Source organism: Giraffa tippelskirchi, chromosome 13 (assembly GCF_054371585.1).
Source record: "Giraffa tippelskirchi isolate mGirTip1 chromosome 13, T2T-mGirTip1v1.2.pri, whole genome shotgun sequence".
NCBI lineage: Eukaryota > Metazoa > Chordata > Mammalia > Artiodactyla > Giraffidae > Giraffa > Giraffa tippelskirchi.
Window position 1 is genome coordinate 65,206,298 of NC_137287.1, and position 576,716 is coordinate 65,783,013.

General features: G+C 38.8%; 1 protein-coding gene, 1 long non-coding RNA gene, 2 other non-coding genes and 1 pseudogene across 7 annotated transcripts; 2 read left to right on the forward strand and 3 right to left on the reverse strand.

Moving 5' to 3' along the window:
* The first annotated feature begins 441 nt into the window (after positions 1-441).
* Positions 442-414,780, forward strand: PLXDC2 (plexin domain containing 2). 3 transcript variants are annotated; one of them, XM_081558807.1, is made up of 15 exons: positions 442-1,028; positions 1,364-2,141; positions 174,657-174,868; positions 217,917-218,063; positions 237,099-237,168; positions 291,978-292,100; positions 297,598-297,716; positions 307,887-307,986; positions 317,998-318,093; positions 318,296-318,377; positions 358,869-358,935; positions 364,750-364,900; positions 366,333-366,371; positions 384,191-384,351; positions 414,265-414,780. In XM_081558807.1, the coding sequence occupies exons 2-15, from the start codon at positions 2,030-2,032 to the stop codon at positions 414,379-414,381; spliced, it is 1,596 nt and encodes a 531-aa protein (XP_081414933.1). In that variant the 5' UTR covers positions 442-1,028; positions 1,364-2,029; the 3' UTR covers positions 414,382-414,780. The 3 variants fall into 3 exon arrangements, with proteins under 3 accessions (XP_081414933.1, XP_081414934.1, XP_081414935.1); XM_081558808.1 differs by having other exon boundaries at positions 358,869-358,929; XM_081558809.1 differs by lacking the exons at positions 442-1,028; positions 217,917-218,063 and having other exon boundaries at positions 1,367-2,141; positions 358,869-358,929.
* LOC145532864 (uncharacterized) lies at positions 85,588-92,046 on the forward strand. The gene is made up of 2 exons (XR_014073672.1): positions 85,588-86,422; positions 90,321-92,046. It is a non-coding gene; the product is annotated as an uncharacterized LOC145532864 (long non-coding RNA).
* Positions 274,718-274,789, reverse strand: TRNAR-GCG (transfer RNA arginine (anticodon GCG)). The gene has a single exon. It is a non-coding gene; the product is annotated as a tRNA-Arg (tRNA).
* A 54,153-nt stretch (positions 414,781-468,933) lies between the features above and the next one.
* TRNAG-CCC (transfer RNA glycine (anticodon CCC)) lies at positions 468,934-469,006 on the reverse strand. Its single transcript has one exon. It is a non-coding gene; the product is annotated as a tRNA-Gly (tRNA).
* Positions 469,007-524,143: 55,137 nt separating this feature from the next.
* LOC145530954 (ATP-dependent chromatin remodeler CHD3 pseudogene) lies at positions 524,144-535,671 on the reverse strand (annotated as a pseudogene). Its single transcript, XR_014072109.1, has 2 exons — positions 535,626-535,671; positions 524,144-524,898 (listed from the first exon to the last, which is right to left on the reverse strand). The product of XR_014072109.1 is annotated as an ATP-dependent chromatin remodeler CHD3 pseudogene (transcript).
* Between the last annotated feature and the right edge of the window lie 41,045 nt (positions 535,672-576,716).

A 576,716-nucleotide genomic window follows, 5' to 3' on the forward strand; every position in this document is an offset into this window, starting at 1 on the left:
TGATTTCGGACACCGTCTCTCCTCTTCCCTCTCTTCTCTTTAAGAAGCATAAAGTCATGTACTTCGTGCTAGGCACTGTTCTCAACTCTTTAATTATTCCGTATTAACGCATTTAATCCAACCTTATAAGAGTATAACTACCATTATCCCCATTTGACGGATGGGGAACTGAGACACTAAGAAAAACAAAGCCATTCAGCTAATCAGTAGGGGAAGTGTAATCCTAACCCAATCTGGTTCCAGAATTTTAACCAATGTGCTACTTCCCTTTCTTTCTTTGTAAATCTTTACCCCCATTAAAATAAGTTTAACTATTCAAAACAAGATGTAAACTACTGAGAGGGCTGGAAAGGGTTAACGCTGAAGCACTTCCGCAAGCTGAAAAAACAAAAACAAACGAGCCTGCGAAAGCCAGTTAAAGCCCCCGTAGGAAATTCTGTGGGCCTCCAGTTTCTTTAAACTCTCGCTTTCGCTCCTGCTGACACTTTTTAACAAAGCTGCCGCGGCGGATCGGAGCCGCCGCGCGCTCCCTTCTACCCCCGGCCCCGCGGGTCTGGGGTCCGATAGGGCTTCGCCGGGTCAGTAACCGAATTGGCTTAGGTTTGCTTTCTCCGCACCCCCAACCTCTGCCGCACACGCCCTCCAGGGAATGGCGAGCTGTAATTAACCCCTTAGCGCCCAGGAAGACCCCGTCGGCGGCGAGTGGCCGGCGGGTCGGCTGCTGGGCCGCAGAAGCCCCGCAGACGGGCGCGAGGGCCGCCCAGGGCCAGGTGGGTGCGGGCGCTGCTGGCCCGCCGCCGGTGGGGGCGAGCAGAGCGCGGGGATGGCGCCCGAGAGGCGCCGAGATGCCGTCCGGCACTCCCCTCCTCGTTCGCCTTTCTCGCCTCCTCTCCCGGAGCTCCTGGCCGCCGACCTGCCGGGGGCACGCCGGGCTGGAGTTGCCCTCTCACTCCCCCTTGTTTCCTCCCCGGGTTTAATCTCTCGGCGACTCCTCGGCCAGCCCCGAGGAAAGTGCAGCCATTGGACAGGTCGGTGCTAGCTGCCGGTTTCTGGGAGGAAGGTGGGAGACGCCGGGAGGAGCGAGGGGGAGGGAAGGGGGAGGCGGGAGGAGGGTGCAGCGGCGGATCTGGCAAATTGCGAGCTGCCTTCCCTCCCCAAAGTGTGGAGCAGGAGCGCGGGGGAGCGCGGCGGCGGCGGCGGCGCCTCCTCCGCCACCAAACTCCGGGGCTCGGGGCCACCTCCTCCTTCGCCAGGAGGAACCCTCTCCCAATAGGTTTCAGCCTGACTTTTTCCTCCCCGTTTCTTTCTTCTCCCGTCCCCCCGCCCCCTTTTCCCAATACATTTTTCTGCCTTCGGACCTCAGACTGCTGCAGCCTGAGCCTTCCCAAGGCTCAGTTCTTAGGGGCTTCTCATCCCTCCGGCTGCGGGCGAGGACGCGCGCCCTGCGTCGGGCGAAGAAAAGAAGAAAAACTTGTCGGAGGGCTTTCGCCAGCCCGCTGTTAACCCCCTTCCCGCAAACCCAAGCCTCCTTAGGGGGGCCATCCCAAGACTGGGGAAAGTTCCTTCCGAGCCGACAGCCCTCTTGGATTTGGAGGAGGCACCCGCGCAGGCTGTGGAATTAGATCTGTTTTGAACCCAGTGGAGCGCATCGCTGGGGCTCGGAAGTCACCGTCTGCGGGCACCGGGGTGGTGCTGCCTGTGCGGAACGAAGAGTTTGCCAGACCCAGCTGCAAGTGGCCTCTCGTCTCCGCAGTTGTTGTTTTGTGTCTGGGGTGAGGACTGCGAGTGTTGTGGCAAGTTGTGAAGGCAGACCTGGAAGTCCGGAGAGGACTGCGCTCCACTCGCACTCCCTTCTTCCTCGTCCCGGCTCCTGGGTGTGCAATCCCAGAGAAATTTACAAAGGCCTCTGCGTCCCTCCGAGACCGGTCCGCAGCATTCAGCCCCGTTGTCCCCATTCCCAGCGGGAGCCCCGGAGCAGCACAGGTCGCCGGGGAAGGACTGGCGGGGCGGGGGAGGTCGCGGCGGCGGCATGGCGAGGTTCCGGAGGGCCGACCTGGCAGCTGCAGGAGTTGTGTTACTTTGCCACTTTTTAATGGACCGGCTTCAGTTCGCTGAAGGGAAGCCTGGAAATCAAGTCAATGGTAAGATGCACTTTTCGCTTGTTGCTTTCCTGCCCAGTCGAAGACCTCTTTGGTACCCAGTTCTCCACCCACCCCCACCCCATCTATCTGCCCTTGGCAAAGTTATTGCAATTGCGTTTCAAGTAAACTTGGGCTTCTCAGGTGAGCAGAAGGTTGGCTGGATGAGTTGGGTGGTAGGGACTGAGGGTTTTCTTAAGGATTTACCACTTGCTTCACCTGAGCGGTAAGTAGGGGATGGTACCGTCTTCCCCCGAGGCGTCCTGAGAGGGCTCGGGTGTTAGAGCAAACCTTCCCGCGGATACCTCCCCAGGAGCTGGCATCCTAGTCTGCGTCCTCGCGGGCTCCTCCTCCTTCCCTCCTCCTTGCCTCCTGCCGAGATAAACTAAGGGGGTGCATTGTGGCGGATGTGGTGGCAGCCGGGGATTGCAGCGCTCCCCTCTGCTGGAGAAAATTCCCTGTGGCCGCACCTTCCTCCCGCAGGCGGTCCCCACCTCTGCTCGCTCTTGCTGTCTGGGGCTGAGCCAGCGCTGGAAGTGGGGCGGGGTGGGTGCGGCGGGACACCAGGGAGGGGAGGAGGTGGCGGAGGTGGGGTGGACGCACCTCTGGAGACCAACCACCCGCCCCATTGTCCTCCGTCGGCCGGCTTCGCGGACAGGCCTGAACGTGCAGGGTTCCTGCGAGTGGCCTGGCACTGCCCCCGCGCGGAGCCCGGGAGCCCCGCACAGCCCAGAGGCGGCGCCCCCTGCTCGGGCGGCTGCGCCAGCCAGGTGCGCGTCCAGCCCAGGACCGCGCCCCCGGGGTCGAGCGCTGAGCTGGCTATGCAGCCCTGGGCCGGGGGCCCGCCGGCTTCTCCCGGCCAGGTTCTGCGGAGCGAAAGGTCCAGCTGCCTTCCGGTACCCTGTCCACCGTGAACCGAGTATCTGCTCCTCATTTCGCTCCCCCCCCCCCGAAGAAATGCATAGACTTTGAAAGGAGGTGAATGAGGAAAAAAAAACACTTGAAGAGAAATAAACGCTAGCTGTTTAGGATAATCAAGATTTTGTTTTGTTGTTTTAATTCCGAGGAGGGGAGATAATAAGTGATGCCTTGGAAAGTATTCTGGCGTCCACAAATGTCAAACTTGCAAGTCGCGGAGGGAAGGCTAGAGAGAGCACCTGGGGATTCCAGGTGAGGTGAATCTAGAAGGAAGTCCTTAAATGAAATTTTACCTACCTGAGACAGCCCAAAACACTGTGTCTGCTCCTGGTGAAAATTCTTAGAGAAAACAGATTTTGACTGTGCTCCAGTTTATCGTCAGAGGGGTGTGTGTTGGGGATGAGAGTGGGCAACAAGATACCACTTTTAAAGCTGTGACTAAAACGCAAATTTCCAGGATGTCGGTTGTTCTGCATAGAAGGACATAGGTTGTTCTTGACAAGGTGTTATTTATATCAATACATCATACCTTCTGTTTATTTCTCTGATACATTTCATTGGTAAAAAAAATAGTAAAACTTTTACTCGTCTGGGAAGCAGCACATTTATTTTAAAAAGGGCAACAGTAATTTTCATGGGCATATTCATGAAATAAATAAATGCTTAAAGAAAGCAATTTATTATATCCCAAAGGAGATTAGAGAAGTGTGTGTGCCAGAATGCATCCTACGTTGTTTATTTGAAAACTTCTTTGGCACTGAAAGTAAATAATGCATTTACAGTAAAAAAAATAAAAAATAAAAGGTGAGCAAACGTTTATTTTTTCCTGAACCTTTTTCATTAATAATATGTTACTAAGGAAAGAATAATATATATATGTAAGTTTACTAAGTTCTCAAATTGAGGGTAAAATCCACTCCACTCTAAAATTGGTCATATAATTAAAAGCTTTTGCTTTGGGGATTATAAAATACATATATTGCTCAACATAAATCTGCAGGAGTTTTAAACCAATATTTCTGATGGAAAACTACTCTAGAAGCCCATATATTTATAGGCTTGAGTAAAAAGGAATAGTTTAAATTTCTTGGCAGTTTTTTAAAAGATATACTACAAACTGAAGTAACTTCTTCCCCAGATATCCATCTCCATTACTTTCATGAAATCATCTTGGAATTAAATAGTTAGCATACTGTAAAATATAAAGTATAGCAATGAAATGGCAGGAAAAAAATATAGTTTCCTTTGTAAAATAGATTAGCTAAAAGTTCAAAACACAAAATTTTTAAAAAGTCCAACAGTCTTGGAATTGGGCATGTAGCAATCAGAATTTTTATTACAGACATTTTGACAGGGGGGAGAAACCTGATTTCATAACAGGAACCTTTTTATTATGCATTAATTTAGAAATGCTGCAGTTGCCTTTGTTGCCACCAGAGGGCAAAGAAACTGCTAATTTCCTTCCCATTCTTTCCCAAACCTTGGATTAATGAGCCTCAATATTTTGTTTTTCCTATGTGTAGTATTTGTTGATATTGCAACTTGATATTTAAAAATGGATGGCGACTTAATGAGAGTTTATTTTAGTTCCTATTTTCATTGAAATTGAATATTCATTTAGCACTTATATAGTACTTCCTATATGTAGACTTATACTTTGAATACATTCTTGTGGTGTAATAAGCAGTAGAAAACCCCAAATGCTCTTTTCTTCATCACTTTTGGCAATTATTACCACATTATTGTGGAATTCACGAGAATATATTTGAAAAAATTTCTTATGATTAAAAGTTCACTATTGTATAGTGAACTTTTTTAAAGATTGAATGTGTTGTATTGATACTTCTATCTGAAAAGTATTTGCTCATACTAAATAGTACGCCTCAACCAATATTTATAGAAAAATAAGCATAGAATAATGTTAAATTTTATAAGTCTCAAATCATTTCCTTATTATTATACATTCATCTTTATATCCTGAACTGATTGTAAAAGTTTAGTAACAATGTCAAAGGAGATAGATGCATTAATCTTAAAGAATTAAAAAGTTTAAATCAGGAAAAAGAGTCTAAAAATATGTAGTTGTATTTTGGCCTCATTCTTGCTCTTAAATGTGATTTAATGCAACAAATAAATTCATTTCCACTATAGAGAGAGCAATGATAATTTAGGGCCCCAAGGAATTTTCACTTTTTAAACTTTCTAATATTGTTGTAGAGACAAGTAGTTTATTTTTAGCAGACCATTTACATTTAGTTGTTTCTCTAGTTGGATGTTTTCCTATTATTTTCTGCTTTCATTGGAGTTAAAAAACTTAGTTTGAAATACTACTAATTTATGGAGTTTGCTATGAGAGTATTTCTGTTGAGATGTACTGTCTGTCACTATATATAGACATATCTGGAGCAAAAGATTATGACAGAGGGTTAATTCAAGTGAATATTCTCTATAAAATGGGCATGTGTCAGATTATTAGAAAATTAAACATTTTTTTTATCAGTGACTCCGGGTTGCATATAAAACATTTTTAATATATGGAATGTAAGAGTCTTTTTTCTTTAGAGGATAGATAGAAGTTGAAGCCTGAGGCTGGGTAAGTTTGGAATGAGACATAACTAATCTAGAATATTCAGTTCAGAAGTAAGGTTTGAAATTCATGGATGTTTGCAGAGAGATTCAGAATCATTACAGTTAGGACCACTTATGCATTTCTTAAGTATGATCTTTAGAAAGAGGTTCTTATCAAGGAGAATGTGCTTGAGTAAAACTTAGGAGTGGAAAATACTAACTAGTTCACTCCCCACAGATTTCTTGTCTGCAAGAATCAGATACTTTCATGCAGAGATGTAGATACTGTGGATTCTTTTCAATAGTTTTGGTCTCATTTTTTGCTTCCTAAAATGTATCTTCCCTTGTAGAAACAGTATGTTCATAGAGATGAATGAATTGATCAACCATGATTATGAGATTTAAAGTCTTAAGAGAGTTTCCCACTACATGAATCACAGCTTCTGAATGAAGCCAGTACAGAGGAAAACAGAGCCACATGATGGAGAAACTTGAGTCCTGTTGACAATGTTTGTGCCCCTGGATGCAACCATGCCTGAAGCTAGTATATCCCCTGGACTTTTCAGTTATATGAACCAATAAGTACCTTTCTTTGCTTAAAAAACAAAAAACAGGCTCTTCAGCATAGCCATTACCAGTAAAATGGAAATGAATATAAATAGGCCCCAGAGAACAATAGTTTAAAATGAGAGAAGAGGATCCAAAGGTCTGTCGTAATGGCCTTAAACCTTCTGTTAATAGAACTTTCAAAAAGTTCATCACACTATTCTGCTGCACTTCTGAGTTCTGACTATATTTTCTCTCATGTACTTAATCTAATACCTTAAAGTACAGTGTGTACTCATAGTGTGTTGTATATATATATATATCTGTACGTATATATGTGTGTGTATACATAATATGTGTATATAGTGGTGGTGCTCTATTTTCAGTGGAGATGAACACTATTAAATAAGTTTAGTTCTTTTTGAAATTACTTTTGAACTGAATTGTGCTTAGGACTCATTCCATTAACCTACACTGAAGGTGGCTTTAAAAATAGTCTCCTAAAACTCATTATTGGCTTTCCCAAGTGGTGGAGTGGTGAAGAACCCACCTGCCAATGAAAGAGACATAGGAGATGCAGGTTCAATCCCTGGGTGAGGAAGATCACCTGGAGTAGGAAATGGCAGCTCACTCCAGTATTCTTGCCTGGAAAATTCCATGGACAGAGGAGCTTGGCAGGCTACAGTCCATGGAGTCACAAAGAGTCAGACGCAACTAAGCACAAAACTTGTTATAGTAGCTGTTATTGGGGAAGGTGGTTGGGGGTGTGGTGCAATGCTTTGCATGGTATTTGTTCCTCAAGTAAGAGAGAGAGGGAGGGAGGGAGGGAAGGAAAGATATTGTGTCTTAATAATGATATAGTTCTTATGAACTGGTTTGTTTGTATCTTTTGGACATTATGAATAGTGACCAGACACATTACTTTAAAAAAAATGAGGTTTTTTGAAATCTCAGAGCACAATTTGTAGCCCAAGTCCAACAAGTATATGGACCTTCTGGTGTGCATTTTTTGTACTGGTTTACCTAGGTCTTCATCTTGTCTTTCCCGATTTTCATTTAGCTGTGTCCAGCTTTCCTCGCTTCAAATCTTGTATTAGTTTTAGAGAGAGGAAATAAGTAAATAATAAGCAATCACCCTAATACATAAGGTTGTATATTACAAAGTTGCTTGTCTGCTTTCTTTTAATCTAATTTCAGTCCTTTGCCTTTATTCTGAGCATGTATTTCACAAAGCTTTGATTATCTCTTTCCAGTATCCCACTCTGAGAAATCTTTCTTCTTCCCTGAGGTTCACGCAGGAGGTCTTCCTCACTATCCCCCAGACTATGATTCTGTTCAACTGAGGAAGTTGCTGCAGAATGACAGACTAAGTACTGTAGTGATGCTTTTTCTAGGACAGTTTTTCCCACTCTTTATTGTGTCATGTATTGCCTGGCCAAAAGAATACAAAATATTCTATATTGTAGTGTAACCAGACTTTGAACTCATTGCCTGTTTTTTCTTTGTTTCTATTTTGCCCTCTTTAGTTAGAAAGGTGATAAGATATGGATTGATGGCACAGATTTGGGTATTTAAATAGAATTAGAGGTCTTGTTGGGAGCCTGTTTGCAATTAGGATAGCCTGTTAAGGATTGTAGATCTGAACACAGGGTCAGAAGCTGTGTGACCTTCCTTGAAACACAGACTTGTAATCCCTTCCTCCAGAGGCCATCCAAACACATCTGAGCACTAGTAACTCGCCTTTCCCCTCCAAATTAAAATCAGCTGTCCTCCCTGCTTCAGGCATTACAGTAGACAGTGGTCTGTGATTTTGTCAAGAGAGGGTCAAGAAGGCAGGGATGCAAAATGACTTCCATTTTACTTGTCTGGAATCTTATGACTTAGTTCCTCTCTTTCCCCTACCTATTATTTTTCACTCATTAATTGGAAATTTTCCCTCAAATACGTATTGTTCAAGGTCTGATCCTCTAGGTAAGGTGCTTAGCTGACTGTCGCTGTAGGACTACAGAGAGCCTGATGAGAATTTGCCCTGTAGATAAACTGCATAAGAATCAGAATGTTTAAAAGTCAAGTTTGTACATACTCCTTGGAGTGTTCAGTGATATGAGAAGTCTACATAAAGCCAATAAATTCTCTCTAAGCTTGCTGCTTGGGAAGTACACCCTGGTTTATTTAGATCAGGCTAATGTGTTCTTTGGTCCAGTTGGAATATGGAACATTCAATATGCAGTGATGATTTTTAGGTAGTAGTAATATCCTTCTGTGTTTATATGTATCTGTTTGTAGCAGTAGCTCCCAACTTTTTCTCTCTGAAATCATAATTTGGATATCCTATTAAATATTTATTTCCCTAAACCCTGAAAGGGAAGTAAGCTAGGTGGAATTTATTATTTTACAATGTGAAATTCATAAATAATAATGATGTTCAAGATGTAAAGTAGTCCTGTAGGGGCATTTAAGGTACAGCTCTTTCTGAGTCTGTGTACATATAGTACATATGTATTTGCATAATTCTCTCCAAGATACAGCTTAGGCAGCAGCTACCACTGACCCAATGAACCTGATTATTCAGTTGGTATATTTTTGTTTGTTTGGTTAAAAGAGCCTATTGACCTTACTGCAGATGTAGCAGTATCTGACTTCTTTTGCTTGCACCCTCCCCTTTTCCATCTGTTGTCCATTTCCTTCAATACATTCAAAAGGGTCTATGAAGAAATTATATCAATGTAATCTACATTGCAAAATAGTCCTGAAAAAGTGTATAGGAAGTAATTTTCGCTATACTAACTCATATTTTCAATGCTTATGGGTTCCTGATATTTAAAGGAATCCTGTCCTGAAATTTTGATTAAAAAAAAAAAACAATTATTTTGTTAGACCATAGTTTTATGTTTAAAATTAGCTATAGGGCACTAATATGCATACTTCTTTCAAATATTATATCATCTGATGTTAGCTGTCTTATTTATTTACTTTAATTGACATATGATTGATTGATATTAGCTAGTTTAATTGTGACTTTTTAGTATTTATATATTTCCTGGGACTGTACACCTATAATTACTTTTTCCTTTTAAGGGTAAGGGTAACTGTAAGGGTAACTTAGATCTTTTAGTAGACAGTCAACTTGTTTTTAATTTTATATCACTAATTTCTAATTTACATATTTCAAATCTATTTTCATTTCAATTGTTTACCATTTTCTTTATTCCGAGAAACAAGAATTGAACTAAAAGGCATATTGCTATGTATTTGCATCTTAGGTTCTTGTTTGTTTGCAGTAGGAATAGAGTCATTGAGTTATTGTCATGCAACAAAAGTTTAAAGAATATTTTTAACACCTATTTGAAAACTCTGGATGCTCTATAAAAGTAAAGTTGACTTGTAAGGTTAAAAAAAAAAAGCCATTTTACATTTTAGTTTGCAAATGTTCTTGCTACATTATAAAGATATTGCTCAATGTCTTATTTTCATATGTTGCTATAACATCATAGGGTATTGTATATCTTGCATAGTATGTATTTTTACCTGTTTTGATTTATAATTTGAATTTAAAAATTTTTTTTAGTTTTCTAAATGCTTATTTGTTTTATTCAGCTTAAATGGGTTTTATGAAAGCTTTATATTAATGTGAAATATATGTAATAATATTTCCTGTATCAAAACACTGTAGTGACATTTGTAAATATGGCAAGAATTGTAAAATTTTTATATGTTATGAAACAATTTTGATTGAGGCTGAATTTTGTACATATGTATCACATGTAATTGTGTTGGTTCTAACTTTCCCAGTTGATTTATCCCCCAACCGATTTATATAGTCTTCCAGTTATTTTTCTATAAAGGGTGTATCCAATCTTCCATCAACAAAAAATCAGTACTTTTCTTAAAATGGAACAGTGACATGGTATATTTTATTTCAGTTTTATTGAGATGCAATTAATATATAACACAGTGTAGGTTTAAGGTGCATGTTCGTGCTGAGTCATGTCCGACTCCGTGCGACTCCATGGACTCTTGCCCACCAGGCTCCTCTCTCTATGGGATTTCCCAGGCATGAATACCAGAGTAAAATGCCATTTCCTTCTCCAGCGGATCTTCCTGACCCAGGGATAGAACCCAGGTTTAAGGTAGACAGCAAATGATTTGATGTCCATACCTCGTGAAATGATTACCACAGTAAGTTGAATGAACATCCATCATCTCATATAGATACAAAATAAAAGACAAAGAAAAAAATTTTTTGTCTTGTGATGAGAATTCAAGATTTACTCTCAAGAGCTTTCATATATAATGTATAGTAATGTTAACCCATAGCTTTCACTAGACAGACCTTTTTTGGCAAAGTAATGGCTCTGCTTTTTAATATGCTATCTAGGTAGGTCATAACTTTCCTTCCAAGGAGCAAGCGTCTTTTAATTTCATGGCTGCAATCACCATCTGCAGTGATTTTGGAGCCCCCCAAAATAAAGTCAGCCACTGTTTCTACTGTTTCCCCATCTATTTGCCATGAAGTGATGGGACCGGATGCAGTGATCTTAGTTTTCTGAATGTTGAGCTTTAAGCCAACTTTTTCACTCTCCTCTTTCACTTTCATCAAGAGGCTCTTTAGTTCCTCTTCACTTTCTGCCATACAGGTGGTATCATCTGCATATCTGAGGTTACTGATATTTCTCCCAGCAATCTTGATTCCAGCTTGTGCTTCATCCAGCCCAGCATTTCTCATGATGTACTCTCCATATAAGTTAAATAAGCAGGGTGACAATATACAGCCTTGATGTAATCCTTTCCTGATTTGGAACCAGTCTGTTGTTTCATATCCAGTTCCAACTGTTGCTTCCTGACCTGCATACAGATTTCTCAATCGGCAGGTCAGGTGGTCTGGTATTCCCATCTCTTTCAGAATTTTCCACAGTTTATTGTGATCCACACAGTCAAAGACTTTGGCATAGTCATTGACTGCTTTCCCCAAACTGTACATTTCATCCCTGTGACTCATTTTATTAACTGCAAGTTTGTACCTCTTAATTTCCCTGGCCTGTCAGTGCTATTTTGAACACTGGTACCATGTATAGCCTTGCATACATCTCTTCATGTTCATATGTAGGACTTCTATTTAGAGGTAGAATTCATGGGTTATTGGGGTTGTGAATGTTCTACCATAAAAGGTAAAACCTGGGACAAACCCTGATAGACCTTCCAAAGGTCTGTTCCAAAATTAATGCTTCAAAGATAAAGGTGCGTGGTACCCTGATGATTATCCCTGTGTAGATACCACAGTCTAAATTACTTTAGCTTGTAACAAGTCCTTGTTTGGTGGGACAAAGCTGTCCTCCTTGTTCTTGATCTTCAGGAGCATCTTTGCTATCCTAAAGGCTTTTTGGACTTCCCAGGTGGCTTAGTGGTAAAAAATCCACCTGCCAGGAGACACGGGTTCAATCCCTGTATCAGGAAGATCCCCTGGAGAAGGAAATGTCAACCCATTCCAGTATTCTTGCCTGGGAAAGCCCACGAACAGAGGAGCCTGGCGGGCTATAGTCTATGGGGTTGCAAAGAGTCAGACACAACTTAGGAACTAAACAACAACAAAGGAAGGCTCTTTGCTTTTCATACCTATTTTAGAATAAACTTTCAGGTTTCTTTAAAAACTCTATTGAACTTTGATGGCAATCACTTTATATCTCAGGGTCATTTGGTAAAGATTTCAATTTCAAAACAACTTGGAAATGATGCAGTTTATTTTCTACAACAGCTAAATGCCACAACAAGTACCACTGTGCTTCACAACAAATTGTTAATAGTGGCTAATTGGCAAGTGACCTTTTTTAGTTGAAACAATGTCCTTAGACTGAATGTTAGTGCTGTTCTCCTGATCACATAGTGATACTAACCATACATCTAATTGTTTCTTGGGAAATAGCAGGGGGAAACCATATATTGATTAAAATGAACAATTCAACTAAAGAAAAGAATGTTAATTCCTAACTTCTTAGGAACTACCACAAATGAGAGATGGGTGCCAGGCAAATAATACATAGAAATGACATTTTTACAGTGTCATTTTAGTAACCTATGTCTTGATCCAAGCAAGACTTTAAATTTGCTGCTTTAATGCACTGGTCATAGCAAACACCCTCGTCCAACAACACAAGAGAAGACTCTACACATGGACATCACCAGATGGTCAACACTGAAATCAGATTGATTATATTCTTTACAGCCAAAGATGGAGAAGCTCTATACAGTAAGCAAAAACAAGACCGGGAGCTGACTGTGGATCAGATCATGAACTCCTTATTGCCAAATTCAGACTGAAATTGAAGAAAGTGGAGAAAACCACTAGACCATTCAGTTATGAACTCAATCAAATCCCCTATGATTATACAGTGAAAGTGACAAATAGATTTAAAGGACTAGATCTGATAGACAGAATAGCTGATGAACTATGGATGGAGGTTGGTGACATTGTACAGGAGACAGGAATCAAGACCATCCCCAAGAAAAAGAAATGCAAAAAAGCAAAATGGCTGTCTGAGGAGGCCTTACAAATAGCTGTGAAAAGACGGGAAGCGAAAAGCAAAGAAGAAAAGGAAAGATATACCCATTTGAATGCAGAGTTCCAAAGAATAGCAAGGAGAGATAAGAAAGCCTTCCTCAGTGATCAATGCAAAGAAATAGAGGAAAACAATAGAATGGGAAAGACTAGAGATATTTTCAAGCAAATTAGAGATACCAAGGAAACAATTCATGCAAAGATGGGCTCAATAAAGGACAGAAATGGTAGGGACCTAACAGAAGAAGAAGATATTAAGAAGAGGTGGCAAGAATACACAGAAGAACTGTACAAAAAAGTTCTTCATGACCCAGACAATCATGAGGGTGTGATCACTCACCTAGAGCCAGACATCCTGGAATGTGAAGTCAAGTGGGCCTTAGGAAGCATCACTATGAACAAAGCTAGTGGAGGTGATGGAATTCCAGTTGAGCTATTTCAAATCTTGAAAGATGATGCTGTGAAAGTGCTGCACTCAATGTGCCAGCAAATATAGAAAACTCAGCAGTGGCCACAAGACTGGAAAAGGTCAGTTTTCATTCCAATCCCAAAGAAAGGCAATGCCAAAGAATGCTCAAGCTACTGCACAATTGCACTCATCTCACACGCTAGTAAAATAATGCTTAAAATTCTCCAAGCCAGGCTTCAGCAACACGTGAACCGTGAACTTCCATATGTTCAAGCTGGTTTTAGAAAAGGCAGAGGAACCAGAGATCAAATTGCCAACATCCGAAGGATCATCAAAAAAGCAAGAGCATACCAGAAAAACATCTATTTCTGCTTTATTGACTATGCCAAAGCCTTTGACTGTGTGGATCACAATAAACTGTGGAAAATCCTGAAAGAGATGGGAATACCAGACCACCTGACCTGCCGATTGAGAAACGTGTATTCAGGTCAGGAAGCAACAGTTAGAACTGGACATGGAACAACAGACTGGTTCCAAATAAGAAAAGGAGTACATCAAGGCTGTATATTGTCACCCTGCTTATTTAACTTATATGCAGAGTACATCATGAGAAACGCTGGGCTGGATGAAGCCCAAACTGGAATCAAGACTGCCGGAAGAGATATCAATAACCTCAGATATGCAGATGACACCAACTTTATGGCAGAAAGTGAAGAGGAACTAAATAGTCTCTTGATGAAAGTGAAAGTGGAGTGTGAAAAAGTTGTCTTAAAGCTCAACATTCAGAAAACTAAAATCATGGCATCTGGTCCCAACACTTCATGGAATATAGATGGGGAAACAGTAGAAACAGTGGCTGACTTTATTTTTCTGGGCTCAAAAATCACTGCAGATGGTGACTGCAGCCATGAAATTAAAAGACGCTTACTCCTTGGAAGGAAAGTTACGACCTACCTCAATAGCATATTAAAAAGCAGAGACATTACTTTGCCAACAAAGGTCCGTCTAGTCAAGGCTATGGTTTTTCCAGTGGTTATGTATGGATGTGAGAGTTGGACTATAAAAAAGCTGAGCACCGAAGAATTGATGCTTTTGAACTGTGGTGTTGGAGAAGACTCTTGAGAGTCCCTTGGACTGCAAAGAGATCCAAGCAGTCCATCCTAAAGGAGATCAGTCCTGGGTGTTCATCGGAAGGACTGATGTTGAAGCTGAAACTCCAGTACTTTGGCCATCTGATGCGAAGAGTTGACTCATTGGAAAAGAATCTGATTCTGGGAAAGATTGAGGGCGGGAGGAAAAGGGGACGACAGAGGATGAGATGGCTGGATGGCATCATCGACTCAATGGACATGGGTTTGGGTGAACTCAGGGAGTTGGTGATGGACAGGGAGGCCTGGTGTGCTGCAGTTCATGGGGTTGTAAAGAGTCGGACATGACTGAGCGACTGAACTGAACTGACCTGAAGCATCAGTTCTGATGAGAATGGTAAAGTCCTCTAGATCTAGCATTCTCCTTAATGTTTGCTCTTTAATTAATATCAACTCCATGGCAGATGTACATTGAAAGAGGGTACACTTTATAAATTGCTTCCATTTAAAGATAGTAAATTTATGATTTTATTTAGACTGTAGGACAATAAATTAAACGTTTATAAGTTGCTTAATTTGAAAATCCTAATTGCACCTCCTTCTCAGCCCAGTTTATGTCTGGCCATTGCTCTGAACCCTGCCTGCTGATCTGTATAGTTTTTAATAGGGAGGAAATGGACAAGCTGGGCAGGCTGTTTTATTTCTTTGTTATTTAGTCTTCATTATCTTTTTAACATCTGTTGTTCATTTCAGATATTTTTAAAAACAAGCATGATTCAACATCATTTGCGGATGATAGTCTCATTGTCTACACATTGCAAAACAGCTTTACACAGGAAGCCAGATTTGTGCAATCTTAGTTTTGGTCAAGCTGTTTTTAGAAGTGCAGTTCGTAAAATCCGTGCAACCAATTAGACACTGATTTTTTACCAAGGAAGCACTAATGTTTGACTTGAGACTGCCTTTCCATATCCCCAGTTCCCTTACCCTAGCTCTGGCAGGCACCATCCTTTCTAGCCTTGTTCATTTCAGTAGTGTCCCGCTTTCCCTGCAACATCATCCTGCTGGAATCCTTTCTTCATTCCACAGCTGGAAAGATCTTTCTGAAATGCGAATCTGTGTCACCCTTCTGCTGAAAATGCCTTCCTGTCTTCCTCAGGCTCTCACCCCAGAGGTCAGAGGCCTTGATTACCGATCCTGGGTTACTTCTCCAGGTCAGGTTCATCACTTCCTTCCTCCTGCTCTCCCAGGTTTCCCACACTTTCTTTCCCCACGAGGCTGCATGTGGCATTCCCTTTCCTTCAAGCACCCTTTCTTTCTCTTCCTGTCTATTTGTCTTTCAGGTCCCAGCTTCATCTTGATTCTCAGCATCATTGACTCATTCCTCAGTGTTTCTCTGCCAGCTCCAAGACTGAGATGAGTCCCTCAGCAAAGTGTATTCCACACACCCTCATGGTGTCGCTTCTCATCAGTGGTGTAACAGGCCGTGCCTGCACTTGACTGTGAGCTGCCCACGGTGAGAGGCTGTCTGTGACTGATCACCACTGCCTCACCAGCTCCAACTACAGGAAGCCCCATTGACCCCTCCCATTTGTAGAATGGAGGGGTCTTGTTAGTGTTCTGCTTTGTATGATAGTACCATTAATGGGTGCTTAGTCGCTCAGTCGTGTCCAACTCTTTGCAACCCCATGGACCACAGCCTGCCAGGCTCCTGGGTCCATGGGATTCTCCAGGCAAGAATACGGGAGTGGGTTGCCATGCCCTCCTCCAGGGGATCTTCCAAACCCAGGGATTGAACTCAGGTCTCCCATGTTGCAGGAAGATTCTTTACTGTCTGAGCCAATTCATTTGTTTAGATTTATCACTCAGACAAAGGGTTTTTTTTTTTGGCTTATTTCTACATATTTCTTTGGGCAGAATTTCTCACTCATAATTTCTTTCACATGACACCTCAGATTTAAATACCCATGATTACAATCTGTAGACAAACCAGAGATTGACATCAGAGTAAAGGAATTTGTCATATATGTTTGTGAAGAACTGAGAATTCATTCACAAATGATGGTTTAAGAACGATCAAGTCACTCAGTAAGCTAAGAAGAACAGAGAAAAGGATACTTTTATGATTTATAATCCAACAATTTGAATTGTCTGGTAAAATGTTAAAATTGATTCATTTGTTTCTCTTGAGAGAAGGTCATGGTTAAAAAGCATAGATGGGTAAACAGTGAATGAAATAGAAATTAGAGATTGAACCATGAAATCTGCATGAAGAGCTTTCCAGATATTTCAAAGCTAAAGATACAAATTGGGAAATGTGCTCTAAGATGATATACTTACAAGAGTTCCAGATACAAATCATTGGGCAACTTATTAGACATTTTTTCAACAAGATCCTAAAAGATTTCTTAATGCTTCATACATCTTAGCTTTTGCTAGGCCATCAATCTATACCCAGAATGTGAGTTACCTCACTGATTGCGGTTAAGTCTTTCCAAGGTCTTCAGTGTGATTCACTTGCTGAAGTTTTGGTCAGCATCCTTCATGTATTTAACAACTTGTATTTGTTATTCTACAGGCACATTTTTTTTCATCATATCTTTCTATTTATTGCTTTTCTAGAAACATCCTCCAAAGTCCTTCCAATATGTCACACTAATTTTATGGAGTGAACATCTTCTATGTTTCTCTTACCCCTTCTTCTGGTAACAGTACCTTCTCATTATTTGGGGATGTTCAGCCTTTTGGAAACAGCATATCACCACCCTTTAGAAAGGTCATCTTGCTGACTCTGTGTTGTTCACTTGCGTCTTTTGTCATAATGTTGTGCTTCCCCAGGTAGTTCAGCATATGACTGGAAGGTGGATACTCATAATAGCCTTTCATCTTGGACTTCAGGCCTATTAGTCCTTGCCTAAATGTTACATGCACATTCTGGAAGAGAGAGTCTTTTTATAAAAGTTATTCTGGGGGTTGCTGCATTGGGTAGATACACATCTAAAGCTACCTATAGACAGATTTCCTGATGGGCTTCCTTGGTGGCTCAGATGGTAAAGAATCCACCTGCAATGCAGGAGATAAGGGTTTGATGGCTAGGTCAGGAAGATCCTCTGGAGAAGGGAATGGCAACCCACTCCAGTATTCTTGTCTAGAGAATTTCATGGACAGAGGAGACTGGTGGGCTACGGCAAAGAGTTGGACACGACTGATCCCTCTGACCTTTAGACTTCCTGATGCCATAAGTCAGGAAATTTCAGTTTTTCCTTGAGATGTATTGCTTGCCTCTGAGTCTTAATAAATACATCAAAGTTTTCAGTTATATTGTTGTTTGAGTAATTACTTGATTGAGGACTGTTTCTCCCACTAGACTGTAAACTCTATGAGAGTAAGAACCACATTTGTTTTCTATTTTTTGTTTTTGTTTTTTAGCACGTTTCATAGTGTTTGGAATATAGAAAGTACTCGATAAATATTTGTTAAATGGAAGTTTTGAATAAATTCATTTGGGAAGTATTCTCTCAGTGACTGGTAAAATACTTCAGTGCTCAGATATCAGGTGAGATTTATCAGATGAGTCTGAAATTGCAACTGCAATAGATTTTTCCCTGTTGGTTTTCTTAAGTAATTCTTTGTCCCTTTCTCATTCTACAAATTAAATTCTCTGGCCTGAGTCTTATTTTTCTAATCTTTCTTCACATTTAATTTGGTGTTTTCCTTTTACTTTCCCTGCAGTTTCTATTATTTTATTTTTCTTATGGGTCTAGATGTACATTCCAGGCAGTAGAAAGAAGAAGATCTTAACTCTTCAGTGGATGATACATCATAGCTTTTCTTAGGCCATTAATCTGTACCCAGGATTAAGAGGCAAACAAACATCAAGCAGAAAATAGTTGATCCGTAGCCAGTGCTTATTCATTTTATTTGCTTAATTCTTTTTTATTGGGATTTTCCAGACCATTAAAAAATCTAAAAAGAAAACAAAAATAGTAAGATTACATGCTAACATAGCACCCGACACATAGTAACTTCTCAATTTAAACTTGATTGACTTATGTATTAAATAAAGACCCATGAAAGTCTGTTTCACTTCTAATTTTAAAATGCATTGACTCATTCCTCTATCTATTCACTCATTCAATAAGTAATCAATTTTTTTTAAAAAAAGAAATGGAGGAATAAATCAATGCCTTTTTAAAAAGTGAAATAGGCTCTTGTAGGTTAATTGGAAACCTAGCTGTTCTATCTCACATACGTAAGTAACTTATATGTAAGTTGAGATCTGCCATATGCTACACATTTACATGTGATGAGTGCTTAAAATATATGACATTTTCATGGTATGACTGAAATCCACTTAAAAGTTCTGTTCACCCAGTTTTCATATATTAGTTCAACTGTTCCTCCAATGGGATAATTTTAGTTGTAAGATGTGTTTGCTCAATCAATTTAATTTCATATTTTTATTGTCTTGGATAAATAAAAACTAGTTTCTATTCTGAAGGAATGTGACCCATAGGGAAACACAAGCACACACATAGCGTGAATCTCATAGAAGAACCATGTCCAGGGTTTGGCAGGGGTGGGGTTAGGAGAAGGCCTTTTGGGAAGACAGCATTTGATTGCCATATGGTTGTTAAAGGAAGCTTCTGATGCCAGACAGCCTTGGCTCACGATTTACCAGTTGAGTGACCAAGAGCAAAAATGTTAACTCCTGGAGCCTCCATTTCTTCATCTGTAATGTGGGAACAAAATGACTTATCTTCACTGAACATTTCTGTTCTCTGCAGGTTTGGCGAGGTTGCCATAGAAATATTAATATAAGGAAATGTGGAAGCAGTAAGTGAAGGAAAAAACTAAACGAGGGAAAAAGTAGGGCAGAACCAGAGAAGGTGTTCTCTACAGAATGGTGAGCCAACTGAAAAGCCTTTCAGTAATAATTTAAGATATTAACTACTGTGATATCCATATTTCAGACTGTCTGAGATTAAACCATCATCTTTGGGATAGTAATAATCACAGGCAGTGGCACTGTTGAAGGTGTAGGAAGAATTAAGGCCAGTGAGTGCTTTTGATGGCCACGTGAGCATCAAATGGCATGCAGAGGCCCCACCAACAGGCTCTGACTTGCATGACAAGGTCCCAGAATCAAAGCACCTCTCATTTTCAGAATCCTCGCCCTCACTCAGCTATAGCCTAGGGCAAGCTTTGGATTTGAAGAACATTATTCCAATAAAACATACATTAGAAGAACACTCAAATAATTTATTTTTAACAGACTCATGTTGTGTAAAATGAGATGAAGCTCCCAGAAACAGTTTTCTTTTTTTGGCCTGCGCTGAGGACACGAAATAAAATTCTGCTGCGTCATCTACTTTGAAGGAAGAAAAGAATTCATTGACCTTATTATTAGTAACATACTTGCTTCTGGGGTAAATAAACTGCCATATAAGATTACACAACTCCCTTGGGTGATCGGATAACTTTGTTGGATTTTATTGTGATGTTCTGTGTATAAAGAGATCCAAAATGCTACGTGTGTCTTAGTGAATTTATCAGAAAAGGTAAGCAGTATATGTGTAAGAGCCTGACAGCTATCCTGAGATTTCATCAGTGAATGGAAGATGAAAAATGTCAAAATAGGAAATGAATAAAAAACCTTTAAACATCCAGAGTTCCCTGAGCAGTTCCTATTTAGCATTTTTCTGCAGAACTACAGAAGGCCTTCGGTGTTTTAGTTAGACCAGCCCTACGTACATGGGCGGAAGAGGTCCAGCTCTTGAGGTGAACACATTCATGGTGCTATTTGAGAGCCATGGAAAAACTCCTTCCAACTTCTGTCACCTACACTACTGTGTCTGTGGCTGCTAACTTTAGAGAGTGGTGTTTTGGGTTGAGGTAATATGTTGTGGAAAATGTCAGTATTAAAAGGAGAAGCAATGGCCATCCACGGCCTTTCTGTTTGAAACCTTGCAAAACAGGTGTGGTAAAGAGATAGCATCCAGGTTCAGACAGACTGGGCAGGCAGGCCACTGGTTAGATCAAAACAGGAAGAAGTCACTTAGAGCGTGTGTGGGCATATGCATGCCGATGTGAAGTTTGTGTGTGCGTGTGTGTGTGAAGGTGTATGGAACAGGAATGCCAGAGTTAGGGGGCTGATAGAGAATTGCTACAGAGAGCTGCGTGGGTTTGGAGCACCAAACCCATATACGATGTCTCCGTGTGTGGCACTGTAGGGTGTAGTGCCTAGGGTCCCATTTTAATATATGACTACTATTACATTGTTTGCTCATATAATCAAAAGTAAATACAACTTCTCAACATATTGAAATTATCCAATTGGATTAGCCTATTAACTGGAAGAAATTGGCTTAATTATATGATGATCAGTAGGAACAGGAATTGTTCCATCCCTCTCAGGTAGCCACATAAATGTCTTACATTGTCAATTACATTGAAATTAATAGGCCATTAAGTTGGTGTTGATGAAGTTTATTTCTCAGAATTATTTATTCATTCAACAAACATTTGTTAGCTGTGGTCTAGGTGCCAAGTATTGTAAAAAGAGAAAAAATATAGTCCCTGCCAGGTAGAGGTTACAGGGCAGTATTAAAAATAGGAAGGTAAAGAGATAATTCTAAGAAAATGGGTGAGAGGAAGACAGGGGACCTCATGATTTTCTGATCATGCACTGTGGATTAAAAAAAAAGGACCACAGGATTTAGGTTAAAGGGTCAAGGGAGACTTCCATGAGGAGTTATTTCAGTCTTGCTTTGAAGCAAGAGTAAGATTTAGGAATGTGGAGAAGATGGAAATATGTTCCCAACAAAGAGAATAGCCTGGAGGCAGGAAACAGCAGGCTTTTTGGCAACTGCCATTACCTGTGGGGAGAGACAGTTGAAAGACCAAGAAAGGTCTCCTCTGTCATTGAAGGGTGTTGAATTCTTGCCTGCAGGTGACAGCTGGCCACTGACAGATTTTTGTCAGCTGAGCGATAAACTTGGATGGGCCTCTCAGAAAGGTAGTATTGGTATGGAAGGGACACACCTGGAGACAGACCAGATTTAGAAACGATTGGATTAATAAGGATGAAAGCTGACGAAGACTTCCAATAACAGGGTAAAGTCTAAGCCAGTTCCCAGATTCTCCAGGTGCTTTAGGGAAGGGACAGATGAGTTCAGCTTTAGACATGTGGAGTATTGAGATGGTTAAAGGACATTCCTGGGGAGATAGATGCCAACTCTACCAGGTGGTGGTCTTGGATGAGATTGAGATGTTGAATCATTAACATATAAGTGATAGTGAAAACCAGCGAAAGAAGCATGAAGAGACGGAGAAGAGCAGAGGGTCAAGGTCAGAGTCCTAGAGAAGTTGTTTGGGAAGGATGTATAGAGGAGGGTGCTCAGGAGGGAGAATGAGGAGGAATTAACCTGAAGAGGGAGGCCAAATCTGTCTGAGGAAAAGCAGGTCATTAGAACTGGCAAGGAGGGGCATCTGGGAATTCAGTTAGAATTTAGCTTGGGTGGATGAATGAGAGCCCACTTTTGCCAGATTTCATAAGCGATGAAAATAAGAGAAGTTAGTGATCTGGATGAAACTACAATCTTTAGAGAAAATAAAAGTATGTCTGGGAAAGAACTGAAGGACAAGAAGTACTTACTATCAAGAGAGGGTTTTGCCAGGATGGGAAATTTGAACCTGCTTACGGGGCTTACTAGGTGACTCAGTGGTAAAGAATCTGCCTGCCAAGGCAGGAGACGCAGGATGTGTGGGTTTGATCCCTAGGTCGAGAAGCTCCCCTAGAAGAGGAAATGACAACCCACTCTAGTATTCTTGCTTGGAAAATCCCATGGACAGAGGAGCCTGGTGGACGACAGCCCATGTGGTCACAAAGAGTTGGACACCACTGAATACACACACACACATACACATAGGTATGGGGAAGCAGCCAGTAGATAGCTGGGCAGATTGAGAATATAAATATAATAAACTATATATAAATATAATGTTCTATAAATATTATAAACTATGTTGTCTCTGGAAGAATGTTCATAGCTCTCCCAAAATGCAGCTTGACTCATGGAATCCTTTATTATGTTACATGTAAGAAAATTGCTGGGACATCTAATAAAAATTTAATTAAGGCTGGATAATATCACATTTGTGTAACCTGAAGTCATCAAATCCATGAAACCTTAGAAATAAAGTTTGTTGGAAAGAGAATTTCACCTTAAGAAGTAGCAACAAGAAAAACAAATGTTTCATTTATTTTATCAATTTAGCCTGGGCTGCAAAATGTTTGTAACATGATAAAGTACATTAGAGAAAAGGGCATTTAAAATATAACTTGTTTAGTTTTCGTGCATTTTTTTTAAGCCAGCATCACACCCTGAAGGAAATGGGAGTAATGACTTCATTGTTCTTTTATCAATAGGGACCAGGAATTAAAATAATAAACTATGAAAAGGGAGTTGTTTTTCCTGCTGTAGCTTGTTTTTATGGCTGTTTATGGATGAATATTTATGGTGATTAAAATAGTGCCCAGCACATAGTACGTACTAAGAAATAATTGTGAACTATGAGTTTTCTAACCTTTATTTGTATATAAGCAATCAAGGAAATAAGACCAAAATACTTTCTTATAAAAACTTTGATTCTCTCTCCTAGGAAACAGTAAACTCTTACAAAAGAGGTATTTATTTTCTTCCAATATTGCCTTCAAGGTGAGTTGGAGTTTTATCAACAGTTGTTTTATAAAATTGTTAGAAAACTTTAAAAGGACTGATTGTTATCATCTGTAACATGCTACCCAGCCAAGACATTCCTGACCAGCTTGAAGTTAAGAAAAAAATAATCAGCCTTAATTAAAGGCTGATTAAAAACAGGAACACAAGTTAACAGCAATAAAACCCTCTTAGCTATAGATTGCATGCTTAGTCACTCAGTCGTGTCCCACTCTTTGTGACCCCATGGACTGTAGCCCACCAGGCTCCTCTGTCCATGGGATTTCCCAGGCAAGAGTACTGGAGTGGGTTGTCATTTCCTCCCTCTTCCCAACCCAGGGATGGAACTCGCATCTCCTGCTTGGCAGGTGAATTCTTTACCACTGCACTACCTGGGAAAGATTGTAAATTTGTTTCTCTTTGTAATTGGAACATTGCTCCATGCCTTCAGAAGGAGAGAGAGAGTGTGTGTGTGGTGTGTGTTTGGGGTTTGGAGTGGGGTTGGGGGAGGGGGTAGGGAAGTGATGAGTGAGGAAGAAAGTAAAAGATGAAAAATGACATGGCCTTCGGTTGGATTCTGATAATCTAATGGTATTTGTGGATATATACATAAAGTTACTTAGTTTGTGCTTTCTTAAATTATATCTATCCTATTTTAACTTTGAAATGCATTGCAATGACCAAAATGATAAGATGCAGAATTACTTAAATTTTTGTTTCCTAAGACATGCAGAAATGCTAATGTGATTATAAATATGCATCTATCCACAGTGATCCTTCAGCTTGTAACTGAACTTGTTAGGTCATTTATCATTGTCTATGTTAGTGGCTTTGTCATATGCTTTCCTGTAAATCAAAAACACAGGCCTCTCCTTTTAATTTTTTGTGTTTTTTACATTTCTTGTTCACTTAATCTGACAATATATTAGTGAGAGATAACTAGCATAAAACCATTTAGTTTTTATAGCACTTGTATTTGAAGAAAAAATAGTTATAATTCAGTGAATTTATGCCACTTTTTCTTAGTAAAACTTCTGGGCTCTAAATATGCACTAGATGCATATTTAGAATAGATGATGTAACGCTTTGTTAATGTATAAAATAATGAAAACACAAATTTTTCATATTTTACATATTTTTGTTAACTTTGTAGTGTTTTCTAACATGTAATAATAAATACAGCATTGGAAAATTGTAATCAAGTTTATTTAGCCTTTTCCTTCTCCAGGGGATCTTCCCAACCCAGGGATCGAACCCAAGTCTCCTGCATTGCAGGCGGATTCTTTACCAACTGAGCTATCAGGGAAGCCCTAGTAATAAATAGAGCATTGGAAATTTGTAATCAAGTATAGTTAAGTCCCAATAAAAAAGAAATTGGCTTGTTAGACTCCTTAACCTAATGAAGGTCTTGAAACAATTCTGAGACATGTAAGTTCAGATGCCTTAAGTCAATTACTTAATCCTATAGAGCAAAGACTGAAATATTAGAATGATAAAGCAACTCAACTCATAGCTTCCATCTTCTCACATTCCCTTGCCTTTTTTTTCTGAGTTCCTGCTTGTATTGGGTACACCTGTTAATCTGCTGATCGGTTTTACATTTCACAGTTCACTTGCTCCCTTTGTAAATCTTGTCTCTCCGACAACTGCTCTCTATCTTGCAAGGAGGGACATGGGCATTGAGTTCCATCAATCCTTGTGAACTGATTTACTTTTAACCCTGGAGGTTAAGGCACTGTATGTTCTTCCCTTTTCAACAATAGCACTTTGAGGGGAAAGAGTACGCTGCAGAGCTGACTATTGGTTAGCCTGCTGCCAGTTCCTTCTCCGGTCCTGCCTGTGGGCACTCCCATAGTGGGCAGACCGGTCTCCTCTACCACGTGCTGGTCTCGGTCACAAGAGGAAGCCACAAGGGGTGCCGATTGGTAGTCAAGACAAGGGAGTTAGTTCTTGATTTGAACTCAGTCCCACTAGTCTTTCATAAAGGATCTTCTCACTTATATGGCATCATAAAATTATTGACAATAAATTACTTTGAGAGGAGAGAGAGAGCTATCCTATTCTCATAACTATACTATATCTCATATATATTTAATATCTATGATCAAAGAGAATTTGGTGAGAAGCACATATAATTTCATTTTTATTTTGGTGAAGCATTGAGCTTTACTGATTAGATATATACCATCCATGTCATTGCTATTATCAAAGAACAGATTATGACAGGGAAATAGATGTCAGAAAGCAATTACACTAATAACAACATGATTACTGCCACCAATTTAATTCTAGAAACCTGCCTGGAATCCTTATGAAGCAAATAATTTTCCTCAGCTGTATAGAGTAGGCACTGATCTCTTTCCCTCTCTTCTCACAATTTCAAAGAAAACATACATTAAAACGTTTTTGATTCAATGTACCAAATAACAGCATCAGCTATCCAACCCTTCTGTAAAATATCAGATCTTTTTCAAAGTAATTTAATTATTTTTCCAAAGCATACTTTCACAGATGGAGGGTTTTGTTTGTTTGTTTTAAAAAATTTGTTTGCATTTATTTAAGCATCACAATTTGAATTGTGTGCATTAATAGAATATATCATGATCATTCTTTATTTTCCAGGTTACATAAGTTTCTACCTTGTTTCTCAGTGTTCTCTTTTTGTCTTTATTTTTTCACCTTGACTCACCAAATTACAGTGTTTTAATCTTTTGTACTTTTTCTTCTTCCAAGTTATAAAAGCAATCTCTATTATAGATATTTTAGAAAATACAAATCAGTACACAGAGGAAAAATCTTGCCCATCACTCAATGGTCCAAAATGACCAATATTAGAATTTGATGTGTTTTTTTCTTTTTAAAAAAAATCCTTATGTATCTATCATCTTTATTCCATCTATTCTGGCTCTAGTGCGGTACAGTGCTCAGTCACACCTGATTCTTTATGACCCCATAAACTGTAGCTCTCCAGGCCCCTCCGTCTATGGGATTCTCCAGGCAAGGATACTGGAGTGGGTTGACATTCCATTCTCTAGGGGATCTTCCGGGCCCAGAGGTGGAACCAGGATCGAATCCAAGTCTCTTGTGTCTCCTGTATTGGCAGGCGGATTCTTTACCCCTAGCACCTGGAAAGCTCCATTCTGGTTCCACCACTTACTAACCTTAGACTCAGACAGGGGTCTGTGCCTTATGTTTCTCATTTATAAAATGGGAACAATTACAAACCCCTACCTCATAGGGTGACTCTGAGGATTAAATAAATTACTTCATGTAAAGTGATTAGCAGAGGGCCTGACACGTAGTATATGCTCAGCAAATGCTGGTGATTTGTATTCCTCATTTCTTATTTATATCTTATTTGCCTGTCCTGTTATAGTAGTGTATACATTATAAAAGAGAAACAAAACAGAAATTAAAAGGAACAAGACACCCCAACGGATGGTCTGCCATGCCCCCCACATTGGAGACCACTTGGCATAGGACATTGGACATTTGCAGGAAAGATAAATGATAATATTTATCAATATCTTCAGATGACTATCTTCAGATGACCATATTTACTTTGAAATTTCAGATTTGGGATAGAATTCCAAAGTCATTTTGAAAGCTTGGTACTCTCTAACAGTAATTTATGTATTCTTACAGAAAGGAGATGTGACTTAAGGGCATCTTATGATGCTTTAGTGTGAAGCCTCTAAAATAACCATAGGCCTATAGTAGCAGGTTTACATGCTGGGATTATTTTTCAAAGTTCAGCTAAATTTACCCATATCCCACCCCTCCTCCATCAAAATAGTTTCCTGACAATTACAGCCCCCAACAGCCTTATTCTCTCAATTTCTCTTCTGTTCTACCTACTTGAACTTGACCATTTAGCTGCTTTATTTTTCCACCTGTGTATGTCATGACATAATGAACATGTGTTCCCAAATAATGTGCTTTTGTTGTTGTTTAGTTGCTAAGTCGTGTTTGACTCTCTGCACCTCTGCAGACTTGTAGCCCGCCAGGTTCCTCCGTCCATGCAATTTCCCAGGCAAGAGTACTGGAGGATGTTTGCCATTTTCTTCTCCAGGGGATCTTTCCAACCCAGGGGTCAAACCAGTGTCTCCTTCATTGGCCAGTGTATTCTTTACCACTGAGCCACGAGGGAAGCCCTCAAGTAATGTACATGTTGGCTTCAATTCAAATGGGCTGAAATCTAGACCTTAGAGATGACCTGATTGGTAATTATTCAATACTTTATTCTCATAAGAGATATCAATAACCTCAGATATGCAGATGACACCACCCTTATGGCAGAAAGTAAAGAAGAACTAAAGAGCCTCTTGATGAAGGTGAAAGTGGAGAGTGAAAAAGTTGGCTTAAAGCTCAACATTCAGAAAACTAAGATCATGGCATCTGGTCCCATCACTTCATGGGAAATAGATGGGGAAACAGTGGAGACAGTGTCAGACTTTATTTTTTTAGGCTCCAGAATCACTGCTGATGGTGATTGCAGCCATGAAATTAAAAGATGCTTACTCCTTGGAAGGAAGGTTATGGCCAACCTAGATGGCATATTTAAAAGCAGAGACATTACTTGCCAACAAAAGTCCGTCTAGTCAAGGCTATGGTTTTTCCAGTGGTCATGTATGGATGTGAGAGTTGGACGGTGAAGAAAGCTGAGCACCGAAGAATTGATGCTTTTGAACTGTGGTGTTGGAGAAGACTCTTGAGAGTCCCTTGGACTGCAAGGAGATCCAATCAATCCATCCTAAAAGAGATCAATCCTGGGTGTTCATTGGAAGGTCTGATGTTGAAGCTGAAACTCCAATACTTTGGCCGCCTCATGCGAAGGGTTGACTCATTGGAAAAGACCCTAATGCTGGGTAGGATTGGGGGCGGGAGGAGAAGGGGACAACAGAGGATGAGATGGTTGGATGGCATCACCGACTCGATGAACATGGGTTTGGGTAGACTCCGGGAGTTGATGATGGACAGAGAGGCCTGGCGTGCTGCAATTCATGGGGTCGCAAAGAGTCGGACACGACTGAGCAACTGAACTGAACTGAACTTATTCTCATGTTCTATATTTGAAAAATTTCTTGTGAATTTTAAAGAATCAACTACTGCTATGTCCAGAATGTCTTCATAGGAACATGGGTACTGCTGAGGACTTCTTATTAAGATATTCTCTAGGAGAGAATGGTATGTTAGAAAACAAAGAATTGGGAAACAAGGGTGGGGAAAAAGTGAGTAAAGAACAAATAATCCAGGAAGATGCTTTTATCTACATAGAGGACAGAGGTCTCAACATCAGTTGCCTGAGTTTCTCCCTTCTAGGGTGTTTTACATGATTGTGAAGAGCAAAAGCACAGTTTGTTTAGAAATAAATCTGATACTTAGTTGTGAAACAGGATTAACATCTAGCTTATCTGGTAAATTTATTCTTGAACCAAAGTTTTCTAGCCATGTGAATAGAGACTTCCAGTCAAAATTGCTAACAGAATTGCTAACATCTTGCCTTAGAAGATGAGGGAGAAAAGGGGAATTATTTTCATGGGTGCTATTGAAGGCTATGCACAACTAGCTTTGACTCACTCAGTCAAATGACTAGCTATTAACTACCAACACTCACAGACAGAGGAGGATCTTCCTTCCCAAAGGTTATAGAAATGTGGGATTTCCTCTCCTGTTTTAAGGTCACATACAAGGTCATTTATTATCTCCAAAATTCAAAGTTCTGGATATTGAAACTACAAACATAAGCCCAGATGTGTTTTCTTTCAATATTTTCAGAATCTAACTGTGTCAGGAAATGCCTCGCTTTGATTTATCCTGGTTATTCATCTCTTACATCTGATGGGAGCTTACTGGGACATACTTGCAAGTTCTCGCTTAGCAAGACCACTGGTCCTGGACATGCTTCTCTTTGGTGAGCCTTCCACTCTTCACATGGGGCCAAGTCACTTCACTCCTCTGTTTTCCACGTCCTCTGAGAAGGCCCTCGTGCCAGTTCTGGATCTCTCACCAGATGTACCATAACAGAAGGCTCTCACAGGTGCCCGATAGATTGTAATAAATGTGTAGGATTTATTTTTTGCTACACCTTTGGAGAGGCCATTATGGTGACTTCTTGTCAGATGAAATGTTAAGCCAAGCTGTGTAGAATTGGAGCAATTTATTGTCAGCAGGCAGTGAAGTGTGATGTTAAACCCTTGCCAAGAGGAGAACAGGTGTTTGCTGGAACCTGTGGGAACTCTCCTTCTGCTTGTCAATCATAGAGCCAAGCCCTGCAGTAAACAGTTCTCCTCAGTAAGTAACACCAGGTCGATAGTTACCAAACCAATAGGGCTCCATCTCCGAAGGCCATTTATTTAATTCTTTTATGTCAGTTCTCTTATTTCCATAATGTTCTGACTACACCAAAATTTTACTAAGCTGCACTAGATTTTATGAGTCAGACCTCTCACTTCTTGCTAGGTACCTCCAGCGTAGCCATGGCAACCACCCTAACGAGTAAATATAAACTTGGTGCTTGTGCCAAAGGTGAGTAATTTGGATCTGGTAGTAGCAGGAAAGCTATTTTTAGGGGAGGAGGGGGAGAAAATGAAAGGAAAAAAAGCATTAATTATCTTTCTTCTTTATTTTCTTGTGACTCAGTATTTTTGCCTTAGAAGACAAGAGTGGAAGGGGGAAATGGCAGCTTTGTGAAGTGTTTGAATCCAGATCCAGGGCAAAAAAATAAGTCTTACTGCATCAGCTTCTCCTTGAGCCTTTTAGCTTTTGAAAAACAGTGTTAGTGATATGAAACACTCTAATCATCTTTTCTTCATATACAATAGCTCTCTTTATAGGAATAAACCTTACTGGGAACAGTTTTTGTCCACAAAAACATAATTGAGGTTTTTGGTTGTGTTCATAATAAGCCCTGAATGGCAGGATTCCTTCATCTCCCAAAATATTTTCAGAGAGGGGTTTCCCTGGTGGCTCAGCAGTAAAGAATCTGCCTCGCAATGCAAGAGACATGGGTTCGATCCCTGGGCCGGGAAGATCCCCAGGAGAAGGAAATGGCAACCCGCTCCAGTATTCCTTCTCTTTTCTTTTTAAAATTTATTTATTTTTAATTAAAGGTTAGTTGATGCACAATATTGTGTTGGTTTCTGCCATACATCAACATGGAAGAGCCATAGGTATAGCTATGTCCTCTCCCTCTTGAACCTCCCTCCCACCTCCTACCCCATCCCACCCCTCTTGGTTGTTACAGAGTCCCCATTTGAGTTCCCTGAGTCATACAGTACATTCCCACTGGCTGTCTCTTTTGTATATGGTAGTGTATATATTTCCATGCTACTCTCTTCCTTCGTCCCACCTTCTCCTTCCCCACTCTAGTATTCTTGCCAGGAAAATCTCATGGACATAGAGGAGCATACTGAGCTACAGTCCATGGAGTCACAAAAGAGTCGGACACAACTTAGTGACTAAGCAACAACAAAAATCAGTTAGTCTTCAGGGAAACAATGTCAAGACACACAATGTGGGAAAAAGGGAAGAAGAGAGAAGTCTCTGAGGCAACATTCTTAGGCACATCACTGACTTGGTATCCAGTGGTCATTTGAAAAGTGTGACAAGTACTCCCACAAAAAGAATTTATGGATCATTTTGTTCCATTCTACAGTCCTTGGGATCACAAAGAGTCAGACACAACTGAGCAACTAACACTACTTGTTCCATTCTAGTTCAAGTCCTTACTGAAAATAATAAGATGTTTTGCAGCTTTTTGCACCAAATATTTGAATGTTCTTTTGGGGCCCAGGTAGAGTTCCTGCTCAGTTGCTTCAGTCATGTCTGACTCTTGGTGATCCCATGTACTATAGCCCACCAGGTTACTTTGTCCATGGGATTCTCCAGGCAAGAATATTGGAGTGGGTTGCCATGCCCTTCTCCAGGGGATCTTCCCCACACATGGACCGAACCCAGGTCTCCTGTGTCTTCTGTATCACAGGCGGATTCTTTACCTCTGAGCCACCAGGGAAGCCCAGGTAGAGTTCAGGTTATTTCAAATAGCAGATTTTCATACATGGCAAAAAGAATATTCTGAGTAACCACTATAAATAAACGGAGCACACATCCCAGAGATTCAGAAGTACCACTTTGGTCTTTGTGCAGACCTATAGAACACATGGGAGAATCACAGAGACAAGTGGTTTTCTCAGGTGAAAAATGCCTGCCTGGTGTACATGTCTTAACTCAGTGATTCCCAACGTGAGGAGCATAGCATCACCTGAGAACTTACTAGAAGTGTGGAGTCTCAGTTTTTCCCCACCCTAGGGCTATTGGATTGGAAACTTGAGTGGACACCAGCGAGCTGTGACTTAACAAGCCCTCCAGGCAATTCTGATAGACACTCAAGTTTGAGAATCACCGCCTAAACTTTTCTTTCCTTTAGGAAACTCCCCTCTCATTTCCTGAGTTCTGAACTTAATTTATTTCAGTCCAACAGCATCCCAGGTGGCTCAGTGATAAACAACTCACCTCCAGTGCAGGAGATGAGGGTTCAATCCCTGAGTTGGAAAGATCCCTTGGAGAAGGAAATGACAACCCACTCCAATATTCTTGCCTGGGAAATCCCATGGACAGAGGAGTCTGGCGGGCTACAGTCCATGGGGTTGCAAAGAGTCAGACATGACTTAACGACTAAACAACAACAAGTCTAACTATAGCTAACATTCAGTTCCGTCAGTTCAGTCGCTCAGTGGTGTCCGACTCTGTGACCCCATGAACCGCAGCACGCCAGGCCTCCCTGTCCATCACCAGTGCCCTGAGTCCACCCAAACCCATGTCCATCGAGTCGGTGATGCCATCCAGCCATCTCATCCTCTGTCGTCCCCCTCTCCTCCTGCCCCCAATCCTTCCCAGCATCAGGGAATTTGATGAGTCAACTCTTCGCATGAGGTGGCCAAAGTATTGGAGTTTCAGCTTCAACATCAGTCCTTCCAATGAACACCCAGGACTGATCTCCTTTAGGATGGACTGGTTGGATCTCCTTGCAGTCCAAGGGACTCTCAAGAGTCTTCTCCAACACCACAGTTCAAAAGCATCAATTCTTTGGCACTCAGCTTTCTTTATAGTCCAACTCTCACATCCATACGTGACCACTGGAAAAACCATAGCCTTGATTACACGGACCTTTGTTGGCAAAGTAATGTCTCAGCTAACATTCACTGTGCTCTAAATTGTATTATAGTGTGTGCCAAGTACTTTACATGTATTAGCCTGTTCTCAGAACTACCCTATAACAGAAAGTCTATAATTAGCTTCATTTTAATGATGAAGTAATGGATGCTTATGGAGAGAAATTTTCCCAAGGTTACACAATTAGTGAGCAGCAGACTGGGATCCAGACTGTTTCAAAATTAAATCTGTGCACCTAACCAACAGAACTATATCTCTGATATATTTATCAAATGCAAAGTCATTGAACGCTTGGGTTAGAATAAAATTGTCGCAGACCCAGTGGGATCCCATTTTATGTGGGAAATTGATCTGTCTTCGCTTACTTCCTCTGTGTGTACTGACTCACCTAGAAAATATTGCTTTCCTTCTTCCTTAATCCAGTTCTGTGGCTGCTGTTAAAATCAGTCTCAAGACGCACCTAACTCCTGGAAGCTTTCTCAGATTTTCTGTGTGGAATGGATCATTTCTGTAGGCATTTGCTGTCAATTTTTGTTGTCTTCTGTTCCTGCAGGTTGGTGGGTTTGCACTATTTGCATGCCTCCTACATCAAATCCCTCAAGTGAATTGCAAATTCTTCCAAGATAGGAACTACATCTTTTATAAGTGACTTCTCTCAGTTTCCCAGCAGGGTTCTATACCTGATAGGCTTCCAGCTAGGCTTGTTGTCTAACAAGAATGTTTATAAACTCTCTTCCTAGTCCTTAAATACTGTTTTAGGTTGGGTTAAGGAGGAGCTCACCTGAAACACCTCTGTGAAATAGCAAAAATGAATTAGAAGTGCTTAGTCAAAGTACCGAAACTAGAGATAACTGTTGTTTTTTAATTTGAATTTCCAAACACCTTTAATGCAGATTAAGATGAATTTCAAATGTTTCCATGAAGTACCCACTAGGATTGCATAGTCCTTCCTCTCCCTGTTGCACCCACGGGCTGTTCTTTTTGGCTGCACCTGAATTTATTGAAATGATTCTGTTTGCCTCAAAGGGCTTTGAAGGGAAGAAGAGGATGGCAGATTTTTTAATGAACTCACTCTCCATCCCATGAAACAAAGCTTTCAGAAAAGACTGTTTCACTTTGTTGTTTTAGTCTTAAGTAATGGGACAAAAGTTTTGAACTCTAAGTGGTAATTAAGATTGTTATCATATGAAGAAGGAATTCCTACTAATGCCTTTTTGAAATCTCATCACATATACTTATGCAGATTTTAATTCCTTTATGATCCTTAGAAGTCCATGCATTTTTATTTAAATATAGTGATTTGTGGAATTTATAAGTTTTTCAATGCATATACACACATGTATAATATTTTAAGTGAAAAATAGTCTTATTGCAATAGAAACACGTTTATTGTAGATAAAGGGAATAAACAAATACAAATACAATAAAATAGTTCAAATGCATTTTTCTTTCCCATGCGATAGACTTACTGATATAAATTAGCATACATGTATATAAACAAATACTCTCATACACACACGCACACACACATAGAGTCATAAATGTTTTTAATAAAAACCTAATTCTGTAACGGTGGCTCAGTGGTAAAGAACCCACCCACCTGCCAATGCAGGAAACGTTAGACATGTGGGTTTGATCCCTGGGTTGGGAAGATCCCTTGGAGGAGGGCATGGCAACCCACACCAGTATTCTTACCTGGGAAATTCTATGGACAGAGGAGCCTGTCGGGCTATAGTCCACAGGGTTGCAAAGAGTTGGACATAACTTAGCAGCTAAACAGCAACAATTCTGCAAAATGAAGTCTGATATAATGTTACATATTATATGTGTTATCCTTTCCCAGTGTGTGGGATAGATTATTCTGACATTCAAGAAGTCTGAAGTGAAATAAGCACCTAAGAGTAGGAGACAGTACACAAGAAAATAGTTTTCCAGATTTCTGTGAGGGCTGCTTTGCCTGGATAATGGGCAGTGTCTTTGGGAGTATTAAACATAGTTCTCCAAGTTACTTGTACTTTCTCCCTAAATTATGTTAGAGTAATCTGATAGACCTCAAGTAGTATATCAATAATTGACGTCCCACTTCAGCAAGTTTCATTAATTTTGAGCACAGAGGAGGATTATGCTTAGTGCTAACCTCACTGAGGAGGTTAGTGCTAACGTCACAAAGCATGGACAATAACTGCTTTCCTTGTCAATTTTCTTGCTCTGGGTAGTTGAATAAGAAATACCGTTTATCTTACCTAGAGGAAAACTGCACCTGCCTGGGTGACAGATTTCCTCAGACACACACATGCTCTTTGAATAAGGGGAAAAAAATTGAATATGTATTTTCCCCCACAGTAATTTGGAGTATGTAAGGCTAATTTTTCCTTTAGTAAAAGTCTCCCTACTTAAAAATTTTCAGTGAGAAGTCAGCTGAGTTGTTTATAGATGCTGTGTCCTAAAACTTTTGAACCTCTTCTCTTTTATGGGGTATTATAATTAAACGGCAAAGTAGAAAGCAAATTTGCTTAAAAGATTAATATCTCATGGATGTTTAATCATGAAAGACCTGTCTAATCAGTTCCTACAAGACCACTACTTACCCACTCCATCCTGAGAGATTCTAAAGCAAATAATCTGCATTTGAATTACTATCTGTTAAATTCTTTATCAGGGCACCAAAATATGCATTTAAAAATATTCTATATACCACAGTTTAGGAAAGACATGAATTTTAATGAATTTTTGAGTAACTGACCAGAAAGCAAATTGTGTCTTACTCAGTATTTTTGACTGAATGGCAAACCTAGACCCTAGAGCTAAATGACAAGTGAATTCTGCTTGAAGTTCAAGTGCTTTGCTGTTGGATCTGGAGGAGGGGCATCTTGTTCTGAGATAGCCAACCCTCTTGTTTAGTTGCTTAGTCGTGTTTGACTCTTTCAGGATCCCATGGATCCCATAGCCCTCCAGGCTCCTCTATCCATTGAAGACTCCAGGCAGGAATACTGGAGCAGGTTGCCTTCAATTTGGTTTAACAAACATTTGATTAGTGCTTGCAGTATATGAAGCATTCAGGTATGTGACCCTAGAAGAGTCAAAGAATAATAAGACCTATTTCTTGTTTTTGCAAGTTTTCAAAAATAAAGTATTTCACAATAAACAAAGATAGAGACATAAACAAAATATTTTATGACACTGATAATTGTTATATGTAATGGTCTTTTATAGTGCTGTGTTTGGGGACATCAGTGGAGAACTATTATCCTTGCCAGGGATGGTCATGCTCCAAACAAAGGACTGATTTTCTCTTACTCCCTTGTCATCATCCATTAAGAATCATATAACATCACAGCCTAGGGCCTCTCCCATAATTAAAGCTCAACAGAGAGTTGCTTAGCTGACCTGAATCAAAGTATTTCTACTTGGAATTTTTAGGATGTTTTTAAGGAGCATCAGGCTCACTTGAGAGATTTTTAGAAATCTGAAATCTCCCCAGGCCTACTAAAACAGAATCTACTTTGGAAAAAGATTCTCATGTGGTTCTTTCATGCATTAAACTTTAAGAAGATCTAGTCTAGAGCCAGTGAAAAATAGGATAAATCATTGAAAAGTAAGAAATAAAAATGGATTTTAGAGACAAAAGTTTTTCAGCTATGGTAATGTTGTTACATTTTATAATTCATCTAAAAGTCTATGGAATTATAATATGGAAATGAAGGAGAATCCAGACCTCGAAACACATATTAAGTAAAATGGACACTACTTGTACCCGCCAGATAATGAAAACCTGCGTTTTTATGAGTGTTTTTTATTTTGTTTAGACCACAGATTAGTATGTATCAAAAGGCCCTTCTAAGGTGAGTGAATTACCATGAGTCAATTATTAAGCAAAAGAGTCTGGATTACTAAGAATATTTTTTGATCTCCTCATATTGTTGTGATAGTTTCTAACTCAATCGTAGTCTTGGGCTGGCACAATAAAGCAAACAATGTAATCATCACCAGGCTGAGAGTGAAAAGACTTTTCTATTAATTTTATAGATATGAACTAATCATAGTAATTTGAGTCTTGGACTCCATTCAAAAAAGCCATTTATTTGACTACTCTGTGATGTGTGTGTGTTTTCAAGTGTTCCATAAAGGCAACAGACACAGGAAAGTCAGAAAATAAGAGCTCCATTTTAAAGTCTAAAAGATTGGACAAGGTGTTCAATGCAGAGTCCTTTGTTATCTGAACCCCAAGAACTTTTGAGAAGTGGACATTGTGTAATTAGATTTTACTACTTTGCTGTAACAATTTTATCTTCTTCTTCTGTTTCTGTTCCTCTCCCTTTCCCCTTTTTCTTTTTAGTTTCTTAGTGTGGGGTGTGTAGAATACTGAGCTTGAGAAGTGTTTTGTTACTGCTTTTTTTGAAGGATGTGCAATCCCTAGAAAGCCAGAGTGGGATGAAGGAAAGTGAGAAATGAAAGCAGACAGGCCAATAAACAGTGTTGCTGAAGTGGCCACAATTTCACAAGAAAACATAGCTGGATGCTTAGACCCACAAGTTGTGCCTGAGCATTGTCTGAAACTATAACATCTTGGAACAGATTTTTGCCTGGATCAGTTTGTTTCCTGGATTCTCTCATCTTTTGTTTCTCTTTGATCAAAACTCACTCTAAGGAGCTTTGACTCCTCTGTACTTCGCCCCCTCCCAGAAGCACCTGCAGGATCAGACATCTCCTTGGGTGTTTTGTTATTACAATAGATAGATTGTAATGGAACTAAAATGCAAACTCTGTAAGGGCAGGGATCTTGGTTTTATTCACAAATGTATCCAATAAGCTTTAAATTGTGCCTAGTTCATATAGTAGATGTTTGGTTTTTTAAAATTTATTTTTTAATTGGAGGAAAATTGCTTTACAATGTTGTGTTGGTTTCTGCCGTACAACAGTGCAAATCAGTCATAATTATGCATATATCCCCTCCCTCTCGACCTCCCTTCCCTCCCTCTTCTCACCCCTCTAGGTCACCACAGTGTCAGGCTGGGCTCGCTGTATTATATAGCTGGGGAGGATGTGGAGAAAAGGGAACCCTCTTGCACTGTTGGTGGGAATGTAAATTGATATAGCCTCTAGGACGAACAGTATGGAGATTCCTTAAAAAACTAGGAATAAAACTACCATATGACCCAGCAATCTCACTACTGCCCAAATGCCCTGTAAATATTTGTTGAGTATACTTTTTCATCTGTAGTAGTAGAAATGACATTTCTGACAGCAATATACAAGTGCACACATAATTAAAGCTCAAATACCATTTTATGTTTTTGGTCTGAGGTAACTGATATAACAGACTCATCAGGCCAGTGAAACGTCTGATGTCATTTCAAATTATTATCAGCTATTGGCCTTTGAAGTTCTTGAAAAGAATATTCTTTACTAAGTCTCGTTAGATATTTATATTTATGGAATCAAACGGACCCAAATCTGAGTCCTTATTCTGCCTCATACAACTTTAAGAAATTTTCTTGAACTTTTTAGGTCATAGTTTCTTCTTTTATAAAACCCACAGTATTAAATGAGTTAATTGAATGGTTTTGGTTTAGTGCCTATAATAAACCAAGTGCTCAAAAATGTCACTTCTCACAGCAAAGGAAACTACAAATAAGGTGAAAAGACAGCCCTTAGAGTGGGAGAAAATAATAGCAAAGGAAAAAATGGACAAAGAATTAACTTCCAAGATATATAAGCAGCTCATACAACTCAATACCAGAGAAACAAACAACCCAATGAAAAAGTGGAGAAAAGACCTAAACAGACATTTCTCCAAAGAAGACATACAGATGGCTAACAAACACATGGAAAGATGCTCAACATTGCTCATTATTAGAGAAATGCAAGTCAAAACTACAGTGAGATACCACCTCACACCAGTCAGAATAGCGATCATCAAAAAGCCTACAAACAATAAATGCTAGAGAGGGTGTGAAGAAAAGGGAACCCTCTTGCATTGCTGGTGGGAATGTAAATTGATACAGCCACTGTGAAAGATGGTATGGAGATTCCTTAAAAAACTAGGGATAAAACCACCATATGACCCAGCAATTTCACTACTAGGCATATACCCTGAGGAAACCAAAATTGAAAAAGACCTAGAACCCCGATATTCATTGCAGCACTATTTACAATAGCTAGAACATGGAAGCAACCTAGATGTCCATCAACAGATGAATGGATAAAGAAGCCATGGTACATACGTATACAATGGACTATTACTCAGTCATAAAAAGGAACACATTTGAGTCAGTTCTAATGAGGTGGACAAACCTAGAGCCTAGAGCCTATTATACAGAGTGAAGTAAGTCAGAAAAAGAAATATAAATATTGTATACTAATGCATATATATGGTATCTAGAAAGATAGTACTGATGAATTTATTTTCAGGGCAGCAATGGAGAAACAGACGTAGAAAACAGACTTATGGACATGGAGGGGGGTGGAGGGAGAGGGTGAGATGTATGGAAAGAGTAACATGGAAACTTACAATTCCATATGTAAAATAGATAGCCAATGGGAGTTTGCTCTGTGACTCAGGGAACTCAAACAGTGGCTCTATAACAATCTAAAATGGTGGGATGGGGAGGGAGATAGAAGGGAGGTTTGGAAGGCAGGGGACATGGATGTACCTATGACTGATTCTCGTCGATGTTTGACAGAAAACAACAAAATTGTGTAAAGGAATTAGCCTTCAGTTAAAACATAAATAAATTTTAAAAAATCAATTAAAAAATGTCACTCAGTATCGCATGCTATTTAAAAATTGGACATATCAGATTTTATTATTTGAAGGTATTTTGTCAAGTTACTATGTTTGCTCCTAGTAGCACAGTCTTTTTCGTGAACTGTGTATTTCTCACAAGTGTTACACATCATTTAGTGATTTTTTTTCTTTGGCAGAAATGTCTTTTTTTATCACACTTTTAACCAGAATCTTACTTTGGGGTCTTTAGACTTTAGCATGAGAAAATTATAGTAAAAATAAAATCATTTTTATTAAGCCCTAAGTCGCTTCAGTCGTGTCCGACTCTGTGCGACCCCATAGACGGCAGCCCACCAGGCTCCCCCGTCGCTGGGATTCTCCAGGCAAGAACACTGGAGTGGGTTGCCATTTCCTTCTCCAATGCAATTTTTATTAAAGACGCCCAGTAATTGAAACTTTACACACATATCCATTCATACCATGTGTCAGTATATCCTCGAAGTAAAATCAGGTTTGACAAACATCATTGTCTGCTAGCTTGATGATCTGTGATGAACTTGGAAGCAGAGTTGAGCACTGAAAACTTTGTGCTGAGCATCCACGTGACATTCAAGAACCGCTGGTCAATCACTGGGAGCTCAGGGAGGACTAGGTCTTTGTGCGATGTTAGTACCCATCCATTTCTTACATCCTTGTCTGCTCGGGCCCTGACAACTCTGCTCTGGCATTTCACCCTTTTTGTCTGCTTTCCCCCACAGTTCATGATTCCAGGCATACATGAAAAAGGGAAATGAAAACAGCATGTATGGAAATTCTGACAGTTGTGAAAATTTTTGATTTTCCCTTACTTCTTCTTTCATTATTATTCTTAAAGACATGTAATTGCCTTCTTCAATATATATACTTCACCGCAGTGATGAAGATAAAAAAATAATTGCTGAATCATTTCCTCGTTGAAAATCAATCAGGAAAAATAGACATGTACAAAATAACTAGGACTATGCAAATTGGATTTCTACTGTGGCTAACATTTTTTAAAACATCCATACATTAGGGCACTCATTTTACATGGATCATTTCATTAGACTGTCACTACTAACTATATATTACTTAATTTGCATTAAGAGAAATAAAGAATTCACGTATTAAGTTACTTGCCCAAAGTCCTACAGCTAGCAAGTTACAGAGCTGGCAGACCTTTACCAGAATAGGGAGTCACTTATTTGTTATTTCAGTTTTCAGAGTGTAATTAAAATCATACAGTTCTTATATTTCAGTGTCAGGAGAAAGCAAAAATTAGATAGAACTAAATCTGTCTCTCTTAACTTTAGAATCATAACTACCCAGTTTTTTAAAGCCTGTATTAATATTACAAGTACAGCCTGCACACAGTCGATTTAAGGGGTCAGATAATTCACGCTCCTAATTAGAACTTAAGATAGGAATTAATCACTCATTTTGTGTCCTTTTTTTCCTTTTGGCTAAGAATTATTCACTTAAATATTCTTCTCAACACTTCTGGAAGATATCTGGAAATAGAATAGAGGGGCAGTTCTCATTTCCTTCAGTGTTTATTAGGGAATAATGATCTCTAGTGGCAATTGTTAGAAGGTTCTTTTTCTAATTTGGAAAGTTTATGTCTGTGGTTCAAGACATATTGTATCATAATTCAGGCTTCACATAGGAAAATGACAAAGACATCAGAGATGTTGTACTTTAGATATATGCCTCTTCTTCATTCCTTTCAAGGGCTGGGCAAGCTTAAGTTCTAAAGAAGTATGTAGGCCAAACAATAGCCACAGGAATAGATGTGCAAAAGTAGTATTTACTCAGTTTGAATCAATGAACCCTTGGCCAGTGGGTCATTATTAGAGCATTTTAATTTGCCTATGTTTTCCCCCAGAATTTGGATATTTTCAATAAATTTGTTGGGGAGATGTCAGCTGTTGAAGGGCATTTCCTCATTGGACTTGCTTGTTTTTTGACTTGCTTAAACATGGCCTTGAAATTATAAACTATTACCACTCCTTCTTCTGGTTTGCCTTTATTCCTATTGCTTTGGGAGCAACACGCAGACACTCGGGCAACCAGCCAGCTGGCTTCTTGGAGGAATCAATGCCGAAGTGGAGAAACATGAGAGACAGGAATAACAAGTACAGTTTTGAGCTGATTTCTGAGGGCAAATTTTCAGGCAGAAAACTCCCTAGAGTTGGCTTTGGTTCCCAGAGTTATCTTCCTTTGTCACTCACTCCTCCTGTGGTGCATTATCTGCCAGCAACCTGTGCCAGGCAGTTCATTTCTATCTCCCACTGGACTGTATGGCTCCTGAGGGTGGACTGTTTACTTCCTTTTTTTTTGGTTGTGTGGCATGTGGAATCTTAATTCAGCCACCAGGGATTGAACCTATGCTCCTGGACCACCAGGGAAGTCCCCCTTTTTCAGAGAGAAATCCACAGCACTTGATGCAGTAAGTATCAAGCACAAAACAGAGTCTCAATAAACACTTGTTGAATAAGTAAAAGAGTGATTTCTCAAAGCCAGTCTCATTTTAATTTTAGGACTGCAGATATATTCCATCAAATCAGTCATTCATTTGAATTAGCAACCCTGGCCTTGTAAAAAGTATAAATATTTTTGATAAGATAAGGAGCTCTCAGGTTAATGGGAATGACATTTAGGTGTCCCTTTTCTCAACATGTAGTTGGAATTAGCTTCACTGAAGAAGAGAAAGTTGCTCAGTCGTGTCTGACTCTTTGTGACCCCATGGACTGTAACCTGCCAGGCTCCTCTGTCCTTGGAATTCTCCAGCCAAGAATACTGGAGTGGGTAGCCATTTTCTTCTTCAAGGGATCTTCCCAACCCAGGAATCAAACCCAGGTCTCCTGCATTGCAGGGAGATTCTTTTTTTTTTTTTTGCAGGGAGATTCTTTACCATCTGAGCCACCAGGTGAATTTAAATCGAGGGTGGGGGAGAGTTTGGAAATAAGGAAAGTGAGTAGATTGGGGGATGGAGAAGACTTCGGGTTGAAGAGTGGTCCACTGGGGGAGGAGAGACCAACAGGCATTGTCATGGCGATAGAAGCCACTAGAAAGGAAGGGAGGTGGGTAAATTAGAAGTCTGAAGATGCAGGAGAAATGGCAAGGGTACCCAGGAGTTAGCGTAAAACGCCTCAAATCTTTCCCTTCCTTTCCTTGCTAAATGTTTTCCTGTTCCCAAGGCTTATATTTCAGGCCATATCATTAGTATTGCATTTCAGACTTTTATATTGCATTGTATTACATTATATAGAATAGTATTATATTATGGGTGAAGTAAGTTGTAGTGAGTTGACCCAGGGGCCTATCACCATTCACTGAAGTCTTTCCATGGGGAAAATGCAGAGGATAACATTTTAGAATTTTGAGAAATCTTAGAACTCTTCCAACTCAGTGGGTTTTTAACTTAGCTTCAGAAATCTCTTTTTAAAAAGGAAAATCTTACTTTGCCTTGCAAGGTGTGACACAGATGCAAATTGGGGTGGTCCCCCTACCTATTCAGCCCTTCTTCCCCTTCTCCCTGCCCCCCGACCCCCGGGTGGTCTGGCCTCCGTGAAGAGGTCTGGCTCTGCAGTGTAGCTTGCAGTCAGTGATCTAAACACTTACACTTGTTTACTGGTGAAAGAAATCCAGTGACATTTAGAAACTTGGCAAAACGAGTCAAGAGCAGGCTGAGTCTGGTCGCCAGTGCCGTGTGCCTGCCCCGCCACCAAAATTCCCTGGCAGGAAGAGCATCTGGCACAATGTCTAACACACAGTGTCTGATGCAGAACTGACACTTCATAAATAATAGAGGTGGTTCAAGGAGTGAAAAAAGTGAATGAATGAGCTCTGAACACAAGATTAAATGGGTATCCAAGTATGCAGTGTCCCGGCTCCTTTTGAAAAATGCTTGAGAGTTGTCTATGCTGCTGCTGCTGCTAAGTCGCTTCAGTCGTGTCCGACTCTGTGCGACCCCATAGACGGCAGCCCACCAGGTTCCACTGTCCCTGGGATTCTCCAGGCAAGAACACTGGAGTGGGTTGCCATTTCCTTCTCCAGTGCAGGAAAGGGAAAAGTGAAAGTGAAGTCGCTCAGTCGTGTCCGACTCTGAGCGACCCCGTGGACTGCAGCCTACCAGGCTCTTCCATCCATGGGATTTTCCAGGCAAGAGTATTGGAGTGGGGTGCCATAGAGGTGTCTATACTTGGGGGAAAAATGCCAACATAGAACTGATCAAAAGTGATGCTTCGTTGTTTTCAATGTTGACATCATTCTCGCTAGTCAGGCTTGCTCTTTCCATTGTGAGAAACCCTCTTTGCATGAAGGCAGGGAGCATGGGTGTTTTGTTCACCATCAATACATACTAGGCCCAGTGCCTAACAGTGTGCGGGACAAACTAGATGCTCAATACATATTTGTCAAATACACAGTTTACTGGATCCCTCCATCTACATGATTTAACTGGGTAATGAATGTGCTCCAAACTACACCCATTTCCTTCAGTGTTTCTGGTATTGGATCATTATGTACACACTCTTCATTGCCGGAATATATCTGAGAGTCAGTTTTATCTAATCTCCTTTGCTTCCCTTCTGTGACCACACAATTGTCAAAGTTTGATTATTTTACCATCTCAGTATTTCTTAAATTTCTTCAATTCTTTCTGGCTCCTAAGTTATCCCCTGAAGTGTGGTACCTTCGTGTTTCTTTCCTGGGCCACTTTTTTTTGGAGTCGCCGCTTGAGGCAAAAGCAGAAGGGGATGGCAGAGGATGAGATGGTTAGATAGCATCACCGACTCAGGGAACATGAATTTAAGCAAACTCCGGGAGCTAGTGGAGGACAGAGGAGGCTGGCAGGCTACAGTCCATGGTTGCAAAGAGTTGGACACGACTTAGTAACCGAACAACAACAACAACTTAGCACCTCAGCTTCTTTGGGTCACTGTCTTCTTGCTTCTTCCTCTTCTTGCCTGATTGGTCTTTTCAAAAGTGAAGAAATCTCACTTTGTCACCTCCTGGCTTAAAATGTTAATGTCTCCCTAGTCTCTATGAGATTGTCTGAACCCTTTAATTAGCACAGCATTCAAGTAACCTTTTTACCCTCCTTTCAGGCCACTCTATTCTCAGCTTCCCCTAAACTACTGGCAGCTGCTTAAAGGCACTATCTTCTCTCATATGCATTCCCTGTTCATCTAGTCTCTGGTGCCCTTCTGCCCCTCTTTTTAGCTTTGCAATTTCTTACTCATCTTTGAAGCCACAGTTCAAATGTCCAATTTTTGACCTTTCCTACAGTTCTCTTGACCTCCAGCTCCACCTCAGTTAGAGTTGCAGCACATCTTTTATAACTCTTCTGAATTCTAAGATAATTGGCTTCCCACTAGTGTCTCCATTGGACTACGCACTTGATGGCAGAGAGGCTTCCTTACTTACCTGGAAGCTACATCAAGAGTCTGGTCTTTCAGACAGAGAAGGTTTTATTTGTGGATTACTCATATGGATTAGTAAATGGTGTTAATTTAAAACTCCTAGGGAAATGCTAGAGTCTTAAACTCTAAATAGAGGAGATTCAGAAATTCCTTGACTTACAGTGGGGTTATTCCCCCTCAAACCCATTAAAGCTGAAAATATCATTAAGTAGAAAGCGCATTTAATGCACCTAACATCATAGCTTAGCCTAACCTACCTTAAATGTGCTCGGAACACTTACATTAGCCCACAATTGGCACAGTCATTTAAAACGAACCCTATTTTATAATAAAGTGTTGAATATGTTATGTAATTTATTGAATGCTATACTGAAAGTGAAAAACAGAATTGTTGTTTAAATCCAAAATGGTTGTAAGTGTATTAGTTGTCCACCCTTCTGACCACGTGACTGGGAGTTGCAGCTCATGACCTCTGCCCAGCAGAATGAGAGAGTACCATGCAGTATGTCACCAGCCAAGGAAAAGATCAAAATTCAAAATTAGAACATTTTATACTGAATGCATATTGTTTTTGCACAATCATAAAGTCAAAAAATCGTAAGTTGAAGTCTTATTAGTTGGGGACTATCAGTATATTATATGATGATATTTAAAGATACTCATGTCTAGGGATTTCCCTGGTGGTCCAGTGATTATGTTCCAAACATGTATTTCTTTGTAGAACTTATAGTGGCATGATATTAATAATTACTATAATAATTAATGCATAGCATAGTCTGACTTAAGGAAATTTAAACAAAAGTGTTATAATCCAACTAGTTTTGATTAAATAGCTTTAATTATTTGTCTTCTCTGCTAAGCTTGGGATACTCTTTCGCCTAGTACTTACATGGTATTTATCTAATATTTAAAAATAGTAATTATATATGTAAACAGAGTGTGCATAAATAGATTGGATTTAGATATCTATATATAATTATACAACATAGTAATAAATAGTATTTATATAGTGTCCAACTCATATGTAGTACTTTTGTGTAAAATACAAGATTATGTAAGTAACCCCACTCAGTCCAGAAGCAAAGATTTTATGCAGCCTGTATTAGTTAAGTCATGGTATTTATTAAATGTTTACTGTTTTCCAGTCAATAGAAATTCAGTAGTTAACTAAAGAGCTGCAGTAAAGATGGAAATAGAATCATGGCAAGAGGGAACAAAGAGAGTTCTTTTCTCTTTGTGTCTTCTTCAAGCTTACCAATTTGAATCGGCTCATTAGTCGTGAATGAGAAAGTTTACTTGCTTTATGTTTTGGTATTAAAGGCATTTTATAATACCTACGCTACACAACACCTATCCTACAGCAACTCATTTTTCTTTTCTTTTTAACACTGAACTTTCCAATCAGGGAAAATAGAAGCAAATGGTGTTAGATCTATTTACACCCTGCCAAGAGTTAGCCAAGCTTCTTAGACTTATTGTAGGTTTGCATCCGCTTTCTTTTAATTGCCATTAGTCCCTGGGGCCTAATCTCCTATTCCTTCAGAATCTAGAAGTGAGAGATGGAAGCTGTCTGGCGCCCCAACTCTATTTAAATCTGCTTTGAGGAATAGCAGAAGTAGGCTGGGAAGAACTTCCTATAACCTGCTGGAGTGGTTCCTGTTCTGCATGAACCCTTTTCTAGTTTTCTTTTTAAGAAATGTAAACAAAGCTAACACATGAGAACCTCTTTTTCCCCCAGTTGTGTTTTTAGAGGCCAAGAGAAGGTGGTTTTGATCTTTAAGATCTAAAAGTGATCCCACCTCTCTCATATTTGAGTCTTCATAGTGTATTTCAATTTTTAACAGCATGTGAGATGGCTAAGGATGTGAATGTTGTGCTATGATGTTTTGGGTTCCTTTTCCCCTGCGGTTTTGTTTAGATGAATCTTGGACCTCGGATAGATGTTCTTGCAGAAGTTGTGTCGACAAAGATAGCTGTGCAGATCCCAGTTCAGAACAATATTTTAGTTTTGGGAATTGTTCTGAAACAGCTGCCAGATGACATTACATTATAGAAGCGTTTGCAGGGCTGATACACTGCATGTAGGATTTTACATTTACCACTTATGAACTGATAGCTGGGCTGCTTAGAAATTATATTTAATATAATTGTTGTGAGGAACAGCGTATTGGGCAGGACTTCCTAGGATACAGATGAGCATCGCTGCCCTACCCAAACAGCCTAGGTTTGTTCTGCAGTAATTCCTTACTTGTATGCTGTTTTGTACAGGTAACTCCAAGAATGGAATTATTGTCTTCATGTTTCTCTTCAAAGAATGAATGAGTTAGTGATTCAGTACCTGAAGGGAACAAAAACTATTAATATATCCCTTGGTTGAATTCAGTATCATTTTTTACTTGTTGTAATGTCTCTTTGCAAAGGATTGCTATTTCAGTGCTTTTAAGAAACCAGAGTTCAAGGGTTTCTGTAGGTTTTATATTAAAAACAAATAAACATTTTTTATTGGTTTGAGATAATTGGCCATATATTAGCTAAGAGAGAAAGCAAAAACTGTTTTTTGTTTGTTTGTTTGTTTTAATGGAAGTTATAAACCAAACATACTTTTCAAAATGTTATTTAAATACCAGAGGAAAAGAATATTGGTTCTGCTAGAAATGTGATTTAAATATGGTAATTCATGAAAATATGTGTTGGGGCTCTGACCAATTCACGCTAATTATTCACACACAAAGAACACAGTATTTTCTTAAGAGAGGGACCAAGCGAATGAATTGAAGCAAAATGCCACTTGTGATAAAACTGGGAAGATTTTTTAATTTGAATATGAGAAAGTATACTTTTCTGCTGACTAATCACATTATGTTTTAGGCTAAAAATAGGCACCTAACACACCATTTTAGGTAAAATCTGAAAGTAGCACTTGTAAAACCTTTTTAGTATCCTGATTTTGATTGGATTTTGTCTACTGATTTAAATGTATTTCCTTTAAAAGCATTTGAAGAAAATATCCCCACATATATTTTAGTTGGTATCATTTGCTGTAAAGTTTTATTATTTATGGATATTTTATACATTTGATTGGATATATTTTTAATTTTATAATAATGATAAATTTTGTCATATGACTTTATGTTTAACATCCTCTTGACTAGTAACGTGGCTGTGCTCAGAATTAGATTTCCTCACATGCTTTGCCTTATAGCTTAACAGGAAATTATATTACAACTAGATTTGGTAGCGTTTTCCTCAAAAGTCAGTTGTAATTTTGCTTTAACATTCTTATATGTGCCAAATGCCATTTTTTTTCTTAAGCTTCGTATTGTTCCTAAAACTAAAGTATAAATGATTTGAAAGTTAAAAAATAAAATAAAGAAGGGCATTAAAATAATGTGCCTTTTTGCTAATTCTGAAGATTATCGTGAAAGTGCTGATGAGATGTTGATGTTTAAGAAAAGGGGAAGAATGGACATTGGATGAGAATTAACTAATCAAATTATACTTGCAATGAGTATTCACTGACAGTCATTATATGCATTGTGCTAGACAATGAAGATGCAGTGATGCATAGGGTACAAATCCTTCAAAGAGAGTGTAGCAAAATAGATTGGATAAATATGTAAATATATTCTCAGGAGAGTAGGAAAAGAACTCAGGAAGGAATTCACATTGGGCTTTAGTCACATATGAGAGACATCTCAGTTCAGTTGCTCAGTTGTGTCCGACTCTTTGCAACCCTATGGACTGCAGCACACCAGGCTTCCCTGTCCATCACCAACTCCCGGAGCTTGCTCAAACTCATGTTCATCGAGTTTGTGATGCCATCCAACCATCTTATTCTCTCCTCCTGCAGGAGGAGAAGGGGATGAGTGATATCTAGTGTAGATTTAAACAGTGAGTCAAGAGGGACTTCCTGGAAGAGGTGACAACAACCTGAGTTCATAAGGGTAAGTGAGAGTTGGGGAAGCTTGGACAAGAGGTTTTCCTGGCAGTGGAGGTCAGTTTAATCAATGTCCTAATCAATGCCCTGTGGAGACAGAGAAGATGATGCTTGGGAAAAAGATCACAGTTCAATGTGGCTGGAGGAGACTGTAGAAGAGGGAGCAGAGATAAGACTCATTTCTCAAAAAAAAAAAAAAAAAAAAAGACTCATTTCTCTTTAGGTGTTTTACCAGCAAAGGAGTAGTTTTTAGATCGTCTCTCAATGTTGTAGTCCACATAGATGCAATGTCAATTAAAAAAAAATGGGGAGGGAAGTAGATCTAGTTATAGAGGGCCATGGTTCCTCTGAAGGTTGGAACAGCTCTGGAACCTTCAGGGGCACTTTATCTGTGGTCAAAGTTAAATCTGCACAATGGAAAGATTCCCCTTCTGGATACTCTGTGCCATAGCGAACTTGTCTAGTGTGTGCTCAGTTGCTAAGTCATGTCTGATTCTTTGCAGTGCCATAGACTGTAACTCTCCAGGCTCCTCGGTCTATGGGATTTCCCAGGCAAGAATACCAGAGTGGGTTGCCATATCCCTCTCCACAAGATCTTCCCCACCCGTGGATCGAACCCACATCTTCTTCGTCTCCTGCACTGGCAGGTGGATATGAATCCTGGGAAGCCCAGCTTGTCTACCTTCTGGGTTAAATTCTTTTGCTTTTTTTCTGTGAATAAGAATTAAGAAGGCTGGTGGAAAAACTTGGCACTTTTTTTATTCTTATGAAATGTATTTTCCCAGAGAATTGAGCTGTGCTTCACTTTGCAAATTTAGAAAAAAGCTTTTATATGCTCTGAAGGTCCTGCCTTCTCATTACTAGAATGAATCAATCAAAAGATACCCTGTTTGGCTTTGCCTTTTTAAGGCTTTCTTATCATTATCATTTACTTCACTGCTTCCCCACATTTTATCATTCCAAAATACAATAGAGAGAGGAAAAAAAACACTCTAAAATACCTCCAAGTTCCTGAATATTCCCATGCATGGAAGTTCTAGTTGAAGATTTTTTTACTTTCTGTTTCAGCCTTGGTCATCTCAGGAAACTGTATACAGAACTGTTTTTTTTTTTTTTCTTTTTTTAATGGACCATTTAGAAAGAACAAACTCCTGTGACAGTAATAAGACTAAGGCAGGTTTTCACAATTGTTTAACACATCTTTTTAAGCCATCTCTAGGAAATGCACAGCTTTAACTTCCAGCTGTGGACACAGGATGAACACTACACGTGGATGCCCTTACACCCTCCTCCCTCCGTTTCCTGGCAGACATACAGATTCTGTTACTGCCCCACTGGCTATTGTTATTTCAGCCATACCAAAAATGTTTGCACTCTCCTGTCAGCTCCAGGAGTCACACCTTCATCATTGTTTATACTTTATTGCCACTGAAAAAAAGGATTATTGGAATGGACTTACGGTAAAAATCATGTTGCTGAGCTTTGTAGTTTTCTTGGCTCTTAAGTGATTAACACAAGAGGAAATGAGGTGAAATTTCCTGGATAAACTGAGTAGAAAGATAATCATATGCAGTCTCTTGTTTTAGTATTCTGAAATGTGAGAATAACAACCGGGGTGGAGGTAATTCCATTGAAGAAAATCCAGTGAAGAAGAATATACTTAGTGTCCATAAATCTATCTTTGAAAATCCAAAAGGAGTGACCCTGTGAAATTTGATTGCTGTCAATATTCATAAACAGAATTCTCATGAAATCTATAAACATAAATATTAAAAACTAATATAAGATCTCAGCTAGGTTTAAACTTATTATCTGTAAGTGTGCTGCATTTAGAAATTAAAGCTGTTATTTAGAGTGTTAGAATCCGTTCAAGTATAATTGATGTTTTTATGTACAGATTAGCTTCCCTGGTGCCTCAGCAGTAAAAGAATTTAACAAGTGGTGCTGGGATAACTGGTCAACCACTTGTAAAAGAATGAAACTAGAACACTTTCTAACACCATAACACCATACACAAAAATAAACTCAAAATGGATTAAAGATCTAAACGTAAGACCAGAAACCATAAAACTCCTAGAGGAAAGCATAGGCAAAACACTCTCTGAGATAAATCACAGCAGGATCCTCCATGACCCACCTCCCAGAGTAATGGAAATAAAAGCGAAAATAAACAAATGGGACCTAATGAAACTTAAAAGCTTTTGCACAACGAAGGAAACTATAAGAAAAGTGAAAAGACAGCCTTCAGAATGGGAGAAAATAATAGCAAACAAAGCAACTAACATAATTTTCTCAAAAATATACAAGCAGCTCCTGCAGTTCAATTCCAGAAAAATAAACGACCAATCAAAAAATGCGCCAAAGAACTAAACAGACATTTCTCCAAAGAAGACATACAGATGGCTAACAAACACATGAAAGGATGCTCAACATCACTCACTATCAGAAAAATGCAAATCAAAACCACAATGAGGTTGGTCCATCTCACCTGGTCAGAATGGCTGCTATCAAAAAGTCTACAAACAATAAATGCTGGAGAGTGTGTGGAGAAAGGGGAACTCTCTTACACTGTTGGTGGGAATGCAAACTAGTACAGCCACTATGGAGAACAGTGTGGAGATTTCTTAAAAAACAGGAAATAGAATGCCATATGACCCTGCAGATGGTGATTGCAGCCATGAAATTAAAAGACACTTACTCCTTGGAAGGAAAGTTATGACCAACCTAGATAGCATATTAAAAAGCAGAGACATTACTTGCCAACAAAGGTCCGTCTGGTCAAGGCTATGGTTTTTCCAGTAGTCATGTATGGATGTGAGAGTTGGACTGTGAAGAAAGCTGAGCACCGAAGAATTGATGCTTTTGAACTGTGGTGTTGGAGAAGACTCTTGAGAGTCCCTTGGACTGCAAGGAGATCCAACCAGTCCATCCTAAAGGAGATCAGTCCTGGGTGTTCATTGGAAGGACTGATGTTGAAGCTGAAACTCCAATACTTTGGCCACCTCATGCGAAGAGTTGACTCATTGGAAAAGACCCTGATGCTGGGTAGGATTGGGGGCAGGAGGAGAAGGGGACGACAGAGGATGAGATGGCTGGATGGCATCACTGACTCGATGGACATGAGTTTGAATAAACTCCAGGAGTTGGTGATGGACAGGGAGGCCTGGCGTGCTGCGATTCATGGGGTCGCAAAGAGTCAGACACGACTGAGTGACTGGACTGAACTGAACTGATGACCTGGCAGTCCCACTGCTGGGGAGACACACCAAAGAAACCAGAATTGAAAGAGACACGTGTACCCCAATGTTCATCACAGCAGTGTTTACAATAGCCAGGACATAGAAGCAACCTAGATGTCCATTGACAGATGAATGGATAAGAAAGCTGTGGTACATATACACAATGGAATATTACTCAGCCATTAAAAAGAATGCATTTGAATCAGTTCTAATGAGGTGGATGAAACTGGAGGCTATTATATAGAGTGAAGTAAGTCAGAAAGAAAAACACCAATACAGTATACTAATGCATATATATGGAATTTAGAAAGATGGTAACAATGACCCTATATGCAAGACAGCAAAAGACACACAGATGTATAGAACAGTCTTTTGGACTCTGTGGGAGAAGGTGAGGGTGGGATGATTTGAGAGAACAGCATTGAAACATGTATATTATCATATGTGAAACAGATCGCCAGTCCAGTTTCGACGCGTGAGACAGGGTGCTCAGGGCTGGTGCACTGGGATGACCCTGAGGGATGGGCTGGGGAGGGATGTGGGAGGGGGGTTCAGGATGGGGAACACATGTACACCCATGGCTGATTCATGTCAATGTATGGCAAAAACCACTGCAATATTGTAAAGTAATTAGCTTCCAATTAAAAAAAAAAAAAAGAATCCACCTGCTAATGCAGGAGACATAGTTTCGATCCCTGGGTCAGGAAGATTCCTCTGGAGAAGTAAATGGCAGCCCACTACAGTATTCTTGCCTGGGAAAGCCCATAGACAGAGGAGACTGGCAGGCTTCACTCCACGGAGTCACAAAGAGTCAGACAGGAGTTAGAGACTAAATAACAAAGACACAGATTAGAAAATCTTATTCAGGTTGTCTTCAAGTGCATACAAATAAAGGAGATGCATGGTAGTGAAGATTTCCTCACAAGTTTTCCAAACTATTGACACACTCTTAAAAATAAAAACCAGTGTTGTACTTTGAGGATAAATGAAAACCAGTGTACAACACTGGCTATACAGGATCTGAATTCAATGCCGTCTATTTTCTGACTATAAAGTGAAAGTCGCTCAGTTGTGTCTGACTCTTTGCGACCCCATGGGCCATACAGTCCATGGAATTTTCCAGGCCAGAATACTGGAGTGGGTAGCCTTTCCCTTCTCCAGGGGATCTTCCCAAACCAGGGATTGAACCCGGGTCTCCAGCGTTGCAGGTGGATTCTTTACCAGCTGAGCCACAAAAATTTGCTTAAAAAGTAAGCTCAAAGCTACACTATAAAAAAGATATATGCAACCATAATTGTTTTATTTTTATTTAGTTAAATAATTGCCCAAATAACAGAAAAAAAAAATCTGTTGATTTTTGAAAAATCATCCCTTTTGCTTACTGAATCACCTTTGTAATCCTAAAAATAATTTTTGTAGTGTTTTTATCCACCCACTTTTTCTTTTTTAACCTTCACACTATACTTCAAATATTATTTCAGTGCTTAGTGATTGTATAGGAACCACCAGGATGAAACATATTTATGACTAATTCAAAAGTTTTAATGAGAAACTGAAAATCTTACATTAAAACATGAAAGATATTTTTGTTTCTTCCGATTTTTCTTTTTCTGTCACCACCTGATTATATCCTTTGGTGATTTTTAATTATATAAATATTAGCACCTTCTAGCTTATCCTATAGATTATTACAAATAGATTAGAATAAATCCATACAGGTGTTTTGAGTCAGAGAACTTCAGGCCTAAGATTTTGCTATGCCCCTTTCTACTCTTAGTAATTATGAAAAAGATAATTTAATTTCTCTAAACTTTCTTTTTCTAAACATTCTTCTTATTTGTATAAAATAGTAATTATTATATCACAGAATTCTTGAGAGGATTAAATGAGAGTAAACAATATAGTTATTGCTATGTTACTTTTTAATGTTTAATATTAAGTTGAAATGTGTAATTATATTTTATTACCTTTCTTATAGAGTAGTATTTGATTGTGTTTATAATGTTTAATTTTTACTTTACTTAGCATAATAGCAACACATTATATTTCTGAACATCCTGATTATGCTAGAAACATGTCTGTGTTGTTGTGAAGAAAACACATGAAAATATATTTTAAAATTCACAGTGGAGGAATATGCAGAAAGGCAGTGGTCATCAAAACATTTAATAACCCGTAGTGAATATGCCATTGGGTGTCGTTTTATAAAAGCACTCCTAGTAGTTTGGAGCATCTCTTGAAACATTGAGAGATCAAAGGTAAATGAAATGCACATGATTTTAAAGTAAAGGTGATTTCTGGTGAGACCTTACCACCAGAGGAATGCTGAAAGAAAAGCCAGGAGGCTCGTTAAGACAGAGGTAGGACTACTTAACAAGTTTTTGCAAAAATGTGGGCAATAAAACAATTTTGGGGGGGTCTTATTCCAAATGCCAATTATAAAATTATTTAAATTAATGAGATGCTATGGAATATGAGCACAATTAAGAAATGACAGGAAGGAGAAGAAATGCACTTCCTAAGGAAAAGGTTGAAACTACTAGGGCTTTTCAGTAAATTGAAAGTGGAAAATGTGATCTCTGTTATTTATCTCTAAATATGGCTAGTGGTAAAGAACCTGCCTGCCAATGCAGGAGCCAAACGAGACATGGGTTTGATCCCTGGGTAGAAAAGATCCCCTGGAGGAGGGCATGACAACCCACTGAAGCCTGGAGAATTTCTTGGACAGAGGAGGCTGGCGGGCTACAGCCTCAGTTCAGTCGCTCAGTCGTGTCTGACTCTTTGCGACCCCATGAATTGCAGCACGCCAGGCCTCCCTGTCCATCACTAACTCCCGGAGTTTACCCAAACTCATGTCTATTGAGTCAGTGATGCCATCCAGCCATCTCATCCTCTGTCGTCCCCTTCTCCTCCAGCCCCCAATCCTTCCCAGCATCAGGGTCTTTTCCAATGAGTCAACTCTTCGCATGAGGTGGCCAAAGTATTGGAGTTTCAGCTTCAACATCAGTCCTTCCAATGAACACCCAGGACTGATCTCCTTTAGGATGGACTGGTTGGATCTCCTTGCAGTCCAAGGGACTCTCAAGAGTCTTCTCCAACACCACAGTTCAAAAGCATCAATTCTTCGGTGCTCAGCTTTCTTCACCGTCCAACTCTCACATCCATACATGACTACTGGAAAAACCATAGCCTTGACTAGACGGACCTTTGTTGGCAAAGTAATGTCTCTGCTTTTTAATATGCTATCTAGGTTGGTCATAATTTTCCTTCCAAGGAGTAAGCGTCTTTTAATTTCATGACTGCAATCACCATCTGCAGTGATTTTGGAGCCCCAAAAAGTAAAGTCTGACACTGTTTCCACTGTTTCCCCATCTATTTCCCATGAAGTGATGGGACCAGATGCCATGATCTTAGTTTTCTGAATGTTGAGCTTTAAGCCAAGTTTTTCACTCTCCTCTTTCACTTTTATCAAGAGGCTTTTTAGTTCCTCTTCACTTTCTGCCATAAGGGTGGTGTCATCTGCATATCTGAGGTTATTGATATTTCTCCTGGCAATCTTGATTCCAGCTTGTGCTTCCTCCAGCCCAGCGTTTCTCATGATGTACTCTGCATATAAGTTAAATAAGCAGGGTGACAATATACAGCCTTGATGTACTCCTTTTCCTATTTGGAACCAGTCTGTTGTTCCATGTCCAGTTCTAACTGTTGCTTCCTGACCTGCATACAGGTTTCTCAAGAGGCAGGTCAGATGGTCTGGTATTCTCATCTGTTTCAGGATTTTCCACAGTTTTTTGTGATCTGCACAGTCAAAGGCTTCGGCATAGTCAATAAAGCAGAAATAGATGTTTTTCTGGAACTCTCTTGGTTTTTTGATGATACATCAGATGTTGGCAATTTGATCTCCTACAGGGTCACAAAGAGCTGGATAGGATAGAAGCGACTTAGCAAGCACACATAGTTGAAGGTGATAAATTTACTGAAGTTTTGTATGTAAAATGCTTAGGTCATTTCCTGGTGTGAATGAGTACTCAGTGAAGATGAGCAATGTTACTGCTACTCCTACTCCTATGTAAGCTTCTACTTCTGTTATTACTGTGATGTTTGATTGCTACAGTGGTGTGGTGTTAGGCTCAGATAAGGAGGGAAAGTGTGTCTCATTTTATTGACTGCTTGCTGTGTACTAGATTATGCATTAAATGCTTTTTATGCATTATCTCATGTAACATACACAGCAATCCTGTGAGGTCAGGTCCATCATTGTCTCCTTTGTATATAGACAGAACAAACTGAGACTTAGTCTGAATTGCCCAAGATGAGAGCTAGGATTTGAACCCAGGTAGACTGGCTATTAACCACCACTGGGATCTGAGTTCATGCTTTCTCGTAGTGAGGGATTTCAAATGAGAGAGACAGCAGGTCTGTTTTATTCACTCCTAAATCGACAGGGCTTAGATGCCTGCCTGGTACATGTTAAGCATAATAAATATTAATTAATAAATAAAAAATTAATAGCTATTTGTTGAAGGAGTGAAAAGTACATTTTCAGGGATAATTAGGCTGAAATGCTCATTTGGAATAACGGGTGAGTTATTTTTCTTTAGAAGGGATTGGTGATTTTCTGGAGAAAATCAGGAATTTCAGAGACCATTAGCCATAGAAGAGTCCTGAAAGTGAAGGACGGCATCTGTGAAGGCAACTGACATGAAGTAGAGGAAAAAAATCACAGGCTATGGCCAAGGCAAATTCACCCTTGTGGTGAAGTTCAATCCTATAATGCTGAGTTCCCAGATGTCAAGAAAATACTGAGATTAGGTTTGGGGGGATCACAAAATATCACTAACTGGACAGTGGTGACAGCCCTGTTAGAGAGTGCAATAGGCCAGAGGAACATTGAGACCTGGCAGGAATGCAAATCAGGACAGGGAATGAGTCTGTGGCTTCTTGAAGAGAACCAGCCCAGCAGAGATGGTGTCCATCTTTAGTTCTTTTATCCTAAGAACACCCTGTACTTATTTCTGTGTTTTTGTAGTTTTGCCCTTAAATGCCTAGTAAAATTCTCTGAAAAATTTCGACACTGGCTTAGCTCAACTCAGTAGAGAAGTCCCAGCCACACCTAGACAAATGTGGTTTGGAGCCTTGGAATGTTCCAGAGGGAGAGGGCGGCAGCTGTTGAGTTGGGCAACAGGGTGGAGTAAGGGGCTGCAGGGCGGAGAGTTAGGATCAAGGTGGGGGTAGTTGAGGTTGGATAAATGTCCATGACCTCCCTCCAGGGTGTTCTCCAGCCACGAGGCTCTGTGGTCACGGGACATAGATTTTTCTCTGGGCTAAGTCAACCCAAATGTAGAGAACTGCATTTTGTTGCACCCTGAGAAATGCTTTTAAAGTTTCTCTGGATCTGCTTGAAGGTCACCAGGATGCGAGGAGGAGTCTGGGACTGTTTTGTTAACTCCCCCTTTCCACTTGTCTGATCTTTATGCTGATTCAAATGATTGCACAAACTCCTCACAGAACATTTTGGCTGTTTACACAAAGAATTGTTTTGACAGAAAACCTCCTAATACTGCAAGAGGGTCTTTGCTGGTTCAAAACAAGGGTGTTCATGCAGTGTTTTTATCACGTGTGCCAAAGTGCACCGCAGTTCAGGGCTGATGCTTGCCCTCGGAGTTCCCAGAGTTCTTTGCTGCAGAGATTAGGATGGGGGAGGGGGTGCCCAGAGGAGTGTCGGGAACAGTACAGCTTTGCTGTGTGGAAAGTTGCCAGGTCTATGCTTATTGTATTACACACCTGGCAGAGCTGTATGCTTGTTTGTTTTCTCTTCTGGGGAAGATCTGTGTAAAACTTAGAGGTAATATGGATCTAACATGGCTTTCTACTAGTGGAGAATCACTCTTTAATCCAGTGTTTTTCAATACTTACAGTGATTCTGGAATTGATCCAAAAAGTTTGTTTAAAAAAAAACATAATATAAACAATGTATAAAATTTGTTCTTTCATTAAACATTACTTCTTTGATATTACAGAGATCTGTTTCCACTGCAGAATGGGATTAGGTGGGTGTGGGGGCGCCATGTGATATTTTGTACTGCCTTAAATGATCTGGAGTCAGAAAAGTGTGAGAGTCAATCCTTGGAACAAATTTGCAGTTCTTCTGAGGATATATGATAAAAGATCTGTGAGAGTTGTTTGTTTTTTAATCATGGAACCAGGTATCCATATTCTTCAAATTTCACAACTACCTGTGGGTAGCCAAGGAAAAACAGGTGGTAGAACATGTAACTACAGCTTTTCTTACTGAAGATAAACTTACCCCAATAAATAGCTGGTTTGCACAGTTAAACACACTTATGATTGCAAGTGTCTATCTTTGCTTATGGCAGCCAGTGAAATCAGTGAAAAGAATGTTCTTACAAATGGGTCTGAAGAATGAGTGGCATTTTCTGGGACGGTTGCTGGAATAACTGCAATATAAATAAAGATTTTCTCTAACGTGTGTATGTGTGTGTATGCATGTGCGTGAGTGTGTGGGCACACAAGCTAATTGCTGTTCCATTTCTTCCAGAATGCTCAGCTAAATACATATGGGATTTAGAGTTCTTTGTTGTGAATTTGTGTCTTATAGTAGATATGGAAATACAAGTTAATGTAATTAGTTCAACTTTTTTAACAGCAAAACTTCTGTTTCCTTGAACTGTAAGATTTCCTTCAAAATAAAATTCGAGTTCATCTGAGAATCACAGATTTTATAATCTCTTTCTCATTCAGTCATATAAAATATGGGGCATTTTAATTGAGAGCAAACCTCAGCATGTTGATTTTCTTGGTATAGGCACAAGCACTCAATGCAGATTATCTCCTGAAATTGTTGGTAACCATTTGCCTTTTTACCACAACAAAAGAATCTTAGCATTTGTTTGGACCTGTTTGTTCCAATGTACTCCACAAAGTTAGATGGTAATCAGTGGTCGGGATTATGAGTCCAATATCTGGTCCATAATTGATCCTTCCCCATTTCTTATTTTCAAGTCTTATTTGCACTATGGTTCTGGGAGAGTTCAAAAGGAACCAGAAGGGGGGGAAAACAGGTTATGTGGGAGGGATTTAGGATTACAGAGGAAGAGATTTTTTCCTTTTGTGGTAAAATGAGTTTTGCTAACTTCAGAGGATTATTTTGAAACCAATAAGAAAAACTTGTGTATCAAGATTGGAAAATCTTTCTAGAAACTAGATTATATTCTCCTGCTTGACTGTGGTGAAATGTATACAAAACTGTAACGTCTGGTTTCTCAACCAACATTGTGCTGTTGGTCTAGTTTCCTCATAATAGGAAGAGATTTTTAAAAACAATTCTTCAAAAGGAAACAAAACATCAGTGAATGTGAATAGTTGTGACGGGATCACTCCTGAGTGTGTCTAGTTATAGCAACCACAATATATCAGGGTTTTTTTTTTTCATTTAATTTCACAGTTTCTCAGGTTCCTGATTATGACATTATCTCTTGGCACATAGAAGCATTTCTGCTTCTTAACAACTATTCACTGTTGTCAGGTTAAATATTATCTTTTGGCTAGGTTACAGTTGTGAAAGTTGGATTTTTCATCAGTGATATTACATTTCAGATTCTTAAGAAATCTCATACAAAACATATTTCATCTTTTGTTAATTAAATTAACATTAGCTATAGGTTGCCTAATTGATGTTTTCTAACAGATGATTTAATTTATAATGCAAATTCAGTCAGGGATGTGCAAATGACCACAAAAGTTCTCTACAGAGAACTATATAAAAGTTCTTTATATCCCACTGAATACAAAAAGATTGAATTCTGTGGAGAGAAAATGAGAATAGCAATATTCTGATTAAAACTCTTTAATTTTTAGATGACTGAAATATGGCAGGGGGCTTTCCTGGTGGCTCAGACGGTAAACAATATGTCTGCATTGTGGGAGACCAGGGTTCGATCCCGGGGTCGTGAAGATCCCCCGGAGAAAGAAATGGCAACCCATTCCAGTATTCTTGCCTGGAGAATTCCACAGACAGAGGAGCCTGGCGAACTATAGTCCGTGGGGTCGCAAAGAGTCGAACACAACTGAGTGACTGACACACAAACACAAAATAAGGCAGAGAGAGAGAGATTAAATGATTTTTCCAATCCATGCAGATAAGTAGCATCAGAACTGGGACTACATCAAGCTTTCCTGGATTATCATTATTTCTATTACATTGTATTCAAATGTATCCCTCTAGCTTGCTCTTTGCCCACAAAATTCATTCTCTGTTTCTTCCAGGGTAATATAGTGTTTAGTTGGGCACATGGCTGCCTAGAGAGCAATGATTTTTTTTCTCACCTACCTATGCATCCAGATGTGACCAAGTGACTAGGTTTTTGCCAATCATAGAAATGATGTTTGCAGTGCCTGCAGCATTGCTTAGAAATACTGCTTCCCCTCCAAGGGGGTTAGAATGGAGGGCTGATAACCCAGCTTCAACGAGGAATTCAAGGACAATGCCATAGCAAAGAATAAAGTCGAAGGGAGCTGGGTCGCTAGATAACTTCATGGAGCAAAACCATTCACTCCCCCTTAATTTCTGTCTCCCTCTATTATAGTGGTTAAAATACAGTCTATAAAGCATTGATATGTTTTCCTTTCTCTTCCTTGGTCTTCAGCAGGGATTGACGTCAGTGGAAGAGTATGTGCTATTTAACTTAACGCCAACAAGTACCTTGGGATGGGAGGAGCTTAAAGCAGCCTCGAGTAACATTGCTGTAGTAGATATTACCTGAATCGACTTTGCTTTTTGGGGAGGCTGCTACTGCTAAGTCGCTTCAGTCGTGTCCGACTCGGTGCGACCCCATAGAAGGCAGCCCACCAGGCTCCGCCGTCCCTGGGATTCTCCAGGCAAGAATACTGGAGTGGGTTGCCATTTCCTTCTCCAGTGCATGAAAGTGAAAAGTGAAAGTGAAGTCGCTCAGTCATGTCCGATTCTTAGCGACCCCATGGACTGTAGCCTACCAGGCTCCTCCATCCATGGGATTTTCCAGGCAAGAGTACTGGAGTGGGGTGCCATTGCCTTCTCCGTTTTTGGGAGGATGCACTGGAGAATATGGGTATGGATAAGCGAAGATACCTAGAATGGGGTTGAGCAAGAAAGAATTTGGCAAAGGAATAAAAATGTCAGAATTGCCACTTAGTAAATTAGAAATTTTGTATTTCCTACAAAATATCGACTATAAGATATGTTTAAATAAAAATACTTGGAAAATATCACATGAGCATCACTTATACTTTTCATCAGACTTAACATTTTATTATTCATGGTCTTATATAAAAACTGAACACTGGAATTATATTATTTTCCCACTTTAAAAATGTTTATGAATTTTGATTTACATCTTAAAGAATTTTTTAAAATACACACTTAGAATGTTATCTTTATAAATGCTCTTTCCCACTTCTTAGATTTTTTTTAAAATGTATATAATTTTTGAAAAGGGAATAAACATTTAAAAAATTTTGCAAGTTGCACACTGCATAAATAAATGCCGGGTTGAGTCAAGTTTAAGTAGAATAATTTTGGGGGGAATGATGGAATTTCCAAAGAAAAATCTTTGGATAACTATAGTGCTCAATTCTAGGCAAACACCTATAATATGTAACATGCTCATTGGCATTTGGATACTTGAATCCATCAATGAGCTAGCCTGACACCCAATAGTTAATTGAAGCTAAAGTGGTTGAAAGTCTTTCTGATTTATTAATCTCACTGCATAGTTTTCACAGCTCAATTTGTTTTCATTGCTCAAGCAAATTTTTTTGAGTTTTTTTTTTTTCTGCTAATATTTTTCAGTTTCAAATCACTCTGTCCTCTTTGACATATTAGCAAGAACTATCAAATGAACTCTGGCTTTTTCTGGGTGTCATGCTATTTTGAAATAGCTCTCAATAGGTATTTTAATTTTCTCTCAGAATTGTCGGCAAACTTTAGTCACAGCATGGGGAAACTAGAACATAAGGATTCTCTCCAACGTATGTAGAGAACGTTTCTTTTGTATCATATTGTCTTCTAAACTTCCTTAGTTTTTATTGATGCCACTGTCTTTGATATACTGACCAGTCTTTAGGCAGGCGAGAATTCTACCACTGAACCACCCATGCACCCTGACCAGTCTTTAAAGTCAGCAAGCTATTCTTATCTCTGCCAATAGTATCAGCCAGGGAATCATTGCAGATCTGGGGATCCAAATTTCTTAGGGACCTGTAAAGAAAAATACTTCATTTAGAGGAATAAAGCAATACAAGGACAACTAATTAGAACTCTGAGAATTGCAACTTTGCAGAACACCATTAAGAAGAAAATGGAAAGTATAGGCTTGATTACACTACAAATTTTTAGGCTCTCATTAGCATTGATGACCTATAAAATATTGTACGGGTAGCATACTACTTGGCTTATAAAATACATTCAGCTGAGGTTTGCTGTTTAAAATGCAAGTTCTTATTTATCTAGAACATTTAGATGCCATGTTTTATGAATTCAGGCAGTTCATGAGTTTTGTATCTCTATGTATGAATATATATATATCAAATTATTCTATTATTAAATTTGAAATGCCCATTATAGACTAGGACACTTTACCAGGTGCTTATATTTTAACAAATATAAATGTTTAGTGATTTATGTACAAATCCTGTTTGTGTATAACTTTCTTGAAAATTTTCTTTTTCCATTCAGCTATTTTAGTATTGCATGGGGTAAGTCTATGGGCTTCCCTGGTAGTTCAGGCAGTAAAGAACCCGCCTGCAGTGTGGGAGACCCTGGTTCAATTCCTGGGTCAGGAAGATCCTCTGGAGAAAGGATAGGTTACCCACTCCAGTATTCTTGCGCTTTCCTGGTGGCTCAGTCAGTAAAGAATCTGCCTGCAATGTGGGAGACCTGGGTTCGATCCCTGGGTTGGGAAGATCCCCTGGAGGAGGGCATGGCAACCCATTCCAGTATTCTTGCCTAGAGAAACCCCATGGACAGAGGAGCCTGGCAGGCTATAGTCCATGGGGTGGCAAAGAGTTGGACACAACTGAGCAAATAAGTCCATTAGGTCCTGAAAAAACTGTGGCTGCAATGAAAGTGGTTTTGATACCATGTTATTTATAAGCACCAAATGACACTCACTCAATTATGAGTAAACTTGGTCTTTTGCCTTAAAGAGAATATAACCAAATTGTGCATTTATTGAATTAATTATGCCTTTCTACCTTCCAAAAGATATTTAGGGCAGAGCAGTCAGACTGATCTGTGGATGCAGGTGAGGGAGAAGAAGAAGGACAGAACAAATAGAACTGGACACAGAGTAAGTGAGCAAACAGTTTAGATGCTGAAGTGTACTCTAGAAATTCAGAGACTGAAGCCAGCATATCTTGTCGAAGAAATTACAGCATCTGCATGGTTGAGTTGCCAAGTGAAGGATCACCCTGGAAGGATATCTGTCACCCAGACGGAGATGGCACATGGAACCAGTAAAAGTGTAAAAAAGGAGGGGGAGTACTAATGCTGTTAAGTGCAGTAAGCAGGCAGTGCCTATTTTGTGGGAAGGGAGAGCATTATCAGAGGTATAGTTCTGGGAAATCATAAGGCATATTTGACAAATAAGAAAAAGTTCAGAATTGTGGACTATCATGTAGATGTAGGGGTAAAATGAGGGACTCAGGGGATGAGCCACTCCATGACCATACTGTAGAAGGCCTTGCATTTCCAGCTGAGGAGGTTATACTTACTTCAGTAGGAAGTTGAGAACCCACTGAACACATCATATTGCAAACATGCTGTGAAAGTGTGTTTAGAAGGATTAATTTAGCTGTGTTCTCTAAGATGGGTTTAACTATGAAGGAAGTGATAGTGGGACACCAGTTTGGAACCTTCTGTGGGTAATAGAGGTGACATGTAGACAATGCAAGACTGTGGCTGACCTACTTGTGATTTTCATTGGGGTGGTAAGTTGATTTAGGAAATCTGACCATAATGAATGTTTAGAAACCCTTGACGTAGGAAATTTTTCCTTTCCTTCAGTTGTGCAGTTGAAAAATAAAAATCTTCCTATGGGGGGTTTTGAAACAAATTCTTAATTGGTATGACTCATGTGACATTATTCTGGAATAGTAGAAGCATTTGGGTTTCCCAGTGGCTCAGACGGTAGAGACTCCGCCTGCAATGTAGGAGACCCAAGTTCATTCCCTGGGTTGGAAAAATCCCCTGGAGAGGAGAATGGCAACCCACTCCAGTATTCTTGTCTGGAGAATCCTATGTACAGAGAAGACTAGGGGGCTACAGTCCATGGGGTCGCAAAGAGTCGGGCATGAGTGAGCAACTTAAACATGCACATACGCAGTATAAGCATTCTGCTTAAGAAATTACAATACAAGATGACACTTTTGACCATCCTTAAGGATAAAATGTATAGGCATGGTTTCAAAACATTAACAACACAATGTGATAATCAGTACTTTAAAGCTTGGGTGCCACTTTTTTGAAGTATGCTAATGAATTATTTTTTGGTGTTCTATGGTATCTATTGGGCTTCCCTGGTGACTCAGCTGGTAAAGAATCTGCCTGCAGTGCAGGAGACCTGGGTTCGATCCCTGGGTTGGGAAGATGCCCTGGAGAAGGGAAAGGCTACCCACTCCAGTATTTTGGCCTGGAGAATTCCATGGACTATATAGTCCATGGGGTCACAAAGAGTTGGACATCACTGAGCAACTTTCACTTTCACTTTCTTGGTATCTATTACAGGACAGGCCAACTTGAATAATGATTTTTAAAAATTCTTTCCTATTTGAAATCAGTGAGAAAAGTACTGTCAATTACATTTACTCTTAAAAACACATTACTGGAACTTCCCTGGTGATCAACTGGTTATGACTTCACCTTCCAATGCAAGGGTTGTGGTTTCCATCCCTGGTCAGGAAGCTAAGACCCCAAAAAAACCAAAACATAAAAAAAAAAATCCCAAAACATTATGAATATTAGTAATGTCATACATAGTGTGTTAGGCAGAGGGAATATTTTTGAATTCTCTATGAAATAAAGCTGTGAAGTGATGGGACCAGTCCCATCACTTCATGGCAAATAGATGGGGAAAACAATGGAAACTGTGAAAGATTTTACTTTCTTGGGCTCCAAAATCACTGCAGATGGTGACTGCAGCCATGAAATTAAAAGACGCTCGCTCCTTGGAAGAAAAGCTATGACCAACCTAGACAGCATATTAAAAAGGAAAGACGTTACTTTGCCAACAAAGGTCCATCTGGTCAAACCTATGGTTTTTCCAGTAGTCATGTGTGGATGTGAGAGTTGGACTATAAAGAAAGCCGAGTGCTGCAGAATCAATGCTTTGAACTGTGATGTTGGAGAAGACTCTTTAGAGTCTCTTGGACTGCATGGAGATCAAACCAGTCAATCCTAAAGGAAATCAGTCCTGAATATTCATTGGAAGGACTGATGCTGAAGCTGAAACTCCAATACTTTGGCCACCTCATGCGAAGAACTGACTCATTGGAAAAGCCCCTGATGCTAGGAAAGATTGAAGGCAGGAGGAGAAGGGGCCGACAGAGGATGAGATGGTTGGGTGGCATCACCAACTCAATGGACGTGAGTTTCAGCAAGCTCCGGGAGTTGGTGACAGACAGGGAAGCCTGGTGTGCTGAGTCGCAAAGAGTCGGACACAACTGAGCTACTGAACTGAACTGAACTGATGAAATAAAGCATCCAAAGCTTTTCATAAATTGTCTATCTTTTGACTTCTTTTGCTTGACTCGTTCTCTGTCTAGACCTTATGCCCCAGTCAACTTACACTATCTTTGTACTTTAATGCTTCTCCCTTATTTCAAACTGTTGTTACCCCTGAAATGTTCTTTGTCATCTCAATTTCTGTTTCTTTCAGGATCGTTTAAAATACTATAGCTAGATAATTTTTAAAATAGCCTCATGAATTTATAGTTCTTAGGCATTTTCAAAACATTTTCCTATTATTATATCAAAAATTTGATTTTTATAATTAAATTTTTTTCGACTTTAATTTTTATAATAATCTTACAAGATTTTGAATATTATGTTTACAGAAGAATAATTTAAGATGCAGTTGTGCTCAAATGAGCTTTGACCCTGCTTAAGTCTTCAAAAGAGTTGTTTCCCCAACCCCTCCACCCATCAACTGGTGTCTTAGATACCTCCCACTTCTCCTGCCTCTGAAATTCGTGTATAAGATATACATTTCCTTCAAGAATGGAGTCTTTTGATTTTTCCGCCAATGTGTCCTTTACATTGTGAGCCTTTTTAACCCCTACAGTTCAGTTCAGTTCAGTCGCTCAGTCGTGTCCGACTCTGCGACCCCATGAATTGCAGCACGCCAGCCCTCTCTGTCCATCACCAACTCCAGGAGTCTACCCAAACCCATGTCCATCGAGTCGGTGATGCCATCCAACCATCTCATCCTCTGTCATCCCCTTCTCCTCCCGCCCCCAATCCTTCCCAGCGTTAGGGTCTTTTCCAATGAGTCAACCCTTCGCATGAGGTGGCCAAAGTATTGGAGTTTCAGCTTCAACATCAGACCTTCCAATGAACACCCAGGATTGATCTCTTTTAGGATAGATTGATTGGATCTCCTTGCAGTCCCAGGGACTCTCAAGAGTCTTCTCCAACACCACAGTTCAAAAGCATCAATTCTTCGGCGCTCAGCTTTCTTCACCGTCCAACTCTCACATCCATACATTACTACTGGAAAAACCATAGTCTTGACTAGACAGACTTTTGTTGGCAAAGTAATGTCTCTGCTTTTAAATATGCTATCTAGGTTGGCCATAACCTTCCTTCCAAGGAGTAAGCGTCTTTTAATTTCATGGCTGCAGTCACTATCAGCAGTGATTCTGGAGCCCAAAAAAATAAAGTCTGACACTGTTTCCACTGTTTCCCCATCTATTTCCCAGGAAGTGATGGGACCAGATGCCATGATCTTAGTTTTCTGAACGTTGAGCTTTAAGCCAACTTTTTCACTCTCCTCTTTCACCTTCATCAAGAGGCTCTTTAGTTCTTCTTCACTTTCTGCCATAAGGGTGGTGTCATCTGCATATCTGAGGTTATTGATATTTCTCCCGGCAATCTTGATTCCAGCTTGTGTTTCTTCCAGCCCAGCATTTCTCATAATGTGCTCTGCATATAAGTTAAATAAGCAGGGTGATAATATACAGCCTTGACGTACTCCTTTTCCTCTTTGGAACCAGTCTGTTGTTCCATGTCCAGTTCTAACTGTTGCTTCCTGACCTGCATACAGGTTTCTCAAGAGTCAGGTCAGATGGTCTGGTATTCCCATGTCTGTCAGAATTTTCCACAGTTTATTGTGATCCACACAGTCAAAGGCTTTGGCGTAGTCAATACAGCAGAAATAGATGTTTTTCTGGAATTCTCTTGCTTTTTCGATGATCCAGCGGATATTGGCAATTTGATCTCTGGTTCCTCTGCCTTTTCTAAAACCAGCTTGAACATCTGGAAGTTCACGGTTCACGTATTGCTGAAGCCTGGCTTGGAGAATTTTGAGCATTATTTTACTAGCATGTGAGATGAGTGCAATTGTGCGGTAGTTTGAGCATTCTTTGGCATTGCCTTTCTTTGGGATTGGAACGAAAACTGACCTTTTCCAGTCCTGTGGCCACTGCTGAGTTTTCCAAATTTGCTGGCATATCAAGTGCAGCACTTTCACAGCATCACCTTTGAGGATTTGAAATAGCTCAACTGGAATTCCATCACCTCCACTAGCTTTGTTCGTAGTGATGCTTTCTAAGGCCCACTTGACTTCACATTCCAGGATGTCTGGCTCTAGGTGAGTGATCACACCATCGTGATTATCTGGGTTGTGAAGATCTTTTTTGTACAGTTCTTCTGTGTATTCTTGCCACCTCTTCTTAACCCCTACCGCTGAGGGTAATTACAAAACTAGTTTGATTGACTTAGTAACTGTGAAGTAACTTTGTAATTTTGTGGAATAGCTATTATATTTGCCGATTGATATCAACTATATGGTGGCAGAGTTTCTAATAGAGTTTTTCTACTTTTCCACAGCTTGTTTTAACATCCCATATACAAAGTTTTATAAAGCTTCTCTCAGTTGCTTGGAAAGGCAGATGTGACAACAAAAACTTAAAAATCTATTACATTATTGATAAGTGAAAAAGGTTAAATAACTTTAGTGGTCAATTAAAGGGCTAAATGAAATGATAAATTTCTCAGTTATTAAAACTGCGATTAAATGTAGATAACTTCACTATTGTTATGTTGTGGAGGGCATTATAGTTAGTAGTTTTAAGTTATGTCATTACATATATATTTGATATATCTTATTATTATACAGAGCCCATATTTAAATATTTACCTGCTACAAATTATCAATGTTGTCTTTCTGATGGGACTGAAAGAATACCTAGCTTAGCTTAACTTAATGTTCCAGTTATTTCCTCATACAATTATCTGGTACTGGTACACATCTATTTTGGTAATCTTTTGACTGCTGATTCCAGCTCAAGTTCATGTATAAAATTCAACATGTTTCAATTAAATTTGCTCTTGAATAATTTCTAAGTGAATAGGTAAGTGATCAGTGGGTTTTGATGGATTCTTCATTATGGAACTCTGTCTAGTACTGAAGCAATTTGAATGTTTATAATAAAATTCAGGGTAACACAAATTCAGATTTGCTTGCTTTTCATCACAAGATCTTAAAAATTTCATTTACATTTATTTTTGCTACAACTTCACATATTAGACATCAATTCATTATTCTGCAGTAGGAATGTTCACCTGAATATAGCAATAAAGACTAAGGGATCAGAATTTTTATCCTTTAATCAAAGAGAACAGGAAGTCAAGAAGGTCAATATCAGAACGTTCTGTTTAGGCTAATAATGGAAGGATGGAGGAAGAGCTTAGTCAGGCTTTGGAGAAATCAGATAGTCAACCAGCAGATCCAGGAACAACTGAAACCTAGTTCTGTCTGACTCCAATGTCAGGCAGCTCTTCTCCAGTGCTGTTGTCCTGCTTCCATAAATAGATGTCATGAAGCCATGTGGTAGAGGTAAGTCAATGAATTGGATATAATAGTGTGAAAGGCTTATAAAACCAAATATCAAATTCTGCACTAGATTCAAAGAAACAACTGTGATCAAATAGATGAGTTGTGGATAAATAGTAACATATGTCAAAAGCATTTGCTTAATGTAGGTTCAACATTAGTCAACACTCTGACAAAGCCAGCCAAGACCCCTTGACGAGTGTTAAAGAAGCAAAAAATTAAGAACAAGCAAGGTGAGAGTCCTATTTGTTTGCTTGGGCTTGAGTCATGGTTTCTTTGTTCATCTTACACTTCAAGGGAACTAAAATTTATTTAGAAAATGAAAGCACTAGAAGTTAAGAATGCTTGGCTTATAAGGAATGATTAAAAAACGTGGAAGATGTTTGTTTAGTCACTGTTAGAAAGCCTAGCTGGTCATGGTAGATGTCCTCAAAATTTGACCTTCTTCTTTGCAATATATCGATGTATTTTGTTAAGATTTAAAATCCACAGCATGAGACTCAAAAGTATCATGTTCTGCTTGTGTTACTTCTCTATAAGTCACTGTATGTCCTACATGAGCGTATAACTGTTTATCTCAAAGGGCTGGTCTTTTACTATGAGGAGGAAGAAAAGAATGCTGAGAATTCACTTTTGTCACTTTTTTTTTCCTCTGGAATATTGCAATAGTTTAAATAGTGCTCCCTAAGATCAATATTTTGGTCTCTCTCTACCTATGATTTTTTTTCTTTCTTCTAAAAAAAGTTGTTTTTTTTCCTAGACTTGAAAACAATCATAGAAATCAAGAGAAGATAGTGAAAATCAAAACTCAGTTCAATTCTCTGGCCTCAAATTCTATATACATCTCCATCATCCAGCTTCTCCCTCTTCAAACATGTCAGTGTCTCAGAAGCTCATCTTTATTTAGATCAGTGATGCTCAGATGTTTGATTTTATCTCAGGATCCCTTGAAACTTTTAAAAATTTCTAGTAACTTGTCTATTGTGAATTATATCTCTGTATTTACTATACTAGAAATGAAAAGTGAATTAAAATATTTACCTAATAGTTCATTTAAAAATAGCAAACCCATTTTAGGTTTAGATAAATGCCATTTTATGAGAAAAATAATATATTCCTGAAGACAAAACAGTAAGAAGAGGCAATGTATTTTCCATGTTTGTACATTTCTCCAATTCATCTTAATGGAAGATGACTAAATTCATCCATATGCTTCATCATCCAGTCTCTTATGTTATGTTACACATCAGTCCAGGTGGAACAGTGGTTAAGAATCTGCCTGTCCATGCTGGAGACGCAGGAGGCGTGGGTTCAATCCCTGGGTCAGGAAGATCCCTGGAGGAAATGACAGCCTACTCTAGTATTCTTGTTTGGAAAATCCCATGGACAGAGTAGCCTGGTGGACGACAGTCCATGGGGTTGCAAAGAGTTGGATGCAACTGAGCATGCACACAACACCTAGAAAATTCCACCGTAGACTCATGATAGAATGAGAGTGAAATGGACAAATACATTTGACCTTTAAACAACTCAGATTTGAATGGCACTGGTCCACTTATGTGTGGATTTTAAAAAATAAATATATTGGAGATTTTTGGCAATTTGAAAAAACTGACATATTAACCATGCAGCCTGGAAATGTTGAAAAACATTAAGAAAAAGGTGTCATACATATAAGATACAAAATATGTGTTAAGCAGTTATGTTTTTGGTAAGGCTTCCAGTCAACAGTAGGCTGTTCCTAGTTAAGTTTTTGAAGGTTCAGAAGTCTTGTGAGAATTTTCAGCCAAGTGGGTGTCAGTGCCCCTAACCTTCCTGTTGTTCAAGTATCAGCTGAAATGTCTCAGTGATATTATGAAAATAGTTTTGACCTCTGGCCCCTTGAAAAGGTCTCAGAAACACCTATGTGTCCCGAGAACACACTACTTTGAAGAGAACTGGATATTCTGTATATTTTTTAATCTTCTAATTATGTCTCTCTGGTGGTTACAGATAATGTGTTCATTGTACTCTGAATCATTGGCATACAGTGATACTCTTCTCATCAGAGAAACTAGTGATTAAAACTTGGGCTTTATCTAAGCAAGAGTTTGGCTCAAGAGTGAAGAGGCTAAATATAAAAAGTGTATGTGTGGGCATATGCGTGTTTACAGGTGCATACTTTACATTTTAAATATGAATGTGTTCCTTGTTGATCAGTAGAGAATGAAGTAATATGGATCACTCAAAAAAAATAACAATGGTATCAAAGACAGTATTTGCCCCTGTCTTGAATGTAAAAGTGTTAAGACGTATTCATGTTATTTGACACAAAAGTAGAAATAAAATAGATTTTTTTTGCTTGAAATAGGATGGACAGTTTTTTACAATTACATAGACAACATCAGCAGGATGTAAATCATTTAAAGATGACATTACTCCAGAGCCAGCTAAAATAGGGAAGGAAACAAGATTTTGAATTATCTACACAACCCACACTCTGTCATTTATAACTGTTTAAATTCACTTTGAGATGCAGTCCTGGGGAGAAGAATACACATCATTCTGCTTCTACCAGTGCAACATGCTTTGGTGTCCATCTATAGGGACGTATTAATGGATTTGCCATAATTAAAGCATTCACTATTGGAAGAGCTTTCCTTTCATATTTTCATTTTATTTGAGATTTTAAAAATAAACTAGCAACTGAGTTGTCAGCTTTGCCAAGAGAATGATAAGTAAGTATCATTTAATAAAGATTTATCTGACTGAAGGTGATATGAATTTTGCTCCCTGAGAATTCTGGGAGTATTAAAATTACTGGGAAATCATTCACCTGTGTATAGGATTGGGCATAAATGACATATTTTATTTTTAGGCCAGGTCCTTTTTTTTTTTTTTTTTTTTTTTGGTTATTGATCTCCAGCAGGCTGTTGGGCAGCCTTCAAAATTATGATAAAAAAAATTCCCAGGAGTGGATTCCCTACAGCAGGGTGCAATGGACTGGGGTGAATTAGATGTATTATTAGATTGGTTTCTAAGAGACAGGGAAGTAGCCTGGAGACTAGGGGAGGAGCAGGCTGGGTGACAATATTATAACCAGAGCAAGGCAGCAGGTCAAAGGCAAACGGTCCCCATCAGGGAGGTTCAATATGGATACAGATGACACGTCACAGCAGATAAATGGAACAGAGACACAGCCCATTCCCACACAGAGGGAGATGGCCAAGCAACGGGAATCTGAGAAATGGGTCTGACAGCAGGAGTTTGGGATGGGTCTGGCCATATCTGGGATGGAGGGGTAGTAGTAGTGTTAGTTGCTCAGTCGTGTCCAACTCTTTGTGACCTCATGGGCTGTGGCCAGCCAGGTTCCTCTGTCCATGGGATTCTCCAGGCAAGAATCTGGAGTGGATTGCCATTCCCTTCTCCAAAGGATCTTCCCGACCCACGGATCAAACCCGGGTCTCCTGCATTGCAGGCAGATTCTTTACCGTCTGAGCTACAGGGAAGATCCAAGGGGAGGGGGAGGGGGAGGGGGAGTAAAATCAACAAAAAGCTCGGTTACTAAAAGTGCTGTTAAAGAGAGACACCTGCTGTAAACCAGGCACAATCCTCTATCAGCAGAGCGTGTAGAGCAAGAGTGGCGGGTTTGATGGTGCCAACAGGCATTCTTTGGAGGCCATCTCCAAAGGAATTCCGGCTCTATGTGTGTTGATTAAATACTTGGAACTAATTGGATACAAAATTTCTTTTTTGAGTTTAGCCCTTGGTTTGAGTTTACATTCTACAGGATTTAGTTGAAAAAAAAAATACCATTTACCTCTGGGAAACATTTTTATGATAATACAATAGAGACCAATTTTTGTTTTTTGGGAAGATGGTTCAATTCAGTGCTAGTGTTCATTTTTCTTTTATGTTAGGATTTATTTATAAAATGCTTAAGAGCCCTTTGAAATCTTTTGGAAGTGGTACACTCCCTCTTTTTTTTGGTACACTCTTTAAAATTATATGGTGAGAAACTGTTGATTCTTTTCATTGTCTGTTACTTTTATTTCTCCTGATGCCCATGACACTCCTGTTATTAATTGTGCACTTAGGGTCATGCATTAACTCATTCAAGCCACTTGGGCTCCTCCCAATATACGGGTGTTCGATTCATTAAATGACGCATTAATTGTTTTCAAATCACTAGGGCCTCACTTAATAACTTGTTGGAGCCTGCAATTAAATAGTGTCCCAGTGCCCCCAAAATGTATCCTCATTTAATGACTCAGTCACTCTTGAAAAGGGAATTTATTAAGTGATCACAATTATGCTAGAGTTGGGAAGTAAACTGAGTTACTTTTCTGAATTCCTTTCTTATCTTTTGTCTACCTGTGGCTTTCCCACTATCTTGCTGAGGTATCGACTGCAAATATATATTAATATCGTAAAAGCTTGTAGCTTTGCAATTTCAAGATCTAACACATTCCTCAACCTTAATTTTAGGCTTCCACAGACTGGAAAATCAATGACCACGACAGATCTTACACCTTCCACTCTGAGATGGGCTCCATAACAGTGCCAGCAGGTAGCCCATATAATGGAAAGTGTTGCATATAGGCTGCTGCTGCTGCTAAGTCGCTTCAGTCGTGTCCGACTCTGTGCGACCCCATAGATGGCAGCCCACCAGGCTCCCCCGTCCCTGGGATTCTCCAGGCAAGAACACTGGAGTGGGTTGCCATTTCCTTCTCCAATGCATGAAAGTGAAAAGTGAAAGTGAAGTCGCTCAGTCGTGTCCGACTCTCAGCGACCCCATGGACTACAGCCTACCAGGCCCCTCCGTCCATGGGATTTTCCAGGCAAGAGTACTGGAGTGGGGTGCCATCATATAGGCACTGGACTAAATCTCTATTTCAGTTTTTTAATTGAATTCTCCCAAACTATGGGCTGTAGGTTTTTATATTCACCTAGATTTACAGATGAAGTAACTGAAGCTTAAAGTAGTTCCAGGCAAAGCAAATAGTAGGGTTGGAATCCTAGCAGAGTCAGTAGCCCTTCCATCTCCACATTTCAGGGGCCTGTGTCATTCATTCATTCCTCTTACAATTACTGATGCTCTCTCTGTGACAAATCTGACAGCTTACTGAGAGTGAAGGGCTGCTGCTGCTGCTGCTAAGTCTCATCAGTCATACCCTACTCTGTGCGACCCCAGAGACGGCTGCCCACCAGGCTCCCCCGTCCCTGGGATTCTCCAGGCAAGAACACTGGAGTGGGCTGCCATTTCCTTCTCCAAGGCATGAAAGTGAAGTCACTCAGTCGTGTCTGACTGCTAGCGACCCTATGGACTGCAGCCTACCAGGCTCCTCCATCCATGGGATTTTCCAGGCAAGAGGACTGGAGTGGGCTGTCATTGCCTTCTCTGGAGTGAAGGGCAGAGAGTCTATTATTCTGAATTTCGGGGTAGCTCTGAGCTTCATCCAACTCCTTTAAACTTTATAGTCAAGATGGAGAATTGTTTTCTTAAACCAAAAGTTGTGGAGTCCCACTCTTTAAACTAAGGTTATGCACAAGCTTAACTCAGGTTAGCATATGTTTACCTAACACAGTTTAACGTTCTTATTGCTGTGGCACATGGATGTATATGCATGTATGTATAACTAATATGAGTATATCTCCCTTTTCTGCTGATCATCTCTAACATATATATGCCCTGTGTGTAGAAGTCTAAAAAATATGTCACCTCTGGAAATACTCTGCTCTGGGCCTTTGGATTTGGATTCCGCCACCCCATCCCTACCCCACCCCTGACGCCTTTCTTTCCAATCTTCGACTCTCCTACTGGTCCTGCAGCAGCTGTAGGTTCAACCATCGCCCTTGGTCCTTTCTGACTATTCTGCCACGCATTCTCCTGCTTGTGCTGTTCTCTCCACAAGTTCACTGGTTTCTCTCTCAAATGCCTCTCTTGTCTCCGACCCACCAGAAAATAGAACTACACAACTAAAGCACTGAGGTGATAACCCAATACGCCCTGTTCTCTTTTTAAAAAACATATTGGGTAGTTAGTATTTCTCTTCCCTTGGGGTAATACAAAAGTACAACATTATGGTGCTTTGTATGCCACTCACTCTGGATAAAAGTTTGTTATTTGTCAGCTTGCAGTTTTTCTGACTTCTAAAGAATACTCACACCTGGTTCTTTACTGGCATCGTCCTGCACTTCCCTGCCCCCATCCCCCACTTTCTCTTGTGTCCCGTTTCTCTTTCCCAGTTCCTGTAATTACCTTTCACATCTGTTAAATTGCCTTAGAGGCTTTTGACCGGCATAGCCATAGACTCTAAGGTGGGAAATCCTATTTTCTGAGCTCTGCTCCCTGCTCCTCCAGGGCCTGCTGCGGGCTTTGTCAAATGAAAGCCATGGGGTCCCCACCTCTGCCTCCTGCTTAAAGCTCCTTGCCTCTTCCCTACACAGAAATTAGGCCTAATTTTAGACCCGCTGCCTTTGGGAGGTTGGTCACCTCTGGGGTGATTTTAAAGCTAGGCGTGATTAAGGAAATCTCTCTTCTGCTTCTAGACTAATTCCATTTACCCGTTATAACTTATTTTTGAAGTAAAACTCAAGTTCAGTGACCCAAAGAATTGGTTTTACCTTCCAAGTCTGAACAGAGTAAACGCCAAATGATATTACATGGGAAATTGCTCCTTTGATTTAAAAGTAAAAATTGGATTTTTAATTTTCATAGGATAAGAGACCCTTACTGAAACAATAGGTAGCATAGCTTCATGCTCATGTTAGATTGTTCTCTTTTAACCAGTTTTCTTGTTTATGGTGAAAAAAAGAACTCATGTGAAGAGACACTTCCCTATTTTAGAAGAAAACAAGGAATTTTAGAAATACAGAATATTAATATTTACAGTGCAAAGAAATTTCAGGCCACATTAATATTTCCTATAGAAGAGTCATATGCTCCTGGTACTTAGTAGGTACTTGTCCACATTTATTGAGCAATGATAACAGCTAGTACTGAAATATTTCTTTTATGTGCCAGCCACCATGCAAGGATTCTTAGTTAATCCTCACAGCCATTTAAAGAGATATGCTCTATTCTTGTTCCTGAGTTACAGGTTTAGCTCTAGGGTACACTGAGGTTAATGACTTAAACTTGTTCAAGGTCTCTTAGCCAGTAAGGAGCTAAGCGGAGACTCAAACCCTGGCTCCAGAGGCTTGCTCCTGTATACTTGCTCCAGTAACTGTGTATACTGCCATCCTGTGTATAAAGACCAGGCTTGTTCATGACATTGTATACCAAAGGTACCTGTTGAAATAATTCTACTCATGAAAATTTCAGATGTAAACTTACAACTGTGACTGTAATCAAAATTGCTGGCTGCTGTGTACACAAAATCAATAATCCTATATAGGAATATTGATTGCTAAAATTTCCTAATTCAGGCTATTCCTGTTACTTCATCTTTGGTCATGAAAGCTCAATCCTTTGGTCAGAATTTTATTTAAAGGAAACGATACTTTCTATAAATAAACATTGACTTCTTATACTTTGAAATTCCTTCCATTCCCTTCCCCAAACTGCCTCCACCTCTGATGGTCACTTCTTAAAGCACTAGGTTTTGATGTTCTCTGGTGTGCCAACAACAGCAATAAGTCTCAATATGGATTTGTTTATCTCCAAATAAAACCCTTGGTGTGCAGAACAGACTAAGGCCCAAGTTAGACAGCAGGAGGAAACTTTCTTCCTGACTGTTGCCTTAGATGCAGTGAGTGCCCTTTGCCACAGTAATGATTCACCATTGTTATCACAAGGGGTAGCTTCATCTAAGGCAGGTCAATTCAATGGCTATTTAGAGATCTAGGTTTACTTTAACTTTTGTCCTCAGGGCTTGGCTCCAACTGTCATCCATGAAGGATAATACTCCTGTTTCAGTGGGGCTGACATGCATAATCATATTTTACTAATCAGTTTATGCAGCCCATCAGGGGACTCCTGGGTGTGGGGAATTGATTTGATGCAGGACTCACAATGGTTGTGGCTATGATAAACACATGATTTGCTCAGAGTTTTCTGTGTCCATGATGAAAAAATTGCAAGTGTATCCATATAAATATTGTTATTCTGAATATTAAGTCTTACTGCATATTTCCAAGGCTAAATATACATCTTAAGTGTATAACAGTTGTCATGTTTGTTGCAGGAAGCATTAAACAACGTTTGGCGGAAAAAAAAGTACCATATTCTGATACTTCATCAGTTGAGATAGTTGAGAGCTTATAATAAAGTGCTCTATGGGCTACTTAATTTTTACATAATGACTGTTTATACATGCATTTTTATAATGCTCATCCTCAAAGTCCTAAATTCCTTTAGAAAGTCACATAAATTCAAGAATGGCCATCAAATCCATCTGAAGATTCTAAGGCTTGTTTGAAACTCAGTAGAAGTTCTCTGCCAGAAGATATGTCTGGGTCCAACATAATAATAATGTTTCCTTTGCAAAGAAGCAATCCTTCCGAAATCAGGGCAGTGCATTAAGAGTGTATATAATAAACAGTTGAAAATAATCTTAGAGACAAAACCCAAGGAAGTGAAATTTTGTGATTAATAAAACAATTCTCCAGGATCTCTTCACCATCCCATCAGCACGTCACAAGAGCACATGGCAGCTGAGGGTCTGATCAACTAGTAACACAGCCCTTTCAGAAATGATTCCTTTCTTGAAGCAGCATAAGTGAACTTTGAAGAGGAAACCTGAATATTCAAGAATAGGATTTAGTAAATGACTTGAATGGTTGGGGAGTCAACCATGCTAACAGTGAACCCACTCCAGTGTCCAGGGGTTGGACCTGATGGAGTTCCGTTCCTGAAATGGTATAAAGTCAAAGAAACACACTGGTTCTGAGATCGCAGAGGGAGTCAAAGCCCAATTTTTAGAAGGAAAAACTATCCTTGGTCACTGGTCCCCAGGCTGGAGGTGCAGCAGGAGCCAGGGCTGTGAGAAATCTTCTGGAGGAAGATAAAGATAGATGTTAATGAAAAACGAAATTTCCAAAGTGTCCTTGGAGGTTAAAATCACAGGAATCCCTGGAAAACCAAAGGATTGGTACTTTACACTTTCCGTCACAGTCTAAGAAGTTAATTTGTTCCCCTAAGTTTTCCATAGCATAGTTCCCCTATGTGTCATAGTCCCATGAATCAGCGATGTGTTTGCATTAACCACTTTCCAGTTTCTGCCTTTCATATGTTCCTTAGAGGTCAAAGTGAGGTGAGGGGGGATATTCATTGTTCATACATCTCCTTGTGCATGCATGCTAAGTCGCTTCAGTCGTGTCCCACTCTTTGCGACCCCATGGACTGTAGCCTGCCAGGCTCCTCTATCCATGGGATTCTCCAGGCAAGAACACTGAAATGGGTTGCTGTGCCCTCCTCCAGGGATCTTCCCAACCCAGGGATTGAAACTGCATCTCCTGAGGCTCCTGCATTGTAGGAAGATTCTCCATCACTGAGCCACCCAGGGAAGCCCATATCTCCTTGTAGATCCTCTTGACTGGATTACTTTTCTTAACAACTCGAGGAAGTCATGAGCCTGGCGAATCATGGTCTTCTGTAGGGGGACAATGATAGATCTCCTTCTGTGGATGAATTTAAGACTTGTCTTGTTTAGGAATCGTCTGTATTCCAGAAATTAGAATACTTTTCTTTTTGTTACATCTCTTCCATGACTCTTTTCTTTAGTGTTATCAAAAAAATGTGGAAAGTGCTTTCAGAAACAGAAAATAGAAAATATACCTCGTGCTTTTTATTGTATTTAAAATTTTTAACATGTTTATTTTTTCGACTATGCATAGTGGGAGATTTTTTTTTGTGGCCATCCAGCCCATTGTCAGTTTTTCAGTGGAAAGTACCAAAGCCTAAGAAATTAAATGATTGGTTTAAATCATACAGCTAGTTAGTAGCAGACCTAGGAATTGATATTAGATTTCCCTAACTGGAGTATATGTGATTGTATATGATAAATGCTCATATATAATAATACACTTGCAATAGGTAGTTCATTACTAAATAATAATGTAATAATGTGATTTTCAAGTAGCAGGACTGGCTAAGAGCTTTGTTTTTGCAACATCAGAAATTATGCTATTAATTACCATGCATTTTTTCTTGTGCAGTTGTCAAAACTGAAGAATACCCTCCACTTATAACATCAACTCATAGAAAAATATATTTTATCTTGGCTACCATACTCTGGAAGTTCCATTTAGGGTTCATTTTTTAGATACAAAAATAAGTAACATTATTTTCATATTTCAGATGACTTAAATCTTAGCCTTGAATCATTCACTCAATAAATACTAAGAATAGGGAAGACAATTCCAACTTGACATCAAAGAGTTTAGATATAATAAAATTATCACCTTTTGTTCTGGTTATGCATATGTAACCACTTCTCTTACTCACTTAAGAATTTTACAGCTCCATCATATCTGGAACTATTGAAACAGATCTTAATCTTAATTTACAATCTTGCAAGCACAACTGGTAGAAAATTAATAGCAACCACAAAAATTAGATTTAATTAACAACAACCCCCAAAACTGATTTTAGATTAGTCTGTCATGCACAGGCAGTAGAAAATTAACAGCAACAACAAAAGTTAACTTTAACAGCAACAAGAGAAGCTGACTTTAATTCGAGAATTAGGACACATAGTTTGCAAACCTATATCCCTTCTTTTCTTTGCCTCTGAGGTCCTAACTCTTGCCTGGAACAAACCTTATCAGTCTAGGCTGAGGACTGTTCCACAGTCAGATCACTGCAGTTATTAAACCACAAGTATTTGTTCTTGTGGTTTCGACCATTCGACCTAGAACACTTCCTAGCACACAGCAGGTATTCATCCCGTATGTTAAAGAATGAACAATTGAGATAAATCGTATATACTTAGCACCTGTAGTATTGCCACCAGGCTAGGTTCCATATACACAGTTCTTGCCCTCAGGAGTTCAACTCTTTTCCTTAGCATCTTGTCTGGTGCTACAAAACAGAAACAGAAAACTCAGAAGATAACCTGCTAATCACATGCAGAGTTCACTTCGATTCTGCGAAGAGGAAGCCGACTTGGACTTTTACTGTCTCCTCCTGCTGTCCTTACCTCTCACATTTGCTTTTCCTTTCATCACAGAACATCATCCCCAGTCTCCTCTGGGACCTCTCCTACCAGTTGCTTCTCTCCAGGTTGTTCTTAAAGTTGTTTCTCATATGTTTTTGCATTATGCTTGTGGAAGATTTGCACACTTCACTGATACATTAAATACTTAAGGGATAATAATAAGTAAGCATCATGGCCAATTTCCTTCCCAACTAGATCATTTATATAGATCAACCTTCTTGCCCTCCATCTGCTGCTTGAGCTGATGATGTTCTGGTGGTTAAACATTCTGGCCTTTAAGGTGCCAACTGCTGCCTAATTAAAACATCATTTCTGCAAAATTATTGCAGGATTATTGATTGCACCTATTAAGATGAGAATAAATACTCACGAACCATATCAAGTAGCTTCAAAAAGAACCTTGTAAGGCCAAGTCACTGCAATCAAAGTACAGAAAGGAGCAATACTTTGCTAGTAGGTGTACCTCAGATGGATGTATTTGATCTGAAAGTATCACAAAACTCTTATTATTGGGGAAAGAAATCAAATTTTTAAAAATCTCCCCAAATTAAATATCACATAGTTGCCAAAGGGGAGAAGATGATAGGATCCCGAGTTCATTGTATAAGAACACAGTGTGTGTTATTTTAGATTTCTTTAAAACTTGCTCTTATGATATGCTAAGTCACTTCAGTTGTGTCTGACTCTTTCTGACCCTTTGAACTGTAGCCCACCAGGCTCCTCTGTCCATGGGATTTTTCAGGCAGGAATACTGGAGTGGGTTGCTATTTCCTCCTGCAGGGGATCGTCCCCAAAAATAGCATAATAAAACTACAGTATTTTAATGAAAATTTCTGGCTCACCTGTTCTGATTTTATTTTAATTTCAAATCTTTATATCTCTTGAATCAATTCTTGCTGATGTTTGACAGAAAACCACAAAATTCTGTAAAGCAATTATCCTTCAATTAAAAAATAAATAAAGTTGCAAAAAAGAAAAAAAAAGATCCCGCATGCCGCAACTAAGACTTGGTGCAGCCAAATAGGTAAAAATTTTTTAAAAAAGAACTTCTGATTATTCAATTTTTTGTCATATTTTCTTACATAGTTAGAGCATGATTTTATTCATAATCTTCTAGATACATCATGATGGGAAAAAAGATACAGACATGAAGCTAGGAAATACATCACACTTCCTGGGGATTTCAATTTGGCCGCAATAAAATTGTTCTTCCCTGTCCTACTGATTGTTTGCAAAGCCATATAACAAATGTGATTTCATTTCCCTACTTAATTTGAAAATATCATTTAATGAAGGGCTTGAAAAGCAATGAGGTTAAAATACAAATAGATGCAAATGAGAAATAGAAAGAATACAGGGAACAAAAGGTCAAATTAGGACTAAGAGGTGTATGGTTGGAAGTGGTACTTTTTAACAATAATTTTTAAACTACATGTCTCTCAGCAATCATTTAATTGAAATTTTGGTTGTGACCTTCCTGATGACTAAAGCCAAAAGGGAAAGAAGCAGTTACATGGTTCACAAATGTCCCCTAGGAAAATGCATGCCATTTCTTTAAAAGAAGCAAAAACTTTTCTTCAATACAGAAAAAAAAAAGTTGTGTGCCATGTCTTCAGGTAAAATCCTCTACAACATCCCTATGGTTTTGGAAATAACCAGTACCTCCGGGCTTTCTATGTTAGAGTGTTTCAGTGTAAGCAGATGTCTGGACTCTAGGCAAACAGAACAGTGTGTACAGATGTCTTCAGGCAGGGACATGCATGATGTTTAAGGAAACGATACAGAGACCTGTGTGTCTGCAGTAGAATCAGTGAATGGAAAAGTAAGAGATGAGTTCAGAGATCTAGGGCAAAAGGGGAAATCCCAGAGGCCTGGTGGGCACTGTCAGGACTTGGCATTTGCTCTGATGGAATGGGACACTGGAGTGTTTTAAGCAGAGGAGCCACACAACTCAGCTTATGCTTTAGTAGGATCATTCTGGTTGCTGTGCTAAGAATAAACTACGGGGAGGAATAAGGTGGTAGCAGGGGGCCTGAGTTAAGAGGCTATTGCAACAATGCAGGTGTGAGATATGGTGGCTTGGGCCCAGCTAGTACCATTGAAGTTTGTGAAAACTGATCAGATTCTGGGTCTGTTCTGAAGGTAGAGCCAATATGATTTTCTAAAGATTGGATGAAAGTGAGAAGTCAGAGTCAGATAAAAAGCAGGCCACTATTAGCTTTATTTGTACCTTTGTATGAACAAGAAAAAGATGCTCCCTCTTGGACCTTATAGCTCTGGAGATTGTAGTTTGATGGCAAGTGCATGAGTTGGATTTCAGTCCCTCACTTGAGCCTCTTACCCAAGTATATTTGTCACCGGTTAGAGGATTTATATATTTTCTCTGCTTTCCCCTGCTCCCCACCCGCATTAAGGGAGCGTGTATTCAACTCATACGTAATCAAAATTGGTCAGCTTCAAAGAGATGGCAACATAACCACTAGAAAAAGTTTGCTGTAGGATGTGAACCTTTTTTTCCCATGGAAATGTGTTTATTAAATTTTCCTTTGATTTTTAGATACTAGAATTTTATTTTTGTGGGAGCTGGGAGCCTGAAGTTCTGAGGCTAGATGATAGTGGTAACTCCACATTATCATTTCCTGTAAGGATCTAGTTGTTTCTAGTTCCGCTAAGTTCTTGTTGTTTAGTCACTGAGTCATGTCTGACTCTTTGCAAACCCATGGACTGTAGTCTGCCAGGCTCCTTGGTCCATGGAATTCCCCAGGCAAGAACACTAGACTGGGTTGCTATTCCCTTCTCCAAGGGGTCTTCCTGACCCAGGGTTTGAGCCCATGTCTCCTGCATTGGCAGGGAGATTTTTTACCACTAAGCCACCTGGGAAGCCCAAGTATACTACATATTATGACAAATAGTTCTTAAACATAAAAAGCAAAAATATTGGAAATATATCTCTAAAAGAGATGGAAGGGGTGAATGTTGGTGAGTGTTGGTGGGTGGGTGTACTTGTAATCTGAAAGAAGTTTACAAGTACAGATCTATTGAACCTGCAGGCAAATAGAGTATAGTTTACTAATTCTTTCATGCCTTTGTCGCTGGAGTTCTCTGCTGTCTAAGATGTTGCCATTCCACAATGATGACCACAGAGATGGCAACATCACCCTGTACCACTCAGGCTCTTTGAGTATGTGTGGCTGATTAACACAGACACATCCATTAGGATGATATATTATGGTGCATTTGTAGTTGGGACCCTGGAATTCTCTCACCTTTTTTTAAAACTGAAGTATGGTGATTTACAATGTGTTAGTTTCAGGTATACAGCAGCAAAATGACTGAGTAATATATATACATATATATACACATATATATATGTATATATATTATTATTTGATTCTTTTTCCATTATAGGTTATTATAAGATATTGAAATAATTCCTTGTGCTATACTGTAAATCTTTGTTGCTTATCTGTCTTAGTAGTGTGTATCTATTAATGCCATACTCCTATTAAATTATCTGCCCCCGCCCCCAGCGACCCTGGAATTCTAATCCCATCTTTTAAAGGAAATATTTTGTGGAGAACAAAGTGTTTGTGTCTGTGTTAATCAGCCACACACACTCAAAGGGCCTAAGTAATACAGGGTGATGTTGCCATCTCTGTGGTCATCATTGTGGAATGGCAACATCTTAGACAGCAGAGAACTCCAGGGACAAAGGCATGAAAGCATTAGTAAACTATACTCTATTTGCCCTTAGGTTCAATAGATCTGTACATTTTAACTACATTTTACAATAGATTTGGTTTGCTTTATTCGCAGACTCTATTTTATATTCATTTTTTTGACCCAGGCCCATGGCAGTGAAAGCTCAGAGTTCTAAACCACCAGGGAATTGCCAAGTCTTTTTTTATTTTTTTTATTTTTTGGCCTCATGGAATGCAGCACCCAGGATCTTAGTTCCCCGACCAGGGATCAAGCCTGTTCCTCTTGCATTGGAAGCATGGAGTCTTAACCACTGCACCGCCAGGGAAGTCCCTTAACCACATTTTATAGCACTTAGAGCATCTGAGTTTTAGGACTCAGAATAGCACCTGACTTCTAGTCGGGCTGATGGAAGGAGCTTTCATCTTCATCTTTGTAATGACTTATACCTGTCTATTCCTTCTTGCCATCAGAGAGCAAGCTTCCCAAAGCAGGGATCATGATTTAGTCTTCTTGATATCTCTGATACATTGAATACTGCTCGACCCCATAAGTGTTTATTAATAAGTGAGTAACTGAATACATAAATGAATGAAAGAATGAATGAATAATCAAATAATTGAGAGCAAGTAAATGAGAGCAAATAAATTTGCTGGTCATATTCTATTCTGCCCTGGCCATCCAACCATTCCTCTAGTCTCTTGCCAAGCTGCTGTCAACTTTGATTTGTGACTTTGGTAAAATATATGCTGGCTTCTACAAGCTTTATTAATCTCTTTCTTCTTGCTAAGTTGAGTTTGGATTCTAGAATGCTGAGGTGGTAAGACTCTGGGATGTACTCTATTTTTCCTATGAACCAGAAGTAAAAACTAGTCGGGGCAAGATAAAAATGAATCTAAACAAAGAAATGTGATTAGCTTCATGATTTCAAGTGTGTGTGTATGTGTGTGTATAAAATTCTGCCACACAACAGTTACTAAGATTTCTGAGATTTTGATTCAGGAATTGTCAGCCTTGCTGAGGCTACTGCCTTATTCATAGGTCCATTTCAGAGCTTCAGTTCTTACCCATAGAATCTGGGTTATCACACAATAACACACACCATGCAAATTCCTGAGAGGTTGACATACAAAATAGAATGCCAACACTTACGTTACACATACCACAGCAAACAGTCATAAAGATGGCTTTGTCAGTGCATTTTTTCTTTGAAAGGAACTTTATATGGTGGTAAAATTATAATCAAAACTTGTTTAATGATCAAAACTAAGACAAATTAGCTGATCTTAATAGTAACAATGCTCAACAAAGAAGACTATCTTCCCCATTGTAAGAACAGAGCTTTCAATGTCCTCTCTCTTGAATACCTCCTTCCCTGGAAATACGGGGAAAACTATGGTCAATATCCCAAAGCAGTCTTAAAGGCTTTTGTGAGGAATAAATGAGAAAATATATGTAAGATATATCACCAGGTAATTAGTAGTTACTCTGTACCAGCATTCTTCAAATCAGGTTATTGTGTACCCATGATGGAACACAAATGCTTACCATCTTGATCATAAACTTCAATACTTACTATTCCTTATAACCAATCTTTCTTATTTATCAGAATCTTACCATGATGCATTTCTTAGGAGTGTTAAAACTTTGTAAACACCAAGCAGAGGACATTTCCAAATAAGACTTTTGTAACCAGTGAGCTTTTAGACCATTCTGAATAGTAGGAAAAATTGAAATTGTTCTGCTGAATGGAATAAAGATTCAAAGGTTACCTTTCTAAATCTGTTTCATGCCTATGTACTTTAAGATATATAGTCTCAACACCATTCTTATTTAACTTCAAATACCTGATGCCTCTCTTTAACCCTAAATATTTCTTTAAAATTTGCTCTGGGATCATTTAAAAAAAGACCTTTGTACCTGTCTCATTCAAATTTCCTAAGGTTATTGTTTTGCCCTACAAAATTTCCTGAATAGTTTACCCTATATTTGAGTTAATATCCTTGTGATAGTAAAAACTGTAATGCTAGCCAGTCAAACCTTTGTTAAATACCAACAGCATTGGGAAGTGTTAGACTTATGGATTCACAGGCAGAGGAAAAGGGATCATTGAAGTCACCTCATTTCACCCTATAGTTAGAAGAGAAGCCAAATGACATCCACACTGAAGCCAGTATAATACGTGTGGTTAAGCCGGTAGAATCCTGTTCTCTTGCCTGTAGTTTACAGTTTTTCCTACCATGCCAAGAAACACCTTTTTCTATTTTCAGTTCATTAAAGAACAAAAGTATTTTATCAGTAGGGTTTATTACAATATATTTTGGGTTACAGATGAGTATTTAAAGCAATTTCCTGCAAATACAGATAGTGAATAGACACATAGTATTTCAGAGTGTATGTTCTGTGTAAGCAAATTCTGTTTCTCCAGCTTTGAAATTTCTGTCTGCTGCATCTCAAAATATTTCCCTGAAGCAATTTCCATTTTTTAATAGTCTCCACTCTATCTTAGTTTATTACTCATGTCATTTTCCTCCGACTTGGTTTATTTTTCTCAAACTGATTCCACATGTTACTTTCAATCACAGCATCTCAAGACTTTGGGTGAATGGCCCTGAAGCATTTCCCTTGCTTGGCATTCTGCAAGGATTTCAGTCTGAGTATACAGAGGCACACTAGAGCTGAGATGTGAAATACTTTGTCTTGGTATTGCCTGTCCTTCCATAAACCAGTTGAGATTTAAAAACAAACAAAAACTTATTTTATTCTTTGTCTATAAATTTAGACTTTTACAAACCCCTTTTAAAGTCAGGTTAACCAAATGAACAGAAATCATCTGAATTTTTTTCTTTTGAACATTCTAGTAAGTTGTCTAATCTTATAATAGCTGGAATTTTGCCATACCATGAAGAGAAGGAGACATTGGGAGGTGAATATAAAAACTGTTTATCAAACATCTCTGATGTATGTAAGTAAAGCACTAATTACTGCTTTAATCTCTATATGGTACAGTTCAGTTCAGTTGCTCAGATATGTCTGACTCTGCGACCCCATGGACTGCAGCACACTAGGCTTCCCTGTCCATCGCCAACTCCCAGAGCTTGCTCAAACTCATGTCCATCGAGTCGGTGATGCCATCCAACCATCTAATCCTGTCGTCCCCTTCTCCTCCTGTCTTAAATCTTTCCCAGCATCAGGGTCTTTTCCAATGAGTCAGTTCTTCTCATCAGGTGGGCACAGTATTGGAGCTTCAGCCTCAGCATCAGTCCTTCAAATGAATATTCAGGACTGATTCCTTTAGGATTGACTGGTCTGATCTTCTTGCAGTCCAAGGGACTCTCAAGAGTCTTCTCCAACACCACAGTTCAAAAGCATCAATTCTTCAGCACTCAGCTTTGTTTATGGTCCAACTCTCACATCCATACATGACTACTTGTACGGTTGACTTTAATATCATAACTTTTTTTTCAGAGTCAAATTCAGTGGCCATGGCCAGTAGGGACAATGATATTAGTAATATCTTCATAAAACAGATGTTGGTAAAACCTATTTTCCTTACTCCTCTAAAGGTCTCTATTGTATTTGTTTTAAAGAAATATATGTAACATTTATGCTTCCCTGGTGGCTCAGATGGTAAAGAATCTGCCCACAATGCAGAAGACACGGGCTTGAACTCTGGGTCAGGAAGATCCCCTGGAGAAGGAAAAGGCAACCCACTCCAGTATTCTTGCCTGGGGTATCCCATGGACAAAAGAACCTGGCGGGCTGCAGTCCATGTGGTCTCAAGGAGTCAACACCTGAGTACATACACACACGCGCGCGCGCGTGCGCACACACACACACACACACACACACACACACACACAGGTAACATTTAACATAATTAATTTTTAAGCTGTCACAAATTCTTTCAGAAGTTGGTGGTATATAAAATCTAAGAACATGAAAATAGAGACATGACAGCCTTTAAATATGAGAAATGTATGTGCTAGTTAGTTAGCTCTATATCTAGCTAGACAGTAAATTTTTCTTTTGATAAGCATCCAAAGCTCGAATTGTATTTTTAAATAACTAGTTGTTCCAACTGTATATAGTCGAGAAAAGCAGAAACTGGAGCTATTTTAATCTGGAACTGTTTCCTAAGGCAGTTTAATTATCTAAAATGAGGCTTTAAAGACTGATTTCTTCAGCTCTGACCTGGGACAGCTCGACTTTTAATAAGCTCTCATGTCTGAGATCTCCCAGGTTTTTAGAGTATATGAATGTTTTTGAAGGCAACAACATGCAATGAACAATTCCCATGAAAAGTCTGTTAGCATCAGTTTTTTTCTATTAATAAATTATAACTTCAAACTTAATATTAGGTTATTTGAAATTTTATGTTTCAGTTCATTTATTTTCAATTATTCACTTAGTAACTCTTTTGGTAGCTAAGTCATTTCTGAAAATTAAAATTTAGTTAGTATAAATTAGTAAATCCCTGTGCTTCACTCTATTCTTTTAGTCAGTTATGATGGATGAAAATAATGATACCTACTATTTGGGATGCTATGCTGTCAACTATCAAGAGCAAACAGTAGTATACCTTTTGGAGGGGAACATTTTTTTTTTTTTCTTTTTCTTTTTTCTTTTTAATCTTTTCTAGTGTCTTTTGGAATGGCAAATTTTGGCCTGGACCTGCAAGTCTGCAAATAGAAAAGTTAATTTCTACTGAAGCTTGTTATTTTAATTCTACCTGAATCACTTGAGTTACAATAGTTAAAACATCTACATTTACTCACACACATTGATAAGAATGATGGTTAAAAGGAAAAATGCCTCCATTGCCCACCAAATAGGAAGATGAGAAGTACACACAGAAAATTAAAAGAAAAATAGAAATAAAGAAGGATAACAAAACTTTAAAAACTGAGTAAAGAATAAGTAGTATATTTTATTTACCAATATTCTTACCTGTTCTGTTGATTGCTCTGATGTTCCAAGTTTTTTCTGTTGTCATTCCCTTTCTATTTTCATCAGTTCTTTTAACACAGGTCAATTAGTCATTCTTTGCATAGCAAGGTTCCCTAGAAAGTCTGCCTTTTTGTCTCTACCTTTTAGTTTTCTGCTGGTGGTTTTATTCATTTTAACCAGGGTTTTAGGTGTGATAGGGGGAGATGTGCTTACTCCATACTTCCAGAACTGAAGTCCCCACCGCCCCTACCCATTTAAGTACAGCTAGCTAACATCAGCAACATGCATAAGAACACAGAGCTCACTTTTCCCTTTTCTCTGTCTCAGAGTCTAGAGTCTAACAGCCAGCTTTAAGTATTCACCTTGTTAGTACAGAGTGCATCTGACTTGTAAACACTGTGGGGAAGAATATAGCAAGCTGCAGCAAAGTAGATAAAATGCCCATGAGGAAATTATGTGGAAGAAATTTTTCCTTTGCTTTCTTCTCAAAATACTTATAGACGGATGAGGAACTGAAGTTGGGAAAACACTCAGGTAAATCTTAAAGCAGTAATTGGTAACAGTTATTTATAGGCCCTTTGCTAAACTTTTTACTATTTTAAACTGCATAGTGCTCTATGAAGTGACCATTTTTCTTATTTCCATTTAACAGACTTGAAAACTGAAGCTCAGAGACAAGTCTCACAGAGCTCCACAGTGGTGGTGCTTCCATGCACTCAAATTTCCCCTCAAATATCAGTGTGTCAGAAATAAATATGTAAAGTACCTGGCATACAGTTGATGTTCCAAAATAGAAGATACAGCATAATTATGATTTTTTTGTAGTTCAAAGGTTCATTTGGTCTGACTATATTCCTAGTTCTCCAGCAGTAAAGTTCAAGAGCAGAACACAGGAAAATTTTCTAGCTAAATAAAGCTGTTGAAAACGGGCAATATTTAGCCATGATAAATGCACTGCCAAAAGAGTCTGAAGACCTTTCTTCTTTATAAAAGGCTCACATGCAGGAGTCGGCTAATTTTCATCATTTAAGTTAGAAGACTGGTATTTAAAAGGTCTCAACTCTTCTTAGAAAATTGTGGAGTTTGTTTAGGCAGGGCTTGACTCAATTCTGACCCCTGCTTTGTGATACTCAGAGTAGCACAGAGGTTTGGTTCCAGTCGTGCCATCTGAGCAAGGAGCACTTTCACAGAACCTGAGCATTGCTCTGAATGTGGCCATAGAAGCAGCGTGAAACTGGGCTTCACGTACTTCTGTAACCAAATGAAGGATCTTTTATGTCCTTGGTGGGCTGCGATTTAAGCTGTGCCAGCCCTTCTTATAAACTACAGCGTCCTTCCATGATACCTACGATTCACCCTGAAGCCGGTCTTCAAAACTATTACAGAAACTTAAATCATGCTTCATACTCATCATATTCTATGACTCTCCTTTAACTTTTGGACATAAATTCTCCCACATGGTTTTGCAGTTCTTTAGAATGTCTGACTCAATTAAACTCTAATCCTTTTAGCAATGAGAAGTGAATGCAGTTTCTAGCTGTTAAATGCTCATGTTCAATTTGAATTTCAACAACTATCCTTTTAGGTTTAGGCTGTTTGTGTTTTCTCACATCAGTAAGAGAGGGATTCAGACAATGTGGGTGTCTTATTAGAGATTGCTGGAGAAGACTCTTAAGAGTCAGTCCCTTGGACAGCAAGGAGATCAAACCAGTCAATCCTAAAGGACATCAATCCTGAATATTCATTGGAAGGACTGATGCTGAAGCTGAAGCTCCAGTTCTTTGGCCACCTGATGCGAAAAGTCAACTCCTGGAAAAGACTCTGATGCCGGGAAGGATTAAGGACAGGAGGAGAAGGGGATGACAGGATAAGATGGTTGTATGGCATCACCGACTCAGTGGACGTGAGTTTGAGGAAACTCGGGGAGATGGTGAAGGACAGGGAAGCCTGGTGTGCTGCAGTCCATGGGGTCGCAAGCAGTGACACAGGACTTAGCAACTGAACGAAAACAATTACTAACCTTTAATTCTCCAAAGTCTCTGATCTGTGTCAACAGCTGAGTAAACCTTTGAATGGGTATTTATAACCTACTCATCTGAATGCATTACAATACAATAAATTAAATGCCTATATTCTGCTTCAAGTTCCTCTGAATAGCTCATGAACTGGAGATCTGGGCGACAAAGGACACACGCATAGTTTTCTCCTCAGACTAAAGCAGTGAACCTGATTTGCAGAGTTCACAGCACATACTCTCCTGGTGAATGATGCGAAGTTGGGCACACCACATTTCTCCTCTGGCTTGAATGAACCAGGGAAATGCTTTCACCCTTTCTTTGCAGGTGCCCCATTCCTGGAGCCAGCCTTTTTGGATTTCAATCTATGAACTGAGTTCTTACACTCCATTTAGCCATTGGTTAATTTGTGCACTGTAACTAGATAAACACTGTCTTCTTGCCAGAAATGCTAAGCCGGTCAAACCCTGAGCTTAGATTGCTACACTATGCAATGCCACTTTCATCTAGTCCTTCATTTTACGAGAGAGGAGATTAGGCTGTGAGAGATCAAGAAAGCGTTGCTTGAAGACATACAGCTGGTTCATGGCAGAGCCAGAAGTCCCACCCTTTCTTCTCAGAATAGAATGTAATTAACCTGGGCTGCAATGGTTGAAAAAAATCTTTGCAGAGGAGGTGGAGCTTCTAAAAGCCTAGGTAATTAGAAGCATGTGAGTAGGTAGAGTTCAGCATCCCCACAGTTTCTGTGGGAAGAAAATTCGGTAAAAGGTCTGTGAAAATGATGAAAAGCAGAGATGGGTCTGGAAGACTATGAGCATGCTGATATTTTCTAACATCAAGCATATTAAACACAAGCTGAGCAAATTGATGCAGCTGTTCTTTAATTAAATAAAAATTTGAATTAATACCTGTTTTAAGACAACAAAAAATAGAGGCTTGCCTTGGCTTGAGTAGGGATTGGGAGGGTTGAAAATTGTGGAAAAGCGCTTACTAAAGAAAAGTAAGAAATTAAGGCAGGCACTGCTTTTCTGTACTCTACTATCAATACTCCTGGAAGATAAGTAGAGATCATTATATGCTCTTATCTCAGAGAGCAAATACAGATTTCTTAAAGGGCATCTGTAAGGATGACTTTTCAGTAGCAGGTAACAGACTGTTAAGTGTTTCTAAATTATTAAGAACTTACTGCATCATGCATGCAGTACAAGTGGAGTTGCAGGACATATAGAGAACCATTAACTCAAGTATAAATATGCATCACTGTTGCTGAGTTCCTTGGAGTTTTCTCACTGGAAACAACCTGGACAGTTACTGAAGACATTTGATGTATTAGTATACATTATGTGAAGTGTATACACCTTGTGAAATGTCAATCACGTTAACTTAGACCTTGCCTTTGTAAATATGTGGTGTTTACTGTATTCCACTGTGGCTATAAATTATGGAGAAATGTCAACAGAAGAGGGTCTCACTCTCTGTAAGTGGCTTCTGATTATTCCTAACAATGTGTTGTTTGAAAATTGTTTTTCAGTCAATGCAATGTGTAGGATTTTTATCCTGAAAAAGTGACAATAAAAATTCATATTATAAACCCATGGCTGATTCATGTCAATGTATGGCAAAAACTATTACAATATTGTAAAGTAATTAGCCCCCAACTAAAATAAATAAATTTATTAAAAAAAATAATAAAATAAAATAAAATTAAAAAAAATTCATATTATAGACCCTTTAGCTTTAGTTGCTATTATATGTGCATTTACATGGTGGTGCTCATTTTCCTTTGCACCAAAACCTTATTTTAAAAAGGACAGTCTTTACAATTACATATATATATAAGGTATGTGTGTGTGCTCAGTCATGTCTCTTTCAACCACATGGACTGTAGCCCGCCAGACTCCTCTGTCCATAGGATTTCCCAGGCAAGAATACTGGAGTGGGTTGCCATTTCCTTCTGCAGGGAATCTTCTGACCCAGGGAGCAAACCTGCATTTCCTGTGCATCTCCTGCATTGGCAGGTAGATTCTTCACCACTGAGCCTAGGCTCTTGCTAAAAGGACTGCAGTTTGCTGGCAGAAAATATTTTACACTGCCAATCTTGTTGGAAGCCTGATGTAAAAACATCTGCAGCTTGGAAAAATTGGAGACAGCTAATTACAGTGACTATAATTAATAGTTAATTGTTTTAAGGAAAGCAATTAACAAATTGAGCTGATACTTAATCTACCCGATTAAAAACAGGAAGCAAAAAGAATTCAGAAAAAAGAAGCAATATCTGTTGTATCCACGGTTGTTTCTAGTGGAGATGGTCCGTTTTTCACATTTTCTTTTAAAACATACCTGCTGAAATATACTTCGACCCCCTAAGACCTAGTTTATTTTACCTTTTTTTTTTCCTGCTGTTTGTTACTTAAACCTTCACTTTTGCTATTGGATATTTAAACTTAATCTGGTACTCCATTCTAGATACCATACTTTAACACTGACATTAAACCAACTGCACAGGGGCAACTAGAATGGGAAAGCACGTGATTGTAAAGTGCAGCAATGTTCAGTCTGCAGAAGAAAGACTAGGCCAAGACATCCTAAACCACCTACTAAAATTTGAAAGGCTGTGTTTTAAAAGTTAGAGATACATGTATTGCCTAATTCCAGGAAGTTGATTTAGGTCCAATGGATTAAAAAAAACATTGCCACTTTTATCAACCCCACACACACACCCAAATAATTTTATAAGAATAACATTCCTGCATAGCAATACGTGACTGGAGCTGATGGTTGCTACCACTTTATCACTTTTTGAGCCTGTTTGAGTCCATTTGAGCTGCTGTAACAAATATACGGTAAATTGCTGGCTTAAACAGCAAACATTTTTTTCTCACAGTGTGGGAAGCTGGGAAGTCCAAGTTCAAGGTGCTGGCAGATTCAGTGTCTGGTGAGGTCCTGCTCAGTCGTTCAGAGAGGACTGCACTCTTGTGTCCTCTGGTGACAAAAAGAGAGCTAACTAGCTTTCTGGCCCCCCTTTTTTTTTAAAGGTCACTAATCCCATTCATGAAGGCTTCACCCTCATGACTTTACCTCCCAAAGGCCCCATTTCTGAAGACCATCACATTGGGATGAGGGTTTTGACATATGAATTTGGGGGACACAAATACTCAGTCCACAACAAATTAAACAAACAACTCCTGCTCTCTATACCTGGTGCTGATCCCCGGCACTGAGACCCAACACCAATAGTTGTTTATCATTGTGCCTGTACCTTGGTTTCATTACGCATGGCAATCTATCATGCTAATGGTACTCATTACGTCTCTAGACATTTGAGTTTTGTCTCCTGACATCTGAGTTGGTTTTTTTTTTTTTTGTATCCGTGATTGTGATACTTAATGGTTCAAAATGGTGGGCTATATTCTACTGATTTTTATTTTGTTTGAAAGTGAAAGTCACTCAATCATGTCTGACTCTTTGCAACCACACCTCTGGACAGCACCCCTCTAGGCTCCTCTGTCCATGGAATTCTCCAGGCAAGAATACTGGAGTGGGTAGCCAGTCCATTCTTCAGGGTTTCTTCCCCACCCAGGGATTGAAATATCTTCCCTTCAATCTGTTGAAGGGTCTATTTCATCTATTGCAGGCAGTTTCTTTACTGTCTGAGCCACCAGGGAAGCTCACTTATTCTGGTTAAGTGAACATTTTACTTAACTTCAATTTGTATGATTTAAAAAAAATGGAACTTTTCAGTTTCATGATTTAAAAAGCATAATTTGTGATGTAGCCTTTTACAAAATCATCTTAACTTTTATGAGCTAAAATGGACAAAATAGTTTCACATACATCAGTTAAGAGGCAGCCAGTTAAGCACAGAGTGCTACTCCCTTGTGGACGTTTCAGAGGGGCGGTTTCATCTCTGCTGACTATTCTTCTCATCACTAAATACTGAGAATACTGGAGTGGGTAGCCTATCCCTTCATCAGCAGATCTTCCTGACCCAGGAATCTAGCTGGGGTCTCCTGTATTGCAGGCGGATTCTTTACCAACCGAGCTATCAGGGAAGCTCATCAGGAAGCTATCAGGGAAGGAGTGGAGAGTGATTAAACACAAACCAACATTGTGTACTTGATGTTTTGTCAAAGCCCTTGTTCTAGGAATCAGTGGGAAAGACCTGTTGCTGGTGGGAAGCCGTTCTTCTAGTCTGAGGATCTACTCTGGACTGGTTCTGCTGCTCCTCCCTTATGGTTAATTGGCTGGGATGAGCCTTCCTCAGGAAGAGAGGATCAACCATGACACTTCAGAGAGTGTATCCGAGACTTAGTGATTTTAATGGCAAAATATAGCTCAGTGATTCTAAAACTACAGCATGTTTTTAAAGCTCATAAAATTGGCCCAAAGTGCCAGAAATCCCCATTTTGGACTGCCTTCAAGGCGATGAGAGCTCAGACACTGACTCATCGAACTGTTTGCTTATTAACAGATGTGGTACCAAACATTTTTGAGGATTGAAAAAATGAGCCGTTGTTCAAACCCTGTGAGTCTCTTAACTACAAAGCTCTTTTAACCTCTTAATCTTGAGACTTTGGGGATTTCAAAGGAAATCTGATCACAATGTATCAATATACATACTGATTTTTGTTGTTGTTTATTTTTAACTCATCCAAATGCTATTTGGCCAAAGACACTTATTATATTTGAGAAATCTTTTGAGTCATTTGATAAACTGTTGGGCGCTCTATTTCTTTCAGCCAGGAAGTTGCAGTCGCCAGCATTAAGCAGAAAGTATGTTATTGAGTTTCAGCTTTATTTAGAAAGAATGAGGTTTCGTGTGTTTGTGAACAGATTTATTTCACTGACCGTCCACTCCAAACATCACGTAACAGTTGAAATTTCTCTTAGCATTAGATATACTGTCAGAAAAGTCTCCCCTAATTAAAACAATGACTGTCATTTTAACCAAATATAAATACATATATGTTCAACACAATAGAAGAGAAAAGTTTTTGAAGGAGTTCCACAAGAGTAAAGATCAGTCCAAGGATTTATCTTTCTTGGTGTTGTGCCATGTTCTTCTGAGGGTTTGGTATTGGTGTACGTACTTATTAAACCGAATACTTGTTATGCAGTATAGGCAGAAAAAATATTTTACCCAAATGTTACACTGAGGCACTGAAAATGGGTATCACAACCCACTCCAGTATTCCTGCCGTGTGAAAACCTACAGACAGAGGAGCCTGGCAGGCTACAGTTCACAGGGTCGCAAGAGTAGGACACAACTTACTGACTAAACCATCACCACCACACTGAGGCAAGTAAAGATAACTTTTAAAAAATTCATGCCAGTCAATAGAAGGTGGGGTTCGGAGGGGAGAACTTAGCAAGCTCTATTGGAGCTTCCACTTGAATAGGTTGCTTGACTTTTTTTCTAGCCAAAACTGAGGTGTGAATGCTGCTCTATGTTTGTATAGATAAAGTTGAGCATCTTCAACTGATTCCCCCATTGTTAGTTATTAATATACAATTTATCCACTTCTCTCAGATTTCATATAGAGCTCGCAATCATGTTGACATTCCTGCTGAGTGGAGGGCCCTATTTCCTTAGCAGGGTTATATAACATTGGCTCATAATGTCCTTATCCATTCATAGTGAAAACACTGACACAGAAGTAGAAAATGATTTTTCAGAGCAACAAAGGAATTAATATGGTTCTGAATAAAACTTTTTTGAAAAAGGCTTTTCATCCCCACACTTGTCCTTAACGCTCAGGCAGTCTGTGTAAATCATTTGGAGGAGATCTGGAAAGATGACCTAACATGTGTGTCCAGTTTTTTCCTACAAAGGAATAGATTTTGGTAAAGACATTCAACTTCTTGATGGTTCAATTCCTGCATTTATAGCATAGATACTGGTGCTTGCAGGTTCTCTTGCAATTCAGGTGACGAGTGAGCACGAGTAAAACCTACTATACTTCCCAGATGGCAGATGTAGTCTCCTAGGGCCTGCTTTATTACCATCCATAGAGATACTATAATGGCTTGTTCCATATGACAATGAAGTTGTATTTCTTATCTATTACCTCCTTATGCTTTGAGGGGGGCGGGGTGGAAATTGGCAGGAAAAGAATTCAAAATCAGGGTGAAGTTAAAGGTCTGCAAACTGCTAGTGCAGAGAATATAAATTTGTGGGCCTGCTCCAGACAGCACAGTTAACTCACTTAACTTACAGCCGTGACACCAGTGAGCTGTATTTAACATCAAAGCACCAGAGAAGGTCACCCAGGTCCCACAGGAAAGTCTGTCAAACTTATTGCAGCTCAGATGGCATCCCGAGGAAGCTGAAGGCGTGGAGAGCTTAGTAGCCTCTGCCCACTGGTGGTACATGATAGCACTCAGGCAATTTTGTGCTGAATGGGCCTTGTGTGTGGACAGTCTGGTAGGTATAACAGACTTGCAAAACAATAAAGGAGTTGCTAGGAGTGTTGATTCATTTCAGTGTATTCCATGTCAGTAGAGCATGTGGAAGCCTTGGTCTGTTTTATTGTTGTTGTTGTTGTTTTTAAGTAAATGACATCTGCATGAGCATCCTTGATAAAAAAGGACAATATCTAAGTATTTGATCATGGACTTTTATGCCAAATTATGTTCTACTTAGCCCACCTGCACTTTGCATGAAGTGCGACGGGGCGGTAGTTGAAATCACAGGTGTTTGAGTCGGCTTTGCTGTTCAGGATCTGCCCATCCCTAAAACAGGCTTTCGTCAGCCACTGTAGGATGGTACTTCAGTGAGGAATAAGTAGCATTCATTGAGTTGGAGTTGCCTGCTGATTTCCACACAGTGAAATGAGAAAGCATGCAGCCTGAGAAGTTTTTCATTGACTGTTCTGTGCCAGGGTTTATCAGCTAAGCAGTACATTCATTATACCTACCCACTGAAATAAGAATTCCCACGTATGGACGTTTAGTGCATCCACATGTGTGCGTTAAGCAGAACAAGAGAACTGTAATATCATGGAGATAGGGTTGGTATTTTCCCTTATTTTTCAATATAGGACAAACAGGAGTAAATGTGGAAATTTTGGAGCCTAAAAGAGGTGACACAAAATACAATTCTATCTGGCAGATTTGTACCAGAAGCAAATTTAGAGAAGCATAATTGCCAGTTTCTTGCACAACAGTCTCCACAGTTTCTGAATCTGCAACTTTATACCAATCCCATGGAAGCAAATAAAAGTGAGAAAAATAATAATGTCTACTCATGCTTAGTCAAGGGTCCAGGTGAGATTATGTCCCCATATGAATGGACACTGTCACCATTCTAGCTTAATTTAATGGGCATTACAGTTTTGCACTGAGTAGGTGGGCTCAAATGAAAAATTAATTAGTGGATATAATGGCCTTTTAAACTGTATATTTACTTTGAAAAGAGTAAACAACCTACATGAGGATGTTTTTTGTTTTTTTTTGTCTGTTGCATTGTTTTGTCTGAAAATCACCAAAACGAGTAGAGAAGGGATTGTCTGCTTACGAGAAGCATCTGAGGGCAGAAATCTACAGGACTACAGCACTGAGCCCTCTGTGGCTGGGAAATGTACTAGGCACTACAGGGAAAGGATGATGGAATCACTTTCTCAAGGATCTAAGATGGGGGGAAATGGACCAAGGCAGAATTTATTTACATGTTTTCCTATGGATGTTTCCATATTGTGGGGGAGACATTATAATGAGAGTGGACTCTTGAATGTCAGTCTCGCTTGAAGTATGTCCTTCCCCATTCCCAGCACTGCCTTTGAGAAATGTGGCCTCATGGGAAGAAATGAGAAAGCATGTAGTGTGGGGAGTTGTGCAGAACTGCTGAAAAGAAACATGTCCTGTGGCATTTCAGTGAGACAGGATGGTGACTGCAATATCTATTGACACGAAGTCAATGGCAGCCCTTGAAAGTTTGATCACTGCATTATCTACTAAGATAGACTTGAGAAGTTGGTACCTCCTGATGTAGAGGGTTCTGCAGTTTGGATAATGATTACTGTCCCAACTCTTTCCATTTCTTTTCTCATCCTTCTTTCTTTCTTTTTTATTGTAGTATAATCAATGCACATTGTTGCATTAGTTTCTGCTGTACAGCAAAGTGAATCAACTATATGTATACAAGTGTCCCCTCCCTGTTGAGCCCTGCCCCAGCCCATCCCTATAGGTCATCACAGAGCACAGGCTGAGCTCCCTGTGCTAAACAGCAGCTTCCCACCAGCTATCTGTTTTAAACATGGTAGTGTATATATACCAATGCTACTCTCCCGCTTTGTCCCATACTCCCCTTACCCCATGTCCACACACCCATTCTCTGTGTCTGTATCTCTCTTCCTGCTCTGCAAATAGGTTCATCTCTACCATTTTTCTAGACTCTGCAGGTATGCATTAATATATGATATTTGTTTTTCTCTTTCTCATTTCTAGTGCTTGAGTCTCAGATTCCTTTCCCCTCTCTGGCCTTATTCAACTGCTGTCCAACTCACCATAAAACTGCTGTTCCTGACAAAATTTACTCTTTCATTCATCCATCCAATTTATTTTGAGTGTTTAACGCATTCCAGATGCTCTGCTAGAATTCTGAGAATAAAACAGATGAAAGGAAAGGTACACCCCACATTGAGAAGCTAGCACACAAAGCGGTAAAGCACCGTGAGACATGCTCGGTGGTGGAGCACACGCCTTGGACACAGAGTGGCCAGGTAGGGAGGGCTGGCAGAGTGTGGGAGAGCTTCCCAGAAGAAATTGGTATTTGACTTGGCTTTCAAAAGATGAGATGACATTTTTCTGATAAAGGCAGAATAACGGGCAATTCAGGTAAAGAGACAAATTTACAACAGCAGAGAATCGTGAAAAGGTGTATTATCTTCGTAGAATAATAATAGGTTCAATGGCACTAAATCTTAAGTTCGTGATAGGCTGTGAAGGACTTGAAGTCTGGGGGAGGAAGTAAGTACCAGGTTATGCTGGGCATTGTCCACCCTTTTATAAGATTTTTGCCTGAGGCATCTGGAAATGAACAAGTATGTTAAGTCTTTTACAGAAATAGCCTTTTTTTTTTTATGCTGCTGCTGCTGCTGCTGCTGCTAAGTGGCTTCAGTCGTGTCCGACTCTGTACGACCCCATAGATGGCAGCCCACCAGGCTCCGCTGTCCCTGGGATTCTCCAGGCAAGAATATTGGAGTGGGTTGCCATTTCCTTCTCCAGTGCATGAAAGGGAAAAGTGAAAGTGAAGTCGCTCAGTCGTGTCCGACTCTTAGCGACCCATGGACTGTAGCCTACCAGGCTCCTCCGTCCATGGGATTTTCCAGGCAAGAGTACTAATAGACCATATTTATTGCAAAATTTAGAAAAACAACTAAGTGAGCAGAAGATAAAGAGTACTCACATCCTACTGACAGGGTCGGGACACTAGGGAGTCCATCTGATGATAAAGTGTGTCAGAACCAAGGGTCACCCTCGGGTGGGGCTTAGTTCAGCTGAACTTCCTGTGACAGGGAGCCTGGAGAACAGTCTGGGCTGGGTGGGCTTTATTGTAGACAGGACCCTCGTCCTCTCTTCCATCCTAGAGTGACCCAGAGGGAGATAAAGGCTCTTTATCCTTTAATAATGGACCCATTCTCTAGAGGGTGTCAGTTTTGTTTTTTTTTTTTAATCTATTTTTTTGTTTTATCTTTGGGTGCGCTGGGTCTTTGTTGCAGTCACGGCTTTCTCTAATTGCATCAAATGGGGATTACGCTCTAGTCACTGTGTGCAGGCTTTTTATTGTGGTGGTTTCTCTTGTTGTGGAGCATGGACTGTAGGCATGTGGGCTCAGTAGTTGTGGCTTGTGGGCTTAGTTGCCCCATGACTTGTGGGCTTAGTTGCCCCATGACTTGTGGAATCTTCCTGGACCAGGGATCGAACCCATGTCCTCTGTATTGGCAGTCAGACTCCTAACCCCTGGACCATCAGGGAAGCCAGGAAAGCTGCAGTAGGGCTTGAACCTTGGATGTATACCTAGCTCTCAGATTTCCATCTTGGAAAGTTAGCCTAAAGCCTAAAGTTGATTCTAGAAATGCCTCTCTACATGGAATCATATGATTCTTTTCCAGCAATGTGAAATGTGAAATAGACTGTCAAGGGATTCTATATTTCTTTGTGGAAATTTGTTCTCACCTTTTAACAACTGATTGATAACATTTTTAAACAGTAATCTTTTAAAAATCATGTTCTAAAGTTTGCCTAAATCGATTTCCTTCTGGCTTTGAAGCTGCTGCTGCTGCTGCTAAGTCGCTTCAGTTGTGTCCAACTCTGTGCGACCCCATAGACAGCAGCCCACCAGGCTCCCCCTTCCCTTCAGGCAAGAACACCAGAGTGGGTTGCCATTTCCTTCTCCAATGCATGAAAGTGAAAAGTGAAAGTGAAGTCGCTCAGTCATGTCCGATCTTAGCAACCCCATGGACTGCAGCCTACCAGGCTCCTCGGTCCACGGGATTTTCCAGGCAAGAATACTGGAGTGGGGTGCCATTGCCTTCTCCGGCTTTGAAGCTATTTGTACACAAATATAGACTTGAGATTAGCTTTTCTTCTCTTGGCCAGAATCAGAGTGTAAGCAATGGCTAACACAAAGCTATGGGTCAGGAAGAGAAAAAAAAAAAAGACAAATCTGCCATTTTATCCAGACACTCAGAATTATGGACTGCTCAGGTGGCTCAGTGGTAAAGAATTCACCAGTCAATGCAGAAGCCGCAGGAGACATAGGTTCAATCCCTGGGATGGGAAGATCTTCTGGGGGAGACAGTGGCAACCCACTCCAATATTCTTGCCTGGGAAGTCCCTTAGACAGAGGAGCCTGTCTTTGCATTGGATCGCAAAGAGTCGAACACAATTGAGCACGCATGTACTCTGAAATATAGCCCCTGATACCAGAACCTGTGGCTTGGTTACACCTCCTGAGAAAAGGGAAGAAAGAATAGTTTTCATTGCCACTTTATGTTAGTGTTCTGCAAACTCATTTCATTCTCTGGGATACTCATATTTAATTGTTGAAAATGACTCTAAAGCTAGAACTTTTCTAACAATCATTATTCTGAAATCACTGTAGAATTGAGTTTTCTTGGGTGATTAGTCTGCTTAGAGATTCCAGAAGGACAATTTCTCCAGTGTCCTGAGGAAGGTCCTTCAGCCATCAGTTCATGCTCTTGAAAGAGCACGTTCTCATTTCTCCTTTTTTTTTTTGCCCCAAGGATTTCATTTCCTAGCACATTTTTTTTTCTTTGCTTTTTGGTACATTTTAAGTTCCCCAAATTCCCTAGTACCATTTCAATAAGAAATATTATACTCTTTCTAGGCCCCCAATTCAAAAATTCCAACTTGGGAGATTATTTCATTAAGAAGAAGACTGAAATCAGTTTTTAAAGTGGATGTTATATCTCAATTGGAAATGGAACTTCAGGAGCAAACATTTACTGGTTTAAAGAAAATCTTTCTTTAAAAAAAAAAAATCTGGGATTTTTTTCTACTTGAGCTCACTGCAAACCACTAATAAGGTCTTTAGCTGTGTGATCTTAGCATAATTCATGGTTGTCGAGAGGAATATTTGCTGACTTAGAGGATATGTTGACTCTTATCAATGAAATGCAGTCAGGCTGGTATTTATACTCAGATTTTAAAAATTTCAAGCACACTGGACTTATTCCAAATACATAGTAAAACTGAAAAAAAAAATAGCATACCATGATAAGCAGAAGTGTAGGCTAATTTTGTAAAATGTGTCAGCTACGTTTGGGAAGATGGCTAAACAAGCGAAAACAGATTTTACAAAGAAAAAGCACAGGTGTTCCAGGTGTTGAAAGATGGGATTAGGTAGCAGCACGTGTTACCTCCTCAAATGTCAAGATCCAGGGGGAAGAAAGCTTGTCTGGTTCTTCAGATGCCCTTGTTGACTCAGAGTGTAAACGTGGTGCAGGAAGAGGGTCTCAGTGAGTCCATTCCCCCTGGGAATTGAACTCAGATTCTTCAGAAGCAGGAGTGGGCTCCAGCTGGCACATTCCTCTCCTTTCTGCACCCATCGCTGCCTCCCTTCCGCTCTCATCTCTGAATATTGTGAGCAGCCTCTGATTTGCCCAGGGCACCAGGCTGTGAGCCAAGCTGATTTTAATGACTATCCTTAAGCTTCAGCCAAACAGATGTTTTACAGGTGCACATTGTTGGGCAATTCACAGTTAATACATTATTTAAAAGGTGCCCGTAAATCATTTAAAAATGTATTTTAAACATTCATTCTGGTGGGCTTTCTCATTAAAGGAACCCTACAGCAAATCTTTCTTGAAAGGAGAAGGATCTCTTTATGATGTCAGTAACTATCAGCACCCCCTAAGTTTGGCCTTTGTATATATTTGATGGATTGAAAGCGGTGTATAGCTATATTTTCAGGCTGTTACCCTCTGCAGAGGTCCAAATTTAGCTTCACCAACTCCCTTATCAATTTTTAAAATAAATGTATTTATTTTAATTGGAGGATAATTGCTTTAAAGTGTTGTGTTGGTTTCTGCCAAACCTCAACATGAATTAGCCATAGGTATACATATGTCCCCTCCCTCTTGAACCTCCCTCCCAACTTCCTCCCCATCCCATCCCTCTAGATTATTACAGAGCCCCTGAGTCATATTGCAAATTCCCATTGGCTGTCTATTTTACATATGGTAATGTATGTTTCCATGTTACTCTCTCCATATATCCCACCGTCTCCTTCCTCCCCCAACAGACATAGAGTCCCTTATCAATTTTGTTGCTGCACGCCTCACAGGAGGGTCAGACGGTTTGGTAGGAGGGAGGCAGATTGTATACAATACCTCTGACTCTCTTTTCCTGCCTTGCAGTGTCCTTTCAGGCTTTCCTGCAAGTTCCCTATTTCTGTGAATGAACCTTAATGAAAACTCACACACTTGCATAAATAACTGGATCTTCAAGGATGACAAATTTGGGAAATAATACCTAATGTGTTTAGCTTCAAAACAGGAAATACCTTCTAATTTGGGAAGTTTGGGTACCTGTGTGTATTTAAATTAAATAATGAAATCTAATAAAAATGCCTGAAGGACTTGCATGTCTGTACAAACAGAGTTTTGATAGTATGCATCACATCACGTGCTGTTTTAAATATCCTACCCATCCCAGTGGGTCTCCGGTCAATGTCCCTTCCTGCTTGTGTCATGGAACATAGTTTTTGCAATTTTCATTACAAATTTGACAAAGTAACAGATACCAGCTCAATTCCTGGTATCATTCTTACTTCTGATTTACTTATCTTCCAAATTTTTCCAAAGGTCTAGTTTTTCCACTTCTCTTGTCCTTCTTCCTAATCCCTTTATTTTCTTTCCTCTTGGTATTAATACAATATATGTCTTTCCTGATCTTGATAATCTTACCTTCTAGCCTTTCTATTTTTGCCAAGATCATGCAGTCCATCAACTGAAGTTATCAGAGAGACTCTTCTGACAAGATTCCAAATCTCTTTTGACAGATATTAAAATAAACATGTACTTTCAAAGGCTTTTCAGCTTTTCATTTATTTTTATTTGTTTGGCACACTCTATGGCATTTTCTGATTTCCTTTTATTTTTGATTTTCTGCTTTAGGCTTATGCTTTCTTCTGCACAGTGAGACACCAACCACATGTGCAGTCAATTGAAGGAGCACAAAAGATAGCTTTCCACATGAAATGACTTTTAAGTAAATTGTAATCTTTTGATAGATTACCCTCATATCTCACACTGGAGGTTTTAGTTGCAAAGCACAAAGTCAGAATGTTATGGGAATTAAAAAACACAAACAAACACCTTCCTCTGGAGCATGGTTGAGTACCATCCTTTCCAAATCAGATGTTCTCCTGAACTCATTGTGCTCTTCTTAGGTAATCAAAAGGTAATGGATTACCTTTGAGATACGCAGAATCAAGTCCATGACTTTGGGTCAAGTCAAAAGTGGGTTCTATCCTGGGTTGGGAAGACCCCCTGGAGAAGGAAATGGCAACCCACTCTGGTATTCTTGGCTGGAAAATCCCATGGACAAGAGGAGCCTGGTGGTTGCATTCCATGGGGTGGCAGAGTCAGACACCACTGAGCGCAGCCCAGCATCCAGACCTAAGTGATATTCTACTCCTTTTGTGATTCACTCACTAAGGTGAACCAGACTTTTCAATGGATAATTTTACTTTTTAATTAATATTTTATTGAAGTATAGTTGACTTACAATGTTTCAGGTACACAGCAAGGTGATTCAGTTATACATATACACCTGTATTATTTTTAAAATTACTTTCCATTATAGGTTATTACAAGATACTGACTATAGTTCCCTGTGCTATACAGTAAACCTTTGTTGCCTAGTGTGTACTTCATTTTTAAATTTATTTAGTTATTTTAGTTGGAAAATAATAACTTTACAATATTATGGTGGTTTTTGCCCTACATCAATATGAATCGGCCATAGGTATACATATGTCCCCTCCATCCTGATCAATGGTTTCTTTTAAAGAAGAATTTCCAAAGAAAACCCTCTCTCATATATCCAAGGAGGTGTGTTGACTCATAAAGTTGAGTATTTCAGCATCAGTGTTGGCCTCAGTAATGCCTCAGGGCTGCTCCATTTCCAGAAAGAGGGAATAGGATCCCACTGAAGATTTAGTAGAGAAAGTTTTGAAAAAATCATGATTATGTAAACAAGTCACTGTTAGGGTTTTTAGCCTCTTTTTATCTTCAATGGTAAAGAATCCACCTGCCAATACAGGAGACATGAGTTTGATCCTTGGTCAGGAATATCCCCTGGAAGAAGGAAATGACAACCCACTGCGGTATTTTTGCCTGGGAAATCCCATGGACAGAGAAGCCTGGCAGGCTACAGTCCATGGGGTGGTAAAAGAGTCAGACACGACTTAGCCACTAAACAACAATGTCTTCAACGCATACTTTTTGTGATCTGGGCTGGCCTCCGAGTTCACGGGTGGTAGACGCTGACAGGGGGATCCTCAGGCGCTTTGGCTGTCTTGATGGTCTCCCCACAGGCGTCATCAGCACCCGGTGCCCCTGTGCATCACCATCAGGTAACAGGCTGGCTGGCTGCTGCAGCCAGAGCACACGATGCCCAGACAGCTGACAGGTGTTGTGGCCTGGCGCTGGAGGAGTATCCTCTCCCATCTGGAAGGTGGCCGAGCTGGCACCTGGCAGGAGGGAGAGCCAAGGCAGTGAGAAGGAGATGTCGGCTCTCTGGGCTGGTCAGAGGAGGTGCACGTGTTCAGGAACCTCCCGTGGGAGCCCAGACTTGGCCATGGCTGCTCCTCTGATGCCAGTGCACACATCTGGGCTGTTACCACCGATGATCAGCCATAGCCAGGCATCTCTTTCTCTTAGCCCAGCCACCTAACAGACAGTTAGCATTGACGTGATTGATCTGCCTCCCGTTTTTTGAGTCCAGCTCATGATAATCACAGCAGTGAAGGGTCACTCCCCGAGGATGTGCACTGAGCCCATAAACAGCCTTTTGGTGTGAGTGCCATTCAAACGAATTCGCATTCTGAAAGCACGTTTAAAACAGTGGAGAGAGAACCATGAAAACTCTGCCAGGGCAGCAGCGATGGGAAAAGACTAGTGTAAACTATCGAAAGGAAAGTTTTGGCAGAATAACACCCGATAGATCAATGCCTTTATTGCTATTATGGATACATATAGAATTCATCAGAATCTGTTGTAAATGAAACAGACAAGTATGTGTTAATTGTATTCTGATATAAATAAAGAAGTTTAAAACAAAATTTTAAAACTTGTTCTCAGAACATCTTGCTCTTTTTTAAAAAGCGTTTTTATGTATGGAAGTATAATTTGCATGTATAAAAATGCATATATTCTAATTGTAAGCATGATATCTTCTTACTAGGGAACCAGCAACCTGATGATAAAATAGAACATTCCTAGTACCCCAGAAGTACCGTGTGCTTTTTTTGATCACTTTTCCCCACTTCACCTCTCTTGAGGTCTCCTCTACTCTGACTTCTTATAGTATAAATTGGTTTTGCCTGTTTTACACTTATATCATTAGTTGGCAAGTATTTTCTCTAATGAGCCAGACAACAAATTTTTAGGCTTGTGGGGCATCAAGTCTCCACTGCAACTATGCAGCTCTGCCATTGCAATGTGAAAATAGCCACGGGCAATACATACACATTTGGGGATGGCTGTGTTTCAGTAAAGCTTTATTTACAAAAACAGATGTTGACTGAATTTGCATGTGGCTGCAGCTTGCCAGCCTCTGCTTTACATAAATGCTTGCTGGTATGTTTGTGAGATCAATCCAGTGGTGCAGTGGGGCCAGCTCACATTGGCTCCTGAGGACCAGCTATGCACATCTCTTCCCAGCTCAGCAATCAGTGACTTCAGTGGAATATTTACACCATGGAAACTGGCAAATGCTACAAACCATGCCATCCCCTACTCCCCATTTGCTTTGGAATATGACAGAATAGGGTGTTAGTGATAATTCACTTCATGTCTCCTAGCTTCTCTTTCTTCCTTTGTAATGGGGTTGTGGAAACACCCAGAGATAATGTATGTAACATGCTTAGTGTCTTTTATAACGTGCTGCTATTACCTGTTTCATTCCAAAACGATGATCATATTCTGGAATATTTCTGGATATTAGCAGATTGTAAGAGTTCATCTTGGCACTTTCTATGTGCTAACTTTGGATCTTTGATGTTCTTAATGATGTTGGAAACATCTCTGACACTTGCCCCCAGCCCCAGTCTCCAGTTACACTGAGACATACACCTGACTAAACTTTTTATACCTAGAATTGGCTAATGTCCTCTGGTCCTCTGCACCTTTACTCCGTCCTCCACAACTGTCATTAAGTTTGCCTTTTCCAAAGTGTGACACATATCTATTTGTTAATAGTTCCCAGAATACTGGAATATTTTTGCTAATGTTAATGGTTCCCAGTGCCCACAAGTTGGGCATCATCCCTTTTACCAAGTCGTGTATTGTCCCAATCCCTCATCTCCATTGTCTGCTTGGCATACTCCAGGGCCTCTGGTCATGCTGATGCATCTTCTCATGTCATTTCCACCTAATCTGTAAGGGCCAATTTCCATGATGCCTCCTCACCCTACACTTTTTTTCCAACCCTCCTTCCTATCGCACCCACAGCAGAATGAATTGTACCCTCATCTATGTCCCTATGGTTATTTGAGCTTAACATTTGTTATACCGCACATCACATTGTGTTATAATCGGTTGCTTGTTTATCTGCCTCTCTTATTGAGTTGCGAGTTTCATGAGGACAGAGGCTTCTTCATACCATCTCACCATAACTCTGCTGGGATACAAACAGATGGCTGGAATGTAAGCCAGAAAAACAGGGAAACCCAAGAAGGTAATAACGTGGGCTTATTGTCACGTCTCATAGCAGGATCTGCCATCCCTGGGCAGGCACATCTAACAAGAATTTCTTTCTGGATGAGGAAGGGCTCCTGGTTAAATTGACATCTGAGAAAGAGGCAAGAACTAGTTCTTTTAACTGATTATCTCCAGAATACCTTTGGGAGAGTGTTTAACCCACTTCTGTGGGTGTGGCATTGGCTTTGTGGGACACAGATTGTAATTGCTGCTTTCAGCCCAGCATAAGCAGTGGCTAACACATTTCTTTCTGCCCTGGATGGCTTTCGCATTTGATTTCTCAATGGTTATAAAAACTCAAAACCTCGGTTCATGTGGTGGCATTACTAGCCTTCCTGATTTGCAAATGCTATACCTAGCCTTACAACGTTGCAATACATTAAATACAGCAGATGTAGCTTATCTTACGTTGCCATATGCCAGTCGCACAGCTGGGAAACTCAAGGCTCTAACTCAGGCAAAAGCATTAAATAGTTCCTAGGGCAGGAGTCTGATATCTCACACACAAAGTTTTCGGTTACCTGGTACTACAGGGAGATGGAAATATAGGGAGACCAAGTTGTGGATGACCTGAAAATACAACTGCGGAGATGGACTTGAGCTGGGTAGGCAACCAGAAGTAACTGAAGCTTGACTCTCAGGTCATGGGAAGGTTCAACTGGCATGTGTGCTCAGAATAAATTAGTGTAGGAAGAAACAAAATGCAGACATCCTGTGAGAAGTCTGTTACAATAGTCTGGTATTGTAAGTAATGACGTAGGCTCACAGGAAGTAATGAGCTTTCTAACTAGGATAGTGGCAGTAAGATTTTTACACACACACCCACACCCACACACACATATGTACATATATGGGCTTCCAGGTGGCACAGTGGTAAAGAATCTACCTGCCAATGGAGGAAACCCAAGAGGTTCAGGTACAAGTTTGTGGAATAAAACAAATTAACCAATTAACACATTTGAATGTCCCCTCTGGGATATCTGTTTGGGAACTTTGTAAATTAATGAGACAAAACATCCGTTCCTGTCAATCAAGGTCAACCCCAGGTCAGAGTTTCTCCATGAAGTTAAATTTCATCAAATTAGCAGAGGGGACATGGTTTTTCCAACATAACAAGAAAATGTGTTGTGACTCTAGGAGTTATCTAGTGACACTGTTAAGCTTCCATTTCCTACTTGGATGTGAGATTTTATAATTATGAAAGCTCAGGAAAGTTAGGTTTAAAGGGGCTGAAATTTTTCTCCTATTTTTCTTCTTTAGAGAACTGTTACAGGATGATGTGTGGTAAGAAGAAAACAGTACAGTAACTGAAAAAGATGTAATATTTATAGATTTTAGTAAAACATTCTTTTGGGCAAAATGTGACAAACGTGGCATAACAGGCAAAAAATGTGGATGCTTTTGAGCTATGAGGGGAAATTTATTTTTCCAACTATAACTTCTAAAATCTGAGAGATGCTTATTTGGACTTGGGGATGTCATAGCAGTGATTGAATTATCATATTGATATGGTTGATGTTTTATGTAATATGTATATTTATATATGGGCTTTCCTGGTGGCTCAGTGGTAAAGAACCTGCCTGCCATGAAGGGGATGTGGGTTTGATCCCTGGGCCAGGAAGATCCCCTGGAGAAGGAAATGGCAACCCACTCTAGTATTCTTGCCTGTGAAATCCCATGGACAGAGGAGCCTGGCAGGCTACAGTCCATGGGATTGAAAAAGAGTCAGACATGACTGAACACAGATGCATGCATGCATTCAAGGTTGGCACTTTAATCAATTCAGATTTAGGTAATTTTCAAATATTGAAAAGAATTTAGGTGATTTAATACAGGTATGTGAAAGAATCTCAAAACCAGAAAGATTTATCATTAAACAAACTTATATTCTGGAAATAGAATGTAGGAAAATAACGGTTTCATGTCATCCTCTTACTGCATTCTGGGAGGATTTACTTCATTTAGAATAAAGCAAGGAATTTTAACATTATAAAATTATTTGTATCAAGAAGCCTAGAATTTGGAAATGTATTTTTTAGTAAAAATAAGGTGCTAGGAAGTCATGAGTTTTAAATACACGCTAATTTTCGAAATGATATATAGAATTAAGAAATAATGTGTATGATTTATCCCTTTAAAATGAATCTTAATTTTGGCCTCAATTAATTGGATAGTAATGGAATAAGATTTTTTTTTCTTACTTGAATTTTACAAGACAGGTATACAATTGAGTATCCCTTAGTAGTTGTAGTGTTAGTCACTCAGTCGTGTCTGACTCTTTGTGACCCCACTGTCTGTAGCCTGCCAGGCTCCTCTGTCCATGGGATTCTCCAGGCAAGAATACCAGAGTAGTTGCCATTCCCTTCTTCAAGGAGTCTTCTCAATCCAGGAATTGAACCTGGGTCTCCTGCATTGCAGGCAGATTCTTTACCATCTGAGCTACAGGGAAGCTGTGTTGGGTAGGTACAAATACATTCTTTACTATAAAAGTTTACTTAATTGTGTAAAAAAAAAAAAACACCTCGATGTTTTTTGGATGCTCAACCATTTCTAAGGTAGCTTTCTGGAAATAATTACATTTTTATAGTGTTTTAATTTTCTTCGGTCAGTAGAGTTGAATTTAAGATCTTACTAGTGTTTAAACATGTGTGGAAGAAGGAAAGAGCATCTGTGTTGGTTGGGTCTCCTCCTTCACCCCATTTCTCTGCCCAATAGTTGCTTTTTTAAGAGTACACAGATTAAATTGGTTCTCAGAATTGCTTGGCTTTTTTGATTCTCTGATTAGCTTCATTGTGTTTCATCATCTGCAGAGAGAGGATAATAGTACCTTTAGTCAAGAGTTGTGAAGTACCTGAGTTCTATGGGCTTCCCTGGTTACTCAGCCGGCAAAGAAGTTGCCTGCAGTGCAGGAAACCCAGATTCAATCCATGGGTCAAGAAGATCCTCTGGAGAAGGAAATGGCTACCCACACCAGTATTCTTGCCTGGAGAATCCCATGGACAGAGGCGCCTGGTGGGCTACAGTCCATGGGATTGCAAAGAGTAGGAAATGACTAAGCAACTAACAATTTTACTTTCACTTTGAGCTCTTCAATTGAAATATGGGAAAAAAAAATATTGCCTCTTTGAACAATAGATAAAAAGCACATCCGAATCACCTGTTGCCCTTATAGCTTAATAAAAGAATGAGACATTTTGGTACTTTTGAAATTTAACAAGAATTTTTGAGGCAATATAATAAAATACTTGAAGAAATTCTCTCAAAGAGCAGTTGTTAATAACTTTTCAAATTCTCAAATTGTAATTGTTGAATATTTCTAATCTGAGATCTGTCTGGGATGTGGGATGGTTAACACTTCAAAATTTATCTTGTGGATTCAGGATCTGGTATTACACTATGAAATGGAGTGCTAAAATCATTTATTTCTAGACATAAAGAATTTCAGAGCAAGAAATTCAATGCTCTACTTTTACAGGTAAATAAACTAATAAAAGCAGAACTCAAATTGGATTTGATCCAACTGACAAAGCTATGCCATGGAAGAACAGGGCTCTTAATCCCTAACAGGATTCCTCATGCCTTTGTTTCATTTTATTTCAACAATAAATGCGCTTGGATATGGGAGCTTTCAAAGACACTTCCCAGAAAATATAAGTTTCAAAGTAATTGGAATTTATAAAGGCAGCGCTGCATGTGTCTGCTCTGTATTCTCGCTTTGGAGAGATAATGTGTCCCTCTCAGGTGTTACGTGTGTTCTCTGAGGGTCACCCCAGTGTCTGCCCCCGAACTGTAGCTGTGATGACCAGGGGCCCCTGTGTAGGGGCTGGGCCTGCCTGAGCTGCTGCACAGACTGAGTGTAGAAGCCTGAATGGAGATGGGCCAGTCAGAGCCACTCCCCCTGGAACTGAGAACTGTGACAGAAAGTTAAACTCCTATTACTGGCACCAACAGGTGGCATTGCATAGCTCTGGGAGCAGAGGAAGTTGCTCTGTGGAAAATTACAGGCAGAGAATTTTGCTGGAGCCTGACTGGTTTTCCAGTTCTGGGTTCTAGTCATTCCAGGGAGCCAGCTGTACCGGGTTATGTCATAGCACACTGCATGCTAAATCGCTTCAGTCATGTCTGACACTTTGTGACTATAGCCCTCCAGTGTCCTCTGTCCATGGGGATTCTCCAGGCAAGAATACTGGGGTGGGTTGCCATGCCCTCCTCCAGGGGATCTTCCCCACCCAAGGATCAAATCCACATCTGTTATGTCTCCTGTGAATCTTTATTAGAAATTCCTTTTTAATTTTTTAAAAAAATCTTCTCTAAAGCCAGGTCAAATGGAAGTCTTACTTGAAATGAAATGATGCCTAATCCATGTTTATCCTTTTAAACATCTTTATGGGAGAAAGAAGAATGCCTTTTGTGACTATGAACATTGCAAAGGACTTTATATTTCATTCACAGAAATGCACAAGGACACCCAGAGTTCATCTCCCTTTGTCTGTCTTTGTCCCTCCCACCCCCTCCAGTTCATATCTTTGAATTCCAAACTCTCATTTATTGAATTCCCGTTATGTGCCATGTACTGCGTTCCACACAGGTCTTATTTCCTTTCAACCAAATATATATATTTTGCCTTTCATGAGATGAGGTACACTTACTCTTCAGTCAAGCCTTTCTTTTTTTAGATTGTGTTTGAAATTTTGAAAGTTAAGAACTTTGGTTTTAGAGTCAAGTTTCCACAGTGATGGAAGAGTTGGGCACAAAAAGCAAAAGACCCCGGTGCTATTTATCTTGATTGAAGTGCAAGGTTTCATAACTAGCCATGGTTGCTCTTTTGTAAAGATGGGAGTAATTTTGCAACCATTCTGTATCTTTTCCAAAGGCCAGAGAAAGAATAAATGGACTTAAGTTGAAATATTGGAAATGCTATTGAAAAGAAATGCTGTCGAGAAGAAAAGATTGTCCAGATGGTAAAAGCTGTTGAATATCATGTGGTGAGCTGAGTAGCATTATACAACACCGTCTGCCGTGCCTGAAATAGCAAGATTTTCGTTCTCTGATATTTTGTAGTTGTTTTCCCTAATAATTCTGAGAACTATCTTATGGAGTTTCCATTAACAGATTTCATAAATTTCCTCTATGTTAGGCAAATTTTGTAACTTTTTATGTACTATTTTACATGGCTCAAACATTTTTCATGAAACCTAATTGGATTCTCCAAAAATACTGCAAAGAAAAGTCTAATCTTTTCTTTTCAGATCCAGTCCAAAATATATTATATAGTTTCATTTAAATATTTTTACATTTATATTTTATAATTATTTTATAATTTAAATATTTATGGGGGAAAAATCAAGGTAGCCGGTGCTTATTGGTAATAGTGAGGAGATGCTCATAATGAATAGTGATGACCCCAGTTTGTTCAAAATCAGTAGTTTAGCCATTAATTATAATCTCTCCACCTTAAAAAAAAAAAGCTGATTTTTTTTCCATACTGTTACTTACAGATGCTATTTTTGTTTTAAGTAAGGCTTACTTTCTATCTCTATGTATTTGATAGATGTTGTTCAGTCGCTAAGTTGTGTCCCACTCTTTGGGACCCCATGGACTGTAGCCGGCCAGGCTCCTCTGCCCATGGGATTTCCCAGGCAAGAAATATTGGAGTGGGTTACTATTTCCTTCTCCAGGGGAGCTTTCCAAGTCAGGAGTTGAACCCACACTTCATGCATTGGCATGAGGGCTCTTTACCCGCTGAGCCACCAGGGAAGCCCATGTATTTAATAGCATAATGGCTAAATTTCAGGGTGTAGCTTGAGAACTTTTCAAATGAGAAGGAAGCAGCAGCCAGAGAATGAAGTCCCCCCACAAGTTATATATTTAATCGCTGAATAATCAGGATTTAACCCTGCTTGGCTGCTTGGCTTATGTAATGGGACATTTTTCTTGCTATATAACCACAGAACATTGTTTTACCCTAATTGTTGCAGAGTCTAAGTGTTTTTCTATTGTTCTGTACAATCTCTTCAGGTCTTCGAGAATATTCTCAGCTTCTAATGCTAAAGATTTCTCTGTCTTTGCCACCTTTCTTTCAGAAACAAAGTAGATGACAGAGCTCTTACTTCTGCCCTCTGCCAGGGTGAAAGTATTTTAATGGGACAGCCATTATGTAAGATCTATTTCACAGAGTAGTTGAGCACATAAGCATTGCCATATGCTGTGGGTGTAGCTTTGCTGGTCAAGATCTATTAAAGCCAAAAAAAAAAAAAATTGCTGTACTTTGTAAAATATTAGACCAAGCAATGCTCCCTGTGCCACTGGGCTTTCTTCCTATTCTTTCCTATCTTCCTGTCTCTCTTGTACAGTACCAGTCATTTGAAGAAATTCTTAAAATAGGAGAAGTTTTCTGTTGTCCTTTTAGACCTGTGAAATCCAATCAACCCATCCGAAGAAAATGAGTTATTTCAGGGACTTGTTTACTTGGAAGAGCAGATGGTCATAAAGGTGATTTGTATTTCTTTATGGAGGAGATAGACTTCTACTGTGCATTGTTCACTGGAAAGATCATTTGCCACATTTGATAAGAATGTGGTCTTTGTACCTTAAAGTAGCTGGCTATCAACTCTTGCCACTTTCCTCTAAAAAGCTGTGGGCTATTTTTAACTTCCTGGTAGCTGTTATTACAGAAGTAGCTACATGGTAAATTTGATAATGATTGAAGGATTTTAGATTATAATTGCAAGATAAATATCTGCAATATCCTTATAAATCAGGAATCGGTCTGATATACTTTCTCAGAGGTGTAGCATTTCTCTTTTTTTCAGTTAAAGTTGCTTTAGAGGGATTTTCTTGTAGCCTGGTAATAATAAATATTCTCTAGAGAAATAGAGAAATGATGGTATAGTTCAACTAAGAAGCTATCATATCTCATTGGCTGATGTATTTTAAAGACATGGAAATAAGGTCCAGAATAATAAGCTGTTTTTTCTCCAACTTCTGACATGAAAGCCTTCAGAATATATATTAATTTGCATGGATATGCCACATATTATAGATTTGAAATATGTATTTCTTGTTAACTTCTGTATTCAGTAATTTTTCTTGGAAAAAACCATTCAGATTGGTGCATGTCATAATGGACTTTATATTAATATTGCTATTCTGATACATGAATACTTGTCGTCTTATTTGTCCTTTTAGGGCTTCCTCTACCAACTTACTGACTGTACTGAGAGGCTCATCATTGAGGAGACTGTCTTTCTGTCAGTGTCCGTGTGGCCAAAAAGAGAGTCTGATGAAACTATTTAAAAAATCTTGCTGTGTTTGTAGCAGAGTGAAGTCATGCGGCCATGCTGGTGATTAGGCATTATCCCCATCCTGTAAACCTTCAATTTGTTTGGAAATGAATGCCATGTTGGCAACTCTCACCAACCGTCAGCCTTGCCAAGGCCACGCTGGCCTGGATTCAGTTCTCTTGGCCTGGGTGTCTTATTTTTCCCTGTGTAATCCTGATGGAGCTGGGGGATAGCTTTTAGCCTTGTGGCACTAGTGAAATCCTTAGCAATGAGCAGTTTGTATGTGACTTGAATTGTCTTCAGTTTCATCTTACCTGCAAAGGACTCCACAGTCTTTTCATGTCATCTTGCTGTTGTAAGTGCATTTAGATGCTTTGAGTAAATTCAATTGCCTTTTTCTTTGGTTTGTTTTATTTTTATTTTTCTTCTATCTTGAATTTATATATATATATTTTTTAAAAAAATTTTTTACATTGTTATGTTGATTTCTGCCCTACAAAAATACACATCAGCCATGATTATACAAATATCCCCTCCCTCCCTAGCCTCCCTTCCCTCTCCCCATCCCACCCCTCCAGGTCATCAAGAGCTCCAGACTGGGCTCCCTGTGCTACACAGCAACTTCTCGCCAGCTAATCCATCTTACATCTAATAGTAGATATGTTGATGCTACTTTCTCCATTCGTCCTACTCTCCCCCTCAACTGCCTCTTGATATTGGTGAATTAACTGTCTTGTGGAGGGAGAAAAGCCTACATCTAACTCCAACAGATCACTTTCAGTTGATGTGACAGAGCCTAAAATTCACTCCAATCAGATATGAAAGATTTTATATCATCCTCTACCCTGTTGAGTTGAAAAGAGTTTCCAGAGGACTGTAAATGTATTTTCACACCAGCTTCCAAAATCCTTTGTTATAATTTTGGACAAGACCACAGAAGAGAATCTTCATTCAAGTTGGACCTGATACGATGTGCCACTCAAATTTATTCCACCCACTGATTAAGGACATGGATGGCTCAGGCAGACTGCTTTCAACTTGGAAAAGATTGTCAACATCATCATGAATCAGACCTGGTATATCAGAGAATTTTCTCAAAGCAGCTCAGCTGAATTGCCTGCCTCCAATTGTCTTGTCCTTTGATTAATTCTACATACCACTGCCTGAATAAGTTAACTCCTACAATGCAGCTCTAGTAATGCGGGAGGAGGGATGGAGGAGCCTCTCATTGCTTGTTGTTGTTCAGTCACTAAGTCCTGTCAGACTCTTTGAGACCTCACGGACTGTAGCATGTCAAGCTTCCCTTCCCTGTCCTTCACTATCTCCTGAAATTTGCTCAAATTTATGTCCATTGAATCGGTGATGCTATCTAACCATCTCATCCTCTGCTGCCCACTTCTCCTCCTGCCCTCAATCTTTCCCAGCATCAGGTCTTTTCCAGTGAGGTAGCTCTTCTCATCAGGTGGTCAAAGTATTGGAGCTTCAGCTTCAGCATCAGTCCTTCCAGTGAATATTCAGGATTGATTTCCTTTAGGATGGACTGGTTTGATCTTGCAGTCCAAGGGGACTCGCAAGAGTCTTCTCTAGCACCACAATTCAAAAGCATCGATTCTTTGGCACTCAGCCTTCTTTATGGTCCAACTCTCGAAGCCATACATGACTACTGGAAAAACCATAGCTTTGACTATACGGACTTTGAACCCTAGATTCATTAGTATTTACTGAGCTCCATAACCTTTCTTTCCATCTTCAGCTTCCACTCCATTGCTTTGCACTAACCAAATCTAATATCCTGTTTGTGGTAGGTAGGGTAATGCCTCTCCTGAGGTGTCCACCTCCTATTCCCCTGAACCTGTGACTATGTTATAGCTCATGGCTAAGGATAAGTAAGTTTAGGAAGAAATTAAGTTTGCTAATCAGCCACCTTGAGATGGGAAGCTTATCCTGGATTAATAGGGTGTATTCAGTGTCATCTCAAGGGTCTTATATGTGAGAGGGCCAGGTTGGAAGATGCTAATTAGACTTCTGGCTTGGAAGATGAGGAAGGGCATCATGAGGCAAGAAAGGGAAGTGATGGGACCTCCAGAAGCTGGGAAGTGCAGAGAAACAAACGATCCCCAAGAGCCTCCAAGAGGAATGCAACCCTGGGGAAATCTTGATTTTTAGCCCATTTTGAATTTCTAACCTCCACAACTGTTGATAATAAATTTGTGTTATATCAGCTCCTAAGTTAATGCTAAATTGTTGCAACAGTAAAAAGAAACTCATACAGTGTTGTATAGTGCAGTAGTTATGAAAACAGACTCTGAACCCAGACAGCCAGGCTTGAATCCTGACGTCGACACGAGCTCTGAGTCCCTGGGCAAGTTACTTGAAGTTTTCTGCAACTTGGCTTTCTTCCCCTACTCACTGAAGTTTCAGATAACTAGATAACTGTTTTCTCCAAAAAACATCTTGTGCTTTATTGCTATCATAGTTTGCTAATGTTATACCCATAATTCTACTTGGAAAAAAAATGTACTTATTTTATTGCATCCTGCACTAATATTCTCTCCTCCTTAAAAATTTTTGTGATCCCATCAGGGTAATTTATGTCTTTCTCTGTTTTTTTCTTGGTGCAACTCTAACATTTTGCTTTTTATCAAGTTGCAAGTTTTGCTGTAGTCAAGCATTGTATTTACTTTATTTAAACTCCTTTAAAATATGGACAGGTTTTGTTCACATTTGATTCTCCCACCCCTAAGGATTTGGAAAAGTACAATGCTTGTTAAAGATGTCCCTAAATATCTGTGGAATCAGTGAGCGGGTTGCCATTTCCTTCTCCAGGGGATCTTCCCCAACCTGGGACTGAGCCCGCATCTCCTGCATTGGCAGGCAGATTCTTTATGACTAGGCCACAAGACAAACCCGAGTCTTATAAAATTAAGGGTTCCGTAAGATGTTGTTGGAGGCTATACTACCCATTTTAATAAATAAATGAAATCATGTCCCCAGGAAGGGTTTTAAAATGTTCAAGGGTGATATGGATAAATAAACTTATTCAAGCAATTCCGTTAAAATGAATTTTTAAGTTCACAACTGACAATTTGTCATACGTTTTTTAAATATTAAAATTAGCACCCAGGGTATCCTTTGCAGGGTTTAAATGCTCAAAGTATTAGTATCAGGGCCTCGAGTAAGGGTGAAAATTGACAGAAATTTGTTCTCTTTCCTCCTGCCCCAGCCCTCTGCTGGTGTCTAGTCTCAAATTCTAATGAAGGGAAAGTGGAGAAAATAAACAGGGGTCTTAGCACAAGCAGAATGATTTTCTCTGTGTCTGGAGGAATAGAGAGAACACAGTGCCCTCAATTAAGACCGATTTTGATATTCTATTCTATTTCATACACCGTGACCAATGGTTCCTACATCCACTTCTCCATTAATGGCTGGAAGTTTAAATTATGCTTGATAGTCTCAATGGAAGATTGTGGTTGCGATCAGAAAATTCTGTCCTTGTGTGGTAGTTCAATTAATGCTCTGAGTTCTGGAGAAAGAGACAGCTTAATGTGGATTCCAGCCTTGTCACTTGGGACTTTTGTGGCTTTGAGCCAAGCTTCGCCTGTCCAAACTTCACTTTTCTTATGTAAAGCTATTAATAATAAAAGAATCTACCTTAAACATAACAGTTATTACTCTTTCAAAAATTCTGTTTTGTATACCTTTTATATTTTAAAGAATAAAGTGTCATATTATTATTTAATAAATGAGAACACACATACAGTATATACTTAGATTGCAAAGCTAGTTTAATGTACAGAATCAGTTCATTTCAGTTCAGTCACTCAGTCGTGTCTGACTCTTTGCGACCCCATGAGTCGTAGCACGCCAGGCCTCCCTGTCCATCACCAACTCCCGGAGTTTACCCAAACTCATGTCCATCAAGTCGGTGATGCCATCCAGCCATCTCATCCGCTGTCGTCCCCTTCTCCTCCTGCCCTGAATCCTTCCCAGCATCAGGGTCTTTTCCAATGAGTCAACTCTTCGCATCAGGTGGCCAAAGTATTGGAGTTTCAGCTTCAACATCAGTCCTTCCAATGAACACCTGGGACTGATCTCCTTTAGGATGGACTGGTTGGATCTTCTTGCAGTCCAAGGGACTCTCAAGAGTCTTCTCCAACACCACAGTTGAAAAGCATCAATTCTTCGGCGCTCGGCTTTCTTCACAGCCCAACTCTAGATGCTCCTTTATGCATTTGTGAAGAGCCTGATTTGGGCAGGAGCACTAATTCTTAGTGTGTTTGAAGGCTAGTTAAAAATTTGACCTTTAATATTCAAGTGAGAAAAAATTCTGATATGCAGAAATGAAAGAATTAACAACTATACTGACATGATCATTTTTCCAGTGCTTGTCAGGGCATAAGTACCTGAATATCTTCTGAGAGCACATGAGGTTAGATGCAGAGAAAAACTAAAACAATTAATAGGAACAGTAGGGGTAAATCAGAGATTCACCTTTAACCTTAGTTGAAATATGATAAATGAAATTGACATTTCAGAGTGCTATTAAGGGGCTAAAATAATAGGTGCTCCTGCTCAGTCATGTCCAACTCTTTTCATCTCCATGGACTGTAGCCCGCCAGGCTCCCCTGTCCATAGGATTTCCCAGGCAATAATACTGGAGTGGGTTGCCATTTCCTTCTCCAGGGGATCTTCCTGACCCAGAGACTGAACCTGTGTCTCCTGCATTGGTAGGCAGATTCTTTACCACTGAGCCACCTGGAAAGCCCAAAGTAATAGGAATGGTGCTTATGAAAGTTGTTCAGTCATGTCCAACTCTTTGTGACCCCATGGACTATACAGTCCATAGTATTCTTCAGGCCAGAATACTGGAGTGGATAATCTTTCCCTTTTTCAGGGGATCTTCCCAGCCCAGGGATCGAACCCAGGTCTCCTACATTGCAGGTGGATTCTTGACCAGCTTGAGCCACACAGGAAGCCCAGGGTGCTTATATTAGGATGTAAAAAGAATATCATTTCTCAATATAAACTGATTTGTTTGTGATTATGTAATAGAAAATGATAATTTAATTTGATATTGGAGACTTTTCTGTCAGTGGGACTACTTACACATTGGACTACAAAGTAGAAACTTGAAAAAAGAGTAGTTAGCATATGTGTATATGTATGTGTGTGCATATGTGCCCTGTTGGTCATAACCTAATAACATTATTTTTTAGAAAAACTAAGTCATAGAAGACATATTGATAATTTTAACCTTATTTAATAGGCAGACATTGTTATAGCCCAACTGTTGGGAACCAAAGTGACTTATTGAAGGACAAACTCTCTTTAATGTGAAATTTTCTCCCTCCCTTCATTCCTCCCCTCCTTCCTTTCTAAAAAATATTTGTTGAATGCTATATGCTAGGCAGTGGGGAAGAACAGTGATCAAACAGGCAAAAATTCTCGAACTCATGCAGTTTACTTTGTAAGATAATAAATTAGACAAGTAAGAGACAGATAATAAACAAGACAAATAAGATAAATAATATGTCAGGGAGTGATATGTCTCTGAAATGAAACTCCCACATCATCTGAGCTTTTTCCTCAGATCTTCAAAAGTCATTTTTCCCTAGCCATTTTATCTAAAATTTCCACCCTCTGCCCCAAGTACAACTTGTTTCCCATCTCAACATATCAGATTTCTCAACCCTTTTGTCTGGATATTAGTAATATCTTGAATTTAACCTCTTTCCCCCAGATAACTACAATTCTTTGCCTCCCTGTGAACCTTGGTCTGAAGTTATGGAACTCAATTTTTTGTATTGTCTTTACTTATTCAGATACCCCCAAACAAGAAAATTGGGTGTAACACCATTCTGACATTTTCATTATGGAATCTGGAAAATGAAATGGAGTCTCTCCTAAAGCTAATGAATAAATAGTTTTGAAAATAATTGAAAGCATCCTACAAACCCAAGATCTAGTTGCCATGGCATACTCCCAGTAAAGTCTCTACTGGAATACCATACACCAGTGGCTTATAGAAGATTTTAGTATATCCAGACTATAAAATGGTTGCTTCAGTACTGAATATACATGAGTGAATCCTGAATGTAAACTCAGTATATGAACCCGAACCTTAGTTTGGTAGTTTTTAGCCAAACAATCTTGACCTGCATCAGCACCTTGGCTTGTAGATTAATTCATGCTTATAGTCACCTGGATTCATTAAGAACAAACCCCATAACTCTGTAACTAATTCCTTTGAAACATCCCTTTCAGAGCAAAGTATTCAGTTCAATTCAGTTCAGTCGCTCAGTCATGTCTGACTCTTTGTGACCCCATGGACTGCAGCATGCCAGGCTTCACTGTCCATCACCAACTCCTGGAGCTTGCTCATACTCATGTCCATCAAGTCAGTGATGCCATCCAAGCATCTCATCCTCTGTTATCCCCTTCTCATCCTGCCTTCCATCCTTCCCAGCATCAGGGTCTTTTCCAATGAATCAGTCGGCCAAAGTATTGGAGTTTCAGCTTCAGCATCAGTCCTTCCAGTGAATATTCAGGACTGATTTCCTTGAGGATTGATTGACTTGATCTCCTTGCAGTCCAAGGGACTCTGAAAAGTCTTCTCCAACACCACAGTTCAAAAGCATCAATTCTTTGGTGCTCAGCTTTCTTTATAGTCCAACTCTCACATCCATACACGACTACTGGAAAAACCATAGCTTTGACTAGACAGACCTTTGTTGGCATAAATATTTGTGGAGAGATTGATTCATTAACAAGACTGTCAATCTTTACAGTAAAATAAGAGTCTTTGTCTGCATATTACTGTCCTTTTAAAACAAGCTCTTTCATGATTCCTTAGAAACTTATGCAACTTACAATGATAACTTCTTATAGTTTGGACTTAAGGAGTTAGTCTACTGAATTTGCTGATGCAGGATACTTTATCCTGCACACAAATGCTTCAGAGGTCATGATTTAAAATATTTACTTAATATTTGTTTTCTGCATATTGAGAAATATCAAATTTGGCCAATTTTAGTCACTATGAGAGATGAGTGGTCATTTATGTTCCTTCTACAGTTTACTGTTGTTAAATTGAAATTGAAAAGAAACAAAAACAAATTCTTATTGATTCATCTAATTCAGGGAATTTTGGAGTCAGTACTGAAAGTACTCCAAAAATTGTACTTCTCCAGATTTTTTTCTCCGTTAAAATACCCCTAACGAAAGAGGATGTTGAACCTAATTAAGGAAGTTGAGCTGACACTCTTAAGAAATCTGAATATAAGGTATGACTAATAAGCTAGAGGTTTCTTTGAAGATTTATATCTTATTTTAAAATTCATGTGATTTTAAATTCATCAATAATATATATTTTGATATTTTAAAAAATCATTTATTTTTCTGTCTTTGCCAAAATCACACTCTAGATTGCTCTTAAGACTTCAGGTAGTCTCTGCCTCATAGTTAGCTTTTCTAGGCATTGTAGACTAGTTTGTTTGATATTCTCTTTAGTATCAGATTTTGACTCAATTAGAAGAATTTCTGAGTTACAAATGGGCTTATCTAAGAACTCGAGTGTACAAAAGATCTCTCTTGACCTACTTGAGTACTTAACAGCAGCTGTTGTTTAGACCATACGGTGAATTATGTACTAAGTCAGCCTTTCCACCCACTCACTGGCTGCTATTTCTCAGGAAATGACACTGATTTTTTATGACCCTCACATAAGTAAGGATAGTCAACCTCCTCGATTCATTCAACTTTAATTGAATAAATACAGATTGGAGTCTCCCACAGGATCTCAAAACCAAACCCAAAGTTGTTCACCTAAAATTAAACAACCTTTGACTGTATGAAACTAATAGGAGTTGAAATGCAGGAAGTTCCATTTAGCAGTCAAGACCCCTAGACTATTCCAGACTTAATCAGAACATTGCCTCCATGGTTGGTTCAGATAATATACAGGGAAAAATATATTAAATATATGGCATTCTGTTATGGTTGCTTGGGATGTAAGGACCTGCATGCCTGTGTACCTATTAGAAAAGCAGCAATCTTGGAAATATATTGAACTGTCAGTAAATTCTACAGAGAAATTGGCTAGTTGTCACTTTCTTTAAGTTTCTGAGACATAGGGGCATATTTTAAACAGGCTAACTTGTTTTTGTCTGGCATAATGGTAGCGGGCTTAAAGGCAGGTTTCTTTTTTTGTTTGATTTGGGTGGGGGAGGTTTTAATCTTATCTCTTTTTAGTTGACTTTACATGTATAACAAAGAATTCTGCAGTTTCTGTATATTTTTTTAAAATTGAGAACTCCAGATGTTGTAGTCATCATTTTTAGACCTTATTTTATGCTACTAGTTAATTTTGCAGTGTAAATTTTCTGTAGTATTGGGTTGGCCAAAAAGTTCCACCCAAATGAACTTTTTTGGCAACCCAATATTTGGGAAAAGAGTAAATGATTTTAATAGGAATGATGCATAAAAACTATCTCAAATGCAATATTTATGCATTATTTATTGAACAGATTCAACACATATTTATTGAGCATCTACTACATGTCAAGCACGTAATACTAGGCATTTAATATTCTCAAGCACGTAATACTAGGCATTTAATATTCAGCAGTAGAATGGACAGTGAAAGTTTCTGCTTTATGAGGCTTGTGTTCTAGTGGGAGATAGAGATAAACGAGCAGATAAGTAAGCCAGGTATTATCAAATGTTAAAATGCTCTGAAGGAAATTGACAAGTTTAGGTGTCATAACTGTCATGGGGGAGATCTCCATTTGATAACGTGGTCAGGGAAGTTCCTTCAGGGAAGAGCATTAGAGCCCAAGCCTGACAATATGAAAGTTCCAGCTTTAGCTAGAAGAGGATCTAAGGCAGGTAAAGCCTTCTGTACTCTAAAAAGAAATGTCATTGAAGCTTTTATTAACAGAAGGATGAGACTGATCTTAGTTGATATCAGAGCCAGTGTTCAGCTTCTTTAGGAGCTTGGAAACCAAGGGGAGCCACTGAAAAATGTCAAGGATATGAGATAATAACAAGATCAGATTTATAGTTTTAAATATTTAGACTGCTGTGTAGACAATGAATTTTAGGGATATGGCAGTGAGAATAGAGACCATTGCAATTGTTGTGGAAGCTCAGGCCCTGGTGATGGTGATGTGGGCGAGGGCTATTGAGTGGGGAGAGGGAGGATTAGAATCATTTGAGATTTTATCTGGGGGTAGAAGCATTAGAACTTGCTAAAGCATTCCATGTACGTGTTTGTGTGTGAGAGAGAGAATACATACACCCTGGGTAGTTAAGGGTGAAGAGTATGTAGAGAAATGGAGGAAGAGGCAGCAGGAGAAATTGAGAAGAACTTCTATTTATTGGTTTGAACAATAAAACAGAAGAACAGGCCTATCAAAAATACAATTCTTGTTTACAATCTGGAAAAAAGTTCAGACTTACAGCAGGTCAAAAAGTGTTGGCATCAAAATGGATTCTTTTGGATTTGGTTTAAAATAGAAAGATTGGAAGGGGAAAGATAAAATTTCAGTTTCAGAGTCGTCAAGCTTGTATCTTTCTTGAACACTAAACTTGTTTTCCTTAAAGAGGTTTATAATCACCACGCTTTCAGTGATTGCTAGGAATGATTTAAAATTTTTCACTATAAATCATCCTTGATATAGAAAGAAAAGAAAGTGGCCTATTTCTTTTCTTTTAAATGTGACAGTGAATATTCTGTTTCACTGATGAAATGATGTTCTTCCAAGCCTTGGTGATTGTTTTTTAATTTCAAAGAATCCAGAAAAGAAAGTGACAGCTGTTAACTTTTAGAAGTCTGAGAGGGGTGACAGAAGCGTGCATTTAAATCATGTTAAAAGCTTGACTTGAGCTGTTAGAAGTTTAGTAATTTATAGCAAATGATATACAGTGAGCTGAAATTGATGAAAAATCAACAGGATATGTGAGCATTGGAACAGGCAGAGGTTATGAAAATAATAATGTAAAAAAAGCACAATTGACTTAATTAAGCAAAATATATGGGCTTATCTTTTAAAGCAATTTTTTGAAGGTACTTAGAAAAAGTAGATCAAGCCTTGCATATTGACTGACTTCTCTGTCAGCCCACTTCACACTATTTCCTGAGGACAAAATTTTTATCCTTTATTATTCTTACTAACATTTTGAATGAAAATCTCCTCTAAGCCAATCTTTACCAATAGACAGCTAAAGTAATCATTGTACCTGCCATCTGAAGGAAAACTCAGGAGAAAGCACCTCGCATTCTATATCCATTCAGATATTTCACAGGATTTCCATTTCATAGAATGGAATAATTTATTATCTACATCTGACATTTGGTTTTTGCTGATCCCTATGTATTCTGTCATATCTATTTAGGACTTCATTGGAGAGAACAAAAATACAGCTTTAATTCCATTTTCACAGTATAACCTCATTTACTTGAATTTATTTTATTTTTACTTCAATTAAATTAATGTAGAATGACTAGAAAACTATTGCCTGGGAATCCTCAGGTAATTTGCATATTGATGTATTGATTTTTCTGAGTAAACATGCTATTTAATGCAGATTGCTTTCATAGTGAACAAGTAGGCATAAAGGTATAAGCTGTTCATATTGAAAAATGGATATAAGTTTGAAAAATATTTTTCTGTCATAACTTAAGCAGTCAGAAAACTCTCAGGGTGGTTTTTGGTCTGCTTAAGGGCTAGTCACTTAAGGGATATCTTAAGAGGATGAAATTAAAAGACACTTGCTCCTTGGAAGAAAAGCTATGGCAAACCTAGACAGCAAATTAAAAAACAGAGACATCACTTTACTGACAAAGGTCCATATAGTCAAAACTATGGTTTTCCCAGTAGTCATATATGGATGTGAGAGTTGGACCATAAAGAAGGCTGAGTGCCAAAGAATTGATGCTTTTGAACTGTGGTGCTAGAGAAGACTCTTGAGAGTCTCTTGAATAGCAAGGAGATCCAACCAGTCAGTCCTAAAGGAAATCAACCCTGACGATTCATTGGAAGGACTGATGCTGAAGCTCCAATACTTTGGCCACATGATGTGAACAGCCAACTCGTTGGAAAAGACCCTGATGCTTGGAAAGATTGAAGGTGGGAGGAGAAGGGGATGACAGAGGACGAGAGGCTGGATGGCATCACCGACTCAATGGACATGAGTTTGAGCAAACTCTGGGAGATGATGAAGGACAGGGAAGACTGGCATGCTGCAGTCCAAGGGATTGCAAAGAGTTGGACACGACTGAGCAATAGAATGACAACAGCGCTCCATCACTGTCCTGTACACTTCCTTCAGGACCCTTCTCCTAAAGTGGATGCGTGAATTATGTTGTTGCTCAAAACTCTCTACCCTAACAAACCCAGATGGGAACTACAAGTGGCCTTCTCCATACTAATCTTCTATAATTATTTCTCGTTCTGTCCTTCCTTGATTTCCTACCAAACTGGACTACAGTTGACCCTTGAACAGCATGGGCTTGAACAGCGTGGTTCCACTTGTATGTGGATTTTTTTTCAGTAGTGATCAGTGGTTGGTTGAATCCATGGATTCAGACATGCAGTATGTAGGAACCATGTATAGAGAGGACCAGCTATAAATTATAGGAGGATTTTCCACTGTGTGGTGGGTTGGTACCTCTAACCCTGCAAGGGTCAATGTACTTCCCCCTTCTCCGAAGACATTCCCTACCCTATCCCCAGGAAATTCATAGATCCTTTCCATCTTGCAGTACACACCTTGCTTCTCCCACCACTGGGATCCAAGGTTGTTGTTGTTTAGTCACTACGTTGTGTCTGACTCTTTTGCAACCCTGTGGACTATATTCTGCCAGGTTCCTCTGTCCATGGAATTTCCCAGGCAAGAATACTGGAGGGGGGTGCCATTTCCTTCTCCAGGGGATATTTTCACTGCAGGGATTGAACCCTCATCTCCTGCATTGGCAGGCGGATTCTTTACCACAGAGACACCTGGAAAGCCCCATTTTGTATATACTGTGATCAATAAGATATATAAAATAATTTATCTCACTTCTTTTACCTTTAAATGTATCTTTTAAAAGATATATAGTTGCATATATAGCTCCCACTTCATTATTTGTTTCTATACCTATTTGTTTCAATATTATTTATTTCTGTATCTGTTTCTTTTCTGGAATCTGTATCAACATTGCTCAATGAAGACATCAGCTGTCAAACCCACTGACTTGAGAATTTACTAATTGCTGACTGATAACAGTTAGCTAGCTTATTACCTAGATTCATAAGTAAATGGGTAAATGAATAAATTTATGGACTGAAAGACTAAAAGATGAATGACAGTACAGGCTGTGTTTGTCTCACATTTATCTATTCATCTTATCCAGCACATTCTCTGCCAATTACGAGTCCTTTATACGTGTGTCCTACATACTAGTATAGAATTACCTCCAATTTTTTATTGGTTTAGTCCTAGTATATAGAACTACCTTAATTTTATAATGTCTATCTGAAATAGAGGACTTCATGCAATGGAGAAACAGTGGATTCTGTTAAAGGGAATTGGGAAATTTACTTGCCCCAGGTGCAGAAAGATGACTTTCTGGCTGTTCTGAAGAGCATTCACTGCTCCTGTTTGCACATAAAATCAATAGATAGTTTGGTAAGCTATGCTTTCAGGTGATTAAATTAAAGTAGCCAATCAGCAATTCCTAGGTCCCTTCTGTCTTAAAGGACTTGATGAATCCTCCATGAAGTCTCAAAAACAAAACCAACTGAAACAAAAATGCATTCTGCATGGCTTCTGCTTGCACTGCATTATATGCCACTCAGTCTTCCTAATATGAATGTATTCTTCAATTTTAAGTATCCTTCAGCAGTTTTCTTCTTGACTTTTCTGTCTTCTCTCCTCAGTAATGAACTCTTTTCTGCTATGGAAATGCCCTCTCTCTAAAAACGCCAAGTCACATTGCTATCAAAGGGTAAAAGTTTGCATTCTTTCTTCCATCACACTTGTTTGAAAGGTAAATGGAATGTGTAGGTCTCCTGGGTTGTCTTTCAAACCCAGAATTTTATTCTAAGGAGATTTTGATAACAGAACTCACAGTACATACTAGAGGAAAGTGTACATTTGAAAAATACTCAAAATCCAGTGACTCTACAATCATGCTGCTGCTAAGTCACTTCAGTCGTGTCTGACTCTTAGAGACCCCATGGACTGCAGCCTACCAGGCTCCTCCGTCCATGGGATTTTCCAGGCAAGAGTACTGGAGTGGGGTGCCATTGCCTTCTCCGGCTACATTCAGGAAAATGATAAAAATATTTATCATAGGATACCTAATGAGAGCAGCACATGTGTGGTACAGGTGGTGACACTTCAGGGTAATGGCAAGATTCTGTCTGATGTAGCACATTTTGAGGATATCTAGATCAACATGGGCTTCCCAGGTTGTGGTAAAGAACCTGCCTGCAAATGCAGGAGACATAGGAGACGTGGGTTCAATCCCTGGGTCGGAAAGATCCCCTGGAGGAGGGCATGGCAACCCACTCCAGGGTTCTAGCCTGGAGAATCTCATAGACAGAGGAGCCTAGCAGGCTATAGTCCATGGGGTCGCAAAGAGTCAGACAGGACTGAAGCGACTTAGCATGCACATGCACAGACTGACATATGATTTCATTAGAAGTCAGATTTTTGTTAAGCGTTTACAGTTATCCCTATTTTATAGTATAAATACTGAAAACTTCAGAAATATTAGCAATTATGAAGTGCTTCTGGGAACCTCTATTTAATTAAAGAGTAATTTTAGATACCTACTCTTTGGACACTTGTATAATTTGTAAAAATGTCAACGTACATGTGTCTCATTTCTTACAAAGCAACTCAATTTGTGAAAATGAACAATTTGGAAATTTTACAAGTTGTGACAAAGATATATATGCTTACTAAAAAACTGGGGCTTAAGGAGTTTGCAAGCAAGCTCACACCAATTTAGTTCTATCTCTAATTCTAGTCTTCAAACTAGGACAGTGTGGAAATTAATTTCAGAGCAGATAGAGTATTCTACTGATGTGTGTCACATTTTAAAAGGCATATTGATCTCCTTACAGTTTTTTTGTGGACTATAGGCATGGTAAATGCTCATTGTAAGAATGTGAAATATAGAAAGTTTGACACACAAATAAAAAGAGTTGTGTATTTGATACACAGTGGTAGCCACTTTAATATTTTCATATACAAATTTTCAGCAGCTTTTCATTCTTACATACATTTAGATTACATGTATATAATATTACAAGAAAATTGCATCAATTGCATAAGCTTTTGATTCAATAATATGCTGGAAATATTATCTTTCTGTGTTAGCACATGGAGTTACCTCTTTTATGGCAGCATAGTGTTGCATGAAGTTATTGCATCATAATATATGTAACCAAGCCCCTAATGATGAACATGTCAATATTTCCCAATTTTTGATTTGAGTGACACTGAAGTGAAGTTACTTGCACACTTGTCTTTGCGCCCTGATCTGATTGGTTCTTCAGTAAAATTTCTACATATGACCTTGGTGGAACAAGGGTATATAGATATTAATACATGTTGCCAAATTGTCTTCAGGAAAGTTGTACCTGTTTATATTCTGTTTTCATATTCCCTAGCAATACAAATCTAATTTTTGAAAATCTAGTTATTGGGACAATAAGGTTTCTTTTTAAAGTTCAAGTTATATGCAATATTGGTACCTATTTTTATATTGGGTGATACCAGAAAGGTTAGCAGATATACATACTGTTTTCTCATTGTGACTTCCTGGTGATCAAATATTTAGACTGTTTCTTTGAACTTATCTTAGATCAGCATGTTCTTGTAAATTCAGCTCTTAACTAGAGACTTAACTTGTTTTTCTTTAGATCTGATATCTTCTTGGGTTAACACATGTTTCTGAATGGAAATTATTTTTCTATGTACATTTGCTGCTATTTCATATGAGAAAGACCAGATGAAGTTAATCATCTATTTCTTTATTATCTCAGAATATAATCAAGCTTGATTTTATAGTGATAAGATTCCTGTTGTACAATTACTGTCTGAGAGAGACACAAATGACTAATTTCATGACTTTGTTTATACTTACGCTGTTGTGGAAAGTAAATGTTTGACCCTTCTCTGAACCAAGATAAAGTTCTGGGTCACTCTTCATGGGCTTGATTCAATAACTGATAAAACCTACAGATCTAAAACAAATCATTGTAACCTGTTAGCTATACTGTTCTGTGACATTTAAACACATGAGCTAGAATTGAGAAACCAACATCTTTGTCGGCTCAGTAAAGTGTCTGATAAAGCCAAGTATCTCTGTAAGCAGTTCTGTCTTTCTGAAATTAATTGGAATTGTCTATGAAATATAATTGGCCAGGGCATTTGGGATTTAGCATATCTTCTCCAAGGCCATGATGAAGCCCAATACTTGAAGTCCATTCCATAGCTGCCTTCGTTGATGTTGTTCAGAATTAGTTTGGGGAGATTCTTTTTTTTTTTTAATGAGATACAAAGAGAGAATAGATCATCTCAAAAAATTTTGTTTAATCCTAGACTAGATAAGACTCATGTAGGATTTTTTTGTTTTTTTTTTTGCTATTGTTGTTGTTCCTCAAATTAAATTCCCATGCTGGTGTAGACCTCATTCCCAGAAAAGTAAGTGGAGCAGTTAGCCAGACTGTCAAGGCATATCATCTTGTGGTCAACAAAGGAAATTTTGAACTCGTTTCTGTGGCCTGTTGCAGACAGGCTTCTGACTGAAGTAGAAATAGAAAGCAGTTACTTTACTTTCTGTTATCTGAACAGAGGGAAAATAATGAACCGAAGTTTGAAGCTTTGCTGTTATCCCATTGAATGCTTATTTTTCAAATGAAGAAAGTAGTCCTAAGAAGTCACACAATTTAAGGATTACCATCTCTTGATAAAAATCATCCAACTCTCCAGCCAATGAACTCCTTTTAGTGTACAAAATGGGGATTGAATGTTTTTTTAAAGGGATCATAAAGGGACCTGCAATGATAATCTTGGTGTTTCTGAGAAACACATTGCTAATAAAAAAAGGAAAATAAAATCAAAGATCGTTCGATTAGAAATAATTGAAAGGAAGTCTTATCCAACTTTACCTTTTGATAAAAAGCTACTAGAGAACATTTCATCTCTGAGAGGAAAACAACTAGCCTCAGAGGGATATCTTTATAGCCATTAGTTTATATGGTTCCTTTCTTGGCAAAGACCTTATCCAGGTTTTCATTAAATATATGGTCAGTGTGAGTTGAAGGTTCATATCTTAATTTACGAAACTTGAAAAAGTTTGTACCCTTGGCACTTAAGTTTAGAAGCATTCATATCTGAATATACTGCGCTATAGAGTGACTTGCAAAGGTCTTTATTTAAATCAGTCATCCTAAACCTGGGATCTATGTATCTCTATTTTAATATCCTCTCCTTAGGGATGCCAGATTTCTTTAGAATGTAAAATATCCAGTAAGCTAGATAGAACCTTAGGGACCTGCATATCTTGAATATCTCAGAAGTTTGTTCAACAGCTTCACCTCCAATTCTATACCCTATAGAAATACAGAGCTATTGTCAGGATTTCTGGAAATTTCTAGGACATTTTCTGTGTCTCTAGCTTTTAGAGTTTCACTTCTTACATATTTTCTCCATACTGTGCTATGTAGCATAGATGTGAAAATCATCACCATCTTGGAGTCCCCACAAAGACTACTTACACAGAACCTAAAGATTTTTCTACTATTGGGTTGGCCAAAAAGTTTGTTCAGGTTTTTCCATAAAATATTACAAAAAAAAAAAAGTGGAAAAATGGAACAGAGATAATCTCCATTTTTGCAGTGTCTTTTGGGCACTCTAGCGTCATAGTCTTTGTAAGGAGAGAGTTTCATGCTCTTCATAGCTCCTCTTTCCTTTTTCTCCCTGTTCTCTTCTCTGGTCTCTTCTGCTCTTTTCTCAATGCAGGTAGAAAACTTCTCTCTTGATACTCTGAAACTAAATGGTATCCAGCTCCCATGAACTTGCACTTATACCATCAACAGCTTGTTGAGAAATTTTCCCAAGCAAAGAAAGTTCCCTTCCACCCTTCAGCCGAGGAACCTTGGTGCCAGGGTACACGTTTTTTTCCCCCACCACGTTACAATAAAAAAATTATAATAAACTGTGACAGCCCACAAGGTCAGTTTGCAGAGGCCATGAATAACTTATTACCTCTCAGTTGTCATTTTGCATAATCAATTGGAGTACAAGTCATCGATGTACATAGCCCACTGACCTGCAGACTAAAAAATATAACATCTATGAAGGCATAAGTGTGGCAGCTATTTTAGTGCATTACAGAGCAGAGCAGCAGTCAGTTACTTGCCTTGAGCTGTGAGACCTCATCTTACATTGTACACCTGTAATATCTAGGCCATTCTGGAAGCTGCTGGTTTTAACTGTACAGCATGGGATTATGTTTGCATTCACTTAGCTGTTGTTAGCAGAATATTCCCTGCTTGTTTTTACAACAGTTTTCTGCAGGGTTTATGGATAGAACCTCTATATTTTCTTGCACACTGTTGAAGAACCTCAAGTTAGATGATTACTTTGTTGGGCTCATGGATGTGGCTATAACTCAACAGTAGCAATGTATATGTGCCGACTCATTATTTTCAAGATCAAAATACTAGCCATTGATTTTCACCGAATGCATCAACAAAGATCATAGAAGTCTAACCAGATAGGATAGTGATGCACTGACGTTCAGTGTCAGGCCACAAGTGAACTTGTATGGAGCTCTAAGCATGTTTGAATATGTGTTACTTGAACCCCCTTGTACTTAGCATTCAGTTAAGTTTTTGATACAGGTGTGGCATTAAAGAAACCTTAGAAGAGAAGAAATATTAGCAAAATCTCATATACTCAAAGTGACAAAAATTACACTAAGATCAGAAGCACAAAGAAAGCTCAGCAGGAATCTTTTGTCTTATGATCACCAGTTGTGTCTTGAGATAAGCCATGTTAATTTCCATCAAGTTACAGAGGTATCAAAGTGAACTCTGTTAATCTGGCTGTTGTCTATATGAGTTAAATGGTGTTGATGTGCAGAGATGTTTGGGTGGCACATTAAACAGAAAGAGGTCGTGGAGGAACGTTTGCTCAGAGAAGCATTTCAGTGACCTATGAAAGGAGTCTGTCTGACTGGCTTCATCAGAGCCTGCCTTGATTTTTGAATTGAAACTGGATTGCTCTACCCTGATGCCTTTACCATGGTAGAAAGCCCCTCAAAATGATGATACTTTGTATTTTGTATCATGCCGTTGCTGAGAAGCAGTTTCCTACAAGCTTAACGGATCCATTTTCTATTGTGACAATTGCTGTGTACTTGAACAGAGTAACTTGTTCTCATTGTCACCTCTCCTATTGTTGTTGAGTCACTAGGTGGTGACTGGCTCTTTGCAATCCAATGGACTGTAGAGTGCCAGGCTCCTCTGTCCCTGGGATTTCCCTTTTTCAGAGCAAATGATACTGAACAACACTGTCCTTTTTAGAATGGAAATGAGGTGTCTTTTGGTGACTATCTTTTTTGTATGTTTAAAGATGGAAAGAAATAAATCAGAATGTTCTTTTCCCACCAAACATTTAGTAACCACTTAATTAACATGAAATTTAGTAAATTTTGTATTGGAAAGACTTGTTTCAGGAAATAAAAGAATGAGCCTTACAGGTCAAATCATATTGAGTTTATAGCACTTGGGTGTTCTCATGCCTGACCATTTTCCCCTGGAGAACTGACAGTGAAAGGGAATAGATTCTAGACCATTTATTTGAAACAAGATTCTATCTAAAATAGTAATATGATAAAACATGATCAAAAGGAATTTTGAGGCAGGACCCCCAAACTGAATTTTACTAAAGGCAATGGAGCCTGAGGATTTTTTGATGTATTCAGTTAGCATCATTTCTTTACTGGATAAAGAGAGCAAAGGAAGGCTGTTCTTTTAGGAAGTGTTTACTGACCTTGACCATGGCAGACACTGCGGAAGACAATAATGATACAGGATACACATAATCTGTGCCTTCACGTGTGCCATCTATCAGTCCATCTTTGTGTGAATTAGAATTTACCCTGATTTATCTTTTACTTCTAAACCAGAGGTTCTCAAACTTCGAGATCAGAATCACTTACAGGGTTCTTCAAAGCATAGATCATTGAACACTACCCTATTTTCTTCCTTTTTTTAAAAAAAAAATTTATCTTTTTGTTTTTCCAGCTTCACTGAGGCATAATTGACAAATGAAATTATTATATATTTAAAGTATACATCTTGGTCGTGGTTTAATTGCTAAGTTGTGTCCAACTCTTGCAACCCCATGGACCATAGCCTGCCAGGCTCCTCTGTCCATGGGATTCTCCAGGCAAGAATACTGGAGTGGGTTGCCATTTCCTTCTCCAGGAGATCTGCCTGACCCAGGAATTGAAACCGGATCTTCTTCATGGCAGGCAGATTCTTTACCAACTGAGCTACAAGGGAAGCCTCTAAAGTATACATCTTGGAACTTGATATAAGTATACATTTTGAATTGAGTTAATTAATACACTCATCAACTTCATATTTACCTCCTTTTTTTTTTTTAAAAGAGTTTTTAAGTTCTACTCTCTCAGCAAATTTCAATTATACAATACAGTGTTGTCAGTTATAGTTAGATTCAGTAGGTCTAGGGTGAAGCCCAAGAATTTGCATATCTAACTGGTATGTCTGGGTGATGCTTCTAGTCTGGGATCACACTTCAAGAACCACTGGTCTAAATAAAGGTCAGACACTGCTTAAATGTGAGTGAGGATGGGTGTGAATATTAACCAATCATTCCTGTAATTCAGTGAATAAATGCTATCACAGAAGAATCATAGTTTTAGTAAAATATGATAAGTTGTTATGCTTTTGGGTGTCCACTGTTACTGTGTCATTGTGTGTCCAATGTCACTGTAAAATGAAAAGGAAACCCTTTTACATTTTAAATTCTGTTTTTTATAATGGATTCTTCCTCTTAAAGAACTCACCAAATTGGGCAGTTTCTGATAAGACATTCAAAAATGTTTTTTGGTGAATGAAAGGAACACAGGCTATAGATTAAGAATCTGGATTTAAATATTGAGAAGCATAGCATCTAATTTATCTAATTGATCCTGATGAACTGTTAATAAGCATTTGATTACATGATATTTGTATTTTAGGGGAGCCATTTTGACTTTTTCTTGTCATTTGTACTGAAGTGTCTGCAGCCATCTTTCTCTGTGAATTGATTTTCATTCCTCTCTCCCGATTTATAATGGATTATGGCTCAGAGCCCTCCTCTCACCCTCTCTGGGATACGCCTTTGTCCTGGTTCTTCTGTACTCTGTTAGTAACTCACTCGACACAGCAGGCTTAACAGTATTTCAGAAATAAACTTCAGAGGCGGGGATTCCATGCCATACTCTTGTCCCCTGAAATCAGAAGCGACGCGCTCTGTTGCACCCTGAAAGGTATGATCACTTTTCATTACTGGTTGTTTTCATCTGACATTTGATGTACTCAACTCAAGGATACAGATTTCAGGAGACATGATGGGAAATATCTGGAGAGCCCTTTTGACTATCGCTGATTAGAGCCAACCTTCTTTCTTTAGGTTTTAGGTCATGTCTGCAGTCAGAAAATGAGTTTGACCCCTGGGAAAGGTCTTCTTTGGGAAAGAGAAGCGGTGATTTTTCACCTTCTGCCAACATTGATAAGTAGATTCCTGTAAATGCAAAAGTTGCTAATTCGTTATTGAGAATATGGCAAGTAGGAAAATTCTATTGCCAAAATAATAGCATTAGTTATAAGCGACAGTGTGCCAGTAAATGTTTAAAAACTGACTCTTTGAGGAAAGAAAATAGGCTTGACTTGTAGCACTTGCCAATTTCCTTGGTGTAGATACTCCCACCAAGACCGCTTTTATGCTACCAACCAGATATCACTGAAAATGGCGCTGGCAAGAGATGTGCACAGTTGACTCCTGGAAGCTGGCTTCACACCACGAGAAGCTTACAGCTTTATTGTTTGTTTATTTTCAGGTGAGTGAGCGTAGCAATAGGAAGGAAGATGACCCCCAGGTTTTCAATATCATTCCTTTATGTAAGCAAAAACATTTCAGGGTTAGACTTTTTCCAACTACTAGCTTCCGGCTTCCACATAATGTAATAAAAGACACTCCATCTCTCATTACTGTAGAAATTACTCAGAAATTCAAAAGAAGCAATACACTAAAGAAAACTCATCACTAAAGGGAAAATAAGCACACAGCATCCTAGCAATGTCTTTGTAGTAATGCCTCTGAGCTGTCGGTGTGTGCTAGGTACTTCCCCTGGCACAGTGCCTCACACTGTTGTTCCAAGACCTATCACCCTGCCTTGTGTCCTTCTTTGCCTGCTCTCTGCTCCACTAGACCCTGCGATCCTTGAGGTCAGGCACCATTTTTTTGTCCTTATTGCCAAACCTTAGCATAGCTTTTGCTTAACAACAGGTGCTTGCATGGGTTCTATGCCTCTGTAGAGGGCAACTCCGAAGGGCCACATTAGTCCAAAGCTCCTCCTGGGGTTAGCCCTAGTGGCTCAGTTGGTAAAGTATCTGCCTGCAATGAAGGACACCTAGGTTCAGTTCCTGGGTTGGGAAGATCCCCTGGAGAAGGGAATAGCAACCCACTCCAGTTTTCTTGCCTGGAGAGCTTCATGGACAGAGGAGCCTGGTGGGCTACAGTCCATGGGGTCACAAAGAGTCGGACACAACTGAATGAACAACACTTGCACTTTCTGCTGTAACTACATTACAACTGAATTTTTCCCTCTGCCTAATCCTGCTTCCCTTAACAAGCTGAGGGCATCCTACAACAGACCTCTTGCATGCAGATCTCCAGTTCAAAGACAATAGTTAATGTATGGGGCTTTGAATGTTGCATAATGAAATAGTTGGAAATCTGGCCACTTTTCTACAGCAGCGCACTTCAGAGCAACATGAAATAATTTGCATTTATTAAAAAGCAACATGCATCATTTTGCTGAGGCTGCTATTAAACTAGATAATCCATTAGATTCTTTAACTTCTTAAAAATTTCTCTGCCACTCTACATTAGAATGACCTGGCTTAGCTGTGATTAGTGCAGCAAAATCTCGAGATAGATTATAAACTCTTGAGAAGGAGTTCTACTGCAATCAGAAAGTCTCTCAGAAAATTCTGTAGAATTGGCATGGACTATGGGCCAACTTTTTTTCCTAGTTCCAGTGAAAATGTAAATATGTGCCTTTGGTCTCATGGACTGAGGCATATTGAACTGACCTTTTTATCATCTTAATTCCTTAGAATCACCTGGGATTCCTAAGGACAATCCATTCCCATGTCTTTTCTGTATCATGTGGCCAAAAGAATGTGACGTCTGCGTCTGGAATAACAGAGCTCTGTCTATGGCAGCAGCAAATCCCCAGGCTTAGGTGAAGCAGAGACAGTGAGAAAACCTATGACTGTGTGTGCTTGGATCCACAGATCCTCAAGAGCACAGTAGATTTCCTTGCAAAACATATTTTTTGTTTGTTGTTTTTACACGATGAAATGACATCGTCTAAATGTATGAATCTCAGATATGAGGATGATTAAGTTTAGATTCTACAGCATGCCCCAGAACAACTATTATTAACCCCGGACTTGTGTGCCCTAGTTTTAGAATGAAGTTCCTAGTTAATTATATCCCAGTAGTCCTCAAATGGGTTTACAGTGTTCTTCTTACTAATAGGATCCCATTCTCAATAGTAGAAGATGCTTCTTTTAGCTATCAGTTAAATGGGACAAGTAGACCTTCAACTCCTGTCCTGAATTAGGGCAAAGGAGGATGGGCTATTATAATCACATTTGTGATCACCATGATTATAAACCAGAGAAATATGTAATTATAGAACTTCAGGTAATAAAAAATGACACAAACATTGAACCAGAGCTATGTGGCTATCTCTTTCTCTGTAAATATATATTGATAGATAGGTCTATATGGGTGTATGATATTGATATTGAAATAGACAATATTATAATTTGGGTTACCTTTTTAAATGGTGCCACCGCTGTAAATCTAGAAGTGAAATGTCAGTAATTATTCAGCATACCTATTCTTTATCATTTTGGATAGAAGGAGATAGCAGAAAGTAGAAATCTTTGCTGTTTATGTGTTACATTTATACTCAAATAGGAGAAATATGAGCTTATATTATTGTATACTTTTGCCTCATGAATAGAATGTACAGTTTGGCATTCTATTATCAGTCATAATAATATGACTTCCCTTCCCTTCCCTATCCTCCCTTTCTCTTTGTCTTTTTAAATATGATGAACAAAAAAGCAGAACCTCAGCACTCAAGTCCAGCCACATTGGATCTGAGACTTTCCCAACTGTGCTGAAGCCTGTAATTGGTGAGACCTCCCAGAGAAGAGAACAATTGGTATTAACATTTTTCCCCCGAGGTAGGCCGGCCTGGAATGTGGAGGCAGGGTAAATGCTGGGGAAATGGCTCTGAGGATCCAGCAATGCGACTGCTGCAGCTGGTGCTGGGGTCGCTGTGTCCACAGCCGTGTTCCGGAGCTCTGAATGGCCTGTCCGGACATAAATCCAGCCTGTCTTTGTCTGCGCTAACAGATGGCAACCTCATGGCGAGACTTGTTTTATGGTGCAAATTTTATGTGCACTTGGAACATTCAACCTCGTGTAAAATGTGACCATCATGACACCATCACATTCCTTACTTCTAAAAAGCAAAACCTTTTTTTTTTTTAACATACATGTTTTAGTACAATGTATAGAGCACCACGTTTTCCTATTAACTGCTTATTCCTAACTTTTGTTGACATAAAATCACAAATGGGCTTGTGGAGCAAAAACAACAACATGGGGAACCTATATGTGTGTTCATCAAGACAGCTATTTGGGGCTAGATTTTCAAAAATATGTCCCAGGAGATGGAAATATGACAGTAGTATCAAAGACAAGGGAAAAGAAAGGATTTTATCTGTGTCTGGATGAACTCAGAAAAATAAGGGAGTTTGAAAAGAGGAAGTAAGTGAATAAAATGAGCTCAAAACACTGTATGATTTCAATATTGGGGCTTAGGCCTAGGAAAACCACTTAATTTACTTCCTGCTTCATTCCTTACTGTTAAGATATACTATACTCAAACTAAAAAAGGTAAAATAAGCATATGAAGATGAAGCAACTAAAATAATAATAACAACAATGGTACTAATAGTAATAACTTTTAAAAACATGTGAAGAAGGAATAACCTATGTTAAAATCATACTTCACTGCTTAAAATTAGTTTAAGATTTCAGGTACAAAGGAGACATATTTCAGTGCACTGAAATAATTGAAGGTAACACCTTACTCATTTGTGTCTAGAATCTGGAACAATTTTGAGTAGATAGATGGTACAATTTTTATGGTAAAACTTAAAGAGAAGGAAGACCTTGCTTGCTTGCTTGTTTTAAAATGGAAAAAAAAAAGCTCACACAATGTTCAAAAAATGGAGCCTGATGCCTCGAAAGTGAATGTACTAGTAGGTAATATTGACACATTAGTGTCAATGTGTCACTAGTGTGTCACAATTTTTCTGGAAAAATCAGACTGTATGCCAGGTGAGACTGTTACTTAGTATTGTGTACTTTTTCAGACGGAGAAGGCAATGGCACCCCACTCCAGTACTCTTGCCTGGAAAATCTCATGGACGGAGGAGCCTGGTAGGCTGCAGTCCATGGGGTCGCTAAGAGTCGAACACGACTGAGCGACTTCACTTTCACTTTTCCCTTTCATGCACTGGAGAAAGAAATGGCAACCCACTCCAGTATTCTTGCCTGGAGAATCCTAGGGACGGCAGAGCCTGGTGAGCTGCCGTCTGTGGGGTCGCACAGAGTCGGACACGACTGAAGCGACTTAGCATAGCATAGCATACTTTTTCAGAGAAAGGTTTTTACACTGCCATTGATGGAATGGATTTGGTTTATAACAATAACATTATGAAGAAAAGAACACAAGTATCATGTGAATTAGGTGAAAGAATTTGGAATATTTAGAAAATACTTGAAGAGAAAGATAGCTATTTCAAATATTTGAAAGACTGTCATATAGACGGTGGTTTGGGTTTCACTGACATCAGTCTAATGAGCAGAACAATCAGCAAGTTGAAGTTTCAAATAAACCGGTCTCCACTCAATGTCAGGACAGGTCTTGTAAGATTGCATCTCTTTAGAGTAGAAATGGACTGCTTTGGGAGATAGTAAGCGTGTTTGCGGGCTTCCCTGGTAGCTCAGCTGGTAAAGATCTGCCCGCAATGCAGGAGTCCCCGGTTTGATTCCTGGATCAGGAAGACCCCCTGCAGAAGGGCTAGGCTACCCACTCCAGTATTCTTGGGCTTCCCTAGTGGCTCAGATGGTAAGGAATCCACCTGCAATGCGGGAGACCTGGGTTTGATCCCTGGGTTGGGAAGATCCCCTGGAGGAGGGCATGGCAACCCACTCCAGTATTCTTACCTGGAGATTTCCATGGACAGAGGAGCCTGGCTGGCTACAGTCCATGGATTGAAAAGAGTTGGACATGACTGAGCAACTAAGCATGGCACAGCACAGCACAACCATGTTGGCGTGTTCAAAGAGAAGGTGAGATCAATCTCTCAGGCTTATAGTGGAAGAAATTTTCCACTTTGCATGAGAGATTAAGTATGATGACCTCATATCTATTCTATATTTGGTTTGGGGAAGAATGTCACTTAGAATTCATTCAACAACTATGTCAGATCGTGACATTTGAATAGTGCCATTCATTTGGGACATTTTATTTTCAGATATTATCAATAGTGGCTAGAATATAGGGGAAAAGCTAAAATAAATGTCCTTTGGTAATGTAGATGGGATCCAGTAAAAGCTATTGATTATTTCTTGCAACAGATGGCACAACCCAGTGTTAGATCAGTAAGTTTTGTCAGGGTGAGGCTGCCAATCCAAAGATTGAAAACAGGTGACAAAAGTTCTCTGGGGCACTTGGCATCTGTAAGTAATCAGTTACTGTAAAAGCCTTGGTCAGACACAAATTAGCTTAATTGCTGATGACATTTTTAATAGCTGAAGGACCTCACAGCTTTATTTAATTAGAATTGTAATGTACTATATATATTGTAGCTGATCACCTCTGACAAGTGTTTCATTCTCTTCTACTTTGTTAACCTAAGTTGCAATGTACCAGACATTTTATTTCTGTAATGCGAAAGACTCATAAACACATGATAGAAGGCAAGATACACTCCTCTGTGTACTCTGCTCCAGTGTTTCTCTGTTGCATTTCTCTGGTCCTTGCATTCATCCATAACCAACCCTTAAGGAGAAATCAAATACATCTGTACTTGGTTTCTGTTCGGTGGAAATTAAATCCCACAAAAACCAGATGGAGGTTTGAACTGAAAATGCTCATTTTGAAAGTATGTTACTAGCCTTTCTGACATTTTATTCCACTGCCCTCTTGCCCCTCCCCAATGGATGTAGAAGCAAATTAAAGTTTATTCATAGGGGAATTGATAGATAAGAAATAAAGACTTAAATTGCTAACATTAGCAGCATCCGAAATCGGCACTTTCCAACTTTTGGGTTCTTATACTTCAAAGCATCTTTGGAAAATGTGGGGGAGGGTGAGAATTTCGTGGAAAGGCCAGGCTATTCAGTTTGGAGAGAAATCTTTTAGCGTGTCATGGGAACATTTTTGTAGATGCCTTTATGCCATTGGCCACTATTTCCATTAATATGATGAGATAAGTTTTCTTCTTATCATACCCTGGGTAGCTCATCAGAAAAACTTTTGCTTTGTTGAAATAGTAAGAAACTGTACTTATAACAATTGAGACTGGCCATAAAAAAGGATACAAATATATATAAGGGAAGACAATGTAATGATTTAAAATACAATCTTTTGTTAATGTCAAAGGACAATACACTGCATGTGATTCAGAGAGAAGTGGCACATTTTCTGTTTTTTCCATAGAAATAGGGAAAACTATAAGGCAGAATTCTCCTTCACAAAATGACTACATTTTTAGTTTAAATGAAGAGTGATCGATAGACTTGGTGGAATTTAAATCTTATCCTACAGTTGACATTAGCCTGTGTCCCCCAGCCAGTTCCCCTGCCTCAGAAGACCTTTTATTTTCACAGGTTGCATTGTTTCTTAGTAGGCATGAGCTATCATTTAACAAGAAGGAAGCATTTTGCATTATTGTCTTTTGTCAAGCCCCTGCTTTGTATTTTATTGGTTTATTCAGGTAACGAATGACTGATTAATTCCTTGGGAGCAACTTTTTGATCTTGACAGTCCTCATACCTTTTATGCATCAACTATCTAATCACAATTGAAATTTAGAAACAGTAAGTCACTTGGCAGACTACAGTGACATTTCCAAGGCAGTTCATGTGAGAAAGACAGAATTAAGCAGTAGACAGTGAATGCCTTTGTGTTGTGTATAACTGTAATGTGAACTTAAGCCTTCTGTTTACAATGGAAACTCTATTGGATTACCTCACATAATCCTTCAGATTTCTGAGCAGTTTCTGACTGTGAAGCACATGTAGTAACTTCTTCTACATCCTGTGAAGACATTACCTTGGCGTACTCTTGTTATTTGGAAGACAGTTGTTGAATATTTCCAGCGGTTACATTGTGCAAACAAGACATCTTTTAGAGTTTCCTGACTATAAGATACTCAGATCCTCTGGTAGAGCAAGCATGCCACCACGGTTCAGGAAGGGATTTCTGGGGAATAAGATGCAACATCCTGGCACCTCCAAGAACTAGGGTGGTGAAAATGTCATGGACAACAAACCTGGTGTCCCTCTGGTACCCCTGAGTGGTCCTGAACAAGTCCCAAGGAATCTAGACTAAACATGTTCTACCATGGGAGTCTCGCCCCGAATTTCATTCCAACATCACAGAGTAATTTGTCAGAAGTTGGCTTGGACCTAACAAGTGTAAAATCCCTCGGATGTGTTGGGATTAAATTATGCAGCTGTTCCCAGTGTCTTTCAAGTCCTGCACTGCTCCTTTCTCTTTTCCTTAGTAAGATTTTTGAGTTTACATATAATTTTAAAATAGATATGATTAATTTATAGCATAGCCAGTTTGTGATTATTTTGTAGATTTTGAGGTTGCTAAATTATCCAAATGTATTATTTTTGCATTATACTGCATACCTTTTAATTATTTCTATTTTTCAAGGAGCTATCAATTCAGTTCAGTAGCTCAGTCGTGTCTGACTCTTTGCGATGCCATGGACTGCAGCATGCTATTAGAGAGAGAATAAACCAATATTTGAATATGCTAATTATTACATGATCAATGAATTGTTTTAGGAGGTGAAAATCATGAACTAAAACCAAAGCAAAACGCTGTGTATTTGGGTCCATCCCACAATCTCAGTTCCCTCTTACCATAAATATGTGGAAAAGTACTATAGACTTTTTTATAGAAGGGTAGCCTATCCCTTCTCCAGCGGATCTTCCCAACCCAGGAATCAAACTGGGGTCTCCTGCATTGCAAGTGGATTCTTTACCGATTGAACTATTAGGGAAGCCCACTATAGACTAGTTAATGTTTCAATTTTGACAGTCAAGGTTGCTGCTGCTGCTGCTAAGTCACTTTAGTCGTGTCCGACTCTGTGCGACCCCATAGGCGGTAGCCCACCAGGTTCCCCCGTCCTGGGATTCTCCAGGCAAGAACACTGGAGTGGGTTACCATTTCCTTCTCCAATGTATGAAAGTGAAAAGTGAAAGTGAAGTCGCTCAGTCATGTCCGACCCTTAGCGACCCCATGGACTGCAGCCTATCAGGCTCCTCCGTCCATGGGAGTTTCCAGGCAAGAGTAGTGGAATGGGTTGCCATTTCCTTCTCCGAGGCTGCTATGCCCCAAATCAGAGGTAAGGAAGAAATAAAAGGCCTGAGAAGAGGGGACTATATTCTGAGGCAAGAGAGGCAAGTTACATAGCCTAGTGAGTTGGTAGCCTGCAAAGGGGTCGTGCGCCAAGGGTAAAGATCGCTATGGTCAGAATTCTAGGATGAAGGAAAATGAACAATGCCTGGGCAAAAGAAACACATTTGAGTTTTCTACATTTAATGGTTTATTAGGTAACTTATGTTGTCCTAGTCTTCTGCTTAGCATGTGGTTTTCTCCTTTATTCACCTCTCAGCAAACATTTATTAAACCCTTTTAATGCAGCAATGCCCAATGCAGGGATCATGGAGAGAAAAGATGGGATTACCAGTGATGTAAGTCAGAATATGTCAGTTGCCATGATGAGGAGGAGAAAAGTCTTGTGTGTGTGTAATCAAGCAGGGTGCCATGTTGTTGTTGTTTAGTCACTGAGTCCTGTCCAACTCTTTTGTGACCCCATGGACTGTAGCCCACCAGGCTCCTCTATCCACAGGTTTTCCCAGACAAGAATACTGGAGTGGGTTGCCATTTCCTTCTCCAAAGGCGCCATGACCTATGGCTTAAGAACAGAATAGATATGGGTTGGGGGGGTGGCAATCTAAGAACAGGGAGTGGCATGAACTAGGCATAGAGGTAGGAATGCCCAAAGATTATTTTGGAATGGAGGAGCAGTTTATTTTTGCTGGAAGGTTTGTAGAGTGGGGTGGGACATCATTTGGAATGGTCTTTTTAGTATCAGATGAAAGGTCTAGCCTTTATTTGGTCAATAGTTATGAGCCAGTAGAAGATTTTGAACTGGTCATTTGACTCTATCATGATGTATCTAGCAACAGGGAGCAAGGGAGATTTCAATGAGGAGAGAATGGATACAGGTTAAGATATTAGGATACATAAGAAATATAACCAGATGAACTATGGTGTTAAAGTTGAAATTAAAACTAACTGGCATTTAATCGATCAGTTGGAGGAATCTGAACTAATTAATGTCCTTTAAGTACTTTTAAAAAAAATTTGGCAGTGGTGAGACAATAAATTTAAAATATCCCTACTCCCTATCTACCCAGAAAGGAGAGTCAGAATTAAGGAAAATATTGAAAGGATTAAAGAAATTAGTATTTTTGCTAAAGGAAAAATCTATAAGATTTCATTAACTCTCCTATGAATTGGGCAACTCTGTCAATTCGTACATAAAATTTTTTATCAAACTTCAGTTCAGTTGTTCAATCGTATCCGACTCTTTATGACCCCATGAACTGCAACATGCCAGGCCTCCCTGTCCATCACCAACTCATGGGGTTTACTCAAACTCATGTCCATTAAGTCAGTGATGCCATCCAACCATCTCATCCTCTGTCATCTCCTTTTCCTCCTGCTTTCAATCTTTCCCAGCATCAGGGTCTTTTCCAGTGAGTCAGTTCTTCATATCAGGTGGCCAAAGTATTGGAGTTTCAGCTTCAACGTCAGTCCTTCCAATGAATATTCAGGACTGATTTCCTTTAGAATGGACTGGTTGGATCTCCTTGCTGTCCAAAGGACTCTCAAGAGTCTTCTGCAACACCACAGTTCAAAAGCATTGATTCTTCGGCACTCAGCTTTCTTCAGCACTCAGCTTTGGATGTCCAACTCTCACATCCATACATGACCACTGGAAAAACCATAGCTTTGACTAGATGGACCTTTGTTGGCAAAGTAATGTCTCTGCTTTTTAATATGCTGTCTAGGTTGGTCATAACTTTCCTTCCAAGGAGCAAGCATCTTTTAATTTCATGGCTGCAGTCACCATCTGCAGTGATTTTGGAGCCCAAAAAAACAAAGTCTGTCTGTGTTTCCACTGTTTCCCCATCTGTTTGCCATGAAGTCATGGGACCAAATACCATGATCTTGGTTTTCTGAATGTTGAGTTTTAGGCCAACTTTTTCACTCTCCTCTTTCACTTTCATCAAGAGGCTCTTTAGTTCTTCTTCGCTTTCTGCCATAAGTATGGTGTCATCTGCATATCTGAGGTTATTGATATTTCTCCTGGCAATCTTAATTCCAGCTTGTGCTTCATCCAGCCCAGCGTTTCTCATGATGTACTCTGCATATAAGTTAAATAAGCAGGGTGACAATATACAGCCTTGACATTCTCCGTTCCCGATTTGGAACCAGTCTGTTGTTCCATGTCCAGTTCTAACTGTTGCATATGGATTTCTCAAGAAGCAGGTCAGGTGGTCTGGTATTTCCATCTCTTTAAGGATTTTCCACAGTTTGTTGTGATCCACATAGTCAAAGGCTTTGGCATAGTCAATAAAGCAGAATAGATGTTTTTCTGGAACTCTCTTGCTTTTTCGATGATCCAATGGATGTTGGCAATTTGATCTCTAATCAAACTTAGCGTCCATAATTTTGAAGTTTAGCTATTTAATTCTTCATAAGCTATAACTTCAGTTAATTTCTATATTTTGGGAGAAATTTTGTCATTTGCAATTGGTGCAGCTCTTTCAGTTGTCTAACATCCTCTGGGATTTGAGAATGTACAGGATGCTTTCTAGCAGGAACTCTGGCCAGTGCTGCCAAGGTAACCTCAATGTTCTCATTCTCATAAAGGGATTCAGAGGCAAAAATGAATACTGTGGTGGTTCAGATGGTAAAGAATCTGCCTGTAATGCAGGAGACCCAGGTTTGATCCCTGGGTTGGGAAGATCCCCTTTGAAGGGAATGGCTACCCTCTCCAGTGTTCTTGCCTGGAGAATTCCATGGACAGAGGAGCCTGGCGGGCTACAGTCCATGGGGTCACAAAGAGTCAGACACAACTGAGCAACTAACACTGAGGATGTTTTGGCCTCTCAGGTTTTGGTTAGAAATTTCTAATTTCTACTTAAAGCCTAAAATTAGTAAGAAGAAATATATGACAAAGTTGCTCTGGTGGATCCTATGGAGTCAAAAGCTTAAGATTCAGGTTTACCTTTAAAGAGGAATGCCAGTTTTGCTGCTACAGAATAAAGTTATAATAATGGAATTTTCCCTCTGATGATGAATTACCAGTCTGAGAGGAAGTGGTCAGAGAATGGTAGCCCATCAGCCAGAAAGCCCCAAGAACAACCATTAATAAGCACTCTTTGGTTGAACACCTATCATTATGGGGTCTGAGCTTGCTGGGAGAGCGCCATTCTGCCTCCGTCTGACATTCAGGACAGTCAGTAGGAGAATGAATGAAAGAGTATAAAAAAACTTCCAAAAGCAGACTGAAGAAGCCTTCATTTTAGATAAAGAATAAATAACTAAAATTAGAACATTTTATTTTTTCAAGGGAGTTTTATGAGTGAAGCAAAAGAATCTTTATAGTTAACTGTGAGTAACTTTAAGGAGTTAAGATGCACAACTTTTATGCATAATATTTTATTTTAATTTTGAGAGCCTAAATAAGAGGAGAGCAAGATTGACAGAGCACATCAATAGTTTGCCGTTTGAAGTTATTTTTGAAACGTCGGAGAGTGGTTCCCATGTCTGTCAAGATTGTAGTACTGTTCCTTTAAGAGAATTTCTTATGTCACATTTCCATCAGGAAGTCGGAAAGTGGCCAATTTCTCACGTAGTTCCACAAACCTCAACAAAATCTACTTATTACAGAATCTTCATTGCACCACGAGATGTAAATCGTTAGTTCCCCAACCAGCTGGTGGTTTCTGTGGCTCTGGTGGGGCTGTCAGCCAGTCTGTGGGCTGAAATGTTGGCAACAAAGCAACACTAAGATGGAAACATGAAGTCGTTTAAAGGCCACACTTGAAATGCTGGTGGTGGCTGGACCTTCCTTGGCTCTGAGAAGGAAAGGAAAAATAAATTTCTCAATGCTTACTGTGTCCGTAAATGAAGTCAAGAGTTAGACTGGATGTGGGTAGAAACATTCAGAAGGAATGTAGGAAAGAAACAGATTAATGTATGATTAGGAGACTTAATTTCTAAATCTTATGGTCTTCTAGTTAGCAGTAAATGTCATATAAAATGTCTCTGAGCAACTTATAAACTCCATGGGATCAGAGACTGGGTCTAGTTTTGCTCCCTATTTTACCCCGGAGAACTAGTTTGCACTCAGTAGATTTTTGTGAAATGACTGAGTGAACAATTATCTAAAGTTTTATGACTGTGATTATGTTTAAGAACATAATTATGCCAGGTTAAATAATGAAACAATGAAATGCTCTGGTCCTGATTCTTAAAGGCCACTTATTGAGGGACCAAGGAAAATGTCATAATTCTGAGTCTGTTGGGTTCTTCATGATTAAAATGAATGTTAGAGTAATTCATTGTTATTCTTCCCATTTTAATAGAAACTAGTGTGTCAGGGAGGCCTGGTGTGCTGCAATTCATGGGGTCACAAAGAGTTGGACACGACTGAGCGACTGAACTGAACTAAACTGAACTGAGTATGTCAGATAGTTTAAAGAGTTGAATAAATATCATCAGGGGACTTCCCTGGTGGTACAATGGTTAAGACTTTACCTTCTGATGCAGGGGTTGCAGGTTCAGTCCTTGGTCAGGGAGCTAAGATTCCACATGACGTGGGGGCAAAAAAACAAAACAGAAAAGAGAGATAATATTGTAACAAGTTCAATCAAGACTTTTAAAATGGTCTACAGCAAAAAAAATAAAATCTTAAAAAAAACCAAATAACCATCCTCAGCCTACATCCACAGCCCTGTAATTTCCCACTTGACAGTGGTAGCTGTTTTCACTTCTTTTTAACTGTTCCTCTTGATATTTATTAACACATATCTAAATAGTATGCTTATGGTACTAACTTTGGTTTTTCAACTTTACCATCTCATAAGACACAATTGCAAGATGAGATTTTAGCTCTTTGTATTGACCCCAACCTCCTATTACACACCATCTTTCCAGCTTCCAAACATCAACATTATTAGGACTGTGAAAGCACATTTTGGCGCTGAGCTATGTATGTATTAGGATTCCCTTCATCTCTCTTTTGAACTGAGTTTCTAGCTTCATAAGTTCTTTGTCTAATATTTCCTTTAATACCTGATTTTGGTACAGGAGTATATGCTCCAGTAGTTTCCTGAAAAAGAATGCTTGAGAGATAGATTTTTGAGACTTGGCATATCTTAAGTGTTATACTTTCGTGCAAAATTGACTGCATATAGAATTTTTAAGTTGAAATTCATTTACCTTCACAATTTTTGAAGGTTTTTTTTTTTCTTCTAGTTTCCTGCCACATTTTTGAGAAGTCTTAAACCATTTTCACCTTTTGGTCTGTGATCTATTTTTTGTCTCTCTTTCAGCATATTTTGGTTGTCATACCCACAGTGTTCAAAAATTTCACGCTGCTCTGCCAAGTGTGTGTGTATAAACCCAGTGGTTTCTATCAGTCTGGAAACTCATCATTTCTGGGAAATTTCCTTGCTTGGCTGATTAATGTTTTACTCTTCTCCATTTCATCTGTTTTCCGTCCCCCACCCCCCCTCCTCCTTTCTGGAGTTCCTGTTGTGAGATTTGGGTTAAGTTTAGAGTTAGAGTGAGGCTTTCTAGGTTGATATTCTCTTTCTTTTTTTTCCACTTTGCTTCTTATTTTTCCACCCATTTTTAAAAATTTTGCTAAATTTTTCTGTCAAAGTTCTCTTCTAAGCCTCCTTTTATTCCTAATATCAAATTTATTTCTTAGAGTTCCTTTTCCCCTGTTTTTTTAAGACATAAAATTGTGTTCTTATTTCATGAATGAAATATTATCTCTGGTATTTCTAAGGATAGTTATGGTAGTGTTTATCTCATTGCATAACATCGTTTCCCTTCAGATTGTCTTCATCTAATTGGTCTTACTCTTTTATATTAGAGACATTCCTCAGATGTCTGTAAGTCCTTGGCTGTTCGCTCATTATTGTAGAATGGAATGCTATAAAGCTAACTGCATTCACTCTAAGTTTGTCTGGCTGAGTCTCATTTGTTGAGAAATCTCAATATCAGTCTCTATCTTTCTTTTATGTTGGTCAGATTCTAGGACTTGCCACTACAAGTATAGGCTGTGACCAACAGCATCCATATCACCTGTAAGCTTGTTAAATGTATTAATACAACATCTGGCTGCCGCTCCAAAGCCTCTGATCAGAATCTACTGTTTATCAGGATCCCATGGAGAACAATCTCTTCATTTACTTGGAGCTCCTCAACCCAGACACCAGGATCCTAGGAGGCCAGTGAGGGACGGCATAGAGGGCAAGTGTTTCCACGTTTAGATGATAACCTTTTAAGTAATCTCCTGACTACAAGGCAGTGTCCCTGCTTTCATTATTGCCTGAAGTCCTAGTCTGTTTGGGCTGCCATAATAAAATACCATAGACTGGGTGGCTTAAATAAAAAATATTTGTTTCTCACAGTTTTGGAGGCTGGGAGTCCAAGATCAAGGTGCCGACAGGTGGAGCATCTGGTGAAGGCTTACGTCCTGGTTTGCAGATGGCCACCTTCTTGCTGTATCCTCTCATGGGGGAAAGTTTATAAGGGCAATAACTTCATTGGTAAAGTCCCCACCCTGGTGACCCAATCTAGCCCTAATTATTATACATCCCAAAGCCTCACCTCCAAATAACATCATCATAGAAATTGGGGCTTTAACATTTAAAACCTGGGGGAACATAAACATAGCATCTGGTGTCACTTCTGTTTTATCCTTTCTGGATAATATGCCTCTAGTTTTTTGCTAAGGTGAGCAGAGAATCTGATGGTCTAGTTTCTTCTTAATCCTCGCCAATTTTCTGCCCCATATCTGCACTTACTTCCTGATACAGTTGGTAGATCCAAATTCTGAGCAAATTAACCTTCTGTTTTTCTGACAGCTAAACTTTTGTAGTTGTTTCTTTCTCTTCCATTTAATTTTTGTATGGACTTTTGTGTTTAAATATTCCTGCACTCTGATTTATTGGGTTTTAAAGTAAGATCAGGAGCAAATATGTAGATGTAGTTTACCACCTTAGCCAGAAGTAGACTAAGTTTTAAAATTCCTCTGACTCTCAAATTTTATGTCTCAATTTCTCTGCTATCTTTATAGAATAAATATATCTTACTATTTATTTGTACATTTGCTTGCTTCTTTATAACTTGTCTTTACCCAGTGTTTAAAAATCTGAGCTCTGTCATCTCTAGTTATTTTATATGAGCAACAAATAGTGCTGTGTTAAATAGGATTTATTTGTGTAGAAATTTTCTACATACCCCGTTTTTTTGGAAAAAAAAATCTTAGTGTACATAAAAAGAAATTTTATTTTGCTCAAGTTTTAATTGCAACCTAGATCTGAGGTCAAAGTTAATTAGCACCATCAGAATTCATTGTTAGGTCTGGGGTGTTAAGAGTTTCAGAACCACAAAAACATCATGTGTGTCTTATTTCTAGTTTCACTCCTCAGTAATTACTTGGCATCTGAACAAGATTATAAAGTGCTATCAATCAATCATAATTCCATGTAAGACCAAGCACTTTAAGCATTTTAATTATCACCAGACCTGCTATTTGGTGAGTAATATTGCAGTTGAGGGCTTCCCTGGTGGCTTAGATGTTAAAGAATCTGCCTGCAATGCAGGAGATCCAGATTTGATACCTGAGTCAGGAATAACCCCTGGGGGAGAAAATGGCAACCCACTCCACCTTTATTGCCTGGAGAATCCCATGAACAGAGGAGTCTGGCAGGCTACAGTCCATGGGGTCACAAAGAGTAGGACAAAACTGAGCAACTAAGCACACACACACACACTGCAAACTGGATGCTTTGTAGTCACAGGTTATTGACCACTCTGCAAAGTATTGATTACAAGACAGTGCTCACAACTATTGTTTCTTGTAACTTCGGAAATGACTAAACAAGAACTTGGTAATATTGAGTATAATTACTTATGGACATTTTCTCATATATGTATGTGTGTCTATGAATGTGTGTATGCAGGCAGAATAAGAATCACATGAAATGCTTCTGGACAAAAGTTCTCCAAGTTGCCAAACCTCCAGGTTGGAGAATCCTGCTACACTTTAACATAGTAATGACTATGAGTGGTCCTTCAGCCTTTGAATACATTTGACTTAGTTTAACCAAAGCTTCCTGAAAACTTTGTTTGGTGCAGAACATCAGTTTGTTTTGCTTATTTTGTTTTTGTACAGCACTTTAAGAAATGCTCCCATTGGAATAGGAAAGTGTTAGTCTCTCAGTCATGTCTGATTCTTTGAAATCCCATGGGCTGTAACTCATAGCCCACCAGGCTCCTCTGTCCATGGGATTCTCCAGGGGAGAATACTGGAATGGCTTGCCATTCCCTTCTCCGGGGTACCTTCCCTAACCAGGGATCAAACCCAGGTCTCTGCACTGCAGGCAGATTCCTTACTGCCTGAACCATCAGGGAAGCCAAAGCTACAGGTGTGTGAAAGTGTCAGTCACTCAGTCATGTCTGACTCCTTGAAATCCCATTCCCACCTTGGAATAGGAAGGTGTATGGTAAAACTATTTCACAATACCTCTGTACAAGGTGAATTTTGTGTTTCCAGAGCTTCGTTCAGTATTTGGCACATACTCAATAAATAGTTTCAAAATAACCTGAGCCAACTTGGATAAACTACTTTTTTATCAATATGTTTTAAGCAAGTTCTTCAGATTGTCATTTGAGTTGATATGAGGTTTTTTTTTTTTTTCCCCCTCTCTACTTTAGATTCTCTAAAGGTACAACTGATCTGGTTTGCCTTATAACCAGGGGCTAGTTAAGTTCCTGCACATGTAATAATGTGAGCTGCCTCTAAACCATCTCCTGAAATAAACTTTGCCTCTGACACATCCACAGTGGAGAAATGGCTAAGCCTAAACAATCCAGATTGATCTGAGAGCTTGGCAGTTGCTTCAATTTCCAATCAAGTCTATATCATTAAAAATCTCTTTACAAAATGGTTCCTTTTGTCAGTTAAATGTCATATATGCTGGGTGTATTTGAAGTAGTATCAAAGTATCTTATGTGTTATTAAAATTCTCTTTGATGATTTTTGTAGTGCCTCAGGCTTCTTATTTCAATTATATTTTGCTAAACTGTGAACATACAAGATGTAGAAAAGATGAGAAGGAATGTCGATTTGATGGCAGGTCTTTGCATTTTTTTTAATAACAAAATGTTATGATTTCTTTTATATCTATTTTTTGCTTAAATGAATGAATCTTTGTGGTGGATGTATGTAGTTGAAGGTCGTAGTGTATCAATGTATTTTATCAAGGTGTATTTGGGGGGGAGCCTGATACTCTTGTACATCCTTCACAAAAGCTACTTAAATACCAAACACACAGTAGAGGATCAGGTAACATTTGTTGGTACGTCTAGTGTCTCACAGCTTCCCAGGTGGCTCAGTGGTAAACAATCCACCTGCTAATGGAGGAGACGTGGGTTCGATCCCTAGGTCAGGAAGATCCTCTGGAAGAGGACATGGCTACCCACTCCAGTATTCTTGCCTGGAGAATTCTACAGATGGAAGAGCCCGGGAGGCTACCATCCATGGCGTCACGAAGAGTTAGACACAACTGAGCACAAGTGCACCGTGACATGATCTAGTGTCTTACTGTGCTCAAACTGCTATTAAAAATGCTATACACTAAGCAGTTTAAATAACACTGTTTTTTTCTCACAGTTCTTGCGGCTGGAAATCCAAGTTGCTGGCAAATTCAGTTTCTAGTAAGAGTCTCTTCTTAGCTTGTACACAACCACCTTCTCACTATGTCGTCACATAGCCTTTCCTCTGGTGTCTCTTCTTATTGTATCACTAATCCTATCAGGTCAGGGCTCACTCCTATGAACTCATTTAACCTTAATGACTTCCTGAGAGGCCAAATCTGAAATACAGCCAGACTCAATGTTAGGGCTTCAACCTGTGAATCTTGGAGCGACACAAAATTCAGTCCATAACCTCTGGTTTTATAAAATGTATTTTGAGTTGGTCTTGATTAATTTATTAAGGATTACATTCCAGAGCTTTCAAAGAAAGCATTGCGTGTTCTATTCTCTTGATTTTTTTAACTGAAGTAACATTAGTTTATAAGTTTCACGTGTACAACATTGTATTTCTACTTCTGTATATACTGTAGCATGCTCACCACCAAAAATTTAGTTTCCATTCATCACCATACAATTGTTTTTCAGTCGCTCAGTCGTGTCTGACTCTTTGTGACCCCATGGACTACAGCACGCCAGGCTTCCCTGTCCTTCTCTGTCTCCCGAATCTTGCTCAAACTCATGTCCATTGAGTTGGTGATACCATCCAACCATCTCGTCCTCTATCATCCCCTTCTCTTCCTGTCTTCAATCTTTCCCAGAATCAGGATCTTTTCTAATGAGTCGGCTCTTTGCATCAGGTGGCCAAAGTATTGGAGCTTCAGCATAAGTCCCTCCAGTGTGTATTCAGGGTTGATTTCTTTAGAATTGACTGGCTTCATCTCCTTGCAGTCAAAGGGGCTCTCAAGAGTCTTCTCTAGCACCACAGTTCAAAGGTATCAATTCTTTGGTGCTCAGCCTTCTTTATTGTCCAGCTCTCACATCCATATGTGACTACTGGTTTAGATGGGATAATACATGGGAAAGCCGCTGAAGTCCTTTGACAAAGAGTAAAAGAGAAGTCCCAAATGGTGTTATCATGAATCCAAAAAACATAGTCTTCTCAACTGACTTTGGCCTCTGCATATTATGCTGCCATTTGACTTTTAGATACAGATAACAAGGACTTTTCCCCCAACAGAGTATATGCACTTATTTTTCTGAAGCTGGAGCTTTGTAAAATGTTCTTCAAATCAGGGAATCACACTAAGGTGACTAGAATCTTTTTCCTTGAGGGAGAAATGACAACACTTCACATGTCTCATTTTAATCCTTTAAAATGAGTTCTTTGTTGGTCATTTGTGTCTGATTTGCTATGGATGTAGTTAGAGTCATGCCTGCATTCTGTTAGCCCTTTTCACTATCCTGATTTAGTCATAATCTTCACAATCATTTTTCTTCTTGAACATCATAGACTCATGAGCTTACTTCAACTGTGGGATAAGACAGCTCTTTGGAATACAATCCAGTACAAGCAAAAATAATACCTATCTGATTTATTACTTTGATTCTTTGTTAGGGGAGCAAAATTAATCTGTTTTTTTTTATTTAAAATTGATAATGCACTTACATCATTTAAATATGGAAATCATGGTCACTGGCTAAATTTTTTATGGGCAACAGCAAGAGATTTTTAAAAATAGGCTTTATTTTTAGAGCATTTTTAGGTTTACAGCAAAACTGAGAAGAAGGTACAAAGATGTGTCATTTATTCTGTGCCACTTACATATACAACCTATCCCACTATCAATATTCCTCACCAGAGCAGCATGTTTGTTACAGTCTATGAACCTACATTGACACATGGCTATTATCCATAGTACATAGGTTACATTCAGATTCACTATTAATGCTGTATATTCTATGGCTTTGGACAAATTTATAATGACATATGTCCCTGATTATAATATCAAACAAAGTAAATTCTTTGTCCTAAAATTTCCCTGCATTCTCCCTCTTCATCTCTCCTCCTCATCCAACCCCCTGCAACCACTGATCTTTTTACTGTCTCCATAATTGTGCCTTTTCTAGAATGTCAAATAGTTGGAATCACAGCATGCAGCCTTTTTATATTGGCTTCTTTTACTTTCTAATATTCACTTAAGTTTTCTCCATGTCTTTTCAGGGCTTGATAGTTCATTTCTTTTTAATGCTGAATAATATTCCATTGTCTGGATGTACTACCATGAATTCATCCATTCATCTCCTGAAGGACTTTTTTTTTTTTTGAGATGTGTATTCAGCATCTAGTTAGCAGGTTTTGGATTAAAAAACAAAAAAAAAAACCAATAAAAATCAGCTTCTTTGTTAGTGCTGCTCATTGCAAAACAGGTTGTACGGAAATAAGCAATGTAACCTTCATTCTACAGGGATATCATTTGTAACGCTGAAGGGACACTGAATCATTGCATGTTATTATTATGATCAGTATTATTGAACAAAGAACAGCAGCTCTGAAAAGTCAATTTATCTCTGTGGGAAGTGAATCTGCTAAAATTTAAATATGTTATCATAAAGTTCATATCAGCACATGCTTTTTTATTCCATTTACATGGGCTTTAGTATATTTTTTAAATCTAAAATTATTCATATCTTGTTTAGTGGATAAAAAATCTTCTAAGCAGCAACTGTCTTCAGGTAACCCTGACTTAATCAGTAATGAGAAAATTCTAAATCGTGAATCTTCACTAGTGAATCAGTTGATACAAACATCAATAGTAGATTCAATAACAATCAGTGGGTAATTGCTTAATTCCATCCCTTTTTCTAAATGAATCTAGCCAAATCAGAGGAGAAGGCAATGGCAACCCACTCCAGTACTCTTGCCTGGAAAATCCCATGGACGGAGGAGCCTGGTAGGCTACAGTCCATGGGGTCGCGAAGAGTCGGACACGACTGAGCGGCTTCACTTTCAGTTTTCACTTTCATGCATTGGAGAAGGAAATGGCAACCCACTCCAGTATTCTTGCCTGGAGAATCCCAGGGACAGGGGAGCCTGGTGGGCTGCCATCTATGGGGTCGCACAGAGTCAGACACGACTGAAACGACTTAGCAGCAGCAGCAGCAGCAGCCAAATCAGAAGACAATGCCATTTTCTTGTGAAAAGCAAAAAGAGAGGAGAGAAACAGTTTTGTTCAGTTTTCCATGATAGTGCCTTTCATAATTCAAGGGCTATTGTGAAAAACAAAGTAGATAATGGTTTAGAAAGCACTTTTCAAAGTGGTGTAGGCAGATAAGGAGTTAAAATAAAGTTCTAAATATTGGAAGAGAAGTCTTTTCTATGTCAGTCAGAGCCGATATCCACAGACCAATGTTTTCCTTCATGTTCCTCCATATTCCATAACTTTGAAAGGTGCCCCCAAGATGTAAACGTATGATGTTTAATTCCAGGCACAGAGGAGATAAAATTCTTTGGTGTTTCTCCCAGTATTGTTCTCTGGTCTACCTGCCTCAGAATCTCCTGTGGCCTTCTTAAAGAGAGTGGACTTTAGGAATCTTCAGGAACACTGTGATTCTGATGCATTCTAAAGCTTGAGAAACTATTTGAGTGCATTCTTGCTGTTTTAGGAAAAATTTATTAAAGTTTAACATATAGGCCTTGTGATTTTATAACAGCTACCTGTAATTTACTCTTCTAGAAGGAAATTATACTTCTGCTTTTTTTCCCCTGAGATTTAACTCATTCTTTCCACAAAAATTTATTAAGCATCTAACAGAACTTTAAAAGTTTATCATCTGTCAAAGAAAACCACTTCATTATTAGTTTTGCATTCCTAATTTATTAGGGCAATAAATACTTAAAAATGATCTTTGGTTAGATTTTTGGGAGAAATGTGAACTTTGGACAGTCTCTGCTTGTAAACAATAAGCCACCCTAAATTTTGAGGGCCCCCCCACTGTATTGCCTTTTCTTTTACTTTAAGCCAAAATTGCTTTTCTCTCTATCTACTGCGATATTAAATAAAGACAGAACAAATCTTGTTCTTTGCTCTTCCATGCCACACCTTAATACATGGAATTTAAATGTATATTCTACTATCGTGGAGATACTATAGTAGTAAATTATAGTGGACACTAGTTTTTTTCCTTTTCTTACTTAGAGACATTGCTGATGATGTTGCATGTATAAAATTCACAGTCAGATATTTTATGTGTCTTATTAAATACATGAAATGGAGAATTAATGATCCTAGACATTTAGGTTGTTAGTCACCTGTCAGCTTAATTACTTATTTTTCTTCCCGTAGTCCACTCTTTTATGCTAATTGACAACTTATTGGAATAGGTCAACCCCTTATTGAGTGAACATGTTAGTCTTTCTATATGACAGCTGAACATCTTCAGAATAAAAGTGTTTTCTTTCTTACTGTTATCAGTAGAGCCTAAAATGATAAAAACAACTTATATTCCTAGTAGCGGAGGTGATCTTTTGAAAACATGTGTCAGATCATGCCGTTTCCTGGTTAAACCCTCCCACTGACTTTCCACCTGTCTCAGAGTAAAACCCCACTTACTTACACACTGCTAGTGCCCTGTGTGATCTGGTTCTTCCTCACTTCCCCAGCCCACTCTTAAGCCCTCTGCCCAGGCTCCTTCTCTTCCAGACACACCATTCCTCATTTAGATTCCCCAGTAGACTGTCCCTTCCTGCCTGCGCCACAGCTCTGGGTTGCTTCTTTTACATACCACTAGGAAGCCTTTGGAAAGTTTGAAGATGGCCTGTAACAAAATGTGATTCATGAGAATGAATGAATGTACAGTAAGTTGAGAAGAATGCATTTCTTTTCTTAAACAGGAAGCGACATAGGCATTTTGGGGGAGTGCTTTGAAATATTTCAAATGTCTGATATTGGTAAATGTATTATGGATTGGCATGAGGCCTTTCTAATTGGCCCCACAATGAGTTTAAATATGGTAAAGTTAGGATTAGCATTCTCAGAGCAGACCTGAATCTAAGCTTAGAAACAAATTTACATATAAATAGAAAATTAAATCAGTTTTCTAACCAGGTATTTTTGAAAATCCAATAACAGGTTAACAAATTTAAGGTTTATACAAGCACACAGAATATTTTTGACTTAATTTTAATTAAACTTCATGAAGTATTTGATGGATAAGTAAAAAGAGGGAGAAAGCATTCTCTTGGCATTCTGAATATTAATAGCACTGAAGGATATTGATGGCTTTACAAAAATGATCCCAGACTGCCTGTCTGTTACCCAGCCAAGTAATTCATAACAAAAGGCAGGTTAAAACACTTCACTCTAGAGCAGTGTGTTGTGAGATGTGAGATGTTACATAAAGTTAAAGCGAGGACAAGCTGACGTGTTTTCTTCTCTTTATTCACATGCCATTCTTTATAAGCAATACATTTGAAAGTTTGCCCCGGAGCATTTTGCGTTTTCCTCTGGGGAAATGTGAAAGAAAATTATCTGTGTAGAAATAAAAACATAATAATGTGTGTTAACTTATTCTACAAGAAATGAAGAGGCTTATGTTGGAGTAGGACTGGAGTTCAATTCAAATCGTGATTTCTGTGTATGAACATTATAAATGTTCATGGCCAGTTATCACCAGTTTTTGAAGTATGAGTTGGTTAGGGGTGAAATTGTACATATATGTTTAATTTATTGATATCTCTCTTTCCTAATGTTCTTTTTTCAAGTACGGCCATTCTTAGGGCTTCCCAGGTACTAACGGTAAAGAACCTGTCTGCCAATGCAGGTTAGACATAAGAGACGCCGATTTGAACCCTGGCTCGGGAGGATCCCCTGGAGAAGGGAATGGCAATCCACTCCAGTGTTCTTGCCTGGAGAATCCCATGGACAGGGCAGCCTGGCGAGTTGCAATCCACAGGACTGCAGAGTCGGATAAGACCAAAACAACTTAGCACAGCCACTCTTAAGTTAAATTAATTAAGCTATAAATGGAGTACAACCGTTACTCAGGTTTCAATATGGTGTAGAAGGACAACCAAGGTTCATTCCTTTTGTCTGGAGAACATAGAACAATGGACCCAGATCCATACACAGCAAACCACAGCAGGTCACACCTGCATACAGTAACTGTATGTCAGCCCAGCTGCTAACTCCAAAAGAATTCTCTCTACTCTAATCAACTCCCCAAATTATTTTTACATAAATAATTTGTAAATTTTTGTCATTTTGTCACTTTGTCATTTTTCTTCTAAATACTTCCAATTAAAACCTCTTTTTCTTTCCTTTTTTCCTTTTCCTAGATTGTCAAAAGGCTTGTCTGGCTCTTTGATGTAATGTGCATCCCACCTCCCCCATGACTTGTTTTTATACCCATTCAATACTTTAGCTTACACCCCTTACTACCTTAATTTCTTCCTTTTGGTGTCCACGGTGTTGTGAATAGATACCTGGATTTAAATTGATTAAAATTTAAATATTAGTGTGTACCTGCCATCCTTCTTTACCCTAGATTGACTTTCTAGTTTTTGATGCTGTTTGTTTTTTTTAATTTTTATTTGTTTAAAAATTTTGTTAACAAAATGGAAGAGTACAGCATTATAACTTTCACTTATATTCTATTACTTTACCCCTAACCTATCTTGGTTAAAATTTGGACTCTTTCCCCCAAATAATTGCACTTTTTCTTCCTATGGCCTTTTTAAAATGATGAATGAGTTTTTTGTATATCTGCTCTTGGGGTTTTTTGTTGTATGAGATTGCACTTCATTTGTTGGGGTTTTGAAGATTCAGTGTTTTTGAACATCTCTGGAAGTCTACCTGATATCTAGGGAAACTCAAAACTGGAAAACACCTGATGGGTGGATAGCTTTCAGAAAAGAGGAGGACATTCCAATATTTTATAAGAGTTTGGACCCTCCCAGAATTATAACCAATGATTTCCTACTATTTTTCATGAATTCTATTCATTCATTCATTCATCAAATATTAAATAATTGCTTAATAATAAGAATATAGAAAAAGGAGCAAATCTAATCAATGGGCCTCTTTGGTGGGGGTTCATTTTTTTATGTGGTAAATACACATAATACAAAATTTACCATTTTAACAATTTTTAATTATGCAATTCAGTGGTATTAACTACAGTCATCAGGTGTTGCAGCCATCACTACTATCAATCACCAGAATATTTTCTTCATCACAGATTGTACTCATTAAGCAATAATTCCTCATTAATTCTGCCTTTTCAGTATCTGGTAACCTGTACTCTACTTTCTGTCTCTATTGTTTTGACTACTCTATGTACTTCAGATAAATGGAATTATATTTGTCCTTTTGTGTCTAGTTTATTTCAGCTAGCATTCTCTTCAAGGTTCATCCAAGTTGTATTTTACATAAGATTTCTATTCCTTTTCATGGCTGAATTATATATATATATATATATATATATATATGTATATATGTATATATATACACACACACACACATATATATGTATACATAATATATAAACCATGTTTGTTGAGCTTTATATGAAAACATATCCCTGCATCTTCCCTTTATGTTATAACCACGCAAAGGCACCTAAAACAACATAATAGTCTCATATATTAGGAAAATATATCATGATTTCAATAAATTTGTCTGAGACAGATTTATATAATGAATGATTTTCTGAAAAATTTTGTAGAGTTTTTACTAAGATGACCAATCCTTTAAATTTAAAAAATGAGTTATCTATCTCACAAAAGGGCTTGAATAGGATAGTAAAAAAGGAAACAAGGAAATAGCATTAAAAAAATGTTGACTCACTAACAATCAAAAATTGTTAAATTTTTAAATTAAATTGTAAAATTGTTAAATTAAACTAGTGAGATTCTGTTGAACAAATAGGTAAAAATAAATGTTTTAAGACACCATTAAGTGATTGATGAAAATACGGGATATCTGGCTTCATGTCCTTCTCGTTATCTTGTAGACTGATGGAGTTTAAATGCAATAGAGTACAGATTCCTCTTTCATAAATTGTTCCTGAAAAAGAATTGAGGCTGCTCACAAAAGTTAACCTCTACAATCAACTTAAAAATTCAACAATTGATGATTAATTAGATACTTGATGATGTATTGTAATAAGTACTTAAAGCAGAGACTACTCCAGTTTATCTGGAATTTGTTTGTATGAGTCAAAAAAATGTTTATAAAAAATAATTCAAGGATAAAGGAAGAATGAAGCAATAGATTCTAAAAGTTTCAGCATTCTCCTGATCTATATATGGTTGAAATGTTGCTTTGGATTTCTGTCTTGCTTTGGTGGCTTAATTCTTACCTGGTGGTTTGACTATTTCAGGAATATATCAGGGAAATTGAAATCTAACTTTAGTACAGTTTCACTGTCTTAATTTCTTTTTTAATGTAATTTTGTTGATTGTAGTTTATTTACAATGTGAGTTAAATTGTGTAATCAGCATAAATGTATGCAATCAAGCAGTTTAATTAGGCAATGTTATTTAAGAAAGTAGCTACAGAATTCAGATATTCATACCATTTTAGAAATTCTTGGAACTGTATTTTAAAACTGCTATTTGAATGGTAGTTGATATTCAAATTTAAGTATTTCTCTTTTCAGAAAAAAGGGAAAAATACAGTGAATTCAGTGGAGTAAAAATATAGTATTATAAGTATGATACAGTTTGTAAAAACATCAAAATTTCTTGACTAAATTTTCATTATTCCTCTTATTCCCAGTTCTATTCCTCATTATTTTCCCAGTTTTTTACTTGAAGTATTTCAATCCTTATCAAAGAGGGTGTTTGGAACATGATTTTTTTTAACTGAAAATCATAGGTCTACATAGAGAAATATTTTTTCTGTGTCAAGGTATTTCACCCCAGTACTATCTTGAGATAGTTTTAAGGGGAACTAGGCAAGGAGATGAATCATGAAAGGTTTCAGCTAATAAATACTCAAGAAGTTCTAATGAAGTGAACACATCTTTGTATATAAAGTATTTCTTATTTAAATATAGATAGCAAAGTGTCAGTTTTGTTTGAAGAATTATATGCTTCCTACTGTAACTAATATATTATTTATGAATCCTTGCCTCACAATGCCTTTGATATTCAGAAGCATAAATCTTTCCTGTGATTTCTTTTAAATAACTTTTTTCTAACGTTATTTGGAGATATCAAAGCTGAATAGTTTTGCCCATTGCTTTGCGGTTCTCAGGTCGTGTGAAAATATATTGCATTAAATATATGAATTAAATGTGAGAAGTAGAATAACTTGGGGGGAAATCACTTTGCCTTGTATTAATCTCTCTGAACATTTTAAAGGATGCTACAGATAGAATGTTGTAACAGTAATATTTTACTTGATGAAACACATATAGAAAAAGATGGTAGAATATAGGAAATTGCACAGAAATTGACGGGGCTACATCTAATTTTCTCAAGAAATAACCCAAAAAATATAAGTATACAAGGCTAAGGATTTTAAGCAGAGAAATGAGAGTGCCTTAAGCAAGAGCTGCCATGATAAATAATGCCAGGTCACCACCCCAAGTGTATCAGGACATATCTCAAGGAAATAGCCTGGGCAGTTTTAGTGAACATCTACTATAATAACAAAAAAGAGCAAAAAGATGAATAAAGATATGACACCTCCCATGGATAAGTTCATGGTAGTTTGTGAAGGAATGGCATTTAATCAATAATCGCACTTTCATGAGAAGAACACAGAAATGGGTTTGGTTAAAGTTCTATGAGATCACATTAAAATACTCTGCCTAGGAAAATCTTCTATTGGTGATGAAGGAAGGCTTCACCAAGTCAGAATATTTGAACTTGACTTTCAAAAGGTAGAGACCTAGGGATTTTTTCCCTTGCCATAGAAGTAACACATGTAGAAAATGTAGAAAATAAAGATATGTCAAAAGAACAAACCAAATAAAATTGAATGCTTCCAACTTGTATAACATGGAAAAAAATCACTAGTAATACTATAATGTATTTCTTTCTCTTTTTAATTTTGTGTGCATATGTATATGTTTTTCCTTTTAACCAATTCAAATAATACTATTGCAGTTTTTTATACTTATTCATAAATCATTTTGCACATCTAAGATTTTGACAGTATCAAATCCTAGAAGACTTTTACTACAGACGGAAAATATGCACATATGAAACTTTGATTAAAATTGGAACCTGCCTACCAATGTTAGAGAGTACAATACTATTTTCATAAAATAACCTTATCAAATACTGACAAGTACAATTTTACAATAAATCTTTGTGAGTGTGGTATATAAAAAATTATAATTTATTGTATTTCTCTGACTTCTTAAAATGTTAAATATTCTAATATATTTGCTAGTATTTATATTTGTTTGCTGTGAATTACCTATTTATGTAATTTGCCTATTTTTTAAATTTGAGGACTAGTCTTTTTGAAAAATTTATTAGGATATACTTGTGTATATTAAGGAAAATATACATGATTGCAATTTTATAGATCAAAAAATTGAATAGGTATATAGCATTAATCTTAATGTGTGCTATTGATGTTTTTCCTGCTGGCCTTTTATATTTATATAAAACTGAAATAGGATTGTTTTAATTTTCTACTTAATGTTCTTCAATGTCTTTGTGCGTGTGTGTGTTTGATGCTCAACTTTGAGCACCTTAAGCATATTTTTTTAAGTCTATATTATCAACTCTGGCAACAGTAGAAAGCCAAAAACTCCAGAGTTTGTGATAGTACTTTTCATCTTTATCCAAGAATGATATTCAACATTTAACAACTAATATTATCTGTTTAGTAATAATGGGAACAGAGAAGCCTATAGGGCTGAGCTCTGACCTTGCCAAACCAGGTCTTTAATTCCTTAGTTGTTAGATTATGTGAAGGGCATTGCTCATTATTTTGGGGGTAAGTAGAGAGTGGGGCGCAGTTAATATGTTAATTTGTAGAAATCTGGGGATATTTTGAGAATGGTATGAGTTATATTGGGCTTCCCTGGTGGCTCAGATGGTAAAGCATCTGCCTGCAATGTGGGAGACCCAGGTTTAATCCCTGGGTTGGGAAGATTCCCTGGAGAAGGAAATGGAAACCCACTCCAGTACTCTTGCCTGGAAAATCCCATGGACGGAGGAACCTGGTAGGCTACAGTCCATGGGGTTGCAAAGAGTCAAACACGACTGAGTGACTTCACTTTCAAATCAAAGTTACAAGAACATAATCTGATAGACATATGAATACATCTAATACATGAATTATCTGTCATCTGTGGTCATTGGCTAAGTCAGCCTGGGCTCCTTTTTGGATGCATATGTGCTAAGTTACTTTTCTTTGTGACCCTATGGACCATAGCCTGCCAGACTCCTCTTGCATGGAATTCTCTGGGCAAGAATAGTAGAGTGAGTTGCCATGCTCTCCACCATGCGGTTTTCCTGACTCAGGGATCGAACCATGTCTCTTACATCGCCTGCATTGGCAGGTGGGTTCTTTACCACTAGTGCCACCTGGGAAGCCCTCCTTTATGGATCTGACCCTACAAACTGAACATGGGCTGATGACAAAATGCAGTGAAACTGAGTCTATCAGCTATCTGGCAGCCATAACTTAATAGAAGGCCCTAGTGATTTGGGTCATAGGCATCTGGATGTCATCTTTGACATGGGGCACCATGATAACAATTGATTCTATCTGCCCTATTTTGGCTCAGGAGACTAAACTTTCCTTAGAGGCTATTGGCCATGACTGGTCCTTGTTTACAGAAATTTCCATCTCCATTGGCTGACAGAGTCACACTTTTCATGCATTGGATTTACCTTTTGTTTTAAAATTGGCCATTCTGAATACAAGAAATAAGGGTAGTTGAGGATGGCCAATAATAAAGAGAAATATTGAGGTATTTCATTAAATAGCTTTACTTGTTTATTGTGCTGTGGAGACTCTAATGTTTTATAATACATGGATTCTCACAAATAGTAAACCTGAAAACAAATGTGTAGAATATTTAATATATGATTCCAAATAGCCTCAAGTATGTTATGAGATATTTAGCTAGCAAGTAGACAATATAATTTTATAAGCTAGGAGATACTGTAAAAGCTGTAAATTTGCCCCTCCCTATTTTACACATGGCTAGGGTCATGTAACCTAAAAATTCCATGTGCTTTCTGGCTTTCTGATGCTGTGTTTTCTGCAGAAAATCCTAAAACCTTATTAAAAGATAGACTCTCAGATTTAATCCCATGCTGTTTTCACTATCTGTAGGTTATTTGTAGGCTATGGCTAAGTGGAAATGAGTTTATTCTCCAAATCTGACAGATTTATTGAAAAACATCAGTGACTAGCTGAGTTCTCTGACAGTCATCTTTGTTATAATAAAATAGGAGGCTATCATCATGGTAAAACAAGTGCTAAAGTCTACTTGAAGAAATGCAGTTTTTCTTTTAAATTTCTTCTAGGGCGTTTAATAGAAAATACTCAGTTAACAAGATTAATTATCTGTTTTAAAGTACTTCCAAACTTTTCAAGACATTAAAAAATATAATCAGTGTTAAAGTGCTCTTATTTTCTGCTGTTTTTACATCAACCTCATTTCATTCCCTCCCATTGGCAGAGTCAACTTGATGAAAATGAAATATTGCATTCTCTATTTGCTTTCACTGCTAGATTGTTTACATATTTTTGCCATTTCAAATAGTGCATTTTGTCTAATTTATTTTTTTCTTTAGGTTCTTTGTGTCATGTTGTTGTTGTTCAGTCGCGAAGTCATTCTGACTGTTTGTGACCCCATGGACTGCAGCATGCCAGGTCTCCCTGTACGTCACTGTCTCCCAGAGTCTGCCAAGTCCATGTCCATTGAGTCAGTGATGCCATCCAACCATCTCATCTTCTGCCACCCTCTTCTCCTTTTACCTTCAATCTTTCCCAGCATCAGGGTGTTTTTTTGTGTGTGTTATTTCATTAGGCTTTCTGACAGATGTCTAATTCTACCCCTGGAAGATTCATCTAAAGTAGATTAGATAACAGTTAATACCAAGCCTATGGATCCAGCTCTGGTTATTTTCCTAGTGTATCACTCACCCTCTCATACACGTTAGTTTCCTCAGATGTGAAATAGGAAATGCCACATAGTACATGCCAAATATATTAACATATGCAAATGTTTAGAACAGTGCGTTACATTCAGTCAATCCTAAATGAAGGTCAGTTATTATTACTAATAATATTATTATTAACCCATTATTAGAAATAATACATAGATCACCTCTGTTTATAACTGTTAACACAGTTTTATTTTCTCTTTAAGATGTTAGTAAATATGGACCAATACTTTAACATCGTCTTAAATATTATTAACCTTTGCTCATAAAGCTGATCATGTTTTCCATAGGATAATTAACCATTTTATATATAAGATTAAGATGTCTGTTTATTATCTTATTTAATAGTAAGGTTAGAAAACTATTAAATTTTTAATGTGTAAATTTTTTCTGTACATACTTTGGACTATTTGGTTCTATTTTCCCATTGTGTTTCATTTCCTGGGTATTTTTTCTTGAACCACCTAATGCTTTTCACTGGAAAAATACTGTAGAGCAACCAAGAACCCTGTGATGACTCAGAAGTCAGAGAAGGGGAAGAGTGGAAAATCGGGGTATGCTGGACACTTACATCTTGGCCTTAGGCCTTTGTGATTCTTCTACTCTGTGCCTCAGAGACTGGACTCATGCTTCAAACTTGTAGAGTAGTCTCCATTTATTTTCCACATTTTATTTAAAATGTCCTTGTTTCGAGTACTTCATACCTTTTTAACCTCACTGGGCCATGCCCCCGTTCTTCAAAGACTTGTGTTCTATTTCTTACTGAGTACATGAACCAGAAAGAACTGCAACCACGAGTGTTGCTGAACATTACCCAACTGGCCAGCAAGCTTTCATTGAGTCAAACTCATATCCGATAAGGAGAAGCTGCTATGGCTTTGTTTTCCCATAGTTATCTCCTTCCACCCTATTATCTGACTGAGCAAAAGACATAATTAAAGTCTTAAGAAGTTGGACAACAGATCACATACATAATCTTTTGAGACACTGTCTCAGATGAGCAGCAGCCTGGCCAACCATTTGTTTACTCATTCATTCATTTGCTTTTCAAAAAGAAAAAATTTATCACATGTCAGCGTCCATGTTTGTACCGATGGGACAAAAAGTGTAAATAAGATCGAAGTCCTGTTCTGAAACATCTCTGTGTCAGGAGACTTCGTGGCCACTGTCGTGTATGGTGATGTGATAGGAGGACTCACAAGACTCAGTTGTGCTTTGTTACAGCAAAAGGCTACAGAGCACAATCTGCAGAGGGAAAAGGCACTCTGGTGATGTCTGGGGAAAGCAGGACAGGTTTCCAAGAGCCTCTCCAGTGGGAGCACAGAGGAAGTATTTACTTCCTCCAGCAACCAGTTGTGATAACAACTGTGTGAAATATGGTCAGCCAGGGAAGTTCACGAGAAACTCAGTGCCCAAGGATTTGTCCTGGGAACCGTTCACATAACCACTTTCTGTCTGCCATGTACCTAAATTCCACACTCCTGGAAGGAAAGCAGGTGGTCAGCATAAACAATATTGCTTGCCCAGGCAGTTTAGCCACAGTAAGCCCCTCTTATCTGTTAAGGAAAGTTGGGTACCCCCCACCACCACCCGCAAATCTCAGTTCCCAGGTGCCAGCCAAGGGCCAACCTTACAAACAAGATTTTCTAAGGATAGCAGTCTCAGACCTGCTGTCTTAACTCTTTTCTGCACAGTCTCACATTGAAGTGGGGATAGGTGGAAGAATGATTAAAGAATCAGATGAGAAGAGGCATTGGACTGCAGAAGAAAACTTAATCAGCTCTGCTTGAAGGAGTCAAGGGATGTTCCTTTTACCAAGACAATATTTGAACTAGATCTTGAAGGAGCTGTGAGATTTCCGAGATTTCCTGAGATTCCGAGATTTCCCAAAGTCTGGAGTGAGGAAGGACTTTCCCCCCATGCAAAGGCATCTGTTGCAGGTAAAGAGGTTATTGAGAGATTCTGTGTGATGGGAGCATAGAACTCATGAAGGAGGCAGAGTCAGGGAAGAGTGGTTAGAGCAAGAACATGAAGTGCTTTATCATTTTGTTGGGTGGTGAGGAGCCTTAGAAGTTTTAATAAAAAGAGAGAAGTGAATAAATTTGAAAGCTATCTCTGACAGCAGATGGAGAAAAGATTGGAGAAGGAAGAGTTTGAAGAAAGTAAGACCAGGCAGGAGGCAAGAGATGATGAAGACATGACCGTAGGCACCTGTGGTGAGACGAGAGCATGGAGCAGTGGTCCTCAGCTGGGAGACATGAAGAAACATGTGTGAAGCTTAACAAGAAAAGAATGTCCAGGTCCCACTCAAACCCTCTACTGCCTCTCAACAAAACATTCTGTATGCTTTCCCTTCTGTAGCTATCTTCTCTGTAATGCTATCAGTCAAAACCTCCAAGTCCACTACATAGCCAGCTCATCATTGGACAGAACCAGTAATATAACCATTTGTATGGAATTTCCCCTTCACTTCCATAAATTGAGGTGTGTGAAACCATACAGCAGTCTACCTTAGCTGAATAATTTGTCTATTCTCAGATGAATCAAGCCAGTAAATCTATTTGTAGTGAAAAATTGTAGTCTTTGCACAGGATCCACAAGGGAGATTTTGTTCATTTGTGAGGTGCAAACCAAAGTGTGTATCCAAAAGGTGCAGTCATGGTGGGTCCTCACTACATAAGATGCATGTCAATTTATGTAGTTACTCCTTGCTCATTTAACATATATTGTGTATATGATTGTATGCAAGACTCAAGAAATGCAGTACAGCTAGAACTAACACAACATTGTAAAGCAATTATATTCCAATTAAAAGTAAATAAATAAACATAGGAAAAAAAACCCGTGCTGGGGTTATAATAAAAAAAAAAAAGAAATGCAGTTAAAGATGCATTCACCTATTAACTGAATGTAAGGTATTTAAATAAAATCATTAGGATGAGATGCAAATATAAACAGAGCTAACCCAGAACAGTTTTCTTCCCTTTTGTTTTTATTTTAAATGATTTTATTTTATAGTAGATGATAGCATAAAAGAAACTTGCAAGTTTTGCAAGAATAATATGAAGGTGTACATGAGTTTCTTATTTTGCTCTCAGATTAACTAGACATTATTGGGTTTCATAATGATGATTTATTTGAAAGATAGTGAAGAACCTTTTTCAATAATACTTTATCTGCAATTTTTATCAAATAAAATATCTCAAGAATGTGTTAAGGTCAATTTATGTATTAAATACACAAAAATGTGTCTTTTATCTTTCTCTCCTTATATCCAAATGGGAGTCCTTAGATATATTTAATGTTTCCATGAACTATGTGATTAACAACTATAGCAAAATGTGTTCACAGAAATTATCTTGGAAGGTTTTCCATCAGTGGTTTAATTAACAGACAGTAGACAGAAAGCAAACAATCTGTTCAACCAGACTATTGAAAGATCCCTCCTGTTGCTTTTGTTTTCACTACAGCTGGGAAGGGAAAAATTATTTTACATATATCCTTTCCTCTTGCTTCTGAATGATCTGTTTTGGTGGTGATTTAAAGAATAATTTGAAATATTTTTATGAGTTGGAAAGCCCATGAAGTGAATAGGAATAATTTACAATGTAGATAATCAAACTGTGACTTTGCCAGTTTTTCTCCATCTTTATTTCTGGAAAATATCCACTTTTGACTTGTTTTATCTACTCTAAAAATCATTCTTAAATGGGGTCAAAATTGAAGCCAATGTCAGACTTTCATCTTGATGAACCATGTAGTACTGAGTCATGAGCATATAGGGAATGTTTCCTCCATGTGTGATTGGGTAGTTTTGCTCATTCATAACCTAAGCGGAGAGGAAGACTTACATATAAAGCAACAACCCCAAGGAAAATTCAGAGGCTAGGTCCTAAAGCTCACAAATTTTGTCATTGGAAAGCCCTTAGGTCCTTTCTTGAAAGTGAAAGTGAAAGTCACTCAGTTATGTCTGACTCTTTGTGACCCCATGGACTGTAGCCCACCAGGCTCCTCTATCCATTGAATGCCCCAGGTAAGAGTACTAGAGTGGGTAGCCATTCCCTTCTCCAGAGAATATTCCCAGCCCAGGGATCAAACCCAGGTCTCCCTCATTGCAGGTGGATTCTTTACCAGCTGAGCCACCAGGGAAGCCCTATAGGTTCTTCCTTAGCCTTTGTTTACTCTTCACAGTCTGAGCCAGCAGGTGATTGAGCCATTGGTTTACAGAGTTCAAGGTGGTAAATTCTAGGAGGAGCAAGCATGTCCATCTTGGAAGCAAACTAATCAACAGCTGTAATAGGTGTTAATACAACAGTAAAGAAAGCAAGAAAAAAAAAGTCATGTAACACCACTAAAAAGTGAAAAAAGAACACCTTATACAGGTCTGGAGACTTACGCTTATATGGGATTGGCCAAAATGTTTGTGTAGGTTTTTCATAAGATGGTACAGGAAAACCCTAATGAACTTTTTTGGCCAACCCAATAAATGCCAGAGGAAGCATTTATGCCAGTTTTATGCAGAAGGCCTACCTGTCTGCTAAGTTCACCTTCCTCAGTAATCTAGCTAAAGGATGAGGTGGAATGTTCATCACAGAAACAAGAGTTTGACATATTCATCAGACTTTCCAAATTTCAGCTTCAGTGGTGTGAAAAGATAAACTGAGGCATACTAAACATTTTAAGATCCTACTTGAATAAAAATCAGTTTCAATGGGGCAGCGGCATACCAGAAGTGGTTAGGAACACTCCAAGGACCCCAACTAGGGGAGAGATTTTGTGGAGAAAAGGAAGAAGAAAACAGGGAAATCATTTCATTGGCTGTAGCTTAAGTGTTTGCCTGATTCAGAAAAGTCTAGTAGGGAGTTTGTGACTGATTGTCCTTAGATTTTGATTTCTCAGACTTGAGGCACCTACAGGCTCAAGTTTAGGTTTGCTTACACAGGCTGCTAAAGCCATCAGAGACTCCTCAGTCTGATGGCCTCCTTGTTTAATTAATTTAATTGTGGGGAACATGAACTTTATCCTCCCTATGTTTTGAAGCTCTTTTTATTTGTTCTTTAGGGTAAGAAGGCAGAGAGGGAGAAAAGGAGAAAGGAGACTTCCCATGCAGACAGCTCCTTCATTGTCCGTTATTTCGTCTACTCCATGCCCTGTGTCAGGACCACAGGGGTTAGCGTGATGTTTCTGGCCTAACAGTTTCATGGAAAGCACTGTATTTTGTCCTGTGTTATAAAAATCTAAAAGGATAATGGTGAAGTTAAAGTCAGGCAGTGAATGTCCAATGATAACATCTATTTTAAAGAAACCAACAGTGGGGTTGAATTACTGGTTTGAAGATTTTAATGAAGACTACTACTTTGAAGATTTAGGTATATTTTTCTGATTTACATTATAAAGAACTGACAAACATCTGGCTGGAGCCTTTCCCTTTCTGTGATGTTAAAAAAAAAGAACAAATCACTTATATCTAGGGCTGTTTGACCCATTGACTGCATTATATTTGCTATCTTTCTTATCTAGACTGATGTTCTAATAAGGATCCTATAGGTTTTCAGTTGTTCCTACATGATTGTATTCAGATCGCCACCACTCCTAGGGCAAAGCGAATGCATAGCTCTAAAGGTTAGTCTAAGTGTTGTGCTATGAGGTCTTACCTGGTTGTTTTAAAACTTTATTGTGTACTTTTGTTGTAAGCTACATCATATATTTTTGGTAATGAGGCAGGACATCTAAATAAAGCAAATAAAATTGCTTTATGTAGCTTTACCTAGAATCATAAGTCTTAGAGCCTGACACCTACTCAGGAAAAGCGGTCCGCTTTTGCAGGTGAGATATTTTCAACCCCATTTGAAATAAAAGGTAACAAAAGCCCAGAGAGTTTTGTAAATTATGCAACATCCCCTATTCAGCAAACCTAACAGAAAGAATTCCACCCCAGTTCTCTGGAATCCTTGCATTTCTTCTCTTACCTAATTCTGCCTGCTCTCATCATCTTTGCTCAGAAGAGACTGTCTACAATTTATTTATTATTCATTCAGTCAGTCAACAAACATTTTTTGAGCACTATTCAATGGCCAGTGGGTATGACACCTTAAAAAAGAAACATTTTCTGTAAAATCCTCTTTAGACATACTTACTGAATATTTACTGTGTGCCAGGTGGGAGGGCACTGTGATCAACCCTCCATGTACCGAGTTTTTCTTTAGCCTTATAACAGTTCTGTGAATTGAGCACAGTGGGCATTGTCTGGCTCTTGGTTTCCTTTCTATGGAATGTTTGGTTGTTTCCGTTTCCATGATTCTTTTACACTCTTATATTCTCCAAGCCCACGGAAAGGTCTAGATGGCCTACACTATGGTAGTGTTTCGCTCTAGGCTGTTTCTACTAAGGTATTAAACAATGGCAGATCTTTTAAATTTACAGTGAAATCAAAGGATATCCCCTCAAGAAGAAATGATTAGCACCTTCATGACTTCAAAAGGAGATGTTTTAGACATTTGCATGTGACTAGTAGTGGTAGCCTTGACTTGGTTATTAGAGTTCAAAGTAATGGATTTAATGGTATTATTTGTTGTTGTTATTTTTGTTCAGTTGCTAAGTCATGTCCGACTCTTTGCAGCCCCATGGACTGCAGCACAACAGGCTCCCCTGTTCTTCACTATCTCCCGGAGTTTGCTTAGATTCATGTCTTTTGAGTCCATGATGCTATCTAACCATTTCATCCTCTGTCGTCCCCTTCTCTCGCCTTCAATCTTTCCCAGGATCAGGGTCTTTTCCAACGAGTCGGCTCTTTGTATCACGTTGCCAAAGTATAAGTTTCATTAAATACATTTTGGTTTCTTGGAATCTTCTTGTATTGATGGCAACATCACAGCTGTAATTAAATCACCATTCTCTTAGCATTTTTGAACCCATGTCCTGTCCATTAGAAAGGCTGTCAATTCATATCTTTTGGTAATCGTTGCCTAGAGGAGAACTGTTCTTGGCCAGACACTGAATTTCCCACACTTGTGGAACACCTTCCCCTGCTGACCCACTGAAGTGAAAGACTAGGAGTAATGATGAAATCTAATTTTCCCCCCTACAGAAGCGGCATGAGCTGGGTCAGCAAAGCCAGTCCTTGCAGATGGCTTTAAAATGCCTTTGTGATTTGATCTCCTTGCTTTGCCATCCATTTCTCTAAGTGCCTATCACTGTCATCCTTAACCACTCTGACAAGATTCCAAGGTGAGAACAGCCCAAATGAACAAAGCATTTGTGATGCCTCCCAGGGGCGTTGCTTATTAAATGAATTCGGCAGTGAACCAAGTCTGACTTGTGAGCTACAAGGCAGGTTATCACATTGACGTGAAGATCATTCCATATATTTTTTAACCCGTTCAAATGCTCTGTTATCTCTCTGCTGCCCAGCATAACTTATGTGAAACAATATAAACTTGAAAGTTAATGATGTCAGATTTGTATTTTCAAATGTGCTGGAGTCAGTTGGTTTTATTTCTTTGTTTGGATTGCAGCTTGTTTTCTCAGAACTAGAGAATGTTTATGAAGTGTGTGTGGAGGGCGGGGAAGGAAAGGAATAAAAATGCATTGCTTTAGGGCAGCACATCTGTTTTAGGGACTCTGTTGGATCTGCACATTAAGCATTGTCACGACTTATGGCATGTCCTGAAATTGCCTTCTACTCAGAGTTGTTCATACCAAACTCAAAATATTACAGTTAAACGGGTTTCACTGTTTTGAATTAGTTTCCTCTTTTCATGAGTGGCAGGATATTTTTCTTCTCTACGAGAAAGCGTGTGAACGATGCGTAACAGGTGGTAACTCATTATTTTATTTTATTTTTTCAAACAGATGGGCAGTATCAGGTTGCTCAAGCCTTCCTACAGACAGAAGAGGAGGTGGAGGTGGACACACATGCGTTCAGCCACCGGTGGAAAAGGAACTTGGATTCTCTCAAGGCCGTAGACTCTAACCGAGCCAGCCTGGGCCAAGACTCTCCGGAGCCCAGAGGCTTCACGGACCTGATCCTGGACGATGGGCAGGACAACACCACCCAGATTGAGGTGGGTCGATAATCTGGGTGATTGAGATGGATTAATGAGTATGCTTCTTGGAAGGCACCCAAATTCCACATTATGCTGTCTCTTTGGCTCAATCTGGACCTTATGGACCTTTTTGCAGGGATCAGTTTAATTCATTAATTAATGTTTGATTAATGATGATAACAATAATAATCACAATAAATTGTTATACAATTTGTTAATATTCAGGATCTCAATGATAAGTAATTATTATTATGGTAAATAAATAAATAGCTAAGCCATTTAATCATCCACAGATTCACTTACTCAGGAAACAGACAAACGGGCTTGGTGTGGTGATGACAGGGGAGAGAATAAAGCTCCTCCCCGCTGCGAGATCAGTATGTCAGAGGCTCAGAAAGTCTAGCTGCCATAGCCACGTGATATGCACAGAAGTATGTACAGGCCAGTGTGGCATGGAGGAGGAGGGTCACCTGCTTGTAATTGAGGGGATGACTGCTGGTGAAGAGGCTTAGGGAGTGGGCATTTAAGCTCAGGCTCAACTGATTGAGAGGAGCTCAGTAGGCTGATAATCTGTTAATAGTAAAAGAAGATTGCTGGCAGAATGAATTACACCTGCAAAGGCTGACTGTCAGGATGACAGGCATGGAGTCTCATATGGTAACCAACCAGCTGTCCCAGTTTACCTGGGACTGAGGGGGTTCCTGGGATGTAGGACTTTCAATGCTTAAAATGGGGAAGTTCTGGGCAAGAGAGGATGGTTGGTTACTCTGTTACTGTATGTAATTCTCTATGATAATTGGAGTCATGAAGTAGAAAAAAAAGGATGGTTGCAAGTGGGCTTGGTGAGTATGGAAGGCTGCTGAAAGCACATTCCAGGCAGATTCTGAGGTTGCCCAGAGGCCTCAAGGTTGGTGTTGCATTACTTAGGTTCCCATTGTTGTTGGTGTTCAGTGGCTCAGTCGTGTCTGACTCTTTGTGACCCCATGGACTGCGGTGCGCAGTCCTATCCTTCACCATCCTTCCTTCACCTGTCCTTCACCACCTCCCTGAACCTGCTCAAACTCATGTCCATTGAGTCCGTGATGCCATCCAACCATCTCATCCTACTGCCATCTTTCCCTCCTGCCCTTAGTCTTTCCCAGCATCAGGATCTGTTCCAATGAGTTGACTCTTCACATCAGGTGGCCAAAGTATTGGAACTTCAACTTCAGTATCAGTCCTTCCAATGACTATTCAGGGTTGATTTCCTTTAGGATGGATTGATTGGATCTCCTTGCAGTCCAAGGGACTCTCAAGAGTCTTCTTCAGCACCGCAGTTCAAAAGCATCTAGGTTTCCATGGTCCTTTGCATTGCAAGTGGTAAAAATATGATCTTGTTAGTACACTAGATATAACAAAAAGAAACAAATGAATCTCACAGAAATAAGCCAAAACCATTGGAATGAGAAGAGAGCTGTTTGTTCAGTTTGTTACAGTAAGGGAGTGAGCCTTCATCACTGGCCTTTAGAAAAGACTCAAAGAAGGCAGGAGACTGGGAAGGCTTCTCAGTTAAAAAAAAAAAAAGAAGTCTCCAAGTATGCTCTGACTGAAGGTGGTTGGCATGCAGAAACCGGAGGTGGGCTAGTCAGAAGCCAAGAATCTTGTGGGATTGATCCGGGGAATGTTTGGCCTTCCATGGTTGGCCCAGAGTTGGGCAGAGGAACAAAAAATAGAAAAACCATCAGTTGTCAATCAAGTCCTGCCCATTCTGGACCAACTGCTGCCAGGATTGAGTTTTGGCTGCTGAACTAGTTGCTGTAGAAGTTGAGGTCAGACTTCTGTTTTTATCCATGGTGTGGACATTGTCTGTTTGTATAGTCTCTCCATCTGAAGTTTTAGTTCCTACCATCTTCTAGGTAATAGGCTTATGTTTCAAAGAACCAGGCAGCATCCTTTTTAGTGCCCTGAAATACTCATTATTTAGGAAGAGAACTCAACTTCATAAAGCAGATGCAACATAGTTCTGCAGATAGTATCAAGGCTTTGTTTTGTTCCCTCAGGGTGAGAACAGTCTTCAGATCTGAAGCATAGGCCATTGGGATCTGTGGATGTGAGAGGCCCAGCAATTTTCGAAACCCCTCTCCATCCCCTTAGCTAGTGTGTGACTTTGGGGTGGGGGGTCTCTGGATGCCCCAAGTCAGCCCCTTAACAGGCAACAGAGGATGTGCCAGTAGCAGAAGTCATATAGTACTTCAAGAGGCTATTCCAACTCCTGCAGAGTGCCTGCTATTTTGTCAACAAGGTAGTTATAGCAACTCAGAGTAGACAACACAGTTCTTCCCTGAGCTGCTCTTTGGCCAGGGTACAGCAAAAAGCAAGGAGAGCAGAACAGAAGCAGAGCTGTTCACTCTCTGCCCAGAACTAAGCTAGTAACCTGTAGAGATTAAAAGGTGAGAACATGGACTCCTAGAACTCTGTGATCTCTATGCAGGATGCTGAATTTTTCTTATCATTTATCAAATAGAAAAGTCCTTTTGCTCAGAGATATGTGAAGACTTCTCAAAATCAGTCCTAGTTGTTAGTATAGTCATGATTTTGTTATTCAGCCACTTTTTCTCTTTTTCTACCTTAATAGAGGGAGACCACATAATGTCAGAGATTCTGAACCAGTAAAAAGGAGGAAGGATGATGGAGAGAGCTATTCACTGAGTACTCTCTTGGTGCTGAGACCTGCCAGGTGCCCTGTGGACATCATCTCACCTGGTCCTCTCATCAACCTGGCAGGACTTGTATCCCCAGGTTCACTGGCTAGTCTCAGTGATTTACATGAGGGGACTTTCAGATTTAGGTTTAGTATTTTCCTTAAGGTCTTTCATTAATGAATAAAGGGCTGGCATTCAAACCAGGGCTGCCTAGCTCTCAAGACAGGCTTACTATTTGACTTCCTGTAACAGAAGGGGAAAATTTTTTGGATAGTGGCAGGATCTGAATATCGATAGAGTAACTTCGGAGTTTCAATCTGTTTGGAAGGGGACTTTTCTTGAAGCTAGATTTTGTGACAAGAGGACTGCTTTTATTTTGAGTTCGTTTTTGTGGGGTTCTGGGGATAGATTGAGATTATTGGGGATCTAAAGCTCCATAAGTCACTCCTTGGCACCAACACTAGTTCTGGAAGCAAAAGCCTACATCTGAAAGTTCTCAGCAAAGTTTATTTATCCTGGCCCTTGAAATAGTATTTTTGAACACTGTTGCATCTCTTTGGGGGCTGGGGGTGGAATACTTTTGCCTGATTGAGTTAAATGGGAATAAGAAAGAAAGGAACCAAATGGTTAGAGAGTGACTGCTCTGCCCTGGGCATTGTGACAAGATCTTTCTTATCTTTTAGGAATAAGCATTTTGATTTATGTTGCTTAATACAAGCAATGAGCATGAGAGACTCTGTATGCTTTTTCTTTTTCGAAGCTTCCAAATTGATGTCAGGAATCAGAATTATTTTGCCTAAGAGCCCTGACTGTAGCAGCGGCTGTTAAAATAATACGTATCCCAGCGAGATTTAAACCACCCAGAACGGCATTCATGTGCATGTTCTCCCCAACTTCTGTCACCGTCTAGACTTTATATCCTACTTTCACTGGACAAAGACAGAAAACAAAAGACAATAGTATATTTACTCTTTTGGCACAGGATCATTCTGAAATAAATAAAGGCTGTTATTCTCTTAAATTGGTGACAGTATTTTTTCTGGCTCTGCTTGAGAACAGATAATGGAGGGATTATAAACCTTAGTATCCCAGTTAAAGAATGCTTCCAATGGACGTTTCATTGTTGTTGTCATTGTCTTCTTTTTTTTTTTTTACATTCTTTTCATGAAGATATAAAGATGTTTTGAAACCATTTGTATTTCCTGGTGAATAAGTGGGGATTCAGTAGTTGACAAGCGCCCCTGTTGATCTGCATGTTAATTTACATGAGACCTTTCTTCCTGTATCATCTCTGTTCATGTGGATGTATGACCACTTGAACAGAGGGGATCCAAAAAGAAGCATATCTTACTTGGGCAGATCAAAAGAAGCGTACTTCCTTTTGATTAGCGGGTATTTAAAGCAGTCACTAGCGTACTTTTTGTAATTACTTTGGGAATATAAGGGCTTCAGGGACTTTCAGGTAAGACTGAATTCCATTCATGATTTGGCCTTGTTTGATCAGTCTTCAGTGAATTCCATGCCTCCAGGGACACATGAATGGATGTGCAACACAAGGACCTTCTCTTCCCTGCTGACTGCCCTTCTGCTTTCTGAGGCGGAGCCCTTACATCATTGAGGGGGCCTTATAAGAAAGAGGGAGCTTAAGCAGTGTTTGGTGAGAATGGCCAGTCTTTATAGAGCCAAGGTTCTTGGGCTTCTTCCTGTGTAATACTGTTGGTAACTTACAGTTCATCACTTTACAGAAATCAGTCACAAATTCCTTTCTAATGCAAGGAAGCAAATACGTGGTTCTTACCACTTTTTTCACATGCAGTGTTTGGAACTTCATGTTCCTTCTCTTCGGACAATGAATATATTTCTGAAAAGGCTTGTCAAATGTGATTTTGTTTTTGGCTTTGATTCCGTATTACCTGGATGACTTGAAGAAGGGAAGATTAAAAATAGGATTTATGGATCATATAAGTGTAACTCCATGATCCAGACTGACTGAGACACTGTGAACTTGACCAACACCTCTCTGGTGATGCAGATATGGCCAAACCACAGGCCACACTTGGCCTTGCAAGGAGTTAGAGCACAGAGCAGATTTAGCTGTTGGTTTTGAGGATGTAAATTTCGGAAAAATCCTAGATTAAACTACACTGACTACCAACAATATCGCTCATGGATTTCCCATTCTTGTACCAAATGAAAAATTGCAGGCACATCTAGCAATTGTGTCCCCTCTATCACATTAAAGCTTATCTTTAAAGAAAGTATCCTGGAGAATGGTTAGCAAATAGGCCCTGTGTTGTTGTTTAGTCACTAAGTCGTGTCCAACTCTTTGCAACCCCACGGACTGTAGCCCGCCAGGCTTCTCTGTCCATGGGATTTCCCAGGCAAGAATACAGGAGTGGGTTGCCATTTCCTTCTCCAGGGAATCTTCCCCACCCAGGATAAAACCCACATCTGCTTTGCAGGCAGATTTTTTTTTTTCCAGTAAGCCACATGGGAAGCCCCCAAAATGTGCTGTAGTTGTAGCTAAAAACTAGAGATCAAAGACTTCCCCGGTAATTCAATGGCTAAGACACCGAGCTCTTAATTCCAGGGACCTGGATTCCATCCCTTGTCAGGGAACTAGATCCCATATGCCACACATAAGAGTTCACATGCCACAAGATTCTGGGTGCTGCAGCTGAGACCAGGCACAGTCAAATAAATAAGTAAATATTTAAAAAAAAAATACTAGAGATCAACTGTTTTTCCCCAAATGCGTATATAAAAGCTCTTTTTTTTATCATCTGCTGTGGCACAATTCCAATTGTATCTGCATCATATTGTCACAAATTCTGTGCTTCTTTAAAAAGCTAGCAGTTGCTAATTGTTGCACACAGGTTATGTGTTCTATCTAATATTTTATTGTAGTTCACAACTAGGTACTCTGTTTGCCAAGAAAGAAGTCACTGGCAAATCCTTGATCTAAAAGAGAATGTGGTTGCTTTGATAGCATTTTACAAAGCAAAGGCAAATTTCATAATGTCTCATGTGGGCATAATCTCCTTGGTATGTTTGCAGGATAGAGAATGCATCAGAATATTCTTACATAATGAAATTCTACTCCTTGTGTGTCTCAAGCCTAGATACGCTTTCTTAATTTCAGAGATCTGACAATAACAGTTCTAAATAGAAATATCAGGTAGTAGTAATAAGACACATCATCCCATTTCACAGAAATAATGGAAATTTGCAAAATACTACTATGCTGATTCTGTCTTCAGGCCACTGTTTTGCTTAGGGAACTCATTGAAGACAGTCCTTCTAGATGAGAAGGATGTGATTATAATACAGATTTGTGACATTTTTCAAAAGAAAGAAAAGTCTCACCTGATACTGGAAATTTCTGGTACTATGCTTATTATGAATGTGAAAAGCTAGTGTAGGTTTTTTAATGAAGCATTTCCATCTCAAGGGAATCTTAAACTTGCAGAGGTATCTCTCTGTGGTTACAGAATCAGAAAGCTGTGCAAAGGAAATACTAAGATAAATGCTGAAAAAGCACACTTCTCTGACTCAAGAGTGAACTGAAATTTCCTAAATGCATGGGGATATCAGATCAGCTTCCACAAAAGATGAGAAAGAAAGTGTCGTGAGGGCCTCTGATTAAAAAGGAGCAGAAATACTGCATAAGTTAATCGGTACCCAGAGGAAGACCCTTATTCTGTAGAGCCAGGATTAATGTAGAGACAAGTTAGCATCTGAACCCAGTCATGGAGAGACAGTTAGAAGGAAGCCAGGTATCAGGGTATTTCTAGCCAGAGTTTTGCACAGATAAGCAGGGACAGGATTCCAAACTCCCTTATATACTGTGTGTCTTAGTCTGTTCAGGTTGCTACAACAGAAATACCACAGACTTGGTGACTTAAACAACAGACTTGTTTCTCACAATGCAGGCTAGAAATCCAAAATCAAGGAGCTGGCGGATTTGGTGTCTGATGAGACCCCACTTTCTGGCTCATAGTGGGGCTCTCTTTCTGCTGTGTCTTCCCATGGCTCAAGGCGCTAGAAGGCTCTTCAGGAATCTCTTTTATAAGGGCACTAATCCCACTGATGAAGGCTTCACCCTCATGACCTAATCACCTCCTAAAGGCTCCTCCTAATACCATGCCATTAGGGGTTAGGTATCAACATGTGAATTTTGGAGAGACACAACTGTTCAGTTCCTATCACTATGCTAAGGTGTTTGGGATTTATCAAGAAGGTACGTGGAAGCTACTGAAAGGTTTTAAATAGGAAAAGGTGAGATTGTATTGATGCTCCAAAAATATTACTATGGGGGGCTGAGGGAGAAGTGGATCTGAAAACACAAATCTAAGGAGTGGAAAGATGATTAAATTTAGATGAAAATTACTGTGAAGTAAAGTGAAATAGTAGTTAGAGGAATGCTACTAATGAGCATATGAATTTCAGGAATATTTAGATTTCTAATCAATAACATACATTAGCCACTATGACCAAGTTTATACCCAAAGTTCTGGTGTTTGCTTGATTTTGAGGGCAATTACAGATCCTGGTCATTTCCTTCCCTGGCAGGGTGGCCAGCTACAACCTTGACAGCACCTGTCTCATATGGTTTGGGAACTGAACTCAGGTCTTCAACTCTGTATTGCCAAAGGTTATGCGAACTGACAACAAAATCTGTTTCACTTCCTTTTTTTTGGAAATTGGTGAAAACACACAGTTTCAAACTTAGGATTTAATCCCATTCATTTTCTTTTAGAATCTTGATGATGATGACTTTCAGTTTTCAAGGAAGAAAATCCACTGAAAATAGTAAATCAGGCAGAACTTATCTGCAATTATTGCTCACCCTCTAAAAAGATAATGAGGATTAAAATAGAATGTCATATATCTTGCTCAATTATAGATTATTCTGAGCTTGACATGTCAGCTCTTTATTGAAACAAAAATGGAAAAAGATCCATAACTGTCCTTCAAAGATTTCCATAAAGAATAACGGAATTATCTCTATGATGCTTCACTGTTAGTTAATTGAGTTTGCTTACAGTAAGAGCATGTAAATAGTCTTCAGAAAGATATATATGGGTTGTAAAATTTCAGCTGAATCTCCTCCAATACTCTGGCCACCTGATGCCAAGAATCGACTCATCTGAAAAGACCTTGAAGCTGGAAAAGATTGAAGGCGGGAGGAGAAGTGGACGACAGAGGATGAGATGGTTGGGTGGCATCACTGACTCAATGGACATGAGTTTGAGTAAACTCCGGGAGTTGGTGATGGACAAGGAGGCCTGGTGTGCTCCAGTCCACGGGGTTGCAGAGTTAGACACGACTGAGTGAAGGAACTGAACTGAAAATTAAGTGTGTTATAGTCATATGATTGGTTTTTAGAACAGGAATTTTATTTTGGAATAATATTTTTACATTCTCCATATATGAAGAGAAATATCATATTTAACCTCTCCTCACCAGGACCCTGAGATTAATAATAAGAATCTTGCTCTGAGTTTCTCCGACCTCAGTTTCCTAGCCATTCATGAGGACTGTATCATATCATCCACCTTTCTTTCTTTCTTCACATTAATTAGGATAGTGATAGGGAACTTCTAATACAGGAAACACCAGGTTAACCAGTTGAATTTCTGTCATCTTGCAGTCTTACTTTTTGTCTTTCCTTAGGCTAACTTCCAACCTGATTTTTAAAATATGCTTTCATGAAAATAATTATTATTTTCATAGTCAAGATTATAGTACAGCTCAATCTTAACAGTCTATATCGTTTATCTAACTGATTTTTAAAAATCATGCTGAAAAAATGATTAATTGTTTGATAGTACAGAATGTGTCCAGTCTTTGTATGTTGAGGAAGGGGCTAGGGTAAAGGAACAAGTGATCACTAAGGAGGGGCCAGAAGTTGGTAGCAGAAAAGCCAGTAGAGTCCTCTGTTCTCCTGGCATCTCATGGAGGGGTTTCTGCCAGTGGACAGTGGCCCAGGAGGGCTGTGTCCTGTTTGCCTTTCCTCTTTATTGGACACATCTAAGAGGAGCATTGTACAGGGGAAATACACACTTTAGGATCAAGCGCCAAGCAGCCCAGACTGATCCACCAGTGGATTAAGGAGTGCCAGTACCTTGGGCTGGTCTTACCAGGTTCCATGCAGAGTTGGATTCAGGCTCAGTCCTTCTCCTTGCTGGGTACATAGCTCATCTTCTCAGCTATCTAGTTTCTGGGCAACAAAGAGACAGCTTTGGGAGTCATTCACTGGACAGCCTATTCTATATTAATGGATTATGCCTTAAGGATTAGTCTTTTATGTGATTCTTTCAGAAGCAGAATAATAAAAGTAACTGTAGCTCAGTGAAAATCACTCAGTCATGTCTGACTCTTTGCGACCCCATCGACTGTAGCCTGCCAGGCTCCTCTGTCCATGGAGTTCTTCAGGCAAGAATACTGGAGTGAGTAGCTGTTCCCTTCTCCAGGGCATCTTCCCAAACCAGGGATAGAACCCAGGTCTCTCACATTTCAGGCAGATTCTTTACTGTCTGGGTCACAAGAGAAGCCCAAGAATACTGGAATGGGTAGTCTATCCCTTCTCCAGCAGATCTTCCCAACCCAGGAATCAAACCGGAGTCTCCTGCATTGCAGGTGGATTCTTTATCAGCTGAGCTACCAGGGAAGCCCTTAATTGTAGCTCAAAGGTTCAGTAAGTCTGGATTGATACAGGTATGCCAATAACATGATTTTTATTACTACATCTGGAAGAGTATTGAGGCCACTACTTAATCACCTGAAGATTTGTAGCATAGTGAATCTGCCAGCCCCTATGATGTTATTAAGTAAAATTAACTTATTTAACTTTAGAAATACTAATACCAACTGAGTTCACCAAATCATACCAAGTCTTTGCCATTTATTTTATCTAACAAATTAATGTGCACTCTGCAGTTGAGTACCAATGCTTTCAAAAAATAAAGACAAGGCCTCTGACAAACAACGATGATCTGGCATTTTGTATGGCACCCAGACGTTTCTATGGACCTTTGTCAAAGATGTTTCATGTGTCTTTGCCAAATATTGTGACTTAGATGGAGATGTTATTAGGTTTCCACATAAGTGGACCATTGCTTATATAGGAAGTATTTAAAATTTTCTGCTTTAAACTTACAGGATGATAAAGTCTAGTTTTATTCTTAAACATTGATGTATAATATATTTTGCCAAGTGTTCAGGGGACTTTTATTTCACCTTGTATATTTCTGAAGCAGATTTAAGGTAGATAAAATGAAAGTGTGTTAGTCGCTTAGTTGTGTCTGACTCTTTGCAACCCCATGGACTGTAGCCCACCAGGATCCTCTGTCCATGAAATTCTCCAGGCAAGACTACTGAAGTAGGTAGCCGTTCTCTTCTCGAGGGGATCTTCCCAACCCAGGAATCAAACCAGGGTCTCCTGCATTGCAGGAAGATTCTTTACCATCTGAGCCACCAGAGAAGCCCAATGTAGGTAAAGCCTCTCTATAAAAAAGCATGCATATGCATATTTATATTCTTTGTGTTTTGCATTTGTCATAAAGAAATTTTTTAATATGTCACTCTGTACTCTATTCAGGAAGGCATCAAATATCCAAAGGTCTTTTTAAGAAGGGGTGGTTAACATTCGGAATGAACAGAGAATGCCTTAATTTTCTTTTTGTTTGTCTGAAAGAAAACCTTTCTGTTCATGCCCCAGCAATGCATAGATGTCTGAATCTGTCTAGAAACAAGAAAAGAATTGAACTTTGCAGCCCTTGGGAACAGTTGTTTTGAACTATTTTCTGATGGTATTTCAAGCCTGAGCTATTAAATTGAAAAAATAGTTTGGAATCCATGGCACTGAATTGAATGAATGTATTAAATACTGCTGAAACTATTTCTCTTTTACAAGTAATTCTTTGCTCTTTTTGTAAACTTCATATATTTACATGATCTCTAGCTTAAAAAGCAAAGCTATGGAAAATACTAACATTCACCTTTTAGACAGTATCTCTATCTGTCTTCTATCTAGCTATATAATTCTACATTCACAATGCTGATCCCACTTGTGGCCAAAGGAATTTGAAAGAAAAACTTGCAAGCAAATTTTTTACTGTTTAAACATTTCTCTTAGTCACAGCACCTTTTATTAAAGAAGTCTTTTAGATATTTGCCAAACTGAAAATATTTCATCTTCTGATAGGATTGTTCCAGTTAAATATAATACTGCCTACCTTTTAAAGTTTCATGAATTCTATTCTATAAATATTTGTAATTTTCAAAGTTGAATGTTATGATTTATGATCATCAGATTTCTTTTTCTGAGAACATTTTAGGTTATAATATTTTCCAATTTTCTTAGGTTATAGTGCTTTGCCCAGTATTCATATTTGAATGCAAATCTTTACTAGTTCAGTCATATAAAACTAATATAGAGCAAAAGATGATTTAAAACTTTATTTGCTGAAAATGTTTACAGGGAACACTAAAAAACGTCTCCAAGGAACTCAAAACAGTTCATTCATTCATTGTAAATAAGTGTTATAGATGATCTGTTATCTTAAAAATCAAGTATGAATAATCATTTTTCTCCTTCTTATTGAACAAAGAATGACTTGTCAACTTTCTCTGTCCATTGAGCAATCAGATTATTTTTACAAGAAGGAGATTAATCTTTTATTATTTATTTATTAATCATTTATTTTATTTTTACAAAGAAGGAGATCAATCTTTACCAGAATAGAAGAATGTCATATTCAGATGGGAAAGGTGTAATTCAAAGAGCAAGAAAACAGCTTTATGAATAAATACAGAAATTTGCAGGCCAAAGTAAGTATTCATTAGAAAATTTTCTCACATTATTGATTTGACCTGGTGATAAGAAATTTATCCTCTAAAGTTAAAAATTTTAGACAAATCTTTGTATTGTCACTATCCCTCAGAAACTGTGGAAAGTAATATTTTCCACCATAAACCTAAGGAAATAAAGTGATCAGTTCATTGAAAAGCCCCCCTTCTTTCCTCCTGCCAACAGTCCAGCCAATGTGACTGTATTTAGGCAGAAGACTTGACAAAGAAAGCAGCTGCAGTTCAGTTACTTATTGCTCCACAAAGAACTTAAATAGAAATCAAAATCACTTTTGCCACGATGGTTAAAATGTTATTTTGCCTCATCGAATAGGTTTGCCACGGTCTAAGCAGATTTCAAATGTATTTGATATGCTTTATTCAGGCAGTTTAGTTGCTGAACCATCATAACTGCCACTTGAAGGATTTTTTTTTTTTTTAATTTCGCTTTGTAAAGGTGTCTTTCTTACTTTGTTATTAAAAAGAGAATGGTGACATTTTTTGCATTTAAATCATTTGCATCAAAGGACAAAAGAAAAAATAACTCTCCATTTTAATCTCTGAAAGAAAAATGTTTAAACATCTTCAAAGGAAACTTTTTTTTCAGTTGGTGATCACTTCTGAATGCAAATTAGAGTAAGTGGTAAATGACTGTTCTTCCTGATTTTCTATTGACTTTTTAAGAGTTGGTAATACAGACTCTGGTAAGAGAAAATGATTTCCAACTTTGAAACAGTCCCTGAAACAAAGCTAGAAGCCAGTTGACAACACTGAAGCAGACCGAAGCAGAATCTGGGACAAACATTAATTTTCTCACTTTGTTCCTTTTCATTCTAGCAGTGCTTTCTACCAGCGATCTTCCATCTGCCCAGTAGCCTCTGTACCAAAGTATCTTGGTCTTCCTTTGGGCTGAAGTTGCAAAATTAAAAACCAAAGAATTTGGCATTGTAGGTAGTGGTTTTAAAAATCCTTTTGTGTAGGCAAGGTTGCTATAAACTACAGATTTTTTTTTTCAAAGCCTGTAAGTAGAAGTTTTAGTCATTTGTAAATGTATGTGTTATTTATGTATGTTTGGGTGTGTATGTTTTGTGTGTGTCTGTGGACATATACATATGTCTACATTATTCATAATCATTGTAAATAAAAATTACCTCTGTGGGGGAAAAAGCTACCTCTGTGGCTGGGTAGCCCCTTCTTTGTTATACTTAGACACTTATTTTTCTGAGCAAAAACCAGTATTTTTTTTTCCCATGGAGACAATAAAAATTAAACAGCTACCTAGAAGACTTGGCTAAGATTCCATTTGCTTTAGTGAATGGCTTAAGCTTTGAATATGTTCTTTAGATTATGGTTCTGGAAGGGAAGGAAAAGACACAATGAAGGAAATCAAAGCATAATGGGCTTTTTGAAATAATGGGAATCAGAACTTACGAAAACTGGAAAGGAGATGTGACCGTGAGCTCAAGACAATGGGCAGCTAGGGTTCTCCAGTCCTGTCTTCCTTCACTGTGCTCCTTTCAGCACATGCATACAAACGCCTGGTTCACCTGGTTCTGTTTCAATCTCTGTGGCCCCTCTTCTCCCTTGAGGGCAAATTTCCCCTTCCTCTCAACCAGGAAGAAGCCAGGCTTTCTCTTGACTGGAAGAACCTGTTACCACTAACAACTTCTACAGTCTGAAGTCATTATCCTGTCTCTCTGTTCCTGCAAGTTCCTATGAAAAATAAAAGGTAGATTCTCTTCTAGAATAAGTGAAAGTTAAAGCATGGTTTGGCAAGAGAAACTCCATGAGTATCCCCCTAAATCATGTAGCCAAGAAATGACCAGATTGTTTCAAAAGACCCAATCTAGGGAAATCTAACTCAGATTACAGCCTCCATGAGAGATGAAACAATGCTGGATCCCTTGTTGACATTCATAAATCATTCATCGATTTGAAGTAAATTTTATTGGCGGCACAGAGAGTAGTATTTAACCGAGGTTTAGACGTAAAACCCAGAAAGGGTAGAGAGACTCGACTTCCTTTCTGACCAAGAAAACCAAGATTCACTTGTGGCTTGGACTGTAAATAAAGTAGAATGTGCCAAGGGCTAGAACTAGATGACCAAACAAAAGCCTGATATTGTTGTTGGCTGTTTCCACCTTTGAATGAGTAGTGAAGTGGGGTATGTGATTATCACTTTCTACTGGGATTCTTCCTATGACAGTAAATTTGTCTTCATACTCAAATGATCTGAATACGATTTTCTTCTGCAAACGAAGAGATGAAGAATGAGGGTAAGTGATTACCGAGAAAGCATGTGTCTCATGGTCGGGGTGTAGAAACCCCTTTCTCTTGGGTGCAGGCACAGTAACGCCTCCTCAGTGCCTACCTGGAACCCGGGCTTGTTTTCCACTGGACTCAGTCCCCATCCACTTGTACTGATTGAAGCTCCTGCTACCTGCACAAATTTGCTCCCTCACCCCGTATAAACTGTATTCTTGAAGCATTATATTTAAATTATACTTTGTCCACATATACAGAGTAGTAGTAAGAGGCGACAGCAGTGCTGGTATCCACAGCATCGGATCCACACAGTGTTCTGGAGCAGAGCAGTGAAGCCACCATGCTTTGCAAAAGCAAGGGTGCACCTGCAAGAGAAGTGTCCCCTTGGCTCTGGTGAGCTGCTGAAGCTGCTGCTCTTACTGCAGTCAATTTGCTTCTCCTGGGGCTGTTCTTATCCCCTTTGCCGCCTTTCCTTCTGCTTCCCCTCTGACTGTTGCAGTTAAATGAAATGAAATGAAATGCTGCAAAAGCACACATGCCTGGAGACAGAGAGAGGCAAAGAGACAGAGAACAGAGAAGCACCTTACTGATTTCTGTCCCTGCCAGTGATGATGGAAAACATGAAACCACTGCTGGGAATCTTAGACCACCTGCCTTGGGTGCTAATTGGCCCTTCCCTGATAACAGCAATATTATAATGCTTCCAGATGGGCAGCAGCCATTGGGCATCTAGGTAGAAAAGGGAGGGAAATGTTCAGCATACCACTGGACCCTTACAGGGTTGTGCACCCACTCACTCCTTGGTGAGTCATCCATGGCGCCTGGCTTCCTTTAATAGAGTAATCCATGTGTTAGCCTCCTGTCAGGAATCAGGACCTGTTTTCAAGTTCCCCTGTGACGTGATCAATCTGGAATTTCTCCCCCCATTTTCTTGAGGGATTGTGTATCTGCCTACTTCTAACGTGAAGTAATCAAATTCCATTTTTAAAAATGGCTGCATTAACCACTGTTTTGGATTGATGCCTCCCTTTTGTTTTACACAGACTTCCTCCAAACACAATTCCATCTAGCTCATTAAATCCCTTTCTAATTATTATACTAGCACATGCCAAATTTGTTGTCATGACATTTAAGTACAATTGCCTTGATTGGGTTCTGAGTGATCTGAAACTCTGCAGCCCTGTATTTGAAGACAATCACTGGATTTACATTCGGTTGGCAAATTTGAACCCTTGAGGTCATGGTGGCAAAAGTCCCAAAAACTTAAGAAAAAAGACAAAACCAAAGATTTCATCACACGTGGCATGATTTACTGCATTCCTGGATACAGGAGAACGAAGGGGCATGGGGATAGAACTGTGGCAGCTACAGCAGAGTGGAACCACGTGGGAGTGTGGGCACAGGTTGCCAGAACTTCTAGTTCTCAAGAGATACCCAAACACTTTAAAGTTGTTTATTCATTCTTTTATTTCTTAATCACACCTGGACCGATACAATGATGGCAAAATAAAACATGTCCATAGGCCCTTCTATACACAATGGTCTGGGGCTTCCCTTGTAGCCCAGTTGGTAAAGAATCTGCCTGCAATGCAGGAGACCCGGGTTCGATTCCTGGGTCAGGAAGATCCCCTGGAGAAGGAAATGGCAACCCACTCCAGTATTCTTGCCTGGAGAATCCCACAGACAGAGGAGCCTGGCAGGCCACAGTCCATGGGGTTGCAAGAGTTGGACACGACTTAGTGACTATACGACGACCCAATGGTCCACACGGATGCTATTGCTACTCTATACCAAACAAATAACTGATACATTCTTAATTGATATAAACTTGCTAGGTCTTATCCCAGAGGGCCAAGTTCTGAGAGGAACCTCCCTGTTGCCCTCATGTGTACCCCAGAGGCAGCATACTCTGTGTTTAGTTAAATTCAGTTGAATATAATCTGATTCTTGGAGCTCTATCCCAGATCTCTTCTGTCCTACTTTTCTTCTACCCTTATTTTATGGAAGTACAGTCCTGATGAATTGCTTCCTACTGTGACCCTTGTAAACATGACTTGATATTGAAAACAAGAAGTGAAAGATGGTTCTAAAGGTCTCACCTTCACTGGTTATTTCGAAGAATGTTTCTAAGATTATTTTTTGGTCTTCAGAAATATTGCAGTATATGAACTTGGTATATGGGAAATATACAGCTTGTTATGATCAATTCAGTATTCCAAGTTTTCAAAAGTATTTAAAAATAATGAGAAAAACTTTTATATATTTGAATAATTACACATAAATATTGTAACTTAAACAATGACATTTCTTCAAGTAATCACCTTCTTTTGTTTTTCTTAGAAGACTGAAACATTTTAGACTCACCAGTGAAACAAGTTTAGAAACTAAAAGTGATTTGAAACATTGGCAAAAGGTTCAACTTTTAATAAGACAGAATTGTATTCTGACCTATGGGCTTCCCTGGTGGCTCAGATGGTAAAGAATCTGCCTGAAGTGGAGGAGACCTGAGTTCCCTGGGTTGTGAAGATCCCCTTAAGAAGGGAATGGCTACCCACTCCAGTATTCTTGCCTGGAGAATCCCATGGACAGAGGAGCCTGGCCAGCTACAGTCCATGGGGATGAAAAGAGTCAGACATGACTGAAGCGACTAACACTTTCACTACTTTTTCATGATATCTATAACTAGCTTGCTAAAAAATTAAATAAATAACAAATGGATTAAACTGTATGACTGTATAATCACCATGTATTCAGTAGTATTGTGTATGTATAAAATAGCCACAGCCTTTCTAATCTGAGATAGATATGGAGGAAAACGAGAATGAAACTCAAATAAACTGACTAGGGGGCACACTTATAGAGACTTGTTTTTCTTTTCAATTTTATAGATGCTGCAACAGATACAAGTGGCATCTTACACACCACATTTGCTTTAGAAGTCTGATGGAGTAACTGCGTTCAGCTCAGATCACTGGCAGAGCCAGGATAAGGACTGACATCCCTGTTTCTGCCCCTGATGCCAACCAGTCCCTCCCCACTCCCCACTGCATTGTAACTCTTTACCTTGACCCCAGGATAACTGATACTTGGTGCTCTGGCCTGAATCTTACCCTTCCCCCAAGTCAGATGTTGAAGCCCTCATCCTCAATCTGACTGTATTTGAAGGTTGGGCTTTTAGGAGTTGATTAAGATTAATGGTAAGGTTAAGATTAAATGGTTAAATGATTAAGTTAAATTTAGGCGTTGATTAAGGTTAAACCTAATGGGCTTCCCATGTGACTCTCATGGTAAAGAATCCTCCTGAAATGTGGGATACCTGGGTTCGATCCCTGGGTCGGGAATATTCCCTGGAGAAGGGAATGGCTACTCCAGTATTCTTGCCTGGAGAATCTCATGGACAGATGAGCCTGGAGGGCTACAGTCCATGGAGTTGCAAAGAAGGGGACATGACCGAATGACTAAGCACAGCACAAGGTTAAATGAATTCATAAGGGTGGGGTCCTAATCTGATAAAGTTAGTGGTCTCAGGCAAAGAGCAGGAGGGACACGGCTCTTTCTCCACAGATACACACTGAGAAAAGGTCAGGCGGCATGACAACATGGTAAGAAGGCAGCTGTGTGCAAGTCAGGAAGAGGGTTTTAACCAGAATCTACAGGCATTAGCACCCTAATGTGAAACTTCTGTCAGAATAAATTTCTATTGTTACAGCTACTCAGTCTATGGTATTTAGTCACGGCAGCCTGAATGGACTAAGACACCTGGGAGGTGTGTTACTCCGTGACATTTTCTAAAAAGGGTCCTTTGAAGCTTCTGACACTAGAACATGTAACCTTCCAATCTGAACTTAGTCAGCCAGTCAGTTCAGTCATGTCTGACTCTTTGCGATCCCATGGACTACAGCACGCCAGGCTTCCCTGTCTATCACTAACTCCAGGAGCTTGCTCAAACTCATGTCCATTGAGTCGGTGATGCCATCCAACCATCTCATCCTCTGTCATCCCCTTCTCCTCCTGCCTTCAATCTTTCCCAGAATCAGGATCTTTTCCAATGAGTCAGCTCTTCGCATCAGGTGGCCAAAGTATTGGAGATTCAGCTTCAGCATCAGCCCTTTCAATGAACATCCAGGACTGATCTCCTTTAGGATGGACTGGTTGGATCTCCTTGCAATCCAAGGGGCTCTCAAGAGTCTTCTCCAACACCACAGTTCGAAAGTATCAATTATTCTTCACTCAGCTTTCTTTGTGGTCCAACTCTCACATCCATATATGACTACTGAACTTAGGCACTGATTTCTTAATGAGAATCCTACTCTTCTTCAATCCTGTGACTGGCTGCAGGGATCCCCACAATAGAAGTCTCATACTGTATCTTCTTTCCACCCCACTTCCTCATGGTGTATTTTCCAGTGAACCCATGATAATTTATCTCTTCAAGAAAAGTGGCAAGGTCAATTTACCAGTGTGCACACTTTCTCTCTTTATTCATATGGACTCCCTGTTTGTGATGCTGGAAAATTCCTTAACCTCTTTGTTATATTCATGTTCATGGTCTATTATTTGTAAACAGTGTTTCCTTAATGGTCTGAAAGTTTTGGCTACAGTGTTTTGGAAACTGAATTATCTAACTAAATCCTTCAAAGTTTGTGTATGTGGCCAGAATGAGAGTTGCACACATCGTTCAATAATCATTAGTGCCTGGTGAGAAAGTTAAATTAAATATTAATTTAAAGTTAAGTTAAATATCAGTTAATGATACTTTTCTCCTTGTACCCAGATAGCCTTGTTTATTTAGAATGAGACATCATATAAGGTAAAGAGTGTCCTAAGAGCATTGACCGTAATGAATGAGTACAAGCCAGAGATAGAATGTAGAAGGGAAAGATGGTGAAGACAAAAAATAATCTAGGTCTTTTTTTTTTTTAGATTCAGATTGATCTCAGCTTATTTCTTATCCAAATAGCAAATTATTTATTTAGTCACCAATTAATTCAGGAAGTAGCTTTAAATATAGCTAAACTAAATATAGTTTAAATATGCTTAAAGATAGTCAAAATAATCTGAGATAGTATAAAATGCATTTCTTATACAAATACATGAAACTTTACCCATAATAGTCCCAACAGCCTCTACTCAAAGTCTTCTAATGGGAATTTATCCTTTTTTAAGAGAGAACATTTTGGTTTTGACATCTTAATTTATTAAACTGTTTTCTTATCCTTGCCTGAATATTTCATCCCCAGAAAATCACAGATGAATTGTGCTTCTGACCTTTGGGTAAAGTAAGTCCAGTTCCTCTCTGTCATCCAGTGGACTCTTCCCCATTCATTTCTCACATGACTTGACCTACAGAACCTCAACCATTTAGATCTTTCTCCTCTAGCCACATTTTATTTTGTTTGTTATTAAAATGCTGAACTCACAATTGTACTCAGCAGGAATTTGTCGTGAAACTATTATGGGGCAGGCTAGCAACTGTCCCTCAACTTACTATTGGGAAAGTAGTATCAATTTGTTTAGACTCTATAAATTTACTTAGAAACTGACATGTAGGAACTCAAAATACGTTTTTTTAAATAAAATAAAGTTCCTAGGTTTCATTCATCCATTTATTTTACTCATTCAACAACTATTTATTGCTAGTTTTTTTTTTCCCCATAAATAAAACAGATATGCGGAGAAGGCAATGGCACCCCACTCCAGTACTCTTGCCTGGAAAATCCCATGGACAGAGAAGCCTGGTAGGCTGCAGTCCATGGGGTAGCTAAGAGTCAGACACGACTGAGCAACTTCACTTTCACTTTTCACTTTCATGCATTGGAGAAGGAAATGGCAACCTACTCCAATGTTCTTGCCTGGAGAATCCCAGGGACTGGGGAACCTGGTGGGCTGCCATCTATGGGGTCACACAGAATCGGACACGACTGAAGAGACTTAGCAGCAGCAGCATCAAAGCAAATATGAACTGGGCCTTCTTGGAGCTTACGGTTAAGTGGAAAGGTAAAGGTAAAGGTGAAGTCGTTTAGTCTTGTCCAACTCTTTACACCACAAGGACTCTAGCCTGCCAGGCTCTTCTGTCCATGGGATTCTCCAGGCAGGAATACTGGAGTGGGTAGCCACTGCTTCTCCAAGGGATCTTCCTGACCCAAGGATTGAACTTTGGTCTTCTGCATTGCAGGCATATTCTTTACCATCTGAGCTACCAGGGAAGCCCCACAATTAAGTAGTGTGGATATAAAAAATAAATGAAGAAATTTAGAATCATAAAGGTGAAGAAACAAAGCAGGTGAGGAGACAAGAGTCATTAGCTGGGGATGCCAGCAGTTTCTAAGATACGATAGATGAAATTTCTGTTGAGATTTAAATGATGGAGCCACAGGGATGGAATATTCCAGATGGGAAAAGTGGCATTTTGAGAAGGCGGTGAGTAGGGAGGAGGTGGCTATATTCCAGGAACTGAAGGAAGGCCATGGTTCCAAGGTGGGTGGGGAGAGACTGGCTCAGGAAGAGAACCTGAAGCTCAAGTCCAAGCCCAGAGATCTTTGAAAGCCCTGTGAAGGAGTCTGCATTTCTTTGGGGCCTAATGTACTTCCTGTGCATTATTTGTACTAGGAACAGCTTGATCCCCAGAGGACTCTCAGAGGCTGGTTTCTGGAAAAAGGATTAGAAGATCAGTACCATGTAAATACTCTCTGCCACCCCCACATCCCTGCTCTGAGGAGGTGACTGCCACTCTCTGTGCCTGCACAAAAGCCCTTCAGCCACTCTTAAGCACCGGAGTGACCTTAGGAGTTCTTTAGAGCTGTGTACCAAGAGGAAGAAATGTAAACACATGCAAATACTCATATGCTGGATTCATTATTGTCACTTTTAGAGGTGAGGGGGGAGTCTGAGTTTGAAGATGGAAACCTCTTAACCTTCCTAGAGTCCTTGTGAGTTAGCTTTGTCAGAGTATGACGAGTATGAGAAATTCTCTAGGCTTTAGCTCACCAGTTTTATGACCAATATTTTCGGTTCTTTAAAGATGTTGTAATCTGCCTCTGAAGAGGAAGGGAAAAAGCACTGTGGCAGTGGCGTCTGGAACTTAGATATCATAAAACCAAAGTGGAAAAAAAAAGACTCAATGTTTTCATTTGCAAACTAATGGCATTTTAAAATATGTATTATCTACAAAACCTATCTTTTCAGAAAAAGAAAGCATTAACAAGAAATAGAACATGATATTAGAGTAATGATAGGTGAATAACCAAGTGTATATTTTAAAAAACTCATTAAGTTATTGTCATTTTCTCACATCTTATTCTTTGAGAACCACTGTATTATGAATTCATTACTGTGGATCTCATGTATTTGTCTCTATCATAAATTCTTTGATAAGTATGTAAACAGGTTCTTTTTTAGGTAGCCACTTTCCAAAACTCCTTCATTTAAAAGATTAACCAGCAAATGATTTTATTGCTTCATGAAATATTCTGTGGGAAATGATCACTTTCCGTTTTCAAGGCAATCTTTTTGTTTTTCTTCTTTGGCTTTAAAAATTATGCCTGTTATTTCTCTGCATGTTTTGCAAACCGTTGTTGGCGTTTTTTGCAACCAAAAACCTCTAGGCCATCATAAGTTATATAAAGTCTCCACTATATCCGGGAGGGCTTCCCAGGTGGCTTAGTGGTAAAGAATGCACCAGCCAAGCAGAAGATGATCCCTGGGTGGGGAAGATCTCCTAGAGAAGGAAATGGCAACCCACCCCAGTAGTCTTACCTGGGAAATCCCATGGATAGAGGAGCCTGGCGGGCTACGTCCGTGGGGTTGCAAAGAGACACAGCTTGGCCACTGAACAACAAACAGTCACATTCAATTTACTGCAGCTTAATTCTTTGCACTGCATGTTTATGCAAAGTCTGATGATCGTGCTTCAAGACTAATGATCTTTAAAATTGTGTTGATATCTCAAAGTGATACAGCACATTCATTGCACTTGTTTCAAAGCTAGTATACCTGAGGGGGAAAAAAATACATAAAATTGTATGTCTAATGAATTCATCCAAACCCGTGATATGAGGATTCCAAATTTATACTGTTTGGGACATGTACAGATGCAACCTATGAAACGTTCAGAAAGCTCCAGATCTGAGAAATCAGAAGTTCTCCAGATGTCATATCCACTAAGGAATAGAAATCTGGACTCAGCCATCTTTATTGGGAACTTTAAGGATCATCATTTCAAAAACAGATGAAGCGCTGTTTATTATTCCTATGGTTCTCTGGAATGTAAACCTTGCTGTGTGTGCTTTGGAAAGTGCTAAGCTCAAAGTTTTAAAAAGTAAAATTCTTAAATTCTGGTAAATGCACTGGAGAAAAGTTGAATTTTTTATGTATTTCTAAAGTCTTGGTTTTGGCATGATCATATAGATATAGAACATGTTCAGTTGCGTATTGGGAATTTCAGCTAATAGGGTGCTGTTTGCTCTGGTTCAGTGTTTCCCAGTTGTGTCTGCACATTGGATTACACTGCGTTCAGCCCTGATTCTGACTTAACTGGTCTGGAATATGATCCAGGCTGTGAAATTTGTAGATTATCTCCAGTTGATTCGAATGTGCAGACAAGTTTGGGAACTACTGCTGCAGTTCAAGGGCATTCATTAACTCATGGCATTGTACTCCTCCTGCCTCTGCCTTGAGCACTTATTTGAATACTCAGTGAGAGAAAGAAATACAGTTGTTACTTGCATATGGGTTGTTTGTTGTTGAAGTTGTTGTTGTTTAGTCATTAAGTTGTGTCTGGCTCTTTGCGACCCCATGGACTGTAGCCCACCAGGCTCCTCTGTCCGTGGGATTTCCCAGGCAGGAATACTGGAGTGGGTTGCCATTTTCTTCTCCAGGGGATCTTCCCAACCCCAACACGTCTGCTGCACTGGCGGACGTATTCCTTACCACTGAGCCATCTGGGAAGCCCAGCTTGAATTTGGGAGAGCTTCTCAGTTAGCATCTGCTTACTCCTCAGGCCTTATTCTGTGACCATCGGTATATGCACTGTATCTGGGAACCAGTGATATTTATTTTCCTGTACTTGTTTGTTAGCATTTCTAATGATGTGTTAACTGGCATCGTTCCTCTCAGCTGTCCAGGCGGTCCTAGTTTTCCTGACTAAATTCAGCAGGGTCATTTTTGAGTGCTCTTCTCCCTCATGAATACCGGCAAGTCTGTTGGATTCTTCAGTCTTGCTCACAACAGCCTCTTCCCTTTTGTTCTTTCTCTTAGTCATCTGGTTGAGCTGTTAAGATTTTGTTCTTGATTCTTTTACTCTTTTTTTAAAAAAGTAATTAATTAATTAGTTAATTTTTTTATTCTTTATCCTTATAATAGCTTCCTTCTCCAGCCCATCCTATTTTCTAGATTGTTTCTTCTAAGTCTACACTTAAAACTTGCAAGGCTCTCATTTTATGCAGAATCGAGTTCAGACTTTCTAGACTGATGTTTAATAGTTTATACCGTCAAAGTTCTACCTATCTAACTGCACTCACTTCACATTCCTCCCGTGTTGTTCCAGTTAGTTTCTGTGTTCATACCAGTTTCTTTGTTGCTCATTCCCCTGGGCTCATACCAGTCCTTCTGAGGAGAATTACCCTCTCAATTCATGTTTTAAAGCCCAGGTCAATTATCATGACTTCTATGAACCGTATATTTTATCACTAAAGCCGAGTGAGATTTTCTCCTTCTGAGAAGGCTTATGGAACTGACTCTGCCATTAGTACAGCCCTTATCTTTTGCTGGTCTGGAGTAGGGAGATCCGAGTGCCTGCATTATGTCAGTCTGTTGCAGGTTTCTGGAGAGCAAAAACTGTGTCCTAAGCATCTTTTGCCCTTCACAGCAGCCAGCTCAAGGCCTCCCACATACATAAACATAAATACTTGTTAGTTTGTATGAGTGACAACTAAAAGAAAGGGTTGTAAATAAATAGGCCATTTTATAGCACCTTCTACATTAGACTATGTTCTCTTGAATATTTGACCTCCATGCATTTTTCTGGCAGCCTTTCCAGCTAGTTCTTAGGAAAGTGAGAAGCTCATAACACTGATTTTCCCCTGTGTGATTTTGTAAGACAGAAGCAAAAAAGGAAAGCCTGCTTCTCAGACTGCACTGTAATAAAATCTCTCCTCACTATCTTATAGTTTGATTGCAAAATATAAATACCAGCTTTATAGATCTGAGAGGGAATCTCTCTGCAAAGTCAGCAAAAACCATATTGTGAAAATATTTGTTTGAATCTAGAACTGGTAATTTTAAAACAAAACCTCAGCAGATCATGTTTTTCCTCTTGCTTATTTATTTTTAATGGCTCATGAAACGACTGCAGCCTCTCTGCCTTGGCTCTGCCCTTCTCTGACCTGTGCATCAGCTACCTTGAGTTAAGTGAGTTTGCACCAAGATTTTCCATCTTCTAAAATGGAATCCTGGAAGAATTTATCATTTCAAATGGAGTTTTAAAATTTGTATTTAGAAAGCAGTAGGAAGAGTTACATTCTTGAAAGTACCTCTATGCTAAATGAAAAGCAAATACAGATTTTTTTAATTGAAGCTGCCCATAGGTATTGTCAAAATGGTTTCTCAGCGAAGTGGAAATAGTATAGTTAAAGTAACTTTATGTATACTTAGCAAAACAGCTTAACTATTCAGGCACAGAAAATTTGCATGGCATGATGGGTTAAGTTCAGTTCAATCGCTCAGTTGTGTCCGACTCTTTGCGACCCCATGCATCACAGCACACCAGGCCTCTCTGTCCATCACCAACTCCTGGAATATACCCAAACCCATGTCCATCGAGTCGGTGATGCCATCCAACCATCTCATCCTCTGTCATCCCCTTCTCTTCCCACCCCCAATCCTACCCAGCATTAGGGTCTTTTCCAATGAGTCAACCCTTCGCATGAGGTGGCCAAAGTATTGGAGTTTCAGCTTCAACATCAGACCTTCCAATGAACACCCAGGATTGATCTCTTTTATGATGGATTGATTGGATCTCCTTGCAGTCCAAGGGACTCTCAAGAGTCTTCTCCAACACCATAGTTCAAAAGCATCAATTCTTCGGTGCTCAGCTTTCTTCACCATCCAACTCTCACATCCATACATGATCACTGGAAAAACCATAGCCTTGACTAGACGGACTTTTGTTGGCAAAGTAATGCCTCTGCTTTTAAATATGCTATCTAGATTGGCCATAACCTTCCTTCCAAGGGGTAAGCGTCTTTTAATATCATGGCTGCAGTCACCATCAGCAGTGATTCTGGAGCCCAAAAAAATAAAGTCTGACACTGTTTCCACTGTTTCCCCATCTATTTCCCATGAAGTGATGGGACCAGATGCCATGATCTTAGTTTTCTGAACGTTGAGCCTTAAGCCAACTTTTTCACTCTCCACTTTCACCTTCATCAAGAGGCTCTTTAGTTCTTCTTCACTTTCTGCCATAAGGGTGGTGTCATCCGCATATCTGAGGTTATTGATATTTCTCCCGGCAATCTTGATTCCAGCTTGTGTTTCTTCCAGCCCAGCGTTTCTCATGATGTACTCTGCATATAAGTTAAATAAGCAGGGTGACAATATACAGCCTTGACGTACTCCTTTTCCTATTTGGAACCAGTCTGTTGTTCCATGTCCAGTTCTAACTGTTGCTTCCTGACCTGCATACAGATTTCTCAGGAAACAGGTCAGATCGTCTGGTATTCCCATCTCTTTCAGAATTTTCCACATTTTATTGTGATCCACACAGTCAAAGGCTTTGGCATAGTCAATAAAGCAGAAATAGATGTTTTCTGGAACTCTCTTGCTTTTTCGATGATCCAGCAGATATTGGCAATTTGATCTCTGGTTCCTCTGCCTTTTCTAAAACCAGCTTGAACATCTGGAAGTTCACGGTCCACGTATTGCTGAAGCCTGGCTTGGAGAATTTGAGCATTACTTTGCTAGCGTGTGAGATGAGTGCAATTGTGCGGTAGTTTGAGCATTCTCTTGCATTGCCTTTCTTTGGGATTGGAACGAAAATTGACCATTTCCAGTCCTGTGGCCACTGCTGAGTTTTCCAAATTTGCTGGCATATCAAGTGCAGCACTTTCACAGCATCACCTTTGAGGATTTGAAATAGCTCAACTGGAATTCCATCACCTCCACTAGCTTTGTTCATAGTGATGCTTTCTAAGGCCCACTTGACTTCACATTCCAGGATGTCTGGCTCTAGGTGAGTGATCACACCATCGTGATTATCTGGGTCATGAAGATCTTTTTTGTACAGTTCTTCTGTGTATTTTTTCCACCTCTTCTTAATATCTTCTGCTTCTGTTAGGTCCATACCATTTCTGTCCTTTATTGAGCCTATCTTTGCATGAAATGTTCCTTTGGTATCTCTAATTTTCTTGAAGAGATCTCTAGTCTTTTCCAATCTGTTGTTTTCCTCTATTTGTTTGTACTGATCACTGAGGAAGGCTTTCTTATCTCTCCTTGCTATTCTTTGGAACTCTGCATTCAGATGGGAATATCTTTCCTTTTCTCCTTTGCTTTGCGCTTGTCTTCTCTTCCATGCTATCTGTAAGGCCTCCTCAGACAGCCATTTTGCTTTTTTGCATTTCCTTTCCATGGGGATTTTCTTGATCCCTGTCTCCTGTACAATGTCACGAACCTCTGTCCATAGTTCATCAGGCATTCTGTCTATCAGGTCTAGTCTCTTAAATCTATTTGTTACTTCCACTGTATACTCATAAGGGATTTGATCTAGGTCATACCTGAATGGATTTTAAAAATGACCGCAAATTCCTGCAGTTTATCCCATGAAGAGGTACCCCGGACAACTTTGTAACTTGTTCTGATCAAATGATGAGGCAGATGTGACGTTGAACTCCTTCTGAGCAATGCCTCCAGATGCTTGCAGCCTCCACCCTTACTTGCTTGGATTCTCTCAGTTTAGGAATAAGCCCAGTCTGCTCTCCTTGGGCTTGAGATGGCGCAATGAGGTAAAGACCCTAAACGTGTGGCCAAGTCCATGTGGAACCAACTGACATGAGAACTGGCCACAAACCAGCAGTGAACCCAGCTGACACAGAAGCAATGCCGAGCTGCACCCAGGCTCACCTTAACTGAATCCTGAACAAAAGAATGGTTGTTTCAAGCCACGTGAGGATTGTTGGTTATCCAGCAATAACTCCTGCTAGAAGTAGCTTGTAGAGGGTTAGTGGGGGGAGGGTTGTCATAGATCATGGAAATTTCAAGATTAATAAACTGAATAGTGAATAAAATATATAAGTAAATTAGATTGGTTTGTATATGATTTTTTACTTGTACCTTGCTATTAAGAAGAATTAACCACTGTAATATCTTTTCTTAGGAGGTAATAAGGCCAAAGTAACTAGGTTTGAAAAATATAAAGAAAGTCTAAAACCTGCATAATACTGAGTATGATGTACCAATATTTACTATTTAGAATACAGCAGTGAACCCAATAAAATAGATTTTAAACAGGGGGGCAGTAAAAGATTTTTAAGTCCAAAGATAAAAGTTACAAAGGAAATTAAAGCAGACTTAGAAATAAAGCATGACAGACTAGGAGAGGTGCATAAAAGACCACGTGCACAGTATGGCGTTTGGGTGCACAGTATGGCATTGGGGTGCACAGTATGGCATTGGGGTGCACAGTATGGCGTTGGGGTGCAATGTGTGCTCATGGGGCAACCGGAGAGCTAGCAGAGTTGGTGAGGTGTGGGATGGGGAAGATGGAGGGGAAGGGATGGCTCCAGTGTTTGTCAGGACTTTGGGTTTTATTCTAAAGTGTGAAGGGAAATCTCGTTAGAGCAGGAGAGGGATATGATCAGATTTCTGCTTTAAAAGGATTTCTTTTAAAAGGATTACTCTACTTTGTAGAGAATAAACTAAAGAGAACCAAGATGAGAAGCAGGGAGACCTGTGAGAGAGCTAGTACAGAAGGCCTGAGCACTAGCCTCATGAAAGCAATTTGACCAAAGGTAATACTTGTTGAGGTCCCAAAAGAATTTAATACCTAACAGGCATTTTAGAAGTGGAAAGAACATAGACGTTGGAAAGATGTAGGACTTTTTTTTTTTTTATATCCCTGGGTTTTATGTGATACCAAGCCACTTAGTTGGTGTTTCTGAACTTTAGTATCCATGCAATTCATTGACTTGTAAAGATTATATGCATAATGCATATTATGTGCCAGGCTGAGAATTTGTACTCATGAGAGTTAGCTACACTTATTAACCAGCTTTCATAAATATGTGATTAACATTTACTTAGTTTTAAAGTAAAACGTCTAAAACAAAGACCTACTAGCTAAAGTCTAATAATAGATGGCAAAGATAGAGCAAATGAATTCAATATGTAGAGAATATAAAACTCTAATTCAATATGAGATACTAGAAGCTTGGTCAGACAAGTTCATAAGGGGCTGCTGAAACACAGAAAGTAAGTGACTATTTTTCTGTCATTTTGTCGTTCCAGGTATGAGAGTATATCTATTTATTTCTAGTTTACCAAGCAACATAGCTCTTTTCATGTTTTATTGGGTTTAACAGTTTTGTAAAGTATGTTTATCATAGACCAAATACATATACAATTTGCTTCAAAGCTGTATTTTCTCCTAATTTTTGTTCCATTTTCCACATACTAATTTTGCCTCAAAACCAGTGCTATAAAATTTGCAAGTAAGAAAAACTAAAATAATATGAGATATATTATCAATTATTTTTTTAAAAAATTTTATTGTGAAAGATGTGAAAATTGTGATGGAGAGGGTTTAAAAATATATTTAAATAAATGGAGACATTGTGAAGAATTATCTGTTGTTTTACCAAATTTAGAAATTTGAAATAATTACCCAAGTAACATATCCTTTTTATCTGTCCTAATGTTAGGTTTTCAAATATAATTCCAAAATTCCAATGACATAAATATAATTTTATTTAGAGGTAATTGTCATTCCCTGTAGCTAGATAACTGATAGAATTGGATACCAAATTTTCTGTAACAGCCAGCAGTATTCTCACAAACATAGTTAGGTTAAATATCCTGGTGCTTCTCTTTACTAGCATAATATGATATATACTACTAATGATGAAATTAGTTTCTTTGATTGCTATACTTTCTATGCTTTTTCTTTTAGAGAAATATTTTGATAATAAAAATGGCAAGGCAATTATATGAAATTTGGTAAAAAGGTGGATTTTGTTCAGGGGTGGACACTATTTGTGAAAATTGTTCTCAAATATTAGCAGCTATAGAGCACTGCTCACTCTGTTAATTATGGACTGCAGGTGATCTCTGATGTTTGAGGAGAATTCATGCTTCAGTAAGGGTTAGCAGCATAAGAATATAAAATGTCTCAAGTTTTTTTTTAAGATATGAGAGGTTGAAAAGAAGACACAGAAAATTTTATTCTTTGACATGAAAGGTATAATAATATGAAAAAAAGCTGAATAATTATATTAATATTTGTCATTTGAAATACCAGACTGTATAGTTTGGGGACTGTAACAGTTACCTTAGAAATGAAAAGATCGGTCAGTTCATAGGAGGAAATTACCCAGCCCTTCCACAAATGTTCGTTATATGAAAACTGTCAACTGAGTTATAATTTTTAGGAATTGCTCTAGTGTAAATTTTTCCATAATTCTTGTAAAAATATAAATAGTAGTTATTTCTCAATTTTTTTTTCTAAGAAATAGGCCAAGACAGGGAACTGTATGAATTTTCAAAAAGCCCTCCTATTTGAGAAAGCTTGGGTGGCAATTTTGATTAATACTAGAAAATGACATGAATTTTCAAAGGTATTAAATTTAGGGATTTTTTTTTTTTTTACAAATCCAAAGTTATAAACGAACTATCTGTATGTGCTATGGACTGGATTCTGTCTTCCCTAAATTCATAGGTTGAAGCCCTAATCCCCACCTGGTTATATTGGGTTGGCCAAAAAGTTCGTTCAGGTTATCCTGTCACATCATATGGGCAAACCTGAATGAACTTTTGGCAATAAGGCCAAGTATCGCCTAAGTATCGCCCAGTACTTGGCAATAGGGCCATTACGAGGTAGTTAAGATTTAAATAAGGTCATTAAGGGTGCAGCCCTAATCCAATGGGATTGATGTCCTTATAAGAGGAGAAGTGAGGTGAAGTGATAGTCACTCAGTCATGTCCAACTCTTTGTGACCCCATGGACTGTAGCCTGCCAGGTTCCTCTGTCCATGGCATTCTCCAGGCAAGAATACTGAAGTGGGTTGCCATTCCCTTCGCCAGGAGATCTTCCCAACCCAGGGATTGAACCTGGGTCTCCCACATTGCAGACAGATTCTTTACCATCTGAGATACCAGGGAAGCCCTTATAAGAGGAGAGGAAGACACTAAAGAACTTTCTCTCGGCCATTTGAGAACATAGCAAGAAGGCAGTCATCTACAAGCCAGGAAGACAGCATTCACAAAAACCACATCAGCCAGAACTTTGATCTTAGTCTTCCCAGAATCCAAAACTGTGAAAAATAAATTTTTGTTGTTTAAGCTAGTCTATGGTCTTTGTTACAGCAGCTTGAGCAGACTAAGACAGTATGTTTATAGTGCCCCATTTCCCGCCCTAGCATGAATGCTACATCTAGAATAGAAGTGTTCATACTTTTAAATTATGATGGTTTTTTCTGATTATCAGAACATTTTGAGGTCCCTCACACCATTGTTTTTATTTCTTGCAATTGATGAGAAAAATACACCAAGAATTATAGAGAAATTCAGTGATACTATCAAATGATCACACATTTTATGCATCATGATATATTGTGCATTTAAAAAATGCATACAAATACAAATTAAAAAATAATGCATACAAATACAAGACGTGTAATTTTTTTTCAGTTTGCACAGATAACACGTGGTGTCCCCAGGGATTCCTACACTCCTTGCAAAAAGTCTGTTAAGTTGCCTCCAATCTTGGGGCCAGTCTACAACTTACCAACAAAGATGGTTAGTGACCTATTGAAATGGTGCTATACTATCCAGTTACTGTAACTAGAGACCTGTGCCTTCTCTTCAAACTGCACACTTGTATTTCTTTTGGTGGGTATCACCAAAGTCTTCTGATTCATCCCTAGCTGTCTTCCCATTTTTCTTGTGGTTTTAGGATCTTGGGACCTGAAAGGCATTTTAAGAGACACCTAGTTCAATTTCTTACGGAGAATAATGTCCAGAACTTACAGTGGCTATTTAGAGACAAAAACTGTACTTCAACCAAAATCTCCATTGAGCTATGTTATTGTAATGCTAATTTTGTGCTTTTTAACTAGAAATCTCCTACATATTTTTAAAATTTTTCCATGCATAAGTTTTTTCTGTAGTTTTTTTTTTTTTTTGGAGCTTTCAGAGGTTCCGTGTAAATTGCCAGTGCATCTCTTAAGTGGCCTTTGATTTGGCTTCACTTACTTGTATTTATAAAAGGTAAATTGAGATGTTAATTCACTCAGATTCTCTCTCTGCTATATTCTTTTTCAACCCTTCTAAGACTGGGAGCGCTCTCCCAAGTTTATTCTTCCAAAGGTTAAAGGTTTCTACCAGGAGCAGATAAATGTATACTATTAACATATCCAGATAGAAAATGCTATTTGTTTCATTTAATAAATGAGTCACCACAAACACATACCAACACATTCCAAAATGCCTGGAGAGCTAGGCAGCCACTTAACTGAATTATGGAGCTTTGTTTTTGTTATTATCTTGAAAGATCATAAATGAATGTATTATCCTTGTTTGGCCATATACTTTACCTCTCTCTACATAGCATGAGACATGATCTCATTTAAGAGAAATTGTTACTGGGAAAATGAAAAATATTTTATAATGGAAATATTGCTAGGATCCCATATTTTTTTGTGTCACATAGTAAGCTGACTGCACAATAAATTCACATACACACAACACACACACACACACACCTAATCTTACATTCTTGGATGTCATTTAACTAAACTCTTGTGAAGAACTGATAAATTAAAGAGTCTGGACAAGATTTCTAGGGAGATAGACCACACTGCAAATAGATCAAGTAGGTAAAAACTCTTAGAGAAATGGTAAAGGAATCTGTGAGAAACTGAAAATATGTAAAAGATATGCATAATGAGAACTGATGCAATGATCTGATATAATCAACAGGAGACAGAGAATTGATTTTAATTCTTCTAACACCATAACGTTAAATTGAATTTTTTCCTGTGTAATTAATTGTTCAGAGTGTCTGAAAAAGGGTAGTGGTATAGTACTTGATGATGTATATCAAAGGCTATTGGAAGATAATACGGAATTGTCCCTATCGTGGTGAAATTGTATGGGGTTAATTTAATAATTCTTTATATTCTGTTCATATGCTTTTCAAATGTGTTTAAATATGTTGGTCCAATATGTTGGTTCTTTGGCAACCCAGTGACAGAAAGCTAAATCCTCTCACTGGCTTTTTATTAATAGAAACGCTCACGTGACCTAACTATCCTTCTATACTACATTTCCTGTAGGTCACCTTCTTGTAATGTAGCTGGGAAAAGTGGAGGTTACTGTGGATTTTTCATCCACCTCTCTTTCCCTGTATCTACTCCTGTCTAATGGTGTCTTCAATTCTCCCGGAAGATCAACTGAGCAGTACCTGTAGGTCCAGGACCCCTGCCATCCTCTGTGTGATTTTACTTCTGGCCAAAGAAGGATTATAAGCCCAGGGAAGTTCACACTTTCAGTCCACTGAAATGAACTGAAGGTGTAATTGACCTCACTGAACTGACAGAATATATTAGTGACCAAGTGTGTGAGAACTAGGGAGCAGATCACCTGCCTTCAAGTTTAATGCTGTAGTCCACATCATGTTTTCCTCCTGCCAGCTTTCCCTGCCTTCCATCCTCTGCCTGTGACTTGGTCAGAATGTAGCCAGGTCTCAGCCTACTGCCTCTTTTTGAGATCCTTCATAACATTCCTGGAAACAAGCCAGCAGATTATACTAGGATAAATAACTAAAAGGAAAGCACAAGCAACTCATTAAAAGTCTCTCAGACAAGGAATTTGGGAGTGTCGGAAAGAGGAAAACAAATACCGTATATTAACACATATATGCAGAATCTAGAAAAATGATACATATGAACCTGTTTGCAAGGCACGGATAGAGACACAGACCTAGAGAATGCACATGTGGACACAGCAGGGGAAGGAGAGGGTGGGACGAACTGGGAGATTGGGGTTGGCATATCTACACTGCTATGTGTAAAATAGCTAGTGGGAAGCTGTTGTGTAATAGTACAGGAAGCTCAGCTCTGTGCCCTGTGATGACCCAGATGGGTGGGCTGGGGAGACAGAGGAGGGAGGTCCGAGAGGGAAGGGATATATGTATGCGTATGGCTGAGTCACTTCAGACAACAGAGACTAACACACCATTGTAAGGCAACTGTATTCCAATTTTTAAAAAGGAAAAGTCTCTTGATAGAATTATAGCCATTGCCAAGATGAAGCTGTACCATTGAAGAATTCTTCAGCATTACCTCCTGTATTTTCTGTCAAAATGTTTCTCACTACAATATGTTGTATCTTATGCACAGGAAACAAATGATTTCTGCATAATGAGGGAAGAGAGATAATTTAGTAATACTTGTCTAAAATGCTTAAAACATAAATTCATTTTATACAGATTCAAACTCTAAGCAACCTCTCCTTCAAAATTTAGTAGAAATGACTATTTTCATGTTTCTATTAATGCTGATTTCATTCCCCTTAAGTAGTGAAAAAAATTTCACTCTATATCAATTAGGTTGTTAAAACCAGTATTTCAAAGAAAAGGTTTAAAGAAAATTTATATCTTGGCTTTTTCACAGGGCAATTTAAAGTTATTGACCTTGAAGCTCTTCGCTGAGTATGATTATCTAATTTATAGTGTGTTAAAGGAGTCTTCTTTAAGCAGGGTACTTATTTCAGGGTACTTATTATAGATATTCTATATGATCTGTATGTAACATTGTAGTCTTGTCTCTCTTGATATATTTTGGTAATTTGATTCCAAATAATCAACAATTAATACTTTGAAGCATCTTCAAGGATTTGTTATTATTTTATGTAAAAAAAAAGTAAATGGTTACATGTAATGTTTATTTAAAAAATTCAATAATTCAGTAACACAGATTAAGGGGGAAAAACACTCTCCAAATCCCATCATCTAGAAATAACTAATATAACAGCTTCTCTATTCTTGTGACCATGTTTGATTCACTCCTCAGTTGAAATGGTTGTATAATTAGGTGTTCCATTTTTGAGAAAGGACTGCCCAGGTGGCACTAGTGGTAAAGAACCCACCTCCCAATTCAGGAGACATAAGAGATGAGGATTTGATTCCTGGATCAGGAAGATCCCCTGGAGAAAGGCATGGCCACCCACTCCAGTATGCTTGCCTAGAGAATCCCATGGACAGAGGAACCTGGATGTGAAAATCTTGGTTAATATTCCCCTGTATTTGTGGGTATTACAAATATGTGTGTTGCCTTTATAATTAGATTACAACTCAGGCAAAAATTCTTTGAATCTCAACTTCCTTCTCTCACATTATACAGCCATTGTTTCCACTGAAAATAATGGAGAAGTATCAGCCTATCCAAAGTTTTTTACTCTTTATAGATGACTCAATTTGTCTTGCTAGATATGTATAAGATTTCTGATTCTCTTTTTTAACTTAAGAGAAATTTCACCATATTTCTTAATATTCAAAATTATATTGCAAATTTACTTGGGACATAGTATGTGATTCAAGTCTTTATCTCAGAAAAAATTATTCTAACATAATTAAAGAGACTTGTCTAAGTCAACTAAGTGTGTGGATATATACATGTGTATATGTATATCAAGTTGTTTTAAAATATATAGTTTAAAAGTATATGTCATTTTAAAATAATTTGATTATCATTCTTTTATATATATATATATATATATATATATACTTCATTCTTCTTTTCCATTTCATTGTTTGTTTCTCAAGACTTTTTGCTATGTCCTGACCAGTACTTGCCTGGAGAATCCCAGGGACAGAGGAGCCTGGTGGACTGCTGTCTATGGGGTCGCACAGAGTCGGACACGACTGAAGCGACTTAGCAGCAGCAGCAGCAGTAATTAATCACATTTATTTTGCTTTTGTTGGGCTTTCCAGATGGCTCAGTGGTAAAGAATCTGCCTGCCAATGCAGGAGATGCTGCAGAAATAGGTTTGATCCCTGGGTTAGGAAGATCTCCTGGAGCAGGAAATAGAAACCCACTCCAGTATTTTTGCCTGCAAAAATCCCATGGACAGAGGAGCCTGGTGAGCTACAGTCCATGGAGTTTGCAGAGAGTTGGACATCACTGAGGGACTCAGCGCACACACACACACACTTATTCTGCTCTTGTTTCTACTAATGATTTCATCTCTTGTAATTTTTTCCTTTGTAATTGTCAGCTCACTCTCTTCCTCCTTTTGTAATTTGCTCATATCCTTTTGGTTTCTTATATCAACATAATTTTTTAAATTGATTATTCATGATTATTTATATCACTTTGTTACTTATTGTTTTTGAAGAGGTTTATATACACAAGTAATATTTAAAAATGGCTTTACCTTTAAATATACTATATGACCCTTGTGAAATCATTAACATAAGAATATAACATAATTTGGTGTAGATTAACACCTGGCAGAACCATTCAAATTATAATATTTCTTTACTTATTATGAAACTATCTTTGAAAGGTAACCAATACATTAAATGCTAAATAACTTTACCTAAGATCTTTGGCTATATTCTATGAATCTGTATATTTCAAATGACTAGCACAGTGGTGTTCATACAATATACTCTTGATTTTTAAAAATAATTCTTAATGAAATGAATTTAGAGTTCAAATGCTATTACCACATAAGGCAATATGAGGCATCCATAAAAATTACTTAACATAAAATCAACTTAATAGCTATGACACAAGAGAAGACCACACTTGGGTTAGGAATTGAGTGAACTGATTGTTGCCAAATGGTTAGGCTATAGTTACAAAGATGTCTTCTCTGTATTTTTGGTGTATGTCCTCTGTTTACAGCTGCACAGTTCCAGACATGTCTGAAAAGCATGGATTTATAGGATTTATAGCTACCTACTGTGCCATCCACTTTCAGTAACAGTTGGTTTCCTAAATGAATTGGCAAGTAGGCATATCACAGTGGTGTTTTGTTTTATTTTCTATGATGTTAGAAATCGTTTGCTTTTGAGCAGAACAGGAATATCTTCATGCCTGAAGTGGCTTTTGGCAAAGCTTTAAGTACCATTACTCCTATAAAGGACAAGATGTGGTTTGAATAATTTAGTAGTGCTAAGATGTCATATTTTTGAGACATCTAGTTTATGGCGTTCCTGAATAGCTGAGCCAAACACCTCTCCCAGGAATTTAACAACTTCTGTCTCTAAATTCCTAGGTAAACAATAAACTGTCTTCCTCTTTGAATAGAAGTTGCCATGACAACCTGGCAAGCTTGGGCTATAGAAGGCAAACACCAAGAAGTCAAAAGGCTTTAGCTTTCAGTATTTTCAAAGATATGATATTGTTTTGAGAAGCTCCAATTTAAGTGAAAATGTAAATGTATGTTCGCATAGCCATATCAGTAATTATAATTACTGATTACAGACCAAAAATGTATATTTCTGCAGCAAGTCCATTGTTTCGCATAACGATACTCTTATTCTTTATGTTAACTTCAAGATTATGTCTTGATTTGTTACAAAGACTTAGAAGTTAAAGGAAATAAATACCAAAGTCATTTTATATATGTTGATTGCAACAATTATACTGAACTCTATACTGAAAGTTTGTAATATTGAAGAAAATATCTATTTGGCAATTATATAAGAATTTGGCACTATCATAAAATCTGTTACATAACTCATATAAAGATTTTATCTCTGACCTCAATGATGCTGAGCTCTGTAAAAATACGAGGACTAGGAAGAAAAATTAATTTTTAAATTTAAACTCATTGAATATTTTCTTCAAAACCACTCTTTTGTACCATTCATTGAAAACTTAAATCAGTCATTATCATTTGTTATTCAGACTTGATGATTTCTGGCAGGTTAGATACAAGTTTTCATTCCTTCTCTGTGATTTGATGGAATATGAGATATGAGTGGGAGATGTTTGTTATCCAGATCTATAAATCTGTAGATAAGGTTGTCTTATTCAACACTGCTTAAGTCTCTTTTCATGCAAGTTAAGAAAACTTGTTTGTCAGGATTCTTTTGGTTGATAATAACTCAACTCAAGGTGCTTTAACAATACAAGAGATTTAATGATTCATCTAAGTGGTTGAACAAGTCTAGGAGCTGGTCCACTTAGGTATACTGGTTAGAGATCTGGCTGTTTCTTTGCATTACTTATGGGCTTATGGTTCTGTCCTTATCTGTGTTTGCTTTATCTTCAGGCGAGGTTCCCCCTTGGTAGCAAAATGGTGGCAGTAGTTCCAAGTCTCACACCTACACATCTCAACATTCAGAATCAGGGAAATTATCTCCTCTCTGCATAGTTCCCTGGGTGTCTCACTAACTGGTCTTTCTTAGGTTATATGCTCATCCTGACAACCAGCCATTGTTGCCAGAAGTATGACACTTGTAGAAGGACTTGTGCCCAAGCCAAGAAAGGACTCACCACTGAAAGCTTCCCCAGACAATGGGAAGGAGTTGAAGCACAACCACAAAGCTTGTTACTCTCCTAGAACCCGAGCCATCCATGTCGTCACCTTCTGGAAGGGAGGGCCAGAAAATCATTCAGATAGAAGCTCCTTTGAGTTGCAGACTCTTATTCCTACTTTTCTTTGTGTTTCCTTTTTTCTTCTTCTCTGCTGCACTATATCTTTCATCATGGGTATACGTGTAATTTGTATATGATACATAGAGTTTAACTGGAGATTTTCCGAGGATTTATTTTTTTAATTTACTGTTAACATTTAATCACATTTCTCAAGATTTACACTTGGGGTCATATTTTTTCTTTTAGTCATGAAGCAAAATCTATTTAGAATATTGCTTACCATATTCCTTTCCTTTATGTAGTACCACATATATGACACTGAAGAAAAGGTACATGGGATTCTTATTTAGACTGGATCTCAAGGATAATTATATTTTATATAATTAGCACTTAAATAATAAATGCATTAGATAAAATCTATCCCAAATTTCATTATTCAAATCATAGACCCTCTATTCACTAACCATTCATCTTATATATACCTGAGTGTTTGCAAATATGTTCTGTTTAGAGACTCCTCAAATTGATAAGCACAATTACATTTCATGAGAAAATAAACAACAAAAAACCTAATTATGATTCAAATTAGTCAAGAATAATATGATTTTACTGAGTATTCCTCAGCAAAAATGCTTCTTAAAGCATGTAAATATTCAATGAGTGAGAAACAAGAAAAATAAAGGTTTTGTGACCGGTACCATATTGATATCAATAGTGAAAATTCAAGTAAAAGTAGAATTCACCAACTCACATTATAAGGAAGGATGTATTATCTCAATTTCTCAGCCAGTTCAGTTCAGTTGCACAATGGTGTCCAACTCTTTGCGACTCTATGGACTGTATGTAGCATGCCAGGCCTCCCTGCCCATCACCAACTCCCAAAGCTTGCTCCAACTCATGTCCATCAAGTCAGTGATGCTATCCAACCATCTTATCCTCTGTTGTCCCCTTCTCCTCCTGCCTTCAATCTTTCCCAGTGTCAGGGTCTTTTCAAATGAGTCACTTCTTCACATCAGGTGGCCAAAGTATTGGAGTTTCAGCTTCAGCATCAGTCCTTCTGATGAATATTCAGGACTGATTTCCTTTAGGATGGACTGGTTGGATCTCCTTGCAGTCCAAGGGACTCTCAAGAGTCTTCTCCAACACCGCAGTTCAAAAGCATCAATTCTTCATTGCTCAGGTTTGTTTATGGTCCAACTCTCACATCCATACATTACTACTGCAAAAACCATAGCTTTAACTAGACGGGCCTTTGTTGGCAAAGTAATATCTCTGCTTTTTAATATGCTGTCTAAATTTTTTAATATACTGTCTAGAAAACTCAATTTCTAGGATCATTCAATGAAAGCAGGGCCAAATCCTACTTTAAAAGGAGAAGTTTGAATTTGTTGTCACTTAATAGTAACTATAGTTCACGTTTTTAGAAAAGACTAGTTCCAGAAAAACATCTACTTTTGCTTTATCGACTACGCCAAAGCCTTTGACTGTGTGGATCACAACAAACTGTGGACAATTCTTCAAGAGATGGGAATACCAGAATACCTGACCTGCCTCCTGAGAAATCTGCATGCAGGTCAAAAAGCAACAGTTAGAACTGGACATGGAACAACAGACTGGTTCCAAATCGGGAAAGGAATACGACAAGACTATATATTGTCACCCTGCTTATTTAACTTATATGCAGAGTACATCATGCAAAATGCTGGACTGGATGAAGCACAAGCTGGAATCGAGATTGCTGGGAGAAATATCAATAACCTCAGATATGCAGATGACATCACCCTTATGGTAGAAAGTGAAGAAGAACTAAAGACCCTCTTGATGAAAATGAAAGAGGAGAGTAAAAAAGTTGGCTTAAAACTCAACATTCAGAAAACTAAGATCATGGCATCTGGTCCCATCACTTCATGGCAAATAAATGGGGAAACAATGGAAACAGTGACAGACTTTATTTTTCTGGGCTCCAAAATTACTGCAGATGGTGACTGCAGCCATGAAATTAAAAGATGCTTGCTCCTTGGAAGAAAAGCTATGGCCAACCTAGACAGCATATTAAAAAGCAGAGACATTACTTTACCAACAAAGGTCTGTCTAGTCAAAGCTATGGCTTTGCCAGTAGTCATGTATGGATGTGGGAGTTGGGCTATAAAGAAAGCTGAGTGCAGAATAACTGATGCTTTTGAACTGTGCTGTTGGCGAAGACTCTTGAGAGTCCCTTGGACTGCAAGGAGATCCAACCAGTCCATCCTAAAGGAAATCAGTCCTGAACAGTCACTGGAAGGACTGATGCTGAAGCTGAAACTCCAATACTTTGGCTATCTGTTGTGAAGAACTGACTCATTAGAAAAGACCATGATGCTGGGAAAGATTGAAAGCAGGAGGAGAAGGGGATGATGGAGGATGAAATGGTTGGATGGCATCACCGACTCGATGGACATGAGTTTGAATAGGCTCCAGGAGTTGGTGATTGACAGGGAAGCCTGGGGTGCTGCAGTCCATGGGGTTGCAAAGAGTGTGTGTGTGTGTGTGACTAAACTGAACTGAATATCAAAAGTGACATTTTTTGTTTAGGCAGCAGCAAATAGAGAGAAACCTAACATTACTGGTTTAGGAAAGACCATTGTACACAGATTGTTCATTAGCCTTTAAGTTTTGTTTTTATGTAACAGTTTATTCTAAAGAGGCTTATTACTTTTATATTTTAAAAATCTAATTCACTTTCCTTGAAAGTGAAAGTGAAGTCACTCAGTCATGTCCAACTCTTTGCGACCCCCATGAACTGTAGCCCGCCAGGCTCCTTTGTCCATCGGATTTCCCAGGCAAGAATACTAGAGTGGGTTGCTGTTTTCTCCTCCAGGGCAGTCTCCCCAAGCCAAGGATTGAGCCCATGTCACTTGAGTCTCCTGCATTGGGAGGCAGGGTTTTTACCCCTAGGACCACCTGGGAAGCCCAAAACTCTATATATAACTCTGTAAATTATGTAAGTTTGATGTATAATGATTTAAAGGTTTTTCTTTTTAAAAGGGAGTCAGAACAAAGAAAAATATTTGTTGATCCTAGGACAATAAAAGCATTAAAAATTTAACTGATGTGAAGATAAACATTGAATGTAGCACTAAATTCACCTGAAAAAGAAAAAAAAAAATGCTACAAGTAGGTTCATCTTAGAGGTATTATTTTAAATAGCAGTCAGAATCAACACAAAGCTTATAGGAAGAGCCAAATATGATTACCTCGATCTTTGCTTGCCACAATTCTGACACAACAATTTTAGGGTAAAAATGGTGTTTAAACAACTCTAGGGAAAGAGCAAAATAAACTGATGAAATGGAGAAATTTCAAGCCGCCAAGGTCATAAGTAAAATGTATTTTTTTTTATCTTCCAAATTAGAAAGTAAAATGCTTTAGGCAAATTTAGCTAGTACTGAGTAGGTTCTGAAAAAAAAAATAAATGTTTCTCTTTTTTTCCTACCTTTATTGAGATGTAATTGATATGTAACATGGTGTAAGTTTAAGGAATACAACATGCTGATTTGATACACTTACATATAGCATTAGCTGGAGAAGGCAATGGCAATCAACTCCAGTACTCTTGCCTGGAAAATCCCATGGACAACATCTCCAACATGTCACACTATTACCATTTCTTTTTTAGTGGTGATAACTTCTAAGATCTACAGTCTTAGCAACTTTCAAGTTACTATATTGTTATTCAGTCACTTAGCTGTGTCCAACTCTTTGTAACCACATGGACTGCAGAATGCCAGGCTTCCCTGTCCTTCACCATCTCCCAGAGCTTGCTCAATCTCATGTCCATTGAGTCAGTGTTGCCATCCCACCATCTCATCCTCTGTCATCTCCTTCTCCTCCTGCCTTCAATCTTTCCCAGTGTCAGGGTCTTTTCTGATGAGCCAGCTTTTCACATCAGGTGGCCAAAGTATTGGAGCTTCAGCTTCAGCATCAGTCCTTCCAATAAATATTCAGGATTGATTTCCTTTAGGATTGACTGGTTTGATCTCCTTGCAGTCCATGGGACTCTCTAGAGTCTTCTCCAACACCACAGTTCAAAAGCATCAATCCTTCAGCACTCAGCCTTCTTTATGGTCCAACTCTCACATCCATACATGACTACTGGAAAAGTTACTATATAGTTACTCTCAGTTCAGTTCAGTTCAGTCATTCAGTTGTGTCTGACTGTTTGCGACCCCATGGACTGCAGGACGCCAGGCCTCCCTGTCCATCACCAACTCCCGGAGTTTGCTCAAACTCATGTCCATTAAATTGGTGATGCCATCCAACCATCTATCTCATCCTCTGTTGTCCCCTCCTCCTCCCGCCTTCAATCTTTCCCAGCATCAGGGTGTTTTCCAGTGAGTCAGTTCTTCACATCAGGTGGTCAAACTATTGGAGTTTTAGCTTCAGCATCAGTCTTTCCAATGAATAATCAGGACTGATTTCCTTTAGGATAGACTGGTTGGATCTCCTTGCAATCCAAGGGACTCAAGAGTCTTCTCCAACACCACAGTTCAAAAGCATCAATTCTTCGGCGCTCAGCTTTCTTTATAGCCCAACTCTCACATCCATACATGACTACTGGAAAAACCATAGCCTTGACTAGATGGACCTTTGTTGGTAAAGTAATGTCTCTGCTTTTTAATATGCTGTCTAGGTTGGCCATAGCTTTTCTTCCAAGGTGTAAGCGTCTTTTAATTTCATGGCTGCAGCCACCATCTGCGGTGATTTTGGAGCCCAAAAAAATAAAGTCTGAAACTGTTTCCATTGTTTCCCGATCTATCTGCCATGAAGTGATGGGACCGTATGCCACAATCTTAGTTTTCTGAATATTGAGCTTTAAGCCAACTTTTTTACTCTCCTCTTTCACTTTCATCAAGAGGCTCTTTAGTTCTTCTTTCTGCCATAAGGGTGGTGTCGTCTGCATATCTGAGGTTATTGATATTTCTCCTGGCACTCTTGATTCCAGCTTGGGTTTCATCCAGCCCAACATTTCTCATGATGTACTCTGCATATAAGTTAAACAAACAGGGTGACACTATACAGCCTTGATGTACTTCTTTCCCGATTTGGAACCAGTCTGTTGTTCCATGTCCAGTTCTAACTGTTGCTTCTTGACCTGCATATAGTTACTCTACAGTATAGTATTTTTAGTTACAATCACTGATGCTGTGCATTAGATCCCCAGAACAAATCAAGTTATTAATGTAAGTTTGTATTCCTTTGACCAGCATCTCCCCATTTTACCCCCTCCAGCCCCTTATCACCACCATTCTCATCTGTTTCTATGAGTTTGGCTTTTTTAGATTCCACATATAGGTGATACCACAAGGTCTTTGATATTTATCTTTCTCTTGCTGACATTTCACCTAGTACAATACCCTCAAGTCCATCTGTATTGTCTGTGTTCTTGATGTGCATTATTTTCTATCATTACAGGAGGACACAGATCATAATTACTATATATCTCGGATATATGGTCCATCTGATTCTGCCAGCCGGGATTTGTGGGTGAACATAGACCAAATGGAAAAGGACAAAGTGAAGATTCACGGAATACTGTCCAATACTCATCGGCAGGCTGCAGTAAGTGCTCTGACATTTTGAATTTCTTTTTTTTCTGCTTTGAAAAAATTTTTACTTTACCTGACATACTGACATTGTTTGTTGTGATCACTTTTCAAGTATATTTAGTTCTGCATTTGCAATTTAGATTACTAATTACAGATAAGATGTTGTGGAATATGATAAAGAATTAGTTTGAGAAGCCACTATTAATGTAACCATTAGTTAATTAATTATCCACTGATTTCTCCAGTAAGTAGAATGAGTTGCATATTGTATTCAAAGTTGAGATTTATCTTGATACTTTTCAGTTTTCTTGTAATCCATGCATTTAGATAACATTTTTAATACAATTACATTAATTCACAATCTTCCATTTTATATGAGTTTATTACTCTTGGTCTGAAGATGATTTAACTAGACACATTCATAATTCAAATAACACATGTAGACTAAATTACATGTCGTAAGTGAAGAAGTTTAATGTAAAAGAAAATAATTAATTAAATCTAGAAGGCTCCAAACGTACCTCAAGCCCAAGCTTCAATCACTTACTAGTGGTGGTTCCTTAAACAGGTAATTTAGTTCTTTTGAGGCACAGTTTCTGCATCTATACAGTGGGGAGGACAGGAGATATTAAAGCGTGTCTCCCTTAGCTTACATGGTCACTGATACCGTGTTCTCTGTGTCAGGTTGAATGCTTACATGGATTAGCTTTCTAAAAAATTTTTATTTCTTTATTTGTGGCTCTGCTGGGTTTTTGTTTCTGTGCATGGGCTTTTCTTCAGTTGTGGAGAGCTGGGGAGACTCCGTAGGTGTGGTGTGAAGGCTTCTCATTGCAGGGGCTTCTCTTGTTGCAGAGCACAGGCTCTTGAGCTGGGGCTCAGTAATTGTGGCATATGGGTTTTGTTGCCTTGTGGCATGGGGCATCTTCCTGGACCAGGGATCAAACTCATGTCCTTGTCTTGGCAGGCAGATTTTTAACCACTGAACCACCTAGGAAGCCCAGCTTTTCTGGTTTTCACAACAGTTCTATAATTTAAATATCATTTACCATCTAGGTATTGCAGATAGGAGAACTTAACCTTGGAATAACCAGTCTCTCTAAGGTTCTCATGCTAGTAAGTGCTAGTAAGTGGTGTGACTCAGGTGCGAACCTAGGCATCAGTCCCTCGTTCAAATGTATGTGTAAAAGTTACCACTCTTGGTTCTCAGAATATTCTTTGATAATCATTTGTCAAAGATGATTCCTGATTTAACGTTTCAAAAGTTGTTTAGTTTCATTGCCACTGATTACAGTGGTGGTCTTACTATCAGTGAAGCAATGTCCTGTTCAGTTGAGAAAGATGTGCAGAGAAAACAAAATAACTTTAGCTTTTCAAGTGCAATTGCCAGATATTATTGACACAAAGATAGAACTAATAGAGTAATGGCTGATCTGATTTAAAGAGGCATTGATACGATAAATGTAAGATATCAAAAATGTTGGCCAACAGCCTTCACCGTGTATATGTAGATGTACCTTTATCAGGAGATCAATTTCTAATAGTTAAAATGGAAATTAATTGTATCATGATGCTTCACTGAAGCTCACAGCAGGTGAAGTAGCCACCTCCCCTTGCTAAATTACATCATTCCTTTTCCTTTGCATATTCAAGCAGTCTCAGAGAAGATGACGGATTCAGAAATGATTCATGGTCTGGCTTAGAACATATCTTCAAAAGAAGAGAAAATGAGAAAGATTGGATTAAGACCATGTTTTTCAGGAATGTATTGCATTTGACAATCTTCCCACTATATCGTAGTCCCTAATAATATAATATATACTTTATAAGAGCTTGAACATTGGCATATCCACATGGAGATTCCAGAATATGACCTAGTTCTGGTGTCAGCCACTGTGAGAGCGATGTCTATAAGCAAAGGAAAAAGTTCATCAGTTAAAATGCTAGCTTCTTAGACTTTCTCCTGTGTTCTTCCACAGGGGAGGTAGTTCATGTGTCCTGTCTTTCGTTAAAGAAGTTTTTTTTTCTCTTTGGAATAGAGTTTGGTTACCTCGTAACAACTTTCTGATAGTTTCAAGAAAAAATATGATGATATAAATATCTAATTTTTTCTTACTATATTGTGAGAGTGACATTGTTGGTTTGAACACCAAAGATTGGCTAAGACACAAATGGAAAGACTTGAGCTTGAAACTTATCTGGTGCTCCATGCATTGATTTTTAAATATATATCATTGATAGAAACCTTTATTTTAGCTACTGTGCCATTGGTTTTCCGAGAGAGTATAAACCATTATCAAGAATTTCTTCCTGCTAGAAATTAGTCCTGAATCCACTTTCCCTATCACCACCAACAGAACACACACACACACACACACACACACACACACAAGCATTCACATCCAGGTACATATTAATAAATTCAGTTTATAACAATAAAGTTGATAATATCATTTAGTTACTTTTTTTCAGTAAAAATTTGCCATTTAGACTTTTTCATTCAAATAGTTTTATATCTTGGAACCTACAAATTTACTTACTAGAATATTTTATAAAAGTTTCCTACATTCTTTCTTTCAGAAGTATGATTGTTACATATTTGTTTGAAGATTTCCAAATTGTCGACAGTGATCCATGTTTCACTATTTCTTCCATTGGGCTGCTCATCTTTCCAATCCTGCCTTGTTCTCTTCACTCCATCTCTATTATGCCAGTCTTGGAGTAGAATCAGGTTTTAGAGGTAATGACAGAATTGCAGTGTTAAGGTAGTGTTATGGCCAGGGACTCAACGATCCCACATACACCCTCTTCCCCCACCCGTCTCCACACACACAACACAGACACTCAGCCACAGCTACTCTCCTCTTTGTGATATTATTGAGAGGCTTAACCCTGAGGGAAAACAGCAAATGGGAAACAGTGATCCACTTCATAGATTAGGTTCCTGATATAATCATCAAAATCCTTGATGCAGAGCTTTCTGGTGGACTTCCCAAGTGGCGCTAGTGGTAAAGAACCTGCCTGCCAATGCAGGAGAAGTAAGAGATGCAGGTTCGATCCTGGGGTCAGGAAGATTCCCCTAGAGTAGGGAATGGCAACCCACTCCTATATTCTTGCCTGGAGGATCCCGTGGACAGCAGAGCCTGGTAGGCTACAGTCCAGGGGCTCACAAAGATGGACACAACTGAAGCGACTTAGCATGCAGGCCCCCTCTGGTAGTTTGGCTGGAAATAGGACTTAAGTTTAACCTCTAAGGGAAGAAGGGAGTTTCTTAAGTCTTAATACCAAACGATGAAATTTGCATATCCAGGGCATCCTTTCTGTCAGCCAATTAGACAAAAGAAGAGAACAGGAAGATCTAAGGAAGATCTAGCCTCGGGGAGACTCAAGGGCCAGCTGGTTAACTAGCCCAGCCCTGGGCAAAGGGAAAGGAAGTCAGAGAGCTGCAAACTGGGAAGGCCGCCCTTCCCAGCTTCCTCCCAGTGGGTCAGAGGAAGAAACAGGTGTGTCTGACCTGGAAACATAACTTTTTAAAGAATATTATCCCCTTCACCACTATCATTTATAAGTGTGGTCTGAACAATATTTGGGGATCTTAGACTAATTTTCTAGAAAAGGAGGAATGTTGGACATAGAGTAACAGTTGTCTCTTTTCTCCCATCCACAATACTGTTATGCTGTCAGAGTAAAACTTATCATTTAATTCACATTCTTCACGTGCCGAAACATGCTGATTTCTCTTTCCTTTAATAATGTAAGCTAAAATGATTAGTATTTATACTATATATATGTATGTAGTAATTTGATTACATGTTCCTTCAATTTCCCCTTTGTCCTTTTTTGTTTAAATATCCCCGTTGTTCTTTTTGAGTTAAATAACATTTCTTAAATCATAGTTGCACTAAAAACAGATATTAAAGCCTAGTTTTCCAGTTGGACACATTAAAGGAAGAAGCATGTCTTCAAATACTAGTTAAAGGAAAGAAAAAATTGGCATAAGTCCCTATCACATGACAAGCAATGAGTCAAGCACCTTACCTTCAAATACTGGTACTTATTTGGGTTTTTTGTTCCTTATTCAAAGTTCACAGTTATAAGGTTGCAAACCTAAAACTTTCTGGCTACAAACCTGGGAACCAGTTGAAACTTATTTTTTTTTTTTTTTCTATGAGGACCTTCAAATGCCACAGTTTTGAGATTTTCTTCTGTACTTCTCAATCCATATAATTTAATTTATTGCTGGACACACAGTTTGATTCAACAACCAGACAAATTAGAATTCCATTTGTCTTTTGAAACCACAATTTATGAAGCTCTGATTCACAACTTCTACATAAGCACCATTGTCCCAGTGGAAGGAGGCTGGGGTTATAGAAGTTATGAGACCTTGACTCCAAAACTCATTTTCTCAGATTCAGGCCTCTCTGGACCTCAATATTATAATCTAGAACAAAGGGAAAAGTGCCTGCTTTGACTCCCCTCCAGTGTTATTTCAAGAATAAAAATGAAACAACTATGAAAGGACACTGAAAACATCAAATAACAATGAGGTAGTAATGAGGTAGCATTTTGTTTGAGTCCTAATTCTTCACAACAAAACATATTAACCCCTAAATACATTAATTCCTAAGTAACCTCTAAGAATCTTTTTCTATAGATAGATATGTACATATGTATTTATATCTATATATCTTTAAATAATTTTTTTGCTAGGAAATTGCCAGTGTGCTTTTTGTCAGACATAAAACATACCCTGGCTTTAATTTTTTTTTTAAACTATCTTTCTTTGTATTAGTAAGAAGATTGATTCTTTATATAAGAAACACTAGTAAAATGAAATGAAGTGTTGCTCTCCTGTCTACAATAAACCTGGTAAAGTTTTAGATGAGACTGGTACAGTTTTGGTGGTAGACTTTTAAAATTTAAAAACTGGGTTGTTCTCTATGGGGATCTTCAGACTACTCAAATACATACAGAAACCTTCATTAAACAAAAATTAGGCTTTCTAGAGGTATTTTCTTTTTCTCCAGGAAAATAACAACATTTTGACTAGAATTTCCATTGGTCTTAAATTTGCATAATGTCAATGTTGGGAGAACTACATTCGGATGTTTGTGGTGACTTTAGTCAATTGTTTTCATATATTGCAGAATTTTACTTTTTTCTGTGCATTAGAAAATCTGTTGATAAGTGATTATTTTTCTAAATTATTAACTCAAAAGGCAATTTAATTTGCTATCTCTATCGGGCTATTATCTAGACCACACATTTTTGTCTGAGTCCTATTCACAGTGTCTAACAATAAGTTGCTTTTATTTTTATTTTGACTGTTAAATAAACTTGCTGCATTCTCTCTTGTGAGTTGTTTCATTTCAAGTAAGACATCTGGAGGAGGAAATGGCAACCCACTCCAATATGCTTGTCTAGGAAGTTCCATGGACAGAGGAGCCTCGCGGGCTACAGTCCATGGCATTGCAAAAGAGTCGAACATGACTGAGCACACGGGCACAAGACATACAATTCATCAACCTGTCCTTACTTGTCTTCATTCATGGGGTTTTTCTCTAGTTTAATAATGGACTAGGATAAGCTGTGTCTGTACAACTGTTTCTCTAACTTAATTTTTGTTTAATTAATTCACTTTACTATTAATATTATCATACTGAAATTATAAATTTTGAGAATAATTATCTGTCCTGAAGAAAGTATTATTTGAGGGCTTTTTATGGAAAAGAAAGGCGGTCTTTTCCCCCATTCCACAAAACCAACCTGAGATCAGAGTAACTGAGTTCCTCTGCATGCCATGCAGGTGAGCTGGTCTCCTTACCCCAAAGCCAGTGGACATGAAAGGATCTAGTCCCTCTTCCACAGATGGTGTTAATGACTCAGGTTAAACATTCCCATCTAATATTTTAGTCACGGAAAGGACTTTGGAAATTCTTGAAGATAGTGGCCAATTTTTGCACATATTCCTAACCTTTGTTTTCCAAAGCAAGAGCATACCTTCTTTTTAAAAATCATCCTTGAAAAAAAAAATAAAAAATAAAAATCACCCTTAAGTTCATCATATTTCAGTTTAATTTCATCCCATTTCTCCATGTTGTGTCTTTAGTAGATGACAGGCACCATTCTTTACATAAAGTTAGAGTCATAGGAAGTAATCATACATTCTCTGTTGCCAATGATGACTGTAAAATAATTCTAAATAGATAACTATCTACTCAACATTTTAAAGTCACAAGTGAGGCAAATACTTGGAGGTTTCACATTAATCTTCTATAATTAGGGGCTACTAAAGTGGGATCCCACAGTCAGGCAGCTATGTCTCAGGTGGAATAAATAAATCCATTTACTCCTATCTTTCACCCTAGATTGTCTTATCAGGCCTGTTTTTAATCATCCTTTCCGATCCCTCTAGGACCCCATGAAGACTTAACAAGGGTTAATTTTAGATAACATGAGTGTAAAACATATTCTCATCCTGAAGTTATTAAATGATAAAGCTTCCACAGGACTCTTTTCAAGGAAAACATTTTATAGCACAGAAAAGTTAGCAAAATATAGATGGAATATAATGTTCCCTAAGAGTATATACAACTAAAAGCAGATAGGTGTAAGTCTTGTGGAAAATCTTAAATTGAAGAAGATAAAAGACTTAAGACATTTTGGAATTGAAATTTCCTGAACAAGTTAGTATTCTAGTATGCTTTAAAAATATTTTTTGTGTCTGTTTTTGGTAACTATATTTTTGTCCATTTCTTCTTACTAAATTATAGCCTGTAACATAGGTGAATGATTACTCTAGGTGAAATAGTCAAGATCTCACATTGTTTGTTTATAAATTGGCCTCCCATCAGAACATGTGTTGTGCCTGAAATTCCAGCCCCAGAATGTAGGTGTCTCATCCTTTCCTCACTGAAGGTGCTCTGTTCCTATGCCAATGCGACCAGAAGTAGAACATTTTTAGTCACTCTCCATGAGTGATAAATTGCCAGGAATTTCTTGTTATGCAGCCACTGTCTGAGACAAAATGTCAAGTAAGGTTCACTCCTGATAGACAGGCTGAGTTTAGCTACCTGAGTCCTGATCCCTGCAGGACCAGCTGTAGACATGGGTAGGGTGGATAAAGGAGCAGCTCTTGGAAGCTGTGTTGAGAGATATCAATTTACATATTTAGCTTTTGAAAAATCCAAAAGTTGGCCACTGTGGCAAAATATTAAAAACCAGTGAATCTGCATAAAAGATATAGGAGACTCTTTGGATTATTGTAATTTTCATTTGAATTTATTTCCAAATAAAAAGTTAAAAAAATAATAAAAAAGGGGATGTTAGTGGAGGAGGATGAAGAGTTTAAATTGGACCTGGCCTAAATTTTCATTTCAACCTGTGGTCAAGTTTTGAATGATTTAGTCACCGTTCTGATGAGATTTGCCTGCACTGAATTCCAAATCCTAACACCCTGCCTGATGTGCATAGAAACCAATACTGTGATGCAAGTGTTTGAGAAAGGAAAAAGCTTTATTGTGAGGTTGACCTGCAGGGAGACAGGCAAGGCTCAAATGTGTCTCTCAAATTCAAGGTTGGGGCGAAATTTAAGGGGTCAGGGGAATTTCAAACTTGGAAACTGATTGGCTAGTCTCCAGTAACTGTGCTGCTGGAAGCTGAAGGACTTCCCGCTTCGTAAAGGGCTCAAAGGGCTCCAGTGGCAATTTACCTGTTCTTTGAGATCCGTAGATTGAAATTTCTTGGTTCAGGGTCAGTGTGGAGACGCCTGTTCCTATCTTGCACATGCGCACTGCTGTTCCTGTAAAGTAACCCAGGTTTTGATTATTCAACAGCCTGATTTAAGGAAGCAAAACCAGTCTAAGCTGGTCAATGTTTCGAGCTGTTTCAATGTCAGTTGAGGGGCAGCTTGATAGACTGTATAAGCATGTCGACTTAGAAACAGGCTGCCCGCACGAGAGTCCCCACTTTTGCCAGCTAAAAGCTGGGTAATGTGAAGTGTTTTTACTTTATGTTAATCATTTCCCTCAGCTGTAAAATGGGAATGATGATAGTGCCTACTTTCTAAGATTTTCACTAGAATGGAATGATTTATTAATAACATTTAATTAACATTTAACATTTAACATATTAATAACTATGCTTAAGCCGTGGCTGCTCTAGATGACTGTTAGGATTGATACTAATCACTGTCATACAGACATTTTAACTCTAAAACAATCATTTTCCAGTGACAGGTAAGAAGGGAGGACAGATTATGATCCACTGAGACAAGCAAGGGGATTTTCAAACTATCAAGGATAAACTCACAGGAATACATTTCCTCTCCTTCCCTGTTTGAGGGTCACTGGTCAAGGAAGTAGCCACCACGTCCTTGTCCTCAGGTGTACTGAGGCTGCAAAGAGCTTTTGCAAATCATTACTTTAAAGGTGCTCTGCTAGGAGGTATCTCTATCCTTTCCTGCCTTAAATGGAAAATTTCAGGTCAGATGAGTGCTAACAGGCAAAGTGAGATGATGTTATCCAGAATCAAGTCTATTTATCCTCTTAACCCATTTCACGCTTGTCAAAGCTTCCTTACAGCACTGTTTTATAGTTTCAAAGACCACTTATATGACACAAAGTCTTGACGTTCCAAGTGGGGCTTCTGGGGCAGTCTCAGGAGCGCTGGGAGCTTGTTAGAAATGCAGAATTTTAGTTCCCTCCCCCGCCCCCAACTATCTGGCAGCAGAGTCTATTTTTACACAAGAACCCTAAGTGATTGCCATGCACACTCAGGTTGGAGAAGCCTGGTAGAATTACTGCCTTGTTCTCAGAGCAGTGTGGAAAATCCAGATGTGACCTCTGGGTTTCTCCTCCCCCACCGACCCACCCAGGGCTCCTTTATAAAATCCTGATTTTTCTTACCCTCTGTGCCCTTAACAGACTTATGCTCTTCACTCTCCCTGAATGGTAAACAGTCACATAACTAATTTGAATAATTCTCAAAACGTGCAAGTATAGGCAGGCAACCATAAGCCAAGTGTTGCTGGGAACCATGAAGTGTAAGAGATCAAAAGATATGATGTTCACTCAATCTCAAGTTCATATGAACAAGCATTGGGTAACTGCAAAATGTTTATATGTTATTTTCTAATTTGCGTGTAGTTCCATGCAGTGTCATTCAGTATGCAGGGCTAATTAAGTTTTCCGTTCCAAAAAAGTGCTGAAGCAGTTAGAATTTCTAACCCAGAAAATCAATTCAGTTGATGGGCTTTATTTCTGAAAGGAGCCACTCCCTTGCCTGTATATTTGCATATTGATTAGCCCCTTTTCCTGAACAATTTGATCTTTTAATTAGGTTTCCAGTGTTTTCAGTCACTGGATTAACGACCCATATCCTGTTCACGCCCCTGCAAGAGTGAGAGTTTGTTTAAAATTCCATTTTGTAAAAATCCCACATGGTAAAAGTGGTGTCAAGCATCCTGCCCACTGCAGTTATTTTATTTCTGGCAAATACTCAGCTCGTTTATGGCCTAGAAGCAGGGTCTTACTTTAGGATATATCAAAAGAAGCTTGCATTGCTGTCAGCCACATGGAAATGCCTCTCCATAGTACATTTTCTCTCTTTGGTAGTTACTTGTTGTGGAAACTTGTTAGTTGAAACCTTTCTATCTGTATCTACATACATATGCTGCTGCTGCTGCTAAGTCGCTTCAGTCATATCCGACTCTGTGCGACCCCATAGACGGCAGCCCACCAGGCTCCGCCATCCCTGGGATTCTCCAGGCAAGAACACTGGAGTGGGTTGCCATTTCCTTCTCCCATGCATGGATGGGAAAAGTGAAAGTGAAGTCGCTCAGTGGTGTCCGACTCTTAGCAACGCCATGGACTGCAGCCTACCAGGCTCCTCCGTCCATGGGATTTTCCAGGCAAGAGTACTGGAGTGGGGTGCCATTGCCTTCTCCCTACATACATATACATGTATATCAAATTGAAAAGTGTAGTCGCTCAGTCATATCTGACTCTTGGTGACCCCATGGACTCTAGTCCTCCAGGCTCCTCTGTCCATGGAATTTGCCAGGCAAGAATATTGGAGTGGGTAGCCATTTCCTTCTCCAGGGATCATCTAGATCCAGGGATCAAACCTGGGTCTCCTGTGTTGCAGGTAGATTCTTTACCATCTGAGCCACCAGTGAAGCCCATATACTCATATTTGTATTTTTCAGTTTATGTTACTTTTGTAAGTGAATATTTGTTCAGTTCAGTTCAGTTGCTCAGTCGTGTCTGATTCTTTTCGACCCCCTGGGCCGCCATATTTATTTGTTAATAGGTGAATAAACCAGGGAAAGGTCATTACCATTGACATTATAAAATAAATAAATATTGTGTACATTTAGAAAACAGGCCCTTGGGTCTATCCTTGGCAGATAAGAAATGAAAGCATCTAATCCTCAAATGTGCAAAATGAGTAGTTCCCATCATCCAGTGAGAAGAGACCACCATGTTGCCATCAGACCTCAGTGGTGTGCAGCTCATGACAGCTCCATCCAGCCCATCTCTACTAGTCTAGTCCATGTGATTTCATCTGAGAAGACTGCTGTGTCCCTTCCTCAGATTTTCTTTTTGTGTGTGTGGCTTTAGCCTCAGGCATCTTGGAGCTTTCTAACTGCTTCCACTGCTATTAAATTTTAAAGAAAATTAAGTTCTGTTTACTGAGAACAAAAACATTAGTCACTGACAATGTTAAGAGTACCAGGTAGAAAATGGCTATTGAAGATGTGATAATAGGTAGGAAAATGACCACCCAGTATAAAAGAAGGGAGAGAGAATGATGTCTTGTAGTGGGCAAGACTTAGGAGTTTGGAGTCAAGCACATTTGGATTGAAATCCTGGCTCTACTACTTCTGGTGCTTTGAACTTACTAGTTGTCCTTTCTTATAAAGTTTGATCAAGGAGATCAAACCAGTCAGCCCTAAAGGAAATCAATCTTGAATATTCATTGGAAGAATTGATTCTGAAGCTGAAGCTCCAATACTTTGCCCACCTGATGTGAAGAGCCAACCCATTGGAAAAGACCGTGATGCTGAAAAAGATTGAAGGCAGGAGGAGAAGGGGATGACAGAGGATGAGATAGTTGGATGATATCACTGACTCAATGGACAGGAGTTTGGGCAAGCTCTGGAAGATGGTGAAGGGAAGCCTGGCATGCTGCAGTCCATGGGGTCACAAAGAGTCACATATGACTGAGTGACTGAACAACTTATAAAGTTTTGTTTTGAAATAATTTCAGGCTTATAAATAAACTTGGAGAAATTATTGAAAGAGTTCCCATATAGCTTTCAACAAGCTTCCCCAAGTAGTAACACTTTATATACTCGTGGTACAATTACCAATACCAAGAAATTACCGTTGGTATGATACTCTTAACTAATCTACATGCTATATTCACCTTTTGTGAACTGTCCCCAAACCACACTTATTCCTATCTGGAATCCAATATAGGAACCACATTGCATTTATTTGTCAAATCTCCTAGTCGCACCTCCTCTAATCTATGACACATTTTCTGTCTTTCTTTATCTTTCATGAATTTGGCATTTCAAAGAGTCTTCCCAGTCTCTGTACAGTGATCTTGATTTGGGATTTGTCTACTTCTTCTTCATGGTTAAATACGGGTCTCTATTTTTGGCAAGAATGCTAGGGGAGGGACTTCCCTGGCAGTCCAGTGGTTAACATGCAGGCTTTCATTGCCCAGGACCCGGGTTCCATCCCTGGTGGGGAAACTTAGATCCCACAAGATACACAGTGTGGAAGAAAAAAAAAGAATACCCAGGGAATGGTATTTTGTCCATCGTCATGCATACATCAGGAGGTACCTGATGGCATCATGTCTCCTTACCAACGATGTTAACTTTGATCACCTGCTTAAGGTGATGTCTACCAGATTTTGTTTCTTTATTGTAAACTTACTATTTTTCCTTTTCTAATACTAAGTATCTTTGGAGGAGATACTCTGTACATACAAAACATCTTTCTTGTTATACTCTCACCTAGTTTTAGCATTCATACTTGCTTAATGCAGACAAAATACTTAGAATAATGTCTGATATATTAAATGCTAATTCCATTCTCATAACACCAGTAAGTACACTAGTTATGATCATTTCAATATAACAAAAATGAAGCCATCATAATGTTTCTGTGGAACATAATATCTAATTGTGATGTGATTCTATTACAAAAGCAATTTGCCTCCATTGCTATTAGGAACAACATATATCAAATCATTTCCATATCCTTATTAGAAATCAGATAAGGAGCTGTTATTATTTAGGAAACTAGTTTTAAGGGACTTTTGCTATGCTAGACCCTTCATAGTACATAATCATTGACTCCGTTGACTCAGTGCTTATGAAGGTCCAGGTGTTATTTGGTCATTTATTCAGGTATTTTGGATGAAAACCATTATCATTAGAAATAGCCATGTAAATAAAACATGTATTTTTTCTTTAAATTTTCAACTCCTCTCAAAGTTATTAATAATACTTGGCATCAATAAACAAACTAAAAATGCTATGACTCCAATTTACTTGGCCTAATTTTTTGGAAAAATTAATGCAAATCTCACTTTGTCAAGCATCACCATCATCATCCTGCCTATTTAATAGCTTCAAGATTCAAACATGTGCCCTGCAAACATGAAATTATTTGAATGATTAAAAATAGCATGTTCAAATACATGTATAGAAATTAATGATTAACCCATGAATTTATTTTTAAATAAATGGACACCGCGTATATTCTCTGGACTCATTGCTGTCATGAACTTGTGAGATCAGCAGTTACTAAAAGTTTGTTATTGTTGTTGTTTAGTTGCTAAGTTGTGTCCAATCATTCTGCGACCCTATGGACTGTAGCCCGCCAGGCTTCATGGGATTTCCCAGGCAAGAATACTGGAGTGGGTTGCCATTTCGTTCTCCACTAAAAGATTAGTTATTACTAATTTTTTTCCCCACAGGCTGCTTTCATCAAAGAAAAAGATGAAATGGATGCTAGGGAACCATAAGAGTGTAACTTTACTTCTGTAAATAAGAAGCTGTCTTAAAACAAAAGGCATTTTTTACGAATGAGTTTCTCAGTGGTTTTTAGGATTATAAATGCACCCACTTCAGATTCTTTAACTCTTATTAGGAGGTTTCTGTCTTCAAGGTCTTGAAAGCATTGATTAATTAATTTATCTTTGTAATACCACTGAGAAATAGGCTAACAAGTAAAACTGGAGCAGTGTTTATATAGGATTATAATTCTTGTGTTATTAAAAAAGAATTAGCAGAGATCATAATAATTAGAAACCAGATGGCAACAGGCATAAGAAAAATATGTAACAGAGGCAATAAGAGATATGGACATACTTAGTAATCTATGAGAAGGACTTCCCTGGTGGCCCAGTGGTTAAGACTCCCCCTTCCAAAGCAGGAGGTTGAGTTCCATACCTGGTGGAAGAACTAAGATTCCACAAGCTGTGTGGCATGGCTGAAAAAAAAATCTATTAATATGGCCCTAATTTCCTCTGATAGTCTATTCCCCACAGTGATTCCTCAGGGCAAGTTGTAGAAGAGCATGATTCGGTTTCAAAACTCACTGTCATATGTGGCTGTACCTGCTATAAATTTGCAGCACACCACCCAGCACCTATTTATACACTTCTACAAGCTTTTCAAAGAACGCTTCACAAGTTTCTTCTCTCCCATATGATACTTCTTATGCCTGTCTCAGAATTATGATACCTCTCCTGTCAAATAGTTAGCTTTCTGCCAAGTATAAGGAATTAGCAAATTCAGTTGATTTTCTTTATGTCACACATGCTTTTTACAGTTTCACTTTTGAGTTTTTATTTTACATTTTGCTCTCTTAATTAATTTATTGTCTTTACATGACAATTTTCTAAACACTTCTTCCTTTTATGTTGTGTGAGTATGCATGCGTGCTCAGTCGCTCAGTCATATCTGACTCTTTGCAACTCCATGAACTCCCACCAGGCTCCTCTGTCCATGGGATTCTCCAGGCAAGAATACTGGAGTAGGTTGCCATTTCCTCCTCCAGGGGATTTTCCTGACCTAGGGATTGAACCCATGTCTCCTGCATTGGCAGGCAGATTCTTTACTACTGAGCCACCTGTGAAGCTCTCCTTTTACCTTAGATATTTCTTACGGTATGAGATCCAAAATAGGAAAATATTCACCATTTTTGTCACGTACATCAGTTAAATCAAGTAAATTTCAATATTATGCTTCATGTTTGCAGTGGCTTTTTGTGATGTTGTCCAGGATTTTGTTTACCTTTCTGGTTGTAGAAGAGTTTTTGAGGCATATTCAAGTTCTAAAAAATTTTAATGATGTGGTTGAAAGAGGTGTAATTAATTAGTAACACAGCAGGTCTTCTCACACCTAACCAAAATAGCTCTTCTTCCTGTATTCATCATCTCAGTTAGTGGATTATGGCCCACCAGTCACCTAGCCAGAAACCTGTCCTTTATTCTAGACTTCTCTACCTCACTCCCAACTTTTGTGTGTGTGTTCTCAGTCATGTCTGACTCTTTGTGACCCCACAGGCTATAGCCCACCAGGCTTCTCTGTCCATGAGATTTTCCAGGCAAGAATACTGGAGTGGGTTGCCATTTCCTTCTCCAAGGGATCTTCCCAACCCAGGAATCAAAATGGAGTCTCCTATATCTCCTGCATTGGCAGGCAGATTCTTTACCACTGGAGCCACCTGGGAAGCCCGACTTTTAATTATGATTTCAATTAATTATGATCCTTCCAGTTTTACTTTCTATGTGTATTTTTACCCATCCCTTTCACTCCCATGCATTAAGATCTCATCTGACTAGTGTCTGGTAATCCCCTTTGAAGAGCTTCAGTGCATCTCCTCTGGGTTAGGCGTCCTCTTCAGGTCCTTACTCTGCTCCTGCCTCGTCCTATTTTTTTCTCCTTCCATGTTGCTCTCCCGCGTCACCTTCTCAACTCCTTGAAGGAAGAAACTGGTTGGGCCTTACTGTTTGAGACTCAGCCTTAGATTTAGTGTCTGGTATATATAAGGTGTTGAATCAATGATTTTTGACCACACAAGTGAATGAATGAATAAATAAAACTCTCCTTTAGCTTCACCGAATACCTGTTTTATATACCATGAAAAGAAAGTGAAAGTAGAAGTTTCTCAGTCATGTCTGACTCTTTGCAACCCCATGGGCCTGTAGCCACTGTAGCCCATCAGGCTCCTCTGTCCATGGACTTCTCCAGGCAAGAATACTAGAGTGGGTAGCCATTTCCTTCTACAGGGGATCTTCCCAGCCCAGTGATCAAACCTGGGTCTCCTGCATTTCAGGCAAATTCTTTACCGTCTGAGCTACCAGGGAAGCAATAATGATCTAATTACCCAGGGGTAATTATATGGAATATATAATAATTTAGCTTCAAAGAGTCCCATGAAATCCTAGTGCTTAATCATTTCTGTTTGTTTTAATAATTTGTGTGGATGTGTTGCTCTGTGTGTCTGTGTCTATATGTTTTGTAAAGAGGGATGATAATTTTCAGAAATTTGCCATTAAGTGCGAGACCCCTTATTACTTTACTTTCAATTTTTCAGTAATTAAGAGCATTGCCTTTGTTGTCTTTCAAATCTGGGTTCAAGTTTTGATGTCCCACTTGGGCCATTCTTCCCTGGAGAAGGAAATGGCTACCTGCTCCAGTATTCTTGCCTGGAGAATTCCATGGACAGAGGAGCCCGGTGGGCTTAGAGTCCAGAGGGTTGCAAAGAGTCTGACATGACTGAGTAACTGACACTTTGGGCCATTCTTAACCACTCTGATGCTGAATTAGTTTCACTTTGAAGCAGTTAAAATCTGAACCCCATGTGATTGTTTTATGTATACATGCATATAGAGAGAATGCTTGGTGACATATGGTAGGAGGTATACCTTTGCAAGAAGTAACAGTAGGACTCTGAGGATGTGACACTTTGTGGTCCCTCTTGTTGCTTTGCCCCTTCTGCCTCCCTGAGCTCACTGAAAATTGAAACTGTGGGAGGCAGTTTCTAGGATGCTAGCTAACATCCCAACTCAAGTGCCGTGTCCCTTCTTTCTGCCTGAGGGTAATCCTGGGGAAGGAGGGAATCATCTGCCCACTGTTGATCAGCAGGAGATCGGAGTGGATGGATCAATGTCCCAGCCTCCTAACCTCCATTGAAATGATTCTGAGTCATGTTTTCCCCACTCTTTCCCAGAAGGTCTCCAAGGGAGACCTGGCTATAGTGGTAACACATCCAGTAGCTGTTACTGGTTTTTCTCTTTTCCATATTTCACTTTTCCCATTTCCTTAGCACATGCTTCCTAGGATCACCTTCCAAACAAACCATCTGCTCCAAGTCCTTATGTCAGGTTTAGGGTGCCAAAGAAACTAGGCCAACACTTGAAGAATATGGGAGCCATGGCCAACCAAGGTTGAGAGATCATTACAGTCAAAGGAAACATCATATTGAAGAACCAGAGCCCAGGAATTAAGGGTGGCAGTTTCAAGGATGTAAAAGTTGTTCTAGAAGGCTGGCCAGTATACAGAATGTGAAGGGAGAACCACAAGATAGCAGAGACCAATTAATGGTGGGTCTTAAAACTCGTTTTCACTATTTTTGCGTAATTCCAGGGTCAGTGGGACTCTAGATTGAAAGATTTGGAATAGGGAGTGATATTCTAGATGGTATAGAGAAAAATATTCCAAGGAAAATGGAACCAAGACACCTGTAAGCAAGTTACTGAGATAAAAGTGACTTATACTTAGGGAAGGGTATCAGTAGTCCCTGGAGAGAAAAGGGTAGATTTCACAACTATTGAGAAGGTAACACCTTTTTAAATTGTCATTGCTATTAGTGCACAGCAGGCCATGGTGATAACTAAGGTAAGCTGGTCATTTAGACCGTAAACAGGGAGACATTTCCATCATTGATGCTGTGCTTCAGGATAATATATTAGCAAATTTTTCTGTGAGAACTGACTATCAAAAACTTATGTATTTGTTTACCTCAGTTTGATTCTAAAAATATTTAAATATTTATTGTGTCTGAGAAATTGTCATATTCTTCTGGTTCATCTTTGGTAGTAATTGATAGAGTGTGTTAGTAATATATGTATATTTTTTTTATTTTTATTTTTTTTAGTAATATATGTTTAAACCAAACTCCTGTTCTGGAAGTGAGAATGCCGAAGGACTGTAAATTTTACCAATTTGTCCATGGCATGGAAAAAATTAGACTGATGGAAAACAATATACTAGAGCAAGTGCCTTTGTAAAACTGTGTCTGATGTCTTCTTTGAGATATATGATTTTGCCACTGAAGCTTTTATTTTAGGGTTATTAGTAACCACTCATTTCAGTCAGTGCTGTAAAAACAGGTTTTGTTGTTCCCATTAGTCAGCATAAAATAAAAAATGAAGATAAACCCTTCTGAAGATGCAGCTTTCATTAAAAAGAAAAGAAAAAAAAAACTAATTGAAAGTCACTGTAAATTTTAAATGATTAATATCATGCCAAATAAGTCATTAGGAATCTCTGATGGATATAAAAAGCAATCATTTGCACAATTGGAAAGAGCCAAATTCAGTCTAGCTATACCTCTCCATTTTTTTTAACTTGTATGTTGAGAGAGATATAATATTGAAATTGTTGAATTTTAACATAATAGCCTTTTATTATAGGTGGTTTGTACATTCTATTGGGCTCTAAATTAGCCAATTAATTTCCCTAAGGATCCTTTTATTTCAGTTGATCATCTTTGTTATAGCTCACTGTTTTTTTCTTGTTTCCTGCCTAGTAATAATAAATCTGATTCATATCATTTCAAACATATGAAAAATCTAGGATTTCTTTTTCTTTGCTTTGCTTTTTGTGTCTTGTTTTTTATCTTACTATACATGTGTATATATAATATATAATAATAAGATATATTATAAATATATATATCCAAAGCTTCAGATCTTCCTTTAGAAAAAAAGGGGCAAAATTTATGAACTTTATTCCTCGGTCTCTCCAGTTTTCCTCTTTACAAAGTAAAAGTAGCTTTCTAGTAACCAGCATTTTTTAATTTTTGGTATCCCATGCCTTTAAGTGTGCATAAAGCGGATGACTCTCAAACAACACTGGAGGCTAGAGCTGCCAGTCCTCACCCAGTTGAAAATCCACACAGTGGTACCTCTGCCTCAAAAACAAAGGAATTAATGAATGACTCACCCCAGGGCAAGATAGAATCAGGACTCAAACCCTAGTCCTTTTGATTTCATACTTTGTGATTTCTAATCGAACTTTTCTCAACACTTCAATAATTTAAAGATCTGTCCAATGAAAACACAGATACTATATTATTGGGGGGAAAAAAAAAACATGTTATAAGTGGAACTGACCAATACAGTTCAAACCCATGTTCAAGGGTCATTTATATACTGAATCAGGGGAGTTTATCACAATCTGAAAAAGAAAAAATATCTGCAGGTTTAACTCTGTAGGTGCAAAGTATCTTGTTCCATAAAACTGCCTTTTGTTCTATACAGAAGATAAGTTGACTATATAATTGCCTAAAATAAAATATTTTTACTTTTTATTCAGTAAAACTGAACAGACAACATGCTCTACTATTTTGGAGAAGATTAATCAAACAAAAATTAACCCTAAATAAATTGTTGATCATGATGGTTGACCTACTTTGCAGTGGACAACTGAAAGGTAGTGGTGATGTTAAAGAGAATAGCCTGATTCAGAGTTGAAACTATTAGATTCCCTCTGGAAGTGAAGAACAGATTAACAGATCATAACAGCCCAACTTTATTTTTTTCACATATTTTAAACATCTATTTATCAGAGGGTAAAAATTCTTTATTTGCATCCAAGATTCAGATTCTAAAAGTCAGCTACAATAATAGTGGTGCAAAGTAGAAGCATTTTTTTTTAGGTAGAAGGCTCTTCATTTTACATTTACTGTTATGCACAATATTGATTTTCTTTTCTGGTTGTTATTCCTTGCAGAGAGTGAATCTATCCTTCGATTTTCCATTTTATGGCCATTTCCTACGTGAAATCACTGTGGCAACTGGGGGTAAGTGGTTTTCTACCCATTCACTCTAAATAATCTACAGTTTCACTACAGTTATTATTTTTAATTTAATCCATATTTCAAAAGGGATATTTATTGGGAAAGCCATTGTGTTCTATCAAAAAGTCATGGGTATAAATAAAACCCAAGAAAAGTACAACTATTGGGAAAACTTTTCTGCAGAAAAAAAAAATGTACTTATAATAATTTTCAGCATAGATCCATCTCTGCTTTCTTTTCAAGTTTTCATCCATTTTGATAATATGGAAGGCTACATGAAAGGGAACAGAATTATAAAGAAAAGGTGCTTAAGGGAGCTATGAAAGTGTTATCATTTTCTTTTAACTTAGGTAGTAGATATGTATATATGTATATACACATTCTATTAGCTTTAGTTATTTGGTTGTTTCCTCCCCCTTTAATGCCACCTAAGTTGACTGACAACTCATTTGAGAATTTTAAAAATGAACACTGAAATTCAGTTTGAATTCTCTTCATTTTATTTTTCTCCACAAACTTTGGAGGTTAGTTTGGAGATTAGCAATAGCCTAGAAATGCAATTATCCGTTTTTATAGCATATCCTAGGAGTCAGAAAAATTTATTCCTTGAGTGCTACAAGCAGAAATAAGCAAAATGCCAGAGAATATCAGTGTTTGTCTAATAAGGAGCAGTAGAGAAAGTAGGAGAAAGAGAGAAAAACATAAAAATGGAAGAGTAAGTAAAGAAGCAAATTATTAATAAATGAAGTACACAGATAGGATGAAAGGGCTGTGGGTGGCTCATACTAAAGCACCAGAGAGAGTCCCTTTCCTTCAGTGGGTTTTGGTCTTCTGGATGGTATGGAAACCAGATTGGTCACTCATCATATTTCAGTAAAAGACTTAGAAGTTATGTAGGATTCAGAGGAAGACTTGTAATCAGGAATACCAATAATCAAATAAAAGTTTTACACATCATCTCTAAGCACTGGCAAACAAAGCTACCTCTGCCTTAGGATCATGTAACCTAGTGGACAATGTGAAGCAGAATGTGGGAGTTCTTTAGAAAATACAAATGATGAAGTACGGGTTTCCAGAGATGATAAAGCTCAAATGTGAGACTCCTGTAAGACTTAATAGAAAAATTATTATTTAAGATATTTCTTGAAGGAAGTTAGAATGTCTGTGATTGTGTAGGGAAAGAAGAGTAGGTCACAAGGAAGAATATCTTGAGTAAATACTATACAGAAGAGAAAATTGGTGGAGTATTTTGAGACAGTAAATAACCGAGTTTGAATGAAGCTGGATGTGTAGCTTTAAAAAAAATGTTAAGATGTGAAAAGCAGGTTGGGACAATTTTGTATACTGCCTCAAAAGCCAATTAGAGTCACCAGTCCTTGATTAGATAAGTGACAAACTTAAGAAGAAGAACCAAGATTATATGTAGGATCTAAAAAGAAATGAAACAAATGAACTTACTGACAAAACAGAAAGAGACTCACAGACTTAGAAAACAAACTCATGATAGCTGGGGGGAAGAGATGGTTAAGGATTTGGGGAAGGTTATGTACACACTACTATATTTAAAATGGATAACCAACAAAAACCTACTGTATAGCACGTGGAATTCTGTTCAATGTTATGTGTCAGCATGGATGGTAGGGGTGTTTGGGGGACAATGGATACATGTATCTGTATGGCTGAGTCCGTTCACTGTTCACCTGAAACAACATTAACATTATTAATTGGCCATACCCAATATAAAATGTTTTTGGTGTTAAAAAAATAAAAACACAAAGCAGAATCAAAATATTTTGTAATATCTTAAAGTGTAAGAAGACTGAAAGTGCAAATAGTTGTAAGTGTGACAAATATTGAGGATCTTGGTGATTCTGTGGCTTCAAACCAGGGGAGAAAAATGATGCTATTAGCAAAATTTACAAACTGTAAGCAGAAGAACTGGTTTTAAGGCTTCAGTCCAGAAACTATTACATTTTGTGTAAAAAAGGACTATATACAAGTAAAATTTATACACAGATTCTGTCTTAATGAGTTCACTGTATATTTCTGTGCTAGTATATTGCCAGGCATTTAATAGACATTTTAATTAATATGTTGAAGGATTGGAAGGAAAGGAGAAAGGCAAATTAAAAGATTGCTCCTATAAGCCATGAATTACTTCATGTCCACTCACATCTTTAAAGTATGATATAAATATGGTTATCTCATAATATGAACATTAAGCATGTTTTCTGAGACTTAGGTTACCAGTGTTCTACTGAATTTTGAAAAGTGAATCATTAATCACATTTGTTCAAAATCTGTACACACAGTGGTGAAAATATGGGCAGCTTTGCATTTTCAGTTTCGCAAATCATTTTATCTTTAAAAGTCATGTCAGCAATTTAGCCAATATGAAGTAAGATTTCCCTTAGCTGAGTTGGTGGGAAAAAAACCCAAACAAATGGCTATATCATGTTTACTACTTCAAAATACCTTTTTTCTTTGCAAAGATCCTCAAAATAAGTGAAAAATCTGGTGTCTTGAATGATTTCTATCTTCTTTGAAGAAAACGCTAATATAGAAAAACCTTTTTCTATTTTTTGTTTAAGAGATGCTAGTATGGCACTTGCATATATAAATCCATACCCTGTTTAGAGAGGCACAAGTGAGATAATTTAGACACTGACCTAGGTTTCTGCAAAATGGAAACAGAATCTCTTGTAAAATTTTCAACTAAATAAATAGCTTGTCTACACCTCCATTGTTTATTTATTCAATCAATTTTGGTTGAGTTCCTCCTATGTGAAAGACACAGTACATAACATTAATACTCTTGTTTGTACAGAGAAGAATAAACTGTGGTTCCTCCAGGAGCTTAGAATCTAAGAAGAGGAAGGATTACATGACTAAGCAATAAGACAAGGTTGACTGTGAGTGTTGGAGGATCAGAAAGGTGCTCCAAGAGAGGGTCATTCTTATTGAGCAAATCAGAAACAGGTTTGTAAAAAAGCTAACATTTGACATTGGCCTTAAAGGAAGGTGGAATTTTAGTATGGAGAGAAGCAGGTTGAAACGAGGTGGAGAGGGAAGGAATATTCTAGACAAATGGATGCTGAGCTAAGTGACTGTGCTGAGTCCATATTGAGCATATTTGGAAGGCTGTCAAGTAAATCTGTTTATCTTGAGTGGAGATTCAAAGTAAAAGTTCAGTGAATGGGAGCTGGGAAGAGTGATGTAAAATGCTTTTAACTTTAGACATTTGGAGGTTATCCAGCAAGCACTGGGTTTCTTTGAGTAACTAACAGATCTGGCCTGATCTGATAGTGGAGGATAGGATAAGGTGAGGGGTTTAAAGGCAAAGAAAGAAGCAAGTTTTTCAATACTTCCAGGGCCTGAAGCCAGTGAAGGGCACATCATTTGAGTTGTCTAATCATTGTGTTTGCAAAGGTTTTCAGGCAACATTAGGACACAGGTGAGTAAAGCTAAGAACAGCTTGGAAGAGAACTTCTGAATCATAGATTTTCAATCGGTCTCTTTTGATAAAATAGGTGGTATAAGCAGATAAACCTACCTAACAAATGCTCATCATTTTACAAAACTAGAAAAAGTTATTAACATGAAAAACTTAAAAGAAAAATAGAAGCCACAAGTCAGGTTAAATAAAGTAGACTGAAGGCCATTGCAAATAGACCAGGGACTGAAATTTTTAAGTAGGAATACATTGGTTTCTATGAAACAAAATGAAAGAAGATATTTTATTGACTGTCAGTTCTCCCTAATGTGTCCACAAATTACTGTGACCTGTCTTAATATATGCACTTCCTGGCAGCTCATTGGTAAAGAATCTGCCTGCCAATGCAAGGGACATTGATTCGATCCCTAGTCCAGGAAGATTCCCTGGAGAAGAAAATGGCAACCTACCCTAGGATTCTTGCCTTGAGAATTCCATGGACAGAATAGCCTGGCGGGCTGCAGTCCATGGGGTCACAAAGAGTCAGATATGACTGAGCAGCTAAATAGCAACAGAATGAATACTTTAATAGGTTCTTTTTAAATTTTAGGCTGCTAAGGTGATCTTTTAAAAGCTTCAAAAAGCAGGTTTACATTTGAGGATATGATTTTTTAATTCTTGCAACCATCACTAGTAATGATATATTTTTCATGAGTTCATCGTAGGCACTACATTTAACTAGATGAGAGGAAAGGGAGAGATGGGAAGAATGGTGATTCAGTTCAGTTCAGTTCAGTCGCTCAGTCGTGTCCGACTCTGCGACCCCATGAACTGCAGCACACCAGGCCTCCCTGTCCATCACCAACTCCGAGTTCACTCAAACCCATGTCCATCGAGTCAGTGATGCCATCCAGCCATCTCATCCTCTGTCGTCCCCTTCTCCTCCTGCCCTCAATCTTTCCCAGCATCAGGGTCTTTTCCAATGAGTCAGCTCTTTCCATCAGGTGGCCAAAGTATTGGAGTTTCAGCTTCAACATCAGTCCTTCCAATGAACACCCAGGACTGATCTCCCTTAGGATGGATTGGTTTGATCTCCTTGCAGTCCAAGGGACTCTCAAGAGTTTTCTCTAACACCACAATTCAAAAGCATGAATTCTTCTGCACTCAGCTTTCTTTATAGTCCAACTCTCACATCTATACATGACCACTGGAAAAACCATAGCCTTGACTAGACAGACCTTTGTTGGCAAAGCAATGTCTCTACTTTTTAATATGCTATCTAGGTTGGTCATAACTTTCCTTCCAAGAAGTAAGCGTCTTTTAATTTCATGGCTGCAGTCATCATCTGCAGTGATTTTGGAGCCCAGAAAAATAAAGTCAGCCACTGTTTCCACTGTTTCCCCATCTATCTGCCATGAAGTGATGGGACCGGATGCCATGATCTTAGTTTTCTGAATATTGAGCTTTAAGCCAACTTTTTCACTGTCCTCTTTCACTTTCATCAAGAGGCTCTTTAGTTCTTCTTGATGCCTTATATAATGAGGAAGAGAAAAGTTGACATTATCCAGATAATTCTGACCCCAAATTTTAAGTATGTAGATATAGGCTGATTCAAAATGAGTGTGTAGAATTGCAAGCAAGCTACACATGAGATTAGGAATCAAAGATGACATGAATTAAAAGGCAACCTTGGTTATGTGAAGGTTTACCCTCCTTTCCTTTCTTTGTGAATTTCTAGTTGGAGATATAAGAAGAAAGCTGTTCAGATTTTTTTGTCAGGGTATGAAAACAGTTTTATTGCAAAACCTGTTTCACACATATCTCTTTTTCTGGTTTAGTGATATAATTGACATACAGCATTGTATAAGATGTCAATTGTAGTTCCATTTTCTTTTGTTTGCCAGATGCTAACTAATAAAATGTAAAATGTCCACTAAGTAATCATTATTTAATATCTGGAAAATTAATACATGGCATTAAAAAAAGTCAAACAACGAAAAGTAAAATGTATACAGTCAGCCCTCCATATCTGTAGGTTCTGTATCCTGGGATTCAACCCGCTATGGATCAAAAATATTTGAAAAAAATTTTTTTGAAAAGTTCCATGAAGCAAAACTTGAATTTGCTGTGAGCTGGCAACTATTTACATAGCATTTACATTTTATTAACAATTATTTACATTGTATGAGATATTATACAACCTAGAGTTAATTTAAAGTATGTGGGAGGATATGTGTTGGTTTTACACAAACTGAGCTTCAGGGGATTTTGGTATGGGAATGGGGCTGTGTCTGGGAGACAGAGGAACAACTGTAGCTCCTTTCTTCCCATGCCTCCTCCCAAGGTGAAAATAAATTAATCTGAGTTTTTTTTTTTACTGTTGTTGTTTATTTTTAGTCACTAAGTCGTGTCTCACTCTTTTGTGACCCCATGGACTCTAGCCCACCAGGTTCCTCTGTCCATTGGATTTCCAAACAAGAATACTGGAGTGGGTTGCCATTTCCTTCTCCAGGTGATCTTCCTGACCCAGGGATCAAACATGTGTCTCCCTCATTGGCAGGCAGATTCTTTACCACTGAGCCACCAGGGAAGCCCCACTCTTTGAGCTATGGTATGAAATTCAGATCTAAACTAATTTCGTATATCTTGTTAATAGTCATTTGTTTTTTCCCCGTTAAGTCCCTAATAAGAGAGGTTAAAAAAATAGAGCATATTATTTTGATTGGGTTTTCAGGAAGTATATTACCAAATCTTCCAGCTTCTTTTTTATTCTTTCTTTCAAATAGCAATATTTTAATTGTAGTCCCAAATAATATTTCATGCATTCTAGAGGTATTTGATTAATAACGGTTATAAAAGGCTTTTTAACAGCAGAAGAGAGTTAGTTATTACACAGAATGATTGATTTAGAATACCAACCCTGTAATCTTCCAAGTATATAACCTCGATATAACAGAACTTTATTGCATCCATTAGCTTTCTGAATCTAGTGAAAAAGTAAATGACATTATTTTGTATTATTATTATCATTATGTTATTATATGTATCTAGAGATCTGATACATGCAGGGAGATATTGAAGGTCTAGATGTTGGACAAAAGAAAATCCATTCCAATTTGGTTCACTAATTTAAAGTAACAAGCTCAAGTCTCAAAGATTCCTGGATGGAAAGATAAGTTGTGTGATGTCTGCTTTGCTGTGTCTGAGTGATTCTCTGGATATATGTCTTGAAAGTCCAGCTTAATTGTCCTTCTTGATAAATTACTCCCCCAGACTGTCTAGTGTCCCTCAGTAGATTCAGCAGATTCACCAGCATTACTGAATTTCTTTTGCCTGTGGCTTTATGAATTGCATGTTCACAAGCCCATTTGTTTCTCCTGTGTATCAATGCATTGTATTTCATCAGCACTGGTTCCTTGGGATGAAGGTGAGGTGTCACTGGAGATCAGAGTGACAAGGGATGCAGAAAGGGGCCACCCAGGAGGTAGACTTGAGTCAATATGAAAATTACCAGAGGCAGAAATGCAGGTAGACAGAAGTACAGTTTAAAAAAAAAGAGAGAGACTCATTGATCCATGGTGGATAAGTGATGATTGGTGACAGGAGTGGGGGAATGTTGATTAATCAAAGTGAGAGTCTGGATAAGAAGCAGATTCTCCAGGCTTAGCCCATTCCATCACCATAGCAGCCACAGAGAAGTCCACAGATCACTGGACGTTCACTGTTCACTTAGGAATGTTTGCACATGGAAAGCACCGTTTAGTCTCTTGTGGATCCAGGCTTTGTTTGAAATATTGACAAATATTTGCTTTCCTCCCTAGTTCAGATAAATAACAGTATTACCTAGATGCTCAGATACATCACCCAATTGAAAACAAAAGGAGTGTAGGTGACTAATTAATAAAGTAACAAAGTATAGCAATTGCTGTAGCCTTGTCCAGTCCTAGAAAGAGGAGAAAAATACTAAGTGAGGCAGGATTGACTTTAGACTCTGGGCTTCCCAGATGGCATGATGGTAAAGAATCCGCCTGCTAGTGCAGGAGACATAAGAGACGCTGGTTTGATTCCTGGATTGGGAAGATCCCCTGGAGAAGGAAATAACAACCTACTCCAGTATTCTTGCCTGGAGAATTCCATGGACAGAAGAGGAGCCCGGTGGGCTATAGTCCATGGGATCACAAAGAGCTGGACTTGACTGAGCATACACGCACACACACTGGACATTTCAGGAATAAGTTCAAAAGAGTTCTGTTTCAACTCAAGTCAGCAACTGAAATTCATTTTCTTGGAGAAGCAGTCTGATACCTAGGTTAAGATAAATACTCTTGTGTTGGAATGTGGGTCTTCATAAATCACACCAGTCATAGCTGTTGTGACCTTCAGTGAGTTACTTAATCTCTCCTGCCTCAGTTTCCCAATCTGCACAATAGCATAATGAAAGCTCCTAGTTCATAAGGACTTTTGTCAGGAGTTAATGACATAACATGTATTATTGATACTTATTTCACGGAAAATGCTACAAAAATAGCATGTATTGTTACTACTGTCCTTTTTTTATACATATTTTTTTTTCTCTTCTATTCCTTTTCAAAATACGTTTGCTCTAAAGCTGTGTTTGCCTCTTAGTTTGTCTATTGTTTTCTTTGATAACATGATCCATAGCTCAGGAGGTGCTTAGGGACTTAACTTTTCATTATCTCCTTTTAAAGTCTGGCTCATCCGTTCCTGACTGGGAAGTATAGGGCTGTGTAGATGACTCGGATGTCCTCTTTGTTAGCATGGGTATATCTGTCATCTCTAAGTACACTGCAGAAGCTCCTCTAAAGGCCTCCCAGTGCTGCAACTCTGAAAGTCTTACAAAATTTCACACATGGCAGAAGAATCTTGAAATGTTGGTCTAATTGTGATATTATGGGTCATAACTGGATAGCAGGCATTATCATCAACAGCAAGCCACCCATATCTTGATGCTTCTTATTCTAACCTTTGTAGAACATGAACTTTAAGGACAAGTCATCAAAGCATAAAGTTAGTTATGGGTAAGATGATGGGGGGTGGGGATGACACTTGCCTGGTGTCATCTCATCCAGGATGCCTTTCATAGACATGAGATTTGATTAATTGCTAATAATCCAACTCTAAAATATACTGAAGACCCAGCCCCAAAAGCAAAATTAAACATTCATTTGGTTAAATTTATGTGTGATGTTTTGCCTTTGAATTAGGAGATAAATTTCTTTATCCGTGCTAAGTCACTTTGTTTGTGTCCAACTCTGCAACCCTATGGACTCTACCCTGCCAGGCTCCTCTGTCTGTAGGGATTCTCCAGGCATGAATACTGGAGTGAGTTACTGCACCCTCCTCCAAGGGATCTTTGCGACCCAGGCATCAAACCTGCATCTCCTGCTTCTCCTTCACTGCAGGCAGATTCTTTACCACTGAGCCGCTTGAGAAGCATAAGGTTATTTCAATGCTAACCTTTATTGTCAGGATTTTCCCCTGTTTACATCACAGGAAACCGGTAGGTATAATGTGGAAACAACTCAAAATTGTGTTCTGACTTCAACTGGTACAGCTCTGGAGCTGGGACATATTATTAAACAATAAATATTTTGTTGGCTATTTCTAATGGGATTATGGTAGATTTAGATTACTTTGTTGATCTGACTAGCCAGAGGGCTACAGTGAGATTTTCATTTAATCTGCTTATGGTTCAAATGAGAGGTTTCTGCTGAAGGCAAAGAAAATGGAGGGGGAAAGCCTTTTTAATTGTTTTATTATCAATTTCCACAGCTCCTTTAAAAAAAACAAGCATCTTTTAGTTAACAGCTTGTGGAGAAAATCAATGGTGTGCTGCAGTCCATGGGGTCACAAAAAGTCAGACAAGACTGAGCCACTGAACTGAACTACATCTTTTATTTTTGTCCATAGTTCTTGGGTGTTCTATATTTGCTTGTATTTTTTCTCTTTGTATTTCAGTTGTGGAAGTTTCTCAGCCTTTAGTGTCTTTGGACTGTGACTTTCACAAATGTTTCTCTAATGGAATAGGTTTTTCTCTCTGCCATCTACTAAGAACAGTAAACTGTGCTTACAAGAATGTAGTGGTATAAAGTTTTGGGAAGCAATTGTGTTTTGAAGGCATTTTGGAGGAAATTGATAAGTTATCTATGGAGATTACCACTTAAAAAAGGAATAATCAGGAAGAAAAACTTATTCGGAGCAGAGTTCAATGACTACACTTCATAAATAGTATGGTAAATCTTTTGCTATGTATATTGACAGCAATTTTTAAAACATTAAAAGACTTTTCTCTTTATAATTTATATAGAATTTTGTTTGTTTGTTTGTTTTTTGCAAAATCTAATTGTTTCAAATTCTTTTACTATGTTCTTTGAGGAATCTAAAAGTGCTATTGATTTTCTCCACAAGCTGTTAACTAAAAGATGCTTGTTCTTTAGGATATAGAGAAAAATGTAGTCTCAATTATAATCTATTAAAATATAAAAGGTATAATTGTCATTTCTACTTCTAGAAATATATCCTGTAGGTGCACTTACACAGCTGTGAACTAGTGTATCCAGTGTGAACTATCCATTGCTAAAGATTGAAAACAACCTGTTAATAAGATTGTTCAAGTTGTGAACAGATGAAATAAATTATTATACATTCACAGAATGGAATGCCATGTAGCCTTTAAACAGAATGAATAGCTCCATATATCTAGTGAAAAAATCAAGGTGCAGAACAATGTTACACACATATGTGTGCATGAATATGATTGCAGACAGGTATATTTAAACATGCATAAACTATCTCTGAAATAGTTTGAAAGAGATATGATTTTAAGTTCACAAAGAAATCGCTGGAAAGATATACAACAAACTATTAACAGTGGTTACTCTTAAAGAGAAGAATTGGTAGTTTGCTGGAGATGGGGGAAAGAAGACAAATTCCACAGTCATCTGTACATCAAATGATTGCTTTGTCCATGTATTATCCCTTCAAATGCTATTAGGATTTAACATTCTTATTGGTAAGAACTCATAGGGAATAAATCCCTGAAGTACATATATTTGTTTTCCTTTTGTATAATCTTCATAGTAGATAGTTATTTGAAAACAATGGAACTTTCAGAGTGTAAGGTATCAAGTTTTTTCAAAAATTATGTTTTGAAGTTTCAGGTAGTAAATGAAGTTGCCATTTATTGTGTTCATTTAAATTGTTTATTGAAGTGTTTATTGGTCTATCTAAATTTCTTGAGTATAAACCCTAATTAACATCAAATTGCTAAATGTGACATTGAAAGAAGGGCAGAAAAAAGATTTGGGTGATTCCTGGTTTAAATATATCGGTCATATTAGAAGGGAAGATATCAAAAGTGCTTACAGTGCAGGTAGAAAGAATAAAAAAAAAATAGAAGGAAAGATATCACCATCTAATTAATCAACACATATTTGATATTAGAAACAATTTATTTGACAATATATTATCAATAATTGAAAACAATTAGCTGAGTATTTTCTAAGGAGAAATAGGAAAATGTAAGGAGTGTATCTATTATCATAAGTCTGCAGATTTGGCAGCAAGAAATATCAGCACTTCGAGGGTGGACCCGTGAGGAAGGGGAGTTAAATCAGGAATAAATGAGGCCATACTGGTGGAGATCCTCTTGCTGTGATGCTAGACATTGTTTAATGAGGATATTGTTATGAACTGAATATCTGTATCCCTCCCTAAATTCGTATGTTGAAGCCCTAAACTCTTATGTGGAGATGAGGCCTCTAAGAATGTAACTGAGGTTAATGAGGTCATAGGGAAGGGGCCCTGATTCAGTAGGATTGGTGTCCTTAAGAGAAGAGACTACAGCAAGCTTATGCTCACCCTGTGTACACTCAGGGGAAAGGCCACCTGAGGACTTAGTGACATGGTGGCCACACCTGCAAGTTAAGAAGAGTCTTCAACAGAAGCCAAACCTTGCCTAAACCTTGATCTTGGACTTTCCAGCCTCAAGAACTGTGAGAAAATACGTTTCTATTGTTTAAAGCACCCCATCGATGGTGTTCGGTTATGGCAGCTCAAGTCGACTAATACAGATGTCCAAAGGGCTTAGTGATTTTGGGCTTTCAACAAGGTGGGAGACAGACTCCAGAAGTTCAGATTTTCTGGACCAAAGTGATACTTAAGTTCTTGGCAATGTCCTGATTCTGAGTAACCCGTCCCTTGGCCAAGCTATATGGAGCAGAGCCAGCCTTGGAGAAACAGAAGCCAGGCTGGGCTTCAGGGTGGCAGAATGAGAAGGGCAGAAGCCAAAGCAGAGTATCATTAGGAATAATGGAGATAGCCTGCGGAAGGTAGTAGATGACCAATCCTCAGAGAAGACACGGGGTCCAGGGTCTAGTGCCAGCCAGAGGGAAGATTTCCAGACCACAGGATTCTCCAGAAGGACAGTCATACAGGACAACAGACAGCTGTGGGCTGCCCCCAGTGGATTTACTATTGGATAGAAGAGAAGAATGACCTGATGGGACAGCCCACAAATACTTCAGTTGAATATTTGTTGAAGAATGTGTAGAACGAAGGATTTTAGGACCAGCCACTGAAAGTGTGCATGAAGGTGGTGGTGGAGGTAAGGAATTACATTAGCTCTCTGTTTGTAAGAATATCTCTACTGAGAAATCTGTGTCTTATTAATATTGTGCAGGAGGCTTCTTTATCTTAGTGTATTCTTTGTGTGTTACATAACCTTTTTGTTTGTTCTATATACATTGTTGTTCAGTAGATAAGTTGTGTCCAACTCTGGGACCTCATGGACTGCAGCATTCCAGGCTCCCCTGTCCTCCACTGTCTCTCAGTTTTCCCAAATTCATGCCCATCGAGTCGGTGATATTATCTAACCATCTCACCCTCTGCCACCCCCATCCCCTTTTACCTTCAGTCTTGCCCAGCATCAGGATGTTTTCCAATGAGTTGTCTCTTCAACCTATAGAATATATAAATTACTTGCCTTTTCAATACATATATAAACGGTATACCACTCAGGTCAAGGACACAAGCATGCATTTCTTTTTCCTCTAGAGATGATGGGTTGTTTGGGCAGTAGTTGATCCTATGGCATTTGTCCTGCAGTTTGGCACTATTTTGGTACTAGGCTCACACCTACTGGAGACAAGGAAGGTGGGGGTGGAGTTGCTATTCAGTTCAATTTAAAAACTCTAATTTTCATAAACTAAACTGAAACTGTGTTTCAACACTTCATGCTTAGCAAGTGGCTGCCATGGAACTGATAAAATGTTAGAATGAATAACAAGTTCTGCCTCAGAATTCCCTGGAGTGCTTCTTGAAAATGTGGATATCGGTGTCCTGGACCAGACCTACATACAATAACTGCTCTAGAATGTCTATGTTCAAGGGGCAAGGGATCAGGGACTGGGTTAGAAGATGAGGGCAAGGGATGAACCTAGAAAAATGATCATTAAGTTGAGTTTGTGTAACATACATACTCTATTTTCCCCAGATTCTATTCCATTTTAATAGAAAATTTTTCTAATATTTTCTAATATTCAAAGTACATGTAAGATTTGTACTTTTAATTAATTATTATTGTCTTATTTGGGGAGATATGGGAAAGTGATGTGGATAATGGGGAATACAGACCACCTCTAGACACCACCACCCTCTTCTCAATTGGACTTCCTAGCAGCAGAACCCAAGAATCCAATTTTCAACAATTCCCCAAGTGATCCTCATGTTTATTATGCTTACTATTTTCTTGGGCTCCAAAATCACTGCAGATGGTGACTGCAGCCATGAAATTAAAACATGCTTGCTCCTTGGAAGAAAAGCTATGACAAACCTAGACAACGTATTAAAAATCACAGACATTACTTTGCTGATAAAAGTCCATATAGTCAAAGCTATGGTTTTTCCAGTAGTCATATTTTCATGTGAGAGTTGGACCATAAAGGAGGCTAAATGCTGAAGAATTGATACTTTTGAGCTATGGTGTTGGAGAAGACTCTTGAGAGTCCTTTGGACTGCAAGGAGATCAAACCAGTCCATCCTAAAGGAAATTAGTCATGAATGTTCACTGGAAGGACTGATGCTGAAGCTGAAGCTCCAATACTTTGGCCACCTGATGTGAAGAGTTGACTCATTAGAAAAGATCCCGATGCTGGCAAAGATTGAAGACAGGAGGAGAAAAAGGTGGCAGAGGATGAGATGATTGGATGGCATCACTGACTTAATGGACATGAGTTTGAGCAAGCTCTGGAAGATGGTGAAGGACAGGGAAGCCTGGCGTGCTGCAGTCCGTGGGGTCACAAAGAGTCAGACATGACTGAGCGACTGAACAACAAAATGGGACAAAACACATTTTAAGAAACACAGCACTTTTATATAAATCTGGTCAGTGGAGATTCTGTAGTAAAAAATGACCTTATAAACATCTTTCTACTTACATCATCAAGAAAGCAATTAGAGTTTTCAGGCATAAATTCAACTGCAGCTGCCTATAAATTTTAAAAGGAAAAAAAAGTCACTACTCATCCCCAGATTGTGGGTCTAATTACTTCCTTGTAATAGTTTGCCTGGCAGGTCAAGAATTAGACTACAGAGCATAGGATTGTTCTTACAAGGCTCAATGTCACCTCTGCGTTGTGTCTGTCTCCCAGAGCTTTCCACCGGGGACACAGACTCATTATTTTCACGATTTTGTCGTCTGGCAGTATTTAAAGACAGTTTGTGCCTGATAACTTTCATTAACTTTTCCCCAAAACTGTGTTCTAAGCAATAATATGATTTCTCCCCTCCTGCCCCATTCTTCGTTATGCTGTTTTCTTTGGGTCATAAGGGCCTTATGTATATTCATATCAGCATTCCAGAACACAAAGCATAGTTGACAGTCTCCTCCTAGGTTGGACCAAATGCAAAATGTTGGGCAGCCTCTTCAAGTTAACCTTACAGTGCTGTGCCATTAGAGTGGGAATTCAAAAGGGGGACAGAAGAGAAGAGTTTTATTTTTTTCCCTTCAGTGATTCAATGAGACAGTATCTGTCACAAGCACCTCATTCAAATAACCCATCCTCAAAGTGAACAGCACTTGTAGTAGCTCCTTGAAAAATTGAGCCTGCGGGTACAATAGAGCACTTAACTTCAGAGAAGGGATGTAAACACCAGTCTGAACAAATGCTGTGCCACTTCTGCTCGGCTTGTATTAAGAACAATGAAAAAAACAGAATGATGAGAGTCTTTTATACAAAAGCCTTTTTATCCTAAATAGAAGGCAAAAGAATGTGTTAAAAGTTTCTTTAAAATTCTCAAGGATGAAGAATAAATTCATAATTAAGAAATTCATAATTAAGAATTCAAAACAAAAATGGTCATTACATGATCTTGGTTTTATGACCCATCCATCTATTCTGGAATGTTTGTTCGAATGCACATTGCCCAGCCTTTCCTGTGAGAGTCCAGCTTGCTTCCTCTAGGCCCCTGCAGGCCAGCATTGACCCCAGCAGTATATCCGGGAACTGCATAGCAGGATTGTCAGTTTCACTACCAACACCTAGGTTTGGGCTAGAAGAGGAAGTCTTCTTTGTGTGCCATTCAGCTTGAAGATACTGAGAATCTACCTGTAACTCAGAGACTACCTAAGACAATTTATTACCATTGAACACAGGATGAAAATGTTTGGCTTGCTAAACAATTTTGTTTTTAATTTTCCAAGTTGTCCATTTTCATGGAGTAAACCACAATCCATCACCTTCATTCCGTTCGCCTTACACACAGAGTAGCTTCAAGCTAATACATATCGATGTTGTCCAGTGAGATATTTGTTTGTCAAGCTCTACATGTAAAATCCTGAGCAATCTTAAAACCACGGGGACCTTCTAACCTTAAGTGATTTTTCTTCCTCCAATAGATGCAGTTTGAGTATTTAGAACTTGACATTTTGGCAGTCGGACACACTATCCCTGATGAAGAGCCCCTTGGTAGCAGTCAAAAAGTAATTTCTCATCCTAATGAATTTGATCTTTTAAAAACTAGGAGCAATGTATTAGCAGTTTGTTTTAAAAGAGAAAAACAAGTGAGGCTACATCTGAGAGCAGCATTTCTGTTCGTGGACTGCAGTTTCCACATCCTGTGTTCATTTCACTAGAGTCTTTTTATTAATGATTTCTCTACTACTTCTGACATATCCTTAAACATCCCCAGTGTTTTAATCAAGGATATGTTGGTTCTGGCATTTGGTCACAACACCCTTCCTGTGCTTTAATGCAAATGTTAATAAAATGCGTGGCAGACTGTACAGAATGAGAGGAGTGGAGTATATAAATCCCCACTGTCCAGGCTCATTATTCCTTTTTCTTTTTTCATAAAATCAAAATTATCTAAACAGCAATGGGTCAAAGAGTAAAACTTTGAATACTTTACAGCACTAGGGACCTAGGCTGCCTGGAGGTGTTTCAAATCTACTTTAATTCTGTTTCTGACAAGTGGGTCTGTAAGTGTAGACGAAGGATTTCTCCTAACACTACTATGCATAGTGTGCCAATGCTTACTTTACATAGTTGCAGTGACGGAGCTAAATGTTTCCAATATGTATTAAGTTAATTTTTAGTGAAAAACCCAAAGGCAAATGAGAATTTGTAGCCTTGTGTTTAAGAAGAAAGAATTATGAGTGAATGAAATATTTTTTCTGTGTTAGAAAGAAGTATTGAGGTTCAATATTTTAGTGAACCTGTTAGTTTTACAGTCTGCTATTTACAAGTAACCACGCTGGGCACTGTTGATGACACAAGCCAAAAGGCATGATATTGGTGCCCTGGAGAGGTAGAGATACAATATACCTGTACAGGTGTACTATTTTATACTTATAGTAGGTCATTCATATTTACCACCTGGTAGAGAGCAGAGTGGGCTTCCCAGGTAACTTAGTGGTAAAGAATATGCCTGCTAATGCAGGAGACACGGGTTCAATCCCTTGGTCAGGAAGATTCTCTGAAGGAGGAAATGGCACCCCATTCTAGTATTCTTGCCTGGGAAATCCCATGGACAGAGGAGCCTGGTGGGCTGTAGTCCATGGAGCCACAAAAGACTCTGAGTGACTGGTGACTGGGCACACACACAGATAGCACAGTGGGTTGGTTAAAGGTGCCAACTATAGAGCAATATGGCCTTGGTTCATACTCTGCCTTTGCAATGAATACTTTTTGCCTTCTTTTCCTTAGCTTTTTAATCTGCAAATTGGGTATTTCAATAGCTCCTGCCATATAACTTGCTGTGAGAATTAAATATTACAATACGTATGATGTGCTTAGAACAGTCCTTGGCAAATGTTACACACTGAATACACATTAGAAACTTTATCTATTCACTAAGGAATGTAATTCTTCCAATATTTAGGAATATTGCTACAGCATTTAGTGCCTGACCCCCAACCCCCAACCCCTGTTGTATTTGACCTTATCTGGGAAACAGAACTTCTGGGCTGCAGGGCACAAGCTGGGCTTAGAGCTAGCTGGGGAATTCATTCCAGTATATGCTCCCCACAGTAGGTAATTCAGTCACTGCTTCTGTAAAAACATAAATAATGCATGTCATGGTCATTTAGAACCACTCACAAATAGTCGAAATAGGAAATGTTAAATTAGCTAAATTCAAAGATCTGCTGTTATATTTACTTAGAGGCACACACGCATGTGCACACACATTTATATGCATATCAAAAAGATAGGACACTGAAAGATGAGCTCCCCAGGTTGGTAGGTGCCCAGTAAGGCACTGGAGATCAGTGGAGAAGTAACTCCAGAACAAATGAAGAGACAGAGCCAAACCAAAAACGGCACCCAGCTGTGGATGTGACTGGTGATGGAAGTCTGATGCTGTGAAGAGCAATATTGCATAGGAACCTGGAATGTTAGGTCCATGAATCAAAGAAAATTGGATGTGGTCAAACAGGAGATGGCAAGAGTGAGCATCAACATTTTAGGAATCAGCAAACTAAAATGGACGGAAATAGGTGAATTTAACTCAGATGACAAGTACATCTACTGTGGGCAAGAATCCCTTAGAAGAAATGGAGTAGCAGTCATAGTCAACAAAAGAGTCCAAAATGCAGTACTTGGATGCAATCTCAAAAATGACAGAATGATCTCTGTTCCTTTCCAAGGCAAACCATTCAATATCACAGTAATCCAAGTCTATGCCCCGACTAGTAATGCTGAAGAAGCTGAAGTTGAATGGTTCTGTGCAGACCTACAAGACCTCCTAGAACTAACACCCAAAAAAGATATCCTTTTCATTGTAGGGGACTGGAATGCAGAAGTAGGGAGTCAAGAGATACCTGGAGTAACAGGCAAATTTGGCTTTGGAGTACAGAATGAAGCAGGGCAAAGGCTAATAGAGTTTTGCCAAAGAACGCACTGATCATAGCAAACACCCTCTTCCAACAACACAAGAGAAGACTCTAGACATGGACATCAATAGATGGTAAATACTGAAATCAGATTGATTATATTCTTTGTAGCCAAAGATGGAGAAGCTCCATACAGTCAGCAAAAACAAGACTGGGAGCTTACTGTGGTTCAGATCATGAACTCCTTATTGCCAAATTCAGACTTAAATTGAAGAAAGTGGGAAAACCACTAGACCATTCAGGTATGACCTAAATCAAATCCCTTATGATTATACGGTAGAAGTGAGAAATAGATTCAAGAGATTAGATCTGATAAACAGAGTGCCTGAAGAACTATAGACAGAGGTTCGTGACATTGTACGGGAGGCAGTGATCAAGACCATCCCCAAGAAAAAGAAATGGAACTAGGCAAAATGGTTGTCTAAGGAGGTCTTAAAAATAGCTGTGAAAGAAGAGAAGCAAAAGGCAAAGGAGAAAAGGAAAGATATACCCATTTGAATGCAGAGTTCCAAAGAATAGCAATCCAAAGAGAGATAAGAAAGCCTTCCTCAGTGATCAATGCAAAGAATAGAGGAAAATAATAGAATAGGAAAGACTAGAGATCTCTTCAAGAAAATTAGAGATACCAAGGGAATATTTCATGCAAAGATGGGCACAGTAAAGGACAAAAATGGTATGGACCTTAAAGGAGCAGAAGATATTAAGAGGAGGTGGCAAGAATACACCGAACTATACAGAAAAGATCTTCACGACCCAGATAACCACGATGGTGTGATCACTCACCTAGAGCCAGACATCCTGGAATGTGAAGTCAAGGCCTTAGGAAGCATCACTAGGAACAAAGCTAGTGGAGGTGATGGAATTCCCATTGAGCTCTTTCAAATCCTAAAAGATGATGCTGTGAAAGTGCTGCACTCAATATGCCAGCAAATCTGGAAAACTCAGCAGTGGCCACAGGACTGGAAAATGTCAGTTTTCATTCCAATCCCAAAGAAAGGCAATGCCAAAGAATGCTCAAACTACTGCATAATTGCACTCATCTCACACGCTAGCAAAGTAATGCTCAAAATTCTCCAAGCCAGGCTTCAACAGTAGATGAACTGTGAACTTCCAGATGTTCAAGCTGGATTTAGAAAAGGCAGAGGAACCAGAGATCAAATTGCCAACATCCATTGGATCATCGAAAAAAGCAAGAGAGTTCCAGAAAAACATCTATTTCTGCTTTATTGACTATTCCAAAGCCTTTGACTGTGTGGACCACTATAAACTGTGGAAAATCCTGAAAGAGATGGGAATACCAGACCACCTGACCTGCTTCCTGAAAAATCTGTATGCAGGTCAAGAAGCAATAGTTAGAACTGGACATGGAACAACAGACTGGTCCAAATAGGGATAGGAGTACGTCAAGGCTGTATATTGTCACCCTGCTTATTTAACTTATATACAGAGTACATCATGAGAAATGCTGGACTGGATGAAGCACAAGTTGGAATCAAGATTGCCGGGAGAAATATCAATAACCTCAGGTATGCAGATGACACCACACTTATGGCAGAAAGCGAAGAAGATCTAAAGAGCCTCTTGGTGAAAGTGAAAGAAGAGAGTGAAAAAGTTGGCTTAAAGCTCAACATTCAGGAAACTAAGATCATGACATCTGGTCCCATCACCTCATGGAAAATAGATGAGTAAACAGTGAGAACATTGACAGACTTTATTTTTTTGAGCTCCAAAATCACTGCAGATGGTGACTGCAGCCATGAAATGAAAACATGCTTACTCCTTGGAAGAAAAGTTATGACCAACCTAGAAAGTATATTAAAAAGCAAAGACATTCCTTTACCAACAAAGGTCCATCTAGTCAAAGCTATTGTTTTTCCAGGAGTCATGTATGGATATGAGAGTTGGACTATAAAGAAAGCTGAGCACCGAAGAATTGTTGCTTTGGAACTGTGGTGTTGGAGAAGACTCCTGAGAGTCCCTTGGACTGCAAGGAGATCCAACCAGTCTGTCCTAAGGGAAATCAGTCCTGAATATTCATTGGAAGGACTGATGCTGAAGCTGAAACTCCAATACTTTGGCCACCTGATGTGAAGAACTGAATGATTTGAAAAGACGCTGATGCTGGGAAAGGTTGAAGGCGGGAAGAGAAGGGCATGACAGGGGATGAGATGGTTGGATGGCATCATCGACTCAATGGACATGAGTTTGAGTAAACTCTGGGAGTTGGTGATGTACAGGGAGGCCTGCTGTGCTGCAGTCCATGGGGTCGCAGAGAGTCAGACATGACTGAGCAACTTAACTGAACTGAACTCCTAGATAGAATTACTGGTAAAGAACCCGCCTGCCAATGCTGGAGACGTAAGAGAACCAAGTTATATCCCTAGGTCAAGAACATCCCCTAGAGGAGGGCATAGCAACCCCCTCCAGTATTTTTGACTGGAGAATCCCATGGAAATGAAGGCTGGTGGGCTACAGTCCATAGAGTCACACAGAATCGGACACTACTGAAGTGACTTGGCACTGCATGACATGGCATACGTTGAGAGATATTGCCAACGGCATTAGAAGCCAAGATAAAAGGAAATTGATTCCTACTTCGTGTGCATGAATGGATTTATGGTGGAAGTAGTGTTTGACTTGAATCTTGAAGCAAGAGTAGGGTTTTGGTGGCTGAGAAGCTGGGGAAGGGAATTGCAGGCAGAGGAAGGTGTGCAAGTAAACTGTTTTCAGCACATGTGGAAGGTAGTGAGTGGTCCAGTGACTTGTACATGGGACATGGAGATATTTATTAAGAGAGAAGGTCAAGGAATGGGTTAGAAACATTACGTAAAAGTCCTTGATAGTAAGAGAAGGTTGAACTTAATTTTATAACCAGTAAGATGGGACTGTTGAAGACTCTGTGGAGACTACTATGGCTGCTTCTTGTCTCCATTGCGAAAGATGGATGAAATATGGGATCTTGGTCATCATTTGCAGTATGTGGTTAAAAAACTATAGGATCTAAATTGGCCCAAGACAGAAGACTAGAAAGGAGATTAAGGAAGGTGGTGATAGTTCATTGATAGAACTCTTACATATGGTGTTTCCTTAAAAGTGAAAGAAGTCCAGGAGAGAATATTCATGAACCAATACAAGAAACAAAGGATAAATAGCATCTGAGGCATTTAGTGACAGTTCCACCTTTATGCTCACATGAGCTAAAGTGGAAAATGAGCATTGAATTCTATATCCATTGTGTGTGTATGTTTATGTTTTTTCAAGACCTTTTTGTAGTAGGGTAACAAAGAGGGAAAATCTCACAGTTCCCCTGACCTGCACACCCTGGTAAACCCTGTGTAGTGGCGTTTTCCTGGGTATAGCTGAGTGTCAAGGAAGTTGGCTCACCACAAATGGAACTGAGCCTTACCACTGGGTAAACCAGCTGACCTAACTGCTGGGTGCACGTTGCCCACAGATGTAAATGGTGGTTCATATCCCAGTCCTCTGCCACTTTTTCATTTTTGTAGATGGTAAGAGAATTACGTGGTAAACACGGGGAAATGCCCATATGTATTCTGGGATAGCAGGTTATTTTTTAAAGTTCAAGCATGATTTCCACAAAAATCATGTAACAGGAACTATTTTCCACAGAAAAATAAAGGAAAAAGTAAAACTGACATCATTCCTAGGTTTATTAACAAAATCTGAAATAACACTGAAGGGTCAGGAAACTATACAGTCTAAGCAGGAAGTAGCTCTGGTGAGAGGCAGAATGAATGAATTAGATAGAAGGGGAATATGGAGGGAGATGGGCTGTGTAGTTCTGCATCCATGCTCTGGAAACAATGTTGTTGTTCAGTCACTACGTCATGTGGTACTCTGTCACTCCCTGGACTGCAGCATGCCAGGCTTTCCTGCCCCTCACTATCTCCTGGAGTTTGCTCAAACTCATGTCCATTAAGTCAGTGATGGCATCCCACCATCACATCCTCTGCCGCCCCCTTCTCCTGCCCTCAATCTTTCCTAGAACCATAGGCTTTTGCAATGAGACATGCTTATATTTAACTTTGCTCTGCTATCTATATACATTCTTCTCACTGGTTCAGCCTCCCTTATTTTGTACTTCATAAGTATAATATTTAAGCTACAGTTACTATCTTAAATAGAGTTATTTAAAGTTAAAAACTTTCAGAGAAAGTTCTGAAATTCTGAAGTTGTAAGATGTTTCTTCTGCATAATATATTAATATTCCATAATCACTGCATATAGTTGCACACTAGAAACAAAATGACTTGGTATAAACCATCATTACTTACCTCTTTTATGGAAAGCCCCAGAAGACAATCCCCCCTGTATCCTAAAAGGCAATGGTTATCACATGTTAATAGTAGCTAAAGAAGCATACTTTTAAACAATATTAGCAGTATCATTATTATATCCATTCACACAATTTCCAACATTAAAGTTTTTTTCCTAGAATATCCAATCAAATGTCTGAATGAACAAAACTTCAGACTCAGAATCCTGAGGTAATAGGTGATAAATCATTTTGCTTCCTGGGTTGCACCCAGGATAAAGATAGCCTTGTGAACTTGATCATTGCCAGCTCCCCCATGATTTAAAACATCACTGTGAGGACTTCCCTGGTGGTCCAGTGGTTAAGAATTCTGCCTACCAATTCAGGGGACGCAGGTTCTATCGCTGGTTGGGGAACAAGATGACACATTATTCAGGGCATCTAAGCCCGTGTGCCACAATTACTGAGCCCATGCACTCTGGAACCTGTGTGTTGCAACTAGAAATCCCACATGATGCAACTACTGAGCCTGGGCACCACAACGAAAGACCTTGCATGAGGCAACAAACATCCCACGTGCCACAACTAAGACCTGACACAGCCAAATAATTAAATATTAAAAAATAAATAAAATTTGAAAATAAATAAAACATCACTGTGCAGATCTCTCCAGCCCAGAACTTCCTGGGGATTCTGACATATAGGTATCACTAGCATTTGGGACAACTCTGTGTCAAAGCCCCACCTCAAAGGCAATACCAAATTCAACATCCCATGCCCCACCCCCACTGCCAGGGTCCCTATCCTTCCCCCCATGTTCTCCACTGTCCTTTATGGAAAGTCACACACTGCCTTGTCCAGACCTGAGGTCTTGCTGCCATTATCATTCATGACTTCACTCTTCTCACCAACTCTTGTCATGTTAGCAAATCTAGAACAAGTGTGCTTTTTAATTTTTCTCTAATGCAACAACAATTAAAAAGCAGAGACATTACTTTGTCAACAAAGGTCTGTCTAGTCAAGGCTATGGTTTTTCCAGTAGTCATGTAGGGATGTGAGAGTTCGACTATAAAGAAAGCTGAGCGCCGAAGAAATGATGCTTTTGAACTGTGGTGTTGGAGAAGACTCTTGAGAGTCCCTTGGACTACAAGGAGATCCAACCAGTCCATCCTAAAGGAGATCAGTCCTGAGTGTTCATTGGAAGGACTGATGTTGAAGCTGAAACTCAATACTTTGGCCACCTGATGTGAAGAGCTGACTCATTGGAAAAGACCCTGACACTGGGAAAGATTGAGGGCAGGAGGAGAAGGGGCCGACAGAGGATGAGATGGTTGGATGGCATCATCGACTCGATGGACATGGGTTTGGGTGGACTCAGGGAGTTGGTGATGGACAGGGAGGCCTGGTGTGCTGTGGTTCATGGGATCGCAAAGAGTCGGACACGACTGAGTGACTGAACTGAACTGAACTGAATGCAACAACTTTTCTAACTACTTTCTGTCTTTGTGCTTTGCCCGTTACCCTTCCTTCTGGATAACTCATGTACCCTCTTAAGTTATTGCTGTTCTTCTCATCTTGTCCCTCCAAACTCTTCTCCCTATGACAAAATGTTCTTTCAAATGTGGGGTGGGCACAGCTTTTATGCATCAGCGGGAATTCCATGAAATGTGGGCTATTCATGCTTCCAACTTCTTAGTTTATCCAAATAGCCCTTCTGTACTGAGTTTCAGACACACTTTAAATACCTTAGGGTTATAGTTACTTGATCCCCTGGTCCAGGCCTTTTCACAGGCTCCTCCTTCCCAGATTCATTACCTGCATCATCCTTTCCAGGCCTTTGGGTCTCAGCTGATGTACTTCTTCACAGGAGCCATACCTGGCCCCAAGACTTGTATAGGTATTCCTCCACTTATTTAAATTTTTAGGTGTATGTGTTGGGAAAACGATTCAGAAAAAAAGTGTTCATTGATGAATATAACTCTTGGCAAGCATTGGGCAAACAGCGTGCTCTCTGTCCTAAAGGCAGGATCTGAATATTTGTTTCCTATGTGAATAAATAGTCAGACACAACTTAGCAACTGAACAACAACACATGAATAAAATCAAAATTAATTCCCTTCTTATATTTATTTGAATAAGATTTTTAGAAGAGCAGCTCTGCAGGTTTTCCTTATGGCTTGTTTTCAGCCTGTGTTGTTATTTCTATCCGGTAATCTGCAGATTGCCTTCTTGTTGTCCTTTGGGAATATAGTTCCAATGAGCCCACTGGGAAAAATCAGTACCTTGAATTGATCCCCGGGCATTTGTCTCCCATGAATAAGTAATTTAGAGTTGACAGCGTACTTCACACAGCCTAAGTTAAGAAACATCTTATTTCACCAAGAAATAGGTCATTTGAATCAGGAGACTCTGAGAGTTTGTTTAAGGTAATTACGTGGAGCAGGTGGTCTTCACAGCTAGTGCTGACTTTGATGAAAAAGAGATCACAGTCTGAAAATAGCCCATGTCGTGTTGAGTTCTGGAGGGGAAAAGGGAAAAATTTAATAACTAGCTTTGAAGTGAATACCAATAGTCTGTCATCCTTCACTTATTTTCCATGGCAGATTACAGATACTCTTACTATTTTAATTTTGTTTCTGTAGGAAAAGTGTGAGGCAGTGCTCTTTTCCGATTTCCTTAATTTCTTCCTTAAAAACTTGTTCCAGTGATAACTTTTAGATTTATCATGAATCTATTTGTTTTTACTCATAAATTTCTTTCTCCAAACTTAAAGTTATAATTAAATGGAAAAAATTTTGCCTTTGTAGCCAAATTCAGTTTTGAAAATGGCCATGCAATTTCTACATAAGTCAATGAAATTGGTTATAGATGCCCGTGGATCATATAAAAATTTGTTTAAATTTGGGGGCAGCACCTTGATGAAAAGACATTATTTCCTTGTGATGGAAATATGGGAAGAATTAATTCTCTGTTTTACAAATTATTTCATTTTTAAAATGATACTTTTATAAAGTAATAAATACATGATTTGGAAGGTACTAGTGTATTACTTGGTCTCTCTCAGTTTCTCTCTGTCTCTGTCTCTCTACATATATATAGTCTATGTGGCAGACATAACATGTCAATTTTTCATCTTTATTAGTTACTTTTGACTGCTGTAATAAATTTCCATAAACTAGGTAGCTTAAAGCAACCAGAATGTATTCAGTTCTGGAAGCCCGAGGTCCAAAGCGAGTATCATTAGGCTGACATCAGGGTCGGCAGGGTCGCATTGCCTCTGTAGGCTCTGGAAGGGAAGGTCACTTGCCTCTTCCAGTCTGAATCTCTTCAAGGTCAGTGTCTTCTAATTTCTCTTTGCTCTATCCTCACGTTGTTTTCTCCTGTGTATTTGTTAGTGTGTGTGTGCACACACACACACTCATGTCTAATCTCCTGGTGCCTCCTTGTTTCAAGGATACATGGATTGCATTGTCCATCCAGACAATCTAGGATGATCCTTACCACCCAAGGATCGGCAGAGATCTTTTTCTGCCAAATTATATAACATTCAAATGTTCCAGGGATTAGGATGTGAATATCTTTGCAGGTGGTGGTGGGGTGGTGGATGTTTTAGTCTAAGACACTGTTAAATACACATTCCCACTTTCTTCCTTCCTAATGGAATCCTGATTCTGTCCAAGGTTAAGTATTTCTATAAGATATTGTCATTGACTTATGATGACTCTAAACCACTTCTGGCAGTCAGCCTCTCCATGCTGTGCAGCTGGGGATGCTCCTGTAATCTAGTTCTGGCAAGTGAGATGTAAAAAGAAAAAAAAAAAGACAGAAAAGAAAATGAGTCTGGGTGTTAGTTTTCAGAAAGGGGCTTCAGTAAAGAACCTAAATGGAACAGGCATGACTAACGCTATTTCTGGTCCCATTTTCTACCTTGAAATCAGATATGATTACCTGTTACTAAGGTAACAATTTGTGATCATGAGGCAGAAAAGCCCTTAAGGGGGAAAAAAGTAACAAAGCTAAAGATGGGAGAATTGAAAGAAGGTCATTATTAAGCAGCTGAAGCAATGCCAATAATTTCCTGTTTCAAACTTCTTGGTATATAAGAATATTTAATTAGTTAATTAAACTGATATTTGTTTAAGCCACTTAGTCAGATTTTCAGTTACTGCAGCCAAAAGCATTCCTAACTGATATATTCTGAAATATTTCAAAAATACTGAAGAACACAAAAATAGAAACAGAAATCACTATTAACATCAGCACCCAGGAATTATCACTGTTAACATTTTGTAGTGTATTCACAAAAGGAATCTTTCAGAGCATTCTTTTTGATCTAATTATGTTATGACCATTGTTCTCATGTCAGTAAATAATAATTTGCAAAGTTAATATTTCCATGGAGAGCCATCATTTTTATAAACCATAATTAAATAATCTTTACTGAACTTTTATTTAAAAATTAAGAATTGAATATTTTAAGTACTTCCCTTTCCAGTCTGTTTCCCACAGACTCTCAAACGATGTTTCAAGAATTGCTTTTCATTGTTGTTGTTTAATGTTCCTTTGTTTAGCAATAAAATGTAAAATGAACACGAGCAGCCAAAAGGAAAAAGCACTAGGTTGTTTAGGTGAGGATCTCTGAGCCATAAGAAAATTTTCCTTGTTTTCACAGTATTCCCTCTCCCCGCTGAGAAATCTAACAGAAAGTTCCAGGAGGATAAAATCTAGTTAGGGTTGACTGAGTAAATGATTAGGTTGCTAAAGAGCTTCTCTTAATTATGTTTGATAGAAATCTTATTTGTTTTGCTATATTATTTTAGTAATACATTCTCTAAATAACTTTTATGTAAAATAGCTTTATGTAAGAGGTCATACAGCATAATTGTGATTTAACGAGACTTAAAATATAAAATCAATATGTAATATTGGTGCCCAAGGAAAACAAAACATTTCTCATATGCAGAAAAGGAATTCATGGAAAGTATGGGTCTAACAACTTATTCTGTCTCAGAATTTGTAGGAGGAAACTGAGAGACTAGCTTCTAGAAAACAAACTTTGTCTCTATCTTGTTGCTGGAGATAAATAACACGGTAAGGGCCCAGTGAGTAAGAGAATGTCATTCTAGCAAATGCTGACTCTCCATGGAAGTATTCCTAGCTGTGGAAAACCATAGGAAGTGGTGAGGGAAAGTGTTAAAGAGTTTCTGGTTAAAACAATGATTCATGTAGAGAAACACTAATCCTCTTCTTTTTCACTGAGACCAAGTTACCAATTGCTTAGTCTGCATGTAGGAGTTTGTGATGATGTTTTCATAAATTTGTAATTCATCTTGTGTTTCCATTTGTAATTCCATATAGATATGGGCAGAGGTGTGATAGGAAAAGAAAAAGAAAAGAGGAGGTTTCCATAGCAACAAAACAGAAAATCCATAACATGGAGGTGATGTGATATAAATAACTTCTTCCTCCAAGGTGAAGGGTGGAAGTACAATAAACATGGTGAACTTATCACACAAGTGCAGACATGTTGTGTAGTTCAGAAGGCATTCAACGTAACTGAGAATTGACTGTAACTCAGTCGATCAGGTCGGTCGTGTCACTCCTGTTGCTATTCTCTCCTCCCTCCTGAGTAAATGAACGAGTGAAACTCACTCAGTCGTGTCCGACTCTTTGTGACCCCATGGACTGCAGCACACCAGGCTTCCCTGTCCATCACCAACTCCTGGAGCTTGCTCAAGCTCATGTCCATTGAGTCGGTGATGCCATCCAACCATCTCATCCTCTGTCATCCCTCTCTCCTCCTGCCTTCAATCTTGCCCAGCATCAGGGTCTTTTCCAGTGAATCAGTTCTTCACATCAGGTGGCCAAAGTATTGGAGCTTCAGCTTCAGCATCAGTCCTTTCAATGAATATTCCGGACTGATTTCCTTTAGGATTGACTGGTTTGATCTCTTTTGAGATACAAAAGTGACAAGAATGAAAGGGCAGTCTTTTGGTTATTTAAATAATTTTGCCAATTATTTTGGTGCATTTTGCATTTTGGTTTGTGGTTCAATCAGTTGATCTTAAAAATATTCATCACAAAAACACAGTTTTTGCTGGGCACTCATCTAAACTGAGATAAAAATTGCATATTAGGCATTAGCAGTTTAAGTCATATCCACACAAGTTAAAAGAAAAATGTCTAAGAAACTAACTGTGAGCAGTATTGGCAGTTACAAGATAATCACCATATCATCTTATGTTGTCCTCACTTTCTAGGTTAGTAATTCAGTTTGAACTTGTTATCTTTAAAATGTCAAGGCTTTCATTGGCCAGTGGCTGCCATTCACCTATTTCAAAAATTTTTCTCCACGGAGTGATGAAAATAAGTGATGAAGAAAAGGCATGATTAAAGATAAAATAATTAATGGCATCTGGACTGGGGACACCGTGACTTCTGAAAACGGAGTATGGAGATAATATACTATGTTTAAAGATCTCAGAGGGTGGGATAATGTTGATGTACTCACCACACTCTTCCAAGGCATAGTGGACAACGGGATGGCTCTCATTTGAGTTCAGTGAAGGTTTGTGTGAATTCTGAGTCAAGGCAGGAGAATTTAATTATAAGCCTAAATAAAATACACTCTTGCCAACCACTGTCCATCATGTTATTCTTTAGATTTAGACTCCAGAGGAAGCTACACTCAGCATCAGTCCTTTCTGTCCTTGTCTCTTGATGTTTCCCACTTCCTTCTCTTCAGCTTTTATACACTTCCTATCTTACAGATCGTGATAAAGTTTTGTTTCACTCCGTTTTCTCCTGTTACCATGTTTTCCTTCTACTAAAAATATCTTTGATTGTTGCCTTCATTGAAAAGTTCTTAATGCTCTTCCTTTGGCTTCCTTAGGCTTGTCATTACAACACTGGCCTGCTTTAGTAGTGCCCAGCACCGTAACCAATCTGAGGGCAGATGACAGATCCTCATTCTCCTTGCGCTCTTTGTGGCTTTAGGCTCTGCTGGGCATCAGTTCCTGATGAAATATTGTCTCCGTTTAGATTCTAATATAACAGTATCTTGGTGATTTTTGTTTTATTGGAGTATGGTTGATTTACAACGTTGTGTTAGTTTCAGGAGTACAACAAAATTATTCAGATATATATATATATATATATATATATATATATACATCTATTTCTTTTCCTTTTTAACCAAACTTTCTAAGAGATCTTTACTGTTCCTTCTGCTGTTTCGTGTATACAAGCATGCTCTAAGATGTCACTCAGCTTCTCATCTTTATTTTTATATTTCATAAGTTTCCATATATGCAGATTTGCAGTCTACATTCTACATTGTTATTATATTTAAACACCATCCTATACCTATTTCTTTCCTCTTAAAAAAATATTTCATTTATTAATTTACTTGACTGGTTTCAGGATGTGGGATCCTATTTCTTCTTTGATTTAGATAACCCCCGTGTGCTGTGCTTAGTAACACAGTGATGTTCGCCTCTTTGTGACCCCATGGACTGTAGTCTGCAAGGCTCCTCTGTCCATGGGGATTCTCCAGGCAAGAATATTGGAGTGGGTTGTCATGTCCTTCTCCAGGGGATCTTCCCAACCCAGGGACTGAACCCAGGTCTCCCGCATTGCAGGCAGATAACTCAGTGTTTCCTCCAATGCAGTACATAAATACCATCACCTCTTTGAGAGTAATTGCACACTCTTCCCTAACTTTCCTATTTCTCTCTGTAATACAGCCCTCATCCCAAGGTATAGTCATTACTTATTCCTACTCTCCTTTAACCCATAAATTGAACTGCTCTGTAATGTTTATTAAATGGATTATATATCTGGTCCTGCTCCATCACCATTAATGGAAGTCTTTTAGATATATTTGAAAGGTATTACTGATAATACTTGCTGATGAATTGGATAAGGCCTATGAGAACATGTGAAAGTTTAGGGTCACTTTAAGGATTTTGTCTTGAACAGCTGAATGAATGATAGTGTTATTTATTGTGGTACAGAACAGGGGAAGAACAGGATTGAAGTAGGAATCAGCCTGCTAAGTTTGAGATTCCTATAAAACATTCAAATAAAGATATTAAAAAAAAAACCCAACTTTTACAATTTCTGAGTCTGGAATTAAGGGGAGAAGTGGAGATTGGAGATTCAAGTTTAGGAGTAATCAATTTTTAAAGCCACAGGACAAGTTGAGAGTACCTAGGAATTGAGTGTAGGTAGACAGAACAGGGTCCTAGACTCAGCCCTGGAGCACACCAATATTTACAAGGTAATAAGGAACGAGAGGGCTTCCCTGGTGGCTCAGATGGTTAAGAATCTGTCTGCAATGCGGGAGACCTGGGTTCGATCCCTGGGTTGGGTGGATCTCCTGGAGGAGGGCCTGGCAACCCACTCCAGTAACCTTGCCTAGAGAATCCCCATGGACAGAGGAGCCGGGCGGGCTGCAGTCCATGGGATCACAGAGTTGGACATGACTAAGAAACTAAACATGAAGGAGGCAGAATGCTTTGAAACAGAAACTAGCAACGTAAGAAGAAAACCAAGATTGTAGTGTCATTGAAGACATTTGAAAATAGCTTTCAAGAAGAGGATAATCAATTATGTGGAATTCTCCTGAGAGTCTGAGTAAGATGAGGACTTAAAAGTCACTGTCACAGCCAGGTTTTCCGCTACCTGCTAAGTTGCTTCAATTGTGTCCAACTCTTTGCTACCCCATGGACCATAGCCCACCAGGCTCCTCTGTCCGTGGGATTCTCCAGACAAGAATACTGGAGTGAGTTCCCGACCCAGGTATCAAACTCGCATCTCTTATGTCTCCTGCATTGGCAGGCAGGTTCTTTACCACTGGCGCCACCTGGGAAGCCTCAAAAAGAAGATATGAATATAATAACAATAAATATAACAATGAATCCAACCTATGTTATATTTCTTTATAACAATACACATAAATTATCATTTTAATACTTATTAAATATCTTTTTAGGTACTTTTTATGGAAAAAAGTCCCCTCGAAGGTCTTAATATGGCTCTGCTGAGCACTGGATGGGCAGTGTGGGACCACTGCTCACCTTGATAAGAACAGTCTGGAAGGAGTCCTGGGAACAGAAACCTGATAGGTGTGAGTTCAGGGGAAAGTTGGCGAGGACTTGAAATGGGTGACAGGAGACTGCATTTTTAACAAATCTTTAAAACAATTCTGTGCAGAAGTGCTTAAAAATAGGAGCCTAGCTGGGAAAGAAGTGGAGTCAAAGGAAGTTTTGGTTTTATTTTGTGTGAAGTGAAGCCAGAGGAGATGTGTGTGTGTGTGTGTGTGTGTGTGTTTGGGAAACTAGGAAGCCATATCTTTTAGAAGATACAATTGGAGGAGCAGAGTCCTTCGGAGTCGAAGGGTGTTGGAAAGATAACCAGTGGGATGAGAAAGTCTTGGATGGGAGACAGTTCTTACCACAGCTTCTGCTTCCCCTGTGAAATAAAAAATAAAATCATCAGCTGAGAGTGAGGAGGTCTGAGAAGTGTGTGGGAGATTTGAGGAGAGGACAAAATATTCAGTAGTCGCTTTTATATTGAGAGAATTGATTGTCTAGGGAAATGTAAGAAGATTGTTGAGGGAGAGAGAATGTAAAAAAACTGAGAATGTTAATGACAGTAGTTATCTCTGGGTAGCAGAAGCAAATCTGATTTTTATTTTACTTTGTATAATTTTTGTTTTCAAAGCTTTTACATGGAAGTACATTTCAACATTTTAACATGATGCTTTGTTGTTCAATCACTAAGTTGTGTCCAACTCTTTATGAACCCATGGACTTCACAGCAGGCTCCTCTGTCCTTCACTATCTCCCAGAGTTTGCTCAAATTTATGTCCATTGAGTCAGTAATGCTATATAACCATTTAATCCTCTGCCACCCCCTTCTCCTTTTGACTTCAATCTTTCCCAGTATCAGAGTCTTTATGAATGAGTTGGCTCTTCACATCAGGGGCCAAAGTATTGGAGCTTCAGCTTCAGCAGCAGTGCTTTGATGCTTTATAAAACTGTTAAAAATAATTTTTAAAAACTCCAACAGCCTTCCTATTCTTTGTATCTTGCCTTGATTCTTATTTTCTATATGAATTTTCCCAGATCAAATTCAGCTATGTGTTGAAATTCCACTGAGACAATCTCCAGTGTGTGATGGTACTCTTTTTTATATATTGTTATGTTATTTTAACTGCTTTCCGTGTGAATATATTGTTTTCATAATGAAATTACCAAATCTTCACTGCCAGCAACTAGGTCCCATATCGACCGTTCTTGGTTTGAATGCGTTAGTGGACACAAATGTCTTAGATGCTGGTCTTCTTTGTTAACGCATGGGTTTTCTCTCACCTTCTGTGGCAGAGCTTGCTCTCTCCTTGTAGGCCATGTAATCCCTGCTCTGAACTAGACACATCTCGTCCCCCCCCCCCCCGCCATCCTTCCAAAAACACCTCTGGTTTTGTTGAGACCATGAGCTTGCTACCTGCAGAACAGACTTGCAGGGGTTGAGGGGGTTGAGGGGTGGCAGGCAGGGAAGGGGAGGTGAGCAAGAAGGAAGTGAGAGAGGACTCTGCTCCTCTGCTCGCTCATATTCTCACCTCTATTCCTCGCCTCCTCCCCCACAGCACTCCCTTACGTGTTCCAGTATCCGTAGATGGTAGGAAAGAGAATACCTATGCTGACATCCCTTACCTGTGGCCACTATGCGAGAATTTGCTCAACAATGTCCTTTCAGATGATCCTTTGAGATGAATGGCTCTTCTTCATCCCCAACCAAGCGCCTTGCTGGGTCACGTGGAGGTGGACTGTGTGGGGAGCAAGGAGTGGGTAGTGTTCGGATGGAGGTGGAATGACAGCTTGGGAGTTTAAGTTGGAGGTTTTCTTTCCTTCACGTTGGCTGTGGCCCAGCAATGCTGACCTCCTTTCAGTCTTCAAAGGAACCATGCTCCTTACCATCTCAAGGCCGTTCATGCCTTTTTCCTCTTCTGGAACTCTCCCTCACCAATGCATGCTTGTTAATTCCTAAGCATCCTTCAGTTCAGCCTTTCAGGGCACTCACCTAACTGTCTACTATATACTATGCTAAATACTATTAATACATGGTAAATTCTATATACCACACACTGTGTGCTACATGCTATATGCTATTGACTCTATTATACATGCTATATTCCACACACTATATAATGTATAATGTCAACTTTATGCTGCATACAGTATATTTTCTTCCTAGTATAGCATTTGTCACCATCCCTTAGTATATATTAATGTTTCTGGTTATTTGTTTAGATATTTTTCGCCAATAAATAGATTTGCCAGGCTAGAAGCCATGTCTTTGCTGTTTTCCATTGTATACTTAGTGCTTCTATAAATGCTTTTTGAAGGTTGAATAATGAGTTATGCTCTTCCAGAAGAGGTTAATTTTGAGATTTCTGAAGGGAAAGTGTATGGATGGATGGAAAACCGAAGAATGGAAGAGCTTGGGTAAACATAAAAGCAGAAATAAGCTTCTAACATGTGACAAGTAAACTTCTGGGGTTTTTTATTTTAATGAATTGTAAGATTAAATCTACCTTTATGAGACACTGTCCTCAGCATAGTGATTTGCAGTGGCCTTTCTTCACTGTCACAGTCAAGGTTCTGAAACTGTTCTGGGAGAGTTATTATGCAGAGGTGACTTTCAAAAGTCTTCCTGATGAACAGATGCCAAGGCAGAGAAAGATTTATTCACTTTTGGGTGTTTTGAACATTAGAGTTTATTCAGTTTATGGTACTTTAGCTTCAGTGTTTGGATTCATGTCCTTAGAATGAAAATTATTTCAAAATATGTACCTCTTAGTGGTAAGGAGGTAGATATTTATCTAAAAGAAAACAACTTCAAGAAGCAATATAAACAAAAGGAGGAAAAGTCAACAAATTCATCTAGAATATTACTCCTAAATAGTTATCTTTAATAATTCTTTTAGATTAATCTTTGTCCTAGGTTTTATAAGTGGTTCCAGGTACAAGTTAAATACATTGCAGTTCTATCAGACTTCCTGGATTCCTATTCTCTGCTTATGTATCTTACTCTGACTTTGAAATATTTGAAATAAATCTTTACTACATATTTAGCATGAAGAAAAACTTCATCTTCCATTTTCTTCATCTGTTTGCTCAAGAAACTTAATTCAGAATCTTGTATCATAATCAAGGGGAGGGCATAATTCAGGGAACAGACAAATCTCTTGAGGACAAAAGCAGATTGTTAAACAAGAAGCTCTAGTCGATCTTTCTCAAAAAAGACAGATGATGTCTTGTTACCAGTAACCCCTGAATGGAAAATTAGTCAATACGGCAGGTCAGCAGGTCACCGTTAGCAGTGACTCTTCCTGGACCTTCCTGCTCTGCCCTTTTCACTATACTGTGGTGTTTCTCAAGTTGTGTCTGTAGGGCTGAGCGATAGGCAGCTATTTAAAAAACAGCATATCCTGCTCAAATAAATGTAGAGATTACCACATACCAAAAACCCCCCTTGAAAATGTACATTAGATTGAAAACTCTAAGGCATTCTAAAATGTTTCAAAAATAATATTCTAAGCTGAACTAATAAAGCATTAAGGAAAAAAAAAATCAAGGCACAGAGAACAGATATGATAACAGTCTAAAGTTTCTCCTATGCTCTCTCCAATGTCTTGTGCACAGTAGATACTAAATAAATGTTATGTGAGGGAAAAGAGAAAGATGTTAGTGGCAATTAGAAGTTCTGTGCATGGTAGGTTGGGTAAAATCATATGGATGCAAAAAAAGGACTGATGCCAGTTCACCAGTATTTGAAAAGGATGGATAGGGGCTATTATGAATATTTAAACTGAAGGAGATCTCATCATCACCTCTTTCTGATAGAGGTTATGTCATTTGCTATTGTTCCAAATCCCCATTCATCCCCAATCTTCTAATTTGTTGCCTTTTGAACTTTCCAAGTATTGGATTGGCCCGTTTTTGGCCAACCCAATATATGATTTGCCTTAGTTTTTAAAAATTTCTTATTTTAAAGTCACCTTGTTGAGGTACTATAGCCATACAAAAGCCTGTAAATATTTAATGTATACAACTTTATGAGTTTGGAGATAAATATTCACTGATGTAACCATCACCACAATCAAATCTATAAATAAATTTGTGTTTTTGTGCCAAGTTGCTTTAGTCTTGTCTGATTCATTGTGACCCTATGGACTGTAGCCTGCTGGGTTCCTCTGTCTGTGGGATTCTCCAGGCAAGAATACTGGAGTGGGTTGCCATGCCCTCTTCCAGAGGATCTTCCTGACCCAGGGATTGAACCCACATCTTGCATTGGCAGATGGGTTCTTTACCACTAGCACCACCTGAGAAGCCCATAAATAAATCCATCACCTCCCACGGTTTCCTCCCACATGATTGATTGATTGATTTTTATATTGTTTTTCTTTTGTGGTAAGATATTACCCTCCTAATAAAATTTGAAGTATATTTTTAACTATAAGACCTATGTTATAGAGTAGATCTCCAGAACATATTTTGTTTTTTTAGAATTATTCAATGGATAGTAAGTTTGCAATAGATGCAAAGTTTAGATCAAAAGTGGATTTAAATAAAAGAAAAAAATTATTTAAAAAAAGATTTTGTAATCCAGTCAAGAAAAAGTTATATGGATTGGAGGTTTCATTTGTTTATGTATAAAATAAAGGATAAAAAAAATCAGATCAACAAATGTCTTGATCATTTTTCTGAAAAAGAAAATGAAAAACTTGAACTTTTTCTAATTGTGGAACAATACATTGCCTGGTTTAAAAAATGAGAAGGAACTCCAACTATTATGATTTGAAATGCTGACCTGTAACTCAAGGAGGTTTTATATTTACATTTTTTTAATTTTTTGAAATAAAATATCATATTTTCCCAAATTTCTGCTTATACCAATTAACCTTCATATTATGATATGTTTTCATCACCCTGTTTCCAAGATGTATTTAGCAACAGCTATTGAGTTTGGGGCATTGTCACAATGACATAATATGTCATCATTTTTTATAATGCATTATTTTTTAAGATACTATGTTGCTGCCTCCAGTGGGAATTACTGCCTTGTAGTGGTTTTAAATGTTTCCATACAAATTGGCAACTTGAGCATATTAGATATTATTATTCCTTGATTGGAAAAGCAGCTTCTCTCTTAACTTGATATATTAAATTGTGTTTCCAGTGATGCACTGAAAACATTAAAAACTAATTATAACAAAATCTTTCTTCTTCTAGGACATTCTGCCCCAGTGTTTGTAAGCTTAGCTCTAAAGAATTAGATCAGTTTGATTATTTTGTCTGAGAAAACATCTTCTTTTCTAAAGGCTTCTCTTCTTAATGATAATTGTAATCAGTAATTTTCTATTTTAAAATGGTCTTTCTAATATCTCCTTTCAAATGGAAAGGAACTATAAGATTATCTCAGTGGAGAATAGGTATGTTTTAAAAATACCACCATAATTAAGAAACGATCCTTAAAATAATAAATCTTTAGAATTAGAAAGACATTTAACTAGTCAGTGTACACCCAACATAGAAAGTAAGCTCCCAGAAAGTAAGACCCTCTCTATCTTTCAGTGCTCTATCCCGCCCCCAAAAGAACGTCTGGCCTGAGTCAGCCCTTGGATTGATAAATGGAGGAATAAATGAAATGAAAAGCACAGTTTTCCAAACATTCATGCAGATGTAGTAAATGCTAAGTCTGATCGTTTCCATCTTCGAAGAAAAATTAATATGACTAGCAAAAGAAACAAGAAACACACAAAATATGTAGAAGTGCCAAAAATATTCTCCATGTCATGGGAAAGTTGAAAGATGATGGGAAAGTTCAAAGGAATGCAAGACATCTGCCTGGTAGGGATGGAAAATGGCTCAGGAAGAAGATAAAGCTGAAGAAGGTGCGATTTTGTCAGGAGTAGTTCGTTGGGGATAAAGGCTTTCTGGAAAGGGGAAATAGAGAAGAGATTGTGAAGAAAGGAATGGAAAAAACAGTGAAAGGAAAAGACATGCTGTTGCCTATCCAGGGGAGAAAACTGAATAGATCATTTAGTGCTGCTCAAGGAGGGCATTAAAAGGTAGACCATGCCACTTAGAGCTGTTTCATTATCACCTTTTACAGTAAATGGGTTCTCTTTCCTTTTTCTGTTATCATAAGTAGTAACAAGAAATGCCCTGATCAGAAATTTTCTATTTTATTTTTCTTACTGAATGCATTTATATTGTAGAAAAAAGAAAGAAAGTGAAGTCGCTCAGTTGTATCAGATTCTTTGCGACCCCATAGACTGTAGCCTACGAGGCTCCTCCATCCATGGGATTTTCCAGGCAAGAGTACTGGAGTGGGTTGCCATTTCCTTCTCCAGGGGATCTTTCCCACCCAGGGATTGAACCTGGGTCTCCCGCATCGCAGGCAGACGCTTTACCATCTGAGCTACCAAGGAAGCTCATACATTACATATTGTAGACACACCCTCTTTTGAAATCATTCACCTCTTTGGATTTCTGTGATGCTCTTTCCCAGCTCATTCCCTCTTTTTCTGGCCTCCTCAGTCTCCTTCCGTGCTCACTCTGCTCCATCAGGAAGGCTGGCTTCAGCATCCCTGTCCTCTGGCCAGCCTTTGTAGACTGACCACTGTGATGTGCCATCTCTTGTCCCGCCTCCACTCTGCTTTTCCAGGTGGCCAACCCCTGAGGACCTCAGGTTTGGATAATCATCACCTCCCCTCCTAAACCTTGCTCCCTATTTCCTCCATCTCTCCACTTTTTTTCTACATTATAAAGTTAAAGTGGTTTTTTTTTTTTTCCCTTCTGATCATCTTTTCTCTGTTTTCTTCCCCTCATAGACTCTGTTTGACCCGTCTCTTCCTTTCCATTCTCACTGTCAACAGTTAGGTCACCTCACACCTGAATTATTTCTAATCACCTCTGGCTCCTAGCTGGGCTTGTCGTCTACCACTCCTCTCTCAAAAAGGAATATAGTTCTACCAAGCTAAACTAAAATATATCTTTAGTACTCTCCCTTCTGCTTAGTTTCACAACAGAAATCAGCCAACATTTATTGAGAACCCATTAGGTGCTACACAGAGCAGTAGGCAGAAGGGGTTACAATAACAGATGCATTCCCTGCTCCATAGGGACATTCAGTTTAGTGTGGGTGACAGACTGGTAAACCTTAGTTACTCAATAAATTAAGTAATACAATGCCTTAAAATTTCTTCTATCATTTTCTATTACTTTGACATAACCTTGTTTACTTTAACCTTGATGGTAAACTCTTCATACCATTTTAAAATAACTCCTGAATTGTTTTTTAAATCTACACCAGCAGCTATGGTTACTTAAACACTTAAAAAAACTGAATTCCCTAAAATAACCGAATTGGTTTTTACTTTAAAAACTGAATTGTTTTTTAATTTTTTTTTAATCTACACCAACAGCTCTGGTGATGATGTTTATAATTTGAAAGATAAGTAATTCTTTTAATCCAGAGTTAGACTTTTTGAAAACATTTGTCTTGAGATTCAGAAAAAATATATTTCACTTGGACTGTAGATGTTCTCCAAGCAAAATATACATATTTATAAACTAACATTTGGTTTTGTTTAGTTCAAAAGCTTAAACCAAAAATGTCAAAGTGGAATGTTTGCTTTGTCAATAAACAGTATAAAAAATTATGCTGTAGTCATTGCAGCATATTTACTCCATTTTAAAATCGGTTAAGAATAACCAAATATTAGTGTTCTCAGCTTAAAGTAGACTGTTAATATTATAAGATGTTTTATGTAAGCTCCATGGTAACCAGAAAAATAACACATGTAAAAGATACATGAGGGAGGAAACAAAGTATACCATTACTAAATTATCAATGAAATGCAAAGTAAGATAGCAAGAGAATAAAAGATGGACAAAAGAACTACTACAAGACAGAAAACAATGGACAAAATGACAATAGTAAGTCCTTCTTTATAATAATTGCTTTAAATATAATTGTATTAAACTCCTCAATCAAAAGACTTAGAATAGCTGAATGTATGTATATATATACATATACATATATATATATATATATATATATATATATATCCAACTATCTGCCATCACTTTAGATTTAAGAATGTATACAGATTTTGAAGTAAGGGTTGGAAAAACATATTTCTTGAAAATGGGCACCAAGAGAGAACGGGGTAACTATACTTATATCACATAAAATAGACTTTATGTCAAAAACTGTTACAAAAGACAAAATATATTGTATTATGATAGAGTTAATTCATCAGGAAGCTATAACAGTTACAAATATTTGTGCACCCAACATCAGAGCACCTAAATATATAAAGCAAACACTGGCAAACTACAAGAAGTTATCAGTAATAGTTTGAGATTTCAGTACTCTGCTTTCAATAATGGAAACAACATCCAAACAGAAATCAATTAGGAAATAGCAGGCTTAGGCCAAAATAACACTGCAGGCCAAATGAACTTCACATTTCATACATAATATTCCACTCATCTGTAGCAAAACACACATTCTTCTCAAGTCATGGAACATTCTCCAGGATAGATCATATATTAGGCCACAAGACAATCTTAACATATTTTAAAAGATTGAAATCATATCAAGCATATTTTCCAACCACAGTGGTATGAAATTAGAAATTAATAGCAGAAGGAAAACTGGAAAATTCTCAAATATGTGGAAATTAAACAGCATACCCTTGAACAACCAATGGGTCAAACAAGAAACCAAAGGGAAACCAGATGATATATTAAGACAAATCAAAACAAAACCACAGCATACCAAAATTTATGGGATTAGCAGAAGTACTAAGAAGTTTATAGCTATAAACACCTACATTAAAAAAGAAGAAAGTTTTCAAGTAACCTAACTTTACATCTCGGGAAACAGGAAGAAGGACAAACTAAGCTCAAAGTTAGCAGAAGCGAGGAAATAATAAAGATTAGAAAAGAAATAAATGAAAAAGAGAACAGCAAAACAATAGAAAAATCAATAAAACTAAGACTTGGTTTTTGAAAAGATTAGCAAAAATGACAAACCATTAGACTAAGAAAAATGAGAACTGACTCAAATCAGAAATGAAAGAGAATACAAGTTATATCAGAGAAATGTAAAGGATCATAAGAGATTACTGTGAAAAATTATCCACCAACAAATGGATAAGCTAGAAGAAATAGGTAAACTTCTAGAAACATAAAACCTACCAAGACTGAATCCTTAAGAAACAGAAAATCTGAACACATTTGTAATTTGTAAGAAAATTGAATCAGTAATCAAAAAACTTCCATACAAAAAATTTCCAGCCATATAAAACATATGAATAATACAGAAAACATGTGTGTACCCAATACTGACTGAAGTGGGTAAAATGGACAGAGCTGAATTTTACTATGTACCCTTCTCCATGTGTTCTTCACTGGAAATAAACACTCTTCTGAATATGATGTTTATCAAAGTCCTTTTCCAGTAAAGTAGATCTGGTTGTGTTAAGTCTTGGATTCAACCCTTCAGTGTGCTCCTGCAGCCTTTGAAAAAAGGTCAAGGAATTGCCTGGTGATTCAGTGGTCAGGACTCTCTACTTCCACTGTAGAGGGCCCAGGTTTGATCCCTGGTTGTAGAACTAACATCCTGTAAGCCACACGGTGTGGCTTAAAAAAAAAAAAAATGCCCCCCACCTTTGCCATGGTTGGCAAAAGCTCCCAGAACTGACCGCTGACTGTTGTTCTCCAACCTCATCACACACACAGCATTCTCTGGAAAAGTCCAAAAAATGTCCTCTCCCTACAGTAACCTCAGTGCCTAGGGTAATCCCTCCAACACACCAAGCACTCAACTATTGCCTGCAAATGGATGTGGACATGAATGACTGTTAGAACTTGTGTTGAGACACAAATATGAACAAGTCATGGCCTCCGTCCCCTAGAGTCTATAACAGGTGATAAGTGAGGGGAGAGGCCAGGGGATGGATATGAAAACACACAGTGGTAACTCAGTGTGATCAGACCTGTAGTAGAAGTCAGGTGAGCATAGGGCTGGAACTCCAAAGGGTGTAATCAAATCTTATGGGGTTGGAGAGGATAAAAGAAGTCTTCACACAAGAGGAGACATTTAAATTGAAGCTTGAAACATGAATAGGATTTTCTAGGACACCAAAGGGGGAAAGTGTATTTCAGGCTGAAAAAGCAGCATGTGAAAATGCATCAAATCCATGGCACCCACAGAGAGCTGTGAGAATCAAAGCCCAGATTATGTATGGAGGAGAAAGTGAAAGTATTAGTCTCTCAGTCATGTCCGACTCTTTTCAACCCCATGGACTGTAGCCCATGGGCTTCACAGGTGGCTCAGACCATAAAGAATCTGCTTGCAATGCGGGAGACCCTGATTTGATCCCTGGGTCAGGAAGATCCCCTGGTGAAGGGAGTGACTACCCACTCCAGTATTCTTGCCTGGAGAATTCCAGGGACAGAGGAGCTTGGTGGTCACAAAGAGTGATACATAACTGTGTGACTCACCTGTGGATTAGAGGTGGCAGATAAAGTGGAAGAGTCAGGCAGTGACCAAAGCATAGAGGGCTTTATATGTTAGGTTGTGACATTTGAGATTCAACAGTTCTTCTTGAAAACCAATGTATTATTTAAATGCAAGAGACTTTCTCAAGCCAACCAACATGTATACAAAGATGAGTATATTGACCCAATATCCTGAGAGTCCCTTGGATAGCAAAGAGATCAAACCAGTCAATCCTAAAGGAAATCAATCCTGAATATTCATTGGAAGGACTCATGATGAAGCTTAAACGCCAATACTTTGGCCACCTGATGCGAAGAGCTGACTCATTGGAAAAGACCCTGATGCTGGGCAAGATTGAAGGCAGGAGAAGAAGGGGATGACAGAGGATGAGACGTTTCAGTGGCATCACTGACTCAATGGACATGAGTTTGAGTAAGCTCTGGGAGATGGTGAAGGACAGGGAAGCCTGGAGTGCTACAGTCCATGGGGTCACAAAGAGTCAGACATGACTGAGCAACTGAACAGCACAAGAAGGAGATAAATCCATAATGCATTTTTTTAAACCTCTTTCTCTTCCAATATAGGTTATCTGAGATGGCTATATCTAATGAAATTAGGGTTTTGTATACTTTCAAAGTCATTGGGTAGCAGCCATAAGCCAGAGGGACCAGCATGTCACTCTAACACTTGAGATGAACTGTTTTGTGGTATCAAGTCTTTAAAAATCTCCAGCATTGCAGAGCCTAGAGAGGATGACAATGGTCACCTGAAGGGGATGGTGACCCACATTCACGTGACTTTACCTTCCACGTTTTGCAGGATGATATGGGTTTAGTTGGAGACCTGTGCTGACCCTCCAGCCCAAGGTCAGCAGTGCGTAGACGCCTACTGGGGTAATTTCAGCCCCTTGTTGGTAACAACAGGAGAGAACCTTTTTTTTTTTTTTTTTTAGCTTAAGGAGAATCCTCTTCCTCAAATAACATTTAAATACTCCTGAGAGGGGATACCGTGGTAAAGATCATATGCCATTCACACTGTAGTACATAATCATTCACCAGATTCTCTCTGAGAGAAGGTTTAAATAGGAAGGAGACAGCTGATGGTCATTATGTACCCAGATAGTGTTTCTGACAATGACAATGTTGAAGCCTGAACAGTGAACTCTAATAAATCTTGCCTCTTTTTTCCCAGGTCTCCTGTACCCCAGATTTGTAGAAAGGTTAAAACATCATTCATTTTTATTTTAATAAATTTAAAGGGGTATTACTTTAGCACTGGAGTCTGATTGAATATAGGCTTTCCTTGGCTTTGTTGAGCTTTGGGCACATATACGAGGAGCCCTCTTAATGACTGGGTTATGTCATCAAGGCCAAATTCGCCAGCTGCCACCTTGACTGCTCCATTCACACATTGATCAGGACCTGCGGACGGATGTCCAGGAAAGAATTCTTCCCAGCATGGAGAACCTTTTCATGCTCTGCCTTAGCAAACATCAAAGTGAAATAAAAGAAAATTCATCCCTTCAGTTCTGATCAGTCTGAATCAGTTACACAAAAGCACATTTTAAGATATGGGTATTTGCTGCTCTGCCTCAAAAGCTACATATTAGAGAACCAGATTATCAATTGCAAAATAGTGGCAGTGCCTTCCTGAGGTCCCCGTTGAGAAGTGCCTTTTTCAACTCAAGAAGATGATAGCTTTGCTCCCCCAGCCTTTGTGGCAGATATAAATGTAAAGGTGTTGAAAAGATATATGTACAAATTTCTCTCATTATCCCTGGGAGGCAATAAAGTGTTGCCACTGCACATGGAAGGTCTTTTTCTACTTCTCATACCAGTTAACCTAAGAGCAGGTGTAGCATTATTCATTCACTCTGGGTGGTCCCAGAGTTGCGGTCCTATTGACTGCCTTTTGTTCGCCACATACCTGTATCCATTTCTGCCTCGTTCCAGTATTATTCTGGTCAAAGGTTCAGTAAAATGAGAAGTAAATGAGCCATTTTTGTGAATAACATTTGCTACTGCTTTCCTTCGGTTGGATAACTAGATGTTAAGGTATAATTGAAGTAAAAATGTTGAGGAGGAGATGGAAAAATAATATCCCTAATAAAGTAGGAAGGAAAGTAACATTTTCAGATATCTAAGGATTCATGGTTTAGATTCTCTTTCTGTCTAAGGTATGTATAAAGTAAGAAGAAATAAAATACATGGTCACATATAAAAGCAAACAGAAATTCATTGAACATCACAAAATATCCCTAGTTGAATGTGAATGAATGCTTGAATATGTACTTAAGCATTTTAGAGTCTAAGCAATCTTGGCAATGACTCCCAAGGTCAAGGAATAATGCTTTATTGGCATTTTGATCAAAATAAATATGTTCAATCCAATTAAGAAGTAGAATCTCTAACATTTGAACTAGGATCTAGTTTGTGAGATATATAGTGATTCTAACCAAATTCTATTCTCTTCTGCCTCTATGACCATATCCTGAATGAATATGAGTAGTTCTGTGCCGGAGAGGGCAATGGCACCCCACTCCAGTACTCTTGTCTGGAAAATCCCATGGATGGAGGACCCTGTTGGGCTGCAGTCCATGGGGTCGCGAAGAGTCGGACACGACTGAGCGACTTCACTTTCGCTTTTCACTTTCATGCATTGGAGAAGGAAATGGCAACCCGCTCCAGTGTTCTTGCCTGGAGAATCCCAGGGACAGGGGAGCCTGGTGGGCTGCCGTCTATGGGGTCGCACAGAGTCGTACACGACTGAAGTGGCTTAGCAGCAGTAGCAGTTCTGTGCAGTAACTCTCTCTGGTGGAAGAATATACAATCTCATAAACTCTCCCCTAAGGCAACACTAGGAAGGGATGACCTTGAATAAACAAATTTGATTTTTTTGGTTGTTTATTTTTTCATGTAGTGTGAGGGAAAGAGTTGGGAGAGAATTATTAGAATTATTATAGATGCGAAAAGGTCTTAGGGCGTCTATTAATCTCTCACTGCTCCCAGTAACTACAGTATTTCCCAAAATACAGTTGATAAATTTTATGTGAGAATATGTTATATCCGTGAAAATAAATGCTCTTTTTAAAAGCCCAGTCTAGTTGGTATTAATCAAGATATTGAAAGGCTGTGCAAAGGGAATAAGCAAGATGGGTAAAATCATGTTTAAAATGCATTTAGAAGAAGTAAGCTGATTGGATTTTATTGTGCTTCAGATTTTGAGATACTCTATGTGTTTTGAATTGACTTACAAAATCTGTGTACTGTAAGATGTGCATGCACGTGCTCTCTATACACATATGTATATATACCTATGTATGCATATACATATGTGTGTATATAGGGGTGTGTATTGGAGAAGGAAATGGCAACCCACTCCAGTGTTTTTGCCTGGAGAATCCCAGGGACAGAGGAGCCTTGTGGGCTGCCATCTCTGGGGTCATACAGAGTCGGACACGAATGAAGTGACTTAGCAGCAGCAGCCGCAGGGGTGTGTATGCACACAAAACACACACATATGTGTATAAAAACAAAGCCAAATTTGTTGTAAATTTCTTTCTTTTCCAAAACAGAGTTTTTCTTTCAGCATTTACCATTTAGAGTGTTCAAATTGGAGGGCACATTGAAAGTAGAAAGCACAAAATGTGTAGTATGAATATACATTTGGGTCAGTGCTCTTTTGTTATAGCTATTTTGTCCCTCTCATTGAGCCCTCATCACCTTAAGGGACCAAACTACCCAAACATCTGAGAAAACAGAATTAAGATCACAAGTCTGAGATTATAAACAGGGCACATGTCTCAAGAGGGTGGAAATATCACAGAAGTTCAAGCCTGACCAGGACTGCAGTGATCAGGAGCTCAAGAGGAGAGGAATCAATGATGCAGTGGCAGACGGGCCTCCCCAGGGCTCTGAATTTAAAAGTATGTCAGAGCAATGAAATGCTCGATGTATATGTTCTGTGTGGTAATTGCACCCACATTTGTGAGTCCCTTTTGACCAGCTAATGCACACAGAAATGTTGTTTAAAAAGGGGTTAATTTTAGCCTGATTTACAGAAGAAATTTCAACTCAATGAGAGTAAGTATTGACATGAGTTGAGATCATACAGCTTGGAAAACATGAAAAAACAAAAGATATTATGAATTTTTGTTTCTCTTTCTTTACTCATCTACACAATTCTAGCTCCTGTTCTTTCCTTCTGGGGTTGGAGAGAGGCACTTTATATCCTCAACATAAATGCTTATATTGGTAATTTCATGTATATAATGTGCAGCCAATAACCAAGTTGTCACTGGTTGTTTTTCTTCCCCGAAAGATAACTTGTAATTTGTAATCCCCAATGTGGCTTTAAGCCACAGTTGTAGCTGTAGACTCCTCTCAAAGAAGTCTATAACAGTTGTACTTTGACATATATAAGTTTTCATTATATAAAATATGATTGACGTATTTTACCTTAACAGATGGTTGGAATTGTAGAAGAAATGTATTTGATGATTGAGAAGAGTATAGTTTGCTTCCTAGGTGCCTGTGGTTAGTAAGTTCACATGAGTTTCAGAAAAGTTTCTTCTTTCTTTTTTCCTGTAACGAAGTTGCATGTACACACCAGTATCCTCAGAGTGAACTACGTGGTCTACTAGCAACAATTTTGTCCCGAGGAAGCCAGTCACATGAAACCCATCATTGTACAGTTGCATCTGGCAGACATTTACCAGATAACTTACCACAACTCTTAATTTTCGTATTAGCAGTTGCTGCTACATGTGATTTTGTTTAAAACGCTGACTGAATTACAAGCAAGTATTTGTCTGAAAGAGATTGGCTTATATAGCATGGGATAATGTATTATGATTCATAAAATGGCATTTGTGCAAAATACAAGTTGAATTATGCACAAATTTTATTTGTTTGCTTCAAGAAAATTGTCCATCACAAACACGAGTTCAGTTCAGTCGCTCAGTCGTGTCCGACTCTTTGCAACCCCATGGACTGCAGCACGCCAGGCCTCCCTGTCCATCACCAACTACCAGAGTTTACCCAAACCCGTGTCCATTGAGTCAGTGATGCCATCCAACCATCTCATCCTCTGTCGTCCCCTTCTCCTCCTGCGTTCAATCTTGCCCAGCATCAGTGTCTTTTCAAATGAGTCAGCTCTTCGCATCAGGTGGCCAAAGTATTGGAGTTTCAGCTTCAACATCAGTCCTTCCAATGAACACCCAGGACTGATCTCCTCTAGGGTGGGCCGGTTGGACCTTCTTGTAGTCCAAGGGACTCTCAACAGTCTTCTGCAACACCACAGTTCAAAAGCATCAATTCTTTGGTGCTCAGCTTTCTTTAGAGTCCAACTCTCACATCCATACATGACTACCGGAAAAACCATAGCCTTCACTAGACAGACCTTTGTTGGCAAAGGAATTTCTCTGCTTTTTAATATGCTGTCTAGGTTGGTCATAACTTTCCTGCCAAAGAGTAAGCTTCTTTTAATTTCATGGCTGCAGTCACCATCTGCAGTGATCTTGGAGCCCAAAAAAATAAAGTCTGTCACTGTTTCCACTGTTTCCCCATCTATTTGCCATGAAGTGATGGGACCAGATGCCATGATCTTAGTTTTCTGAATGTTGAGCTTCAAGCCAACATTTTCACTCTCCTCTTTCACTTTCATCAAGAGGCTCTTTAGTTCTTCTTCACTTTCTGCCATAAGGGTGGTGTCATCTGCGTATCTGAGGTTATTTCTCCCAGCAATCTTGATTCTAGTTTGTGCTTCCTCCAGCCCAGCGTTTCTCATGATGTACTCTGCATATAAGTTAAATAAGCAGGGTGACAATATACAGCCTTGACGGACTCCTTTTCCTATTTGGAACCAGTCTGTTGTTCCATGTCCAGCTCTAAGTGTTGTTTCCTGACCTGCATACAGATTTCTCAAGAGGCAGGTGAGGTAATCTGGTATTCCCATCTCTTTCAGAATTTTCCACAGTTTGTGGCAATCTGCACAGTCAAAGGCTTTGGCATAGTCAATAAAGCAGAAATAGATGTTTTTCTGGAACTCTCTTGCTTTTTTGATGATCCAGCGGATGTTGGCAATTTGATCTCTGGTTCCTCTGCCTTTTCTAAATCCAGCTTGAACATCTGGAAGTTCACGTATTGTTGAAGCCTGGCTTGGAGAATTTTGAGCATTAGTTTACTAGAGTGTGAGATGAGTGCAATTGTGCAGTAGTTTGAGCATTCTTTGGCATAACTTACAAAACTACAACCACAAACAACACCCTAATAAACAACTCAGTTCTTCATGAATAGGAATGGGACAGGTCATGTATAAGGTTAAGGAAAGATCAGTATGAGGAATCTACTCTGTAAGTCTTCATGGATAAAAGGTCATAAATTTCAGATCTATCTGATGAATGTGTAGGGTTCATAGTACACAGCTCATAAAGGTAGCAACAGTGGCATACCCCATTGTCATTTGTACTCTAAAGGCAGCATTTAACTGTAAATGTTCAATGCCCTACAGGCATACCCATCAGCTGCAGCTTTTCCTCTAGGGACAAAAATGTCAATTGAATGATGAAGTGAAATATTTTAGGTAGTTCTTTACACATTAAAGCTTTATAGAATGTTTCACAGGTGATGATTGCCTCTTCAGGCTTCCTTCGTTACTGTGACACTTCCTATTAAATTAAACAACAATTGGCAACCATTAGGAAGTTGATATTTTTACAAGGTGCTTATTCCATTAGAATATAGGGAAATATAGATCTACACAAATGCAGAACTTTGGACATTAAAGCTTTTTCATTACCTGTTGTCTTGGAGTTAGGTCCAGTGGTACACCATAACCCAAACTGGAATAATGCAAGGAAACACATATCATACCTTTTGAGTCTGAAGCATAGTTTTGAAGTTACATAAGTGTCCTACTGTAGGTATATCAGCTATTAGGCATTAGGCAGAAAAGTCTTCAAAGGGTGAAGATTAGAGAGAATTTATTTTATTTTCTTTAAATTTATTTTTTATTTGGAGGATAATTGCTTTACAATGTTATGTTGGTTTCTGCCATATAGCATTGTGAATTAGCTATAAGTATACATATATCCTCTCTCTCTTGGGTCTCCCTCCCATCCCCTCTAGAGAGAATTTAATTGATTGGTTTTTTCTTGCACATTTTTGTTTTAAACACTGTCTTTGGGTATTTTTTATTTATTAACTCATTCAACCATCATAACAATCCAATGATATTGATATGATTATTCCTCCATTTAATGGATTAGAGAACTGAGGCACAGAAAGGTCAAGGAACTTAAGTCACTAAAGTCAAAGAACTTAAGTAAAATTATTAGAAATAATTTGATTTTACCATTAAATGAATTCTCTACTCATATGTTATTCACCTACCAATTTGAGAGTCATTTGGGGGGCTGTAATAGAGGGCATCCCTCCTAGCTCAGTTGGTAAAGAATCCACATGGACTATATAGTCCATGGGGTCGCAAAGAGTCGGATACAACTGATCGAATTTCACTTTCAGTAGAGGAATCTAATTTAAATCTATTTATACAATTTGCAGTTAAAAGAATAGAGGCTGAAGCAGTACAGTAAAAGTAGCAGGACTTAAGAGGACTGCCCCTCTGCTCTAAGGTGGAGATGTTGGAACTTTCACAGAGACAACAGGTCTTTTCTTCCTCAAACTCTTTGTTTAAGAATGAAATCCAGTGAGGGGGAGTGTCTAGTTCCGGACACATAATGAATTCTAAAGTATGTTGTAAAGAGGTCATAAAATTTGGAGACCAATTCTAGCCATGTGGCTTTAAGCAAATTACCCAGCCTCATTACATGCTTCATTTAATAAATGGAAACTTGCGTCTCCTGCATTGGCAGGTGGATTCATTACCACTAGTGCCACCTGGGAAGCCTAATAATAATAATACTAATATTAATAATGTGGACTTCCCTGGTGTCTCAGAGGTAGAGAACCCACCTGCAATGCAGGTTCAATCCCCAGGTGGGGGAGATCCCCTGGAGAAGGACATGCAACCCACTCCTGCCTAGAGAATCCCATGGACAGAGGAGACTGGTGGTCTACAGTCTATGGCTTCGCAAAGAGTCAGACACGATTTAGTGATTAAACAACAACAAAATCAATAATGTAATTCCTTTCAAAGTTATAAGGATACACTGAAGAGAATATATGAAAATAATGTAATTGGTAAGGCCTCTATAGGTATTGGGGTCTTCCCTGGTAGCTCAGTGGTAAAGAATCCGCCTTCACTGCAGGAGCCATAGGATACACGGGTTCAATCCCTGGGTCGGGAAGATCCCCTGGAAGAGGGCATGGCAATCCACTCCAGTATTCTTGCCTGGAGAATCTTCATGGACTGAGGAGGCTGGCAGTCTACAGTCCATAGGGTTGCAAAGAGTCAGACACAACTGAAGCGACTTAGCACACATGCATATAGGTATTGGAGCTTCCCTGGTAGCTCAGCTGGTAAAGAATCCACCTGAAATGCAGAAAACCCCAGGTTGATTCATGGGTTGGGAAGATCCCCTGGAGAAGGAATAGGCTACCCACTGCAGTATTCATGGGGCTTCCCTGGTGGCTCAGATGGTGAAGAATCTGCCTGCAATGTGGGAGACCTGGTTTCGATCCCTGGGTTGGGAAGATCCCCAGGAGAAGGGAACGGCTACCCACTCCAGTATTCTTGTCTGGAGAATTCCATGGACAGAGGAGCCTGGCAGGCTACAGTCCATGGGGTTGCAAAGAGTCGGACACAACTGAACAACTTTCACTCACACTCACACTGGTTTATTATAAAGGATACAACTCAGGAACACCTGAATGGAAGAGATGCCTAAGGCAAGGGGAAGGGGAAGGGTGTATGTGGGCAGCTTCCAGGCCCTTTCTGTGTGTGCCACCCTCTGAGTGAAACTGTTACCTGAGGGGGGACCCCTTCCCGGACCCGAGAGCAGGCTCCTGTTTAATATCCTAAAATGAATTGTCCAGGGAGACACATGCACTGACAAAGCACAAGACTTTATTGGAAAGGGATACCTGGGTGGCGCTAGTGGTAAAGAACCCTCCTGTCAATGCAGGAGATGTAAAAGATGTGCGTTCCGTCCCTGGGTCAGAAAGATCCCCTGGAGAAGGAAATGGCAACCTACTCCAATATTCTGGCCTGGAAAATCCCGTGGGCAGAGGAGACTGACAGGCTACAGTCTGTGGGGTCACAAAAAGTAGAACACGATTAAAGTGAATTAGCACCTTATAGGTATTGGTTAATCTCACAATTATCACAATAATATTTGTGGTTAATAAATATATAATCATGGTTAGTAAATATATAATTATTGTGTCAGGGTTATTCATATCAGGACTTACAGTGATAGAATTCTAAGGCTTGAAGAGGTGTACAAATTTAAAACTATAGATTATTCAAGTGACTAGAGACCATCTACAGAAACAGCCAAGTAGATCCTTCAGTTGCAAGAGAAAATCTGTCAATTATAACTGAGCTCAGAACTTGACTTTAGGTTTAGCAGTGAAGGCAAGAGAAGTGTGTAACTGTTGAAATTCAAAAATAAAAACACATTTGCTTCTCTTATTTGGACTTTTTAAGTGGGAGTATCACTGAGTTACACATTATCTCAGTAATAACCACTTTTCTACAAATCTTATGACCAGGTAGATAAATTCTATTCAAACTAGAAGCACATAATGAGTAAAAGAGACATTTTGTGATCAGCTTTTCAAGTGACTACAACCAAGCTTGAAAATAAAAAAAATTAAAAAACAGTAAATATGTGTTACCTAAATTACCTTAAAATGTGAAGGACTAGAAAAATGAAATATTTTTTCTGTACAACTGGACATGCTCTAGACAACTAAAGAAAAGAGACAAATGTCTAAATGTGTTATAAGTAACTATGAGTGCTTTTGAAGATTTGGAAAACATTTATTCAAATAGAGGATGCTTTACTTTGCATAGCTGGTTTTTATTCAACACCTGATTACACTTCCCTCCCTGCTCTCAGCAGGCCTGGAAGGTTTCTCTCCACTCAGTTATTAATCATTGCTGAAATTATATTTTAAAACTTAGGAATGTAAGGAGAACTCAGTAGGCCCATGGCTACAACCAAGCATTTTACCTTATAGTCACTAAGAACTAACCTAAGATATTGGAGGAATTGGGTTTCATATGGCTAAAGAAAATAAATATTCTCTGAATTAGCAAAATTAAACTCATTGTGTGGAGTAGTGGAATCTTTGTATCCTTGAATTGTTTTTCACATTAGTCTTGGTGGTAGTGGTATTAATAGTAATAGTGGCAGCAGATTTGTCATAGTGGCAGATGTGCTAGTAATTATAGTAGCACCTTCTTGTTAGTGGGTCTTCCCTGATGGCTCAGAGGGTAAAGGGTCTGCCTGCAATGCCGGAGACCTGGGTTTGATCCCTGGGTCAGGAAGGTCCCCTGGAGAAGGAAATGACAACCCACTCCAGTACTCTTGCCTAGAAAATGCCACGGATGGAGGAGCCTGCTAGGCTACATCCGTGGAATCGCAAAGAGTCGCACATGACTGAGCACCTTCATTTCTCTTCTTATTAGTAGAAGTTGTAGCAATTGTAATACTCCTATAGTTTAATGTTATTGTAAATATAGCTTTTACACATTAGCAAATTCTTTCATCTTTTCACTTAGTTCTTTGGGAACAGTTTGAGGCTTCACCTTTGAAATCTGAGAAATTGTAGTCCTGGAAAACTTTTTCCTGATGAGAGGAAGCAAGAGATAGTGATTCTCATGGTCTGAAAACTGGGTTATATAGAATGGAAAATAACGTTTTGGGAAGTCTATAAAAATAAATGTAATATTATTTATTTTAAAAACTAATAGTGAGAATTATGTATCTGAAATCTTTTATGACTACATTTTTCAATTCTGTTTTTAGGAATTGCTGCTGCAATTTCTTACTGCAGTTGTTTCAGTGAATAAATATTGTATTGATTTAAAATTATCTTACTGCCTTGAATTAATGCTCTTCTTATTCTTTAAATCAATCAGTTTCTCTTTTCCAAGTTTCTCTTGGAAAATTTAAAGTAGAGGAATAACTATCCAGAGATATTGACCCTGAAAGAACACTTTCAGAGTGTAAATCAATCTTTTCCTTAAAACATTATATTTATAGAATTGTTGTATCCCTTTTAATGGTGAAATTATAAAAGGCACACTGGTGAGGATAAGAGAAAAAAATCACACATCCTGAAAAATAGTCACTCTTCATCTTTATAATTTTAAGGATGTGATGTTGGACTTTGAACACTGAGAGCATGACTCGGAGAATCTACAGGGAAATCAAATAAAAGCAATGACTGTTTCACCCTATTGTCACCTTTTAGTACACTTGAGCTATGTGAAATTGCAAATTACAAAGTTCTGCTCAAGACACTGAGAATTTATTTTGAAAGATATTTTTTTGTTGTTGAATGAGAAACAAAGAATAATTGATGACTGTAACATGCTAAAGATTTTACCAGTTTAAGTGTCTTTATAAAAGCTGAATAGCTATGATTAAATTATGCCTTTGGTGAAAAATAAAAAGGCAGTCAAAGGAAAGAAGACACTGCTGGAGTGAATAACTACAGATTTAGGGCTTCCCTGGTAGCTCAGTGGTAAAGAATCTGCCTGCCAATACAGGAGACTGGAGTTCGATCTCTGGGTCAGGAAGATCCTCTGGGGAAGGAAATGGCAACCCACTCTGGTATTCTCGCCTGGAAAATTCCATGGACAGAAGAGCCCGGTGGGCTACAGGCCATGGCGTCGCACAAGAGTTGGACACGACTTAGCAACTAAACAGCAATAACAAGCTACAGATTTAATTCTCCAGTAACTCACTAGAAATTGCAATAGAGAATTTGAAACAATGAGGGCCATGATATGCTAAAAAAAGCTTTATTCAGACCATGAAGTGAGATAAAAGTTTTACATTTTTAGGGGTTTAAATTCAACGTAATTTTGTGGGTTTTTTTTAATTCTGCTTTTTCTAAAATTAATTCTTATGAAAATATTAATAGAAAGATGATCTATAGTAACCCCAGATATGTAGTTAACTAACGATTACCTAAACATTGCAATTGCATTGTCACAAATAACTTGCTTTGAATTTTATTTTGTAATAATGTATGTATATGTATGTTTTTATATGTTCTTAATTGTATACTTCCTAGTTTAATATTAGAAATTAGTATTCCCTGAGCTGACTCTCCTTTTAGGCAGCTAAAGACCTTGGAGGCAAGAAGCCAGTATAGGATTAACAGTTTGTCATGGATATTCCACAAAGTAAATAAACCCAGTGTGAATAATTGAAAGTGGGTAGAGTGGTAACATGGGAGCTATTGAAATTTAATTCAAGATGCAGTTCTCCATAGTAAATTCCCTCTCATTATCCAGTAGCTGGAATAGGCTGGCATCGATAACTCTCTAAATAGAGAGGTATTTGTGCATTATCAATGGTTTACCGTCTTATCTGCAAACATATAGACTAAAACTCCTTGATACGGTGCTACTTAAGCAATCTGAGAAATGTGAAGCTTATTCATAAGTGCTTAGCCTCTTTTCAACTTTGAATAGATGGTTCAAAATACTTTCTGCATTTTAGTGTTAAATATATGTATGTGTGAATTCTAAAATGTCCTAAACTGAGATTAAGAATGCATAACTGAACATCATGAGAATACATTCATTTGTAAACTGAACTTACTTCTTTGACTTAGTATAAAAATAACAAGGGATTACTAAAGGCGGATTTAACGTTTGGATTACTTACAGTACTATACTAGCCTTTTCAGCCTAATAGTCTCTCTGGATAGTAGTCACTTTCCCATAATTAAAATTGTATATATAATAGGTTTCTGATTACTATTCTGCTACCATATTGTATGAGAATTTGTCAGTTAATCCAGACTCAACTATTGCTGATCAGATATTAAGATATTAAGTACGTGTTTTTTTTTAGCTACTGTGATTTTTTTTTTAAAATGTAACTGAAGTTGAGTTGGGGTATTTTAATTAAAATATTCTGTTTTTTTCTTAACAAGTTCCTATTTTTCTAATTACAGGTTTCATATACACTGGTGAAGTTGTGCACCGAATGCTAACAGCCACACAGTACATAGCACCTTTAATGGCAAATTTTGATCCCAGCGTATCCAGAAATTCAACTGTCAGATATTTTGATAATGGTACGTGTTGGTTATCCTATATTTTACTGAATGTATACAGTATAAACACTGATCATCAGATTCATATTAATATTTTTGTAATCTTGGGTTTAGACTGGATTTGTTAACTGTTTGATTCAAATAGCCTGAGGTAACAAATGTTATACTGCACCAATTAATACTATTATTAATAAGAGGATAAAGTATATGGTTAAATGTCACTCATGTATTCATTCATTCATTTGCTCATTTAACAAACATTTATTCACATGTATTAGGGACTATCATAAATGAGTTGCAGCAAACATTGTTTTGAACAAAGCAAACACATTTATTTGATGCTATTTGAAATAAGTCCTTCCTATTAAAAAGAAGTAAATAAGGAAAATTTTTTAGTTCTGATTTTTAGGTAGAGACAAGTGGCATAATATATTGATATTAAATTTCTAAAACCTATAAACTATTTGTATGTTTTGAAAATAGAGGACAATGTAGTAGTGAAGTTGCTCAGTTGTGTCTGACTCTTTGCGACACCATGGACTGTAGCCTATCAGGCTGCTCCGTCCTTGGGATTTTCCAGGCAAGAGTACTGGAGTGGGGTGCCATTTCCTTCTCCAGAAAATATAGGATAGTGAGTAATTAAAATTCACTTGGCCTTCCCAGATGGCTCACTGGTAAAGAATCCACCTGCCAGTTAGTGAGTTTGATCCCTGGGTAGGAAAGATCCTCTAGAGAAGGAAATGGCAACCCAGTCCAGTACAGAAATCCCATGGACAGAGGAGCCTGGTGGCTACAGTCCATGGTATTGCAAAAGAGTCAGACACAACTCAACAACTAAACAACAAAATTCACTTAAGGAAAAAGTTTTCCTGACTTTGAAATATGAAATAGAGCTGTTAAGTTTTATCGTATATACTGACAACAGTCTATCCCTACTACTTCTTTAGGGGAACACACAAAATAGTCAAGGAAGATGTAGAATATGTCACTAAATGCCCCCAAACCTAAGTAAGAAATTTATGTTCCTAAAAACATAAATGAATTTTCATGTCTACATCTTAGTGAAGGCTGTAACTATGATAGAAAAAGAAATTATAGGAAAAGAGAATCTGTTTTGGAAACTTAAAAATAGAAATTCCTGTACTCTTTATAATACAAAAATATTATGTATTTACCCAAATAAGAATCATCTTTTAAAAAATAGAAGCATGTGGCCTGAACAGAGTCATTTCTCCTCTTGTCTTGCCTTAATGACCAAGGGAGAAATTTACCGTAGGGTAGCATAGACTTACTGGTGACCTCAGCTTTGGGAAAATGTTATCACTTTGCTGAAAGAGATCTAACCAGGGTGATAAAGCCATTTTACAAGTCAAAGTAGCAAAAGAGGAAGATAACTAAACACATTCAGATGTGCACTTTGAGAAACAGATTTCAAAAAATTTGAGTAACACCAAAGTTTGCTCCAATAAATGAAGTTAACTCTAAATGTTAACCATAATAATTATTTCCTTCTATTATTTTAAAAACTGTTATATTCTGTCCTCCCACTTAAAGAAAACTGAGGTACAAAGGGTCAAAGATATACAAGCAGATTTTAAGTATGTTTTAGACAGAGCTACAGTGAACAACTTATCTGAAGCTTATCTCCTGAATCACCTAAGGAATCTACCCTAAATAGTTAAGAAAGTTGAGTATTTTCCAAGCTTTGTGACTTAGATTATGTTGGGGACATTTAGTCATGGACACAAGCTTCTGATGATCAAGTTTTTATATCATTAACATCAAAATCATAAAACATATTGTCTCCTTCCCCATACACTCTCTCACATACCTTGTGCCTAAGTAGCTCCATATTTAAATTTTACCCTTATTAAAATGATTTTGCAAAGTTGATATGTGCCACTTCAACTGGATTCTAAAGGGCAGTGGCTATTTATAAGAAATGATTTTCTCTTGCATACCTGGCACAAGAACTCAATACACAGTAGGTCCTCAATAATTATGCAATGAATGAATAAGTGAAAAAAATTAAGTATGTAAAATGATTTTTAATTCTGAGAGTTGTGAAAGTACAATACTCAAGAACTATGTATTTTTACTTTATTGAAATCAGTGGGAATACTGAGTTCTTATAATAATAAGAGTTAGTATTTCTGTGTTTTATTAAATGATAGAAGCACTTCTCAATATTGTAAGGATCTTCACAAAGTCCTTTCATACCAGAGCAACTTAATGAAATATTTCCAACTCTGACTGGTTAGGATCATTGAAGGAGTGCTTAAGGATGGGAAACTCAACATTTTAGGAAAGCAAAACTTCTCTAAAGGAGACAGCAGCAGTTTAGAACATTTCTTCTAAGATAAAATTTCTGCAAGTATTAAAGCACTAGGTTTTAAAAATCAGACGATGCTTTCAGATATGATAGCCAGCCTAGATAATTACTGGAGTGTAAGGAAGTCACAGAATATTAATGCACAAGAACTAGAAAAGTTATAAAACTTAATCTTTTATTAGAAAAATAATTTGATGGCTCATAAATAGCAGATTAGAAGCAAAATTCTTATCGAAATCATAAACCTAATCAAACATAGAATCAGAAAATTTGGAGTTAACAGTGACCTTAAATGCCCCTAGATCAGCCTACTTGCTTGTTTTTATTTTGGAGATTAAAAAGTTGGCATCCACTACTGATCAGAAAGTATGATCACCCTAGCGATACTAAGTTCCAGCTGCTCAGTTCCGTTAAGCACATAGGATGGTGCAGCAACTCATGTGGTCTGTTATATGAGCTTAAATAACTTCAGCTCCACCAGGAGGAACTATGCTATTAGATTCTGTGCCTATCATCAAAGAAACAACATATGATTGTCAGTCATAAGCCAAGAGATGCACCACTCTAACCCAGCTCTTTGGTAAATTTCATGCTTGAGTCCAAGGTTTGCTCTTGACAGATTATTCTCCTACGTCGTAGGTGACCAAAGAAAATGTTCTTTGATTCACTTATCTAATTGCTTCCTGTGTTAGGTACTACCCAGAGAGCAATATGTGATCATTATCTGCTGAAAGAAATATAAGATTGTAGCTCTAGAAGCCACTCTCACTAACCTGCGGACTATAGGGTTTTAGATTTAATAAAAGGTGAAACTTGAAATATTGATTATTTCGTAAAACAAGATAGAGATATGTAGATAATTTTAAAATTTAAGGATAACATTTACACTCAACTAATCTTACTAGTGGGCTTCTCTTGTGGCTAAGTGGTAAAGAGTCCACTTGCCAGTGCAGGAGAGGCTGGAGACGGGGGTTCGATTCCTGGGTGGAAAAGATCACATGGAGGAGGAGATGGCAACCCACTCCAGTATTCTTGCCTGGAGAATTCGCTGGACAGAGGAGCCTGGTGGGCTACATTCCATGGAGTCACAGAGTCAGACACTATTTAGCAACTAAACAACAGCAATCTTACCGGTAGAACCACTAAAATTAACAAATGTTGGAGGAACTGTGATAGGACATAATATAAAACATATTTGCACATTTTAGTGTTATTTTTAAAAGCCTGCTATAATAATACGTAGAGGATATCGTCATCAGAATTTGCATTAAAAACATTTAATTACTCAAAAAGAGGTAGATCTCTTTTATGCACAAGAATTTGGGAGCTGAATGCAGAAATCTCTAGAAAGTGAAAATTATTCTTTCCATGTTGTAGAAGATACAGGTTCAAGCAGATTGTGTCCAAGGTCACACACAAAGTTTTAGAGGCAGGACCCAAGTCTAGATCATCTGCCTGCCAATTCGGCGTTTTCTCTGCACCATCAAACTGCTGGTTGAAATTAGTGAAGATAGAAATTAGCGAGGATAGGAATTAGGAGGAGACCAGATCTTGAAAGGTGTGGACACACGTGAAGGAAAAGAAGCAGTTGTTAAGAGGCATTTCATGATCAGAAGACCCTTTTACTTCTACAGTTATGGGAACTTTTCCTGGCTATTACTGTCCTCTTGCCTTTTCCAGTTAAAAAAAAAAAAAAATAGTAGTAGAGATACCGAGATGCCCATGAAAGGAAGAGACATGGGTTTTCACTTAAAACAGGGGTATGTCTGAGGTGCTGCTTATGACTAAATGTACCAAGGTAAAAGTAAAAAATAATTGTTTTACTTATAAAGATTTACCTCAAAGAAACAAATATTTGTCTGTATTTAAAGTGTACAATGTGATAGTTTGATATATGTATACACTGCAAAAGAATTTCTACCATCAAATTAACTAACATATTCATCCCCTCACATATGTAACTTTTGTTTTTCTGATGTGAACTCTTTAGGTTTTATTCTCAGTAAATTTTGGTTATATTATACAGTGTTGGACTGCCCCTGTGGCTCAACAGTAAAAAATCCACCTGTAATGCAGGAGACACGGGTTAGATCTACGGGTCAGGAAGATTCCCCTGGAGAAGGGAATGGCTATCGACTCCAGTATTCTTGCAGAGAATTGAATCTCATGGACAGAGGAGCCTGGCAGGCTACAGTCCATGGAGTCGCAGAGTCGGACATGACTGAAGCGACTGAGCACTCACACATAACCTCCAGTGTCAGACACTGTAGTCACTGTGTTATACATCAGATCCTCAGACCTTATTTGTTATATGAATGAAAGTTGGTATCCTTTTGTTAGCATTTCTGTTTCCCCCAAACTCTAGTCCCTGCTTTGTTGTAGATTTCACATGAACGTGATACCATGCAGTTTTTCTCTTTCTCTTTTTGGCTTATTTCACTTAGCTTAATGCCCCTCCAGATTCACCCTTGTTGTATCATTGGTGGCTATTAAGCTGTGATTCAATTAATATTTCATGTTAATAATTTTATAGTAAACGTTGGCAGATTGACTTATCAGACTGTGGTATATAGCACTGAAGATTCATCCCAGTGTACTTCAAGGGTGCTTCAGAAATCTTAGCCTGGGGAACTTAAAGCTATCTTGCAATCTTCTAGAAGCAATACTACAAAGACACAAATGCAGACATTGTGAACTAAAGAAGAAAATGCCCATTAGTGTTAAAGAAATTTCTTCAGCATGGAAGAGTATAATTCTAAGTATGGAAGAGACATCTTCAAGTCTGTTATAAGTGATGCTAGCTTCCCTGAATGTGTTCCTTTGTCTCTCAGCATTTGTCAAATGTATTTGAAGTTCATTCAAGTCACTTGGGTTGCATTTTGAAAGTGGCTCATGGAAATTTAAGCAGACAGTAAACCCATTAACATTAATGGACTTCCTAAGGCAAAATTCCCCCATACTGGGCTCAATATTAACCTCAGTATGAGGTTAGATTTAGAGAATACTCAATTCTTTATAAATATCCCAAATGCTATTTCAGTAACAGAATTCCAATTAACTATATACAATTCAAGTAGCACAACTTCTAGATGAGAAAGTTAGATCCATGCTTTTGTGAAGATTCCCACCAGAACTGATTGATTTATTTTTCTAATCACATTTCTTCTGTTTCAATGGGGTTTATAGGCACAGCACTTGTTGTCCAATGGGACCATGTACATCTCCAGGATAATTACAACCTGGGAAGCTTCACTTTCCAAGCAACCCTCCTCATGGATGGACGCATCATCTTTGGATATAAAGAAGTAAGTAATATATTGATGAGTTCTTTCCCCTTTGACCTCTCTGTCATTTTCTCCAAGTGTCAAGAAAAGGGCATTTAACACTGATGAACCTCAAGTCATTTTCTCACCTCTTGATTTCTTTTTCTTTATTAAAAAAATACAATTTTTAAAATCTGCTGGATAACACTGGCTGTTTATTTTGGGGTTTTGTTTTATTTTTGCATTCTGATATCTTTGGCATTATGACCCATGAATTTCATTAAAATTATTAAATAATTATATTCTTGTGATAGTATAATAAAATATCTCTGAGAAAAAAAAAAATTCCCAATTGGAAGGATTTTCAGCTAAATCTGATTGTTTATATTTATATTGTTTTTGCCTCATCTTGTTTTTGTTTTTGTTTTGTATTTGTTTTTGTCACTTCTGTGACATCGTTTGACTCTAATTTCAAAGTGTAAATAGACATGAAGATTTGTGTAGCTCGATGACCCAATACTGAGAGCATTCCAGAACAGCTGAGTCCACAAGTCCTTTGGCTAGTGTTTATTGCTACCTGATAGGAAAGATTAGGGCTTCCCCAGTGACTCAGCAGTAAAGAATCCACTGGCAGTGCAGGAGACACAGGAGACACGGGTTCAATCCCTGGGTCAGAAAGGTCCCCTGGAGGAGAGCAGGGCCACCCACTCCAGTGTTATTGCCTGAGAATCCCATGGACAGAGCAGCCTAATGGGCTACAGTGCATACAGTCCCGAAGAGTTGGATACAACTGAAGGGACTAAGCATGCACGCAGGAAAGATTAATTAGAAATCTAAGTGATAGAATGAATAAGGAAATTTAAACTTTGTTTCATTTTTCCAAGTTGACAGAGAATAGAAATTGACTAGACTATAACCTTAAATTTACAGAATGTCTAAATTAAAATAATAGCATGTTTGATTTAAAACTCTGTTGACAATATAATTAAGGTCTATTAGACAACCTAAACTTTGGGGGAAAGAAGCAAAGAATATAAGAATAAAGTTTCAGAAGCATCAGATATGATGTTCTAGGCAGTCACTAGTCATGAGAGAAATTCTGACAATGTGAATTGATAATTGGCATTATTGACCCATATCTTAATGAGTATTTATAATACTGCAATACTGACTCACCATCTTATTTCCAACTGAAGGGTTATTTTTTCTATGGGAAATGAATCCCTGTCTCTTAAAAAGATGCTGATGATTTAAAAAGGATTCACTTTGGTCATGTCTTCTGAAATCTATCTTTTCTATAAAGTAAGGGATGGTTATGTTTCAGTTAAATAGGCCAACTTTTGGAAATCTCATAACCATGTTAAATGTTTCCACTCCTTTGAAGATTTCTTCCATGTGGAATTAATCATTTACTTGGGGCAACAGTGAACATAGAATAGAAGAGAAGATCTACTCTGCTTGTTGCGTCCTTACCCAGAGCTGTTTTGATATCATAGCCCACCTTCTCCTTACATCATGCTCCCTGGAATCTGAGAGAATATTGCTTAAAGGGACTTACGCATTTCTAGTTTTCATTGTAATCCAGTGTATTGCTGGAACTGCCAAGTAATGTTATGCAATGTTATTTTCGACATTGTAACTACAGTGGTAAAATTTCTGGAAAGATGAAGAGTCAGAAAGTCTAGAATCTGAAATCTCACTAACTGTAGGCTTTGTCAAAACAGAGGTTTGTGTTCTTATTGTGGTCTCTCTCTCTCTCTAAACCTTATTATCAAAATTGTCATCTTTATTTATACTGTTCTCAATGGGTGTCTCACATTGCATAGTAACAGTTTATTTTTTCTATTCTCTCTTTGTAGTGAGGTTGATATTTTTAAAATGTCCTTTTCTTTTCTTTATTTAACTGAAGAGAAATTTTCCATCATGATTTTCCTATTTTGTCATGGGAATATTAAGCTGATAGGCAATTTTAATACTTTCTTGATCTTGTGAATTTAGAGTTCTAAAAGAAGTCATTGCTTTATCATTTGCCTCGCTGTCCTTTCTCCTTCCTGGTTAAAAACCAGTTACTTATTTTCTATTCTACTTTTTTCTTCCTGACAACTGTCTTGTATTTTATTTTTCTAAAGCAAGATTCTGCTTGTAAAATTTGCCACAATAAAGATCCTCCTGCCCATTTGAGGTGACAGCTAGGTGCTCCTGGCCTTTCTAGAAAAGCATTTATACTTTTGATAGTGTAACATAGTTGTTTGCCTAATGTATTATCCTGGACAAAGTGCTTTCACACACATGATAGTTTTCAATTCTTCAGCAATATCTTATATTCTTATCCTTTCACAAAGGCATTGGCACATAGAAGGTGTTTAGTAAATGTGTGTGGCTTGATTATGGAGTTAGGTCACACACAATTACCTTTATTTTATAGCTATGCAGACAGAAAGGTTAAATGATATGCCTGAGGTTACAGAGCTACATATGGACAATCCAGAACAAAATTCTTTAATGTGGTGACCCTAGGCCCCCTCAAAGTTTTTTTATTTCCCAAGAAGATTATGTAAAAAAGTCACAAATCTATTTCTCATTTGTTTCATTTCAATAAATGTGTGTTAATGTTTGCTTTTTAATAATCTTCTCATCTGACTCCAATATATTACACAATTACAGTCCCATAAAGTCAGGAGTTAAGCTATAGAGCTAATGAAATTGTAAGAATATAAGGAGTATAATTTTGTAGTCCTGTTCTGATTAAATATACAGAACTAAAATTATTTTTTAATTTTTAAAACAATTTAATTTATTTATTTCCTTTATTGCTGTGCTAGGTCTTTGTTGCTGTGAGGGCTTTCCTCCAGCTGCGGAGAGCAGGCGCTACTCTCTACTTGTGGTGTGTGGGTTTCTGATTGTGGCAGCTTCTCTTGTGGCAAAGGACCTGCTCTAGGGCATGCAGGCTTCAGTAGTTGTCACCTGGACTTAGTAGTTATGGCTCCCAGGCTCTAGAACACAGACTCAATAGTTGTGGCACCAAGTTTAGTTGCTCTGCCCGCACGTGGGATCTTCCAGGATCAGGGATGGAACCAGTGTCTCCTGCATTGGCAGGCACTCTTCACCACTGAGCCGCCAGGAAAGACCCTATTTTGTTAATTTTTTAAAAAATGAAAAGAAGTTGTACATAAGTGAAAATAATGATTAAAACATAGATCCTTCCTCAGATAAATGGAATTTGGAAAAATCAAATTACCATTTTCTGTTCTGTTAATGGGAATAACTAGCTGTCATAATAGAACCCAGATTCAGTATATTTTTTAAGTTACCATTGAATAGTGATATCTGTTTGCTTTACAATTATTGTTGTTAGTCACTAAGTTGTGTCCGACTCTTTTGTGACCCCATGGACTGTAGCCCATCAGGCTTCTGTGTCATGGGATTTCCAGGCAAGGATACTGGAGTGGGTTGTCGTTTCCTTCTCCAGGGGGTCTTCCCAACCCAGGGATCAAAGTCAGGTCTTCTGCATTGGCAGGCAGGTTCTTTACCACTGAGCCACCAGGAGAGCTCTTGATTACAGTACAGACCTGAATTCTTGGTCTATTGGTAATGTAACAAGGAAAGTGCCTGTTCACACACACACAAAAATATTATTCCAAAAACATTACAGATTTGAAACCAGAGTTCTTACAGTTCTTGATGCTGCCTGTCCTAGTATACTATCATATTTTAGGAGTTGCATTTCTCGAACTTGTTTCATCTTTCTTCTCCTGTTATATTTTGAATTTATTATTACTTCAGATACAGACTCGGAAAGGAAGTGATCCATTTTGTGACTATTGTAAATTTGATTATTTTTTTTCACCAGTTCATGGGAGGTACAAAGTGGTCATCAGTTTCAGACAATACAATTAAAAAGAAAAGTCATGCAGTCTTTTTACATGGCCATAGAGGAATACATGTCTCACCTTAGAGTCAGTCTACTTTATCCATTTTCATGGTTGAATACCGAGAAGCATTGAATACCAATACTTATTATCTCATCCAGCAGCAAATTTTAGAGGAAGTATATATAGAGAAACTTTACTGTTTATTAGGTAAAATTACTTTTTAATCTCTTTTACCATATAAGTATTTCATTCTAATGTTCCTTAGTGTAACATTTACTGTTTCTGTAGAAGAATGCATAATTAATAAATCATTGCCAATTGGTTGTAGGTTTAACTGGCAACCTAAATGCATTTCTAAAATTTCTTTGAGGACTATTTCTCTTACTTGAACTGTAATGGTCCTTCATTCATGGTAATCATCGTGAAAGTATTAAAAGATGAACACTTGGTGAGGTTGTAAAACTTATAGGATAAAAATAATAGTTCAAAGGAAAAGGAGAAAGCCAAAAAGAACTGAACAGTGAAACAATTGCCACTTGGATGTGAAGTGATTTGCTGTTATGGCTATTGCTGTATATGCAACAATGCTTAACATGTGTTAATATAATGTATATGCATCCCAGAAACTATATATATATATTTAAATAAAATTTATTTGATAAATGTAGCATACAGGGTTCAGAAAACCCAGCTGCCATAAAACACTAATTATAAACTATCAAGAAATAATTCCAAGAAAAATGTAGATACAGATGTTTTTATATTATATCACTTCTCTATATTTTAAATACATAAAGTGCAAAATTGTATCTGCATGGCTTTATTTAGGATCTAATTCATTTGCATTTATACATTTTTGTTATCTCACATACTAAAGCTCCCTAATATCTTCATTTTCTCAAACTTTCCATAGTGCAAGAAAATGACAGATTGAACCATTCTTCCTTTATAATATTAGGAGTGAAAATAAATAAATAAAGTGGCAAGGAAGTAAGAATCAATGACCTACAAGAAATAATTATATTTAGAAGAGAAAGTTTATTCTAATGCCGCCCTGCCTCTAGTGGGTTATGTTGTCCTTGGGCAAGATATTTGATCTTCCTGGGTGCATTTTCTCCTTCCAAGCCCCACTTCCCTTTAATCTCTGAAATGACATGGAGAGGTTTGTTTCACACAGGGCTCCTGTCGGTATCAGGCCATATCCCATTTCTCTGCTCTGAGGATTCCAGGACTAAGAGCTAATTTGTCCTTGAGGCAAAAGGCCTCGTACTTTTCCCAGGTCTCCCCAAATGCAGGGTACACTTCCTAATCCCATTTCCTTTCCCTTGGTGTTTTATTCCCAACTGTTTAGGCATATTCCCTTATGCAGCTATCATATCAGAAGAACTCCCCATTATGGTTTTGATTATCTTGAGCCAAGCTGTTCAGGCTTCTTCAGGGGGCAACTGCCTCACTCTCTTCTTTTAAAAGATGCTCCAAACTCTAGTCTGTCATTTCAGTAATGGGCAGTCTTTAAGTAAGAGGGCTCAGTGATGTGTATTTAAAACATAGATATGTTCAGTTCAGTTCATTCACTCTGTTGTGTCCAACTCTTTGCGACCCCATAGACTGCAGCACGCCAGGCTTCCCTGTCTATCACCAACTCCTGGAGCTTGCTCAAACTCATGTCCATTGAGTCAGTGCTGCCATCCAACCATCTCATCCAATGGATATGTTGACCACATCTAAATATTTGAAGATTTCACATAAAAATATAGATTTGCCTCCTTTCTTGAGAAATCAGAAGCCCTGGAACACTCATCCTACATTTCCACTCAGTGGTAATTGGCTGGAAAATTTACTCTTGGCATGCTCTCTCCAATGTCTCCCTCATCAATTTCTTTCCTACCCCAGGCCATTTCTAACTTATGTAGAAATGAAGTTGGAAGCCTCTCTTTTAATATAGAGCTGTTCTTGTCAATTTCATCCTGTTGTCTTCTTGCAGATTTTCTATGGGGTACAATCGCGAAAATGAGGGTAGGAAGGATTTTTAAAATATAGCTTTAGGGACTTCCTTGTGGTCCAGTGGTTAAGAATCTGCCCTCCAATGCAGGTGATGTGTTGAGGAACTAAGATCCCACATGCTGCAGGGCAACCTAGCCCAAGTGCCACAACTAAGGCTTGATGCAGCCAAATAAGTAAATAAATAATTTTTAATAATAATATTAAAAATAATATATCTTTAACTTATGGCTCATCTTTGCTTTCAGGCCATTAAGTGCATTGTTTAATATCTGGCATATGAAAAGCATTCAGAAACTGAAAGCTAGAAGTGGATTAAAACAATTGTGAGAACTGGCAACGATATTAAGGAAAGCAAATGGATGTCTGTATTGTCAAATTTAACTGAAAGCCCTGCTGTTCAAATGTAGTTTTCAGACAACTAAGCCCTAATACTCAGGACTTTATGTGTTGCTTTGATAGTAATAAAAGAGAGCATGACTTTTAAAGATTGGATGCACTACTGCATAAGGAGAAGCCCAATTAGATTTTTAAGGGAGATGAGGTAGGAAGTTAAGGGTTAAGTGAAGGTAAGAGTGGTTAAAATTGTAAGCTTTGGGGATTTTTTTAAGGTGCATGTATAAGCTATTAAACACCACGTTGCTGATTATCGAGTGAACAAAAATGAGTTTAAAGTAATTCTTCTCCAGTTGCATTCTGCTAGGCATATGATTCATACTTGGGAGCACATGCTCTGCAATCAGACCCTTGCTGAGATGCTGTGCTGCCTATTAGATAGATAGCTGGGCCATGATGGAAACAAATGAATGTTTTGGCAAGGTTTGCAGGGCAAAACAGAGAGAAAAATAAAATTCTGTTCCCTCCGACTCAAGCAGCATGCTGTTACCCACCTAACTGTTTTAGAGACAGACATAAAAGTTCATGTTTTCAGTACTGTGTCTGGCCCTTGTGTCCTGGAGAATGATACCACAGACGGAAAAAAGAACAACTTCTGTCTTTGAATCTAACCCCAAAGGCCAGCATGCTCTGCCCTAAGCTGATGCCTGATATCATTACCTGCCTTAATTTCGCCTGGTTATTCCAACTCTTTTCTGCCTCCATACTTCATTTGCTTCAGTGTATCATTTCTAGAAAAAGAAAAATTATACTTACTTAAATAACAAACTTATCTGTGTCATATGAAATGGAAGGAAAATTAAAACACCTTAAAAGAAAAGAATTGACAAATGCTTGTGTAAGCCGAAATGGAAGCACATTTTAACTGGCGTTAACGCTCCTTTTCTGTATCTATCCTTTGGAATGAATGTCATTGTAAAACCTATTCTTAGAAATTTATGATTCATTAAAAATCCTACAGAGGTCAAGTGAAAATTAAGCTTTGCTTTAATCATAAAAAAAGTGAGCATTACAGGCACTTGAAAATAATGAAGCCACATTTTTAAAAAGCTGATGTGTTCAGAGATTGTATGCAGATTGGCTTCCTGACTGACATCCCCAGGAACTAATTTAGGAGACATTTTAAGGATGAATATAAATTTGGAGAAAGGATAAAGAATAGCTTCCATAAGCAGAGTTTCAGAGTTTTTGTTTTTGGACATTACCTTTGGCTATGGCTTCTCTGACTTGCGTACCTTGTATCCAATACAGAGTCTGCTATAGAGTAGGGGACTGTGACACTATGATAGGTCCTTTCTTGTGCTAATTTTGGGCACTCTTAGTTCTAATTCTAGACAGTTTATTTATATACATATGCACACACACGATTGCTTTGTTGATGTTAGTAAAAAAAAAAAATTGTTCATTTTAAATGTAGTTTTAGCTGTGCTCCTGATTTAGCTTAACAAATGGCCTCTCATTATAAGCTGGGAAGCCTGGCCTGACTCGTTCACAGGGAGCTCACATGGCCCAATTACTTGCTGCAGTCAGTGAGTAGATGAACCATCTTTATGCTGAACAACCCCACGCCTTTGAGGTTTTGAAGTGAAAAGATAACAGCCCAAGAAGGCAAAGTGGAAAAGATAGGACGGTATCAGGTGAAGAGAGGCAGACGTGTTCCTGAAAGAAATCTAAGAGAAAGCCTAGACGTGGCCTCATTAATCTTTTCCCGAATTAAGCATTTCATTCAACTGATAAAAGTGGTTTTATTCTTAACATGATATGTGATCATTTCCTAAAAGACTTGGCTGGCTTCTAGGAAAATGTGGAGAGTCAAAAGCTTCTTATACATTTTCATGTTAATATTTAATCAGGATAAAATAGCAAAGTTTTAGAAATTCTATGCTTTTATTCATGCACTCTATAAACTGTGAAAGAAGAGTGTTTGAGGCCAGTGGTATTGGGGTCCTGTTCCTTTTCCATCGCTTCCTGCCCCTAGTCTCCTCCTTCCCTGGACCCTTCTATACTGCTCTTCACAGCTATCTTCTCTGCACAAGCAGAGGACACTGTGCTCATAGCCAGCAATGGGAATGAACCCTGAAGCTGTGCAGCACACTGGCCCCAATGAAAAGCATGATGCCATTTTTCTTGCTACTAAGACCAAAAGTCTTGATGACACTGTTGACTCTCTTCTTCTCCCTCTCCTTAAATCCATGGCATGTTCACCCAGAATCATTTTCCTGCCACTCCAGCTCCTATAGTTACCACTTATCTTGTATACTTCGAGCCACATATATTGATACTGAGTATGACTTGTTCTTGTTTAGTTGCCATGTCGTGTCTGACTCTTTTGTGACCCCATGGACGATAGCCCACCAGGTTCTTCTGCTCCTGGGATTTCCAGGCAAGAATACTGGAGTGAGTTGCCATTTCCTTCTCCAGGAGATCTTCTGACCTGAGGATTGAACCCATGTCTCCTGCACTGGCAGGCTGATTCTTTACCACTGAGTAACCTGGGAAGCCCAAGTATGACTTAGCAATTAATAAATTATCTCAGAGTTTCATTTAGTAAATAAATTTTGGGGGACAAAAATCTTGGTTTGATTTTGTTTCTGTTGTCCACATATCAGAATACTTTTTATTGCTGGTTAAGAACTGGGCACACTGATATAAAATTGGCAATACCACAACATTGTTCAGGAGAAGACCGATTAGTACATAAAGGGAAAATGTCATCTTCCGTTTACTTGTTTTGAGATAATTCCACAAATTTCAGAAACATTAAAATTTCCTCTTAGTTGGTGAGTTTCAATGAAATAACCCTTTTTATAATTTCATGATGTTGAGGCAAAAATAAGCAGTATAGCCCTTATTATATCTTCTCTCCAAGTTATTTTCCTTCCTTTTTATTGGTATGCTGTTTATTATGGTTTATACGACCATATCTAATCTAATATGTTCTTTAATGAATTTTCCACAGATGGTCCACAAGCTGCTTCTTCTGCTTAAAGATTTGTTCATGCATTTACCCTTCCTTTTCATTTCTTGTCCCTTTATTTATTGAAGATGTTTTCATTCCCCTTTTTTTCCCTATAAAACTGATAGTAAAAATAGTAATCATACCTCTAATGATTCTTTTCTTAATCTAGAAAAAATGACTCCAAGAATTTGTCTTACTACTGTTGTACCATGTCTAATATATTCTCAGTGTGTCCTAATTTTTAAAAATGAACACATTATAGATGTCTATAATATTCAGATTTTGGTTCTATTGAGATTTAAACTTAAGAGATATGGCCTTGAGCTGACCTATAATAATTCATATGTTTTCCATATGAGTTTTAGCCAGAATAGTGAAGTTTGACATCCATTAACAAACAATTGCCAAATTTCACTATATATTAATCAACTATATTAATATTAATTTTAATTAATTTATTAATTTTAATCAATATAATAATCAAATGTATGTTATAATATATAGTTAAGAGCACACTGTTATCTTTCTCTAGGTTTCATATCTATAAGGCCACTTGAAAACAAGGATTTTTTTAAACTATGAAAATGAATATATAATAGAGTCTTCAGGGAAAACAAATGGTACCAAAAAAGTCTGCATTTCTGAAATGATAGCCAGCACTACATGCATTCATGGCATGACTGTGTGTGTGATAAGTTTCAGCATTCAACATCCGTTTGATTCTCTGAGAATTTGTTACTTTCATCATCAAATAGCCCCATCTGTAGGACTAGGAACCCTCTTGTCACTTTAACCCATCAAATAGCTCTAAACAGATGTTATTTTCAGATATTTATGTCTTTTTTCTTTACTATTTCCTGCTCTCTCTGTCCCTTCATCTCCATCATCTAATTTTACCAATTAGACAGGATGATCACATTTCCCACCCCTACCCCTGAATGAAATTCAAATCTAACTCATAACAATCTGCTTTTTCTTTTCCAGATTCCTGTCTTGGTCACACAGATAAGTTCCACCAATCACCCCGTGAAAGTGGGCCTGTCAGATGCATTTGTCGTTGTCCACAGGATCCAACAAATTCCCAGTATGTAGAAGAAGGGTAATCTCAGAGTCTGAGCCTGCTGTAGGGGTAAATTGAAAGGAGGTTGATTTAGGCTAATTGCTGCTTGTTACTTATATTGTTTGGCTTATAAGTCTAATTGGCATTTGCTATCTCTCTGGTAGTGTTGAACTAATAATTTGGGAGGAGTGAAATTAAATAGCCAAGCCAAGAGAGCTTGGATTCTTTGGCATAGTTTGGCTGTGCAGATATATTTCTTTTATTAATAGGAAGAAGAACTTAAAAGAGTGACAGGTTATTCGACTGATAAGTGTGTGACTTTGTTTAGTTTATATAACTTTCTCAGCAAAAGAACAGCTTTGTGCCATTCTATATTTAACAAGTTCTTATAAAATTATTTGAGAGTCTAAAGGAAGATTTATTTTAAAAAGTATAGAAATTGAGGTTAAAAAATATTGATGGAGCCATACCTACCACATAGTATATTTTATTTTTTGGTTTGAATCATTTTTGACTTTCTAGTGGTTTATATTTTTAGAATAAAAACATATTTGTTACTTGGGCAGCTGGTCATCATATTAAAAATCAAAAATGTAACTGCTATTTGTAGTAGTTCTGATCATGTAAATAGCCATTTCTTGAAAGCTTCTGTTTTTAGAAACCTCCCTGTATTTCAAGAATAGCCCTAAAGTTTGCTTGGGTATGGTAGTACCAAAGGTGATTGTTATTTGTGTCCTGGATGTGTTCATGTAAAGCAAGAGGTTACAATATAATACATCTCAAGATTAGGTCATTCCTTTCCCTTTTGTTCAAAGGTCTTGTTCTTCTTTTATTTCCTTATAGCGGTAGACTTAATTTATCACATGCATATGCTGTTTGTTCTTGATTTGTGCTACATCTGTTTAATTATGTCATCTCTCAAATATAGAAAGTAAATGCAGTGCAAATTAGACTTTTCAGAGCAGTGGATTGGCTGGAAACATTATAGGGGGTATCTTATAATTACAGTTTAGAATGATATTCGTTTGTGGCAGTTCTATTTGGTGAAGACAGTGAATCTTTCATGGCTGTTTCTCCTGTTCACTGAGAATTTGCAAGAGGTAATATTCTAGCCAACTGTTAAATCAAGGCAGATTTTCCAGAAACCAACCTGTACTGTGAACAGAGCAGAGGCATATCCTTATGTGCAGGCAACATAAAGACATCCTGACAGAATTCTTAGACAAGAGGCTGAGCCCTGGGAGAGGCCAAGTTGATTCCTATGTAAGGAGGAATGTTCTCACATTTTTCCTTTCAGAGGTGTTCAGTCAAGCATGACCTGAGTCAATTATCACTCAAGTAAAAGGATTGCTAGTTTTAATTTATTTGTGGCTTCTTTCATCTCCAAAAGGATTTTATTTGCAGCTTCCTCGAAAGACATCCTTGTTCACATTGATATTCTGATATATTATTGTTTCAAGAAGAAGATCCACCAAAGTAAAAGAATTTCTTTTTTTTGCAAATGTATTTTAGTATTCAAGTATTGTGTCAGAGGGGACTTCCCTGGCAGTCCAGTGGTTACAACTCCCCACTTCCACTGCAGGAGCACAAGTTCAGTCCTTGGTTAGGGAACCAAGACCCCGCATGAGGTGAGGCCAAAAAAAAAAGAAGGAATAGAAAATTTATTGAATTGAATAAAAGTGAAAATATGACATATCAACTTAAAAAATATATGGGAAAAGTAACAAATTGAAAACAAAACTGTCAAAACTGAAACATGACAAAATTGTCCTCAGACAGCAGCATCCCTAAATGCAATTTTTGCATCCCTTGTGGCATTGTAATAGGGTGACCCTTATGTTTGGAGGGGAAAATATCCTTCTCAAATATAAATTTCATTGAATAAATTGGCAAAGTTAATCTGAACTTTGAGAACAGATTACATCTGAAGTTTGGGACTCAGCATTCATCTAAAGGAAGTACTCAAGCTTTGAGTTCAGGGAGAAGCTTCTCTCAGGCAGGCTTTGCGCCAGAGTGATGTTCACATTTCCTGTTGACCTCAGTGTCATCTTGAGAAAATTTGCCAAGAAGGAACAGAAGTCCTAAGTTTCCAGTCCACTCATCCCTACCGTTAGATGGGACCATATTTCAGCAGGAACATTGGAATTGATGTGTTTTACTTAAAAGTCTTTGAGGAAACAGAGAAATTTTAATCTCCTTGAAAATCTGTTCCCACATTTATAAAGTGTAACAGTATCTGCTGGAGGTTCAGTGTAAAAGATATGGTTGCATGGTTGCATTGTATTCTCAGCCTGGGGGGGAAAAAACAGCTTACTTATTTATGCCAGAGATTAGACTAACCCAAGAATACTGTAATACAAGTTATACAAGTAGTATTCTTCTTGAAGTCTTAGATGATTCCTAGAGATCAATATGCTACTTACTTGCACAATCAGAATTTAGATAAGTATTTAAGTTCTTTTCAAGATTCTGTTCCCTTACTTAGCAACTTTCCTTATTAGGAGTCATCCTTATAGGGAATTTAAATCTTTCATCTCTGTTACCCCGTTTTCTTCTCCTGAGTGAATTTAGGGAAAAACTGATAATTCTCCTCAGTAATGGATGGTTTTATTTCTTTGGTATTCTAAGGTGCATATTACAAAGGACCTCATTCTCATAAGATCGATTTCCTGTTCTTTTAATCATTTTGGTTACATGGGTTATAGAATCTAGATCCTTGGCTTAATCTAGTCATGACAACATGGAAAAGTGCAACAAGCATGAGAATAATTCTTCCCAGCGGACACACAATTACTATACCATTCTTATCAGATTTGGTAAAGGTTTGGTAAAGCATTCAAAAAGCTATAAGGCAAATGGAATTTGTTTATTATGAAGATTCACCTCCCTTTGATCATAACATCAACAAAACAATTTTTTTTTCAGTTTTTAAAGGCTTCCAAATAATAAATGTTTTCATTATAACTTTCAGCATGGCTCATTAAAATAGACTTTACCTTTCAAAAAAGATTAGGTGATCTGATAGTTTAAAATACCAAAGGGAATTCAGGCATTGTTAGTAAACAGTTATGAGGTTACAAGGGAAATTCCTTTCTTCCTTCAAAAAAAAAAAAAAAATGAAAAATGTCTATGATGAAATTAATCCTTATATTTGAAAAAAGTAAAAGATAAAAGCTAGGTCAAAAGTCCAGAAAGTGTAAGGGATAGTGTCATGTGAATATTGGTCATGAGACCTTGAACATTTTATTTAATTTCTGTAACTTTCTTTATATGCAAAATGACAATCTTGGTATCTAAAGATACAATATGTGTATAGCATGTGGTACCTGGCACAAAGGAACACTGTATTTACATGTATTGTTTATTCATCAGCATCAATGTTGTTACTTTAAAAAGACAGTAGTGCTGACTGAGGTGTCCACACCCAGACCCAGTGCCCAGGAGAGTGAGGCCACAGGGAATTTCCACTCAAGGACACTCTGACACTCTCTCTGAAACTCATTCTTTCTGATTATGACATCATTTTTTTTTGTTAACCTACTGTTTTGTCTGTCTGTTGTATATGTCCACATTACCTTCTGTTTCTCATAAAATATTTTGTAGAACTTTAGAAACAAAATAAAAACCACAGAGATAAGTCAGTTCAGTCTCCAAAGGAACAGATGTGAAAAATAGGTCTACATGTAATGAACTTGTATATAAATTATAGAAATATGAGGTAAAAACATACTTGGGATTATGAGCACAGTCCATATTAATTCAAGGGAATTTTTTAAAATAATAGAAAACCCAAAGAAGGAAATTAAAGTACCCATAAACCTACTACAGAGAGCTAACAATCAATATTTCCTTGTATCTTCATCCAATATTTTGTTTATACTGTATACAAGCATACACACAGGAAGAAAATTGGTATTATCCTGTAAATATGTTTGGCACCTGTTTTTCTTATATACAACATTTTTTTTTCTTCACTGCTAAATACCTGTCTAAATGTGGTCATCAACAGCTGTAACAAATTCCTTTGTTTCATAATTTATGTAATTTGTTTTTGTGCTGGTTTGTCATGTAGGTTGATTTTCATGTTAATTATCAGTAAAACAACAGTACTGAACACCCTCTTTTTAAATTTTTACACATATCCAATTCATAAAAAGTGAATATGCAGCCATTAAATGTTAATGGATTTTTATGTACATTGACAAATTGTTTTCTATAAAGGCTGTACCAATTTACTCCCCAGGCAGCATCATATTACATACCCTTTTTCCCCAAATGCTCTCAGACACTATTATCATTTTTTAAACTTCACAGATTTAATATGCAGAACATGGTATTTCATTGTTGCTCTAATATTCTTGTGATTACCAGAAAGTTCTAACATTGTCATCTATTCATAGATCATGTGTAATTGCCATACGTTCTGGCTAAGTAGGTCTACTGAATAACATTTCTCAGTCTCAGCTTGTGTCCCTCCAGATTCTTTTACACAGTGTGTAGAGGTATTCTTGGATAAATGGGCAGCGCTCACCGATACTCTTCATACTTGTTTGTTTCTCTCCTCCCGTTCAACATTTTGAATTTCAGTCAATCTCCAGAGTGCTGACTTTCCCCATCATCCCTTACCTTTTCCTTAACCTTCTGAGCCTAATGAGCATAACATTTCCAGCAAGAAATGCAGAAAATCCACTCGTGTCTCCATGGTTGGCTTATTTGGAAATTCAAAGCTATGTCATTTCAGTAACGTCAAAGTTACACCTGCATGTAGAATTCCTGTACTAGAGACTAATCTGGAAAGCAGCTGACCTAACTTGAAATTATTCTACTACAAGTTAAAATAATGACAATTTCTAAATCCCTTAGAATACTCCACTTTTTTCTTCCCACCAACATACATTAACTGGCTCTTTCTTAACACCAATCCATTTCTCATCTGCATCTACTATTTTAAATATACTGACACTGTTTGTGCCTTCACTTTGTTGGTTATTATTATTCACAGCTCAATAAGAAACAGCATTTTCAAAAATAATTTGGGAAGCAAATATATTTTAAAAATAGTTAGAGATTTAGGGAACTCTTTAATGAACATTGTATATAGTTTACCATACATAGTTTCCTTATGAACTTGCAGAATAGGCAGCAATTTTTCAAAGAACTTAATCAAAATTATGTGCACAGACTAAAAAAAATGTAACTTAAACAGAAACAGAAATGCACTTTTATTATACAAAATACCTTAAGCTGTAATTCTTAAAAAAAAAAAAAAGAAGGAAAGAAAGAAATAGTAGCATAGACCAATACCGTTCAATAGAACTTTCTGTGCTGTTGAAATGTTTTAAACCTGAATTGTCCAGTATGGACTTACTAGCCATATGTGACTACCATGCGCTTGAAATGTGACTCATGAGACTGGGGAATTGCATTTTTAATTGGATTAAATTAATTTCAATTGTAAGAGTTATGTATGACTCATTGTTACCATATTGAAAAGAGTGACAATGAACCATATATACATGTTGAACTAAAACATTAAATTTCAAGTATAATATTTATATTAACCTACTTTTTACTTCTTCTTTGCCTTTTGAAAGGCTTTAAGATTTTAGAAATGATTCAGTGATACATTTTCAAATTTAAGCATTCTGCTTTAACTGATTTTACCCATAAAAAATGTGTATAATTTTGGACTTGGTAGTAGGACACATCTATTATAATTACTTACTAACTAAAATGAAAGAACATGTTGACAATATTTTTCCTTAATTTTTATACACTCCAATTAAAGCTCTTTCAGAAGAACGGAGCCTCATCTATTATTTTCAAAGTTATCAGGACCTTTTCATTCACTTAATGACGGATCGATCTGCGAATCCTTCAGTAAATTGTGTCATCTTACCTTGTCTCTCTTCAAAATGAAAAACACTTCAAAATTATTCATTTTTACAGAAGATAAAATTGCTTCTCTTTACTGCACAGCTTCATTAGGCACTCCATTGTCAAGTACACACTAGCTCACTCCAGGCTCAGCAAAAGGAAGCAGAAATAGAAATCATGACATTTTCCCCATCAAGTCACTGCTCATAAAACTCTTCAAAGATAGAAAGCATTATACAAAGCGATATTTTATTGCTTTAATACATACAGTTCTCACATACCCTATTTGATTGATCTTGATTTTTCAAAAGAAGCAAAAAACAAAAATTCTCTGAATATTAGAAATCACTGATTAGTTTTGACATAATTGAAACTTTTTTTAGAATTTTTATGAACACAAAAGAATAATGAGAGGAAAATCTGAGAGGTTCAGATTAGCACCTCATGGTCACCTAAATTTTATGTTGCCTTGTCCAGTGCTAACTTATATTACTGTTTAATAGAATTAGAGCTATAGAGAGAATTTTAAACCATTTGAGGCAGGGATTTCCCTGGTGGTCTCGTGACTAGGACTCTGTGCTCCCAGTGCCAGGGGCCTGAGTTCGATCTCTGGTCGGGGAACTAGATCCATATGCTGCAACTAAGTATTCACATGCCACAACTAAGACATAGTGCAGCTAAATAAATAAGAATAAATAAATATTTTTAAATGTTTGAGGCAGAAGTATCTTCTATTGTAGATGCTTTATTTCACAATTCCAACTGGCTAATTCTTTTCATGCATTGGATTTTTGTGTGGGAAGCTTATGACTTCTGTAATAGTGCACTTTTTGACTAAAAAGTCTCTTTTTCTCCCAAGTCTTTATGCTGGGCATGAACTTGTCATTGAGTTTTACAATACATGCTATTTGCATGAAAGAGTACTTTCACTAAATTGTGCTGTGTGCTGGGCTCAGTTGGAACTAGAAAAGAAAATAAGAAATAATCATTTGGGACAAGTCATTAAGTGTTGCAACACATAGATAAGGACATGTTAGCTAATCATTTACGTGACAATTCAGACAAGATATTAAAATATTTATATAAATATAAGAATCAGACAATTTAGGAAATTTAGGAAATAATCATACATTCTCTCTGTGAATGTTAGTTTTCAAGCAGACAAATAAACTAGATCATCGCTAATCATGCCACAGGGTACTCATTAAACTGTTTCCATTTGAGCTAGAATGGATATTGATTGGAGAGAATTCCTGGTGCTTCCATATGATCACTCAGTCTCTCCTGCTGATATTGTTTAAAATATCTAAAAAAGTGCAATTCAATAGTTATGCTTTGAATCATATTGCCTTAACATTTTGATTATTGAATTTTATTCTCTATGTGTTAGCTGCTCAGAGATTTATTTCATTAAAAAAAAATTTAAAGCCCTTCATGGGTATTATAGTTGATCTCGGTTTTGTGAAGATGTAGGTAAACAGTTGAAGCTGCATCACAACAAGATGGAATGTTTGGTTCATAATTATTTTGGCTAGCTTCCTAAGAAGACACATGAGTGAAATACATTTCTGGAATCAAATGAAAGCTTCTAGCATTGGCAGGAGCTCCCAGCAAATACATTCCTAATTATTTGTTTTTGACAGAGAGATGTCTGAAATACAACGGAAATGACCATTTGGAAGCTGTCATTAATTGGCAGGTCATCAAACAAAACTCATTCTTATTGATTTTGGTTTTGTTAAATTCATCTCCTCCCAATTGTTGGAGGTGTCTGAGCAGGTGATAGAACTAGCATGGCAAAAAAGGTCACTCCTTCCCCTTAACCCATCTGCTTCATCAATAATACACTCCCAGAGGCTTCACTGTCATGCCCATTGTTTGAGCTTTTCAAAGTATAGTATGAAATCAAAAGAAAACTAGTATTTTAAGCACCTACTAATATGATAGATACTATGCAAATTTTAGGATGAAAAAGCCTCAAAAAGCCCCATCACAGTGATCCCATGGCAAGTCCATGTTATTTATTTATTTCTGAGAACTAAATTGTTTAGCAAAATGTGTAGGAAACTAGTATATAGGAATGTATACCATTTAGGCAGAAGCTAAGTGATGGTTTCATATGCCTTAAAAGTTAAAAAGAGAGAGAGAGAAGACATGATTCATGTACATCAAGACACCTTACCAAATACCATGAAATTAGCATTTTCTCTAATGTTGGATAACATTTCACTTGAAAATTATATGTGCATCTTTTCGTTTATGCCAAAAAGATGTGAATTGGATTTCTAAGCAGTGTTTCCTAATCTGAGAAACCTGAAGATGTATTTGGTGAAGGGCTCTAGATGCATCCCCAGCCCCCACAGAGTTCATTTTGGGCCACTCCCTCTCCCTTCCTCTTCTGCTGTAGAACTTCATGGAGAATAATCAGAAGCGGGTGAAAGAATATGCGTGGAGAGAAAAGGAAGTACGTGTTGGTTGTGGGTAAATATTTGACTTCCCTCCCAGATGTGTAGATATCTACATTTGCTGATTGTTGTTACTAACGGCCAGCTTTCTGTCTTCTGAGTACCACACTCCTGCCTCATGTCCTAGAGGACATCGTTGTTGGGTCTGTTGACTTCAATCAAAATTTAACCTTCCCTAATATAACATGGGGTCGCTAAGAGTCGGACACGACTGAGCGACTTCACTTTCACTTTTCCCTTTCATGCACTGGAGAAAGAAATGGCAACCCACTCCAGTATTCTTGCCTGGAGAATCCTAGGGACGGCAGAGCCTAGTGAGCTGCCGTCTATGGGGCCGCACGGAGTTGGACACGACTGAAGCGACTTAGCATAGCAATATAACATGGGAGACAAAATCCTAGAAGCCTAATTTCAAGGCCTGAATCTATAGGAATTAGATCATTACATGCAGTATGATCTATGGTTGCCATATTGAAATTAGACAAAAATTATATCTGACATTTTCTGAACACTTACTGTGTGAAAGGGATTATTCTAAGCAACTTTCATTTACTATCTCATCTTAATCCTCAAAACAGCTCTGTGATGTAGGTACTATTATCTCTATTTTATAGATGAGAAAAGTGAAGGACAGAAAGGATAATGAGCCCAAAGTCACGACACACCTAGTAGCAACACTGGGATTTGAACCAGACTGTTCAAATGCATGAATTTTTTATTAACACTATGACATACGACTTCCTAAAATCAATGTTTTAAAAATAATTTATAGCTTGTCAAATAATTCCTGATAGGTATCATAGTATCAAGAAATGCATTCCTGTTATTATAAGCATTCCAAGAGCTAGGTAAAATGCTGATAATATTACATTTCTATTTATACTTACCAAGGTCAGGCAAGCTAGTAAATATAAGGCTCAGGTCTTTTTTTAAAGTAGATTTTGAATACGTATCATCAGTGTCTTGTTTTGTTATAAAATATACTTGCTTGTATTTATCTTATTTTTATTTATTAAAGTTCTTCTCAAAGTTTGCATCTAACCTATCCTTCAGGAACATGGCTGGATTTGCTGATGAGTTATTATAAATTCTGACATGCAATATAAGTGCCAATTATTAACCTTCATTGGATATGACACTGTATATTTAACAAATAGCAATATTGATTTTTTTAATGATTTAAGTTCTGTCTTCAATTTTATTAAAGAAACTTACCCTAAACCTTTCAAATAGACTCTTATTCTAGCTAAACCAGGTGTATTTAGGCTATGAAAAATTTTTGATTGCTACCCATTCCTAAAGGACTCACTTTAGCTTCAGAGAAGTGGGATTATCTTACCTTCTTGATTTCATATGTCAAGTTCTTTCAAAATGTATAAATCTATCAAGAAATTATCTTAAGTATACACTGGGTTTGAAAATGGATTTGAACCCTGCTAAATAAGTGAGAAATCTGAGACCTTAATTAACATTTTCAATTTCCTGATGAAAAGACTTCTGGTACATGGGCACTGAGTTTCAGATTTTGATACTCAATCTTTTTACAGGCTTTGATTATTTAAATTTTTTATTTTAAAGGCCCAGCAGGTGAAAAGCATATAACTCTACATTTACTATTAAAGTGCAGTTTTTTTATAAGTGAAAAAATGTTGAAAAGGGGATTTTTTTTTTTTTCTATTTTTTGTTTTTCTAGATGTTCGAAGAAGAACAATTTATGAATACCATCGAGTGGAACTACAGATGTCAAAAATCACCAATATTTCAGCTGTGGAGATGACCCCATTGCCTAGTAAGTTAACATGTAAACAAAACTGGGTGGGAAAACAATTTGCAAGTTTGATGATCTGGTCTATTTATGCATGGGTCTCTGGATCCTGAATATATATGGGGATGCATGGGTGATTTCAGTTTTAGGGGCGTTATCTTTTTTTTTCCCCTTCTCTTCATGCTGCCAATTAGTCTTGATGCATCCATTCTCTCCTGTTTCCTAGCTTGTCTCCAGTTCAATGGTTGTGGCCCCTGTGTATCCTCTCAGATTGGCTTCAACTGCAGTTGGTGTAGCAAACTTCAAAGGTAAAAGAGAATAATGCAAAACCTTTAAAAACTTTGTGGAGACTTGTTGCTTCTACTCTTCCCTTGAGTTTTGAATGTGTAAGGTGTGTTGACTCAGTATACATGAACAAATACACACGTGTTAAAAAAAAAACACCAAAATGCTCAGATGAGGGAATTGTTGTATTTTTCTATGTTTGCTCAAAATGACTAGGAATCTTTTTAGTCCATATGATAATTATCTGACCTACTTCTAATCACGATGGGGCTTAAGATAGATGATGGTGATGGTGATCAATGGTGATCAGTCTATAAATTGATGCTATTGGTTCATAGTCCAGAAATCATGATATGATATATCTTCACAGTAAGAAGGATGTTTTATGCTTAATCACATTAACATTCTTAGCAAATTCCTATAAATATCTCAAAGGTTACCAACCAGGATTAGAGGTATAATCGGAGGCTGAGGAATATGATGACACTAACTGATCTGTGCTACATAAATAGAATGTGTGGTTTGGGCCTAGGTGGTAACTAACTGACTTTGAAACTTAAGCTGCATCACTTGCTGATGTCAAAGAGGTTTACCGATTTTCATGAACGCAAAGAGGATTCTTCAGTCTGTAGGATTTTTCAGAGATTGGATGATCATTTGTTGGAAATACAAAGTGAAGACATTTAAATGTGTTTTATACAGTCAACCATTTTGTGCATCAGTTATGTCCCAAGTGCTGGGAGAGCAGCAGTGCGTCATATAGATCAACCCACTCCAGTACTGTTGCCCAGAAAATTCCATGGACAGAGGAAGAGGAGTCGGGAAGGCTATAGTCCATGAGGCCACAAGGGTCAGACACGACTGAGTGACTTTCACTTTCACTTCACTGCCCACCATGGAACTTCCAGTGTGTCTGAGAGTAAGTCCCCTCTCACCTTCAGAGTTCATGAAAATTCTGCTTCTTGCTCCAGGAGGAGAACTGAATCTTCAAGTTCCCACATGTTCCACCAGAGCTTTCTGTTTTGTAAGAAGCTGTCTTATCATCTTACTGCAGCCTTTGCTGTGATGATAGAGGCATGTTCAGGAATACTTTAGAAGTTACTGAAGCTTAAAGAATAGAATTCCAATTCCTTGATAACAAGCTTTTGGAAACATGTGTAACTTGCTGACTTTAGGACAACCACTATAATATAGAGAGAGTAGTAGTATTTACTGTAACTGCTGCTTTATTTTCAACGTAACATGTTGTTCCAATAATTTCCTTTGTGCAATGAATTAAGAATAATGCAAAATTAAGCAAGCTATTCATGTTCTTAAAAGTAGATTCTTGGCTGTCTCTCCAGAGTGGGAAGAACTGCTATAAAATTAAGGATTTGTAGTCCTTTAGATTCAGATATTGCTGACAATGCATACAAATTACATGCAGGTCAGAAGTTAGTCAAAATCCGTTTACATGATGACCAAAATGAATCTAAAGATATGACATTTTAATATGTATATTTAAGTACTCCACTGCTGATGGTGATTGCAGCCATGAAATTAAAAGACGCTTACTCCTTGGAAGGAAGGTTATGACCAACCTAGACAGCATATTTAAAAGCAGAGACATCACTTTGCCAACAAAGGTCCATCTAGTCAAAGCTATGGTTTTTCCAGTGGTCATGTATGGATGTGAGAGTTGGATGGTGAAGAAAGCTGAGTGCCGAAGAACTGATGCTTTTGAACTGTGGTGTTGGAGAAGATTCTTGAGAGTCCCTTGGACTGCAAGGAGACCCAACCAGTTCATGCTAACGGAGATCAGTCCTGGGTGTTCATTGGAAGGACTGATGTTGAAGCTGAAACTCCAATACTTTGGCCAGCTCATGCGAAGAGTTGACTCATTGGAAAAGACCCTAATGCTGGGAAGGATTGGGGGCAGGAGGAGAAGGGGACTACAGAGGATGAGATGGTTGGATGGCATCACTGACTCGATGGACATGGGTTTGGGTAGACTCCAGGAGTTGGTGATGGACAGGGAGGCCTGGCGTGCTGCGATTCATGGGGTCACAAAGAGTCGGACACGACTGAGCGACTGAACTGAACTGAACTAAAACATGAAAAATGCCCAGAAGAATGAAGTAGAAGGTTTTGATTTGAGGTGTGAACTTAATTCAAGTTCCTGTTTAGTGTTCACCAACTTTCCTTCATCTCTGTCTCTGTGAGGTGCCCAAACGCTGTTACTGGCATGGGTACATCTGTGCTCAGTTGCTCAATCATGTCCTACTCTTTGCAATCCCATGGACTGTAGCCCCCCAGGCTCCTCTGTCCATGGATTTCCAGGCAAGAACACTGGAGTGGGTTCCCATTTCCTTCTCCAAAAGGAGCTTCCTGACCCAAGAAGCAAACTTGTATCTACTGAGTCTTCTGCATTGGCAGGAGAATTCTTCACCATTGAGCTACCCGGGAAGCCTGTGGTTCCTGGCATTCTGCGCCAACCTCTATGTTTAGCATCTCACTCAGGGCTTATGGACGTTTGTCTCTTATTGGTCTCCTCTGCTAGGCTCTGAGTTTATTAAAAGTGAATTGTCTCCATATCTCCACAGCGTAAGGATGTACCTGCTACTGTAGAAACATGAATGAATGAATGATTGATGGTTAGGTTCCAAATGAAGGAATCATGAGTCAGCTTGTCTGGGAATGAAACGTCTCACAAGATAAGGGACGTTCAGTGCTGAAACCAGGAACGTTGACAGAAAACCAGGATGAACTAGTCACCTCACCTAGAGAACTATTAGGACAATTCTCGACTGAAATAATGATATTATAAATGAAGGTTTGGGACACTAGTCTAGAAATCTACCTTCCACTAACCATTTCATTATTTTTAAAAAATTTTTGATGGATATGTTTAGGGTTTCAAGCAAGCAATTTTGACAATCAAAATGTATCCACAAGTCACAAACTTCTTTATACTGTTAATGCTCCCATTTTATTGAGAAGTTTCTCTCACATACATTGTTCCAAGGAATTTCCAAAGATATTTAATTCATACAACATTTTTATAGTTGAGGAAACTGAGGCTTCCAGGAGCTAAGTCATTTGTGTATGATCTCAGAGCTCTTCAGTGATGAGTTTGGAATTGAAACTCAATCTGTGTGACTTCTGGCCTTCTGGGGATTTTTTGTTTGTTTGTTTGTTTAATTGGAGGATAATTGTTTTACAGTGTTGCGTTGGCTCCAGCCTTCCATTTTGATGTCTCACCTCTTCTGCCTCACACAGACCAGGCCACAGGTGCACTAAGCTACTTAATCTTAACTACTTCCTGATAAACAGTTGACATACTATGGGAAAATGAATATTTCTGTAATTGAGGGTGCAAGAAAATTACATGGTTTTGAAGTTGACATGAAAAGAATGCAGAAGAGAATCAAACAAAGCATGACTTTTATATATTACTGAAAGCATAGAGGCTTTTTTTAAGATTAATGGAAAAAGAAAGGCGATGATGCATATGAATGAGGAAGGAATTTGTCAAAGAAGAGTATTAAAGAAAACTTCAAGTTTCCTGCATGTTACCATTTGGTGTTCGGTTGCATACCAAACACCGGTTTAAAACCTTGGATTTATTTTTAATTCATCAGCAATTCAGTTATATACATATCAAGACCTGCTTAATTAATTGGTTTAACTATGGCTCATTGCACTTTTGTTCAACTTAATTTCCCCACTGCATTTTATTAATTTCTCCTTAGACCTGTGAGCATCAAAACTTCGCTTTTGCTGCCCAGTAGCATTTCCCTAGACTTTAGAGCTTTTGTTAACAAATTCAATAATACAAGAGACATCTTATCCTAAGGAGCACGAAAATTGCCTCTCAGACTCTTTTCTTCCATGCTTCTTACCTTTCCCTTTGTGCTTTCTTATCCCTAAATGATAATCAGTTGGTGGCAATTACTGAATTCTCAAGTTGGGCTTCCTCTAAAAAGATAAGGTAATTTTAATTGGTTTGTTTATTTCCTTTAACTCCCATTTTTCAACAAACCAAAACCAAGGCAAAATGTTTATAATGGCTTATCCAAGGTCTAAAGGAATTTGAGTTATAGGAACATTTAATGAGATCGATGATCAAAAATGTTTTCTTGGAGGAATTCCCCATTGGTCCAGTGATTAAAACTTAATGCTTTCTCTCCCTTGGGCCTGGGTTCAATCTCTGGTCTGGGAACTAAGATGCTGTAAGCCACTCAGTATGGCCCACCAAAAAAATTTTCTTGGGATAGGTGGTCATTACTTCTAGACAAGGTTGTTTTAATTTCTTTGCTGAAAGCTGAGAGGACCTGAATCAACCACTTTCACCCATACCTTTTATCTTCACTTATTCAACAAAAAAATTTTAGTATCTCGTGTTTAAGTTACTATCCTAGATTGTGAAGTCAATAGTAAACGAGAGAAAATTACTTCTCTCATAGAGCTTACATGTTTAGTAAGCAAGATAGAGTTTAAGCAAAGGGATATGCAAGAAATAAAGTTAGTAATGGTGAGTGTTAGGCCAAAAGAAATAAATAGGACATCAGAAGGTAAAATATAGCAAAACTGATAAGAATAACAGGAGTGTACATGTTGGTTTCATGCTAAGTAACATTGTCTTTGTGAAGAGACTTTGGTTTCATCAGCCATCACCTTCCAAATGTTTAGTTTTTAACTGAAAATATTGGGTTGGTCAAAAAGTTCGTTCTAATTTTTCCATACGCTGTTATGGATGTTACAAACATTTTGGCAAAGCCAATATATTTTGGCTCTTAAAGTACTTATTTACTCATTCATTTTCTTAAAAATGTATCAACTGCTTTCCACATTGATCTAAACAGCAAGTGTTAGTCTAAGCTCTGAGGGAGTTAGAAAACTAGTGAGGCATCAATCAAGGCAAAGTTCTTGTGCAGCTTAGAGTTTAGCGTATTAAGCTAGAAAATAAATGAATTGATAATTAAATTAAAAAGTCAGTTGATGATGAGTGGTCTGTCAAGTTTAGAGAGCTGGTACTTGCTCTGGACTGAGTGGCCAGGTAAGGCTTCTTCGGAAAAGTGACGGTTAAACTTAAATGTAAACAACTGCGGAAGATTGAGGGCAGGAGGAGGAGGACATGGCAGAAGATGAGATGGTTAGACAGCATCACAGACTAAATGGGCATGAATTTGAGCAAACTCCAGGAAATAGTGAAGGACAGAGGAGCCTGGCAGGCTGCAGACCATGGAGTCACAAAGAGTTGGACGCAACTTAGTGACTGAACAGCAACAACAAAACAACTGGGAACCAACTACACCAAAGTGAAAGGAAAGAGCATTTCAAAGGGAGACACATTACTTTGTAATGGATTAGAAATGAAGGCAAAGAAAATGATATGAATCCAGGATACTTCCTAAATTTTTGTTTGACCAGTTTGATGGATGCTGGTGCTCACTTTGAGATAGGCAAGATGGCATATGAGATAGAGGCTAGGGTAGGGAGAAGTAGAGTTTGGTTGGGGTGAACTTTTTAATAAATAAGGACTTTAAGGTGCCTGTCAGACTTACAGGTAGAAATACTGGGTGGTAGGGATATATGAGCCAAAAATTCCAGGAAAAGGTTATGGCTAGAAGCTCAGATTGGAGAGCTATTATCATATAGATAGCATTTAAATTCAGTGGACTGAATGAGATCAGCTGTGGAGAGAATATAAATTGAAAATAGAAGACATCCCAGGAACCAGCCTATGGCTTGGCATAATGAGGTATGATGCTGATTTTCCATTACATAAAATTATTTAAAGTATTTGTGTGCATGTATGTTTGTTTAGACAGAATATCTCAGAGAAAATATCTAAAAGACTGATAAACATATTTGTCTCCAGGGAAATGATAATGAACAGGGACAGGAGGAGAATGAGTATTGCTTTTCATTATGTACTCTTTTCTGTGATTTGAATTTTGCCACATGAAGTTGATGACAAAAGGAGGAACCAACAAAGGGGACATAAAAGAACATAAATTCTTTAAAGGGTAGAAATGCAGTCTTAGTCTTATCATTTTCGTGTCTCCCACAGCACCCAACACAGCACTGGACCTAATAAAGGCTTCCAACACATACAGGCTGGATTGAACTATGAGATAATTGAGGCCAGAAATTTCTACTTTACTGAGAATTCTAATTGCTCACTTTGGCCTTTTCTCCCCGTTGGCTTTGGCAGTGTCAACCGCATGGCTATAGAAAGAATTATGGGGGGTGCCTGGCATGAAATGTCAACATTTATCATTAAGCACTCTGAACACTGAGGAGTTACTCTCTTGGTGCCTCATTTTAAAATAATTTTCCACCTTATATTTACTTAGTTCCAGTCAAAGTCATAAGACTTGTAGTGGTAAAAATTTGGGAATAAATATATTATATGATTCCACCCATCAGGAGAATAAATAAAATAGGCAAACCTCTCCTAATGGTAAAGACATGGATCTACAGAAGAATACTATATTTACTTAAGAAAAAATATGAGATGAGGAAGAGATGTTTCTGAATAATTCTTCTCTACATTTTTTTTTACCTATTATTTCTACTGCATCTCCCTGAGCATCTTCTGGTACTGCCTGTTATTTTCCACTAAATGAATTAGATTTCTTTGTGGTAACAAAAAGAGAAATAGGAAGAATAACATGTAATACATTTCAAAAATTTTGAAAATACATAAAGTCAGAAATGTTGGTAAGTTATTCATTAACAACATGAAATATATTATCAACCTAAAATAATTAAGGATATAAACGCACATCCACTGGAGTAGAAAATGCAACCCACTCCAGTATTCTTGCCTGGGAAATCCCATGGACAGCTGAGCCTCGTGGGCTATAGCCCATGAAGTCCCAAAAGAGTCAGATACGGCTGAGAGACTAAACAACAACAGCAACAACAAATAAAAGCACATCCAATTTTTTAAAAGAGAATTCTTCTCATATTTTCATTGAGCTTACAGAAATTAAATTGCCTACATTTGGGAGAAAAAAAGGAGTTGGAGAGAACAAATTAAATTGTGTAGCTGATCTCACCTTTCACCAGTCAGTTATCTTATGCTTCTAAAATACAGCCCCAGGGTGACTTGAATATATCTTTGTCCTTTGATCTTGGTCCTTTGTACCCCTTAATGCAGGCACCTTTTCTGCACTGAGTGGGACTCTAGTGTTCAAAGACACAGTGGGTATTTTTCATTATCATATGGTCCAAAGAAGCAAGCCAACAACTTCATCACCAAGAACCTCAGACTCCATAGCCCATTCTGATATTGAAGGAAGAACAGAATATCAGACTCCTGAGAGGGCTGTAACTAAGTGATTCCAAGCATATTTTGACTGAGTATGATTTTTACTTACTTACCCACCTCAATATTTAGCCCTGAAGTAACATGCAACTCCACTTTAATCCTTAGAGGGCTATGAATGAATGAATGAATGAAAGTCGCTCAGTTGTGTCTGGCTCTTTGAGAGCCCATGGACTATAGAGTCCACGAAATTCTCCAGGCCAGAATACTGGAGTGGGTAGCCTTTTCCTTCTCCAGGGGATCTTCCCAACCTAGGGATCGAACCTAGGTCTTCCGCATTGCAGGCGGATTCTTTACCAGCTGAGCCATAGTGGAAGCCCTAGAGGGCCATACAAAGCCATATAAAGTTGGTCTGATTTGATAGTAAGGCTTAATTTAATCCAAGGTTTTAAGATTGAAGGAGAGGATCAGGAACCTATGATTCTTGAGTGACAAGCCATATACTCTGAAATTATGGTCAAGTCTGAAATTTGTAAAATTAAGATAGGTCAGTAGATAGAGTGAGTATAATTTTACTTGTTTAAATGCACCTTTTTTTATCTTGGACAAAGCTCTAGTCTGTAACACTTTTGACATTATGGTCTAATAAATTCATATCGGAAGCTACTTGTAAATTATTCATTTATATGATTTTTTCACATAAGGAAACCTATTAACTTTCGTGGTAAGGTGTGAAGTCCAGACCTAATAATCAAATAGAAGCCATTTAAGAAATCTAGAAGCCCTGATCCAAAATTATAACCTTAGGCTTATTTCAGTGGATTGAGGTAGAATAAAGTTCTATTTGAAAATGCACCTAGTTTCAGATGGAGATTTAGAACTCACTGTGTTTTAAATTTTTTAAATAAACTTTTATTGATCTGTGTTCCAATATACTGACTTTCAAGTTGAAATCTATTCTATCTGCTTGAAAGAATTACTGATCAGTAATATTTTGATTGCCAAAAATGTTATTCCTTTCAGTATACAAATTGAATATCAGATTTAGATACAAAATATGAAGTTATTCATAACTATAGCAAAATCTACTTTTTCTTTGATAGAAGGTATCTCCTTACTTATGTCAGATACAAAAAAATTATTTCATTGATAAAAAATTAATTGGACTGCTATGTCACTTTGCCTAGTTATGATCAGTTCAGTTCAGTAACTCAGTCATGTCTGACTGTTTGTGACCCCATGGACTGCAGCATGCCAGGCCTCTCTGTCCATCGCCAACTCCCAGAGTTTACTCAAACTCATGTCCATTGAATCGGTGATGCCATCCAACCATCTCATCCTCTTCTCCTCCTGCCTTCAATCTTTCCCAGTATCAAGGTCTTTTCCAACGAGTCTGTTCTTCACATCAGGTGGCCAAAGTATTGGAGTTTCAGCTTCAGCATCTGTCCTTCCAATGAATATTCAGGACTGATTTCCTTTAGGATGGACTAGTTGTATCTCCTTGCAGTCCAAAGGACTCTGAAGAGTCTTCTCCAACACCACAGTTCAAAAGCATCAATTCTTCTGCGCTCAGCTTTCTTTATAGCCCAACTCTCACATCCATACATGACTCCTGGAAAAACCATAGCTTTAACTAGGTGGACCTTTGTTGGCAAAGTAATGTCTCTGCTTTTTAATATGCTGTCTAGGTTGATCATAACTTTTCTTCTAAGGAGCTGCTGCTGCTGCTGCTAAGTCACTTCAGTCATGTCCGACTCTGTGCGACCCCACAGATGTCAGCCCACTAGGCTCCGCCATCCCTGGGATTCTCCAGGCAAGAATACTGGAGTGGGTTGCCATTTCCTTCTCCAGTGCATGAAAGGGAAAAGTGAAAGTGAAGTCGCTCAGTCGTGTCCGACTCCTAGCGACCCTCGAGCAATTGTCTTTTAATATCATGGCTGCAGTCACCATCTGCAGTGATTTTGGAGCCCCAAAAAAGAAAGTCTGTCACTGTTTCCATTGTTTCCCCATCCATTTCCCATGAAGTGATGGAACCAAGGTGCCATGATCTTAGTTTTCTGAATGTTGAGCTTTAAGCCAACTTTTTCACTCTCCTCTTTCACTTTCATCAAGAGACTCTTTAATTCTTCTTCACTTTCTGCCATAAGGGTGGTGTCATCTGCATACGTGAGGTGTTTGATATTTCTCCCAGCAGTCTTGATTCCAGCTTGTGCTTCATCCAGCCCAGCGTTTCTCATGATGTACTCTGCATATACATTAAATAAGCAGGGTGACAATATACAGCCTTGACATACTCCTTTCCTTATTTGGAACCAGTCTGTTGTTCCATGTCCAGTTCTAACTGTTCTTCCTGATAGACAAGAAGAAAACGATTGCTGTCACTTCTAATTGAAGGCGTCAATGAAACATTAGGCTTTAATTATATACATTCAGCAACAGTGGATAAATTGCCCATAAATCTGAAACTGGTGACCACAGTAGCACAAATCTAGATTAAATGAAATTCTTTCTCTTTAGTGTATACTTATTAAGTGTATTGGACTTTCTGTGCCAGCCAAACTTCAAGAGGAGCCCTAAATGGAGGAAGCATCCTGAGTTATTCAAAAGGAATCAAAAATTACCAAAATTGAAACTAGAGAGGAAGCCACGTTTTGTTATCTGAAGTAAATTCAGACTGGATGTCTGAACACCTAGAGCCACAGCCAAGAGTTAACTGACTAATCTTGGACAAATCAATAAAGCTCTTTGACTGCATATGCTAAAATGTGAAATCAATATGCCATCTAGATATGTTTGCTTCTTATGTTCTTTACATCTGAATGGCTGTAAGTTCAGTAGTTCTCACATACAAGTACAGTGAAGAACTGCTAACAAAGCATTGAAACATATACATTACCATATGTAAAGCAGACAACTAGTGGGAAGTTGCTGTATAACACAGAGAACTCAACCCAGTGCTCCGTGACAAGCTAGAGGGGTGGGATGGGGTGAGAGATGGAAGGGCGGTTCAGCAGGGAGGGGACATATATATACTTACGGCTGATTCACGTTGTTGTATAGCAGAAACCAACACAACATTGTAAAGCATTATCTTCCAATTAAAAAAAGATAAGAATTGCTACCAAAGCTTGTTAAAATGCAAGTATCTCTGAAACCCTCCAAGGGATTCATATTCAATAAGTCCAAAGTGAAGCCCAAGGATTTAACTTTATAATAGCCCTCCTCAGGGGATCCTGGGGTAATGGAAGACTGGTACAGTGGGAATGCTGCTCTTTCACATGTAGGCTGAGAATCCTGTAAGCCTGCAGTGTGGAAACACTTGTTCTTAATTTGGAATAGAGAAATACTACGGAAAAAAAGTTCTGAAGGCAAAGATATTTGCTGTTAAAATCTATCAAAAGTTAACGAAATAGATCATAATAATAGAAAACAAGAAATTTTTGGCCAAGTATAGCATATATAATAAATAAATAAGATTATTCTGGAACATTTTTGGCTAGTTAGAATTGTTGGAACATGTTTGATTTCTGAATTTTTAAATTAAATTTTAAATTACTGCTTCCAAAGTAGAAATTCACTATTCTGAAAGAACAAAAATACTTCTAGAAATACTATACATCCAAGGTAATTGTTTTTGACATGCAGTGCTTGTAAGCAGTGAATTGAATTTTGAGTTCATTTTAGTGTAAGGCCCTTTATAATCCTTCAAATTTAAATAAAGAATCTTAGTACATCTCTTAATTAGGTTATCTTGAATTATAGCATAAACAAGTTGTCTTTTAAGAATACAGATTTAGAGTCTATTTTTATTTCCTTCTAAGCATTCCAAGGTCGCCTTGAATAAGTGTACAGATTGTTGTGTGTAAATTAATTATAATAATATAATGAGGTGTGATGTCAGTGTATTCTGATATAGAGAGTACTTTTGAAAAGGTGCATGAGGTACTAGTAACAGAGTTCACCTTTGGGAAAACTGCCATGAATTGGAACTTGACATAAAAAGAGAATATCATTTCATCAGATTCCCTTTTATAGAGTTTGAACTTACATATGTACATATTACCTACACTGAATCAATCAATAAATATTAAAAGAAAGGAAATATATGTTAAAGTGTACTAAGAAAAATTGGATACTCTTTCAGAAAATTCTAAAGTTAAAGAGCCTTTCAGGAACAGAAAATTATCAATACTGAATGTATGGGCAATATTTCTTTCTCCAGAAGAGATGCATTGGATTTATTAGCCTTTTGGATATAGAATGCATTTAATTCCTTTTGTAAAAACATGTACTGAACTATGTATTTCATCTATCTATAATCTAAAGCTCTCTATCTTTCATCTATCATATATTTTGCATTCTGGTCTCTGTCTCCTTTTTGCCACTGGCCATCTGCCAATCTCTCTGGATGGGTAACTGTGAATATAGATTGGAAACCAGCTTTCTTTTTTCCAAAATCTAAAGCAACAGGTGCTTGAGCCAAGTCTCCTGATAACAAAGTCCCACCTGAAATATCAAGGCATCTCTAAAGTTGTCTTTGATTTTCCAGTCAGTGAATGATGCTGTGTTTGCATTCCATCTGAGCACCATTTGGCAAACTAGAGATAAAATCTGTAGAATTATTTAGCATCACATCTGTTTATACTTGCTTTTTCAAGAATATCCAAGTGATTTTAAAGTTTTGCTTATGTGTTAACCAACTGTGGTGTCTGCATTTTATTTGGTTATAATTTAGAAAACTAAACTTTAACAAATGCAATCTAACAAACATATATGGAGTAGCTAAAAAGGGATCATTCTAGTGCTAAATCACATATTCCATTCCCTTAGCTGGTTTGTATGAATGCAATAATGAGCTCCCCTGGAAATAGTTAAAATTTAATTGTCCAAGAATGAAATTGAATTCCTCAATTTAAAAACAGGTTCTAAATTATTATGAGGAAAAAAGATCCTTAAAGGACAAGGAAACCAACATTTAAAAGTAAAAACCAAAGTTCACAGTTGGCTTCCATGTTAAAAAAACAGAAATGACTATTGACTATTAGGTGAACCTTAGATTAACAGTCTTATAATGAAAAGACATATTGTGGTAAGAAGAGAACATTTAGTAAAAGTAGTTTGTTGGTTTAGGTATTTGTTTTGCTGGAAATCTAATGTCAAGATGTAGAAAAATGTTCAAAATACAATACATTCACACTCAAGTCAGCTCTTTCAACACTTACATAAGAAAATGATAAAAATATCATTGGATAGTTTCTGAATTTTTGCTTTCTGCTAAAATCTTTCTCATGAAATTAAAAGACGGTTACTCCTTGGAAGGAAAGTTATGACCAACCTAGACAGCATATTAAAAAACAGAGACATTACTTCGCCAACAAAGGTCCATCTAGTCAAGGCTGTGGTTTTTCCAGTAGTCATGTATGGATGTGAGAGTTGGACTATAAAGAAAGCTGAGCGCCAAAGAATTGATGCTTTTGAACTGTGGTGTTGGAGAAGACTCTTGAGAGTCCCTTGGACTGCCAGGAGACACAACCAGTCCATCCTAAAGGAGATCAGTCCTGGGAGTTCATTGGAAGAACTGATGTTGAAGCTGAAACTCCACTACTTTGGCCACCTAATGCAAAGAGCTGACTCATTTGAAAAGACCCTGATGCTGGGAAAGATTGAGGACAGGAGGAGAAGGGGATGACAGAGGATGAGATGGTTGGATGGCATCACTGATGTGATGGACATGAGTTTGGGTAAACTCCAGGAGTTGGTGATGGACAGGGAGGCCTGGCGTGCTGCAGTTCATGGAGTTGCAAAGAGTTGGACATGACTGAGTGACTGAACTGAACTGAAAATCTTTCTCTGAGAAAAGCTGAAATATGATTATTTGATACTTCTTGATATGAACATACTACTTAAGACTTTTATGAAATTTTCTAAATGCTGAAGAGTTTATTTTCTCTCAATTCTTGAGTCAGAGATACAATGCATTAACAATGCTGTTATTTCTTTAGCTCTACGAACATCTAAATAGTGTGGCAATCTGACCAAGCTGATAACACTTTATTAGGGAAAAATAAAGAAGGTATTTCAGGATAAAAGTGATCTATTGGTTAAACAAAGAATATGCCATGCTTAGTCACTCAGTTGTGTCTGACTGCTTGCCACCCCTTGGACTGCAGCCAGCCAGGTTCCTCTGTCCATGGGGATTCTCCTGGCAAGAATACTGGAGTGGGTTGCCTTGCCCTCCTCTAGGGAATCTTCCCAACCAAGGGATAAAACCCAGGTCTCCTGTATTACAAGGAGATTCTTTACTCATTGAGCCACCAGGGAAGCTCAAGAATATTGAAGTAGGTCGCCTATCCCTTCTCCAGGGGATTTTCCTGACCCAGGAATCGAACCAGGGTCTCCTGCACTGCAGGCAGATCCTTTACCACCTGAGCTACCAGGGAAGCCTGAACAAAAACTAGCATTCCAATTTTCCTTTTCTGGATTATTATAAAATAGATCAGCGAATTCCGAATTAGTGGCACTCTTTTTTTTCTGCTTTCTAGAGAACCATTTTCTCCTTCATCCCAGATCTCAAATTTTCCCTTCAATGACAATTCATATTTCAAGGGGGGGCTGTTCTCTCCATGTATCATGACCTTGTCTGCAACAGTTTCTGATGACAGGCTCTCCTAAAAATACACAGATATCATATTCCTAAAATAATGTCTTTCAACCACCAGAAAAGACCTCTGTGTTGATCTGTGCCCCAATCAGAATTCATCTCTTTCTCCTCTGCACTCTGCTAGCACACAGGTTTATTTCATCTTTGTTCAGATTTCCTACTGCCACTAAATTGCATGAGCTTTAAAAGACAAGACAAGGGGGTTGTTTTAAGGGAAAGAATGCCTTACCTTGGAGATGCTTAACATAATTATAGTGCCTACCTTTTATTCTCTATTACCATGTGCCAGGCATCACAGGAAAGCCTTTACTTCCACTAATCTTTTAATTCTAAATTCATTATTTCATTCAGTCTTTGCAATCACATTAAGAGGTTTTTAAGATCCTTGTTTCATAGATTAAGTACATGAGAATTAGGAAGGTTGAGAAGCTTAGCCGAGGACCTGACATTAGTAACCAGTGGAGCCAGGATTTAAAATAAAAATTTTTAAAAGATGGGTGGTTGGAGAGATGAAGGGAAAAATAAATAAATATCTCCATTAGGCTTCTATGCCGGCTCTTAGTAGATGTGACTTTGCTAAGAACTTTCACAAGCTGGACGAGCAACCCAAAACAGAAGAAGGCCTCCCCTTGCCCACTTACAGGAGTTTATTATTAATAGCATGTTTACACTAACCTCTATTCAAAACTTATCTGAATGATCTGTTAAAAAAGATACATATAAACTTTCCTTTAATAATTGAAGGTATATCTGTGCAAAGTGAGTAAATGGCAAGCTAGAGTCCTCATTAAAAAGAAAAATTAAAATTGGGAATAGCAGAAAGTAAAAATATCACATAGATGGGGGAAATTGTTTGTAAATAATCTATTAAGATTGCATGCAGTAAAAATGGCATATGGACAGTTTATTTCATGTAGGAGAGTTAGCCCTGTATCATTTTTTGTGTGTGTTAAGTTTTCTACTCATACCAAAAGATGGAGTTAAAATGGGTCCATGCACTCAGTCTAAGAAAATACAGAATAATCCTTGATGCCATCCATATTTCAGAGGAAGTGGCATAAAATGCTTCACAGATTTAAATTTTTGTATGCAAGCATAAACCTAGATTGTCTAAGATAAAGTGAATGTGGTAGGAGATAAATATACTAGAAAACCTGACTGAAAAGATTTACCAGAATTGAGCACAGAATTCGTCAACTAGAAATGTCTGTGAAGTGTGAGGATTAGACTCATGCTCTAAATGCCATGTGCCCAGTTTTCTCAGTACAAGCCTGCATTAGCCCTATTGTCCCAATACCCCATTTCTTTCTCTCTCCAAAGTGTAGTGGTTCCCACTATACATTAATTATATGGTCACCCTACCTAACACCATTATGGAAATCTTTGCTTTTCTCTAAGTTTTAACTGCATTTGCGTATTCAGGATCTAAGGCAAAGAGTAGAATTCCTAGGTTAAGTTCAGTTATTCTCCATAAAGGAATTCCTGTGACAGAGATCACAAGACGAGCTGACCTGAAATACTTACTAACTGACCCTTTATAGGAAACTTTGCCTGAAAAATGGAGGACTTATAACAGATATGTTGATTAAGAAGAAGAAAAGCAAAACATGTGTTCCAAATAAGTTATTTTGAAAGAAGATTTTGACTGGTTTTGAGAGGTTTAATGAAGTAAACAGTGACACTGGGATAAATGAGGTGGTTGTAATAATTATCACCTAAGGAAACAGCAGACAGTAAATGAAGGACCAGGTCAAATGAATATCATAGTGTTTGAAAATGAATAATAAAGAATTCATTTTGAGAATGTTGAACTGATAGGTCTTCTGAACAATTAGCATGAAAATTCAGGTCTAGATAGATATTCTCCATATGCTTCTAGAGCTTTTACTATAAATATTTTTTTGATCTGGGTTGAAGGAGTGCTCTAGGATACCAAATCAGTTTCATTAAAAGCAAACTTGAAGAAAAAAAGCTACACATCCAAAAATGCTTCTGTTAACATAAGGTGACACTAACTGTATTTTATGAAGCAGAAAATTGCTTCTCATCCAAATTGTTAAAATCCTTCTTTTTGCTGTCTTTAACAAGACATAGAACATTTGTACACATGAGCTGCATAAAACTCGAATACAATTAACATTTAGTAATTTGATATTTTATATGCCTGACAAATCTGATATACAATAAAGCAAGGAAATAAGGAAGCAGAATACTCTTTTATAAACAGAATCATTCCTTAAAGTGGAATGAATATACTAATACATTGTTTGTAATTTGCATAAGGACCTGGACTTGCTATAGTCTTAGAAACAGACCATTCCAGGTGAGTCCACAGATTCATATGAAGAGAGAATAATAAAAATTTAAAAAGAAAACAAAGCTTTATGTATATGAAAAATCACTACAAAATTATACACATTATTTTTTTAAGCATTGATATTATAATCTAGACTTTAAGAGGCAAATTGAACTCAAATGTATATAGGTAGGTAGGAAGATAGGTAGATAGAAAGACAGAGATATATTTCAAAATATTTAAACATGCAGTTTTTAAGTAATGAGGAAATCTTGTTTAACATTGCAGCAAACTCTAGAAATCTTAGAAGTTTTTCCATCAAAATCAATTTACTTCTACTTGGAATAATCACTCTTAAGACTTTAGAAGACAAAGCTGAGTTTAGCATGAGCTAAAGATATGCCTGGAGAAATAGGTTCCTTGAGCAAAATAAGTTGATGAAATGGAGCAATGATTGTTTTCAAGTTTGAATGATTAATATAAATAAATATGGATATCTGAAATGCAGTACTTGGATGCAATCTCAAAAACGACAGAATGACCTCTGTTTGTTTCCAAGGCAAACCATTCAATATCACAGTAATTCAAGTCTATGCCCCGAACAGTAATGCTGAAGAAGCTGAAGTTCAACGGTTCTCTGAAGACCTACAAGACCTTCTAGAACTAACACCCAAAAAAGATGTCCTTTTCATTATAGGGGACTAGAATGCAAAGTAGGAAGTCAAGAAATACCTGGAGTAACAGGCAAATTTGGCCGTGGAGTACAAAATGAAGCAGAGCAAAGGCTAATAGAGTTTTGCCAAGAGAATGCACTGGTCATAGCAAACATCCTCTTCCAACAACACAAGAGAAGACTCTACACTGGACATCACCAGATGGTCAATACTGAAATCAGATTGATTATATTCTTTGCAGCCAAAGATTGAGAAGCTCTGTACACTCAGCAAAAACAACACCGGGAGCTGACTGTGGCTCAGATCATGAACTCCTTATTGCCAAATTCAGGCATAACTTGAAGAAAGTAGGGAAAACCACTAGACCATTTAGGTATGACCTAAATCAAGTGCCTTATGATTATACAGTGGAAGTGAGAAATAGATTCAAGGGATTAGATCTGATAGACAGAGTGCCTGAAGAACTATGGACGGAGGTGCATGACATTGTACAGGAGACAGGGATCAAGACCATCCCCAAGAAAAAGAAATGCAAAAAAGCAAAATGGTTGTCTGAGGAGGCCTTACAAATAGCTGTGAAAAGAAGAGAAGCAAAAGGCAAAGGAGAAAAGGAAAGATATACCCATTTGAATGCAGATATCTAAAGAATAGCAAGGAGAGATAAGAAAGCCTTCCTCAGTGATCAGTGCAAAAACATAAAGGAAAGCAATAGAACGGGGAAGACTAAAGATCTCTTCAAGAAAATTAGAGATACCAAGGGAACATTTCATGCAAAGATAGGCACAATAAAAGGCAGAAATGGTATGGACCTAACAGAAGCAGAAGATGTTAAGAAGAGGTGGCAAGAATATACAGAAGAACTATACAAAAAGATCTTCATGACCCAGATAATCACAATGATGTGATCACTCACCTAGAGCCAGACATACTGGAATGTGAAGTCAAATGGGCCTTTGGAAGCATCACTAGGAACAAAGCTAGTGGAGGTGATGGAATTCCAGTTGAGCTCTTTCAAATCCTAAAAGATGATGCTATGAAAGTGCTGCACTCAGCAAATTTGGAAAACTCTGAAGTTTCTCCAGAACTGGAAATGTCAGTTTTCCTTCCAATCCCAAAGAAAGGCAATGCCAGGAATGTTCAAACTACAGCACAATTGCACTCATCTCACATACTAGTAAAATAATGATCAAAATTCTCCAAGCCAGGCTTCAACAGTACGTGAGCTGTGAACTTCCAGATATTCAAGCTGGATTTAGAAAAGGCAGAGGAACCAGAGATCAAATTGCCAACATCCGGTGGATCATCAAAAAAGCAAGAGAGTTCCAGAAAAACATCTATTTCTGCTTTATTGACTATGCCAAAGCCTCTAACTGTGTGGATCACACAAACTGTGGAAAATTCTTCAAGAGTTGGGAATACCAGACCACCTGACTTGCCTCTTGAGAAATCTGTATGCAGGTCAGGAAGAAACAGTTAGAACTGGACGTGGAGCAACAGACTGCTTCCAAATAAGGAAAGGAGTACATCAAGGCTGTTTATTGTCACCCTGCTTAATTATATGCACAGTACATCATGAGAAACGCTGGGCTGGAGGAAGCCCAACCTGGAATCAAGATTGCTGGGAGAAATATCAACAACCTCAGATATGCTGATGACACCACCCTTATGGCAGAAGCGAAGAAATAAAGGGCCTCTTGATTAAAGTAAACGAGGAGAGTGAAAAAGTTGGCTTAAAACTCAACATTCAGAAAACTAAGATCATGGCATCTGGTCCAATCACTTCATGGTAAAACGATGGGGAAACAGTGGAAACAGTGACAGACTTTATTTTGGGGGGCTGCAAAATCACTGCAGATGGTGACTGTAGCCATGAAATTAAAAGACAATTGCTCCTTAGAAGAATAGTTATGACCAACCTAGACAGCATATTAAAAAGCAGAGACATTACTTTGCCAACAAAGGTCCATCTAGTCAAAGCTATGGTTTTTCCAGGAGTCATGTATGAATGTGAGAGTTAGTCTATAAAGAAAGCTGAGTGCTGAAGAATTGATGCTTTTGAACTGTGGTGTTGGAGAAGACTCTTGAGAGTCCCTTGGACTGCAAGGGGATCCAACTAGTCCATCCTAAAGGAAATCAGTCCTGAATATTCATTGGAAGGACTGATGCTGAAGCTGAAACCCTAATACTTTGGCCACCTGATGCAAAGAACTGACTCGTTGGAAAAGACCCTGATTTGGAGAAAGACTGAAGGCAGTAGGACAAGGGGATGACAGAGGATGAGATGGTTGGATGGCATCACCGACTCAATGGACATGAGTTTGAGTAGACTCCGACAGTTGGTGATGGACAGGGAGGCCTGGCGTGCTGCAGTCCGTGGGGTCACAAAGAGTCAGACACAATTGAACAATTGAACTGACTGACTGACTGACCACATGTATGTAAGGGATGTTCTTATTTTTCTGGAGAAGAAAATGGCAACACATTTCAGTATTCTTGCCTGGAGAATCCCATGGATAGAGGAGCTTGGCCAGCTACAGTCAATGGGGTCGCAAAGAGTTGGATCCAGCTGAGCAACTGAAAGTTACAGTTACTCAGGATCTTAGAAAAGTTATCTCATAAATGTAATATCTCTTTTTTTTTTTTTTTTTTATAAATTTATTTATTTTAGTTGGGGCCCAATCACTTCACAACATTGCAATAGTTTTTGCCATATATTGACATGAATCAGCCATGGGTTTACATGTGTTCCTCCTCCTGGACCCCCCACCCACCTCCCTCCCCATCCCATCCTTCTGGATCATCCCATTGCCCCGGCCCTGAGCCCTTGTCTCATGCATCGAACATGGAATGGTGTTCTGTTTCACATATGATAATATACCTGTTTCAATGCTATTCTCCCAGAACGTCCCACCCTCACCTTCTCCCTCAGAGTCCATAAAATCGTTCCATGCATCTGTGTCTCTTATTCTGTATCTCTTGAAGGATATAGAAGTGCACTATCAAAAACTATTAAGCAAATATTTTTTTAAAAGACATGGTTCTGCTCATCATTGTAAGATTCACTCATGCATTATTTCTGGCATTAAAGTGCCATAAGTTACTTCCCCTACGGATATACAGAGAGAAAAAGAGAAAAAGTTGTTTCTCTTCCTGGAGTTCCTTGTCAATGTTATATTATTATATTTTAAATAAGCTCATAGTACTTATTTAAAAGATTTAATTATGTTGTAAAATATAATGATAACAAGCCTAGATTAATTAATGGGATATACAAATGATTTAATGAAATGGTTTTCAAAATTCTTCATCTTAAGCAGGAAAAACATTTTTTGAAAAATGAAACCTCAAATACAAAACGGTTAAAATTAGAACTTGAAAATCCATGATGAATACAAGTTGTCCTAGTTAAAAATACTAACTTTGCTAGTTCACCGGTTTTTTCTGCAGATCATTTGCAAGGACCCAAATGTACTGTGTTTAGAAACACTTCCATAAAGATACCGCCTGTGATGTGGGAGAATTGGGTTCGATCCCTGGGTTCGGTAGATCCCCTGGAGTAGGGCATGGCAACCCACTCCAGTATTCTTGCCTGGAGAATCCCCATGGACAGATGAGCCTGGCAGGCTACAGTCCATAGGGTCACAAAGAGTCAGACACGACTGAGCAACTAAGCGCTCGCATGCACACACACACACACACACCTCTTAAGGAAGGGGTGGGGAAGAGGAGAAAGAGACTGATTTGTCTGGGGTGGTTTAATGGTAGCCCTTCCTGGAGCTGCTGCTGCTGCTAAGTCGCTTCAGTCGTGTCCAACTCTGTGCGACCCCACAGACGGCAGTCCACCAGGCTCCTCTGTCCTCGGGATTCTCTAGGCAAGAATACTGGAGTGGGTTGCCATGTCCTTCTCCCTTCCTGGGGAGATGATGATGATAAATGTCTCTTTTATTCCTTATAGCCTTATCCTAAATGGTAAATGAAGGTAAAGAAAAGTTCATCCTATGGTTCTCTGAGAAATTAGAAGTACCATCTTTATCTGTTTCTCTATAAACCTCAGCATTCCAAATAAAATTCTGAAACTTTTCATAGTAAAAAATAAATAAATAAATTAGAATACAGACCTTCCCTTGATGAGATAGTCATCTCCTCAAAGGAATTTCTGGTTCCTTACCCAATCCCAACACTGCTATCTTGGCAGAACAGAAGTGAGTTGGTGCATGCATCACTGATGTTCCTGAGGAAGATGGACAGCTCTGAAAGACGAGGAGTCATTCATTTTAGCACCATGGAATAAAAATTTATTGGCAAATGGATAGTATCTTACAGAGGCATGGCACACCTATATCCGCAAAACTTAATGCTCCTTTTCCTGAGCCAACAGCAAAGTAAAAGTCACTGCTCTTTCTGTCCACTTCTGTGAATTTGAAAGTGCCATTCAAGTATAATATTTGGTAAGAAGTCAAGAAATTTTAAGAAAGGGTGTCAAAAGTCTGAATCCTGCAGTGTCCAGGAATTTTATTTATCACAGGGTGTTTGCTTCAGTGGCTAACAGCCACAAGGAGGGATCTTCTTTTTTTTTTCTTTCCCTGAGAACTCAACTCTCATTTCTGTTCTACTAACGCAGCAAAGCTGAATGCTGGCAAGGAATTTTTAGATTCTAGAAGAATTCATCACAAAGAAAAGATTTCTTCTGTTCTTTGTTTTATATCCCTAACTTTTGTGGCTGAAGATGCTGGATCAGTACTTGAAGGTTATTTTATAGATTTTCAGTTAGGTTATAATGTCTTTTTTTTTCCCCAACAAGTACTTTTCAACCTGTGCTAAGTGCTATGGATGGTAAGAAAGCAGAAAATAACTTATATTTATTGAGCACTCATTGTGTCAAATGCCAGAAGAGTGCTTCATCTATATTATCTCATTTATCCTCACCCAGTAAATGTAGATTTTGCAGTCACCAGTTTACAGAAAATGAATCTTCAGTAATAGCTCACCATAGATCCCACCCAATAATCTCCATAATAACTTGGAGATGGATCATAATCAATCAATGGCCAAGGTGAGACCTGAACCTAATTTTATGTATACAGTTCTGAAGCTCATGCTCTTTCCACTAAATAAGTCAGACACAAGTTTTTGCAAGAATCAAATGGGAATAAATGTAAAGAATACTGCCAGATTTGTGTGAGGATTACATAACTGACAGTTATTAAACACATGTCAGCTACTTACTACATGCTCAGATGACGTCAATAACCTCTACTCCCTTCCTTTTCTTTTCTCCATTATACCCATAGTATATGAGACAATGTTGTTTTTTTCCTGTCAGTGCCCCAGTAGCATGTTGAAATTATTCATCAAGTTAGTTATTACTGTAAGTTTAGAGACCCCATTGCTCTTAGTGCCTGAATTCAGAAGGGGAGTTGAGTGTTTAAGGGGAGTTCTCTTTTCTAATGTGACGCAATGTGCTGGGCTCCCCAGGTTCTTCAGAATATGCTAGAATGCTGCCGAGATTAAGGACTCCAAAAGTTGCACATTTAGTTAGGTGGAAAAAGAACATTGTTTTTAAAATGGGACTCTCACTTTATACACATATTCTAAAAGCTATAAAAATGACTAATTTTGCTCTTCAAAATAATTATTAATAAATAGTTTTCCTTTATCTAAAATAAAAGCTACATGACGTCTTATTCATGCATTTATAATTTGAAAAAACAAAATGAACTGTCTACTTATGTAATTGTAATAGTCTACCTTCAGTTACCATACGTCAACCTCCGATTAGCACGTGTCTTCTTTGAAGAATTACAGTGTTACTAAAGGAGTTGCAATCTTTCATAAATAAAAAGCCAAACTGTTAAAAGGTGTTTTCAGTCAGATTTTGGCAAATTTCAAAAGCCAAAGAAATATTATACTTGAAGTTGGGATAACAAGTTTGTTTTTAAATGTTAATAGCCTTTGATTAATAGCAGAAAACGAAGAGGAACTAAAGAGCCTCTTGAAGGTGAAAGAGGAGAGTGAAAAAAACTGGCTTAAAATTCAACATTCATAAAACGAAGATCATGGTATACAATCTCATCACTTCATGGCAAGTAGAAGGGGAAAAGGTGAAAACAGTGACAGATTTTATTTTCTTGGGCTCCAAAATCACTGTAGATGATGACTGCAGCCATGAAACTAGAAGACGCTTGCTCCTTGGAAGAAAAGCTATGACAAACCTAGACAGTGTGTTAAAAAGCAGAGACATTACTTTGCCAACAAAGGTCCATATAGTCAAAGCTATGGCTTTTCCAGTAGTCATGTATGGATGCAAAAATCAGACCACAAAGAAGGGTGTGCACTGAAGAATTGAGCATCTGAAGAACAGATGCTTTCAGACTGTGGTGTTGGAGACTCTTCAGTATCTCTTAGAGTGCACGGAGATCAAACCAGTCCATCCTAAAGGAAATCAACCCTGAATATTCATTGGAAGGCCTGGTACTGAAGCTGAAGCTTCAATACTTTGGCCACCTGATGTGAAGAGCCAACTCATTAGAAAAGACCCTGATGCTGGGAAATATTGAAGGCAGCAGGAGAAGGGGATGACAGAGGATGAGATGGTTGGATGGCATCACCAACTCAATGGACATGAGTTTGGGGAAGCTCCAGAAGATGGTAAAGGACAGGGAGGCCTGGTGTGCTGCAGTCCATGGGGTCGCAAAGAGTCGGACATGGCTGAGCCTTTGGTAAACTGAAGACTTTGTATTCATCTCTAATTGTGTAACTTTTATCAGATAGTACATGTTCTGTTCTCAAGCTGGGTGCTGTAATTTTTTAAACTTATTTTTAACTGGAAGATAATTTTTTTTACATTAGTGTGTTGGCTTCTTCCATACAAGAGTGTGAATCAGCCATAAGTATACACGTGTCACCTCCCTCTTGAACTTCCCCCCTACCCCCAACCCCATCCCAGCCTGGTGGGCTGAGCTCAGCCTGAGCTCCCTGTGTTATACAGCAGCTTCCCAGCCTGAGCTACCTGTATTATACAGTGACTTCCCACTAGATATCTATTTTACACATGGTAATACATATGTTTCAGTGCTACTCTCTCAATTCGCCATACCCTCTCTTTCCACGCTGTGTCCACAAGGCTGCTCTCTATATGTGCATCTCTATTCCTGTCCTAAAAAATAGGCATCATGTAATCTTGATTCAGATTGCGTCTGGGAGAAGGAAAATCCTCCATCAAAGGACCCTTCCCAGAGCACAGCCTGGGTTCAATCTCATGGAAGAGATGGGTCAGATGGAAGGAGAAAAGGCACTGCAATGAAACAGAAGGCAAAGCAAACTAAAGATGTTAGAGATTAGAGGGAAATGATTTGGAAAAGAGCTGGTAGAAAGCCAATGAAAATGCTGAGTCTTTGTTGTTGTTGGAGTCTCAGTTTTCTCCATGCCCCACCAGCTACCCTCTTCTGGAAATCCTAGAGCAGATCATTTCTTAAGCAGACTATATGACTCAGTGAACAGACATGTCTGGTTTAGTTTGGTGATGCATACAAATCCCAGTGTTTCAAAAAGAGGAATATGTGCAATTTTTGTCATCTTAGTAGTGTACGATTTCCACCCTGCTCAAAAACTTTTCCCACTTTTCTCTCAACATTTAACCCTAAGATATACTTTGGATTCTAGCTGATTTTAGTCATTGTAGTTTTGAAGTCATTAGCTTTTCAGCTTTCCAACATCATAATAAATATTACTTTATATCTCTAATAAGGGTTGTTCTGAATCTCAGCAGTTCGGTACTTCTTCTGAAGTCTGCTATGGCTACCTTGGTTTTGCCACTTAATCAAGCTGTGCATTGACTTCTTATTTTACTTTGCATTCGTAGAAGAAAGCAGGACGCAGTTAATGATTTGACTATTTTGCTGAAACTTCACTTTCTTGGGTTCTAACTTTGCCTCTTCAAATTGAACAGTACAATCTTGATTAGAAGTAGTCAGAGTAGCCATTTTATCTCATTTCTAATTTTAGGAGAAAAATATTCAGTCTTTCATCATTAGGTAGGATGTTAGTTATAGATTATTCACAGAGCTCTTGCATTATAGTTAACAAAGTCAAAATAATTAAAACATGGCCAAATAATGAATTTACCCCATGAAAACAAACATAGTTTGGTTTAAAGAAATCTATTAATGCCATTTATAGCATTAGTATTGAAAATCACTTAGTCATATTAATAGATAGGAATATATTTAATAAAATTCAACTCTTTTCTATGTAAGAATGTTTGTAGTCAGGCCCCTCTGTCCATGGAATTCTCCAGGCAAGAATACTAGAGTGGGTAGTCATTCCCTTCTCCAGGGGATCTTCCCAACCCAGGGATCAAACCTTGGTCTCCTGCATTGCAGGCAGATTCTTTACATCTGAGCCATCAGGGAAACCCTAAGTAAAAAAATGTTAGCAGGCTAAAATACATGCATATTAACATGACAGTAAATATTATTTCAAATAATGGAAAAGTATACCAAACATTAATGCCCCAGAGACATTCCCACTAAAACAAGGAAGAAGACATGGGTGTGATTACTGCTATTGTGTACCAAACTCTGGTTAACACACAGAGAAAAGAAACAAATGAGATAAAACTATTGGAAAGCAGAAGCTATTTTTTGTAAATAAAGGAAACAGATACAAAATACACAGAAGTTCACAGCTTTCCATGTCAAAAATAACCGTTTAGAAAATGCAAGATAAAAGTTCCTTAATAATTGCAAAAATAGATAAAATACTGACTAACAAGCTTAATCATGTGTAGGTTCCATATAAGGAAAATAATGAAAGTTTGATGAGACACTTAAAAGAATACCTGAATAAACATTTTAATGGATGGAAAGCTAGAATAGATTAAGATATCATTATTTCCACATCAGTTCCATCAATAACATTATTATTTGGAGCATCAGAATGTAATTAGAAAAATCACAGAGAAGCATAAAGAGTGAGACAACTTGAAAAAAAATTTAAAAATAAGATCAATGAAAGCAGACTGTAGTAAGTCTAAATAAATCATTAGATTAAACTGTAATAATGAAGTCATTATAGGAATTGCATGAGAAGGAACAGGGCAATCAATAGAAGATTATACAGTTTCAGAAACAGACCTTAGCATATAAGTGTATATGTGATGAAAACATGCAGTATCAAACAATAGACAAATGATCTCTTACTCAACAAATGATCTGAGGACTCGTAGCTATCAATCTGAATAATATTTGTCTCTTTAGATTTGGTTCTAACTTCATGCCACATACTACAATAAATTTAGAGCAGATTAGAGAACTGAAAGTAAAGAATGAAGTAATGAGCTAACTAGTAGAGCCTACAGCAAGTTTTACATAATGCCGACATAGTGGAGGCCTCTCTGAGCAAAAAAAGCAAAAAAGAAATCTTGAACAAAAGGTTGAAAAATGTTACAGTGTGAAAATACATACCACTGTATGGCAAAAAAAAAAATCATATTTAGAATTAAATGGCAAATTACAGACAGATGGTATATTTAACAGAAATTTAATGCTCTTATTATATAGACAACGTGTAAACAAAAATAGCCCAATTGAATAAAATAAGGAAAAGAAATGAATATACGTTTAAAGATGTATGAAATGTTGATAAACATGGTTTAAAGTTTCACCTCACCTGTAATAGAGAAATGCTAAATAAAACATAACTGTCACTTTTAATCCATCAAGTTGCAAAAATGATGGTATGTATTTTTATAAGGGTTAAAATGACATATGCATGCTTACAATATTGTTGTTCAGTTGCTAAGTCTTATCTCTTTTGCAACTTCCTGAATTGTAGCCACTAGGCTCCTCTGTCCATGGGAATCCCCAGGCAGGTATACTGGGGTGGGTTTACCATCTCCTCCAAGGGATCTTCCCGAACCAAGGATCAAAACCTCATCTCCTGCATTGGCATGCAGATTCTTTACTACTGAGTCACCAGGGAAGCCCATATGCTCATGTAGAGGTTGAATAATTATTTCCAGTTTTATTGAGAAATAATTGACATACTTCACTGTATAATTTTAAAGCTTTCATCATGATAGTTTGATTAACATATATGGTGAAATGATTACCAAAATAGGTTAAGCTAACATACATCTTCTCATATAGATGCAAAAAAGAAAGAAAAAGGAAAAAGATTTTCTTTCATAGTAACACATAGAATTTACTCTTTTAAAACTATATTTAACTATATGTTAAATAAAGATTGGTTGAGAAATAAAACTAGCAATGTCTTAGCACTGGGATATTATCTACTTTAATTTCTGTTTCTATACTTTTCTGTAATTTTCTATTAAAATGATTATTTTACAAACCAAGCAATGCTATTTGAAGCATAAATATGATTAAAATTTTGAACTACGAGGATAGAATTATTCAAACTGAGGGTTGCAATTCAGGAGGGTCATGCTATCAATTACCCAGTGGGTTGCAATCAGCACTTTTGTTAATGAAATAGAATAGAATACAAAATATCTCTGTGCTTTATTTGGATGTTTTGAAAAAAGAAGAAAAAAGAAACATTACAATAAATATGTAATTTCAGCACACACAAACATACAACCATAACACATACCCAGATATATAAATGATTAAACAATGTTAATTATTTCTTAGTATGGTTTATTTCAAAAAGTTTCAAAGACTACCTTGGAGTAATGTATATTTTGATAGATTGAAGATTTCTGAAATTGCATACTTCATATTACTAATGCAGTCACATCCACTTCATGCAGGTGAATTAGGACAAAGCTGGAAGTCACTGAGGAATTCAGATTTAATTATTTCAGTTACTTCTGGTGGGAATCCAGATTTAACTATTTAAGCTACTATTGGTTTATAAAAATAACAATGTCCAAACATATGGGTTAAATTTGTGAATAATACAGAGCTTATATGATGCTCTGTAATGAAGGATTATTTAAGTCAACACACAGCCAAACTTACATTATTTAAAATTCCCTGAGCCAGCATAATTCAGCATTCACTAGCAGCACTTAAAAGTTAGGGAGAGCAAAGATAAAAATTGGATTTTACTGTGAACAAGTAAGTCCAAGTCTTTTGAATCATATACTTTTTAACTGTTTCCATATGGGTGAATACTTCATTCTCTTGCCCCTTCTAAGGAGTATCTTAGGAAACTTTCTGATGTAGATATAAAATAAATACTCAGATATCTAATAATCTGGGTACAGTTACCATCTCCCTGATTAAAACATGATGAAAGCACTGTACTATCACTAATTATTTTGCACTAAAATGGGTTTATTCGATTGTCCAGGGTATAACTGACTTTTTATGCATCACTATTTCCTAGCATATGTAAGTCTATTTTTTTTTTTTTTTTTGGCTCTACTATGTGGCATGTGGGATCTTAGTTCCTGACCAGGGATCAAACCTGCACCCCTGCATTGGGAGCACGGAGTCTTAACCACTGTCATGGGCACCAGGGAAGCCCCTAAGTCTACTTTTATATGTCCTTCCCTTAAAGTATTAACAGTGCATAAATGAGGATATTTTCCTAACATCAGCAGTGGCTTTTAATAAGAATGATTTCTAAATATATTAGCCTGTTTCCAGATAAGTCTAAATAATGTAGCTGCATTCCAGTTCTTTCCTACCTTACACATTCCAAAACTGAAAACAGACTTGTGATTGGGAGGTGACCCTCAGAGAAAGAAAGAACCCCAGCATGAAAAGCTAATTACAGCAATTACTTTCCATTTTGAAAATGGTTTTCATTGAAAGATAGAGGAAATAAAAACCCAAAAGTAATATATATATATATGAGATATAAGAATAAAAGTTATATGTATATATATATATATATATATATATATATATATGTTTGGAAGGAAAAAGAAATAAGATGTGAATATTTTTAATGAGATATAAGAATTGGAAGGATAAAAGACCCTGATGTTTTGCTTTTAAACACATATTAGGGTGCTCTAGACTCTAGAAATCTAAAGAAAAAGTAAGTATTTTATAAAACCTGCAGCTCTGCATGATGCCACATCTGATATGACAAGGTTCTGCTTATCAGATCCAGATGATGTGACCCCAGTTTTCCATCTGAAACTCATCTCCACTTGCAAAGTTCCTGTATTGTGCAGATAACTATTCTTAATGGCATTGGCTTAATGATCCTGGGCTACACCTAATAAATATCAAGAGCTTTTGTTAGAAGGCAACATGCTCCATATCCTTGCATATTATAATGATGTAAAATTTCATGATTTGTCCTATAGTGTTGTCTCTGTAACAGATTACTGTGTACTCAAATTCATCTATCATTCCCAGAGCTCTATGTAATGAGTAGTTCAGGTATGAAGATTCTGAAAAACTTTAAGCTCAAGTTTCTTGATTTTAGGAGAAATGGTTTTAGAAATAAAATCATCCATCTCATGCCTGAAGCCAATTAGGAACAAACATACCCAATATGAGAAATGAGATATGATTTTTTTACTAACTTTTTATTGACAATAATGATTATTGTACTCAACGTTTTAAATTTTATGACCTACCTTTCCAATGAAATTTTTTCAGTATTTCAAAACAAAATCATTTTCCCATATCTTACGGCTCCATACTCTTATAACAAAATATGTTATGAGTTAGTTTTAGTCACAGCTGTTTATCATTATACATGGTTCTCATCTAAAACACTTATTTTTTAAAGTACTTTCCATCTCTTTAATGCCAGAGGATCATTTTTCACACTTTTGCAGACTATAGCAAGAAAACTTACCAAAGGTACAATTGATTTTCCCATTAAGATACCATGCCAGCAAATACACCTGAGGCCTCAAGGACCATTTAAATAATCAGACACTCTGATGACTATTCTAGTCTTCAGAATTTGAAAGATCTTTATTTTTAGATAACAGATCGGGAAACTACAGCAAGTGGGCCAAATTGGACCCACTTCCTGGCTTTGTAAATAAAGTTTTATTGAAACACAGCCACACCCATTTCTTTACACATTTGTATGTGGCTGCTTTTGAGGTACAATCAAAGAGGTTCAGTTCAGTTCAGTTGCTCAGTCATGTCCAACTCTTTGCGACCCTATGGACTGCAGCAAGCCAGGCAACCCTGTCCATCACCAACTCCCTGAGTTCACTCAAACTCATGTCCATTGAGTCAGTGATGCCATCCAACCATCTCATCCTCTGTCATGCCCTTCTCTTCCCGCCTTCAATCTTTCCCAGCATTAGGGTCTTTTCAAATGAGTCAATTCTTTGCATCAGGTGGCCAAAGTATTGGAGTTTCAGCTTCAGCATACGTCCTTCCAATGAATATTCAGGACTGATTTCCTTTAGGATGGACTGGTTGGAGCTCCTTGCAGTCCAAGGGACTCTCAAGAGTTATCTGCAACACTACAGTACAAAAGCATCAATTCTTCTACACTCAGCTTTCTTTATACTCCAACTCACATCCATACATGACTCCTGGAAAAACCATAGCGTTGACTAGATGGACCTTTGTTGGCAAAGTAATGTCTCTGATTTTTACTATGCTCTCTAGGTTGGTCATAACTTTTCTTCCAAGGAGCAAGCATCTTTTAATTTCATGACTGCAATCTCCATCTGCAGTGATTTTGGAGCCCAGAAAAATAAAGTCAGCCACTGTTTCCAATGTTTCCCCATCTATTTGCCATGAAGTGATGAGACCACATGCCATGATCTTAGTTTTCTGAATGTTGAGCTTTAAGCCAACTTTTTCACTCTCCTCTCTTACTTTCATCAAGAGGCTTTTTAGTTCTTCTTCACTTTCTGCCATAAGGGTGGTGTCATCCGCATATCTGAGGTTATTGATATTTCTACCAGCAATCTCGATTCCAGCTTGTGCTTCCTCCAGCCCAGCATTTCTCATGATGTACTCTGCATATAAGTTAAATAAGCAGGGTGACAATATACAGCCTTGACGTACTCCTTTCCCTATCTGGAACCAGTCTGTTGTTCCATGTCCAGTTCTAATTGTTGCTTCCTGACCTGGATGTAGATTTCTCAAGAGGCAGGTCAGCTGGTCTGGTATTCCCATCTCTTGAAGAATTTTCCACAGTTTGTTGTGATCCACACAGTCAAAGGCTTTGGCAAAGTCAATAAGACAGAAATAGATGTTTTTCTGGAACTCTCTTCCTTTTTCAATGATCACAGAGGCAACTATCAATAATTAGGACAGAAACTGTGTAGCCTGCAAAGCCTAAAATATTTACTACCCTGCATTTTTTTTTCTCTAATCTCTTAATCTGACTGCTAATCTCCAAACTAATTCCTAACTGGATCTCAAGGATCTGTGAAGTTTTTCTCCAGAATTTTTTTTTTTGTAGAAGTTTCATCTTACTGGTGAAATGACATATGTTCAATTGTGTAGAAAGACATGGACTTCATTTTTAATCCTTATGTATGTATTTTAACATTTACTCTGTTTTCTTTATCTGAGCATACTACCTTTGCAAAATTAGTTGTATTTGTGAAGCCCTTTTGGCAGAATATGAAGAAGAACTAAAGAGCCTCTTGATGAAAGTGAAAAAGGAAAGTGAAACAGTTGGCTTAAAGATCAACATTCAGAAAACTAAGATCGTGGCATCTGGTCCCATCAGTTCAGTTCATTTCAGTTGCTCAGTCGTGTCTGACTCCTTGCAACCCCATGAACTGCAGCACACCAGGCCTCCCTGTCCATCACCAGCTCCCAGAGTTTACCCAAACCTATGTCCATCGAGTCAGTGATGCCATCCAACCATCTCATCCTCTGTTGTCCCCTTCTCCTCCTGCCCCAATCCTACCCAGCATCAGGGTCTTTTCCAATGAGTCAACTCTTCTCATGAGGTGGCCAAAGTATTGGAGTTTCAGCTTCAACATCAGTCCTTCTAATGAAAACCCAGGATTGATCTCCTTTAGGATGGATTGATTGGATCACCTTGCAGTCCATGGGACTCTCAAGAGTCTTCTCCAACACTACAGTTCAAAAGCATCAATTCTGCAGCACTCAGCTTTCTTCACCATCCAACTCTCACATCCATACATGACCACTGAAAAAACCATAGCCTTGACTAGGCGGACCTTTGTTGGCAAAGTAATGTCTCTGCTTTTAAATATGCCATCTTGGTTGGCCATAACCTTCCTTCCAAGGAGTAAGCGTCTTTTAATTTCATGGCTGCAATCACCATCTGCAGTGATTTTGGAGCCCAAAAAAATAAAGTCTGACACTGTCTCCACTGTTTCCCCAACTATTGCCCATGAAGTGATGGGACCAGATGCCATGATCTTAGTTTTCTGAATGTTGAGCTTTAAGCCAACTTTTTCACTCTACTCTTTCAGTTTCATCAAGAGGCTCTTTAATTCTTCTTCACTTTCTGCTATTAGGGTGGTGTCATCCACATATCTGAGGTTATTGATAGTTCTCCTGGCAGTCTTGATTCCAGCTTGTGGTTCTTCCAGCCCAGCGTTTCTCATGATATACTCTGCATATAAGTTAAATAAGCAGGGTGACAATATACAGCCTTGACATACTCCTTTTCCTATTTGGAACCAGTCTGTTGTTCCATATGCAGTTCTAACTGTTGCTTCCTGATCTGCATACAGGTTTCTCAAGAGACAGGTCAGATGGTCTGGTATTCCCATGTCTTTCAGAATTTTCCACAGTTTATTGTGATCCACACAGTCAAAGGCTTTGGCATAGTCAATAAAGCAGAAATAAGTGTTTTTCTGGGACTCTCTTGCTTTTTCGATGATCCAGAGGATGCTGGCAATTTGATCTCTGTTTCCTCTGCCTTTTCTAAAACCAGCTTGAACATCTGGAAGTTCACGGTTCACGTATTGCTGAAGCCTGGCTTGGAGAATTTTGAGCATTACTTTACTAGCATGTGAGATGAGTGCAATTGTGCGGTAGTTTGAGCATTCTTTGCATTGCCTTTCTTTGGGATTGGAACAAAAACTGACCTTTTCCAGTCCTGTGGCCACTGCTGAGTTTTCCAAATTTGCTGGCATATCGAGTGCGGCACTTTCACAGCATCACCTTTGAGGATCTGAAATAGCTCAACTGGAATTCCATCACCTCCACTAGCTTTGTTCGTAGTGATGTTTTCTAAGGCCCACTTGACTTCACATTCCAGGATGTCTGGCTCTAGGTGAGTGATCACACCATCGTGATTATCTGGGTCGTGAAGATCTTTTTTGTATAGTTCTTCTGTGTATTCTTGCCACCTCTTCTTAATATCTTCTGCTTCTGGTCCCATCACTTCATGGCAAATAGATGGGGAAACAGTGGAAACAGTGGCTGACTTTATTTTGGGGGGCTTCAAAATCACTGCAGATGGTGATTGCAGCCATGAAATTAAAAGACGCTTACTCCTTGAAAGGAAAATTATGACCAACCTAGACAGCATATAAAGAAGCAGAGACATTACTTTGCCAACAAAGATCCGTCTAGTCAGGGCTATGGTTTTTCCAGTGGTCATGTATGGATGTGAGAGTTGGACTGTAAAGAAAGCTGAGCGCAGAAGAATTGATGCTTTTGAACTGTGGTGTTGCAGAAGACTCTTGAGAGTCCCTTGGACTGCAAGGAGATCCAACCAGTCCATCCTAAAGGAATCAGTCCTGGCTGTTCATTGGAAGGACTGATGTTGAAGCTGAAACTCCAATATTTCGGCCACCTGATGCAAAGAGCTGACTCATTTGAAAAGACCCTGATGTTGGGAAAAATTGAAGGCAGGAGGAGAAGGGAACAACAGAGGATGAGATGGTTAGATGGCATCACCGACTCAATGGATATGAGTGTCGGTAAACTCCAGGAGTTGGTGATAGACAGGGAGGCCTGGCGTGCTGCAGTTCATGGGGTCGTAAAGAGTCAGACACAACTTGGCGACTGAACTGAACTTAACTGAACTTCCACAAACTGAGATCAGTTAGAGATGTGATGAGATTTATGCTTTAATCTCACAATTGAATAGATGCTGCAAACTAGGAGAATATTGTTTCCTTTCTAGGCTGCCTTGTTAAATGAGGTTCACTTTTCATGGTTCCTGAAGGCTTTGAAATCAACATCCCATTGAAGCTGAGTGGAAAATAGTACAATTAACTCTTAAGTATCACTCTCCAACAATCTGCTTTGGTATTAGGTAATAGTGAGAAGAAGTTAATAGCTTGAAAATAAAAACGTTGGAAATCTTTTGTAGTTAGGAACTCAGAGTGTTGAAATCAATTTTTAAGGAATATTTCCAAAACCATATAATTTCTATTTCTAAATATTGAATAAATATGTGCTCTATATTTGAGAACAATTTAGATTTTTCTCTCATAAGATTCTATAATATTAATTCCCAAATATGGTGATAAGGAACTTTTAAGTATAAAACACATTTCATACTAAATGGTACACAGCATTAATTTCTATACATTTTCTAAGTTCTATCTATATAGTGAAAATGTCACTCATTTTCAAGAGTTCTTGACCTTGTTACAGACATACTGCAAATACATTACTTAGGTGTTAAAAACAGCTAGCATTTACTAAATGTTGACTGTGTACCAAACACTCTACTTTTAGTTCTTACCTAATCCCCCTCCATCATTTTACAGATGAGGAAACCAGTTTAAGTAGGAAAAATAGCTTGCCTAAGAACACATACCTATTTGGTGGCCAAACCAGACTTCTCACACAAGCAGTTTGACCCTAGACTTTTCATCTGAATTATGTTCCCCTGCAAACTCTTATGAGTATGAGAAACTTGAAAACAACCAATTGTAGTATAATAATAGACCTTAGCACTGGTGTTGAGGGACATTGAAAACAGAGAGCTGTCTCTTCTGGGTGAGAGGAAAAAGAGATGCTTCTGGAAGGAGATAAGGCTTGCATTGTATTGGGTTTACTAATTAGAGATGAGGAAGGTATTCCAGACAAATGTAATGGCATGTTCAAAGGCAGAGACTCAAAAGAGAGAAACACAATCAGAGAGGGGTAATAAGTGCAGGAGATAGGCTGGTGGAGTGGAAAGAGGCCTGTTGTATAGACATATCATACAGGAAATCAGTGGGTTTCCCACTTCAGTGTGGTGAGAATCACCAGGGATGCCTGTTTCCAATGAATTGCTGGACCTAAGTTGTAGGAGAATCTTACTTAGATCCAGGGATCTGCATTTCAGCAGGAACACCAGGTGATTCCAGGTCAGGAGAGCCTCTCTGAGAACTCTGGAAATCAACCTGCTAGAGCACAACATGGTTAATGTCGTGATGTTTTAGAGAAGCAGCACAGCACCTCAGTGGAGGGAGGAAGGTGTTCTCAGAAGTGATTTTTTTATTTAGTTGTTGTTCGGTCACTCAGTCATGTCAGACCCCATGGACTGCAGCCCACCAGGCTTCCCTGTCCTTCACCGTATCCCAGAGTTTGCTCAAATTCATGTCCATTAAGTGGAGGATGCCATCCAACTATCTCATCATCTCATCATCGTCACCCCTTCTCCTTCTCCCTTTAATCTTTCCCAGAATCAGCATCATTATTTAGAATTTTGAAATAATAGAAAGCTAGCTTTTCTTAATGATTGGTACAACACACACACACAGAGACACACAGACACATTCCTCTTGTTTATAATTGGTTTTTGATGCTGTTTAAATTACTAGGTTTTAAAATAAAATTATGAAAAGGCAAAGTCCTATTTTGTTAATTTTTAAAGGCACCATAAGGTACAAAAATGTATGAATTTTTCAAACCAAACTTTATTTGTGTTTTTCTATTGTCAATCCTTCCCACCCTGGCAATTAGTAAGCTGTGGATCAACTAATAGGTAATCAATTGTGAATAAATAAACGAATGAATTACTTAATTGAATTACATATTTTCAGTAGAACCTAATTTCACACAGAATAATTGAGAGAGTATTTAATAACTCAGGCAAACTTCAGTGTTTCTATACTTTTCCCTGGGATTAATGTAATAATTTAAGGGACCAATTACTTAAGATAAAATTGACTCATAAATTTAAGATTCGGTATTGTCTTGTTACAATATAAGGTAAAAGTTATTATTTCCCACTGGCTTTGATATGTCTAGAATGAAGTAAGTAAAGACAAACTGCATTTTAAAATTATCTGTTGCATTTAATTACTTGTCAGATGATTCCCAAAATATATTCCTTGTAGAGAATTGGTATATTCCTGTCTTGCAAAAGAGAATGTCAGTATTCTTTTCAATATTTAAGCAAACTTGAAAGGGGAGAAAAAGAAGAGGCAACAACCATCTGATTCATCTGGAATTGGACTCTAAACGTCAGAATCTCTTTGGGTAGCCAGAGATGGCCTTGACCAACTGGGGATTCTCAGCTCAGGATGCTAGATCACATACTGATGTTTATTCCACACTTGAGCTTGTTCAGCACAGATGGTAGGTATAAAATAGCTGAGCTCTAATGGATCATGTCCAGGCAGAATGATAGATACGATCTTTTCTGTTGACAGTCGAGCTGTTTTCACATTCCACTTGAATTAAATTGTGCTCATTCATGCTATGGTACATGATCTCTGGCAAGAATTCTTAGAAAAAATCATGTGGACTCATTGCAAAACAAGTGAAAAAAAAAGTTGTAAAGTAACAGTGTAAGAAAACATGAGACTATTGAACAGCCTGTAAGAATATAAGACAAAAAGCCTCCATTTGTCTTGAAAAATACATAAATATCTATTTAGATTATTATTTATTAATATGGATTTGTATTTATAATGTATAAGTATATATATTTATATATTAAAATTCAGGATCAATGTAAATCCTTACTTTTCATAGACTCATAAATATATGAAAAATAAATCACGTGTCAGATATACTTGTTTTTGTTCAGTCACCCAGTTGTGTCTGACTTTGCAACCCCATGGACTGCAGCATGCCAGACCTCCCTGTCCCTCACTATCTCCCGGAGTTCATGTCCATTGCATGGAAGTTCATGTCCGTTGCATCGAAGTTCATGTCCATTGCATCGATGATGCCATCCAGCCATCTCATCCTCTGACAGCCTCTTCTCCATCTGCCCTCAATCTTTCCTAGCATCAAGGACTCTTCCAATGAGTTGGCTCTTCTCATCAGATAACCAAAATACTAGAGCTTCAGCATCATTCCATCCAACAACTATTCAGGGTTGATTTTCCTTAAGATTGACTGGTTTGATCTCTATGCTGTTCAAGGGACTTTCAGGAGTCTTCTCTACCACCACAGTTCAAAGGCATCAATTCTTTGGTGCTCTGCCTTCTTTGTGGTTCAGCTCTCACAACAGTATGTGACCACTGGAAAGACCATAGCCTTGAGTATATGGACCTTGGTCGGCAGAGTAATATCTCTGCTTTTCAATACACTGTCTAGGTTTGTCATAGCTTTCCTGCCAAGAAACAGTTATCTTCTGATTTCATGGCTGCAATCACCGTCCACAGTGATTTTAGAGCCCAAGAAGAGGAAATCTGTCACTACTTCCACCTTTTCCCCTTCTTTTTGCCATGAAGTAATGGGGCCACATGCCATGATCTTAGTTTTTTAATATTTAGTTTTGAAAGGTTGTTGCTGAACCACGAAAAAGACGTCGGGATACTTGGCCTCCGGAGAAGAATTCAGTCCGGGGCCGGAGATGAAGCTTGATCGCTCAGAGCTTTTGTGTAATAGTTTTATTTAAGTATAAAGGAGATAGAGAAAGCTTCTGACATAGACATCAGAAAGGGGCAGAAAGAGTACCCCCCTGCTAGTCTTCAGCTGGATGTTATATAGTCACCAGCAGTCTGTTAATGAAGGAAAAGTGAAAGTGAAGTCACTCAGTCGTGGCCGACTCTTTGCGACCCCATGGACTGTAGCCTACCACGCTCCTCCGTCCACGGGATTTTACAGGCAAGAGTACTGGAGTGGGGTGCCATATCCTTCTCCAATCTTCCAAGGGAACCTAATGAAAGAAAGGAATGTCTTAAAACTCAGAATGGTGCCAGGCCCCTCATCCATAAGATGCATTTTGGGATAATCTTGGCACCAGAGGAGTTATCCTGGGCCATAAAACAATTGACTTGAATCTTGTAGAAGGGCAGATTACCATACAAATAGTTTCGTTTACATAGATTAGGGGAACAATGTCTGAGTATAACATATTGGTTTGTCAAGTAGGTTCTGAGCCATTAGGCAGAACCGACTTGAAGACAGTTTGGGGTAAATGCATAGTACACTAACATAGCTTAAGACAAACATTTCCATTAAAAAAAATGCACTGGTTAACTCAAGGTTTGAGAATAGTTAACTTCAGGTGAAACCAGGTGTCATTATGGCAACACAGTATTTTAAGAGAAACCTCCTTTTAAATTTGTATAGAGAAGGGGAAAAAAATATATCACCAGTTTCCTCCTGCCACTTAAGAGAGAGAGAAAAATGTCTGACACTTGCAGCCTATTTCCTCCGTTTGGAGACCCCTGGCCTTCCTGCCTGTTACTCTCTCAGTTTTAAGCCGGCTCTTTCACTCTCCTCCTTCACCCTCATCAAGAAGCTCTTTAGTTCCTCTTCGCTTTCTGCCATTAGAGTGGTATCATCTGCATTATCTGAGTTTGTAGATGTTTCTCCCGCCTATCTTGATTCCAGCTTATAACTCATCTAGCCCGGCATTTCTTATGATGTGCTCAGCGTATAGGCTAAACAAACAGGGTAACAGCAGACACTTTACTTTTCATAGGTAAATATGTGAAAAAAAATCATGTTTCACATATACTAGGAATGCTCAAATATAACACTGGTCCTAACTTTAAAGTATTCACAATCAAGTTTGATAAATAAGTTGTGTCCGACTCTTTGCGTCCCCGTGGACTGTATAGTCCATGAAATTCTCCAGGCCCGAATACTGGAGTGGGTAGCCTTTCCCTTCTCCAGGGGATTTTCCCAACCCAGGTCTCCCACATTACAGGCAGATTCTTTACCAGCTGAGCCACAAGGGAAGCCCAAATAAGACATAAGGCCATGAAATTTTATATAAATGAAAAAAGTTAAATAGTAAAGGAATATGTGATCACACCAGTGATGAAGCTTTATCAGAATGGGCTCTGGGTAGTAATTTCTGAGTCTTGAAAAGTGAATGAACTGTAGTTGGATTTTCTGTAGGGAGGACAGAAATTATTTCAATCAAGAAAGAGAGCGGAGGACTTCCCTGGTGGTCCAGTGGTTAAGACTCCATGCTTCCAATGCAAGGGTTGTGAGTTCAATCCCTGGTTGGAGAACTAAGATCCCACAGGCCACACAGCCCAGTCAAAAACTTTAAAACAAGAAGAAGAAAGAAAGAATATGGGAGTGAGCAAAATCTCATCAACCCAGTACTTGCTAAATTTGACCTTTTATTTTTATTATTTTACTTAACTTTTATTGCAGTACAGTTTCTTTACAATGTTCTGTTACTTTCTGCTATACAGCAAAGTGAATCAGCTATACATATACATACATCCTCTTTCTTTGGATTTTCAGAGCACTAAGTAGAGTTCCTTGTGAATCTGACCTTTTAGACATGACTTAATCATAGGAATTATGTAGGCAGGAATCCACAGGAACACACTCAGCTTTGCTGATTCACTAAAAGAACTGACAGAAAGGAGAAAAAGTTGTGCTCCAGGTTGCTGTTTATTACAACAAAAGGACACAGATTTAAATCAGCAAAGGGAAGGAACATAGGGGAATCCAAGAGTGACAAGGCACGGCTTCCAGTCTTTCTCCCTCAGTGGAGTCAACACTAATTCTTCCAGCAACTGTTTGTGAAAACACACACCAAGTACTGCCACCCAAGGAAACTCATCCAAGTCTTGGGGTCCAGGGTTTTCACTGAGGGCCATCACATAGATATGAAATTTTCCATGACTAACTTTATCTCTATTCTCCAGCCCCCCAAGGGTCAAACTGATGCAGCGTGGCCCAGGGCTCCAAGCAATAAAAACAGACATGCACTATAAATCATGTTGTTGGTGTGAACTATCTAGCATAGCCCAAGACCCAAGATATACAAAGACACTTTTATCAGGCAGAATATTCCAAAGCCTTAGACGTGATCTCCCAGGACCTGGATAAGGGCCAGTTCTTTCTTTGGAATGTGTAGGTTTGAACATCCCAAACCTGACTTACTAACCTTTTACTGTACAATAGGGAAAGAGTTTTTGTGACTGTGGATCTTAAGTTTTAAAATGTAAGTAAAACAAATAACAAGATCTGAAATCCTGAAAAATGCCTGCAAAAAAATTTGTATCTGTTTGTTGTAATGATGAAAAATATATACGTATGAGGAAAAGATAAACCAGCTCCATAGAATGGCTACTGTCTTGCCTTTGTATGGGGATCTACGTATTATGTGTGAGCCTCAGTAGAGTGATCTGTTGTCACGTGCAAACATAATGGTATCATCACCTAAGGTGTGCATGGGTGGTTACACAGAACTCTGTAAATGCTCACCCGTGCTCCAGCTAACAGTTCTATAGAAGAACGTTTATGTTGTGCACATTTGAAAATTAACTATTTACCGGTGTTTCTCTTTTAATTTCTACCTCCACTCTGTACCCCATACTTTCTTTTCTGATCTACAACATGGCTGTCTCTGAAGATGTTCCAGTGGATTTGATCGCCATCGGCAGGACTGGGTGGACAGTGGATGCCCTGAAGAGGTACAGGTGTGCTTTATTATGACGAGATTGCTAAGACCAAACTGTCATATATCATTGCTGCAACTTAATGAAAATGGGGTCTAATTTAATAAAAAGACCCAGCAGTCATTGACCCCTTATATGTACCAGATGTTGGGTTTAACTCTACATGTATTATCTCAATTTATTCTCATACCCATCCTATGAGATCAGAGCTGTTATTGCCTCCATGGTACCAAGAGGGGAAGAGGAAAGGATGAAGGGTAATGTTGGGGTAGGGGTGGAGAGAAAGAATCTGGAGTTAGATATGTGACTCAGGAATCATAGAACCAGGATTTAAATCTCTTTGATCAAAGGGCAGCTCTCTTAAATATTTGCTGCTTTTTTGAGATCTTTTTTTTTTCATCTTTTTCACTCAAATAACGAAATCAGTGGTATGGAGGAAAAGACTGATTGCAGCACATCAGCATAATAGAAGAAGGTAGATATGATCTAACATGGAAACAGTAAGTCTCAAGCAAACATCATGGATATAGTGATGTAAAGAAGTGATTCAAGCAAGTAAATAAAATTGCAGAAGGGATTCTAATGTGTTTAAAAGTTTTTTAGTGAATTGCGTTTGCACTGTGAGTTCAGAGTCACATAAAAATATCCCATAAAGTTCACAGAGAAAAGTAGTATTTGTTCCTTCTGCCTTTGTTAAGTTTTAGAGTATATATTTCTAACAAAAACCATTAACAGTTCTACAAGTTTTCTCATTTAGTGAAGCATATCATGTCAAAGAGCTGTTTTTAAAACTATTAGGCAATCCTGGTTACTAAAGCCTTTTTTAATTAAGTTTTCATTTATGATGTCTCATAAATATCTTGAGAAATGCATTTTTCAGGATATTCTTGAACTTACTGCCAATGTAGCTATAATCAACTTTTTTGACACTTGGTTGGGGGGTGGTGAATTACAATAATGTATGCTGATTTATCAACAGTATTTCATTTTACTTATTTAATGATGATAGTTGAAAAAGAAAATATATTAATGAGAGTCAAAGTTGTGTTTTCAGGTTGATGTTTCTTTCAGGTAATCACAGTTACCTCAATTAAAAATGTTGAAATTGAGTATCAAAAGTGTAATTAAGACATCATAATTTTCTTGCTTCAGCGTGGGCCCAGCATTAAACATAAGCTGTTGAGAAGAATCCACCACATTCTAAGCCCTCCTAAATATATGTGTGGGGAATTCACCATGTCCTATGGTCTGTGCTAAGCACTAATTTTTTTTTTTTTAATTATTCCCTCTTCCCAAGAAGCTCAGACTCTAGCACATTGTATAATATCCAGTGTTTCCTTTTTATTCCATAACTAAATTGTCAAATTACTAGCTCTATTGTGAGCACAGAGAAGGCAATGGCAACCCACTCAGGTACTCTTGCCTGGAAAATCCCATGGACGGAGGAGCCTGGTAGGCTGCAGTCCATGGGGTCACTAAGAGTTGGACACCACTGAGCGGCTTCAATTTCACTTTTCACTTTCCACTTTCATGCATTGGAGAAGGAAATGGCAACCCACTCCAGTGTCCTTGCCTGGAGAATCCCACGGACAGGGGAGCCTGGTGAGCTTCTGTCTGTGGGGTTGCACAGAGTCGGACACGACTGAAGCGACTTAGCAGCAGCAGGAGCATTGTGAGCAATTATAGACTTCTGTTACAGGTAAGTAAACAGGGTCACCAAATCCAGTCTATTTTCTGTGCCTAAAACTAGGGTTAAATTTTCCTTCTGATCTTGTGAGATGAATTTATTCAATAAGTGCAGATCCTAATATGAAAACTTACTATTTACTGTTCTAAGTACTGCTAATGTAAGTGTGAGAAATGTGTGTAGCAGGGGAAACACAAGCTGAACAAAGAACCACACTTAGAGAATGACACCCGCAAAGAGGAAAAACTTAAGTGCGTGGTCTTGTTCGGTAGGATAAGGGAGCTTTTGTTTGAAGAGGTGATATTTAATGACTTCTGAGGGGTAACTGAAGATAAGAAGAGTGATGTGCGGTAACACTGGTGCGGTGAACAGGGCCCAGAATGTGACATTAAAGGAGTTTGAGCCTCATGTTAAAGGCAGGATAAAGCTATCTGGAGGGTTTTAATTAAGGGGATGAGATGCTCCAAACGACTTTTTGGAATAATTAATACATGGTATATTACCCTGCCTTAATTACTATAGTTTTATAAGAAATATCACTAGCTATACAACAAATTTTACTTTTTCATCTTCTCAGGTGTTTTGACAACTTTTGAACTTTTGTTCTTCGTATAAATTTTAAAATCAACTTGCAATATCTGTAATCAGTCAATCTTGTCAATATTTTTACTGAAAGTCTGTTTCTCAGTTGTGTCCAACTCTCTGTGACCCCATGGACTACAGCTCGCCAGGCTCCTCTGTCCATGGGATTTTCCAGGCAAGAATAGTGGAGTGAGTTGCCATCTCCTTCTCCAGGGGATCTTCCCAACCCAGGGATTGAATCCATGTCTCCTGCATAGCAGGTAGATTCTTTACCACTGAGCCAGCAGGGAAGGCCCTCATTTTTACTGAAGTTGCATTGAACTATGAATTATACTGCATTTCCAAATTATGGAAATTTTAAATTTCATCTTTTCATTATTGACTTCTTACCTTACTGAATTGCCAGAGAGCACATTCTATATGACACTGATTCTTTAAAATTAGTTGGAGCTTTTAATGGAATAGTGAATGAGTCATTTGTAACAAAGATCTACATGTGCTCAAGAAATGTGTGTTTTCTAACTGATTGGTTATCAAGTTGGATAAATGAGTTCTACGTATTTTCACTGTAAGCTTCTTTACCATAAACATCTTTGCCACAAACATTTTTGCCAAGTAAATGGCCATGAGGTCATAATTTTGCCATAAAAGATACAATAAGGAAAAATAAAAGAGGGACATTAGAAAGGATATAATGAAACATAAAAGTGAATAACAAAATTAAAAAGATTTTATTGAGAAATAAAAAGTATCTGAATACATTTAATGTGTGTGGAGACTCACGACAATACTGTGCAAGTAAGTGACTTTATTCTGTTGGCTGAACCTAAGCACTTGCCTTCCAAGTCTTTTGTTCATAGTATTACACATTTTTTTTGCTACTAGTTTGTCTGCTTGTTCAACATCCCCATGTTATTTTCAGTAAAATTTCTTCCTTCTTGAAGAGAGGTATCAATTACAAATGCTAGGATGCATGTTTGTAATTGAGCTTTCTATTGTGTCATAAAAGCCACTGCACTGCTGTTTGTTCTTGGCATTTTGTCATATGGCCATCGATAGATGTTACAATGTTTTATGGGAAATGCAGATTCACCACTGTGCCTTCAAGGTCCTTGGCCTCTTTCCTGCCATGTCTTGTGTTTCAGAAGAAGAAACCAACTCTTGGGCAAATCATCATCATCTGTCATGATTTCTGTACTGTGTGTATCCAACCAAACCATCAGCCAGATATTTTATCTTTTACAGCAAAATTGCCTTATAGCCAATTAGTTATGTGGCAAGAGTATTTTCAGCAAAAATGCATGTGACAAGATATTTACAGCAGAGAAGATTATGATAAAAATTCCAGGCACATGATAAATTCAGTCAGACTCTCTCCATTCTCTGCATCTTCACCTTCTGAGCTCTTTGGAGGTAGGCTGGACCTGCTCATCACTTCCTTGCATAACCTCTCTTTTATATCATCTATTTTCTTATTTCTCTGTACTGCATCCCAGGGGATTTTTTCAGATCTCTTAGCCAGTTTATTAATTCTCTCTTCCTCTTGCTCAATCTTCTATTTAATCTATCCATTGAGGTAGTAATTTCAACAATGGTATTTTTCATTTTTTAGCGTCAATCTTTATTCAATCTGCCATGTCATTTTTATAGCCTGTTTACTAGTTTATTTTAAAATTTTCCTCTTTATTTATTTAGCTATTTCGTGTATAATTTTTATATGTTTCACACTGGATGATCCCAATCTGGGATCAAAAAGTATTTGCTAGTCTAATTATGTTGTTCTCTGTTTTTGCTGGGTCTTTGTCAGACTACTCTTTTTCTCTTTGTGTTTCTTTTTGTGTCCTTTAATTAGCAGTGCATTTGTTTGATCTTATTCCATGGGAATTTCTAGAATGTTTTCCACTAAAGAGGTTTTGATGATGGAAACCTGAGGGCTTCAGGGGGTGCCATCTGTTCCTGCCTTACTATGAGGAGGAGAGGTTTGGATTAATCTCCCTCATCTACTGCTGGTACCAAGCTGATCTCCTTAGAGCATAATTAGTTTTTGACATTTTTACCTTCAGAGCAAACCTTGCACTTTTACTTTACCTAATGTATATTGCTCCCACTATCTTTATAGCACACAGGTTTTGCTTTATTTTGTTTTGGTGGTGGAGACAAAAGAAAGGCCCCTTCAGAGATATTTCTCTTCTTCTTGAAAATCCTTGTAAATGCTTCAGAATTCTTATTTTATCCAGAATCCACTTGTATTATGGCAGGAAGATCATTCAGGATCTGTAGTCTGCCTTTGCTGCCATGAGCAAAACAAGGTCAGGATTTTAGCTTAACCATTAGGGTGATTAAGAATATTGATATATGGATGTGTGTGTATGTGTAAATAGAAGCACAGGGGAAGAATAATGTGTGACAAATTCCATCTTAGACTTACTGAGCTTGAGATGTCTGTGACATCCACATGCATATAAGTCAATTGATGAATGCTGCTTCTGCTGCTGCTAAGTCGCTTCAGTCGTGTCCGACTCTGTGCGACCCCATAGACAGCAGCCCACCAGGCTCCACCTTCCCTGGGATTCTCCAGGCAAGAACACTGGAGTGGGTTGCCATTTCCTTCTCCAGTGCATGAAAGTGAAAAGTGAAAGTGAAGTTGCTCAGTCGTGTCTGACTCTTCGCAACCCCATGGACTGTAGCCTACCAGGCTCCTCTGTCCACGGGATTTTCCAGGCAAGAGTACTGGAGTGGGGTGCCATCGCCTTCTCCACGTGTACATAGTTATCTTCTATTAATAGTCAAGCCCCACCAGAGTGATGAAGTCCTTTGAAGCACAAAGATGTAGGGAGAAATGCCAACTCCTAAACCATAAAAGTTTGCATGTTGGAAATCATTTTTGATAAATGTCGTATTGTTTATTCTTGTGGGCTATAAATGAAAAATACAATATGCACCTTGTCCTCGTGTAGCTCTGCTAGGGAGAAAATATTCTAAGTGATTACCTGAGTACTGTTCAATCCTTTGCGTGGGTGGCTTTGAATATTTCATAAAGAAAAGCAAAATTTTAATCTTAAATATCTATTCAACCTGTGGTAAATTATTTTTGAAACGATGAAGTAGTATAGAGCAGTTACATTTTTCAAATTTAGCATTAGCAATTTGATGTGAATGGAATACATTCTTTCTTCACACACTTAACCATGTCTTAAACCTTCTCTTTATGTACATTTTTCTTCTAGCCTGAGTGTTTCCCATCATGTCTTTTAAAAATATATTGATATAAAGTTTACGTTAAGATGAACAGTAATATAAAAAGTTAAACGCAGAAATGATGGAATCCAAATATCTAAACATGGAAATGCTTTCTAACATCCAATTTTATATATATATACATATAAAGTCAGTAAAATCTATAAGTGTAGTCCTGTACAAAAAGTATTCCTCATCTTGATTTGAGAGGCCTTTGTGCTTTACAGCCCAACTTCTTTGTTTTCTTCTATTATTTTTCTTCTTGATATAATTTTAAACTGTAGCTCTGATCACTCCTCCATTGTCTTCCCCTCTGTTTCCATTATTAGTCAAAAGAGAAGATGTGTGACCCCACAGAGCCAGTGGAAAGTTCTACTCGAACCAGCACCACCATACGCACAACAACCACACAATTCAGGGTCTTGACGACCACCAGAAGAGCCGCGACATCCCAGCTGCCCACCAGCCTGCCCACAGAAGGTGCCCTGGAGACACTTTTTCTCTGTTACTGAAGGAGGGAAAACTCACTGTTCATATGTACAGGAGAGGTTCTCCAGGGGAAAAATTTTTCTTCAGCAAACTAGATTTCTTAGGAATGTCTAAAAGCGAAAACACAAAATTATGATGGAGTAAAACTATGTGCTGTTTTTTTTAAATGTATGGATGCCTTTTATTAAGATTTAGTCATTAATGGTGATCTTGGCTACTAGAGCCCCTGGAAAAGAAATAAAGAACTTCCTCTCATGTCCTTTCCTTCCTTCCTTTCTTGATGAACTTTGTAATAACTATGTTTAACATTTTAATCACAGGATAGGAAGGCAAAATGCGTAGAAAATGTCCATTGATTTTGTATTCTGAATAATAGGTAATTCTACTAATACACAATTCTTATATTTGCCTGGATACAGTCAATAAAATATGCTGGTCTATAACCTTATAGAGAAGCACTGTGTATGACACAGAAATTGTACTAGAGAAGCATTTCCTTTGCCAGCAAAGGCAAAAATACTAGAGAGCATGAATGCATGCACACAGCTCATTGGGGAAAATGGAATATTAGCCCAAATTTGTTAGTTGTTTATTCTGAATGGTGCCACTAGGGAGAAATGTGAGACCAGTTAGCCAAGAGTAAGCCTTGAGGGGAAAACATGGTCTTATTTATTTTCATAAGCCTTGCTTTAATTTGAATAAGATATTAAACTTGAATCTTTTGCTCTTAATTGAAATTTAATTGGATATTTAAAGTTAACTGGAATAAAGTGATAAAATGAGGTAAAGGACAGCTGCTGAGTACATTTTATTGCTTTTAAAACCAATATTATATTTTAATCCATCTTATTTGGGGTTGTTATGTAGCCTGAGAAAAATATTTCTGTAATTCAAATCCTCCCCTTTAGAATGAAATATACAACTGAAATTAAAAGCACATTCTACATTTCATCTCGTAGGACAAGATCTTTTTGTATATTATTTTGGTCATATTTGTTAGCAATGAATAAGCATTTAACTTTTGAAGTTAAGTTTGTAAATACTGACAAATATTTACTATTCCAATTAACTTGGAATTTCCTTGATCTTGGTTTTTAAAATAAATAAGAACTCTAGAGTCTAATTACAGTAAATCATTTTAGAAAATTAAAATGAATGTATTTTAAGTCAAAGTTATAACAGTGTACTTTTCTCATAGCTCTTAAGAGTCATATAAAACTTTACTAAAGTTTTACAGTCTTGATCTTACAATCTCAGGAAGTTTAGTACTGCATCCTATAAGGTAAGACTAACTCTCATTGACCTAGAAATTTACTCAGTAAAGTATCAAAATCCATTCCTGTTAAATAGTTAATGCATTAGTAGACAGTTGATTTATGCACCTTAAAATTTTTTTCGTTGTAACTTTGACTTTCTCTTCCAGATGATACCAAGATAGCTCTACATCTAAAAGATAATGGAGGTAGGAACTGACATTTTTCTTTTATAAATATTTTTTAGATACTAATCTATTTCATTCATTTAAGCATGAGAAAGGACTTGTGGGCTTCTAAATGTAGAGTAAGGTCATATTTTACTCCCTGATGGTGTTTAACACAGGAAGAATTCAATGGTTGACTTGAAAAGTCAAATTGTTTCAATAGCGGAGTGAAATTCTAATCTCAGTGTTTGCCTATAAAACTTCAGGACACCACTGACCAATTGTAAAGTGAAAATTTATCCACATACCTTTCTGTTTCTTGTTGCTGTAGTCCTTGGTTTATTGGTTGCATATGTGGCTATCTACATGTATTGGGTTCAACCCTGTTTTGCACTACATTGACTATTCAACATCATTTATAATTAAAATTAAGAAATAGAGCAACATGGAAATATACTTTTACTAGGCGTTTTTATCTTTTATGCAAAGAAAAGGACAAAAAGAAACTCGAAGAAGAATAGTTAATAAGTAGATAACTAGAGTTTTTCTAAGACAATTTAGGAATGTATGTAATAGTACTTGAAAATTTGAGGAAGAAAGGCTTTTACCAAAACAAGTCTGTAAAAGATATTGACCAAAATTTTTAAAATAGTTCTTTTTCTTTTAAATTATGTTAGGTCATATGTGCAACTCTGTCATAGAATGCTAGATTTCATAAAAGTGATGCAACTGTATTAGTAACTGTTTATTCAGCTCAGGAAAGGGGTTTCCTCTTCTTAGCAGCATCTTTTATGTAAATGTGGGTTAGCTGTATTATTGATCTCAACACAGTCTCACTTTTGAAACCCCAGATGATAACCTGAGTAAGTCAGAATCCAACATATATGGTGTTAGGTATGTTTTTCTCTGTATTTGCAGAGAATAGTTTCTAAATTACTCAGTCTAAGTCAAGAAACAAATATTTCTGTTTTTTCTTAGGTTACTGTATATCTATATCTATATATTTAGATCAGCCCACTTAAAAGAAAAGCTGCTTAGCCTCTTCATATATATCATTATCACATCAGTTTTCCATTGTCTTGTTTCTGTATCACAATGTTCTATTTCATTTATTTCTTATTTATTGTTGTGTTAATGCAATAAGTGGATATAGCTTCACAAGTGGCCATTTGCCACATATACACTAGCTAGAAATAAAATCTTAGTGTTGAAGGGACTTTAGCAATTATCCCATTCAAAATTTCTCAGAGCAGGTTGTTAGTGAACCTAAGTCCTAATGTTGAGGCTAACTCCTTTGGATGGAGGGTGTTAAAAAGAGATAAATTAAGTGGAGAAGGGATCCCCAGAAGCTTCTGTTGTATTTGCTATATTTAATTATTAACACAGGTAGTAGTTATATGTATTTGTTATATTGTTCTCTATTCTGTCTTTTCTTTTTTCTTTAATATGACTAAAATATTCTATAATGCTAACAGAACAAAACTGGAGAAGGAAATGGCAACCCACTTCAGTATTCTTGCCTAGGAAATCTCATGGACAAAGGAGTCTGGTGGGCTACAGTCCATGGGGCCATAAGAGTCAGACATGACTTAGCGACTAACCAACAACAACAGAAAAAACAAAATATTCCCGTTATCAAATAAGTGTGAGATATTCTGATTGAAAGAAAATGTAAGAAATTTATTTTCTGAAAAACTTTAAAGCTTTTACCGTTCATTCATTCATTTACTTATTCCTACCAAGTGCCTGCTAATTGCAAGGGATTGTATATGCTTGCAGCTATCGTAGTGAAAATGGTTTAGACAAATTCCTGGCTTTCAGAAAGCATAGATTCTAAAGAAACTTCAAGATGGTGATAAAGATTTAGCATCTGGCATTTCTCCACTATTTGGTCTTAAAATTTTTTACAAATAGCTTTCACTGACTTAATGTTTTGTGGAATACACTTTGGGAAATAGTTTTCTAGAATGTTACCAGTTATCCCAAGGAAAATCCTTAGTTTTGTTTAATGCAGCAAGGAATCGTAAAACTTTGAAGATTTTTTTTTTTAATGCAGTGCATTAAAACTATCTTATGACACTGAGAAATCAAGTTAAGTAAATTCCAAGATTGAAATGGAGGGCTTCTGTTCTTATTTCCGTCATACTAGAAAAATTGACTATTGTATTTTCAGATGGTATTAGATCACTGATATGCATCAGGTGGCACAATGGTAAAGAATACACTTGCCAGTGCAGAGAGACACCAGAGATGAGGGTTCAATCCCTGGAACAGGAAGATCCCCTGGAGTAAGAAATGGCAACCCACTCCAGTATTCTTGCCTGGAAAATTCCAAGGACAGAGAAGCCTGGCAGGCTACAGTCCATGGGGTTGCAGAGTCAGACATGACTGAGCTACTGAGCACAAACATGCATCAGGTACCTGTCAGAGTTCTAAAATGTCACAGTAAGACTTAATATGTCTATACTCTCTTCATGGCTAGGTTTGCTGATGAAGCACTTTTCCTAAAAGTGCAGTTAGAGCAGACCAACTTGACCAGTGCTAAGATAAACGTTCCTTTCAAAGAGTACTTGAGATTGCACATTCCTTTTTATAGCAACTTTATTAAGTTAGCATGTGACCACTAGTTTTTATTTTATGGAATATGGAGATGTAGGAAGGATTGCCAATTTAAATCCAACTTCATTAATTAATTAACCATGTTGAAAACAGAATTCAAAATCTTTCTCCTTCTCCTCCAGCTTAACATTTTTTTCTTTTTTTGAGATTGAGGTAATAATGGAAAAGGATGCCTAATTTAAATGGTTTCTCACATTTATTGAGGATTTTTTTAAATGAAAGCTAAGACATTTGTATAAATTGCTGTGTATTGCAGAGAAATTTGGCACATTTTCTTTCGTAATTTAATTGGCTGTTCTTAAAAGCATTTTAATTTAGAGGTCTGTACTTTTCTAGAAAAGGGTGATGTTTATCAAAGTACTCAATGTGTAGCTATACTCTGCCCTTTACATACGTACATCACCTTCTTTAGATATTGGATTGCCTTGGCTCTGAGTCTTCCTGGAATATTTCTGTGAGTTAAAGTAGTTGATTTTCTCAGTGGTATCCACAGCTGATCTGATTATATATTCACTTTCCAGGAGATTTCCCTTCATCTTTGATATGAAAACATAAAATATTTCTGAGCAGCTGGACACCAGAGGCACCCAACAGGGCTTCTCATTCGCAGGACCCAGACTGAGTTCCAGTCTGCAAAAATCACTCTTGATAAATCGTCACTTGTGCATTTTGTTTCCTGCTACAATTAGATCAGGTCTAGGAAGAGCCTCTGCATATTTCCAGTTAGTTGTTTGATTGGAGACGTTTTATTAGTCTTCGGCATTGAGTGAAAATTCTCAGTTCTCTAAATAATTTGGAGAAAAGAGACTGAAAACAAATCTAAACAAAGAGAATGATTCCTAATGAATGCAGGTCCCCTTAGTAAGTTAGCACTGATTGGCCATCATAAATGGCTGAATACAAAAACCCAGAGGAACCAATATACAGATAGTATTTTATCTCCAACTGAAATGTTCCTACTTGTGTGTTTATGGTATTAAGCTGCAAGTAATATATATGTCATTAAGTAGCATTTCTGCTCCTTATTTATGTGAAAGATAGGTAAGAAGAAGGAGGTAAGAGGAGGAGGAGAGGAACCGTGACTGGTCCTGCCATATTTCCGTTTTTTAGCTGAGGAAACAGAGGTACAGAAAGGTGAGGTTACTGGCTAGTACGTGGCAGAGCTGCCATGTGAATCTATTTAGTCTCAATGTGGATTCCAGGACCTTGGCAGCCTCACAGTATGGCTGCTCCCGTGTAGTGCCATCCTCTTAGAAACTTCACATGGGAGGCGCCAACCTAAGGCGTTTCATTCACACCTCCAGTATTCTTTTTCCTCTTTTATAACAACTGATTATACTTATAAGTATTTAGAAATGAATTTTCCTTTTGCCATGTAATTATGCCTTACTTTTCATTTTATCCTTTCTTTGAAAATCACAATGCATTGATCCCCCTGTGTAATTCAGTCCTTTCTGAAACACTGGCATGTGTTCTGCAGACTGCAGGGGTATTCTTTGTTTATGTTCAAAAACTAAATTCTTTCAGCCTTCTAGGTTTCTCGAGAAATTCAAGTTTAATTCTCTATAAAGGGGTTCCTAGAATGTATTCTTTAAATAATATGTATTTCTGTGGATAATGGTTATAAGCATTTAAAACGACACCTCCCTTGGGTTTTCGAATTCTGGCAAAAGCTTGTTAGAAGAGTCACATTTTTAAGGAATTACCTAGCTGTATGTTTTTAGCTGGTCCGACTATTAACTGCATTCTTTGGCATTTAATTAGTTGCTTCCAAATGACACTCACCACTCACCACCTAAATAGAAATGTAAATACCTTCAAGATGCAAACTGGAAAAAATTATATTTAGGACTGAAATAGGTCTGTGAGTTGAATCAATGGCAAAGTCTTTTAACTGATAAGTGAAATCTTCAACCAGATTCAGCTCAATTTAGCAAATGGAGTTGTGCCATTCTGCTACACTGCAGATGTTAAAATTATATTAAGCTCTAAAATCCTGTGATTGATTTTATTATTTAAAATTTGTTGACTGAGATTTGGTACTATGATAATAATACCAAAAGCTGCATTCTCTCTTGGTTCCTCTTCTGATAAAGTCACGTTTCTTTTTAAAAAACATATTTGAATGTAAGTTCTTAATTACTAATGATATTTAAAGTATGAGCACCCAAGACATCACTGGTGTGTCATGCAGGTGGCACTATGTTCGTCATTTCTTCTCATTGGTAGGAAGTCTGCTAAACCTGGATTCTGAAAGGCTGTGTTCTTGAATCGGAAGGTGGGGTCTTCATCAAAAGGATGCTGAAGTAACTACATTAAGCAATTTGCAGAATGTGATCAAGTGAATTCTGGAGTACAGATCTGCAAGATGATTAATTTTAAAGAGTTAATACAGAAATATTACTTTGAATGAACTATGGAGTGGTCTGTCTAAATTCTGAATCTGTTGTGTTTAATCTCCTACTTCTGAACATATAAGGCTTTTTATCCAAAGATAAAATGTTAGAACATTATTCTGACTTTTTCACTAGACTACTTCTAAGGTTGTATTTTTTATTACCTAGTGTGTAGTGACAGATCAAGTGTCTAGTGTTTCGTTTATCATTCAGTCAAATTATTTTTTGACTTTAATACATAAATCATCAAATTCACTTATCTTTTACTTTTTTCTCCTACCATCCCTTGCTATTTTTTTCATCTTTTTCTTTAGTAGCGATCACAGTCTTCTAAGCAAAGGGAAACCGTTATTACCTTTTGACAGACTATTGAGTATCTATCACTTACTGTTTCTAAAACTGTAAAAATATCTTGGCATTTGGTTTTATCTTTTGCTCTGTTTGACTACTTTTCATGATAGCACTAACTCTATAAGAAAGTGTAAAAATGCCATAATAATGAACATTTCTCACACTTCAGAATATTATTTTGAATGTCCTGTATTGATTAAGAAATTCTCTCCTAAAATTTTGTTTAGAGTAGTGTTTTTCAACTTTTTATGTACATAAGAATCATCTGGTTATTCTCATTTTATTATTCTAGCTCCTAAGAACCCCAGTGCTCAGACTATTCTCCATAACACTTAAATCTGAACCTCAGGATCTGGGATCCAGGCATCAATACTTTTTAAGCCCTCAGACGATTCCCACGTACAGTTCCATCAAGAACAGGTGGTCTGAGGCAATGCTTCATAAATATTAAGAAGCACTGGAGTCATCAGGGAAAGAGAGAATCTATGCAAATCTGAAATTCACTTGAGAAATACAAGCAAACTCTAAATTTAGGCATCATCAGCATATAATGATAGTTGAAATTATGAGTGAATGAGATCACAAAAGAATAAGATAAAAATGAAAAGGGCAAAGGACTAATGAGGGAAAACGTACATGCATGCTAAGTCGCTTCAGTCATGTCCGACTGTGTGACCCCATGGACTGCAGTCCGCTGGGCTCCTCTGCCCATGGGATTCTCCAGGCAAGAATACTGGAATGTGTTGCTGTGCCCTCCTCCAGGGTATCTTCCTGACCCAGGGATCAAACTCATGTCTGTTATGGCTAACCTGCATTGACAGGCAGGTTCTTTACCACTAGCACCACCTGGGAAGCCCATGAGGAACACAGCATTTGAGATTTTGTGGGAGGAAAAAAAAAAAAAAAACTCAAAGCAAGACAATCAGAAGAATTTGGAATCACAGAAAACAAGAAGAAAAGGTCAAGAAGCAAGTAGTGAACAATGCCAAAGACAAATGAAAAAAAAAAAAAAATAGAAAAGTAACCATTGAATTAAATAGTAAGTTGACATTTGTTGACCTTGACCTGATAGTTCTATAGTCCACAGATGCACAGTCCCCAGAGAGAATCTGAGTTGATGAGCAATAAGGAGATTGAAGTCAAATGGGACACGCTGCTATTTAAAGAAGCTTGGTGAGAAGGGAAGGTGGATTTCTGTTGTTTTGTTTTAGGAGTGTATGTATATGTTAGAGGTGTTGAGAAGGAAAACAGACATGAAGAAAAGGAGTTGAGAGATGACTGAGAGTGAAGCAATATACGTGCAGCAGGGAGGGGTCAGCCCCCGGGAATGAGAGGAGGTGGGTAAGAGGGAGAAGTTTAGGGAATTCCTCTGAGCTTGTTGTTTTCTCAGTGTAATAGGAGACAGCAATATGGCAAGAGTGAGTGGGGGCGGTCAGGGTATGGGGTCCAGGAGTTGAAATAACCCAGAGACCATTTCTGAAGGAAATGGAAAAGGGAGCCTCCTATGTGTGTATGAAGGGTGTGCTAATGCGAATTTGGAGCCTGCTGACCATAGTGACCATCCTTGTGCTTTGGTGACATCAACACTAAATGTTTGCATGTGTGCTTGAATCAATGCTTATTGATTCAAGGAATCATGGAATATAGATTCCTTGAATCCATATGGAATATGAAATGTGGTGATCTGGCTTAAGCAAACAAAAAAAATATGAAATTTTCTTTGAGAGAAAAAAATGTGTTATTTTTTAAAAGACATAAAGCTTTAAAGTATTTTAATCTGTTAGAAGGTAAATTTAGTTTAATATTTTTAGCAGCTAGGTTTTCACTGGCTTACTGTTCCATTAAGACTAATTTTTGCTTGAATTTTATTCTGCATGGTCAAATAATACCATGCAAGGTTTAAAATGTATCTTGGGTAGCAAGGACAGGCGTTAATTATTTAACACTAATTCATAACAGTAAGTACTGTGACCAAATGTTATTATTTCAGTTACAGTAGTGAATTAGCAACTAATTGGATCAAATTTCAATAAGTGATTTCAACATGTGTTAACATTATGCTCAGCAACTACTAAAGAAAAAAACTTTTTAATGTAGAGTTAAATTGAAATGGGATTCTAAGAAATATCTGTTTAATTTAAAGAAGGCAAGAAAGGAAAAAATGGATCACATAATGGATGGACACAAGGGAAACAAATAGCAAAATGGAAGACCAAATTCAAGCATACCAATAGTTATACTAAATGAGTCAGAAATTCTACTTCTATGTATTTATTTAAGAGAAATATAACCACAAAAATATTGTACAAGAATATTCATAACAACTGTATTCATAATTGCCAATAACTGAAACAATCCAGATGTTTGTCAATAGAATAAACAAATTAAATATTTCATATGGTGGACTACTACTCAGCAGAAAAAAAGAACAAACTGCTGATACATGCAATAATATAAATAAAACTTTAAATCATTAGTTTAGGTAAAAGAAGCCAGGTATGAAAGAGTACATATAGTATGATTTAATTTATGTGAAATTCAGTATAGATGAAACTAATCTACAGTAAGAGAAATCAGCACAGTGGTTTCCATGGCAGGGTAAGGTCAGGATTGATTGAAAATTTTCCTAAGGCATGGAAATAGTCTGTATGTTGTTTTGGCTGATGATTCCTTTGGTATTTAAAATCTGTACATTTCAAGGATGCAAATTTTACCTTAGTGGAAAAAAAAAAAAGGTAAGAAAACAGAAATGTTGATGTGCTTCTCATGAACTAGATAGTTTTTTCTTAACTCTCATGAGTAAATTTTTCCAAGCTTCTTAAAATTCTCAACAAAAGAGAGCAAGAAGATTTATCCTTAACAAACAAGCCTCTCTAATTAATAAACATAAAATTTAACACCTCTGATTACTTGATTCGTGGTTTACTTTAAATTATTCTTAAACTCCTCCCATGTAGTTGCTAATAGTGATAAAATTATCTTGCAATTATTGGACTGGTACTGTACACCAGGCATTCACCTAAGGGTTTTGCATGTTGATCTCATTTAATCCTTAGAGTACCCCATGAAGAAAGTCATACTATAATCCTATTTTACGCATGAAATATCAGAAGGGCAAGGATTTAAGTAATCTGTCTGGGGACCCTAATCTGTAACGGATGTAGCCTGGCTACAACACTAAACACTCTGGTGTCAGAGCATGCGCTATGCTCCCCATAGCCGTGCTGGCCTGCAACCTGGGAGAGCTTCTCCAGTTGTGGCACTGAATGTGGGGGAAGAATCCTCTTCACCCTTACCTATCAGAGTGGAAAGACCGATGTGCGTCCAAACCACTGAGCTAATCTGGAGCCTTAGCACCTGCACGCCTCTCAGTAATCGCTGTACTACCAGGTCAGTGTGAAGCCTTCTTCAAATTATTCACAGAAATGGGATCCTTTCTCTCACTGAAGCTTGAATGCATGTTGAATGAATGCATGGATACTGTGTAGCCATTTACCTGCCACTCTCCTTCTCCGAAAGCCATCCAGGATTTCAGCAAACATAGACAGCACTAGTTGCCAGTTCGTGCTCAGAATGAGCCCCGTGGGTCCTCTGAGCCCATCGCTTAACAGGTTAAGACCAAAGCCCTGGTGACTGTAAGATTCATAGTAGTGCTTTATACCTACGTGTTGGGCCAGTTCACAAAGCTGATAAGATGGGAAAGGTGAGGCTGAGACTAGTGCTCACCTCCAGGACTAACCATATTCTATCCCACGTTCAAAATGTGGAGCTCTGTATTCCAGGAAACTTGATATTTCAGGACCTAAGGGGAAGACAGTCATGATAAACACACTTTTTTTAGCATCCTTCATCCCAAGCAGGCCAGCTGAATCTGCCCCCTTTAAAGGCATTATCTGAGCTGTGTTATGACAGTTCTGATGTGAAACAGTGAACTATACATACCCTTCAAAACTGGTCCTCAGTGGTTTCAGTTTTTTCTTTCTACCCTTGATATATGTTTATAGTTATATTTATATCATATTTTATTATGATATATGTTTATAGTTTTATAGCCTGTTTTATTAGTTCTGGTAACACAAATTAAAATACAGTTTGAAGCTCTACCCAAGTTTATTTTTTTCCAGTTTATGATTCTATCTTTTTGAGATACATAGCACATTCACATAGTCCTGCCCATTTACCCTCCTGGGAGATTCTATACATCAACCACAACAAATAGCAAAAAGTTGTGTGGTTGTTAACATCAAGGGCTAATGTTCAATCCTGAGGTACCCACAAGGGCCAAATTGACATCTCCAGCAACCAAGTTAATCCATGCTTTCATAGGAAGCACATCAGTTCAGTTCAGTCAATCAGTTGTGTCCGACTCTTGGAGACCCCATGAATTGCAGCACGCCAGGCCTCCCTGTCCATCACCAACTTCCGGAGTTTACCCAAACTCATGTCCATCGAGTCAGTGATGCCATCCAGCCATCTCATCCTCTGTCGTCCCCTTTTCCTCCTGCCCCCAATCCTTCCCAGCATCAGGGACTTTTCCAATGAGTCAACTCTTCGCATGAGGTGGCCAAAGTATTGGAGTTTCAGCTACAACATCAGTCCTTCCAATGAACACCCAGGGCTGATCTCCTTTAGGATGGACTGGTTGGATCTCCTAGCAGTCCAAGGGACTCTCAAAAGTCTTCTCCAACACCACAGTTCAAAAGCATCAATTCTTCAGCGCTCAGCTTTCTTCACAGTCCAACTCTCACATCCATACATGACTACTGGAAAAACCATAGCCTTGACTAGACAGACCTTTGTTGGCAAAGTAATGTCTCTGCTTTTTAATGTGCTGTCTAGGTTGGTCGTAACTTACCTTCCAAGCAGTAAGAGTCTTTTAATTTCAAGGCCACAGTCACCATCTGCAGTGATTTTGGAGCCCCGCAAAATAAAATCTGACACTGTTTCCATTGTTTCCCTATCTATTTACCATGAAGTAATGGAACCAGATGCCATGATCTTAGTTTTCTGAATGTTGAGCTTGAAGCCAACTTTTTCACTCTCCTCTTTCACTTCCATCAAGAGGCTTTTTAGCTCCTCTTCACTTTCTGCCATAAGAGTGGTGTCATCTGCATATCTGAGGTTATTGATATTTCTCCCGGCAATCTTGATTCCAGCTTGTGCTTCTTCCAGCCCAGCATTTCTCATGATGTACTCTGCATATAAGTTAAATAAGCAGGGTGACAATATACAGCCTTGATGTACTCCTTTTTCTATTTGGAACAAGTCTGTTGTTCCATGTCCAGTTCTAACTGTTGCTTCCTGACCTGCATACAAGTTTCTCCAGAGACAGGTCAGATGGTCTTGTATTCCCATCTCTTTCAGAATTTTCCACAGTTTATTGTGATCCACACAGTCAAAGGCTTTGGCATAGTCAATAAAGCAGAAATAGATGTTTTTCTGGAACTCTCTTGCTTTTTCGATGATCCAGCAGATGTTGGCAATTTGATCTCTGGTTCCTCTGCCTTTTCTAAAACCAGCTTGGACATCTGGAAGTTCACGGTTCATGTATTGCTGAAGCCTGGCTTGGAGAATTTTGAGCATTACTTTACTAGCGTGTGAGATGAGTGCAATTTTGTGCGGTAGTTAGAGCATTCTTTGGCATTGCCTTTCTTTGGGATTGGGATGAAAACTGACCTTTTCCAGTGCTGTGGCCACTGCTGAGTTTTCCAAATTTGCTGTCATATTGAGTGCAGCACTTTCACAGCATCATCTCTCAGGATTTCAAGTAGCTTGACTGGAATTCCATCACCTCCACTAGCTTTGTTCGTAGTGATGCTTTCTAAGGCCCATTTGACTTCACATTCCAGGATGTCTCGCTCTAGGTGAGTGATCACAGCATTGTGATTAACTGGGTCATGAAGATCTTTTTTGTACAGTTCTTCTGTGTATACTTGCCACCTCTTCTTAATATCTTCTGCTTCTGTTAGGTCCATACCATTTCTGTCCTTTATCCAGCCCATCTTTGCATGAAATGTTCCCTTGGTATCTCTGATTTTCTTGAAGAAATCTCTAGTCTTTCCCATTCTGTTGTTTTCTTCTATTTCTTTGCATTGATCACTGCACATAGGTTCTCATTAATTGTCAATATAAACTCAGGTGCCAAAGAACTTGAGACTGGTTTAATATTTAGCAGTTTTCAAAAGAAGCTCTCCATAAGGTTAATTTTGTTTAGACAGCCTACCAAACCACACCAGCTGGGCTTTTGTTTTTCAAATACTGTCTGCAGATTCTGTGTGGCATGGCCATGTCCCAGTTACTGCTGGAGTCTGGGGAGACACAGGTAAACTCTTAAGGAGCTTGGTGGTTTGTTTTCCTACAAAGGGGTAGACAGTGAAGTTACATGGAGATTGATCTTGATCTTTCCACTGGAAAGTTATTCACTGAGACATCCTTGCTTTATCCAGCATGCACTTAAGCTTCCCATTTCCATGAATAATTTCAAGAAAGCCTCATATTGACTTGGTAAGACAGCCATGATTCAAAGAAATGGCAACAGCAAGGGTTCACATTAGCTAAGTGGTTTGGACATACATCTATCTTTCCACACTGATGGGAGCAAGGTGAAAAGGTTCCTTCTCTATGTTCAGAGAACATGATGGATTTGATAGGGAAGCAAACATTTATTGCATTTGTATATTCATTCATATGTATGTATATAAATGAAATGTTTTAATATAAGTGACTTCATTCAAATGGACAGGGTTAAATGGCATGAAGAGTCACTCTCTTCTGTACCCCCAGATCTTGAAAGTACGTTGTCAACCTCTTCTTTGGTAATCCATTGTAATTGTGAATATATTTGTCATATATATTTAATATATGTTTACTATTTAGATGGGAAACTTAAGTACTAAGACTTCTGTGAGTTATTTTATAGAAGTAGAGACATTTTTAGAAAATAATTTTTGTATATACTTTTAAATGAAGAAGCAAGACAACTTGATATAGAAAGCTGATGTTAGGGAAACTTTAAAAGTTAGATCTTATAAATATCTTGGTTGCTGAAAATATTAGAGACATGGGTCAATTATTACAAAACATAGCACATACATATAAGAAATGAAAACCAGAATGGATCATTACAAGGATTTGCTTTTGGTATTACGGTAGCTATAAATATGGCGAATCCCCTCTTTTTGATGCTCACACACATACATGCACAAAAGCACTAATCACATAACAAGGCTAGTAGACTGGGTGGTGACTACGCTCCAAATTCCCTCATTTTGATGGAATCAAGCATTTCTTTTAATATGATTTCACGGAAATTTTATTTAGCCTTATTTTCCTGAGATAAAAGGTAGCGGATTATTGTTTAAAAAGGATTGTCATACCCTAAGCTCTTTTAAGCCAGAACATTTTATATGTTTCCCTGAATGAAATTTCACAGCTGCTCTGTAGTATCACAGGCTGCAGACGAGAAGCTGGGCCAGCTGCCCCTGCCGGAATATTATTCTTACCACACATAATGCACTTAGCTGTTTTTTTGTGCACCATTCTAATATCTTCTCACAGTACTTACTCAAATCCCTCCTAAGGAGATGTCATCATGTGAATTATGAATGAATGTAGGGTCACAGTGATTCGTATTGTGGATTAAGTATGGCTCATAAAATAGTTTCAAGGAACCCTAATACCCAAATAATATTGACAGATTGGTAAGCATCCAAAAGAAAAAAATAGGAACACCATGATTAAGAAAATGAAAGAACAAAGAGAATTATGAGAAATAAGAAGATACGTAAAATACCCAGAGAAACTCTAAATGAAGTCAAGGTCATGATCGTGTTTGTAGAAAATTAAAAGAGCCATGAAGGAAATTATGTGAGCTACAAAATGAGATCAGTTGGAAGGGAAACTTCCAAAGGAAAAGTCAATTTAGTGAAAATTTTTACTTTTACTTGATTTTCTGCCGTTACATTTGGTAGCTCATAAATGGGTTCAATAATATTACACAGGGAAACTTGTGTGTTTTCAATCCAAAAATGCAACACTAACATTTTTAGCATTTTATAGTTCAACTTCATTCTGAACTGTTAAAAAAAGAACACTTGACATCATCTGTATAAGATTTTTGGATTTTTGAACAAATTCATACAAGACTTTGCCCAAAGCCTCTTAGTCCCCCAAAAGACATTATATGTTGTAGAATTTATAGGTGTTTTTTAAAGCCAACAGAATAGTTAGATTTAGAACTAACTCTTTAAAGTGAATAAAATTTCAGACAAGGAGTGTTTCTATTTTAGTTTTACTTTATTGCTGGACTTTAGTTACTGACAAGATTTAAAAGTGGGTATGATCATTTCAGCAGTGTATTAAAACCTCTAATGTATTCAAGAATTGTACTTCTAAATATCATTATCAATACTACATACATATAAATACTGATAAAAAAAAAAAAATAACAGACGTAGAAAGACCAAGGAGACATAGAGGTCTAAAATCAAATGCTACACCTTGAAGTTACAAAAGGTCAGTTTTTTTCCTTCTATCCTCTTATCATCTTTCTTCAACTTTTTTTCATCTTATCTTTTATCAATAATTTATGAATTTTTCTTGGAGTGCAGAAAATTAAACACATTTACATGAGGTCCTGGATATTTTCAGTATGTGCTTAATGCCTTTTAAAAATCCATCATCTTTGCTATCATGGTAGCTATAAAACTTACCCAAAGATAGTATAATGCTTTTATTGATTTGACAGTTCTCAAAGTCCTCTCTGTGTCTAAATATTGATCTGTGTTTTATAAAGTACTAAAAGTTAGAAACTCATAAGAACTGATAGGTCACTCTGTGGATCAGATGGGAGTGTATTATCTTTGATACTATCGATTTTCTGTGCTTCATTTATGTTTTAAATTATGTCTACAAGAGAGCAGAAAAAAAGGCTTTGATTTGGTAGGCTTTTCAAATATATTTATATATTTCCTCATTTATTTTTTGGCTCTGAGGCTCCCTTTGGGGGGGTCTTACTGTCTCTTATCATTAACTCATCGTATTTAAATATACAGTGTAAAGATTAACAAGCTAAAGACTTGAATTGTCCTCTGTGTGATACCGTGTGTGAGTGTGTGTGTGTGAGGGTAATTCTTCAGCTTTTGTTCACTTTGGGATATAAATGAAAGAGTATAAGATAGTTCTAAGAATAGAGTAAGAACTTGGTTTTCTGGCTAGATTCCTCCTGACCTCTTTGAATATTCCCCCAACTCATATAGACTCTGACAAACTTTAGAAGTTTGCACCTGAAACAGGTTCAGAGTCTTCTTCGACCTGCTTCATTCTGCCGGTTTCCAAGAACAATGAGTTGAACCTCAGGAATGAATATTGTCAGAGATGACATCTTTGTTCTGTCTTTTCTGAGGAATGAAATCAATGTATTTGAGCAGTCTGCCCTTGAGGTGAATGAACTAAGTTTCAATTATGGAAATTACTAGCACTTGCTTAAACATTTTAAATTTCAACTTGTGTTTGAGATGATCATGATTTTTATCACAGAGGGTTCTCTCTGTTGTTTGCAGTTCCCCGTAAGTGTGTAAACCCTATTCCATTTAATTGAAAAGTGGTATCAAACTGAAAACCAAATAGTGAAATAATTTGAAATCAAAGCACATCAATGATCACTTAATCTGCAGATTTAACATTCCTTAATGTGCCATCATAATACCTGTTAATAAAGAAAGCAGCTAGAATAGAGATGCAGAAAGCTTGGCTAAATAGTGAGAGCAGAAAAGTAAGTTCTCCAGAAATATGAGTACAATTTTTGCCACTTCATTTTGATTATTTCTGAAGTATTTAGAAATAGCGTGGGCTTGGGACACTAAGATACCCCTGTAATATTTTGAACTTTGCTACATTTCTCCTTAAATGATCTGTTCTAATTATGACACATCTTAAAGTCATGTACACATTCATAGGTTCCTAAGTATTTCTTCTGTCTACTGGTTAGTAATATTTTGAAAATCCATGAAGATAGTTTATTTTGTTAAAATCATCATCATCCAAAAACGTTTTAAAATGCTTATTGGCTTGTAACAAACTACATTCTGTACAGGTTTCATTAGATATGAAATGGTGTCTTAACATCCATACCAGCACTGCAAAGAAGAATTTGTAAAGGAGGATATTATAAGTAGCCATTATTAGAAATATAGATTAATAATCATTGTGAGTATAAGCATTTATGCCTAAATAAAAGGAGTGAGTGGATTTCAAGGAATAAATTCAGTTATGATTATGCTTTTTTATTCTAAAGATTGGCAACATATGGCCTGCAAGTCATAGATAGTTTGATTGACAAGAACTGCTGAGTTCTTGAGTGAAACATATCCTAGCTCTCCTCTTCCTTCCTGAGACAACTGTCCCTTGCCCACTGCTTTCTCGGCAGGCTCTGGGTCTCTGGCCCATTTGAGAAATCACAGTCCAAGGTCAAGTCACAGGTGTCTTTTCCTTCCCTTCCCCATCTTCACATACACACACACACACACAAAATGAGGCTAGACTTTGGCATGATGCTTCTGAAAGATTACTAATCCCAGAAATAGAACCAGATGCTGTTTGGATAGATGGATGCATGAATGAAAAGAGGGATAGATGGATGAATGGATAGACGGGCTGCATCAGGAGCAGGGGTGTAGCTGCCTGCCCCACAGCTGAGCAGCCAAGGATGGGTAGCTACTACCGTCCTAAGTGCTGAAATTGGCTTGAATTAACCATGACGTTCAGTGTGAGCCTTCTTCCTGGAAGTTACAAGCCTTCAATAGAGTCCAGAGTTGTCAGATTTTGCCAGTGGAATTGTTGTCAATGTGAGAAGACATATTCCTGATACTTCTTCCTCTACCATCTTCACTGAATCCTCTGAAAATGAACTTTTACATAATGAATTACTCTAAATTTGACATTCCGTGACTAATTAAGTTCTGTTATGTAAGGGAGAGCTTTAGGAATTTAAACTTTATTAGATGTGGAATGCTGTGCTGTGCTTAGTTGCTCAGTTGTGTCCGACTGTTTGCAACCCTGTGGACTGTAGCCCCTCAGTATCCTCTGTCCATGGGGATTCTCCAGGCAAGAATACTGGGGTGGGTTGCCATGCCCTCTTGGGGATCTTCCCAACCCAGGGATCGAACCCAGGTCTCCCGCATGGCAGGCAGTTTCTTTACCATATGAGCCACGAAGGAAGCCCGTTAGATGTGGAGAAGGAGTGCTGAATACCAACTATGGGTCTCATGCAAAGAATAAAAAAATAATAGCAACAAAACCTGAAAGCATGGATGGGAAGAATTGGGAGTTCATATTTCTCTTCTCCATTTGGAATTTTATTGTCTTGTATTTACCACACATTCTGATAGGTAGTCACGTCTGTTTTTTTCTACTAACAAAAATTATGATAAAAGAAATAAATCAGTGCTTATTAAGTGAGGTTAAATGGACCAAAAAATGTTTAAAACATAGATGCAAAAGTTGGAAATAACAAAGATGTAAATTGCTAATGAAAGGATTAGGAATCACTGTTCTAGAACTTCTATGAGTCTTAAAGAATTTTCTGATGATTCAAAAATACCCATCATATTATGTAATAAGGTACAATTTCCTGATGCACATAATTTAAGAATATCTCCTCTAAATGCCTGAGTAGACATCAAATATTATAGAATCTTAGAACAAGAGAAGACTTTAGAGATTGGTTTTATTTGGTTGGTTGGCTTGGCTTGGCTAATTATTGCTTTCAAAATTTAATTTCTCCTTTTTCCTTACTCTCTGAAATGGATATTACAATGGAGAGCATCTTAGTAAAAGTTACAGAAAATAATATTAGTCTGTGGCATAGAATATTTTGATATGCTGTGTGTTCCCTTTGGATAGTGATAAACTATTTGCGGGTCATTTAGCATCCATCTGTTACACTTTTATAGAGCATTTTAGTTTAAAACAGATTTTGAAAATTATCTTTTGAACTCATGCACAGGCTTTCTCAAAATGCCTGTGTAGCCCACCAAAAGATGTTTGGTACTCTTCAGTTCAAATTTTCCAAAAGAAAATGAGAGAGGAGATTTCAAAAAGTAATCAATTTTTCCATAGATAACAGTGCCAGTGGTTTAATGAGAAAGATCAAAGTTAAATTTATTATACAGTTAATTAGAGTTTTAGATTTTCCACAGTACTTTTAGAATAAAGACTATTAATTTTGCCTTATTTAACAGAATAAAGACTATTGAACCATAAATTAAAACATAGTTATAGATGTGCTTTTAATCATTAAGAGTATAGGTTTTTCATTTGCCGGGGAAAAAGCATCTAACTTCTAAAACTGGTGTTGCAGAAAAGAAAAATTGTTCAGAAAGTAAAAAAAAAAAAATTTCACTGGTACTTTATTAAGAATGTGAATATTCCCCCTCAATGAAAATGCAGATCTATGAGTGCACCCATGAATGTCTGACAGCTGTGCTGTTCTTCCAGCCTCTACAGATGACAGCGCAGCCGAGAAGAAAGGAGGAGCCCTTCATGCTGGTCTCATCGTCGGAATTCTCATCCTGATCCTCATTATAGCTGCAGCCATCCTTGTGACAGTCTATATGTATCACCACCCGACATCAGCAGCCAGCATCTTCTTTATCGAGGTAAGTGTCAAGTAGAGTACATGAAAACCTTGCCAACTGATGAACTGTAGCCATTTGCTAACACCACCTGCATTTAATATTTAGCACATTTCTCCACTTTGCACTTGGGAGCTGGCTGGTTTCACACATGCATGCGTGCACATGTGCATTGACGGGTGGCTTTCATGTGCTGAGTTCAGTTACCTTATCTCAGGAGCTTTTAAAGAAATAAGCTATCATGCCTTTTTCAGACCTAGAAGAAAATAGAAACCATATTTTTTGTCTCATTATGGCAAGTATGTGAACCAGCTGTTCTGATCCTGAAAGGAATGCACCATGCCATGTGCCTCAGGCTGAAGGACTTAGCTTAAATCAACTAATCGATAAATACTAATTGAGTATTGGCTGGATTCATAATACAGTATGGTGGGCCTGCTCTTAAAATGCTCACAAACCATTTAGGAAAAATATAGATTTCCCTACAAAATAACAGATATAACAATAAGATAATGGTATGAGCCATTGCCATTTTGTGTGAACACGTGTGTTTTTATACATTTATCAATACATATAAATGCACATGCATTGCACACACACTCAAACACAAACTCAGGCCGAATGAGTGTTGTGTTTGCATGTACAACATACCAGCGCCCAAGACAGTAGATAGGAGGAACAGCGGCGGTGTTCAGAGGGCCAGATCCAAGCTCTGGTGTCCAGAAGGCCTGAGACTGGGAAGCCTGGGGGCCACAGGATAAAGTCAATGTGACCAAGTCACCCTCTATCTCTCAGACAATTGGGCTTCCTAGTCCCCCTGTGTGCATGGCTTTCATCCCAACATAATGGAGCCACTGCTCTTCAGCACAACATAAATACTAGAGCAGTGAAGGAAACCTCCCTCAGAGCTTCCAACTTGAAAAGTCTAGATCTTCTCCAGTTCACCAGGTGATATACAGACAGTTACTTAGAATTTTATTCATGTGTGAAGTGAGAAATTGTGATGACCTTTAAACTACAAATTTACCTTTGGCCTCTGTAACAGTGGGAAGTGAATGCAAATCAATTAAATAATTGTTCAGAAGTCCTCTATGGCTCTCAGCTGTCTGTGGAGTGAAGTGCAGTCTTCTTAACCTCCTTCAAGACCTTAGCTGTTTCTATCTTGTCTGTCATTTCAATTTTTATCCCATAGCTCCTCAACTTGGAATTCTTGTTAGTCGCTCAGTCGTGTCCGATTCTTTGCCACCCATGGACTGTAACCCACCAGGCTCCTCTGTCCATAGAACTCTCCAGGCAAGAATACTGGAGTGGGCTGCCATTCTGTTCTCTAGGGGATCTTCCAGACCCAGGGATCAAACCTGGGTCTCCTTCATCGCAGGCAGATTCTTTACCGTCTGAGCCACCTTCAACATGGAGTTCAGGACCATCCAATTCACTCCACGTTCTTCTCCACATGCACCCCAAATTCTCTGTACCACCAAGACATTTCTCGTTCTGTTCCTTCCACCTAGAAAGTCCCCTCTTCCACCTCAGTCTTTGAATTCTGCGTAGCCTTCGACACCATGTACCCTGTAAGCTTTCCTTCCCATCACTCTGCCAGGACAGCCACACATATTCTCTCTTTCCTCTGAAATTCTATCCATAGTAATACATCTATATATTTCTCTGGCATTTACCTTTCTGTTTTGCATTAGTTAAATATGTAGGTGATTTATTCCACCCTGCAGACTTATAACTTCCTCGAGATTTCAATTAAATAACTGAAATCTCTTTCAAACAAGGGTATTCTATAAGTACTTTCTAGAAAAAAGATAAATATCCTAGGACATTTCAAACTTCCACTAAATTTTCACACACAATGTCTTCCAAAACTGGCATTCTCATTTAAAGTGATAATTTAATGACTTACTGGAGTGGGAAAGCCATTGCCTTCTCCAGGGGGTCTTCCTGACCCAGGGATCAAACCCAGGTCTCCCTTATTGCAAGCGGATTCTTAACCGTCTGAGACACGAGGGAAGCCCAAAGTCATAATAATTGTATAATAATGAGGCATTGTGTTTAGTTGGAAAACTCATATTAAGTCTTGTTAATGTGCTTCCATCTTAATTCTGCTGGAAGAAAGGTCATTTCCCAAGGTCATGACTGTATTGCTCCAAGGGCTGACAGGTGACAAGCGGAAAATCTTCAGTGACTAAACAGACACTGGGCTGCTGCTGTAACCCTCATGTGTTTAAGCCTTTTAACACACTGTGTCATACACCCTCATAACACAAAGGAAGAGACTGAGGTCCAGAGTGGTGGATTGCCTTCCCCAAGATCAAAGAGCCACAGTTCTAGGAAGAATCCTCGTCTTTCCACACCTATTCCTCAGGTTCCCAGCTTCTCTTCTCTTTGCATTTTTTCTTGCCATTGAGTCAATTGCCAATAATTCTGCCTCCATCACTGGCTCTTTGACACCCTGCTGTCCTCATGCAGCTCACAGCGGCTGGTCAGCAGATGATTTTTGAAGATAATCATCATAACTGTACTATTATTAAAGCTGGTCCATGTCTGCAAAATCAAAACACAAATGCATGATGACTGCACAGTTTTACTGACATGCCAGACCTATGAATTCAAAGATTTGAATTACTAACTAAATTAGAGCTATTGGTACATGAAGAGATTGTGTTTACCAATATTGTCTAAGTTGCTTTTCATCTTCTATATTATACTACTGTCTGCTTTTTAGGTGAATTTGATGTGCTTTTTCCCATTAAGAAAGTGGTACTTCTTCATTATAAAAAAAAAACTGTGGAAACATAAAAGCAAAAAGTAAAGTCATTTAGAGTCCTAATGTACAGAACTAATCACTATAACTGTGTGTTTTTCTGTAATTTTTATATGCATAATTTGGTGTCTGCCCATTTAGTATAATTGTGATTTCACTGAAATGCAAATTTATACTTTTTATTTTTGAAACTTCATTCTAGTGGCTGTATGCTATTCCTTCAACATTCACTCAACACCTTTACATTGATTGTCCCATATGCTGTGAAGAGGTGTTCAGAAATACCAAGGGCCTAACATTGTTTACGATGCCTTGAAGTAAAAAGAACCTTATTTCACCCAATTTGACTGTGCATTAGTTTTCTATTGCTGCTGTAACAAATTACCATGAACCTGGTAGCTTAAAACAACACATACTCTCTTACAGTTCTGAAGGTCAGAAATCCAAGCTCAGTCTCACTGGGCTAAAGTCAAGGTGTTGGCAGAACTGACTCCTTCTAGAGGCTTCAGGAGGAATCATTTCCTTACCATTTTCAATTGCTAGAGGCTGCATGCGTTTCTTGGCTCCTGGCCCCTTCTTCTCATCATTCCATCTCTGCTGCTGTCATCACATCTTCTACTACTAACTCCAACCCCTACCACCTTCTCATAAGGCCCCTTGTGATCCCAGATAACCTCCCCAAGTCACGGGCCTTAGTTTAATCACATCTACAGAGTCTGTTTCGCCTATCCGGTGGTTGACCAGTTTTTGCAGTTAGGACATGGACATCATTGGGAGGCCATTATTTTGCCTACCACAGACTGAATCAAATGTGAGCTGCATCACACACTCCCCATTAAACTGTGACATGCCCTTGACTTTAAGACACATCCCAATGGCCATGATGTTAAAATGTGACCCAATATGTTTCTTATGTATTTCACCCCAAAATCCAGACTGCATTAAACATTTATAGAAATTAGTTTCCATGCTAAAAAAAAAGTGTATGCTGTGGTGAATTTTTTTAAATTTTATTTATTTATTTATTTTTAACACTGGAAACAATTTATATTGGGGTATAGCCAATTAACAGTATTGTGATAGTTTCAGATGAACAGTGAAGGGACTCAGCCGTACATGCACATGTATCCATTCTCTGTCAAACCTCCTTCCCATCCAGGCTGGCACATAACATTGAGCAGAGTTCCATGTGCTTACAATAGCTTTCTGTTGGTTATCCATTTTATTTTTATTTTTATTTTTTTAATTTTTTAAATAAATTTATTTATTTTAGTTGGGGGCTAATTACTTTACAATATTGTAATAGTTTTTGCCATACATTGACATGAATCAGCCATGGGTTTACATGTGTTCCCCTTCCTGGACCCCCCACCCACCTCCCTCCCCATCCCATCCCTCTGGGTCATCCCATTGCCCCGGCCCTGAGCCCTTGTCTCATGCATCGAACATGGAATGGTGTTCTGTTTCACATATGATAATATACATGTTTCAATGCTATTGTCCCAGAACGTCCCACCCTCACCTTCTCCCTCAGAGTCCATAAAATTGTTCTATGCATCTGTGTCTCTTATTCTGTCTCGCATATAGGGTTATCGTTACCATCTTTCAAATTCCATATATATGCATTAGTATACTGTATTGTTGTTTTTCTTTCTGGCTTACTTCACTCTGTATAATGGGCTCCAGTTTCATCCATCTCAGTAGAACTGATTCAAATGTATTTTTTTAATGGCTGAGTAATATTCCATTGTGTATATGTACCACAGCTTCCTTATCCATTCGTCTGCTGATGGACATCTAGGTTGCTTCCATGTCCTGGCTATTGTAAACAGTGCTGCGATGAACATTGGGGTACACGCGTCTCTTTCAATTCTGGTTTCCTCGGTGTATATGCCCAGCAGTGGGATTGCTGGGTCATATGGCAGTTCTAGTCCCAGTTTTTTAAGGAATCTCCACACTGTTCTCCATAGTGGCTGTACTAGTTTGCATTCCCACCAACAGTGTAAGAGGGTTCCCTTTTCTCCACACCCTCTCCAGCATTTATTGCTTGTAGACTTTTGGATAGCAGCCATTCTGACTGGTGTGAAGTGATACCTCATTGTGGTTTTGATTTGCATTTCTCTAATAATGAGTGATGTTGAGCATCTTTTCATGTGTTTGTTAGCCATCTGTATGTCTTCTTTGGAGAAATGTCTGTTTAGTTCTTTGGTCCATTTTTTGATTGGGTCGTTTATTTTTCTGATATTCAGCTGCAGAAGTTGCTTGTAAATTTTTGAGATTAATTGTTTGTCTGTTGCTTCATTTGCTATTATTTTCTCCCATTCTGAAGGCTGTCTTTTCACCTTGCTTATAGTTTCCTTTGTTGTGCAAAAGCTTTTAATTTTAATTAGGTCCCATTTGTTTATTTTTGCTTTTATTTCCAATATTCTGGGAGGTGGGTCATGGAGGATCCTGCTGTGATTTATGTCGGAGAGTGTTTTGCCTATGTTTTCCTCTAGGAGTTTTATAGTTTCTGGTCTTACATTTAGATCTCTAATCCATTTTGAGTTTATTTTTGTGTACGGTGTTAGGAAGTGTTCTAGTTTCATTCTTTTACAAGTGGTTGACCAGTTTTCCCAGCACCACTTGTTAAAGAGATTGTCTTTTCTCCATTGTATATTCTTGCCTCCTTTGTCGAAGATAAGGTGTCCATATGTGCGTGGGTTTATCTCTGGGCTTTCTATTTTGTTCCATTGATCTATATTTCTATCTTTGTGCCAGTACCATACTGTCTTGATGACTGTGGCTTTGTAGTAGAGCCTGAAGTCAGGCAGGTTGATTCCTCCAGTTCCATTCTTCTTCCTCAAGATTGCTTTGGCTATTCGAGGTTTCTTATATTTCCATACAAATTGTGAGATGATTTGTTCTAGTTCTGTGAAAAATACCATTGGTAGCTTGATAGGGATTGCATTGAATCTATAGATTGCTTTGGGTAGTATACTCATTTTCACTATATTAATTCTTCCAATCCATGAACACGGTATATTTCTCCATCTGTTTGTGTCCTCTTTGATTTCTTTCATCAGTGTTTTATAGTTTTCTATATATAAGTTTTTTGTTTCTTTAGGTAGATAAATTCCTAAGTATTTTATTCTTTTTGTTGCAATGGTGAATGGTATTGTTTCCTTAATTTCTCTTTCTGTTTTCTCATTATTGGAGTATAGGAATGCAAGGGATTTCTGTGTGTTAATTTTATATATATGCTGTGGTGAATTTTTTTAAATTTTATTTATTTATTTATTTTTAACACTGGAAACAATTTATATTGGGGTATAGCCAATTAACAGTATTGTGATAGTTTCAGATGAACAGTGAAGGGACTCAGCCGTACGTGCACATGTATCCATTCTCTGTCAAACCTCCTTCCCATCCAGGCTGGCACATAACATTGAGCAGAATTCCATGTGCTTACAATAGCTTTCTGTTGGTTATCCATTTTAAATATATTGGTATGTACATAACTTTCCCAAAGTCCTTAACTATCCCTTCCCCACTGGCAGCCATGAGTTTTTTTTCTAAGTCTGTGAGTCTCTTTCTGTTTTTCAAGTAAGTTCATTCGTATCATTTCTTTGCAGATTCTGCATATAAAGGATGTCATATGATATTTCTGCTTCCCTATCTGATTTACTTCACTCCATATGACAATTTAATAACTTGGCCCTTAAGTGGATAGGCCACAGTTTATGCAGCCATATTGTATTCTGGTGCATTTGGGGTTCTTACCGTTGTTTGCTCTTATACTTGGCCCCATGAACATGATAATGAATATGAACATGATAATGATAACAGTGAACATTTGTTAAATTCACTGGTGAAATTGATTTGTATTTATTACCTCATTTAGTCCTCACAGAACTGTGAGGCACTAAAATGATCTCCATGTCATAGATGAGGAAGATAAGGCACAGAATTTAAGCAGCTTGCTCAGTATCATATATTTAGTCAGTGGTGGAATCAGAGTTTCAGCCCAGGCTCTCCAGAATCATGCCCTTAACCTCTAGGCTATGCTGCCTCTCTGTGTAAAGGGGCTTTCTTCACATGCTGTATGTAGCCATGTAGGAGGATGTGTGCATGTGTGCTAAGTTGCTTAGTCATATCTGACTCTTTGCAACCCTGTGGACTGTAGCCCACCAGGCTCTTCTGTCCATGGGACTCTCCAAGTAAGATTACTGAAATGGGTTGACATGCCCTCCTCCAGAGGATCTTCCCAATTCAGGGTTCAAACCCATGTCTCTTATGTCTCCTGCCTTGACAGGCAGGCTCTTTACCATTAGCACCAGCTGAGGAGCCCAGAAAGATATGTATCTAAGGACACACATTATGTTCCTAGAACAGATTCCCCAAAGTGTGATCTCATGAAAGAAAGAAACATCTTAAAGGCACTTAACAAATATTGCCAAAATCTTGCCCAAAGATGTACACCACTTTATGTAGCTGTCCTTGGTATTGTCTTTTTTTAGTGAAGATAATAATGACAGTAGCTGTTATCTTTGTATTAAGTTCTTGCAGAAAAGATGCACCAATTATTATACATAAGTTTTGTGGATGCAAACACTCTTCCTGATATGTTACCTGGACTTTAGCTTTTAAACTTCTTCTTATAGAAAGAGAATGGGATAAAACAAGGATTAAATTCTAGAAATTCATTGTTATATGAAATGCTCAGTGAATATGACTCAAGTGATTAAAATCAAGAGAAAAGTAGTTGAGAATCAGGAAGTCTTGATGATAAACCAAATCATGACTTCATATATTGTGTAATTAAATAATAATTGAGCTGACTATTTACACCTTGTGTCTTAGAGGATCGGGGCTAAGAGTTCCATTCTCCTGAGACAGTCACTCTTTACTCATTTGGCAGAATAGTCTATTTTTCATAAATTTATCTTTCATATTTCTCCATCATCCTCTTCAGGTCTTAAACTGAGCATTTGCTTTTGATTTTTTACTAGATGGCTTTCATTTGTGTTGGCCTATCTGGCTTCTCTCAGTAATTTTCAAGAAGATACTTGAGTTTGACTAAAACCTATCTCATTATACATGAATGAATAACATGCTTAAAATCTTTTTTTGCAATCAGGTTCATTATATTGAAATAAAATAGCAGAGGACAAATACTCAAATAAGCACATGTTCCTTAATTTTTAATAGATTTTCATGAAGCTACTATTTCTTTGGAAGAATTAAAATGCCTTGGGTTCTACATGAAATTTAATGTTTGCTGAACATTTCTAGGCATAGATTCTGTGATTTATAATACAGAATGAATATGGGTTATAGACATAAATGTTTGCCCACTGTTAAATACTATCATATATCACTATTGAAAATGCCCCTCTATTCCTAAATGTTTTAACCTACTCCAGTATTCTTGTCTGGAAAATTCCATGGACAGAGGAGCATGGCAGGCTGCAGTCCATGGGGTCACAAAGAGTCAGACACTACTGAGCGTGCACATGCACACTATTCCTAAAAGCTAAGTGGCAAGTGTCCTTTTTCCTCTCCACCTTTTTTGGAAGCAACTCCAGTGTGGAGACAGCAACACAGCATGGTGAAACAGTTCACTTGGGGCATGTGACAGCCAGTTTCAGAGCCAGGACTTGAACTCAGGACTCATCTGGCCTGTGGGCTGTGCTGCTAGAGCACCCACATAACCACAGGCTCCTGAGCAGTTTGTCATTCAAGGAATTCCTCACCCCAAGAAATATTTGTGAAGAACAAGGACCCATGGAGAGTGAGATGAAAGAAAGACTGGCAGCTGTGGCCCTCAACTTTTCCTGGCAATCAGGAGTGCTGCCAGGAAAGAAACCAGAGGAAAGGAACTAGGTAGGGATTCAAGAGGCTGCTGCTGGGGAGAAAAAAAGTATTTACTGAAAGTTTGGCATCTTGCTTTACAGCTGCCTAATGAATAGCACTTGGAAAACAGGAAGACATGATTCATTGACTAACCTGTGCAGTAAATAGAGAATTCATTTCATAGACCCATGGATCTTTTTTTGTCTTGAAGTCACATTTTTTTCATAACTGAGTGTTGCCCTTAAGGCATTCTTTAGTCTTATTCCAGTCTTAAAGGAAACTCCAGGAAAAAGTGGGTTCTTGAAAGAAAATATTTATTTTTATTTCTTAGAGGAGGCAAAGGGGGGCATTCATTTTTGATGAACTACCGTGAAGAAGGAAAGATGAGGCAAAACCCAGCTGAAATGGTTTGACACTCTCCTTAAAGAAGTTGTTTTATTAGATGGCAACTTTCCAGAAATATAGCCATATACAGGAGGGGAAAAAGGTGAAAATTGTTTACAGTTTTTAAAAAGACACTTTTTGTGTATCTGTCTAAAATGCTGGAATTTTATTCATGTCCATCACTGAATGTCTCTGAGACATCAGTTTAAGTATATGGTGATTCTTTTATTTATGCAGTTACCAAAATAAGATTTCTTTATAAGTATAATCTTTCATTTACTCTTCTGGATAATGTGTGTGTGTGTGTGTGTGTGTGTGTGTGTGTGTGTGTGTATGCTAAGTTGCTTCAGTCATGTCAAACTCTTTGCAACCCTATGGACTGTAGCTCACCAGGATCCTCTGTCCATGGGATTGTCCAGGCAAGACTATAGTGTTTTTAAATTAATAAAATATTTTCTTTGCTTCATCAGGAAAAATTATTAAAAATAGTGAATAAAATATTTAATATCTCACTGAGTTCTCTGCTCTAATTGCTTCTTAATTACCATGTGCTATGCTTAGTCACTCAGTCGTGTCCGACTCTTTGAGACCCCAGGGACTGTAGCCGCCAGGCTCCTCTAGCCATGGGGATTCTCCAGGCAAGAATATTGGAGTGGGTTGCCATGCCCTCTTCCAGGTCATCTTCCCAACCCAGGGATCGAACCCAGGTCTCCCACATTGCAGGCAGATTCTTTATCACCTGAGCCACTAGGGAAGCCTCTTAATTACCATACCATAACTCATTATTTTTAATGGTACATAAAGCCATAAAATAAATTTTATATGTATTCATATTGTATTTTTATCATACATATTTATACGTATATATATTTTTATGGGGCTTCTCAGATTGTGCAGTGGTAAAGAATCTGTCTGCCAGTGCAGGAGAAGCAAGAGGTTTGAGTTTGATCCCTGGGTTTGGAAGATCACCTGGAGCAGGAAATGGAGACCCACTCCAGTATTCTTGCCTGGAAAATTCCATGAACAAAGGAGCTTAACAGGCTATGGGGTCACAAAGAGTCAGACACAACTGAAGGACTGAGCACACACACACATATAATTTATACTTGTGTATGAAATTCCACAGGGAAACCCTTAAAAGATGAAGGAATCAAATGAATAAATAAATAAAAACTCACAGAACTACAGTCTGCTTGGGTGTCTGTAAACCTGAATTATGTTGCTTTAAGAACATGATATGTTTTACGTGATATATATATTCCAAGTCTTTCTTTCTGTTAGCTCTTTAAAAGCAGGTTGCTCTGCTTGTAATACCAACAGTTGAATAATTTCTTCTTTTTGACTTTAGTAGCTGACTTTTGTTAAAATAAATACTTAAGTCTATTTGTGGAGACAGAGACTATAAACTTTAATTTAGCAATGATAATTGCATTGCAGTCATAATAAATTAAACTATAGATTATTTTTCCACCAATTCAAAATAGTGTGATTTTTAGGACAGCATTATAAAACAACTAAACTAAATAATTTATCATGAATTAATGCTTTTGAGCTATGGTGTTGGAGAAGACTCTTGAGAGTCCCTTGGACTACAAGGAGCTTAAACCAGTCCATCCTAACAGAAATCAACCCTGAATATTCATTGAAAGAACTGTTACTGAAGCTGAAGTTTCAATACTTTGGCTATCTGCTGTGAAGAGCCAACTCATTGGAAAAGACCCTGATACTGAGAAAGATTGAAGGCAGAAGGAAAAGGGGACGACAGAGGACAAGGTGGTTGGATGGCATCACTGACTCAATGGACATGAGTTTGAGCAAGCTCCAGGAGATAGTGAAGGACAGGGAAGCCTGGCGTGCTGCAGTCCATGGGGGTTGCAAAGAGTTGGACACAGCCAAGTGACTGAACAACAACAACAATGCTTTGGATGGAAAGACACATGATAAATTCATTCCTGTTGTTTAGTCACTAAATCGTTTTCAGTTCTTTACCACTGACCTACCAGGGAAGCCCAATAAATTCATTAGGATAATGAAATATCAGGAGAAATATTGGACTGGGTATGTCTTGACAAACAACATAATTGGATTAGAATTTGTTTAGAAAAAGAGGTAGATAAAAAAGGGACCAGATGAACTAAAAACCACTGAAGATGTTGAGCAAAGTCAAAAGAAAACCAAACTGATAAATATATTGATAGTAACAAACCCAAATGTAAAAGAAATGGAATTAGTGAGGAGAAAGCTATAGTAACAGAAAGTCATAGACAAAGCTATGGTTTTTCCAGTAGTCATGTACAGATGTGAGAGTTGAACCATAAAGAAGGTTTAGTGCCCAAGAAATGATGCTTTTGAATTGCAGTGCTGGAGAAGACTGTTGAGAGTCCCTTGGACAGGTAGGAGATCAAACCAGTCAATCCTAAAGGAAATCAGTCCTGAATATTCATTGAAAGAAATGATGCTGAAGCTGAAGCTCATACTTTGGCTACCTGATGTGAAGAGCCAACTCATTGGAAGAGACCCTGATGCTGGGAAAGACTGAGGGCAGGAGGAGAAGGGGGCAACAGAGAATGAGATGATAGGATGGCATCACCAACTCAGTGTACAGTTTGAGCAAACTCCGGGAGATAGTGAAGGACAGGGAAGCCTGGCGTGCTGCAGTTCATGGGGTGACAAAGAGTTGAACACAACTAAATAACAACATCAAAATACAAGAAGATATATTATCTACAAATATTTCAGGAGTACAGAAGAGGAAAAGTAGAATATATTTTTAAAAAAATAAGTAATTATCATGTTTCTGGATTTAAGTTTTTATTTACCAACTGTAAAAGCTATTTAGCAGAATATGTTTAGTGTAATTGGGAAATAGTATATATCTGTTTTTTAAATGAAATGATTTATGGTATTTCAGTGGAAGAATAACCAGAGGTTATGAGATTTGAAATTATTTTCTATTAACTCTGGTTAATAGGTGGAATTAACCGATCAGATCTTTCAGGGGACTGTCTTTAAAACAAAATCGGAATGACTTCCCTCATTGTATTATTTTATTTTGCTTCTTAGTGAACTCTAGTAAATATATGGTAGCTCCAAGGGACAGAACATCTGTCTCGTTCATTGTTTTTATCCCCAGGACAAGCACAATGCTTAGTAAATATTTGCTAAATAAATGTGTACATACGTGCTCAGTCGTGTACAATTCTTTGGGACCCCATGGGCTGTAGTCCGCCAGACTCCTCTGTCCATGGAATTTCCCAGACAAGAATACTAGAATGGGTTGTCATTTCCTTCTCCAGGGTGTGAGAAATATGCTCACCAGCTTCAAACCAAGGAATGGAATCAGAGACCCAAAGCACAGCAAAAGTGAGACTTTCAATGATGGTCTTGCAAGATCGGGTGTCTCGTGGGCAAGCACACCTCTGACAGTTAGAGCAAGCACTTTTATTCCCTAGCACACAAATCCCTCCCTAGTTCCTCACTGGCTGCATATTATGGGGTTACAATCTTCCCAGACATCATCGTCTAGGTCTCATAGGGTATCCTTTCTACTCCCTTCCCATCCTAAGTCCACATTTCTCAACAAGGACTTTAGTTTATCCCTTCCCAAACATCCTGTTAGCTTAGGGACTCTCCAGGTATAAGCTGTTAGACATCATTAGCTTGCCAATAATTTTCCAAGAAAAAATGGCTAAATCTGAGTGGAAAACCATTGGTTGATAATTTTCTACACAAGGCCAGCTACCTCATCCTGAAAATGGACCACTTCAAGTTCCATTTCTTACTAGAGGAACTTCCTGGTCCAGGGATCAAAGCCACATCTCCTGTGTCTCCTGCACTGACAGGTGGATTCGTTACCACTGCACCACCTGGCTAAATAAGTAGTTTCATCTAAAATAATCTGAGTGGAATGTCAATAACAGAATCATAAAATGATAGAAAGTTGGAGACAATAGGAAATTTAAGGAAAAATCAAATGCAGTGCAAATCACAACTCTTGCATTACATGTCTCACCTGAAGAGAAATTAAAACTTCATTTCCCTGAATAAACTTTTGTGTGCTTGGAACTATAAATAACTCTTGAAATTGCAACATTGATGTTATAAGACTTGATGCATTTGGACATTTTTAATGCAAATTTTATTGGACTATTTTAGTTGAATCATTCACTGTAAGTTTTAAATGCATAAAATTAATGTTGATTTAAAATATTGCTCTTCCAGGACTTCCCTGGTTGTCCAGTGGCTAAGACTCTAAGCTCTCAATGCAGGGGATCCAGCTTTGATCTCTGATCAGGGAACTAGATCCCACTTGCCATAACTAAGATCTGGTGCAGACAAAATATTTTTTTTTTAATTTTTAAAAATAAATAAAAATAATAAAAATATTGCCCTTTTAAAAAATCGTTGGCACATATGTATCAGTTATAAGGCTAATTGGAGGTTATAGGCTCATAGTAAGTAGAGAACCAGTGTTTGTCCATTTTTTACTTTTTAGATGAGAACGTGAATAATAACAGATGGGAAGTGATTTGCCTGAGACATTAGTGTTTGTCAGTAACGGAAGCAGGAACCAGCTAAGTGCAGTAAGTAGAAAGAGATCAGTGCAAAGAGGACAGACCTTGCATAAATTCTAGCTTTTAATTTACTAACTTTGTGACTTTTGGTCAATTCCTCAACTTCTCTGTGTAATGCAACCAGGAATTAAAAGCACATTTGCCGCCTCCCAAGGTGCCTTCATCAGCATTGTGTTAAAACCACTATTTTTAAAAAGATGATCATTAGTTTTAGCCAAAAATTGGTATTTAGCCAAAAATGCCAAAATTTATTGGAGGTATTCATCCTTTTCCCATGGGCTTCCCTGGTAGCTCAACTGGTAAAGAATCCACCAGTTCAATTCTGGTTCAAGGAGACCCCAGCTCAATTCCTGGGTTGGGAAGATCCCCTGGATAAGGAAATGGCTACCCACTCCAGTATTCTTGCCTGGAGAATTCCATGGACAGAGGAGCCTGGTGGGCTACAGTCATGGGGTCGCAAAGAGTCAGACACGACTGAGCGACTTTCACTTAACTTCATTCATCTTTTTCCCATTCCTTCCTTGTTGTATTTATTGGAGGGGTTCATTTGTTTCCCGTGCTCACCCTCCTTTCTTAAGTGAACACTTGTGAGTTATCCAAATGAGAAGAGGCAGGGAAAAAAGTGATTTAGAACGATCTGAATAATTCACAAACAAGGTTCTCAACCCCTGGATTTAATACCACTGATTATGCAATAAAAGTCATTTTTATAGGTTCTAATTGGTCTGTCTCAGAAATCTTGATTTTTTAATTTCTTTCTTTCATTTTAAAAATGTTGTGAATGTTGGAGTTATTTCCAGGACTGTAACCTGGCTCACATAATATCATTAGAGTGATTATCATTACTTCTTTATCATAGGATGAATGTCTTGCGCTTTCAACTAAGCTTTTGTAGAAATTACATGAGTCTTTGTAAAGGATAGAAATGAACATCACTGGAGGCTCTAAGTAAGGAATGATTAAATACTGATATTAGTCAGTTACAACATTGTATGAAAATAGTTATAAATGCATCTGTAATACCCCTTCCATTGATCTTGTACAGCAGATATGTTTAACACTTATTTTCCTTCCATCCTAATGCTATATTGTTCCCCCTCTCAGGATTTTAATTACTTTTTGATTTTTTTAAATTGAAGTACAGTTGATGCACAGACTTTCCAGGTGACTCAGTGGTAAAGAATCTGCCTGCCGGTTTAGCAGATTTGAGTTCGATCCGTGGGTTGGGAAGATCCCCTGGAAAAGGAAATGGAAACCCACTCCAACATTCTTGCCTGGAGAATCCCATTGACAGAGCAAACTGGTGGGCTATAGTTCACAGGGTCGCAACAGAGTTGGATCCGTCTTAGTGACTAAACAACAAAGTTGATGTACAGCATTATGTTAATTTCAGTGGTACAACATAGTGATTCATTTTTTTAATGGATAGGATCGTAATTATTTTTTATTTTAATTTTTAAAATAGAGACTTGAAAAGAGATAGCATGTATCCAAAATTCCAAAACAAATAGGACACATTTCTCAAAGTTAAAAAAGATATATTATATATATGTATATTTTTTTCTGTAGTACCTTAAATAGACAAAAAGTTTGCCATCTGCCATTTAGAGTTTTTCTAAACCTTTTCATCTTATGTAAACATATACAAATTAAACACGTCATGAGATACCAGTCAAATACTATAGATCTCTTTTTGTCCTGGCTTGATTGATAAGCATTACTCTAAATTGTCATTATAAATAGGGTTCACCCTTGGATTTGATGGCATAAGCAGGGGTCCCCAACCTCCAGGATCTAATGCCTGATGACCTGAAGTGGAGCTGATGCAATCATAACAGAAATAAAGTACACAGTAAATGTAATGCACTTGAATCATCCCAAAGCCACTCCTCCACTCCAGTCTGTGGAAAAATTGTCTTCCATGAAACCAGCCTCTGGTGCCAAAATGGCTGGAGTCCACTGGCCCACAAACCAGTCAGTTGGGTTGTTTCCTGATTAAATGTGGATTAAAACATGCAATCCCTTTAGGACAGAAGATAGCTTACCATTTACCATCCCTGAGGTCACAGCTAATTAGAGTTTAACTGCTGCTTTTCTTTGACCTCGCTGAGAAGCACAGTGATACTCCAGATACAAGTTACTTTATGAGAACAGCCTCTTGGGGACTGCAGCCAGTCCTGTTATTGTTCAGAGCATCACTAACTCACATTCGACTTTTATTAGAATGTTTATGACCGAAGTAGCTTTATCTCGTCTTTTAACCAAGTCACTAGGTACCAGTGAGCTGGCTTGTTTTCACACTCACTACAAATTGCTTTTCCTCAGAGTAAATTGCCTGTCTAATAGCAAATTATTACTCTATTTTAGTGGACAACAAACACTCGTGGCAATTTGGTTCAAAAACTTAAGAGATACTGCCAGCTACATTATCAATATGGTATTATGAGCTAAGACTAAGGAGGACTGGAATCTTCACAACTTATATCAGGGAAAATCAATCAAAACTGAAGCTCCTACTTGTGAAATGCAATGTGGTAGATGCTGTTAATATCACAGAGGTATAACTTCTAGTTTGTATCTATTGTCTGATATAGTTGTTAATAGTCCTCCCACTCACCCTCAAAGTGTCTTAATTTGGAAAATGTCATATGGTCATCCTCTGTATAATCACATTTGCCAGCTTATTATATAGGTAAAATTGTAGAACATAAAAACTTGAATGGCCAAATAGCTACATAGGAATTTAATAATAATACAAGGAACATTAAAGGTATATTCAATGCTGAATAGTGCAGTCAGTTCACTTTAGTTCAGTCGCTCAGTCGTGTCCGACTCTTTGCGACCCCATGGACTGCAGCATGCCAGGCCTCTCTGTCCATCACCAACTCCCGGAGTTTGCTCAAACTCATGTCCATTGAGTCGGTGATGCCATCCAACCATCTCATGCCCTGTCATTCCCTTCTCCTTCTGCCTTCAATCTTTCCCAGTATCAGGGTCTTTTCCAGTGAGTCAGTTCTTCATATCAGGTGGCCAAAGTATTCGAGTTTCAGCTTCAACATGAATATTGAATATTGCAATGAATATTCAGGACTGATTTCCTTTAGGATGGACTGTATGGATCTCCTTGCAGTCCAAGGGACTCTCAAGAGTCTTCTCCAACACAGTTGGAGTCTTCTCCAACCACAGTTCAAAAGCATCAATTCTTTGGCGCTCAGCTTTCTTCATAGTCCAACTCTTACATCCATACATGACTACTGGAAAAACCGTAGCTTTGACTAGACAGACCTTTGTTGGCAAAATAATGTCTCTTCCTTTAAATATGCTGTCTAGGTTGGTCATAGCTTTTCTTCCAAGAAGCAAGCGTCTTTTAATTCCATGGCTGCAGTCACCATCTGCAGTGATTTTGGAGCCCAAAACAATAAAGTCAGCCACTGTTTCCACTGTTTCCCCGTCTATTTGCCTGAAGTGATGGGACCAGATGCCATGATCTTGGTTTTCTGAATGTTGAGCTTTAAGCCAACTTTTTCACTCTCCTCTTTCACTTTCATCAAGAGGCTCTTTAGTTCTTCTTCGCTTGGTATCATCTGCATATCTGACGTTATTGACATTTCTCTTGATAATCCTGATTCCAGCTTGTGCTTCATCCAGCCCAGTGTTTCTCATGGTGTACTCTGCATGTAAGTTAAATAAGCAGGGTCACAATATATAGCCTTGACATACTCCTTTCCCTATTTGGAACCAGTCTGTTGTTCCATATCCAGTTCTAGCTGTTGCTTCTTGACCTGCATACAGATTTCTCAAGAGGCAGATCAGGTGGTCTGGTATTCCCATCTCTTTAAGAATTTTCCACAGTTTGTGGTGATCCACACAGTCAAAGGCTTTGATGTAGTCAATAAAGCAGAAGTAGATGTTTTTCTGGAACTCTCTTGCTTTTTCGATGATCCAACTGATGTTGGCAATTTGATCTCTGGTTCCTCTGCCTTTTCTAAAACCAGCTTGAACATCTGGAAGTTCACAGTTTACATACTGTTGAAGCCTGGCTTGGAAAATTTTGAGCATTACTTTGCCAGCATGTAAGATGAGTGCAATTGTGCGACGGTTTGAGCATTCTTTGGCAAAATAGTGCAGTCAACGACTGAAAAATTCTTAGGAAAGAGAGAGAGAGATTAATTTAATCAGGGGAGTTTCATTAAAGAGATAGTATTTGAGCAGAGTCTCAAATGAGTGCCAGGCTGTGGAAGAGGAGATGGCATTCACATGCAAGTAGGGTTTGTTATGATTTTACAAAGATGTTAAATCAAGGGAGGTTGAGATTGGTTGGTTTATTCAACTATATATTGGTATCTATGGCAAGTACTGGGAGTAGCTTTAATGCAGATAGAGATTACATGTGACAGATTTTGAAGAGCTAACTACAAAATCTGGGCTTCGCTCTACAGGCAGTCAGAATCATTGATGTAATAAAGAAGTAGAAATTGAAAAGGCATTAGGGAAAGGGGCTGGAGACAGCTGGAGAAGAGAGAAGGGACCCACACAGGAGAGCTGGAAGGCTGTACCTGTAGTTCATGTGTGACATGAGAGCTGGAAGCTGAAGTAGGGTATTAATAGAAGGAATGGAATGAAGCTAATTCAAGAGCCATGTGAAGGCAGAAGACAGAGTTCAGCCATTTTCATCTGCTTAATGCTTTGTATCTGAAAGTGCCTTCAGTTAATTTTCTTTGGTTCTCAGTGAGGTCTGTAAATGTAGTCATTGTTACACTCCTGTTTTACAGTGACGGTAACTTGAAGAACTTAAGCAACTTCCAAAACTCCTAGAGCTAATTCGTAGTAATGGTAGAGAGAGTGTCCTGATTCTTTGCATTGAAAGTGTGGGATGAAGAAGAAAGAAGCAAAGATAATTCCAAAGTACAAAGTCTGAGAAACAGGGACATAAAATTTGCTGGTTATTAGAAATAGAAACATCAGAAGACAAAGTTAGTTTAGGAAAGAAAGTGAGAGGGGTGAATTTTAAGCATGTTTGTTTGAGCTGATGGTCAAATCACAGTTGGGCCTCATCAAAGAAGCAACTGAAGGGAAGGAATGAATTAAGGTAAAGCAGTCAGGTGAGAAAATATGAAAGTTACAACAGTGAGAATTGAAGTCCAAGAGAATAAAAAATGCCACTGGGAAGAGGGATCAGAGAGCTTGCAGCTTTCTCAGGACATCTTAACATTTAGCATTTAGACACCAGCAAAGGAGACAAGTGTAAAATGTATATTTTTTTTAAAAAAAGAAAACAAAAAGAAAAACCCAAGATGCAAGAATATATGCCATCTTAGAGAACCAGCAACAGGGAGAATATCAGAAATGAAGAGTACCCATCATTATAAAGCTCTCTAGAGACGCCAAAGAATTTGAAGCGATAAAAGGTACTAACTTGACAAAGAGATTATTTGTCACCTGTGAGGATGCAGTTTCAAGGGAAGGTGGGGACGTCAGATTTAAGGGGCAAAAATGGTTGTATAATGTGAAGGCAGAGGATTCAGTTAGACATTCAAGAAAGATTTAGTAATGAGGCTCCCCTCCAAAAAAAAATCAAGTAAAGGTGATTCTTTGTTTTTCTGATGTTGGGTGTAGGCATAAGATAAAGGAAAAAAAATGAAAGTTTTTTTGTTTGTTTTTTTTTAAGGTGCTTGGGAAGGATGAAGTAGAGACAGGATTGAGTAGGAAATGCAATAGCATAGCATGGAGGGAGACTATCTTTTTATTTCAGACAAGAAGAAAGGATCAGTGGATATGAAGGCTTTAGTGAAGAACAAGGGGAAGGGTTAGCATCTTAGTGGCTTAAAGATTGAGTTGGAATTGGATGGAGTTTGGGTGCATCATACGGATTTAACAAGAGAAGAATGAACTTATCAAAGAGTTCACAACTGAAAGAGTGTGATTCTGATCTCAGGTGGCCTCAGCCTGCCGCAGCTTGAAGCAGAGTTTTGGATCCTGGCCAGAGAGTGAGGTCGAGCCACAGCAGTAAGCGCTGAATTGTAGCCACTAGACCAGTAGTCAGTGACAAGGCCCTGGCCCTTCAGTTTTGCAGAAAAGAATTCCCACAAAGATGGAGAGTAGTGAAACAAGTAAAGTGTTTATTAGGAGGAAAAGAGTAGTGTGGAGAGACACACAGGCTGACTCAGAAATAGTCACACCCCAAAGGCAGTTTGAGTCACTTATGGGGGGCATTTCTTCCAGGTTTCCTTTGGCCAATCATTTTTATTTTCCTGATTCTGAGTCTGTATTTCATTTATCTCAGGATCCTCCCATGTGCACATCTCTTAGGCAAGATGGATTCCAACAAAGAAGCCTACGGGTAGATTGACATCACTCGCCTTTTGACCTTCAAGGAGCTTTCCAATCGGGAAGGTCTCCTTGACTTTGAGAATGAGAAATATGTAGTCTCTTATCTTTTATCTGGGAAGGGCTCAGCCTCTCCAGTTATCCTGTTTTATGGAGTTTCTGTCCACAGGAAATGAACTCCATCTGCTTAGTCTGGGGGCCCATCTATCTCCTGCCTTAATCCTTTAGGGCTGGCTTAACCTGAATATGTGACTTTTTTCTGCAGTAGTGTGACTGCTTAGAGTCTGGAATAGGAAAATGTAGAGGATGAGGATTTAAGATACGGCTGGAAGAACTTAATCTGAAGGAATTAGAGGTAGTGCAGTGCAGGGAGATGGCCAGGCCTTGGAGGTGGCTGTTTTGAGATGAGATAAGATGAGACAGAAGTGGATATTTTCAAAGTGATGGGGAGGAATTCTGAGGAAGAGAATGTTGAAGTTCTTAAAGTTGCTGGAGGGGATAAAGTAGAAGGGAAAAAACAAAGCACACAAAACCAGCAACTGAGGTTTTCTAAAGACCTGGAATGAGTTCAGCAGTAACCTCCAGGCTGCACTGAGAGTTTCATTCTGTCCTTTGATTCATGTTCAATCTGCTCATGAAGCCATCTCTGATGACTCAAATCCAAAGCAAGGCCTCTTTCCTCCAAACTCATAAAATTTACTTTCAAACACTTTTAGCACATACTTGATTTTATACTGAGTAATCAAATCTCATCTGTATGTTTTTAGCTTTAAGTGAATTCAATCTTTTGTATGCAAATACCTTATTTCCCCTAAATATACTTTAAATGCCATGAGTTAGTGTTGTGTTTTACATATAGGTGCTTAAATAGCAATTTTATTGGCCGACTGAATGCAGTTATACCCACATGAATGCACTAATAGTCACTATAAACCAGTCGTTCTTATTTGGGGCAACAAAATGACCAATAATGTGTTGAAGTCAGAAGAGAAAAGAAGACTCTGGATGCTGAGTATCTCACGGGGCATAAATTGGAGAAGATCTATGCAAATCGATTTGAGTCTCTTTGTGCATTATACTTTGCTAGATATGGTGGATCAATGTAGAATCAAGGGCAGGGCTTTGAGCACAGTCTGCCCCAGGTGCGGTCATAAGTGGGAAGGGGAGGGATTGTCTACAGAGAATGGTAAGCCAAAATAAGGTGAGATTTTTCTTATCACCGTGTGTTTGAAATTCTAAATTGTATTAAAAACTTTTGCTGATCTAAGGTCTGAAGAGTTGATTCAGTCACTATTGAGTTTTACTAACATAGTATATATGTAAAGTTCAACTCAGCATGGTTTTTGATTACTTTTCCTTTAGTGAATATTGTCTTCTACATGAAAGTTAATTCAGAGAACCCCCAGTTGCATTCTTGGCACCTGACAACAGACTCAGTTGTATGCATTCATTTAGAGAATGAATGAATTCTTATGAATCATGACTCTATAAATATCTAGTCTTTTTATGTGTTCAGGATCAACGAGTTTCCAACCCACCAGTGCTTCAAGCGTCTGTGTTAAAACAATAGATTCAAAATAAAGAATGACAGCATCGTGTTTGTGAAGACAAAGAAAAAGAACTTGAGTCACTTCAGTTCTATTTTACAAAGTGCAAATCAGTCTCTGAACCTGGTGCTCACCCATTTGGCAATATTCTCTCATGTGTCTTTTCCACCTTTTTTCAAAAATACATTGTCATTCTATTTTACCATTTGTGCAGTAATATTTGTTTTGTTTTTTGTTTGTTTTTTCTGATATGATTACATCTATGAAGTTCAAAACAGGAAGGTTTTCACTGTCTTCTTTTCCGGTCATTATTATTATTCATTTCCTTTTCCGATTATGACTGAAAATAACATCTTGCAGAAGAGACAGATGTTGCAAAAGGGATCTACTCCAGATGTCAAGCATCTTCAGTACACACTGCCATGGCTAGTTCAGGGTTGAACAGATAATGACGTTAACCTGAAAGACAGATACATACAGTGCATGTATGCAACCACATAAGCAATAACCATGTGGGCTAAACCGTAATAAGACATGTAGCTAAAATATCAGGAAATATCTGTGACAACACAAGAAGAGGAAAAGTAACTTCTAATCTGTAGGTGGGAATCCAGAAAGCTTTCTGGGAAATAATATGAAATGGATAGTGTATAGTGTTTGCATAAGTAAAAATGATGAAGTAAGTGGCATTCCAGGTTAGGGGAACCACAGGCAAAGGCTCGAAAGTAGGAAAGCATGGGATATAGACATGGAAAGTGGTTCTCAACCCTTACTGTGCATCTGACTGACCCGGAGAACTTAAAAAAAAAATCCACTGTCTGAGCCCCAGTGATAGATTCTAAATCAGTTGGCCAAAGTGGGCTTTGACTCCAATAATTTTTTTTTAGTTTCCCCAAGTGATATTTTTAGTTCCTTCTGAAATCCAGTGGGCTATATTAAAAAAAAGTGGACATTGTTTGAAATGTATGTTTGCAAGATTTTTCTTCCCATATTAAAAAATTTCTTCCCCTAATTTAGCAGCCAATGATCACTTAATTTTCATTTTATTTTGTTTCTTAAATTTTTATTTTATATTGGAGTATAGTTGATTAACAATGTTGTATTCGTTTTAGGTATACAGCAAAGTGATTCAGTTATGCATGTATCTGTTCTTTCTCAAATTCTTTTCCCATTTAGCTTATTACAGAATATTGAGCAAAGTTCCCTGTGCTATACAGTAGGTCCTTGCTGGTTATCTTTTTATTTTTTTTAATTTATTTTATTTTTGGCTGTACTGGGTGTTCACTGATGCACGTAGGCTTTCTCTAGTTGTGGCGAGCAGGGGCTGCTCTCTAGTTGCAGTGCATGGGCTCAGTAGTTGTGGTGCATGGGTTTAGGTGCCCCTAGGCATGTGGAATCTTCCCAGACCAGGGATCAAAACCATGTCCCTGCATTGATTCTTAACCACTGGACCACCAGGGAAGTCCTAACCTATTTTAAATATATTAGTGTGTACATGTCAGTCCTAAACTCCCAATCTATTCCCTCCTTTTTAAAACTTTTTATTTTATATTGGAATGTAGCCAATTAACAGTGTTGTGATAGTTTTAGGTGGACAGCAAAGGGACTCAGCCATACATGTACATACATCCATTCTCCCCCAAATTCACCTCTCATCCAGGCTGCCACATAACATTGAACAGAGTTCCCTGTGCTATATAGTAGGTCCTTGTTGGTTATCCGTTTTAAATATAGCAGTGTGTACATATCAATCCCAAACTCCCAAACTATCTATCCCCCCTTTAAGAGTACTTTAGCTTTTAGAAGATCATGTGAGTATTATGATGGTTTTTTATTCCCAGTAAATAGCTGTCCTTCATATGCTTTGGGACAATTTTCATTTGGGGTATGTGTTAACTATGGTTATAGTAAGTAACTCTTCAGAATTTATCCATAGCACAGTTCTAAAATGAAGGTAAAATAGGATGAGTAGAGACTGTGCAAAAAAAAAAAAACAAAAACACCCAGGCTTTGTTTCACACAAGAGTTATTGCTTAGAATTCTTGGTCACACCAGAAGACAGACAAATCCATTTGAGTTCTCTTTTTAAGAAAAAAGTAACCTACAATTTTTGAAGCAAAGAGACACAGCCACAAATAGGAGTCATTTATTTTAATCAGATTGCAAGTTTGACTGTCCAGGGACCACAGATATTATATTGTGTTTTCCTGTGAATTTAAGGTTTGCCAAATCAAATACATGACACTTAGATAAATTTGAATTTCAAATAAACATTGAGTAGTTTTTAGTAAGAGTATGTCCCATGAAGTATAGTTTAAAAATATTACTCATTGTTTATCTGCCATTCAAATTTAACTGATGGCCTATAGATCTATTTGCTAAAACTGGCAGCCCAGATTTATAAGTGAATATAACCTGTGTTGAACTAACATGCAACACAAAATAAGGAGACGAGAGAAATCATTCCCTTCCTCTGGACAGTCAAACGTAACCAAAGCTAAATATGAAAAGGCTGACCCAGTTGTATGAACACATACATACTGGAGTTGCCATGAAGGTCTTCAGAGATCCAAGAAAGTCAGAGTTCAATATTTTTTCTTCCACTCACTTTTAAAGAATGCTGATTGCAGAGAGCGTAACGAGTCATTGTCCTTGCAATTCCCAGTGTGCTGTGGACCGGCAACATCAGCATCACCTGGGACCTTGTTAGAAATGCAGAGTCCCAGACCTCTCCCAGGTCTGCCAAATCACCATCTGCATTTTAACAAGATGCCTTGTGATTGTCTGCAAGGTGAGAAATGCAGATCTAGTTCGATAGTTTCCAAAACCATGCTCAGGCCCAGGATCCCCCAGGGCTCAGAGAGTGTGTAAGCAGGGCTTCGTCCATCATGATGAAGAGAGACCTTTACTCTGAGTGATCCTGTCTGGGCTTCAGGTAAAATTTCATTGGAACAAAGGGTCCATGGCTTAATTTTTTTTTTAATTAAAAAAGAAAAAATTCTTTAAGAAAATCATCTAGTTCATTTCATTTTCCAAATGGGGAAACTAAATAACAAAACACTTGACTGTGCCTGAGTCCTGTGCTGGGAAGTGCCAGGACCAAGATGCTGTCCATGCCTCAGAATCTCAGCCTCCTTCCACTTCTCACTGTTTACTGAAGAAAGCACAAAATACTAGAAATCTCAGAACAACTGCTTGTCAAGCACCATCAAGCACCACAGGTGTCTTCTAGCTGGGCCTGGAAGTTCAGAATTAGCCCCTTGTTTTTCACACTCACATCTAGTAACTGCCTTTCAAGGGTTCATCTAAAGCATAAAAAGCACTCTCTGCTTTGCTCTCTGAGCTTGAAGACAAGTCTCCAGCTGCAGTTTTGTGTACACTGCTAACGGAGGGTGCCCTGCAGGTTTTGTTTGTGGATAGTTCAGCTAATTATCTTGCCACAGACCATTGAGACAGATCTGAATGACTGTTCAATTAATAGTTCTGAAGGAGTAATTAGGGAGAATACCTGCCTGCATGGCCCGCCCCAGTGCGGACATATCAGCGTGAACATTTACTTCTGAATGTGATGAATCACATAAATAATTCTCAGAAATGAAATTAGAGAGCACCCACGCATTACACACAGTCATGTTTTAAGGCATGACATCCTGCATCTCTCTAATGAATTAACAGTACAGTCTGGTTTGAATTTTTCAATTTTCAGCATACATCCTGCTCTGTTAACAAGTGACCCTGTGGCCACCATCAGTTTCTGTAACAATTTGAATTAGCCATTCTAAAAAGAACACAGATTGGGACATGTTTAAGCCTCAAGAAAGAAGTATTAAATGCTGGGTTGTGACTCACCCATCATATTTCATGGCAGAGCCACACATGATGGCCAGGTTTCTAGATCCCATTTGTCTACTGGTTAGATGCCTCATGGTATCTACCAAGCTTAAAGATAAGATTGGTAGTCACCAACCTTACAGATTGTTCTATGAGAACTAAACATTGAGTTGTGGAAGTCAGAGAACTGATCCCTTGTTTTCATTTGTAAGGAAATTCTCTGAGCAACTGCAGATTGACCTAGGAAAACAACTTCAGTTAGGACTAGTTTATTTAGATTTCAGTTTAGGGATCCTAAAAGTTAGTGGAGGAAGGCAGGAGGGACAGAAGAACCATGACCCGGAGAAGTTTTTAAGTAACTTTTCTCCCCAATGTTCAGTTATCTCAGGCAAGCAGGTATAAGGATCCTACAATTTTAGAGGACAAATCCCCAAATGTCATTTTACAGATAAGGAAACAAAAGCCCAGAGAAATCGAGTGATTTATTTAGGATCATTTAATTGATTTGTGATATGTGGGAGCATTCTAGAAAGGAAGCAGGATTTTGATAAGCTTATTACTCTGTGGCATTTTTAGGATTAAAATTGAGATATCAATAAACGGTAAAAGAATGTAAAATCAGACCAAGTACATGACAATTGCTAGATTTCATTGTAAATTTTAACATATTATTATGGGACATGCCCTCTCTTCATCTAGTCAAAAACTGTAGAAGTAAGTATAAATCTTTCAGTTTTGTACATATAAAATAGGAGTCTTGAATAATTTTGTAGTTAGATAACACCTATTCTATCTTGTTCATCTTTAGAATGCTTATTTGAAACCTAAATTAAGTCTTACCCCTTTTACCCTGAAGAAGTTTTTATCTTCCATATGGAAACCATGTTTTATACTTTTCTTTGGTCATATGCCCTTCAAATGTTAGACATTTCAGATATTTTTAGTAAATAATCTGTGCATTCTCTTTAGATCAATAATTTCACTTCTGGGAGTTTATAAAAGGAACTAATCAGAAATATTCCTTTGAGGTTAGCAGCAAAAATATTCACTGGAGCATTATTTATATTATCAAACAATCTGGAAAAAAATCTCAAAATCAAATTGACTATATAATTCATATTGAGTTATGTGTAGTATGCTTTTGCATACACTGAAAGTAATTTTGTAGAGGAATAGTTCATAAAATGTTTTGTCCTTAATTGGAAATAAAGGAGTTCATAAAACAGTATTTGCAGTGATTTACTGTTTCTAGAAATGAGTATAAGTGATATACACAGATACTTGAACCAAATTATGTGTGGGTGATGGAATCTCTAGTGATTTTAAATCTTGTTAGGGTGTCTTTTTCTCTAATGAGTAGTGGTAAGATGAAAGAAATTTTCTTTAAGGACATGAAATTAATTCAGAAAATAAGTTTGTACTGTGTTAACAGTGGTAGCTTCACTGTACTTTCTATTTTGAGAACCTCTGTGATGAGTTCACAAAGAACATGATAAACATTATCAATAATCCTGAAACCTTTTCACCGAAGACAGAAAACTAATTATTAACTTAGTAATTCTTAGAATCCTTAGTAATGCTTAGAAGACTGAAGTTGTTGGTAATGTTATAGTTTAAGATTGAAATAAAAATAGAACCATGTTCACAAGTTTCAGGTAGGTTGTACACAAAGTAATGAATTTTAAGAGCTAATTTCTACAGTGGGAGAATTAACTTTGGAAGTTGATAGCTCTCATTTTAAATCTTGGATCTGCCATTTGCCAGCTTTTTAGGTTTGGGTGCAAGGTAAATGATTGAATTGCACACATTAAATAAAATCATGTATGTAAATCACCTTCTAACAGCATGAAATATGATTAATTATGTTTAATAAAATATAACTTTCCCAGGCGCCATCATCAACATTCTCATCAGTGGTGTTCCTTTTTATTTCTTTAATTAGATAAGTTTGGCATTGTGTAGGTTTAAGGCATACAACGTGTTACTTTGATACATTTATATATTGTAATATGGTTGCTGTTGTAATGATATTTATTATATTACATGCTTATAGTACAATATTATTTAATACTCATCACAAGTGTACACCCTTAAATACCATCAATCTTATCTCCCCGTCCTCTATTACCTGGTAATCACTGTTTGCTTTTTTCTTAGGTCTGACTTCTTTATATTCTACAGATAAGTGGTATCCCACAGTTCTGGTCTTTCTCTGTTTGACTTACCTCACTTAGCATCATGTGTTCAAGGTCCATCCATGCTGTCACAAATGGCAAGACATCCTCTTTTCTCGTGACAGAATAATATTCCATTGTGTATACATACTGCATCTTTTTTATCCACTCATCCATTGATGGGCACCTGGAATGTTTCCATATCTTGGCTATTGTGAATAATGCTGCCATAAACATGGGAATATAGATATCTCATCAAACTTCTGTTTTCATTTCTTTTAGGAATATACCAGAAGTGGAATTGCTGGATCATGTAGTAGATCCATTTTTAAGTTTTTGAGGAACTTCCTGATTGTTTTCTGTAGTCTTTGGACGAATCTACATTCCCACCCATCGTGTCTAAGTTTCCCTTTCCATCACGTTCCAACCAATACCTCCCATCTCTTGTCTTCTTGATGATAATCAGCACTCCTTTTTAATGGTCACCTGTAACACAATGTCTTTATGTGGTAAATCAGTGCTGAGTGGTAAATCAGTGCTAGTCCATAGGGCTGTACTTGTCTGCTGGACCCATGGGCCAAATGGGCCTTGTAAGGTAGAGCTTCAGAACAGACTTAGTGGTGCTGCTTGACTCCAAGAAACACAAGGGCCGCTGTGCCCTAAGAAGCCCAGTTGTGAAGTAACTGAAACCGGAGTGGGGGTTATTAAGAGTGAGCATATTGAGGTCTTCCCTGGTGGTCAGTGGTTAAGACTCTGCACCTCCAATGCAGGGGGCTTGGGTTTGATCTCTTGTCGGGAGACTAAGATCCCACGTTCTGGGGATCTAAGGTCGGGTGCAGCCAGAGATTTTTTTTAAAGAACGAATGAGCATATTGGCACTTTCCCACAACAGGAGTGACCATAAATTACAGTGTCCATCTCTCTAGAAACATTTACTATATTTCCATTGATGATGATTTTTAGTTCCAACAAAGACACTAGACTGCTGTTTAGCCCTCTCAGCTTTACCTTCTTTTTTAGGAAAATAAAGATAATTCAGTTTCACTTACATAATGGGACTTAACCAGCTAATAAATATAAAGCATTCTGACCACATAATGTTATAGAGACAGCACTAATATTATTAACAGGCAGGATGCAATTACCATGATTGGTATTTTTCCAGAAGGTAGAGCTAATACTCATTCCTACCTGATGGGAAAACTCTTTTTTACAGCCATTAATCATGATAGTGGAATGTAATTGGCCAATCTAGAAAGCTGCCAAATGCCAATATACCTACACTGATATTTAGCATTTTTCACATTAAAATTCTTAGGTAGAAATAAACTTCCTTTAATATTTATTGGTTTATTTACTCCAAAATTACAGGTACTCTGATAAATAGAATAGTAGTTTCTGGTGCCACTGTGGCTGAGAAATGCCTTTTAGTGTCTTCTGCTGTAACTTAATAATTCATTTCATCACTTCTGTTTGTAAATCACAAAAGGTTTGTTTGATGAACATAGGGTTAGGGAGAAGTGTCAATACGAGTAACCTGTATTTTAAGACCATTGTCTATATGTGCAATTATTTACATAGGTTTGAAATTATTCACAACCTCTGACATTGGATTCAGTTTTTAGGGCATGACATCTGTTCATTTTCAAACACAAAAAGTCAACTATGGGATGTCTTAGCTTAATAAATTAATTCTTAAGATATTAAGGTGATTGATCTTTTAGTTTGGTTTTTGCTAGGAAGTCTAAGCACCAAATTTGAAGCACACTTCTAACAACTGTGCACAGTTTTATGGTCTTAGGTTTTTTGACTGAATTAATAAATGAAATGAAGTGATATCATGACTGACTTCTAAAGAAGAAAAGGTGTCCATGGTTATATATTAAGAAAATTTGCTTTTCATGACTGTTCATTTTTGCTTAGTTATATTTGGACACTTAATGGAGTCTTTTAGACATAAATATGGCACCCCACTCCAGTACTCTTGCCTGGAAAATCCCATGGACGGAGGAGCCTGGCGGGCTGCAGTCCATGGGGTCACTGAGTCGGACACGACTGAGCGACTCCACTTTCACTTTTCACTTTCATGCCCTGGAGAAGGAAATGGCAACCCACTCCAGTACTCTTGCCTGGAGAATCCCAGGGATGGGGGAGCCTGGTGGGCTGCCGTCTATGGGGTCGCACAGAGTCGGACACGACTGACGCGACTTAGCAGCAGCAGCAGCATGCATACAGCATAAACCATGTCTTTGAGAAACTCTCAATACTTTGGGGGGTAGCTTTGGCCAAGGGACTGTCATCTGGGAGGTGCTGATAGTGCCATAATAGAGAGGCAAGCAGGGTGCTTTGGGCATATATAGTTTCAACTGTGGTGGTAATGAGATCATTTCTTATGTTGCTACATTTCATTCAGAAGTTCATCTGAAATAGTTGGCAAATAAATTTTTCTTATGAAAAACCGCGCTGCTCACTCCTTTTGCATTTTTCTATTTCAGAGACGCCCAAGCAGATGGCCGGCAATGAAGTTCCGAAGAGGTTCTGGCCATCCTGCCTATGCTGAAGTTGAACCAGTTGGAGAGAAGGAAGGTTTTATCGTATCAGAGCAGTGCTAAAATTTCTAGGACAGAACAGCACCAGTGCTGGCTTACAGGTGTTAAGACTAAAAATTTGCCTATACCTTTAAGAGAAACACACACCACCCAGCCACACACACACACACACACACACACACATATACCCACAGGAGCCCTAAGCTGCTCTAGCCAGAAGGAGATGAGATTTCTGGACAAGCCTAGCCCAGAAAGGGTTAAAAAATTTTTTTTAAACTTATGGAGGATACCAGTTACCACTGAACATAGAATTCCCTAGTGGAATGACCTCTATAGTTCACTCAGCACATCACCTGTGGACTTATCAGAAATATGACAAGATTACAGTGCTGTTGGCTTAAGGTGCAGGGTTGCAAAGGGATCAAGAAAAAAAATAATAATAAAGCTTTAGTTCACAAGGGATCTATACCTTTGGTTCAAATATTCTTCTCTGATAACTATGTTCCAAAGCCTGAACCCATTCACTCAAAAGAACAGTGACAATTATTTCCAGTTTGCTGAGAGAAGTAGCTGATGCAGGGGCCCATACAAACACAAAAGAAGAGATTTTATGTCTTTCCACCAGACATGTGGCTGAAGGATTTCGTTTTGCTGGTCTAGACCCACCTGTTCCAACCAGTTCGTTACTTTAGAGGATGAATCTTTTATCTTTCCAGTTGCGACTTTGCTTCCCTCTTCCTGGATGCCTTCTGTGTACACAGTGACAGAATCACAGCCTTTTAGCTGAGTGTGAGGACAGAGGGAGGGACAAACGAGGCTTCTGGTTCCCCCCACCTCAGAGTAAAACATCTGACTGGTTTTCAGAAGCATCGCCACCACCTCCCAACTGCGAAGTCCTGTGAAGCCACAGTTGTTCTTGGCTGAAGGAAACAGAAGGAAACAGTACCAAGAGTTCCTTAATCGTTTTTGAAGCAAAAGTGTTAAGGGATTCTAAGCATATGAGGTTTTTGTTGTTTTGTTTTTTTTTTAACTTTTTGCCGTTTCAGTCTGAGAGGCCCATTTCATTGTCGATTCTTATCTAAGAAGCCTTTCAAGTCAGCATATCCCTGGTGAGAAAAAGAGCGAAAGAACCCTGCTGAATCATACAGTAATTTCCTTTAAAGCACATAGTAGTTACATAAATATATATATATAAATATATTTTTGTTTATAACTAACACAAGGCAGGCTCTTGTGACTCAGAGTGCATTTTGTCATCGAGACAAAACAAATGCGAGATGCATTACTGCATACTTCCATAGAGTTGTAAAATAATCCTTAATATTAGAATATTTTTATGTCACTTAGCGGAAGTGGTTCAACTGGTTGCAGCGCCGATCATTTTTCCTGCCTGTTGGAGCCGCTCTCCCGTTCACATCAACCCCTTCCCTCCCTGGCAAAATAAAGCAGATGCAAAAAGCTCCTTAGATGGATCTGTTGTTTGCCCCATAATCACAGTCTAGATTTTGAACCATCCCTGTGAGTGAAGACAGGAAAGGCACCCCCCACCCCCAGAGGAGGAAAGTGGTTAATATATATACTGAGCTCCTAAAGTTTGAATTCAGGTACTGTGTGTACAATTTCATCAACATCTCGACCCATGAAACTTACATCTTGTGCCAAGAAGCTGTTGGTTCTCATAGGGTCCCCATGTCCAACATTTGCAGATTCAGGTATCAAGAAGCAGAGCTGTCTCGTAAGCAGCACTTTACTACCAACTCAGCATCTGTATACAGTGTCTACATCAAATGACATCAGTCCACTAACAGCGTATCACATATTATCCTCACAACTGTCTAATGTAAATGTGTGCCATTTTCCATTGAGTATATTTTGCTTTATATTTTTAAGTACCTGATGAGGGTGTTAATTTTTTTTTTCCTAACCTGCTTAAACGATAATTGCAAAAAAAAAATTGACAAGCAAGGTGATTGAAGGGTGTGACGACTGCTATAGCTCTCTGCTATAGCTACGTTCAGTTGATATGAAATAAACCAACTTATTTCTTGTGGAGTAGTTTTGGTCAGTTAGCAATTACCAAATGACTTGCCAATATAACTGGTGCAACGGGTATTCTACAAAGGCATAAGGAACACATAGACGATTCCTTCTAGGATAAGTTGACGCTTCTTTCACTTGCTTTTGTGTTAGGTGTGGCTTCTAATACAGCTGATTGACAGTTATATAAATCCTGCATATATATATCCAACACCTTTCTCAATTCTTTGAAGTAGTTGTGTAATTTCTATCCCTTTCAAAGTTCATCTTCCACTTTTGATTTTTTAAAAAAATGCCGATTTTGTAAAATAACCTAAAACTCTCTGAATTGTCTAGTATACTAGAACACCCAGTAAGTGAAAGTGAAAAGGCTGCTGAAGTATGGGAAAACTTCCCAGCCAAATCAGGAGTTAAAGGTGGTGAGATGTTTCTGTTGATGAATCTTTTAGAGGTAAGGAAAAAGGCTGACTGACTCCTTTTTTTTTTTTTTTCCATGAAACTTTCATTCTACTCTGTACCTCTGGTTTGTTCTTGGTGCCCATTTACTGCAAAGGAAGAGCAGACATTCACAGAGTTTCTGGAAATTCAGAATGGATTCTGGTGCTTTGGACTTTTCATATATTATGTATTAGAAAGAATGCATCTGCATGTTATTTCATATACTATGAACCTAGTAAAAGGAGAATAATAGCAAAGGAACATATACAAAGTTCTAGAGAAATCAGATAAATGGTGCTACAGAGGAAATTAGTTATTTCATCTTAATTATTTGTAAAAACATTTAGTGAATAGGTAAAGGATTCCCAGATGGCTCAGACAGTAAAGAATCTGCCTGTGGTGCAGGAGACCCTGGTTCGATCCCTGGGTTGGGAGTAGAATGACTACCCACTCCAGAATTCTTGCCTGGAGAATCCCATGGACAGAGAAGCCTGGCAGGCTACAGTCCATGGGGTCGCAAAGAGTTGGACACACTTTCACTTTTCAAAGGTATTAAAAGTCAAGAAAAATATCTTAAGCCAATAAGGTGAAACTGACCACAGTGTTGATTTGTTTATGAAAGGTTTGAACTTCAACATATACTAACAAATAGAAAGTTAAATAATAAAGTGCAACTGACCTCCAATTATTATTTTAATTTGGGATGTCTAGCTCAGTGGTAAAGAACCCACCTGCCAATACAGCAGACAAGTATTCAATCCTTGGGTCAGAAAGATACCCTGAAGAAGGAAGTGGCAACCCACTCCAGTATGCTTGCCTGGGAAATTCCATGGACAGAGGAACCTGGTGGGCTACAGTTTGTGGGGTCCCAAAGATTCAGACACAATTTAGCAACCAAGAACACACAAATGGGGCAATCTCACAGAAAGCTTCTAGGATATGCTGTCCAATATATCCACTAGCCAAATTGAATGATTTAAATTAACTAAAATTAAATAAAAATTCAGTTCTTCAGTCACTCTAGCCATATTTCAAGCCCCCAAAAGTCACATGGGGCTTGTGGCTTCCATACTGGACAGCACAAAACACTCCTGTCTTTGTAGAAAATTCTATTAACTCTGCTGTAGAAGTCTTTCCTTTTTGGCGGCTCAAACAGTAAAGAATCTGCCTGCAATGCAGGAGACCCAGCTTCGATCCCTGGGTTGGGAAGATCCCCTGGAGAAAGGAATGGCTGCCCACTCCAGTATTCTTGCCTGGAGAATTCCATGGACAGAGGAGCCTGGCAAGCTACGGTCCATTGGTTCACAAAAGGTCGGACACAACTGAGTGACTAACACTTTCACTTTCAACCTGAAGAAAAGGAGGAGGAGAAAAAATAGATTTGATAGTTCCTGGGCCTGTTTTTGCTCTCAGAGAGGCAGCTTAAAATAATGGAAAGAATCCCAGCTGACACAGTTTTGAGTTTCTACTATGTCCTCAGGAAAATCACTTTTGCCACTACAATTCTCCGTTTGCAAGTTTGGAAAATAAAAATATTTCTGTCCTCTCTTCCTTGCAAGATTGTTATCACGTAGATTGACATACAGACTTTTAAAACCTTATGTCAATTGAACCCATAGAAGGGGCTTCCCTGGTGGCTCAGACAGTAAAGAATCCGCCTGCAATGCAGAAGACCTAGGTTTGATCCCTGGGTCGGGAAGATCCAGTGGAGGAAGATATGGCAACACACTCCAGTATTCTTGCCTTGAAAATCCCTTGGACAGAGGAGGCTGAGGGTCTACAGTCCACAGGGTTGCAGGGTTGGACACAACTGAACAACTAAACACTCATGCACAACCTATATAAAGCACATCTCTTGGCCCAGAACCAGCACGAACTTGTATTCCGAGAGAAAAAAGCCCATCCATCCTAAAAGCATTCAAAGACAATCAAATCAGTACAGTCTTTGAGGAAATGCCAAAGGAACATACATTCAAGAATTGCTTCAATTCCTTTTTCTCCATATTAATATTTTCTCTTATGTTCCCCCTGCATAACATCAGTCTCAACCAGCCTTTCTCTTGAAGTCCTTGGGTGCATTCTTCACCTGGCTCAGTTCTTTATTGTGTAGTGTCCCTGAGCCTCTGCAGTTTTTTCTGATTTCCCAGTTAACTCTTCAAAGGAGCTGACCAGCAGGCTTCTCTTTAGAAGAGAGTACCTCAAACAAATAATTTCAAATATATATTTTCTCCCTGTAACACAAATGTAAGGGCCTGACACATTAAAATATAACAGTAGGTGGAACTTAATTTTAAATGTAAAAATTTACAAATGCAAACTATATGAAAAGAATAAAATTAAATTTTTTCGATATTCAGGTAATACATATTCTCAGATTAGTGTGATTTCTTAGTTTTGGCAAAAAGAAAACTTCTTATGTTTCCTCATTTTGAAGGAGTATTAAGTTTGGTAATGCCCTAGTGTCTATTGCCCAGGGCAATAAGAAAAAGTTTTGCTGGAACTCATGCCTTGATTCAAGACACTTCCATGATAAGAAATTAATATTTAAGTAAGATTAACTGAAAAACAGATGCTGCAGTTAAGGCTTTTTCCTCCTGTGAATTGTTATTTTGCTTTGTAGTTCTTCAGGCATTTTTTAGATATTTTATTAAGATGTATTTTATTAATTCCCAGAGATTGCTCTTGCTTTTACTTTCATAGCCTCCAGTTTTTGGCATCATCATCTATATGCCAGAATCATGGAAGGTCATCTAATCCAACTTCTTCATTTACAGATCAGAAAATTGAGGCCCAGAGAGATATAGTCATTTGCCCAGCATCAGAAGTGGGCCTTGAACTTAAAACTCCTGACTGGTCATTTTTGTTCCAATTCTCTTTGCCTACACCCCTCCATCGGTATTTAAAGCCAACCACGCAGCTTCAAGAATACTGGAGTGGGTTGCCATTCCCTTCTCCAGGGGATCTTCCCAACCCAGGGATTGAACCCAGGTCCCCTGCATTGCAGGCAGATTCTTAACCTTCTGAGCCATTAGGAAAGCCCTTAGAAGGCACAGTCTGCCTCAAAGCAATTTTTATTTGCTATCCTGACTCTCTGCTCTGTCCTAGAATAGAGAACATTGGACCAACCTTCCTCCATCAAGTGGTTGTCCTAAGAATGGTACCAGTAGTTCCAGTTCTGGTTATTGCAAGGTCTTTATCTGGTTTTGCATGCCCCTACCTATGGCCATCTAAGTTAGCAATACTGTCTTGTGTCACTTAAAATTGCTCTGCCTTTGCTTTATTTCTTCCCAGATGTACCTGAAAACTAGTCATCTTCATAGCAGATTTTCTTACTGAATTATCACAATTTTTATTTGCTTTTAAACTAGTGGAGCCCAAGAAGCTCTTTGGAGCAAATGTTATGAGGTCAGTGGCATTACATACTATGTACTCCTATTTTCTTGTGTTCGTAAAGCACTTTACATTTTACAGGGCACTTTGATTCATTTCTTCATTTGTTCATTCATTCAACCACCCAATTCACTTAAATAGTTATTGAGCACCTACTGGAACCAAGTTCCTGTGTTAGGTCTTGTGATATACAGGGATAGATACAAACAATAAGAGATCAGGCATGTCCACTGATAATTGTAATAGGGTAAAATCTTCAAACACAACTTTGCAAATTGATTGGCTCACTATTACTCTATCCAATTTCCAGTTCTAATTTCTATTCTACTAAGATAGGGAACTCTCAAGTACTTGCCTGAGGAACGTTTCTGAAATATGATACATCATTGCCCATCTCTGCTGTTTGCTCAATTTCAAATGGTGTGTTAATTTCACTTATGAGAAGAAAAGTTACTCATTCAAAGTTGTCCCAGACCCAGAAGGACTTTTTAGGTCATTTGAATTCTTCCTGATTAGATGTAATAATAGTTCACTATCTTATTCTCATATTTCTACTGTGGCTTTGTGATTTATCAATGCCATCTTTTCAAGGTCTTCCAGAAGTATCCGTAGATCAATGAAGCATTTGCACTTTAGGTATGTGTGGTTGTTTGTCATTCATTAGATTGTCTCAGGTTTTCTCAACCTCAGCACTGTTGACATTTGGGGTCCCATAATTCACAGTTGGGGATGGGGTGGTGGAGTGGTCCCTTGCATTGCAGAGTGTTTGCCAGCTTACCAAGTTCCCATTGACTACATGCTGTTAGCTCACACACACACACACACACACACACACACACACACACACACACACCCCGCAGCTGTGACAATGAAAGATGTCTCCAGACATTGCCAAATATCCCCTGGGATGAGATTGGGCAAACTACTGAATTATCTAATGAACAAAATATATCAGGAGAAAAAAAGAAATGTTTCTCTTTCTCTTGGCACTTAATCTTCATTATAAATAGATTTTTTTAATTAATAATAAGACTTGGCATCGTAAACTTTTTGCATGACAAGGGACTATAAAAGTCACTAGTTCAATCACAACCGAACATCATCCTTTTCTATTTCATCATCTCCTAGTTTTACAAATTTATTGAGGGATCCGAAGATTGTTTATCTCTGGAACTCGGGGATTTACTTTCTCATAGCAAGAGATAACGGAGAAGGCAATGGCACCCCACTCCAGTACTCTTGCCTGGAAAATCCCATGGACAGAGGAGCCTGGTGGGCTGCAGTCCATGGGGTCGCGAAGAGTCAGACACGACTGAGCAACTTAACTTTCACTTTTCACTTTCAAGCATTGGAGAAGGAAATGGCAACCCACTCCAGTGTTCTTGCCTGGGGAATCCCAGTGATGGAGGAGCCTGGTAGGCTGCCATCTATGGGGTCACACAGAGTCGGACACAACTGAAGCGACTTAGCAGCAGCAGCAAGAGATAAGGCTGTTTGGTGGTTTTGCTTTGCCCTGAAATAGCTGCCACAGGGGTTTTTGCCTCAGTCGGGGAGTTGATGTCACACAGCTTCAGTATCTCAGAGACGTCAAGGAGTTTTCTTCTGGGTATTTCACATGTCTGCAAATCTTGCTCCATCATCTTTGCTTTCAAAATGTGCATAGAAGTTGATGTTTGGTACGTCTAATTTTAAGTATATCAACATGAACTATTTTTTTCTTAAGTTTTCTATTTCTGATATTGATTATTGATTTCTTTTTATTGTCTCTCTTTGGGGAAAAAAAAATTGGACTGTCCCAAGTAATTGCAAGTTGGAGATGTCTGAGTTGTACTATCTAAACCTATCAAGCCAAAGTTCCTGCTGATTCAATGTGCCTTATGTCAGTTTTCCTGTAGGATCAGTGATTTCCTATAAACAACCCTGTGTTTGTACTTGTGTCTGTGCTGCACCAATTGGAAAAGTCGGTGATGTTATGAGACAACCCCTTAAGAATATCTTACAAATAACAACAAACCTCCAACTGGAATATCAGGTCTTCCTCTACTCCTTTGCTGAAAGACCAACCCAAACTTTGGAAGCATTCTTCATTGTTTACTACAAGTTGCTAATATACACACACAATTGAAAGCTTTGATTATAATATCCACAGCTATAGAGTATTGACAAGAACATCCAGAGAGACCTTTCCCAAACAAGACCATCACAGAAATCAGAAAACTCCAACCTAGGAGATCCTCAAGTGTGTGTATGAGTTCCTTCTCTACCACTGTCATATCAGATGCTATGGTGATACTTAAGGTTTCGACTAAGATTTTCCAATTTCAACTTAAATTTCAATGCGTGTGCCTAATTATTGCCTGACATGTATTTTAAATCATCCAATGCCCACTGCTCTCACAATGATTATTGCAAAGCAGTAAGATGATAATGGCTCAAGTAAAATCACCTAAATTCTTGAATCAATTCTCCATAACAAATTTATAGAACATATCATCATTGGTTTCTCAGTGTTAATTCTCATTAATTTCCAGATCACTGTCCACACTGAAAGAGTCTATGTTACTTTAAATCCAGGATAAAAGATTAACTAATGCAAAACATGTGCTTTTGCTCATCTTTTCCTAATTTCTAAGATTTATTAACATTTGAAAATTACTTTTTTAAAAAAACCTCTCTTAATGGGATAAGGTAAAAAGATTTAACTTAGCAGATAGTAATATATTCATTTTGATTTCAGTTGAAAAACCTCAGTGACTTCTGTCAATACCACGAGAGTGTTGTTTTCTTTTTTTTATATAAAAGTGGTCTCTCTCATCCCTAGCATTACAAATATATATATATATATGTATGTGTGTGTATATATATATATATATATACACACACACATATATATTCATGACCAAAATATCACTTACTTATCATGCAACCATAAACTTTTGGTGCCTATTAAATAGATACATAGCATGAAACTAATTTTAGACATTTGCTATATGAGAAGAAGTATAGAAATGGGTGGATGGGGGATGATTCATGGAAAAATAAAGATCAAAATATGCTTTCAAGCATTAATTTTCAACTTCTTTAGAGCAATGTGCAAATACGTATTCAATGAAGATCAGCTCAAATTTAAGTCATCCAGACTTTGAGACACTGGGTCACAGATCCCACCAGTTATGCCAAGAAACACTTGACATCCAGAAGGCAGAGGTGGCCCCATTTTAGCTAAAACTCAGCCATTACCCATCTGTACCTCTTCTATGGCACCAATGCTAAATTCATAAGGCTTTTTCCCTAGGGAATTGGATTACTTGCGTAAGTAATGACCAAAAAGACACTTTTCACTTATTACCCTCTGACTTACAAGGCATAACCATGTACTTTGATTCCTTTATACCAGAGACGATGCGACATCCAACCACACATAGGCAATAAAATACAATAATGAGAAAAGGGTACAATATTCTGCAGACCCGGATCTAGATCTCTGTGAAGTTTGACCATCTTGGGACCCAGACTCCAAACTCATGTCCAGACATCGTGGTCATGCCTAAGCAACCATTGTAAAACTAGTTTGAGCAAAAATATACTCAGTGTCATATTTTTAGCAGGGAAATAAAAATTCAAAGTGTCTTCTTTGGCTACTCTGTAAGTGGCTACTCTGAAAATACCATCAAGTGAAATCAGAGCTTCCTCTGCTAAAAAATGTTAAGATCATTTTAGGGAAATGAAATAAGTTTCTTGAGACACAAACATTTTGTGTTTATTGGAACTAAATCTCAGGGCCTTAGCTGAGATGGGGGAAGTCTTTTCATTGGTTGGTCAAAACAAATCTCTGATTTGCCTCATTTGAGGCATTTAAACAGTGCCTGGGAAGAACATTATTTTCAGAGGAAAAAAGAAACAGGCTTTTTTTTTTTCCATGCCAGCTGGGATCATGGTAACTTCCAATGCCAGGAATTTACTACTGTTTCTGGTAATTCCGCTTGTAGTCATCTGAAACATTGAAGGGTGAAAGGAGGAGAAACTGGGCACCCGGGGAGGGGAGGGCTGTCTGTGTTTCATGCCAGTTGCACCAGCGCACAGAATATTTGTAAATGTATTTCAAAGTGGGTATAATTGTAGCCTTTGTCAGAATCACAAAGCTCACTATGGAGCTGCTGAAAGAGAACACTGAGGGGGAAATCTGACCCTCTATACACAGGGCTTCCCTGGTGGCTCAGTGGTAAAGAATCCACCTGGCAGTGCAGGAGACACAGGTTCAACCCCTGAGTTGGAAAGATCCTCTGGAGAAGGAAATGGCAACCCACTCCAGTATTCTTGCCTGGGAAATCCCATGGACAGACAAGCCTGGCGAGCTATCGTCTATGGGGTCGCCAAGAGTCAGACACAGCTTAGTGATTAAACAACACCACCCAGTCAACCCCCAACAAAGGAAAGGCAATGGGTAAGCCTGTCACACCTTTTGAGTTTGTTTCTCTTTTCCACAGCCCTGGACTTCAAATCAAGGACATGTCTGTCAGGTGAAGGTTAATTTTGCTGAGGTTTTTCCAAAGCTTCATTTAATCCTTGAAAAACTGAGCATTTTGAATTTACTCCAATCCTCTGGGCATCATTCCTACTTCTTTTGCCATGTCAATGGGACACTGGAGATCTCATTTTTTCATAGTAAAATCATATTCAAATACTTCCTCGGTGACCTCGTGCTTGACATACCTGAACCTGCAAATGTAAAAATGATTGTATCTGAATTTGCACTGATGGTATATGATAGCAGAAGACCTTACTGGAATCCCCTGTTTAAATTCAGTAATTTGGATGCTACATACTTCTACAATCTTCTTGATTATTTTCACTGTAAGATTAATTATCTAAGTTTGAATGTATTTCCTTACAGTCTATTCATTTGCCATCTATCTCGTACCTGGGGATCATTACAATTGCAATAATTCATTGAAGTTTTCCTCACATAGCTTCTTAAACCAATTTTTCTGCATTTCTTTTGCTTACCATATGTGGAAAATCTGGTTTGCTTGTTTTTCCTAGTAATCATTTTGTAAGAAAGTGCAGTGTATCAACTGCCATGGTGACACAATTCATCTTTTAGGGTCTGAAAGCTGGTTGTGACCAAATGCCATATGTCTTCTCTCTGTCAATTGCTATTTTCAGAATTAAATCATATTTTTTTTTAATTTTTAATTTTTCACTTTCAGTTGGAGTCAACATATTTGGGAATTTTTAGAAGGGGGAGAAGGGAGCAATTTGTGTAATACTGCTGTCATATTTGACTACATATTAAAAACAATAAATGATCATTTTGTTTTAATTTCTTAAAATAGTTTTATTTCTTTATTGACTGCGCTGGTTCTACATTGCTGTGAGGGCTTTTCTCTAGTTGCACACAGTGGGGGTTACTCTCTAGTTGCAGTGCACAAGCTTAGTGCAGTGGCTTCTGTTGTGGCTCCCAGACTCCAGAGCACAGGTTCAATAGTTGCAGTGCACGGGCTTTGTTGCTCCGTGGCATATGGGATCTTCCCACACCAGGGATTCAACCTGTGTATCTTGCATTGGCAGGCAGATTCTTTACCATGGAGCCATCAGGGGAGCCCTATTTTAATTTCTTAAATGTGTTTACCCTTGTCTTTCAAGGTATTTTTGTTCCTTTCCACCATTAGCCTTTGAAACATTTTCCCTATTGTGGGAGAAAATCTGAATGCAGGCTAGTGTAGAGCTGTAGGCTAGTGAAAGGATAGAAAATCCTTTTGTTTCTTTTTTTAAAACATTTTATTTTATATTGGAGTATATCCCATTAACAATGTAGTGATAGTTTCCAGTGGACAGCAAAGGGACTCAGCCATACATATACATGCATCCATTCTCCCCCAGACTCCCTCCCATCCAGGCTGCCATTGAACTCAACATTGAGTAGAGTTCCCTGTGCTATACAGTAGGTGCTTATTGGTTATAGCAGTGTGTACATGTGGATTCCCCACTCCCTAACTATTCCTTTCCCCCATCCTTCCCCCCCTGGTAGCCATGAGTTCATTCTCTAAGTCTGTGAGTCTGTTTCTGTTTTGTACCTCAGTATCATTTCTTTTTAGATTCCACATATAAAAGATGTCATACAACATTTCTCCTTCTTTGTCTGACTTTACTCAGTATGACAATCTCTGGGTCCATCCATGTTGCTGCAAGTGGCTTCACTTCTTTTTTTTTTTTAATGGCTGAGTAATATTCCATTGTATATATATACCACATCTTCTTTATCCATTCCTCTGTTGATGGATATTTAGGTTGTTTCCATGTCTTAGCTATTGTGAATAGTGCTGCAATGAACACTGGAGTGCATATGTCCTTTTGGACCATGTTTTTGCTTCTAAACAAGCCCTGGTGTAGGGCTGATACCAACTAGAGTGAACTGTAAAAAATGGAGGACCTGGGATGTCTAGTTGGAGACTTGGTTGAGTCCTCCTGGACCAGATAGGTGGGAGGATCTGAGCTGCCAGTATGAAATAAAAATACCCTCAAACTGGAATAAATCATGGGGCTGCAGTTCAGCTCCTGCCTCTGACACTAGTTTGGTTCACAAACTCCCATGACCTTCCAAAGAAATTACTGAAGGTTCTCCCTGATTCCATCCCCTTTTCCCTAACTGGAAATGATTTTACCCCTTTGTTAGCTAATTAAAATGGAATGTCTGAAGTGAGATGCTTTGAGTTCCAAATATCCTTTCTCTTTTTTCAATCTATCACTCTCAGGCTATTCTTATATCAACACCAAGTATGCCCAAGCCTGAACTTGGGCCAGGAAGCAAGTGCCAGAAGCTAGAATTCCAGTCAGTGGCGCTCGTTGAACAATTACTCTGTGCAACTCAGTAGTGATTTTCTTTTTAAATCTTATCTCTGTATGGATCTTTTGGACTGTGTTGATTAAACTTTGAAATCACGTAGTAAATTCAGAACTACCATTTTAAATGGTGTAAATTGCTTCTTGATGCCAAAAGGGAAAATGTATTAATGTAAATCATGCAACTTTCCCTAACAGTAAAAAACATTAAGGCCAGAGCTTTGAAAAATCATTTAATGTGTGCCATCTCTTTAATAATGCAGTGGAAATATTAAAGAAAAGATGTTAATGACAATCATAAAACTTTTAAATTAGCTGTAGATCTGTCTCCTATAAATTCAAGTCTTCTCCTCACAGGTCCTCTATTCCAAACCACTGTTTTCAGAATCAGAGCTCTCTGACATGCAGTCAGGAATGTTTTCTCCCCCCTCAGTTTATTTTAACTAAAATTTATTGAATGTCTAACCTCTGCTAGTCTGGGTGGCTTGGATGGTAACAAATCTACCTGCAATGCAGGAAACTCAGGTTTGATCCCTGCGTTTGAGAAGATTCCCTGGAGAAGGGAATGACTACCCACTCCAGTATTCTGGCCTGGAGAATTCCATGGATAGAGGAGCCTGGTGGGCTATAGTCCATGAGGTTGCAAAGAGTCAGACATGACTGAGTAACTTTATATACATACATACACCGTGCTATGCAGGGTGCGTGACTCCAAGGCTACACAAACAAAGAAGATGAAATCCTTGTTTTCAATTAGCCTGTAGTGTAATAGAGGAGAGACACATTTAAACAAACAGCAGATCAAGGATGACAGGCACAGGATGGAAATATTAACACAGTTATACAGTTAAGTTGCAGATGAGGGGAAAGTCAATTCTTTATAGAAGCCATCAGGAGAGCTTTCATGGAAGAAGTGATATTTGTACGTGATCTTGGCAGGTGAGTAGGCCTTCAGCAGGAGACAACAGAGGCAGCCCAAGGATGGGATTGTTGTTGTTGTTTTTCAGTTGCTCAGTCATGTCCAACTCTTTGCGACCCCATGGACTGCAGCACCCCATGCTTCACTGACCTTCACCATCTCCCAGAGCTTGTTCAAACTCATGTCCATTGAGTCAGTGATGCCATCCAACCATCTCATCCTCTGTCATCCCCTTCTCCTCCTGCCCTCAATCTTTCCCAGCATCGGGGTCTTTTTCAGTGAGTTGGCTCTTCACATCAGATGGCCAAAGAACTGGAGCTTCAGGTCCAATACTTCAGGATGGGATGCCTAGGGGCAAGTGGACTGGCCAAGGAGGAGAAACAAGGAGAGGATGGCTGGAGAGTAAAGCCCTTAATGACATCCACAGACAGGCCTTCAGAGTATGACTTGAAAGCCATAGATACACTAGAAAGTTAAGAAGCAGAGGAGCCATAAAAACGAGACCATTTCAGAAAGATGACCGAGTAGGCAAAGTAATGGATGAATCACAGGGGAGAAATCTGGAGACCGCCTGGAGATAACTATTCAAGTCTGGCTGCTGTTCATGACTACTCTTCCTTCTTCGTTTTCAGATCTGGCCTCTATGTGGTCAGTCCCTTCAATAAAATCTGATGTTAATCAATTGCTTGTCTGGACGCATGCCAAGGTCCTAGCCAGGTGAGACCTTTTGTCTCCACCAGGGAGGTTCTTTTTCTGCTTGGATTCTCTCATTCAGTAATGAAACTGATGCTGACACTGGAACATCCCAAGATTTATTCAGTGCCCAATGAATAGAAAAGTAGGAACTCAGTTTGCAAACCAACTTCTCAACCAGACTGAGGCTGAGATGCAATATATATAGGAGAGTCAAGGTAAAAAAGAAAAAATTAAGTAAAGAGAGGGAAGAATGAATGTTTGTGACATATACAAGGATAGGGGTGTGGTTTGGATGAGGAATTGAGGCAACACTCCATTTCAGGAGTAAGAAATATCTCACAATGGGAAAAGAATAAGACCCACTTAGGTGATGGAGAGAAAATAAGACTTGCACAGAAAATGGGTTCTTCCAGTTGTTGTTGTGGCAACCATCAACTGTCTTGGCACTGGTGGGTGTGTCACTTAGCATGTTAACATATTACAATCAGTGTAGAATGAGTCTCAAGGTCTACTGGAGGTCAGGTCCTCCATTATCTTGGGCCCAACTGTTTCCAACCAGTTCTTGTTTTTCATTTGTCAGCTACCTTCTTTTTTTTTTTTTTTTTTGTCAGCTACCTTCTTTTGTAGTTGAATCTGATACTCAGATAAGGGCAGTTAGTTTCCACTTGAAAGAGGGTCTGGGGCATGATTCTAGGGTAACAGCCACATGGCGTGGGAGAAATTCCCCCTCCTCTGTAAGTACCCCTTACAGAAAATTATACATTCCTTTTTCCAGAAGTAAGAGCACAGCACAGTCTGACAGATTGTCATGTGGAATCAGGTAGACCAGGCCAGGTTTACCCATTTCTTCAACTTCTACAAAAGCTCTTTTTTCATCTCCTAAAAATCCCAGGACAACCCAGACAATCAAGACTTTCTGACTTGCCTCCACGATGAGGACAAAATAGGAAAATGAGACATATCATCAATTTTTTTCCTGTCAATATAGACATGACTTTTTTTAACATTTATTTTTATTTATTTATTTATTTGGCTGTGTCAGGTCTCAGTTGCGAGAGGATTTGAATGCAAACCACCTCTGGATCATTTGTGGGTATATTGATGTATTTCAGAGCTCTACAAGGAAGCAGATAAATTCCTGAGTTAGTCATCAGGGAAATCAAGGAGATGTCAGTCGTGAGGCCAGTTGGCTCCCTGAACCTGACTCTGTGTTTAAAGATTTTAAAGATCATGCATGGCCTTGCAGGTCAAGTGCATTCTTTTTTTTTTTTTTTTCCATTGGCATAGAGTTGCTTTAAAATGTTGTGTTAGTTTCTACTGTACAGCAAAGTGAATCAGCTATATGTATACACATATCCCATCTCTTTTGGATTTCCTTCCCATTTAGGTCACCACAGAGCACTGAGTAGAGTTTCCTATGCTATACAGTAGGTTCTCATTAATTATCTAATTTATGTTGTTGTTGTTGTCATTTAGTTGCTAAGTCATGTCTGACTCTTTTGCGACCACATGGACTCTAGCCTACCAGGCTCCTCTGTCCATGAGATTTTCCAGGCAAGAGTACTGGAGTGGGTTGCTATTTCCTTCTCCAGGAGATCTTCCCAACCCAAGGATTGAACCTGTGTCTCCTGCATTGCCAGGCAGATTCTTTACCACTGAGCCATCAGGGAAGCCCCTATCTACAGAGTATATATGTCAATCCCAATCTCCCAATTCATCTCCCCATCCCCCCATTTTCTCATGAGGAAGTAAAGCTTGTGCCTTGATGATCTAAAGAGACTGTAGAAGCACAGAAACCTACAGTTTTGTGATATTCCTTACACCTCCATCTCCTCTGGAGTGTGTCTCTAGGCAAAGCCAATGGAAGTGTGGAAATAGAGAAAAGAGATGACTGCAGACAGGACATTACTGCCTCAGCTGATGCTCTTTCCCTGATCCAAGTAGATGGCACGGCAAGAAATGTCATCCACATGTCTGCTTCTCCAAGTCTAAACATAGGGCAATTATAGTTTTTGGAAATTTCAAAAATGTGCCAAAGAGAGAAAATCAATGAGACTCCCATCACATTTGCAACTCTAGGTCATGCAGTAACCCCAGCCTCCACCTAGTGATGGGCTTCTTATTTTCTGTGAGTTGTTATCGTTTTAAAGACACACTGAAATGCACTTGGCCTCCCCAAGTAAATACACTTCACAAATGCCAGCACCTCTTGATAAATGTTAATTGACCCCTTTTAATGTGCATTCCTCTTATTGGCTGCAATAAACTTTACTCAGTGTCTTTGAACTTCTCCCAGACAGTCTGCTGACATTTTTTTTTCGGTGAACTATAACAAACATTTTGGGGTTGCAGGGTAACACTGGGCTATTTTTCTCCCCAGATTTCTTTGTACAATTGCAATTTAGATTTCCTTCCAAAGGATTCATTGTGGTGTGAGCCTTGACAGAGTGTGAAGCAAATTTCTCCTGCTGCAGTTTGGCTCTAAGCCTGGAGGATGGCATGCATAAATTATTCTAAATGCCATAGAACCTTGCATCTTATTTCCTTGTATAACATTTCAAATTGTCCTCAGGGTGCCCCAAAGTGAGACATTGATCAAGCATGGGCAGAAAGAGATAGGCGGTTTGCGAAAAAAAAAAAAAAAATCCCTTTTGTAAAACGTTGTCCTTTGGGATTTAATTAGATGTCATTTTAGCAAGGAAATGGATGTTTGAACAAGACCAGATTTCAATGGGTTAAAGTAGCAAAGCCAATAGGAAAGGAGCACATGGTTAGAGACAAAGTGAAAACCAGAGCATCAGTGTCACATTAGAGTCCCCAGCAGCCAGGCTGGAAGAGGGGCAGTACATGAGGAAGAGGGGGGTCATGTGGATTTCCTGTTGTTTTTCTTTATGCCCTGATATGATGCTTTATTTGAGGCATCAAGGTGGGAGTTCATTAACTTCAGCCAGATTGCTGCAGTCAGTTTGATTTCCTTGACAGAAAACGACAACTGATAACTGACCTGGCAGTCATGGCTCAGAGGTATTAAAAACAGCAGCTCATGCTAAAAACAGGAAGGAAGGTCCACTGGTGATTGCCTTTTGCCCTTCTGATGAATGTCAGACCAGGATCCCCCAGAAGCCGAGGGCTCACGGGCAGGCATGGACTCTCAAGTTTACATATATCAGTTTCCTGAGTTCAGTTTTCTCTCTCCACCAATAATATGAGCTATCAGGCCATCTGATACCTACATACCCTATATACGTAGCAATGAAGGGGACAAACTCTGTGACCTTGCCCAACTGACCTTTCAAAGCTCGATTTCATCATCTGTAATCCCATTCTTCAAATAGTACCTCCTTCCTAGGATGATTATGACAAATAAACGAACTAAAATATTTAGCTTTGTGTTAAATTTACAATATCCAATAAAGGTTATGTTATATTGTTGCCTATGAAAGATGCGCTGGTTTGGCTACAAAAGTGTTTTCTTAGTCCTTAAGAAGATAAAGAGAAGGCAAAGAAGCAGACAGCAACAATTAACTGCAAGAGCAGATCGGAAAACAAGCAGCTCAAACTGGAAACTGATTTTCATTCTTGCTGCAAGTCTCCTTTTCCTCCCCACCATATATCTTGGTCTTATCCTCTCCTTGTTCTGAGAGATTTATCAGAGCAAAAAGGAGGGAGCTTTAAAGCTCTTAGGTTTAAACCTAAGTGATGAAAAATTTAAAAATCAAATTTTAAAAAAGTTTAAATAATTTAATTAAATAAAAAATTAAACACAAGGACTTCCTTGGTGGTCCGGTGGCTAAGATTATGTGCTGTCAAAGAAGGGGGCCCAGGTTCAATCCCTGGTCAGGGAACTAGATTCCATATGCCACAATTAAAACCCAGCACAGCCAAATGAATAAATAAACATTAAAAAAAACAACAACACAATGATAGCACTGTATGTTATTTACATTTGATTATAGAATGTAAAGAGCTCCCCACGCTTTTTTGACTTTGTTCATGTGTTTTAGAATTCAGAGAAAAATCAAGTTAGGCTTCTGAGTGTTATTTTAATCCACTGTTATTATTTTCACCAGCACAAATACCACCACTGCTCAGGAAGCAACTCGTAGGAGATGCCTCTGAAATACGAATGTATGTTAGTCACTCAGTCATGTCCAACTCTTTGCAACCCCATGGACTATAGTCTGCCAGGCTCCTCTGTCCATGGAATTCTCCAGGCAAGCATACTGGAATGGGTTGCCATAGCCTTGGAAGATCCAAGGGAATCTTCCAGACCCAGGGATTGAACCTGGGTCTCCTGCTTTGCAGGCAGATTCTTTGCCATTTGAGCCACCAGGAAACAGGAGGCTCCCCTAGATCCAGCAAACCACATTCATCAGCATACCCCCCAACTCAAGCCCTGGTTTTTCTTTTGCTGTGCATTTTTCTTTTGAGGATTCATTCCATGAATGTTTGCTGATCATCTTCCAAGAGCCAAGTAGTGTTTTATATGCTGGAAATTTAACACTTTATTTATTTCATAAATACTGTTTTTCTTATGCCAGACACTGAAATAAACGTATAAAATTTTAATGTTAAAATTTGATATTAAATTATTGAATTATGTTATTACCTCCTCTTAGCAGCTGCTCTTTCTATCATGTTCCATAGACTGAATGTTCGTGTCCCCCCAAAATTCACAGGTTGAAACCTAATCACTACTGTAATGGTGTTAGGAGGTGGGGCCTCCTAATAGGAGGATTAGGTTGGGAAGGGATTAGGTTGGAGCGTGGAACCTTCATGAATATGATTAGTGCCTTTATAAAAGAGACCCCAGCACTTCCCTGGTGGCTCAGTGGTAAAGAAACCACCTTTCGATGCAGGTTCGATCCTTGGGAGGGGAAGAAACCCTGGAGAAGGAAATTCAATTTGCTCCAATATTCTTGCCTGGGAAATCCCATGGGCAGAGGAGTCTGGTGGGCTACAGTCCATGGGGTTGCAAAAGAGTTGGACACAACTTATTGACTAAACAAAAACACAACAACATAAGAAACCCCAGTGAGAATTCCCTGGAGTCTAATTCCCTGCCATGGCCTCAGGTTCAATCCCTGATTGGGGAATTAAGATCCCACAAGCCACATGGCATGGCCAAAAAAAATAGACCCAGAGAGCTCTCTGACCCCTTCCTTTAAGTGAGGTCACAGTGAGAAGATATCTATGGAGGAATGGATTTTCACCACACATCTGCTAGAACCTTCACCTTGAACTTCCCAGCCTCCAGAATAGAAGAAATAAATCTCTGTTGCTTATAAAGCCACCCAGTCTATGGTATTTTGCCATAGCAACCTGAATGAAAACTCCAGGTCACAGAAGAGGAAGTGGAGGAAATTAGTGCTTAAGCAACTGGTCCACAGCCCCCCAGACAGTGAGAGGCAGAGACCAGGTACACGCCTTGGGGCTGTGCTCGTGGTCACTGCTCTGGGCTGCTTTTCATACAAAACAGTGACCAAAATAACAGAAATCCCTTGTCCTCTGTATGCATGTTCTAATGGTGTACAAAAGACAAATGAAACAGTTATGTAAATAATATCCGTTAAAATAAGTTATAAAATAGGCACTATGTAGAAAAATAAAACAGAAAAATCAGGAGCCTTGGAGAAGAGGGCTTCTAATTTTAAGAGGGCAATCAGAGAAGGTAACCTTGGAGTATTAACCTGAGAGTTTCCAGGGAAAATACAAGTCCAAAGCCACACAGACGAGGAAACATTCCTGGCAGGTTCAAGAACAGCAAGGACATCAGAGTGGCTGATGCAGAATGATTTGAGGGAGAGAAACAGAAGGAGGTCAGAGAAAAGGCAAGGCCAGGTGTGATCCCAAGTGATACAGAAACCAGTGGAGAGTCCTGAGCTGTCTGATGGCAAGACCTGACTTCTGACTAAGAACAATGACTCTGGCTTCTGGGTGGGACTGGGGCAGGGTGGAAACAGAAAGAGCATGTCAGCAGGCTGGTGCGGTCTGTGGAAAATTAAGCCACCAGCCCAAACCCAAGGAATGGACTTGGAGACACGAGGTTGAGGTGCAGCAGGATGTGAGGCTTTAATGACGGTCTTGCAAGATGGGGTGTCTGGTGGGCAGGCACGCCCAGAGTCGCTACAATGGGTTTTTTATCCTCTCACCATGCAAGTCTCTCCCCCAGTTCCTTGTTGGCTGAGTACTTACTACTGGGGTTAACAATCTTTCCCTAATGTCACCTGGATTTATTATTCTTTCTGTGCACTTCTTCCCAGTTCTTAAGTTTTCAATTCACCAATAGAATGAGCCCATGCGAAAGTCCTAGGCATTTCCCTTTACCTTTGTCTGAATTTTCCCTTGCAAATATCCTAATGGCTATTATCAGCAGGCTGTCACTCTAAGCTAGTTATATTTGATAATGGAGCACTGTAAGTCTTTATTTCTTACAAATCTTCTGGGTGAGAAGTAACACGGCTTGGGTTTGAATGGATGGTCTATATGAGTTATTTTGTGATGGTGGCCGTCATATAGGGATGTTATGATGAATGGCTGTACTCTGTTGCTTACAGCTTTGCAGAGGGGAAGTTTGCGAGGCAGAATCACACAGACTTTGCATCTGGGGACAAAACAACAGCAAGCTGGAGCTGTGGGGGACAGCCCAGGTATGACACCCAGGGTGGGGTTGGCTAGGTTTCCATGGGGGCCCTTCAGGATTGGCTAGTTTGAAGAATTTGAGGGGCTCCAGAGCATAGGAGGTGTTGCTAGTTGTTGGGCACCTGGCCCTGAAGTGATTAGGGCAAGTGGATAGTGAACCCAAGTGTATGGAAAGTGGGTTGAGGTGTGGATTAATCATCCACTTTGAGAAGGAAACAGACCAGCCATCAGCCAGGACTTCAAAACTAGGTCACGGGACTTCCCTAGTGGTCCAATGGTTAAGACCTCGCCTTCCAATGCAGGGAATGCAGGTTTGATCCCTGGTTGGGGAACTAAGATCCCAGGTGTTTCAGGGCCAAAAGAACAAAACTTAAAACAGAAACAATATTGCAACAAATTCAGTAAAGACTTTAAGCACGGTACACATCAAAAAATCTTAAAAAAAAAAAAAAAAAAAAAAAAAACCTGGACCATGAGAGAATTATAAAGAAAAACACTATATCACAATGAAGGAATGAAGATGTTGAGGATTGGTCAGGTTATGGTTCTATTTGATGGGAGAAACAATACGGTTTGCTATTGGGTCAGATATGGGATATGAGAGAAAAAGGCATCCATCTGCAGGATTTCTGAGATTGGGAGCCTGAGTTTGGAGGACTGGAACTGCCCTTGATGAAGATGAGCAAGACTGAAAAATGAACAAATTGTAAGAAAACATTAGAAGCTCAGTGTAAAACATCTTGTGTTTGATATGTCTTTTTATTTTATTTTTATGACATCACAGTGAAGATGTTAAACAGAAAATGGATTTATGGGTCTGAAGTTCAAGAGACACGTCTGAACTGAAGATATAAATTCAAGAGCACTTGACATGAATATGGTATTTAAGGCCATGGGACCAATGAGATCATCTAAGAAGTGAATGTAGATAAAGGGAAAATGTGACCTAATGCATGACTGTTGGGACATTCCAACATGGAGAAGGTGAGGAAAAGGGGCAAAGAAAACTGGGAAGAAACAATGTAGCAGAAGGAAGAACAGTGGACTGGCCTCTAGGGAGCCCCAGGAACAAAGAATTGTATGGTGCTTTGTTGGTGATTGCTCAAAATGTTCAAAATGATGTTCAAAATCACCAGCCATCAAATATACATATGAAAATGACAATGCTATACCACTTTGACCATTAGATTAGGAAGTAGTTTAAAAACAGACACTTTATGTTGTCAAGAGAACTGTGAAGTGGTTGTGCAATTTACACCCTAATTGGGAAAATAACTGGGTTAAACTTTCTGGAAAGCAATTTAACATGACACAAGAGCAATTTCATTGCAAAGTCTACATACTTAAATTCAGCATTTCCCCTTCTTGGAATCCACCCCGAAGAAATAAGCAGAAACTTAAATTTTATATTCACAGATGTTCTCTGCAGGGTTATTTATATTAGTGAACAGATAGGGGGAAAATTACATTTTGAACAAGGAAAATTATTTAAAAAGTTTTAAGTCCCAAATAAAATGGATAATGTAGTCCAGGAAAATGATGATTGAAAAGTATATTTAATGACACAGGAAACCCTCATGCTACTGCACTAATTGAGGAAAATAATGTCCTTCCATTTAGTAATAACAAAACTAATACTTAGCATTTATTGGATACCTACGGTGTGAAAGGCACTGTGCTAGTAATTCACATACCTTGTTCTTTTAATTCTAACAAGTAGGCATCATGAGAAAGTAGTGGCTCAAAAAGTTAACTGATTATGTCATAGTTTGCTTGATTATATTAATGTATTTGGGAGGTGATCTCTCTACACACAAGGAAAATCTGATGGCCTCCCCTATAAGTTCCTGTTCTCCCTCAGGGACTTCCCTGGAGGTCCAGTGGCTAAGATTTCACACTTCCAATGCAGGGGGCACAGGTTCAATTCCTAGTTGGGGAACTAAGATCCCACATGCCACACACCATGGACAAAAGCTTAACTAATTAATTAATAATTGTTAAAGAAGAAGAAGCAGCTTCAGCCACCTACTATGGAATCCAGAGCAAACTTTGAGTTCATGACTTTCTCCCAAAGAAAGATTCTAAGAACAAAAACAGAGTGAAGAAGTAAGCACTAGTTTCCTCATTTATATAAAAGCCATTTTCTTATAATTTCATAATTCTAACTACTCACTTATAAAGATTAAGATGACTTTAGAAACCATCCCTAACCCTGCCAGATCCTTTCTTACTCCTTTGGTGGCTGAGTTGATTCACTGTGATATAAAAGGCTGAAGGAGTTAAACATTTTCAGAAAATTTATTTTATTGAGGACCAGGGTTAATTTATGAACACAGCCTTTTCTCCTTTTATTCTATAACCCCTATTTTTCAAGCAGATTCTTTAAGTGCTTTACCCCCTTTTTGAGCTCTCCCTGTGATAAAAATCAGTTTATTTACATCCTAACATATTCAATAATGCAGTCGATTGTACTACTACACACCAGGCATTCTTCTGGCTCCTGGTATGGTCAGAGGAGACCCTTGGGAAGAACAGATTCACATCCTTTTTATAGCTCCTATTCCAGAGAAACTCATTGTCTGGAGGAGAAAGCAAGCATATCACACTCATGTGAAATGTAACAGTGTTAAGAATCTGCCTGCCACTGCAGGAGTTTCAAGAGACATGGGTTCAATCCCTGTGTCAGGAAGATCCCCCTGGAGAAGGAAATGACAGCTCACTCCAGTATTATTTCTTGCCTGGAAAATTCCATGGGCAGAGGAGCCTGGTGGGCTGCAGTCCATGGGATCACGGACTCAGACATGACTAAGCGACTGAGCAGGCATGCAAGGGCCAGAAATGGAAGAGTGTGTAACAAGAACTATAAGAGTGACATTTGAAAAAGAGGTGAGGAAGGATAACTTCACAGAGAACATGGCATTGACTGTGTCCTTGGGGTTACAGAGAAGGAAAAAACAGCCCAAGTGGAGAACAATACAACATAAAACAAAGTAGAATCATGAAAGCCCCAGAGTGGACAGAAAACAGTTCAGCGGGGGGCCAGAATGGAGCTATCTACAAAATTGGGCTAAAATACCTGGGTGGGAAAGATGGTTAAAGATGATTAAACCTGTTTTATGCCTGATAATCAGGAAACTATTTTCCCTTTTATATGGGGAAAAACCACCAACGTCCCCTTTTGAGTGCCTGCGGCATTAGTACAGAAGCACAATAGAGCAGGTGACTAGTGGTCAGGGGCACAGAGACCCTGGGTCCAAGTCCTGCTGGCTGTGTGACTTCAACCCGACCCTTGTGGGACTCAAGGTCCACTTTATGCCACTGACCTGGTCACTTGAATGTATCATGTACATTGCCTGTGACGGGCCCGTCCTGGAGGGTCAGTGTCACAGTCTGCACTGATCTATTAAGTGTCATCTCTTTGTTCCCAATTCTCTGATAGCTTCTCTTCACCATCCAGCTGCTGCCTTGTCCTCCTCCCCCATCCCCCTCCTCCAAGCCCCATGAGCCACTCAGGGTCAGCATCTTTATTCAGCGTTGCTGTCCCATTCTCAGGAACCGAGGATCGCTTTTGTTCTTTCCCCTCCAGCCTTTAAGTCTTCCACCGTCTTTCCCTGCAGGCAGGTTTCTGCTCAGATGTTCTAGCCTCTCAGCCACCTTCCCTGACTGTCCCATTTCTCTAGAATATTTAGAACCTTCTCCCTTCTCTCTCTCCTCCTCAACCCTATTCTTCTTCATGGGGCTACCTGACGTGTTTTAGCTGCCCGTGGCTGGGCTCCCCAAGGGAATGAAAGACATGTGAGAGGAGAGACTCATTTCTCTCTCTGTCCATTGCCTACATAGGGCCCAGCAATAGGAAGTAGTCAATAAATATGTGTTGAATTAATTAAAATGGATTAATGAATGAATAAAGATAGTGCTCGGCTTTCACCGGGTGAGCTACTGTCTGCTGTTGGGTCATCATCACTGACGGAGATAGGAAGGAATTTTCGGGGCCCCCGGGAGAGGCTAGGGTAGAGCTGCTCAAGCAAGGCTGAGAGTGGGAGAGAGAGCAATTCTGGGAACCACAATCTCATAGCCCTGGGTACTCCTGGTGTCCTTCTTGAAGGACTCTTTCCCTTGACATACTAAGGTCTAGAATTCAGGGGTCCCCACCCTCCAGGATCAAATGCCTAATGATCTGAAGTGGAGCTGATGTAATAATAATAATAGAAATAAAGTGCACAATAAATGTAACACGCTTGAATCATCCTGAAACCACCCCCCTGCCCCCTACGTACACACAACCCCCACAACCCTTTCCATGGAAAAATTGTCTTCCACAAAACCAGTCCCTGGTGCCAAAAAGTCAGGGACCACTGGAGATGATTTTGCCAGGCTGCTAACAGTCTCCATGCTGATGAGCTTGGGGATGGTCAGCTTTGTCCTAGATGTGACATACAGTCCCTGACCCTGGTCTTCCTGACTCTGGCAAGCTCTGAATCTCCCACCTTACCCACCACCCAGTCAAAGGCATCTCTTGATGCTCAGTCAAGTTTGGTGAAAAGCTTTGCTAGTGTTTCTGGCCAAGATACTTTGGCTATCTACAGCCAGAAATTCTGTCCTTTTTATCTCAGTGTGAAATCATCTAAACGCCCCTAAGTACTTAAGCTTCTGCAAGAATAAAGTTGGAGAGGAAAGTATTTTACTCTTAACTTGGTTTTCTGCTCTGCCACGTCTGGGTCATGAGGTAATCAGCGTTGGAGCAGAACATTTGGTGAATGAAGGGAAAGACAAAGGCAGAACAGCAAGAAGAAAAAAAGAGACACGTTCATAAAATATATATACATTATTATTAGCTTGGTCAGATGGTCACCTCTTTCCTATAGAGGTACAGCCAGAAAAAAAGTTACCTGGTGAGTAGCCCTGAGCTTCCAAACAAAGGGAAGAATGGGACTCTTGTAACTAAATAAGTGTAAATATCAAATTTAGTATCAAACATCAAAGCCCTCATGGTTCTGTATAACTATATTTTTCTTATAAAAACATTTTCCTGGAGTTATACAATTTTATGGAAAATTTGCCTTTACTCATTCTTGACATATAAGCATTCCAAAGTACTTCTTTAAGGGAAAAATTTTCCAAGAAACTGAACGTTCTAGGACACTTTAACTTTTCTTTCTTTTTTAATCTCCAGGATTTCTTGTTGCTGTTGTTGATTTATTGTTTCTTTGTTTTGTTGTTTTCACTTTCTTGGGAATACCTTAAAAGCTGATATGGTAACACTAGCTACTGTTGGAGAAAGATAGCAGTTCAATCCAATCACATTTAAAGTTATTCTGCTTCATTTTACATAACAATAAAACAAGCAAAAAATCTCTCTGAATTATTTTTAAAGAGATAAATAAAGTGCCCACAGAAAAACATATATTTAGCTCATGTATTTAGGAAGAGTTGGAAATATACCTGGGCATTGTCATTAACAACCACATTTGAAAGAAACCAAAGATGAACAACACAAATTAGTTATAAAGATAATGTATTTGTTTAGAGAAGAAGGTTGGCTTTTTGTCATCAAGGTTTGGAGGCATAATGAAGGCTAGAGGCACTGATCATTTTTCCATTTTTCTGCCTCTGTGTTCAGCCTAGGATATCTTAAATCAAGCAAGCCCTGTAGTTCAGAGATGCCGTCATATTTTACAGTTGCCAAGGCAGCTCTAAAAGAACATTTCATTACATTTAAACTGTATATGCCTTTTCCTTTAACTTTCTGAAAAATATAGTGAGTAGAGCATGTTTATTTCTGAAAAATTTAGTGAGTAGAGCATGTTTATTTCCTAAGTGTGATTTTACTCTGTCTTAGGTTTCAGATTAAAATTCCCAACTAACGGATTAAAAAGGTCTCTTTACCGAATTTCCCTGGCAGTCTGGTGGTTTAGACGTTGCCTTCCAATGCAGGGAGTTTGGGTTTGATCCCTGGTTGGGGAGCTAAGATCCCATATGCCTTGCAGCTGAAAAACCAAAACATAAAACAGAAGCAATATTGTAACAAATTCAATAAAGGCTTAAAAAAAAAAAAGATCTCTTCACAAAGACTGGGGGCTTCCAGAACAATCAGCATTGCTTTATCAAGTGGTGGGAGGGCTTCAGAGGGAAAAGCCCCAAAGTGATTGAGTGGAACTGAGCAGACAGATGGATGCTCCCTAGAGAAGGCTGGAACCCAAGCTGTATGTTAATGCAAACACCTTCAGCTTAACGGTGGGCTTGGCTGTTTTGGAAATGATTTGTGATCTGATTTGAGATTGTTGTTTATGGTCCCAATACCGAGTTTATTTCATCCTGGCTGATAGCATAAATAGTTGTATCTGGTAGATAGGAAAATCCAGCAGTAGGATGAACCACCCAGCTATAGCACAGTATATCGGCTTCATTAATCACATCCAAAGACAATCCATCATTCTCAGGTTAAAGCTTTGCGTATGTACTGACTACCTATCACTGTTAGGAGGAGAAATACCAGCCCTATACCTGGCATAGAGCAGCTGTTCAATAAATGTAAATTTCCTTCCCCACTGAGATCAAGGAATTTGTGAATTATGGAGAAAACGAGTCCCTTGGTTCTGTTTCCATCTGTTCTGTCAAAAAGTGGGTTCTTCAGTCAAATACGTACAGGGAATCACAGAGTCCAAGGGCCAGACTCCCTCTTGGAGCTTGAAACTGCTTATTAGCTTGTGCAAGGGGTTCAAAGCAGAGTCTAAGGACCACTATCCACTCTTCACTCCTTTGCTGTAAGACTTATGTACTTAACTTCTGTTTTCTTAGAGGTAAAGTAAAGATACCTTCTACTTCATGTGATTAATATGCTAATATCTATGAAGCACTTAAAAATGTCTGGCACATAATATGGACTGAATATGTATTTATTGAACAACAAACGTCTCTGAAAGTTTCTTCAGGAAAAAAGTTAATCTGGAGTTTCCCAAACTTTGACCAAGGAAACCCCTGCCCCACCTAACTCCATCCCTCTCCTTTTTATCCCCTCCACAACAACTTTATCTAGGAAAACCATGCTTCAGATCATTTTGTTTTGTTTTTTTAGGAAAAGAAAATCTGCTGCAGAGAGAAGTTCATTGAATCTACTTTCTTAACAAAGGATTAAAAAGAAAAGATTTTAAGGGTGTCACTGGTGTGCATTTCGATCATAACTCTAAAAGCTTTTGAAACCAAAAGAGAAAATTCCAGAATATGCCAAGTGAAAAGAGTTCCTAGTTAATGAACTTTATGTAAAGCTGTTGATTCTCATGTTGTGTTTACTGAAGGGAATCATAAGAATGGCATTTAGCACGTGCTGAGTGCTATGTCTACCAGGCACTCATCTATGTTTAGATGTTATTTCTAGATCCTAACAGTACTCTGGAGAAATAGACACTACAGTTCATCCCCATTTCATAGATACTAAGGTTTAGCAGGTCAGAGTTTTTGTATTTGTTGCCTAACGTGACCCAGCTAGAAACTGCTAGAGCCAGAAAGACAAATGCAAGAATTCAGACCCCAAGACTGATACCCAAGAGTTCATAGGCATCGTCAACATACAAATTACTTCTCTCCTCACTGTACTTTCTTCTATCTTGGAGGGACTCGGGGACTCCAGATCGGTCTCCCATGGGGTCTAATTTGTGCCTGTGGGACGACAATATACAATAGCTATTGTCATCCTCGTGCTGAATTGCTTCAGTTGCGTCCAACTCTTTGTGACCCTATGGACTGTAGCCTGCGAGGCTCCTGTCCATGGCAGTTTTGGGGCAAGAATAGTGGAGTGGGTTGCCATCTCCTCCTCAAATTATCATTCTCAATTGGTGTCAAAACTCTGAAATATTAGACAATGAAACAGAATACATCATTTTATTCTTCATCTTTTCCCCTCAAAGATTTGACATTTTCACACACTCAGTGCACGGAGGAGACAGGACTCCAACTTCCATATTCTTCTTTCGAGTAAGGGGCTCTTTCTGCCGAATCTTACTGCTACTGCCAGAACTTTGAGATTTCCTGAAATCTTTGTTGTTCTTTTTAAGTGATGACATTTAACAAATACTACTGGTTGGTTTGCTTTGTTTTTCTGTTCATACAGAAATATGTTGCAGAGTTCGCAAACACGGGTGGTGTGTGCCTGTCTTGCTGCCATGTGGCCGGCCATGCTGATGGCACGCCCGTGAGCTCATGGAGAGACTGCAGGACACCCAGCTCCAGAAACCATGTGTCTCACTTTACTTTTGCACCTATCTGGGCACCACTATATTCAAGGAAGAATCTAACCGAGGCTTTTTAGAAAGGAACAAAGTATATCTTTGTAGCTTTTATTATTGAAAACCAATTCAGTACATACAATGGCTTGAAACTAGGGAAAAATCAACCCAACTGGGAACGTTTTCTTTTGTGCACGGCAAATTCAGCAGATGGATTGACTTTTTTAAAAAACAGGATGTTCTCAGATCTCAGAAAAAATCGTACCTTCTAAAAGAAAAACTATAATATGTATTTATGTAATTCAGTTCAGTTCAGTCACTCAGTCGTGTCCGACTCTTTGCAACCCCATGAATCGCAGCATGCCAGGCCTCCCTGTCCATCACCAACTCCCGGAGTTTACCCAAATTCATGTCCATCAAGTCTGTGATGCCATCCAGCCATCTCATCCTCTGTCGTACCTTTCTCCTCCTGCCCTCAATCTTTCCCAGCATCAGGGTCTTTTCCAATGAGTCAACTCTTCGCATGAGGTGGCCAAAGTATTGGAGTTTCAGCTTCAACATCAGTCTTCCAATGAACACCTAGGACTGATATCCTTTAGGATGGACTGGTTGGATCTTCTTGCAGTCCGAGGGACTCTCAAGAGTCTTCTTCAATACCACAGTTCAAAAGCATCTATTCTTTGACGCTCAGCTTTCTTCACCGTCCAACTCTCACATCCATACATGACTACTGGAAAAACCATAGCCTTGACTAGACGGACCTTTGTTGGCAAAGTAATGTCTCTACTTTTAAATATGCTATCTAGGTTGGTCACAACCTTCCTTCCAAGGAATCAACGTCTTTTAATTTCATGGCTGCAATCACCATCAGCAGTGATTTTGGAGTCCAAAAAAATAAAGTCTGACACTGTTTCCCCATCTATTTCCCATGAAGTGATGGGACCAGATGCCATGATCTTAGTTTTCTGAATATTGAGCTTTAAGCCAACTTTTTCACTCTCCTCTTTCACTTTCATCAAGAGGCTCTTTAGTTCTTGTTCACTTTCTGCCATAAGGGTGATGTCATCTGCATATCTGAGGTTATTGATTTCTCCCAGCAATCTTGATTCTAGCTTGTGGTTCTTCCAGCCCAGCATTTCTCATGATGTACTCTGCATATAAGTTAAATAAGCAGGGTGACAATATACATCTTTGACAAACTCCTTTCCCTATTTGGAACCAGTCTGTTGTTCCATGTCCAGTTCTAACTGTTGCTTCCTGACCTGCATACAGGTTTCTCAAGAGACAGGTCAGATGGTCTGGTATTCCCATCTCTTTCAGAATTTTCCACAGTTTCTTGTGATCCACACAGTCAAAGGCTTTGGCATAGTCAATAAAGCAGAAATAGATGTTTTTCTGGAACTCTCTTGCTTTTTCGATGAAATACAATCAAATTTTTTACTTCCAGCCTGTTGAGATTAAATGCATCCATCCTGGCCATATTCGATGTAAATATCAGTACCAGTAAAGAAAAAACAGAGCAAAGGAAAACCAGAGCTGGGCGGAAGTTAAGCAGTGAAAGTAGATTTCATTCAAGACTATTGCAAAAGAGGGACAGAGACCTCAGTATAGAACAACTCCGAATACAGCAGAGTAAGGAGGGATTTACAGACAAGAAGCAGTGTGGGGGTCAGTGGATGAAGAATTACTAAGAGGAAACATCAAGGGTAGAAAGGGTTCTGGCTGAACCTGGCTAACAGGACCTTTGCTGAAGACACATCTGGGGGATGATGGAGAATGAGGAAATCAACTAGATATTGAGGGGCCATAAGAGCAAGAAGGATGGCAAATTCACTAAATTGAATTAACATGGCTCTTGCTAAAATGAGATTTTACAAAGAGGTGCACAGATGGCCCTAGGAAAAGGTGATGGAGCTTGATTTAAGTTTAGTCAAGCAAGGAATCTGTGTCAGGATCATCCCTGGGGTTTGAAGGCAACATTATTCTCTTCAACTGCTATCACCTGTGTGCCTGCATGTAGGTACCACACATATACAAATCAAACAACCCAACACTGTCCACCGATGGTAAGGAATATGAGTGGTAGCTGACTAAATATCAGGTCCTCAAATCATCCAGTGACCTGGACTTCAGGAAAAAAAATCACTGTGTGTACTTGCTGTTGGGCATATATATATAGTTATATAGAAGTAAAGTCTCACATATGGCACGCATTAGATACATGGTATCAATATCCAGTTCAGGGACTTCTCTGGTGGCCCAGTGGTTGAGAATCCTGCCAACGCAGGGGACACTAGTTTGATCCCTGGTCCAGGAAGATCCCACATGCCTTGGGGAACTAAGCCTGTGCACTGCAACTACTGAGCCTGTGCTCTAGAGCCTGGGAACTACAACTACTGAGTCCATGTGCCACAAGTACTGAAGTCCTCGCACCCTAGAGCCCATGCTCTGCAACGAGAGAAGCCACCACAATTAGAAGCCCTCACATTGCAGCTAGAGAGTAGCCCCCGCTTGCTACAACTAGAGAAAGGCTGCGTGCAGGAACAAAGACCCAGTGCAGCCGAATTAATTAATTTAAAAAAATTCTCTTCAAAGATCCTATAAAACTCACATAAAGAGAGCAGGACTTTGAGTAGCTGGATCTGGCTCCCTCCTTCCTAAATTCACATCCTTTCTCTCCCTCAGAGCCCTGGATCCACACTCAGGCTCAGGATTCTTGTTACCTCCACAGTTCACCATTGGAAAAGTCCTGCCCCTCTGTGGATACATGTGCTTTTCCCCAAAGCTGTTCTGTAGGCCACTAGTGTCAGCATCCTGGAGCAAACCTGTTGAAAATGCAGGTTTCTGGACTCTCTCTGGAGTTCATTGAATTTCAGTACCTATAGGGGAGTCCTGGAATCTGGATGCTTCATTTATGAGAAAAACTTTTAGAACCATAAATATTCACAAAAAAATATAAGGGGAAAATGAGATTAAAAATAGAAAAGATTTTGTTGTTGTTCAGTCCCTCAGTCGAGTCCAAGTCTTTGTGACTGCATGGACTGCAGCACACCAGGCTTTCTTATCCTTCACCATCTCCTGGAGTTTGCTCAAACTCATGTCCACTGAGTCAGTGATGCCATCCAACCATCTCATTCTCTGTTGTCACCTTCTCCTCCTGCCCTCAATCTTTCCCATCAAGCCAGGGAAACCATATTTAACTGCACAGCTCAGCAGCACTAAGTACATTCACATTGTTGTGCCGCTCTCACCATCATCCTTCTCCTGGGTTTTGCACCTTTCTAAACTGAAACTCTGTCCCCATTAAACATTAATTCTCCATCCCCACTCCCCAGCCCACCCACTCTCTGGCCCCTGGCACCGACCAATGTACTTTTTTACTCTATGAATTTGACTATTCTAGGTACCTCATGGAAATGGGATCAAACAGTATTTGTTGGCACCTAGAACCAGACATTCTGGAATGCAAACTCAAGTGGGCCTTAGGAAGCATCACTAAGAACAAAGCTAGTGGAGGTGATGGAATTCCAGCTGAGCTCTTTCAAATCCTAAAAGATGATACTGTGAAAGTGCTGCACTCAATACGCCAGAAAATTTGGAAAACTCAGCAGTGGCCACAGGACTGGAAAAGTCAGTTTTCATACCAATCCCTAAGAAAGGCAATGCCAAAGAATCCTCAAACTACTGCACAACTGCACTCATCTCACACGCTAGCAAAGTAATGACCAAAATTCTCCAAGCCAGGCTTCAACAATACATGAACTGTGAACTTCCAGACGTTCAAGCTGGTTTTAAAAAAGGCAGAGGAACCAGAGACCAAATTGCCAACATCCACTGGATCGTCGAAAAAGCAAGAGAGTTCCAGAAATCATCTATTTCTGCTTTATTGACTATGCCAAAGCCTTTGACTGTGTGGATCATAAACTGTGGAAAATTCTGAAAGAGATGGCAATACTAGAACACCTGACCTGCCTCTTGAGAAATCTGTATGCAGGTCAGGAAGCAACAGTTAGAACTGGACATGGAACAACAGACTGGTTCCAAATAGGGAAAGGAGTTTGTCAAAGATGTATATTGTCACCCTGCTTATTTAACTTATATGCAGAGTACATCATGAGAAACACTGGGCTGGAAAGGCACAAACTAGAATCAAGATTGCCAGGAGAAATATCAATAACCTCAGATATGTATATGTCACCACCCTTATGGCAGAAAGTGAAGAAGAACTAAAGAGCCTCTTGATGAAAGTGAAAGAGGAGAGTAAAAAGTTGGCTTAAAGCTCAACATTCAGAAAACTAAGATCATGGCACCTGGTCCCATCACTTCATGGGAAATAGATGGAGAAACAGTGGAAACAGTGGCAGACTTTATTTTGAGGGGCTCCAAAATCACTGCTGATGGTGATTGCAGCCATGAAAGTAAAAGACACTTGCTCCTTGGAAGAAAAGTTATGACCAAACTAGACAGCATATTAAAAAGCAAAGACATTAATTTGCCAACAAAAGTCCATCTAGTCAAGGCTATGGTTTTTCCAGTGGTCATGTATGGATGCAAAAGTTGGACTATAAAGAAAGCTGAGCACCAAAGAATTGATGCTTTTGAGCTGTGGTGTTGGAGAAGACTCTTGAGAGTCCCTTGGACTGCAAGGAGATCCAACCAGTCCATCCTAAAGGAAATCAGTCCTGAATGTTCATTGAAAGGACTGATGTTGAAGCTGAAACTCCAATACTTTGGCCACCTGATGTGAAAAGCTGACTCATTTGAAAAGACCCTGATGCTGGGAAGGATTGGGGGCAGGAGGAAAAGGGAACAACAGAGGATGAGATGGTTTTATGGCATCACTGACTCAATGGACGTGAGTTTGAGCAAAGTCCGGGAGTCGGTGACGGGCAGGGAGGCCTGGCGTGCTGCAGTCCATGGGGTCGCAAAGAGTCAGACATGACTGAGTGACTGAACTGAACTGAACTGAATGTATTAATATATTGGAGTGCATTTTTTTATAATTTTATTTATTTATGACTGTGCTGGGTCTTCATTGCTGCACAGGTTTTTCTCTAGTTGCAGAGAACAGGGGCTACTCTCTTAAGTGTGGTGCCCAGGCGTCTCAGTGTTATGGCTTTTCCTGTTGCAGAGCATGGGTTCTAGGGCACACGGGCTCAATAGTTGCAGCTCCTGGGCTCTAGAGCACAGGCTCAATAGTTGTGGTGCATAAGCTTAGCTGCTCTGAGGCAAGTGGGAACTTCCTGGATCAGGGATAGAACCTGTGTCTTCTTCATTGCCAGGTGTATTCTTTACCACTGAGCCACAGGAAAGGCCCTGGAATGCATTTTTTAGGTTACCTTAATATATGTCCTACAAATAGGTACCTTCTTTTTTTCCTACCTCTGCTGTATACTTATTAGCTATCTATAGCTATCTAAAGCTATATGTATATATACATGTGTGCGTGTGTGTGTGTGTGTGTGTGTGAATCCCATCTCCCATTGTATCCCAACTCCCTTTCCTCTCTTGGTGTCCATACATTTGTTCTCTACATCTGTGTCTCTACTTCTGAAAATAGGTTCACCTTTACCATTTTGGGGAAAAAAGATATATCTCTTATAGATATTTCACATCCACTTAACCTATAATTTTCCTATTCCCCTCCGATCCCCCAACTGCAGCTGCTGCTTCATACACGTTGAAGCAACTGGTGGGCTCTATGGCACATTTGGCTGGCACACCAAATGGTCATCATGGGCAGTATCACAGTGTGCTTCTCCCACAACCTCCTGACACTGAGAATCAGGGTATATGGGGCTGTCTGACCACACATGGTGTAATTAGCAAGCCCTGGGCATGCTTTCCTTGAAAGGGAGGTGTAAATATCCTTATGCTTGGAAGGAGTCAGGGAAATCTAGAGAGGTCACCAAAGATTGCATTTTACATATAATCACATTACCCTAAACAAATGCTAAACCAGACAGGATGCCAGGTCAAGGGGCAAACCAGGACTGCCCCAAGGGCAGAGGGCAGGGTCATATGGTCACCTTGTCTAAGAGCATCTATCTTATGCAATATTAACCAAAGATAAGATCCAGCTTGGTTCGACCTGCCACACTCATGCCGTACGGTAAATGGTCATTTTCTTTTTCTAAATCACTGTTTCATTCTTAAGGAATTCCCCCTTTCACCTCTATTTTTATTTATTTTTTAATTATTTTATTGTTTATTTATTTTTTGACATTTAAAAAATTTTACTTAATTTTTGGGTATAACTGATTAACAGTGTTGTGATAGTTCCTGGTGGACAGCAAAGGGACTCAGTCATACATATATATGTTATGCATTCTTCCCCGAACTCCCTTCCCATCCTGGCTGCCACATAGCATTGAGCAGAGTTCCCTGTACTATACCGGAGGTCCTTGTTGGTTTGTTGTTGTTCAGTCACTCAGTCGTGTCCGACTCTTTGTGACCCCGTGGACTGCAGCAGGCCAGGCTTCCCTGTCCTTCACTATCTCCCAGAGTCTGCTCAAATTCATGTCCATAGAATCGGTGATGCCATCCAACTGTCTCATCCTCTGTTATCCCCTTCTCCTGCCTTCAATCTTTCCCAATATCAGGGTCTTTTCCAATGAGTCCACTATTCACATCGGGTGGCCAAAGTATTGGAGCTTCAGCATCAGTCCTTCCAATGAATAGTCAGTGTTGATTTCCTTTAGGATTGACTGGTTTGATCTCCTTGCAGTTCAAGGAACTCTGAAGAAAGAATCTTCTCCTTGTTGGTTATCCATTTTAAATATAGCAGTGTATACATGTGAATCCCAAACTTCCTTCACATCTATTTTAGACTTTCCTTTCCTAAAAGAGAAATCCATAATGAGGTGGATGAAACTGGACCCTATTATACGGAGTGAAGTAAGCCAGAAAGAAAAACACCAATATAGTATACTAACACATATACATGGTTAATCGGTAAAGATAACCCTGTATGCAAGACATCAAAAGAGACACAGATAAATAGAACAGTATTATGAACTCTGTGGGAGAGGGCGAGGGCGGGATGATATGGGAGAATGGCATTGAAGCATGTAAATTATCATATGTGAAACGAATCGCCAGTCCAGGTTCGATGCATGATACAGGGTGCTCGGGGCTGGTGCACCGGGATGACCCAGAGGGATGGGATGGGAAGGGAGGTGGGAGGGGGGTTCTGGAAGGGGAACACAGGTACACCCGTGGTGGATTCATGTCAATGTATGGCAAAATAAATACAATATTGTAAAGTTAAAAAATAGATAAATAAACTAATTAAGAAAAAAGAGAGAGAAATCCAGATAAGAAGTTTATTCATTCCTTTGCTCATTTATTCATGTGAAACATATTTTGGATGGCTCACCACAGCCAGGCCCTGCTGATGACTCAGCATGGATGAAACAGATTACACTTTGCATCCTTATAGAAATGGAGGAGATAAAGGGATAAACACACAGGTAGATAAATATAAGTGAAATATAAGTGTGCTAAGTGCTATGAGGAAAGCTGATGTGATAAAAATCGAAAGAAGACTACGAGTGGGGAGGGGAAAGGAAATGGAAGCAGCTTGCAATGTGCCCCCTATCCTGTAAGAGGAAGTCATGGTTTAATCAAGTAGCCCATTGAAAATGAAAACAATTACCTCAGTGACATTTTTCTCACCAGGGCTGAGGAAGAGCCCCAAGAGGACAGAAGCCCTTTCCTACACATTGGCTGACATGACTTCCTGAGCCAGGTGATCTGCCTGGAGTTTGGCCCCTGACACAGAAGGAAGACTTGTTCAAAGATCGGCAGGAAGGAAGCCGACACCTATGACCTGATGTGATGGAGGAAGCCTGGGTGGTTATAGAGGAAAGGTCAATACAGGAAAAGTGGATAGTTTAAACACTGCTTGTCTGCTGATTAGCCATATGACCTCAGGCAAATTATTTAAATTCTATAGTTTCCTCCTCCATACAATGAAAGATACTAATAATTCTTACCTGGTGGGGTTTTGTGAGAATGAAATGAGTGAATATGGGTTAACATGCATGGAACAATGCCTAGCACATAGCAGGTGCTCAATAAATAGGGTATAGTCTACCTGTATATATACCTATATATATACACTTATATACATAAAGGATATAGTCTACATTTAGATTATCTTTAAAGTATTGAAGTGGTTCACAACATGCCATCCTAAAATATTGCCACTTGGGCATATTGATTATTTTGAGAGCAAGGCAATTGAGAAACTATAGCAGGAAGGGCTCTCTACCCTTCTCCTTTCTATCTAAAAGCTGGTCATGAGAATCCCATGAAAAAAATCTGCCCTCCAAGCACCAGAAAGATAAAAATATTCTTATCACTGGAGATTGTGAGTTGAAACCTAAATGAACCTATACAAACAAAAAACCCTGATCTCCCATTCATTTCCCCATATATTTCCTGTGTGTGTTTCAGTGGCTCAGTCATAATCAACTCTTTGCGACCCCATGGGCTATAGCCCTCCAGGCTCCTCTGTCCATGAGATTTTCCAGGCAAGAGTACTGGTTGCCATTTCCTCCTCCGGGAGATCTTCCCGACCGAGGGATTGAGCCTGGATCTCCTGCATTGGCAGGCAGATTCTTTACCACTGAGCCACCAAGGAAGCCCTTTGTGTATATCCTAGAAAGAAAGAATGTGAAGTCGCTCAGTCATGTCCGACTCTTTGTGACCCCATGGACTGTAGCCTACCAGTTTCCTCTGTCCATGGGATTTTTCAGGCAAGAATACTAGAGTGGGTTGCCATTTAATTCACTGTCCCAAACCAAGTCCCTTTGTCTTGTCCCATCTCCACAATTTATTGTTCTTTTTTACAATCATGTATAAGCTCTAGGGCCTAAATCGCTTCTTAACATCTTCAGTTCCCTTATCAAGACTCCTGAGTGCATGTGAGATTATTAAAACTTGCATGCTTTTCTCCTGTTAATCTTATGTTGTTAGGGCCAGGCACAGAACTTAAGAGGGTAGAAGTTTTTCCTCCCAAAATTTTACACAGCAGCACTCTGTACTGGTTGGTGAATAACATATGTAGACCTCTGTACTTGATCATGTTGAATATGAGAAACGTATAACAGGATTCAGACAGTAGAGTAGCACAGAAGCCAAGACACACCTAGGGAGAAAGCAGTAACTGAAAGCTATGAGTACACAGAAGCCATAGGTATGGAAAAGGAAAGTAAGTTCTCAATAGTGGCAGCAGAGGCAGAGATAGTTAAACCTAAGAACCAGATTAATAGATCTGTGTTAGTATACTAGCAGTAGTACTTTATTCTGTACTTTATTCATTTCAGTACTTCATGAACATTTATTATGCTCCTGGATTCCCATGAGTTGGTGTGATGCTTGGTGATTACTCCCTCAAGATGCAAAGTAGCTGCCAACAGCTTTAAGCTTGGACTCCCACACCTTCAAGGCATATAGAAAAAGATAACATATCTTTCCTTCAGCATACCCTGCCATTGTCCAAAGATTCTATCACACTTATTCTAAGACTCTTGCCCATCCTGGAACTAACCTCTGTGGCTGGGAGAAAGAGGTATTCCAGTTAGCCAGGCATGAGTCACTTGCCTATCTCTGTAGCTCAGACTAATATCAATAATTCCCCAACCACAATGGGGATTGAGATGGATGGTAGGATGGTTCCCTAAAGGAAAATAGAGGTAGAAATGGACACTAGCCACAAAAACAATAACCTCTACTGCAGTTGGTAGGAAATAACACCTGGGCAGAGTTGAAACAACTTTTCTTGAAATAAATGGAAGGGGCATGACCTGCAGTCCTGAGGGACACATGAAATAGCTGAGCTCCTCACTCATAGCCTCTCAGAGATGCACAATTCAAGGGAGAAGCCTGACCCATTGATTCTGCAGGTCACCTCCATGCACTCCCACCACCACCAGCCGATCCACCCTTTATTGAGGATGCTGTCTTAGTGGGAAGGATTTACTTTGAAGCTTCAGGAAAGTATTATGCAGAAAAAAAAGTGACATTACACCTCAATGTGTATATTTTACACAGGACCAATCAGGCCCAGTGTTAATTTCCATCATGTCCTGGGGGAATTATTTAATCAGGGATCTCATATCATCACTGTAATAAACCCTCCTTAAACAGTTATAAAATTCCTAGCAACAAGGAGAATGGCTTTTATTGTTATAAAGGAGATGATGTCTCTGAGCTCCTGGCTCTGAAAAGAAATACAATATAAGAAAAGTGAAAGTGAAAGTCGCTCACTCATGTCCAACTCTTTGCAACCCGATGGACTGTAGCTTGCCAGGTTCCTTTCTCTGTGGAATTCTCCAAGCCATCAATTAAGGGAGTAGGTAGTTTATCCCTTCTCCAGGGGATCTTCTTGACCCAGGAATTGAACCGGGGTCTCCTGCACTGTAGGTGGATTCTTTACCAGCTGAGCCACCAGGGAAGACCACAGTGTAAGATCCCTCAGGAAACCAAAAAAAAAAAAAACTTTCCTATTTTGTGAGTTGAATCTTTTTGCTATTTAGGAGGGAATGCATGCAAAATTCAAATATATTCCTAGTCAGAAAATTAGAGTCCTATTGTTCAGTTGCTAAGCTGTGTCTGATTCTTTGTGACCCGATGGACTGCAGCACGCCAGGCTTCCCTGTCCTTCACTACCTCCCAGAGTTTGCTCAAACTCATGTCCATTGAGTCAATGATGCCATCCAACCATCTCATCGTGTGTTGCCTTCTTCTCCTCCTGCCCTCAATCTTTCCCGGCATCAGGGTCCCTTCCAATGAGTTGGCTCTTCACATCAGGTGATCAAAGTATTGGAGCTTTAGTTTCAGCAGCATAGAGTCTAGGAAGTCAGCTAAAAATGCTGTCAAATGTAAAGAAGAAATCAAATAAAAATAGATGGGAGACACTTTTCCATGAAACTCCAGCTCACTCTATTTCTCCATTAGCACCAGCCTTGCTAGTGACCAAGAGCAATCCAGCTTCCTGGTTTTCAAACTTTATGGAGAATCTACCACTTCAAGCGTTCCTGCCCTTCTAAAGTTTTTTAAAGGCTAGAAAGTAGCCATAATTATATATAGACCTACACTCAAATTGGAGAAGGAAATGGCAGCCCACTCCAGTATTCTTGCCTGGAGAATCCCATGGACAGAGGAGTCTGGCAGGCTACAATCCATGGAGTCACAGAGTCGGACAGAACTGAGCAACTAACACACACACTCAAATATCAACATGCTCTACTTTATTTTTTTATTTTTATTTTTTTGCACTGCTAATGAAACTTTTATTTAACGAGTCACAGTCAAAATCCAAACTGTTGAACAATCTTCAGAGAAACTGGAATGTGCAAGGCTGAGTTCACTTTAGATATCATCAATGTCTTCATCAACATGCTCTACTTTAAAACTTGCATCTTTGGGCTCAAAACTGTAATGTGATATCTACCAAGATTTAGGAATCTACTCACTCCATTAATAATACAAGTTGTGCTCTTCATTTCATCTCTATCACCAAATCAGAGACTGTGATAATAGGATTTCTAGGGTTTGTGTCTTTTGGATCACAGAAGCTGAGGTGCAGTACAGATTGCTAACTCCACAGCAAGAATACAAATGATTCGGTGCTCCCAGCTAAGAATAGATCTCTAAATGCCAAAATGAGGGGAGAAAAAAAACCCACACTCCACACATCTTCAAGATCTTATATTCTCCTGCTGGTTTATTCTTCCTGCACATCTTTTGCAAGGTGCCAATGCTTCAATTTCAGCAGTTACTATTATCTTCCAGCTTCTTTTTTATTTTTGAATCCATTTTCTGTCCTTTCTGTAACGGAAGTAACACCCCTGCTGCATCCGCTGCCTTTGGGGCTGTGTCTGTCGCATACATCTGTCTCATGGTTTATTTTATTCTGCGTCTCATCAACTTGCTCTGAACTTTCTGTTTTCTGGGGAAGCATCACAGCCATATTTCTGTTCACCTTTCCAGTTTTTCCTGTGGGGAATTAAAAGATGATTAGTCAGTCCTGTAAAGTAATTTTGTGTTTACGACTATTGCGATGAAAATTTAGTGATCCTAACTAGGCAAAAAGCTTTCTCAGGAAGAAGTATGGATTATTTCCCCTTCTCTCTCTCTCTCTCTTTTTTTTTGAATGGAGGAAATATGACTGCTTCTCATCCTGATAATAATGCTTTCCTTGGCGAGTATTTTCTGTTTTCCAAGAGAAAAAAAAATGTAATTCCCCAAAATTAAACTTGAATGGACCATCAAATGCTGAGACTTGTCATACACATTTCTCTAAAACCCCTTCCCTAAAATGGTAACTACAAATTGGAAAAGGACGCATGAGCATCTGAATGGAGCAGACAGGTCTCTCCACTAAACAGATCAAAAGACAGATACAGGCAATTTTGAGAGCCTCGACTGCAGAATGGCTAGGACAACATGGCAAAGCAAAGTTTAAATATGCTGGTATTTACATTTAAAGTTTAAATTTGTGAAGATATGTGGGGCATATGCTCTGGAGTGCATATGCTGCCAAAGCCTGGATCTGTCCACTAAAGGACAGTAGGGACAAATACTGTAAAGCAAGTCAGATTTAAGGGTGTAGATAGTGAAAATAACATTCCCTGTCTGCTCTGGGAAGTAATTTCAAAGAAATCCAGACAGTTTTCTGATCCTCTTTTTTGCCCATTTCAAAAAGTTGCTTCCTCCTCATGTTATCACCTCCCCAGAATTCCTCCTGTTAGGTCATTTCTCTGCCATATCCCTCCCCCTCAGCGTGACTTCTGCCTCCAAGATACCCAGTGGGTTCATAACACTAATCCTGCTGACCTTTTCTCTCCCCTTCTTTGATACTTTTACTTGATACATGATGTGTGTGTCTGTTAGTCGCTCAGTCGTGTCCAACTCTTTGTGACCCCATGGACTGTAGCCCACCAGGCTCCTCTGTCCATGGGATTCTCCAGGCAAGAATACTGGAGTGGATTGCCGTTCCCTTCTCCAGAGGATCTTCCCCACCAAGGGACTGAACCCAGGTCTCCTGCATACACGATACTATTGTCTATAACCTCCTCCTCCTGGGGTCCCTTTATCCATCTCTCAGTGGCCCCAAGAGATGGTACTTTCTCTCCTTTTGCCTCTCTTTCCTTCACTGGTTTTGCCTCTTTGGTGTTTTTTCCCCACATCTCTGGCTCTCACACTAGAGTACTTTCCTCTGAAATCTCAGCCAGTCTATTGGCCACAATCCCTAAAAGAAAAACAATGTCTATATTAGTATCAAAGCTCATGTTCCCACCCTGGCTTCAGTTTACCTCTCTTCCTGAATCCTAGAAGATGCTTTCAACTTCTGCTTTCTTCTAAGCCATGATCCTCTCTGCACATGCTAACTTCTGGCAATGGTGGCACCTGAATTCACAAAAATTTTCCTGTGAAGCTCTTATGGTTCTTGTTCTCTTTCTTTTCTTGATTTGTCTTCACCAAGATCTATTTCTTTCCTATGTTCATCCTACTGGCAATCATCTTTCCCTTGGATCTGGTGCCTCCACTATCTCTCCATTCATTTATCTGAGTCAACAGACTCTAAAGGCCAGGGGATCAAAGAAGACCAAGACATTACATCTGCTCCGAAGAAGCTTCTGGTTCAAGGCAGCAGAGGAGGCTGGGAAGGGTGGAAAAGTACATTTATAATTTTATGAACAACAAAAAGGTAGTAATAGGGTGAAAAGAGGCATAGTCTAGACATTTAAGTCACATTTAGTACTCAAAGGTCTCCAGGGAAGGCAAACTTGGAAGGGTATTTTAAATGATGGATATGAGGAGAAATGAGCAGAAATGGTGTATTTAAAGCTCAGAAGCTTTGGGGTATCTGTACAGGTTCTTTTTGGCTAGAGTAAAAGCTGCATCTCAGAACAGCTGGGAGAGGAGGCCAGAGAGCAGACTGCATTGTTAGAGTCCCAGGAGGAAAAGCTGGGTATTCAAAAGGCTTGAGGTGGGTAGAATTTAACAAGGGAACTAGATATGTGAAAATAATAGGGGTACATGGAGATCTAACAAGGGCCATTAATACCCACAGGCAACAAGGAGCAGAGGAAAGGAGTGATGTTACAGGAACCTGGGGCTAAATTTAGTGGAATTACCATCACATCCAGGTGGGAATTAGCAGCAAGGGGACCTTCACAGGGAGGAATTGGAAGGCAATCCTTCCCATTGGGGGTGAGAGCCCCCAGTCTGCTCTCCTGCCGGTGCTTTATGTTAGACACAGCCAGCCAAAATGCAGACAGCAAGGAAGCCTGAAGCCTCCCTCAATACACAGCCCTGGGGGAGAGGGATGCAAATGTGGGGGGAAGAGCAAGCACAGGTATTTCTGAGCAGGTAATTCTGCAAGTTACAACTTGAGCTTCTTTGGCCATTGTGATTTGCATAGATTCCTGCATAAAATCTATACCAGACCCATTTTAATTTTTTATATTTTGATTTCCTTATCCTATTTAATGGCTTCCCATATTGAGCTAGTGGTAAAGAACTTGCCTACCAGTGCAGGAGATGCAAGAGACTCGGGTTCGATCCCTGAGTTGGGAAGATCCCCTGGAGGAGGGCATGGCAACCCATTCTAGAATTCATGCCTGGAGGATCCCCATAGACAGAGGAGCTTGGCAGGCTATGGTCCATAGGGTCACAAGAGCTGGACACAACTGAAGCTCCTTAGCATGCACATCCACATCCTATTTAAGATGAAACTAAAACAAATCACACTGTGATGAATGTCACTTTGATGTAATTTTTAAGCTTTACTTTAAGAACATGTTTTAATTGAACATGTTCTCTAATTCCCTAAAGAACATATTCCTCTAGGGAATACGTTACTATTCTTTTAGGGTTATATAAATGTACATTTTTTTAGGGTTATATCAGTTTGACCAGCAATAGTTTCTAATTTTCCATTCCATTCTCTGACTTAAATTTTATATCTTGGTGCATTAAAGTAGAGTTCCGTGCTAAACACTTTCTTTTCCTGACGTCAGCCTCAAACCATCTACTTTCCTCTATGGCATAAAGTAAGTGAAAGTGGAGGGAACATCTAAGTGAGAAGAGTTGTCTCATTTGATAAATGGAGTAATGTGAACAGAATTCAATCTATTTGACAAATGGGCCTAATTTAACCAGTGTCCTGACTCGGGAGAATTTCTCCATTTGGTAAGACCATCAGTGTTTGCAAGCTCTCTTGCCTTGGTATGTAGAAAAGAATCCAGAATGTGACTAAGGTGACGCCTGGTCTTCCTGTGGAAACGTCCCCAAGATTTCAATGAATAATGAGAGACTATGCTTTGTCTAACAGATTGACAGATGTGTTCAAATCAGCATTTCAATATTTTAGGGATTTTTGCAGGGAGAAGAGGAGGGGAGAGGGAGTGGGTCACATACTAAAGGGCTCAGAATGAAATCAGATTTCTCAACAGCTCCCCCCAAAGATAGAAGAGAATTGCAAATTACCTTCAAAACAAATAAGGAATGATTTACAACTTGGAATTCTATTTCCAGTCAAATAATAAATCAAGTGCGAGTGTTGACTAGACATTTCAGACATGCCAGGTCTCCAAGCAGTGGATTACCTGTAGATCTGTTTTCAGGGTTTTGGAAGATATGTTCCAACAAAATGAGGAAGTAAAGAAGGGAAAGAAAGAAAAAGAGAAAGAGGCATGGGGGATGAGAAAGGGAGAGAAAAATATAAAAATGAAGGACAAGAATTCCCATGGCAAGGTGAAAAAAAAAAATCTGTGCAGAAATCTAAAGATGCACCCAATCCAGACTGGAAGAAGAGGCATTAACACTCTCAGAGATATGTTTACAGGGCTAAAATAGTCATGATAATAATAAAGACTGACATGACCTGATATGTCCCGTTATGTGATAGGTAGCTTTTGTTGTTCAGTCGCTAAGTTGTGTCTGACTCTTTGCAAGCCCATGGTCTGCAGCATGTGAGGCTCCCCTGTCCCTCACTATCTCCCAGAGCTTACTCAAACTCATGCCCATTGAGTCGGTGATGCCATCCAGCCATCTCATCCTCTGTTGTCCCCCTCTCCTCTTGCCCTTAATCTTTGCCAGCATCAGGATCTTTTTCAATGAATTGGATCTTCGCATCAGGTGGCCAAAGTATTGGAGTTTCAGCTTCAGCATCAGTCCTTCCAATGAATACTCAGGGTTGATTTCCTAGGATTGACCTCTGTAGCCTACCAAGGAGTAGAATCCAACCTCCACACATACCTGCTTCTTACCTCTGTGCTCTGGTTTTAAGATTTCCATTTTAGTTTTTACAGGGAAGCAGTAGGTTAGCTGGGGCTCAAACTTGGCTGGGTTTATATACTGTGCATTCCTGGTCTGTAGTTGCTGACATCCTCTGATGAGGTCAACCAACAGGAAGCTTCTATGAATCCTTTGGCCCTACCCCTCTTCTCCTGATCTTTGGCTCACATGCAATACCCTCTTCCTCCAACCCCAGTAAAGGCTAGAACCCCTCTTTTTAGCCTCAGGTGAAATGCAGGCTGTGGATGTTAACAACTGGAAACCCTCCAGACCACCTTTCCTGTCTAAGAACCTGTGTCCTACTCCAGAAAGTGGCCCCACCTTCACACCAGCCTCACCCAGCAGAACCTTTCCGCAGAAACAAGTGGCCTCTTCCTATCAGAGTACACATTTTATTTATGAATACCCCCAAATTTCTAAAATGAGGACTTCTCATTGTAGAAGGCACACCTTCTAGAATTAAAACATCTGTCTTGACTCAAAATCCTGCCATAGAATAGCTATAGTCTGCAACCTAACTCAGAAAACAGAGCTGTGTTTCAGTGTTTCTTCCTGTGAATTTATTGTTGGACAAAGACAGCCACACTACTATAAAGAATTCAAACACAGTTCTCCATTTTTACACAATGAAGGCCCGATATGGACCACATCTATCTCCCAAATCTCTTACATATTCTGTTTGTCTGTGGTTCTCTCAATAACAACCACATCATTTCCTGAACATTCTTGGTGCTAACTTGAAGCAGATTCTTCAGATTTTAGGAAAAGTATGAACGGGTAGAAAAAATAAAAGTAGCCAAAGTTTTTTGTGTTTTTGCTATATATTTTTTCTTCATTGACATACTGTATTGCTTTAAAAGTGGTCTGTTACACTGTATCTTGAGACCCTACACATAAAAAGTTTCCTTAGGTATGTTCATTCATATCTATGACATTTCATGTTTCCAGTACATGTGGATAAGTAAGATGTAGTGAGTGTCAAGACTAATAGGTTTATCTTAAGCTAAAACGCATAATTTAATAGGCTCCGTTAGGAAGGGTGACTTATAAAGCAAATATTTATGCAGTGATGCACAGTTTTTGTGTTTTCTTCCACATTTAAGTCATTGGATGTGCTGAGCTTGTACTTTGTAAGAAATTGTAAAATGTTGTCAAAAATGAGAGATGAAGGGAGATTGAAGTTTTATCAACACCCTGGCTTTATGGACATGAGATTGCAACACACAGGCACCTGGGTCCATAAGAACTGAGGATTGGTCATGGAATTAATCCAAGACCTTCTGCATATGTGATTTGGCATTTACAGACCTGAGTCTTGAGGTGCTGGCCTGTAAAACTGGACCTGCTCCTACTTAGAGGGTCATTTCCAGTCTCAAATGAAATAATGAAAAAGAGTTTTTGATAACCTGGAACATACTGTAGAAAAGTAAGATCATTCTGCCATCGGGTCAGTATACCACTTTGGTTCTCTTACCTCTGAATACACAAGCAGGCAAGGTCCTCTGGGTCCTTGGCAGATAGCAATGCCGAAAAGGCAAGTCATGTTGTAGAGAGAGGTTCAGCTATTTTGCAATCATCCACAGAGTTAAAATGATGACCATGATCATAGCATCCAGTCCAATCACTTCATGGCAAATAGATGGGGAAGCACGGGAAACAGTGACAGACTTTATTCTCTTGGGCTCCAAAAATCACTGCAGATGGTGACTGCAGCCATGAAATTAAAATACACTTTCTCCTTGGAAGAAAAGCTGTGACAAAGCTAGACAGCTTATTAAAAAGCAAAGACATTGCTTTGCCAACAAAGTTCTGTCTAGTCAAAGCTATGATCTTTCCAGCAGTCGTGTATGGATGTGAGAGTTGAACCATAAAGAAATCTGAGCACCAAAGAATTGATGCTTTTGAACTGTAGTGTTGGAGAAGACTCTAGAGAGTCCCTTGGACTGCAAAGAGATCCAACCACTCCATCCTAAATGAAATCCGTCCTGAATATTCATTGGAAGAACTGATGCTGAGGCTGAAACTCCAATACTTTGGCCACCTGATGGGAAGAACTGACTCACTAGAAAAGACCCTGATGCTGGGAAAGATGGAAGGCAGGAGGAGAAGGGGATGACAGAGGATGAGATGGTTGGATGGCATCACCGACTCAATGGACAGGAATTTGAGTAAACCCTGGGAGTTGATGATGGACAGGGAAGCCTGGCGAGTTGCAGTCTCTGGGGTCACAAAGAGTCAGACACGACTGAGTGACTGAACTGAAACGAATGGAGTTAAAAAGAAACAGTATTGTGTGGGGTGCCACCCAGATCGTGTCTTCTGCACCTGGGTGCTAATTTCCCCATCTGCTGTGAGTGTGGCTGCCGGCAGCTCACAGCTGAGTCCCCTCCAGGAGCTGCCCGCCTGAGCAGGAGACTGCCTTCAGGAAAGCAATCCATGTATCAGTGCAAAATTCCGGCCACTCAGTTCCCTTGGGGATGATGTAGGAGTGTCTTCCAGTTTGAGGATGCTTTGGGGTCTGTGACAGCCCCTTTTGTAGTGACATTATCACAGTTCATGATGTCCCTCTGTCCCATGCTTCTTCCCCACCTCCTTATGGGGTTCATTCCCAGGTCCACTGCTTAAAAAATTCTCCTGCTTACAAATCTCCGTCTTAGGAATTGGTGTCTTTTAAAAGCTCTCAGTGCTCTGTAATGACCTAGAAGGGTATGATGGGGAATGGGTGGGAGGGAGGCTCCAGAAGTAGGGGATATATGTATACATATAACTGATTCATGTTTCTGTACAGCAGAAACTAACACAACGTTGTAAAGCAATTGTACTCCAATTAAAAATTAAAAAAGATAAAAGCTCTCCAAATCATTTGGATATCCCTCAGGGCTGGAAATGGAAGTTTAACCTCTCCAAGCCCTCTCTGACTATTGGCATAATAGTCAATCAGGAAGAACAAAGGTTACCATCCTGTATGATTGGGCCTTATGTATCAATAGATGTACTCTATTAGATATGGTACTATATCTATATAATGTACTCTATTATGGTAAAGAATCCACCTGCCAATGCAGGAGATGCAGGTTCAGTCCTTGTGTCAGGAAGATCTCCTGGAGGAGAAAATGACAATCCCCTCCAGTATTCTTGCCTAGAGAATTCCATGGACAGAGGAGCCTAGCCAGCTACAGTCCATGGGGTCACAAATAGTTGGATACAAATTAGTGACTGATCAAACAGCACACACAACAAAATTAAATATTCAGACAAATGCAATAATAGAAAGAATATTTAACTGGAGAAAGGTTAAGCGTAACTGATAGCAAACGAAAGATAGTAGGAAGGTTATTTCATCAACTGAAGGATATTTTTGTAAGAGAAGAACTCATACACATGTACCAAGTTTATTGTGGAATATTGGTTGAAAAAATGTTCACCAAAGTTTGTAGCTAACATGATAGAGTAATATATTTGGTGTGTGTTGGTTCAAGTCTCAGGGATAATTAAAAGATAAAAAACATTAACTCTGAAGATAAAGTAGCAACTTCGGGGAAACTGTTATTTGTCATTTATGTAATTTTAAAAATTGCTATTATTTTATAGGACATGGTGACCAACTTTTAAATCTCTTGGATTTCATTTCGGAGGTGGGAGTTGTGTGGAAAGACATGTAACTATTAAATTTTTTCATTTTCCTGCTTATGTATTTTTTTAAAAAGGGTCATGTTACCCTTTTTATAATTAGATATTCATCAAAAGACTCTGTTGAATTATCCATTCAAAGAGAAGTAATTTCTGGGTCTTAAAAGGATTGGATGGGACAGGATACTGTTAGGATAGATAAAAAATAATTATCCACCTTGCTATTCAGTAATACCGATTAAAGAGGCTTAAATTGCTTAATTCTGATTTTTTAAGCATTTATAAAGGATTCCCTGATTTTGATCAGATAAAGATTCAAGTATAAGAACTAGGTGATTTGCACTAAGATTTGTCACTAATTTAAAAAGAAAATCAGGTAAACTTGCTAATTTTCATATTATTTCCCAGTTGTATTTACCAGTTGTAACTCAGTCTCCCAGATCTTAGCAATCCATAGCAATAAAATAAGATCATAGTGAATATCTTTTGTAACTTAAAAAAGAAGTTAAATTACTTCAAATATTTAGGCAAGTAATATAGAGGCTAATTGAATGAAGGCTCTAACACAAGACATCTTATTTTATAAATTCTTGATCATTTTGTATCACACATCTCAGATTATTTTAAGCAATAAAATACTATGAGGTATTTGAAAGCCCTTTATATATCCCACTGTAATCCTATTCTCCATTTTCCCTTCCTAGAAGTAACTATTATCTTGGACTTGCATTTATCATCACAGTAATTATTTTTACAATTTTCATACATATGTAGGTGACCATTCAAAAATATAGTATTATTTTCATGTAAATGATATTTTCAATATGCTTTTTCTGGTTAAGTATAAAGTTTTAAAGATTTATCTGAAGTGAGATGTGTAAATTTAATTCACTCATTAACCTGCTCTGCAGTATTTTTTATATGACAGATAGCAATATCTTCATCCTGTCTTTGGTAAAAAACAGCTTATTTCTAATTTTTCTCTATTACAAATATCCACTGTTCCCTGGATGGGGGCTTCTCTGTGATCTACACTGAAGGCGAAATGTTTGGATCTCAGGACCACAAACACCTTCAGTTTCCTTTTTTTTGTTGAAAAGAATTTTTTTTTGATGTGGACCATTTTGAAAGCCTTTATTGAGTTTGTTAGAATAATATTGTCTCTGTTTCAGGTTTTGGCTTTGGCCATAAAGGCATGTGGGATTTTAGCTCCCTGTAATGTGATATAATGTATGTGCTCTGTCTTGTCTGACTCGTTGTGACCCCACGAACAGTAGCCTGCCAAGCTCCTCTGTCTATGGGATTCTCCAGGCAAGAATATTGGAGTAGGTTGCCATTTCCTTCTCCAGGGGATCTTCCTGACCCAGGGATGGAACCCGAATTTCTTGCATCTCCTGCACTGGCAGACAGATTCTTTACCACTGAGCCACCTGGGAATTCCTTTTATTGTGACATAATTGGCTAAAACATTGTATTAGTGTAACTCATACATCATAGTGATTTGATATATGTAGATATTGCAAAATGATCACCACGATAAGTTTAGTTAACATCCATCACCTCACATAGTTACAATTTTTTTTTTCTCCCCTCAATGAGAACTTTTATGATCTACTCTCTTAGCAACTCCATAATTAATTTAAATGGATGAGTGGTTTGGATTCCAGGTTTCCAAAGATAGATATTCAAATCCCAGTGCATTAGCCTGAAAGGTTTCCTGTCTTCACTAATGTGTGGACACAGATGCAGGGGCTCTGAGGGAGGAAAAATGGTGCCTGGAACACTAGAGCTAAGTAATGTCTGGGAAGTGCTCCATCATTCCACACTCAGTGGTGGAAACAACATCCTGGGGTCATGGGATCTGAAGCAGGAGTTTGAAATCCTGCCTCTTATTGTTAGACTTCTGTGGTTATAACCCAGGACTCTTCCATTAAGACAGAGGAACACACTATCAGTGAGAAGATGGACAGTGTCACGGTTACAGTTGCCTACTTTATCCTTAAAGAAGGTTCACAGTCTAGTTTTGCCATGTACTCTCTCTGTTTTCAAAACTCTTAGAGATTTAGTTTCCTAGTTGATGTAATAACATATTTACTGTAAAAATAATGTTTATTTCAGTCTGGTAATAATATTTGCTTCCTAGCTTATTGACATGTTTAAATAAAAGCTATGTAAGCTACTTGGCATAGATGCAAACATTTCATAGTACCTATTCTTACCTCTATTTAAAATATATGTTATTATAATTATTGTTGGCATGTTTCTTTTACCCACTATTCAGGGACCTCCTTAAATACAGAATATTTGTCCTGCTCTTTCCCTTCAGTGTCAAGTTTAAAAACCGTACATAATAGACAGAAATGTTTTGCATTAATAATCAAGGTAGTACTTTAGAACTATTAATCTAGTAGTTTCAAATGATAGATCAGAATGTAGAAAGACTGGAGCCAGGGAGATTGGCTAAAATATCCTTACACTGTGAGGAAATTTGGTGGGAATGTGTGATCAGAAATGATGGTTAAGGATAAACAGAGGTAAAAGACTTTATATATATATATATATACACATATATATACAAATAAACATATGTATGTATATATATGACTGCATCAGGTATCAGTTGCTTCTCTCTAGTTGTGGAGCGTGGACTTACTTGCTCCATAGTATGTGGGATCTTAGTTCCCCTAACAGGGATGGAACCCACATACCGCGAATTGGAAGGCAAATTCTTAATCACCAGTCCACCAGGAAAGTCCCAGGAAGCAAATTCTGTAAACCTTAGCCTCTGAGGGAGCCAGTTTCTGTCTAAAGGGTGCCATGCTTTCCTGGCAAAGCTCTAGAATGATACTTTGCTTGAAAACCATTTACTTTGAGAATTTTTTCCTTGGTGATAATAGGGTTGAAAATAGTTTATTTTTGAACCCCAAAGTCTTGGTTTCTTTATGGTTCCTCTAAACTCAGATTGAAACTTAACAAGTGCTTTTTAAAGCTCCTTCTCTCTTCACATATGTTATCATACATAGATAAAAGAAACTAGTTGGATCTTTGGACATTCTATCTGGACATCTCCTTACCTAGATTCACAAGTTCATTAGATACATGATCTATTTTCCATGTTCTACAGGTGATAGTTTTTCTGTTCTTTCCCCTATGATGTAACATGGTTATCTTTTCTCCAGCTCTTTCCTCACTGTCCTTCAAGTCCTCCCAATTGTCTCCTGCTGCTGCTGCTGCTGCTGCTGCTGCTAAGTCGCTTCAGTGGTGTCTGACTCTGTGCGACCCCATAGACGGCAGCCCACCACTCTCCCTCATCCCTGGGATTCTCCAGGCAAGAACATTGGAGTGGATTGCCATTTCCTTCTCCAAGGCATGAAAGGGAAATATGAAAGTGAAGTCATGTCCGACTCTTAGCAACCCCATGGACTGCAGCCTACCAGGCTCCTCCATCCATGGGATTTTCCAGGCAAGAGTACCGGAGTGGGTTGCCATTGGCTTCTCCTGAGGAATTTCCAATTTCCACGTGCTAGCTGGTTCTAACACTGATACTACGTTTTGATATTTGGTTGTGGCTGCATTCTGCCTCCAGGTAACAAGTTCTGTTCCAGATACACCACAATACACCTAGAGATAGACTATGGGAGCTGTCAGTCTTTTAAAGTCTGAACCCAGACACTTTACAACATCACTCTTATCAAAGTTCCGCAGGCTGAAGATGCCACCTCTCTATGGGAGTGATGCCAAATAAATTGGAGTCATTTTTAATCTACCACAGATGGAGAAGCATGAAGGAAGAGGGAGCAGGTTTGAAGATGAAAGTTCAATTCAGCATCTGAAATTGAGAGAGACAAGTTAATATTGAAAATAAATGCAGCAACATAGATGAACCTATAAATTATCATACTAAGTGAAGGCAGATAATGAAAGACAAATATTATGTGATATCACTTATATGTGGAAACTAAAAATTAGAACCAATGAACTTATTTACAAAACAGAAACAGATGCACAGACATAAAATAAACTTATGGTTACCAAAGGGGAAAGGAATAAATTTGGAGTAGGGGATTAACAGATGCACACCACTGTACATAAAATAAACAACAAGAATTTACTATACAGCACAGGGAACTAGATTCAACATCTTGTAATAAATTAAAATGGAAACTTTTTTTCAAAGGAATATAGTTATATATATGTGTGTGTATATATATATATATATATATAATATATATAATCAGGTCACTTTGCTGTACACCTGAAGCTAACCAATATTGTAAATCAACTATATTCTAATTTAAAAAATTTCAAACAGACTCTTGGATATGACTCTGGATCCCCAAAGAGAGCTCCAAGCTTGATGAATAAATCTGGGAACTATGAAACTGAACACTATTACTCCAAAGAGGGTATGGAGCAAGAAGAGAAGAAGGCTCAGTGCTAACGATTGAGAAATTCCAGTTCAGGCAATGGAGTAGCTCATGATATAAAAGAGAGAGAGTGTTCAGAAGAAAAGGAAGGGAACCTGGCCAGTGTAGTGTTTACAGAAGACAGAGAAGAGAGCAAGTGAAGAAAGAGAGACTGCGCGGAGGATATATGCTCCTCATCAGGTGTCCTGCCAGCCCCACTGAATGGGCCACATTCTAGAACAAATAACAACAGCATACTCTCCTACTGAGTTAAAATTATCAGCAGCATTTTGAATAAGAGTCTAAAATTTGTTTTTGTACAAGTAAGAAAATATTTAAATAACGTGAATTTACGGGCGGGCAGGGGGAAATGTAAAAACCCAATAAACTTGACACGATGACACTTAGAGACCAAGCAGAATATGTTTGTAATAAGAACAACATGTAGGGAAGAGAAAAAGAGCATCAAACCAACAATATGTCTGCACACTGCCCTTGTACGGAAAAATCTAACATTTTGCCATTTCACCCACTTGTTTTTGAGGGGAAAGATAATCTTCTGGGAAAATTAAGAACCAAGATATGATATATATTTTCAGTAAGTATAAATCATGTAGGAATGCTGTTGACAAGTAGAAATTTCCTTTTCCAACTACATTTATGAAAGAGTTTTGTAAAGGATGGCCACTTGGGTGGTACTGTAGGACGACTACAAGCTGGCTTGAGTTTCTTGGAAGTGAATGCTGCAATTTGCTTAAAATATTCTGCCATCCTAGGATACCTCATTCACCCACAGACCAGCTCCTGCCCGCTTGGGATGTCAGGGTTTCACCTCATCTCCTCTCCTCCCTGGCCTCCTCTCTTTCAGTGAACACAAAGCACAGAATATGAAAGAGAAAAAATATCTAGAATCTTTGCTCTTTAAAAAGCCCTGGAACATTCTCTATGGATGGTTGACAGCCATGGGAGGAAATTATAATACAGGACATGAACTGTTTCGTCAACATCCTTTGAGGTGTGTGGGGTTCATGTCTTGCAGGGAGGTAACCATAATGCCACTTTGAGGGGAGGGTGTTAGTTCCCTGATCAGGGATCAAACCTGTGCCCCCTGCATTGGGAGTACAAAGTCTTAACCACTGGACCATCAGGGAAGGCACCTGAATGCCATTTTTATATGGATATTTCCAAATTCCTGAAGCTCTGGCGAAAACGCCATCAACATAAAATCTTTCATGTTTAATGTAAAAAGCCAACCCAAAGCTTTGCTCCCATACCTGTAGGGGCAGGTGTCACCTGTAGGTTGGTTGTCTCTGAAACATCCCAAAAAGGATCCTAAAGTCCTGATAGCAAGTAAGTATAAGAATGGAGAAAAATCGGCTAAAAGAAAAAAAATATTCAGAGAGAGGTGAAATGTATAAGATTCCAGGAAGGCCTGGGAAACTATACAAGTTTTTCCAGAAGATTGATTTTAATTTTGGAGAAGTCTTCTAACTGTCCAGAGTTTATGCAAATCCAAGTTCTGAATGCTTTTGAGGTCTGCCCTATCAATCGTAATATATAATGGAAAGAACTAATTATCTTGGAACAGTGCAGCTGCATGCAACCTTCAGATTAATTCAAAGTTCAAAGACAGAAGCAGATGTGTAAAGCAGAAACAATGCCAGATATGTACTTTGGAGTATTAGGAAATATTTGGTTTGATGAAAGAGTCTTATTCAATAATAATTTTCCATCTCTCAGCCATGGCAGTGGGATTAATATATATTAGTCTGTCAACTAGGTTGCTGTTTTTCATTGTATTTGTTATTTTTCCATTTGGGGCTTAATAGACAGGAAATTGCAGCTTTTTCAGAGCTTGTGTAGATTTTGTAAATCCCATGTGGAAGACACTCAGAAACAAAATCCAAATAAGGTGCCTCTGCTATTGTCAATTGAAATTTATTATGCTTCTTTTAGCAGGACTGAGAATAACACTACACAATTCAATTTACTGAAACTTGTCTCTTAATTTTTCAGCTAAAGAGCTGAGATTTGGACACAAATTTTTAAGACAGTAAATCTTTATCAGTATTATGCTTTAAGCAATCTTTCTAGATGCCTTAGAAAGCCAGCCCAGATTTTGGGGGGCTTGGAAAGCTCAAAGATGCTGAAGAGCCACTGTGAGTCTGAAAGAGGCCTAGCTTTCTGACATTGGCATATCTTTTCTGAAATCCAGCCTTCGATTAGATAAAAATATTTTGCTTGGAAATGATCTAGATAAAACTGTCCACAGCAAAAATGTAAAGAGTTGTCATTTGTGGGTGGAAGAACTATGTGTGTCTTTCAATTCTTATTCCAATTTCTCTTCCTTTTCCTAAATTTCCTACAATGGGAATGGAATGGTGTTTCACTGAGATAAAGCTAAATATATATATTTTAATGTTCTACCTAACTGTTACATCTAACAGGATGCCAACTCCTTTATGAAGTGAACACATTAGCTTAATAAGTGCTTAGAATTTACAAGTGAATTTTAAAATTCTCTAGTTGTCCTGGAAATATTTATTTATTGATAGAGAACAGGGAAACCTATGTCTCCCTGGTGTCCAGTATTTGAGGAATATGAGTTTTCTCTATTTTCACATACCAATCAATAATATGGCTTTTTCTCTTCTTTATCTTAACAAGCTGAAATCATGGTCCAGTGTTAGTGATACATCTTCCTTAATATGAATCAACCATCATTACGCCCTGGCACAAAAAGTTACCAAATTGTAAGGTAATAAATTATGTAGGGTTAGATTTGGGACAGTCATCAGGGGAGAGGCAAGGCTGATCTTTCTGGACTCAGTCTAACCCAGATGTTACAGTGTGGGGTGAGCCATTGGAGGAGACATGACAAAAGATATTAATACAAGCTCTAGCCTGGAAAGTAGCAGCCCTCATCAATAACAGAAGTGAGGAAAAGGAGAACAGATCTTCAACAAGCTTCTGGATTTTCTCCCTGGCACAAAGAACAGTATGACTGCCGAGGTTCAGTGCCTGCATCCGCTACCACTGTGTCAACAAGTGCTGAGAAAACAATGCCTGGTGGTGAATCCATCTACCACACTTGTGAGCCCCTACTTTATGCTGAGCATGGTGGTAAACGTTTCAAATTCTTTATCTCATCTGGGACTCACAGCTCTACAGCAGGTGCGGTTGAAACAGAGCAGGACCCTATGGTCTTTGCCTCTCATGTCCTCAGCCTGCCATTTGTCTGTGGAAAAACTTTAGCCAAGAATAAGTATAATCAGAGAAGTGAGAAAATGCAGAAACAAAGGAAAACAGTCCAACAAGACAAAGTCGAGGACCTTTAGTTCTTCCTCAAGGGCTATAGATGATATTCTAAGCCATATCCTGTGAGCTGTCTTATAGATACTGAAAACCCCACCAGGTGGAAGAGGTTAACTACATGTTGACCAGACTGCAGCCATGACATGAAAGTAAGTGAGTGTTTGTCGCTCAGTCATGTCCGACCTTTTGGGACCCCATGGACTGTAGCTGGCCAGGCTCCTCTGTCCACGGAATTCTCCAGGCAAGAATACTGGAGTGGGTTGCCATTTCCTCCTCCAGGGGATCTTCCCAACCCAGGGAGTGAAGCCAGATCTCCTGCATTGCAGGCAGATTCTTTACCATCTGAGCCACAAGGGAAGCAGCTATGACATAAGTTGCCACAATTCTGAGAATCGGTCTCAAAGGAATGGGAATAAACTGACCCTGAAACTGAAGATTAACTATACTTAAAACAATCAAGATGATGCTAATCAGACCACCAAAGATCAGTTTCAAGATGCCAGAGTTGACTGTACAGTTTCTGCATGTTGCCCCCTCCCTCCATCTATAAAAGCTCTTGCCCACTGGTTGTCAGTGAAGGTGGGGGGAGTCGACCTTTGGATAGGAGTCTGCCCTCCCCACTCTCCATCCCCAGTTGCAGTCCCTGAAATAAAGCAAGCTTTCTTTTCCGCTGACTTGTCTCTTTATTGACCTTTGAGCTGCAAGCAGCCAGACCCCACTTTCATTTACACTGTGACCCCATTTAGCCAGGGAAATCTGAAGCTCAGGGTGGTAAATAACCTTCTCAATATCACACATCTAGGAAAAGGCAGAGCTGGAGTCTGAACCCGGGTTTGTGGCACTTCCAAGCCAGTGCCCTTCAGTGTTATGACGTGTTGCTCCTAACATCAGTTTCACATATGACTAGCTTATAGCAGCTTCATAGCACCATGACATGGGTTCTCACAGCAGCACCTGTTGAAGATGGCGATATCACTTCTTTCCTAGACATAAAAGCACAATGAGCAGAGAGATAGAGTGCCCTGCTCAGAGCCGCAGACCTACAAACAGCATAAATGGGGCACCAACATAGGATTCTGGTCTTCCCCCCCCCGCCCCCAATCCATAACACGTAGTCTACAATTCTTCATTTCACCAGTAAACTGTCTTTGTGTGGATGTGAAAGCCATATGTTTTCTACCAACTGAACAGGAAGAATAATAATCTAGAAACAACATAGGATGTTAATAATAGTTCTTTTTTTTTTCATTTTCTGGGCCCTGCAGGATGGCATGCAGGATCTTAGTTCCCTGAACAGAAATTGAACCCATGCCCCCTGCTGCAGAAGTGCAGAGACTTAACCACTGGACTGCCTGGGAAGTCCCAGGATGTTAATAATCCTTCCAGGACATTATTAACCTCTCTTTCTAAAGAGACAAAATATGCAAACTCTGACCAACATAAGCAGTTAGATTTGCCTCTCATTCTAAGTATGGATTTAATTAGTTACCTCATCTATGGCTTTTCCATGAAAATCTTGAGCCTGTATTTTATGAGCAACAAAGTCCTGTTAGATGCCTGTGACAAATCCTTTTTAGTGTGGTGGCTGCGACGGACCACACAGAAGCGTGGCCCAGAGGAGCTAGCCCAGGCCCGAGGCTGGGGGCAGCGGCCGAGAGGACCTGCCCCAGGTCCAAAGAGCGGCGGCTGCGTGGGCACAGGAGGGCCAAGAGGAGTTACTCCACATTCAAGGTCAGGAGGGGCCATCATGAGTAGATACCCCTTGTCCAAGGTAAGGAGCAACGGCTGCACTTTGCTGGAGCAGCCGTGAAGAGATACCCTACGTCCAAGGTAAGAGAAACCCAAATAAGACAGTAGGTGTTGCGAGAGGGCATCAGAGGGCAGACACACTGAAACTATAATCATAGAAAACTAACCAATCTGATCACATGGACCACAGCCTTGTCCATCTCAATGAAACTAAGCCATGCCATGTGGGGCCACCCAAGACGGATGGGTCATGGTGGAGAGGTCTGACAGAATGTGGTCCACTGGAGAAGCGCATGGCAAACTACTTCAGTATTCTTGCCTTGAGAACCCTGTGAACAGTATGAAAAGGCAAAAAAGATAGGACACTGAAAGATGAACTCCCTGGGTCGGTAGGTGCCCAATATGCTACTGGAGATCAGTGGAGAAATAACTCCAGAAAGAATGATGGGATGGAACCAAAGCAAAAACAATACCCAGCTGTGGATGTTACTGGTGATAGAAGCAAAGTCCGATGCTATAAAGAGCAATATTGCATAGGAACCTGGAATGTTAGGTCCATGAATCGAGGCAAATTGGAAGTGGTCAAACAGGAGATGGCAAGAGTGAACGTTGACATTCTAGGAATCAGCGAACTAAGATGGACTGGAATGGGTGAATTTAACTCAGATGACCATTATGTCTACTACTGAGGGCAGGAATCTCTTAGAATAAATGGAGTAGCCATCATGGTCAACAAAAGAGTCCGAAATGCAGTACTTGGATGAAATCTCAAAAACGACAGAATGATCTCTGTTCGTTTCCAAGGCAAACCATTCAATATCACAGTAATCCAAGTCTATGCCCCGACCAGTAATGCTGAAGAAGCTGAACTTGAACGGTTCTATGAAGACCTACAAGACCTTTTAGAACTAACAGCCAAAAAAGATGTCCTTTTCATTATAGGGGACTGGAATGCAAAAGTAGGAACTTAGGAAACACCTGGCATAATAGGCAAATTTGGCCTTGGGGGTACAGAATGAAGCAGGGCAAAGGCTAATAGAGTTTTGCCAAGAGAACACACTGGTCATAGCAAATACCCTCTTCCAACAACACAAGAGAAGACTCTACACATGGGCATCACCAGATGGTCAACACCGAAATCAGATTGATTATATTCTTTGCAGCCAAAGATGGAGAAGCTCTATACAGTCAGCAAAAACAAGACCGGGAGAAGATTGTGGCTCAGATCATGAACTCCTTATTGCCAAATTCAGACATAACTTGAAGAAAGTAGGGAAAACCACTAGACCATTCAGGTATGACCTAAATCAAATCCCTTATGATTATACAGTGAAAGTGACAAATAGATTTAAGGGACTAGATCTGATAGACAGAGTGCCTGATGAACTATGGACAGAGGTTCATGACATTGTACAGGAGACAAGGATCAAGACCATCCCCATGGAAAAGAAATGCAAAAAAGCAAAATGGCTGTCTGAGGAGTCCTTACAAATAGCTGGGAAAAGAAGAGAAGCAAAAAGCAAAGGAGAAAAGGAAAGATATTCCCATTTGAATGCAGAGTTCCAGAGAATAGCAAGGAGAGATAAGAAAGCCTTCCTCAGCGATCAATGCAAAGAAATAGAGGAAAACAACAGTATGGGAAAGACTAGAGATCTCTTCAAGAAAATTAGAGATACCAAGGGAACATTTCATGCAAAGATGGGCTCCATAAAGGACAGAAATGATAGGGACCTAACAGAAGCAGAAGATATTAAGAAGAGGTGGCAAGAATACACAGAAGAACTGTACAAAAAAGATCTTCATGACCCAGATAATCATGAAGGTGTGATCACTCACCTAGAGCCAGACATCCTGGAATGTGAAGTCAAGTGGGCCTTAGAAAGCATCACTATGAACAAAGCTAGTGGAGGTGATGGAATTACAGTTGAGCTATTTCAAATCCTGAAAGATGATGCTGTGAAAGTGCTGCACTCAATATGCCAGCAATTCTTTAAAACTCAGCAGTGGCCACAGGACTGGAAAAGGTCAGTTTTCATTCCAATCCCAAAGAAAGCAATGCCAGAGAATGCTCAAACTACTGCACAATTGCACTCATCTCACACACTAGTAAAGTAATGCTCAAAATTCTCCAAGCCAGGCTTCAGCAATATGTGAACCGTGAACTTCCAGATGTCCAAGCTGATTTTAGAAAAGGCAGAGGAACCAGAGATCAAATTGCAAACGTCCGCTGGATCATCGAAAAAGCAAGAGAGTTCCAGAAAAACATCTATTTCTGCTTTATTGACTATGCCAAAGCCTTTGACTGTGTGGATCACAATAAACTGTGGAAAATTCTGAAAGAGATGGGAATACCAGACCATCTGACCTGTGTCTTGAGAAACCTGTATGCAGGTCAAGAAGCAATAGTTATACGTGGACATGGAACAACAGACTGGTTCCAAATAGGAAAAGGAGTACGTCAAGGGTGTATATTGTGACCCTTCTTATTTAACGTATATGCAGAATAGATCATGAGAAATGCTGGGCTGGAAGAAACACAAACTGAAATCAAGATTGCCTGGAGAAATATCAATAACCTCAGATATGCAGATAACACCACGCTTATAGCAGAAAGTGAAGAAGAATTAAAGAGCCTATTGATGAAACTGAGTTTTCCAAATTTGCTGGCATATCGAGTGCAGCACTTTCACAGCATCATCTTTCAGGATTTGAAATAGCTCAACTGGAATTCCATCACCTCCACTAGCTTTGTTCGTAGTGATGCTTTCTAAGGCCCACTTGACTTCACATTCCAGGATGTCTGGCTCTAGGTGAGTGATCACACCATCGTGATTATCTGTGTCGTGAAGATCTTTTTTGTACAGTTCTTCTGTGTATTCTTGCCACCTCTTCTTAATATCTTCTGCTTCTGTTAGGTCCATACCATTTCTGTCTTTTATCGAGCCTATCTTTGCATGAAATGTTCCTTTGGTATCTTTAATTTTCTTGAAGAGATCTCTAGCCTTTCCCAATCTGTTGTTTTCCTCTATTTCTTTGCACTCGTTCCAATCCCAAAAGAAAGGCAATGCCAAAGAATGCTCAAACTACCACACAATTGCACTCATCTCACATGCTAGTAAAGTAATGCTCAAAATTCTCCAAGCCAGGCTTCAGCAATATGTGAACCGTGAACTTCCAGATGTTCAAGCTGGTTTTAGAAAAGGCAGAGGAACCAGAGATCAAATTGCCAATATCCGCTGGATCATCGAAAAAGCAAGAGAGTTCCAGAAAAACATCTATTTCTGCTTTATTGACTATGCCAAAGCCTTTGACTGTGTGGATCACAATAAACTGTGGAAAATTCTGAAAGAGATGGGAATACCAGACCATCTGATCTGTCTCTTGAGAAACCTGTATGCAGGTCAGGAAGCAACAGTTAGAACTGGACATGGAACAACAGACTGGTTCCCAATAGGAAAAAGAGTACGTCAAGGCTGTATATTGTCACCCTGCTTATTTAACTTATATGCAGAGTACATCATGAGAAACTCTGGGCTGGAAGAAACACAAGCTGGAATCAAGATTGCCGGGAGAAATATCAATAACCTCAGATATGCGGATGACACCACCCTTATGGCAGAAAGTGAAGAAGAACTAAAGAGCCTCTTGATGAAAGTGAAAGAGGAGAGTGAAAACGTTGGCTTAAAGCTCAACATTCAGAAAACTAAGATCATGGCATCTGGTCCCATCACTTCATGGGAAATAGATGGGGAAACAGTGGAAACAGTGTCAGACTTTACTTTTTTGGGCTCCAGAATCACTGCTGATGGTGACTGCAGCCATGAAATTAAAAGACGCTTACTACTTGGAAGGAAGGTTATGGCCAACCTAGATAGCATGTTTAAAAGCAGAGACACTACTTTGCCAACAAAAGTCCATCTAGTCAAGGCTATGGTTTTTCCACTGGTCATGTATGGATGTGAGAGTTGGACGGTGAAGAAAGCTGAGCACCGCAGAATTGATGCTTTTGAACTGTGGTGTTGGAGAAGACTCTTGAGAGTTTCTTGGACTGCAAGGAGATCCAGTCAATCCATCCTAAAAGAGATCAATCCTGGGTGTTCATTGGAAGGTCTGATGTTGAAGCTGAAACTCCAATACTTTGGCCACCTCATGCGAAGTGTTGACTCATTGGAAAAGACCCTAATGCTGGGTAGGATTGGGGGCGGGAGGAGAAGGGGACGACAGAGGATGAGATGGTTGGATGGCATCACCGACTCGATGAACATGGGTTTGGGTGAACTCCGGGAGTTGGTGATGGACAGAGAGGCCTGGCGTGCTGCAATTCATGGGGTCACAGAGAGTCGGACATGACTGAGCGACTGAACTGAACTGAACTGATGAAACTGAAAGAGTAGAGTGAAAAAGTTGGCTTAAAGCTCAACGTTCAGAAAACTAAGATCATGGCATCTGGTCCCATCACTTCATGGGAAATAGTTGGGAGAACAGTGGAGACAGTGTCAGACTTTATTTTTTTGGGCTCCAAAATCACTGCAGATGGTGATTGCAGCCATGAAATTAAAAGACGCTTACTCCTTGGAAGGAAGGTTATGGCCAACCTAGATAGCATATTTAAAAGCAGAGACATTACTTTGCCAACAAAGGTCTGTCTAGTCAAGGCTGTGGTTTTTCCAGTGGTCATGTATGGATGTGAGAGTTGGACGGTGAGGAAAGCTGAGCATCAAAGAATTGATGCTTTTGAGCTGTGTTGTTGGAGAAGACTCTTAAGAGTCCCTTGGACTGCAAGAAGATCCAACCAGTCCATCCTAAAGGAGATCAGTCCTGGGTGTTCATTGGAAGGACTGATATTGAAGCTGAAACTCCAATACTTTGGCCACCTCATGAGAAGAGTTGACTCGTTGGAAAAGACCCTAATGCTGGGAAGGATTGGGGGCAGGAAGAGAAGGGGACGACAGAGGATGAGATGGCTGGATCGCGTCACCGACTCAATGGACATGAGTTTGGGTAAACTCGGGGAGTTGGTGATGGACAGGGAGGCCTGGCATGCTGCGATTCATGGGGTCGCAAAGAGTCAGACACGACTGAGCGACTAAACTGAAACTGATCACCATCAGGATGATAGAAGTACTCTTCAGTGATGAAGCTGCAGCCTGTTTTCCTGTTAATACTTGTTTGAACCCAAGTACTATTTGTTTTACACGAGTGCTTTGCAGACATTTGTCCTATACCTGTTCTATCAGAATTCATTGGGGGAATTTATTACACATTTTGGGACTCCGCCTCCAGAGATCTGGATCACTGAATTTGGGGTGGTGCTTGGCCTTTGTGTTTTTAAACAAACCCCAAGAGTGGAGAATCAGGGGTTTATTACTGGACTTCCTGGTAATTCTGCGGCACTGATGTTTCCTGTGTGTGTATCCACTTCCAGGAATTCTGAAGCAGCACAAGGCAACTTAGAAAAAGAAGAAAGACAGGCAGACCGGCCCTTTGAGAAACAACTGCTGAAAGACTGAAAATTCCTGGACCAAGCACTGTTTGATTGAATATTCTCTCCTTCCTATGTGCCTTGAAGAAGACTTGGAGTCAGATGGGTTAAAGTTCTACCTTGACCAGCCTTATTGGCCACAATGAGGCTGTAGAACAATCCCTCGAAAAACAGAGTGGCTTGCAGCAACATGCTGTTATTCCCATGCCCTGAAATCTGCAGGTTGGTTCTGGTTCTGTGGCTTCAAGGTGGGCTCAGTTGGGTGACTCTGCTTCAGGCTGTGGCTTGGCTGATTTGGGTGCCAGGTCAGTCTCCTCCAAGTGTTAGACTGAGATCTATACCGTGTAGGTTTCCTCTGGAGACAAGGCTGGAGGGGCAGTCAATCCCTAAGTTCAGAGGACCCTCCAAAGAGCAGTTACACCATTTTGGAATGTTTCAAATGTTACCAGGATGGGTCTGCAAGGATTCCTGGGAGACTTGGGTTTTGAGATATAAAAATGCCTGTAACAGTGCTTCAACCACATCATAGTTTTTTGGGGTTAGGGGAGTGGGCTTTGGGGAGATGCAAACACCTCCATAGCCATAAACTGCTCCTCCACTATCCTTAAGCTACAGCAGACTTTTGGACAAGGGGATGGAATAGCTACATAACACAGGGCTAAACAACAAATAGGTTTGCGTGATAAAGAATAACATCCATGGTTACATCAAACCCAGAGCTGAACACAAGCCTATGAGAAATATCAACACGGCAAGTTCACCTGTACCATTTTTCTAGATTCTGCGTATGTGGGTTAATATATATTTGTTTGTCTCTTTCTGACTTACCTCATTCTGTATGTCTAGGAATAGAGATGTAGATGTAGAGAACAGAGGTGTGGACATGGGGTGGGGAGGAGGGATGGGATGAATTTGGGGGATTAGGATTGACATATACACACTGTGCTGTGCTTAGTCACTCAGTTGTGTCCGACTCTGTAACCCCATGGACTGTAGCCCACCAGGCTCCTCTGTCCATGAGGATTTTCCAGGCAAGAATAATGGAGTGGGTTGCCATGCCCTCCTTGAGGGGATTTTCCCAACACGGGGATCGAACCCAGGTCTTATTGCAGACAGATTCTTTTACCATCTGAGCCACCAGGGAAGCCAAAGAATATTGGAATGGGTAGCCTATCCCTTCTCCTGGGGATCTTTCTGACCCAGGAATTGAACCAGAGTCTCCTTCATTACAGGTGGATTCTTTACCATCTGAGCTACCAGGGAAGCCCTGTACACGCTACCATGTGCAAAACAAATAGCAAATGGGAACCTGCTGTATAGTGCAGGAAGCTCAGCTTGGTGCTCTGTGGTACCTAGAGGGGTGGGATGGGGGCAAGTGGGGAGGTTCAAGAGGAAATATATGTATACACATACCTGATTTATGTCGCTGTAGAGCAGAAACAAACACAACACTGTAAAACAGCTATCCCCTAATGAAAAAATGAAAAAATCTTGGAAACAAACAAAGAAAACAAAGTAAGTGAAAAGGACTACACTCTCCTTTTTTCCCCTGAAAATTTGATTCCTATGGAGGGAGTCATGAGCATCTGAGCCATCTACAGCAGACAGAAAATGAATAAAAGATTGCCAACTTGGATCCCTATTTTCAAACTGATTAGAATGGCAGAGACAAAAATGATAGTTAGGGATTATTTTCCCCCACATTACAATACTCTGTTGTGATTATGTTTTATTTTGCATAATGAAAGGATAGCATCTACTTGAGTGGTCTAAATTTACACTTGCATGTTTCAAATATCAGCATTCATAATTTATGGTCAACTGATTTATACTTCTTCATTTGAGTAGACAGAAAATGCTTCTCATTAAAAATAAATTCCCAACACATGAAAATTTTATTTTTTCTTTTTCCATGTTGAGTTTTCATAGTCATTGGCTAAATGTTGCCGCAAAATCTAATTTTAAATTCTGATACATTTTCATGTCTTTATACTAAATTTTGAAAATACGTCCTATATCTGGGAATATTATGACAGAAACCAAAAACTGCAATGCAAAATGAAGCTATTGCAGATGCCTAACAAGAAAATATGGACACACAAATACCCTCATAAATCTCAGTAAAGTATAATTCAATTTTGTTCCAGATTAAAAAATCTTGCTTGCTGGTTTGAGCTGAAGTTATACTGGCCCCACCTTGCACTATTCACTTTCCATGGAAAGCAATCCTGTTGTTTGTCTTTTTTGACCCCTTGGTATGCACAGCTGTGGTGGGGCCACTATTCCAATTTGTCACTTCAGACAATGCTTCCTTCTGCACTTTCTTAGTTTATCCCCTGTAGACCATGAACATGCAATCCAAGGCTTTGCAACATCCCCTGGCTTCTAGGAAGATATGGACTGACCAAGATTTAACCATCCCAGGAAGGTTCTGGTTTCCTGGGAGGGGATTCTAACAGTCAGGTCATCATCACAGACACTGGCCAAGCAGAGCTGTTGGTTTTAATCACCACTTTCAATTAGATCACCTTTAATTTTATGTTTTTATATGAGAGTTCCAGATACCATCTCATTCGAAAATGAAGTTCTCCCTTTTTGCCATTTTTTTTTAATAGTCGTTTTGCTTTTATATTTATTGACTTATTTTAGGCTGTGTCAGGTCTTAGGTGCAGCATGATGGCTTCTCTCCAGTTGTGGAGCGCAGGGTCAGTAGTTGCAACACACAGGCATGTGGGATCTTAGTTCTCCGACCAGGCACTGAACTCAAATCCCCCTGCACTGGAAGGTGAATTCTTAACCACTAAACTGCCAGGGAAGTCCCCTCTCTTTCTTAAGTTCCTTATAAGCACTGCCTTATAACCAGTTCAGAAAATAGGAGGCAATGATGATATTCTCCGATGTGCTTTTCATTGAATCGTAGGAAAGCTTACTTTCTAGATCTATCTGTATATATCTACCCACAATCTTTCATTTTTAATGTAGTTGCACACACACACACACACACACACACACACACACACAAACATATAGGGAGTGCTCAGTGACCTGTCAGCAGACACTCAGTTTGTGTCTTTCTTGAGTAAAATTATTTATTGCAGAAATTTTGTAAGAGATAAATTGGTGATTGAAGAGCTCACATCATTTCATCTATTAGTGTCTACCTATCAACTCACCCCTCAGCCTTCCATGCACTTTTGATAAGCACTAAGAGAACAATTTTGTCACTAATGCTGATGGACATCTCACAGATGTAGGAAAAGATTCTGCAAATGCCTTTTCTTCCTCATGTTTATAACTTTATGAGCCTTCATCTAATTTTAGGAGGCATTAATTTGTACACATTGGTGGTATCCAAGGACATGCTTAATCATTGTTCTTTAAAATTCTCTGTAAAAAGAAAGCCTCCTCTATTGCAGCACACAAAGGAAGGCGAGAAGTAAAAGTATCTTTTATTCCTGGAGACCTTGATCTCTTAAAGTGGTTTTATGTTGGTTAATTCATGTAAAAGTCACAAGCACTTTGGTATGAATAGCATGCATGCTAAGTCAATTTCAGTCATGTCCGACTCTGCTATGCTATGGACTGTAGCCCGCCAGGCTCCTCAGCCCATGGGATTCTCCAGGCAAGAATACTGGAGAAGGTTTCCTTTTCCTCCTCCAGGAGATCTTCGGACCCAAGGATCGAACCCACATCTTCCTGACCCAGGGATGGAACCCACATCTCTTACGCTTCCTGCATTGGCAGGGTAGGTCTTTAGCACTAAAGCTACCTGGGAAGCCCCTTTGGTATGAAGCCGCTATGATACTAAAGCAAAGGAAATGATTAAACTATGAAAAGAACTGTTTTTTTTTTTAAGAGCAGATGACTCTAAAAATCACCCTTTCTATGTTTTGACCACCTCAGTGTTGGAAGGTGAAGTCTTAACAACTGGAACACTAGGGAAGTCCCTTGAGAAGATTTTAAATAAGCTGGGAGTCAAATAAAATGCCCTCTCTTTTACTAATTGTCCTTCACGTAAGTTGAAGTTGCCATAACTGAATTGGTTGAATCTCTAAATCCCCCTGTGACCTTTTTATTTGCTCTTTAAAGTTAGTTTTGTAGTTTAATTTCTAGAGCGTTATTGTCAGTTATTAAGCCTTTACCGCTCACCCTTCAGCTCTCAGCTTAAATATCACTTCCCCACAAAACATTCCTGAACTCTTTTGCCTGCCTTTAGTCACTGGTAGCACACACATGCAGAGAGTGGCAGATTTCTTTTAATCCATGTTTTGCGGCTGTTTTAACGACCTATTCCTTTCTTCTTTAATAAAGTGTGACTTCCAGGAGGGGGAGTATGCCTTATTCACTGGCCACAACCTCAGATCTAAGATAACAGCCAGTGGATACCAAAGACAACATAAATGTGGATAAATGTCAATGAATGCAGGATGGCATGGTGGCCACTGAGGATGCCAAACTCTGGAAGCATCTCAGGGATTCATTGTCTAGTCAGGCATGCAGGACAGGTAAATATAAATACAAACAATATGAAGCTAAAATGAAGAATAATCAAAAGTGTAATAGATTTTTTTAAAAGCTGTATCTTCAATGAAGTTTACAAGGATTTAGGGGAGTGAGGACTGTGGCTTGGGATGACCAAACAACCAGAGGATAAAGCGATTTAGCTCTTGTGGAGAGGGTGTCGCCTTGACCACAATGAAGAGACTCAGGCCTACTGGACTCTATGGATGTGTCTGTAGGTTTTTATTTGCTTCTGTAGGATATGGAATATCGTATTCTCTCTCTCACTCTCTTTTTAAAACTTTTGTAAACTGGTTGAGAGTATTCCAAAGTAGTCATGTATGAATGTGAGTGTTGGACCATAACGGAGGCTGAGTGCCAGAAAAGTTGACGCTTTCAAATTGTGGAGCTAGAGAAGACTTGAGAATCCCCTGGACAGCACAGAAATCAATCCAGTCAGTCCTAAAGGAAATCAGCCCTAAATATTCATTGGAAGGATTGATGCTGGAGCTGAAGCTCCAATACTTTGGCAACTGATGTGAAAAAGGCAACTCATTGGAAAAGACCCTGATGCTGGGAAAGATGGAAGGCAAAAGGAAAAGGGTAGGGGGGCAGAGGATGAGATGGTTGGATAGTATCACTGACTCAATGGACAAGAGTTTGCGCACACTTCGGGAGATAGTGGAGGACAGGGAAGCCTGGCAAGCCGTAGTCCATGGGAGTTACAAAGAATCGGACATGACTTAGCAACTGAACAAGTTATTCCAAAACCAAACCATTTAGGAACATTTAACGTGACAATATGTAGAGGTTAAAAAAAAAAAAAAAAATGGGAAAGAAGGGAGTTTACCTTTGTAACCATCCATAAGGCATAAGAAGGAAAACAGTAGCTGTTTAGAGGAGGAAAACCTTCCTTCTGTCCTCTTAGGTTCTGTGGCTGAGCCTAAGAATTACACTGCCATAAGACAGATTAACAGGAAAAAGCCTATAAGTGTTATTTAATATAGTCTGCGCTTAAACAAAGCAGGTCTGAACTGCATGGCTCCACCTATATGCAGATTTTTTTTCAACATAGATGTGATTGGACTACAGGTTCTTCAGGTGGTAGATGTGGAACCATAGATATGAAGGGTGGACTGCAAGGTGATTTTTGTTTATTTTGTTTGTTTGGCTGAGCCCTGTGACATGCAGCATGTGGGATCTTAGTTCCCCAACCAGGGATCGAACTCCCAGCCCCTGCAATGGAAGCTGGGAGTCCTAACCACTAGACTGCCAGGGAATTGGGGTAGACTGTCAATTTTCAGAGGATTTGCTACTGCACGGAGGGTAGTGCCCCTAACCCCTGCATTGTTCAGGGTCAGCTGTATTTTTACAAGCACACTGAGTGTTGATAAGGAAAATGAAGATCTGAAGAAGCAGGTGGGACCAAGCCCTTAGAAGTTTTCTAAGCAAAGAAACAATATATTTGGAGAGTGACAAGACAAAGAGGCTTGAGCTGGGACAGTGAATTGTGGGTGAGTGACCAGGAAATAAATGGGGAAAACGAGTGGAAGATCAGGGTTGTTTAGGTTGTTTGTACCTATTCAGTTTGGGGATGACCCCCAGTCTCCAGTGATAAGAAAGAGCTTCTCTTCCTGGTGCCTTGAGGGCAGATTTCTCACCAGAAATCATATGACCTGCTCTTAGGGAGAGAGGAGCAGGGCAGGGAGCACCTCTTGCATCAACAGTTTCTCAAGTGACTTGGGCTCAAAATAATATGCCAAAGCGGCAATATTTATGGGGTGGCGTGTCTGAACCCCTTTTGTGGGAAGGAAGAGACAAGGACAGACCATCAGGATCTGATGCTGGATTGCATGGAAAAGGCAAGGAGAGGGGAATATCTTAGAGGATGTCCAGATTTTAAAGGGATGTGAAGAACAACAGTAGGGTATGAGAGAGAGAGAGAGAGTGAGTCAGAGAGCAAGAGAGATAGGTGAGAAAGGTTGGATACTTTGAAGTGACAACAGCACAGCCCAGCTAGGAGAAACAGCTTGCATAGGATGTGATTTGTTCTACCAGCCTGGAGAGCTTAGAGAAGAGAGTCTTTAATTGGAGAAGAAAAATGTTAATGTACTGGCTTTGCTTTTCAACCTAAAAGACAATAATAAAAGTAGTTCTCTCGTGGAGACACAGAAAGTGATACTGATCTTTCCTGTTCAAAATTTACATACACCATCAGTGACTTCTAATTGTCATAAAAAATTGGAACTATGAATATAGTTTAAATCTTTGACTATATTCATTGCTACTGACCTCAGATGTTAAAGGTAAAAATTCAACGATAAACATGATGAATGTTGGAACCAAACAGATCACCAAGGCCAGTGTAATGACATCATAAATATGAAAATTCCATGCAATCGTTTACCATAAAAGAAGGGCTTCTTATAAGAAGTGAACTTTTGTAGCAAGAACTACTCTGCACGAAAGAAAAATTGGCTTTGGTTTTTCAAACTGAAGAGCTAAGTGTGCAAAAAGTGAGCCAAAATAGCTGCAAAGTGTCAGGACTGTAAAAACAGTTCTGCAACTTTTCCCAATGGTGTTGCCTTCAAGTCATCTGGGATGTACAGCGTTGTAGTGGTTGGGTAGGTTTGTACTTGGATGGGTTGCCGATTCTTCAAGAAATTAACAGATAGTCAGCAACCACAGGGCCAGCTATTAAATTACTCCAATTTTTATTGCTGAAAAGTTGACCCTTCCGTGAATGTGCCAGAAGCAATGATGAGACTGCAGGTCAAAACTGGACTGCCAAGTCCCACCTCATTAGGCTCCCATCTGACTTTCACATATTCTCTGCAGCCTGCCTTTATCCAACACAGGAAGCCCTCCTGACACTTGGCGATAGGTATTGGGAGCCATACTGAGAAAGCCAAGAGTGTGACCAGATGGTAGCTCTCTCTTGGACTTCAGAGATTTACTTTTTTCCTATGAAGCAGAGGGAATTGGGCCAGTCTGCCAAGCACACGGCCTTTTTTGTATTTTCATTATATGAGGAAGCCTTGGCTAGTCTTTTGGCAGCTGAGGATTTGGCAGGCTGGCAATCTTGGCAAAGCCACACAGCTCACGGACTCAGGGGCCCTTCAGACTACAAAGCAATTCTTGCCATTTGCAAAGTTCCTAGATGAAAGGTGGTAGGGGGTGGGGTGGGGTTGATATCATTCATTGCAGGCACCTAAAGGTATTCTGGAAATATGACCAATTCTGCCAAGATTGAGAGTGAAGAGATTGTATTTAATAATTCTTTCCAAAAGAAGCCTTATTTTGAAAGCTTTTAAATGCATAAATGATGATGGGCATTATAGAAGGCCATCTATATATTGATCTTCACACATTTTCCAGAATCATCTCAGACTTCATGAAATTTATAGTGAGGATGCAAACTTGTCATTTTGTAATTATTATTAGTTCCATATTTCAAGAAAAATTAACAAGGGCACTAGAGGGTTATATGTGTCCACCCTCCAATCTTTAACTTTTTTTTAGAGAGAAGCAGCATTAAGGCGGAGAAGGCAATGGCACCCCACTCCAGTACTCTTGCCTGGAAAATCCCATGGACGGAGGAGCCTGGTAGGCTACAGTCCATGGGGTCGCTAAGAGTCGGACACGACTGAGCGACTTCACTTTCACTTTTCCCTTTCATGCACTGGAGAAGGAACTGGCAACCCACTCCAGTATTCTTGCCTGGAGAATCCCAGGGACGGCGGAGCCTGGTGGGCTGCCGTCCATGGGGTCGCACAGAGTCGGACACGACTGAAGCGACTTAGCAGCAGCAGCAGCAGCAGCAGCATTAAGGACTCCCCTGGTGGTCCAGTGGTTTAAGATTGCACATTCCAATGCAGGAGGTGTGGGTTCCACCCCAGATAGGGAAGCTAAGATTCCACATGCCTCTGGGCCAAAAACCCAAGACATAGAAAAAAGAAACAATGTTGTAATGAATTCAACAAAGACTTTAAAAATGGTCCACATTAAAAAAAATCTTTAAAAAAAAAAGGAAAACAGCTTTATTGAGATACAACTCATATGCTGTCTAACTCACCCATTTAAAATAAAAAATCAGTTTTTATTACATTGAATTATTAATTGAGTTAAACTGGTAAGATATATATAACATAATTTGCCATTTTGACTCGTTATAAATGTACAGTTCAGTGCCATGAATTATATTCACAATGTTGTACAAACATCACCACTATTTCCAAAACATTTTCATCACCCCAAATTGAAACTCTGTAATGAGTAAGCAAAACCTCCCCATTCCCCTCCTCTCACAAGCCCTTGGTAATCTCTAATCTACTTTCTATCTTAATGAATTTGCCTATTCTAAATATTTAATATAAATAGAATTATTCAATATTTTTCCTTTTCTTCATGAATTATTTCAATTAACACAATGTTCTTCTGGTTCATACATATTGTAGTATGTGTCAGAATTTCATTCCTTTTTATGGCTAAGTAATATTTCATTGCACATATGTATCACATTTGTTTATTTATCTGATGAATGGACACCCAGGTTTTTTCCACTTTTTGGCTATTGTGTTCAACTGATTTTGTCAATTGAATGACATTTCTATAGGGATTATGTGTCCCAGATGCATGTAGGAATAAGCAGCACACACATTTTTAATACCTTGCAACTGTAAATACTCTAAGGACAGCCATCCCATGATGGGCATCCCCTTGTCCAGTACCAGGGAAGATTGGCTGGAATGAATTGCATTGATATAAAAATAAAGAGCAGATCACTTAACATTTTTCTGAACATAATTTATTTAGAAAAAGTGATGTGGATCTCTTATGCATAAATCATGCCTGACTAATCCAATCAACTTCTTGGAGGTGATACATATTTATGTGGAAAAACAGACACAGAGAATACAATTTGTTTAAACTTTCAAAATGTCTTGGAGAAAGTTGTACAGCAAGGCTATTAGGTTTTAAGAAAATCAACATAGAACTGTTTTACCATTATAGAAAATTGACATTTAATTTGATGAATATTTATTACATGCTTAGTTAGGAACTATGGAAAATGCAAAGTAATACATACTCTACCAAATCCACAACCCAACAAGAAAGGAAGTACAAAGAAAAAATAAAATGTGTGTGGCATAAAAGGTCACACTTACATAAGAAAATATGTAAACAATGGAATTTCGTAGAGAATCAGATCTAAGATCAGTTCTATTTGAAACATATTTCACATAAAAAGTGGTGGAGATCATATATAAGGAAACACCCAGGTTTACATATGACAATAAATTTTTCCAGGAAAGAAAGTCATGGTTGAATTTATGCTTCATGAATGAAAAACAATAAGAAAAAATGACTAATACATTCCAATTGAGCATTGAATAATAATATTTAATTTAATATAGATTCATCCTAAAATTAATTTTAACTTGTCAATTATGCTCCATCAAATGTGACCTGAGATAAGTGACTAAATATGTTTACCCAAACCAAAATTATTATATTGAATCCACATGATTTTAAAAAAACAGCATAAGGCAATAATAGCAAGATTATTCTAGAACAAGCCGGAAAACATCTCCTAACCTAATTGTAATCTTGGAAGAGTCACACCTAGTCTGGGAATTAGATATTTAAAGTTATTAAATTACAGAAGGTATATAACCCTGAAGTTTCAAAAGGTCCATTTCATTGAAAATATCAACTTTATTAGATAATACAAATCTCACTACTAAAAGAATCAGAAATGTGTGCATGTGTTTTTAAAGAAAAGTAACCCTTAGATTCACATTTTGTGCAAGACATGAACAATACTGTGGTATGAATTATTAAAATATTTTGGTTTAAATTATGTTAAAAAACATTTCAAGCAAAAACTCAAAAACTCAGAAAAACACATAAAATTTGATGAGAATGATGAGAAACAGCCATCCAGCTTTTAGCAAATGTCATTTTCATTGTCAACAGCTTCCAGCGTATTACCAGATGGTAAAGTCTGAGTTACCTAATCGTAGAAATTGTATAAAATAATATAAGAACATCATTAAACTAAAAGAGAGTTGAAAACATGTCAGAATACTCAACAAATGCCAAACTTTAAAAGTTTATGCCACATGACAATCATTGATCTAAATTAATGATGGGGCTCGTTACACATTCAGCTCTCCTTCTTTTTTTTTTTTTTTTGCCTAGGATCACAAAGTTAATAGATCTGTTTGTAATGGATAAAATATAATTGACCTGGAAAAGATCCAGAGAAAACAAGTGTAATGATCAGAGTTGTGGTGAGAGACATCAAGGAAGACAAATGAAAAAGTTTAGAATTGCAGTTGGAAAGGTAAAGACTGAGTGAGGTTATTTTTGATGTTAAAAATTGCAAAAGCTGAAGATGTGAATGAAGAACATCAGCTAGTTCATCAGATCCTGGGATGTTAGAGCAAGAAGGCAAGCTCTTCAGTCTTTCAGGAAGAAAGTTTATGGTTAATATCAAGAACATAACACTTCACCATGTTATGTGAGCTAAGGTTCCAAAGTCTAAACGTGAAAAGAAAATGACTTAAGTCAACTCAAAAATTACCAAGCTCTAATGTAAGAGAACAATTAGAAGATAGTAGAACCTTATGTTTATAGCCGATGACTATGTAGTCAAATACATCCATCTTCCAGAAATACATCTCTGCTAAGCTGGATGTATACAATAACTTCAACCCATTCTTTTGACTTTTAAGTGCTTTTGTTTAAGACAAGCTCTAGAGAAGAGATCAGAGTGTGCTTTAATGAAAAATTAAGCAGACTGCATAATCTAAAAGGATAGGGACTTTCTCCCTGGGAGCCTGGGAGCCTAGAGCCATGCCTAATTTGGAGCCATTGTACAAAAATCTACTACACTACGTTGTCTTTATTCTTTCACTTCAAGAGAAGAGGTAAAGAAATCTACACACTTTAGAGGAACAGTGGGGAGAGGATTCTGAAACAATGAAAATTTTGAAAATATACAACTGTGACATCATTACACCAAAGTTGCTAGAAAAGTAAGTCATATTTTCTTTTTTTCTATTTCCAAGAGTATTTTTTTTCTGGAAAACTATTAAAGAATCTTACAGTTTACATTTATTGTTAAAGTATTATTGTTACAATCACAATATTTATCTAACCTCACAGCTTTGCTTCCCTGTGAAATGAGTTGACCTGTAGATGTTGCCATTTCTAAGTCTTTTTTTTTTTTCAAAATTACAACTAAATCCAAGTTGAAGAAACATAGTCTCATTAAAAATAGGCTAATCTGTCTTTGGCACAACAGATATTATTTCATACATAATTTGGATCAGGATTCACCTGGTTTCATGAACATTCCAATAACTGCATCTAGAACAGGGGAAATAAGCCAGGATTTTATCAGGACAATAAATAAATTAGATCAGTAAAATGACAATTCTTTATTTTATCAGGAAGTCACCTCTAATCCTAGAATGTTCCAGCTGGAGCTAGAACGATAAACAGATGACTACAGGAATTTAGTGATAAAATAATGGTTGACTTAATTCAATTCAGAAACTATTGCCCTTTATCTGTTTAGGAACAGATGCACTAGGAACTTCCTAATAGGGAACTAGGATCAGAACTCATTCTTCCCTCCAGTAAGAAAATTTGAAAGTAAAAGCAATGTCTCTCTTCTCTAGGTGCAAATGTCTCTAGGTACTTTTTCTGGAGGTAATGCATTGGTGAAAAATGCTAAATATGCTTCAGTTGAAGTGCTGTATCAGAAAGCATCACCGCAAGATCCATTATTCAACAGCTTCACACCTGGATCATGTGGGAACACCGTCTGCTCACAGACCAAATGCCGGAAGCTTCAGGAAATCTACAATGACACAGGAAAAGAGCTCCATTCCCCACTCCCATCCCCCCTCCCCATGAGCATACAGTAGTTGATATGTAAATGCTTTGTCATCTGGAGAAGTCTGTGAGGGAGCTAGGGTCCAATGCTGCATCAATATGAGGGCAAAAATCTAAGTGAAAATTTATTGAAGTCAAATCGCCAAATTTCTTGAAGGCGGATCAGATGTCTAGAATTGAGTGTCTCTGCATGACTTGTGGGATTCTTTTCTTTTTCATCTGGACGGCCTGGCAGTGAGCAGACCAACATGTGTCTTAAATTGCCCTTGCTCCTGAGAATGCTCTTTATGTAAGATTAAGCTTTCCTGTTTTCCCTTACAAGTGATTTAGCTATGTAAACTGGCTTGACTTTGAGAGGGTAACAGGCAGAAAGACTAGCTGCAAGTGTCAGACATTTTTTCTCTCTCTCTTAAGCGGCAGGAGGAAGCAAACTGCAAGTATCAGATTTTTTTTTCCCTTCTCTATAAAAATTAAAAGGAGGCTTCTCTTAAAATTCTGTGTTGCCATGACAACACCTGGCACCACCTGAACTTAACTTTTCTCAAACCTTGAGCTAACCAATGCGTTTTTCTTATGGAAATGTTTTTCTTAAGCTATATTAGTAAACTATGTATTTACCCTAGACTCTGTCTTTCTTCAAGTCGGTTCCACTTAAGACTCAGAACCAATAAGGGCTCAACAAACTTGTATGTTTTACACATACATTGTTCTCCTAATCTATGTTAATGAAACTATATATTTACTTGGAAACCTGCCTTTCTTCAAGATTCATGTCAATCATTTTATGGCCCAGGATGACTCACCTGGTGCCAATATTATCTCAAAATGCATGTTGTAAGTGAGAGGGGCCTGATGCTACTCTGAGTTTTGAGACATCTCCCTTCTCTAATTAACAGCTTGCTGATAGGTATATAACATATTGCTAAAGGCTAGCAGGGGGCACTCTTTCTGCTCTTCTTCTGATGTCTATGTCATAAACTTTCTCTATCTCTTTTATACTTTAATAAAACTTTATTACACAAATGCTCTGAGTGATCAAACCTTGTCACTGGCCCCAGATTGAATTCCTCTCCTCCGGAGGCCAAGAATCCTGGTGTCTTTCACAGCTCAGCAACAACCTTTCAACTTCACCAACAAATTGTGGCTTTCATAAAAATGTTTTAACTGCCTGTGTTTAACCCTTCACAAAATCCACCATTTGATTTGTCTGAATTTTCGCCTTTTGAATCCGGGAGTTGAGTAAGCCAGTGTTTCTCAAAATTAAATTCTGATTCAGTTGGTCTATTGTAGGCCTTGATGGTCTGCATTTCTGACAAGCTCCCAAAACAGGCTGCTACTGGTGGTCTGAGGATCACACTTAAGACAGCAGAGTTAAGCAATTATTACTTAAACCATCAGTGAAAACAGCTGGGTGTATTCTGAAGATACTCTGACAGTGCCATTGAAATTCCATTTTTACATTCCAAAAACAGCCACATTTCCACTCAGGAACTGATTCTAAGTCTGCCTGGATCATTCAACATGTAGTTCATATCTTGAATTTACAAAATCAAATCACACCTTCAAAGGACCACACATAAATCAAATAAGGTCACCCAAATATAGAGAAATGCTTTTGAGTTAATAAAAGTCATTTTTTCATTCCAGAAACTTTGCATATAAAGAGTGAAAGCTGTTTTCTACTCTTAAAAACTTCTTATCAAAAGGAGTGACAGTGACAACAGTTTTGAAAGGTCAAGAGATTCGCCTTGGGTTTCTACAACTGAAGGCTTTCATTACTTTTTCTGTGGAGTGTTGAGCTGTTTGGACTTTGAAATGAAATATCTACTGTTTCAAAAATTGATCTCAATATTTCAGTTGTTCACAGGTAAGTTTCTAGCTGGAAAAGGTCATGAAATGCTGGCTGACTCATTCAAGACATTGCCACAGGCTATGGAAGGATTCAGGAAAAACCTTTAGAAGCATAAATAATGACATAAAACATAATACATAAGAGACTGTCTTAATAAAATATGTTGAAAATATATATAATTCAAAAAATTTAACAAGTTGCTTTATGAAAGTAAATTATAGATTTCTTAGGGAAAGACACATATCAGTTGAAATTCCAATCAAATAACACATATTAGTAGTAAACATGTAGGAAAGAGGTAAGGGACAATTGAAGAAATGCAAGTGAACATCAATCAGGCATAACTTGCAGAGATTCAAGTGGATTAAATATTGAAACCTCCCACCTTCTGTCATACTCAACCCCCTAAATTCTATGGTTATGATTTCCTTTACATTCAGTTTAACTCAGTCACTCAGTCCTGTCTGACTCTTCATGACCCCATGGACTGCAGCATGCCGGGCTTACCTGTCCATCACCAACTCCTGGAGCTTGCTAAAACTCAAGTCCATAGAGTTGGTGATGCCATCCAACCCTCTCATCCTCTGTCATCCCCTTCTCCTCCTGCCTTCAATCTTTCCCAGCATCAGGGGCTTTTCCAGTGAGTCAGTGCTTCGCAGCAGGTAGCCAAAGTATTGGATCTTCAGCTTCAGCATCAGTCCTTCCAATGAATAATTAGTATTGATTTCCTTTAGGAATGACTAGTTTGATCTCCTTGCAGTCCAAGGGACTCTCAACAGTCTTCTCTAACACCACGATTCAAAAGCATCAGTTCTTCAGTGCTTAGCTTTCTTTATGGTCCAACTCTCACATCCATACATGACTACTGAAAAAACCATAGCTTTGACTAGATGGACCTTTGTCAGCAAATTCTTGTCTCTGCTTTTTAATATGCTGTCTAGTTTGGTCATAGCTTTTCTTCCAAGGAGCAAGTGTATTTTAATTTCAAGGCTGCAGCCTCCATCTATAGTGATTTTGGAGCCCCCTCAAAAAATAAAGTCTGTCACTGTTTCCATTGTTTCCCCATCTATTTGCCATGAAGTGATGGGACCTGATGCCATGATCTTCATTTTTTGAATTGTTGAGTTGTAAGCCAGCTTTTTCACTCTCCTCTTTCACTTTCATAAGAGGCTCTTTAGTTCCTCTTTGCTTTCTGCCATGAGTGTGGTGTCATCTGCATATCTGAGATTATTGATATTTCTCTCTGCAATCTTGATTCCAGCTTCTGCTTCATTCAACCAAGCATTTTGCATAATATATTCTGTATAGAAGTTAGATAAGCAAGTTGACAATATACAGCCTTGACATATTCCTTTCCTAATTTGGAACCGGTCCCTTGTTCCATGTCCTATTCTAACTGTTGCTTCTTGACCTGCATATAGACTTCTCAGGTGGCAGGTAAGGTGGGCTGGTATTCCCATCCCTTTAAGAATTTTCCACAGTTTGTTGTGATCCATGCAGTCAAAGGCCTTGGTGTAGTCAGTGAAGCTGAAGTAGATGTTCTTTTGGAATTCTCTTGCTTTTTCTATGATCCAATGGATGTTGGCAATTTGATCTTTAAAATTCTGAAGTTCTTAATGTATAGACTGCTGAAAGATAAAAATTGATAAATAAATAAAGGAAAAATATGTAGTTAAATGCATATTACACTGATTTCACAGGCTCCATTCAAAATTGGAAACCAATGCATTAACTGTAGATATTAAACTAATTTTTTAGGATAAAGTGCTTCTATAGGTAGAAAAGTATTAATTTTAAACATCTTATAGTATAGGTATTTTTATTTTGTTGAATTGGTTTATTAATTTGGAAGGCAAATAAACTGTTCTCTTCATATAGATCAATATAAGTGAATGGTTCCAATAAGTGAAGGTGACAAATAATATTTAGTAGTACCTGATACGAAGAGCTGACTTATTGAAAAAGACCCTGATGCTGGGAAAGATTGAAGGCAGGAGGAGAAGGGGATGACAGAGGACAAGATTATTGCATGGCATCACCGACTCAATGGACATGAGTTTGCACAAACTCCAGGAGGCAGTAAAGGACAGGGAAGCCTAGCATGCTGCAGTCCATAGGGTCGCAAAGAGTTGGACATGACTAAGCGACTGAACAACAGCAACAGAAAATTTTAAAATAACAGAAAATATATACAAACATTCGCTAAAACTGAAGAATTAGATTTTAAAGTTAAAATAGGAACTTCCCTGGCGGCCCAGTGGTTAAGACTTTCTACGCTTCCGGTGCAGGTTTCGAGGGTTTGATCCTGAGTCAGGGAACTGAGATCCCAAGTGCTGCTTGGTACCACCAAAAAAAAAAAAAAAAAGTTAAAATAAATGTGCTACAGAGTCTGCTCTCTCAACATAATGATACTGCTAATAGTATAATAGGTAGAGAAATAATAAGAGAAAAGTTGTAATTTGGACAATAATAGAAAGGAAGGATGAAAAATGGTAACAGACAGGATGGAGATAATTCCAAAGAAAGTATTAACTTGTTGCAAGCACACACACAACACCTTGAGGCTCATATCCCCAGGAAATACTTATTTCTAATTAGATTTGGCAGTGAAGAAACAAAGGAAGTACCCTTAACACAATGCCTCTTTAAAAGGGTCTCTTCCACTATAAAGGCGGTGGATATGCTAGATAACAGATTATTGGCAATATTGTGCATTATATTTTAAGATATGTTTCTCCAAATGTTTTAAACTTAATTTTGGTTGTTTGGGCCTTGGCTGATGGTTTAACTCAGGAAGGAGTTTCCTTTTGTTATGCCGAAATTCCATCTAGTGGAAATGTAGGATTACTCTTAATGCTTGGCTATTGGGAGGAAGAGGATTCGTTTAATCATGATCTGAAGGAGGGAGGGGTTATATGGAAACTCTCTAATTTCTGCTCAATTTTTCTGCAAACCTAACACTGCTCTAAAATAGAAAGTATACCAGGACTTCCCAGTGATGAGGACTTCATCTTCCAATGCAGGGGGTGAGGGTTCGATCCCTGGTCTGGGAGCTAAGATCCCACATGCCTCACAGCCAAAGGACCAAAACATAAAACAGAATCAATATTGTAACAAATCCAATAAAGGACTTTCAAAATGGTCTACATTAAAAAAAAAAAACTTAAAAAAATATTGTGTATTAACTTTTTTTAAAAAAAAAGGAAAGAGCAATGCTATCCCTGAAACAAAAGTCACATAAAAATACCCAAAAATGAAAAAAAAAAAAAAAAGAAGAAGAAGCCTACCTTTTAGAAGAAATCATAGGACAAGAAACTAAAAGTGAAGTGAAGCTGCTAGTGGAATTTATACGTTTTTCAATGGGACTTTATATTTTTCATTTATTTATTTCAACTTTTTATTTTGTTTTGTGTTATAGCCAATTAACTATGTTGTGATAGTTTCAGGTGAACCCTGAAGGGACTCAGCCATACATACACCTATATCCTTTCTCCCCTAAACTCCCCTCCTATCCAGGCTGCTACATAACATTGAGCAAAGTTCCATGTGCTTATACAGTAGGTCCTTGTTATTTATCCATTTTAGATAAAACAGTATATACATGATGATCCCAAACTCCCTAACCATTCCTTCAATGGGACTGTGATTTTTAAATGTAGAAACAGAAACAGCAAACCCAAGATAAGATGATCAGGGGGATTAAGTCTCACATTACCATCAATAGCCAAATCCTGTCAGGACCTCAAAATTACATGGTTATGCTCAGTATTCCAAAAAATTCATTTATCTATTTTGGCATACGCAGTTTTCATATTCAACTCTAATTGATATTATAGTAATTAACAGTCCAGGAGAGGGGCCAACCTAATTTAATTAAAGTTTCTCAGGGAATCATCATCATACATTAATATTTAATGTATTATATGCTGCAAAAGGAAAATAACAGAATCATAATTCCATGTTGTCATGATTCCTGACACCCTCATGAAATGTGAAGAAAAGTTATTTTCCTGCTGCATGGTATGTTGAGAGATGAAAAGAGGAAATGATGCAGAATTACAGATGATGGCCTGAAGGCTCAATAATATACAGCTATTTATAGATATTGGCAGATGATATAGCATTTAAGTAGCCAAATAAAACCCTGTGAATGAACATAACGCCAAAGAAGAAAATTGGGTTGGCCCTGAAAGCCAAGAAGTAGTGTAGTTACCACTTTGTTTTGGGAGGGTTACTTGGGCATTTGTTGCTATAATTTAGAGTGGTTAGCTATTGGCAATGAAATACTCTCCCTTTAAAGGCTTGATTGTTACTTGATTATTATTTATGATAAGGTCTTTTCTGTCTGTCAGAATGAATTTTTTTCTAAGTTAAACTGTGGATAGTGTAATTGATTCTCAAGTGAAAATCACAGCATCAAATTTGCCCTCCATCTCTGAGACCAAACATAAAAACTTTGTGCTTCAAAAGACAGAGTGATAGCTAACTCAATATGGGATGTCAACCAGTTCTCCTGGGTTTCACATATCTGACAAGCTTTCTTTTCTACCATGACATAGACGAAATAAAATGTCACCATGTTTCTGAGTCTATAGAACACAAAGACGTTCTGTCATAGTTTCACTGAGTGATAAACGCCATTTGCAGTAGACATCGCCATCTGCTTAGAACTATTGAATTCTCTGACCACTCTTATAGGGACAACAATCTCATCAAGAGGGCTCCAGCCTGAAGACCTGTTTACCTCCTGAAAGGTCCCACATCCAAATACCATCACATATGGTAACTTTGGGCTTCCCTGGTAGCTCAGCTGGTAAAGAATCCACCTGCAATAAAGTTTTATTCCTGGGTCGGGAAGACCCTCTGGAGAAAGGATAGGCTACCCACTCCAGCATTCTTGCGCTTCCCTGCTGGCTCAGATGGTAAAGAATCCACCTGAAATACAGTTCGATCCCTGGGTTGGGAAGATTCTCTGGAGGAGGGCATGGCAACCCACTCCAGTATTCTTGCCTGGAGAATCCCCATGGACAGAGGAGCCTGGCAGGCCACACACTATGGGGTTGCAAAGAGTTGGACATGACTAAGTGACTAAGTCGTGACCAAGAACAACACAACACATGGTAACTTTATGTCTTACATTTTGAAGAATGGTCAAACTGGTTTTCCAAAGGTCCTGAACCATGTTAAAGGTCATATAGCCATGTCTGAGAGTTTTAATTTCTGCACATTCTCACTAACACTTGCTATTTTGTTTTTTATTATAGCCATACTAGTCTGTGTAGTAGTAGCTTATAGTGGGTTTGATTTTTGTTTTCTTCATGACTAAAGATATTGAGTATCTTTCCATATGTCTGTTAGCTATTTTCATTGTCTTAGGGCAATGTCTGTTCAGATCCTTTGCTTTTATTAACTGGGTTATTTGTCCTTGTAACTATTGAGTTATATAACTTTTTATATATTCAGGATGCAAGTTCCTTATCAGGTATATGATCTGCAATTATTTTCTTCTTTTCTGTTGGTTACCTTTTCATCTTCTTGATGGTAGACTTTGCAGCACAAAATTCCTTAATTTTGGTGATGTCCATTCTTATTTTTATTCCAAGAATATATAGTTAAGATCCTGAAGGACTTTAGGTCTATGTCATACAATGAGCACTACATAGTTTACTTAGGATGACAGTTTTGATAAACAGTGAAAAAATTTTTCCAGGATAACTTTACTATAGAAAAACTTGGGGGGACATTTACTATGTAACTATCTGATACAGTCATATTTTAGTAACCATTCTGAGAATTCACCAGAGCAATAAAACTTCTCTGATCATTATAACTACTAAACCACTTATTGGATTTGTTTAGTACAATTAGCTTTAGTAGAATTAGCTTCACAAAAGGGAACTTTCAGTTTGATTAAAATATCTGTTAATTAAAGAAATTCTGGTGCTGTGATGCCCTGTGGGACAGGGGCTCACTGTTACGCATTCTTGCACCTCCTAAAAATCTGCAGATAGAAAAGAAAGAAAGATAAGATTTACCAAGCTCATAATATGCGTCAGATACTTTATAAGACATTCTGTGCTGTGCTGTGCTCATCTCTCAGCTGTGTCTGACTCTGGGACCCGTGGACAATAGCCCATCAGACTCTTCTGTCCATGGGATTTTTCAGGCAAGAATACTAGAGCGGATTGACATTTCCTACTCCAGGGGATCTTCCTGACCCAGGGATCAAACACTCATCTCCTGCATTGGCACCTGGGAAGCCCTATAAGGCATTCTACTACATGGTAAGATAATTTATAATAGAGGCATTCAAGAGGGGGTCAGCAGCCACAACTTACGGCCGTTCTTTGTTTCCCTTGTCCTTGCAACACAAAAATGAAGAAGTCATTTAATTTGTTCAAGAAAATGTTGCTAAGTTCCTACTATGTGCCAAGTATTGTACTGAAAGCAACAACATTGTAAAGAAACCCAACTGAGCTGATGCCGTGTGTGTGTGTGTGTGTGTGTGTGTGTGTGTGTGTGTGCGTGCGCTCAGCCATGTCATCGTTTCCAGACAACAATACTTGAGTCAGTTGCCACGCCCTCCTCCAGGGGATCTTCCCAACCCAGGAAATGAACTTGTGTCTCTTACATCTCCTGCACTGGCAGGCGGATTCTTTATTGCCAGACCACCTAGGAAGCCCAAGTATTGTACTGGATATTACAATTACAAATTTGGTCTATTTTTCCACAAGAGGGTGGTAGTTTGGGAGGGGTGAGGAGACAAATGTAAACAGATATAATGAAGTGTTACTGGCAAAGTAAGTATCTATAGGACACAGAGATCAAAATACTAGCAAATATAATCTTGAAAATCAGATTTTTCATTTCCACTTCACAAATGAGAAATATAGGGATCAAGAAAGTTAACAAACTTTCAAAAGTTCAAAGAAAATGAATTAGTATCACAATAGAAATTCAAACCGAGTCCTCCTATTTATTTTCCCAGTTTGTGAATTAGCTTCTCAAAGACTCATTCTGTTTATCCCTTCAGTCAGGCTAATCACACAGAGTTCAGAAAAGTACAGACCTCAAAGCACTAGACATTCTGTCAGCATGTCTGTCCTCATGTATCTAGTGAGGACTATTATATTCTTAATATCACTCTTCTTCACATCTAGAGTCACCCCAGTATGCTGCTGGACTATAAAAGTTATCAGAAATATCTAATAGCTGGAGAATTGTTTTCAAACAAGGCATGTTGGAGCCCTTATGTTGATCTGAAATGGTAAGATTTGTGGTAAGTTGAATCATTGTTCAAAATTCTTTACTCTTGGGCATTTCCCTGGCAGTTCAGTTGTTGGGACTCCGAGCTTCCACTGCAGGGGGCCCAGGTTCAATCCCTGTTCAGAGACCTAGCATTCCACAGGCCCCACAGCTCAGCCCCCCTCCCCCAAAAAATTATTAAAATTCTTTACTCACATTCCCCACTCCCCACTTTTACAGGTTCTTCTGTAAAAGCTTTATCTTGTACCTGATCCCCATAGTAGACATCTTTGGATGAGACCAGAGCCCAGCCTGCACCAAGAAGCCCAACCTAGATCAGCTGAATCCTAACTATTTCATGAATGCATGAGAAATAAATGTTCATGGTCACATGCCACAGAGATTTTTGTGGTTATTATACACACTACAATAGCTAACAGAGACAAGTCTCATCTTCTTGCTCATGGAGAATTTATAATATGAGCATTCCAGATTTATTTACCCAATTTATAACTCCACTGGGCTGCATCAAACTTAACAGCTCAAAACTCATTTAGTTTTCCCCACTTAATGTATTCCCCTTTTTGGTCTCCCCATCACAGAAAATAGCACCATGGTTTGGCTAAAAACCTGTCATCCTCAACAATTCAATGTCATTGGTCACCATATCTCATCTACCTACAATTTTCCCACAAATTTTCTAGGATTCATTCACTTCTCTCCTTGGCCCCCTACAGTCTCTACTCTGCAACTAGAGCCACGGTTTCTCCTCATCAACACATACGAGGAAAAGACTGAAAGACAAGTTCCCCACACAAGAACACAAAGATATGCTACTAACCGAAGATTGCCATAGGGCTAGAGTAATGGTATCCAGTAGAAATATATTGTGAACCCCAAAGGCAATTTTAAATTTTCTAACAGTAATATTCAAAAAGATCAAAAGAAACAGACAAAAATAACATATATTTTATTTACTCTAATATATCAAAAATGTAATCATGTCAACAAGTAATTAGTACGAAAACTAGTGATAAGATAGTGTACATTTTTTCATACTGACTTCAACTTCAATTTTTATGTTAAACTTACAAAACATCTCAGTTTGGACAAATCACATTGTAAGTACTCAGGAGCCACACGACTACTACAGTAAGCAACACAGATCTAGAATATTCAAATGCTTATAAAACAATAAGAAATAGTCCAGAAGAAAATGGGGAGAAGACATGAACATAAGGGTAAGTACATGCAGCCTTCTTCTACTCTGTCCATGTTTATCAGACAGTTCAGTTCAGTTCAGTCACTCAGTCCTGTCCGACTTTTTGCAATCCCATGGACTGCAGCATGCCAGGCTTCCTTGTCGATCACCAACTCCCAGAGCTTGCTCAAACTAATGTCCATAGAGTTGGTGATGCCATCCAACCCTCTCATCCTCTGTCATCCCCTTCTCCTCCTGCCTTCAATCTTTCCCAGCATCAGGGGCTTTTCCAGTGAGTCAGTTCTTCACATCAGGTGGCCAAATTATTGGAGTTTCAGCATCAGTCCTTCCAATTCCAGACTGATTTCCTTTAGGATGGACTGGTTGGATCTCCTTGCAGTCCAAGGGACTCTTGACAGTCTTCTCCAACACCACAGTTCAAAAGCATCAATTCTTCAGTGTTCAGCTTTCTTTATAGTCCAACTCTCACATTCATACATGACTACTGGAAAAACCATAGCTTTGACTAGATGGACCTTTGTTGGAGAAGTAATGTCTTTGCTTTTTAATATGCTGCCTACGTTGGTCATAGCTTTTCTTCCAAGGAACAAGCGTCTTTTAATTTCATGGCTGCAGTCACCATCTGCAATCATTTTGGAGACCCCCAAAATAAAGTCTCTCACTGTTTCCATTTTTTTCCCCATCTATTTGCTATGAAGTGATGGGACCAGATGCCATGATCTTAGTTTTCTGAATGTTGAATTTTAAGCCAAATTTTTTACTCTCCTCTTCCACTTTCATCAAGAGGCTCTTTAGTTCTTCTTTACTTTCTGCCGTAAGGGTGGTGTCATCTGCGGATCTGAAGTTATTTATATTTCTCCCGGCAATCTTAATTCCAGCTTGGGCTTCATCCAGCCCAGCGTTTCTCATGATGTACTCTGCATATAAGTTAAATACGCAGGGTGACAATATACAGCCCTGACGTACTCCTTTCTTGATTTGGAACAAGTCTGTTGTTCCATGTTCAGTTCTAACTGTTGCTTCTTGACCTGCATACAGATTTCTTAGGAAGCAGGTCAGGTTTTCTGGTATTCTTATCTCTTTAACAATTTCCCACAGTTTGTTGTGATCCACACAGTCAAAGGCTTTGGTGTAGTCAGTGAAACAGAAGTAGATGTTTTTCTGGAACTCTCTTGCTTTTTCAGTGATCCAGTGGATGTTGGCAATTTGATCTCTGGTTCCTCTGCCTTTTCTAAATACAGCTTGAACATGTGGAAATTCACAGTTTATGTACTGTTGAAGCCTGGCTTGGAGAATTTTGAGCATTACTTTGCTAGCATGAGAGATGAGGGCAATTGTGCTGTAGTTTGAACAATCCTGGCATTGCCTTTCTTTGGGATTGGAACGAAAACTGACTTTTCCAGTGCTGTGGCCACTGCTGAGTTTTCCAAATTTGCTGGCATATTGAATGCAGCACTTTCACAGCATCATCTTTTAGGATTTGAACGAGCTCAACTGGAATTCCATCACCTCCACTAGCTTTGTTCATAGTGATGCTTCCTAATCCCCACTTGACTTCACATTCCAGAATGTCTGGCTCTAGGTGAGTGATCACACCATTGTGATTATCTGGGTTGTGAAGATCTTTTTTGTACAGTTCTTCTGTGTATTCTTGCCACCTCTTCTTAATATCTTCTGCTTCTGTTAGGGCCATACCATTTCTGTCCTTTATCGAGCCCATCTCTGTGTGAAATGTTCCCTTGGTATCTCTAATTTTCTTGAAGAGATCTCTAGTCTTTCCCATTCTGTTGTTTTCCTCTATTTCTTTGCACTGATCACTGAGAAAGTCTTTCTATCTCTCCTTGCTATTCTTTGGAACTCTGCATTCAAGTGGGTGTATCTTTCCTTTTTTCTTTTGCCCTTAGCTTCTCTTCTTTTCTCAGCTCCTCAAACAACCATTTTGCCTTTTTGCATTTCTTTTTCTTGTGGATGGTCTTGATCACTGCCTCCTGTACGATGTCACGAATCTCTGTCCATAGTTCCTCAGGCACTCTGCCTCTCAGATATAATCCCTTGAATCTATTTGTCACTTCCACTGTATAATTGTAAGGGATTTGATTTAGGCCATACCTGAATGGTCTACTGGTTTTCCCTACTTTCTTCAATTTAAGTCTGAATTTGGCAATAAGGAGTCCATGTTTATAGACAAAGTATATTTAAAGTGTTTTTTCTGAGACCAAACTGAAACACCACTGGGGGAAAGGGGAGTGTCTTATCCTCTAAAAGAAATAAAAATGGCTACAAATCTTAATTCTCCTTCATCATGATTTTGCTATTTAGAGATTAAACAGACAGGCCACATTACCACTGAAATTTCATGTTTAGTTCTATTATAATATAATGATTATCCATGTTCTTAAAATTCTAGTTATCCAAGATAATTTTTATCCAGTTTTATTTTTATTGGCTAGCCAAGCTAGTCAATCCACTCCTCTTAGGGAAAATTAAGCTTCTACCTAACAGAATTTTTACCATCAGCATAACAACCACCCCAAAATTAATGAGTGAAAGGAAAAAAATCATAAAGATGTGCAAATATTTTCCTTAAGTCACAGAAAAGAAACTAAGTAACCAAGTTTAGCTTCTAATTCATTGCAGATAGCATCCCCAGTAAAAGGATATTTTCTTATCTCTTAAGAACAGTCACCTTGTTAAGTTCCTTTCTTTATACATACCAGAGAGTTCTGTCCGTTTAAAAGAACAATTATCATAACAGTTCTACTAGATGGCTCATAAGAGTTCTAAAAAGGTTATCCATTTCATAAATTCAACTATTAGACTTTCTGAAGCTCTTTGTTCACAGAGTTCCTGATAAGCCTCTTCAGAGACACAAGAGAATAAGGGAAATAATTACTGATGCCTAGGAATGAAACTTTTGAAAGTCTGGGGTGGGAAAATGACTCATTCTGGGAATGGAGAGGGTTAAACATTGGAGCCCTTCCTGGGGTGCAAGTTCATTCTGAGTAAAGAGGAAGTTGCCAATCCTTCATCATGCCAGTCCAGCATCTCAAGTGTCCTATGACCATGACCATGAGATCTAGCATGGATTATCTCAGAACAGGAAGTAAAAGAAATAAAAGTCCTGTTTGACGATACAGTAAAACAATAAAACCATAAGAACTACAGCAACATTGAAAGAAAAGAAAAAAACCTAGCATGGGCACGCCACCATGCTACCATATTGGCTATAGGCCAAGGAAGGAGAAATGACACCAGGGACAAACACGGTGACCACACAGCAAGCCTATGAGTGATGGTAATATAAGAGTAACCACTGGGTCCAAGCCAATCAGCACTCTCATAGGATAGACATTTCCATGGAAACCAAGAGGAGAATACATCAACCACTGCAAGGGTAAAATAAATTTGGCAATAGAAACAGGAGCATTTTGGGTGAACCTGCCAGATATTCCTGCCAAGGTAAGAAAAGGTGTTGAGTGATTTGAGAGCCCAAAGAATGTATTTTGTGGAAACACAGGGGGACAAAGGTTATTTTCCTTTCACTGGAGTCCCCATCCCCACTCTGTGGTACCCTGAAGATTGGAAGCTCCAGGTCATTCATATCTTACTTGTTTTGTAGAAGTTTTCAAAGTTTCCCATCAGCGCTTTTTAAAACCTACTTACCAATTTTATGGGCTACTTATTGTGTGTGGTAGGTGATTTATAATGTGAAAAATCCCAACCAGTCTAGTTTATGACCAGGAAGATGGTTCTACTGAGGTTTGGAATCACTGTGCCTGTTCTTTGAGCTATAATATATAGCTCAGGTATTTCTGGGATATTGCATCAGAATCCAAAATTTGAGCTGGAAGAAAAAACAAGAGCTTTATTTTAAATAGAGTCTTTTTAAAAACCATGTTTCCCCATTTTTTTCTCTTCTTTCCCAATTTTCCTCTAGGCAGTTAAAAAGGAAAGCACTACTTTAGAAGATACACTTTTAAAGAACATTGTGGGGGGCATGTAATTTGAATTGAAAACACCCTACATTACCTGTCGGTTAGCAAAAATCAGATCTTGCACTCCTTGAACTAGTTTCATTTAATTGAAAGTGCTCAAAGAACACTCCATAAATATTAAAATTCAGGGACTTGAACTAATACAACTCTGTTTGACTATACTGTCACTGGATGAAATTGAAAGTAATAAAGCTAATAAGTAAAATTAATAAACTACCTTCACCTGGATTAATATAGATTAATGGATTAATCTACCTGATTAATATGGAAAGCTGATCTGATAAGTTAAAGCAAAACATGCTTTTTCTTCTTAGTAGCAAAAGTATTTTTAATTAAAAACACATATTGAAGTTCTCCCCACCCCCAATTTTATATTTTAAGAAATTCTAAGCCTGTAGGAGATTTATAAGAGTAAGGCAGTGAACATTCATGTCATTTACCCAGATTCATCAACTACCAATATTTTGCCTCATTGGATTTACTTCTCTTTCTCCTTTTTATTTTCATGACCTTTGTAAGAATCAGTTGATGTCTTGACATTTCACCTTTAAATATTTCAGTCTTCATTATCTAAGAACAAAGGTGTTTTCAAAGGTATTTCACAATTTAATAATCCAATTCAAGAAATTTAACATTGATAGTCTATTTTCTAACATTCAGTCCGCATTCAAATTTCCCCAAATTTTCCAGTGATAGCCTTCATAACATTTTTAAATCAAGGATCTGATAAAGAACCACACAGTGAATTTAGTTGTCAAATCCTCATCTACTTTATTTTTTTTATTTAAAAAAATTTTTAAATTTTTTTTGGCCATGCCAGGTCTTAGTTGTGGCATGCAAGATCTTTTGACCTACAACAGTTCACCAGGTTTAAATTTCTATTATTTTTTTCTACACAATTCTGAGAGGAATTTGCAGATATTATGCATAAATAATTTAGTATGACTTTCTAAAGAGTAAAAGTATTCCTTTACAGAAATACAGTATGAGTTCTAAAATCAGTAGTTTTTATCATTTAAATTAGTTACTTCTTTTTATTTAAAAATTTAGAAAACACAAAATAGTAGAAAAAAGGGAAAAATCATTGCCTCCCCCTACTGAAAAAAATGGTGACTATTTTGTTACACTTCCTTTTAGTCATTTCTTTGTGAATTGTTCATTTGTATATTTGTTGATTTCACAATGTTATATGGAGCGATATCCTAACTGAAAATTTTAAATAATATATTTTAACTTCCACTTAATAGCACCTCTAAAACCAGAATAATACAAACCATAACACAGCTGGAGCAATGAGATCAGAAGCTTCAGGCTAACGACAGCAGAAACCAATGTCAAGATCCTCTGGACTCCAAAACGCTACGTGGAATTGTGGCAGTAAATTGACATCTGAAATCTTCCCATTATATTATTCTTTAGAGTTTCAAGGTAATTGTAATCAACAAAATGGTAACTTCAGCCAGACTAATCTGAATTCTAGAGTTTTCTACTGTGACATCTAATTGAAAAACTTCAAATGGATGAGAGAGTGTATGATGGTTGAGTGTTCCTTCAAATGCTTCAGTGTTCTTGCCTGGAGAATCCCGGGGACGGCGGAGCCTGGTGGGCTGCCGTCTAGGGGGTTGCACAGAGTCGGACACGACTGACGCGATTTAGCAGCAGCAGCAGCAGCAGATTACCCTAATTCCTCTTTAAGAACTGTCTACAGGGTATTACCAAGATAAAAGTATAGTTTTAAAATGAACTCAGGGGCAGTAAAGGGCATCTAAAAAAGTCATAAAATTTGAGTTGATATAGTCTTGGAACAAATTCAAAGCCTTCTGCATTTCACTAGATTTTTCCTTCATCATCGTGACTGTGCTTTATATTTCCCAGAGGCAAAGAGTCCTCAGAACCATTCAGGGTACAGTTCAAAGAAGTGAGGATATAATATCAAACGTATATTGACCTGAAGAGGCACTCAGAGGCTAATGATACCACCCGATTAAATAAGTGTCTAAGGTTTTCTTCAGTGTTTCAGACAAAATGCTATGGGGAGCCAGACCCAGACAACTGAGATTAGAATACTGCTCAAAGCATGTGTAGTTCTCACTAATGTGTAAGAGTTTCCTAGTCATGGTTGATGAAAGTATGACACATTTTTAAATGAGTGGACTTCTCTGAAAGAAAAGAGTAAGCGAGAAAAAAAAAAAGTGTAGGTGTCCTTGGTCTCTTACAACTGCTGCTGCTGCTAAGTCGCTTCAGTCGTGTCCGACTCTGTGCGACCCCACAGATGGCAGCTCACCAGGCTCCGCCGTCCCTAGGATTCTCCAGGCAAGAATACTGGAGTGGGTTGCCAGTTCCTTCTCCAGTGCATGAAAGGGAAAAGTGAAAGTGAAGTCGCTCAGTCGTGTCCGACTCTTAGCGACCCCACGGACTGCAGCCTACCAGGCTCCTCCGTCCATGGGATTTTCCAGGCAAGAGTACTGGAGTGGGGTGCCATTGCCTTCTCCGCTCTTACAACTACAAAGACATAAATGAATGAAATTTATTCTTATAACTACAAAGACATAAATGAGGGAAATTTATTAATTTAGAGTCATATACAGTTTCCTTAAGGGCTTCCTAGTGGTGCAGTGGTAAAGAACCAGCCTGCCAGTGCAGGAAATGCAAGAGATGTGAGTTTAAACCTTGGGTCGGGAGGATCCCCTGGAGGAGGAAATGGCAACCCACTCCAGTATTCTTGCCTGGAAAATTCCATGGACAGAGGAGCCTGATGGATTACAGTCCATGGGGTCGCAAAGAGCTGGACATGATTGAGGGCACACACACCACTATTTCTTTCTTTCAGAAGTATTTATGTACTTTGAAAATTTCTGAAATAATTTTATGTGACCTCTTTTCCCTTCCTTGTTGAAAAGAACAATATATTATTTTATGCATATAAAATTAAAAGGATAATTAAAGTGATAAATTATAAATAAGAGCTGTTTGTTCTCTGAGAAAGAGTTATTTTTCTTTTTTGGTAGCTTTTACAACTAAAAACAAAGTTTACATTTTTATGATATCATTAAATGTAATTGATATTCTTGATTTTTCCTATTATGTTTTATTTGTTTATTTTTAAAAAGGAATATCCATTTGTTCATATTAACACATTTGGATAGTTCTCATAGCCCATATAAAAATTAAATACTATATATTTTATATCGATCTACTCTGAAAAATCCATTTGTAGCATAATAGTTTGGTACATTTTTAAATGCAAATATAGCTATTATTTCTTACTATAATGTAGCTTAAAAGCCAGAGAACACTTCAAGAATTAAAGTAACTTTAAAACCCTAAGTGTATAACTTCATATGAATGTAATAAAATTCAAACTTAAATTTTCATTAAGATATATTGTATATATGTAGGAATATATATATATATGTATATGAGGTGGAAATTCTATAGGTTTTCTCTGAATGTCAATGTCAAGAAGCAATAAAATAAGAAACACATTCTTAGAATGAATCCTTATCCCAACCCGCAGTGCATGCCCTCACACACACAGTACTGCTGAGAAATTATAAATCAGCTATGTGAATGAAGCTAAAACATAAATGTGTGTGTGTATCATCTTTTCACAGATGACATGATTCAGTTTATGCAAAGGACTTTCTAAGAGTATTGCCAAATTATTTCCACTAAAAAAATGAAAATGTCCTCTTAACACAGAACCATCAGGATTCAACAACCAGAGAGTTAGAAAGAATACTTACTGAGATTTGTATAGTCCAAAAGGATAAATTCCTACTAAATAAGAGATTATGCATTGATAGTAGTACTCAGATGCTAATCGTTAGATTCACATCAAAGGAATGAAATTTGAAACCCTTAGGTTAGGTGCTCCAAAGGTAACAGAGTAGCTACTAAAAGAATCAGGAAGTAAGCTTCACACTGCAGAACATGAAACAGGTGGGACAGCATATGTGCTGGAATATACCTCATCCGTCTGTAACCAATAGTCATGCCTGAAGTAAAATGTCATGGCAGTCATGAGGGCAGAGGGACATTCATTTGGTAGGGCATAAAACGCTATTAGTGATTTATATCTCTCCTTCTATTTAGGAAAAAGAATTTGCTATTCAAAAACAGCAGCTATTTTAAAAGGATGCGAACCCAGCTGCTTCCAGTCTCAACAGCAAAGATCACCATTTTGAGCATAAATGTGCTTTGAACCCAACCATTTCTTAACAGATTTAACTGTCTGATTCTCCCAACCACCTGCAGGGGTTGAAAGAAGTATTGGATTAAATTGGATGTATGGCAAAAACCACCCCAACCCAATAGTATAAAGTAATCAGCCTCCAATTAAAATAAATTAATTAATTTTTTAAAAAAATCAGAAGCCATGGGTTCAAGTCCAGAAGACAACACCTTGCTAAGTACTTTCATCTGCCTTATCATATTTAATATTTGCAATGATTTGATGTGGCAAATGTTATCAATTAATTTTCACAGGAGCAGAAAGTTTCAAAATGAATAAGTTGCATAACTGGACTGGTTCAGCTGGAATTCTCCCATCATCTCCACATGCTATTCATTCACTCCTTTGCAGTATCACTCTTTGTGCAGTGGCTCCCTCATGGCTGAGCCATCCTTGTACCATGAACATAGGTGATGCACATTAAACCTTTGCCCCGTGAAGAATATATACTGAGCAACACATGCTGGGCACAGGTCTCAACACAGAACAGTCAACAAAGCCAAACCCTAATCTTGTGGAATTCACATTATAGAGAGGAGACGCATGAAGCCTTATAAACAAATAATTGTATATTAGAGGGTGATAAGAGCCTGGCAAAATAAAATAAAAGTGGACAAAGGGAGAGAGGAATAGAGACGTGCCATTGTAAATGAGATGAGCAGAGAAAACTGCTCCAAAGCACTGGCATTATGCAGAGGTGAGTGACATGGAGGTGAGTGAACCATTCAGAAATCTGGGGGAAGAACATTCCAGGCAGAGGAAAGTGCAAAGTGCAAAGGCCAAAGTCAGAGCCACCACACTTGCTGTGTTTGAGGGAAAGTGAGAGCTCCTCTGTGGTTGGAACACCATGAAGGAACCAAAAGTGTTTGGAGATGATGTCAGAGAAAAGACTGATTGGCAGGTCAAAAGGTATGTGGTGGGCATGTGAGAATTTTGGATTTTTTCTGCATGACATGAGAAATTAACCAGTGTGACATAATCTAACCATTATCTCACTTCAAACAGATCCCTTTGGATCAGGGAGAATTGTGAAGGGCAGGAGTGAAGGATGCTGGGATTAGAGCTGGGAGCCATCAGAAAAAGTCCAGAGAAGCAGCAGCTTGTTTGTTTTGCTTGCTTTATTTATTTTTTTTAATTGGGGGATAATTGCTTTACAATGTTGTGTTGATTTCTGCTGTACAACAATGCAAATTAGTCATAATTATATATATATATATACTTATAATTATGTATGTATGTGTGACACACACACACACACACACACACACACATATATATAGGGCTTCCCTGGTGGTTCAGACAGTAAAGAATCTGCCTGCAATGCACGAGACCTGGATTTGATCCCTGGGTTGGGAAGATTCCCTGGAGAAAGGAATGGCAATCCACTCCAGTATTCTTCCATGAACAGAGTAGCCTGGCCAGCTACAGTCCATGTCGTTGCAAAGAGTGGGAGGAAATTGAGCAACTAACACTTTCACTTTCATCCCCTCCCTGTGGAGCCTCCAACCCACACTCCCATCCCACCCTTCTAGACTGACAAGGAGTAGGGGCTGCAGATGAAGGTGGTGAAGAACTGCTCTGATGTTTGAGATTTAATGACTTTTTCTATTTGAGCCAGTTAAAGGGTTTACTGGGTCATTTTGGACACTTCTTTGTTCAGAAAGCAGAGATTATTCTTTAGAGGATGGGGAAAAGCTTGCTTAATTTTGAGGTGGTCTGTGGGTATAATCGGGCTGGAAGAAGGAATTTTCCAGCACCCACAGCATCGAGACAGCCAAGCTAGGGCTCCTTATTAAATAGATATGCAGTTGAGCTTAAGGGACTTGGCGAGCCAAGCTTATTGAAAACCTATTTGACCTATTGCACAATTTAATTAAGAATTGGATTCTTGCTCGATGGACTTGCGGCTTTTCCATGGTATCATCTTAAAGGCGGGGCGGGGAGGAGGAGAGTGGAATCGCCAGATCCTTTAAAATGGCCTAGACAAAAATGGAGAAGCTTCATCTCCATGAAGAGAACTCTCCGACTATCACAAGTGATTTGATTTTTAATACATAGAAATCAATGCCTTCCTTCCCGAGCAATTATCTAAATAGATACAGCTCTGCTTTGAAATTGTCTCATTTTCCGGAAACCATTACTGTGGCTTTGTCTCCGCCATCCTGAAGCCCAGAGTACAGTCATCTTTGATAGCCAGGACAGTTTTTCAGGTGGATTTCCTTTGAAAAAGAGGAGTTTTTCTCTAGGTTTCTATTACAAGAAAATTAAGTTGAATTGGATTTTCAGGTGCCATTAATTGATGTAACAGAGGGAACAGAAATCTGATGATTTGCCTCAAGGCCTTTTTTTTTTTTAAGAAAAAGACTTCAATGTGGAAAGCCTCCAGGCCTCAAATGTCAGCCTTCTTGCTGCTTCCACAGTAATACCTGTAGCAAAGAAAGGAAGCAATGTGCTTGATCATTTCCCCGGAGACTGCATGTTTTTACCTGCAGTTTCTATATTCCATATTACAGAAGAAAACCCAGAGATAGTTTATTTATAGCAAAAGTATGTTTAAGAGACAGAAACACTGAACAATCGACAAAAGAACCTAAAGTACGTTTCACTTTTTTTCCTCAATCTAAATTTTGGTTTCTAGTATTTCTAATGATGACATAAAGAAATCTTGATTTGACATGATTATGTATGTGCCTCATAGGCTGACTGAATAATTAAGAAGCTCCTCACTTGTGGGCAGTAATGTATTACGTCAAGAGTGGATTTTCTAAATTCAAAAAAAAATGTATTTTGTTAATTTCTCATTTTGAAAAATGTGCATCGAGATGCACAGGTGTATCTGGAAAAGTTGTTATAATCTACTAGGAATTTCTCATCTGGAAGGATATTGAACACTGGCCAAAAACCTCAAAGACAAAGGGAGATGATGGGAGAGCTGATACCCAGAGCCTGGGTTCCCGGAGGGGTGATACTGCCCCCAGTGGGGTGAAAATTTCTTCTCAAAGGGCGAGAAAATGTTAAGTATTACAGTGGTTTGTGGCCTTCTGTGGAAGCCAGAAAAATGTCTCCCTAACCCTGGCCTTGGCCCATCAAGGAAATCCATGCCCTAATCCCTGGAAACTGGGAACATGTTATGTCATGTGAACAATAGGAATCAAATTTGATAATTTGCTGACTTCAAAATGGGGAAGTTATTTTGGATTATCTGGGTGGGCCCCATGTATTCACATGAGTCCTTAAAAGTACAAGAGGAAAGTAAGACAAGGAAGAGAAATCACAGATGGAGGGTTTGCTTTGAAGGTGGAGGAAGAGGATCCCAGCAAAGACATGTGGATGCCCTCTAAAAGCTCGAAACAGATTCTCCATTAGGTGTCTATAAAGGAATGCAGTCCCTCCAGCCTTATCATTTTAACACGGTGAGTCACACTTCTATTCCTACAGACATATGATAACACACTTGTGTGCTTATGCTGTTAAATTTGTGGTCACTTGTTATAGCCGCAACAGAAATCTAATACATCCCCCATGGGCCACAGAACGTAAACATATACACAGTGTATCTACGGTACTAAAAGCTATTGGTAAGCAATTAGGGCGAATTGTCTAAATAAGGGCAATAATGGGAAAAAAAATGGAGAAATATTGCCCTGGAAGGTGGCATGCAGCCTCTTGTATTTAGTAACAAGGGACATAATCAATGTTTGGATGAGTGGATTTTATAGCACTGGAATCTTTTGCTTTCTCTGGAGAAGATCAGAAAAGTAGCACAAGTAGGTGGTGGTGGTTGAGTTGCTAAGTCATGTCCGACTCTTTGCAAAGCTATGGACTATAGGCCCCCAGGCTCTTCTGTCCATTGGATTTCCCAAGCAAGAATACTGGAATGGGCTGCCATTTCTTTCTCTGGAAGATCTTTCCAACCCAGGTGTGGAATCCACACCTGCACTGCAGATGGATTCTTTACCACTGTCCCATCAGGGAAGCCCAGCACAAGTGGAGTTATTTCTAAATACAAAGAACTAAGCAAATGTTCTTCAGAGAAAATATGGAGGGAAACAAAATAGCTCATGTGAAATAGAAAGCTGAAAAGCACTGACATGGAAAAGTGCCTATATGTACATTTTTGATGGAAAAAAAAATATTTGAAAGCTTTTAGGTCAAAATGTTAATAGTGGGTTTTCTGGGTGGTCATTCTCTGTTTTGCTGCTATTTGTTTTTTGTAACTTTCCTACAAGAATTATATATTACGGGAGGTTTTTTATTAGATGACAGTAGTTGGTACCTAGATGGGGTTGAAAATTTCTTTGAAAATATTTTTTTTAATTCAGTTTGTATAAAATAAGCTACAAGGATATATTGTCCAACACAGGGAACATAGCCAATATTTCATAATAACTGCAAACTGAATGTAGTCTTTAAAAATTGTGAATCACTATATTATACTCCTGTAACTTATATAATATTGTACATCAACTGTTCAGTTCAGTTCAGTCACTGAGTTGTGTCCAACTCTTGGTGACCCCATGGACTGCAGCACGCCAGGCTTCCCTGTCCGTCACCAACTCCCAGAGCTTGCTCAAACTCATGTCCATCAAGTTGGTGATGCCATCCAACCATCTCATCCTCTGTTGTCTGCTTCTCCTCCTGCTTTCAATCTTTCCCAGCATCAGTCTTTTCCAGTGAGTCAGTTCTTTGCATCAGGTGGCCAAAGTATTGGAGTTTCAGCTTCAGCATCAGTCCTTCCAATGAATATTCAGGACTGATTTCCTTTAGGATGGACTGGTTAGATCTCCTTGCAGTCCAAAGGACTCTCAAGAGTCTTTTCCAACACCACAGTTCAAAATCATCAATTCTTCAGCGCTCAGCTTTCTTTATGGTCCAACTCTCATATCCATACATGACTACTGGAAAAACCATAACTTTGACTAGATGGACTTTTGTCAGAAAAGTAATGTCTCTGCTGTTTAATATGCTGTCTAAGTTAGTCATAGCTTTTCTTCCAAGGAGCAAGCGTCTTTTAATTTCATGGCTGCAGTCACTATCTGCAGTGATTTTGGAGCCCAAGAGAATAAAATCTCTCACTGTTTCCATTTTTTCCCTATCTATTTGCCATCAAGTGATGGGACCAGATGCCATAATCTTTATTTTTCGAATGTTGAATTTTAAGCCAGATTTTTAATTTAAAAAATCCAGTTTGACTTGAGTCTTTATTTTTAAAAGTAAGACAAGAAGTATAAAAATAAATCTATTTTATCTTACATATTGTTATTATCAAATTTATGTTGCAAATAAAGCTATATTGTTGGGACTTCCCTGGCAGTCCAGTGGTTAAGACTCAGGGCTTCTAATGCGGGGGGCATGGGTTCCGTCTTGGTTGGGGAACTAAGGTCCCACATGCCAATGAGTGTAGCCAAGAGCAAACAACTATATTGTTAGAACTGTGTTCTTAGACAGTATAGATTCTAGAAAATAAAAGTTGTGGTAATTTTGTTTTTTCTTTATTTATATGATTACTTGATAAGACACTTCACTTCATGTCTGAGGGTTATGTTTGCAAAATATTTGAAGCCTTCATCAGTTTTCCCAGGGGTTTTGTCTAATCCTTATAGAATCAAATTATTCCCTTTTGAAATAACTATTCTGTAGTCAACTCCATGCATTTTTTTCTCTTCTTCAATTTAATTGGTAAACTATGCCGATCCTTATTTGTCAGTGCTGTGACCTGTAGTTGGAAGAGTTCAGCAACATTTCTTTTCATCAAATGCATCACTCCCATATTTTTAAACAAGATTTTCAATTTCACCCTGCATTGAATAATTAGATGTTTAAGAGTTAGGTGCAGGAGGAAAATTTGAATGTCTGCTAATTTTATAATTGTTTAAGCTCATTGGTCAATAATATTCTGATGACCTTTGTTTCTCTGCATAACTTCAAGTTAGCAAGAACTCAGCTAATGAATACTTCGATAATAAGACCATCTAGTATGTGAATAATTTGGTAATATTTCATCACACACCCACATAAATAGAAACATATTGTGTATCTTATTTTCAAACATATGAGCATAGGACTTTTGAGAAATCTCCTGCCATACTTTTCAGAAAAAACTCAGCATCCTTTTGCCACAACAAAACACATAGCTCACAGGTTTTTGTTGGTTTGTTTTAAATATTTATTTATTTGACTGTGTTTCTGCTTTCATGCACTGGAGAAGGAAATGGCAACCCACTCCAGTATTCTTGCCTGGAGAATCCTAGGGACGGCGGAGCCTGGTGGGCTGCCGTCTATGGGGTCGCACAGAGTCGGACACGACTGAAGTGACTTAGCAGCAGCAGCAGCATGTGAGATCTTAGTTCTCTGACCAGGGATTGAACCTGCATTTCCTACATTAGAAGGCAGATTCTTAACCACTGGACCACCAGGGAAGTCCTGAGCTCACAGGTTTTTAATGAGAATATAGGTATGCTAGTTTGATTTAACAACAAAAAAGGGACAAATTGTGATAGTTTCAGCATAGTATGCAAATATACAAAATTCCTGTTTAGTCCATTCTGTTTTTTGACAATCTCAGGCAATGAATGTCTTCTCTGAAGAGTTGAGGGTTTCCAGTGTAACACAGGCCCCCTTTCCAACATACCCCTCACCTGGCCCCACACTAGACATGTGTCCCTGGCCATTGAGGAGCATCTTATGATGGAGTCTTCATCCTTGTCTCCCGAGATGAGGTTTCACTCAATGGTGACATTCCCAAGAGCTGTTTTTCCACCTCTACATGTATTGTCTGAAAGCAAAGAAAGTTAGGATTGAGAGTCACCTGTTGACCATCAAGCCCATACATCTTCAGTTCATGGATAGAGAAACTGAGTGCCTTTGGCACTACTGGTGATGCTGTTGGCAGCAGAGCTCATCTGACATAAACACTCCTATGGAAGATTCCTCTGAGTACAGAGGCTGTGAAGATGTGATCATCTGAACAATTCTTAACCCACACATGGCAAATTCCCCCAACCAGGGTACTCACACTGGTCAAAGCAGCAGAGCCCCAGAGGATGAATTGATAAAGAAAACTTGCCAGATCTTCAGAGGACTCCACAGCCACCTGACCTCTATCCGTAGGCTCTCTGAGATGCCCTGGAGTGCCCAGGTAGAGAAGATGCTGTTGGAAGGTTGCACATTGTTGGCTTAAGCAAATAGGAACACCCTTCCAGGGTTGAGCTCTTTCAGATAAGTCAGAGGGGGCCACAGCTTTGGTCAGAACCACAGGTCCCGTTGGAGCATTGCTGCCTCTGGGACCTTCCTCTCTATTTGCCCATAAGCCAGTCCTGAGGATCTGTAGGAACCATTCTGAGTAAAGCTCCACCCCTCACGTCCTCACACTGCTCCGTACAACATTTCTCCCTCCCTACTGAGCCAGGTTACTGGGGCTCAGTCCCTCCAAAACTCCATGTCTATAGGTCCCTCTTCCATTCACTTTGGCACTCCCTATTTCCTTTAGGATAATGTCAAGGGTCAAAACTTTCCAGAAACTTCTCTAATTTATCCCGTAATGTTCACCACTTTATTCTGTTCTCCCAGCTTTTGGAGAAAGATTTTTAGACAGATAGATAGACCTACAGATAATAGATACACCAATAAAGATTTGGTATCCTCTACTGGATTCTTTGGGCTTCCCTGGTGGCTCAGCAGTAAAGAATCTGCCTGCCAATTCAGGAGACATAGGTTTGATCCCTGGGTCAGGAAGATCCCCTGGAGAAGGAAATAGCAACCCACTCCTGTATTCTTGCCTGGGAAATCCCATGGACAAAGGAGACTGGCCAGCTACATTCCATGGGGCTGCAAAAAGAGTCGGACCCCACTTAATGACTAAACAACAACTGGACTTTAATCCCCTAAAGCCCAAATAGCACATTTTTAAATTTCTTTTATATTCTCCTTCTCCCATATTGCACTGTTGTTCCTTCCTGCATTGCCTCACTCTCCTAATTAGTAACTGTTTTCATCTGCCCTTTGGAACTCAGAGAAGGTCTAGCAGGCTGAAAGCTATTGTCCTACAAATAAGAAATGGGGAACACAGAAAGGCTTTGTGCCTGGAAGGTCCCTTTAGGGTCCTGCTTGTTTTCCCTGAAGCTCACACCTACCTAGATGCCGATCTCTTTTAATTTGAAATCTTCCCCTAGGTTCAGGTATCCTTGCCCCTTGATCTTGAATTCCCTGACATCCTGTCTTTCTTGGCTGCATCTCTGGTCTCTGAGCCCATCAGATTAGCTCACTGGCCCACCTGGTGTGGTCCTGACTCGCCCCAGCCTGCCAGCACCCAGCTCTGGGATCACTGACTAAGTTGATTGCCATTGGGATGACATTTCAAAATGATGGTTGGAGTGAAATTGAGGCATTTCTCTAACATCAGCTTTCATTGTTGGCTGGCCCTCATCTGGCCTGAGTTTAAGGCCATGCTCTGTTTCCAGAGACTAGAAATCATGTTTCTTGATCAACTTTAAGACCTTGGCTATCAGCTATGCTTTCTCTCACAGGGGATCCATATTGGGTTTATGTTTTCTGGCACTTAAAGCCTCCATTCCCTAAAGCAAACTGAAAATTCAGAAATTTTTTCTGTCTGTTCTCAAAGATCCTCCTAAAAACCTATCTTCCAACCTTTTTATTTGACATCTGTTACCTACACTCACACCCTCCATATCCATTTTCACCAACCAGACCACCCTTACTGCCAAAGACTTCCTAAAACCAAAGTCCAGAAATCTCTGTCAGTTCCCGGGAGCCAGTCAGCAGCTTTCATCTTCCCTGAATCTGGGGCTCCCTCGACAAGGGCAGGAAGAGAAGAGAGCAGAGAATGTGAAGTTTTTATTGTGTATTTCAGATTGTCTTGGCCAAGTGCCTTGTACGTGTGAACTCACTGCAGACACACAGTGTTCTAAAAAGGCGGCATTGTCCTGTCCATTTGAAAGAGTATAAAATGGATGCTCAGAGAATTGGAGTGACTTGCCCCAGAGTCACACATCCAAGATTCAAGTGGATCTGAACCCATGGAGCTGAGCTCAGGGTTGATCCCCAAAGGAGCAGGATCCATTCCTCGTGTGAGCTCACTGGTCCTCAGAGAATGATAGCAGGAGGAAAACGCCATATTCAAGAGGAGGCAACCTTTGACCAAATAAACTTGAGGGTGATGAACTAAGATGGTTTCCAATGTAAACACAGGCTTGGCTGTCATCCTTAGATGGATCACAATATGTTCTTTTATTCACTGTGGTCCTTTAAATAAGGTCTTTTTTTCCTGTGTCCATGTTTAGTATCACTGCATTGGTCACTCCCTTGAGGGAAGTTAAGCTGATGGTGGGGAGGCTGAGCATGCCACCAATATTTCCAGTCATGACACCAGTGAAAAGACAGTCTTGACTGCCAAGACCATGGAAGACCATGCCAAGACGAACACAAATGTGTTGTCTATCTTGGTCCAGAAAACAAGCCTGGTGCAGATCATCTTCATTTATGAGGGAGATGGAAAATAGCCCATGTGGTGATTGTCCCCAACTCTGCAGGCTGGCATGAAGCAGAAGCACTTCTTCCTACTGAAGAGATGCTGGACTATGCTGTGGAAGCCCTACAGGGTCGCAGTCAAGGCGACCTTTGCTCTTAAAGGACTCTTGAGAGAACTGGGGCTCTGGGTGAGTAACTAAGTCCCTGAGTCTATGCTCCCTTAGCTGCAAAATAGGAGATCTGATACCTCAACTCAGAGGCCAAAGAGTGGCTGATTTAGGAATACAATATTTATGACTGTTTTTTTCTTTTCATTTCTGGTCAACACTAATGGTCTTAATACATTGGCAAAATGAGTCCCGTACAGCATAAAGATACAGAATGCCACAAATATGTTGATAAAAGTTTGAGAAATATGCATTCCTGTACAGACAATGTAGAAACGTATCCTTTGGGGAGGGTAATGGGCATTATGCATTAAAATTAAAAATCCTTTAGACTCTGCTCTTCTATACTTTTACTGTATAAGCGTGATGTGATGTGTATGTGTTTTAAATGTCTAACAATATCCGTGTGTGTGTGTGTTAGTCGTGTCTGACTCTTTGTGACTCCATGGACTGTATCCTGCCAGGCTTCTCTGTCCATGGGATTCTCCAGGCGAGAATACTGGAGTGGGTGGCCATTTCCTTCTCCAGGGGATCTTCCCAATCCAGGGATCAAACCTGGGTCTCCTATGTCTCCTGCATTGGTAGGTAGATTCTTTACCACTGAGTCACAGGGGAAGACATCCAACAATAGGGGACTAATTTTTTTAATGTACAACATTTAAATAGAGGAGATTATACAACTATTTTTAAATGAATGCATGAATATGAAATGTTATCTAAAATGGATTAAATGTAAAGAAAAAAAGCTGGTTACTCAGCCTCCTGTACAACATAAAGATACAGAATGTATCAACACACTAATTAAGTGTATATGCAAGCATATCATATACATTTTACACACACTTAAGTATATATTTATTTCTATATGAAAGATCTGAAAGGAAGTCCAATATAGCTGCAATCCTCCCTTCCCTCTTGCCTCCCAAGTCCTTATATTTCAAATGGATTGGAAATACTAGTTAACTTTAAGCCTGGCACAAGCCAACTAGAGTCAACTAATGTAAGATTTGAGGTATCTTTTTGAAGAAAATACATGGAATTTACCTGTTTAGTGATTATGTAGTACTTGTATTAAGACAGCCATAGTCATCATGTGTAAAATAAATAGCTAGCAGGAAGCTGCTGTATAGCACAGGGAGCTCAGTTTGGTGCTCTGTGATGACCTAGGGGGGTGGGATGTGGAGGGGCGATGCTCCAAGGGAGGGGATATATGTATACTTATGGCTGATTCATATTGCTATACAGCAGAAACCAACACAACACTGTAAATCAACTATATCCCAATTAAAAAATAAATTTAGAAAAAGAAAGTCATAGTCATAATTCCCAGTCCTTAGAGTTTTCCACAGTCTTGGATACCTGGACCAACTGATTGCACACCAGGTGGGAATATCTAGAGCTTAGGTTTCCCGAAATGAAAAACACACACTGAGGGGCAGTCTCAGGAAAATATATGCATGGAGTGCACTCAAATCAGTGAGAAAACAGTACAATTGCTTCTCTGCTTCTTTTATCTATTAGAGATAAGCTTTGCCTACAGAAAGTAAGGACAAAGTTTAATATTCTTGAACTTTTTATTTGACTTCTCAATGGGAAAGAAGAAATAGTGTACCTAAATCCTGGAGTTTATTACCCTGCAATTGTTTATGGCTTTTGCTACACCAAACTTCCGCAGTTGAACTGCATCTCTATATATTTTAAAGATGAATTTACCTAGGTGATAGCTTATACAAGTTTTATTCCTGAACTGGCCTCCCTAATAGTGGAAAAGTACCATTACTGATCTTCTTACTTTGATTATAGTTTTGATGGATTGAACATGAGTGGGGGAGAAACTGAACTGGTTTAGCTGTGAAGGGTTATGGAACATGTACTTCTCTCTTGATGTTAAAGGTGTTTTTGTATGGTTATGGGGGGAAACAAGGGCCAAAGGGATAGTTAGGGAGTTGGGGATGGACAGGTACACACTGCTATATTTAAGATGGATAACCAATAAGATCTACTGTATAACACAGGGAACTCTGCACAATGTTATGTAGTAGGCTGGACAGGAGGGAGGTTTGGGGGAGAATGGATACATGTGTATGTATGGCTAAAAAAAAAGAAGGAGTGGATATGTGTATATGTATGACTGAATCAGTTTTGCTGTACAAAGAAACTAACACAACTTTGTAAATCAACTATACTCTAATAAAAATTAATTAAAAAATAAATAAGTTAGTGAATTTCCAACAGGAAAATTAAGTGTTTTTGGAACATTTTGAAGGCAGTGTCTGTATGTGTGTGGCAGGGGTGTGTGTATGCATGTATGATATCACTTCACACCACAGAACACTGGCAAGGGTATGAAGAACTGGGACCTTCATACACTGCAGGTGGGACTGTAAATGGTGTAGTCATTTTTGGAACACAGTTTGGCAGTTTCTTAAAATGCTACACATAGGCTTACCATATGACCCAGCCACTCCACACCTACCTGTTTACTCAAGAGAAATGAAAACATATGTCCACATAAAAACTTGCACATAAATGTTCATAGCAGCATTATTCATAATAGCTAAAAAAGGAGAAACAAACTAAGTTTCCATCACCCGGTGAGCGGATGAATTTAACATTGTATGTCTATCTTCAGAATGGGATCCTAGTCATCAATAATGAGGAATGAAGTACAGATACAAGCTGCAACACAGATGAGCCTGGAAAAGTGGTGCTAAGTGAAAAAAACTAGCCACAAAAGACCACATATCTCACGAGCCCAAGTATGTGAAATGTCCGGAATAAGTAGGTAACTGTATAGAGACAGAAAACAGATTAATGATTTCCAAAGCGTGGGTTTGATCCCCGAGTCAGGAAGATCCCCTGAAGAAGGAAATGGCAACCCACTCCAGTATTCTTGTCTAGGAAATCCCATGGACAGAGGAGCATGGTAGGCCATAGTCCATGGAGTCAAAAAGAGTCAGACACAACTTAGGCACTAAACAACAAAAAAAAATTAGAGCATAGTTTCTTTTAGGGGTGATGAAAAATGTTCTAACTCAGATTGTGGGGATGGTGAAGTCATTAAATTTACTAAAAACCATTAAATTATACATGCCACATGAATGAATTTTATGATATGTAAATAACTACTGAATAAATCTGTTTAAAAACATATGGGAAGGTTACCAGTGTGCAGAAGATACTAGCAAGAGGTCAGGACCATGGCTACTAGGGAGGTCTGGACTAGGTGTATAACTAAAGGGCCTTGTGTATAATATTTTACATACAAAGTCTTTATTTTAACAGGACATGTGTTCAGAGAACGTGTAATCTTTAGCTGGAAAACATTTTGCTGCTGAGTTTTCTTTGAAACAATGTTTTGAGGTGCGAGTGCTATTGGAATGTTCACCTTGACCAGCTGCTCTTCAGACTATTTTTCCCTCAGAACAAGTCGAGTTGTTTCCTTCTTCTTTTTTAAAACAACCATAAATAAATGGAAATTTTTGACACACTGTACAACACAGTTTTTTCTTCTTTAGAGACTGCAGGAAATATTTTAGATTTTATTCCTTGTGGAATTCACAAACAAACAAGAAACAGAACAAGAAAAACCTGTCCAGTCTTACCCTCTCTTTTTAACTTTCTCTGAAAGCCAGCTAAGATAGACCAAATCTGAGTCTCTTTTTATCTACCCAAGGGCAAGGATCCTCATTAGCAAGGAGAAAGTTTGCAAAGCTAAGAAGATTGAGGGAAGAAGTTCAAGGTCCTCTCACTAGAGCATAAAATGCTCACTAGGTGTCCTCTAATTGACAGTAAGAAGCCAAATGTCCCTGGAATGAAACAGAACACATTTCAGCACTCAACTTTCACCTTCCTTGATCCTTTTCCTAGAAGTTCTGTTAATAAATGATTACAGAACACCAGAATGTAAAGAGGAAAGGAGAGGTTTAAATCTTTGCTTTAATCACTATGATGGCAAAAATAGTGCTTTAGAAACCTTCACTTCTACTCCTTTCAAATCCAAAATAGCATTTGTTATCAATCTGATCATCAATCCAACATGCAAAGAACATCAGTACACAAAGAACTTTTAGACCTTGATTACCTTCTCATATTTTAAACAACTTTACTGAGGTACAATTTACATATCATAAAATTCATCTGTTTTAAGTATAGAATTCAAAGACTTTTAGTAAATCTACAGAGTTGTGAAGCCATCACAATTCAATTTTTTCTACAGAGAACATGGTTAGACTCTGAAAATTTTAAAGTAATTAAAGAAAGGACTTGCTTGTGTGCTCAGTCGTGTCAGACTCTTTGCTACCCCATGGACTGTAGCCCTCCAGTCTCCTCTGTTCACGGGATTTTCCAGGCAGGAATATGTGAGTGGGTTGCCATTTCCTTCTCTAGGGGATCTTCCTGACCTAGCGATTGAACCCACATCTCCTGTGTCTCCTGCATTGGCAGGTGGATTCTTTACCACTGAGCCCTTGGGAAGGTATAAAGAAAGGACTGACAGAAGATGAAATGACCTGTTAAGAGTAAGGTATACTACATTCAGGGCTTCCCAGGTAGCACTAATGGTAAAGAACCCACCTGCCAGTGCAGGAGATATAGGAGACAAGCGTTTGATCCCTGGATCAGGGAGATTCCTTGGAGGAGGGAATGGCAACCCTCTTCAGTATTCTTGCCTGGAGAATCCCAAGGACAGAGGAAACTAGTGGGCTATAGTCCATGGTTGCAGAGTCGGACACAACTGAAGCAACTTAACATGCACGCTTGAATACTGACTTCAAGAACTCTTAAAGGAAAAAAAGAAATGATACCATACATAACATTACACCAAATTATAACATTTAAAAATGTTACACCTTTTAAGTATATGTTTCTTACTTCTTATTTTATTTTATTTTTAACTGAGCCAGTGAATGGCGCCTTTATTCTGAGGCTGAACAGCAATGGACTCCCTCCCTGGTAACTGCTCCGCCCTCCATCTGGGGGGAGGGAGGGGAGGGAAACATGCAGACGCCCCTCCTCTTCTCTTCCGCCTTCCCAGGGCTCATTGTCACCCCTCTCTAAAGTCACCTGCCTCTCTTCAAACCTCTTCCCCATCAAAGTTCCTACCGGCTCGGCAAAGCTACCCCCCACCACTTCTGCAAGAGATGGAGTTGATGTTGCAGGAGTAAAACCTGGGGAGGCTCCACCTCTCTCCTCCCCACAACCGTTTATTGGGAAGCTGTGTATGTTTGGCAGTAGGGGATAAAGGTACTCGGAAGACCCTGCTCACCACCTTCCACCCAGACCCCTTCTCACCAGCACAGTCTTCAAAGCGCGGTGGGAAAGGTGCATGGGGTGGAGAATAACAAGGGCCCTTCTTGAAGAGAACTGTAGAGAAGGGCAGAGGGGTCCTAGCCCAGTGGTGGCCCAAGGGGTGGGGAAGGTGGAGGATTGGCAGCAGGCCCCGGAGGCTGAGCTGGGGGTCGACCTCGGGGCCGGGACCTGGGTGAAGGGCAGGCCTGGGATCCGGTCAGTCGTCTATACAGATCACCTCCCCGGTTCGGGGCTCCTTCCCATCCAGCCCGTCTGCCACCAGTGCCCCCACCATTTCCTTCTCCTTCTTCACCAGCACTGGAGGGCCGTTGGTGGCGGCTGTGATGAAGGACCCTGCTGGCATCTGGCTGTAATTGGCGCCTGCGGCGGCCAGGGCCCCGACGGGTGCGGCGCTGAAGGCCGCCCCGTACCCCGGAGGTGTAGCGTATGGACCCGGGGGGAAGGCCGGTGTGGGGTGAGGCTCCGTGCCCTTGCTGGCCAGCCGGCTGAGGATGCTGCGCTTGGACATCTGAAGGCGGCTGCGATGGGGGGTATTCGGGACAGCGTGGCTGGCAGGCGGGTCACGTCCACCTTCCTGTCTCTCAGTCAGGAGCCGGCGCACCCCGCCATGGCCCTCTACGCCCGCTTCACCGAGGCCGAGTGCCTGGCTGAGAGCCACCCGCACCTCTCCAAGGAGTCGCTGGCGGGGAACAAGCCGGCCAACGCCGTCCTGCACAAGGTTCTGAACCAGCTGGAGGAGTTGCTTACTTCTTATTTTAAAATTGAGGCATACTGTTATTGGTATTTCAGGGCTCTTACCAGAAATAATGGTATGCTATTTTGGTGCCATCTTCATTTGCTTCTAAAAATAAAAATCTTTGATACATGAATTCTCAAAACATTTTAAACATTTAAGTCTTTGAATTCTGCCTTAAAAGTAATTGAAAAAAGAATAAACTGTCGAGAGGGTATTAAGGAATTTTGTTGCTTCTAACAATAATGTCTTCCTTTAAGGAAAACGAAAAACAGATTCATAGAAGTAATCAAGGAAAATTGTTGGCCAAAATGGTAATTAGTCCCATTAAATGATAATAAAGGAAGCTGTGATTAAAAAAAAAATGAAACAAGCAGTTTCCTTTTTTCTTGATGTGTATTGACTGGGTATGGAATGGAATGTGTTTCTCCTGAATTCCCTGGTCACCTGCTTCATTAAACAAACAAAAGCTTATCTTTCTACTCCCATCCCTATAGAGCAAATATACATTCAATCCAAAAATGGCAAGACCAGCTCTAGACAATAAACATTGAAATGGGCCAAACATTGAAGTAAATATACTGCCACCAGCCACAAACCCTGTGTGTAACTGACAGTGATGCTGGATGGCAAAGTTCTTGGGCCATCATCAAGATTTCTTCATTTCAAGGTTGTCTATGATGGCCAAGAGAATTAAAGAGTCATGGTAATATTCCAATTAACTTTATATCATTATTAAAGTAATGAAACAGAGTTTGAAAGTGAAAAGTGAAAGTGCAAGTCGCTCAGTTGTGTCTGACTCTTTGTGACCCCATGGATTTTACAGTCCATGGAATTCTCTAGGCCAGAATACTAGAGTAGGTAGATTTTCCCTTCTCCAGGGGATTTTCCCAACCCAGGGATCGAACCCAGATCTCCCACATTGCAGGCGGATTCTTTACCAGCTGAGCCACAAGGGAAGCCCAAGAATACTGGAGTGGGTAGCCTGTCCCTTCTCCAGTGGATCTTCCCGCCCCAGGAATCGAACCAGGGTCTCCTGCATTGCAGGCGGATTCTTTACCAACTGAGCTATTAGGGAATCCCCAAATTATTCTGTACGACATCTGACAATGACCAAATCATCTGGAGAATAGCATAGTGCTAAACCACGTATAGTCTGAGTAGATACAGTTTTATTCATTCATTCATTTATTCAGTCGGTCAACTGATATTTACTAAATTTTTATTGTGCCTCATAGAGTTGACATAGAGTGAGTCTTTTTATTTGGTCCAATGTATGAAGGCCACAGAAAGAATTCTTCTGAACAACTTTACTTTTCTCCATAATAACATATGTTTAATAATGTGGGGGAATTACCTGGCAGTCCGGTGGTTAGGACTCTGCATTTCTACCACAGGAGACACGGGTTTGATCCCTGGTTGGGGAACTAAGATCCCATAAGTTTGATGTGATACAGCCAAATAATAACAATAGTTTTGAATGCACCATTATCTTTATGTAAAGAAAATTCACTGAGTTACCCTACGGCTTCTAATCAAATAAGTCTGTTGGTTAGATTTAATCCAAATCAGATACCTCTTCTCCGCTATCAAGTTCCTCCCAAAGACATATATTAATAATTATTTCAGTCAATTTCAAGCAGCCCTAACTTTTAGAACACTTATTTTTTTCCAGATGTTCAAAGACATAAGATTTATAGCAGGAGGTTGGGGAGAAAGAACTTTTGGCTTCCACCTAACTTTTCTGGACTTGCTAAGTGAAATGCAAAAAAAACAATAGGTACTTGAAAGAGCCTAAGGAGGAGAACCAGAAATGAGATGATGAGATGCAGGGGACAGTCTCTTGCTTCCCCAGTTTCAAAGGCACCTGATCGGTCACCCCCAGGCACAGTTATGCCTGTAAGAATGATGCATACAACTCACGTGACCCCAAAATATAAGACTTATGCCTTTGGGTGACTGATAGGAGCCAAGAAGCTCTCATCTCACATAAGCCTTAGAGAAACAGGAGGAGACACACTTCAGACTGGAATTCACATGCAATCAGAGAAATGAAACCAAGGCCATGCAAATGCCCTATCTAAGTTGTGGAGCAAGCCAGCATGTAAGCCAAGTCAACCTATCCTCAATGCGCTGTGTAAACTACTACATCCTACTGTCTGCATGGAAAGCCTTAGACTGAGTCTCTGGGGAATCATCACCTTTTCCGGATGATGCTCTTTGTAGTTTTATAAAGATTTAAAAATCGTGTTGCAGTGTTTTTTTCAGTTGGGTTTGATGGTATTTTTGCAACTTACTCACAAACCTGGATCTGAAAACGCTTTGTGGATTTGAGTTTCATTGATGAAAACATTTCTATTCTTAATAATAAACAATAACAGACACGTTTTGCTATACATCATTCTTAGCTTTCACTATGATGCATATTGACAAAAGGATAATAAATGTACTCACATTTTTTAGAAATCCATCATTTTTCTGTTTGAAGTTGCACAGAAATATAAACAAAGTACAGTTCCCAATTAAACATTCTTTGTTATTGGAGAAAATGTACTAACATAAAAAGTCCAATCTTTGCTACTCGAGACCCATCAAACTGCTAACACTGGCTCAAAATCAGAATAGTTGTTAAAAATAAGCCCCTGCTTTTAGGGGGGTGGAATGAATTGGGAGATTAGAATTTACAGATATACACTAACATGTGTAAAACAGATAGGTGGTGGGAAGCTGCTATATAGCACAGGGAGCTCAGCTCGGAGTTCTGTGATGACCTAGATGGGTGGGGTGGGAACAGGAGTTGGAGGGAGGTCCAAGAGGGAGGGGATTTATGTTTACATACAGGTGATTCACTTCATTGTAGAGCAGAAACCAACACACCATTGTAAAGCAACTATACACGCTCAATCCCTAAGTTGTGTCCGACTTTTTGCAACTCCCACCAGGCTCCTCTGTCCATGGAATTCTCCAGGCAAGAATACTAGAGTGGATTGCCATTTCCTCCTCCAGGTGATCTTCCCAACCCAGAAACTGAACCCTTGTCTCCTGCATTGGCAGGAGGGTTCTTAACAACGGAGCCACCAGGGAAGCCCTAAAGCAACTATGAAAGTGAAAGTGAAGTCGCTCAGTAGTGTCCGACTCTTTGCGACCCCATGGACTGTAGCCTCTCAGGCTTCTCCATCCATGGAATTTTCCAGGCAAGAATACTGGAGTGGGTTGCCATTTCCTTCTCCAGGGGATATTCCCGACCCAGGGATTGAATCCGCGTCTCCCGCATTGCAGGCAGATGCTTTTACCCCATGAGCCACCAGGGAAAGAAGCTAAAGCAACTATACCTCAATGTAAAAAAGAGAGGAAAAAAATAAGACCCTGTTTTGATTCCTGAGCTTCCCAGGTGGTGCTAGTGGTAAAGAACCCACTTGTCAACACAAGAGACATAAGAGATGCTGGTCTGATACCTAGAGAAGATCTCCTGGAGGAGGGCATGGCAACCCACTCAAGTATTCTTGCTTGCAGAATTCCATGGACAGAGGAGCTGACAGACTACAGTCCCAAGGGTCGAAAAGAGCCAAACACAACTGAAACAACTTAGCTTGCTCACATGCACATTTTGATTCCTAGTCGCCTGCACTCTTTTCTAGGACCATTGCTCCATATGGAGATCATCAGCCCTATTGTGGCATTTGGGCATTATCTAGTGAGATGTGTTCCCCATTTGTATGTCACTTCCAGATTTGGGGCAGAAGATCAGGTTGGGAGTACTTTCCCTGTTTCCTATCCACCCTCCATCCTCTCACCTGCCTCTCCCAATGTTCACTCACTCCTGGAAAAAAGGCTTTCAAAGATAACGCACATTTCTGGACACCACACTGCTGCTGCTGCTGCTGCTAAGTCGCTTCAGCCGTGTCCGACTCTGTGCGACCCCATAAACGGCAGCCCACCAGGCTCCCCCGTCCCTGGGATTCTCCAGGCAAGAATACTGGAGTGGGTTGCCAGTTCCTTCTCCAGGACACCACACTAAACAGCAACTATTCTGCGTTGAAATTTTCTACATACTCTCTACTCTCTGTCCTTTCCTTCTGCCCTTCAAGATATGTGCTTCCAAGACGCCCAGTATTAGAGGTCATACAGCTTCCTTTGTAAGCCACCAATGAAAAGCAAGCTTCCAGGTATCTCCCTGGATTCCTCTAATGTCACTAAGTAATAGAAAAAGAAGCCCAGTACACAAGGACCAAAATGCCTGTGGAAGCTGCTTGTCAAGTTACTGTCTGGAGCATTCAAGTTTCTCATGCTAACTAAGGTCCCCTTACAGAAGCCAAGATATACAGGGAAAAGAATTCTGAAAATAAGGTATTAGAGATATTTTGTTTAAAATGTACTGGCCTCAGGACTTCCCTGGTGGTACAGAGGTTAAGACCTCCTCTTCCATGGCAGTGGCTGAGGGTTTGATCCCAGGTCAGGGAGCCAAGGTTCCACATGCCTTGTGGCCAAAAAGCCAACCACAAAACAGAAACAATGTTGTAACAAATTCATTAAAGACTTTAAAAATGGTCAACGTCAAAAAATCTTAAAAATAAACAAAATGTACTGGCCTCACGTAAACAGGCTTTCTTCTTTCTCTTCCTTCCTTTCTCCCTTCCTTCCTTCTTTCTTTCTTGCAAAGATGCAGTTGTATTTATTGAGTACAATGGATTGCTCTAAAAGCTTGTTGAATTAAAGTACAATAATGGGATGCACCAAATATATTCTCTCTAGCAGTGGTTTGGAGAAGGCAGTGGCAACCCACTCCAGTACTCTTGCCTGGAAAATTCCATGGATGGAGGAGCCTGGTAGGCTGCAGTCCATGGGGTCATGAAGAGTCAGACACAACTGAGCGACTTCACTTTCACTTTTCACTTTCATGCATTGGGGAAGGAAATGGCAACCCACTCCAGTGTTCTTGCCTGGAGACTCCCAGGAACGGCGGAGCCTGGTGGACTGCCGTCTATGGGGTCGCACAGAGTCGGACATGGCTGAAGCGACTTAGCAGCAGCAGCAGTAGTGGATTACTGTGGATGCTCAAGACGACTACAATTTAAACAAGAGCAAGTCAAGATTTAGAATAAAGCCCCTCTGAGTTTCAGAAATCAGAAGCGGAAGCTGCAAGTTCCTTTAATAGCAAACACTGTTCATTGTAGCTGAGTAATTAAGGATGAGAAGCTAAAAAAACATGGACATTCATCCAAGACTGATGTGCTTGTTATACCAGTTTACAAATCCTTGCATCTGCATTTTGGGACTAGTAGCCTTTAAATCTTTTTTTACCCTGGAGAGGAAAAGAGAGTTATTTGGCAATGTGAAGGATACATGAAGATAAACTGCTAAGACATTTATATCCTTACTCAGTCTCATCCACTTGAGTGAGATGCAGAGTCATCTCAATGGCTGTAAAGTTGTTATGTTAAATGTGTTTCATTAATATTCTTCATGTGCCAACACCAAATGAAAGAAGCACAGGCATAAAGTGGTACCATTTTGAAATACTCCAGGTGGGACTAGGGCAACTGAGCATTGCAACATAGCTGTCAGGTTATTCTGATGCACCACTACACCCTAAGAGATCATAATATTAAGGACTATTTGACAGTTACATTTAGAATATCTTATGGCTAAGATCCAATATAAACTTTCTACTTAATTCCATTGTATTGTGTGTATCTTGTAATCTACATCTTAGTAATTATGAGATGCCTTTACAGCCTCCCACATTTTTGTGCCATGAATCCATCTGTTAGAACTTGGATCTTAACAAAGTATATAGTCCAAGTGAAGAAAGAAACATTGTCCTGACTTTGAACCCCTCCAGATGCTCCAGTAGGGATGCTGGTGATAATGACACAAACTGGCAGCTCTAGACCCTTTTGCCAATGAAATTATTATTTAAGTAGTATTTCTTCACAGGAAGGAAGCCTATTGTGTGTTGCGGAGCTCCTTTGCCTTCGAATTTACTTCCTGCTTTTAAAATGGCTATACTGCCTGGTATGCAAAATAAGAGGTGGTGAGCTAGAGGTGTGTCAGGTGTTGCAACTGTATTACTTGTGTCTACTCATCAATGTTACAAATGCCACAGTTTCCACAGATCTCCAGTAGAACACACTATGACTGATAAGAAGCAAAGACGATTCCACTCTTTATTGATTAAAAAAGCAAATATCTTAAAAATGCAGTATAACAACACAATCTTTGCAACAATGTATATATAGATTGAATCCTCCAGGGTTTTCAACTTCTATGGCTCTTCTTCACATGCTCACCCAGCTCTAGAAGATCCAGCCCACTTGGATACAGCAGCGGACGATCTTCTGCTAGGAGGTCCCTGCAATAGCTTTCTGTACCAGATGCATGTAAATTGCATTGCTTCTGTTGTCTTTAAAACAACTTCTTTGGCAATTTTATCTAACCGATTCTCGCTATATGACCCACTCAGCTCAACTGAATGGCTTTATGATAGGCATTCTATAGCATTCTTTTCAGGCTTCCCAGGTGGTAAAGAATACACCTGCCATGCAGGAGACACAGCTTCAATCCCCCGGTTACAAAGATTCCCCTGGAGAAGGAAATGGCAACCCATTCTAGTATGCTTGCCTAGAAAATCCCATGGACTGAGGAGTCTGGACGGTCCATGGGGTCGCAAAAAGAGCTGGACATGACTTAGTGACTAACACAACAATAAGTATTCTTTTCACAAAATAACACATGAAAGTCTGCATAGCAACAGCGAGATTAGGGGAGTTGAACTTCTTAAGCATTTGGTGTTGATTATCCATGTAAAGACACTTGGGCACTAGAACTTCAAAGACACAGACACCCTGCTCTCTTGGGTTATCCCCACAGTTTAAAAATTCATCATATATCTAAGCTCCTGCAGCCTGAGATCCACAAGTCTGATTTCTAAATGAAACTTTTTCTGACACTCTACTGCCATTCAAAGCCTTGGACATTTTTACCCCGAGGAGTTTTATCTTGGGAGAAATGGGGCAGTGGAATATTGATGAAGCATTTGAAGGTGTCTTCATGGAAATGAATTTCCTTCTGAGATATTCCAGAGACACATCAAAAGGAAAGACCGGGCACCTCATGGACTCAGTCAACTTTGAACCATTTCTTTTTCAGGGTGGCTGATACCAGATATTGACTTCACCATTAGAAACACAAAGTCTTCCTCATTCCATTTGCGATTTTATATCATCACAAATAAATTTGGCTACTGAGAGACATTTAACTTTTCTGGAATGAAAAGTAATCTATCATACTTTTTTAAAAGTAACAGAAATAGAAAAATGATTACCTATAATTTTATTATCCAAAAGAAATTATGGATGACATTGAAGTATATTTTTCTAGCCTTTTTCCTATGAAATTTTAAAAGACTCAGCTCATACAGCATATACAACTTTGCAGCATGCTTTCTTGAACATTTCATCATGCTTTTTCCCATATCATTAAAAATCTTTCAGAAAGACTACATGTTATTCCATAAACAAATGCATCATAATTCATTAATCACATTTCTATTGTAATTAGATTATTTATAATTTTCTCAATTATTAATAGACTTTGGTAAACATCTTTAGATGTAAAACCATGATAGATTCTCAAGTTATTTCCTTATGAAATATAGATTTGCAAAATTTTAATTGTAAGATTAAAGTTATGATTTTTAAAGCTCTTCACACATGTTGCCAAATTGCTTTTCAGAAAATAATTATTCCAGTTTAAACTCCCTCAGGCTGGTTATGAGAATAAACACTGAGCTTTCTGTCATTTGTGTCAGGTCATCTCATTTTTAAAAATTTTTGCTAATTTGATGAATGAAAATAGCATCTATCCCAAAGATACCAGTCTTCTGAAAATTGCTCTCTGGATTCAAAGCAATTCAATAGAAGTTCTAACAGAATTTTTCATGGCACTTGAGAAACAATTCTTTAAAAAGAATTATTTATTTATTTGGCTGAGTCTGGTCTTTGTTGCAGCATGCCAGCTCTTAGTTGTGGCATGTGGGCTCTAGTTTCCTGACTAGGTATTGAACCCAGGCCTCCTGCATTGGGATCATGGAGTTTTAGCCACTGGACCACTAGGGAAGTCCCAAGAAGTGTTTTCTTAAATGTATATGGAAGAGTAACAAGCAAAGGAGAAACTAAATATTTTAGAAAGATAACAATGGAGAAATTCCTTTTTTTTTTTTGATATCTGCACTTACTCTGAAGCTCAAGTAACTAAGATGATGTGGGTATATGTGGAGATTAGACAAAGTGACCAGTATAATAGGCAGTATAGAAACAGACCCATTAAAATATAAAACTTTGACTCATGATGGTGATGCAGGGCAGGTCAAGAGGAACAGAACAAATTTTTCAATGATTAAAGCTAAATAAAAAGTTACACATACTAAAAAAATAGAATAGGATCCCATTTCTTTCCAAATACAAAAATAAATTCCAGACAGATTAGGACTTAAATATAAAACTTTGAAACTTTTAGTTTTATTGGCAAATATCTTGCTGACCTTGGGAAGGGTACAGATTTTTCAATCGAGACTCAAGAAGCATTAGCTAGACATAAGACAATCATGAAAAAAGAATGATGAATCTAAATACATTAAAATTAAAAGCTTCTCTTCAATATCATGTTATTCAATACTTTGAGCAAGTGATTTAATTTCTCTGTGCCTCTGCTCATCTGTAGAATGGGATAATAACAGTACCTACTTCTTTGGTTCTTTCTGCAAATCAAGAGTTAACTCGTGTTCTCATTCAGAACAACTATCTGATATTTAGTGAGCACTCAATAGTTATCAGCTCATTATTACTGTCATATGAAAGGTTTATATGTTTTGTATAGTAAAACAAAGTTATCTTTATCATTTTCTTAGTGATTTTATTGGTTGATCTTAAAAATATCCCCTTCTAGTTCCCATTGAGATATAACACTCATGAAAAAAGTATGCTTAATTTTTATATACTGATTATTATTAATATATTTCACTTTTTCATAATGTAAAAATTTATTTTAAGGCATACTCTGAAAAATGGACTTAAACTAATTATCCAGGCATTGTGCTTCATAAACCTTTACTCTCTTACTGATTCATGAAATCTGCATGATAGAATATTAAATTTTGCCTATTGATTTGTATTTGCATTAATTTACTCTTTTTAATTCTGTATTAACTAGTTGGAGGTGAATCTTTTTGACAATTTATTAGGGAAACTACTTATGTCTCTTACATCATTTTCACATGTATGCAACATAAAATTGATTTTTGAGGCTCCCTCAATTTTCCAAGCCTTTTTTCCAAAAGGCACAAAATAAAAGCTCCAAAAGTCATCTAGACTTGTAATTATAAAACCAATACCGATTCACAATAATCAGTTATAAGGAAGCCCAAGTCAGGCCTCTCTAGTACAAAAAGCAGTTGTAGAATATATATCGGTACTTGACAAGTTCAGTCTGGACCTTTTCTGCAAAAAGACATCTTATTATTTTGCAAAAAAAAATGAAAAAGGTACATGATTGCTTATCATCGGTTTGCGAGATTTAAAATCATCTTATAAGCCCCAAATTGTGAGTGTATAAAACAATGACTGTGTGATGATCTTTTGGAACTAAGCTCACCACTGAAACGAAAAAGCCAGACTTCCTTCTAGGCAGCATATAATGCAGAACAACGGCAGTGGACCTAAAAATAAATATGCTTGGATGTGCCACTTTCTTAGACATTTATTATAAGCTACCATTTTACAATCTGAAGTTTCAAGAAGTTTTTTGACATAATTGAGGATAGACATGAAAATAGCTATGTTGTAAAATCTATATAGCTGAGATTCTTTTTTTTAAGGCAATACACAGTTTATCAAAATCCTTGGTTGTTCTGATTAAAAAGCCGACCTGCCTAGAAATGTAAGGAAATGGAGTTAGCCTGGTGAAGCTGAGGAACGTGCAAGTGATGGGAGAAAAACACTTAAAAGCATTAACGCCCTAAATAAATGGAGAAAAAAAAAAAGAAAGCTTTCACCTGAAGTGATCAACCTGCGTTCTTTTTCCACCTATTTTTTATTAGGTTTGGGGACATCTTGCTTCTGGAAAGTGGCATAATCTATTATGTGCGTGCGTGCTAAGTCGTATCCAACTCTTTGCGACTCCATGGACTGTAGACCACGAGGCTCCTCTGTCCATGGGATTTTCCAAGCAAGAATACAGGAGTGGGTTGTCAATTCCTCCTCCAGGGTATCTTTCCGACTCAGGAATCAAACCCACGTCTCCTGTGTCTCGGAGAAGGCAATGGCACCCCACTCCAGTGTTCTTGCCTGGATAATCCCAGGGACGGCGGAGCCTGGTGGGCTGCCGTCTATGGGGTCGCACAGAGTCGGACATGACTGAAGCGACTCAGCAGCAGCAGCAGCAGCAGCAGCAGCTCCTGTGTCTCCTGAATTGGCAGAGCTGGTTGTTTATCACTGAGCCACCTGGGAAACCCTAATCCATTATAAGCACCTAAATAAAAGAAAGACTTAAAAAATGTCACTTGCCTGGACTTACTACCAAATATCTCTGTTCCAACGAACTCAAAGTATAATCCTTGCATGGTGTAAAAAGGCACCTGATTAAAAAAAAGAGAACCTCGAGTATAGCTCAATCTTGGCCCCTGAGTCCTTGAGTCACTTAAGCCGAGTTATGTAACATTTTTTGCCTTCATTATCTTCATGCTTAAAGTCAAGGGTCCAAACTAGATGCCCTCAATGTTACAGGGTTATCAAACATGTAAAGTACATAGAGCACCGAGTCCCTAGTGAAAACACTAAGAATTGTTATTTTCATCATTGAAATGTATGATTCTCTTGTTCAGAACCTTCTCAGCATCTCCAGCCATCTTCAGAAATCCAGTTTATTCTAATAGAACTAGCCATTATCTTAAGTCCTTTGTGATCCTGTCAACCCTTGGAAATCAGAATGGTTTGGTTCTCCACAATATGGGCATGAATAACTCTATCCTGCCCACACCAGACTTTGAGACATATTCTAGAGCAAGGGGAAGAAAAGAGAATGTCTTCTCAGGGGCACCCTATCTTCTCTGTGACTTGTTAGTATGTTCCGCAGTTTTCCAGGAAAATCTCACCCATAACCCCTCTCTGTGCCTCCCATTGGCAATATCCCTCCATGCTAGAATTAAACCAAGCAGTTTGAAATTTTAGAAAGTTCTTCCTTTTCTGTGAATCCATTGTTTCAAATCTGCATATTAAATTATTTCACAACATATTTTATTTGGTAAGAAAGTGCAGATTGTTAGATGATAGAGAGATAGACAGGCAGAAATGAACATGAACTAAAAGGAAGTCTGCCAATAAGACTTTCTTCCGACGAGTATCAAATTTGGAACTTGTTTTTATATCAGTTTCTTAGCAGGACATGCTGATGTTTTCCTAATCTGAAAGAAATAGGCATGTATATGTGAGAGAAGAGGAGGGAGGTCTTAGGTGAGCAATCAGTATCCATCAGAATTTTTTTAACCCAATTTAATTTTGGTGGCTTAATTACTCCTGAGGTCTGGCAGTTTTGACATACTGCTGAAATACATCAAACACAAATGGCAGAGCTGAAGACAAGACCCAGTTTGAGACTTATAACTAGAAAATGATAGAACAGTAAAGGCAGAGGACACTTCCTAGAAGAATTAAGAAACAGAAATGCAACTCCAAACTTTGATCCTTAATGAGGGCAATTGGGGCTTCCCAGGTGGCGCAGTGGTAAAGAATCCACCTGCCAAGCAGGAGATGGGGGTTCAATCCCTAGATTGGGAAGATCCCCTGGAAAAGGAAACGGCAATCCACTCCAATATTCTTGCCTGGGAAATCCCATGGACAGAGAAGTCTGAAGGGCTACAGTCCATGGGGTCTCAAAGAGTGGAACATGATTGAGCGTGCACACATGAGGGTATTTTAGGTAGAGGTGTAAACAGATGTCTCATCTCCTGAAATCATCATTGTTTCAACTGCTCATTTACATATTCCTCTAGATAATTTTAGGTCTGTGAAGCAAAAAGGGGCAAAAAACTTGAAGAGAACTGTGGAGCAGACTTCCTGAGCCCCTTAAGGATTTGCCAAGGGTCAGGGTGGGAGCCTGGGCATACATTTTTGCTAAATAAGAAAAAATTTTGTTGCCAGTGAGCAAGTCGGAAACCTAAGCGGTCTCACCACTCAGCTGTTCAGCACAGGGCAAAAAAGACCAACAAAATCTGCAGCACTAGAGAACTTCATCAGTAAATGAAGTGCTATATAAGGGAATAATGTCTATTTTTTTCCGGCTTGGAGCACAAAAACTGTCCTGATTCTATCATAAATAAGATTGCTATTAGTGGAATTTTAACCCATGAAGCTCAGGCTTTAAAGCAGGTAGAATATTAAAAATACACATTCTCTTTCATTTAATGACATCATTTTTGTGTGTTTTTCCTATAAAAATACTAGGTCCTTCATGAAACTTTTGGAAGATGCAACCATGGGCAAAGAATAAAATACAAATGACCTGCAACCCCAAGACCTAGTGATGAATTCAGTTAACAGCAAGCATCCTTATAATGCAATGTGTTCTTGTGACACAGGATTGCTTTTTAGCAATAAAGCTGCTATCTAGTGGCATAGGAAGGGGACAGTTTTAAAAGTGGACATTTTAATTAAAATAAAGTTCTCTTACCATTTGTGGGAGAAATTATATTCATACATATTCATAAGTGTTTGACTAAAAATGTCCTTCTGATACCAGAGAAAGGATTCGCTTTCTCAGTTGGTTATTTGTGCAATGTTCTGTGAGATTTTTTTTCTTCCTTTTAACTAGATTAGCTTAGTTTCTGTGGTTTTGGGGGAATCTAATCCATTACTAAGACATATGATTTATTCCAATTTCCTTATTTCTTCCACCAACAGCAAAATTGCACACCATCATCTGTTAGCAGAACTATGGCAGTGGTTATTTAATCTGGCCAGTATAGTGATGAGTAAAAGATTGCAGACCTATTACTCTCAAGTTGATATGCTGCCATGTGATAAAATATCACACAATCCCACCTACTATTCAAATATGGAAGTGCATCAAAATAAGTTTTAATTGAATGTTTCATCTTTCTTCTTCGCTTTTGTACTTAATAAATGCAAATAGGAAGAAAAAAACTTTTTGTTATATTCTAGAAATAGTCACAAAATTTCACTGGGACATTCCATTAGACTTCCTGATGAGAGAGAATTTGGGTAGAGAGAAAGGGAGAGAAACAAGGAAAAATAAGAGAATAGTGACATCATCTGAGAGGCCAGGGACAAACCAGTAATGTTTCCTTGGTAGAGCTGTCAGTTTTGTAAAGTTGGTTCAAAATGGAATTTTTGTTTTAATATTTGGAGGAGCCCTGGTTACCCACCTACACACAGGGACCTGTGTGTCCACATGCCCCTGTCTGCTCACAAGGCCCTCACACCCACATCAGTTGTGTTGCTACTATTAGGATCTATTTCTACCTTCAGGATCTGTTCAACACTGAATCTGTGGGGATTTCCCACACCAACAATCAGTTCTCTAACTCTCCAGACACCAACTGGGTATCCAAGGATTCTACCTAGTTGTGACACTAACCACCCCCAACGACTCAGTCCCATAGGACCACCCCCATTTCAGACATCAACCGCAAGTCTGGGTTCCCTGTACTGCTGGCTGATCCACTATAAGGCCAGGGACAGCACCATCCTCTCCTCAGGTGTGACAATTTGCTGTAATGCTTACAGGTCTCAAGAAAACAGGTTAGGTGCTATTCCTGCTTTATTATTAAGGACACAACTCAAGAACAGCCAGATAGAAGAGAAGCACAGGGCAAGGCATGCTGGCTTTTTAGACTCTTTCTTTGATATTTGATATTATGTAATGTATTTGATATTCTCTAATAAATTCTTGCTGGAGAAAGGAATGGCAACCCACTCCTGTATTCTTGTGTGGAGAATCCTATGGACAGAGGGGCCTGGCAGGCTACAGTCTGTGGGGTTGCAAAGAGTTGGACACGATTGAAGCAACTGAACATGCAATATATTCTTGGGCTTCCCTGGTGGCTCAGATGGTAAAGAATCTGCCTGCAATGCAAGACACCTGGGTTCTTTGACAGTATCTTTCAGAGAGGATCTGAAGGATTCCTTGGAAAAGGAAATGACAACCAACTTCAGTATTCTTGCATGGGGAATTCCATGGGCAGAGGAGCCTGATGGGCTACATACAGTTCATGGGGTTGCAAAGAGTCAGACATGACTGAACGACTAAGACTTACACTTTCACTTTCACTTCACTTCAATATTTTCTTGAATATATTGAATATATTCAAAATGATTGTATTCCCATATTATCTCCTCCAGACTTATTACACTGATAGCTATGTCTTTATGTCATATTAAATTCAACATCAATTAGATTTAGATCTTGTGCTTCCAGTTTCAGTTTTTTTGTTTGTTTCTTTGTTTTAAATCTGGGAGATTTCTATCTTCTGAAGGGACATTAACAAATGTAATGATCTTATCTATCATGTTCAATTATACAGTTCAATTAAATATTTAAGTTTCAGTGGGTAGCCTTATTTATCTGTGCTTCAAGTTTCTGAGAGAAATTCATTATTGTTGCTGCTAAATGATTCATGGGATGTGAATAGTGTGTCAGTGTGTTGCTGCACTGGGTTCTGAACACCTGGCAATAAACGAGAAGGATACATAACACAACTGGACCACAGAACATCAGGACTAGAAAGAACCTTTGGAAATTTCCTAGTCACATTAAACAGAAAACATAAAACTCAAGACCACAGCCTTGTCTAACTCAATGAAACTAGCAGTCATGCCGTGCAGGGGCACCCAAGACAGACGAGTCATGGTGGAGAATTCTGACAAAATGTGTTGCACAGGAGAAGAGCATGGCAAACCACTTCAGTATTCTTGCTTTTAGAACCCCAAGAACAGTATGAAAAGGCAAAAAGACAGAACACTGAGGATGAACTCCACAGGTCAGTGGGTGCCCAATATGCTACTGGAGATCAGTGGAGAAACAACTCCAGAAAGAATGATGAGACAGAGCCAAAGCAAAAACAACACCCAGTTGTGGATATCACTGGTGATAGAAGCAAGGTCCAATGTTGTAAAGAGCAATATTGCATAGGAACCTGGAATGTTACATCTATGAATCAAGGCGAATTGGGAGTACTGAAAACAGGAGATGGTAAGAGTGAACATCGACATGTCAGGAATTAGCGAACTAAAATGGACTGGAATGGGTGAATTTAACTTAGGACCATTATATCTACTACTGTGGGAAAGAATCCCTTAGAAGAAATGGAGTAGCCCTCATAGTCAACGAAAGAATCCGAAATGCAGTACTTGGATGCGATCTCAAAAACGACAGAATGATCTCTGTTCATTTCCAAGGCAAACCATTCAATATCACGGTAATCCAAGCCTATGCCCTGACCACTAATGCTGAAGAAGCTGAAATTGAATGGTTCTATGAAGACCAACAACACCGTCTAGAACTAACACCCCCAAAAGATGTCCTCTTCATTCGAGGGGACTGGAATGCAAAAGTAAAAAGTCAAGAAACACCTGGAGTAACAGGCAAATTTGGCCTTGGAGTACAGAATGAAGCAGAGAAAGGCTAATAAAAGAGTTGTGCCAAGAGAACACACCGGTCATAGAAAACACCCTCTTCCAACAAAACAAGAGAAGACTCTACACATGAACATCACTGGATGGTCAACACTGAAATCAGAGTGATTATATTCTTTGCAGCCAAAGATGGAGAAGCTCTATACAGTAAGCAAAAAACAAGACTGGAAGCTGACTGTGGCTCAGATCATGAATTCCTTATTGCCAAATTCAGATTCAAATTGAAGAAAGCAGAGAAAACTACAAGACTATTGAGGTATGACCTAAATCAAATCCCTTACAATTATACAGCAGAAGTGACAAATAGATTTAAGGGATTAGATCTGATAGAGTGCCTGAAGAACTATGGACGGAGGTTTGTGATATTGTACAGGAGGCAGAGATCAAGACCATCTCCAAAAAAAGAAATGCAAAAGACAAAATGGTTGTCTGAGGAGGCCTTACAAATAGCTGAGAAAAGAAGAGAAGCAGAAGGCAAAGGAGAAAAGGAAAGATATACCCATTTGAACGCAGAGTTCCAAAGAATAGCAAGGAGAGATAAGAAAGCCTTCCTCAGCGAACAATGCAAAGAAATAGAGGAAAACAATAGAATGGGAAAGAATAGAGTTCTCTTCAAGAAAATTAGAGACACCAAGGGAACATTTCATGCAAAGATGGGCACAATAAAGAACAGAAATGGTATGGACCTAACAGAAGCAGAAGATATTAAGAAGAGGTTGTAAGAATACACAGAAGAACTGTACAAAAAAGAGCTTCATGACCCAGATAACCATGAAAGTGTGATCATTCAGCAGGAGCCAGACATCCTGGAATGTAAAGTCAAGTGGGCTTTAGGAAGCATCACTACGAACAAAGCTAGAGGAGGTGATGGAATTCCAGTTGAGCTCTTTCAAATCCTAAAAGATGATGCTGTGAAAGTGCTGCATTCAATATGCCAGCAAATTTGGAAAACTCAGCAGTGGCCACAGGACTGGAAAAGGTCAGTTTCCATTCCAATCCCAAAGAAAGGCAATGCCAAAGAATGCTCAAACTATCACACAATTACACTCATCTCAGACACTAGCAAAGTAATGCACAAAATTCTCCAAGCCAGGCTTCAACAATACGTGAACCATGAACTTCCAGATGTTCAAGCTGGATTTAGAAAAGGCAGAGGAACCAGAGATCAAATTGCCAACATCTGTTGGATCATCAAAAAAGCAAGAGAGGCCCAGAAAAACATCTACTTCTGCTTTACTGACTATACCAAAGCCTTTGACTGTGTGCATCAAAACAAACTGTGGAGAATTCTTCAAGAGATGGGAATACCAGACCACCTGACCTGCTTCCTGAGAAATCTGTATGCAGGTCAAGAAGCAACAGTTAGAACTGGACGTGGAACAACAGATTGGTTCCAAATTGGGAAAGGAGTATGTCAAAGCTGTATGTTGTGACCCTGCTTATTTAACTTACATTCGGAGTACATCAGGTGAAATTCTGGGCAAAATGAAGCCCAAGCTGGAATCAAGATTGCTGGGAGAAATATCAATAACTTCAGATACGCAGATGACACCACCCTTATGGCAGAAAGTGAAGAAGAACTAAAGAGCCTCTTGATGAAAGTGAAAGAGGAGAGTGAAAAAGTTGGCTTAAAACTCAACATTCATAAAACTAAGAACATGGCATCCAGTCCCATTACTTCATGGCAAATAGACAGGGAAACAGTGAAAGACTTTAGTTTCTTGGGCTCCAAAATCACTGCAGATGGTGGCTGCAGCCATGAAATTAAAATATGCTTACTCCTTGGAAGAAAAGTTATGACCAACCTAGACAGCATATTAAAAAGCAGAGACATTACTTTGCCAACAAAGGTCCATCTAGTTAAAGCTATTGTTCTTCCAGTAGTCATGTAGGGATGTGAGAGTTGGACTATAAAGAAAGCTGAGCACTGAAGAATTGATGCTTTTGAACTGTGGTGCTGGAGAAGACTTTTGAGAGTCCCTTGACTTGCAAGGAGATTCAATCAGTTCATCCTAAAGGAAATCAGTCCTGAATATTCATTGGAAGGACGGATGCTGAAGCTGAAACTCCAATACTTTGGCCACCTGATATGAAGAACTGACTCATTTGAAAAGACCCTGATACTGGGAAATATTGAAGGTGGGAGGAGAAGGTGGCAACAGAGGATGACATGGTTGGATGGCATCACCGACTCGATGCACATGAGTTTGAGTAAGCTCTGGGAGTTGGTGATGGACAGGGAAGCCAGGCATGCTGCAGTCCATGGGGTTGCAAAGAATTGACGCGTCTGAGTGATTGAACTGACTGAAAACTCAAGAAGACACGTTTCCAAAGCCTGCAACATTTGTTTGCATGCTGGATGTTTATTTAGGTTAAAATACAAGTAAGGGTGTACATAGGGGCTTTCTTGGTGGCTCAGACAGTGAAGAATCTGCTTGCAATGCAGGAGATCCAAGTTCGAACCCTGGGTCTGGAAGATCCCTTGGAGAAGAGAATGTCAACCCATTCCAGTATTCTTGCCTAGAAAATTCCAATAACAGAGGATCCTAGGGGGTATAGTCCATGGGGTCACAAGGAATCGAACACGACTGAGCAGCTAACAAGGGTGTACATAATAGCATAATACTTAGGAACATATCCAGAACATATGTTAGTTTTAGAGCTGTTCCTCCAAGTGAGGATCACAGACTTCCTGAAATAAATCACAAGAGGTACTTGTGAAAAATGTAGATTCTTGTCCCAACGTTGAATAAGAATCTCTGACTGTACAATTCAGAAACAGGCTTTATTAGCCATCTCTGTAGATGATTTTTGGATAAAATCGACTTGAGAGCCAATGGTTGATGACTTCAACCAGGAAAGAGTTATATCACTTTCATGAACTTTGGAGTGTGACCAGTTAAAATATACTCTTTATTTCCTGAAAAAGAAGCAAAAATCCCTAAAAGCACAGAAAGAGAACCAGAGATCAGAGAAGGATAACCAGATTGACTGACCCTCTGCTTCCGTTTAACTCTAATCAGAGAGTTTTCATTTGTGTTGGGAATGTCTTTGCTTTGGACTATACCAAGGAAATAACTGTGAGGAGAGTATAGAACCACCTGTATATTTTTTCCCTTATGGTCTATAGACCTCCTGAAACAGATGTATGTCAAAGAATGTACTAAACAATGACATACTTTTCCTCAAAGATCACAGGTATAGAAATGTTGTCATAGGATGGAAAAATGTCTTCTTGGCCAGGAAACGAGGATAAAAGAACTCCTGTACTTGGCTGCTGGAAGTGTTCATTGGTATAACCACGATAGAGAGCAGTGTGGTGGAATCTAGAAAAACTGAAAAATTGTTCCCTGTGCTTTGGAAATTCCATAATCAGTTACATTTCTAGGTAAACTCTTTCTAATACACACGAGTAGACCTCAAAACAGCTGATGTTGAATAAGACTCAGTGTGGTAGCTTTCTAACAATCACCCAAGAGACAGATGGGTTTTATTATAGATGAATTGCTGCAAGTTGGGTAGGATGCTAACCTCATGTGGCTAGCACATGGACAGTCAGGATCCCACCCAGGCAGGCACCCGTGCTGGGAACCCCTAGTCTAGGCTGCCTCCAATGTTATCCTTGCATGCCTGTGTGTTAAGTCTCTGCAGTCATATCCGACCCTTTGTGACTCTACAGACTGTAGTCTGCCAAGCTTTTCTGTCCATGAAATTCTCCAGGCAAGAATATGGAGTGGGATACAATGTCCACCTCCAGGGGATCTTCCCGACCCAGGGATCGAACCTGCAACTCTTACGTTTCCTGCATTGGCAGGCAGGTTCTTTACCACTAGCACCATCTTGGAAGTCCAATGGTATCCTTATTGGCACTGAATGGTGTCCTCCTCAAAATCCATATGCTGAAATCCTAACCCCAATACATCTCACAATGAGACTGTATTTAGAGATAGGGTCTTTAAAAAGATAAAATTTCATTTTGTCATAGGGGTGGGCCCTGATCCAGTATGATTGGTGTGCTTTTAAGAAAAAGGAGAGACACCAGCAGTGTACGCACACAGAGGAAAGGCCTCCTGGGAACACAGAGAAGTCAGTCAGCCCCAAGCCAAGGAGGGAGACTTCAAGAAAAATCAAATCTGTTGACGCTTTTTTCTTGGACTTTCAGCCTCTAGAACTGTGGGAAAATAAATTTGTTATTTAAGCCACCTAGCTATGGTGTTTTGTTTGGTAGCCATACAAACTATATGTATATAATACAGATACTTAAAAAGATAAACATAGATTCTCTATTAGTAATAATGAGCCATAAGAAACACACCCAATAACCAACTACAGGAAGAATAAGTGGAAGGCGGTATGTTGATGTGCTGGAGCCCTATAATGGTGGTAAACAGGATGGGCTAGATCTTGATGCAGTAATATAAGTAGATATCAAAAACCATGTTAAGTGAAGAAAGGTGAAGAATGATATATCAAGTATGCAACCATTTGTGTGACTTTAAAACATGCTAACCCAACACACTTGTATAAATCAATGAAAACACATGATATGATTTTTTCATATCATGTGGGATTGCCCCAAGAGACAAGAAAGAAATACATCCTGGCATGTAGGACAAACAGGAGTTGTAGCTTACTTGGCAGAATAGATGTCTTTAAACATATATGAAATGTTAATAGTTGCCATTCTGGGCTGTGGTTATGCGAGCCTTTTTATTTCTTAAACTCAGCATAGTCTTAGAAAAAGAATATTCTAATTCAGAGGTCCTCAACCTTCAGGATCTAATGCCTAATGATCTGAGGTGGTACTGATGTCATAATAATAGAAAAAGAGTGCACAATAAATGTAATGTGCTTGAATCATCCTGAAACCATCACCTCCACCCTGTTCCGTGGAAAAATTGTCTTCCGCGATACCGGTCCCCAGTGCCAAATTGTTAGATTCTAAGAATCTAACTGGTGTTAGATAAGAGTGGTTCAGACATTCCTGAGGAGACATGAAACATACAGGCTTGGTCTCTTGGGTAGTCTATGGTATAAAATATGCAAGTGCTCAGAATAACGCCCAGTACATTCTTAGCCTTCCACTATAGATTTGGTCTTAGGATTATTATAACATAGCTATCCTAGGATTAGAAATAATACATGAAAAACATGTGGCACTCAATTGGAATTTTATAAGCAACCACTCTGCAGCCCTAATTAAGAGTATTGGATGATTTGAGAAAGACATAGAGGAAAGTTGGCTGTAAAATTAATATGAGCCATCAAGGATCCAAAAGATCTGGATGAATCCTCTTTCCCAGGCCTTAAACTCTGTTCTCATCTTTTAATCAGGCTTCTCCAGATGCATGGCATTAACTCTCTTGCTGTCCCCAAAGCTGCCCTTCACACATGAAAATGACATCAGTCTCTGTTAAAAAAAAAAAAAAAGGTTCAAAACCTCCAAATGAGAATGTACTGATCCAAGCAGTCCATTTTGGATCCTTCTGGGATTAGTTTGAGGTACTGCAAGTTGTTGAAAACTGATAGAAGTCATCATTTACAATGCCCCTGTGGCCTGGCAGAGTCAATGCAGCCTTCAGCAGCCCCTAATTATCTCCTGGAAGTAGTCTGAGCTCTGGGATAACCAGACTGACTGAGAACACACAAAGAGGTGAGGCTGCTAATTACCCCCAAAGAGCATTTTTGGCTTCTTGTTGGTGTGGCTGATCTATATGCCAGACCTTACTCTGGTATTCATCTGTGTGACCTGCTGATCCAAAATTCAATCCCCAGATTTAAATGCATGGATCAATGGGAGATTAAAAGAAATCCAGATAGAAACACAGTTGGAGATTCCAAGTTCAGATAAAAATGAATTTATCCCCCGGTAGATCTCCAATTTGTTCTACACACATTCTGCTAGTAACTTTAAAATGGCACAGATAAAATTCTGAAGCCCAGCAATTATCACATACAGAGAACAGTGAAGCAGTTGAAACATAGATGCTGTAGCCAAATTATCTGCTTTGCCATCTGCATTTGTGTCCTTGCCACACAGCTATGGAATATTTATGCAACTTCTCAATTCTTCAGTTTACTTATCAGAAACACAAGAATAGCCAAATAGCTGGTTTCTGGGATTGTTATAAGTCTTCTTGACAAATAAAACACTTAGAACACTTCTAGGTGTTCAAATTCTATATGAGTGTTAGCTTTTGTTATTATCGAAATTGTCATTCCAATCTCAAAGAAAGGCAATGCCAAAGAATGCTCAAACTATCGCACAATTGCACTCATCTCACACGCTAGTAAAGTAATGCTCAAAATTCTCCAAGCCAGGCTTCAGCAATACGTGAACCGTGAACTTCCAGTGTTCTAGCTGGTTTTAGAAAAGGCAGAGGAACCAGAGAGCAAGAGAGTTCCAGAAAAACATCTATTTCTGCTTTATTGACTATGCCAAAGCCTTTGACTGTGTGGATCACAATAAACTGTGGAAAATTCTGAAAGAGATGGGAATACCAGACCATCTGACCTGTCTCTTGAGAAACCTGTAAGCAGGTCAGGAAGCAACGGTTAGAACTGGACATGGAACAACAGACTTGTTCCATCTAGGGAAAGGAGTACATCAAGGCTGTATATTGTCACCCTGCTTATTTAACTTATATGCAGAGAACATCATGAGACACACTGGGCTGGAAGAACCACAAGCTGGAATCAAGATTGCAGGGAGAAACATCAGTAACCTCAGATATGCAGATGACACCACCCTTATGGCAGAAAGTGAAGAGGAACTAAAAAGCATCTTGATGAAAGTGAAAGAGGAGAGTGAGAAAGTTGGCTTAAAGCTCAACATTCAGGAAACTAAGATCATGGCATCTGGCCCCATCATTCCATGGGAAATAGATGGGGAAACAGTGGAACTAGTGGCAGACTTTATTTTGGGGGGCTCCAAAATCACTGCAGATGGTGATTGCAGCCATGAAATTAAAAGATGCTTACTCCTTAGAAGGAAAGTTATGACCAACCTAGATAGCATATTAAAAAGCAGAGACATTACTTTGCCAACAAAGGTACATCTAGTCAAGGCTATGGTTTTTCCAGTAGTCATGTAGGGGTGTGAGAGTTGGACTATAAAGAAAGCTGAGCAGTGAAGAACTGATGCTTTTGAACTGTGGTGTTGGAGAAGACTCTTGAGAGTCCCTTGGACTGCAAGGAGATACAACCAGTTCATTTTAAAGGGGATCAGTCCTGGGTGTTCATCGGAAGGACTGATGTTGAAGCTAAAACTCCAATACTTTGGCCACCTCATGCGAAGAGTTGACTCATTTGAAAAGATCCCGATGCTGGGAAGGATTGGGGGCAGGAGGAGAAGGGGATGACAGAGGATGAGATGGCTAGATGGCATCACTGACTCGATGGACATGAGTTTGGGTAAACTCCGGGAGTTGGTGATGGACACGGAGCCCTGGTGTGCTGCAGTTCATGGGGTCGCAAAGAGTCAGACACGACTGAGTGACTGACCTGAACTGAGATGAGTGCAATTGTGTGGTAGTTTGAACATTCTTTAGCATTGCCTTTCTTTGGGTTTGAAACGAAAACTGACATTTGCAGTCCTGTGGCTACTGCTGAGTTTTCCAAATTTGCTAGCATAATGAGTGTAGCACTTTCACAGCATCATCTTTTAGGATTTGAAAGAGCTCAACTGGAATCCCATCACCTCCACTAGCTTTGTTCATAGTGATGCTTCCTAAGGCCCTCTTGACTTCACATTCCAGGATGTCTGGTTCTAGGTGAGTGATCACACCATCATGATTATCTAGGTCGTGATGATCTTTTTTTGTATTGTTCTTCTGTGTATTCTTGCCACCTCTTCTTAATATCTTCTGCTTCTGTTAGGTCCATACCATTTCTGTCCTTTGTTGAGCCCATCTTTGCATGAAATGTTCCCTTAGTATCTCTAATTTTCTTCAAGAGATCTCTATTCTTTCCCATTCTATTGTTTTCCTCTATTTCTTTGCATTGATCGCTGAGGAAGGCTTTCTTATGTATCCTTGCTATTCTTTGGGACTCTGCATTCAGATGGGAATATCTTTCCTTTTCTCCTTTGCTTTTCACTTCTCTTCTCTTCATAGCTATTTGTAAGGCCTCCTCAGCCAGCCATTTTGCTTTTTTGCATTTCTTTATCTTGGGGGTGGTCATGATCCCTGCCTCCTGTACAATGTCATGAACCTCCGTCCATAGTTCTTCAGGCATTCTGTCTATCAGATATAATCCCTTAAATCTATTTGTTACTTCTGCTGTATAATTGTAAGGGATTTTATTTAGGTCATACCTCAATAGTCTTGTAGTTTTCTCTACTTTCTTCAATTTGAATCTGAATTTGGCAATAAGGAATTCATGATATGAGCCACAGTCAGCTTCCAGTCTTGTTTTTGCTTACTGTATAGAGCTTCTCCATCTTTGGCTGCAAAGAATATAGTCAGTTTGATTCCAGTATTGACCATGTTGACATTCATGTGTAGAGTCTTCTCTTTTGTTGTTGGAAGAGGGTGTTTGCTATGACCAGTGCATTCTCTTGACAAAACTCTGTTAGCCTTTTCTCTGCTTCATTCTGTACTCCAAGGCCAAATTTGCCTATTTTCCAGGTGTTTCTTGACTTCCTACTTTTGCATTCCAGGCCCTTAGAATGAAAAGGACATCTTTTGGAGGTGTTAGTTCTAAGAGGTCTTGTAGGTCTTCAGAGAACTGTTCAACTTCAGCTTCTTCAGCACTACTGGTTGGGGCATAGACTTGGATTACTGTGATATTGAATGGTTTGCCTTGGAAACGAACAGAGATCATTTTGTTGTTTTTGTGATTGCATCCAAGTACTGCATTTTGGACTCTTTTGTGGACTATGATGGCTACTCCATTTCTTCTAAGGGATTCTTGCCAACAGTAGTAGATATAATGGTCATCTGAATTAAATTCACCCATTCCAGTCCATTTTAGTTCGCTAGTTCCTAAAACGTTGATGTTCACTCTTGCCATCTCCTGTTTGATCACTTCCAATTTGCTTTGATTCATGGACCTAACATTCCAGGTTCCTATGCAATATTGCTCTTACAACATTGGACCTTGCTTCCATCACCAGTCACATCCACACCTGGGTGTTGTTTTTGCTTTGGCTCTGTCTCTTCATTCTTTCTGGAGTTATTTCTCCACTGATCTCCAGTAGCATTTTGGGCACCTACTAACCTGGGGAGTTCATCCTTCAGTGTTGTATCTTTTTGCCTTTTCTTACTGTTCATGGGGTTCTCAAGGCAAGAATACTGTAGTGGTTTGCTGTTCCCTTCTCCAGCAGACCACATTTTGTCAGAACTCTCAGTTATGGCTGATTTTCATTGTTGTACAGCAGAAACCAACACAGCATTGTAAAGCAATCATCTTCAAATTTAAAATAAAACAAAATAAAATAAAAAACACATCTAAACATAAACACAGCAATAAAATTTGAAAACAGCCAGTCCTACTGTCTATCTCCACTTTTGTCCAGCATCACTGGTCTTCTGAGGCTTTTCAGGTTGAGTACTGATTGAGTGCTCTTGCTATTGTCTGTCTCTCTAACCAGAATGTGATTCCCCCAAGATACTTCTGTGGTCTCCTCTCGCATCTTATTCTAGTCTTCGCTGAAAAGTCTTGTCCTCAGAGACAACCTTCCTGGAAACGCCACATCTCTGCCCTGTCACACTGTATACCCAATCTTGCTCTATTTCTTTCACTGTTGTTTTTACTAAATGAAATTTCTATTGTGTGCTTATTGATTTACTTCTTCTATTTCTCTCTCATATGGAAAAGGGCAGGTACCTGTCCTGTCTTGTTTCTTAAGAAGAAGAGTGTTTGCCCAGGACATAGACAATAAGAAAACACATTAAGTGAAGGGATGAATTAATAAACGCTACCTACATCCCCAGAATTTCCCTGGTTCCTATCTTTTCTAAATCCGGTAGTTGTTCAGCTTTTCACTTTATTTTTCTAATGTATTTTTTCTCTTTCTTTCTTTCTGTTTTGTTACATTAAAAGAACTTATGTTTTTGATGCTAAAGAACCCCGACTGACAGAGATCAGTGCAAAAGTACCTTTAACATTTTTCTCTTAAAGCATTTCACAGCAGTTCTGGCATGGAAGTAGCACAGAATTTGTATGAATTTTTACCTCTCTCTTTTCCCACTCCCTTCTAGCTAACCTCGGGGATGGCTACAGTAGACCAGAAGATACATCCGGTAGTCCTAGGCACAGAGTAGGTGTTCAAAAGTAGTAGTTGAACATTCCATTGGAACTGAAAATGACTACTGAATTACTGCCCCCACCTCTAGAAAAACTCTATTTCCCTGGTACAAGAGCTGGGACTTGGCAGGTGCCTGAGAAATGTCATCCCCAACCTGGCATATGGGAGGATAGGGATATAAATACTGCTTTTATCAAGAAGATATACCAACCTCCTCTTCCTTCTCTGCCATTAATTAAGACATTTGAGCTGGGTCTTAAGGAAGACATTTGCTTCATGGAAAAGAGAGAGGACATTCCAAGCAGACAGCTGACCTCGTTTCTCAGGGCTGAATTACATAATGCACTATCACACACTCAGTTAACTTAAAACAAAGGAAATATATTCTTTCATGGTGCTGGGGGCCAGAAATCTAAAATCAAGGCATTGGTAGGGCTGGATCCTTGTGGAGGCTCTCAAGGAAAATCCACTTCTTGTCTCTCTCCTGGCTTCTGATGGCTTCCAGCAATCCTTGGCGTTCGGTGGCTTGTAGGTGCATTACCTACAATGCATCTCTCTCCATCTTCACACAGCCTTCTCCTTCTGTCTGTCTCTGTGTTTGTCTCTTACAGGCCACCAATCTGTGGATTTGGAGCCTGCCCTAATCCAGAAAGATCTAAAGATCCTTATCTTAACGACATCTCCAAGGATTCCTCTTCCAAAGCAGGTTGAGTTCTGAGATTCCAGGGGGAAGTGTATTTGAGGGGGCCACCATTTAGAGGGCACACTGCAATGCGTGGAAACATAAAATGTCTGACACAGTTGTGGGTGGCAAGACAGGCCATCTGGCTGGGAGGTTTGGTGCTACTGTGGCTGTTGGAAGTGAGACTGGGGTGGCGTTCATTGCAGACTGGGAAGAACCTTGGCATTCTTCTGTAGGTAACAGGGACTCAAGAGGATTGTCAGCAAGAAAGTGATGTGCTCTGACTCCTTTGGGGGCTTGCGACTCTGAACAGGAAGATGGGCCAGACTGAAGAAAAACTAATGTTATGAGCAGCAGTGATTGCTGGGAAAATCCTGGAGGAGCCCCTGGCTTCCGAGTAGTTCTGCTGCAAAGAAACAGGCAAAGCCCTAAGGCAGGTTATCATCTGAGCTGAGAATTTACTCCTACATGACATGCTCAGGAGCTCAGTTGTGTCTGACTCTTTGCAGCCCCATTCCATCGGGCTGTAGTCTGCCAGAATTCTCTGCCCATGGAATATTCCAGGCAAGACTACTGGAGTAGGGTCCCATTTCCCCCTCCAGGGGATCTTCTCAACCCAGGGATCAAACCCACATCTCTTACATGTCCTACATCAGCAGGCACTTTCTTTACCATGAGCACCACCAGGGAAGCCCCACATTACTCCCACTGCTGCTTCCAATTTTGTTTACCTCAGACCCATCAACACATTCTAACTAAATCTAGAAAATAAATATTACCCTTTTGACTTTAAATTAATGGGCAAATGCAAAACCAGTGATTAAAATTATATCTATTTTTGACAGACCAAATGTTGAATAAGACTATTAATATCCAATAGGTTAAACAGTTAATATCAATTGATATAAACAATGAAATAAGTCACTACTTTGTATTAACTATTTCCAGTACAAGTTCATGCCTTCTGATCAACTGCTTATACAAACACATAATCAACAAAAGGTTCATGAAATGATTGCCTGGCTCCCTCCTTTATTACCAGCACAAATGCCTAGCATTTGCCAGCTGCATAATGAAACTTCCAATTGCATTTAAATTATGATATTTGGATGCTTAAAATTTCATGTTGTCAAAAAACAGCAAAATTATCAAGGGAAATGAATATGATATAACTATATACTCACTTTTAGAAAAATGCACAGCATTTAATTTCCATAATAATCACAAAGTTCTCTTGTAGAAAACCACATTTCATGTTAAGAAGACTAGTTCTGTTCACTTAGAGATTTTTGCAAAGCAGAGTTGGGGTGGTTTCAATTCTTGGCAAATACTTCAAGTTATTTTCCGAGAACTGTTTTTTCAATTTCATTTCTAAGAAACACACTTTCTTTTTAAAAGAATTTTTAATGCTCTCTTGCTCCTCAGACCATACATCTTTTAGAACATTAATTGCAGTTGTTTTATTTCATTATTTGTGCTTCATTTAGCTGCCTTAATAACTTAAAAAAACTTATGCAAAAACATTCATAATTACTTCAGAGTTGGGCTCTTTTACTTTCAAGTTTCCACACAGTTTCAGGACTGTGTGAAAAAAAAATTTAGTTTGTCGCATTCATTATAAATTCTACATTTGGCAAATATTTATGTGTATATATATCTATTGAGATTTTTCCCTGAAACTTCTTTACCTTTTCTCCTTTAATGCTAATATTCATTTTAATTCTGATAGTTTCATGTCAGCTTCTCTAATCAGGTTTCATTCAGATGCAGATTAATAACAAATTTTTCATGAGGCTTTAAGTTGCTTACAAAATCCATCAGCTCTGCATTTTGATAGTAAAGCTAAAAAATGATAAGTAATTAACAACAGATGTTTTTATTTCTTTTGGAAAATCCAAAATGTTCATGGATTGATGGATATTAAGACTATTAAGGTTTACAACAGTGTTACCTGTAGAGTGGACAGGGATGGGAAGGGAGCAGCATGGAGGAATAGCACGTAGGGAATTCTAGATGATTCCTCTCATTCTATTACACTGGGTGAAAAATACAGGCATACCTCGCTTTATTGCCTTTTTCAGATAGTGCATTTTTTATAAACTGAAGTTTTGCAGCAACCCTGCATCAACCAAGTCTATTAGTACCCTTTTTCAACAGCATTTGCTCACTTCATGTCTCTGTGTCACATTTTAATAATTTTCACAATATTTCAAGCATTTTTATTACTACTATATTTATTTGTTATGTGATCTGTGATCAGTGATCTTTTTTTTTTTTTTTAGCCCCCTCCGATCAGTGATCTTTGATGGTACCATTGTGATTGTTTTGGCATTTTTTAGCAATAAAGTATTTTTTAATTAAGGTGTGTACATTGTTTTTTTGAACACAATGCTACTGCAGGCTTAAAAGACTACAGCATCGTGGAAGCATAACTTTTACATGCACCGAGAAACCAAAAAGTTCATGTGTCTCACTTTATTGTGACATTTATTTTATTGTGGTGGTCTGGAACCAAGCCCAAAATATCTCTGAGCTAAATATAAATATGACTGTATGTGTTTTTTCTTAATATTTAGTTTAGATACAGCACTTGCTTTATAAATATGTATTTGAATGTATTCAATATTTAGTAAAAATAAAAAGAAGAACCAGCTTGTATCAGATGGGGAAATGTCCTAGGCCCTTAACCTTATTTCTTATTGGTATCCTCTTTTTGTTTGTCCAAGTTTGTTTGGTTACTTTTCTTCTGTTAAATTTAGCTCTTTGTCCTCTTCTTATACAAAGACCATCGTTATATTATCTCACTGGCATCTGCAATATAGTTCAGTTATCTGCGATCTCAAAAGTCAATATGTATACAAAATTGAAGTATTTCTGAAGCATAAATTTGAAAACAGCACCCACTTACCTTGTGAGTGAACTTAGCCAATTGTTCAACAGTCACATTTCCAAGAGGTTTTGTTGTTCTTAACACTTGTTTCAGAGGCAGTGACACTCGGCATCCTTTATAGCATTTAATGGAGTGAATTATGAGCTACAATTGCATTTATATATTTGGGAATGTACCTCCCACAGCACTAATTGCTGAGAATTATTTGTTTCTGAATCTACACATCCTCTGGATTTTTAAAAAATTATATTTTAAAAAATATCCCACACTGAGCTGATACCCCAGGCATTTTAACCTCTCCACAGCAGGCAGCCTAGGATTTTACTGTTATAACGTTGGAACCCCAGTAGAGTCGGGTGCACAGTCAGGCATGTATTTTGTGGCTGGAGATCATTGACTTTTCCTCTACTCACCTAAGAGAGAAGGGAAGAGAGAATATAGTTTCTTTCCCTTTCCCATTCAGAAAACTTGCCTTCTGGGCTCAGAAAGACACAGTGATTGAGCCCTGTGAGAATCCTGGTTATAGCTGACCTCCTCCTTCATCTCATTAAAATCTTACTTCCTTTGGGGTGACCTTTGAAGAGATGTACAATATGTCATTTATAAAGCAGTTTCAAAATAGGGAGTAAAGGGACTTCCCTGGCAGTCCAGTGGTTAAAACTTCACCTTCCAATTTAGAGGTTGTAGGTTCGATCCCTGATCAGGGAATTAAGATCCCATGTGCTTCATGGCCAAAAAGCCAGAACATAAAACAGAAGCAGTACTGTAACAAAGTCAATAAAGACTTTTAAAATGGCCCACATTTTAAAAATCTTTTTAAAAAGAGAAAAAGTAAAAGCCAAAATAGACATTGATAAAATCTCTATCCTTCCTGGCAGTTGATTGATATGGCACTTGACAGTCATAACAGGAGGTAATATATTCATAAATAAACATTGAGGTGAGAAACCAGAAAGAGAGGATGGGATGGAACCTTCCTTCCACTCTTAGCTCCAAAATAATGGAGACAGTGCTGACAGCTTCTGTGTTTGGCCCTGACCTTGGAGTTTCACATGTGCTTAGAGCAGAGTGGGACACTGGTACAGATGAATGAGGAAGGCTGTACTGTTATTTTATTGAGGACGACACTGTGGAAAATGAGGCCCAGAGGGATTAAATAAATTGCTGAAGGTGGAACCAGGATCAGAGATGCAGGCAGTGAATCACTCTGTCCATGAATCTCGTCCCCGCCTTCTTCATTTCTCCATGGAAAGGGTAGAGACTGCGAGTGAGCCAGGATAAACCAGAGGGCAACCCTGAGATGTTGACCCAGTCTGGAAAAAACACTCAATCCTCACAGAACATGACCTGAAGTCCTAAACAGGGAACGCTGAGACCAGAAGGAAAAACTAGCTTTTCACTTTCCCTAGTCATTCTCCTGTGGTGTATTTCCTAAAATACTAGACCTAGAATTCAGGTCAGACTCAATGGACATCTGATTCCTACCGTGATGAGGTCTCCTTACTCTAAATTCACCAGATGCCTTTCATTTTTACATAATGAAATGATTTCATTGGCATTAATATTGTCTACTGATGGAATAACTATTATGTGATTATCTAAACTTGTATTTTGATCTTTTTGCTATTTTGTTATTTTTGACATTTTGTATTTTGATATTTTTCTCACAAACACAGATATTTCAGAGGAAATCATCAATCTGAGTACTGTGTTGCTTTACATACTCTTGAGTCTCTTTCTCATTCTTATCCAGCTTTCATCTCTCTGGCTTAATCTGAGGGAGTGTGGGTGAATATTGCCATTTTCCTGTTCAAATCCTTTCAAAGATTTCCTATCACCTATGGGATTAAACTCACCCTTATTATCCTGGTGGAGCTGACTTTCTTTCTAGACCAATGGACAAGTCAGTCTGCCCTGCAAGTAGATTAAAGTCTACATTCTCACGCATGGAGAAAATTTCATGTAGGCTTTTCATGACTGTTGTTCCAGTTTCTATCAGCAAGGTCTCCAAAAATCTCAGACATAAAGTTCAAGGTCATGTAACCTATTGATATCATCATTCAACATTGTCTTCACTGATGCAGCTGTATCGTCATGATTTTATCTGCATGAACTTAGTGAATTCTGCACACAATTCCCCAGGCAGTACATCATTTGACCTTTACTGATGCTAGCTTTTCTGTTTGAAATTGCCAGCCACCTTTATATGTACATATACATATATATATATATATATATAATTCATCTGGGCTTCCCTGGTGTCTCAGTGGTAAAGAATCCGTCTGCCAATGAAGGAGAGGTGGGCTCCATCCCTAGGTTGGGAAGACGCCCAGGAAAAGGAAATGGCAACTCACTCCAGTATCCTTGTCTGGGAAATCCCATGGACGGAGTAGCCTGGTGGGCTACGGTCCACAGGGTCGCAAAAGAATCAGACACGACTTAGCAACTAAAACAACAATAACATAATAGAGAGGACAATCATCATGCATGTAGTTCCTTAACAATTCGGGACCCTGCCATCTGTGTGTGTGTGTGTGTGTGTGTGTGTGTGTGTGTGCTCACTCAGTCGTGCCCGACTGTTGGTGACCTCATGGACTCCGCAGGAACAATTCAGTGAGCATGGCGCCCTCTCTCGGCAGCTGGGTGGTAGAGCCTGCGAGGTCTGCAGTGGCTGGGGTATGATTGAGAGGCAGTCTCTCGATAGAGTGTGGTTTAAGCTAAACCCGGAAGGATGAGAATGAGCAAAGTATGGGAAGAACCTGGGGAAGAGACTCCCAGGCGTGGGGAAGAGCAAATGCCCAATTATGAGCTCTCAGCCAAAGAAGAATGAGGAGACTTTGGAATCACCCCAGGGGAAAACCACAGTGATGATTAAAGGACTGTGAATATGAGTCATAGATGAAGGGGAGTGACCAGCTAGCCTTCATCTCCCTCCTAGAAAAAAGAGAAAATTAGAAAATAAAGGATTTCATCTAGCGTGCTCTTCTCTTTGAAGACAAATAACCTGTGAGCACCCTCTGTTAAGCTGACCTGATCCTGAGGAGTTCAGTCTGGTCTCAGGCGGATCAGCTGTACAGTTCATTAAATGGGAATTTTCGTAGACCAAACTTCAGAGAGTGCAGCTTGTGTTGGCTACATTTGAACACTTGGGCAAACTACCAAATTCCAGGTCCTGGACATCGACAGTCCTGTGGGGACTTGTGTGTACCCAGTTTATCATGGCAAGAAAGGAAAGGTCCAAATTCACTGTTTTAAAATGGATAAACACACACCCCATGTGACCAGAGGTATTTGATGAAAAAAATTGTAAGATATTTAAAGTATAAACATGATGATTTTATATCTACCTACTTTGTAAAAGAATCCCTCCCCCTCCCATATTGAGTAAATTAACACAGGCAAGCAGTTGTCAACACGCCTTGGGTCAGAGGGATTCTGAGAATAAGAAAATAAAATAGAAAGAGGGACGCAGGTGTGTGCCAGGCGTCCAGTGGGTCTGTGTCCCAGCTGAGGATCCTTCAAACTGGAAACACCCAATCTTATAAAGAGGTTCTACAAGCAAACCTGCTTAAACTTTACTCCAAAGGGAGATATCATTTTAGTATACTATTTATGATACACATCTGCCCGCTGACCCAGATGGAGATAGTCTGTCTAATTTCCAAGGTGTTTGCTATACAAACATCCTTCAAAAGGTAGTCTTGAACAAATGCTATCACCAGTACACTATCACCATGGAGAACTGCTCCACAAAACAAGATAGAAAAGATATAAAACTGGAGAAGGAAATGGCAACCCACTCCAATATTCTTGGAATATTCCAATATCCTGGAAAATCCCATGGACAGAGAAGCCTGGTGGGCTACAGTCCATGGGGTCGCAAAGAGTCGGACACGACTGAGAGATTTCACTTTCACTTTAACTTTCACGTATTTTGTGAGTACCAAACTGATAGATAAAAGTGAAAACACTATTTTGACAAACTGATTGCTAAAGTACTTGTATTTGGGATATATTTGGTTGCTAGGGATTGATTTGTTACTTTGCTTTCTATATTGAAAATACATGCTATTTCATATAATATTTTTAATTTTTGTCAATAATTTTGGAATACCTTTTCATTGAAACGTTAAAGTTACGGTCATTGTTTGATCTTAGATATAGTAGACTGAGCATCTTCATGAATTAGGCTTGAATGTTGATGGTTTTTTTGTTTATTATTGTGTTCCTTTTTTTTTATAAATGTTTTTTTTTTAATTTTTGTTGGGGGCTAATTACTTTACAATATTGTGGTGGTTTTTGCCATACATTGACGTGAATCAGCCATGGATTTACATGTGCTCCCCATCCTGAGCCCCCCTCCCACCTTCCTCCCCATCCCATCCCTCTGGGTCATCCAATTGCCCCAGCCCTGGGCATTTGTCTTGTGCATCGAACCTGGAATGGTGTTCTGTTTCACATATGATAATATAGCATTGAAACATGTAAAAAAAAAAAAAAGAAAAGGTATAAAACAATGAAAGGAAGAGATATATGAATTACGGAGAAGAAATGGAAATAGGATTTAACACAGGATATCTCTCTAGATTGGGGCTTCCCTGGTGGCTCAGTGGTAAAAAAAAAAAACAAAAAAAAAACAACCACCTGCCAATGCAAGAGTTATGGGTTCAACCCGTGGGTCAGGAAGACCCCCTCGAGAAGGAAATGGCAATCCACTCCAGAATTCTTGCCTGGGAAATCCCATGGACAGAGGAGCCTGGCGGGTTATAGTACACAGGGTCGCAAAACAGTAGTTCATTACTTAGCGACTAAAAGAACAACAACATCTCTCTAGATTGTCACACTACTAACTTTGTTAGCAACTATTCTACTTAGTACAAGATAAGCCTTACTAGTAATATATTCCCCTTCATTTGAAATATGAGTGTGTTTGATACTTGTTAGCAAAAGTCCTTTAGAGCCTTTTGCCCAGGGATGGTGACTGCAGCCATGAAATTAAAAGATGCTTGCTCCTTAGAAGAAAAGTTATGACCAACCTAGACAGCATATTAAAAAGCAGAGACATTACTTTGCCAGCAAAGGTACATCTAGTCAAAGCTATGGTTTTTCCAGTGGTCATGTATGGATGTGAGAGTTGGACTATAAAGAAAGCTGAGCGCCGAAGAATTGATGCTTTTGAACTGTGGTGTTGAAGACTCTTGAGAGTCCCTTGGACTGCAAGGAGATCCAACCAGTCCATCCTAAAGGAAATCAGTCCTGAATATTCATTGAAAGGACTGATACTGAAGCTGAAACTCCGATACTTTGACCACCTGATGCAAAGAACTGACTCATTTGAAAAGCCCCTGATGCTGGGAAAGATTGAAGGTGGGAGGAGAAGAGGACAACTGAGGATGAGATGGTTGGATGGCATCACTGACTCGATGGACATGAGTTTGAATAAGCTCCGGGAGATGGTGATGGACAGGGAAGCCTGGAGTGCTGCAGTCCATAGGGTTGCAAAGAGTTGGACACAACTGAGCAACTGAACTGAACTGAACCGATTCAAGGAAAATAAGGAGATTATTAGATATCATTTCTACCACCATACTGGTTCCATTACTGCAATAGTCAGTAAAAACATTAAAATCTTTCACTTACCATTACTAATCAGCAGCTGAAAATTCAGTGCTTATCGTTTAAGGAGCATTCCCTTAGCAATAAAAACCTCTTTACTGCTTTCTGTTAATGAAGAGGACATACAACACCTTTCCCCATGAGAGACAACAGCTGAGCAGGAGTAGAAGTGCCTCGTCTGTAAGTTTTAAACACAAGCACCAAAATGAAACTCTTGAGTCAAAAACACATCTGCCCTCTGTCTGCCCTCTAGCCTCCGGCGGGACTAGTTCTCGGTGATATCTAATGATTCTCTTTTTTAAAAAAAGAATTATTTACTTTTAATTGAAGGATAATTGCTTTACAATATTGTATTGGTTTCTGCCATACATCAACATGAATCAGCCATAGGTATACATATGTCCCCTCCCTCTTCTATCTCCTTTCCATATCCCACCCCATTCCACCCCTCTAGGTTGTCATAGAGCCCTAGCCCTAGTTTGAGTTCCCTGAGTCATACAGCAAATTCCCACCTGGCTATCTATTTTTACATATAGTAGTGTATATGTTTCCATTCTGCCTTCTCCATTTGTCCCACCCTTTTCTCCCCCCTGCTGTGTCCATAGCTTCTCTTCTTAAAGACTCCCCTAAATGTTTGTCACATGCAAAGGAATCTAAAAATCCCCCAGGCTACAAATTGAGAGCTATTATTTTGGTCTTCTCCTTCTTCAGGGCAGCTGGTTTCTGAAGTTGTCACAGCATTAGACCTGGTGGAAGTTGGGTGCACAAGGCTATGATGAGAAGCTCCCCAACCAATTTCACTCTGTGGTCCTAGAAGCAAAAAGATGGGAGTTTGACTTATTTAGGTGGTAAATCCTTGAGTGTTCTTAAAGCTGCCAATCATGAATTCAGCTTGGTAAAAATTATCTGGAGAGCTTTGAAGAATGAAAAGAAACTGATGCTATATTGCCTTGAACACTACTGTAACAAGAAAAAAGGTTGAATTACTTTTGATTGAAGACACAGTTGGAATAAGTACCCTTAGAGCCATGGTTTGTCATTTCAACCTACAGGCTTTGCATTACTTTTCAAGTCTAGGCAACAGCCAACAGCTAGTTAACCACTTGTTTTGATATGTGTGTTTGTGTGTATGTTGAGAGCTGCAGAGGGGGAAGGACAAAAGGCTCTTTTGATCCTTTGAGGAAAAAATAATTTAATTTGTGCTATTTGAAGTCAGTTTAAAGAGGTATCTGGATTCCTTCAATATGTATCTGCTTCAAAAAGTGAAAAATTTCTTACAAATATGAAAAGAGCTAATAATGAGTTCTGTGAATTGGACTGGAGAGTCATGAAGTCACTGTTTTTTCAAGTAGAAAAGCTAGTTTTACTCAAACACATCTGGTTTGATTAAAATTCCCAGTGACTTAAAATTTTAAAACTGTACAAATTGACTGTCTTTGATGTTGGTCTTAATTATTAGAAAATTATTAAAATTGAAAAAAATATTTCTGCACAGACTCATTCTGGCCATGGCTAATTCCTCACCGTATGGACAAAGCAAATGGAACTCAGGAGTAGACGTTATTTTTAATAAAAATAACAAATTGGTCCCAACATTTAGATAGTCCAGACAGTAAAGAATCTACCTGCAATGCAGGAAATGAGGGTTCAATTCCTGAGTCTGGAAGATCCCCCGGAGAAAGGAATGGCTCCCCACTCCAGTGTTCTTGCCTGGAAAATTCCATGGAGAGAGGAGCCTGAGGGCTACAGTCTATGGGGCGCAAGAGTGGACACAACTGAGAGACTAACATTTTCAATTTCCATTTTAACTATTATTGGCCAGCAAAGGAGAGACCAAGATAGCATGAAATCTTTTTTTTTTTCCTGCACTTTAGAGAAATATTTAAGGATTTTTCAAATTTTTCTCTCAATAGGTGAGGAATACAATGAAAATAATTTGGCAGTAAAAGGAAACTCTACCTGCATTTTTTAGAAAATTATGGATCACCATTATTTTGTTCTTCTGAAGAAAAATTAAGAGAATAAAATTGTGTCTGACTGAACAAACAGAATTAATTAAGGGAGAAAAAGGATTTTTAATGTCAACAAGCTAGAAGAACAGATTTAATTCAAAGAGGTTAAAAAAAAAATCCTGGTTGGGCTGATTTGTTCACACTGAATTTGTTGTTTGTTGGATTGAAATAGCTCTATCTATCAGTGTTCACAGTTTGCCCGAATTGAAATTCCAGTTCTACTGTTTACTACCTGCATTTTCTTGGTTAAGGTCATTGTCTAAGTCTCAGGTTTTCTGTTCATCATTAGTTCAGTTCAGTAGCTCAGTCATGTCCAACTCTTTGCAACCCCAAGGACTCCAGGCTTCCCTGCCCATCACCAACTCCCAGAGTTTACTCAAACTCGTGTTCATAGAGTCGGTGATGCCATCCAACCATCTCATCCTCTGTCGTCCCCTTCTCCTCCTGCCTTCAATTTTTCCCAGCATCAGGGGCTTTTCAAGTGGGTCAGTTCTTTGCATCAGATGGCCAAAGTATTGGAGTTTCAGCTTCAGCATCAGTCCTTCCAATGAATATTCAGGACTGATTTCCTTTAGGATGGACTGGTTGGATCTCCTTGCAGTCCAAGGGACTCTCAAGAGTCTCCTGATAGTACTGGAATTCTCCAGGCCAGAATGCTGGAGGGGGTACCCTTTCCCTTCTCTGGAGGAACTTCCCAACTCAGGGATCAAACCCAAGTCTCCCACATTGCAGACAGATTCTTCACCAGCTGAGCCACAAGTGAAGCCCTCTGTTGATCATAATTATTATAATAATTGATTTTTTGTTTGTTTTTATACCATAATTTTATTTATTTATTTAGACTGTGCTGGGTCTTCTTTGCTGCCTGGGCTTTACTCTGGTGGTTGTGAGCCAGGGCTGCTCTCTAGTTGCAGTGCTCAGATTTCTCATTGAAGTGGCTTTTCTTGTGGAGCACAGGCTCTAGGGTGTGTGGGCTTCAGTAGTTGCAGCACATGGACTCAGTAATTGTGACTCTCAGGCTCCAGATCACTGGCTCAGTAGCTGTGGTGCACAAGCTTAGTTGCTCAGAGGCATGTGGGATCTTCCCAGATGAAGGATTGAACCTGTGTCTCCTGCATTGGCAAGCAGACTCTTTAACACTGAGCCACCAGGGAAGCCCAATAACTGATTTTTACAGTGTACTGGGTACTCTTCAAAGGGCTTTTCATGAGGTAATTCATTATTTATAACAACTCGATGAAGTAGGTACTACCATTATCACTCTTCTGATTTCTCAGGTAAGGAAAGAGACCCAGAGAGATTCGATAGTTTGTCGGAGGCCCCAGCATTAGTATATGGCAGAACAAAGCTGTGAACCCAAGTAGGCTGCTCTTGGCTTCTGATGAGTATGTTGGTGTCTCTGTCACTACAGTTCTCCAGGTTGTCAGAATTTCATGCCGAATGCTGGTCAAGCACCTAGCCCAGTGTTTGGCACGTATTAAGTACTTAAAACTATTCCCTCTAACTGTCATCCACCCAGAATTCTTAGGAATGACCAGTCTTTACTATAAATGAGTTTAGTTAAGTACTATGGATTTGATGAATAATATGTGCCTTAAGTTATTTGTATGTCTTCCAATTTTCCCCCTAAAGTTTGATGTTTCTATTACTGGTAACATCACTTTCTCAATCACCCAAACCTGATTTTTAAAATTTATTTTGTATGTTGCTTGTTTGTTTGTTTTTTAAACTTTTTATGTTATATTGAAGTATAGCTGATTAACAATGTTGTGATAGTTTCAGGTGAACAGCAAAGGGACTCAGCCATATATATATATACATGTATCTATTCTCCCCCAAATTCCTCTCCCATCAGGCTGCCACATAACACTGAGCAGAGTTCCCTGGGCTATACAGTAGGTCCTTGTTGGTTATCCATTTTATATATAGCATGGTGTACATGTCATTCCCAAACCCCCAACTATCCTTTCCCTGATCCTTCCCCCACCCCCGGCAACCATAGTTCATTCTCTAAGTCTGTTTCTGTCAAACGCGCTTTTTAAAAATTGTCTGTATATATATATATATATATATATTTTTAATTTATAATAAAAAACAACAACACCAATACTCATGTACCTGCCACCTGGCATAAGACGAAGATCAATGCCAGTATTTTGGCATCTCCCATATGCCCCTCTCTAGTTACTCCCCTAACTGGAACACAGTGGCCAGCTTGTAGGTCATCCTCCTTGGAGCTGACACGTTGACATCATCTTTGGCCATCTCCTGCCTACTTGAAGATGATCATTCACAAATCTTCTCATTTTTCTTCGTTAAGAAATTTCACTCCCTGTATGAGTTTCCTGTTGCCACTATTACAAATGACCACTAACTTAATGGCCTAAAACAACACAAATTTATTTTCTGACAATCTCGACAGTTCAGAAATCTGGAATGGGTCATTGGTCGTAAGTTGGATTATCAGCAGGGCTAGTTCCTTCTGGAGACCCTGAGGGGAGAAGCTAGTTCCTGGCCTTTACTCAGCATCTCATGACTGCCTGTGTTCCTCAGCTTGCAACCCCTTCCTCCATCTTCAGAAGGCACACTCCAATCTCTGCCTCTGCCCTCACATCCCCTTCTCTTCTGACACTTCATGTCTCTCTCTTTTAAGGACTATCATCCTGGATAATCCAGGATCCTCTGTCCTTCATTTAGTCACATCTGTACAGTCTCTTTTTCCATGTAAGGTAATGTTCACAGGGTCCAGGGGTGGACACTTCTGGGGGCCATTATTCATCTCGCCCCCCCCATCCATTTACTTATTTTTTATTTACTGTGCTGTGCTTAGTCACTCACTCATGTCTGACTCTTTACAACCACACATACTTACATAAAAATACAAACACAAATACTTACATAAAAAGCAAACACAGATAATAAACCATTTTTAATCTTACAGTACGGGACCTTGAAAAGTACAGTAGTAGAGTACAACAATGGGCATACAGAGGCTGGCACACGTGTCCGCATCTTTGAAAGCTTGCAACATGAAGGTTCATATGTAGGGGATGCGCCGTACTTCCAAGACATTGTAATTACCTCTTGGTCATTCCTGTCTGCTCAGACGTAAGGCAAAGCTGGAATTAAGAATTATACGTATCCTCTAGGCACCAACTAATGGGGAGGGGTAAAAGATGCCAGAGAATGTTTCTATTCCAATTTTGTCTTAAGTTACTAACATTACATCTGTTGTGCATGGAGTATGTAAAAGTGTTCCAGTTATGTAGTTATCAGTTCAGTTCAGTCGCTCAGTCGTGTCCGACTCTCTGCGACCCCATGAATTGCAGCACGCCAGGCCTCTCTGTCCATCACCAACTCCCGGAGTCTACCCAAACCCATGTTCATCGAGTTGGTGATGCCATCCAACCATCTCATCCTCTGTCGTCCCCTTCTCCTCCCGCCCCCAATCCTACCCAGCATTAGGGTCTTTTCCAATGAGCATTTGCCAACAAAAGTCCGTCTAGTCAAGACTATGGTTTTTCCAGTGGTCATGTATGGATGTGAGAGTTGGACGGTGAAGAAAGCTGAGCGCCGCAGAATTGATGCTTTTGAACTGTGGTGTTGGAGAAGACTCTTGAGAGTTTCTTGGACTGCAAGGAGATCCAATCAATCCATCCTAAAAGAGATCAATCCTGGGTGTTCATTGGAAGGTCTGATGTAGTTATCATTTCTCAGCAATTATCAAGCCCAGATAGGGGGAGAGGACTGGGACAGAGTGCATTGTCTCTGGATACCATTTATCCTCTGGGCATCAGGACACTTGTTTCACTTGCTCTTCTCCAGCGTCAGTCCTGCGTGGCAATACCAAACCCACTCTTACAAAACACAGGACACTGGCTTATCAAAACATATAAATAAAGAAGAACAAAATAGTCGACAGCGACAGTCATTGCCTACAGTCATGTTTCTCAAACATCAGGTTGACAAGTAACTGGAAGTCGTGTTACTTCCGGAGTAAATGGAAAAAGTAAGGGCTTTGGCCCCAGATACACCTGGGGTTAAATTCTGAAGCTCCACTTTCTAAGCTCCACATCCTTGGGAAGGATGTGTGTCCTCTTTAATACTTTGTCCCCTAATCTGCAGCTTTTAGTGAGAGGATAAAATGAGATACTACATGTAAAAAAAGTGTTTAGCCCAGCCTGGTACTCAGACTCAGAAATCTTGACTCTCTCCTTCTTTAGTGAAAAACTGTGCTCTTTGCAGAAAATAATGAAATATTCATCATCCAGACTAGAGTAATATTTGTAGCAGACTCTGTGACTACGTAATACAAAATATAAACTATGAAGACAAGTTCTCAAGCAAAAAGTTATTACAGTAAACCCAATTAGCTAATTCTACATTTTAGGGTAAATAATTCCTTTGCTATTTTTTCTTATGCTGACAGTGACAAACATCTGCTAACAAATGAGTAGTAGCAGGGAGTGCCAAATGTTTAAAGAAAATATTTTGGCTAGAAAAATTGCCCCCCAAAATTTGGGAAAGAATAGTCATTAATTAGGTTTTCAGCAAGCTGAAAAGGTCTGACACTATTTGATTTTTAACCTCAGAATACTCAGTGAAAGTCACAAATAAAAACATTCCATGGAAACATGGTATGAAGAATCTAACAGATAAAATCCAAATTGCTTCTCCTGACCTTCAAAATGCCCTCACTTTGGTTCCACTGTGTCTTTTCAAAGTTTTCTCCCTGGAAACCCTCTGTCTAACTCAGATTAGTCTGAAGGCCCCTGGCTAATTGCCTTTCTGCCCATCATCCTGCCTGCTTCTCCCTTGTTTTTATATCAAGGTGACAAGCTCAAATGCCACAGCTCTGGCAGGCCATGAAGATACACAGACCCATAGTGACCAGGTCCTAAAAATTTTCAAGAGAAGCCAGAACTCCAAAATCTGGTGGAAACTTCCCTAGTTTTTAAATATTTACAACAAATTAAAAATGTTTAAAATTGGATGAGTCAGAAAAAACATACTGGCAGTCTAGATTGAACTGAAGTTTCTAATAAGCAGCTCTGATCTCTGCAAATCAGTAAGAAGTCGCTCAAATGTCTGGAGAGGCAGGTCTGAGGATTGCACCCCTCCATGAGCTCCCCTACGTCTGGATCCATCCTCTTGCACTTCCACCCCTTCCTCTCTTTAGCACTTACAGGTAGGTTTAAACTGCTGCTTCATATTTTTCCTTTTAAGTTCTTGGAGATCAGGAATCGTACTAAAAGGAACTTTGTCTTGTACTTTTTTTTTTTTTTAACTCAGAACACACTGCTATTGGAAAATGAATAAATTACTCACATCAGAGGTTCTTTCCCAAATTCCACTGACTGACGTCATGGTCATTGTCTATTTATCCAATGAATTTTTTTTTGTTTATTTTTACTTTTCCGCATTTTTGGCTACTCAGCAGAAAGTGATTTAAACATTTTCCACCTCCACCCCAATTCAAGAAGGGCACAATGAACAAATATAGGTGAAAATATGTGATTTTAGACTTAAGGTTACTCTACCTGACTGGACAGAGGATGAGACAGTTGGATGGCATCACTGACTCAACGGATATGAATTTAAGCACACTCCAGGAGATGCTGAAGGATGGGGAAGCCTGGTTGGACACTACTGAGAGACTAAACAACAACACCCTGACTGGACCAATGTGTGCTCTATATACCCTGGACTTAGGGAAAACACTCAGGTGGGTGGAATTGTTTGGGAAGCTTTTCCTGAGTTCCTGATGTATCATCTGTCTTCAACATTATACTGGGGTATTGACATTTCTTGTTGTGCCAGAAGAAAACTATAATCAATGATAATACCCAAAAGTTCTACACTAAATCCTTATTATTTATGCATCATGAAGATGTACTGTTTGGATTTCATGGACCATAGCTGGCTTCCATTTCTGTGGGAAACTGAGAAATGTATGTGTGTCAAAACCAAAAGCTGTTTCTATTTTCATTCATGCCCTTCCTTCCTTAACCAAGTCCAATGCATCCTTTACGTCTTTACAATGTCTGTCCATTATTTGTCTATAGTTCAAATCACTGTCCATGTTGTAAAGTGAAGGGCTTCTGCTTTTATAACAGCTCTGGGTCCTCTCAATTCATGGGCAAATCAGAGGACATAAGCTTCATACAGAGGGATGCTTACTTGGGGGACTGATTAACTTCAGAGCTTCTGTTTTCTCACCTATAAAATGAGAGTAGTTAGCTAAGGGAGGCATTAGGAGAATTCAGAGATTTCATTATTAAAAGGCGGTACAAAAGAATGGTAGCTATTATTCATTTTCCCTTCCCTTCCCCCTCCTTTCTACTCTTCTGAAGTGAGAAATCTACAGAGCATGCCCATCCTTTTTCCAAAAGGATATGGAATCTGGAGAACAGCCTTATTATTTGGTGCCACATCCCATTTATAGTTTCTCTCCATGGAGTTACCTCAAGTGTTGTTCAATATTTCTTTTATCATTTTTTTTTATTCAAGGAATATTTGTTCTCCTTGGAGTCTTTGTAAAATGAATAAATGAAAGCTATAATGTAAATTGAGACTGTTAAACTTACAACATTATTGCCACTGTTGTTCAGTCCAAATCAAGTCTGACTCTTCAACCCAATGGGCTGCAGCACACCAGGGCTCCCTGTCCCTCACCATATCCCAAAGTTTGCCCAAGTTCACGTCCTTTGAATCGTTGATGCCATCAAACCATCTCATCCTCTGTCATCCTCTTCTCCTTCTCCTCCAACTTACAATGTAGGTTTTATTATTTTTAGCGCATTGAAACATAATTTGTTAAGTAGAGTGATGATGTCAAAGTAAGTGTATGTTCTTCTCAAAATTGGCAAACTTTAAATTCAGGAAGGAAGAAGATTTTCTGGCTACAAAGTGATAGACCAATGAGGAAAACTTTGTGTGGTCTTATGTAACCATGACTTATGAAAAGAAATAGAGGAAAACAATAGAATGGGAAAGAATAGAGATCTCTTCAAGAAAATTAGAAATACCAAGGGAACGTTTCATGCAAAGATGGTCTCAATAAAGGACAGAAATGGTATGGACCTAACAGAAGCAGAAGGTATTAAGAAGAGGTGGCAAGAATACACAGAAGAACTGTACAAAAAACATCTTCATGACCCAGATAATCATGATGGTGTGATCACTCACACTCACCTAGAGCCAGACATCCTGGAATGTGCAGTCAAGTGGGCCTTAGGAAGCATCCTACTAACAAAGCTAGTGGAGGTGATGGAATTCCAGTTGAGCTATTTCAAATCCTACAAGATGATGCTATGAAAGTGCTGCACTCAATATGTCAGCAAATTTGGAAAACTCAGCAGTGGCCACAGCACTGGAAAATGTCAGTTTTCATCCCAGTCCCAAAGAAAGGCAATGCCATAGAATGCTCAAACTATCGTACAATTGCACTCATCTCACATGCTAGTAAAGTAATGCTCAAAATTCTCCAAGCCAGGCTTCAGCAATATGTGAACTGAGAACTTCCAGATGTTCAAGCTGGTTTTAGAAAAGGCAGAGGAACCAGAGATCAAATTGCCAACATCCGCTAGATCATCGAAAAAGCAAGAGAGTTCCAGAAAAACATCTATCTCTGCTTTACTGACTAGGCCAAAGCCTTTGACTCTGTGGATCATAATAAACTGTGGAAAATTCTGAAGGAAATGGGAATACCAGACCACTTGACCTGCCTCTTGAGAAACTTGTATGCAGGTCAAGAAGCAATAGTTAGAGCCGGACATGGAACAACAGACTGGTTCCAAATAGGAAAAGGAGTACGTCAAGGCTGTATATTGTCACCCTGCTTATTTAACTTATATGCAGAGTACATCATGAGAAACACTGGGCTGGAGGAAGCACAAGCTGGAATCAAGATTGCTGGGAGAAATATAAATAACCTCAGATATGCAGATGACACCACCCTTATGGTAGAAAGTGAAGAAGAACTAAAGAGCCTCTTGATGAAAGTGAAAGAGGAGAGTGTAAAAGTTGGTTTAACATTAAACATTCAGAAAACTAAGGTCATGGCATCCGGTCCCATCACTTCATGGGAAATAGATGAGGAAACAGTGGAAACAGTGGCTGACTTTATTTTGGGGGGCTCCAAAATCACTGCAGATGGTGATTGCAGCCATGAAATTAAAATACGCTTACTCCTTGGAAGGAAAGTTATGACCAAACTAGATAACATATTAAAAAGCAGAGACATTACTTTGTCAACAAAGGTCTATCTAGTCAAGGCTATGGTTTTCCCAGTGGTCATGTATGGATGTGAGAGTTGGACTATAAAGATAGCTGAGTGCAGAAGAATTGATGCTTTTGAACTGAGGTGTTGGAGAAGTCTCTTGAGAGTCCCTTGGACTGCAAGGAGATCCAACCAGTCCATCCTAAAGGAGATCAGTCCTGGGTGTTTATTGAAAGGACTGATGTTGAAACTGAAACTCCAATACTTTGGCCACCTGATGTGAAGAGCTGACTCATTTGAAAAGACTCTGATGCTGGGAAAGATTGAGGGCAGGAGGAGAAGGGGAAGACAGAGGATGAGATGGCATAACCGCCTCAACAGACATGAGTTTGGGTAGACTCTGGCAGTTGGTTATGGACAGGGAGGCCTGGCATGCTGCGGTTCATGGGGGTCTCAAAGAGTCGGACACGACTGAGCAACTGAACTGAACTAATCAGGAGCCAGCACCAAAGTCATTGGAAAAGGAAGTCAAAATTTATTAAGATGTAAATTTCAGTATAATAATCATAGAGTCTTTTACCTTAAGATAGATACCTATAAAGTCAGCACTTATTCATTCAAGAATGAATTGAAGGTATTAAACACCTTCAATGAACTAAACATGAAGGAAACATCACTTTTAAAAAATCTAAAATTGTGTCAGCTTGAGAAGAGAGTCCTCAAGAGAAAATGGAGCCCAAAGAATGTCTTGTCTTACCAAGAAAAATGATAGTAGAAAACAAAGGAAATGTAGCCTAGAAGAGAGAAGGCTAAGAAATAAGTAATGCTGCTAAGTCGCTTCAGTCGTGTCTGACTCTGTGCGACCCTATAGACGGCAGCCTACCAGGCTCCGCCGTCCCTAGGATTCTCCAGGCAAGAATACTGGAGTGGGGTGCCATTGCCTTCTCTGAAGAAATAAGTAATAGCTGACTTCAAAATAAAAAGGATTTTAATGAGAAAAACAATGGAAGATTTTAATTGCCACTACCAGGTATAAGGGTTTCCCTGGTGGCTCAGTGATAAAGAATCTGCCTGCAATGCCGGAGACATGTGTTCAGTCCCTGGGTTGGGAAGATCCCCTGCAGAAGGAAATGGCAATACACTCCAGTATTCTTGCTGGGGAAATCCCATGGGCAGGGAATCCTGGCAGGCTACAGTTCATGGGGTCACAAAAGAGTCTGACACATCTTAACAACAAAACAACAACCAGGTATAAACAATAAAACTGACCTAAAGATAGAGAGATTTCTGAGGAAATAAAGACACATTTCCTGGAGAGGCACTAAACAAGGAGTTCTGAGGACCATACTTTCTGTCCAGAGGATCTCTGAAGAGAAAGTAATCAGTCACTGTCAGAGTTTTGTGACACTCATCCACATTGAAAGTATGTGACAGACAATAAGGAGGTTCCAAAGAATCTTCCTACATGATCCGTTCCAGACAAATGGTTCAAAGGACCCCTGAAAGTAGCTGTCCACCCTTTACTTTCAAATCCTCGAAGAGAGAATTTATTCCATGCCCACTGATACTACATCATACTGTCTTTTTTGTTGTTGTTGTTGAGCTACAGTGATTCTTGATGTATACCCTAAATTACTAATCAGAAGAATACAGCTGCCCTCAACAGGTCTGGGTGCTCAGCTATTAAGGAAAGTCTCAAGTGTTAAAAACTGACTAGGGACTCTATTTGCAAGTCTGGTGATTTTCCATTCCCAGGACACAAATAGTAAAGATCATTTGTTTTCCTTTTTAGTCATTCTTGGGAAGAATTCCATTCTAGAAAAATATATGCCTTCAACTAATGAGAGACATTTTTTAATCTTCTTTACTGGAAAAAAACTTGTATAATTAAAGGTTATATAGATTCTTAAGTGTGAGATGTGTAGACTAGGAGAGAAGAATGGCCATAAATTAAAAGTCTGCTGTGAGTTACAGTTACCGTGGAGCTTCTTCTATAGCTCTAAAAATCATACAATTCATCATCTAAACTGGAATGCTTTTGAGACTGAACAGTTGAGGGACTATTAATTATTAGAGCAGGCAACAGGCACGAACCAGAACTGTCCCAGAGAACGTGAACATATGGCCTCTCTACCAAGAATCAAATTTCTCATGTAATAAAAATGATAATCAGATCTCTTCAAGTTATACTAAAAAATAAATGCATTTGCTGCATAATTTATAGATACTTTTATGTCTATTTTGAAGATTTGTTGCTATAAAATTAGGAACAATACTGATGGCCATGGAGAAATTAATTTTTCCACTTATTACCAGAGGAGATGCTCATTGATTAGAACACATCTCTTAAATTTTTCATTAACCTCAAGGAAGCAGTGATTAAAAAGAAACATGGGAATTGCATTCCCAACATTCCTGAGTTTGAACTTTCTGAACACATCTCCCTTTGGAAGATTGTGATCTTAGCCTAACATAAACGATGGTGCGTTCTTCTAGGTACATCATCATATTCTGTGCTTTATACCAGAGAGCTCTGAATCTGTGAATTAGCCTCATGAAATCAGACAATGCATTTTCATTGTTTACTCATAAAGCACATTTTCTGGGTGACTCTGGCCCAGGATCCCTACGAACAATTTTTCTTCCAAATCAGCATAATTTTATTTCCAATATTTATTACTCTCCTGAGAGATGAAGTTATTTTAAATATCAGTCAGTATTGTCAGCTAGTGAATAGAGAATACTCTCACAGCTGGTCTGACTTGTCATTCTTTTATTCCTCTTAAACATCTCCTCTGCTTCCCATTTCTCCAGTTACCATCCCAGTTTAAATATCTGAGGATCACTTAGCGGGCGCAGTTTCCTCATCTGTGAAATGAAAGGTTTAAACTAGATAAGGCTTAGTCTGCCTAACTTTACATTTCTACAATTGGATCTCTTGGGAACCACTGCAAGAGCTCCCCCACCCACCAAAATCTTCCCACCTATATTAACTCCTGTGGCAGTTCACTAACACAGGATGTCACACGTTGTTTCAATCACCATTTTCTTTCTTTTTTGGCCATGCCATGTGGCATGTGGGATGCGGGATCTTAGTTCCCTAACCAAGGATCAAACCTGCATGCCCTGCATTGGAAGGGTGAGTCCCAACCACTGGAATGCCAGGGAAGTCCCCTTCTCTTTCTTTCAGAATCGATTTATACTTATTACTTACTTCAAAACTCAAGTTTTTTTCTTCTAAATATTTTACCTTAATTCCCTTTCTTATGAGTGTTTATGCACTAGGTTAACTTTATGGTGTTTTTTTTTTAATATATAGTGATAACATTTCTTCAACAAATATAGGTTTGGGGCAAATGGCAATTACTATTTTCAAGGCACTGAGGAAGCAGCTGTGAATGAAACAAAACAGTACAAGTTCTAGCCCTGGTGGAGCTTACATTTGATGGAGAAGACAAACTATAAGCAATGAATGAACACAATGAATGCTCAATGATAATAGCAACAGAGCAAGGAAGACAGTGACTGAGGAGGTGGCATTTGAATGAACACCAGAAAAAAATCAGGGATCTACTCATTTGAAAGTCTAGGAGAATAGTTTTCTGGACAAGATCAAGGGTAAGACCCCAGGGGTGGGAAAACACCCCTGAAAGTCATCTGAAAGTCTAGGAAAATAGTTTTCTGGATAAGATCAAGGGTAAGGCCCCAGGGGTGGGAAAACAGATTTGAGTTAGAAGAAGACTGGTGCGGCTGGAGCCCAAATCCTACCTTGACCTGCAGACCTTTATGTTTCCATTGGCTCACTTCACTCCTTCTGACTTGGCTACTCTGACCTCCTCAAAATTTTTCAAACATGTTGAACATGATCCAACCTCAAGCTGTCTGTACCTATTGCTCTTACACTTGGGATGTTCTTCTACCAGACAGACATGAGTTCATAGGGATTTGTGTATTGTCTTTTTCTCCAGCTAGAATGTAGTTCTAGCAGCTCCAGAACCCACAACATTCCCAACACACAGATAAATATCTGTTGGCTATATGTCCAGCACATAATCATAAAGCATACAAATCCTACCGATCTCAAAACCTGAGCCCTTTCATTGTATGTCAAAATTTTAAAACCTCTAAAAATTCAGGAAGCCAATTGTCCTAATGATTTTCATGACTACCAAATTATTCCCAAATTTAGAAGCTGTAAACTTCCTGGAAAGGGGCGCTGTAGAAATCCCAATGATCATAAAATGGCAGCTGTCATTCTCCAGGAAAATAAAGAAAGCAAGAAAAAGCAGGCAGCTTTCAAGCTGTTACTGTAGGTGACTGAATCAATAAGAAAATGTTAGTGATACTGTGGGGTCAAACCTCCAAAAACAAAAATAAGTAAAATACTGGCAACATGTTTTTCAGCTTCTGCACAGCACATTTGAACTGCAGTGGAAGACTTTTATGAAAACCTTGAGGTTCTTATTATGAATGCAATTTCATTAGGATCCTAACACTGACCTATTCAATACATTTTAAAAAAACTCACTATTACTCCTCAAAAGAAAGAATGTAAACATGGATCTTCCGTAGAGTAAAAAGTATGAAAGGTGATTATGATCACCAATACACCAGGCAATCCAAGCAAAACCAGAAATAATCACAATCCCACTGAAATATTGGCAAGCTTTGGGGAGAGGGGGACTGGAAAGAGAAAAGAGAAAGGAAGTGACATTTGCAACCTAAAGGAAAACTATGCTAACAAACTCCTTTAGCAAACAAATCTAGGTTCCTGATTCTTCCAACATGATTTGGTATTCGCAGACATAATTATGTTTCTCTTAGGACCTTCTATTGACTGAATTGTGTCCCCCTAAAATGCATACATTGGGTCTTCCTAGGTGGAGCTAGTGGTGAAGAACCTGCCTGCCAAGGCAGGAGACATAAGAGCCAGGTTCAATCCCTGGGTCGAGGAGATCCCCTGGAGGAGGGCATGGCAACCCACTCCATTATTCTTGCCTGGAGAAACCCATGGACAGAGGAGCCAGGCGGGCTATGTTCCACAGAGTCAGACACAACTGAAGCAACTTAGCGCAACATGGTACACAATGCTTATGTTAAAGCCCTAGCCCTCAATAAGATGGTATCTATTTATATACTTTTTAATTTTTATTTTTTCACTAATTTTTATTAGAATATAGTTGATTTACAAAGTTGTGTATGTGTTAGCTTCTACCATATAGTGCAGTGAATCAATTGCATGTGTGTGTGTATATAGACACACACACACTCTTTTTTAGATTGTTTTCCCTTTATATGTCATTACAGAGTACTAAAGTATAGTTCCCTGCGCTATACATTATGTTCTTATAGATACTGCTTGGTGTGTATATGTATGTTCTCTACATCTGTGTCTCTATTTCTGTTTTGTAAATAAGTTCATTTGTACCATTTTTTATGATTCCACATATTAGCAACATCATGATATTTGTCTTTCTTTGTCTGACTTATTTCACTCAGTGGACCTAGAGATTGGCTTTTGGAGATATTAGGTTTAGATGAGGTCATGAGGTTTAGGGGCTTCTGTGACGGGATTAGCATCCTAATAAGAAAAGACACCAGAGAGCTTGTTGTTTACCTTCACTCTGCTCATCTCTCTGTCTCTCCATCTCTCTCTGGCAGGGGAGGACACAGCAAGAGGGGGACCATCTGCAAGCCAGCAAGAGTTCTCATCAGAACCTAACCATACCCACCCCATGATCTCAGACTTCCAGCCTTCAGAACTGAGAAAATAAATTTCTGTTGTTTAAGCTCTGTTGTCTACAGTTTTGTTACAACAGCTTGAGCTGACTAAGAAAACATGGGGAAGTTTCAATATCCAGAAGGAATAGCATCATAGTGTTACTGTATCTTTTTATTCTTCAAAGAAGCACCTGAGTAAAATGATGGTTCCCTTCCTACACTCACAGATGGGGATGGGTTGGCAAACCTACATAATATACAGCTTTGTGGGCTCCAGCTTCTAATTGCAATTAATCTCATACCTACTTGCCAAAAGAACTGAAGAGAGTTTTTGAGGTACAAGCTAGATCAGTCTGTTCTAATGTTGATGAGTCCCAATTACTGGTGGTGGTAGTCTTTGAAAACAGCAGTTTACAAAGAATGCAATAGTTGTATCTTTCCTAGTGTTATGGTATAATAAAAACATCAGAAATAATGTGTTTTGCTGATTCTTTCTTGCTGGTTTAGTATCTAGTGTTGACAGATTCTTCCATTAAGAAGGCAGCCATTTTTCCTATGAGTTTAA

Bases quoted from the DNA above. Each gene is read 5' to 3' on its own strand.
- PLXDC2 (XM_081558807.1), top strand. From the start codon at position 2,030: ATGGCGAGGTTCCGGAGGGCCGACCTGGCAGCTGCAGGAGTTGTGTTA. The intron at 318,094-318,295 runs GTAAGTTAACAT...CCTGTTTCCTAG, and splicing joins GGAGATGACCCCATTGCCTA to CTTGTCTCCAGTTCAATGGT. The intron at 318,378-358,868 runs GTAAAAGAGAAT...CTGTCTCTGAAG, and splicing joins TGGTGTAGCAAACTTCAAAG to ATGTTCCAGTGGATTTGATC.